General features: G+C 39.2%; 2 protein-coding genes and 4 long non-coding RNA genes across 12 annotated transcripts; 5 read left to right on the top strand and 1 right to left on the bottom strand.

Moving 5' to 3' along the window:
* Positions 1 to 45,238: 45,238 nt before the first annotated feature.
* VAV3 (vav guanine nucleotide exchange factor 3) lies at positions 45,239 to 196,840 on the top strand. Of its 3 annotated transcripts, XM_039555927.1 has the most exons (28): positions 45,239 to 45,509; positions 73,763 to 73,879; positions 98,426 to 98,484; positions 99,198 to 99,263; positions 102,874 to 102,982; positions 105,640 to 105,732; positions 105,828 to 105,896; positions 109,161 to 109,264; positions 111,226 to 111,325; positions 112,654 to 112,749; positions 114,406 to 114,474; positions 116,919 to 117,005; positions 117,459 to 117,544; positions 117,917 to 118,049; positions 118,348 to 118,457; positions 133,512 to 133,613; positions 134,810 to 134,910; positions 143,241 to 143,263; positions 146,209 to 146,254; positions 168,205 to 168,341; positions 172,018 to 172,083; positions 175,735 to 175,769; positions 177,466 to 177,582; positions 178,253 to 178,340; positions 181,780 to 181,909; positions 187,102 to 187,185; positions 192,513 to 192,664; positions 194,366 to 196,840. In XM_039555927.1, exons 1-28 carry the CDS (start codon positions 45,306 to 45,308, stop codon positions 194,405 to 194,407), a joined length of 2,625 nt encoding a protein of 874 aa, XP_039411861.1. In that variant the 5' UTR covers positions 45,239 to 45,305; the 3' UTR covers positions 194,408 to 196,840. The 3 variants fall into 3 exon arrangements, with proteins under 3 accessions (XP_039411861.1, XP_039411863.1, XP_039411862.1); XM_039555929.1 differs by lacking the exon at positions 187,102 to 187,185; XM_039555928.1 differs by lacking the exons at positions 143,241 to 143,263; positions 146,209 to 146,254.
* Positions 196,841 to 215,913: 19,073 nt separating this feature from the next.
* On the top strand, positions 215,914 to 251,733 carry LOC109951021. Of its 4 annotated transcripts, XR_002273539.2 has the most exons (6): positions 230,377 to 230,488; positions 235,161 to 235,324; positions 243,158 to 243,260; positions 243,608 to 243,693; positions 248,480 to 248,612; positions 248,700 to 251,733. It is a non-coding gene; the product is annotated as an uncharacterized LOC109951021 (long non-coding RNA). The 4 variants fall into 4 exon arrangements; XR_005602440.1 differs by lacking the exons at positions 230,377 to 230,488; positions 235,161 to 235,324 and adding an exon at positions 215,914 to 216,633; XR_002273541.2 differs by lacking the exon at positions 235,161 to 235,324.
* On the bottom strand, positions 223,913 to 374,696 carry NTNG1 (netrin G1). The gene is given in 11 exon segments (XM_039555673.1): positions 223,913 to 223,978; positions 223,981 to 224,156; positions 248,379 to 248,516; positions 253,963 to 254,130; positions 259,133 to 259,192; positions 261,093 to 261,158; positions 270,993 to 271,019; positions 280,685 to 280,857; positions 308,944 to 309,584; positions 367,731 to 368,430; positions 374,441 to 374,696. Coding segments are annotated over 10 exon segments (1,746 nt in total). The 5' UTR covers positions 367,977 to 368,430; positions 374,441 to 374,696; the 3' UTR covers positions 223,913 to 223,927.
* Positions 268,008 to 288,281, top strand: LOC104695394. The gene is made up of 10 exons (XR_005602442.1): positions 268,008 to 268,436; positions 268,548 to 268,617; positions 269,080 to 269,216; positions 271,973 to 272,119; positions 277,097 to 277,323; positions 278,886 to 279,023; positions 279,961 to 280,157; positions 284,600 to 285,110; positions 286,651 to 286,750; positions 287,529 to 288,281. It is a non-coding gene; the product is annotated as an uncharacterized LOC104695394 (long non-coding RNA).
* LOC104695395 lies at positions 321,135 to 330,497 on the top strand. Its single transcript, XR_752861.4, has 3 exons — positions 321,135 to 321,292; positions 329,229 to 329,313; positions 330,120 to 330,497. It is a non-coding gene; the product is annotated as an uncharacterized LOC104695395 (long non-coding RNA).
* LOC120410363 lies at positions 374,134 to 497,329 on the top strand. 2 transcript variants are annotated; one of them, XR_005602443.1, is made up of 5 exons: positions 374,134 to 374,239; positions 466,742 to 466,842; positions 478,180 to 478,322; positions 480,992 to 481,104; positions 497,226 to 497,329. It is a non-coding gene; the product is annotated as an uncharacterized LOC120410363 (long non-coding RNA). The 2 variants fall into 2 exon arrangements; XR_005602444.1 differs by lacking the exon at positions 478,180 to 478,322.
* Positions 497,330 to 515,798: the final 18,469 nt, after the last annotated feature.

Below are 515,798 nucleotides of genomic sequence, written 5' to 3'. Positions count from 1 at the left end.
AGACTAGGTGTGGGCCTGCCTGGTGCCCAAATTAGCCTTCAGAGGCCCAGGCTGAGGTGACTTCTGTCCTTTCCTGCCTTGCTTCACACCTCTGAGCTGGCTGCACTTGCTGGCATGCGCAGGATGTATTGGCAGCTTTCTCTTCGTGCCTTTCTGATATGAAATGGTTGAATAAGGTACAGCAAGAAGTCTGTTGCAGTATCTGGTATTAACACATGTAAATGACTAAAATATCAAGGATGTCTTAACCTGCAGGCTATTTGCTGTGTAAGGAAGTGTGGTTTTTAAATGCTTTCCCCTTCTGATGTCAGAGTTGTCTTGGGAACAGCTTTTAGGACTTAAATTAAAGCAAGATCCTGATCCTAAACTGTATGTTGTGGAGAACATAATTTATAAGAACTGGATGTTTAACACACAGGGATTTTGGAATATTGACAGTCTTGCTGTATAACTTAGGTCTAGCTTCTAAGCCCTCTTGGTGTCTGAAAATGTCTAGAAATACTTTTTTTTTTTTGGGGGGAGGGGTCAAGATTTGCCCAGGGTAAAAATTGTCTGTGTTTTGGCAACTAAATAAATGCTTGAGTATTGTGCACCTGAACTCTTACACATTGCATCTGCTTTGCTAAAGGGCTAACAAAGAAGTCTGTTTTGTACTGTGTATTAGAAAACACCCATAGTGTGTATACACATGTATACACATTTACATATGCATTTACATATATTTATCTATATACCTGTCTAAAACCTTTTCTTCTCTGCACCAAGTTTGTGCATCTCCTTTGTGCAGTGGCTGGAACAGCTTCCAGAATGGTCTTTCACTTGAACACTCTTGGAGCCCCGAAACTGCTGTCCCTGCAGAGCTTCCCCCTGCAAAGATGAAAGTAGGAGATTGAGAAGTAGACTCTCTTAAAAAATGTGTCGGTGGTACTCACGCTAAAATCCAGAACGGTTTGTCCTCTCTAGGCTCATGTGAACTGGAGTATCTAGTGCCCATCCCCTTGGAGTAGGTGTTGGCAAAAGCCATTCGCTTGCAAGGTGGGAGTACAGTAGATGAGCTTTTGCATGGGTTCTCCTGCCATTTTAACCTTAAACCTTTTGTTAACATATTTGACCTGGACTGTAGCTCTTGCTGACGCTCTGATATGGAAGTGCTTGCACTCTCCCTAAAGCAAATGCCATGGGTTTTAATTGTTACAAACTTGTGGTGCATGAACTTTGTCTTCATCCAGCCTTACCAGCCCCTCTCCTCTGGGCCGTGTTTGTGGGAAACGTGCAGGCTGGGACTGCATTCGAGCAGTGCCATCTACTGTCGTGTTGTAACACCCATTTGTGAGGGGGAAGGCTGTTCAGGCTCAACGTTCAAGTTCATTCCTTGCAGTTATCTTCACAGCAAAGGAAAAGCAGTTTATAACAGTGCAGGATAAGCCCAGCTAAGCCATGTTTTTATCACAGAACCATGGAATCTGTTGGAAGGGAACTACTGAATTGCTGCTGGCCCTAGCAACAGGTCTCTGTGGTGGCGTGTCCTTGCAGCCGGATTCCCCATGCCTCGGTACCATGTGCGATGCTGTTTGGTAATGAGGCCATTTTGCTTTCCCTAATTAAAAATATTCCTTAACTTTATCTGGCTTGCTGTGTAGATGCAACAGCCTCTGCACCTTCCAGCAGTTCCATTCATTGCATTGATACCACTTTTACTGGGGACTTCTGTATGTTTGCTCCATCTAACCCTACTAGGTTAACATAGCATAGCTTCGTGGATTTTTAAGTCCACATTCTTAGCACTTCTTTTATGGCCTCCTCTGATAACTGCAGGCCAATTAGCTTCGTTAAATTGCTTTGGTGTGTGTCTGTCACATTCATTCCTTCCAGTGTAAACCTAAGCAAGCCTTTCAAATAGTTGGGGCTGGGCAATAATTGACTAAAGGAGAAGTTGAGAGGCTGGGGTGTTTTAATAGGACTTGGTTTACAAATAGGATTTCTGAGTAATCTTGGTGGTACAGATTACTGTCTCAATCCTGGCAATAGCTCTGAAGCCATCCTTCTGAAAATAGATGCATGTGAAAAGTGTCACCTTTGCACAATAGATACTAAAGCTAGCAATTCAGATTCTGTATATATCTCAAATGTAAAGGTTTTTACTGTCAGCTCAAAGATTGCTTGCAGTATACAGGAAAGAACTACATTTTAGAATTCCTTTCCCAAGTTTGTTGCTTCTTATTTCTCACTAGCTGGACAGATTTGCAAAAGTTTCAGTAGGTAAGAAGGATTGAGATATAATTGCAAATTTTCGTGGTGATGAGGAAGGATGTAAAATTCTGAATCATCCATCACCACAGTTATCTTGTTCATAACAGAAGTACTGAAATTATTCTTTATGGGTTAGGAAAAGGTTGCACTATGTGAGTGGAAAATTCCTGAACTCCCCAAAACTCCATGACTTGCTCATATAAAGCCTTCTGCCTCTGGGGTGGCAGCAATATGTAACCTATCCTCATTAAGTGTCTGAACTAATGAATGAGTGACAGTGCACACATCTGATCCATCTGCTGCATAAATGTTTAATTTTTCTTTTGCCAATCAGCCAGAGTTTGGCAGATGCTGTGCAGCAGAAAAAAAGATGAGAGTGTGGTGTTGCATTTCTCCACAGGGAATTGGAGCTGGAGTAGAAGCACTTCTGAATCAGTCACGACACTGCCATCCCCTTGAAGTTAATTTGGCTTAGACATCAAATATTGCTCACTGGTCCCTTAAGGAGTATCTGATTTTAGTTTGCTTCTCCAGTTGCCTTCTCTACCCTAGAGATAAAAGGGATAAAGGAAAAGTTTTACTCAGTATTCTCACTTGTTCCTGCAGACTTGTACTCACTGTCCGTATCTTGCTGCGAGGCATTTGCTGGGCTGTAGTCTAATGGCACTCATCATTTCCACAGTTTGACATTTTGATGGGAAACAGCATGATCCTGTAGATAAGAGTGTCTTGCAGATGGAGATTTTCATTTCAGTTCTACTACTGATCTTACGTATGTCCTTTCTCAGCATCTCTGGTCCTGGTGTTTTCCTGTCTTGTAGGTGTTAAGCTCCCTGGGACTAACATCATGGTGTGATGGTTCAGTGTAGCCTCGGGTTGTGTTATGATACAAATAATATTCTGATTAAAAATTAAGCCCTTGGCCTACAGCAGTGCTTGTTAAAGTATCATGCACTTTATTGGCAGGGATTTTTCTGTTGGTTTGATGATTAAGATAATACTACAGTGTGAGAAGAAACCTTAATGGAAGCAGGAAAGCAATCACATTCTAAAAAAGTTGACTGCCAAGGCTGCCTGCTGGGATAAATTCATATTAATCTTACAGACAGTCTTTCATCTAAAAAGAAATTTGGCTTCCTGCTTGATTATTGTTTTTATCCTTTTCTCCTAGTTTATTTTTAATTGGCAGTAATGTTTTGCACCCTAATACTCCTAACACTGCCAGTAAAGAGTGTATCTCTTTCTCTGGGAGAACACTGAGAACCCACTGAGCTGCAGTGGTAAATTCTGGTTTTAAAGAAGAAGAAAAGTGCCAAACTACAAGGCCCAGTGTTTTAACTGCCTTCTCCCACTGGAAATCCTCTCGGCTCTTGGAGAATACACGTGGATTGAGGGGGTCTTGTGCTCTCCGAACTGCAAATAATAATATTCGGGTTTTGCGCAGGGCTTTCCACGCAGGAGCCAGGCAGTGCTGGGGCGGGAAGCGCAGCCCCGGCAGTAGCCGCTTCTCGGCTCCTTTTCCTTGTTTTTCCCCTTGTTTTTCCCCTTGTTTTCCCCCTTGTTTTCCCCCTTGTTTTCCCCCTTGTTTTCCCCCTTGTTTTCCCCCTTGTTTTCCCCCTTGTTTTCCCCCTTGTTTTCCCCCTTGTTTTCCCCCTTGTTTTCCCCCTTGTTTTTCCCTTCGGTTGCTGCCCTGCCCGGCGCCGGCTGGAGCTCCCGCGCGGCCCGGCAGGGGGCGCACGCGCCGCCCCCGTCGGACCCAGCTCCCTCACGGAAGGGCTGGGGAGGATGCGGGTGGGAAGCTGGGTGGGAAGCTGATTGTGAGTGATCCGCAGGAAGGACTGGAGTCGCGACATGTCTCGCTCTGCGGTTCTCTGCCGTCGTCAGGCTCTGGGCGTGCAGAGGGCTGTATGGCCGAGGTGAGAAGTGAGCATGAGGGGAGGGAGTGAGGGAACGAAGTGAGCAATGAAACCTGAGTCTGAAGGTCAGCAATTTTTTCCTGACAGTGCAGAAATCTCCCCAAGGGATTCCTATTGCTTAAGACACTAATTAAAAATAGAATAAATCAAATCTATGGAAACATGTATCACAGACAGTCCTTTACTGCTGTAGGTCACTTAGGACTGCAATACGCACAAAGACAAAAGGTTTTTGATCACCTTTTAGCAGTCAGCAGGACAGCCTATTTCATCCTCAGAATCTTGATTCTATTGCCATTTTTTGCTGGAGTTTGAGCACCTGGGATGCCTGAGGTAAACAGTCTCGAGCCTAAGTGATGTATGTAGGCAAATGCAAAGGCTCAAATAAGCATTCCAGGCTGAAAACTGATGCTCCGTCTGACCACAGTCATTTCTCATGAGAAACTTTAAACAAATAATTGGATGTTTCATTCTCGCTAGTTGCATTAATCCTCTTTAGTCATTCTGTATGTTCATCTCCTTTAATTTCCCATTGTGCTACAAGAAACAAGTCCAATAGCATCTAAGATCCCCAAAGTTCTGAAAGTTTCCCAGATGCCAGAAGTTGACTTTCAGGTGGTTTACTCCAAGTAAAGACACAAGGGCTGGAGTTCACCATGAAAGCTGGGTGGTAAAAGGCCAATGCTCAAAGCATCTATTGCAATCCCCAAAAGTGGTTATTTTTCTGTGGAACTACTTGAAACTTGAAATTACAGGCTCTTTATTTAACCTTCAAATATATCTTATTCATACTTGAAGTATAAACACAGGAATGCACTTGTTGAGAATGGGCCTTACTTCAAAAATGACCCAAATTCAACAAAAGCCTTTCTGTGGTTCTCTCCATAAGGTGCTTTGCAGAAGGGGGAAGCTACCTGTCATGTCCTCCCTAAGTAAGCATCAGTTTTGAAGTTCTTAGTGACTTGATGGCTTTTAACTGCTTGTATGAAAATCATTCAAGTGCCTCCTTAGAGAGAGGATGTCCTGGAAAAAGCATTCCCCCATGCACCAAACTTTCCACAGGAGCGCTGTCCCAGATCCTCAGCAGGACATTAGGGTTGGAATAGGTCTAGAGCATGAGCTGCTTCCTCACAGTTAGCACTGTTTTCCAGAGGTCAAAGTTCAAGAATCTTCTTAGAGGTTTCAGTAGCCAGCATGGGAATAAAGGTTGTTAACTTGTATTCTTGAAGCACTTTGTCCCCCATTGCATGCTGCTACAATAGGCAGCTACCCACTCTCCCATTTTTTTGAGGCATTTGTGAAGTCACATATATGGGATTGAGGTGTTCTGCATGTACTTGGGATCTTATCAGAAGGGATTGGTGCTTAATGGACATAGACAGTGATCAATTCAGTACAAAATACCAAAAAACAGTTTGTAAGGGGATTTTACTTTTTGTCAGTTATACCTTTAAAGCTATTGATCTGCCAGAGAGTGTTTTGGAGGTTTTTTCTATTTATAGGGATTGCATATTTTGATGCGTCACCAGATGATTATAGAATTAAGACGTAAATGCAGTTCAGCTTTAAGAGTTTAAATCAGTAATAAATATTTCATTAAGTTGTCTTAAACTGGCAAAGTGAGGAAATACACAGTGTTCATGATTAAACTCATAGCTCATGTTGTTGAACCTCAGTTTGCAGTTATATATCAGTAGCTAAATATAAAGTGTAAGGTCTTAAAGTCCTATTAGAAAAATAAGAAGTGTGTGATGGAGACATGAACAAGAGATGTAAAAATGTGCGGCATTTTGACTAACATCTTATTCTTAATTTCTGTTTGGTTCTATAGTCAATCTCCTTTAAAAAGTGCTCATTCTAAGAGACAGAAAATTAACATCTGCCAGCAGATATCAAAGCTGAGAGGATAAAGCAGCCTTTCTCTTGTATCTGTGTACATACAGACATTTCAATGTTTTTATTTAAACTGCTTATCTCCTGATCATTTCTCACAGCTTATTTTCTAAGAACATGTCAGATGTTTTCCCTTTCTAGTGAAATAGGCAATTTTTATTCACCTTTTTTTGAAACTTACTAGGGACCTTGGGAAAAGATGTTATGCTAAAGCAGAATGTGTTCAGCAGCTGGCTTGTCCTTCAGTAGGCACTGGCCTCATGAATCAATGTAACCTAAGTCAACTAAAACTCCTTTTCCCTCATGCCTGCAGTGTGCTCTCTCTGGGGGTGAGTCCAAGGGCTGAAAAGTCCTTTCTTTACAGACTGGCTCTAGTCAGATTGAGTCACTTGGGGAGATTCTGGATGGCATTTCCATGCAGATTGTTTTTGTGTATGAAAAATGCATGAATATTCCCTCAGGTGTTAATTAATGCAATTTTTAGTTATTGAGAACTTCAAGCAAAAAAATCAGAGTGTTCTCAGACTGTATTCAAATGTGCTCCTTACACCTAATTATTTGGACACATTCCTTAGGAATGTCTGGCAGACAAACTTCTCCTTCCTTGCTATATTCTTGTGACTACACTCTATCTTTGTAAGAGGGGGGAACATTTTGTTTTCATTTTTCTTTAGCTGGCTGTAAAGTAGGAGAATTCATTATCCATTTCTGTTCACAATAATTGAGTTTGTGCGTTTTAATTTGCTGGATTTTATTAGCTGTAGTGGGGAGGTAAAGAGGAGGAGCTTGAACAACCCCCTTTGATCACACTTTAAATACTATGTTTAATATTCAGTTAATTAAATCAATAAACAGCAGGAGATTGTGACATTTCTTGGGAAGTTTTTCAAATGATCAAAAATAGCTGGACAAATGATAAAAATAGAACTGTTTCCCTCAGGACAGTACTAATGAGCCTACAGTTTGGGTGGGATAAAGACACGTGCAGCAGCTTTGTATGTTCATGCTCTGTGTAGTATATGTGACCCTCTGGAATGAGGATCTGAGAAAAACAGGTGTTGTTGACAAGGAATTTAATGCATGTGGAGGAAAAAGATTAATCACTACTGGTTCTGATTTTCAACTTGACCTCCACACAAGGAAAGTCCCTGTAACATCTCAAACTGTGTAATGAAAACAGCTCTACTCCTTCGTGATGCAGCTCATACTGCTGCACTGAAATCAGTTCTGAAAGCTCAGTTTCTCTTGTAGTCTCCATGTTGGCTCTTGGAGCTTCTGGGAGTTAAGACAATGAAAATTAACAGCTTGATCCCATTAAGAGCTTCCATTATTTTTTTCTTCACAGAGCTGGCTCTTCTGACAAAGATGCTACAGGAAAATTATCAAATAGGTTCTGAACAAACCAGTTTTCACTGGAGGGAGTGACTGGATTGAAAGCAGTGCTTTTAGTACCAGTTTGGGTGAGAAAGAACTTCATTTTTATGTAATCCATATTTTCAGTCAACAGGAGAGTTTGACTTGCCATTCCAATCATAGTATGAAAGGAGAACACAAAACTGTGTGCACACTTGGCTATTGCTTAGGAAATACTAACCAACAAAACAATGTTGTAACTGTGTTACAATTTCAGAGAAGCAGACCTGAGTAGCTTATTCATAGTTGGAGAAGTACCCTAATTGCATCAATATTTAGTGATGGTAGTGTGGAGCACAAAATCTATTGACCTCCTCATGCACACCCAGCGTACTCACAGTGCACAAAGCATTTCCAGATAATTCTGTGTGCAGTGGCCTTGCAGGAGCAAAACGTCTGCACAGGATCTCCACGAACAAAACCAGAACTACTATTTCTGCAACAGACCTGGAATAATCTCGGTAGAAAGTTGTGAATAATACAAAGCAGCAGAATGTTTTAGATGGCAATTTTCACTTTGCTTCTATCTGAGAAATTAAAATGTGAAAAGACACCTGTAATCCAGTGCTCAGTAGACTAATTTAATACGAACTGTTTTTAAAACTGAGTGGCAAGTCATAGATAATGGTGATCAATACAGTATTTTTTGATGAAAAAAAATTCCCTGGGATGACATCACTTCTTACATTGTTATAGCAGCCTTTAAGCTAGGCAGCCCCAGACCTGAAGAGAAACATGTATGATGTGAGGAAAAGAAATTATATCTCTAACTTTTTTTTTTGACCTCTGTTTCAGACTGAGTTTATTTCAGTCTCTGTGTTCAGATGAGCCACCTGAAATTTGTTTTGTTGAGTCAGGATGAGAACATGAGCTCTGACATTAATTGCAAGTTCCAGTTCAAGGTTGCCTGGTTATTTACATAAGGTAACATTTTTTTCTTTAATGTCAAGATTGAAGAAATTGATTTACACCTGGTTCACAAAGCACCTGCCTTCAGCTTTATATCAAATATAGAGTGTTTGAAGTCTGTCAGTGGAAGCCTCCCTGATGCCTCTGCCTATTTGTGGAATTCAAACTTTTTTGAAAAAAATTGCTTCTAACCTGCAGAAAATATTTCAAAATGTGTCCAGTGTGCCACCTCCTTGTGTGTCATCTTTCCAGCCAGCTTTGCAGGAGAGCAGCATCACAAAGGTCCTGCACGCTGTTTGGTTTTGTGTCAAAATCCATGTTATTGCTGGGAATTAGGAGTAAAAAGATGTGTACCAATATAGCTGCTCCTTCCTTTGCGCCATGTGAGTTGTGTCACTCAGGTGGACACCTATCACACTGCACTGTGCTAGTGGGGTCTGGAAATACATCTAATTACAATTAAATGAGGCAGACATTGAAAACTTTCAGTAACTGTTTGATGTGGAATATTGATCTGATAGCAGTTGCCTGGGGAGGGATTTACAAGAAATACATATAAACAGCATTGCTGTCTTTATTCTTGAAAATTACTGTAACTATGAAGATGAAGTGGGAGTGAGTTTAAGATGTGCTTTCTTCGGTTGTACTTGCCACATTCCTCCCTCAGGTGCAGAAAGGTAGGTATATTTAAATAGTTACCTCTCTGGGTCTTGACACTGTAGAGACAATATTCAGAGATAAAGACACTATACATCTGATGGAAATTTTACTCAGGGAGAACTGAAATGCCACTAAATAATAGCACCATGAAAATAACAATATTTTTAACTCTTACACTGCTTCCTGTTATGCCAAGCCATTAAATTTTCCTAAGGTATTTCCATTAAAGATCAAAATTGAACTGTTGTGTTGTATAGCAGACAGACATTTTGGTGGGTGGAGAAGTTTGATAACTTTCCCAAAGTCACAAGAGAAGTTGGTGACCACCAGGAATAGAAGTCACACATGCTGACAGCCAAGTCTCTGTGAGCCACAAGACCATCCTTCCTCCTGCACACAGAGAAGCACTGGCATGAAAGGGAAGTAATTTCTGTGGGTTTGGAGAGGCCTTTCCGGTGATTCTGGCAGCATCAGCAGAAGGACACACGCTTTTGATGTGAAGGGCTGTCTGCATGGCTCAAATTATTTTGTGATGTTGGCTGCTTTCAAACTGGACTCATTTTATGAGGGTTGGCTAAATATTCCCCATGCAGGTAGAAGGCCAAAGATGAAGCTACCATTTTTGTTGAAGGAGTTAAAGAGTGGGGGGCAAAAAAAAGGCATATAATACCCGTCTGTCCTGAGATGTGAAGCCCTTTGCTCTGTGCTGTAGCAGGCACGTGTGCAAAGGAAGAGCTCGTAAAACTGGTAAGGAGAATTGTTCTTTATTGCCAGCTTTTAAATCTAGCTCTGGCATAAGTAATGGAAAATATGGATAAATTATATTCAGCTACCTGTTTTATTAGCAGTTCTCATATACTCTCATATTTTCAGTGATTAACACCACTCCCCAGTTTTCAGTAGTCAACTGTCAAGCCATTTTGCCTCCCCCGCCTCTTTCATTTCAGGCTGTAATTCCAGCAGGAACCGACAGTGTGAGTACTAACACTATGTAGAGCAAGACCAGAGAGATAGCAATTAACACTCAGGAGCAGTAGTTGGAGAGTCAGCTGCTCACCAGCCTGGGTCACGCCGTGTGGATGCGTCTGAACTGTTTGTGATGGGGAGGGAGCAGGCAGGGAACACAGCCCTTCCTGCCCACACCATGGGATGGGTGCTGCCTTGGGGAGTGGTTATTTGTGGAGAAATATCTTTTCCTTCCTCTAACATTTTGACCCAGAAGAATGGGTTAGAGTGTAGAAGCATCAGGATGGCTTTCGCAGAGCCTGGCCCTGCCTGTATGCTAGGTTTTATCAGTATTAAAAATCGTCCAGTCCATATTTCTGTAATTATTGGAAAGACAACAATAAAACAGTTTTCTCCAGAAGCCTTTGTTTATCCTCATAAATGTTTTGGGAGATGAAGGAGGTTATTTGCCATCTTGTAGTATATTAAATAAACAGTGTGATTCTGCAGTTACTGTATACTGTCATCTTGAAATGGGGTGGGGATGATAGAAGGAAGTGATGTTTAGTCATCTGGCATTTGACAAGTAATATGAATACATTTTTCCATATGCAACAGAAAGCAAAAGGATTTTTAAATCATTATGTAATGTTGATGCAGCAGGAGTGGCCAAAGACCTTAGATAGATTGGAGGTCCCAATCTTTAGGTGTTGAGCAAACAGTAAATAAGTATTTCTGCCTTTAAAAAGCTTACAAATGCTGATAGCCTATTTTTAGACAAGACTTTCTGTGAGTGCAGAGGGGGTTCTTGTTCAGTCATGACTTAGAGCAGTCATCTTGAAATTGTGAAGGAAGCACAGGTAGAGTAAGTGCAAATGAAAATGAAAATTGTAGAAACTGAAAGAGAAAATGCATTTGTGGGATAAGAAGCTGCTGAGCGTGAAAAAGTGCTGAGCACAACTTGTTTCAGTGGAAATTTATCTTATGTAGCAGCTGGTAAGATCCAGAGATATTTAGGTTCCCAAATGTGTGTCATGCTCTGGTTGGCTGCAACTTCTCATGTGGGAGTCCACCAAGTTTTCCTTGAAATAGGCTGAGCACTAAGGTACATAACTCCCCCCTGAACTCCACTGTGGCTTTATTGCAATGAGAGAAAAGAGACTCTCCTAAGTACTTAGGCCCATATTTTTTTTTTTTTTGTGTTAAATCCCTGGGTCTTAATTCTGCAGCCTTCTAATAGTGAGTTTTCAATATCTTAAAGAAAAAAATGTAGTCAGTGCCTTACTGCATCCAATTGGGTTGATATTTACATACGTTCCCTTCTGGCAGCTTTCCTTCTGTTACTGTCTCTCTGATTAGCTGTAAAAGATTGAGGAGATATTCTTGAAATAGGTTGTTCCTAAGGGCCACTCTGATGTTTATCCTCTTATAGTGTGGCACAGCTGGGAATGGCAATTTGCTCTTGTAACAGGTTGACCAAGGATCAGCTGCAGTATTAAAAGATTAGTACCCGATAATTTCCAGCGAGCTGTTCTGTAATAAACTCAGCATGTTGATGTGGACTTTCAGTGTTTGAATGTCTGTCTTCTTTATGTAACATTTTATTTCAAGTCAAGCAAAAAAACCCCAAAACTCAAAAACACCAGCCAGCCGAACAAAACTCCCAAAAAACCAACACTGTCACCACCCGATGCCCCATATTCTATGAATTTACACTCTGATGTTAAGAAACACTTTGATTTTAAACTTGTAATTTATGTAATGATATGTGTTTAGACATCTGGACAACAGCTCTGACAAAGCAAGCAAGCCACTCTTAACTTAAATAGGTTGCTATGCTGCCGGCCAGAACAAATGAGAAATATGTGGATTCAGTAAGAAGAAAATCAACCGGTTAATTTGTTTTCAAGGATTATTATCATTGTTGAATCTTACTTATTAATGACCTCTGTATATACAAAATTGAATACAGCTGTTGTAACAGTGTTTGTATTTATCTAATGACCCCGCTGTAAGCAGCTATTGCTGTAGCATTACATATCCACTTACATCTCATTTTCCAAAGTGCTTAGCTGCTACATGATGAAACAACAAAATAGTGTTAAAATTATTAGTATTTAGTTCATTAAGTATAGCAGCACTCTCATTCCTTGTTGCCCTCTTAATTCTTCAGAGTTAGAGATGAGGACTTGTGTGGGTCTTATGCACCATACAACAAACTTTCTGTATAGTAATTGGTAGGCAGGAGCTTTGGCAGTCTTGTGTCTTGAATGCTGATGGATCTTTTTCCACTGCCCTGGATACAAGAGTGCTTTGATGTTACTTTGGATTTTAGCCATGGTAGATGCTACAACTCTCTATTTCTCCAGATAAAATACGGTGTTCTCCTACCAGTTTTAGTCAGATGTTTAATGTTAATTTTTATATGTAAAATCATCTATGCAAGAAAATGGAAAAATGCCCTTGCCCTCAGAGTGACACTATGTTTCTTTAGCCTGTGAGCAACACAAGTAGGAGTTACAGTGTTTGGCTGTTGGCCTTGGGAGCTGTCATAATGTCAACAAGAGTTATGAGATGCTTGTGCTGACTTCATACTGTGTCCACAGTATCTCTGTGCCCAGGACACTGGAGTGAGCGATTGCAGATCTTCTATGGATGCTGTGGCAGCTTCTTTTGAACTGCAAAACAGCTGTGCCAGATCTGCTCAAAATAATTTAAAGCGTGCTGGATCTGCTCACTTGAGTTGTGTGTGATAAAGCTGAGTGCATACCTTTGTTGCAAAACGTAGACGATGCGTTAGTAATTTAGCAGATTTTGAAGCACTGGATGTTGTGCTCACGAGAGCCAATTTTTTTCATCCTTAAACAGCAGCATCTCTGGTTTACATATGATAAGAGGAGATGCTATTTGTAACAATGTGCATTTGCTCATTTTGCTATGGATTGTTTGAAAAAATCTGTTCCTGAAGGGTTGTTTTCCTTGTTTACATGGCTGGCTTGTGAGGGCTTTAGTTGCTTGGTTCAGGTTTGCTGCTGCCCCACTTAGCATCTAAAACGTCTTGGCAAGGAGCATGAAGTGTTTTTCCTCTTCTTCCCGGAGGCTCTGCAAAAGCTTCTGCACTGGCTGAGCCTGCCCCTTCGCTGTATGGTTCAAAAAGAAAAAGCAATTTCCCCTGTTGTCAGGCAGCCTGCTAGTAATGTGCCTCCTTGCCTCAAGAAGGATCCCAGCCCCTCTGATGCTCCTTATGTAAGGAAGAGGGGCTCATAATACTGCAAAATAAAATCCAGGAGGGTGCCTTCAGCCTGTGATTGCTTTGGAGGCTGAAAAAGCAGGGAATTTAATGGAAGAAGCTCTGAAGTCAATAAAAGACTGTGTTTTGCCCTTGCTAGTCTTGGCTTGAGATAAAAGTAACTGTGGATGATGTATTTGATTGGTAGGAAGCACATGCAGTGGAAAACACATTAGCATTTCAGATTTATAATATTTTGAGTCCAACACTATATGTCAAACAATAACCAGCAATTTCAGCAGCAAAAGTAAAACCCACGTGAAAATTGATTAAACAGCAATATGTCCAGAGGGCAAGATATTTTGAGTAAGTAGTTGGCCTTTGTTCTTGCTTAAATGTTTTTAACCTTTCCAGTATTATAAGTGGATTGTAGGTATGTTCATAATGTGTATTGGTGTTTGCAGTCAGACAGAAATCTTGAGCTAATGTTAAAACTTAGTAAATAAGATGTAGGAAGAGATATGTCACAGTGGATATATTTTTAACATGCAAAATAGACTTTGTTCACTGTATTTTAGAAGGGAAAAATCCCCACATATTGCTAAGATAAATAGATCAAATTCGGGGTTGAGTTACATAAAACTTAACTTCAAATCAATACTGTTTAGTCACGTTGTAAATATCTGAAAACAGAGCTTGATCATCAAAAGACTGCTAAAATGCCGAGCATCCTTGACAGTCACCACTACTTTGAGCCTTACACTGAAATGTGAAATTCAACCTCTCTATTTCCTGCATTGAGATGCAGTTATTGAAGATATTTACTGTATTTAAGTTTTACAATAACTTCATGTACCTAATTGTTAGGTACGTTTTGTCACCCTGCTGTACAAGGCCTAGTAACTGAATGTCAGGCTTCAAGAGCTTTCACTTGGCTCAGCAGAAACTCTTCTCCCAACCTATTTTAGTTGCAGCAGCGGCTTCTCTTCTCACAGAAGTGTTGTTGAGGGGATGGCTTCACAAAGGCATTTCTCCTACCCTCCCCAGGAGGAGAGTACCTGGGAAACTGAGCACAAGGTCGGGATTCCTAAAGGACTTAGCACATTGTAATGCAGAAAGAAATGAGACTTCTCATGCTGGTATCAAACCTGTAACTGAGAATCACATCATGTCTCTGAGCTTTGTAATCTGGAAGTGAGAGTAGAGGAATCACCTCCTTCCTTTCAACTGGGTCGAACAAGTGCAGCAGAGCCTGGCTGTGTTGCTTCCTTAATCATCCATGTGAGAGCTGCTATCTTCAGTCTAAAGGAGTCTGTGGGTATCTTAGGTCATCTTTGCCTCACAATGAATCTTGTGTCTGCCAAGAGACATTTACAGTGCCAGGGCTTAAGGTGTTTCTGTAACACTCAAAACTAGTTCTGCAAATTTTTGGAGATAACTGGAATCCTTCTCTCTTCTCAGCTTTTTCAACTTCTGTGTCACCCTGTCTCATAATCTTTCTTTTGCACAACGATGTTGTGAGATAATAGAAGTTTAAAATTTTGTCCAGGACCAGAACAGCTGTATGAAGACTTACTAAAAAAGAGGTCTGTGGAGTGTTATCTTCTCTCCCTGCTAAAATCATTCTGTGTTTAACCGTCTCTGCTACCACTGAAGTAATTAAAAAAAGAAAGAACCAAAACTATGTTCTCCAGCTCAGGCGGAGAAGTGAAAAAAGAGAGTTGAGAAAATGCTGCCTTTTGCACCTGGAACTACAGTATTGAGAATCATACAAGATAATAAGACAGAAATAAATATTGTTATATACTTGAATTGTATATTGTTTGCAAATATCAGCCAAATGCTTGATTGTAATCGAAATTGAGGAATTCCTGGTCATTTTGTATAAGCAGCAAGTGATTTAGGTCCACAGGTGGAAGCTACTGATGGCTCCTAGGAGCTGCACCTGGCTTCCTCAGTGGAGCTATGTGGACAGCTGCTCTTGAGGAAGCATCTTCTGAAGTTATTTTAGTTGCTGTCTCAACTTTCCAGGCTGTGTCTTTACCATCTTTCTTTGCTAGAATTATAGTAGTGGCATAAGGCAGAGGTGCACACTGTTCCCGAGCAGCCAGGCCTCACAAAACCTAGGCTGTCCCTTCCTTTGGATCAGGAGATCTGTCTGAATGCAAAACCAGCCTTCTCACTCAGTTGTATCAGAACTGTCTGGATTTCTCACAGAAGTTTGATAGAAATTAATGCCAAGCAAATTAGCTGTGAAATTTTAGTATATAAGGTCTGCATGTTGCACTTGATTCTTGCCTGCCTTAAGCTGTGTGCCACTATTTTCACAGGTGCAGAGCAAGATGTAGGAGTGGAAATTGCCACCAACTCAAAACCATAACACTTTGCATATTGGAAATGACTAATTGAGGTGGAAAGCAACAGCTTTCAGAATGTGGTCTTGAGTTATTAATAGAGGCGGGGTTTTGCTAGGTGAGGAAAGGCAGAGCTGTTTGTTTGTGGTTTTATCTTTATTTTTTCTTTTTTTTCTTTTTTTTGTTGTTGTTTTTGTGTTTTTTTGGGGGGAGGGGTGGTTTTTGTTTTTTTTTTTTGTGGACCAGTAGAAATAAATTCGCTATATTTTTTTAATCTTTCTGATAACCTTGTTAGTTTTCCACTAGCTAGCATGCATCTCAGTGCTGAATCTTGAGCTCTGCTTTGATACAGCTAATGAAAAAATTGTCACTCCTATCTGCATCATTAGCCTAATGTTAGTTAATAATACTTAGTATTTTGCACAATCACTTGTATCTTCAAAGCACTTAACAGTTATTAACTAATTAATCCTCACAACATGCCTGTGAGTTGGAAGGTAAATAAATATTAACATTCCTCTTTTAGCAAAGGGGTAACCAAATAGGAAGATTAAGTGATTTGCATGGACTTAGTGGCAGAGCTGGCAAGACAACTCCTGTGCTTTAATGCTTGTGCTTATCCTTCCAGCCACACTGGCTCAGTGTGAATTAAAGCCTTTGCCATTATCCTGTGTAGCCTTTCTGAATATTTTAGTACCGTTTCAGATCTAAAGTTTATGTCTTTGGTTATAACCTATCATACTGAAGGATGGCTGCTGCCCAGGGGTGCAGACCTTCCCATGTCCCATTACACAAGGTGTGGCAGTATTAGAAGGGAGGCTACAACTCCCTTGTGCTTCCCCCCAAAAAGCCATGCCAGGCCTGTATTTAGAGTGTTCAGAAGAAAAATACTGAGCTTCTCATCAGGCCTGATTAAAATATATGTAATATCTGGCCATTGCTTTTACAGAACAATATTAATTATTTATACTGCTGTTTCACTCAGTGCTGAATCAAAGCTAGAGCACCTGAAAATGGTAAGTCTTTCTGTGGAGACCATGTTGGCAATCACAGTCTTCAAGAAGCATTTGTGAAACTATGGGAATTCTGTCTGATATGCTTAAATATAGTGAATATTTTAAAATTATGTAAATTATTTTAAGCAGCATAAATTATTTTTAAGCAAGGCCCCATGCTTTCCTCAAACCTTCTGTGTCCTGTGAGATCATATCCTAAGTGTCTCCAGAAGGCTCTGGGTAAGTTTTTGCTTTGACAAAGCCTACAAACAAAAATGTGGTCTAAATACCAGAAAAATTTTTATGTAAGTGAACATAGAGAATGTAATTTTTAATAGATATGTGGGTCAAAGCTCAGCTTCCACCTTGTCAGCCTCCTCTGCTGGAAAAATCATTTCCATGCTTCTACTAGAATGTGGCCACAGTAAGGGGAAATACCTTGGCAATAGCTTGGCACCAAAGGTGGAGCATGAGTTTGTGCCCTGGGATCCTCTCCAGCAGCTGCAATGGCCTCACATGGCTCAGTTGTAGCCCTTCCTACCTTGAGAATCCTACTCTGCATTCCCTGCACTACAGTTTGGCGGTGGGGAAAGCTCAGCTATGGCAGCTCCCGGGCACACAGGGACACCCTGCTGGGGTAAAGCTGGGCATGGATGCCCTTTGCTGGCAGTCAGCTAACATGTGTACAGCGAATGAGGAAATGTGGCCCTGCCAACCTCCATACCTTTCACTGTGACAGTGTTTGAGCTTTTCTGTCTACTCTTAGACATATCTTGGGGGCTCTTTCACAGCTGAGAGATTTAATACCTTAATGCTGCTGATCTTCTAAACCTGAAGGCTGAGATATTTGTGTCCTCTCTCCCCGCAGCCTCCCTGTTCGTGCTGGTCTGTAGTGGTATGCTGAAATGCTAACAGTTGCCATGATGTAGGAAGACAGCAAGCTGTGGGACAGGGATATGCCAGGTAGCAGATTCTCATGTCCTCCTGTGTCAGCTTCTCCTGGTCAGTGCAACCTGTCTTTATCCAGATTGCTCCTGCTTGGCATTTTGACATCTGTACAAGGAATGGGCCACAACTGAGCTCAGTATTTTGTTGAGCTATCCCCTGTTTCAGGGGAGTTGCTGAGTTATCCCTGTTTCATATTTGTTAATTGCCCATTAGACCTGGGTGATCTGCCAGTGAATAGGTTACAGAAACTGGAAGCGTAAGTAATTTTAACTTGAATTTAGCGAGAGCTTTCAGAGACACAAGGTGGAATTAGGATACTTGGTAAATGGTTTAGTGTTTTCTAAACACTTTGCCCTTGCAGTTGGTGCTAGTGAGGTTGCACCTTGAATCCTGTGTCCAGTTCTGGGCCCTCACTATTTTATTATAAAAACCAACAGAAAAGCTGGGTTTTATGAAATCCCAAACTTAAAACTTATTGAACTTTAACACAAACTTATTTGCTTTAACACAAAATAGCAACTTGGCTATTTTTTCCTGTAATTCTGATAGCAAGAATACTTCACATTGAATGAGAATGTTTTTGATCTTTTTTTTGATCCCAGACTTTTTGGTAGTTCAGTCACTAGTCCAAAAACTATGGTTTGTACATGCTAGTGTGAGTCAGGTGCTAGGTTTATTATCATGTGCATCTGGGTGAGATTATTCCTATTTTTTTTCTCCTAGTGGTTGTGTTGCTGATGGGTTTCTTTTACTCAGAGCAGTAAAATATCTCTTGCCTGTGCCAGTTTGCTTCTATATGGTGGCTGGCATCTCCTTTCCCTGCTTGTTTGTAGGAGCTTGGAGATACCTGCCAAGAGCTGCCTGAGCAGAAGTATGTGGTTCCCTCCTGCTGTTCATGGAAGGACTGGGACATACAGCGTGCCTGTAACAGGGTGTACCCACTATCTTCTCCATGGGGTTTCACTCATGCTCAGAGCTGGTTGTTGTCTGACACGGCTTACAGAACCACTTGGGAAGCTAACAAATCCTAGAAAGGTCATGGGGAAATGGTACCTGTGTTCCTCTGTACAACAGAGAGCCATTTAAGAGGATATTCACCTCTCACTGTTTAGACCATAGTGTGCATTGTAAAACTGTCCTTCAGTTCCCATGACTCCCGCTGGAATCCTGCTAGCCAGTGAAATGGGCTGTGCTGCCAGAGGCAGAAGGACAGGGTGTGGAGAAAACACAACGGCTTTTTTATAAAATGCTCTCCTGATTGCCCATCCACTTAACATCAGAAAAGGCTTTTCTGATTCAAGTACATATTTAATATTCTATACTTAAAAATTCTCCCTGCTCTGTTAAGCCAGTGTCAAATCTCAGTGGAAGCAGCTTTGTGCTGCTTTTTAAGAGTCCACACAGCTGCACTTAAAAATGACTAATTTTTCATGAGAGTAGGTGCTGCCAGCAGGATCCTCAGAAATTGTGGGCTGAGCAGTTGCTTTATTTTCAACTCTTGCTGTAACTAATAAATTGGGTTTTGTGGATTTTCAGAGAGCAAAGTGATCCCAGTTACCTTTCTTAGCAAAAAATAAGCCACAATACCTTCCTTTGCCTTATTGAAGTAGGACAAGTATTTGGCAGGGGCAGTTACAGAGCTGTCAGCAGGCTCCAGGTCAGAGCTGGAGCTGTGGACTATAACAACATTGCTTGAGGCAAGTTGAAAAATTTGATTGAAAGGAATTTTCAAACACAGGCTTTTGTTCTGCAGATTTCTAGGTATAAGGAGGGTGGGAAGGAAGTGAGCCTTGTGACAGATGGGATGGCTGTGGTGTTCCGGTACCCCTTCACTTTCTGGGATGAAGACTTTTGTGTTTCTTGTGTGTTTTCAATTTCACATAAAGGTGAAGTCCTCTGTTGGCAGCCTCATCACCAGTCATGGGTAATACATAATGCTAGCAAATTTAGCAAGTGTGCCATTTTTATTCAGCATGACACAGTAGCAACCTGTTTGCTATAGGCATTGCAAAACTGTATTTAAAATGGCAGCTGGAAAATGCGGGGTTTCCAAATTCTTTTTTACCCTTTTTCTGCTTTGATCTCTGGCTAGCTCCGGAAGGGAGAATGGAAGATGCCCTCAACATGTTGTGTCTTTGTTTCCCAGGTGTTGCACCTGAGCACAGCTAATGCTGCCTTACTGTTTTCCTCACTTGAGCAATGGCTGGGACCATGGTAGTCTTTCCTTCCCTCTGTCCAAACCCAACTGTTCTCCTTGTGCAGGCACACGCCGCTTAGCCAGTTCTCTTCAGCCACTCATCCAGCTTTCCCCAGTTACTGGTATGTTTTGAACAAACACAGATGAGGGGAAGTATGAGACACCATGTTAAAATGCTTCCTGCACAGTCCCCCAAAGAAAGGTCCTTCTACAAATGCTTGACATACAGATCATATTCGACCTTTGATCATCTGTCATTTTATTGTAAGAAAGCATGCCATCATTTGCCACCGTTTAAAATAGACCCAAAGGAAGTCAGGGCTTAATCTTAACCTCAAACACATTGAGCCCTGTATTTCCTATCCAGCCATACACTGTGCTATCTGGTTTCCTACACCTCAGGCCTGCTAAGTTTAGTTCCTCTCAGCCAGCTGCTAAGAAGGAAGGGAAACTGTGTTCACTGTGGATAAAGCATTTGCTGTTCACAGCTCTTCCAGCCTTATGTACTAAGTGGTAGACAGCAATATAGTTTTGAGGTTTCTCAGTGTTTTAAAAAATGTATTTTGAATTCTTTTCTCTCTTAATTTGCTCTGTGGGTTCATACCTTTAAATCTTCGATGCCATGCTTTCTTGGGCTTCTCTAGGAAGAACTTGCATGCTTAGGAATAATCATTTAGCATTTATGACTATCGTGTGGTTAGACCATTGCTAAATTAAACATTGGAGTGTTATGCATTAATTAATATTCTATCAAACCCAGTGCAGTCACTCAGGTCTTTCATCTTAGAAAGTAGATGAATGAGTGGAATATATAATGTCCTATACAGAAATTGAGATTGCCTCACTAGAAATCTTTATTTATCATAGAAAGTAGCTGCATAAGATAGCTGAGGTAAAACTGACCTATTTTTCCTCTAGATCAGTATCATTCCTTGTCCGTTTGCTTCAGGCAAGCAGATTGGAGGAACTGAGTAATTTCCTTCTTGGGGGTATTCTCAGGCCCTGCTATGACAGCAACAGACCTGTTTCAGTAGTGTGTCTTCTGAGGACCTTAAATATTTATTAATTTTATCGCTTTCTTTTCCCCCCTAATGTTCAGTAGGATGGTGATAATTTTGACATAACTGTACCTGCTGGGTTATTGGGCCACATCTGGCAGCCACATGCCACAATGCACAGGTAGTTCAGCATCCATGAGCTGGAGCTGGCTTTTTGGGGAGGATTTGGCAAGCCTGTATCCCTGCTGCACAGCGATGTATTTTCCCAGTGGTAGCACACACTTCTGGCAGAATTTTGGGTTTGGATTATTTCCAAAGCAAAACTCTTAGCAACATTGATATCTCTGTGAAACATGCAGGATTGGGAAAACGCACTCTTTGTCCCTCATGATTCTACTAAACCTTGGTTAAATTCTTTCCTTCTGTTGTGTCATACATCTTCAGCATTTCAAATCATGGAAGGGGAAAATCCTCCTGATGGAAGGGATTTATACACCATTACAAGAGACAGAAGGCGCTGATGGCCTTATTTCAGTGTTTGTATAAAGCTGCTGTTTTGCTTTCCTATGGTTGCACACAGTTTTATCTGAGTTGTTTTGATGTTTCCATAGTCTTATATCCTTGCACCCCTGCTTGGTCATTGCTTTTAAGTGGCAGCACTCATAAATTCAATTCTGAATTTGGTATCAGAATCCACTTCTCTTAACAGCAGGGTGAATAAAAACATCCAGTTGGACCTAAAATACAGTAGACTTAGGTGGAATATTGATATACAACAAAAAAAAGAAAGGTTAACTTCATCAAATGTAACACAGGGTAGGAAGTGCTACCCTGCATTTTTATTTTAATACATGGATGTATCTTATTTCTGCCCACTACCCATCATATAATTACATAATTTTAAAATGGCATAATTTGTGAGCTTCAACATTCTCATTTTCAATTAGAGACAGATTGGCCCTGATGTCTGCATAAATTTTTAAAATTAATTATTTAAATGTGTGAAGGAAAAAGCAAACCACAAAGTTAGTACAGAGCATTGTCCTAAAGATAAGGACATAAAATGCACAGAATGGGGATGTAAAGCAAGTGCTTCAGAAAAAATTGTCTGGACTGTGTAATTGAATTTATGTAATCCAGACATGGAGACAGAAGAACCTGTCGGTACTGCTGTATTAGTCTGCTCACAGATGGCTGAAAATATTTTGTGAAAATACTTAGATGCTAATGGCTCCAGAAAACTCCTATAACACATCTTGGACCAGTCAGGACTGGTTAATACCAAATTCAAAGCTGAAGGCCAAAGAAGACTTTTGTGATGAGGAAGCTCCTAATACACTGAAAATAGCCTTGGCAATTTGTTGCCAAACTTACTGTGATACCAAATGAGAGTGGGGATATATTTGTCTAATTATTCTTGCAAGGGTGGGGATTCATAATCTGCCATCTCTCCTTCAGCTGGTGTGTGTATATAGCTCATCTTGTTGGCTTTAACACAAAGTGCAGGAACACTCAGCCTCAGTTAGGATGGCTAAGTAGCCCAGATCAAGGAGCTTTAATAAATGCTTGCTCCAGGCCCAGCTGTGTTGGTAGAAGGATCTCTCAGAAGCATCTCAGTGATCCTTCCCAGTTACAGATGATTCAGAGAACTATTTATTATACTTATGTAATTATGAAGGTTTCATGCTGTAGGTTTGAAGTAACAACTTTGGTTTATATTGGTAATCTTAACAGTTCACCTGCATTTCACTTCAGGAACAGACACCTCCATTCTCTGGAAAAAAAGATCAGCAGGAAAACCTAAACCCATCCTTTTGTTTGTCATGTGTTGAACAAATGGTGCTGACACCAGGAAATGTGCAGCACTTGACACGTGCATTCTGTAAGTGCTTGGATGCAGCTAGCAGGCATTGCGTGCCGTCAGCGCTTCGCAGTGCTGACAGCACCCTGGCAGCTCATCGTGGTGGACTGAAAAGAGGATAAACGGCTATATAAAGCATATGATTACATTTTTAAGTGCATAAATATGTACATTAGTGAAGACTTAAAAAAATTAGCAGCTATCACAGACTAATGTATTATTTAAGCGACTTTTTGGCGTGTAAATATATTTTAAACTATTTTAAGAGTACAGTATTTTTTAAAGATGATAGTTCAGATTTTGAAGGTACCTGTGGTGGGTCAGAGGAGCTGTGCAGGTTGACTGGCAAGTTATTGCCCTTGCAACTGCTATTCCCTTTGTGACAAGAGATGAACATGGTGTCTCCTGCCTACAAACAGAGGGGCAGTTTGGCAAACTGAAGCAGCAAGAGCGTGGAGTTAGGTGATTGCCTGGAGAGGTGGGGTAAGGTGAGAGAGTAAAGGAGAGAAGAGGCTGGTGATTTCACAGCCCTCTAAGGAGACGTACTGATGGCAGACCAAGTCTTGGAGGGAAATACTTGGAATAGTCATGTAAGATTGCAAGCTTAGCCTTATCCAGCTCAAGTGTGGATGCACAGACAGGCTGCACAGACTCTTGGCTGTCAGAACCAGGCTGCATTTGCACAAAATGCTGTGCTGCTCAGGTTCTCCTGTAGTGAAAATACAGATAGAGGCTGTAAATCCCCAGCACAGTGTCCTGCAGCCACCCGTGAGACAGAGCAGCCTGACCAGCTGGTGACCCCAGTGCTCACAAAGCACCAGTCTCAGTCTGAAGGAAGGTGACCATTCAGCAAGCTGGTATAACTACAGCCCTGGCTGGCAGGCTCTGGCTGAGAGGACAGACTTCCAAAATAGAATTTGAGGAAAATCTCTGTGTATAAATCAGTTCCTTCAGGAGCTTTAGGAGAATGCTGAACATGGGGTTTACAGGGACATCAGCTCCGGCCTCTGCTCTTCTGCTTATGGCCCAATTTTCACTCTTCTACCCAGGTCCTTCAGCCATTGCTTAACGGTATGAGGGGAAGAAAATGCCATGTCAAGGTGCCTTAACCATCATCACACTATTTACAGCCTCCTTGGAAAATTGCCCTGGTTGTCTAATGCAGATGCAGGCAGGTCACAGCAAGCCAAGGCCTCTGCCCTGTTACCCTCTCTTCCAGTTTTACCTCTTCCTGTGACATTTGTGTTTAGGTTTGGTTGCACCCGGCCTGCAGGTAGGAGTGAGCCAGGGCAGCAGCCAGTTCACTGCCCTGGATGGTGTGAGGATTCACCTCTGAGACTCTGGCATTCAAGGGGGTCCTCACAGAGATCACAAGGAGTGACCCTTAGAGCTGAAAATAACTTGGTGAAAGATTTTTGAGACCTTCATAGGTAGTGATGCAGAACATATATATGTGTACAGCATCTAGCTATCCATTAGGAGAAAAGCATGAATGGACTTGGAAGCAGGGAAATATTCCTGACATTACACTGCTGAGTTACTGTGCACATTGCATGACATCTGTGTAGAGCCTTGAGTAACGGATGACTAAGTATCATCTGATTCTCTGTTAATAAAAAGGAGGTGAATATGCATATTTCACTGAGGAAGGAAATGATGAAACTGGGGCAAAATACTTGGAAAGAACTGCATTTCAAAACCCCCTTTTCCTTCCCAGGGCAAAGCAGATGCTGCTAGCAATTTCAGGTGGGGTTGGGAAAAGCCAAAATTATAAGGAAGCAGTCTTGCTTTTAAGTATTTTTGAATTTGATAGTGAAGGATAGGAATTTCACTGTGTATGTTTCCAGTGTAAAGCTATGGAGTGGGCAGATTTCCTGCCTTTAATAAGAATTGAGTAATTTAGACACATGCCCAGCTGTGCTCTGAATTTGGAAATCAAGCATTGCTTTCAGCAATGACTTTTAAAAAAATTTGATTTTCTTAATATAAATCATCTTCTAAGGTGACCTTGAATGAGGCAAATCAATACAGGACTGCTGAAAGCAGCACTTGCTCTCAGCAGAAATACCGATGCCAGAGTCGAGCAGCCCCAACCAACCCCTGCCCCATGGCAGCCCTGCCACACCTGACCTTGGCCTCTTGTCCAGGCCCTGGGGAGCCCCCAGCCCCCTCACATGCAAGAGTAGGTAATGTGGAGGGTGGCTTGAACTCATGGAGGTCCTTGGGTTGTAGCACAGCAGCAGTCTCTCGGGGAGACACTGCACATCTTCAGCTTGTTGAGCTGATCTGTGAGATGGGCTCACTGGGATCCTCTGAGCAGGAATAATGGTCTTCAGTTAGTCTGTGGCATCCCTGGGATCCAAGGTGGTGCAGACTGAGCAGCCTGGCTGTGGCAGAGCAGTGAGCATGATGCACAGTCATCACTCACTAAAGGTTTCTATTATTTTAAAGATGCGCAGGGAGAAGTTACTACTCTAATGCTATCACGTACATATATGCAGGCTTATCTTCCTTATGCCTTCAAATATTCCTGCACAGGAAATGACAGAAATGCAAAAGAACACAAGAAGCTCTATAGCCTGTGCATCACTGTGGTTTCCATTATTTCCTGGATTTGACTAGCTCAAAAATACTGCAGGAAGTGCTTTTTCTTGTGGTATTTTTGCTTCCTCTCCCGGAAGAGTGGAAGCATTACACAACGACATGTGAAAATGAGAGAGGAATCCATGCTGCCAGTGGGTTGGGTCGTGGGAGCACTGGATTTCTGCTTTCCGTGGCTGTTCCCATCTCAGCAGTGGAGGGCTGAGGTCTGAGGGCTGGTATGGCAGCGCTCGGCTGCTCTGAGCAGCCAGGAATGCCTGGTCCTCTTTGAGGAGGATGGGCTGTGGGCAGGCACAGAGCTGCCATGAGGGCACTGGGATCACTTCTCACTCCTCATTACTCTATGCTTGCAGAGAAGCTGATCAACCTGAGGTGTTTCTTTGCAGCTTTAGGCCAATTTTTATTCTCAGTGAATCTGCCTAACACTCACATACAACTTAATAAACACCCAGGAGGTTGAGCCAGTTCCTTGTGTGTACTTCATTGTTTTGACACATTTTGAGATCTTGTTTGGAGATGTGAAATGCCTGCAATGTTCCTCCATCCAGGCTGCACCCTGGCCAGTCAGCATTCACTCTGGTGAGCCAGAGCATATGCATTAAATCCTGCATTAAAACTCTGCTGATAACACTGTGCTTATTAAATAATACAAACATTTTTCCTGTTTGCCAGCCAGTGGGGATCCCTAGTACACACTGGGGAAGCATGAACTATAAAAGCTTCTATTCTTTTTTAATTAGGCTGTATCTAATTAAAATCATTGCCTGCCATTACTAGCATTTATAAAGTATTTTCCAACCCAGCATGACTCATGGGGCTATATGGAGACAGATTGCACTGCAGTCTATTTGGGATGTGTTTGCCTGTGCTGTGCAATCGTCCTTTATCATCACAGGCAGGCAGTGTTTGTTCAAATTATTATTCGGTGTGTACTGCCAGCCATCCGGGCCTCCACAGTTCTTTTTATAAATTCACTGATTAGCCTATTTTGAATATGAAATACGGATTTGAGATCCAGCTTGGGGCTCTGAACAGACAAATCATTTGAAGGAGGACTGTCCCTAGAAGTCGAATTTAACAGCTCAAGATGCCAGGCTAGTTCAGGAGTCAGCTATTGCAAATGATATGGAAACACCAGCAGTCTTTCTATTAACCCTTGTGGGAATGGAAACCATCACATGTGCTCCGAGCAGCCTGCTCAGGCTTCGCCCATGAGGAGTGACTCTTTTGTAGGGAAGCAAAGACCCTGGCAATGGCATGGCATAGGCTGCCATAGACAATCCCAGTAAAACCAGGGTTAGCCAGCAACACCCACTGGAGTAGAGCCAGGTGTTCCTTTAAAGAGAGAGCAACCGAGAGCCTGCATGGAAGGATGGGAAGAAGCTGCGGCAGGCAGAGGTTTTGCCTACATTTGCCTGAAGAACAAAAGCGTGTCTGAAGAGGGCACGGGGTGTGGTTGAGAATGGATGGGGGGAAATGGACTGGGAGGGAACCGCGCCCAGAGGGAACTGGGCCAGCTGGTTTGTGCAGGGCAGGAGCAGTCTGCAGACCCAGTGTTGAGGGATGGATGCTGTGTGGGGCAAGGGGACACTTGGGGCTTAGGGAAGTGCAGGGAGCTGCCCACCGAGCTGAGAGTGGCTGCTTCAGGTCAGGCAGTAGTGCTTGAAATGATCATGCTGGTTTGGCAGGATCTTGGATGGAAGCATGCGAAGTAATGTGCAACATGTCAAACCCCCAGATTTACAGGCTGAGAGCTGATTCCCAGGTGTGGAGGAGGACTCCAGGTTTGTAGGCTACAGGGTTTAGAGCAGCAGCTCAAAGGGGTCAGACATCCTCTACTCAGGAGGTGTGTCTGCACTGGAAGGATGCAAGGGGTGAAGCAGAGTAACCCCCGAGAGAACCCACGCTCCTGAGGAGAGGCAGGCGGGAAGCAGTGCTTCTGCTGGGGCATGTGAAGGGCTGCTCCCCTTCCCTGCCCTCCACAGCCCCTGCTTCGTGCCCCCCACCCCACCCTCCAGCTCCCTCAGATTGGGTTCGAATGGTGGTGCAGATGTGAGGGGTGAGAAGCAGGCGAGGAGATGGGAGCAGGGTGCTGAGTGAGAGGACACAATGGCAGTGGCAGCCACTGATGGAGCAAGTGAAAGTAAAAGGTTCAGCTCCACAATCACAGAGTGTATGGGTGAGCTGAAGCTGTTGCTGTGTTAGTGCAAGGTTTACAGTTGTATTTCAGCTCTTTTTCACTTTCTGTGATATGTTTTTCTTCCAAGTATTATTACAGTGCATGAAACATAGGTGTGATGCTATTATTGTCTTTCCTTTAAGTCAGATCATCCCAAGTAAGACATGACAAGACATGGAATTATTCTAAAATTAAAATCTTACCATATAAATTTAAGTTTTTAGTGTAGGGTTGCCCATCTGAGATTATACCAGCTTTATTCTGAATGCTATACCTAATACAAAATAAGATGTCATACCTGCTCTGCAAGCTGATAATCTAAAAGGCAGGGCCTTTAAGGAGAAAAGGCAATATTTTTAGCTTTATTTTGTAGGTGAGGAACTGGGACACACAGACTCAAATTACTCCCATGTCATGCAGACTAGGAATTAACATGTGTTTTGAATTTCCAGTTTCATCTTAACCACAAAACCAAATTTTCTCTTTGAGTAGGGATGGTTTGTTCTGCTTTTTAAAACATTTCTTATATGGAGTGCTAAAATAATTTGAAGATCTTGCTGTGCTATGGTTGCTCCCTTGACACTTGGACAGCTACTTTTATGTCTGCAGCATTTTCTTCTCCCACTGTGGATCAAAATAGAAATTTTCTTACCTCGTGAAAGAAAGTCTTTGCTATGAGTACTTATTTTTTTCACTGTACCTTGAAGAACAGTTGTGTGCATCATCCAGTCTGAGCTTTGCACTATTTCTGGTGTTAAAACAACAACAATAAAACCTCCTGGTGCTCTTTCCCACAGATAAACAGTGTGGTAATTAATGAGAATACAGTTATTCCTCAACTGTCACTCAATTGGCTTTTATGGGTCATTTTTTCATTTATCTTTAATTACATGTAGAGAAAGAAGAAGCTGAGGTTGTGCATGGGACAGGGCTGGTCATTGCCATCTAACAGGGATGAGCTTTGGACTTATGTTTTCCTGCTGTAGAACACAAAAAGAGTCAGTGAGCTAACACCCAGGTTAGGTCCTGGCAAGTTGGTTTTCGCCTCCACACTGCTGGTGGAGCAAGCTGACTGTTTTCTGAGCTGCTGCTGTGCTGAAGCTGCTACTGAGCCATTTGGGTTGGCATGATCATGTTCTGCTGGGAGCCTGATTTACCTTCAAATTTAGGCCTTGCACCTTGAGAATTGAAGGCAGCATCTTGGGTGGATTTTCTTAGGGGCAGCTGTTTTTACCAGCAGAAGGCACTGGGTTAGACTGCCTGCATCCCAGTGCCCTTCAGCAATTTGTTCTTCATGTCTTAATGCAACGGTATTGTTCCAGATGCCTGAACTTCTCACAGGAAAAGCACAGGGAGGAGGATGCTAAAATTAATTTAGGGTGATAACAAGTTTATACTTGTTCTGCTCTTTCCCCTGTATGGCTGTAAGAGGCAGAAAATTAAGGGAGACCAACCTTCAGGCTGGGCTGCAGAGGTCATTTGCCTCTTTACATCTCAGAAAACCACACTCCCTCACACCCCAAGCAGGACTTACCCTCCATCGCTCACCTGTTCGGTGTCTGAGTTTGCTTTCCTTCCTGAGCTGAGCATGTGAGTTTGAGAGCTCACACACCAAATCACAGAAGAAGAATGGGAAACCTGCCCGTTTGGTTTCATCTGGTTTCACCGGTTTGCAGCCACACTGAAAAGAATTTTCAGCCTGAAACAGCACTTTATAGCAGAGGAGTTGCTTTTCAGTACCATTGAACACAAAATGATTGCAGGTCTTTGGAATCACATCTCCTCCAGCTCTGGTCTTCCCTGGCACCACCAGAAAGATGGACCTGCTTTAGATCACCTGGGCTTTGGCCAAAACGATCTGTGTCTGAAAGAAAATACTGCCAGAGCAGTTAAATTTAGCCTTATTAATTATTTCTGGCAGCTCATGCAGCACCAATTAAACAAGGACTTAATTCCCCAATGATTTTAGCAAAATTTTCACTTTCAATCTGTTTTAAGTCCTATATATGCAATCTATTAGAAGATGGTCGCTTCCCGAATAGTTTAAATTCAGGTTATTTCATGAATGAAAAGAAAGGATTTCTTTACTGTCAGAAATCATTAGTATATGTGCTTTTAACTTGTCTTTTTTATTAGCTGTACCATGCTACTTCTTGCTTGGTTGCTTTTGTTTGCCTACTCTCAGACTCTAGAGATGCATTTACCCTAGATTTCTACTTGTCAGACTTAGTGTAAGAAAAAATGTGGGGGGTTTGTGGGGGGTTTTTTGTTTGTTTTCTGAAGAGTACAGCCAGACCACAGGCAGGTATTGTTGTGTAACTACTCATTAGAGTGACACCAGGAGCAGGACAGCAATTTGAATGCCTCTAAGGTAATAGGAGCTTAACCCCAGGTGCAGGGCTGCCCTGGCTGGCCCTGAACCTTTCCAGGAGGTGTGTGGGAAGCAGTGTAGCCATGCAAGCCTGCTCAGCAGCAGAGCTCTGTTGTCACCTTGTCCTACTGTGTGCTGCATGGACCCCTGCTGTGTGCCAGCCTCACACCCTGGGTGAGGGCAGGAGCTGCCCCAGCCATATGTCCAGGCACAAGGCTTCTTCTGGGGGTGAAAAATGGGTGAGTGGCATTTCTATGGTGGACTTTTCTATTATAGTCCCTGCTATCCAGGGAGCTGCTGGCTGTGATGCCAGGACATGCAAACATGCTCTGGAGACATCAAACATATGGGGCATTACAGACACCCAACACCTTGGTGATTAAGGAAACTGCTCCTTCCCTGCACTAAGGTTTATATCATAATTGCATTAAGAGTTGTAATATCTTGGTGGGTGTAATTGTAGATAGGATATAAACTTGTGTGTCCTATGAATAGGTAAAGCATGTAGTGTGTGTTGAAAGACAGAAGCAGATGTTTCACATTGCTTAATAAACACTTTCCCAAGCTGTCACATCTTCATCCTCAACATGGGTCACAAGAGAATCAAAGTATAACATGTTTGTAAACATGATCAGGTGCGAGTCAGCAAAAGGAAAGAAGTGCAATATGAAATGATAAATTGCATGTTTATATGCTCATCTATCATAATAGAGTAGGGCCTGGGAAGAATTTTAGCTAAAAAATTAATCACAATATCTTTAAAAGGAGCATCATGCCCCCTCTATTTAATGCAGGCTCCTAAGTTACTTCTCTGTGGAAACGATACAAATGTAACACTCATTTCGTTTGTAGTCACACCTGCAGTCCCTTGTTCTTACAGTTTCTGATGGTAACTAACATGAAGTAAGAGCTGGTATCTTCCAGGAAGCTCTTCTTTTAACTTCCAGGAAGCTCTTCAAGCTTAGTTTAAATATCCAGAAATGCTTGCAATGACAGTAAAAGTAATTATCTCCCTAAATTCCTAGTGTTTGAAGCACTCCTTTATCAAAGCAGCTGATTCTCTGCTGATGTGCATCTTGTGTAGCTGTCTGTGCTTGTGTGGAGGCTGCATACACCTTTTCTGCTTCGGCAGCATGTCAGGTGTCCAGCAGTACCAGAGGGATGCGCTTTTAGGGTCAGAAAGGGCAGGAATCAAATATCCTGAGAAAATGTAGCCCTTGCTTTGAAACATTAACTAACTTTGGCAAATTAGAATGGACAAAAAGACCCCACTTGTCTTTTCAAACAGTTCTTTAAGACTACGTGAGTTCAATATGGAGAAAGAACAGCTTTTAGCTATATGCTCCTTCAGCAATCCCTAGCACTGTAGCCAAAAGTTTCATGTGAAGCTTGTTGATGTTGTCTGCAATATTTGATTGGAAGTTATTACCTGAGTTTGTTATTGTTTTTCCTACTGAATTAATGGGCCTTTAGTGCTGGAGACAGCACCAAGAAAAGGCAAAGTGATCCCCATTTCACACCCAACACTATACTTGGCAGGGCCAAAAATGCCAGAAATGTCCCGAATGCAAAAGATGAACAAAGGCTGGAAATAAGTTGTCACTCACTCTTCAGGCAGATCATGTGTCTAAGATGCAGCTGGCTGGAGTGCAAAAGGACAAAAGCATCCCTGGCTCCCCTGCAAACTCAGCTGAGGAAAGGTGCTGTCACACACCAGTAAAAGCTGTCTGTGCCCCAACAGATGATGGACAAATCCTTATCTCTGAGCTCATTACCTGGCCTTGAATTTAAATGTTTTCAATTTTTCTTTATTTTCTTTTTGTTAGAATAATTATTTTAGTTTTTGACTGTCCAGATGGCATTTTACTTGAATGGCATACACTTGTGTGACACTTCAAAGGCTTCCATTGCCATTTTTGGAGGTTTCTGTGCCTTTTGATTTTTGGGAAGTCCTGGGGTGGTTCTTGCTCTTTAATTTTTAAGTAAGTACCAGGTTGTTGTCATCCATTGTGTTTAGAACTCAAGGTCAATGCTGCTAAAGTGAGATCACTGATCAATGAACACTGATTGCCTTCAAGACAGTGCTCACTTTACTGAGGATCTCATACTAAAAGTGTTCTTAGGCATGAACTATGGTCACTGCAAGGATTCAAATAATCTTTACTTTCAATATTAATTTTGTTTCATAAGTAAAGCTCTTTCCTGTGACAACCCTGTAAAGCCAAAGAAGCCTTGCTGTGAGCTCATGTGATAAAAGCCAGGATTGTTGCAGAATCATACACAAAGTGCAGTGCAGAGGGACCAGGTTAGCTCCCAGTGTAATTCCAGCCTCTGCAGCTTGGTCTGGAGCAAAACTTGGCTTGACCTTGTAACCAGCAGGTTTGTTTATTCCTGGGATGTAGGACCTGGCTGGCCATGCCCATCCCAGGAAGGGTACAAGAGCCTCCAGGCCAGGTATGGCAGACATCCTACCTAGGAAAACCTGAAGCTTAGAAATGCTGTCTATAAAAGGAGTCTTCTGTGGACTTGCAGCAGCATTATTAGCTGATATTCCTTGTTGGAAAGTTAAAGGCAAATAACCTATAAGAAATAGCTCAGTGTTTCTGCAAGACTGATACAGCTGGTTTACAGCAGCATTCTTCAGAGCCGTCTGTGTCAGATGTCTTTGGTTTGCCTGGCTGTGTCTTGCAAGGGGCTGCAGATTGTCAGCTTTGGGATTTCCCTTGAAAGAATTTGCTGTGATCACAGGGCATCAGGAAACCTCTTTTTTTTCTGTAGAAAGATGAGGGAATTTGGAAAATACTGAATAGCATGATCAAATAATTTACAAGTCTGACTTTGAGTTTGTTTCCTTTCCCTGAGCTATTTATGCAGCACATGTTTGAAGGCAAGCTGTGAGTGTTATACAAAGAAATCTGCTAGCATGCAATCTCCAAGAGGAGATTTAAGATTTCATTTCAGGCAGGATCTGGATCACAGGAGCTAATAGGAAGAGCTGTTTACACTGCTCTGGTAGCCATAGCAAAAATTTAGAGTGTTTAATGCTTGTATTTCCATACTCCATTTCTGCTGTGGTGAAGGGCATTTGCATGCATGTACTGACTGAATGAAATGCCCACTGATGTGAAACCATGTTTTGTCATTAATTGCAGAAGCTAAGGTGACTGTAAGACGGAACATGGAAGCTTCATCTCACCCACCAGAGTTTATTGCCATAAACCAGTGATGGGTGTTGTTCTGCTGGTGAGCTCTGGTGAACTGGCTGTTCTCCTGTGGTAGCAATGCCCTCCAGGACTCTGGAGTCTTGCCCCAGAGCTGAGAGGCAGCAGAGAGCAGAGAAAAAGGTCTGGTTTCCATCTGCCCACCCTGCATGAACATGAGCGAATTAACTTCTCTTTCTCCAGTTACAAACCTTTAATGTAGCAAGAGCATGAGCTCAGTGCAGTAACCTGGGCTACACATCTGAGTTCAGGTAGTCCAGCCAACTCACCAGAAGTGAACAATTGTGGCTCTTGCCTTCTTTTCTGTTTTTGCACTGTAAATGGTGCTTTCCCTCCAGCTACCACAGCCATCCCTTACTGGTGAGGAAAAGCAGTAATGCCCTGTTTTTAAAAAGCAATAACTTTACAAAACACCCCTTAGTTGTGATCTCAACGTGGTAAAGAAATGCAAGCAGTCCACACCACTCCATCACCCATCAACAGTTTCATCTTTTCCCAGAAAATAGGTAGATTCCCTGAGATCCTCATGGCTGTATGGGAATGCAAGCCCTGGCAGCAGGGGAGAGCCAGAGGTTGAGATTCAAGGTATTACAGAGGCTCTGCTGAACTGGCAGCTCCCTGCTCTGTCTGCAGCATGTGGTTCTGAGGGTTTGCCTTCCCTCCCTGCAGACAGTGGTAACTTTCGGGTCTTAAATCTCCAAGTACACATAGAATTTGACAACTGCTTTGAGTTCCTGTTAGTGCTGGGCTTGCACAAACCCTATACTTTGTGACAAATACTGCAGCTAAATGCATCCATTAAGAGAAAGTATGAAGTGGCTGCTTTTGCCTCTGATCATGGTCTGCTTGGGCTGGCACTGCTGTCAGGCATTGACCTGCTGGCTTCAAATGTCCTTTCATGACCTGCCCCACCACTTTGTCCATATCAGAGTCTTTCAGCTTGTGATGTTAGGGCATAATCTTTTGTGCCTTTCTCTATTGACCACCTCCTTTTCTTCTCATTTTTTATCCCTTTTTTATCTCATCTTCTCTTTTTTTTTTGTTCTGTCTTCCTAGGCTCCCAGATCCTCCTTCTGTTATGAAACACATGCAAGAACATAATGGCAATAGCTCATGGCGGTTGGTATGGTAAGAAACTCTAAATACTATGATACTATCCCAGAAATTAGAGCTGGTTGCAGGATCTATTTTTTTAGTTCAGGTATATTTGAGTGAATGGAAATACTTGAAAATAGAATTCTTTCTGAGAAAGTTACCCTTTGTCCTGGTGTAAACCAGCAGAAGGATAAAATTCATTGAAGAGGGAGAACTCAGCATATGGCATGTCTGCATGGCTCAAGTCAATGTCAAGACTTCAGCTGCCTTCAGTGGAGTCAGGATTTCTCTAACAAAGGGAGGCTGCACTGCTAGATTAAACTGCCTTGATTACTGTCACTGGAAGCTCTGCTTGATTAGACACAACAGAATTTGTCCTGTGGAAGAGGTTCAGGAGAGTGAGAGAGCACAATGGAAATCAGCCCTGGAAAAAAATCTGATTGTGAGAGGTGACCTGAGCTCATACACTTGAGGCCTTATTAAAGGGAGACTGCTCAGTCACACAGTTAAAATGGCTATAGCAGGGAAGGAGTTTTTCATTAATTATTCAACAGAAGGGAGATCTATATTTTGCCTCAAACTGACACTTTTTACCATCTGCTTAAAACATAACTGTCTACTAAACAACTATTATCCACATGGGCTTTTTCTCCTTTTTTAGAGTAATCATTATGCTAAACTTCCAGATTGTTTAAGGTATCTGAGGTCCAAGTATGAGCATGCTGTTACAAATAGCTGATACTTGAAATTGCTATTCCTTGTCAGCCGTTTGACTGACAGCTAATTAGTACATTTGTTTTTCTCAGTTGTAATTGTGATCCAGCAGTGGCCTTGATCTTGCTGTTATATCTGAGCTTAACTGCAGTCCTGTAATCCCAACAGGCTCATTTTTAAAGGGCATAGCGACTCAAATTCATGCATACTATAACTATTGAAATTAGCACTTTTCACCAGGAATTAATTTATCTCAGTATCTACAAGTGCCCTGGACACATACAGAGGGTTGTTAGCAGTGGGCCCTGAACATGAAATGAGCAACCAGACTTTAACTGCTTGCTTTGAAGGTGTCATTTAAACGAGATTTTCTGTGTATCCCCCCCAGGCATCCCACCTCCACTCCTAGGGAAAAAACCCAAACCAAACCCCTCCAAAAAACTACATTTGCTGCTTGGGGTCTTTGAAGGGCACTGGATTTATGCTAAACTCCATGAACGAAGCATCCTGAAAATAGAAATTCAGACGTTTGTTTTCATGGGTACCTGAATTCCAAAACGAATATAAACAAACACTTCTTATATGCCAAGAAATATTTTTAAAGTAGTTAATGGTAAATTAAACAGAAATTTGTGGCTTTTATATGGTGAGTGTTGCAGCAGAGGACTGTAATCTTCTTCGGTCCTGCATTTTTAGAGTGCTGTACAGAAATGTGCATCCGAAGGGCTAACATGGCTCTGTAGTTGGCTAACCCTTCATCACTCCGAATGCCATGCTACAGTAAGAAACCAAGACAACAAGGCTGTCTTCAGAATAGAATCCTGCACAACTGGAGGCTGACCTCTGCTGAACTCTGTCCCTAGAAGCTTGTGCAGGCTGGCTGGGGACCTGGAGCTGGCGGAGCAGGCAGTGAGGAGCCGCGGCCCCGCACGGGCACATGGGCAGGAGGCTGCAGGCTGAGCTTCACAGCTCCCACCCGAGAGTGCTGAAGGACACCTTTTCAAGAAGGGGTGAAAGGCCATGCCAAACATTTCCAGTGTTGCTCTTATCTAGAAGGGGAACTTTCTTAGATCTATACAACTCGATGTTTGCCACACTCTCATTTTGAGAAGAATGGTGGTAGATGGGTCACAGTATTGGAAATAATTAATTAAATTTTAATTGTAAAGCAAAAGGACACTGTAAGCATATCGTTGTGCATATACTTTTGTATCCATTTTGTGTGCTTTAAAAATCCATTTTGTATTCTTTCCTCTTACGTAAATGAATTTGTAAATTCTCTCTCATCCTTGCAGATTGGGCTGGAATTCTGAGCTACGGGTTGGGACCTCATTATCAGACATTGCCATGCAAGGCAGTGCTTACTTAGCCAGCCAAACAGCAGCTGAATTGCACCTTATCAGCTGTGCTCAAACAGCGCATTTCACCACCCGGGTGGCTGAAACGTGCTTCTTTTCAGATGCCTTTTCAGATTCATGGCAGACTGCATATGCACCACCTGCAAACAAGAGCTCCCGAGTGACTGCTGTCCATAGTTCTGCTGTCTCCAGCGGCAGGGAATGAATGTCACAGCTGGTGGAGTTAAAGGCATCCATTATCAGTGTAGTACCAATCATTCTCCATAATTCTGGGTCACTACAAATCCTTGTATTATTGCATTTATAATACATAAAGTGTTTGAGGAAAAAAAACCCCTTTATTTTCATATGAGGATGATGTTGACAAACTAGCAGGGGAGATAAAATTGTAGAAAACATGACAATCACTAAACACTCCAAGACGGCTTTCAGACAAGTTTAACCTATTTTGTATTCACTTAGCCACCCAACAGGAAACTCCATAAACCCACATGAATTCTGTTCGAGGAGGTTTAGTTTAGCATAACTGGGTGGCAAAGCAGTTAAGCTCTCTCTGGCTGAGACACCTGGGAGCCATTAGTTTCCCGGAGACTAAAGACTGGCTTTTGGGAATGGCTGATGATTTGCCTTGCATCACTGCCTCAGGTGTTCTGCATACCTCCGGGGCTTCTTAGTGGCCAGCCCGGTGCTCAGTCCTCCTGCCTGCTCAGCGTTGTTCCTGCTCCAGGGACTACATGCCAGAACAGCTTCTCTGCTGACAGATCTTTGTCTGGCCCTTGCCCACACTTCATCTGACCTTTGGTACCTCTCTGGGAAAAAGAGAAGTGAGCGTGAACAAATCAAACTCTGTAATTCCACCTACGTTCATTTGTACACCCTATTTGTAAACGCAGCGAAGGAGGCAATATAACACAGCTATTTGGGAACTGAATGGGTAGGAACAACTCTCCCTTGGAGCAAGGGAAAATATCTTTTTTGTGACTGCACCATCAGATTTTGCACCAATTCATGCTGAGAGGGTTTGCTGGGGATGAATTTGTGCTGGTCATACTTGTGTCTTTTTGTTACTGGCATGTTTTTATTCCTTTAAAAAACGCACTTTGCATCAGTTTATCTAATTTGGATCTGAAACCTTTTGATGTCATACAAGCATTTATTGCCATTAAAATCGTGCCTGGTGTATCGACATTTTCAGGCTGTTTTGTAAAGTGCCTTTTACACAGGGTGGGGGAAATGCTGTAGTGTGGTACACAGGTGGTTTAATTTCACCTCTGATTTCTTTGGTTGAACCTTGTGTACAAGTTGCAATGATTTAAGAAGGTCTGACTACAGGAAACACGGAAGAATAAAAATGAGAGGCAAGTTAAGTGATGTTTGGACACTGAATTTTCTCTCAGTTTTTCTTTAGCAGACACCTCTGCTATGCCTGTGGGTGGTTAGATCTTTGGCTTACTGGCTAGAAGTCCGTATTACCTTCACAAGCTCTTTAAGGCAAGCTGTGTTTGTTTTCACTGTGCTTTTAATGCAACCTGCATCCTAACAGACAGTATTGCTTCTTTACTGTTGTGTGCCAGAACTAAATTTTTGCTTCTTCAGTGAGCTGTTTTCTGGCAATCTCTCACTTTCTTGAGGGTGATATGGTCCCCACAGAACACAAAACAAGTTCACAGATAGGCCAGAGTTAACTGTAGGACTCTTCACAGGTGGTAATGGACCTCCACTCCTATTTTAGTCCTGGTATAGCTTTTTAAGAAAAATGGAGAGAGGGTGAAATAGTTTAACAGTTTGGGTTTGTGATATGGACCACTGACCTCAGCTAATATAAACCTAAGATGTAAATGCACCTTGCTACTAAAGCAACTTCTGTCTTCTCCACAGCAGTTTTATGATCTTTTAAGGTATAACATACCTGTAAATGAACCCCTGAGAAACATCTCAGTGTGGCTCTTTGTCTTCATTCAGATATTATGAAGTCCACTTTCCACTGCTGCACAAAGAGGGACAGCTAATGAGGGATATACTGCTCATGTGTGCCACTTGGTACTTTCATGGGACGGGTAAATCTGAAGTGCCTTAAATTGACACACATCTACCATTATTTCCAGTATAGTGAGAGCCATGTAATTAATTTCTAACATTAATCTACCTAGTAGATCTGAATTGAAATTTTTTTTTCTAAATCATTATTTCACTCCAATTGTTTTATCTCAAGAGCAATATTTCTCAACCAGGACTGGGAAAGTTCTGATATCAGCATAGTGGATGGGAGATGATGTCTTAAGATAGAGGATAATTTTTGTCTGTCAGTGTCTTATCTGTTGTTGATTTAGGACACTACTGGTCATATTAATGAGGTCTCTGATTTGGATACACGGCCTTATAACCCAGGTTACTGGTAGCTGTAGATACCACTGACTTCAACTGAAGTGAGGATTCCAGACACTAAAATTCAAGATTTAGGATGAGGTGTGTTAGGGGTTTTTTTCAGAATAAATGTTCTTGGCACCTGCGGGAGCAGGGTCTCACACCATATCTAAAACTGAGCCTGCAGAAATGGAAGTATACAACTTTCAGAGGACATCTGAGGATTTTTGTCCCGAGCTTGTGATGGTTTATTTTTCTGAACTGAAGATGAAGGTTCCATGGCCCCTATTACTTTCATTTAGCATGGTTGTCCAAGCTGCTGCAAATTCAATCCCAATGGCCTGAATAAGGAGCCCCCTTATCTCTTAAATCTCTGCTGATTTGCAGTCTAATGTTGGCCCAGCCTCATTAGACAAACAATATCCAGGTACACTCACTTATAAAAGGCTAAAAAAAAGTAGGTAGCAGAATGTTCTGAAATATTTATGTTCTTTATTCTTGAGGTAAGACAAGTACAGGTAACTTCAGAGATGAAGCTTCACTGCCAACTGAATGTTTAGAAATATTTTGCCTGCTGAGTTCTCTAAAAATAAATGTGAATGTTCTGTTGTTAAAAATTATTAATACTTTTGACTCATAAGCATAAAAGGAAACTTTTATTTATGGAACTTAGATTAGTATGTAAATACAGATTTAACATTGTAAATGGAAAACCGGAACAAGTGTCTCAGAGATTCTATGCAACTGCCCTATTTATTTTAGCAGTTAACACAGCATGAGACTAGAGGCTGCTAGTAAATTGTGGCTTTAGGATATGAAAAATTCAATTGCCTACTAGCAGTAATTTTAAAATAAATATTCTATTAGTAATAGAGTTAGAAACATTATTCCAGATGTTCTTTCACTGTTTGAGTAGGTATTTAATGAATGGGACTTTTCAGTTTTTCCAAGCTTTAGGTAGAGACTTTCTATTTTAATGTGAAGTTTTTTTCTTGGTTTTCTATATATTCAGACTACATCCAGTGCACAGTGTTTCCCGTAAGTGCCACACTTTCAGCAATTGATCCCTTTTTGCATGCCGGAAAACCTTTCTGGATTCTTGGTACTGTATAGGTTATGAAAAAACATAAACCCCATCTTTTCCTTGCTTTAGGGCTTACTTACAATTTCTAGCTTTTCCTGTCTTGGTTATATGCACTTGAACACCTTGACTTCTGAGAAAAATACCCCTTGTCACCTGAGACCACAAAATTATTTTTGTCAGCATCTCTTTTCCTTCTGTATTGAGGGAAGGGGGAAGTTTTTTCTATCCTGTAATCTGATTTGGGTTTGCCTTGAAATCATCATCAGGCTGTTGAAAACAACCTGTGGCAGATGAGAAATGGAGATAAACTGGGGGAAAGGGATAAAAAACAGGAGGAAGGTTACTATTTTATTTACTGTTTCAAGTTGCTTGGATTCTTAAGAAGTCAGTCTTTTTGGTATCTTGGTTAAAATACATAAAGTAGTACAAGACAATTTCCTTTCTTTTGCCTGCCCATAAATGTTTTCCTTATCATAAATGCCATTGCTTCCTGCTGGCAGGAGGTGAGTGGCTGCCTGAGTCTGGCTTCCCTTTTTGTTCAGCACAAACAGGTGGCACATCAACAGCCTTCTCTTTTTGTATGAATGGTTTCTAGAAAGCTGAAACTTGGCCTTCTGGATATCAAATATCCTATTTTAGGAATTCAACATAGGATTCTGGACAGTAAAATGAGACAAATTTCTGTTAACTTCAATAAAAAGGAGGTTTTTATCAGGAGAGGTGAGCCCATGCCTTCATCTCTTAAGATGATTATTTGGTAGCTAGTTGTTAGAGATAGGCAGTCTCTTTGACTACTTTAATGTCTTATCTTCACATTGACTAGTCTGAGTGGATTTCCCTTGCAGCATCACTGATTTCTCAAATGCTCAGATGCATTTTATGCATTCGGGCAATTTTTTACTGGAAACAGTGTCTTGGTGTTCATTTCGTGTGTTAGCATTTAGATTTCCTTTCCATTTATAACTACCTATACATTGATATATCAAGTTATTTCTCTGCATCTTCCAGGTCTCTATTGAAAACTAAACTCAATACTGAGCTCCACACATCCTCCTCCTTTATTTCCTTTGCATAATTTTTGTTTTCAGTGCTTCATTTAGATTTCAGGTCAGTTGTTTGTAACTTCTTCCATGCTAATTTGAAACAGTTATTTCAAGTAAAACATAATGCTCTGCTGAAATTCAGGTGGTATTGTAGTAAAAGACAGTAACACAAACAAATTATTAATAAGAATGAAGTAAAAGTAGCGCTGCTTTTTCACTTTCTGCTGCAAAATTCCCAAAGTAATTCTGAAACTGGAGCCTGTAGCTATAGGATACAGCCAGATGCATCTGGGAGATCTTGATCCATGCTGATATTCATGTGCAGCAGCAGCCAGAAATTACTGAAGAATTCTGGTTGGCCATCTTACCCTCATTTATGTGTACTGTGAGATAAGCAGGTTCCTCATGAAATCCTGGACTGTGGCCACCTGCCTGCTAGTCCCATCCAGCCAAGTGGAAAGAGGCTCAAGGGGGGCTTCTGGCCGGGAGTGGTGGCAGTTCAGTGTATATCCAAATGTGAGGAAGATACAAATGGCCAAGACACAAGACTGCATGTTTTTGCTTGCAGACGACGTGTAACTCAATTTTTTTACTGGTATAATTGAGTGGGTCTAACTGGGACACGAGCCCTGAGCATGAGAGCATGGCTGGCTCAGCCAAGGCTTTAGTGGGCCTTTGGTATCCACGAATGGGGGCAGTTCTTTGCTTGTGCTTGCACCTCTTTCTGCCTGTAGCATTTAAAACTGCAATCACCAGAAGGCAGGAAAACTTTAAGCACCAGAAGTGATGAATCCATTAGTAAAGAAGGGAGGAAGTAGGAAAAAGAAGTGAGGAATGATGCATTTTGGGAAGAGATCTACCGTTTTGTTATGTTTGTTTGGTACCTCGAACAAAGTGGGTTTGTGCCTAGGGCTCATGGCCCTAGGCACTATTTTATCTGCAAGAGTAATTAAAGGAGAGGGAATGTGTGTACATATATTGGTTTATTATTTTTTGTATTTCATTGATTAATTTTCCCCAAGCTGAGCAATGTAAGTGTAGTTCAAATGCAGCAACTGTGGTGACACCAGGAAGTAATTATTTCAGGAAGCTTGTGAATGTGCCCTTATTAAACAAATTGAGGTGGCTTGTTTTTGTTTGTTTTAAGTAAAGCAACAAGAAAAGAATAGGAAAGTTGCCACCTTCATGGGATGCAGTACAGGACACAAGTAAAGAAAAAAATTTATGGTTATGTCCTGAGTCAGGAGACAGTTGTCTCCTGCAAGGAGAAAAAAACATGCAAAAGCTGGGTTTTTTGTGTGCCTTTTGGGGAACAATTCTCCTTCAGACTTGCTGTTCTTTTAATAAATATTTCTTTTTTTGTTTTTATTCACTGCTTTGCAGTATTTTGAAAGGGGAATGTATGGCTGAAAGGTTTTCTTTATAGAAAATCCAAAGAAAAACATGCATCAGCAAATGGCTTATTGATGCATTTAAAAAAAAAAAAAGTATGTATTGTACACTGAACATTGTGAAAATCTCAGCTGGGATCTGTCTGCCAGATCACCCCTGGTGAAACCCGGGGAGATGGACTGAGGTGACTATAAGTTGGCCCCTCTTTCAATCCAGATAGATCTATGGAGTACAGGGAGAAGAACAGGATGGAAATAGGACAAACTTCCAGTATATCTTCAGCAATTGGTTCATTTAAAGTACTTCATATTTGAGGTATGGATTTTTTTTTTCTTTTTTCTCTCTTTTTATTTTTTTTCTATTAATAGCACCCCCCCCCCCCAAAAAAAAAAAAAAAAAAAACCAACCCATATAGAAGTAGCTTTTGAAGAGAAACGAATTTTAGGATTGGAAGAAAAGTTGAACTCCTTCCAATGAATGACTGAGGACAACGTAGGAGGCTGAAAAAGGTTGTTAAGAGTGCTCGTAAGAGAGGAGGAAAGTGATTGTGCAAATATTTCTGCCTTCTGCTCTAGCAAGACTGTGCTGACCATGAATTTTGCCTTTGAATCCATTTGCCCCTTCCCTTCTCTCAAGCATGTAACTCTTTGCAGAGAACTATTTTTCTGGAATTTGTATGGTTATATGGATTCTTCTCCACTTGGAAGAATGTTGCTCAGTTAATTACATGAAATACAGTAGAGAAACCAGTGTGTTTTCAATGAAATTTGGTTCTAATATTGTACTATAACATCCTATGACTTAGAAGCAATTTAAAACTGCAGTGTAGGTTTTTCAGATATTTAGAATTTCACCCATCACCTTTAAAGCGCATATATTGTTTGGATGTAAATTTTAGATTAAGGAATGTTGGACTGCTCGTATTAACCATGTAAAAAAGATTGGATCAGTTTGAGCAACCAGCCTGAAGTGTTTTTCTTGCTATTTATGAATCAGAACAGCGCTCATTTTTGGTATCTCTGCAAAGGCATCCAAACCGTTTATGTTGCTTTCATAGTGCCGTACCACCAATCCTGGCTGGAGGTAGCTGAAGTGGGGATGAGGATAATGTAGTGAAGATGGTTTTCTGTTTCTTTTATCTATTTTGCTTTTCTACTTTCTGCATTTGCTTCAGTGTTATGGTTGTTGTCAGCCTGAGAGTGGATAGCTTGTGGGCACAACTGAATTATTTTCATACGTGTCACAGATAAAAATATATTTCTATGAGAAAGTGTTTATTGTAGTCTTGATCAAACTGCTCTATGTTCTTTACGATGGATGATGATATCCAAATGATCACAGCACAAACTGTTAGTTTCAGTCCCTTTTGATTTAAATTAGGAATGAAATTCTTTCTAATTCTGCCTGGTTGCAGGCAGTCTGATACTGTGATAGCATGTTTGTGTTACAACCTGCCCTCTCCTCCAGCTGCTCAGGCATAAAACAATCAAATGTTGGTCTGAGGAGGCAGAGGTACCTGTTACCCAGTGTTTGGGCTGAGCTTGTTAAACAGAGAATTCACATTTCCTGAGAAATGGGAGCTGCATGGCTGCGACCACCCAGGTAGGATTGGAGCAGGAAGGACCTGCTGGGAAGGAGGCACTACTGAAGCAACTCAACCTAATGTCACACTCTCCCATGTAAAATGATTTTAAAGAATTAAAGGTCAGCTGCACTGTCACCAGTCCTTTGCAATGAGGATCCCTCTTTTGATTCATGCAAAGCTGCTTGCTCCTAACTGGAGTTTGCATTCAGTTAAAATGTATTTGTGCTCTGACATGTCAGGCCAGGCTATCTGAGCTTCCTCTGCACTGAGCAGACCTGGGAGCCTCTTTGGTTTGCCAGCCCAGATAATGTATGCAACTTTGGGCATCTTTAAGAGTGGAAACAAATGCTGTTCCCAGATGACCTTGAGCAACACTTGTGCCTTCTAATGAGGTAACAAGTCACACCTGTCTCATCCCATCACCTGCTGGGCAGTGGCACAGGTGTTACAGATCATGGAGCTGGATTTTGGGTCATGATTGCCTTTGGCTTTTTGGGCGCAAGCAATGCAAAATGGTGAGCTGTCCTGTGGCATGTTTGGCAGCCAGTGGCTGCTCAGGAAAATGCCTGGAATAACAGATATACTGCCTGTTTAAAGAAAGAAAAAAAAGTGAATCAGCATATTGACCTTACTGAAACATGCAAATCACTTGCTAGGCTACAACTTCTGAAATAAATTCCCATAATGTCTGTATTAATTCTTTTAGAAACTATTAAAAGGATTTGTGGGATTATTCTGAGCTCAGACAGCAGTAAGTGTCAGGCTTTTAACTGAGGAGGTGTGGAAACCAGCAACAGTGGACTATCTTGAATAACTGTGTTAGTGTTTTGTTCTTGGAAGGCTTTTTCACCCTGGACTGTTTGTTTTTTTTTTTTTCCCCTCACATAAATGTTAATAGTACTCATAAAGGGTTCACTGGTTAAAAAACCCCCATGTTTTTGTATCCTTTTAAGAGTTGGGGTTTTTTTTTGGTAGAAATTAAGTTTCCAGTACTGCTTCAAAAATCAAAAAGAAATAATAGCTTTTGAGTTTTGAAGGATATCGTGAACTCTGGTGTTTGTGTTGTCTGGTTTTGGAGTCTGTCACACTTAGTAACTTAAAATCACTTGTATTTTTTTTTTAAGTTGTCTGAATGCTTGCTGGAAGTCATTACGTATTTTTAAACATTATTTAAAATGCAAATAAAATTCAAGTAATTGCAAAGTACTTTAGGAGAAAACAGATGGGAAAACAACACTATGCCATGATGTGTTCTCTGTCGTTTCTAGAAGTCGCTCAGAGTATTCTGCTTGAAGCTTTTCTGAGCACTCAGCTGTTTGCTTAGTGAAAGGACAAAGGACTGACAGTAAGGCAGAAAATGCAATTGAGCTGCTATCTACACCTGCGTCTCAGAGCTGCGCCTTGTGTGCCGCAGGTGCTGTGTTTACGCCATCATCGGGCGAGCAGACGAGACAAGAACCTTCACGGATCGGCCTTGGGAGCTGCCCGGCGACGGCTGCCAGGGGCGCACGCTCCCGCCTCCAGCGAGGCCGCCGCGGAACGGGCAGGTGCGGGCGCGCCGGGCTGGGCGGGCGCGGGGCGCGGCGAGGGGCGGTGGGAGCCGCCGGACCCGCCTCCCGGGGCGGGCACGGACGCGGGGCGGGGCGGGACGGGCCGGCCGGGGTACCGGCGGTGGCGGGAGGGCGCAGCAGGGGCCGCCGCGGCCGCAGCATCGCGGCGTGGTGGCGGGGATGGAGCCCTGGAAGCAGTGCGGGCAGTGGCTGATCAGCTGCAAGGTGCTGCCGCCCAACCACCGGGTGACCTGGGACACGGCCCAGGTCTTCGACCTGGCGCAGACGCTGCGCGACGGCGTCCTGCTCTGCCAGCTGCTCAACAACCTCCGCAGCCACTCCATCAACCTCAAGGAGATCAACCTGCGCCCTCAGATGTCCCAGGTGAGGCCGCTCTCCCCAGCCCCTGTCCGCTGCCCGTGTCCGCGCCCTTCGCGCCGCGCGCGGGGTCTCCGCGTGCTTTGCCTTGCGACTTGTGGCGGCGCGGAGCGGGACCCGCGGGGTGCTGCCGCTGCCTCTCTCCAGCCCGGAGCCTCCGCGCCCGCAGGGCGGTGAGCGTCAGTTGGACCTGGGGCAGTCCCTGCCGGCACCTTCCCTGCGCGGTGCGGCCGTCCAGCCCGGGCTCGGCGCGTCCCGTCCTGGGTGCTGGGACAGGGCTCAGCTTCAGCGCTGGGCTGGCGGCTCCCGAAACCTCCGCAACGGGAGGCGGTTCGGGTGAGAGTTCCCCGGGCCCGTCGCGGGGTGGCCGTGGGAAGAAGTTCTCGCAGTAGTCCCAGGGTCAACAATTGAACATCTGTGTGCGTTACTATTTAATGTGAGCAGGCTACAAATCAAACGACCTCTTGCTTCTAGTTTTTCTGGCTACACCTAGGGACGTGGTGGGGAGGGTGGGCGCCGGGCCGATGTGGCCGAGGAGCGGGGAAGGCAGAGCAGGGGCTGTGGGAAGCGGCGGATGAAGCCCTGGTAGCGCCAGTGAGCTGCTCTTCCCAGTTTTTTGTGACTTACGGAGTTGAATGGAGAAGACTGATTAGTAATGAGAAATCGTATTCTTGGTAGCTGGTTGCTTGTGTAGTACTATTTTTTAAAAATTTTTTTCAGACCCTTTCATTTTTGTCTTTTTAAGTTGATATTTGGAATAATTATTTAATACCCAAGTGTAATTCCTAATTCAGCCCTGTTTTAAACGCGGTTTTTAGTTTGGACTAATGCTTTGTTACTGTGACTCATAAAGTTGGTTTCAGATATCGAGATAAGATTATATTAATAATTCAAGAAGAGACTATATATACATGACTTCCTGTCACTGCTTCATGCACACCTATGCCTCGGCAGAGGTGGTGGCAGCCAAGCAGATGTTGTCTGGAAGGAAACTAACTTCTGAGCCTGTCATGTGTTTTAAAACATTGAGAAACAGACGTACTGTAACATTTCAATGTTATGGTTCTCTTTTTGATTTATAATAATATTGCTATTTTTACTCACATTTAGGATGCTGGCAAAAAAGCAGTAGTAGTGAATTATGCTACTTTGTCCATGTCTTTGTCGATGTTTGCTTATAAACCCAGTTATTTTATTTCTTATTAATTTTTTCTTTTAGCAGCTGTGTCTTACTACCAAGGCAGCATTTTCTGGAAGCTCAGAGTGCAGAAAGGGAAAATGTAGTTCAGCTAGTCAGACTCAAAGCTCTGAGACTCTTGCACTAGATGTGAATGGCATAAAGGCTATCTCAGTGTACTTGAGAGCTCAAGTGCCTGCTTGAATGGTATATGCAGAGGCAAGACTTCATGTGAGTGATGGAGCTGCACAAAGGGTGGGCTTCTCTGGGTGGAAGAAATCCAGCTCAGTTTTTTCTCTGTACCATTACAACTTGTGAGTTTCAGCTCTTGCTAAACCAGAGCCTTGGTTTATATATTTTTTTTTTTTTTTAATGAACTAGAAAGGTGTTGTCATGATATTACACAGTATTTTTGAGATGGCTAACTCATTGCATCATCTTGAATTCTAGATTAATGTTGATTATCTGGACCACTATTACTTGATTTTATTTTTGATGAATTAAAACCGTGGTAGTCTCCCTCTGTCTACTAAAACTAAGTATCAAAATGCTTTGTTGTCTTCTTTGTTAGAGCAGGTTTGGGAATCAAGATTAATACTTATTTAAGTATGTTTAAACTATGGATTATAATTGGAGATCTTGGATTATTTACAACGGTTGTCTCCTTGTTTGCTGTATGCCTGAGGTACCTGAAGTCTACAATGCTGCAGACTGCACTCTCCAGTGATGCATTTCTCTGCCCTACACTAATTTTACTTTTTAAACAAAAGGAACTGTTGCTGGATCAAAATCTATAATGGGTAACTCCACATAGTGTTAAATTTACTGGGAATGTTACCTTTGTGTTCTGTGAGTTCAAGATTCAGTGATCTTAGTGAGGTTCTGTGGGGTTTTTGAAAAGTCTTTAGAGGACACCCTTTCTGCTGGAAATGATCACTCAAGTGAAAATTTCAAAAATTGTTGAAATTGAAATTCTGCCAGTTGCTTGTAGTTTGTGGCTGAGACTGTAAAGAGCTCATAGTAATAACTTACGGAGAAGTCTCAGTGGTGTGAAGATTATTCAGTTGGTGAGATCTGCTTGGAGTTGGGCCCTAAGTTGTGAGTTTGTCAGAATAGTACTTGTCAGTAAACTAATACTGCATCACAGTAGATTTGCATCATAAAGTTGCTGTACATAGGATCTTGGGGTCTTGTAGAAACACAAGCTAGCTCACCTGTTCCTTGTGGGGTAATGAGTTACAGGCACTGGAGGCAGAGCAGAGTTGGCATTAGGACGAAAATCTTGGCCACTGACTGCAGAGTCTGTCTGAAAATGCTGCTGTGTCTGTACTGACTAGCTGACCTGTTTGAACTTCATATGGCACTTATCCCTCATCTTCTAAAACTGAGCTGCAGCTCCTGTATTCCTTGATCTGACGTTGTTTTCTTCCACTAAGTCTTAGAATGGGTCAGGGGATTCTTACTGCACAAGTTTTGATCAATACAGCGACTGAGAAGGGTGGATGAAAGCTTCATGAATGGGCCTCATTGAAGTCAGACTGTTTGATTTTGGCTGTGTCTCTTACTGCAGTTGATGTTTCAGGCCTTTCTCTATGAACCAAGTTTTCATGTCTTGGAGGCTGGTTACAAATGCACCAGCTCCAAAGAACAGGAAAGTGAGAGGCAGTGCCTCTGGCAGACCTGGGAGTAGGTGTCAGTCCTCTGGCGTGTCAAGTCTTTCTCATTTTGTTACATATTTATTTTTTCAGAATAAATGTGACAGATCACACATCAGTGATGCTCATCAGCTCTGCTCAGTAGTCCTTGGTAACCCCTCATAAGCTATATGAAAAGTGCAGAGGGATTGTGACTGATGCTGCAGTGCCAGATGCTGCTTTTTGGTGGAGCCTGATTCAAACAGGAGCACTGTTGATTTGCTGGGGCAGGAGTAGAAACTGAGATTGATGATGCTCAGCATTGCAACACAAATGTGCTTGACCAAATGGCAATGGGGGTGTGTTCTCTTTTATGGGCTGGCTAGCACAGGGAACCACATGCCTTTGTTCCATCACCAGCCATGCACCTTGTCACATCTGTTTTCAAGGGTGGACTGTTTTATGCGTTTGAGATCTGTGGACTCTGCCCCTTTACCTTTTTGGAGATAATGCCTGTGCAAGAGAAATGTCTCAGTGGCTTTAGGCCGTGGTAGTCATATGCATAACATTGGGGTTTGAACGTTTTTGAATGCTGTCTGTTTTCATCTGCATTACTGTATGCTTATGAACATACGTATATTTGGTTAGTGGAAGTTGTCCTATGAAGAGCAGAAGCTGATTCAGTCAGTTACACTTTACAGACAGTGAACCTCAGATGTTAAAAGTATAAACCTCGCATATATAAAGGCTAAGCAGCACTGAGCCTTCCTCTTCCGGATTGCCAACTCAGTGCTGCCTGGCTCCTGTCTGAGAAGCTGGTGTGTCTTGGTGTGAGGTTCCCTGTGAAAAATTACACATGGGCTTTGTACGAGATTGGAAATTCAGGTTCAGGGACATGCATGTCCAGGGTTTTTTTTTTTCCACTCTTAACAGAACAGAAAAATGTCAGCTCTATTAAGAGCTCTTGTGTCAATGCTTAAACTTACTTTGTTGTTTGAACTCCCACGAGCTAACAACTTGAGTTAGTTCAACCTGTGTGTGTGCCATCAGAAAAGGAAATGTAAGAGGTGGATCAAGTAATACCTTTTGGCCTTTAACTGTAGGGGAGCCTGTCTGATTCAGTTAGTGTTTTGAAAGTGGTCTTATTGCAGGCACCAAACACTTAAACACTATAGCTGCTGGGAATGGAGCTAGAAGAGGGAATGCGCTAAATGAATAAGGGAGGTGTGACTGGTGTGCTGGTGTGTTGCAGGGTTTCCCCTGAAGTGGAGCATCAGTCTCTGGTGACAGTGAGAGCATGGAGCACTGAAGCTCAGTGTCTGTGTCTTCAGAGCTGTTCACTCACCACACATGCTGCCTCTTGGCTAATGTAGGCTGGTAAAAGTAATAAAAATAGAAGTGATCCATAACAGAAAGTACTAATCTTAATGTTTAATCATAATCAGACAAGAACTTAAGTAATTTCTCACCAGAAATGTAAAACCTAAACCAATGGATTATGATGGATTTGCAGAAGATGTCATCTGTTTAATGCTTATCTTTTATCTTTAGTACTGTGCAAACTAGTTTTGAAATGGTTTTTGCAAGGCATTTAGTTAACTTGTGAGACATTGCTAAACAGGAAAACAGCACTTAATGCAATACTGGCATGGGAGTTTACCTAAAGGGGATGTTGACACAGATTAAATATTAAAAATAACTATTTCCTATTATTCTAATAAAAATAAACAAAATACTCCTCACTTAGTATTAAAAGTTCAAGTATTTTCTAATTTTAGGGAGTTTTTTTGGTGTGACCATGTTGTCCAAAGGAAGTTGGTTATCTTTGTCATCCATGTAATATTTTGGTGTGGTGACAGAGCATTTTATACAGGAGTTTATTTTTCTTGGTTACAGTGGTAGCAGGTAGTCTCAGGATGTGTTTGTGCTGAGTGAGACATACCTCTCTGTTTCCTCTGATCCTGCCTTTGGTGTGAGGCTTCCCCATTCCCCCCAGGTGACAACCCTGATTTCCTATCCTGAGTGTGCATCCCCCTCTGTAAGCTCCTCACAGCTGGATATGCTGTGTTTTCTTGTTATGTTAGGTGCTAGGAAGTACCACAAAGATACATTTAGATTAATACAGTTTTTCTGAAACTGTAAAACTTCTTGTGCTTGAACAAGAGTGTAGAAACTGGTTCAGCTTTTGTCGGTGTAGAAACAAGAGATGTCTTTAACTGCCCCCTATTCTTCTTGAATTCTTTGAATCTTACTGTATATTCACATGCATTTAAAAGAATTCAGTTTTCAAATGTTTTCAGTCTCTTTGCTTACTTGCTGGTACTTTGGTCCACTTAGCATCTTTACCACATTTAACTTTATTTCCATGATTCATTTAAATGAAAACTATATTGGCCATAAGATATATTATCCAGAAAAAGCGTATTTATCTGTGTGTATGTTGTGTGTACATATGCATATCTTATATGTGTTGGACTTGATAAAATGTTTTGAACAAATATTTGTTCAAAGCAAAACCTTAATATGACCTCTGTTTTGTTCTAAGAAAAGACTGATGAAAAAGTAGTGACCTGGTTTTTCTAGGTAATTCTTCCTACCTTAAGAAGATAAAGAAAATAGCTCTTGAAAACTGATGTAATGATTTTAATTGACTCACATGGATTCTTTTTCATTGCAGGGGGAAGGAAAAACTGCAGTTGTAGTCTAGGGTAAAGCTTGCTTTACACGTTATGTTTATTATACAGTTATTAAATGCAGCTTATGTATCTTGCCAAGAGGTGTCTCAAATGTTCCCTTCTGCACAGAATTTTGGTGTGCTGGCAGCTATGTAATGCATTTACAGAAAAAATATTTGTGCTGGTTTCTCACAGAGGCTGTAGCATGTGCCAGCAGTGGATAATATAAATTAATGTCTGTGTATGGCATGCTGCTGTGTCATGTGGGAAAAGCCAAGTTTTTTTCTAAGCCTTGTCTGACAAAGGTGGGAGACCTGTGACAGTGGCAAGTTGAAGGACTGCTTATGAAAAGAAACAAATCAAATGGGTTAAAGGAGATATATATAGATATATATATATAGATATATATATATATATAAAAGAAGTAGGAGGAAATAATCGAGGGAAACAAAATTAATTAGAGAGAATGGTCAGAAGAAGTTGGGAAGCCGGTTTTAAAAGAGTATCAGTAAGCAAGACACTTAAGAATTTTGGTATTTATTGCAAGATAAGTACAGAAACTCAATCTTGGATATGCTGTGTTATTCTTTAATGATAATGGATAGTGGCTTTATCATTGCTAGCATGCCAGTCTGTTATAACGTGCTGCCTTACGGCTGTGAGTTGCAGGAGGTTATTTGTCAGGCTGCAGCACTGCACATCAGGCTGGGTTAGCAGAAAACATCAGTACAGTTTGTGCACTGGAGAGATAGAGGATCTTGGATTTCTCACATGCATCCCTTTCCACTCTCCTTTGAAGGTCAAAAGAGTTGATGAAATCATAGTTGTAAAGAAATAGAGAGTAAGGAGAGAAAGGGCTGCAAGGGGAGAGAGAGGCAAGGCAGCTGGCAGGGGTGAGAGGCAGACCCTGCAGGGAGTGTGGTGGTGCATCCATCTTGGCCGCGCCAGGAGGGCCCTGGCATAGCTGAGCCTGGGTTTCACTGGTGTGGGTGTTGGGGAGGAGGGTTAACTGGGAGCAGCAGCTAGCAGGCTGCTGAGAGCCACGGGCGGGAAGGACTTCCAGAGAACAGTTTGATATTGGTGAAATAGAGGAGACCCTTCTGCTGAAGTCGTGTTGGCTCCCTGACCAGCAGCTGACCCAGAGGGGAATAGGACAAGTGCCTGTGGCTGCAAAGGAAAGCCGCTGGGGTGTGCTCCCCTCTCTGTGCTGCTACATGCCGGGAGAGAGGGCAGCTTCTGTCCAGACCCGAGTATGTCACTGCCTGGAGCAGGCAGGGAAGTCCTGGCTTGTGCACTGCATTGTGTGGGCATCTGAGTACAGAGGAATATGTATTGTTTTATTAGATCACTGACAGTTTTATCTTCTTTAAGTTTTACTTGATATAGAGGTGTCAGTTTTTGAACTTGTTCCCCCAATACTAAAATTGTACCTGTAGTTCTTTGAAGACCAAACTGAACAAAATGCCCCATCAAAATCCTTTGATTTTTTCTTCTCCTTTCTGTTGCTGTGAAACAGCATTGCAGTACTTCCATCTCATTCCATAATACTTCATAGGAATGTTTTGTACTACCTTACATTGTATTATTTCAGTATTTCAGAAGTTCTATTTCACTGAGAAATACTAACTGATGTGCAGTTTATTAAATGGCTATTAATTTCTTCCCCTGCACTTTTTAATGTACTTGGCATAATCTGAAGCTACCTTTTCTTTCCTCTTATTTTGCTTTGACAAGTCATGTTTAAGACTTGAGGCATTGTGATATACCAGTTGTTTGCTAAGACTTACGATGTGTAGAATGCAATCTGAACTGACATCTGTATAGTAAGGCTTTGAATTTTTGTATTTAAGAGAAAGATATTCTGTCAAAGCTCAATGAATGCTATTGGCTTCAGCTCACCACACTGTCAAGTGAGAATGTATCTTTTGGAAAAATATTGGTCAATGACCCTTTCTGTCATCCTATACTAAATGTCAATAGTGAATGCCTTGGTAACGTGAAACACTGAAGGACTATTAGTAGGATATTTGTTTCTTTGTTTATTCAGAACATGAAACATTAGACACAAATTGCATACTATAGAGGTATTGCAGCAATTTGTACAAAAGCCACTCATGTACTATTTAAAATCCTTTTGCAGACCTACAGGTATGGTTCAGTTGTCTTATATTACAATCCAAAATATTTTTGACCTTTACTTTCATTCAGATTTTTATTTGATAATTGGTCAATAAGTATTCAGTTAATCTGTCAGTATTTATTTTTTTGCTCATTCTATCTGTGAAACTTAATTTGAATCATATAGAGACTATAGTATGATTGCCTTGCAGAAGCAAAAAAAAAAAAATTTGCTATAATAAAATATTTTCTGAAAAAAAAACTCCAACCAAAACCACCCAACAAACCAAGGCATTTTTAAAAGCATGTTTTTAACTGGTAAAGCTTAGCAGAACAAGATGATCTGTGTTTTCAAAATCCTTCAATATGCCCTTTAATCCTTGGCACCATCAAATTTACCCAATTGTTTCTGAGTTATATAATGGTATGTGCTGTATAATCTATACTTAGGGTATTTTGTACCATTGCTTGTTCCTTCATTCACACTGTTTCTACATGGAAAGAAACCTGACAGTCAACTAAAATGGAGTGATTAGAACTTGGCCCTTAAAAATGTTAATTGTCACAGCAGTTGCACTTCACTGTTGTGTAGGAAATTTGATGCATTAAGAAAGGAATGTGTTATTTTGCTTGCACACACTCTAAGATACCGTAAAAATTACAGCATCATCATAGATTGTGTAATTCCTTGTGTTCTGCTTGCATGTTAGCAGTCAAGATTTAAGTTATACTTATGTGTTCCAGTGATTGACTTCAAATTCCCATCAACTACTGCCTCATGTGGCAGTGATGCCTGATATCAGCTGATAAAAGGCCATGATGGCCATGGTATTTTTTCCTCTGAATTGCTCAGGATCTCTGAATAAGTATGTCTGATTCCAGCACAAAGAAGGTTAAAGGTAGATGGAGGACCACGCCTTCTCTGCACTAATATCCTGTCAGATTTTAGGTGTCTCTGGGTGGAAGTATGGTGATGACATAGTGCTACCATGTGAATTGTAACTTGAAGTGAACACTCATTAATCCTACTTATCTCTATAGGATTTAGATCAAGCTTTGAATTTCTTTTATCTGGAAAATAAGTAGAGTGTAGGAAACACCAGCAAGAATGTTCAAACTATTGGTATTGCCTGAAGCATCTTTCACTCTCAAACCAGAAAGACTGAGACTCCCTTAAGTGCCCTTGCAGGCTCCTGCCTTTGGTCTTATGGTCAGTTGATGTGTGGTTGGTTGAAAAGGAATTTCTGCTAAGGTTTTAAAACCTAACTTACATTGAGGCAGCTGTTTTGAAAGCCTCTTTGTGCTACCTTGTGGCTCAAGTTTTGCATTTCACAGTAGTACCAATTTTGCTAAATTGTGTGAAGTTGTGTGTGGAAATATTAAGGTTTCACTTTCTCTTAATGGTTTACCCTCCATGTATGCGCACAAAGCAATGCAGGGTATCGGGTTGTGTATACTTTTCTGAATTGTCAAGTGCTTATTTTTAAATATTGTTGAAAATTCCTGCTGAACTTTGATTTCCCACTTTCCTTTTCTCTCTTTTTTTTCCCCTTTCTTTTGTGAGTGTGTGTGTATCTCACTTAGCTTTTTGGATGCTTGATGTGAAGTAACAATTTTTGGGCCATACCCCAGAGGGCTTGTTTGGGACGTGTATGTATCCTCTTAGTGATGTTTGGTTTGACTGAATTCTTAGAGCATTTTTAAAAGTGCAGAATATGTTAAAATCTTAAGTGGCCTTTAACAGGTGTGTAATATCCTGAGGTTTAATGGGAGTCTTAAGAGTTAACTTGAGCCATTTTGTTTTGAGTTCTGCCTGTCCTGATCTTTTTCTCCATCACAAAGAGGGCAGTGCACATTTCCCCACCACTCTGTCTTGATGTTAATCACTACAGGTAGTAATGAGAAAGTTATTCAGAGTCTGTGTTCATTCAGTTTGCATTTGTGGTTGGCAGCACTGAATATGGTGATGCATCTTCTCTGTGGATTGTGCTGAGGCCGCTGGTTTCACTGCAAGTATGCCGAACAGATGGCCCTCTTTTAAAAGCTGAGGTTTAACTCCCCAATTGTTCTCAGTGATGCCTTCAAGCAATGTTGTTGTTTAGAAGTACTGTGCCTCAGTAAGTGCTGGTAGCTACACTTACATTGTGCTGCTGCAGGTTTTATGAAGCTTTATGGAAGTGACTCCTGTAATCCTGTTGGAATGCCTCTATAGTAGTATCATAGCCCTGTAGTTCTCCTTTCTGCTGAAGACCCTGGTAAAATGATTAGGTGAGATGAAAGGCTTTGCTGCCTGGGACATTTGCCTGTTAACGCAGACGGTGATGGGAGAGTGTGGATATAGGGATAGCTGAGCCATGCCGGGTACAGGGTGAGCTGCACTTCATGAGAAGCTCCTGAGCAGCACACTGGAGCATATTTCAAATTTGTGTGTCTCCCCAGCTATAATTGCTCAGATTCGCAGACCTCTGGGGAATCTGCTTAATTTAAACTATCTGCTTTCTCTTTTCTGAGCATGTAGGTTTTTGTTGCTTGGAAGCCCCATTGTGCATCACATTATTTCAAGAGCACAAGCTCTAGCAATATTAATGTAATGTGAATTATTCTCTAGTGTTAAAAATAGCTCCTATGAAGTAAAAGAAATAGATAATTTTAAAAAAAGAAATTACAAGTTATTTGCCATGACCAATAAGAGAAACATAAGAAAAGAACTAATAAAGTCCTCAAACAAGAGGGGGAATGTATTATGTAACACTGTCTCTTAGCACACCTCACTAGGAAGAGGCCTGAGGAGTGGATCCTTCCATCAGTAGTATTACAGTGATTGTAATGTGTTCATGTGACCTCTGCTTGGCAGCAAAGAAAGCCTGAGATGTTCTTTTTTGGGGCAAAATTGCTGTCTTGGTGGGGTTTCTCTGTGTAGGTCCTCTAAAGGTAGTTTTCATATTAATTAAGGACTTGTTCTTTCTGGCTCAGAACTTGTGTCCATTTCCATGTGATGGAATGGCTTTTTAAGTCTTAAAAACGTTTGTTCGAATTTGTGGCCCAAAATGCATTTTGCTAAATGTTTAGGTTTGGAAATAACTCCTAAGTGATGGATCTTTTAATTCCAGTGAGGAATGAGTGATTTCATCTAATGTTGTGTCTAATCTAAAATTTGTGGTGAAGCAGTTCAGCAGGAAAATTAGCCCTCAAAAGGTTTTGCAGGAATGCCATTCTTGGAAGATGTTCTTAAAACTATTTGGAAAAGAAATGGGGTAGTATTCAGCTTTTCCTGTTTTGTGCTGAAGAGTATTAGAGTTTGACCTCAAAATCAGTGTTTCAATAAAGTAATGTTAAAGTTTAATGAACTTAAAATGCCTTTCATCTTGTTTTGAAAGAGCAGCAGAATTTAAAATGTTAGGGTTTCTGTAGAATATTTTATTTTCCTGACAGGTTTGGTAGTGACAAGCTTTTTTCAATCTTCTCTGTTTCTCACATTTTTCTACCTTGACTCACCTAGGTGAGTCTTGATCTCACCTATCAGAAACCCAGACTGCTCTGTGATTAATAAGAAGTACTGCTGTGACAGGTCTGGGGTTTTTTTTATTATTATAATTTTACCCCCCTTGTTTATAATTCTCACTCATTTTGACTCATCTGTTCTGCAGTTTGGTTGTACTTGTGCTCTCTCAAACTGGTCTGTATTAATTTCGCCTTCTACATTTGCCTTCCCCTCCCACTTGTATTTTCTTCTCCTGCCAGTGCATCTGTTTCCTCTTTCCCTTCTTTCCTGATGCTCTTTCTTCCTTTCAACTGTTTCCACTGCCCTGTTGTCTTCACTGTTCCTGTTGGCTTCATCCCTCTGCAGATTGTCTGAAATCTGTTTCCTACATGGATAAGAGCACGTCTCCTCCGGAAGCTGCATGGATGTGTTGGGCATGAAGGCTCTGGTGGAAGTTACGCTTTTAGGACCAGTGAAAATAGGATTCAAAGGACTGGACAGTGCTTGACCAGCAATCTCATGCTGGGCTGTTTTAAACTGCTTTTCAGTGACTACTTCTAGTAAATGAGTCATTATTTCAAAAATTTCTGCCACCTCCCTGTTGCAGTCAGAGGTTTGCAACATATGTGAGGGTGTCCCCAAAACTGTTTTGATGCTTTGCTCCAGGTGATAAAGCAGATCACTCTGGTGGAGTGATAAGGATAAAACCTAGTGCTGGCAGCCTGCAGGGTGAATCAGACTGGAAACTTGCTCTTTTCAAAGGCAGCGTTACTTGATTCCTGCCCTTGCCACCAGCCTTTGGATGTTTGTGCCACCATGCCAGTGCTTAAGCAATATTATTCTGTGGTTGTGTCCTGACGGAGCAGGTGGGGATGATGGGAATGGTGCTTATTTTTAACTACTTCTCAGATTGATTTTCAATGTTGCTTACAAGGCAGAAATAGCCAGTCCTGCTAGCCAGTACGTTCATCCTGCTTCTCCTTCATGTTGGACATCGGGCTCAGTGGTTTCTGTATCTTTTTTCTAGTGAATTCCACTCCCTTATCAGAGGCTGATAGACATGATAATTTTATTTCTGCTTCCTAGACTGGAGGTGAGAAGACCATTAACACTCCCAGTGAAACAGCCACTACACTGAGTATCTGTATTGTGAGATACAAGCGTTCTCTACACAGTGATGTCCCTGACGGCTTACCTTGATAGCCAATAGTTTGTTTCTTCAGGTTTCTGCAGTTTTGCTTGCTTGCTCTCTGTGGATGGACATAGTCTTCATAGCCCTGGTATAATTCATAGAAGTTGCAGGCACAGAAGGGGGTGATGCCCAGCTGGTTATTCCATGGAAGTGGATGTGCTGTCAGCAAAAGCTCAGGAAGGTCAAGGCATCAGTGGCCAGTGACTGTTCTGTAAATTTGCACCTTTTGTCGTGGTTTGTTCACATTATTTCTCTGCTTGAGGCTGAAGCAGTTCAATATTACCATTTGTGAGTTATTTTTTTAAAGGTTCTCATGGAACTAAATGAAAATTTTTTCATGCAGTTTCTCAGTTTAATGGAGAACATGAATCTGAAGAATAATTATTGTGAAGCTCATCCATTTATGTTTGCTGATGTTATGGTTTCATGTTATTTGAAGTACTAGAGTAGTTTTGCAGTATTTGTTTCATGCTGAGATACTGATGAGAACTTAATCCAGGTCAGTGATTTTTTTACTTTAGTATTGGATCTTAATCCAGGTCAATGATTTTTTTACTTTAGTATTGGATCTTAATCTGGGTCAGTGATTTCTTTTTACTTTGATATTGGATCTTTCATAACTTGTGAATAATTTGCCTCAGATACCCTTTCAGAACTGAAATATGCTGCTGTGAGGAAGTGGCTTTTGCTTAGTTTTCTATCATGCTTTCCTCATGAAAGTTCTCATTGTAAAGTCTAGCCTGCTCTTTTGTGCTTCCTTTAACTTTATTCACTGTTTACAATTGTGAGAATGATTTTTAACTAGGGAAATTCCTTTTAAAATTTGTTCTACTCTAATTTAGTAATATTCTTTTCCAACCTTTATAATTTCTCAGTCTTTACTTACCAATTATTAGTGTCCCAAGTGGAAAATAAACTAGAGATCTTGAGTGGCTACAGATTTCACTGAAAGGACACATGATGGCTGAACAATTTGTGTGTGGCGGTTTTTTTCTCCCCCTCAACTGGCTTTGAAATGGGTATGCTTTTTTTTTTTTTTTTTTTTTTTTAAATAAAAACTTCTAAGTTTTCACAACAGTAGTCATTGACAAAAAGAAGTGATTTCCATATTGTCTGTTAGGAGGTCCTTGGATTTCCTATACATGTTCTTCAGTGTCCTCTATTGCATACAAGAAATGACCACATTTAGCAGACAGTAACTGGACTTATTTTGACAAATACGAAAATGGGGCAATTTACTTTTTGCTAGTTCTCTGCAACTGTCAAAAAAATTAATCAGAAATACCCTTGAGTGGCAAGGCATACTGATATTGAAAAGGAAATGTCATTTGAACCAATTTATTGCTCCCTCTGCCATCCTTAAATCACTGTGAATTACAGAGAGCAGATTTGTACAAACTTCAGGTTGTGGTGTTTATTGATGGCAGGGTGTACACCTAACCGGCTTTAGCCGACGTCTGGATAGCTTGTGTCTCCTCCAGTGCCACTGCTGCCCCTTTCTGCCCTGAGGAGACTCCTGAAGCAGGTGGGAAGACTTGAGCAGAGAGGCTGTAGGAGAGTTTCCAAGAATTTGTATGGAGGTGTTTGTGTCCTGATGCGGTGGCCTCTTGCTGGTAGCAGATTGACAAAAATCGACAGATTTTGGTAGAACCGTGAGTCATGTTCAGAGGATCAGTTCAGTCAGTTGTATGTGGCACAGCTGTTTTCAGCTGCGGAACAATGAGTCACAAACTTGTGAGTTTCCAGTCCTTGCTAAAGAAAATACCCACATAGCTGCTCTTGTGGTTTCGTTTAGAAATAAATGAGCAGTGCAAGAATTAAATAATTAGACTGACTAGGTCAAGTACTTACTGTATACTGATTTCTGTTTTTTTTTTTTTTTTTTTTAAAGAACATGTATTGACAAATAGCATGTTATTGTCACAAATGGAAAAATGCTTGTTTCTGAAAAAAGTGAATAGGATCTGAATACAAATATTTCCTGAATCATATAGCCAGAAAATTAGTTAGAAGGGTCTATTCTAATTGTTTTGCCTAATTACTCTCCTGCCCTTGTTTCACATAACCTCACTTATTCTGATCGATTAAAAGGCTGTTGCTGCATATTTTTTCTGTCTAGTTGTTCACACTAAATTATCATCTTTCAACAAATCAAACAAGTTTATCTTCTGCTACATGGACTCCATGCTGCTATTCTGCTTATGTGACTTAAAGGCAAGAATCAGCCTTGCACTATTGTTTTGTCCATTTTTCTGAAAACCACTATTGTTACTTCTGCAATGCTGAGAACCATCTCCATAGAGAGGCAGAGGAAGATCTGTCATTGTTATAAATTCCCAGTTTCAAATTGCATATATATTGATTTTGTTATTCTGTCTAATCTTGTCTCAGTAAGATATTATGCCTTTTAGAAGATAGTAACTAGTCCAGGATCATACTGTGTTTTATTTGGATTTCATTTTATTTAGATGAATAGTCTGTAGAACAAAACAATACTAAGCAAAACTATACATAAAACTAGGTTTTCTAGACAAAAGTTAGGCTTCCTAGACATTCTTACAGCTTAGCTCCAATGTTTGCATTCAATATGTTATTAAAAAAAAACACTTAAGGAACCATTTGTGTTGAAGTGGTGTTCTGTTAGGCAGTTCATAAGCTGATGCTTGTTCAGAGGCCTGAAGTATGTTACAGCAGCTGCTTGTATTGCTTTTGTATGTGTTCTTTTGTATAATAGATCTAAAAAAATATTTGCCTACAGCTCGCAGGCAGATGCTTTCATGGTCCCTATGTTAGGTTGTATGTTTTCCTTTATGTATGCATCAGTGCCAAAACCAGTTATGGGTTACTGCTAATGATGAAATTTCTAGCCATGACAAGAGTGACTGTTGATTTTTATGTAGATTTGTGTAAATAGCCAGTATCTTGCTGTGATTTTGGTGTGCCTTTTTAAACTTAATGTTGTTGATGATACTACTTGTAAGATGTCAGGGATGTATTTATACAACCAGCTTAAATTGTGTTGTGCTATCACACACTGCTGCTAAAGTACTAAATATTAAGTTGTTCTACATGCATGACCACCTTAGATTTTAATAAGATTAATTTTATGACTAAAACAGGATCCAGCTCTCTTCACTAAGTTCAGAAGACCAGCAGAGCACTGAATGAGGGCTTCCCAAGTTAGTGGTTCTCAGATCTCCTTGGTAGACTAGTTTTTCTGGCACTGTTGTGTATGTTTCTTGTAAATTTAAGAGATCTGAAAATACGAGCATGGAACTAATAGCAATCATTTACACAGCCCTTCTTTCAGGGATGAGGAATATCTTTTTACAGGTGTTTTTAAAGTGCTTCAGTAAACTTGCTTTTCGTGAGGTCACCAATGTATGTGCAGTGTTGTTCTGAAGTTATTCAGCTGTGAGTCAGTAGCATAAAGACTGGGATGAGTTCTTCACTTTAAAATGATCCTTAACACAGTTCATCATCTATGAACACTTGGAATAATGTGCCAAAACTCGAAGCACATTGTACTTTAATAATTAGAATTATTATTTTCGTGCAATATTCTGTAGTTCTTTTCCCAAGGTGGTTCTGTAGCAAGAGAGTGGAAACATCTGGTGGCAAGATACTTGTACTTGACAAGGCATTGGTGGTGGCAGAGTGCTCCGGGTGGTTATTGAAGTGGGGCTCTTGTGTGTGTGACATCTCCTTCTGCCCCGTGCTCTGAACAGCTGCTCTTGGGCTCCATCAGCTCCCCATGACTTTTGTAGTCTATATTGCAGGAACTGCCACGATACAGTAACAGTAAAGCTTCTGCTAGTAAGGCTGGTTGGTTGCTTTTTGCACTGCTGAAAGGCTTAGTTATTGTGGGATCTGAGGCTTGAGGCTCAGTGGAGACACTAAGCTTGCTCTGCATCTTGGGCTTTGTGCTGCTCTCTTGCTGAAAAGGCAGCTTTCCTGTGTGGTCTTTTATGGTCTGCCATGTACTTTACCTGCTGAAGACTGAGGAACAGATCTTTTAACAATTATGTTGGGTTCTTTACTGAACCTGCCTTCATGTTTTTTCTAATGAGCCGTTTGAAAAAACCATCTATGTTACAGTTACTTAAGAGCAGTTTTCTCAATTGGATTGTAGAAAAATACGATATTAGTATCTTAAGACTCAGCACACAGTATGGTTCAGTAATGCATACTTCTCACTGGTGCTCACATACTCCATTTAAAACCCTGATTGTACTGCATCAAATTGCTCAGCAGACTAAGAGTCCAGATAATGCTAAATTATACTCTGCTGCTCAGGTTTCAGAGTATTTGGTTTATTCACAATTTGATTATTTTAGGCTATCAATAAATACTCATGTTCTAGGATTTTAATTTTTTTTCTTTTCATATTTTCATAAATCACAATCATGAGCATGGTCTCATGAGAATGAAGGAGTTTTACTTTGCGAGATGCCAAATTGACAGCCTTTGAAATGGAGTTTTGGACCATTTCTTGATCTACCTCAACTATTATTGTGAGACAAAGTATCAGTATGATTTAGCTGTCGCATGAAATGGGCCATGTATAAGAGGTGACAGTTGAATTTCTCTGAGCATCCACATACTTGCCTCTGCTGAGATGATCACAGCTGTTAATTCATACTAGTGGAAGTAAGTATTTATGCAATTTTGACACATCTCCCTCACTAATTTGTGTTGCCTTCAATGATGTGTTTCATTTTGGCAGACAGCTTGGAGTGAATGCAGCCTTTTAGACTGCAAGTGCCTACGATGGTGTACAACTGGAATGCTTTATGTCAGCTTAACCTTTCTTTCACTGTCAGCCTTCTTAAGGAAGGAGACCTACTGCAGCTTCACAAAGATTCATCTGATTTTTAAGTTGGTGGCGTAAATTAAGGGTCTAAAACTTACCAATTCTTGCTTTATACAGATACTTCCCTTGAATCCCTTAATTAGGAGAGTTACATGTTCTGAAGAAATGAAGTGCAGTTTACCTAACACTGGCTGGGTTTCAGAGTGACACAGTGGAAAACAGTTGTGGGTAAAAAGATGTTAGTCTGTACATTTTTAGATTTGTATTTTAACTGCCTTTTCTCTCAGAATTTTTGGAAGTTGAGAACTCTTAATGTTTTTGTGTCTTATTTATCACAGGAATTGCAGCTGTGGATCAAATCACAGTTTCATCTGCTTCACTATCTCATTATCGACATCCAGACCAGATTCTTCAGAACAGTAATCTGTTCTCATAGATAGCTGTGGAGGATGTAGCAGCCAGGGGATTTTGCAAAATGCATGTGCAGAAGCTTGTTTTGTGCCGCAAACATTCATTATGCTGTTACGCATTATGGCTCATTATGCCATTGCAGTCTGCTGCATAAGCCACAGTACTCCAGTATTCTGTAGTTGTGGTCTTCTGTTTTAAAAAAGATGTAATAAAATGAGAAAAGTTCAGAGAAGGGCAGTGGAGGTTTCTGATGGTATTAAACAAACAATAGAAAAAGAAGAATTTGTCAGCTTTTCACAAGAGGCAATACAGGGGAAGACTAAGAGGCCTGAGAAAAGAGAAAATTATGTGCTGTCCTTTCTGGTGTAGAAACAGAGGGGGTGTCCAATGGAAATGCAACTTTTGAGATGCCAGCTGTATGGTACTCAGTGCAGGAAGGATGACATTTGGTGACAGGTGCATATGTTGAAGCTCCAGAGAAGAAGCTTTTACACAAGGTGTAAAAATGCAGTCAGTACACTATACAACTGAATTTTTGCCTCCAATCCTGCAAATTTACTTTTGGAGTTTGTTTTTCATTCATGGCTATTCCCACTGGTTTGTGATTTGGGCTTTTGGACTTACTTGTTCTACTTATTTGACTTGCAATCCTTGAGAAGTATTCTCTGAATATATTGGAAGCCCCTGTCCTTGCCATGGAGAGCATGGTCTAATAAACTGCAAACCTGAAGTGACACACCAGCAAAAATAGAACAGTGGATTTTTAAAATAGGTAACTAGAGGACAGTCAGATTCATACTGGGCAATTTGTAGAGAGCTGTAATTGCATCCTTAAAGTCTTGCTAGGAATTTATTCCATGACCATAAGTTTGGAAAAGAATACATATATGCAATTCCAGAAAACATTAAAAGTATTTAATGAATCATGCCTGTTAACACTAATGACTGTTAATAAGAATATTGTTCCTTTCTCTTGGAAATCAAAGACCTAGTACATGATCTGTATCTGCTGGTAAGAAATGGAAAAGCATAGGAGTTATTTGGGTTAGGCTCACCTTTAACAGGAATTGACAACCCTGTGTAGGTCATTAGCCCCCCCCCCCCAGTTGTGTTGAATTTCCATGCAGGTTTCAGTGCTGACAGCTTTCAAAACTTTTTAAGTGTTTACAAAAGAACAAGTTAGTATATGCTGACTTAAAAATGCTCTTGAACCCCCACTGTAGGTGTTTGTTAAGGGATTACATAGTCGAGGTCCAGGTCTGGCTTGTAGGGCCTGTGTTCAGGACACTACAGCCACAAGTTATTCACAAAGGAGATCCAGTTCAGATGGTGAATTCAGTGGTGCTTACTTTTAGGTGTAGGGTAGAAATAAGTGAAAGGGAGGGTGTTTCTGTAATGGAGGTGAAGTCAGGTGTGGATCCCTCAGGTGAATTCTGTGCCTTTAGCCTATGAGGCAGCCCTTTGTTACACCTTCATAGGGCTCCTTACACCCCCAAATTAATTTCCCTTGCACAGGTATAGGGAAAGTAAGATCTTCTCATGTTATTGCACTAACGTCAGAGACTTGGTAAAAACCAAGCAGAGTCATGAATAAAAGATATCAAGATACAAAGGAAGCAGCTTTTTAGTGTGCCAAGCTAACAATATGGAACAGAAGTGCTGGGTGTTCTCTTTTGCACAGATGTGAAGATCTGTGCATTATACTGCTGCTGTAAGGTTTTTCATGGTTTCAGTGTGGATGTAATTTTTTTTTTCTGACTGTAAAAGCATTGAGAGCTAATTTGTTTGAGGCTTTCCATTCCTTTTGATGTTTAAATATATCAGTTAATCTGGAGGCTTTAGGGTTCCCCCCTGCCCTGCAATAAGTTTAAATACTTTAGGTAGGTATAGGTTTTGAGGTTTCTGACAACTGCTAATATTTCATCAACTAAGTTGAAACATACGTGACTAGAAAGCTTGTGTTGGGAGCAATGACAATACATCCAAGTAGGAAATCACTGTCCTTTACAGTTTGCCATTTGCAGAAGCAGTTTTCCATGTCACAATTGTAAATACACCTTATGGCAGGCACAGTGACTACTGTCTTACTTTAAATGGCAGTTTCATAAACAGTTTAGCCTGGAGCATTTTAACACCAGAATTTTAACACATCATTTTCTTGTGTTTGACTTTTATTTCATGTCTCACACAGTGTAATCATTAGTGAGTCAAGTATTTTATTATTTCAGTGCTCTTTGCCCTTGGATCTCTCTCTCTTTTAGTCTATTTTGATTTTCTTTTTTAAACTTCTGTTTTAGTGTGTCTGTCCCTTTCATGTTCCTTTTCCTGGGGTCCTCTTTTCATTTCCTTGTTGCTGTCTTCCTCCTATTCATGTTCTTTTTAGGACTATTTTCCATGTTCCCTTTGTCTTCCTTCTTTTTGCATTTGCTTGTGAAACACCGAGATCTTTAGAGCAAGACATTTTAGAGATGCAGCCTTGGGATATAAGACAGATAGGGCTAGTTATTTGAAAAGGTAGCTAAGCACAGGAGCTCCCTAGCTAATCTCTTTGTGCTTTGCATGCTTAAAAGACTGTGTTCCAGTTGCTGTTACTGCAGGTATTGCAGAATAAATTAAGTTTTGCTAGTGGGGAACAATGGGCTACTCTAAAAACTGCCCTTTGCAACAGGATGCTGTCCTGAGTTCTCCCACCCCTTGGGGGTAGCAGTCTCTTGCCAATTACGCTTAGGGAATTCCTGTAGTCAGGGCTTAATGGTCTAAGTATTCCCATGTATTGCCAGTTTCATGGCTTGTGGGAGCACTTGACTTCAGGGACCCAGAGAATTTCAATGCTTCTTTGCCCTCACTTGCTCAACCAGTGCTGTAATGCCAAGGAGAGAGTCAGTAATGCATAGCAAATCGTGAACTTTTTTCCCTGCCCTCTATTCACTCCATATCACTATTAATAGAAGTGGAGCATCCTTTGTGCTTCCTCAGCTTTTTTTTTTCCAAGTTTCAATTTCCATTTTCTTTCTCTGAAGCACAGAGAAGAGCAAATGTACATAAACAAAGCTTCATACTCAAGCCAAAATGCAATAGACACAATTGAATAGTAGTCAGTTAGGAATTTTAAGAGCTTTCCTATGAATATTTAATTACTACATTAACTGAGCAAATAAAGAACATGCTATTAATATTCATACAGTGTTAGCAGTGGTTCAGAGGAATTTAATATGTTTTATAGTTCATACAGCATCTTTTGTTGTGTAGGCCTTCAAAGACTGCCCACATCTAGAAAGGTAATAACACTACAGGTCTCCCTAGCTGTTCCTTAGTCCTATGAATTAAGGAGTGTCTGCTGTTCTTTGCACAGCACATTTCCTAGTAAAATTCTTCAGTTATGTAATGGCACCAGCACTTTAAGCAACTGTACAAAGAGCTCAGTGTGGTGTCCCCTCCATGTTTATTAGCTTACCTGCTTTGTGGCTTTTTGAGAGCAAAGTTTAGGAGGCATTTACCATTTGCCTGGTTTGCTTCTGCTTAGAGCTTTAGAAATACTGATCTTCTGAATGACTGAGGTGCTTTGCAGAACAAGAGGGCAAATGCAGAACGTAAAACTGAATTCCTTTGATGTGAGTGACGTGTTCTTCCTGTGTGCATTAGTTTCTTTTTTAAAATGTAATTTGCAAGTTAATAGATTTTTATCTAAGAGTGAGAAAAAGAATAATGCTTATTTGCCTGGTAGCTTCCATTTGCCTATTGAAAATAGGAGCATTCATCCTCTTGTGTTGACTTAGTCTTGAAAATTCCTTATGGCCCTTTTACCTTCACTTAGTAAGACTCTGGCTTTAAAGATTTTTGCAAGAAAAGCTGCACACGCATGAACAAGAAAAATGTTACAAATGCCGTTCCTGAGTCTGATATTGCTTTTTTCTCTCTTGCTGGCTTATGAAAAGACATTAATAGATATTGAATTAAGACTTCATCAGTGGGTCCATTCTTCATTCACTTACAAATCCTTACAGCTATTTTTTAGTGCATATAGTGATAATTACTCCTTTTGGCAGAGCAGAACTAATCTAATGTACTTTGGCTGCTGAAATCTGTGAAGGAGCCAGGAATGATTTCTGTGTTGGATTGTTAACCCTGACTGTATAATTCTGTCAGTACCACAATGGGGCTTTGATTATCTAGTAATCTGGTGTTAATTAACATACAGAGAGTAAAAAAAAAACCAACATTAAAAATATTGTGACATCTAATAGAAGTATAATGTGCTCCTATTTTGGTAACCTTCCTTTTGGGACCGTTCTGTCAAAGATGGATGTGTTGGGGAACTGTCCAGCCTAGCTTATGGAAAGGAGGTTATGATATATGAGCAGCTGTATCTCTAAGTACCTAATTTTCTCCCTTTATTGGATGTGGCTGAAAGAATTTTAAGGAAGCTGGAAGTTTCCTGTGCGCACACACTGTGTAGGAGCTGATGAAACCCATGGGTCTGTATCTCTAGTTACTGTTGCTCTTTTATGTGTGTAGGTTCAAGGTGCAATTTTGGTCTTGCTGGTGTGTACCTTTGCTGTGGTCACAGGATCTTGACTCGGTGACTAGAGGTGATGGAGCTGTTTGCTCACAGCAGCCAGTTCTGGAATCTCTCTCAAATTTGGACTCAGCAGGATTTGAACAGCATTGGTATGAAATTTATGCTGTTCCTATTAACACAGCTGTTGCAACAAATGCTGAAACAAGTGAAAAGCCAAAATCTGCAACCCTCAGGGCATTAATCAACTTCGTGAAGGAAATTTTGAGGAGACAAGTTCTTCTGTTTTGGTGCTTTCTTTCACTGAAATCACTTGCGCTTACCAGTCTTGGTGACAGAATGTATTAAAAGCAATTCTTCCAGTTAAATCCATTATGAAAATTTTCATATTTCTCCTCTTGTTAACAAGTGTAAGTGCAGTATTTTCAATTTTGCATACATTCCCAGGAACAGAGTGGAAATAAAAATGAGAGATTTGCAGCTAATCTGTTCTCATCAGCATTCCAGGAACAGATAGGAAAGGTCAGGAGCTCGTGTTTTGCAGTAAGCACTGGGGGTGTAGAAAGAGCATATAAGTGTTATGGCAATGATCGCCTCTTCTAGTCTTCTGACTTCTATTCTTGTATAATTCTGCTTTTCTAAGACCACAAGTAACCAGTAGAAAAATCTCACATATTCACGAACCTGTATGTGCTTCCTTGTACTTAACAGCAGTATTTCACATATTAAAAAAACTAAGCTATTGTACCTTCTGAGATGTGTGAAGTGAAGCCAAATTTGCTCCTCTCATTGCTTCTTTTATATACTTGTTTTGAAAGTCTGGCCTTTCCTCAACTTTTTTTGCCATAACATGCTTGCTGTAACGTAAAACACGGCTTGCATATAAGGCTCTTTAAAGACAAGGTAAAGGCAAATAGCTGCAGCTGTGTAGTTTATAAAGTGGTGCCATTTAGAGGAGGAATAGGAGGGGAAAATTTCAGGACTTTCCATGATCGACATGCCTTATTTCTTCCACAGGAGATAAAGTGGATTTAGTGGGCAGTGGGCTAAGTAGAGTCCTTTTTCTAGGTTTTTACTCTTTTATCGTAGCTTCTGCATGATGGTGGGTAGGAGCAACCGGCCTCAGTCCTCATGCAGTTATTGGCAGCCTCCTGAAGTCTGTGTGGGGCTGGGAACACAAAAGGCAAAAAAGCCAGTGAAGTGCAGTGATGAAGGGATGGGTATTCCCCGTTGAGTGTCAGGGATCCAGTTTGGTTTTAATACTCCTTACAGCCTAGCATCTATTTAGACTGTCTTAGATAACTCAGGCTTCAGTATGTTCCTAGTTTGTCTGAATGCAGTATGGATGTCTGACCCAGGCACAAGGGAACTGCCAGCTTCTCAGACTTGTGACTAAATATCTGTGCTTGTGACTCAGTCATCATAATAAAAAGGAGGTGGAAGTTGAAATAAATACAAATAGTTTTTTTCCCCCTTCCCACTATTGGTAATTAAAATGATAAAAAAAGTGAATTAGAACTCTCTTTCCTGAGTACTTGTCATTTCTTGGCCTTTCAGTTTTCACTTGCCTGACTGGTGTTGCTATGTTGGAATTTCATTAAATGTCTTGTGGCACAATTTGATCTTCAGAGCTCTTTGTGTTGGTTTCTGAGCGCCTGTAGAAGTGCTTTTAGTACAAAGGATACATCTAGGTACTGAATATTATGGTCTGTACCAAACAGACCTTTATTCCATTGAAGTACTTCAGTGCCAAAATACCTTTTTTGAGAAATATATCTTAGATTATGTGAATAGAGGTTTTATGATTTTTTTTTTTCTTTTTTTCTTTTGCATTTCATCTTTCACTTCATTAAAGGTCTGGCTAGAGAAATCCTTCTTCCCTGTGGGCAGCTTCAGCCCTGCCTGTGCTTTTAGTACCTAATTAGTCGTGTCTATTCAGTACCCTTTGTGAAATATTTCTATGCATTTCTGTCGGTGCACATAACCATGTTGTGTGTGGAAAAAGCCTCAAATGAGTGTTTTTGTGTGAAGTGGCAAATATTGTGGTAGAAAACAGCATACTATTTCTATGGAACCTGGTATAATTTGATTTGCCCACTGTCCTGTGTTTAAAGTTCAGACAAATACAGGCCCAATTATATAAACCACACCTGCTTTTTTTAAGGTGGTTGACATACTTTGTTTTCAAAGTTGCTTGTCATTTCAGTAGTTCAATAGTTGTGTTAGTGCCTCTTGCAAAATTAAATTCAGTGCAGAATGGACCAGAGGCCACTGGAATTCTAATCTATTCCACAAAACCACAGTGGTTTATCACAGGAGTTTTACCATTTCAGCAGCTCTGACAATGGCTACATTATGGGTTTGTAGCAGTGTGACTTCTTACGCTGTGAAACATTAGGATGCTTTAGAAATGTCTTCATAATCTATAGGTGTTAAGATTGAAAACTGTTTTCAGACTCCTGAGTCCCAGTCACAGAATCACAGAACGGGGATGGGTTGTGATTTCTGTCCATCTGTCTCTGGAGTTGGATGTAAGCTCCTCTCATGGCATGAGCAGATGAGCGAGAGAAGTTGTATTTTTCACTAGTGTTAACTTTTTAGGCTCATGGCTTATACTACCTACAGCAATATTTTACTGATCTGTGTACTGAGAATTCTGGATTGCTGTCTCCTGATACAATAATGTAGTTAAAAAAGGAGTGACAAAGTGCATCATTAACTATTCCAAGGGAATGTTTTAAAGTTACGTTATTTTTTTTTATGAAGAAAAACCAGTTCTTGTGCTGAAAGACAGTGTTTCCTGTGGAAGAGAGACTTTGAGTAAGGTTTAGCCCTCCTTGCATCCTCTGAAAACTGAGTACCCAACTGCTCTAATGATCTCTCTTGCGGTGTCCTGAACTATAATGTTTTCTTTTTCAAAAGAAGCACAATAATGCAGTAGGTTTCCAAATATCCTGAGGACTGTACTTACTAATGAGAGACTGCAGACTGTTGGTGCCTTTTTCTTACTGCCAGCGAGGAGGGTTGTCTTTTTTAGAACTTCCTAGATTTTACCAGTATGCTCTTTTTTAATTTGGAGGCTTCTCTTACTAATTTGTACTTCTTCATACAGTAACCGCAGCGATAAAAATCTTTGTTTTCAATGAGGGAAACTGTTTCTTTAGAAGACTGCAGTATAAAATTTTGGAGATAATTCTGAAAGTTTTCTGGGTTATATAATCAAATAACTTCTCTGAAACATGAGCTGCATATAACAAGGGTTTTAAAATTTTTTTTCTCATATATGGTACTACAAAATGAATTCATTTAAATATGAACATACTTTTAGTTTTAGTAATTTCACAGCTTTATTCTTGTAGCTGCTGTGGTTAGCCTAACAGTTAGCAGTAAGAATTTCATTTTCATTTTCCAACAGAAAACGGATGGATACTGAATCATTATATGGCCAACTAAAACTCACTAAGCAGTCTTTGAACTCGCAGTGGGTTCGACTGTAATGTCAGGATACCTACTCTGCTGAAGGCACTGCCTGGCACACACTCAGTGATGATGTGGTCCCATCTCAATTGCAGGTGGATTTGACAAATGCTTACCATGTGGTTTCTAGAGCCTACAAGACATGTCATGTGTTATATGGTTATTTTATATTAGATTATAATTAGGTCAAACCTGTTTGACATAATGATACATGTTAAATTAATGAATTGGTATTAAAAAAAAAGGGGAGGCAGGGGAAGACAGGGGGATTAGATTCTTCTTTGGTCTGTTAGAATATTCTGAAGAATTTAATTTACTACTTAGAGTGCAGGTGCTTCAACATTTCCTTTAAAACACGTGGGCTTGTAATTTCTTGTAATATGCTTTCTAATCTGCTCAGATATATTTCATAGTAATGATAATTTAAACAAAATGCTGATGCCAGAAAACTGCCTCCAAATTTAAAGAAATTTGAAGTAACCAATAAATCTTGTTGGAAAAATGCTGCCATCTTTATCTTTGTTTGTAGGAGACGTCTGTTAAGAATAGTTGGAGAGATTTTGCAGAAGGGAGAGGACATCTTGTTTGTGAATAACTGCTGATCCATTAAATGGTTCTTTTAGCTATATTAGGAAGCTAAATGCAACTTGCTAAAATGCTCTTTAGCAAATCTAGGTCAGATTTTAGGCTCATGACAGCTCCTGTCTCTTCCTTAACTTCTTGCTCTCTTTAGAGGTAAACAATTTGATGCAGCTGTAAGCTTTCTTTGCACTGTCAGACTTCAGCACTAATATAAACTCAAAACTTAGGTTTCATAAAGGAAGCTGAATTTTCCAGTGAGAATCACAGCCGTCAGTGGTTTTGAGAATTTTGATGTAAGAAAATAGATGGGTATTCAAGTTGAATCAGTATTGTGCACTGGACAAACCTAGTGGCCATTGATAGCTTTTAAGAAAAATAATAAAAAACCTGGTGAAAAATATAGCAGAAAACAATAGCTTTGTATGTGCCATCTTGTTAGAGCTTCTTTTAAAGACCAGCTCATTTTCTGATTCTTTCTGCCAACGTGATGGAGGAAGAAGCACATATGTAGAACATCCATTGGCCTTCTAACCTTGCAATTTTGACTTCAAACTTACAATCTTTGCAAAACTAGATAAGCTTGCCACATTGACCAAGCAAGCTAGACTAATTCTTAAAATCCCACTGGGCATAAAAGCAGTCTGGCATAAATGCAGTGTTGTCCTTGAGCAGCTCAGTGCGTGGCTGAGGGATGAGTGCCCCATGTGAGCTGGGAGGCACGTGCTGAAGAGGCTCTTTGGAAGGGGGGAAAAGGGTGAAGGCTGCAGGTCCACCTGGTACAGCTGGGAATCCTTACTATTGATGAGGCTGTGATCAGTCACAGGTGCTTTCCTGGGAGCTTTGGGTTGTGCAGGGATGGCTTTTGTGATGCTTTTTGATGAGTTTGTTGGCTGTCCTGATGTCCACAACCATCTACTGGAGCTGTCTGCTCTTGTAGTAGCTCTCGTTGAATCAGTGCTTTCATATGTGTGCCCTTGCTGTAAATCTGGTCTATCAGGTGCTCTGCTTTTTCTGTGCCTCACTGGTTAGTGCTATGTAAGACATGAAGTAGGGCTGTCTGTTGAATTGATATGGCTGTGACACCCAATATCAAAAATACTGCTTTGATCAAAACAGGAAGTTGTAACATGTAGCAATTCTATAATCCATCCTAATACGAGTGATCCTCATGAATCCACGAAAACATAGAGAACTCTGTTGTAATATTAAGTTGCTGTGTCAGTACTTTTAAACATGCATATTCAAAGCATGGTGCAGGGTCCTTTGAAATACTGCTGCTTATAAATATTGTATTTTCTTTTGAACTGTGGCTCAAAAGACTACAATAGCATCTTTATGAAGCTGATGCCATCGCAAGGTGCTAGTACCTAACAGTGCTAATCATCATCAAGAATGCATATTGCCCTTTTTAGCTACCCCTCTGAAGTTACCACTGCTCTTGATAGTTACTGCCTTTTGGCCTGATAAGGTCTGGCAAACAAAATAATCCACAGGAAAATGCATTAAAAGCCTTTTAAGGAGATAATTGTGGCAGAGGCTTTATTCTTTTTCAGACTCAGATGATCACTGATGCATGTGGATAACTTAAAAGGAAATAGCCTTTGATTTAGTACAGAAATCAAGGTGGTCTGAGGATCTTAAATCTCTGCTAGGTAAATTTAAATGACTTCACTGCAAGCTTCGTCTGCTCCTGTACACCAGATGGAGAATATGTATTCTTAAAGTCTTTAGTGTGTGAAAACAGTGCACGTGCATTCATTAAACATTCAAACTAGAATCTAGCAGATGAAACGCTTGATTTATGTATGGATAATAACTTCCACATATTAATAATACCATTTTATTAAGGTAACTTATCTGTTTTGTTCTGTGCTACCTGTAGGGAGCTGAAAAGTAAGTGTGTATTTAGACTATTACGTATCTAGTAACATACTGTCATGTCTGTTTATGTAAAAAGAGAGACAATAGTTTCTGTTCACAAAGTGTCTATTCAGAATTTGGTTAATGCTTTTGAGTCTGAAGAGAGCTTTTATGGCTGAATTAGGACCAGTGGAGGATCACAGCATCGTGGAAGTGCTGATTTACAAATGTATTGGTGAATTATATGGTGTTTGTGACCAAGTGAGCACATATATTGCTAATTTACTCACTTGACACTTAGCATTTCTGTTTTCTTCCCCTAGTTTCTCTGCTTGAAGAATATAAGGACTTTTCTTTCGGCATGTTGTGAAATATTTGGAATGAAGAAAAGTGAACTTTTTGAAGCATTTGATTTGTTTGATGTGAGAGATTTTGGAAAGGTAAGTATCCTCTTGATTATATCTCAAGTAATACCTGTGTTCTGCTGCTTGAGTATAGAAGACTTTTCTGGTAGCTGTGGTATAGAAGTTGTGACTAATGGATGAGCGTTCATTTTGAAAAGGTAGTGGGGAAGAATTAAGAGAGCAGAAAAATTAGGTTTGTATTGGAGGGGCTAATAAAGGGCAGAGAAAAATACTTGGCAGGAAAATTCTAAGGATGTGAAAAGCCAAGATAAATGGTTTGAAAGATGCTGAGTTAAAGGTAAATGAAATGGAAGAAGATAAACTCTGGGGGAGTGCTGTCAGGTGAAATCACTTTGGCGTAAGTCGTGTAGGTTTGGAAACCCTGGGCCTGTACATTGTGAGACCACGTGGCACAGAGCATGTTTCTTCATTCTCAGGTGCTTGAAATTCAGCCAGATAATTTGCCCTTGTAAAATTTGTTTTTGACAGTTAGTTGTTTTTTTCCTAACCTGCTGTAAAGCTCAGACACAGCTATAATTGGTTAATTTGACTATCTAATTTGCACAGTATATTTACAGTATATTTTGTAAGTCTGTGACTACTTATTTTACATATAAAGCTTTTTCCAGTCTGTTGTTCAGCCTCCTACGTATGTTTGATCTGTCATTGCCAACCTGTGTTTAGTTCAACTTCAGTTTCTGCTTTTGAGTCATAGTATCATTACCCTAATTTCACAGGAAAATGTCTAAAAATTACCTAAGTAGCACTAAAAATAGTTATTTATTCAAATTTAGTATATCTTAAGCATTATTGGCTTTTTTAGAGATCATAATTTTACTATCTGATTTTTATGCACTGCTCTTTTTATAAGTAGGTGTAGTGGTAAAGATGATGTAAGAGTGCAAGAATGAATCTGGGCTGCAGTACGATTGTTTGAAATGGCTCAGTGATTATCATTAACCAAAATGTCTAATTATTTTTCTCAATCTTTTGTCTGGTTTTAAGTCTTTTGAGCATTAAATTAGATAACCTGGTAATCACACTTGTTCTTCAGTTTTGCTGAACATCTTGTCCTCATAAATCATATTTAAGACAAAGGTTTTGTTAAAATGTGGTCCTTTTATACATATTTGGTTCATTAAAAACGAGATTTGTTTTTGTCTTGATTGTGCAAGTAGTGGAGGAATTTAAAATTGTTGGGTTTTATTTCTTTGTGTGCACTAGCAATGTCTTATTTAAGGTATTTAAGTCAGATATCTCAGTGCTTGATTCAAATCTCTGATTACTTTGCCTAATGCATAGAAATTTTTTCGTATTGTGTGCTCTAATTACTTGCAGAAAGTTTCTTATTTTCTGCCACGTAAACATGTCCTGTTTTTAACACAGTCTAGTTTTGAAGAAAGATTTTGTAGTGCAAATTATTATTCCCACATAATTGAATACCCAGTAAACAAGTTCTGAATTAATGGTGAATTTAACCCAAAAATGTGTTTTTGGTACTCTTGATATGTAATTTTAACAGAATTTATTTTGGAATATTATTTTATGTAAATAGAATAACTGGTTAAAAGAAATACTGTATTCCATCCACAATACTTAGTATTTAATTTCTCTTTCCAAAGTCAATTTGGATGTGGAGATGTGGATTTTTTTACGGTTTGCTGCCACAATATAGCACAAATAGACTAATTATCCCTGGCACTGATTTTTCAGTTTTAGTGCATACAAGTAATGACTTCTCTAGTCTAGGTCACCTTTCTTGGAAAGCTGTGAGGTGAAAATGCAGTGACAAATTTGAGAGGTGCTGCTGTGCGTGGGAGCAGCTGCTCGTGCTGAGGTGGAGGTGCTGAATTGAACAAGGCTGTGCAGTCCTTGCAATAACTGTGTTGGGCAGCTTTTAGGTGCTTGATGGCTCTGCTGTTCAGCTGTTTCCATTGGGTGCTTGTGTGGAAACTTGCCATGCATGAGTGGAGCTTGGAACAGACTGTATTCAGAAGGGCTGGGCTATGTTTTATAGACTGTGCAAATGAGCACGTAGTGAGCTTCAGAAAGGGGCTGTGAACTTCAGGCCATCTATGGAGGTGGAGGGAAAAATGGCAACTGTATTAAAATTAATAAAATTGCAAGTAAAGAAAAGGTATGCTAGGTTACTTGTGTGCCTTTAAGTGTGTAGTTTGTACAGTTAGCAGAAAATATCTCAAAGTGGCATGAGATTTCAATTGCCTATCTGATAATGTACTTACTACTTTGGAAATTGATTGTTAGTAACAGTGGTGAGAATAGGAAAATGTATCTTCAAGTTGTTCTTTGCTTTTCAACTTTCCCCTTCATTATATTTTCCTGTGAATAACAACTGCAATACAGCTATGCATCTCCAGCTTCGTTGAACAGAAGTTGTATGTATTCAAAAGGCTAAAAAAATAGTGCTACAGATTTTTCCTGCTACTGCAACCAAGTCATCCTGCCATTTCTAAAGGAATTCTTTGAACTGCTCTCTCTAAATGTGTACAAAATATGAATGATCTTAAAATGATCACAGGTGCAAACAAAGAGGAGTATGATTTAAAAGCACTGTTTCCCAAACCGTTGCTCAAATAGGTGATGTGATGAGTGTGTTCATTACCTACAACCTTTTACGCACTTGAATGTACTGGAAGCTGTCTTCAGATGTCAGAAGCTGGCGAGTCTTTATTAGTGGTGAGATGTAAATAAAGTGTTGCTGAGGTGGCTCCATAAAACTTATCTGTTACTTTTAAATGTTTCAGTTTAAGTTATAAGAAATTACTACTGAATTTGTCACTTTATTTATATTTAAACATGCTAGTGGAGGGAATAGGAGAAATGTGTCAGCTGTAAATGAACAATATGCCTTCAAGGAAGTAAGGTTGAAGGGGAAAAATAAGGTGAGAGACCTGGTGAGGGCAACTGCATTTTTTTTAAATATTCTGATATTTTTCAACTCTTTAAAGAAAATGGCAGACAAACCCAGAGCATTGTGGAAGTAGCAGCTGTATCCTGCCAATATAGTCATAAGACTTTTAAGAGCCTCGTGAAATACTGGTTAAAAAATGTTTGTTGTAATGGTGAAACTTGCACTAAATAATTAGGGGTAAATGAGCTGTTTCCAGATGCTTTGACAGAACGTATGAAAATTTGACTTGAACTTTGTGCTCCACTTTGCAGAGACTTTGATCTCTCAGTGATTAGAGAAAAAGAAGGGTGTATGTGGAGTGGATGGGAATCAGAGGTGAAGCTGAAATAACAACATGTAAATAGCTAAAGAATAGGTTAAAAAATAGAAACAGGTAATCTCATGAGTTTGTTTAATGTGTACATTCTGTATGAATATTGATATTAGCTGTTATAAGATAAGTCTTCTTCTGTTCCAAATAAAACAGCACAGAGTTTCTTATTTTTAGACTGACTGTGGTTGAAAAAATGAGGGGTTACATTACACAGGAATAGGAAGGTTCTTTATATCTTGCTTTTTAAAACTGTATATAGCTTGATTTTCTTGGAGTTCTACGGTATGCACCCATTCCCACTCATTCACCTTTCTATCAGTAAATTTCATTGTTGCTGAATTAAGTTCCTGACAGAGCATGAAATGCTCTCCCACGCACTGGAGGTGCCAGACAATGTTTTCATTATGAATTCCATGCTGGAGAGTCATTTTTCACTACCGCAGGGTTGTCAGGTTCTTCCTTTCTACCTGTGTGCCAGAATAAGCAAATACTGTTGGTACTTGTTCTTTCAGCTCTGAGCCCTGTGCACTCCAACAGCAGAGTTTGCTGCTTGGTGTGCCACAACAAATTGTTGCTATCCCTATTCTCTGAAGGAAGCTTGTAGCTAATGTGTTGCAGAAATGGGAATCTGAGGATGAGTTCTGGTGTCTGTTGATGTCAATAGATGCTCCGCGGCCTCAGAGAGCTGTGTTTGGGGTCCTGTGAGGGCAAAATGGTGTCCAGATAGCGTCAGAAAAGCACTATGTGTGCTCTGCTTTTAAATTTTCTAAAGAACATGTAACTGAGCATGGAGTGTTTTTGTGATATATAACTGATCTAATAGGAACATAGCAATAGACGCCCCCCCCCCGCCCCCCGTAGGGATCCTGCATTAGATGTCTCGAAATAATGTACAATATTCAATTGTGATTTTAAAAAGACAAGGAGATCAAATATCAAGTACCACCAATGAAGTAAGTACCTAATTGTTTAAAAGCATATAACATAATGTCTGGTGTAGCTTACTCTCTGGTGACACTTAAAAGGCTGGTTTATGTAAAAGCAAGCAACTGATGTGAAAATACTGAGTTGCTTATACTTGGGTCACATAGTTTGTGGTCATTGTAGTCACTGCCTTACTACAAAGGAAATTTGGGTAATGATGCAGGAGAAAGTCATGTTGACGTTGAAAATCCTGGTGTGTTAGTATTCCCTCAGGTTTAATGGATTCCAGGAAGATTGGACAGATGTGCATGAGATACACACACCAAAATCAACACAACAAGAAGTAACAGTTATGAAAAATTATATACCCTTCTAGGAAAAGAGAGGAGGAAAAGTGTCTAAAAAATCTTCAATAAAACTGAAACAGTTGAGATTATCTGCAGTTGTTTCATGTTTTATTAGCTGAATTTAATCACTGGGATAATAGAGCAAAATATGATCACTTTGCACTCATAAAGTCATATCAAAACTACAGAGCATGGGGGAACATGCCAAAACATTATAGTGTATTTCTGTAAAGATATTAAAATGAAGAAAGATTGAACTGATAAAAACAAGCCTATCATTAAAAGTGGAGCTCCGTATCTTCATTGTCTAAGCTCTTTTAGTTGTAAAATAAACTTAAAAAAAGAGCTTAAATGTTTGGTCAAGAATCTAGCTGTACAATTGTTTTCGGGAGTAGCATTTCAGTAGGATGGACTGGTTTGGGATGAATGACACTTGAACTTCCCCTCTTGTGTATGTGGAAGAGTGAAGAAACAGAAGATATGGACAGGTTTCAGCTTTCTTCTCCATGGAGATGCTTTGGACAAAATGAGTAAGAAAATACTAGCCTGTTGCAAAACTGCTGAAATGCTTGGCATGTGGGGACCTTGTTTGTTCGTTATCACTGCTGTTTGTATAGAATTACATAAAAGTCAAACACAGTAGCCTCCCTAAAAGCATCCCTTAAATAGTAAAAAAATTCACCTCAGCTCCAAAGAACATAAATCACAGTTTTGGGCAAAGCATTGAGGTGGGTGAAGAAGTGGGGTGAGTAGTGGTATAGCTTATGAACCACCTTTTTGGGAAGTCTCTGAAAACTTGCAGGAATGGTTTGCCATGATGTGACCAGGGAAACCATTACCAATGCTAGACAAATTTAGTGTCCTTAATTGTAACACTGTGTTGCAGTGGTCATTGCCAAGTAGTCTACAAATTTCTGGGAATATAACTTCAGTAAACCTAAAACCATTAGCAAGAGCTTATAGCCTTCTGCATGAGCATATGGCCTGAATATTTCAGGATTATGGTCTTGAATGTTTTAGTGAGAGAATACTAGTGAGAGTATGCCTCACTGGTCTTTCAAAATGGATTTTTATGAATTTCTTTCAGGTCTGTTATAACTTTTCAAGTTGTAAAGTTTGCTTCCAGTTGGTGAAAAGGGTAACAATAATGTTTGGGTTTGACCACGTAACAAAGTGTTGAACACGCCACAAATATTTGATCATTAATGAAAAATGATTATCCAAGGGAGTGCTTGGGATATTTTTGTTCTTCTATAATGTGGTTCTGTTCAGTTTTTCTGCAAATGTTATCAGTTAGAAAGCCAAGGTTAACAAGAAACTGTTAATATGAGAAAATAAAGCTGAGTTTCTGTACTTGTTTCTTTGTTCTTAAGATGATCTTGTCCAAATGTTATCTGTATCTGATTGACCTATCTTGGGGACACTGAAATCATAACATTGATTTCTGGTAGTGTGCATTTCCTTTTGAGGTGAAAGAAGTTTTTGAGGAAGAGGGGAGTTGAAGCATGAGTAGTTTTAACTAGGTTTAGGACTTAGTCTTCTCACACATTTGTTTATACAAATGCTTTTAAACCTTATTAATTCCCTGCAGTGCTTGTAATACAAGCATTTCAGTAACCAAAAGGTGGGGAAACTGACGTCTAAACCCAGACTTCCTGAATTTGCAAATATTGGTCTAAATAATAATAATATAAACTACAAATAAAACCAAAAAGTAATAAATGAGTGACTTGCAGAAGTAGTTCATATCCACTTTGAAGAGGTTTGTGTATTTTTTTCTGTGACAGTGAAATTGTTCACCGCCAGAGAATTGTAGGAAACATTTTTTTGTCTGTCTTGAAATAAGAAGGTCATGTTCAAGATACAGTAGGATGCTTATTCAAAAGTAGTAGTAAAGTGGGCACCCAATTTAAATGTGAAATTATTTTCTGCAGGACCTAAATAAAAGGCGTTCAGTTTCTTATTGGTTTATCCTTGAAGGGTCTTGATTACATCAAGCTTAGCTTAATTACTATGGTGTACTGGTAAACTGTTCTTTCCTAATGTTCTGTGTGGTTCCTCTGTGCCTGGCTTTTTGTCTGAGCAAGAGGCTGACCCAAACAGCACTATGAATTACCTAGAATACGGTTTTGCACTCTTACCTGCTTTTCTTGTTGTTTCCTGCAGTTCACTTTGAACCTTAGCTGACTGTATCTTGATAAAAATCAAAGATAAGGCGGCAAAGAAGCGAAAACAAATGAAAATGGTATTAAGAACCGAACAACTTGAAATATTTCAGTCCCCATGTCGCTTGCCAAATGTCTTTTGTTGTGTCCATTAATGATGACAACAGCAGTTCAATTGGCTTGATATATTGTTATGCATAGTTATAAAAGAATAAATTTTATTACTTTCATTGCTCCATTCTAGTAGGAAAAAGTTAGAGAATTACTAAGTACACTTGCTAAGTTTGGTTTTTGCTTCCTTTTTTTTTCCCCTGGGAATGATGTGAAGTCCTGAAAGACGCCTCCTAACCCTCCCCTCTCCCCTCGACCTTTCCCCCCATCTCTTCTATATAATGGGTTTAAAACGTGATTGAAGGGTGTCTGTGCTAAACCTCCACCAGAGTGATTGCGCTACTCTTGAACTCTACTTCAGAGGCACAAATTGCCAGCTAGGGAGATGTGGTTTCAACCATCACCTAGGCAGTGTTTCGATTTCCTCTGAGGAGTGAGGCTTGTGTGAGCTTTCTCCAAGAGGAGCTGCTAATGATGTGCTGGGCCACACCTGGGAGCTGTTCCTATGCTGGGGGAAAGCCAGGCAGGCCATGATTTTTCTTCTCAGTTTGTAGAGATCCCCCTCTTCCTGCAGGCAAGGGGAAGACTGCCTTCAGCTCTGTATGGCTGGGAGTTCTATGGAAAGCAGGAGTGTACGTGAGTGAAAAGTTCAGTAGTTGCTGCTTGTTTCTTTGTAAGTATCAAAAGCTCAGGGTTTGTTTAACCTGAAGAATGCTGTGGTAGTTAGATTTATTGTAGATTAATTCACTGCTTTTTCTGTCCAATTTCAGTAGAAAGCAAAAGCTGCAGTGAATGGTTTGCAGCAGGAAACACTCTTTGAGTATTTAAGAAAAAGGAAATAGTATGAATTAATGAGAAATGTCTGCAAACTGTGTTAGAGGTGGTGACAAGGATAGAGAAGGGTTTGCTAATCAAGAATTATGTTTTCTGGTTCTTAATTCTGACACAACCGTGTTATGAGTAAGTGTCAGCTGCACATGCCTTTGGAAAGCATGCATACTTGAATAGATGGGTAATGGAAAAATATGTCAGAAGAGTGTATTCCAATGTATTTATCTACAAATCTGAAAAGCTTGTGTTTTATTCGATTAGATCACAAAGATTATGTTGCTCGAAAAATTAATGCATCTTTCTGTGCAAATACTGAGCATATTTGGGGACATGGCTTTTTCTTCTCATCAAAACATGTTATAGCAGAAATGTGGGATTTTAGGTTTTCAGTCTTAAATGTTAACTTTGCATGGAATTAGATTTATTTGGAAAAGTTCTATTGAACAGGTTGTTTGTATTTTCATGGCTTTCTTAATGAGATTTTGAAGGGGAAACATTTCTAGTTGAACACTGAGGATTTAATTTTCAAACCAGCCATTCAATAACTAAATCATTCAGTGTAAGGGTTTATGATGAATGTATTAGCTGATAAACTTGGCAATGTGTTTAGAAACAGTTGTAAATAATGAAACCGCTAAGTAGAAAGTATTACAGAAGAAATGAAAGTATTGGCAAATAAAATTATTAGCCAAAGTGAAATTAAATGGCAGACTTCAGCTACTGCTAACCTCTACAAGCAAATAAGACCTGAAGTTTCACCCAGTTAGAGTTTAAAACTGTGAATAGGCCAGCATGGGTCTCTATACGAGCCTGTGAAGAGCCTTAGGGAATAGTTGTACTGTATGATGCAGTAATGCAGCACGATGCTGAAAGGGCTGGCAAAAGGATATTGTTTTCTGGAGTGTACTATTCTGAGCATATTTTCATACATGAATTTTAACCTTAACATGATAAATTGCCAAATTAGAGCTACATACAGGTTCGAGTAGGTTGCATTTAGGTCTTCAACTGGATCCCATTTTGTTCTATGAACATGTAAGGAGCACTTCACAGAATTACTTCAGAAAAACCAACAGAGGGCTAGTTCACGTAAGTATAATTCATTCCTCAAGTCAACTTTAAGTTGCTGGAAGGTTTAAGGTGTTTCTAAAGCAGAACTAATTTGAGCAAAAATCCATCAGTGACATTGTGGAAGCACATGATGTGTTTCTTGCAGTGGCTAATTGATACTAGCTGCGTAATCCAGTGTACTATGTAACCCGTTTTTTAACCAAAATATGTAGATTACTTGAGGGAGGGTTTACTGCTTGTGCCATTGAAGGAGAGTAGAGCAAAAAATTGAATGTAGGTCACGGGTGGGTTGAGGAGTTTTACAGTAATTCCCATTCAGCCTTCACTGTTGCCCAAAACTCACAGCACAGTTTAAAGAGATGCTGTTGATTGCATAGTGACTCAGTAGGGCATAATGTAGCTTTTTCCTCCCCCAGTGCTAGATCAAAATAGAATGATCTTCCTGAGTGGTATGAGGCATAGCCCCAGCTGTGTGCCCTCTGACTGCTGTACCTGAATATACCTTGGCAATTGTGTCTGGGCTCGAGGAGATAACTAGGAGGTGACAGCAGCTTTGGAGAATAAAACATGGCATGAGGAAAGGACACAATGCTAAGCTTGTGGCAGCCCTGTCCAAACAGTTGACTTAACTTGTCTAAATATTATCACTATCAATGTCCTGATAAGAGGTTGTAGTTGCCTTGCAGTGGAATGATCCTATGCGATGTATTCATGCCTTTAAAAGCAGCGGAACTAGAAGTAAGACCTAATTTTTTAATATCTTTTTTTTACCTTCAGATTTTCTTTCAAATGCTTTCTCACTTAGATAATAAATAATAAATTAATAACTCTTTGAAACAAGTGGCTAGCCAAGAATAGCTGTGCACATTTTTAAGATTATTTACTTGGCTGTTGCAATTTCTTATGATTTTATCATATCTTTTGGTCACCACCAGTTTGTTTGAAAAGTACTATATATATATATATACACACACACATAAACATGGCAGCTTCTTGTAGCACTTATTTGCTCTACTAAATACTGTTGAGTGATACAGTTCTGGGCTTATTTTGAGACTGAGTTTTAGTGTTTTGATTTGGGGAGGACCTCCCTTAGAGTTTTTCATCTAACCGAAAGGAAAGCTGAGACCAGCTGAATGCCTTAAGTAGTGGCTGGACACAGTCTGTGATCTGTGAGAAACAATCTGGGTGTTGGTAAACAAGCTTCATTAGGAATATTGAAGTTCAATTAACTCAGTGAAGTTAATGAAAGTTCTTAAACCACCTGATTAGAAATGTCATACCATTTCCAAAGTGGTGAGGTCTACATTTTTGTATATGCTAACTTGGAGGCTGGATATAAGATGGTTTTTCTCAGTTGCATATTTTGTGGCCAAAAAATGTTTGTTAAAGGCATGATCATGCCTTATTAGAAAACAAACAGGTTTTTCCTGGCTAAATTAGTACAAAGTTTCTTTAAATTAGGATAAATATTTTTATTTATATTAATATTACTAACACATTTTAGCATGTTTTGTCATGGAAAAAGTGGATTCTAGACCAGACATCTGATACAAAATTCTCAATACTCTCTCTTTCTATGGATATTTCCTTATAAAATGAAGCAAATTGGAGTATGAATTCATCTATTTTTCAGACCATAGGAAGTAGAGTAGTTTTCCTATATCTAGCAAGCATCTAGCCAAAATTTAGTGAAAGAACTTGAATACTAGGAACTTAAGCATAACATATATTTTGATTTTTAAACTTTTACAAACTAATACACGTTTACATTTTGTTTTTTTTTGGATGAAGATTTGCCACCCACAACTGGGTGGCATGAATTTGGAATCTGGAGGAGTCACAACCAAACTGATTTTAAATCTTGCCTTTGTGTATATTATTAATTAGATTAACCATGCTGATGCTGGATAGAGTTAAATGGGAGTGCATGAGAATATTTCTGTTCAAATTGTGGGGCTTTTAGGTAATTCCTTACGTCTGGTTGTCCTGTGGAAGTGACTAATCCACCTGTGTCTTGAACAGTCTGCTAAATACTAGGAAAATGTGCCACTTCCAGACTTCAGGTTAACAAAGCAATAACCACAGCAAGTAGCAGAGTGCTCTGACCACAGGCTCTGGCCAGCAGAACTGCTGCTTTCCTTCCCCCATGCTTGCCTCTTGATGCTGCCCTGTGTTCACCCTTGCCTTACACACAAAGAATGTAATCTATCTGATCATTCCTACTTAGCCTTTCATCACTTAATGTTTAAACTAATTTTCTGTGGTTAGTTACTATTTACTCTTCATCACTGCCTTGTCTCCTTTGCTGCCTGTGTTCTTTGCCTTTCTCACCACTCTGCCCTGCAGTCTGGTGTACATCCCCATCCCTACAGTGCTTCTTGGGCCTTTTCCATTTATGCATTTCAGGTTTGTTTCTGGAGTTTTGTTTTGTCTTTTGGTTTTTGCTAGAAGACTGGTCCTACTATTCCTGTGCTTATTTAAATCATCTTCAGATTTTTCTGTGTGGCAGATAAGTACTCCCTAGCATCAGAGGAGAACTGTGGCTCTATTGAAATTCCTTCAGTTCTCTAGAATCTGAATATGAGGGTCTCTTCCTTAATTTTTCTCCTCTGAAGAAAAAATACTCAATCTAGTTTCAATTGCTTCCTCTTGCATCTTATTCAGAGCATAGTTTTGTATGTTTAATAGTACAATGAGAACAGTCTTTGATGTTGTCTTGTACCACCAAAACTCAGAAAAGGAAAAAAGAAGTCTTAGCACTGATATTCTGGTAAAGTTTTATTTCCTTTGTCTAAGCAGGAAAAAAACCCCCCACTACTCTAGAGATGAAGTTGTGAGAAGGAACTTAGAATTTTGACACAAATTGTTCAATAAAATTATTTTAGGATCTACAAGGTATATGATACTGTCATTTATTTGGAAACTGTCAAAAGGAGGTTTTAACTAAGCTGTATATTTTATTTAGAATAATATTTTCTTGACGAAAGTTGATATTAAGCAGTAGTCAGTTTGTAATGCAATAGACAAGTGTTTAGGCAAGATTATTCATGAAACTGTCTATACTTCATGTATTTCTCTGTAATGTATATTGATCAATATATGCATATATGAACTGCTGTGATGTCTCAAGAAATCTGGACCTGTACCAGATTTATTTTTCCTGAATTTCTCAGAGTTCATTTATCAAATTCCAAGATGAAGTTAACTGATTCCTCATTTAAAACTGACCTAAAGAACATTGAATCTGAGAGGAGGGTTTAGCTTTCTATTTCTTATCAAATCAGTACTCATAAATGACTAAAAACTACTCGGGGTGTTTGAATCGAGAACAAGGCTTGTGTCATAGAAAAAAACAAGGCAGTAAAAAATACTTGAGCAATAGCACTTTTTAGAAGCCTGGACTGTGAACTCCAGAAGCTGATCAAGATCTTTGCAGAGAAAATGCTACATAGAAAACAGCAAGAGTCTTGTGCCAATGCACAGCTCTGGGCTGACCTGAAAAATACCATGCAAGGCAGGGAAGTGCAGTGTGCTCTGTCATGTGTTTGTGCTTTTATAGGGCATTTCTGCTTATGTGTGTTTGCAGAAGCAGAGACTCAGAGTAGTGCTGGCAGTCTGAGCTGTCTGAGGCATAAAAAGGTCTAAAAGGTTCTTCATCGCCTACTGCTGATGTAGATGGAGTATGTGCAAGTAAACCAACAGGCAGTGTTGTCAGGATGTTTCTGGTTATGACTAAATGAAAAGATGTGTCTCATTTAGGAGAGTGAGTATGAGTTAGTGAGCATAGACTTTTTTCCTCCTTAGATACATTTTTCTGGAGTCATGAAAGATGCCTTATTGCATTACTCTATTGAGAATGAAAACCTGAAAAGCTGAGTTATTTTCCAAGTGATTGCCCAGGAATGGAAAATGAAGGTGAATACAGGTGCTGGTTTCATAAGCATTTGAAAGTATTTTTTTTGCCAAGTAAAAATAATGTAGGCTCATGTACAAATTGAGCTGTTTTCTATGCTAATTAATGAGATGATTTGGAAAAAAAATAATCCTCTAATACAATGAAAAATATGAAGCCAGTCATCTAAATTTACTAACATTAACTCTTGTTCTGCTCTTTGTGTGCATGTTGGAAACAGTTTGCTCAGGCAGTGAAATGGGTCCCTTTGGTAGGTATGGTACCAGAGTAACGACTGCTTCGTTGCTTGTTTGCAAGTATAGAACTCCAGCTATGAAGGGGAATTCAGTTATAAATTTGTTTGATAGTGTAAGGTAAAATGTTAAAAGCAAAGTCAGCATTCTCAAGCATGTGTTGTGACTTTGTACCACTGTTTCAAAGCTGTTTGGCTGGTAAGAAAGAATCCATCTGACAGGGTGCCTCAGACCTTATGATGGCTTTGAATTGATCCATGTTAGTTCACTGGCAGACTAAAGTCTTAAGGAAAAAATGTTCCCTTTCTGTGAAGCTTCATAGACACAGGATCCCTGAACTAGAAAGGCAGAGAATCCTGTCAGAAGCCATTTTCCTTGCCCGCTCTGTTGGATCTTAATGAGTTGTAGTAGTTGTTCTGAAGATGGAGACCATGTGGTGCATGTTCTGAGTGTCACAGACAGTGGGAAATGTAAGTACATTAGTAATCAAAAATCCACTGAAGTGTAAGTAATCAAAAATCCACCAAAAACTTAAACTTGTACTGCAGTAGCCTGGCCTGTTTGTTATATATGCAACACTTAATTTTGACCAACAACTAGACCTTAATATAAATTTATATTATAATTTGTTGTATGCAGGTCTTAAGGGCTTTTCTCCATAGGCTAAAGTGCAAAAGTATTGGATAAGAGTGGTTTTAATGCCTGTATTATCCTTGAACAGCAGTGATTAAAAGTTTCCAAAAGCTGTACCTAAATCTAGACTGTGCCATGTCCTGATCTTATCCACATACCTCATAAAATCTCTGCTGTGTGCTCTGCATGCTGGAGGTACCTCAGCTACAGCAACAAGCTAACAGCGTTAATGCAGCTAATGAAGTTTATATGTTGATATTTTTGTTCATTTTTGTGGAAAATATGGATAATCTCCTTTTTTTTTTTCCTAAAACAAATTACCATGGAGGGAACCGTTACTTTCTTTGTTCTCATTTCATGTTTCATTTGCTTTACAGGTTTGATTTCAGTTTTCTTACCTTATTTTCTACTTTTTGAGGGGATGTTTTTGTAATCTCAAACCCCTTCAGAAGCGGTCTACATTAATTCTTTTGAATGAGATTTTTCTCCTTCCTCAAGTGTCTCATTCTCCTTCCTTCAACTTTCTCACATCTTTCTCCTGTTGACATCTCTCGTATTTCCCAAAACTTCTGTCTCAGCAAATCCTCTGACTTTGCTCTTGTCTGAAGATGACATTTCATGCATCTGCCTCAGTTAAGCTGGTTTTGATGCTGTTTCATTGCTACTATTTTTGGTATGAGTGCAGCAAGGGAATTTCTGTGCTGTTGGAAATACCTGTAAGCAGTAAAATTAGTGTCTGCCAAGTAAAAAGGGAGGAGCACAATTTTAAGGAACATTACAGGTAGTGTGGGATAAAATAGTGTGTAGTGCTGAATAGCTTTTAAAAAATTTCAGCATTGAGGCTGTTTCACTCAATTTAGTGTTCATCAGCTTGTATATATTTTGATCTTGGTTTTGGATTTGAAGTTTGATGTAAAAAAATGAAGAAGGTAGAGGTGTAACTCAGATTGCTGCTGGATATGAATTGCAACTTTCAGTTTGAAATCTCCCCCTGTGACATCTGACCTATAAAATTTTAACACTCTAGCACAAATATTGCCTTTCATTGAGACCATAATATCTATGACAAAGTGCTAGGAGAATATTGGTATCAGATAAACTTTATCTTTCATGTTGTGTGTTTGATAAAACCACTTACGCTGCCATGGTTAATTGCAATATATTTTTTCCCAATTTTATCTCCCCAAAATGACTTCGTGCATTGACTACAAAAGATGTGGGAGCCTGTTTTTCACAAAGCATGGCCTTTTCATGTGTGTTTTCTAGGTGCATCTGCTTGCCTGCAGTTGCTCTTGCATTTGCTCACAGTAGGCTGCTGCTGAGATTGACTGGAGCAGGACTAAATGCTTGGGGTATTGGGTTTGGTTTGAACTCACTGTATTGCACTGAAATGCACAACTAAATTCATGTCAAGAGTGTCATTCAACTCATATGTACTACCGGTGTTTTTATCATAAACAGTGAGGACTGAAGTTGGCCTTCAATGAAGTTTTGTGATTTGTTACCAATTTGGGATGTATTTAGTCCTGTGCCCTTTCACAAATGTTTTTAAGCACAATTCCACAACAAATATTTGGAAATGCCTATAAACCCTGTAGAGTAAAAGTGAGGTACAGTCCTGTGTGCTCTAAGAGGCGATATTAATGTCAGAAATTACTGCCTCTACCATGGCAGAGCTGGGAAATATGCAGTGGACTGCACCTGCCCTTCAGAATAACATTTTAAGAAATCTGTCCCTTCCCTCTCTCTCTCTGCGTATCAGTTCTCAAATGTAGTTTGTGACATGACCAGAGACTTGGGTTAGAACAGTGAGTGAAGAGCATAAAAGAGAGGACAAAAATTTCTGAAGTCAGTAGAGATGGTGAAATTCCAAGAGACATCTTAATAGTAAATACAACTATATGGTTAGTGATAAGTATTTCTGGTTTACTCTTATCACAGTATCTACATCTAAAATACATAGTATGATCCCCATCAGAGACTTTAAGAACTCTTAATGTTCTTTTCAACCTCCAGACAAGTGAAAGCTACAGAACAACATTTAAAAAAACATTTTAAATAAAGAGAGGAATCAATCCACTTTCTCTTTAGTTCTGCAATTCTGCAGTGGCATTTTGGAAGTGTAGCACGTAGATAATACAACCTGCAAGCTGCTGCATGTTCAAGGTAGTAAGACCATAATTAAGCAGTAGAAAATAAAAATAGCAAGTTAGTTTGTCTCATTCATTTTGTAATTCAATATAAGGATCCCGCTCAAGGAGAACTGGGTACAAACATGATGGGAATGTATTTTTCTTCACATTTTCTTTCACTACTGTAAGTGTAGTTAGATTTTTTTTTTTTTTTTTTAATCTGAATGAACAGATGATTAGGGAGAAAACCAAACCACTGCTCTCTTACCAAGTTTCTATAATAGAAGCTGATAATGCCACTTCTGTTGCAGAATGTCTTCTCAAGTTTAGATTTTTTTTTAATCCTGTGTCAAAGCTGATGATTTTTAAAATGAGTGGAAGACAGTGAAATGTCAGAGTTATGCCATCCTTTTTACTGTGTATCTTTTTGTAGTGTTCGAGGCAAGTGCTTTTCTGTTGGACTGATCTAATCCCTTGTCTCTTCTGGTAGAGTAGAGAGATCTCCTACGAGTGCGAGGCCTGAAAGATTGCTGTGGGCTTTTGTGAGCCACTGTGAGTGAGTTGGAGGGCAATTGCAGCAAAGAGAGCAGCTCACTTCCCTTTGCACTGTAGGAGGGAAATTTCTTTTTCTTGCAGAGAGTAAGGGGATATATAGGGTGTATTTATCCATAAAAAAGATTCCTATTTTCATTGATTGTGTATTGGAGTAAATTCATTTCATGGTTCAGGAGTGATTTGGTGCCACTAAGCAAAGCCACACACTAGTTAAATTTGTATAGTCAATGGTTAAAGTAAACTCAGAAAAGGGAGAAGTGTGGTAGTGACTGGTTCACCCAAGACAGGAAGAAAAACTCTTCCTCTGCTTTTACCAGAAGAGAGGAAGAAAACTCCATTGCACAGCCTCCTCTGAGTGTTTTTCTTGCTAGGATCAAAATTGACAAAAATCTGTTTAAATATTAAAGTGAAATAACACAGTGGGAGTGAGGAAACCACACGTCACTTAAACTGCAGGATGCATACCTAAAACAGTATTGGAGGTGCAATCAATAATGAATATGAAAGCACTAATTTCCTTCTAAAATATTTGTATGCCAATTTTAGACATCCAAGGTCAAGAACACCCAAAATATATCTACACAGTGTACAAACTGGTGGTTGCAGTTTAGAGAATTTTCTTGTTCTTTTCGAAACGTAAAAATAGTCTTTTGAAGTCTGTGAAAGGGCAGGAGCAAAAGAAATGTAACTTTGGAAAACACAGAGCATTGATTTATGTTCATTCCTATTTAAAAAACCCCACACGTTCAGTCTGAACACCTTTGGTAATCTCTCTGGTCATTAGGGATTTTAAAAGGAATGCTTACTTTTAGGTAAAAGAAAAAGATTGTATTAAAATACCCTGTTTAAAATGCAGGAAAAAGCTATTTCTTTCATGATTGATTACTGTTATGACCCCTATAAAATATGGTAAAAAAAAATGGTATCATCAATAAGAGTGTTCCAAAAGCAGTGAAAACAAGCACTTGATCAAAGCTGAATGCAGCTCGAAGATGCTGTTTCTAAGTATAGGTTATTCTTGTAATCTTTATTCTGAAGGGGACTGGAATGACTTAATAGCAGATAGGTTTTGCAGTACTGTCCTAGGAATATCCTTTTGTATTCTTTTGCCCTCCATGCAAAACCGGAAATGTAGTAAATGCACCAGAAAAGGCAAACTTCTATTCCACACTTAGAAGAACTGTATGCTCTGAGGCAGCCTGCACTCGTGCTATTAGTTGCAGTGTTCGTAACACAGCAATGCTTGAAGTAAGGTTGCCATTCTTTAAGCAAGATCTTAAAAAGAAAGAAAAAAACCCAACTGAAAAAACAGCCCCGAACTTAACACCCCAGAAGGCATGGTGAGGGTTGGAAGGCATTCAAAGAATCAAAACCACGAGCTGCAGACAGGAAGCAGCTGCTAGAACTCCTTCCCTCCATGCTTGTGTTAGGGTGTCTTTCGGCCTTGAGGACAAAATGAACCAAGAAATGAGCAGGACTGTGCTGCTTGTGCAGTTGGAACTTTCTCATTTCCTTGTAAGAACAGAGCCATCTAGGGAACCATTCATGCTTTTGGACTAGCAACTGTAGCCTTGTCAGAGATGTAAAATTTGAAAAATGGCGTTTTAAGCACATTTTTTAAAGTGTACATACATTTGTATCCATTGTTGGATATTGATTAGTCAAGACTTGCTCATTGTAGTCCTAATAACATGGTATTGAGTTTTACAGATTCCCAGAGAGCGTTTGGTTTTGTTTCTCCTTCTTTAATGTTTAGGATTCATGTGTGCAGTTCTGTCAGCCAGTCCCACTGTTCTAGTTCCAGAGTTTGCATTGTCAGAGTTATCACTTCTGATAAAAGGAGTAAAATGTTGCAAATGTTCAGTCTGCAAAAAGAGGAGGAGATATTTGGTTAGTGAGGCATCCAACGTGCTGTAGATACTTCACATTTGTAATGTAAACATATGACGTTGAGTGTTGCTTGGTGTAAGTTAGAGATATGAAAAGAAAACAACAGAACTCTTCTTTTGGGTATTTCTAACTTAATGTCAGGTGTTCCATTTTTATTACAAGGGGTAAATATTCTTGGCCTCAACCTGTCCTTTTGGACATCAGGTCATCTGTCCTCATATCTTTCTGAGTGGCTTGGAAAAACTATGTTCTACAAGCTCTGCCTGCCTTCCTGGTACCTAGCTGCCCATCTCACCTCTCCTTCTTACAAGGCTTTGGAGAAAAAGTTGCATCTTCTGTAGCTGTTGATTCCCCAGGGCTTTTGAAGTCCCCGTGGTTTGCATCTCTGTATTTAGCTTATCTGTGAACAGAGCGGCAACACCCAGGAGTTTTTTTGTCTTGGCTATTTTTTTTGTCTTTTGATTTATTTATTTATTTATTTACTCTGGAGAAACTTTCCTGCCACTTCATTGTGGAGACACTAGAGAAAATGCACATGAGATGAGACTTTCCTAGGGCAGTGCATGTAGGGTATGAAGGTCTGCATGCCCAGAGCCAGCCAGGCTTCCCCCTGCAGCACAACAGCCCCTCTGAGCTCTTCTCTCGCAGATGGAGCTGAGGCTCAGTGCTCAGAGGAAATGTGCATGACTGCCAAAAGCAGCTTTTATAGCAGTCATACCCTTGCTGCCTCTGCATGAAAGCATTTGGCACCTGGTTTCAAACCTTTTTTTCACAGTTTCTGGCAGGCTTCTGTCAGTCACAAAGACTTGGCTTGGGGCTGTGAATTTCTCTGCCATGGTTCCCTGGGACAGTCAGTCTGTTTTCCTTACTGCCACTATGCCAGTGCTAAGCCTTGATGGGAAAGAGGGATGAAGTAGTCTTCAGATGTGTTTCCTTAGGATGGAGTTCAGTGGAAATGGAAAAGTGGACATGGACAACAAGAGAGCCAGAATCAGGATGGCTGAAGGTGATGTGAGTGAGAAAACAGGCAGCATCCCGCAGCCGATGATTACTCCAGTGGAAAGTAAATTTGTAGTTTTCCTTTGGATTGCACCTGTCAGTGCTCTACACCTAAAGTCTGGATTTCATTATCTGAATGAGGTGAAAATCGGGATACAGTTATATGTGAAGCTGTGTGTAATGAAACGCAGACAATTGCATTTCTACCTGCTGGAGGTCTGTCCCGTTCCTAAGGAGGTGTTGGTGCAGGTGCCAAGGCTGTAAATTTTCATTCATATCTTTGTGTCTGTATGGCTTTGACACTTCAGGGCATGCCACAACAGTATTTTAATAGAGGCATATTTGCATAGCTGACATTTGAAACTTGGTTTTTGTTTTTAAGAGCCTGTTACAGGTGCCAGTATGTGAAATAAAGGTTTACTTTTAGGTCATGTTTTTTCTTCTCTCTCTCTGTTTCCCCTCCTGCCCTTCCCTTCTTTCCTTTAATTTTAACGAGTTTTCATTTATTTTGCCTTTTTGAAAAGTCTTCATCCTTTCTCCTTCCCTAGAGGCTTGTGGTTTGATTAAAACTAACCTGAACCAACACAGACTACTAGCATGGTACTTGAATAAGGCAGATGGAGAGAAAATGTTCAATTTAACTTACGAACACTCTTTACTTGGACTTATATGCTCATTGGATCAGCAGGCATGTGATCACCCTGGAGTTGTCTGGCTACATGTCTTTTCTTTTTTTCTTTCTTTTTTCTTTTTCATTTTTTAACCAAGTAAAATGGAAATATAGCAGTTCCTAGAGTTCTTTTGGTTCAAAGGTTAGTGATGGATTAGTGTACAGTATTAATACATATTAATCAATGTATGTTTCAACCGCCCCCCCATCCCTTTCTGTGCCAAATGAAGTATTGATCTAAGGTTGTCCAGAGCCTGGTAAACTCTACAGTAGCAAATGATAAACCTTCTTTCTTAATAAAAGTCATTTGAGAATATATTTATGTATAGCAATTTAATTTTATCTCTGGGTGACAGAGACATAAAATGATGTTTCTCTTTCGCCTGCTCCTCATCAGTCTGATGTATGAGTAAAAACAGCTTCATGAAATTCACTCAGCTTGTGGGCATGACTAGCGGTTCTGGCTTTAAAGTGTCCTGGATATGTGGCACTTAAAATTGGCCTCATAAGAGCCTCACCCCATGATGCAGAGAATGTATGACTTTGTGTTCTCTAGGAACATTGGATTTCTGTATGCATTGGCTTTTTGTTTTTCATGATCTGCCCAGAGCTGACTTTTACCATGTCTTAGGAAAACACATCCTGATTTAAGTGCCTGCATGGAAGCAACTGCTTTGATGATCCAACCACAAATGAGTCTTTCTAGGTTTTATTGGCATAAGCTAAGAAACTGTTGCCATCAACACTTGTTGATCACTTAGTATTTTCAGTTTAGGTAAACATCAGAAATACAAATATGGGCGTAGTCCTTACAGCAGCTGTCAGTAGCACGGAATTGCTTGTTTGGGGAGACAGTGAGTTGCAAAATGATTTACTTCTGTTTCTTTTAAAAGTGGAAAAGCACTTTTAAAATGTACTTAATCTGTTCTTTAACTGCATGATTTGCAAGTTCTTTTTAAAGAAACAAGATTAAAAAGAGACCACCAAAATACTTTAGAAAGGGACATTTTAAACTCAGACACACTGCTGCTATGGAAAGAAGTAAAACAGTCCCTCTTGTGTACTGCTGCTGTAAGCAGGCACGGGAATATCTGATGTGATTAACTGAAGAGTATGGCTGCAGGAAATTACAAAATAATGTTTTGGCAAGCCATATTAAAGTTCTTACATAAACTGGAGAGTCCGACATACAACTGTAAGTCAAGTGAAGCCACAATAAATACCAAGCCAAAAAAATGCTGTTAGAGTTATTAATGAAGTAAAGAGTTAATGTACAGTGTGAGACTATTGTTCTTGCCAACAGTGCCTGAAACATGAATGAGGAGCAGAGCCACTAACCAGGGTGTAGGCTGAGGTGTGCTTCTTCTTCCAGGGCTGTAGATTTGAATTTTGTGTCATATTTTGCATAAACTGGCTATGTATTGAAAAACAAACTTGGATATTCACGTCTTCTTGAAGAGAGTGTGACTTTGATGTGACTTCTAAAGACCTGCTTAACCTCTGATGGTGTTAGGCAGTGCAAAGGAGCTGTGCTGGGGTGGGCGCAGTGAGGCTTCCTTTTATGCCTGGAAGCCTCTTGCTAATATCTCCCAGTGTCAGGTTCCCTGCAGGAGAGTCATGGAGTTATTGAGTTTTTCAGTGTGAAAGAATGTAGTTGTTGTGGGATGTTTTGGAGTATAAATATTTCTTTTTTTTGTGTGTCATAGCTGGCCAGAATGTCAATTAGGAATCTTTATTCAGTACCTGTTTTTTGCTGACTGTTCTAGTAGTAGTGTGTGTGTGCAAAGCTCTGCAGCCCTTGGTACATTTGTTGGGTGCAGAGCAGCACCAGGCATGGAATCCTTGTTGTTCTGCACTTTGGACAAGCAAGGAGTGCTATTTTTGCACTTAAACTAAGATCCAGTTAAGCCTCATTCAAACAGGGACATTTGTCAGAATCCTTGCTTTGGAAGAGAACTGGGCAGTCATTTAGGGTTAAACACATAAAAGGGTTTAAAGCTCTGCTGAAAGGAAGAGAGCAAAGCAAAAAAAAAAGGCACATGAAAAGTGCAAAATTGAATGTTAGGGACTTTAATGTGTATGGTACATTGTAATTTTTGGAGTTCAGACTTGCACTGTATTAGAGGCCCCCTCACATCAACTGTAAAGGACTTCAAACTTGTTCTGTTCTGAAAAACTCCTGAGTCTTTCTTTGTCAGTTATTGAAAATTGGACATTTTGCTGCGTTTGATTTTGTTTTGATGAACGACTATTGAAATTCTATTTCAGGAAACTCAGCCCATAACTACATAACTGCAATTATCCCCATGAACTTTGAAATTTGGAAACTCTTAGTTGTTCCTTCAGTGTCTCAGAACCAAAGAACTGAAATTTCATGTGGAAGGAGAATCTTGTTTTGCCCCACATTTTGTTGGAGCAAATACATTTGCATGTATATGATTTGAAAAAGTGTGTTGACCAGAAGTGGTAATTTCACGTACACTTACTGGTGTAAGTATTCCTGATATTTTCTTGGAATTCTTTAGGGAAGCCACAACTGCAAGAAAAATACTCCTTGGTAGACATGGTTCTGTTTCTTGACAGCGCTGTTTTAAGCTGTGGTTTAATAGCAGTGGTTCAGTGGGTAAGCATTATCTTTTATTCTGTGGAAGTTGTATCTGTGTTTTAATCTTAACTAGAGACTGGAGTGCTTAATGGTCTCTGTTCTAAGAGCAGGGAAGATTCTTGTAGTCTTCTGTTGTCTCTAGTCGTACAGTTCCTTTCTCTGTCCTTTTCTCTGTGTGCATTTTCTTGTAAATGCTTCTCTGGCTTCCTCAGTGTGTGTGGTGTCATCGTGTGTCTCCGTGCCTGCCCCCTCCAAGTTTTCACATCAGTTCCTGAAAAGGTTTTTCTATTCCTCTTATTTGTAAATCTTGCTTTTGTTTGTGTTCACAATGATAGCTCTAAAATATAATTTAGCAGTACACTTTGGGAATAACATTTGCTAGTTACCTACCTAAAATTCACAATTTTATTTGTACAGCCTTTTTTTTTTTTTTTTTTTTTTTTTTTTGTTATCTTGAAGCAACTGTAATTAGCTGTGAAGAGTAAGCCATGTGTCTACTGGGTTTGATTATGCTAGATAAGTGAGAATCCCTCTAAGGAAAAGGGTCTGTGTGGGTGGAATAGTTTGCAAAAGATTTTTGTGTGCTGGGAAATACCGTGTTGAAACAAGTAAGGGATATTCAGTTCACCAGACTTGCCCCTCTTTGTTTCGAGAACCCTTAAACCTCCTGTAATGTTGCCAATCAGTGCCACCCATGTGTCAGGACAGATCATTTTGCCATTGAATCCCACAGCATCTTGTCTTGTGTGGCTCAGCGGTCCTTGCAGTTCTGCACTGGCATTTTTGCAGGTGTGCAGAGGCAGGTTCTGGTCTGCTACGGAAACCAGAACTCCCCTGAAAAAGTAAGACTTGTTAAAGGAGTCTTTTTCCCTTTTGACCTTTTGATTAATGTGAAATAGTTTTTAATCATTTTGTCATCTATTCAATCAACTTTTATCCACAATTTCTAAAGCTTACTCTAGACCATACTGCATTTCTTCTGTTCATAGGGGAAGTATGTGCCCCACCTTTGATTATGTTAATGGCATATTTATTAGTTTTTATTATTCTTTGTCTTTGCTGTAAGGCAAAACGAAAAGTTTTGTGGCATTAATTTTCACAGCAGCTTAAATGAACTCCAGATATTCCTTTCACAGAATTAATCTAATGTTAATTCTTGATTTTGCTCATCTGCCTATGAAATATGATTCACTGTGGAGGCTTTGTAACTTCAGTTTAAGCTCTGTAGTTTGTAAGATTTCTCTGTGGTTTTTACTTTGTCATTCTCCTGTGTAAACATGTAATTTTCCTTCCTTTGAGAGATGCACTTTTAACTCTCTTTCATGGTCAGGGTAGTCTTGTAATTAGAACTTCAAAAATAAAAAACCCAAATGGTAGAGATTATTCCCAAATGCCTGTGAAATGCAGAAAAGTAGAATTGTTGTACTGAATTTTGATACTGCTGATAAAAGCCTTATTTGGAGATTTCTCTTCAGCTTAATTTGGATTTTGATTTGAAAAGATACAGGCTGAAACTTCTGAGGAGTTCAGGGGAAACCTGGTCATTGGAAGTGTGGAAATTCAGGCAGGGTATAATTTTGGGTCATTTTCTCTCTCTAGCAAATAAGACTTGCATATCTGAGTATACGAGTAAGTATTTATGACGGAGAGGACATGCTAGGCAGAATCAAAGCAGGTCTTGTATTAATTCAATTGCCAATAAAACAACTCCATGTATGTGACCATGTATGTGTTCTACCCTTACTGATGCTCTCCCTCGCTATCTGTGTAACCTCCGCGGTTACAGGAATATTCTCTTAGAATGAGATCTTCCAGACTGCTGCCGTATTCCAAAAATGAAGAAGGGTTCAGGGCTCCGTTGTGCAGCTTCGGTTGTGGGGCCGATGAGAACTGGCTCAGCTTTGGCCCCCGAGGTTGCTGAGCTTCGGCCCCCGGATCGCTCCCAGCCAGTTCCCCCCGGGGCTTCTGCTGCCTTGGCCTTTGGCTCCCTCTGCTGCCCACCGTGCGGCAAAGCTCAAAACCGTTCTTCCTGCAGCTACAATAAGAAACCCAACTGTTCCGAGCAGTCTGTAGGATCAAATTTGATTACAAGTGCATCCAGGTCCAATTGCAAATTGTGTTTGGCACAGCCAGATTTTCTCTGTTTATATAATTTGATCTGAAGTGGTGCTGCTGATAATGAAACAATCGAGAACAAAATGTTTTATTGCTTCTGTTCTACACCTTATCATAGTTTCTATTTCCTTTTTCTGCAGGTGATAGAAACACTTTCAAAGCTTTCCCGTACTCCTATTGCATTAGGCACAGGAATAAGGTATGTTACTGCTATAGGGAATGGTGGGAGTAGGGCCTCTTGGTGTGATGCTCCTTGGAAAAGTTGTTACAGGCAGGATAGGTGGTGTCCCCCACTAAGAACTTCTCTAGCTGTAAGCCACTTTGCCAGGTGAGCAGCTAACCAAGGCTCTGGACCTCTGAGGAGTTACAAAAGCTGTCTGCTACCTCTGGTGTACTCACTGAAGGGCCTGAGCTATGTGTCCTGCTCATGGTGAAACAGGAGGTGAACAGAGGAGCAGTATTGCAGAACTTGTGTGATAATCGTGACACATGAATCATAAATCAAGCTGATGCAGTGCTGATTTATGTAAAGACAAATGGGGTTTCTCCTCTTTCTTGCTTCTAGCAAATCAGCAAAATTGGCCAAGTTTGTGAGATTCTTGTTTTCAAAAAGAAACCAAAAAACCCTGAACCAGACCTGAAAGTTTTGACCTTTTTTCCCAGTTCAAAAATGACAATGATGTATATTAGTGGTGATTTATAACAACTGCATGCAGTAGGGTTTGTATTATATTAAGTGTCAGTCCACGTAACGAAGTGTAAATACGCATATACTGTTCATCAGAAAAAGGGGGGAATGTATAAACACATTCATATACAATAATCTGGGTGAAAATTTTGGAAATCAAAAAGAAGCCCACTATATGACTAGGCTACTGCTATCTGTAATTAATGTTATTTTTCATTCTGTAGGCCCTTCCCTACAGAAGAAAGTGTTGATGATGAAGATATCTACAAAGGTCTTCCTGATTTAATAGAGTATGTTGTTAATATATTAATTAAAGATTTTGTCTTTCAGTTGCATGCTATTGTTTGTATTGTGTTGTGGAACATATAGTTTTAATGAGAATGGAATATTTATTTCATTTGTAAATATTTCGTTAGTCATTATGCTGACCAGGAAGAATTAATTATGAAAACTTCTTTGAATTATTGTGATACATTTGTGTATATAAAGCAGCATGTTTCATAGAGGCTGCTGGTAGCAAAGTAAATAAAAAATGCATTTCTAAGTTACCTGTCTGTACTATAAGAAAGCTTTCAGAAGATTGCAAGATCACTTGTAAGGGACTCAAAGAAATTGTCTTGAACTTGGAAAGAAAATGCATGTTTGGATCTTAATTCAAGTGGATCATTTCCCTAAGGTCAGTGAAATTCTTCATATGAGTGCATTTACCTCTTCTGGGTAAGTGTTTGCAGGATTGTCAGGATACTCTTATGTCCTATGGCTAGGATCTCTCAAGATCCGTGAGGAATCATGTTGGACAAGGGCTAGATCGGAGCTCACTGTTCCAAGGCTCAAAGTTCACCAGCACTCATTGCATGTCATGTCCTGTAATGTGGGAAACAAGCTGCTGTTCACACCAGGGATTTTTTTTTTCTTCAGTGCCTGTAAAGAAGGGAAACCTTACCATGATTGGCATTGCTCAATTTATCACTTTCCCTGCAAAGCTTGTCTTCATCTCTGCAGCCACCTGTCTCATAGATAGTTGTTTCACTCTGTGTAGCCAAGTGTGCAGAAAGTGGGAGTTGCAGTCTCCTCTGAGACCCAAGTGGGCAAGGGGTGGTGTCCTTATCTCTTAGATGTGGTGGCATTATAACAGTTTAAAAATAATAATTCCACCAGCTCTTAAATGGGTATATAAATTCAGCGCTGGGAGACAGTCTTTCATTAAAAAAAAAAAAGCTAACAGAGCATACCAAAGAAATTGATTCGTAATTCTTTTTGTGCAACTAATTGTGAATAATAACTGAAATTTAATAGTTGCATGCTGTCTCAATTGTGGAGAAAGCAATTCAAGAATAAGAAACAAATGTGCCATTGAATGATGCAAATGGCCCACATTTTTTAGTTTCCATCAATTATTAGTAAGCTTACTTGAAATTAATTTAATTGTCCCTGAGTTTAAATGGTGTCTAAAGAGTTTAAAATTAATTTAAGTCTTTTTGTCAGAAAGAGCTATAGTAGTTAAATGTTTCTATCCTTACTGTTGCCTTTCTGCTAGCTTTTTTTCCCTGGAGCAGAGGTGATAGAGTGGAGTGTGTCTGCGGCATCTGACATCTGCCAGTGTTCAATGTGAAGTGCTAGCACACCATCACTGCTAGTGGAAATGGAGATGTTGGACTAACCTGTTGTTTTTTACTCTGAAGGATTTCAGTGTTGTCTTCAGCAGGAAAAATCTCAAAATTGTCAGGATATCTGATCCAGTTTCTATATTATTATTGTGACACAACTGCTTTCAACATCTTTTAGAGTTCTTTTGTAGACATACGCTAAGAAATATGAGTGAAAGATATGGGCTTGATATAGCGCTAGCACAAAGTCAGTAACACTCTAGCAGGGCTGATTGTAATGAAATTGAATTAGCCGAGGGTAGAGTTGAGCATTGACTTTGAGCTTTATTTCTGCAGTTTGGGCAACTGGAGGATATCGCTTGTGCATACTCAGTTTCGTTGGACTGTCTGATTTTCAGTTTGATTTCTTTCTTCATTTTTGTGTAGCTGAAGGTTGCATGAGATGATCCAGATCCTGGTTTATGGTGTGGAGGTACAGTACCTCAGTGCTGACTCTGCAGTCTTTGGTGTATTTTTACCCCAGTCCTTTCTTCAGGCAGTGTAGTGGTCTGGTCTAAAATACTCATTACTGTTTACCTTCTGTGAGAGAAGAATTAGGAGAAACGCAAAGCAGGCACCAAACTTGAAAGAATATAAAGAAGTTTGTTAACAGACCTAAAAGAAGAAAAAAAAAAATCATACCACACCTTCAGAACTCTTCTCCTCCCACCACCTTTCTCCCTTCTCCCACTGACAATGTAAAAAGACAACCCTTGAGATGTTCAGTCTGTTTATCACTTCCATAATAACCTTGTTCAGTCCATTTAGGAAGAGGAGTCTCTCTTGCCCATGCTATGAAAACATTATCACAACGAGACAGCCGCCCAGGTTGGTTCTCTGCTCGCATGTGAGTCCCTTCCCATGACTTGCAGCTTTTCCCACAACTGCTTTCGAGGGTCCACTCTTGAAGTTTTTTGGGGTACAATTTCAAGGTGGAGCCGTTCAGAAACAAAAGTTCTCTTCACCCATCTCTGGGAGCATTTCATCTCTAAGAACAGAAGCCCTCCTCCTTTCCTGGGAGCAAAGGGTCTTCCTCATCTTTATCTTTAGGACTATTTCTGGGAGCATCTCTAGGAACTGAGGTCTTCTCCTTTCCCATTTGGAGCAAAAGTCATCATCACTCCCTGTTGAAATTTCTCATGAAATTACAGCTGCTTCAGCATCTGCCTATCTCAGTGCAGGTGCTTTTGCTCACAAGTACAAGTTAAACGCTCCACCCCCCCACGCCTTCATGAAATTACAACGGGTACTCTGATACATCATAGCTTCACAACTGAATTTCAGCTTTAAGCATCTCCTCCTTCTCTTTCCTCATGTTTTCAGCTCTCCACAGCACTAAAAGGGTTAATCTCACCTAGGCCTTGCAGCTGGGATTTCGCTTATCACTGTTGGTCACATAACCTCTGCCGGACAGCGGTGCAGCTTCAGCTGAATCTTGGCCGCACTGGAGAGGGGGAGCCGGGCTGCTCCGGCTGCCCACAGCAGGGCTGTGGGGGGGTTCCACGGGTGGAACAGGGCCCATCGGCTCCAGGATGGCCTGGCCTGGCCTGGACCGGCCCAGCCTGAGCAGGGCCTGGGCCAGGCCCACTGGCCCCCACACGGGGCCCGCAGCCACCTGTCCCAACACTAGAAACGAGAGAGAGAGAGAGCTCTGGCGGGAGGGGGTTGTCTATTCTTAAGTGTGGATCACAGAGGCGGTCACAGTTTTAAGTGGCTCAAAGAATTGTCCATATTCAAACTGGCCAGCTGATAGGTTCTATCAGGTCACAGAGAAAGCTGTAAGCACCTCTTTGCAAGAACATCACTTCTGGGACTATGCTTGCTAATCCATGACAGGCAGGCAGAACTGTAATAGTGTCTCATATCCCAGTGTAGTGGGATGCCAGGCAATGAGGAGAGGCAGCTCCTCTTCACTGGATGTGGTGGGAAAAGAGTCAAAGAGAAGAGGGCAACTGAATTGTATCTTGTGACAAAACTGTCCTGATGTATTGGTTTTGCTGTCTGGTTTAGTTTCCATGTGGTTCTAAATTAATGTAGTCTTCAGTATTGTATTGATTTTGTACAAATTTATTTTAAGTTAATCGAGAAAAGAAAATTAATGGACTTAATTTCCCTTAATGAGTTATTTTCATTAGATATTCTATTAATTAATCTGTTTGTTTACTGTAGAAACTTTTCCTGTGAGTAGTCCCTTGTAGAGCTGATGGTACTTGGTCTGTGCTGCATAGCTTTTTTTCTTGTCTTGTCTTTTCAGTGAAACTGGTGTTGAGGAAGATGAAGAGTTGTATGATTGTGTCTATGGAGAAGATGAAGGTGGGGAAGTTTATGAAGACCTAATGAAAGATGAAGCAGCACAGCAACCTGTATGTTTTCCAATTTCTAGCTGCTTTGGAACAATAGCAGTTAACTTTTTGAAAGTTGAAATGATGCCTTTATAGATAGTTTCAGTGACGCTCCTGCTTACTTGCATCTGGAGTTGTTGCATCAGAGCATTATCTCCTGTGTAAGACTTTGCAGGCTGTTTGGGTAAAGGGGAAAACATTAACTATAGTAAGTAAAAAAAAAAGTAATTTTTAAATGAATTGCGTAATTATTTTGTTGGATAGTTTTGACTAGTAAAATTTACCAGCTATTTTAAGAGCAGTTACTAACATTTTCAAGTTGCTTACTTGAAAATGTCCTACCTCCAAAATTGTTACAATATTGGGAAATTATTGTGTTTAATATTGTTTCAGCTGTTGTTTGGACAACTAGCTTAACAAGGACAACTGAGAATTGTTTCAAATTATTAATTTCTTGCTTATTCAACCTTGTAGTTTTTGTTGATCATTTGGTTGTCATTATGTTGCAAAGTAAACTGTTCCACTAAGTTTTCTCTAGGATTAGCTGAACTTCAAAGGCAGCTTTTCTTACCTGTGCTGGTATCACACATTATTTCTTATTCCTTCTTTCCTTTTGTTTATTGCACTCAAATGATAGATTTTTTTTGGTACACGTAGAAAAATTGATATGTTAATTTCTGCTGAAAGTGTCTGTGTTAGTGATTTCTTTGGGTTAGGTGACCACAAAACTGAAGTAAAAGGTTTTAAGTGGAATCCCAGGATTTTTTTGCATTGCTCATATGAGTGTTGAACAACAAACCCCCAAATTTTGCAAATGTATATGAACTATTGAGTACAGCAACTTCTGTATTGGGGCAAATACTGCAAACATTTTGAACAGTATTGAGCTAAAGATAAAAAATAGCTGAATGTCTAAATAATGTCAAATTCTAATACTTTATAGAGAATAATAAATTACAGTTAACTGTTACAATGTCTTCTTACTCCTACAAAAGAATTTGGGAATAAATGATACATTTGAGATGAGGGTGACCATCAGATGATGATGCTCACAAAGTACAGTTCTTCTGATAAGGCTGTATTTTTGCAAAGTGGTTACTTGTGTCTGCATCTGATAAAGATGGAACCTCAACGTTCATTGTGGGAAAATGAAGAACTGCATAAATTGGGTTTTCAAGAGTAATTTCTGAAATTGCTGCACCTGGTAGATGAGTGAGAAGTCATGCTCCGCTTGCAGGAGCTGGTTGTGGAGTCATATGGAGACAAAGAGAGAAGGGTAAAGGAGATCAGCCAGAACAGTGACCAAGCTTTATGTACCTGTGTGTTTGCAGCTTGGCGTCTTGTTGAGATGGTAGGAATACATTTCTCGCTGTAAGGTAGCCAAGCTGTCTAGGAGCTGTATGTGGCTCATGGACAGTGTAAGTGTGGCTTACTCTTTGCTGTGCTGTACTTAGCAGGTGTGTCCAGTAGCCTGGCAGCAGAGAGGGAGTGGAAGGAGTCTAACTCTTGAACATACTAGGAGCTAAATATTCAAATTTTAATCTAGAATTTTTGCGATTCTTAGAGGAGAAAAGTCTTTTGTTCAAAAGCTGAAAGTGGTTTTTCTGAATGGAAAGAACTGTAGTGCTAAATTTCTACTCCTCACTCTCCCTGTATTTGAATAACATCTAGTCATCAGGTCTGTGTGCAGCACAGGGATTCTCTGCACTGGATGAAAATAGGTAAGATAAACCAGGGATATGCTGAAGGATGTTGCAAACTGATAAATATGCTTCAGAAAGGACGCGATAGTCCTGTTGCTTAGTAAGATACTGCTTATTGTTGTTGTTGGAGAAAACATTTTGGATCAGTTACTGCTTCTAACTGCAAGAGCCTATCCAGTTACTGTGTCAAACCTCCACGCTGACCTCTGTACCTCCAGATCTTCTGTGCCTTGCTTGACATGAATGGTTCCATATCATCTTCCAGTTATTTACTCTTTGAAATCAGATTTTATTGAAGCTGTAATGCTGTAAATCCTATCTTGGGTACGAGTGCTTGTAAACTATTTTTATGGAGTCCTGTAATTACTGATAATTACTTCCATGTCCTGTGAGTCTGGGGGTTTACATGGAAAAATCCCAGGGTCTTATTGGAGACACACACATACATATACAAGAGCTGAACTTTGAGGTCACTGCACTTCCTGATCTGAGGACATATTCCTATTGGATCTGAAGAGAAATCTCCCCTTGAGAAATAAAAATGGAAAACTGTAAATAAGTACAAGGATTAGACTGAATCCAATATTTATTGCAATGTAAAGTTGCTTACATGATTTAGCCCCATTAAGTTTAGTGGAATTATTAACTGCTGAGTGTTTTAAATAGGATTTCTCAGTCTGGATGTAAATTAAATGTGACCTTGTATTTCATCTTCCAAAGTACCTGCTGATACTTCAGTGTTTTATATCTAAACATTAACTTTTCATAATATTACTTTGATTTTGATTTTACTAAAGTCATCAGCTAATTGAACATTAAAATATTGTTGGTTATTGCTGTCATCTTTGGAGGCTGCAGTACTCAGAGAATGTCAGGAAGCAGTTATCCTAATTGCGTAATTCTAAACAAATAGAACCATTTGTTATCCATTAGGTGCCTGTTAATGACTTAAACTTGACTCCATTGTAATTGCAGAAATGTCCTGAAAACGACATAAGAAGCTGTTGTCTTGCTGAAATAAAGCAAACTGAAGAGAAGTACACTGAAACACTGGAATCAATTGAAAAAGTAAGATGCTGCTTTCAGACTTGTAACATGCATTTTTATAGTAGTCTAGAAGATTGACTATTGTAATTCTATGTATATATATTTTTTTCTTGCAGTTTTTCATGGTGCCATTAAAAAGGTTTCTGTCAGCGTCAGAGTTTGATACTGTTTTCATCAATATTCCTGTGAGTAATTGCATATTTAATGAGGAGTTATGAGGTTCATAGTTGATTGTGATATATTTGTGTTACCGCACAAAATGATTATTTGAAATACAATGTACAGTGTGTTTATGTGGATATTTGTTGATTAAAAAGGATGTGCGCTACCAATTTTTTTTCTGCTTGAGGGAATAAGGTAGATAAATAGTATTAGTGTGTGTGAGAGTGAATTGCTATAAACTGGAGTATTTTTGATCCTTAAAAGCTAATAATTTCTAGAAGTGAATCTTTGAATAAATGCTCATATTTTAATGATGGTACAAAGTTGTGACTGTTAGGTTACCTATCACTGTATACTGTCTATTTATAGCTGCTTTGCAAATCCTTGTAAGTGCCCTGGCTCTTACATCATTGACACACTTGAAAGTTATCATATCTCACAATTTTGCATTCGGAATCTGGCGCTGGAAAGGATAAGGAAATCCTCTGTGAACTATCTAGGAAACCTTGTATTGAAAACAATAATGGTCTCTGTGATCGCTACTTTGTGCCATTTATTTTTGACTTAATCAAAACAGTATGACAATTTACATATATTTTTAGTTGATAAGTGTGCAGCATGTCTTTACTCTGTTTGACTGTAAAGGAAGAGATCAGAAATGGTCTGAAGCCTCTCTCAACACAGACAAATGAAAGCAATGTTCTTTTATGAGGCCTTTGTAAGGCAAGGGTCCCCAGAGTGTGGCCCATGGGCCACATCAAGCTATTATTGCTTGTAAAATATCACCTCTGTTTTGGCCATCTCTGGCATGTCCAACAGGTTCTTAGGTTGCAGGAGGAGGTGTTAGGGATTTTATTTTATTCTATGAGAACCTGGCCTGTCTGTCAAAATGTTTTGGTTGCTGTTCCAGCATCATCCTGATAGAAGGTAAGTTATGACAGTTATTATACTGATGGTACCTGACCCCTTGCCATATTTGTTCCTCAGTAAAGTTATCACTCTGCCTCTTAATTGCTGTCATGTCCTTCACTTCGAATATTAGTCCAAAACACTGTCACAGATATCAGTAACTAGCTTGTCTTCTTGAATTACATCAGCTGCCTGTAGAGATCCCTTTGCTTTTGAACTTACATTTTAAATTTATATTGTCTTACATTAGTATTTCTTACTCGTTGCAAATAAAGCCATGATGTGTCCTACCTAAGCTACTGTACACCTCTTTCCTAAGGCTCTGCGTGCCCAGGCGTATTGACATGTTTTTTGAAAGACCTAGTTCCAGTCAGTGGAAACACTGCACAAGGGTACAAAAAGGGCTTGAATGCTGTAGGCACAAACAGGAAGGTCAGCCCACTCACTACTCCTTAAAGGGGGTGTAGGGGGATCGTGTAAGAGTAAAAAGAACAGAACCTGTTTATTTTAAACTAGGGAGACACACAGTAAATGGTTACGTTTGGGTTGTTTTATTTTGCTTATTGTTGTCAGCATTCAGTATTCTGCTGTTAGAAGATGCTGCTTGTTTCCAACTCCAGGAGCAGTTCATAGGCATCCAATAACCTTAAAAGAAATACAGGACTTGGCTTAGCCAAAAATATTTGCAAACGCTTTGTCTGCTCAGACCTTGTCTGTGTGGCAGTTCCTCAGCAGGAAGGCTGGAAGGCAGTGGAAGCTTGTTTTAAACTAAAAATAGCTGTTACAAAGAGTTCTGCAGCAGAGTGAGATGTGAAGAGCAAGTGCTGTGTTCTCAGAGCAGGATGGATTTTCCTCTGTGAAGGGGTTTTGGTGAAGGATTGTTTCCTTTGGGTGATGTTACAGTCCTTAAATAGACTCTAAAAAATGCTTGCTGGATCAACTGCTGATATCAAAATATTTTGTAGAAAAAACCTCCAAACCAGTTACCCCAAATTACTCACCAGTCTAAAGAGAGTGCCTTTCACTGGCACTCATGTTTCTGAGTTCTGTTCTTTAAAGTGAATGTATGGTTCTATATTTGTGTATGGCTCTATATTTGTGTCTGTATACATCTGTCTATATTACATATATATGCCTTTGTATGTACATCTGTCTATGTGTGCATCCATATATAGATGCACTTATATGTGCACCTGTGCATGCTTTTGAATTATATATATGGACATACAGAGAGAAAGAGAGATGAAGCTATGTGTAACACATACTGAAGTGTTGGAAAATTCATTAACTTCAAATGATGATAGCATCAGTTTAGTTTAAAACCTGACTTTGAATTAGAGATAGAAACCCAAAAAGACCCATTGTCCCCTTAGCATTAAGCTGTTTTTCAGGGATATTGCTTAGTTGAGTCCCTATGTGCTCCTTAGAAAATGTGCTCCTGTTCCCAGTACATTAATTAGGAAGCATTTCTGTAATAGTGTCTGTCTACTGCAACTTAAAATTCTGAGGATAAGGCCATACAGTTGCTAGCGACTGAACTGGATCTGTTTCAAGATTCTGCACCCTCATCAGTGATGTGGTTGACCCTGTATATACTGTTAGTGTGAAGTGAAATGTTTTAACTTAGTTCTCAACTCAATATTGAATATTATTTTTGTAGTATATAATTCCTTGCATTAAACCATCTTCTATGGCTTGCTCTTTTAAACAGTCCTCTCTTTTTCATTCCAGTGGTCTGTGTACTACTTAGTTATCCAGATTTCAAAACTTCTTAACCTGTTTTGACTTAATTTATTGTGAATTCTCTGACAATGTCCATACAGTGTTAAGGCTGATGCAATGTCTTGTAGTTTAGGTATAATAGTGTATAAGCAAAGGAGAGTTGCAACAACAATCAAAGAGCAAATCTTTCTGCAATATTCTTTTCTTCCTCTCAGACATTAGTTATGTGCTGTATTGGGAAACTCATTATGATTGCAGTTAATTTAGCATTAGGACATCACTAATTGACCAATGTAATGTACAAAACTAATTTTTCACAGCTCAGGGACATGAATCATTACTTCATCTTGTCACTAAAGCATTTACTTGACTTGCTTAATTTTAAAATTATCATTATAAATGGAAGGTGAATTAACAGTGTACATTCTAAGCTAGAATAAATTAGTCTCTAATAGGTAGTTCTTGGAGTTTAGTTTTTCTTGTTGCACTATACAGAAAATCTGCCAAACCTTGAAATTAGATTCTATTCTCAAATAATCTGTTTTTCAGTGTATTGAAATTAATGGGTCTAACATGAAATAATTTATTTTTATATTCAAAGCTTTAAGCCATTCTGTTTTTATAAAGCTTTTCCCCTCCCCATTACTGTTTTTAAGGATTTGGTGAAAATTCACAGGAATCTTACACAGGACATCAATGATTCCATTGTTAACAAAAATGGTCAGAACCTGTATCAAATTTTTATTAACTACAAGGAAAGGTAAGATTTAAGCACTCTTACTAATTGTGCTAGTATGTGCTCGATTTGGTATTTTACTGTATTTTTGTTTGATGAATATTACTGAAACAGGATTAAATTCAATGTAAGTATACTTATCAAGCTAGTTTTGGTGTTTTGAGCCTGAAAGTCAAAATGCAACCTATTGTTTTATGAGCCCTCCCTCTTAGCCCAGTTTTGGCAATATCGTTACTTAGACAGGTAACATATCTTTCTAAGGAAACTTAAATATCTTATTTTACACAGCATTTTTTTTCATGCACACAATCCCAGATATTTTATAGTATGTATTAGTATTGTTTAACAGATTTAAAAAAGGGTATTTATTAGGGATATTTCAGATTAAAGAAGACAAAGAAGTCATAAATGGAAAGACAAGAAAGCAGATTTAGAAGAGAGAAGAGACTATGGTCTTGCTTTACCCTGAGTCAAAGGTGTGACTTTAAAGGCCCTTTGCCTTCAAGCTTTGAAAAGCAGCCAAGCTGATAACAGGATAGCTGTGGCAACATGCCATACCCTGTGGGCTAATTGCCAGTTTTTTTACCAACCTTTTCATATTGTTCCTTCTGCCAGCACTGAACAGCTGTTGGACTATATAGATTAATTTATATACCTATGGTACTTGGCTGAAAAACACTTATTCTGTTGGCTACATTGCTGACCTGTCTTAAAGTAACCCTTGGGTTTTTGGTTAAAAATTAGGTCCTTCTGGGAGCAGAGTGGGAAGGACGTAGGGGAGCTAATTGGATTTGCTTCAGGGTGATGCGTGAAGGAGGATTATTGCAGTAATAATTGGTGTGTGAGCAACTGGACAGCAGCATCCAAAGAATGGTAGATGGGACGATTTTCCAAGGGAGGAGGGTGTCCCAGGCTGCCCATAAACTGTCCTGCTTTCAGAGACCCTCTGTCTCAGCTTCTAGTTTGGAGCAGGACATAATTATTTCCCAGGCTGTTAAACTTTCTGCTGCTGTAGGAGGGAATCAGGGGACAAGGAGTTGTTCTGGAAAATGCTTATCTTTCAAAAGTTGTTCTGAAATGTGTGCCAGAAGAGGAACAAAGGGCACTGAGAAGAAATACCAAGTTTATATTATTAAAAAAAGGGAACAGAGGTTGATGCAGTGTCTGAACCATACAGTGATTACAAGTAATCAGAAATGATACATTTTAAATCAGTGTCATCACCTTATTATGAAAAAAAGATTTAAATAAAAGGGTAAAGGTTAAGTGACAGTAAAAGAAATTTAAGAGACCTCAATGGAAGGATCGTAGGAACCCACCAAAAAGGGTTTGAAGCATATGGAAGAAATCACCTCAAGAAATTGATGAAATGGTGAAAGAAGAGAGCACTCTTGGCACTGGAACTAGCAGAAAGAAGCACTCCACACAGAAGCAAGAAACTCCTGTCATAAAACCAGGCTCCTTCAGAAAGCATTGCTTCACCTGACATCTATTGAAAATTTCTTGAGATTTTATATGCTGTTATTTTGATCTGAGAGCTCACACCTGATAGAAACTGTTGGCAGATCAGTGTGGATAACCTACAAGTTCTTTAAAGGATGGCTGTAATTAATCCTAGTAAGCCTGTGCTCCAGATTTTATTCATTACAACCTTGGAAGTCTACATTGCTGTAAACACTACAGACTGTTCTGTTCAACAGAAATTTTGCTTCTTTTTAATGAATCCTGTATTGATCAGAATGTATTTATATATATATGTGACTGTTAAAGGAAATGCATGATTTTAGGCCATTTTGAAAGTAGAGAAAAACTGTTCTCCTGAATAGTCTTCATTCATTCATGCTGCCCATTTGAACACATGGCTAAATTCTATCCTTGCTTATTTAAGCACTAATCCTTTTGAAAGAAGGATTGTGAAAAAATGATCAAGGGTTGTTCTTGAATAAACAAATGTTCCTTTTATCCTTCCTCTTGCTTTGATTTAGGTTGGTTATTTATGGACAGTACTGCAGTCAAGTGGAGATAGCGATATCGTGCTTAGACAATATCTCTAAGACAAAAGAAGACGTTAAATTGAAGTTAGAGGTATCAGTATTTTTTAACATAAATATATATGTACACACACGATACCATGTGTTTCTTTGCGTATGTCCTGCTTTCACTGAAGTCAAAACCTTTATGATGACAAAACTAGCTGGGCTGATAAGTGCATGTGTTTCTCTTCATTCTTTTGGAACCTCTGATCAAATGAAAATGTGCTCCATATACAAAAGCGCACAGCCTGGTCCTGAAGCGAAGGGAGTTTTGCCACTGACATTAGCAGAGTTAGGGTTTTCTTTCAGGAAGTGACCATCAGTGATACCCTTCCATTTATCAGGATATCTCAGCTAGAACACAGAATTGCAGAACCACAGAGGTTGAGAGCGACCTGTAGGCTGAACAAGCCCTTGTCCCATAGCCTCAGGGTTGTCTGCCATGACCCCTGGGTCCTTTCTGCAGAGCTGCTCCCTACCTGCTCAGCCCTCAGGGTTAGCGTGTCCCTGGCTAGTGCCTACCAGGTGAAGGACTTTGCTTTTGCCTTGTTGCCTTCATGTGAGGTTTGTGCTGGACATGCCCTGATAGGTGTCAGCTGCACCTCTGAGCTCTGCTGTCTGCAGACCTGCTGTGAGTGTCCTGTGTCTTTTGCTGCAGATCAGTGCCAATGGCATTAAAGCGCAGGAGGCCTTGGACAAAGCCCTGAAGAGCTCTGTTTGCAGCTGTCCCTCAGGTAGTGCAGGAAACATTAGTCACTGCACTTTTTGAACCTCATAATCCAGTCAGTTTTTTATAGACCTGGAGCATAACATCCCAACCTGGATATTACAAGATGAAGCCTTGGAAAAGTCAAGGTAGACTCTCCCCACCCATTCAAAGATCTAGCCATTTCATCGTGGAAAGCAGTCGAAGTAGGTCAAGCATTGATTTACCATGGTAAATCCATGCTGGATATTCCCCATATTTCTTCTTCATGTGTCCAGATATTGCTTCCAAGAGGACTTGCTCCACAATTTTTGCAGTGAAGTGCTGAAGTGAGACTGACTGGCCTGTAGTTTCCATGATTACCTTTTGCCTTTTTTTTTTTCCCCTTCCCCATAGGTATATACATAGATTTTTTTTTTTTTTACCTGTATGGGATGCCTAATTTCTGTTCCCTTTGTTCTACTCTCTCATGCATGTTGAAACATCTAAGAACAAGTGACTAGATGCAGGCTTTGTTTAGTATTGCCGTATCAACTGTTTTTCTTTGCTTTGTTGATATTATTTATCGTAAGGTTAATATAGTTGCTTATATGTCACTGAATTTTCATATATATCACTTAAATAATTTTATTTTCTAACTCTATTGTCTTACTTTTTCTTCTGCTTTGAACTAGGAATGTTCCAAGAGGGCCAATAATGGGAAGTTTACATTGCGGGATCTCTTAGTGGTTCCAATGCAGAGAGTGCTGAAGTATCACCTACTGCTCCAGGTATCTTACTTTTGAAATTTAAGGAGGCTGAGAGAAAAACGTGAGTGTTTATCATCAGTGGGTTGTAAAAATGAAAGCTAAATGTCTTTATCAAAGGAAGGTGATTGACACTTCCCTAGATAGGTTATGAAATAAAATTCAGTCAAGTGCAGGGTTTCTCCCAGAGATCATTTCTTAGAGCTGAAGCATATCTGGGGGAAATCGAATAAAACACGATTGTTTCCTCAGTATCTGGACCTTTCATTGTTGGTGTGTTTAAGATGGTTGGTAGTACCAAACCATAATCATGGTACTTGGAAATGTGAACCATTACCCCCCAAAAGAGGCAGCTGGGCAATCCATACAGCATACATTTAAGGTACTTCTTTGCTGTCATAAATTGCAATTAAGCCATATTTATTTTGAGATGCTTCTTGTTATAACCCACAAAGCATTAGCTTTTGCAGTTAGTCCTGTAATAAGGGTGGAGAGTCTTATAAATTTAATTTGATAGCTGTGCCGGGAGACTCATTAGTTCAGCTGCAAAGAAATGTGTTACTATATTAGACTGTCAGCCCTGCTGATGCTTGTAAAATGTCATTTTAAAAAGATCTACTACTTATATATGGAGTATAATTTTGAGTCTGCAGAACAACATACATTTTGTAATATTAAATTTTTGAAATACTTCTATAAATGAGTCATCAATATGTTGATCAATGCAAAATTGGAAAAAGCAAAACGAATGGTATGACTTCTTTTAAAAAAACCCATGGGATCTGACTCAGGATTTTATAATCAACATGTATATTCTCGGAAGATGATATACAATGTCACTATGGTCTGTGTAACACTGTCTATGTGTTGTACAAGAAAAATATTTTACAGACTTGGAAAGAAAATAATGAATAAATTATTAGAATTGTAATGCAAATATAAGTATTAATTATAATTATAATTAATAATTATAAATAATTATTATTAATTGTAATATGAGTATAAAAATACTATTTAATTTCTTATGATTTTACTAAGTTATGTGAGTGGAAATGTATTATTGCCTCAAATTATAAAGAAGAAATGACCTGTTTCCCCAAGAGGTTACACTTCCGCTTCATAAAGCCCAAGAAACCTGTATTTTCCATATGGGAAGTGACTAAAAGAATTCTTTGAACGTGTAAATTTGTATGTTTTCTGAGTCAGCTTCCTCTTAGGTATAATGAGACAGTGACTTTTAAGCTGTGCATGCTTCAGCTGAGGTTTTACTGCCAGTATGGATCCCTGTCTGTGGACAAGTGCATGCTTTGGAAGAGGATGAAATACCATGTAGCTATGTGTAAATGAACTTGTGTTGTTTACCTGGGCTTCCAGCATGCACATACAGTAATGATCTGATTTGGCAAGTTTTAAGCACTAGACAGACTAAATTCACTTCTCGTGATGGTTCATTAGCAACTAAAGTCAGTGTTTAGGCTGTACAGCAATCATTACTAAACACTTGCCAATTAACTGCAATAGGCCCCACTCACTGACAGGCTGCTCACTGTGGGGATGAAAATGCTTATTCTCGGGTTGTATTTTCTGCTTTATTTTTTGGGGGGTGGGGATGAGCAATGATGATGTCAATTTAAAATGTGACAGACATTGGGTGGAAAGTTTCAACTGCTTTGTCCACAGGAGCTGGTAAAGCACACTGCTGATCCCATGGAGAAGGCAAATCTAAAACTGGCACTTGATGCAATGAAGGTGAGTATTTATGGCAGTGAAGGATTTATGTCTGCTGGCAGTTAGAATGGTAGCTCAGAACTGTATTTCCTGGAGGAGATCATGTTCTTCACATTTCAAACATGTTTTCACAGGTTCCTGTGAGCTTTCTATGTCATGGCAAGTATAAAGATGAGGGTTTTGTTCAAGTCTGGGAAACAAGTTCAGTAGTTTTCTGAAGCAGAGGGTTTGTGAAATGGAACTTCCCCATTTCGGGTTACTTTTGCATTTGCTGAAAAACAGGTGTTTCAATCATGTTGGTCTTGCTTCTGAAATTTAGAAATATTTCTACTACTGTAAGCCAATTTGAATCAAGGTCAGTAATTTCCCAGTGTGATGGACAGCTATCTTTCTTCACAAGACCTTTTTCTGTCATCCTAATATGATCTCTGTGGCTTTACCTTTGAAAGCAGTCGCATCTTTCTGGAGGTAGGGTACCTGTCACTATACAATCACCTGCAAGTGGTACAAACAAATACTTTATAGGATAGCTTTATAGAATAGCTGTGCTGCCTTGTGCATGAGGTAATATGTGTTCCTCTGCACAGCTTCAGAAACAAAGCACAGGTCTGCTTCACTTGGCTTCAAGATGGTGACATTCATGTGTTGGAATTGCGGAGTTTTTTCTAGTCTTTGTGGGGAAAGGAGCCAATGTGACATAAATTATATCTCCCATTGTAATCTGTATGTTCCACAGTAGATGCTGAAGTCAGACTAAGTTAGTTTTGGGTCACACAGCTGTCTCCTATTTTGTGACTGCCTTGAATGCCTGGAATACAAACCAGCTCACAAATGAGATTTTTAGTTCCCTATTTTGTTATCCATTTTTGTGCAAAGAGTGTAGAGGGATGGACACCATGATAATTTCCCTCGGAGAGGTGCCTGAAAAGAGATGGCACAGTGTTTCATCCATCTAGTAGCAAGCCATGCATCCTGGTTGCTGCTAATTGGCTAGGAAAATAACTCTGTTTTATATTTACTCCTGCTTTTTCATTCCCATTTGCTGGCTTTCTTCATAGTTGGTGTCTGTTGGACTGAAAAATCAAAGAAATCTCTTGCCAGAGTGGCTGTGGCAGATACATGCTGGCTGGCAGGATGTAACCAAACAAAATATCACAAAACCTCACCCCCACCCTCTCCAAACCCACAAACCCCCTGAGGTATGAGCGTCTTTCCTTTAGGTTGCAGCATTGTTCCCATTCTGATTTACTGTAGTCCCTGCCACTGTAGTAGAAATAACAGTGTAGCATTGGTGTTTTGCTCATAAAAACCCTGGTGTCTCTGCTCAAAAAGAAAATGTCTTTGGAAAAACTGCTAGCAAAGTGGTACTGCCCCCCAGAAAAGAAAATTCTTGGTAGAGTTATGCTGTTGGATTTCTTTTAGCAGCAAGAAAAGGACATTATTTAATTTCTAAGCTAAGTCTTTAGGACTGATGTGAATGTATCCTGCACAGATCCATTTGGGAAACTAGCATAATGACTGCAGCTATTCACGGATTCTGATTAAAAACATCTTAGGAAGAAGATGTATTTTCCTCCCACCCTCTGAATTTGTGACTGTATTGAAGGGATACTGTAAAAGCAAGTTAGGAAGATGAGAATGCCTTTTCCAACTGCTGCTCTCAGCATCCCTGACCTTACCAATTACCTTTTCTGCTCACTCCTCATCTCTAGCCATAAACAGAGAAACCCCAGCAAATTGTCACTATTACTCAAGCATGTTCAGAGCATTTTAAAGCCTTCAGTGAAATGTGTACAGTACATGTTCTGGTAAAGGGCACAATAATGATCTCTGTGACTTCAGGTAGTATATTCCTTTTAAAATCTGCTGTGTAATGGCTTCTCTCTGCTGTGTGACAGTAAGAGCAAAATCCCACTACTGGGGCCACAGCTTTTTCTCTTCTAATAAGCACCCAGGTTTATGATTCATTTACACCTTACATTCTGCTTTTGAGTTGCCTTATAGATGTTTTCTACTATAGTCTCTATTTTTTTCCTATTTACCTCAGATATGGGATGTTGACTGCTTTTTCAGTAGTGTGCTGCATAAATTATATTTCCATCTTTAATCTTGAAAATAAGACACTAAAGAAATTCAGAAAAAATCAGCTCTTTTTTAGCATTTATTACTTGTTTCCCTCTTTTTTGATACTAAATTCATGTTCCAATAGATACCATGAAGAGTGTTGTATTATTGAAGATATGCAGATACTTTTTTCCTTCTTTATTTAGGCATACGTATTGGTAATTCTTGAATGATAAAGAGAATTTCAAGAGAAATTACTAAATATGTAGTTAAGTCAAAGATAAAATTAGAAATAAACTTGTCAAAATAATGTATTAAAGCAGTAAAATAATGTATTAAAAATGTATTTTTGCTATTAAAAAGTTATTTTTTTTCCTCCCTTTTGCTTGTTGGTACTCTAGGACTTGGCTCAATATGTAAATGAAGTAAAGAGAGATAATGAAACTCTTCGTGAAATTAGACAGTTTCAACTATCAATAGAGAATTTGGTATGTGATGTTTTTAATTTACATACAATTTTTAAATCACTTTTGATCAAAAATATTGATAGATGTATTTTTTCCTCATTTCATATGAATTTATAGTATTCTTGGTAATATTTAAGTATAAGTATGCTTGATTTAGAATGACATGGGTATTAGAGTGCATAAATTTCTGCTTTTCTGGCTGTCAGTAGTTAAATATATTTGCATAGTTAAAGGTTTGTATGTGTACAGTGACTCTTAGGTGTTTTTGTAATGGGACATCCTTTCCCATTTGAAGACAAAACTAGAATGGACTGATTCTTTATAGTATGTAGTTTAGATGGTAGTGAGGAAAAGATGTTTGCTGGTCTGAAAAGTCGTTTTTTGGGGTAAAAGAAGTGAGTGGTCTAACATTGGAATGTGTTGTTATGTTCATACTTTTGCTGTATGGAATCATACATTCTGCTTCTGTTTCAGAACCATTCCCTCTTACAGTATGGGAGACCTCAAGGTGATGGGGAAATAAGGATAACAACGTTGGACAAGCGTGCAAGGCAAGACAGGTGATGGCATACCTTGTGGTGTTTGCTATTGAAAACCTGTTAAGTAACTCTGTAGATTTGAAGCCAGCCCATTGCTTCTTGGGGGCTTTCCATTCTGGTGGGCATTCACTGGGCCTGTCTGCCATTTACCAAGTGAATGTGCAAAGTTACGAATGGAAAATTAGTTATTACATTATTATTTAAGATCACTGAGTCCCTTACAAGGAGTCGGTCTTAATCAAAAATACTTTCAGTGTTGGTTGTTTTATTAGCCAGTAGTTTAGCTCTTTGTCTTCAAAATTTAAGTGCCACTGGCAAAAGTGTGTAAAATAAGACTTTTTGGTGTTGGCTTTCTGGAGTGTTTTTAACCATCTCTGTATTGTATTTTCATAGGCATATCTTCTTGTTTGATCTAGCTGTCATTGTTTGCAAACGGAGGGGGGATAATTACGAAATGAAGGAAATAATAGATCTTCAGAAATACAAAATTACAAATAATCCCACTACTGATAAAGAAAATAAGAAGGTAAATATATGTTGCTAATTCACATAAAATGCTTATTTTTAGCAAGAATTTGAAGCATTTTGCAAGAGTTTAAAATGTAAATACAATTTCTTAGTGAATATTTAGAAGTTTCAACTTTATTTTGATACAATTAAAATGTTTGAGTAAGTCATTCTAAGGGAACACAATAATGTGTCTTGCTGTTCCCAAAATTAATGAATTAAAGAATATACAAATGCTTTGTTATTTTTAGGGGTTTTTTTCCCCCCTTTCCTTTCTTCATAACTATGACCTTTGTATTATCAATCTTCTTATGCAGTGGTCTTATGGCTTCTACCTCATTCATAACCAAGGTGAAAATGGTTTAGAAGTTTATTGCAAAACTAAAGACTTGAAGAAAAAATGGCTTGAACAATTTCAGATGGCTCTGTAAGTATATTTTTATTAGGGTAGAATCACATCCATCACTCATGTAAGGATTTTGCTTAAATTATGATGAACTTTTGCCAATTTTTAATACAGTCTAGTTATTTTATTTGACATTCTGAGAAAAAACTGATTGACATCTTCATCAACAGTATTTCCCTGAAATTCGTCTTGGAAAAGGAAGAGGGCACTCTAGGCTATGTAGTACTTTCCAACTTTGCTGCTAAAACTGTTTTAGTAATGATGTCTTAAGCAACCACGGGGAAACATTAATTATTTTAACAATAAATGTCTATCATAATAGTGACATTTTTCCCATCCCATTTTAATTTTGACTAATTGAAGTATGTTTTTGAAAGGTGATGCTTGTGGTTTGAGGGGGGATCCTGGCATCTTTTCTAGTGGCTTTTATCTGAAATATTAGTTAGTACCTGAATCAAGTTGCATGGTATTTAGTTTCAAAGGGCTGCATTCCTTTATATGTTTTAAAGTAAAATGAGGTTGCTTTAGACTTCTTGAAAAGTAAGTTGTTGAGTTGCAGCACTGCAGATTACATTATTGTTATGCAGCATGAAATTTATTTCCATTTCTGATTCTTGTCAGAAAGACGAACATGACTATTGACACAATACCTTGGGTATTGTGATTAAATTTAAAACATTCACAAGGGAATTGGATGACAGGGTGATGGTCGTTTTATGGAAAGAAAAATAGGGGGAGTGAGAGGCTCCCAGTGTGGTCCTAAATGTGTGTGGATTCAGGAAAAAAGGCCATTGTGAGCTGATTTGAGTGAAACTTCCCCATAAACTATGCATATTTTTTAAAAACCTCAGTGTGGTGAGTGTTTATGATTTAAAAGGAAACATAAGGAAGGAGACCCTGGGCTGGACAGATATAATCAAGCCTCTTTACTACGTTTCCCATCTTGCTGAAGGTAAAAATGACATGTTTTGGCAAAAATTTCTGGATGGCGTAATTGGGGTGGAAAGAGGTGTCTATTGGCATGTGTGCCTTTTTCTGTCCCTCTGCTCTCCGTGCTGTACTTTGTATAATACCACAATTATATTTACTTAACACACGTATGAGAGGTGAGGAACTCAGCATTGCAAATCTTCATCACTCTTCAGGAGTCCTGGCCCAGTGCCCCAAGAAACCAAACCAAGCAAACCATAAGTCAGGCAAGGAGCTAAGGAGAGTGGGGAGAGCACTTTGAGTTTTTTCCCAATTCTTCTCAGGCATTTTGATGGTTGTGTGCAGGACTGTTCTCCCCTGCCCCTCCTTGTGTTGCTGCATGAGTGCAGCTCTGCCCCTCATGCAATGCTAGGCACCTAGCCAGCACTGCTCAGCTGCTGGGAGTGTGCCTCTGTGAACAGGGGTTGGTGCTGCTGCTTGCCTGTAAGAGTAAGCAGCACCTCAGTGGTTGACAAGTCCATGTGTCACTGTTTCCTCTCTGGCAGATGGACTTGGTCTTTGAAAATGGGTGGTGGTGTCTTGCATGGATGTTTGTCCTTCTTGTAAAGCCACACCTCTAGTTTAACCTCCTTCCGTCTGGTTAAGGCACCAGGGCTGGAGCAGTAGGATCAGGGCTGAGGTGCACCATGATGCAGTGGCATTATTACCACTCCATTACATGAGTTTGACTTCACTGCATGTTTCCCTCAGCATCTGTCTCAAAACATACCTTGGTGCATGTAGCAATAATTGTATTCTAGTGCATGTTGAGACACAAGAGTTTGTATTTGGGAATAAACTAAGCCAAGCATGTTGAATGGTTGTTGGTTGGTTTGATTTGTTTTCAGGGTTCTCGTTGTCTACTGTGTAGATTAACTCTTCTGCTCTGAAAAGTAGCCATGGTTGAAATTATGCTCTTATTCATCACATACAATTATAAGTGCTGCTTCTATGGACAAAATTATTCTCATTACTTAAAAATTTTACAAGACTGCAAAACCAGCACAGTTGAAGGGATCAATAATACTGGGTTTTGATTATCAGAAGTGATGTTGTTTACTGAGTTCCAGACAGAAATTTCAATTCCTTTGGGATAGCAGTGTGTTGAAGTTAGGTTTGTGCAAATGTTAATCTAAGAACATAATAAGAGAACAAACTAGGATCTCTCTTGTTATTTTTAAAGTAAGAATTAACCTTGTTGCCACTAGAACTGTCTTTAGAGGCATAATTATTTTAGCTGGACTGTAATTTCTATTTTTTTGAGGGGGGGAACTTCAATGCTTATACTGGCATATTAAATAGTGATAGTTTGTTTGCTGAAAAAGCACCTACTGTTGAGATGCTGGTGTTGTTGAGGTGAGAATTTGTCTCCAGGTATGGGAAGCTTATGTTACTGATGAAGTATGAAATAGAGGAGAACACTGCCTTGCCAGCTCGACTTGATTTAGGTGCAGAGGGCAGGAATACATTAGGCATACATGGTATGGAAAATCCCTAAAGTAAGGATACATGAAACCCCAGTGCAATTTCCAGAGTGTTGCTTTTCAGCTAGTAAGTTTCTGTTAGAAAGCAAATTTCACAAATCTGTGAAAATATTCTACCTCTTAGCCAGATCTCTTACTGTAGTGTGTGGTGAGTTTTATTCTGAGGGAGGTTGGAAATGCTGGGGTACTGGTCATAGGAAACCGAGTAAATTGTTTTTATTTGTATTACAGCTTTGTTCCTACAGTGTGTATTTGCTGTTTTCCTGACACCGTTGCTTTATTTAGAGAATATATAATACCAAACACTACGATTTCTATTTCTCTGAAGAATTTCATTGGTGTTCTTGAAGTCTCTTCATACAGCCCATCCTCGTACAACAATGATACTGTGGTCTGGCTGCACCACTGAGTTTGATGCTGTTCACCTGTACACAGAATAGCCACAGCTGAAGCTGCTCATTTACCCATACCACCCACCCCCCCCCCCCCCAAAAAAAAAAAAGGTTTACTGTGTACAACCCAAAATTGTTGGTTCTTTTGGACTACTGGATTTTGTAGATCACAATAAAATGAAGCAGCACACTGGGGCAGCATAGTTAGTATTCCAGTCAAGCTCTTAAAGTCTAAGTTTTGGTTGGTGGGTTTGATAAGTTTTTGTGAAGTTGTCTAGCAGAGACCACTGGAGGATGTTTTAAGAGGAGCCATCATGGTAAGCGCCTGAGTTCTGTCTTGATGTGCCTCTTCTCACTGGTGAGTGGAAGTTCTGCATGCACAAGGGGAGTGTAACCTGCTTATTGCCTTGGAAGAGATGTGATGCTTAACTGTGACAGTGGCCAATTTGAACAGCTGCTGTTTTGTTCTTGGAGCTCTGTTCATAGCAGTGGATGAGCCTTCAGCTGCAAGGGTAAATAAGCATCTTTTCAAAGATAGTGCTGCAAAGACTTTACTGTACTAGACATGGAATGTTTAAATTTGGTCTAGCGTTTCAAATAGCATTGATTTAAATGCAAAGTCTTTCCATATCCAAGATAATATTGGTAGAAGTGTACAGCCAAATTACTGTTTCCATTCAGCCAAATTAGAGACATCATGTATTGAATGAAAGTTTGTCAGCAATGTGATAAAGTGCATGGTTTATTTGCCATTACTAGGCCATTTAAAACCTCAAAAACTTATTGTGTGAGACAAAATCTTTTATAATTTCTAGTAGCACATCCTGTCTAATTTCTTCCTCTATTAAAAACACCAGAAGAACCAGAGCAGATATGTAATGTCTCATAATATACCTACAGATTACATAAAATATTCTATACTTTCATGTTATTCAGCTTATGCTCAAAGGTAGGAGTGTTGATTGGTATTTTTTTCCCTAGAAAGCTCTTCTACACATGCTTTTTGGTTTTAAAAATGCTTATTTTTAAAAATAGTTGAGTAATATTTGTGTCAATGAATTTATGCTAACCATTCTTTGTAGAAAGAAAAAAATGCCTTGAAAGTTGAAGTTTTCCTCCTCTGTTGTATGCATATATACATATTCAATGTATGTACCACAGTTATATTACTCCTTAGCTAATTACAAGGCTTAATTTCTTATTATAGAACAATTGCTTTTCTCATCATTGTAGGGAAGAATTTAATTCTTCAATTTTCTCATGAGATGACAGAATAAATACTGAAAGAAAATCTGTTGGTTGTTGCTACGTCTGTCTCATGCTGACACTTAATATGCGCTTCCATCCACTAAATACTTCTTTGTGTGTGTAGTTTGTTTCTTGATCACAGTAGAGCAAGAAGCAGGTGTGTGTTCTCATTGTCACAACAGCAGAGATCTTTCCCATGAAAGGCTGCAGATTATAGTTTCCCACTGAGAATATTTGAACCCATTAGTGTAATATGACATGCAATGTCTTGTGCTGGTTTGTGCTGAATTTATTTTGTCATCATGTTGTCCAGTTTCTAATTTAATTAAGCCTTTCTCAGCTGGGCTTTGTAATCCACTCTAAAAATGATGGTCAGCAAACTTGAGTATAGAAATGTCTTATACATAATGCAATTTAAAGAAGAATTTAGGTTGGAAGAGGTGCGTGGAGATTTTCAACTTCAGTCTTCTGCAGGGCTTAGGTTGCTCATGGCTGTGTCAGCTTGAGTTTAGTCCTGCTGGATTTCAAGACACACAGAATCAAAATGGTAAAGTCTCTTGCAACAGTGTTGTAACACACCTTTTAATTAGGCCTTACGCAACTACTGCCTTTCACAAACTGAGAAATTTATGAAAACATCTTGCAGGCAGAGGAACAGTTAAAATTTCACCTTCTGAAGTACTATGATTGTAGTTTCTGCCTAGATGCTGTAGCTGAAATAGCAATATTAATGTCATGTCTAATTAGTAATGCCTGAAAAATCAGTGGGAAACAGGTTCATTATAGTGATTAGGGTATGGAGTTAATGAATCTGATTTTTCTTTTACATACCTAAATAAAAGACTTCAGACATGAAAGCTGTACAGCCCTCAAAAAGTAGTGGTTTTAGTTTTAATTACACTGTACTTTGTTTTGGGTCACTAGAGAGTTTGTGCAACAGCTCAGGTAGAGTCTAACATGTTTTTGAAAAATTGCTGCTTCAGTTCGACGTAATTCACGTCTTGCAACTCAAGGGACACAGAACATATCATCTGATAGTAAGGAAATAACCCTGAGATTCATTGATTATCAAACCTGGTAGGTGTGTGCACAACAATTTAGATTAGGGAAACTGCATAAATTGTAACTAGAGCTCATTAATTTTCTAAATTTTAAAGAAAACTAGTACAAGACACAAGGTAGGTGAAAAGTGTTCTCTTACCTATTACCCTTCGCATTTTCAAATTCACTTTGCACTCTGCGTCTAATGACATTGGTCAGATTCTGCTCAAATAGATCTGTTCCCTCAGATAGATAGTGCATTAATAATGCATGCGCATTAAGCTTTCTTCTGAGAGAATATTTGAGCTCTGACATATTGAACACTGACAAATTAAAGCTTTCTTATCAGAGCACCTTAAAAGCCTTAGATGTCTGCTGCATTTTTCAAATAACCTGCAGAGGTGTTTCACTTGTACCAACCTCACATAGGTTACCAAAGCAATAAACAAACATGTCTGCCTGGGGTTTTTTCATCAGTATAAATATTGCAATACTGCAAAAATGAATGCCAACTTCGTGTCTGTTAAAGAAGAATGGTTGCCTGTTCTTTGCTGTGATTCCAGTTGGTTTTGATCAAATGTTTTTCAGGGTTATAAGCAATCATTCACAACATATTTATAGTTATAAAATTTCTTTAGATTATTCCGGACACAACAAGAACGGTGTGAAGATGCTATGTATGATTAAGAGCACAGTGTAAGGACAGTGTAAAATGTGAAAGCAAACCAGAATTTATGAAAAGAGTGGGTAAACACCTGAAGATGATAAATATACTTTAATATTATGTCTTCCAGTTCACAAACATCAAAGATATCCCAATCTTTGTATTTACAACTTACCTTACAATGTGTGAGGTATATTACTATGAAAATTAGTGCTTCTTAAAATTCAGTGAAATAAATTTTGTAGTGACTCCATCATAAAAATAAAGTACCACCATCTTAATATTGGCTTTTTTTGTGCAGGAGTTATCTTCAGTGTTAAAACATGGAATGCTGTGTTATGTGTTTGTCTTGATACTCTGGTTATATGAATAGATGTCCTAGCTTCTCCTTGTAAACCAATGCTACCTTTTTTTCTTAGATACAGGTATTTCTCGAGTAATTTACAAGTGAATGGCTGTATAAATCCTGTATTTTCACAGTTTTTGACTCCAAAACATAGACTTGTCTTCAGTTAAGTGTAAAATAGATTCAGTTAAATGTTAAATGTATATTATAAAGTATTTAAAGCTTATCAATACAAGCAACTTGGTAAATTCGGATTTGTAAGACTTAGAACTTTCACAAATAAGACTCAGCCAGTGAATATTGAAGTACATAAAGTATTGATGCTTTTGATTTACAAATACTAATGTGTGACAGAGCTTTGTTCCTATCAGGTAGTGATCAAAAATTTTATACAGGAATAGATTAGCTCAAAGCAGTTCATCTCCCCTCCTTTTTGGGAAAGGAAACTGATAAAGAAAAAGGAAAGCCATTATCTTGTTTGAAACAATGCAGTATGTTTCCAAAAAGTTAACAAGATACTTTCCTTGATCTCAAAAAAGCCACTCATCATATGATCAAATAAGCAAATTTCCTAGCAAATTCTTACAAGTTGCGCGTTCTTGATCAAAAGCACAATTTACTTGTGATATGGTTAATTTAATTTTATAACATGTCTTCTTGATGAAGACTCTTTGATGTGACAAACCAGAATGCTTGAGTATTAGCATATAGAGAATTGATTGATTGATTACTTCAGTAAATAGCATTTTCAAAGATGATTGTGAAATATAACAGCCGAGCTAGAACAGAGAAAATGAATTAGCTGTAAGTAATCAGCATTGCTCCTGAGAAGAGAAGGTAAAAAAGAACCTGAAAATCATCCTTTGTGAAATGACATTGCTCACCTCTAGTGAGAATATCTCTTAGGAATGCCTTTTTTTTTTTTCTGGTAAATAATAAAATCCTTGTAAAGATTCAAAAAGGAATACTTATTTGTATTTTACTTATTTGTAAATTACTTGTGTCTTTCTCTCTGCTCTCTACTTTTTTATTGCGCAAATGCCTTTCTATTAGATGACAGTGTGTTGTGTGATCAGTTGAAATGGTGATCACACCATTCAGTACAGAGCTGAACTACTTTGAGTGGAAAGTAAGTATAGTGTAAATGTAAGACTGGTTGTTTGTAGGGAGTGGGATCCTAAGGGTACGTCTGCTGCATGTCACAGCAGGGAGTGAGGGTGAACACGTCTTGAGACCAACTTTGAAATCCTTCATATGAGATTTGGCTGAGGGCTTTTAGTCGTGTTTGACAGTAACATCCATGGCTTCCTGTTGTGGGGTTGGTGTTTTTTTTTTTTTTTTTTTTTTTTTTTTTTTTTTTTTGGTTTGTTTTTTTTTTTGTTTTTTTTTTAACTGTCTAGGTAGCATTTGAATATGTGACAATAGCTATATTTTAGTGCTAGAAAAATTTTCCAGAATTCTCCGAGATGCTTAGTACCAATTGTCATGGCTAAATTTTAAGGTGTGTAAAATTTTGGAAGGAGGTCACTTTGGCAAAAACCAGGAATTTTTTAGGATGTGTTCATAAATAATTTCTGTTAGCAACTAATATCTTAGAAATACTTATGTTAGATCTGGGTTTACCAATGCATTTTCTGCAGTGATGCCAATTATTTATACAGTAAGTAAATCTGGAATGAAAATTTTTAGTATCCAGAGGTATTAACCTGTGCCGTTTTCTTTATAAACTATACTGCATGAGCACAGCATCAGATTTCATGTAACATACACTTGAAAATGATCTTCAGCAGTTTGTGCTCAGGGTGTCCATAATTCTGAACAGTTCTGTAGGGAGCATTTCAAATTATTGCAAGCATAACATGGAGTGCAGAATAATACCAGCTCTGAAATGCAAAGGTCTAACTTGAGGTTGAGAGTTGAGGAGAGTCAAGGTACAGAGTTTTACCTGAGCTCCCTGTAGTATTTCTTCTTTTAATACTTAAAATAATTGCAATTCACTGGAGACTCTTTATCTGATGCTTCACGCATCCACTTATTTGTTACGTCTCTGGGCTCACAAGTGGGCATACGTGCATTAACTATTCTCTAAAGCCGAGTTTTAATCAAGTGAAATGGCTATTCAGTTTCAAATATAATGTACTTTCAAAATGACAGACGTTTTTTCAAGCACGTACATACAACTGAACTCCGCATAATTTCTTGTGACATGATTACATTTCTTGAAGAGACTGAGGTGGGAAAAGGATTTTCTAGACCTGACCTAAATAGCATTTCTGTGAAAAAAAGTCATACCCAGAAATAAGACGTATCATTAGAACTTCCTAGCATGTTTTTCCCTTTTGGGGAGAACTGTCAACCCCAAAGAAAGGGCAGCTGTCTCACTGTACTGTTACACAGAACCTGTGGCTGCTCGACAGCCTGTTTCCAAGCCAAGAAATTGCTGCTGTTTCATGTTACTCAGAAAACTATTGTGGAATTGCTGCTGGAGGAAGAGAAGGTTGCTCTTGTCACAGAGGTGCCAGTGCTGCTGAGCTATGGCAGACTGGAGGAACATCTCTGGGCCTAAATGATTTCTGAGAGGTTTATCCATCAGTCCTCTAAGAATGACTTACTTGATTCAGTCAATGTTTACAAGGCCTTTGCTTTCTCTGTATTTAATAGCAGTGATCTACCCCACAGTACCTGGCTCAGCACTTGCTCTTGCTGATACTATCTTCTTTTGCAGCCAATTCACTTTTGAAAGGAACTTTCTTGATCTGTTTGCAAAGGGTTACTTTTGCATTTCTCTTTGTGTGAAATGTTCATTCTTTCTTTTCCTATACATGCTGTGATTAGGCATGGATGTGCTTCTTGTCTGCATATCTCCCAGGAATATCAAACTTCTGAAGAGGTTTTTTTTCCCTTCCTGTGATACATTTTCCCTTCCAGTTTAAGAAAAAAAAAAGTTTAAAAATACTTGAAGTTTGGGAAAGAGAGGTTGAGTTTTTAATTAAGTACTCCAGAGTAGTAATTTTTCAACATTAATTGAATTGTTTGTAGTGGGTTTAAGCAACACCTTTTCAGTGGCCTAGACCCAGGGAGGGGGGAAATCTGGAGAGGTCTTAATTGCTGAAGTCAAGCTGGTATTGAAAAGCTGCCAGGGAAGCAATTAAAAGAAGTGGCCCTCAAAATACAGCGAGAAAGAGAGAACTGGTCACTAGTGGAGGACAGCACTGGACCTTGCAGGTTGTTTAAACTACAGTTTCTAATTAGTAGCATTAAATGCAATGGTAAATAGATTTATAATAAAAGAATTTTCCCTTGCGCTGTGTTCTGCGGTCTCCTTCCTTTAACTCCTTGCTGGAGGTGAAGCCGTAAGATGGTCACTTTGCAGTGCTCTCTGCTGTTAAATAGCTTCTTGCTTGTTTTGTGCTACGAGATTGATATTTCTAACCAGGAGCCAAAGACTGCATGTTTTATTTGCTTCTACTCTTGCATTTTCATAATGCCACTTTTTCTCTTTTGTATACTCCTTTTCAGTAAAGGCCATGTGGTTTGCATTTTATTAATTTCCTATTTAATATTTAAACTTGGTGTGAGGATTTAATTAATCTAACAAATGTAATATTTCATTTTATCCCTTGATTATATTTCTGTTAGATTTGTTGGCAGCCAGTAAGCTTTCAGTAATATGTCCATGCAAGACAAACTTGAGACAATAGTTCTTGGTCTCCAAGGCTAATACTGAAATATCTGAAGTGCTAAACATCCAAGGAGAGATGTACTCAGTATTGAAAAATCTATAAACCAAGATTTTTTTCATTTTTTATGTATTTAGAAATATGTCTTTTCTGGAAATGAAGATTTAATGGGATTTTAATATATTTATTTTCCACCTGGGAAAATAGGAGGAAGGAGCTACATAATAAGCTATCTCTCAGCCTTTTATTTATTCTCTTGGGATACATCTATAGTAATTACATATTTAGTAGAAAAGATGGAGTTTTTTGGCTGCATGTTTAGTAGTATTCCTGGTGCATTTTATTTTGTACACCCTACCTGTGTAGAGATACTTTAACTGACAGTAAAAGAAAGTATATTTGTGCCTACCCCCCTGAAGATGATGTAATTTATTTGTTTATTCCAGCCTGTTGTGAAAGGTACTCTGTATAGCTTTCCTTGTAGGAAACAAGCATGAATGTAAGAATGCTGATAAACCCCTAAATCGTTGCTATAAGGGAGCCGAATGCCTGTGATATTCTACTGCTCTTCAGACGCATTCTGATTCAAATGTTTTCTCATCAGAATATGGCTTTGATTAAGTAAGGAATTTATAGTAACACATCTTATCTAAGTTGTTTGATACTAATGACACACAGTTCATTGCATATGCACCTTGGCAACACTTCAGATCAAAGATAATCAAAGTTCAGGTTTGTAAAACGGGGTCTAGAATTTACACAGATGGATATGTCAAGATTGCCAAGGTTCATTGCTTTTTTTTTGACTTAAGTGTTAGTCTTTTGATTGTGACATGTTTGTTTTGAGGGTTAAGCATGAGTTTTAAGTCTCTGATGTGTTATCCCAGCCTCTAGTGTGAGAAAACTGTAGTTCAAATGGTTTCATTTTTTTCATACACACAATTATTTTCGGTATTTTGAGGTAAGATAGTCAAAAGAATTTATTCCTTATTCTGTAGGCATAGGAATAAGCACCTAGACGTCTGGTCTGACAAGACAATTTTTGGCTATCTATATCATTACTCTGTGGTCAGCTGTGCCATTAATCTAAGCATAGATGATTTCTAGAATGGGTTTTGTCTGCAGAGGCTTGTGGGGGATGGTTGATAACATGACACTTCCTGACACCGTTTATAAAGGTGCTGCATTATGTGGGTGGGACGAGATTGGCCTATGACCAATTTACTCTTCTGAAGAGAACGAGTTAGTGGAGAGAAGTGTCACTGTAAATGTGGAGAGAATATTTTTAGAAGGAGAATATTTCACATGCACAAGGAGTGCTCCAAAGTCTGATGATATGAAAGACAATTGAAAGACACCTGGTAGCTACACTGAACTTGCAAAACTTTAAAGACAAAGGGACTATTGAGAGATGGAGGATGGACTGAAGACGATGGTTATTCTGTCCCTGGAACGGTGGCTCCCATGGCTCGTGCAGAGACTTGCGAGATACGCACCTGCAGGTCTCTGGGGTGGTGGTGTAGCAGTGAATTGGTCCCTGTGGGACTAATATTCTGTAAGTAAACTGGAACAAGAAAGCTTTGTGCTGAAGGCTCAGGGGCAGCCCAAGGCCACTGCAGTAGCAACTGGAGTAAATCTGGTTGTGGGGTTCCAGCACTATGCAGGAGGGGGCACTTGTAGTTGTCCCTTATAAAATCTCTGGTGCTGAATTGAGGAGAGAATTGGAAAAATTGTCCTAATAACAGATTCACATTGACATTTTATCTCTGCTGGAGTGGAGAAGTTAAAAGTGCCTGGGGAAAAAGTAGAAGAGACAAAGGGAAACTACTTTTCCCTCCCCACATTGCTGTTGCTTGTAAAAATAAGAGAGCTTTACAATAAAATGAGGAACGTGTTCTCTGTCACTATTTACTTCCGATTAAGTATTTCTGGTGTATGAGTGACTTCCTGCTCTGGCCACCCATCAAGATTGTTTGACAGCAGAAATAGAACATTGGTTTCTTTTCCTGCCTGGGGCACCTCATAATAGTAGTAGTTGTGGTAGGAAGGACTGAGGAGTCTGCAGGAGGGCTTGGCTGTCCCACTGTGATGGCAAAGGAACCCAGTTTAAGACTCAAATTTTATTAATTGCTTCAAAACATTTGAATTTTGCTAAGAATCATGTCTGGGTTTCCATTTTTTGTCTCCAACAAGAAATCCTTCTTCTAAAGAGGAAAATAGTATGATTCTCAAAATTAATATTAACATAAATATTCAGGTTTTTTTCTGTCTTGCCTAAAGGTTGGGAAGTAGATTTGAAAAGGATGAAATGTTCTCTATACTGTGTTGTGAGAGCTGTGCTCTGTGTTCTGAGGGTGTCAGTGTAAGGCTTCCATGCTGTAACTAAAAGAGCTTCTTTATGGTTGGACATGGCTATAAAAAGTTGTATGCTATGTCATGACTATTTCACATTAGCAGCTTTATTTGCTGTATTTAAAAACTTAAAACATAGTGTGTGATATTGAGTTTGAAAAGTTTTGTGGAAAAAATTTCCTATGGTCCTTGTAGTATTTGGACTTAGTCACAGATGAGTTGTGCTTAATCTCTAATTGGAAACTTTGACGTATCAGTCAGGTTTGGTTATTTTTGTGTTATTTTTGATTTTGGAAAAGAAATATATTGAAAACTAAAATACCAAACCCCTAGATTAAGTAAGTTTCAGACTTTACATTAAAAGGCTTACTGCTCCATACATGCTGGTATAGTGCATCATCTCAGACTTGTCTGATGCGATGGGACTACAGAACTGGATTTGCCATAATGCGTAATGCTACTGGTCAGGTAGCAGAATGTGCAAGTGTTTTCCTGTCCACAGTTGGCATTGCACTATATGTTCTCCTACAAAGCTTTCCTTATTCCACCTCTACATTTGCAGTAGACAGTACACATTGATTTTATTTTTCTGGGTTTTGTTGGATCACTAAATATCTTCCTATATTGTTCTTCGCTTTACAGCACTCTGTCTCCAGAGTAAGCATACAGTTTCTTATTTTGCGCTGTTCTTTTCAAATACTGCTTTTAATATAAAGAAGAATGAATACACTGTATCATCTTTGTTCTGTTAATAGGAGGTATATTTTGAGTAGTTCATGCATTTCAATCTTTGTGGAAGATAGCCTGAGAGAAGAATGAAGGAGAATTTTACAAATGGAAGGAAGTTGCGTAGTTACATGCATGTGTTAAACTACTCTCTGTATGAGGTTGTAACTTTTTTTTCTTTTGACCCACTTATGGTTATTATTTTTGAAGATTGATCCTTTTCTAATTAAATGAATGGAATTTTTTCTATGGCTTGTTCTTGAAAAATGGTCAGGTTGTTAGGTTTAATTTGATATGCTTTCAATCTCGTGAGTCTTGCACTTTTGGATCGTACTTTGAACATAGTTCTGCACGATGTCCTGGTCTGAACCAAATGGTCGATAAAAATGAGCTTTTGTTGGGAGTTAAGTCCTATAATTTGTTCTAGGGGTTTTTCAGGATTGCCTGGAGTACAGCTGAAGAAGTTTTGGCAACCCTCTGGCAGACACGTTATGAAATACAGGCTGTACCAAGTTAAGAGCCCAAAAATAATAATTATTTTTGTCCTGTTTTAAAAAGTTCTTTACTTTTTTGAGATTAATTTTATCCTGTTACTGTACCTTCCTGCTGTGGATGGGTAGTATGCACACCTCTTTCAGTTAGCAGGAATTGTGGTATTGACATCTTGCATGTTAGAGAAGAAATTAAAATAAGAAATAAGGAGATAATTAAAACCAGTACTGATTGTAAGGTTATTCTCAGGCATAAAAACAAAATTCCTTTTGCTTTTTGAGTACAGTTTCATTTTCAGCATGTTCATTTTCAGCAGGTGGATTTGAAGATTGACCTTTCTAACACTGCATACTTAAACAGATTCTTTGAATGGTTTTTTTGTAAGCCTTTTAATTCTGTCCAAGAGGGATTGATGCTTGCGTGGTTATCTATGTTTCATTGCAGTTTGTGGCTGGTCTGTGTTTTAGTCTGGAAGTTAACTTGTAAGTTTCATTCTTATGTATTATAAGGATCTCCAACTTTAATGGAAGAATATGTAATTTTCTATGTCGGAAAAGCTTCTGGTTTTTCCTTTGAGTACTGTAGATTCTTGCATTCCTTCCCTCAGGATTTTTTTTCCTATTTTAATTCCTATGCATCATGCCTTGCTATGTTTTTTGCTAAAAAAATACCAGAACTTTATGGAGTCTTAAACATTCTAATATAAATAATAGTAAAAAATACATTAACCCTTACTATATATTTTTTTTTCTTGTCTGATACAGTCTAGATTAATATTAAATTATGTACCTAGCATTTCATCACTACTGATTTTGACAGTGTTAAGCTAGTTTGGGGATCTTATTGAATTTAAAAAAAAAAGAAACCCACTGAAAATGCCTGTTCTCCCATTCAGTCTTGGAAATGGGACAGATGACAGAAAAAAATCAAATAGATTACTTAATAAAATTAAAATAAATCTGAAAACAGTCACTGGTGCAACAAATGATGAGTGGGTCATATTTAAATTATACACCCCCTTTTAAAAGTGATCAGTAGGGAGGGTAAACAAAACACATGTATGGTAATGGACCAGGGCTTTGTGCATAAATCTGATCTTTGGAAATAAGTCTGCTAATTGTGTTGGTATCTTGGCACTGTGAATAGTGATCTTTCATTTTGTTAAATTTACTGTGTGCAGCTACAGCTGTGGGCAGTGTGCAACACATTTAAACAAGACTAACCAAACCCTGGCGAATATTTTCTAATTGTTTTGAAAACACTCAGGTTATCCAGTATATTGCTGCAGAGTTATGACCTAACTGTCCTAAATTATTGCTAATGTTTTCAAATATGGTGCTTCTCAGGCTGTGAGCTGCTTTTCCTAGTGCATTCACATAATAAAATATTATTGAGAATGATCCTGGTTACTCAAACAAGAATAAAACCCAGTTTTTTTAGTTTTCTCTTTATTGTGACAGCTAAGGTAGTTATAGGGTATATTTAAGAACTAGGTCTGCATAATATCATAATTCAGATTTCATCTCAAGGTGTGTGGTAAAGTCCATACTTCTGATTCTTGTCCGTGAAAAACATTAAAGTGTAAATAAAACCATCTGTTTGTGGATTAAGATTTCCTGCTGTGAACGTTGCCTTGTGTTCTACATTTCATTTAATGCATATTTTCAAATTTTGTTTTTAGGTCAAACATCCGGCCAGACTATGCAGATACAAGCTTTCATGAGTTCAAAATGCATACCTTCAGTCGGGTGACATCTTGTAAAGTCTGTCAGATGCTTCTAAGGTATTGTAAAGGTTCTTTTGGGTGGTGGTCTCTCCCTTTCCCGCCCCTGCAAGAAGTTGTGGATGCTCCATCCCTGGAAGTGTTCAAGGCCAGGCTGGATGGGGCTTTGAGCATCCCACTCTAGTGAAGGGTGTCCTTGTCCATGGGAGAAGGTTTGGACAATCTTTACAGTCCCTTCCAACCCAAACCATTCTGTGATTGTACGTTGTGTATTGTTGATATTCTGAAAAATGAGGGCACAGCATTTTAGCAAGGGCGTTTGAGTGTGGGTAGTGCCTTTTTTAGGCACAGGCGTGGAATAAATTAACTTCAGGTATGTTCCTCCCTGTCATAGATTTTTTTTTTTTTTCTTTAGCAGTGCTTTTCCTGAATAGTCAGACTGACCTGAAGTTTCAGAGAATTTTTCTTTCTTCTAGGTTTTTTTTTTCCCCCTCAATGCAATAAGGTCTCAGTGACTATGAAAAATGGTGTAACCTTCTAAACTTAAAGTCAAGAGGGCTAATTCCTGACTTTGGAGCAGTGTAGTTGAGTTACTGTGTCTGCTGCAAACTGCTGTTGCTGAGGAGCAGCTGTAGTGCAGTCAGGACACAGCCCCCAGGATGCTATGTTGTTCTCCATGGGCCTCCAGCTGGGTATTCCCAAGTGCCACCTTGTGTAGAGACAGTTAGAGGAATTAGCAGCTCTGAAGATTAACTGAGGTGTCCATGATACATGTTTTTTTTTTTTTAAATGAACAAATTTAAAGTCAAGAATATTTGCAATATAGCCTATTAAACTACTTAATGCTTAAATATACATTCAAACTTTCAACTCTCTTGAACTGAATCCTATTCTTCGTGGTGCCTAGGCGAATTCCCACTGAGATGAAGTGCAGTGTAGATCTGTAGTAGGATAGATGCATAATGGTATCATTTTAAGTGAACTGTTCCAAAGGAGCTTTGGATTACATTTGAAATGGAGGTTTTTATTCTACTAGTAGTCTGAAAGAACTGTCTGGTTGTGATTTTTAATTGGCTAGTAGTGACAGAAAGTAGATGAGCTGCTTGTTTGTCAGATGTCACTTTTTCTCAAGCCTTTAAGGACTATGATTATGCAGAACAACAAATGACTTCTAATACCTTCTGCCATGTCTCTTATGTCCTTTATGTGTGGAATTTGTCACCTCTTATGTACCACTACCTAATTTTATTTTACAGGGGTACATTTTATCAAGGCTATTTATGTTCTAAGTGTGGAGCTGGAGCACACAAAGAATGTTTAGGAAGACTAGACAATTGTGGCAGGGCTAATTTAGGTGGTAAGTAATTTTTATTGTTTGAATACCGTTTTTAATTAGAACATAAAACTTGCTAGATATAATTAAGGTTTAGTTTACCTCTAATTTGTGTTTATTGTAACATGCATACTTGTGAAACTACCATTTATAAGCACAATTAGAATTGCATTTAGGATTCATAGGGATTTTTATTGCTACTAAATTGAAATGTTCCAAAGCAGGAGAGAACTGTTACAGGTCAAACCCAATTTCTTCGTCAATGTCCTATACAACAAGGAATTGCTGTAGTTGCAATTGTGGATTGCTCATATGTAACACCTACAGTACAGTGCATCATCTATCATCCTTGTGTTTCTCCCTTTGTCTGTGTCAATTTTCATATTTTCCTCTCAGTTCCTACAGCTGTTTGTATTGCCTCAGCTTCCTCTTTCATCTTTTTGGTTTCCATGGTTTCTGTCCACTCACAATATTCACAAAAAGGTGATTGATGGCTCTCTACTTCCCACACCTAAGAACTATTTTTTTTCTTCTTTTAATCAATTGCTCTGTGAATTTCTTCCCTGGCCATTGTCACTTTGCACTTCCCCTGTTGTTCTGCTCTTTGGGACCTTAAGGAATCTTTTGATTTCAACTACTGTTTGGCCTACCACAAATAACTCCAAAAATTTGACGTCTTCCCGTTCTGCTCAGTATTATACCTGTAAATCTCTTTCTGACATCTTCTGGATCTCCCACTGCTAATGCTCAGTGTTAGCCCCCATCACTGGCCACCCTTCCCTTCACTGTACCTACTCTGTTGGTGGCAGTGTGTTTGTTACACTATTGCCACAGTCATATAATCCTAGTGCCATTTTTGACTCTTCCCTCTGTCCAGCTTCTCAACTGTTCTTTTTTTAGAGATGATTTTGAATTGCTGTTGTGTTTAAAAGAGAAAAGCCACTGGGAACACATGGTGATTTATGGAAACTGGAGTTTTATATGTTGGGGAAGTTTCCAGTTATGTATCATTCTCACTTCTTTAAAATCTGTGCATTCCTTTTCAGAATTATTTCATAATAATTTGTGAAGTTTCTCATGTCTCACATACTTCACATAAGCTACTGCAACCTCTTCCCCTCAGTTATTTTCTTTTTGACATTAGTATGTACAATCTTTATAAAATACTGTTACAGAGATGCTCTCTTGCGCTTTTGAATTACATGATGGCTTCATCTGCTGCTCTTTACTGAGCTGCTGTTTCCAGATATTGACTCTAGCTGTCCTTTCAACATTGTATAAGCTTGTTTCCGTCTTTGTCCCTGTTTGCATTACTTCTGATTTCTACTTGGTTTTTGGCTCTCTGTGCTAATTACCTGTGCCATTCTTTCATGAAATCAACAGGATGGCAGGTACTGACTTTTGCTGTAGTCAGTAAACTTTTTTTTCTCAGCTCCTTTTCTGTATTGGAGATCTTCCATGCTATCCTCCAAATCTGAACTCTTCACAAATAATCTTTTGTAGATCTGAAAACCATACAAGCAATCACGGTATTTGTGACCGAAATACTTTTTGGAACACAGGCTTTTCACAGAACCTCCTGCAGATACTCTAAGGAAAATAAATATTTAAAATTATCTTAAAAATGGAATGTTTTAAAGCAATTACATTTAAATTAATAGAGTGGAAAAACTAACACATATTGCTCTTCACAAGAGAGCTGTCTTCTGTGGTATAAACCACCCCTACTACTACTTTTTTGCTTTGTCCTGCTCCTTTTCTTTTAATCATTTCTGTAGTTTTTATTTTAATTGGATAGCTGGCACCCCAGGAGGCAGGAGCTTATCTTTCTGTTCCTCTGTAAATATCTGTGGACACATATGGTGCAACATGCATCAGTAAGAATGACCATAAATGCCTAGATAACAAAAGGTCTGATTTCTTGCAATTTTCCTGCATACTTAAGCAATGCTGTACACTTGCTAGAGAGAACAAAATAACAGCAGCAACAAATCCCATTCCTCCTTCTTTGTAAGTGGAATAAATTATAATTTTAAAAATTCAAAGAAGCAGAATGGTATTTTGGATTTTACTTCAAATCATCTTCCTAATGTTTTTAGAATTATACTGTACTGAAACTGCAAGCAACTGGACTGCTAAGATCCTTTTTTGCGTTACGTTTTGGTTACATCCAGGTGTTCAGCACTCTGCCCTCTCTTCAGAGTTTGCTTTCTCTTCTCAGTCTGTTTTTCCTTCTATGCAAAGACTCCCTGATTGCTGTAGCTCTCATACAAGACAGGAGAGCTGTGTATCTTCTACCTGCTCTTGAGGCAGAAGGACAGGAGGTGCTAAGCTGTCTTTCCTTACAGTCTGCTCTGAGATCATAGCTGCAAAAACCAACTCTAAACTGCAGCTCTTGCCATACTTTGCCTTGCTTTACCAAACACTGAGGATGGAAAGGACTAGGGGTTTTGCTTACTTAGCTGAAAAAGTGTCATCCATCCACCTGACAAAGGGACTTTGGCCAGTGATAGGAAGGGAAATCCTCAGGGTTTTCTCTACTGTTTTCCACTTCTACTTTTTATTTGCCTTTTTAAAGAAAGAAGTGTTGATTGAGCAGTGCTGGCCATTCATAATGTGCACAGACCAAGAAGAAGTTTAAGGAGGAGTTTTTTATCAGTACCTGTTTCCCTATATGGGCCAGAAAGGGATGAGACAACTCAGACTCTCTGAAATATTTGTTAGTGCAACCTGAGTATGAATTATTTTCTGGAGCTGTCCTTTAAATATTCCAGAGCTATGTTGAGAAATGAGGTCTCCCATAAGTTATCTGCCATGCCTGCTAAGCTGTGAAATGTTATTAAAGGCATGCAGACATAAAGATATAATGTAAAATTCAACATTTCACTGCACTTGGTGTAAGAAGTACACTCTATATGCACAGAATTCTAACATGGTTTTAATTTTGAATATTTTTCTTTTGAAATATTTAGAGAAATTAATTTATGATAATTGTAATATTTTTTTAGCAGTGTCATCTGCTGCTCCTGTGGGAAATGAGCAAAGGTTTGTGTGGCAGCAAAATGCCTGGAACACTTATTGTATTGCTCTGCTTGGTGGGTTTTGTTTTGTTGGTTTGTTTTTTTTTTTTCTTCCCATGTTTTTTCCCATGTTACAGCCTTGTTCACAGGGTATAATGTGTATGAAACTGAGCCATCCTTTTGGGAAACTGGACATTATTAATATTCCCCAGTCATGTGGTATTAGTTATGGCCACAGACACGGAATATCTGTCTATATATGTGTAGATAGATGTGTTTTCTGCTTAATCTGTCATTCTGCCAGTGCCATTCCAGATGCTTCACAGCAAAGTGCGAATCCTTTATGTGGTAGACAATGTCCAGGAATGATGCTCTTTGCTTCATCCTGTTAAATTTTCTCTCTATCTTTTTTGGTATTTTAAGAGTTTTTACATCTTGTTTATGCTTTTGCATGGCTTCCCTATTTTGAAATCTCTAACTGCATTTCAGAGTGTTAGAACAGTGAGTGCTCTGTGAACATGTGACTTCGAGCTTTTGTGGGAAGTCTTGACTGACTGCTTCTCTATGATAAATTATTTTGACCTCTTAATGGTATATTCTCTAAACAGAATAGTTTCAATTTTTTTATTATCTTTTTATAAATGTAATTTTTTCTATGTTTCAAATAATTCTCATTTTCTATTCTGTAGACCTCTTCTACTTCTAGAGGCCTATTTGAAAAAAAGGTGATCAGAGTTCAAAGTACTGCAGTGGGAATATGCCATTAGGTTTCTCAAAGGCATTTGAATTTTCCTCAGCATTTTCTGGTTTTGTAAAGTTTAAGATTCTGTTTTCTTTATAGATTGTGAGCAGATGTTTCTGCTAGCCTTTCTGAAATGATGCTTAGAACTTTCCTGAGTGGATTAAATCTTTTTAAATTTCATTCCAAGTCACACTTTGTGAAAGTTCAAAAGACAGACATCCAAAGACAGATGAAACCTTTTGAATGACAAAATTATTAAGTGTCAGATTTAGATGATACACACTTATGAGAGAAACATTGACAAAATCTGAAGATAAATTTTTGTGTTCTCATGCTATGCCTTATACACAAACATATGCCAGTTCCTCAGATGTTTTGCTTCAAAGGCGGCCAGTTCAGCAGATTGTAGAAATTTTAGTGATAAAAGATGCAGAGTTAGTCAGTTGAATTAATAAACAGAACAAAATGTTTGCATTTAGCCCTTGGGTCTTCTTGGTTGCTGTTCCTGCCCTTGCTGCTGTAAATCAGCAGTGTTGGTTGAAGTCTTCTGTGCTAGTGTCTGTCATTATTGATTTAATAGGTTTTCTTCCCCCTTAAATGCTGTTCTATACATCCCCAAGTAGTTCTCTACGTTTTCATATATTTTACTTCTCTGCCCTATCACTTAATCTTTCTGTGATTTGGAATCCTTGCTAATGTTTTGATTAACTCCTTTGAGTCTGATTGCACAGTCTTAAACACAAGACTGTATAAAATCCTAAACACAATTATTAGAAAATAGATGCACTTACTTCTGTGACAGGCCATTTATAAGGACATATGTGGTGTTCTTTCCTCTGGCGGCTAAGAGGGCATCTCCTCTCCCTTGTTACATCTTCTGGCTTCTCAACTGCGTTCCTATGTCGTACTTCTTGGCACAGAGCGATTTCACTCATCTGGTGATGCTCTCCCACTAGCTGGAAGTGTTTGTGTCTGGGAATGCCTTAGAGTGGGGCCTTGGATAAGCAAGCATGAGTAAGACACACCTTTGGCAGCCAAAGGGAGAAGCTGCATCCCTTATTGTTCCTACATTTATTGTACAGACTGCTCTGTGTCCCTTGCAATTTCTTCAGAGGCCTCATAGGATTGATGAAACAGTATCACTCTGTCCAGAACATACTGAAGAACTCCAGTCTGTTTCGTAGTCTAAACCAGCAGAATTAACAATTCACTTTTATTTCCAGACTGGAATTTTTCCAAGTCCATCAAATTATGTTGAATTAAGTATTCTCAGGCAAATGCTTGCTTGTTCTACTGACTGTTGAGTATTTCAGTTAGAGAAACCTCCAATAATGATTCTAGAATCTGAAAGTGTTTTGAATATTTTAAGCATACTGCCAAACCCACAGAATTTTCTTCTTTATATTGCTTTTCCCAAGGAATATTAAAGGCGTGTCTCATCAGGTCATTAATAGATTAGAAAAACATTAGCTGGTCATTTTTATAGTAAATCTTAGTTAATTTATGCATGATTTCTTTCTCATTTGGATAATTCCATTTGAAAAGGTACTAGTATTTCTTTAGATGGAAAAGAAGTTTCTTCAGCTGTGAGATGAACTTAAAAGAAAATGTTGCCATATGAATGGGTTAAGTTTAGAATTGCTTTCATACAGTAATGTGCATGCCCAATAATACAGTTCATGCTGTCCATGTCCTAATTGCTTGCTACAGCACATTAGAGATTATTCATGAAAAGCCTGTGGTCTTGACATCTAAAAAGAAACCAGCAGCTTTCACTATTTACGTTTTTGCTGACTTAATCAATAGTTGTGAAGTTGCTGGCTCTCCTCCAAACCTCTCGTGTCAACTGAATTGACAAGTAAATGCTCAAAGCCTGCAAAGTTCATTGGAGTTATACCTCTTTTTAAGAAACTGTAACAGAGGTTGAGCTATATTGTTTAACTAATGATTCTTGCTCAACCTGAATAAAAGCCAGTTACCGTGCTTGGTATTTTTTAGGGTCCTGCATTGTGGTACATCTGGGTTGCATTTCTAATTTTGTTCTGATTGAGCAATGACTGGCTAAATGACTGGAAAGGAGCATGTAGTTGCACAGGTCCTTTCAAGGGACTTAGTTTATCGTTCCTGCATTTTAAATATTTTCAGTTTTGTTTTAAAATAGAAAGGTGAGTAGCTTATTACATATACTTTTTATTTACTCTCCATTTACTTAGCATGTAAATCCAGCTGCTGTGTTGCATCCCTGAAGAGCAGCTTATTCCCATTTTCTGAGCTGTGTTCCCTCACTTACTGAGGCCAGCTGCTGCTACTTTGCATCTGTAGTAAAATATAATTATCATAATGTGACCCAATGGTAATGTGGCCTCAGCGAATGAACAAAAAACCCCCCAAAACTGTGCTGAACTATGGCATTAATTAAGTGGCTGTCAGAACTGAGGACTCACTTGATGATTGCGTTGGCGCACTGGTGATGAGCAGGACCTTGAATTAAAGTTGTCATGTGTAAAATATCTACTGGTGGATATCCTCAGACATTACTTTTTTTCCCCCGTAAAAATAGAAATGAGGGTTTTCTTGGTTTTGTACTTGTGTGGTGTTTGGAAAACAGGTATTTCATGAGGAAATGATACAAATATTTCAATACAGAATGTTCTGAAATACAGAATATTTAAACTGTAACGAAGTAACAGTTTAAATAAGACAAGTCTTATTTTTTGAATAGGCTTTTATGTGGAAATACAGATACTGGCTATTTTTTTCCATTCCCAAAGTGTTAATAGTGAAGCCACAAATGGCATTGTGGTTCATCAGTGTTGGTTTTCTGTTTGATCCCTCGCCTCCCTTTTAATAAAATCTGTTTTACATGAATGATCAGGAATATTAATTATCTTCCTTTGCAGTGATTTCTTGATTCCAGTTATTCAGTTATTGAAAATTAATCACTGAATTTCCTGGTTGGATTTGGGGTATTTTTTTAGAGGTAAAAATAATATTCAGCAGCAACGTTCAAAAATCAGATTCATTAATTTCCACTGGAGGATAGGACAACATTTCCATTTCAACTTTTCAATAAATGATCTGCTGAAATAAATATAAGTCTTTAGAATACAGAGTCTGGATATATATGTCTGGATACGTGTTGGCCTCCTTTGCAACCTATATGATTTCCCTTCATTTGAAGTCATTCATAATACTGAGATCAAACATTCAAAAAAGGAGATTTTATTCAGATTTTGGTAAAAATTCTGAAAGGCATATGAAATTGTGAAATACCAAAATTATACTTTTGATTTTCAGCAGCACTTTGGCAACTAATTCCCTCAGGCTGCTTAGAAAACATCAACAGACTTACCTGCACCTCTTCCTTTGGATGAGCTTATTTTTCTTCTCTTTGCTCACTGCACAAATGCAAACTAATCCTTCTGGAAAGGTTATAATCACAGAAGCGATTCCGTGGCTGGCGCGATGAGGTGTGCTGGCGCGGGGACTGAGGGCGTACGTGAGCGGAGCTGTGCCAGCGCCGCAGGGGCTGTGCCCGCCCGGCCCAGCGCGCGCAGCTGCGGGCTCGGCCTCGGCACGCCTTAGCGGCTTCGCAGAAAGCGCTGCGGAGCCAGGGATTTTGTTTTCCCACACTCCACTGATTCATGGAACCTTTCTTAGTGGAACAAAAGGGACTTGCAGTTAAAGTTTATTATTTGTTTGACCGTGGATATGCCTTCCTGTTTAGGAGGTACTACTGTAAAAGTTTTCAAATGTCCTGAAGTACACAGAGACCAGGCCATGTGCAGCTTGTGCTGTGCCTCAGCAGTGTGTGTAGTGCAAGAGAGCACAAGGGCAAATACAGCTCTGTGTGCTTTGATAAGACACTGACCCAAAATCTAGAGTGCACCCAAATACCTGCTATCAGATTAAATATTTCAAAGGACATGTGAAACAGATACCTTCTTTTGTGCCTTTTGTGATGTGTGGTGGTGTGTGTGTGTTGAAGTGTTACTGGCTTTATGCAGTCTTTCTGGTCTCTCAGAGAAATTTTTTTCCTAATTTTTAAGTAGTACCATAAAATTCATAGTAAAGGTAAATAAACCAGCAGTGGCTTCAGTCTCTGGTGTACTAATGCAATGCTGAATTGAACATGAAATATAGAACACTTTAAAGCTATACATTTTATCTTGATAGACTGTCACACTGTGAAAAGACAGAGACGAGAAAAGGTGTGAACTCAACTTGCAAGGAACTGTAGCTTTGAGTTCCAAACGAGCTAGTATTTATCAAACATTTTTGCAGGGTTCTCAGGGTTTGTCAGGTGTGGTGTCCCAGCCTGCCGTGCTGCTGCTGGTGCGTGCAGGTGCCCTGCAGCTGGAGCCAGCCCCAGCCATGGGCGCAGCCTGGTGGGGCCAATGAGCACCGGGAGTGCAGCAGGGTTTGCACAACAGCACCCGGCGCACCCCGGGCTCTGGGGCGGCTGCACGGATCAGGTGGCAAAAGGAGGCAGCAAGGTTTTCTGTAACACCACTCAGCACAGGCTGAGATTGCTCTATAAAAAGTGTACAATTTGCAGTCAACAATAATGCCAATTTTTACTTATGTTTCAGAACATGGAAACGTGAAACATGAGGTAAGGATTAATTTTCTTTTGCATGTGATGTTTGTTTTGTTGGTGACATAAGAGCTCCTTATTACTTTTTGCACATGCTGATGGAGAAGGTATGTTTTTCTTCTGGGTTTGCAAACATTTATTTAGAGTGCTGTAGAAGTTATCTAAGCAACCAGCTATTCGTGATTAAATATGAATGTCTTCTGCTCAAAATGTGAGTTAAACTTGCTGCAATATGACAGTACTCAGAGCACTGGAAGAGGTGGAGATGTTTTTTTTAAGCCACAGGTAAGAAAACATACATTGCTTCACTGCTGATGGTTAGATCCTTACTGTTCCTAGACAAAATTTGGCTGTAGAGTTAAAAGTAGTTTTTTTTTTTTTTTTTCTCTGTCATGCCAGAGAACTGTGGGGTGATGAAGGATTGGCAGGGCAGTGTTTGCCTCTTCATGTGAAAAGACAATAGTTGCAAAGGTATCCTGTGGTATGGAGTTTGTGTAATCTGGAGAGAATGTTAGAGTGGGACCTGAACAGAGGAGCTGCTGTGATGCACATAGTATAACTTTCTGTGAGCCCAAGAAGGCTGCAAGCAACCCTGGGTTATTTTCCAGCCAGCTCCTGGGGCCTCTCCACTGTTGTACAGGAGGGCATGGCAGATGGGTTTTGTCTGCTCCTTCTGACAAAAGAGAGGCAGCATTTCAGACCTAGAGCATAATAGTTTCTGGCACCTATTTTAGATCAGAAGTTTATGGTAATTGCTTAAATGATACATCAGTTATAAACAGCATGTGTTGCTGCTCTCCATAAGCATGGCTGTGTTTGACCCTGTTGCTAATATGGGTAATGGGAGAGTTATTGCTGACAGGGCTGGTGCAGGGGTAGTTGTGTGCAGGGCTGACCATGTCTGTGCTCTCTGATGTTTGAGCTGTTTGGGTGTCACTGTAAGCCCAGAGGGCAGTGGGACTGGATGAGGGCAGCCCTGCACCCTCTGGTGAGCTCCTGGGATGGGGGCCCCAGGTGGGCTCCAGCTCATGGGGACCCGCAGGGGAATCGTGTGGTGATGGGGGACCTCTGGCAGAGGAGAGGGGTGTGCTGCCTGTGCCCAGACCCTGCCTGCTCTCCTCGCTGCATTCTCAGCTGTGCCTCTGGCCAGGTGCTGCCCAGCCTTTTGTGTCTCTGCCTTGATAGATGCACTAAGTAAGGGCACTCTAAACTGTGGGAATCACAGCATGGTCCATTTGCCTGATACCTTTTCAGTCCTGCAGCTGGCAGGCATGGTTGGAGAGCTGTGAATAGATTGTCCCCTGGGCTTGGTGGACCAGAGTGCCAGGCTTCCTAAAGCTAACTGTGGTGAACATACTATGTCTGGATGAAAAACTAGGTATACTGTTTTTCCTTGTTAGGAAAATAAGGGTCTCCTTTCTATTGCCTGTTGAGTTGATCCAAGACATCAGGTTTACATTCATTTTTACCAAGACTCCTGTTTAAGTGCCTGCTTTAATTCTCTCTGTGCAGAGAAAACTTGAGCACGGATGAGGAGCTGTCATTTTGGAAAACATGGATTTAGGTTTCATACCAGTAAAGTAAAGAATCTACTGGCAATGCAATATGTTAAAGGATATTGAGCATGTTTTCATATAGCTCAAGAACTGTTTCTTTAAACCCGTTTTCCAGCCAGTCCTTTGGTGTATATGACTTTGAGTTGTCACAGCCTTTCTGTTGTTTTTATTTCAATTAAGCATTTCTCTGTCTCCCTTTGTACTTTTCTGAGTCCTGCCCCTTTCCCTCTCTTGTGCAAATCTGTGGTTGCTCACCAGTCTGCATCAATCCGTATTAGCCACATGGCTTCCATCTATAAAAACCAATATAGGATCTAATTGAGCATTTTGCTTTTATCCAGTACTATTATCTTCCTTGTGGCAGCAGCTTTAAATTTTTATTCTCTCTACTACAGATAAGGCAAAACTTGTATCCTGTCTTTAATTAGACTTGTGGGGTACAGAGAGAATATGTCCAAGGACTCAAGAGTTTGAAAGCTGTTTTCAAACCAAGCTTTTGATTTTGCTTGCTTGCTACAGGGCTTGGTAATGTGGTTATGCCTCAGGTTACTGCTTTCTGGCTTGACTTGGTGTGTGTCCTGCATCACCTTATATCAACGGCGAGTAAATCAGGGCAACCTAATTGTTCCCTTTGTTATGCAACATGCTTTTCTCTGCTTGCTTTGATTAAAAAATAAATAACTGCATGAAGTGTCATGCAAGTTACCAGATAAAACAAGTTTGCAAAAGCAGATGAGTAGTTCACAGATATGCATTATTTCACATTGAAATTTCCAGGGATCCATAGTAAGTGTCTTAGTGTATAAAATATAGAAAAGAAATTGAAATAGTCTGAGTCTTGTCAGAGAGTTTCTGATTTCACTCAACTCTGGTTCCTCCAATTTTAGAGAGATAGACAAGTTACTAAATATATTTAAGTACTTGCCCAGAAAATAAGAAAATTAAGCATTCCATAGGGAATTGTAGCTAGCTTCAGTATAAAGTAGAAGTAGTGAAAGTTTCTACCTTATCAAAGCAATGCAAGTGGCTTTTACTTTTGTGTTGGTGGATGTTATCTGGGGCAGATAATGCCAGACTGCATGTTTTTCCTGTATCCTATCCATAAATGATTAAAAAATACATTTGTACTTAGTATCAAAAAATGTTGTATGAAAAAGCCTCCTATGGACTGAGACTCTTTCAGCCCAGTCTCAGAAAAAATGGGATATATGAAAAAAAGTCAACATTACTAAGAATATTTTTCAAAGTGTGATCTTTCTACAAGATAAAGATAATTGTGTTGGTGGTTGGGGGAAATAATTTAAAAAAACCAGCTTTGCCTAGTAGATTGTGGGAATGAAAGGACTGCAATGTGCCTCCATGAAAACATGTTTATTCATATCTCTGATTCTCATTTTTGCTCTGCAGAAGCGAACAAATGGAATTAGAAGAAGCTCTAGACATGTGGACACAGGTTTGTGTCATGGCTTTTTAATACTTAAAACATTAAATAAAAAGAGGCATAAAGCTGTAACTTGCTTTGTTAAGTTGCACTGTGAATGGTATTGTCATACACACAATGCTGAGAACTTGATTGCTGAAGTCATTGAAGGACTTAAGTGATTGCTCTGTGATTTCAAAGATAAGGTCAGCTGGTTGAACTCCTAATTTTTTTTTCCTTGTTTTTTCTTTAAGCAGGGCTCGGGTTCTATTTGAACAACAAAATGCCTCTGGGCTTTCATTAATATGACCCACCCTACTGTACTCTGTAGTTTTAAAAGAAATAACTAAAGGGATAAGCAGACAGTTGCTTACAAAGCTCGGGTTCTAATTCTTCAAGTTGTGGGTATTCTCAGCTCTTAAATGTAGTGGTGCTCAGTGCTTAACTGTATGAATTGCTTTTCTGAAAGGCATAAACCAATTGCAGTTTTATATTGAATTTCAAAGTGATTTTATTTTTCCTGTTAGTTTATAGTACATACTTTTGTGGAATCATGGCAGCAGCAGCCCTTAAGAAAATTAAATGCTTAGTTATGTGTTGTGTACTCAAGTGGGTGAATATTTCCTCTGGAGACCCATTATGTGTCTGAATAAAATATTCAATGTTTTTCAGTGTAACTGTGATATTTTTAGTGTCATTTTTTACAGTAATTACATTTCTGTCCTTTATGTTTCTTGTATAGTTTAATTACAGGAGATTTGTTATGCAGATATTATTTGGAATAAAAGTAAGCTGTGGATTATTAAATATTTCTAGATGTGGACATCTGAGAATAGTTGGAGTTAAACATTAAACAGGATGGCAATTCTGTACACCACATTACAGCCTGGCAGAGCTAAGCACTTTTCAAAAAGTAGGAATGCTGGTTGTGCCAGTAGCATTGCAGCTGCCTTGGCTTGGAAAGTCTAAATGTTGTAACTGGCTGAAGCAGACCACACCTTTCTTGCTCACGTACCTTTGACATGTTTTGGAACACGTATCGTCACTTTGTTCCCTCTAGCAAAATAAACCTGCTTCATGATTCCAGAAAGTGTTCAGTGTGTCGTGACGACTGCAGTGATAAAAGACAAAAATAAGCACCCTGTAACTCTGAAAATGAATACATTCAGAGGGGAAAACATCAAGGGTAGGAATTAAATAATGCAGAAGAGGATGATTTCTTCCAAGTGTTTGCTAACAAGACTGAGTTCTTCCCATTCATTGGTACATGTTGCAGTGAAGAGTAATTGTGTGCTTGCAGAATAGTCCTTGTAGGTTCAGTACCTTTAAACACAGCTGTCTCATATAGAGTCATAGAAGGTCAAGTAATTTAGCTTCAAGAACCTTTTGAGTATACTGGTGATTTTACTTGCTGTTGAAGTCTGACAGAAGTATTTGCAGGATCTTTCTATGCAAGGATACTTTAAAAGTAGTTTTTATTGAAGACTAAGTACCATTGAAATCATCAAAAGTAGTTGAATAAGTAGGTGTTTAAAACCTGTGTGTAGCCAATGCCTAAAATACAGTTCTGCTCATGCCCCCAGCATGTCCATTTACTGACACAGAAGAGTTCTTTGAGTTGGTGGGATAATCTCTTGTTACAGAGTGAAGTTCTTCATCCTCATTTTTGAAAACCAATAGAAATGCAGAATGTCTGCATAAACTTTTAGGTCCCTTTATTAGAGACATTGCTGCAGAAGACTTTGTACAGAATTACTTCTGACATTTTAAAGGTTTTAAATAAATAATAATGAGAAATATATTGCATACTAATGTACTCTCTACGTATGCTGTCAGTTTTCAAGTGAAATGAGCTTCTTGTTTTGCATTTTGTCAGGATAGGCATTCTGTGTCCTCCTGTAACTGGGTGGGTATAACTTTTAAAGACATTCATGTCTTTGGTAAACTCTTGGCGTCTGTTTTGCATAATTTAAGTATTAGTGTTCATCACATTGCACATTGCCTTGAGAGACAGATGCTATCCAGAGGGCAGCACTTGTGAGAGATCAGTTATGTCAGGCATACATTACTGCATTGATCCTCAGAGCTTTTCAAGTGCACTGGCATGGAAAGTTCTGAAGAGTCTGAGCACCAGGATGCTCTTTTTGCTGAGAGAGGTAGCCAAAAGATTGACTGCCCAGACTGCTTTGTCTTTAGAAGGTTTGGTCTGTTGCTGCTGCCAGTGATGCATGTGATGGTGCTGAAGCATGGGTGCTACGTTTAGGAAGCAGACATTTGCTGTGAATCCATAACCAGCACCTGCAGTGACTAAATATTGATGGAGTTTGATATCACCAGTAAAAACAAATATTTTGGGTTGCAGCTTGTCAAGATTGTTCTGTTATGTCTGTCTTTGGCTATTTTAATAAAGAATAATGAATAGCATGGTCAAGTTAATGCACTGTGCTTCTCTTTTTATGCTTAGAGTCAAATTTAACTTTTGTTGACACAGCTTAGCCCAGAATGAAAAATCATTTAAATTTGATGAGAAGTAGTGCAAGTGAAGGATGGTCTAAACAAAACAGTGGAAGGATACTGGATTAAAATATCTTGTTTTCTGCTGGTAAAGCTCATTGATGAAGGAACTTATCTAGCTTAAGTACCCTAAAAGGAATAAGTTGGTTTATGGCTTTTTCTTTTGTTTTTCTTTGAAGTTGGGTTAAAAGTTTTGACAGTGACAGTTTTCTCCTCGAGATTTGCTTTGTTTTGAATAAGAAAGAAGGGTAGAAGGAAAAATGATTAATGGATAATGAGGCAGCAAAATCCCTATGAAATGAAAGCAGTCACGAGAAAAATGTTTGCAAAAAGAAATGTGTGCAGAAACTGTACAAATGAAGAAAGAACTGGAAATCATAAAAAATATGGCTTCGTCTTTATGCTGTGCACTAGGCCTTCAGCCTGCAGTCCATTTGCAGAGAGCCTTCTGAATTGCTTCATCTACTGAGTTTTAGTGGGACAGGTTTTAAATAACCTTTCTTTGGATTAAGCAGGAGATAATAAAAGCCACTGACAGAATGAACCAGTGAATACACCTGCAGCAATAAATCCAGGGAAAATACAGCTTGCATGTGACTGTAGAACAACATGATTCTGTTTAAATACATTTAAGAACTGATAAGACTGGTGTCAGTTTTTGCATAGAATGGGCATGTGAAGTGATAATTATAGGACGTTTTATTCTTGTGTAGGGAATATGTTTAAGCATGGGATTTACACAATTGGCCTAAATGACAAATTATGTGTATTCATAAATACAAATTCTTATTGTGTGAATCCTGAAAAGGATGATGCAGACTGACCAATGTTTTTAATGGAAATAATTTTGTATTTTACTATGAGTAAAAATTACTGTCTTTCTCAGCTATTGAAATAGTACAGTGTATATTTCCTGTCTTTTTTTTACAGTATAAAGAGTCTAAATGTGATAGATTCACAGCTTAGTGTTTTTGAAACTGGTTTTACCCTAAACACTTCTGCTAATATAAACATCAGAATTTTAATCTCTAGAAGTGTGAAAGTGTATTTCGTATCAGAAGGATAAACTTGGTAAAAATAGAACACTAGAAGCCTTATAGTCAAGATTCATTGTAGATTAAACTCAAAATCTGCTCTGTGAAAGATCGCTACTGAGCATCTTAAATAGCTGCTGACTTCTTAAATAGCTGATTTCTTGACAAGCAAGGATTAAAGATTAGAAAACCTCAGTTCTGAACCGAGGGCCAGAACCAAAATGTCTTTTCCCTTCACAGAAAATATTGTCTGGCTTTTTAGGGATGGAGGGACACAATACTAGTAAGTAACGTATACAGTGCAGTAGCTTGGGCTATGTATTTTTCAGCTCAAAACTTCAAAGTTCAAATAATAATTTTAAAAAGAGGTATTTGTATTTCTGCTTGGTGTCTGGTCGAAACTTGCTTTGTGAATCCTCTAATACTGGTTTTACACAAATTATAAAAAAAGCCCCAGGATCTGAAGAGAGTCAGTGGGTTTATGGCCTGAAGTATATGCATTAAACAAACAACAACAACAGTGTAGGGAGAAGTACAATACTGGAGATATGTTTATTTCATTAGCTATAGTGGGAAATAAGTTACTTTTGTGCTTCATATTTTGTTAAAATTGCATTTTGGAATCTTTTAACTAGGTTGTCATTGTTATATGTGTATGTGATTACTAAGCAGTGGAACAATATTCAGGTGTTTGTGTAGTGTAGTGTTTGCATCTTGTCTTTAGAGTAAAAATTAAGTGATAGTGTCATATTGGCAGTTTAAATTTTCTTTTCAGTTAAGAATGAAGCATGCTAGACTGTGAGATTGTTCAACAAATTTTGACACAGTGTGCTCTATAATACACAAGTCTAACTCTGATTTCCATTTTAGTGCCACTCCAACTGTATGCCCAGCCAAAAGCAAAACCTGGCTCAAACTCAAATGCTGGGATATCCTAACCAGCAGATAATTCTTTGCCAAGTTGTTCTAGATAGAAGTACTCTTTAACTGAGAGTTTGAAGCATTGTCACTCATTTTCTTGTTTTATTGAGCTATACAGGCATGTCCTCAGTAGTCCTGATTGACTGTTGTCTTTCTCATTCAGCCCAGTATAGAGAATACCCAATTCCATGGATGAGAAAAGATAACCTTCTGCAGCATGAAGCCCAGTGCTGAAAACAGGCATTCAGGAATTTATTTCTCCGCTTCAACAGTGGCAGCAGCTACCAGGGATTCTAGCTGCCCAGTGCTAACTGGCAGTCAGTATCAGTGTTGAGAACAAGAATTTATCTTGGTTTTAAGCCACAGAAAAAGGTCTACCAAAAAAAAAAGCATTAAACAAGCCCCCAATATTTAATGAGGAGTTGACTGATGTCATTGATAGTATCTCCTTATTAGGATTGTCTTCATCAAGATGGATTAGACCAAGTAGCATCTTTTTGCTTTGGTAAAGGAATTCCTGTGTATAGAATCAAGAAATACATTGATAGGTGTTTTTCTGATACATTTAATACTGTTATTTAATTATATTTCCTGTAAATAAAGAGTAGGAATAAATAGCAATCCCTCAAGTACTAGAATATATGCATGACATTCTTTTCAGTTTTAGATACTGTTAACCTGGAACATAACAGTGTGTTTTAATGGCTAGCCATTAAAGTGTGTACATGGAGAAGCAACTGACTGTAAATTAAATTGAGGAAAGCCAGAAGGAATACTGGGGCAAAGAGAAATGTTTCATAAAACTTCCTCTAGTGAAGAAATAGTTATTTGACAAAGTTTGAGATCTTTTATAATGTTTGTGGAGCACTAGATTTGCTAAGGAGCTTAAGACTTCTCTGCATGGTAATGTTTTGAGCAAACTACAGAACTGAAAATGAGCTTTGATTTTATATGTATGTGACACATGTTTAACTTTTGGCTGGGTTTTATTCAGCTATGAATACCTCTTCCTTTTCTACACATCATCTAGGCACTTTGCTCAAGGTACCTGTAATGTACCCAGTACATGTCTCTTGGAATCATTGTGGAGCAGAGGAGTTTCAGGTCAGAATGGGTTTAACAGGGCAGCTGGGAGCACACTCTCTGTAAAGAGAACACTCCCTGGCAGGATAGATGTGATGCTGCTTACTGACATGGTGTGTAATCCTGAAGATTTTGAAGTCCTTCAAAGGACTTTGATTGCAGCTCTAACCTGACTGTCTCTTGGTGTTGATAGACATGTCTGAACATGTTTTACATCAGGTGGTTGGGATGGGGTTGGCGTTTGAGACCAGAGTCAGTGAATTTCTTTGTGGTCCCATGTCATGGGACAACTTCTCTCAGCTGGGCCTCAGCAGCAGTGAATTCACAGATGCACTGAACTGTGTGACCTACTTTGTGAAATCAAATTAATTTATCTCACATATTTATTAAAAATACATACTACATTCAAGATCTTTGCCTCCCCCCCTCCTCTTCCCCCCCCCCCCTTTAAGTGCTTCATAAAATAATGAGTTCATCTTTGTTGTGTTACAAGAAAAGACATGTCTAATGTTTTGCACCAAGAAGTTTTCCACTAATGCGTTTCTGGAAGGTGAAGCAGGGTTTTGTCTTCCAATGAAGCATTTCAAATGCAGTTTAATGATTTTTATTTGGGTTGTTTTATTTTAAATTAAAACTATTTTTACATTCCTGTTGGGGAGAGGTATTTGAAAGGTGCCTGTCCCCTTGGCATCTCAGCAGTAAGCTAACATTCAGAGAAGAACATAGCCTTTAGCCTTTTCTTTTAATTAAACATCAGAAGACCCAGATGCCAAAGGGTGAAATGTATTTATTTTGTCAAACTCTTCCATCCTTGTCTGGTTGGATTGCAAGATTAATTTGCAGTTGAGTAATTTAAACTCTTGTCTTATTGGATATATTTTTTGGGACTGTCTCTATATCTTAAGCAATTAACATTTTATTTTTTCTTAGAGAAGTGATGGTGTTCAATACATGCTTAGCCATATGTTGACATAATTTTTAAGCTGAGGTGGGTTAAAAATCCTTCAGTGTCTTTCTCTTTTTCTGCATAAAAGCACTCACCCTCAACTGTTTAAGCATCATTGTTTGGAGATAACTGCAAGGAAGTTGTCAGCCAGAAAAAAGGATAAGGTAAGGTAGAAGTGGGCAAAATGGGCATACAAGTATCATCAATAAAACAAAAAAATTCACTGCTTTGTGTTTTAAACACACACAAAAGTAGTACAGCACTATTAAAAAAAAAAAAAGAGGCATGTGCCAGCAGCTATATGGCCAGAAGTTGCCTTTACTTACCATGGCAAGTGGAAGGAATTGCTTGGTATTTTGCTGAAGTTTATTGGTACTTAAAAATCTGTTACTCATCTTTAGGAGGAATATTGCATTTACCCATCTATTTTCATATCTGATTTTAATCTTCAGGGTATTTTAATTCTCAGAAGGCAAAACAAAGATAATAAGGCAATGAATGATTAAAAATAGTCAAAAGTAACTGAATTTTAACAGTACTCTAAAGCATATGGTTTCTTTTCTTGTGGCTCACTCATTTAACTAAACCAGTATTTGATCACTACTTCAAAGTAATTCTCACACAAAGAATTTGGGAAACATTGTAAAATTGAAAGCAGCCATCCCATGGGAGAAAAAAGACTGCTGAAAATTCACACAAGAGAAGCTCCCAGAGCTGCCTCTGCCTTTTGCCTGAGGAAGGTTTTAAAGCTTGATAGAAGAGGCCAGAGGCAAGAGCCTGAGAAACTGATGCTGCTTTTGGAGAGTTTTTAATCTGCTCACCACTTTGAGATTCCCAGAGAAGAGAAAAATGAGGCTGAGTTGGGCTGCAAGCCAAGCTAGCCTGGGATCCCTCCAAGAGTAGCCAGTTCAATGGATGCTGGAGGATAGAATTTGGGGTAAGGTGTTGTGGTACTTCCTGCTCTACCTTGTGGTTTCATTTCTTAGCTCTTAATTTTCCATCCACGTATTTTCATTATCACTTTTTAAACCAGTCTAAAATCCTCACAACATCCTTTAACTATCACTCTCATGATTAGTTGTGTGAATAAAGCACATCTTTTTGTTTGCTTTTAACCTGCTACCTATTACTTTGACACCTATATTTTTTTGGCTCAAGAAAATGAAAAATAAGGAAATAATGAGTACTTTTTCTCTGGTCGCTGTTACGCCACTCATGGGTTGTCTCTGTCATATCCCCTTGGGTCATGTTTCCTCTAGCCTGAAGAGCTGTTATCTACTTAATCCTTCTGATACAGAAGCTCTTCTGTATGTCTGATCATCCTTTTTGCTTGTTTGCATGCTTCTAGGTCCAAGAGTAGTCAGTCTTTAGTTTTGTGTCTGCTAGAAGAAATTTCTTAGTGTTGGTATAGAGCAGAATTAGATTGTAATATTAAAGGACTGATTGTAAAAAATACTTAGCAATTCCTCTGAGATCTGTTGTCTCTGTGGGGACAGCTGTTTCACACTTCATCACTGTGTATAATTATTCAATCCATTTGTTGCTTTAAGTCTTTCATGAAGGTATGACCAAATGGCCACCAAAGATCCTTCCAGCCAGAGTTACTCTCTGATTTTGTATCCTATTGTTCATGAAATCTTCCTTCAGTCCTTTGCAAGTAGTGTTCTTATTAAAGAAATGCTTTTGCACCTTCTACAAGACTTAATCCACTCTTACTCCCATTTTAATTATACTTATTAATTTTTTGAACAAGGGAGGGCCAAACATGGATTCCTTTGGTTGACCCTTTTGTACATCCCCTTCTATTTGAAAAAAATACTGTTGTTCCAACCTTTTATTTCCTGTCCTTTTGTTGTTTGTTTATTGGGGTCAGGGGGAAACTTTTCCTCTTATATCATGTAAGCTGGAAGACAGCCTTGTTGTGAGTCCTGTTAAAATTATTTTGCTAATCCACATTAATATACAATCTTGCTTCTTCATTGTTTGCTTTAAAGAACTCTAAACAATGTCCCTGACTTGTTCTTAGAAAGTATTTGTAGTCTTTATACTGTTTATCCATATACTTTTAAATTCTGTTTCTGTAGGCTTTACCAGTCTGCCTTGTACAGCTGTCTGATATTTGTGTTGAGATGTCTACTTACTACAACTTCACATATAACTACCTATTTCTATGGTACTGAGTTGTTTTAAGAAATATCTTGCAGATCATAATTAACAGCTCAGCGATGTAATGTTTGAATTTTTGGTACTTAGTATTTTCAAGTAGTGACATTATAAAACCTGATCTGGTGGATTTTTCAGTAGAATTAATTTATTCAGTTGTCACCCTTCGCTGTGGTTTATCCAGGAGCAAAGGTAAAGTACTTTTTCTGAGGCATTAAGTGAAAGGAGTTGGAGTTCAGCCCTCTTTGCTGCTCTTGCTGACCTGCAAATAAATAGAAGACATGTTCAGTCTTGCACTTCTCATAACTTGTGTTTCTTAAGCTTTAGTGTGCAACAGGGAATTAAAAAGTAACTTCATTATCTGATACCTTGAGAACGTGCCTCAGTCCGTTAACCTTAGAGGTTATTCTTTAACCAGCCTGTTTGGAATAGGGAATGTGGGAGAGGGGAGAGCATGAGGCACTGTCTTTTATTTCAGACAATAAAGCATGATGTTTACTCTTCTTGGCCTTTTTCCTTAATTGGATTTGACAGCAACAAATAGCATGAAATACGATACCACAAAAGCTGCATGTATGGATCATAGCTTTCCTTCCAGAACAACGTCACACTCCTGGCAGTAGCAGTCTTCTTGTGACTGGCAGGGATCATTTTAGTACACTGGCATTCACTTAATGCTGGTATATCTTCTACAACGTTTAAAAAAAAAAAAAAATCATCTTTACAGAAGACCATACAGGTTGCCTTATAATTTTCACCTTCCCCTTGTTTGCTTTGTCATGGGAACAAGAAAGGCTGAATAGGAAAAGAGTATGAGGCTTAATGATGGGGACTTAAAGCTCCGACTGCTCCTGTGCATTGTGTGCTGGTTTTGTTATTTGTTTCTTGTGGTATTGATTTAAACCCTGAAATTGTGTGTTGCTCTGCAGAAGGCTCAGGCACCTGAGAAACACTGAATGATCAACCAGGCTCAAAGAGCTGATGCTGGGATTTAAGTGTCTAAGGTGTGTTCTTTGTCAGGGCAGTATTTTGGGAGAAAGTCTGGGTGTTCTGCTGGTGTCAGTTTGATCTCTGGATGATTCTTTGATGTAACTACAGGCTGTTGCCACAAGGTGTGATGCTTTTTCCCACTAAGGTGTTCCCTTACTACCTTTCTTTTGAATCTATGGATCACCTGGTCACAGGCTAAGTAACTTCAGTGAGATAATGGCAAACTGGTCATAGGAGGCAGCGGTGGCAGCCGCAGTGAGGAGATAAGTGAGATAAGTCATCCAGACTTAAATGGGATATTAGCCCATATACTTTGTTGCTTTCAGGTGTGGTTTCTGTCTTAACAAATCTCACACTTTGCTGGAGTATATAATCCACATTCAGACTGGAAACAGAAAGTAGAAGGAGAATCTTCACTATTGTGCAGATGAATATATGAGAGTTTCCTTGACAGGGAGGGAAAGAAGCAAAAATATGTAAGATGGAGCATGATTATTATGGCAGCATTGACATCTTGACGGGGACTAAACTTGATTCCCATCTTTATTGCATATGATAATTTACCAATAGTGTCTTGATTTTGCAACAGCGGTCAAGTGATGGATCATTTTATTGTATGTTTTCATTTTTGCCTTTAAAGGAGAAGACCCTTTTACGGCTTATTATTTATTCATCATGTAAGCAGTCTTCAAGTTAAGGACTTACTTATATGTAGAGATAGAAAATTAATCTACTTAAATTTGTAAACTTTTGAAAATTTTACTAAAAATTGAAAATACTTTCCTTTGATAAAAAGGGAGTATGCAGAAACAGTGTATCAGAATAGTATATAATTTTTCATATGCTAGTTGTGCTAGAAAAGAAAGGCTAACATAAATGAAGACAGTAAAAAACTTATGTAAGATATATATTTTTATACTCACTGGATATTTACATTGTAGTCTCAATGCCTTTGGGTATATCAGCTGATTTGAGGCTAGGGATACTACAAATTCATGGGAAAGCTGGAGGTATCACAAAATATGATGTATTTTTTATTTTCTAGAATTTATTTTCATAGATTGCCAATACTTCACATATGCAAAGTGTGCAACATAAAAACAATATATAAATAGTATATACTATTTAGGGATAAACAATTTTAACTGCATTGTGGTGTTAACAGTGAAATACGTATTCATCCTTTTTGACTATTATAGCACAAATACTTTGTAATGAAAACAAGTTCTGTTCTCTTTTCTTGAAGAAAATAATTTATTTGCTGCAGCCTATACAGACCAGAAATAAGTAGGCATATTTTTTGGGAACAGGTTTGTTTTAGCCAAAACAACAATGTCTTTTCATTGCTTTAATATAATGCCGTAATTCTTGGCAACATTTATCTACTGATGCTTGCATGCAAAGAAGATCTGTAAGGCCTGAAATTTTTTTGCATGTGTGCTAAGAACTATCAGTTAAGAAGTAAAAGAGGTTTCTGCTGTAATCAGGGTAGATGCCACAAAGAAGAAAAATTGCTTGAAGAGTAAGATCATAAGAGTGTTTAACTTGAAAAGCTGAAGGATTATGTTAGCGTTATGAAGAGGGCGCGTGCAGGCGAAAGGATTTGTCATGTGCTGGGACCTGCCTGCTTTGCCAGGCCTCAGCCACTTCCCTTTCACAATATGTAATAATTTAAAATGCTTCTCATGCCAGAGAATTTAATTCTTGTAAGTAACAGAAATGGAGACTGAGGCCTTTTGTCTTAGAGGCAGATGCTATTAGTCAATACTGAACACCAAAGAAATTGCATGAAATATAATTGAATTTTTATTTTTGCAATTCTTGATGAATAAAATGTCAGCACATTTTCAACAACCTGTGTTTTTAAATTTGATACCTGTGAAAGATTCTAGGTGGCATAGGTATGTATTTGCATGGCTTATATGTTGCTTTTAAACTTACTCCATCTGTGAGTTCTCTACACTAGAAAAAATGTCTAGGTCCTTTACAAAATTCATGACATTTTGCAGTATTAAATTCCATTTCCAAAGTGGAATTTCCTGTTTCCAAGCCTTTTTTCTCTTACTGCTTGCTGCAGAATTATCCCTGGGCATGAGGAAGTTAGTATTTAAAGTACAGCTCAAAATAATTACTTCTGTGGAATAATGGACTTCTGTATTGCAAGATTCGTCCCATTTTTTCAGAGGCTTTTGCTGCACATAATCTACTGTCTGGACACACCTTCATAGCTCATCTGTAGTATCTGCCCAGTGCAAGTTGTTGGCTCCTCAGGGCAGGTACATGTTTGAACAGATCTGTGAATTAGAATGCCATGCCTGTCTATGGCATCACATTAAAAGATGTGATAATTAACACTGGTTAATCTTCATACCATGGGCTTTTATAAAAAGCAGCACCACATGTACCACACTTTTTAATTCATGTGCCAAAACTCCATTTTGCTTAATATAAAAAAAAAAAAAAAAGCTTACATTTGAGGCAACATGATTTTTAAAGTTTATATCCCTAATTCTCCTCTTGGACTACATTGAAATGATGAAATTTCATTATTTTGTCAAAACAAATGAAAACTGTGTTTTTGAACCTGATTATTCCTTGTTTATTCCCATGAAACATTTAGCACTCAGCCATTTCTAATGCTTGTTCGAAGTGCTGAGACTTTTCAATCCAGGCAATTCCAAAATGCCTTACTCTTACAAGGACAGCTGTCTGTGTCACTCCAAGTAAGGAGTACTTGCCTTAATAAACATTTGAAGTTAAAACTCTACAAGAGCTTGTCCTTAACACTTGTTTGGAGGAAAACCAGCTGTGAAAGGGAAACTTTGTCTGTCTGTGAAAGAAAAATAGTTTTCACTCTTAATTAATCACAAAAAGTATGTGGCAATGACGATTAGGAGGTCAGTGACTTTGTTAGCTCTCTGCTTTCTTTCAGTGTAGTCATGGAGAGAGTCCTCCGTCTCTTTTGAGAAATTACCCAAGTTTGAGTATAAAAACTAAGACATGATTTTGGAATTGCGCAAGAAATTTCTGTGATTTTAGACATGTTTTCTTGCATTTGCAATCTGCAGTTATCAATCTAGGGCATGTTCAGGTTTTCTGAATTAATGTGGATCTACAAAGACAAATGTATGTATTATAGGGGAGGACTGAGTGTTTGAAAGATGCCTAAGATGCTTGTGAAAAAGTTTGCTGTGCAAATGGGATTCGGTTGGCATTTGTAGTTTCTTTCAGCAGTGTACTTGACTAATTTTTGTATTTCTTTTCTGTTGCAACATTTTGTCACCTGACTTCCCAAAATCTTTGCATTTTCTTTTCCTTCTGTTTTGAGACACAAAAATTAATTTAAACCTCAGGAGTGAATCTGTGAGAGTTATGAGCAGAACCACCAGTTAAGGTCATGAGAGATGAATGGTCATGGGTCGCTTAAATAAGAATAGGGTCATTCCTTTCCCAAAAAGGCAGCCCTTGTGACTTTCTCTTCTGAAGTTTAAAAACATGGCTCTTCAGAAGCATTTTTGTAGTGCCAGTTTTTTTTTCTTGCACAGAGGTGAGCTTCCAGGCTCCTTAAAATTTGAGTGTCACAAGGTGCCAAATGCCCCTGCTTAAGGATGAAGTAAGAAAATGCCTTCTGTTGGAGTTATTTTTTTAAATTAAAAAAAAAAAAAGTTCTGAAACTTAGTTTGGATTCTGGATTTTCTTTGCTAAATTTCTTATTTCTGGTCAAAATAGGTGCTTTATTTATAGGAGCACTAAGCTGACCTTGCCTTGGAAGACCTGAAAACTTAAAGCTCCTACTGAGAGGGGACTGTTCACCTCAGTGAATGTCCATGTTCCCATGCTGTTAATTTTATTAATGCTGCTCACATTGTCACTAATCATAGTTATCCTCAAAAAATCTTTGCTGACAAAAGCATTTGGGTGAAGTCACATACTGATGTTCAGAGCAGGGGAAGATGCCCATTTGTCTGCGCGTTGGTCTTTAAGCAGCAAAACTGCTGTAATGTAAAAACAAATGTGTAGAAATATATTAGAACTCATACAGTTTCAAAAATGCAACCTTGTAAATTGAATTACATTGCTAGACTTGTTTGTTTTCCTTGTAATGAACTCCTGCTATGATCTGCAATGTAGTTCCAAGTTTTGTCTGGGTATTAACTGGAAAATGGAGATACAGCCACATATCTGGGGGCTTTTTGCTAATGATCAGATTTACAAAACCCGAGGAAGCACAAGGACTTCCTGAGCTGTGGTGTTTTGCTGTTTCTCATAACAGGTTGTTGATCAGACTGTTAGCAGACAGATTTTTTTCCTCCCACACATCTTCATTTTGGTTGATGGTTGACCATTTTTGCAGAGGTCTCTGCCAAGAATACAGTTTATATATGCAGCATTAAGGAGAAATGGTAGAAAAATTGAATCTTTGAAAAACTATAGATTTGACAGTAAAAGACTGAGGGAACCCCAAATCCTGTTTCAGTAAGGTTTTTGAGAAGGAAATGGTTGTTGGAAGAGAGGACAGTGACAGAAAGCAGGGCTAGGACTGTGGAAAAAAAGACTCTTTTTTCCCCTAGTTGTATACGTTCTGGAGGATGACAGTCTTTAAGTTCCCCATTTTGATGGAAGAGAAATATGACTGTTTATCAGATGTGTTTTGGAGTGCATTACATATTTGTCATCGGAATTTTGAGACAGTGAAGATTATTTTGTACCTCCCTGCATCCTTTCCCCCATATTGCCCCACTGCTTGTGAGCTCTCTGTTCGCGGAGGAAAGGACTGCTTTACTTCTCTAAGAAAAAATGTAGCAGTTAAGGCTCATGGTAGCTGATAAACGTTTTAATAATCAGCCTTGTGTGGTTCTTTGACTTCAAAATTGAGTCAAGTGGCAAACTCCAGAGTTGTGGTTAATCATACGACAGATAGTGAGACTGAATTGAACAGTACTCAAAGGCAAAGCAGTTAAAGAGAAGACAAGTGGAATATTCCTGAGTCTCAGGCACTGTCAGTGTTTCAGCCATCTTACCTTTAAACCAAAAGGGGGAAGGTGTAGTTAGGAAGCAGCTAACAGCTCTTTACTGTGAGGGTAGGGAGGCACTGGTACAGGTTGCTTAGAGAAGCTGTGGATGCCCCATCCCTGGAAGTGTTCAAGGCTGGGTTGGATGGGGGTTTGAGCAATGTGGTACAATGGAAAGTGCCTCTGCACATGGCAGGAACGTTGGAATGAGGTAATCATTAAAGCTCCTTCCAGCTCAGCCCATTCTATGATTTTATGAATGTAAGGCTTAAAAGCAATACCTAAAATTAGAACTTCTAATTAGAATGACATACAAAAATAATGACTTGAGAGTAATTATTTAAATCATTGACACTCTGAAGGGTGCACTTAATAGACTGTGCTGGCATCTTCCACTTATGTGAGTTCTGTAATTTGTGTTATAAGTACTTGGCCTAAAAGTTAAAAACTCCACCGCAACCTAGTCTCTTTTGAGGCATTAAAAGAACGTCTCAGAAACTGAATGTAAGTGGGTTTTTTTTAAGTGATTAGTAGTGTTGCTTTTCTCATGTTTTCTCACCAGCTGAGAAAGCCTTCTAGACAAGTTTTGCCTTGGCAGTAACTGTACAAAGCCATTGACTTCCACTGGTTTTGGAGATAGATGACGCTGATGAGGAATTGGGAAGCTGCTCTCCTGATAAATGCAAGAGAGAAGAGCCAAGTTTGCTGTTAATTTTGCAACAAAAAGATTGTGAACAGGGATTTTGAACAATTAAGGTAGCGGAGCTAATTGGAAGAACATACAGAGACTGCCAACGGACTTTGTTTTCCTATAGCCCATGCTCAGATTAGAGCTTTTCTTTAACTAGCTTTTAATATTAGTGTTGGACCTAGATGATGGTGCCAAAAAACATGTCAAAGCTGGTGATTTTGTGTCATGGATGCTCAGATTGTGGGTATAACAGTTCCACCTGTTCTTCATGCTGCTGTCCTTATCAACCTGTCTGCTTTGCTCTTTTTGTCCTAACTCCTTGTTACTTTATTATTTGCAGTTGTGCTTCTTGATCTGAAACCTTCACAGTCTAATTTTACTTACCATGATGTAAATACTAATTTTTTATTTCAATATGAGTTTCCCTTTGCCTGTGTCTCTAGTTTCTGCTGTTAAAATTATCCATGACAGTGGGGGCCACTGTTCAGACGTTTAATCCCATGAGACACTGCCGTGAGTTATGTAGCCCTCAGTTCCTGGTTGGAGGGTGAAGATGTATGGAGGTGTACCTGCTCAGAGATTTTGCATGGAATATTCCTCCCAGTCTTTGCTGTGGAAGGCTTATCAATCACTAAATTTCGGCTTGTTTCTCCATAGAACTGCATTCCCTATTTTTGTAGCTGCAAAGATACAAACCAGAAAGGGTTAAAGCAAGTGCAGAGGTTCCAAATAGACACCCAAAATGCTCTTTTGGTGAAAGAAAGGACAATTAGTGAGCATTTATGTCATTTCCTATACAAAAGGCAATGTTATTTTCTTGAGATTATGGAAACATCAGGATTTGGCCTTGTCAGATAGTCTAAAATTCTGTTTCAGATTCAAAGCCTCATGAAGTCAGGAGGCTTTATTCCATTGCATTACTGGGTTTTATTTTTTTGATCAGGTTATAAATATTTGGTGACTATGCTATATTTTTCCTAGAGAAAAAGAAAGGGATCTTCTTGTTAGCTAGGAAGGGATGTTTAATCCAGACAAAGTTGTTTCACGTCTTTGTGCTAACAGTATAAAGTATATCCACAAATTTGCCTTTGAACCCTGCTCTCCTATATGCTGTGTTGTTGTTTCGTATGTTAGAATGATCCCTGCCCAAAACGTAAACCACATTTTGTGTTGCTTGGGAAGAACAGATGCTGGAATCAATTTTGACAGATAGAGGTCATAATAGGGCATGCATTATGCATGTTGTTAGCAAAAAATAACATTTCTGAATCTCTTCATGAAACTCTGAGGGTCATTCAGTGTTGTTTAGAAATGCAGAGCTCCTGTAAAGAATACAAGTATGTAAGGAATACATTTTTTATTTGTTTCATATACAATGGGTATTCTAACTTATTATGTACTATGCTAATTCTAAATTGTAACCCCCTTCCTTGACTCATAATTATGAGATGAAATACTCAAATGAATAGTATGGTTTATGAAAGGTTTTATTTTTCTGTAATGTAACTTAATTGGCACTTTACAAATCTTGACTCTATCATGCTTTCTGTTTTTCTAATGAGATACAATTTAGATCATCAACTTATGTTAGTTCTGTGACCCAGGCCCAGGCTGTGAAGACTTTTCTAGGAATCTGGTGTTTTTTCCTTGTCTTCAAGTGAAGTAAATTTTAGCTATTTATTGGTGTCATAACTGGATAAGTTTGGTTTTTTGATTTCAGTGTTGGAAATAACCAGGCTCTTTTGTATCTTTAAATTAGAAAGTTTCCTGATAAAAAACTTTGTCATGTGGAAATCTGATTCAATGGAAGCCAATGGGATTTTTAACATTAATGATAATGCATGCATGAAACCCTGACCTTGTCCTTTGTGTTGGAATTTTACCTTCTTTTTGACATGTTAACGAGTAACATTCTTGTGCCAGATGTGTTTCCACAAGTTTTCTGCATATTGTCAAATGCTATTGGTACTGCAGCTATGTACATTGCAATGGCAGTGTCTCTAAATGCTTAACATATTTCACATTTCAGTTGTTAATGCATAGAGATTCTACACTGTTTCTGTCACAAATAATCCATAATTGTACTCTAAAGCATTTTGTGTTTCTGTAACATACCACTTTTTCTTGTCTGCATTGTTGAATTACAGAAAGTCCTCAGGATTCTTAATGAATATATTTGTTAGGAATCCATGTGCCAATTGAAAATGAAATGTCAAGATAGACAAGGAAAGTGTTCTAGATCTTGCCTGTCTGAACTTCTGGAAAGCAGCTGGTATGCTGCCTCAGAGGAATTGGTCTCTTATGAGAGGAAGCTAAAAGAACTTGGCTTGTTTAGCCTAGCAAAATGAAGGTTAATAGGGGTATGATTGCTCTCTTTAACTGTAGTATGAAAATAAATGCAGACAAGGAAAAGAACTATGCAGGCTGCTGTTTCTAGATGGATGTAAGTTGGCCATGAACTAATTTACTCTGAAAAGTAGAAGATGCTTGTTGTGGTTTAACCCCAGCCAGGAACAAAACACTAAGGTGAGAAAACTCGTGGGTTGAGATAAAGACAGTTTAACAGCTAAAGCAAAAGCTGCACACACAAGTAGAGCAAAAAATGGAATTCATTCACCACTTTCCTGGGCCAGTCAGGTGTTCAGCTATCCCAAGGAAGGCAAGACTCCATTGTTTATAACGGTGACTAGGGGAGACAAGTGCCATCACTCCAAACTCCTTCCTCCTCCTTCACCCCACTTTATGTCCTGAGCATGATGCCATTTGGAATGGCTTATCCCTTTGTCAGTTGGGGCTAGCTGTCCCAGCCATGCCCCTCCAGCTTCTTGTGCACCCCCAGCCTCTTGGCAGGGTGGTACAAGAAGCAGAAAAGGCCTTGACATTGTGCAAGCAAACCCTATTTTCAGCACAAATTCAAACCATAGGTAGCCTCATACTTCCTTCTGTGAAGAAAACTACCCCAGCCAAAGCCAGCACAATTCCAAATGCTTAGAGAATAGAATTCTAAAATGAACAGTAGGAGCAAACAGATTTGTTTTAGGATAAGCTTGCTAAAAAACTCAGAAATAGTTTCAGATGGTTGGTGCGTTAACGATGGATAGGTCTTGATCCATCACACCCCAGTGTCCTTTGTATATGTTAGGAGGTGAAGGGTGACCAGTTTCTGTCCAATTAAATGTACACCAGCTCAATGTTAATCTGCTAAACTCTTTCTGAGCGACTATAATCAAATCTGTAACTGCATGGTGAAAATGAAGTTGAGCATTCTGTTTGGAACTTTTTGACTCTTTACCTCAATATATTAACTGTTCTGTACCCCATTTATTTTTTCCATACTTAATGGTGATACAGGGGAAGTTCTATGAGAAGAACATTTACCCGTGAAAATTTAGCTATTCCAAATAATATGTACTTGTTTTTGATTAATTGATTCAAAGATTTCATTTAGTCTTTTGTTCCTGGAAAAACTGATTAAAAAAAAAAGTTTAAAACCATACGACAGGGATAGGTCCTTTTGATATTTTCATAGAACTAGTAAAACATATTAGTTGTGCATTCACTGCTTTTATATCTTTGATACAGGCTGTGTATGCATCTGTGGTATTATTGATACTGAAATGAATATGGCCCTCAGTGACTCAGACGCTCCCGTTGTTAGAGAGTGAATTTACCTTCAGTTGTTTTACTTTGAGGTATAAAGTGCATTTCAGAATCTTGAGTCAAATCTAACGTGTGCTAAAATAATTAGCACCAAAATATCATTTTCCTTGTTTATGCATGCATTTTTGATCCATGGCCTTGAAGCTGGCACACAGTATCATTCCTTAAACATCTGAGTGAAAGTAGTACAGAACAGCCTTGCAGCGTCATTGGTTACTGTATATTGTTCTAATATACTGGAATCCTAGCCATGTATCTCTATTATTCCAGGTGCTGGTTTATGTGAGTCTGGTGATAGTGCACATACATTGTGCTAGGCAGTGTGTATTTGTAGCAATGACAACGCTGAGCACAAAAGAACTCTTAAGTAGGCCAAAGACAGCAATTGGATAGAATAGGTAGTAAAATAGGATTTGTTGGTCACCATAGTAGAGACCAGCTGTAGCAAGCATATCAGCAGTTTCTGTAGGCATTACAACAAACAAGTTTTAAGAAGGGATCTGAAGCAAGATAATAAACTCCATTAAGGCCGTAACCCAAAAGCCTATTTAAATGATAGGATTATTTCTAGTGATGTCAAGAGGTAGGTGTTAGATGAAATCTTCCAATATTGTATCAAGGTAACTTTGTAATCAAAATTACTGTAGGATTTTGCAGAATCAAGCATACTGAATTATACACAAGTATTCTAGACATGATGTGTTTTAACAGGATTAATCCTGTGTTACCTTTTGAACAATTCTGCTAGTTGACACAGCACAATTTTTCCTTTTTTTCCATAGTTCTCATGACCTGGTTTTCAGAGATGCCAATAATCATAATTACCAGTGGAATAGAAATAAAAAGTGCTCTTACTCATGTTTATGACTACTAATTTAAGCACTATAGTATCTTAAAAAACCACCAGGATTTTCATTGAGAAGTACATGATTATTTCTTGAGCATATTCTGATGAGATCAATCCAAGGGTGGGGTTTTAAGTGAATTATATCTGCACACTAAAAATGTGATAAACTGAATCACCCAATACAAGGTTTTATAATGTGAATAATTTTTTGTGCATTTGACTTCCAAGTATGTCTCTAAGATGAGTACATGCTTACAGTTTGTTCATCACATATACCGAACTAGACTTCGTATTCTGATGGGGGGTTTCCTTGCATTAGGACAAAGTTGTCAGCTTTCACTAGACACTTTTATGTAGCATTATTTCTATTTGCTGTGCAGTGCATGGAGCATTTGTTGATGCTGAATCAGTATTTGAAAGCAGGAAAGCCTTCAAGGTGAGAAGCAAAGTAATGTCTAGTATTTGCCTGAGTGGAATAATGGCTTACTAATAATTAGGTGCTCATTTTAAGTATGCCAGATAACTTGCAGAAACAGTACAAGTTAAGGTGTCATTTGGGTTGAGTAATGTAACAGATGGTATTACTTTGCTTAATGTTTCATCAGCACTTCGGATTAGTACTCATTCTTTAATACAGAGAGTAGTAATTATTGAAGGTGATCTCTTTCATGTTTCATACAATTTAGAGAAGATAATGGATATTTGTGTTTATTGCCACCTAAATTACAGTAGTAATCTTGCAACAGAAATAAGTCTTTTGTTAGCCTGCTGATCCTTTGTTGTTAGAATGAAGTTAATCATGACCATCCAGCAAGAAACATGTTAAATATGGCAGCCCAGCGACCTTGACTTTGTAGCCTTTCACTTTTACCAATACTTATTAATACACACTCTTACAAAACTCTTAACCAATTTTTTTCTGGTTAAGATTTTAAATTTATATGCTCACTTAATGATAATGATTTTGAAAATCCCATGTTTAGTTAAACCCAGGAAAATTATTATATAATTTTTTTTTAAAAATAGAGGGAGAGTAATTAAAAATAGATCTGTTGTGATGAAATGCTTTCCTTGGCAGTAAGTAGAGTGCAAAAATCCTTTTCTAAAAGCCTCTAAATCTTTAATATATTGGTTATGGAGTGGGTGGTGCTTCACTTGATTTCAGGTATTCTTATAATATCAGAGCATACTCTTGGAGTGCAATACACTAGCTGTCCATAATGCTTAAAATGTTGGGGTTTTTTTAAAGAATGCCATTAAAGTTATAAGAACATGGTGTTACAGTATCCACAGTTTTATCTTCTGACTGAAATCCCCGGCCCCCCTATTTGATACATGTCTGTGAAGGACTCTTGAACTGTAGTTGTAAACAGTGTTTTAGTTCTTTGTGCAAGCAGATGGACTAATCTTTGGGGAAAAAAATACTTTGTGTCTCAGGAAGTGGGTTTCTCCCTTAAAAAAAATCCCCAACAGAGCTTAGGTGTGTAGCTGCAGTCAGTATTGATGTGGGAGGACTAGTGTGCATCTAGAGTTCTTGTCTTGAAAATGAAACCTTCAGTTGATCCAGGCTTTGCTACATGTACCCAGAAGTACTGTCATAACCCAAAAATTAAAAAAAAAAAAGGTATTGTAAGAAACCTGAAAGAATTGTGATCCTGACTCTCATGGCCGTGTTCATGCCAGCCGTAGGTTTTCGGTTATACTGTTCTAAAGCAGGTGAGATTATCCATATTGGTGTCTTTAATACTAATTCATTGCAGTCTTTGCCTTGAACTATAAAGATAGCCTTAATATTTGAACCCTATGCAGAGCCAGGGATGCATAGGTGTACAGGGAAGAGTCTCCATAGGCATGAAATCAACTTTACCCCAAGAAGAGAGGAGGATAGAGATGTTTTTCAAAAGTAATTATTTTCTATTTGGTTGTGCCTGGTATAGTACTGAATACTAGTGCCTTAGTCATGTACCTACTAAGACAGAGTGTTTCTTTGCTTGATTGCTCTTGTGGTTTTCAGATTCTGTAGATTGTCACTAAGTAAAAATAGATTTAAGTAAAAATAGGCTTATGGGCTTTTTTCTGTTTGTTTGTGTTTTTAATTTTTTTTAGTATTTGTTTTTTTCAGGTTTACCAAAAATGCAAGTAATTCGGAACTACAATGGAATACCACAACCAGCAGCACAGGATGGCCCACCATTGCATATCCAGATTGGGGACACTATTGAACTCATTAGAGGAGATGCACATAGCTTATTTTGGCAGGTACTATATCATTTAGCAAATGGCTATATTCTGTTTGTCCAGATATCAACTACTTATTGATATACTGCACTTGTAATGTTTTTATTTTTGAAGAACAACCAAATTCTGTGGTTTATCCAAATAAATGTTAGTACAACTGTTTTTGCTTTTAAATTGCCAGTAGTTGCTATATGGGGTAAAGCTTCATTCTGGCAGCCTTAAAGTCCCAGGGAATAAATCTGCAAGAACAGGATGTTGGTGGCAATCCTAGTGAAATTACAAGAGTTAAGGAGAGTGTTTGATGCAAAAAGCAAAGTTTTGTGAATTTTCAGTCTCTGGTTTTGTAACACAGCAGAAGTAAGAGCTATGTTGACAAAACCCAGTTAGTGAATATTAGATTTATAGGGGAGAGAAATAGTTCTGCAAAACAGAACCACACCTAAACTATGTGATGCTGGCTTAAGTCAGTTAAGGATAACGGTTTTTTTTATATACATGGGAAAAGTATATTCTATTGATGGCGAAGATTTGCTGTCACATGATTCACATCACTACTTTCATTACTAAAATTTCTTCTTAATTGAGAACTATAAACATTGAAAATGCTGACTTGCATTCACTGTAACAGCAAATGCATTAAAGTGTGTGTCTCATTTTTCTTGATTGCTTTATTAATTGTTTGTATTGTTGGATACACGGAAATAGAGCTAAATAGAACTTTTGGTAGATTAATAGAACGACAGCTGGAAAATATCTGTCTTCTTCAGTTGTTGTTCCTGTGTTTGTCTTCATGATTTTCTTTTTTTCTTTAAAGCTATAGTTAGCTAATGAATATAATATAAAAACTGCCTGGTCTTTTTCATAAGTTAGGTCATACGTTTTCTTGTTTGTTTTGGCTTTTGTTTTTCTGGCTACAGTTAGGATTGAATCTTCTCCAAACTTTTCACCACTGGATCAGTGAACTCGTCCTATGTCACTGCATCATCTTCAACATTTAATTGGGGGACGTAATAAACAATAGAATTAGTTTATCTATTGGAAAAATATGTAAATAGGTGTAACCCAACCATCTCACCCTGTCCCAAAAAACCCTTCAAACCCAAAAAACAAACCAACTCCGCTCCAAAACCCCCCAGCCTGTTACTTAGCAGACCATGGGTATTTTGCATTGCTAAAAATAAATATTTTCAAATGTTAGTTGACAGAGTTTGTCCTGTGTAGTTTTGTATGTGAGACTTGGTTCTGCAAGGTCTAGAGTTCTGATCTGGAGAAGCATTTGAAGCTGCTCTTGACTTAGGACTGGCTAGAAGGTAATCATCTGACTAATACAATTAGTACAAGCCAAAATTATTGTCACCATGTGGGAGTGATTTTATTCCATGTTCATACGGATCTGTCAACTCAATCTACTGGAAATTGTCTTAGAGGTTATTTGTGATTATCATGCTAAAGAATTTAGCGAGAATCTCATTGTGTTTAACTAGCAGAAACCAGATAGTGTGTGAGGCTTTTCCCTAGAAGCCTTAGTAATAGATTTGATTCCTAATGGAAATTGTCATCTCCATTAGCATCATTTAGGATTTTTTTCTTTTCTCTCTTGTCACAGACTGCTTAATACAGATTTTTCTGAGTCTTTTAATGACATCTGCATTTCAAAATGTATATTAAGAAAAAGCCTGCAAAATGCAATTTATATTAAAATCTTTAATTACTCAGGAGGCCTTTTAGAATAATTTACAGTTGACTCACAAGACTAATATTACAATGGACTTTTAAGTTGACCATTGCTCAGTTTAGAAATTCAGGTGATTGTAATAGATAAGTATGTATGGTTTAGGTAAATTTTTTTCATTCTTTATGGCACATCAAATAAACAACACAAGTTACTAAGCAGTGCTTGAGCTGTAGCTGAAGTACAGTCAAACATGTTTTGATAGACATTAATATGCTTTGTTCAGTGGTTGACTGTGGTACCACTTGCTATTCAGGTATGATTAGTATTGAAAGTATTATCACTTAGATGGCAGACTGTCAGCTCTGCTTAAACATTAAGTCTATACTTGAGAGGGATTCACGTTTCAGGAGTAAACAGACTATATGGATACAAAGGGTAACCTGTATTCAAGCAGATGGTGTGAAAGGAGGCAAGGAAGCTTTGCTGAACACAGGTTCAAATCTGTAAGATTGTCACTTCCTTGCACATAATTCTTTTTAAAATATCATTGGTATAAAACACATTTAGCTTAAATACTGCCTACTTGCATTTCCCTCTCCTCTACCTCCTCTTCAATCCTCTGTATTTTTGGTAAAGATGGCAGCTACTGTCTGTGATAAATTGCATAGGGATCTCCCATGGAAAATGATGCACTCATTTGTTGTACTTAGGATAGCACCAATCAAAGAATGCTTTTATTTTTTTCACAAACATTTGTTACTTTTTTACATTCAGCTCCACTCTGTTGAATTTTCTGAGTTCTGTTTTCTGTGGTGGTGTTATGGTAGAATTACACATTTAATGTTACAGAAACAAAATGAACTAAAACCCTGAAGAAATTTCATGTGTGTTTATGAAGATTTTCCCCTTTTAAATTTTTTTTATGTTGCAGGTATGCCATCAAAAATAAAAAAGAAATATATTTTGCAAGATTTTAATGCTTGTAAAGTACTTACGCTTAATCTTATTGCCAAATGCTAGAGTATGTTATGTTAACAGTCATTACATATATATTACATTTAATGAAGGTTAAGCATTTATGTGCTTTTAAAAAATCAGTTAAATTAAAACATTTGCTTGCCAAAATACACATTTTGATGCCTTCATTTAATGAATCTGTGGTCAGAAATTTTAGCTATGTGCTCTGTTCTACTCTGAAACGTATGGTCACTGCCAAATAGTACTGGGAATAAAAAGATGTTTTTAAGGTGTTCTTCAGGAGAGCTTGGTTGGTGTTGAACTGTGTGTGAGCTGCTGATGCATGGATCTGTGATGATCAGGTCACTTTTGGTGCTTAGAAGCCTGGAGTAAATTGGTGGTCCTGCCACTTCAGGGAGGCAGCAGTTGTGTTGCAGAAAAGGCTCAGTTTAGGCCCTGCTGGATGCATTTCTGCCCTGGTCTCCCAGTTGTGTGGAGGTATCTGCAGTATTGTCAGTATATCATGGAGAGTAATCTTTAATTCTGTTAGTATTCTCCTGCCCAATCAATATCCATTGATTTGCATCACTTATGGAAATGCTTAACTTAGTGTCTGAATTGGCTGTTGGATCACTAGCTCTGAATTCAAACTGGAGTTTGATCCCTTGGGTGCTGCAGCCACCGCTGCATGGCGGTGTAGTCATTCTGGGGATCTGCAGTGTTCCAGGTGACAGCTTTCTGTTAGAATGCCAGTTGAGGAGGAAGTAACTTGAAAGGAGATATTAACATTAGTGAAGATATCAGACACTGGCAGACATTGACAGAACTCTGAGCTCCCTTCTTGCCTCTCATCTCTCAGAGCTTTCAGATCTATCAGTTATAATTATTACTTAATTATATTAAAACCACAACAAAACAACAACAAAACCCACAGAACTGTTGAGCAACACTTTATTGGAACAGCATTTTCTTTTAAAGATTCTTGGATATACTTATTGTCCTAAATGCCTGTGCATGTGTTATTATTTAATGTTAATCCCAATTATGTCTCAAAAATTTTTTTAGGGGAGAAACCTTACAACAGGAGAGCTTGGATTCTTCCCAAGTGATGCAGTAAAACCTAGCCCATGTGTAAGTACAGTTGTTTAGTTCTGTTTGCCACCTTCCAGGAAAACTACCTAGTTCATTAGTTCATCATGATTAATCTTACCTTACAAAAATAATACTGTTTCTAGTGCCTTTGTGCTTTCATGGTAGGTTCAGTATTGCTTAAAGTAGAGTGTTCTAATACTTCTGGTTATGGGATGTAAGTAGGACATGTCAAGAAAGCTAGTTTGATAAGCAGGTGTAACTTACGGAAGTATTAACAAATTGATCTGTCTGAAGAGTTTCCAGAGTGTAGATCAAATACATTTTATGTGAAAGTGCACTTTCTTCCTTCCCCAGCAGGAAGGTGAGAATGCTGTGGCTCTAATCTATTCCTCAGTCACTTTGGGTTAGAGAGAGGGATTACAGCCTAAGTAGTGAATTTAAAAATTTTAAAACTAATATAAAACTTTGAATTCTGAGTGCTTGGTAAATTTTCTTCTTTCTTTAGGTTCTTACCTCTCCTTATTGCACACAAGAATCTTCTCAATCTAGAAAAGTTCAGGAAAGTAATAAGAAAAATAGTTTTATAATACATACTCAGGAGTTTAATGTATAGATGTGATGATGCATTTATATAATACACACTTGTTTCTTCTCTGCCCTCTGTAACACTGTGCATCAGATTACTGGCATCCTTTGTTAAAGGTTAATTGATAAAAACCCATAAACCCAATAATGAATCCTATTCCTTACTTTGCTTTAAGGCAGTTTTCGCTTACTTTAACCTGATTTGCAACAGTTTGACTTACTAATAGAATTACTTTAGTTACAGCAATCAAAGTATGCCACTTAAATGGCTTTTTTAAGTAGGTGGAATCAGCTCTTAGTAGCTGCATTTTGATGTGCCTTTGGGGCTTATATTGTGCCTTAGTTTCCAGAACAAGTATACATGTGATCCTAAAGAGTGTAAGTACGTTAGAATACCATAAGACATCTTTACCCTATATTTCCAGAATTTTTGTTTGAAGTGGAACGCACAGAATATTTGTAGGTACAAATTGTGTTAGATTGGGTGAGAGAGCAAATCTGAAATAAAGATGAAATTGTTGTGTGAATTTAGCTTTCATCCCTCCACCCTTCGCTTATTGTTAAATTTGTGAAGCTCCCCCCCCTTCCTTATTGTTCAAGTGGTGGATTTCCCATTCCATGGTGTGATTGTCAGTGACCCCATCAGCCATTGTGTAGTGTCATTGACAGCAACTGTAGCAGCACTTTTAGGAATCACTTTAAAAGCACAGGCAGTGAAATATCTGAAGTTAGGAAGAATGCTGCTGAGGCATTGTAAAGGTCTTTTTCTAATGGTAAAGCTTTCTGCTAAATTTAAAATATACTATTTAGAGGAGTATTGAAAAATAACACAGTTTTACAGAAGGAATAAATACTATTCATGAAATGTTACCAACTGGTGTCATGATCAGAACAAAAAGATAAATGGATGCTTCACCACTTTTAACTTGGAAGGATGAAATATAAACATCTTATTATGATAAACGATGCAGTTAAAGATACTGAAACATCAATCGGGTTTTAAACATGCTATAACTTTTACTGTTATTATTAAGTCTAACAGTCTTTACAACCATCTGATGTAAAAATGCCCAGAAACAGCATAAAATCCATATATCAGAAGACTTTAGGAATGAATATTGAATGAAAAACTGCTGTGCTCCAGAATATCTATATTCCAGGCTTTTCACAGATGTACCTATAAACAATTTTTTCCCTTTAAAATAAGTAGGATATGTCAGCAGACATTTTATGCACTCTATGAATAATATCTGTTTCTTCCTATCTTTCCTCCATTTTTCTAATTTCTTTAGAGGCATTGGATACAGAGCATACGAGTCAAGAGCTTCTGGAATAACATTTGATTTTACTCTCTTTCATGATAATGAACAACAATTGTTACATAAATATTTGTCCATTCAAAATTTGCAAATGTGACTACTCATATATCATTTAACTACTCTGGAGGATGGGCTTAAACCATCTTTGAATTTTTATATCCTTTCCAATTCCAAGTATTAGCACTACTTGACAAATTTGGAATATTTAAGAATATCTTGCAATATGTAAAAACTTGGTAATTTTTGAAATTGTGGCCTTGAAATGTGTCATTTGGTTGATCCACTTAAACATTTCTCTTGGGAATTATTTGTCAGCATATTCATAATCTGTTAACTTTTTCCCAAGTGTCCCCATCAGAAGCAGAGCTGCCTGAGTAATGACACCATCAGTATGTGTAGGGATGAGAAAAGCCAGTGCTGCTGCCAGGGGTGAATACCTGGCTCTCTTAGGTCCCCTGCCCTCTTGAGGGGTTCACACGCTGCCAGCACTACAGATGCTGCTGTGAAAAGAGCCCTTTGCCTACACTGTTTGGGAATAATTTCCTTTTTTTCTCTGAAGAACTGGACTAAATGCCTGTTTAATACCTGGGTGGATTTACTGCCGCACAAGCCTAACACGTGAGCCTGGTTTTATCACAGAGAACTTTATTGTGTTCCACACTGAAGTTTATTTCAAGGTCAAGTCTAGACACTTGGTAGAGATCTTGGTTGATACCTGAGGTCAAGCTAGTGGAAGTTGTAATTGATTGCAATTTCAATCAATTTAAGTTTATAAGCCTTTATAATAATGTTTTCCTGACTTGATTTGTTTTTGGAAGTCTCTGTTGAAGACATTTCATATATCATAAATAAAAAATTGTGAGAAGAATGTTACTGTAGTTTCTTCCCTATTACAGTCCAGAAAATAAAACATTCTTTGGTTTTACTTGAAGGAAAAAAAAAAAACAACCACATTTGCTTACCTAAGAATATGTGACCTTAAGTTATAAGTGTGTGAGATGTATGTTAAGCTTTCACCAAAATCCATTTTTCAGGAAGCACTGTGCATTTTCACATGTTGTTTTAGGAGAGTAGGGTAATCCTGAGTTATCATACACTAATGGGAGATGATCAAGATGAAATGCTGATTTTCATAGGAATTGCTTTACTGTGCATCTTGTGCATGAATAAACATTATCTATGCATATGTTTATGTACATATAACATCCATTTTGCAAGCTGATTGCAGTTTGCTTCATTTTTAAGAGTTTATTTCTGATTCAAATGACATGCTTACCAAGATACAGTACAACAGTTACCCAAGTCAAATACAAAGGAATGAATGATGTCATAGGATACAAGCTGTGGAATATCCTCAGGTCTCTCAGAAGATTATAGACCATATTTCCCAGTAGACAGTCTAAGGCCGCACAATCCTGAATACATGAAATGAATTTTATACATTACTGTAAATTGGTTGCATATTTTAATGGTACTTTCCTACAATGCAGAGCATTGAGCTATTTTGTGTATGAAATTCGAATACAGGCACTGTCAGAAAAGCTTTTAACAGTTCTGTGAACTAAAAATACCCAAGACAAACTGTCACAGAAGAAAAGAGCTTAAAATACTCTGTACTACTTTCAGAATGCGGAATATTTGTCCTTTATTATAACTTTCTTTAAAGAAAATAGGCTTGTAGACAAATTAGATATTGGATATTGACAGTTAAATCAATGCTATCTAATCTCTGGTTTTTAGAAAAAAAAATCTTAATCCTCATTCTCTGTATCTTGTGGTATCCTAGGTTCCTAAACCAGTAGACTACTCTTCACAACTGTGGTAAGTCCCTGTCTTATCTTACAAGAATCTCTGAAAGAAGCAGTCAGAGAAAGCAACTGTGTTTACTACAATATAAATTATATTGGTTTAACCTTTCTAAGCCTCAGAAGAAGACATTGTGTAATGGTTTGGGAAAGCAGTACCATGCCTAAAAGCATTTCTGATATAATAAAGTACTTAATGATTTTGACATTTTGTTTACAAGTCTGTGGCTCTACAGCCTTAGTCCCAGAGGTCTGAAATAGAATAATAAGAGATGACTATAATATGAAGCATGGAAGTATATCTTACATGTTGAGTGAATAAAGGAAGGAATAATGTTAAATACATCTTGTATCATGAGCAATTCCTTAAAAAACCTCCACCAACATTGAAGCTGTAGAGATACAAGTGGCACCTGTGGTTATGGTTTAGGGGTGTTTATGGTGGTGCAAGGTTGATAGTTGGACTAGGTGAATCTTGAAAGTCTCTTCCAACCTTGATGACTCTGTGAAAAGATGGTGTATCAAAACTGCAGCCACTGCTGCTCTGGGGTTTATGAAGTGTGTGGACTCTCTCCCACAACTCCGAGAAGACGTGGTGATTCTGGGAGAGCAGAGTAAGCATCACTTGTGCTCTTTCGCTGGTTTTATGCTTTGTCATTTAGATATGAGTTCTGATTTCCTCTTAACTTGCCAAAGTGAAATCAGGATCACATCTAAACAAATACTGATTTTTCATAACGAGCCAAGTAGAATGTTTAGTATTTAAAAGTGGTATTTGGAATTAATTTCTAACATTTTCTTTATTTATCATTTTGTTAGAAGAAAGCATATTACTGCCATCAGTCTTTATCTTCTATGGATTTTTAATAAAGAACTATTTTTTTCCTTAAAGCTCCTTTCTAATTGGTAGTGATGTATTAGTGTGAAATTTTAGTAGTGGTCTGGGGTGGTGACTACCTTTAGACTACTTTGTAAAATGGTAAGATAAGCATAATTTCCCTGGAAGCTAAGTCACTTTCCCCAATTAACAATTTAACCTCTAGTTTGGCAAATACATGTCTGCTGACAGCCTCTCATGATGTCCTACACAAACCAGCAAGGCAGAGCAAGGGCACAAATCTGCTTATGCAGTCAGGCTGCAGAATCAGTGATTTATTTGTCTTAGCTTTCAACACTTAGCATCAGCTTTTTCAAATTTGGATGTTTTTGGCTGATTTATTTTTTTTCCCTCTGGATGTTGGGTATACCCATTGCACTTTAGCCTTTAGAGGTTATGCATAATTATGAAACCAAATAAAATACTGTCTTTGTGTAAGTACCAAATTTTCATATAGGTCTTTTGTTGACCTGATGTACCTCTGGTGGCTGATTCTCCATTTTGTTAAGAAAAATCTCCAGGGAGGTTCAAAGCTTCTGGACCACTGTTGTATTGTTTCACTTGCAACAAATGATTCAGATAAACCAGTTGGTTTTAGGAACTTTTCAAGCCAGTAATCATTCAGCTAATGCTCAGGTTCGAGCACTTTCCTTAGCAGATATTGTATTCAACATGTACATAAATACTTTTCTAACTAAGGATTCCACAACCCCCAACAGTGGAATTTTTTCATGTTTTATTCTTCGTTCAGAAATCTGGAAGTATTGCATGTTTAATAGACCTTTGGAGCTTTGAAAAAAAAAATCATAGGCAATTTTAATTTTCCCTGTTACAGGTTTGCAGGAGCAATGGAACGATTGCAAGCAGAAAGTGAACTAATTAACAGAGTAAATAGCACTTACCTGGTGCGGCACAGGACCAAGGAATCAGGAGAATATGCAATTAGTATTAAGTAAGTGGAAGTGGAATAAGAACTTCTCAAGAAAGTTTGTTCTCATTTTTGTCTAGATAGCATTTGGGATAAATATGGAAAATAAACTGCTGTTTCCATTATATAATTATATGCAGCTTCTAAGAGAGTCAATATAGCAAAACTGAAGTTGCTGTCAAAAATACCCAGGATTTATAGAAGGAAAGAAGCAATGGTATTATAATGCTGATGTAGCAAAAGGGGCTACAAAAATAATGGTTGAGTATGTTGGAGAAGAGTAAGCATTGTTTGCAGTGCAATGTGATCTGTTTCATTGACTTTGGTGAGAACTCACTGAAGCCCTTTGCATCTCAGACAATTCAGTAAAATGTGAGTTTATACATTTTGTGGGTGCAAATTATTGTTTGCTTTCATGTTATTTATCAACACGAATATAAAAGCAAGAAGTACATGGGAATTCCCAATTAGAATGAGCAGTTAGCTGTGACTTTCTTCTGATTACAGATTACTTCTGTAGCTGTACTTTAATAAATATATTTGGTTGATTAGATGTCAACTTTGTTTTGGCACAGATATACATTTTGTCTTAAGAATTTATGTGTGTGGTGTTCTGGGGGTATGCCCTCAGGTAATTATTGATTGTGTCTGATTAAAAACACATTTATATTCATAAGTTATTCATTGCCCACAGGTACAATAACGAAGTGAAACACATCAAGATTTTAACAAGAGATGGCTTTTTCCACATTGCAGAAAATAGAAAATTTAAAAATTTAATGGTAAGCATTGATTAGCTTTTTAACAATGTGAGATTTTCTTTGTAGCTGTTTCTGTTAGAGAGAGCTACTTTGGTTCGGGAAATTCCAGAAAGCTATGAGAGTGAGAGATTGGAATTGTGTCCATACCTGCTAGTACGATAATTTTTTATATTTATGGTTTTAGCTCTAAGTGATAATTTTATGTGCTTAAAACTACATATTTATTGTTAGGACTGTACTGTGTCCCTTGTAGTGAAGTGGAAGAGAGGAGGAATTTGAATCCCATGTACCAGCCCACTGTGGAGTTAGACTGAATCTGAAAAGGAGAATTTGAGGTCTTTGAAAATCTTGATTTTTAGGAATCAGTTGGATTAAAATTTATCCAGCAGCCTTCCTGCATGAATACTCAAGTACATGAAAATGCTAAATAAAAATGAAGGATAATGCAAACCAAGAGTAGGGAGAAGCTTTAAAACCAGGAAGCCTTAGAAACTATTTTAATTGAACCACTGATACTCTGTAAAATAAGAGCATCTAGAAGCGGGGACAGATTAAATGATAAGTTCTCATTAGAGCAGGAGGAACATAAATTTCCTGATGAAGAATGCACCAAGCTGTTCCTGCACTCTTACCTTCATTTCACACTTACAAGCCAGTGAATAGTTCAGTGTTAGGGCTGGGGACCCTGAGATCTTATCATTGTGTAGCAATAGAAATAAACTCAAATGCATGAAGGAGGTGGCTGCTTAGTCTGTGAGCACTACAAATGATTCACTGGAAACTGATCTTGACAAAACATGGCAGCTGGAGTCCCTTGCTACCATGTATCTTCTTATGGCAGTGATGCAGTTTAATGCACTGGTGCAGGTTCCAAAGTAGAGCAGAAATATAAATAAAGGAAAAAATTGGATGAAAAATGAGCAAAAAGGATATGTATTGCATCACAGAATTGAGAGGATGGAAGATATTTCTAGTGTAAGGACCTCACTGCTACCAACTTAGCCTTGCTAACATTCAAGTAGGAAAGAATTATTTTATCACACAGATTGAGGGTGTAATGAAGTCTGCTCTTGGAAGTTAAATACAAAAGTGGTAGTGTGGTGTTTGTATGTGCTGTGGAACAACTGCTTTGTTCTGAGTAGATGCAAGAGAAAAAGTAACAGTGTCTGCAAGAAGAGAGGAACAAAAGTAGTCTTGAGTAGAAGTGGGAGCAGAAGCGAGACAAAGGCAGCATCCGTGGAAATGTTAAGTAGTGATCTGCAGTGATACAGTGTTTTGTTTTGCTTTGAAGGTAAAAAAAGTAGAAGAGTTCTTGTATGTACTTTTCATAGTACATTTGAAAAACTTTCGCAAGAGTAATTAAAATGTGCTGAGTGTGTAAAGCAGGGTGCAGTGAAAGGTCAGCTCTGCTGCTGCTGTGAGTCAGGGTACTCTGACAGACTCCTGAGGAGCCCCATCCATGCTGGCACGGACTGCTTACCTTACTCATCTGTTCGTAAGCTTGCTACTGTTATTTGTGCAATTCATGTTTCAGAAGCCACTTGTCAGGCAACTGTTTTCATGGAAGAATGGTTTTAAAACCTAAGCTTTAAAATAACTGAATCTGTAACATGAAGTGATTTTTTTCTTTTTCCTCACTTTGGAACCATTTTACTTATTTTGCCAATAAGTAACATCTGTCCATTTGGAATGCCAATTACCTTTACCAAACAATATAATTCTTACTGACTTACACTGCGCAGAAAAATAACAAAAGTTTCATACTAATTAGTTTTCCATTTATCCAGAAATCCTACTTTGAATGCTGCTTACTTACAAATCATGCACAGTGTTGCCTTGGTAATTTGAATTTCTGGGTATTCAGTGATGATATGGGAGTAAACTTTAGTTGCTGACATTGTAGCTTGTATGCTGTGCTGATATGAAACAGTAAAGCCCAGAGAGTTCTTAGTCTCCTGGCCTTTCTGCTTACTTGGAGTGCCTGTGATTATAAACTGGTATAAGCAGATGTAGATTTTACTTAGCATTGGCCTCTGCTTTAGAAGGCATTTCAGAATATTCAGCAGTGTGGACAGTGAAGTGCCTCCAGAGTTCAGAAAATAATCTCCAGACTGTTACCAAGAATTTGGGGTTTGTGCACTAGATACAGGGCTAAATAATTAGAGAGTTATTTTTGTTTGTCTGGGGTTAAGGTATCACTGATGTAGGCTGTTACAGGTTAAAAGTTTTGGTGGCTTTTTGTGGTGCTGTTTTTTTTGTTTGTTTTGGTTTGTTTGTTGTTGTTTTGTCTTCCCCCACCCCCCCCTCACCCCACCCCAAGGAAATGATAAAACACAGTATGATTTCCTAATTTTGACCTAAGCTTGGCTTGGTCAACTCTGATTTTGGAAATCTAAATATAAGTAAGTGGAATGGAGTGAAGGGTTTACAGTAAATACATTGCTTTGTACTTGCGTTTCTGAAGAGGGAAATCCCACATTTGAATGGATCAATTGAAGTACATTTGCTTTGAATTGTCTGGTCACTTCTGATCTTATTCTGGCTCTGTATACAAACTATGTGATACTGACATTTCTAGGGCTAATTCAAATGTAACAGACAATGGCAGGGGTTGAAGATTGCAAAGGAATAGCATGAGCTGTCAGCATTTTGACGGGTGTTGCCTTCTTTAGAGTAGGAACTCAAGTAACTTGTCTTCTTGGTACATAAATGATTTCAGCTGTTCTTTTATATTTATATATATGAATTTTTGCATCTATATGTAAAATATTCCTGAGTGTAGCTATGAATGTTCATCTAGATGTGCACACACACACAAAAGATGAAATTTTTGGATTGGGTACAAGGAGAAAGTGAAATGCTGGATTTTTCAGTCAGTGTGCACTGTCTGACACCCCCCAAGCCTGCCCTGCCTTGGAAGTTTTACATGATCTGAATATCTGCACATTAAGTTGCTGTTGACTTACACACTTACGTGCAAGCCATGTGCTTTATTGCAGATCTGTGTGCTTTAAAAATACATTTGTAGATAAACGTCAATTATCTTCTCAGAAGAAATTTGAGAAAACAGAGATATTTACTGCTGCATCCTTAGCAAACAGCTGACCTTGCCTTCTGCCTGACTCCAGAAAAGCAAATACATCCTCAGCCTGGCTTAAAGGAGCAGGAAATGTTGACTCTGACAAAAAGATTTTACTTAGCTGATTTTTCTTGTGTCTTTTTTTTTTTTTTTCTTTTCTTTTTTTTTTCTTTTTTTTTGTTTGGTTTAATTTTTTTGGGGGTGGCAATGTAAAAGCTGTCAATTTTTAGGGTATTTTATATTTTAAAAAATAAGCATGTTCTATTGGATGGATTGTAAAATAAAGTTACTTGCATAATAAAACTCTCATTTACTGTACACCAGAATGTTGAACAGTATGTGATTTCAATTTCCAATGAAAGTATTTTTCCTTTCTGAAAGGAACTTGTAGAATACTACAAGCACCACTCTCTCAAAGAAGGTTTTCGCAGTTTGGATACTACTCTTCAATTTCCATACAAGGAATCTGAAAACTCAGCGGGACAGAGGAGTAACAGAACAGGTGGCAATGGTGAGGATCATAAATTTCTGTGTATTACTTTCTGTTTTACATATATATTAAAAGGATAAGGTACTTTGAATGTCTTCATCTTCTGACATATAACCAATTACTATGGCAATGCTTTTAGCTAGGATTTTTTGAAGCTAAGCAGATTCAGATCTGTCAGGAGATTTATAAACATGTCTAGCAAGCTTGTCTTGCTGCCAAACTTAAAATCTCCCCGATATTCAAAAAATCTATTAGACATGCTGGTGAGAGATTAAACTGCATCTTGCCTAGTTTCTTAAGAGATTTGCATATGTGCAGCTACAAGTGTTAATATCTGTGACAATTTCTAATCCTTAAAAGGGGATTTAAATAAATCAGTCTTGTAGCATAGCCCTATGAAGTAGCATCTCAGTAATACGAAATAATTGTGTCAAAAAAAAAAAAGATTTACTATATCATAATTATTTTTATGCATGTTTTTTAACATTGGATGTTTTTTAGAGTCCACTTACTAAGCTTCTGAAAGTTAATGAACTACTGTGCAATGTAAATAGCAGTTAGAAAGTTTTGAAGTTTAGAAATAAACTGAGAAGGCTTACAGTGCATGTGCCATCCTTTATTTACGCTATTACAATTTAAGTGGAAGGCAGCATGACTTTCAGGAGATGGACAGGTACAATGTTAATGATAAAACCTCTACCACATGGCTGGCCTCTGGGAAGTCTATAATGTTTCTGTCAAAGAGCAAATATTAGGTTTGCTGTTCTGCAGACAATGGCTGCATCTTGGTACTGTAACAGATAATAAGAGGAAAATAAAAATTAATGGGGATTTTAACAATATGAAGACTGCTGTGAAAGCCCAGAAAGTCCAGTCTAGGCTTTGTGATGCTGATGGTGACTTTCTTACTTTCATTTGCTGTGTTTGTTGTTTACTTGCTTGCCTCTGTTCCATAACATCTCTGTAACTTTGGAGGCTTTCTTCCTTCCCTAATTAAAGCGAAGATAATTTAGGACAAATGATTGTAAGAAATCAGTGTGTCTCTGGGCATTTCATTTACTGTCTCTACCTCCCAATTCATCTTCTTTCCATTTCTGTTCTCCTTCACTGCTTCCCAGGACTTCTGTCTGTTGTCTCCTCTCTATGCTGTACATGTCCATTCCTGGTGAATTTATCTGCCCTGTCCTTTTCTCTCCCTTTGGCTTGTGGTCTCCCCGTGCTTCTCTCTTCCTCTTGCCATCTCTTGCACTTTCCTCATCCCACGCCTCCACACAGCATTGGGGCTTTAATTGGTGAGAGGACGTGTCCTGCTTGATTTACTTTGCATTTGTTTGAGTTATTATTGACTGTGAGCAGAACCAGATTGTTTTCTTTTTTTAAATTTGGCCAGTTAGAATGTATCTGTACTGTCCACCAACTTCTTAGTCTGCAAGAGCTCAATCATTTCCTGCTTTACAGGATACAAGATTTATAGTACATCCTCATTAACTTGAGTCATCATATAAAAGAAAACATCATCTTTTACAATATCTTTTAGGCAGTATGGGGGAGAGCAAGAGAAATGACTGTGGAGGCTCTCATTTTGGTCAAGGAGGTGTGGAAGTGCCTCTGCTACAGTAACTATCAGACCTTTAATGGTACAAACTATGCTGGTGGAAACTGGGTTTTGTCTTAGACCAAACTGATCTGAAAAACCTTCCAATTCTCAAACTCCTCATGTAAAATCTAATAGATTTCCATAATTCTGCTGCTTTATCTAGATTGGCTCTGAATGACACTTCCTTTAATGGATCGGACAGTAAAGTGTGTCCCCATGAGTGTGGTGATTTATTTGTTGTTGTTTTCTTGTTTGTTTTGTTTGTTGAACCAAAATGTCCATGATTGACAGTCCATCTGTGGGTCACTCTGCTTGGTTTTTAACCTGTCTTGTTCATTTTTACCAAATTGATATAAGAAAAGCCTAGAAAAATCTAGGCTGTGTGAACCCTGCTGGGCTGAATTTAGAAAGAATTTGGGAAACTTGAGGGTGTGGTTTAGTTTAGTAGAGGAAGCAAGTAAGTCATGTGGGGCAGCATTGGACATGGAGTTTACTTCACAACCCTCAGTGAGGACCACGCAGTTGTTTTTTTTTTTTCTCTTCCTACATAAAGCAAGTGCAAGAAAAACAGTTGTTGAAAGGAAGCCGGGCAAAGTAGCTGAAGAGGTAGAGGGGCACTTTTCCATCTTCTTTTCAGTTTTGCAGCTGCTCAGCATGGGGCTGAAGCTAGTGAATGCAATGGGCTTTGGCAGTGTGAAGCTGATTTGAAGAAGGATTTGGGTTTAACACAGTATTTTTCTCTATGCTATTCACATATCTGGATTTTTTAATGAAGCCGTCTTTTGAAAAGACATCAACTTTTTTTTCATAACAGCTGATCTTTAGGGTATATAGCTGACAGAGTAAGTGGGAAAGGTATTTCCAAAAAATATTAGTTGAACCACTGCAGACTTTGACAGAGTTCTATAATTTTCTGCTGCCAAGTTCTTTCAGCTGCTGTGAAATTGAATGGCAATACCGAATTGACTTTACTTCCCAGAAAAGAATGAGAAAGGAGTATGTTAATTTTTTTGTATTTGTTATGTTTTCATTTACCCATATGGGAACAGAAAAACAACTGGCATTTCGTTTAACTTGTAATTTCTAATATGAGTCATAGTAAGTCACCTTGTAACTTGTTAAATTTTCAGGGAATTTGACTCTTGCTTCAGCATCTACTTGATTTTTAGAATATTTTTTTAGAATAAAAATCTCTATTTTAGTGGTATAGTTATTTTGCCTTTCCAATTTTTGGCTTCACACTTGGATTAGAAATGTGATTTTCAGTCTCCTGGCCTTGCAGAAGTCACCCATGTTGTTCTGGTATTCACTGTACACTTTTAATGTGGTTGTAAAAGCTGTCAGACATTTACTTTTGTCAATACAGAAATTCAAGTTAATTGGGAAGGTTTTTTGGGAAATGGTATGTATTCTTAATTTTTCAGTCTTAGGCTTTTCTAGACACACACACACTATGATCAAATTTTGTTTTGCTACAGAGAAAAATATAATTCTTACATTAGATTACAGGAATGATCAGCCAGTAAATGAAATAAAGGCAAAAAGGGAGGAAAAGTGGACATTACTCTCTGGAATAGAATAATGGCACTGTATTCTGATTTGCTGATGCAGAGCACAATCATACTGAGAAATTTGAATCTTTATGAAATCTAGATTTTAAAGTAACCTAATTCATGAAGCCAAGTACTACTTGAGTGATGTTTTACTTTGTCTGTTAACTGGGAGTAGGTATATTAACTAGTTAGGTCATCTTACTGCTTAATGCATTAACTGTGTAAAGGTATCTGTTAGTAAAGTAAAACAAAGCAAGTATCATCCCAACGAATCAAAAGAATTCAGCCTTTCTGCTTAAAAGCCAACACCAACCCCCTATCATCAAAACAGACCAGTTATCTGTAGAAACCTAGTAGGATTTCCTTGCCCACATAGGTTTACTTGTCCAGAATTTGACACATAAAACCAAACTTCCAGCTGTATCAGAGAGAAAAATTAGGATAAAAATCTGCTCAGTTAAGGACCAGCCACCCACCATATAGCACCTAACCTGGCTGTGTTCTGTGTGCTGCTGTTCCACGCTGCCATTGTGCTTCTGTACAAATAAAGGCGAGTATTTGCCTCTAAGAATGCTCTTAAGTCAAGTGGCCGTTTTGGTTTGTGTAGCACAATTCCCCTCAGAGCTGTCACTTGGGGTTACTGTCTCCAGTATAAAGGGGCCCCTCAGGTAACCTCATGCATCCCATAGTACATTTAGTGTTAGAGGTGGAGAAAGGATCATCATTGTGAAGGATCAGAAGGGAGTTTCCAGAGTGCAAGAGGCCCTGGAGTGTGATTTTTTGTCCTAAGAAACACTAACCTAAAGTGCTGTTGGTTTGTGTTGTGGGACTTCTGTGGTTTGTTTTTTTTTTAATTTAAATCCATAGTTTGAATGTTAAAATACAGTATCAGTCCTACTTTATTTATGCTTATAGTTTCCTTGTCACAAATGTATCCATTGTCATCTGGGTAAGATGCACAAAACTGTATCTTTACCTCCACCATGAATTCTTGCATAAAATCGTTCTAGTCACCATTCCTGCAAATAGCCATTTTGAAGCAAAATTACTGTGTTTCATGTGTAGCCACAAGAATAAATTCAGAGAAGTAGCTGTAAGTGATAAATATAACCCTGCTATTTTTTGAAGGAAAACTCTTGTTCAGTAATTACATATATTATTAGCTATAATTTAGAAGCTACATTATCATTTATCCAGTTGAGATGAATGTACCTTTCCAAATCATGGCTGGGAGCAAAGATCCCAACTTTATTAGACATGCACACTATATATCCTTATTGCCTCTTCAAAAGAGATCAATAAACTGTAGCTTCACTTGAAGCCATTCTAGTTCACTTCATCTAAATTTTGCATTTAAAAGTACATTGCCCCTATTTTGGTGACAATAGAGCAAGTACACCTGTGGCTTTCACCCAAGGAAGCTGCTATAGGGACTTAGGATGATATGTTGGTTCTGCCTAGGCCAAGCTTAGGCATTGTTTGCTTGCTCGAGGGGTTTTTTGCAAGTTGGGGAAACGGCAAATGTGAGCAGTAGTTTGGGCCTTAGAGGATGTAGTTTAGCTGTGGAATTCCTATTGATGTTAATGATTAACAGGGCAAAATGCATACTTTTTTTCCATGCCATAATATGTGACTCCAGTTCAACTTAGACTATTTCCTAATTAAGGGCATGTGACTAGTCTTGCTGGGCTCAAGAGGATTTATGTATGCATGAGTTCTTGCTTTTGTAATGGTAAGAAGTGGGGCACACAAAGAATTAAAAAAACTTCTGTTAAATCCGAAAATATTTGCAAGAGTCTGCGCTTACGATTTGCTTCTCTGAAACCCTAAATGGGTGACTTCTTCCTACTTTACTCTTTGAAAAATGCAACTGTTAAAAATTAAATCAGAGATCCAAATTTTCTGGTTATTACAGTCAATTTCCTTGCAGACATCCTTAGTAGGGAACCTTAGTTTCCTTATTATCAATGAATTATATAGTTAAAAAACTATTATTTAAATCTTATGCCAATATTTCAATGTTGTTTTGCTTTTCTCTTTTTCTCTTTTTTTTTTCCTCTAAGCCCCTTCTTTGTTCTGTGGGTTTTCTTTTGTAACTCCTCCAGACTACAGCTTTGTTCCCCCTTCCTCCACTCCTTTCTGGTCAGGTACTGCTTTTACTGCTTTTATATTTCTTCTACATTTGCTTCTGTTGTTTGTGTGGAGCAAGTGAGGGAAGGGACGAATCATTAGATTCAGATACTTCAGCTCTTCTCTGACTCCAAAAACAGTTATTACATGTTATTCTTGGAGTGTAACAAAATCAAACTCTTAAACTTTTGAATTGTTACTGCTTATTGCAATAAGCAGTTTGAATAGGGGTTGCAAAGCTCAATAGTTGCAGCAGATTCCATCAGTGACCACTTGACTGTTAATTTGCCATGCAGTTGACATCTATGAGCTATACATTTTTAATGTATTTGTTCAAATGCACAAACATGGAAATCTCACTGCTTGTTGGTAAATAATATATTCGTCCCATCCCTGCAGCAAACCATACTGCAGTAGCATCTTAGAATATAGCAGGGTTTTTTGTAGAGAATGCTTTCTTTAAATTCTGCATTAACATTGTTAATTAATTTTGCCCATCTGTTTTCTAAATATTGTTTTCTTTATTTCCATTTAACCATCTCTGGCTTTAATAGATGCAATAATTTCAAACTAAGAGACTGCATAAAAATGCTAAAAGTATTACCATTGGCAGCCTCAATTAGTGCATCAGTATGGGTATGACTTGCTCTGATCTGTAAGATCTGGTCTTCAAAGAGGTGAACTGCACCACTGGACAACTGAAGAAGAATTTTGCCAGTAGAAAGGTGAATGTCTTTGAGGAGTACATGGAAGGAGCTGCTGATGTGGAGAACGCAGCATTTGCTCACATTACACTGGCCTACCTTTGTGTACAGGGGGTGGAGGACACTGCCTGGGTTGTGCACATCAGGATTGGGGCTGGCTTTTGCACTAGGGAAGGGAGGTGTCCAGCATGCACAAATGCAGATGTAGTTATCAAGATCTCAGTGGGCAGTATGTTTTACACCTGCCCCACAGAAGCTGTTCAAATTATTTAGTGCTCTGAGAAGGATTCTTGAGGCTTTCCATAGTTTATTGAGGGGGAAAAGGACGTAGATGGCAGCTCAGTAGTAGAATGGTTACAGTGCTTACTTGTGCTGAGAGCATCTCTGATGACCCCTCTCTTGATTCACCCCAGGGATTTCAATCTCCATCTATTAGACTGCACTTGGATGTTTTGCCCCTCAGTTGTTTCTTCCATTTCTATGCCCTTTACATACAGATATTTTTGGGGCAGATACTTTTGCTTTTCAGTAGTCACAGTAACGACTGAGAATCTGAGCTAGAAGGTGTTCTTCCAGTTGACAGTTGCTTTTATAGAGGGACACAGCTGTAGAAAAGATGAGTAGAAAGCCATTTTGGTGTAGCTGTTTGCCCTGTGGTCATGATGCTCACCGGACGCTCTGAAGCACTCACCTGATTTGAAACAACATGGAGGAGTTAAGTTGTAGCCCTTAGTTCAAGGTAAACCCTGTGAGCTTTTGTCCTTTTGGGCAAGGATAGGAGATGACATCTTGCATTCAACTGCCCAGTTGAGTCTAAATTCTGTTCTTACTGAAACTGGTATCTGTTCCATGAGGACAAAATTATGCAGTGGCCTAAGGTGATAGAACAGCAATCAACACTCAGTTACTTTAAGCCTACTACACATTCCCACATATTCCCATATGTGGTTTCAACAAATTATAATTACATTCCTTTTTTCCACATGAAAAACTGCTGTATCAGAAAATTCAGTAATAACTATAATAATAGGTACAGATTCAATGTCTTGCATATCACAATATGCCAGGTTAAGTATTTTGTTACAAAATATTAAAGGAAATTATTGATCTGCACTTCTTAGTTAAGCTTATCTACCTGTTACATTCTGATTGCTAAGCTATGTTGCTTCATATGCTTGTAGTTAAACCTTTTTAAAAATAGCCAAATAATTTGCCTATATTAAAAGAACAAATACGTATTTCATGATATTACAAGTGTTTTTTTCAAAAGTATCTTTGGAGCTGGCTTAGTTCTGCTGATATGGAAGTTGGTAACACAGGAGAACAAACTACTGAGCACTACTGAAGGTGCTGCCTGTGTCTGGATAGCAGAACTGAGGTTTGGTGAAACAGTACATGTACAAATAAATGTACACGGCTTCAAGAAGCATGGAAACTAATACACAGGAGCAACCCTCAGGGCATATGGCTGCAGATTTATGAGGAGGCCAGAGCACAAGGAGAGAGAAACAGCTACTCACAGCTTTAATAATAGTACATTGACCTTCATGGAATTTAAGCATGTGAGCTAGACCAGCCTGCTGTGATCTCTGTTGTTTGCACCTAGATGCTTCATCAGGCTCAAACTAGTATTAAAATTCATTTGCAGCACATCTACTTCACTGTTAATGTCCAACATACTCCAGTGTAAATCAAAGCCGATTATAGTTCCCAGTAGTCATCATCTTCTGTTTGCAGAAGGAAAAGCCAGATTAAGTAAAAGCATCTTTTTCTCATTCACACATGTACTTTTTATTTACCTCCTTTGGATTTCTCACTCTGTTTCCAGTTAGTTCTCTGAGAATCTCCCTCCTAATACACAAGGCTTATTTATTACTGCTTTCTCAACAGCTTATTTTCTTTTTTATCACTTTCTCTTCTCCCCCTCTTTAATTTCTCATTCACATTCATTCACCTGTTGGGCCCTCAGTTTCCATCGATCTCTGCTGTTAATCCCATTGTCTCCCTGCATTTTTCCTGTAGCTGTCCTCCTCCTGCCCTTCACTCAGCATTCCTTCTCTCTCCCATCTGTACAGAGGTCCTTTCCATGTGTTGTCTTCCCTCAAGTTTTACTTATTCTGGGACAGGGCTGATAGTCTCTACTCAAGTTGTTTTTGTGACTGTGTCAGCAGAGAGATACGGTTAATATTTTTTTCCAAAATTAGCACTGTCATTTCCCTGTATTCCATCACTCATCTGACTTCCTTTTATGTATTTCCTATTGGGAACTTCACTTTTATTTGACAGTATGGATCTTGGGTTCTAAATTAATCTAAATTCTGCTACTTTCTGCCTCAAGACTTTTGAAGATATATGGTTTTGATTTCTCTTATTTTTCTCCTTTTCCTCTCTGCTTTGTGACTTGAAAAAGAGTTAGAAGTCCTCCTTTCCCCCAGGTGTGCTCCTCTTTCTTCTCTAATTTTCCTTGCTATTTTCCTTCTTTATTATTCCTCTATGCATTTCTTCCCTTCTTAGTTATTTTCTTCCCCATTTTCCAAAATGTGTTCGTCTTTGCTTCCTGTAATCTTTTTCCTTGCCCCTTTATCTTTTTTCTAGAACCTGAAATTATACCCTGCTCCTGCTCCCCAGAATCACTCTTCCATCCTGCAATGCTTCTCCAAATCTGCCAGTGATATTGCTGCACACCTGGGAATGGTTACTGACCCTACAATCAATAACTGCCCTTTTTTTTTTTTCTTTCTCCAAAACAATTGCTGCCCATGATGTGCTCTTTCCCTGTAAAATTGATTACTGCAATGCTGAAAAGGTATAGGACATTACATTCATGTCAGGATCTAAACAAGTAGCATCTATATCTGACTTGCTAAGGGGGTAAAAAAAGCATGTTTGAACTTTAATGTGCTTAATATATCACCTAAATTTTTGCAACATCAATGTAAGCCATGAATTTAGAGGTTGATTCTCTGTTATATGGCATCCTTTACATAATTTATCAAGTGTCCGATAAGCGTACTCTACATAAGCAGTCAGGAATGTTGGACTAAACTTTAGTGACGTGATAGAAAATAGGGCATAATCTGTTGTCAAAACTATTTTTTAGGCATTCAATTTTTATGATATATCTAATAATATTTTAAACATACTGTTCCTTGTTATTTTAAATTAAACTGTGTGTATTTTCTCTTTAAGATCTGAACATACATTGATTTGCAGATATTTAATACTGTTATGTATCTGTGGTCCAGTGGGGTCAGAAGAAAACTTAGATGCAAGCAGAGCTGAACTGTTTAGATTTCCCAGCTCATTTGCCATGTTTTGGGTTTCTGATTTAAATTAAAGGCAACTAGCTATGAGTTCTTAGTATTACATTGTTGAGAGCATTGCTAAACTAGAATCTTAATGGCATTTCCTAATGAAGATTGGGCATTTCTAAGAAATTTGGAAGGGTTCTGAGGAGAGAGATGATTCTAGGTACATTATACCAAGTCATCCATCATGATCATATGAATTCTTCTGAAATCTTTTCAGTAGAAAGCTTACCTGGGCTCATGAACTCCTTTTACAGTAATTTACATGGGAAAAAGTTGTATTCATGGAAAAAAAAGCTAAAAAATGCCTTGACCAAATAATCTTACTACAAAATGCCATAGAGTAGTAGCTATTCTTTCTAAAGTGCTCAAGTCAAAGGTCTTGTATCTGCTAGGCCATGCCCACTCTCCTCTCATTGTCCTCACATTGGAATCTTTGAGGGTTTCTTTTGAACGTTTCGACATTCTACATCAGCGCTGGACACATAATTTCCTATAAAACTGTTTGGAAAGAGGGGTTGGTTTTTGAAGTGAGGCTTTTTGCACCTTTGCTTTTTAAAAATTCTTAACAGCTTTTTTTTGTTTAAAATGTCTGGGCTTTACATTGGCAAAATTCTTCTATATTGATGTACCTTAAAACTTAAAAGTATTAATTTCACTGAACCTTAATTTTGTAGAACAAATTCATTGGTGATTTACAGAAAAAAAACTCCTGAAAAGAATAGATGTACATCAGTCAATATTAATGCAGATTGTGGCAAATGATCCGTGGACACTTCCTGTAGAAAGTCTGTGCCTTTTTGCTCATGCTGATGTTAGCTTCCAGTTTTAAGTGCATTAATATTTAACTTGGGAGTTGTTTTTTGAAAGAACAGCACCTTATTCTGTTTGTTTTGCTTCATTAGAGGTCTAAAGTTAAATCAACTGTAAATGCTAATAATTCTTTTGGAAAGAAATTAGTGACCTGTAAAATATGTTGATGCATATAACTGGCAGCGAGTTTTATTATGAAGCACAAGTATAAAATAATTGCAAATGTATTTTAGAATCTCAGGGTGGGGAATATTTTATTTATGGCTCATCTAGTTTGATTTTTTTTCTAAAAATAAAGAGGACTATTCAAAAAACCACAAAAAATCCCTTCAACTTTTACACCATTTGCCTGTATTTAAATCTTCTTGATCTCTGTAGTGCAGATGTTTTGCATAAAATGAATGCCAGTGTATGTTGCTGTGGAATCCTTGTTTTATATTTTACAGTATTTCTATTTACAGTAGTTTGGTAGCCCTCATTTAACCAACCTTAATATCACCACCATCTGCTTCCTTTCAGTGCTAAGCCCGAAGGTGATAGGCATTGCCATAGCCAGGTATGACTTCTGTGCACGAGACATGCGAGAACTGTCCTTGTTGAAGGGGGATGTTGTCAAAATTTATACCAAGATGAGTGCCAATGGCTGGTGGAGAGGTGAAGTAAATGGAAGGGTAAGGCTATTTTTTTTTCTTTTCCTGTGTCTCATTTCTGCCTTCACTAACAGTGATTTTTTCACATAATGGAACATGTTCTCATATTTGTTGCATAGGAGCCAGGCAGAACTCTAGCGAGGTAGCTTTCCCAGCATCTAAATTATTAGTTATTTAATGTGACCTACCAGGCTGAATATTTGGGCAAGCTTATATGTTTGGAAAATAACCAGGATTAATAGCACTGCTACAGTTGACCTTTCTTGAACTGTTTTGCAGACAGATATTTGGGGTCAGGTTCCTGGTGCTGTGGAACTCTGTTTAGCACTTTACCACAGAAAGATTTTCCACATCTTTCTGCCAGACTACAATGCAATGGAATCAAACACTCTTTTTATAGGAGGTTGCTTCTTTGATGTCTACAAATGTGGCCCATATGAAGTGACATATTTAGCAGGGATTTTTATGAACTCACTTAACATTCTGCTCTGAGACTTGGAAGTGAACTTTCAGTTTTAACCTATAAAGGGTTTACTGTTTCAATCTTAGTTTACTGCCTTTTAATGCAGATTAGTCAGAAACATTTGAGGCTGCTGTTTCCATGTCTAAAGTGGAGAGATGCAGGGTCAAGGAATGTGAGGTGAAAGAATGTAGATTTGTCTGGAAGCTGGAAATGATAGTTGCAAGTCCAGTTGAAGTGCATGTCCAGACTTACTGCTTTATGTGGAGAACCTTTTTTATTGTGTACATGAGCTTGGTTATGTTAAAGTTATATGCTTAAAGCTTATTAAATAGTAGTCAATTAGACCAGAAGAAAATAGGGAAGCAGAAGAAATAGCCATTATGCTGTATACATTTTACATGTGAAGAGAGCTGAACAACTCATTGTAATGCAGCTGCCCACATTCTAAAGGATGCCCTGTTACATGCTGGCATTCCTTGGTGGCTTTCATAGCCTGGACTTGACATTACAGACTCAGCCTCTGGAGATATTTTGGCAAGATAGTCTAAAACAAAATTTCTGCAGTTACCCCTTCTAGTCATGCTCTAGGTTTGTTCTTGAGTTCTTTCATGAATGTTAAATTGACTTTAGTTATAAAGAAGTCTGAAAAAACTGAAAGCAAATACATAAAGTAAGAAATACATGACATTGTATCACTGTATATCTTACATAATACTTATTTGGCACATCATTAATTTCAGAATGTAGGTAACTTTATAACTTCTGAAGTGTAGGACACTAGACTCTGCTGTCTAGTTCTGTCATATGTAACACCTGTTTTGGTGGCAGTGGAATTCAACTCCATGTAAAGCAATCAGACATGCTGATTGCTTCTTTACAAGAGGATTCCCTGGACCTTGACTGGAGCCTGTTAAAAGTTTAACTCCTCATTCAAAAAATAGCAGCATCCTGCCTGTAGTAAAACTACTTCCACTCCTGGCATTTTTCTGAATTTTTAGACTTCCAATCTGTGCAAATGTGTTTTAGATTTTTGGAGGAGGAAGTGACATAGAAGGTGTTCGTCTCCAAATTGTCATATCTGCAAGTTATTATCTTCTTAAGGGTACTTACCCTCACTGTGTCAGGTCAGCCAAGTTTATCTTTGTAATCTTATTAATATATTTACTGAACAGACCCATCCTTGTTGTGCCTAGTGCAGCCATTAAAAAAAACCCCTGTGCATCTCATGTATTATTTTGTTCTGCTTTTCCCCTTTTTAGGTGGGCTGGTTTCCATCAACTTATGTTGAAGAGGACGAATGAATTAAAAACTATCCTCTGCTGACCAGCAGTTTCAGGGATTGTAAAAATTTATATCTTCAATGTGTTACTGGTCTTGTTAAGTATTTAAACAGCAACATTTTTGTCTGTCTGAACCTTTGAGTTTTAGTGTTGGGATTTATACAGAAGTTTGGGCTGACAGATACTACCTTACCCAGAGCTGTGCAAGAAACAAGCTGCCAGTTTGCCGTCAGGGGGGATCAGTACCAAGTCCAACCCTCACCTTCCCAGAAGATCTCTGGAAAACAAAATTCTTTGTTCCTTTTCATTTCACCCTGTACTACACCATGAGTACTAGCAATGGCTGAATATTTAATGTTTTCTAGCTAACATCTGTGGTGGTACAAGGACATGAAGGCTTATTATTCCTTATCACTGCATGCAGCAAACAGATTTCAATCATTCCAGTGGGCATAAAGTAGGGTTGTTTTGAGACATCAAACTACTTCACATATCAACTTACAAACCATTTTACACCCTTAAAAATATTCTGAAGGAAATACATAGTAAATATGAGTAGTATTCATGCATATATAATTACTTAATTGGCTACTTTGAGGTCCTGCCCAAATCTTCTGACAATCTGTTTAAAGACATTCTAAAAAGGTGTAGTGATGTGTATTGTTTTAAAAAACATCCACAGAGTGGAATTGTGTGATCCTTTTATTGTCATCTCAAGCCTTTTTATGTGAGTTTTTTTCATTTAAGCAGCTGACAATAAAAGTGCAACTGGAGGATAGTCATGACAAGATGAATTGAAAGTTTTCAGCAATGACATTAGATAAATACTGCAGACCTATTCTGTAGGAGAAAATACTAATGCAAGATGATGTCATTTCTCAAGAACAAAAGTGTTTATCTTTACCTCTTGATTGATCCAGATGAACTTTGATGCTTTCAACTCAAAACTGTGTTTTCCTAGTTAGACAGTTTCTGTCACCTTTTGTGAATGCAAATAGAACTTACTTCTTTCTGCCCTTTCTGTTCCTGTTTCCTGGGATGTTAATGGCAGTTCAGTGAGGGAGTTGTCTTGTTGCAGTGTTCTGAACATCCCCAAGGAAAAATGTGTCTAGGTTAGCCAGGCTGAAAGATCAGGCCTTGTAAAATGGTGTCCACTGCTTGGTGAGGCAGTGTTTTAATGCCATTATAGAGGGGCAGAAATGTAGTTATAAGCTAAAATAAATGTGGCTGATGTCTTCAGATGTGCAGTATTGAATATTTAAGTAATGTCAAGCCTAGCTTGAAAGAAAATCAAGCTCTTAAATGAAGTTAATTCATCCTGTCCCACAATCCTCTCTGTTGCTTTTGCCTGTCCTGTTTTTCTGTTGGCATCTTGCCATTAGTGTGCACGGACACTGCACAATTTAACACTGCAGTGTTTTCCTAGGCTACAGGCAACATAATCTCCACTACTTGTCCACAGTGCAGAATCTACTAGTACATATTTGGGTTTCTCTTTGGCTGCCTCCAGGAATCTTTGCTTCTTTCTGGCCTTTCCTGGCCATCAAGAAGAATCAAGCACAACACAGAGAATTCACAAAGATCCCCTTCATCTCTGCAACTGTCTTACCCATCTGCTACACCTGGCATGGAGTGTGTGACCAGGGGAAAGAGAGGAGCTTCTCATTAGAAACTTGACTTGAGAGATGCAGCCTTGCAGATGAAATTCTGCCAATGCTCTAACTTCTCAAGGATTTACCTCAAAATTATGTAAACTGTGATTGTGTTGAGTACATTACTTGATGGAATAATTGAGAGCATTTGTAAATATGTAGATGATGCATAAAAATTTTGTAAATGATGTGTACAGCAGTGTAGAGTATACAGTCTTTGATCATGTTTTGCCATGCTGTTTGATTGTCTGTTGTGAGCTTAATCCTATATTCCTTAAGTAGACAAAGATGATTCTTTTCCAGTTTTGCCTGCTTAAGGAGTAGAGGAATAGGCTCTAGGTCTTTGAAGTGTTTAGTGCTTTACTGTCATATAGTTCTGAGAAGAGGCAGTTAAATTCAGTATGAGTTGAAAAATGTCTCAGTCATTTTTAACAGCTTGGGTTTAGAATCATTTTGAGTATTCTCTCCATCCTAAAAATGTTGTAAAGCTTTTAAGCAATTCCTGAGTCCACTAGTCATCCTTTGTGAAGAATGAAAGCCATAGGTAAACTTCACTTTTGTGGCATAAATCTACATATCATTGTCTGTTTTTAATGCCCTGTATTGATTGAGTTAATGCTGCATCTTAAACTATATTTTGAGTACCAAAGACTTCCTAAATATTCTGGAGTGTCTCTTTCATGTGCTGCTTTTGCCTGTATGGAGTTATTTTTTGTCATGCAATAATGGAGTCACAGTACTTTAATTTCTACTATTTTGTAAATATGTTAAATATAATAAACTGGTTAATTTTTTTGTTTAATGGTATGTGTCAAGATACGTAATTTGCTACTGTGAAGGTTGTGCTTAATTTGTCTCACCACCTTCTCATTGTGAGAAGTTGATAATGTTCCGTTTTGGTTTCCAGGATTTATATAATCCTTATTTAGCTGTAAAACTGAGCTGTCAGTGTAAGTGGCATAGTATAGCTTACCTTGAGAACTTTTTATTGTCAGGATAATTTGCCTTGTGCAGCATCCAGGAAGATGGTGAGGTTTGTTTTGTTTTGTGATTTTAGTTTTTTTTTTTAAATTTATTATTATATTTTTAGCTGTAGAGAATCAGTCATATACTATTGATTTTTGTCTGTCAAAGATGATACTTGTAATTTTTTTTGATTGAAAAGAAGTTGTGCCTAAAAAGTTTTATGTGTAGTCTTTCACAACGACATCTTTCCTCTTCCACTTTTCTTTTTTCTCCCTCTGTCGTATGTGAATTAACATATAAATTCAGGCTGAACTGAGCTCAAGTCTGAAAATACAGTCTGTGCCTGATTTCATGGGCTACTTGATAACCGTTTTGTGATGTAGCCCATTCATGTATTTTTTACAATGTAACATTCATTATTAATGTGTTTATAAAAGTATTTCTGGACAGGTGAATTAATTCAGCAAGGTCAGTAATGATTCAGTTGCAATGTTGTTTTTGTGTCCCTTTCATTTTTCAGTAACAGAGATTTTCTTGCAGAACTGCCCATCTAACAGATAATTATTAAACCTAATGAGGCATTTACACATCTCTGCAGATGTAAGGCATAATTTTCCTGTCACCCGTGAACATATCACATAACTAAGACTCACACCTAATGTGGGATGCAAAAATGTGTCCCAATTAAATGCTCTTGTTAACAGTATCACACTCAGTCACAGACATTCTCCTTCCCCTTGTATGCAAGAAGAGATGTGTCCTCTGATGGGTAAGAAATTGAGAAAACACTGTAATTAGGGCATAAGAATCACCTCTGGCTGTGTTCTCAGTAGTTTTTTTTTTCCCCCGTTGTAAGGCTTGGAAGCTTGAAAATCTCAGCTTGAAAAAATCTTACCTTGACAATGAAAATTATGCCAACCAGGATTCCTTTCCCCTTTGCCTCACAGGCAAGCTTGAGATGCTCTGTGAAGAAGAAGAAAAGGACAATTCTCAAGGTTTTAGCCATTTATAAAGGTGAGACAGAGGTACGTCTAGAAAATGTGGTGCTTGTTTATACAAAATACCAAGCCTCAGACCCAGGTTTTGTTCTGTTGACTTTGATATTCAGTTCAAAAAAATTTGTCTCAGTTAATTCTTGTCTCTTTGCTGGAAACCGGGCTGCCGAGAGCCTTACATTACTATTTTTTCTGAAATTCAAGTTATTCTCTTCAGAGCACTGCTTATTTCATTTGAGTGACAGAGGAAGCACTCCCTCTGCTCCATTTTATTGCTGAGAATGACATTATATGACAGAGTATTTCTTTGGTTAGTTTGGGTCATCTACTACTTTCTGTCCTCCAAACTTCTGTTCACTGGGGGTCATGGCACAGAGTAAGAAACAGAGAAAGCCTTGATCACCAAGAGCTAAACCCTCAGTGTGTTGTCAGCGCTGTTTTTGTTGCAGATGTAAAACAGGGGGCTGTAAGAGCTCAGATGATGGCAGTCAGCACCATCTGGGGCACACCCAGTACAGGCATAAAGGGAACTGCCAGGCAGGGATGCTCTGTGCGTGTGTTTTTGTGTGTGTAACGCACGGTCCTGTCCCAAGCTACTACACGAAGCAGGAGCCAGGCTGTGAAATGTGCCATGGAATTTCTGCTCTTTCCTCCGTGTCCACTCAATGGAGGAGGGGTAGTTTTGAGTTTAAGCTTCCTAAAGCTGTGAGATGAGATGTTAATCATAGCCACTTTCTCACGAAATGCTGAAATGTATGATGCATCTATAATTAGTGAAAAGAAATATAGAAAGGATTAAGCTTCAGAAATTGACTGCAGAAGGGTGATTCATTGCATTATCTTAGCAACTTCCTTTTGAAGAACAAAGAGCCGTTTGTTTTTATAGCAAATGAAATTTGGGTTTCTAATTTAGTTTTATAATTCCTGATCTGCTGTAGTGTGTTCTGCCCATTCATTATGAGGATCTCTGCTGCTTACATGACTGTGAAGTTAGATTTTATTTAATAAGCCTCCTGGAATATTTGAGTTATTGGTGATTTTTTTTCTGGGTTACAATTTCCTACCTGATAAATCTGCTTTTTGGAAAATATGTGAGTTCATTTTAAAATGTAATCTGACCATAAGTAAATTTACAGATACAAGAAATGGCAGGTTCAGAGGTGGCTGTTTACCAAGGGGCACCAGGCTGGTTTGCTTCTTTCGGAACTGAGTTTTTTTGTATTGGTAGTGTAATATGTGGCTTTGGGAAGAACAGAAATAGAGGAGACCAGAAAACAAGAAGTAAAAAGTTGATACCACACCATATGTGTTAGAAACAACCTGGTATGTGGTAACTTCTCTAAATGATTGCCCAAAGTATTATATGTCTATATGATAGCATTGGATTGGAAACAAATTCTCTTATGTCACTGTGTGGGAAAACATTTGCTAATGTGGTCCTCCTGGTCTTACCAGATAACTCTCTAAATCTGTTTTCAATTAGTTGTCTTTTTTCCCAAAGCAGTTAAAAGGTCTCCTCAAGGACACACAGTATTATTTCTAGATTTATAATTCTTATTCGTGCATAAGGCTAATGGAAATACATATAATTGAAGAAACCTTTTCTCTGGTAGTTTTACTATTAGTGAACCTGGTAGCCTGTAGCTATTAATAATGCGGAATGTGCCAGGAGAGCCCCACCATACTCAGTTACCTGGGTATGTACAAAGATCTTACCTACCTCTTCTCCCTTCCCCATTATAAAGTTCAGCTGAGGTGTGGTACAAGTCCCACAAGTATTTACACCACTCGTGTGGGGAGAAGAAAAATACAGGCAGATCATAAAAGCAGTCATGCCTGGTTTTTGTTTTTGTAGTATTAATTTTTATTGTTTGGGAAAGGGCAGGATGGGACTTTTATTAGCTTTTGTATCAGCTGCTCTGTTCTCAAGAACAATTGCAAGTAGAGGATGCAATAGCAGTTTGACACTTGATTTTAAAAAGAGATTTTTGGTTTTTACAGTTGTGTATTAATGTAAACATGTGCATGGGATCAGGTAATGATCCCCTTTCCCAGGGAATCAGATGATTGATGGTTAAGAGGCCAGTTGATCTCCAGATCAGTATGGTAGGATGTGGAAAATCAAACTGTAGAAATCTAAACAAAGGGAGCATACCTTTTTTGTAAATTCTTCTGAATACAGGAATGCAGGTTTAGTCTTCCTGTCACCAGTCATCCTGTCACCTGTATGTAGTATACAGAAGATTGCTACAGAAAGTATTTGATCACATTTTTTTCTTTTATATGCTACACTGAAGAGCCACATAGCTTTAGAAAACACAAACTTCCAAAAGCAATGGTTCCCAGCTTGCACATTCTTTCCTTTCAAGTCACTGATGGTCTCAGTGTGTCTCTAGGGAGTTAAGATACCATGTTCAGGGATGTCCTTTTCAAATCTACATTTCCCCACAAAAAATTCTTGATAAATAATACTTTTTGGGTTTGTCTAGAATATATTTAAAATACTTTGAGGTGGTATCATGCAAGCATGGGCTGTGAGTGGGCTGGAGGATTGGATCAGCCAGGTCCTGATATACTGGTAGTTTAGGAAAGAATATGCAATTAAATATCCATGAAGTTTTATTTACAGGTGGAAAGAATTGTCTGTACCAGTTAAGACTGGGCAACCCATGGCTAAGCGGCAGTACTGATGAAAAAAGTAGAAGTGAACCATGGACAGAACAAAAGTTGACAGGATTTTACTGTGAAGAAGGTAAATACTGTCTTTTTGCCTAGTAATGGGAACATCATCTATAAAATGGGAATTAATAATTTAGTTAATTTCTGGTAAGGTACCACTTCAGTGCTTTGTCCAGCTTTGGCCACTAAATGCTGTATAGGATACAGTTTCTCATTGAAAATACTCCTGAAGAGACTAACAAATGTGAGGAAATTGGAATTATTTGAATGGAATTAGAGAACAGGCTAAGGGGAGTGTGGCAATAGCATCTAAATAACTGAAAGGTTTTACATAACTTAAGAGACTAAACTCTTAGTTCAGTCCTAGTCAGTGTAAATAGTAACAAAAGCCAAGCTTGAACTGAAGAAAGGAGATTCAGTTTTTAGGAGAGTTTTCTGAATAGCAAGCTACATAGACACAAAATTGTCTGGGCAAGTTGTGGTACCTCCAGCACTGGAGGTGTTTCAGATGTGGTTAGCTAAATGTCTGTCAGGGATAGTTTATATGGACTTAGAGATGCCCGAGATACACATCACGTGTTCTTTTGGAGCTCCTACTGTACTACCTTTCTGTAACTGCCTTGCAGCTGTGCAATGCTTCAGTCAGCTGCTGGTGTTTACCAAAATCTCATGGAAATGTATACCAATGTGTAGAGGAAAAGGTAAATGAGAGGTAATAAGGTGAACATCCATAGCAAGCAGGGTGCTAAATATGCAAAGAGTTTGAATGTTTATGAATTAAAACAGTTTCTTCAGGAGATGCAATTGGGTCATATTTACCTCATAGTGTAAAAATGTTGTAAAACCACAGTGTTTAAGACTTGCTTCATAGTGGGAGGCATGAGCTAAAGAGCATTATTGCAGTTCACAGGTTTATTTTTGATAGAACATACTGTTGCTGCAACATATGTAGGTTTGTCAAAATCAAAACTTTTTAAAAATATGTTTTGATTTCAGGGAAAGTTAACAAGAAAGGCAGCTCAGGTACCATGTCTTTCTACTTAGTTCTGAACTGATAGAAAATGGCAGATATGAGAAAAAAATTACTTTGCTTTAAGCATTCTTCGTCAAATCATCAGAGACTACATTTTTATAAAACAAACCCAGTTCACTTAGCTCTTCAGAATTTGCAAAAGTACTGTAATATTAAAATTTGTCTATAAAACAGAGTGGCAAACAAGCCATCAGCTTGACTGTACTCTTTTTTGAAGTCAAATGGTTGAATACTAGTGCTAAGATTAATTCTAGTTGGTGTCTGAAAGCATCCTTTCCTTGTTTGACCTTTTCTAGATAAATAACAGTGTTAGCTCTTGGCATGGCATCCTTTTTCTCTGTTCTAAATGTGTATAAGGAGATGCAATGACTTGTCTTACATGCAGCTGAATTTAGTCTCGGTTTTCAGATTGTCAGGAGTATTTTGTAGTTAACAGTGAAATAAATCAACAAGCTGTAGTCTAAATGAAGTGCATCTAATAAAACCTAGCTATTTTGTCTTTCTGGCTCTTCATAATGAATGCACTGTGAAGAGAAGTTTTATTTGAATGTCACTGCATGAGCAGTTCTAATTACTAATAGAATTCATCAAACAATCTAGTAGTGTAGTGACATTAAGTAATAATTAATAGACTGTGTGATATGTGGGTGCATGAAGTGACAATGATTAACATGTGGCCTAACAGGATGTGCTTGGAAAACAAGTGGCATACGATACGACACTTTGTTCTTCCCTGTGTCATTGCAGTTTGGCCTGTCTCCACTCACAAAATGAACCTGCATTCAAAATCCAGAACCTGTTGATACGGCTGGCGTTTGGAGCATGTACATGTTTTGGTGCACTTCAGCTTGAGTATGACATGGCTGCTTATTTTAGAGCTGATATTAATGGGTTCTTGTGTGGCTCCATCTTGCCTTCGAAGAGTTGGCAAAATTTCAGGATTTGCTCTACTGATACATTAATATTTTAATAAATTGCAAAACCTGTGTTACCTAGACACTGAAGTTACAACTATATCTGTATATATATGTATGTATGTATGTGACATAGGGCATTCAACTGTGCACACAGAGTATTCTGTAGCCACTGTTGAGAATCTTGCTGCTTCTAAGAGAAGAAATTGGTGGGAAAAATAACGTATTTCATTGGTACAGTCAGTATACTTACAAAGAACATACAGACTTTTCCATTTTCCAGATGAACAATCAGTTTGCTTTCCAGAGATTGCTGTTTCTGGCAAATCCTTTGTCTTCTCATTTGTGACTTTCTTCTCTGCCTGTGTAGTGTTTCCCTGGTTCCTTATGCTCTTTTGTATCCTTTGTTCCTCCCCCTCTTGTCTAATGACATGAACAAAAGAACACTTCAGTCAATTCCTCATCCCTGTTTTAGGAAGCAGTACCAAGAGGCCTTTTGCCAGCATGTGTTAAGTTTTCAAAAAGAGTACCTTGCCTTGGGCAGTGGTTCGTTACTGTATTTAGCAGTGCAAGAAACATGTAACTTTTTTTTCCTCCCATATAGTCAGTGTGAAAAATGCTTTGTAGAGCATTAACTTCAACTTGTTGAAGTATACATAATAGAGCAGCTTTCAGAACGCTTCCCAGCACAGTAACAAGCATGGAGCATATCTATAGAGAAAAGAAGTAGTAGTAAAGTCAGTGGCAAAACACACACTTAAGTATAATCAGTGTTTGCTCTGGGTTTTTGAAAGTGAGCATTTCTAGTATATATTGTACTTTTCACTTCTTTGTGAAGTGAACATTAATACTAATGTTCTATATTGCATGCTTGGATGAGAACAGAACCTCAAATAGAATCACTGTGTCACCTACTCATTGGTGGCTTTTTCTTAAGGGTTTATAGGATACTCTGAGTGTGGCTTCTTGTGAGGCTGGGAGGAAATTTGTTGCAAGAGAGAACCGAACACTCATTTTTACAACATTCTGTTCAGTAATGGAACTTCATGGAGTTTTTACATTATTTCAGAATATTCTGTACAGTTCTTCTACTTAAATGATCCATTGTGGTCATGCAAAAGAATATGTTGTTATATGAGGAGGAAAATTGTAAACTCAATACCCTTTAAATGTATGTGGCTATTTTCAAAATCAGCATTCACTATTACACTTCCTGGAGTGTAGTGGAGTCATGTTATATTTTCTTTTAAGCTTCTGAAATGAAAAAAATGTGTGAAGCAGAGATTATGGATTATTTAGAATATAACCAACAACCTCAGAAATAAGCTCAATCTTGACTTGAATTGATAAGTTCTGTTGTAACCATGGATCTTTCATTCTCAAGAAGACACAGACTGGTGCAAACTGAAGCCATATGATTCAGTTAGGGTATGTGCTCTTGAGAATTATTCAGCTGCATGAGTTTTACCAGTGATGGTGCCTGAGGCCATGTCTTAGAGTTCAGTCATAGTTCTCTGGCGATCATACAAAATAACTGTCCAGAAAATTATACTCCAGCTAAATCTCAAGCAAACTGATCTTTAGTGCATAGAGAGGAACATGTCAGCATCCCTGTATCACATGCGTGAAAGCTGAGGTTAAAGACATAACCCCAGAGCTGCACAGACTGCAGCCTCATGTACTGCAGTGGAAGGTAAGCATTCTTAACTCTGAGCCTAAAACCTACAGTAATCCTACAGTGCCAGAAGTAAAGCAGACTGAAATTCAAGGTATTTTACCCAGTTCTTGTTGTTTATCAAAGGAAATGTTCTGAGAACAACTTTTTGTATGGTGTATTTTTGTATATTTTTTACAAAACTCTCTAGGCTGAAGAATCTGCTGAAAAAAAGTTTGAGATGCATTAATGGGGACTGCTTCCTCCCTGTTTGTTCTTACTTGCTTTGGGTTTCTGATTCCAACAGTAAATGCAGATGAAATGCAAGTATTTTCACATTTGTTGGATCTAGTTAAAATTTACCCAAAGGGCAAGGGAGACCTGTTACTTGAAAAGATGCTACTTTGTTTCTCTGTTCTTAAATTATTGAGACTGGCAAACAAACCACATTCTTATTAAACACGTTAGTATAACTAATTAAAACAAGCAACCCTCCATCTACTTATTCTCATAATATAAGAGATGGCCAACATGTGTCCTATGTGTAACAAAGTCAGAAGGTTTCAATTAAGCTTACACCTCAGTCCAAACATATTAAAATGATAAACCTGCAGTTATCATTACTAGAGAGCTATTAGGCCTGTTTGTAGAAATGTAATGCACTAACTAGGTGAACAGAAGGTAGAAACTGGACTACTGCAGTCTATAGGTGCCCAGGCAATTTGCTGACTTGAGCAGAGCCAGGGAGACATGATACTGCTGTTAGGGTAGTGTCAGACAAGGCCACGTCCACTTTTAAAGACATTGTAAATATTGCTGGGAAGTTGGAATTTATGGGTATTGCAGACATGGTCAACAAGGATTCTGAGATGTTCTGTTTAAATCCCATAGAGAAAATCTTGTCAACGCTCCAGAGTAATGGTTGCGACAAAGATTCCACTTCCACTGACTGTTTCTTTGCTCCCTAGTAAATGGCTAAGGACATTAGTGGAGAAAACTTTTTACCAGTGAGTTCTGCTCCCTGGAGTGCCTTGAACGAGTGCGTGTTTACTGGTTAGTAGTTAGGTAAATGTTTTCATGTTTCTTAGAATTCTTAATGTACCTAAGAATTTTTAGTAGGTATATAGAAAGGGTAACGTTACAAAAAGTTGCCTGAATGCTAAGTGATGATTATCAAATTTCTTTTATTTTCCTCTTATTTCCGTTTCCCTAATCTTCCTCTTAAGAGCTGTTGAAAAGCTTGTCATTTGTGGTGTTATTTATATTGTCAGACTTGTACAGTTTCTTACCTGACAAAGAACGTGGCTTAGTGCTTGCTGTGTGCTCTGTGAGCTGCTGCAGTGTTTAGCTTGCTTCCTCTGAGGCATGTTGTGTTACACTAGCATCCCTGCCTGTTAACAGACAGTGTTCACAGTAACTATGAATCCCTTGTAAACAGACAGTACTTTTCTCTGCTATTACATACAAATCAATAGTCTTTTTGCAGCTGAGCAGATCATGTAATTTCTAATATAACCAAACAAGCAGCAGCAGGAAGATATTGCCTAAAAACAGGTGCTAGAACAAAACAAATGGTTTTATTGATTCTCCTAAGTTTATTAACTTTTCAAAAAAAGTTTCTACCCCATCACTTTCTTTGGCCTTGTGAATTGTTGGTACAGCATAGGCATAGTTTCCTTATTAGTTTCTGGCACTTTAAGAACAAAAACCATCAGACTTAAGGATATATTCTGCAGTGTTTATACATGGGAAGAATAGATACTTGTAGTGAAGAGATTACTATCCCAAAGGCTTTTTCCTCTTTTAAAGTCTCAGTCTGCATAATAGTGTTGGAAATGGATTAATTTAGAGATGTTGAGAATTCTGCTGCTGAAGAAAAGCGTTGTATTTGTGAGGGGTGGGGGTGAAGGCTGTGTGTATGCAAGAAAAACGATCTCTGTGACTACAAGTGATGAAGCAGTGGGTTGGAATGCTGGAGTATTTTGGAGGTTGGGTAGAATACAAAGGGATATTTTAAATTAATTTTTAGGAAAACACGTTTCCAACTGTAGCAGAACAGGTAACAGTTGATCAGTATGGTGATACATAAGTCAGTGGGTGTTGATGAGCTTCTCTGGTGACACTTCCATCATCCATTTGCTCCGCAGTTGGCACAAGGCTCTTCTCACTTGTTTGGCAATGATTAGTGGCTGGTGTAGGAAGAACAGTCCCAAAGTCTGGATTACCTAATACTGCAGATAGGCAGGGAAAGTCCACTCATGATTTGGATCCATTTTTCCTCAAGGGGAGACAAGGACTACAACTGGTGCATTTGAATGTAGGAAATCAGACACTACTCTCTTACACGTGTGCTGGAAGAGGTTTAATTCCATTATCTTGTTATGCTTAGTGCAGACCTATAGAGACAGGATTCAGGAGAAGCTTTTGGTCAGTATTCTAATCATAGCTGGGGTGGAAAAACTGCTACCTGGAGATTGCTGCTAGGACTAGGGAGAGGATAGATCAGTTCAGGGGCACTTTGCAGGGTACAGCCTAACATTGTACTGGAAGGAAAGAGACATTTTAAAAGAATGACATATAATTCTATCATGCAATGTCCCTGTAGGAAATACAAGTCAAGTGCACCAATAAATGAAAGAGGAAAATGCCATGGAAGGCAGTAAATCAAAATGTAATTGATTGGAATATTTAGAGAGCTTAATTTCAATTACTGAAAGTGAGATAGTGTCATACTGCAGAAGTCTGAGGTTTGGAGGGAGAGACTTGCAGCACTTACTGTTCAGCCCTCTTCCTTACTTCCCAGAAGGGGTATGCTGGGGGACCCCAGCAGCTGACCCTTGAGGGGCATGGCCTTTTGCTCATTTTGGAACAGTGTGTATATCTTCAGTGTTTTCAATAGTTTGACAGTTTAAAACTGAAGAATTAGGCCATTAAGCACTAGATTTGGCGGGAATGGAAGCAATTTAGGGCACGGCTGTTCTCTGGTTAGAAATGAAGCTCTTAGTCACTGAGTCTCAATGCTGTAACTACCATTTCCATTTGCTTTTGTGGCTTGTACTGTACTGAATCCTTATTAGAACTAAGGCAATTCCAGTCAAGCTACTGATAACTCCAGTGAAGTTATACACTTCTGTCATCTCTCCTTACCTTTTTCACTAATAATTTCATGTTTGATTTCAGTTATATTGTAACATTTTCAATTGAAATGGAAATTATTCGTTGTCAGAACCCAGCCATTACTCTTGTCAAAAAGACATATGATGCATTAGCTTAAGGGCAATTGGTAATAACTACAGAGGTGACATTCAGTTACATAGGATAGGCAGGTTCTACGTATATCTTCCTCAAGTGGTCGGGGTTTGCATGCCCTGCAGTTTGCACTGTTTGGGAGTGCTGCCCAACTAATCATGCAAAACCAAACCAAATTTCAGTTTGGCTTTGAGACCATTTTGCTGTAATTAACATCTGCTCTCTCCTGGTTTCATTGAAGTCTTTTTATGTTTGTGTTTTATAACTCACTGAAAGGAGCTTGATGAAGGGAGTGGAAAGGGAAGCACTTTGTTGCCCTGTAGTCTCCCTAAGCATTTGTGATGACAAAGCTTTCTGATTACTGGGAGACAGGGACCAAATGATATTTTCTTGCACCATTTCAGCTCGTGCAAGATGCTCTTTGCTTTTCTAGATCCTGCTATCCTTCCTGCTCAAGTCATGCTTGCTTTCACTTGTTATCTCTCAAGAGCAATTTGGAACATGATAAAACATCCTTTGTTTTATTTCATTGCCATTGGACTCGTGGGCCAGATTTTAGATGCGTTCAGGAATTCCATGTAATTTCTGCATCTTTGGAGCTTTAAAAACCCAGTTCTGCTAATGCAGCTGAAAGAGGCTTTTGTGTTTTCTCTCTTATAACAAGAAGAGTGGGAGTTAGTCAGCAGTGCATGAGGAAGAGAAAGCAGCTACTGGGATTGTATGATGCAGATGGACTTTATTTTCCTATGAAGAAAAATATTCTCACCGCAAAGATTTTTTATTTAATACTGGAGTATGCAGGGTTCCTCACATCTTAAGATCTGTCCATTTTTTGACACAGTTTGACCTGATCTGTTTCTCTGGATAAAACTGTGGCTACGTTGAAGTCAGTGGCAGAACTCGTGAAAGCTCAGGAGAACAAGATTTCACACGCTAAATATGGATGCTTGTGTTTGTTAATTCTGCTCTCAGTGATTAGTATACAAGCATTGTTAGCCATGTAATTTGCCTCTAATTCTGTGCTATTTTACCCTTCTTTGCCTCATTTAACCAGTAGAAGGCAAACAATGAATGATTTTACTTTTTGGGTCCTTTTCATTTTCTGCCTGGTCTTACACAAGATTTTTCTATTGGAATACCAGTCACCACAGGAGAGTGATAAACATTGTGACATTTCAAATCCAATTAACAATATGATAATTTACATCTAATTACCTGAGTTAGTTGTACCCATAACTTCCCTTTAAGGCTTCAGGAGGCTCATGATACCCACCACCCTTGTTCTGAAGAGATCCTTGTCTTATCAGCTTGTGCCTTTCTGAGGGAGAGGGTTGGGTTTGCTAATCTTTTGTACATATCTTGGTGCTGCTTGCAGGAGGTGTGTCCCAGGCCTTTCTGACTACTTTATCAATGTGTCTTATTTTTTATGTACCTTCCTACTTGCTGGTAGTACCTACCCAGGCCTTTGGCAGTCTGTTGTCAGCACTCACCCAGCCTCACTGTGTGGGTCTAGTGCAGCACCATATCTTGTCTCATTACAGGGAGTTCAGCTGTAGGAACAGACCATCCCCCCTCCTTCTCAAATCACATAATTACTGACCAGTTCCTGCAATCACTTCCCTTCCAAAAGCTGTGCTCCTTATTTATGCTTTTAGTTATTTAAGGTAATCTAGCTAACGTGGCATCTATACATTTAAAATGTCCCTTTTGGAGAGTGGCAACTTTCAGCTGATAACCAGTGCCTTTATTCATCCTCAACGCTGTTTTCCACGTGATCATCCGCATGGAAATACTGGTCCTCAGATGCATACTCTGAGAATCCAGTGGCAAAAAATCCCCATAGACAGCACTGTGGGTATACAGGATGATTTCTTCCCAGCTGTTACTGCAATGCTTCCACCAGCATATTTCCACCTCAGATCACCTTTAATTTGCATCAAAAAAGCATAAATCCTTAATGAAAAACTTTCATGTGTGTCTTCTGCAACAAGACACAGAAGTTGTGAAGACAAACTGGCTGCAGAATTTGTACAGATACTGACTTCCTAGAAATGCAAACATATATGATTGCCTTCTTAATAAGGTAGGAAGGAGTAGTAAATGTTTCTTTTTTTGCATGTTACAGGAAGCTTCTCACTCACAACCAGAGCAATTAGAACAAAACCCAGAGCTCAAAGGCTGTGGCCATTTCTTTGTCAGTATTAAGTAAGAACATATTTTTTGTTCCCAAATGAACAGAAGCCGTAATTTATTGTAATATGCCCATTTGAGAGCTGGAGGGCTGGCTTTCCAGCCACTTCTTGCCCTGGGGGAATTTTCCTGAACCTATGAATGTTGTTATCATCTGGGAACACTCATGTCCACCTTTGAGGTTTATTCAATCAGTGGTACATTAATGAGATGCAACTTTGTACTTCCCATTTATTGAAATCCATGGTCATTAAAGCTTAATTAACAAACAAGCAATAGTTCTTACCTGTTGTGGTGGTTCTTAAAATTGTTTGCCACTGGAATCTGTTTCACAAAGAATGACAACCCAGAGCTAGCCAGTGAACAGCTGTATAGCCTTACAGTACCAGCAAGAAAACGTAATGGAAATCATAGACTGGAAGAGGTGAAAGTGCAGGTTTGTAACAGAGTAGGAAAAAAAAATTCCAGCAGTGTTGTCCAGCTCTCTCTGAAGATAATGAGTGCAATGATGCCTTAACTTCAATGGAAACAGAAGCAGACCCCTAGAGAAGAGTGGTGGGATTTATAATGTAAACCCCCTGCTAGTAACTCTGTTAAATAGCTTTGGTGTTGACTACAGAAGTAGCAGCTGCACACACTCTTGGCTGGAGAAAGAGAGTTGGGGAGATGTGAATATATGTGGGAACATCTGGTGTGGAAACTAATCAAACTGCAGAAATTTTCTCCGTGTTATTGCTTGATTGTTGTTCTCTATGCCAGAAAAGGAGAACAAGAGGTGAGTGTCATACCTCTTCAGACAATGCAGAAAATCCTCCGAAAAGGAAGAATCTTTTTCTTCCCCTGAGTTTCAAGTTGTTTTTCTGGAAAATGAATCAATAGCACAACTGTTTTAGGAAAAGAAAAAACAGTTACTCTTCATAGCATGGGTGTTTCCCCTCTCTTCCCTGCTAGGCATGTATCCATGCTATGCCTATGTATGTAGGCGAACCACTCTTTGTTTCCTCATTTCTCTTCCTGTCTGAGAAGACATTAGTGTTCCTCCAGTAGCTCGCTGCACTCATATTTTGCTCTTGCAGCAGGAGTGGTTTCATTCCTGTGGCAAAAATCGAACTAATACTTAGTAGTAGTATCTAAAGAATAACTGCAGATATTCCAGAAATCCTTATTTCAGATTAGATAGGCTTATAGTTTTGAGCAAAATATCATCTGCTGTAGTCCAGTTAACCAAAGCTCTGCATTATTTGTAACTGTGGCTTACCTTCACAATTCTGTGCCAGTTTGTCTTATCAGAACACCATGCTGACACCACATTACATCTAATCAAATGAAATAATTGCCTTGTATTGCTCAAGAGCTGTTTTGTATTTGCTTAAATTATACTGGCATTAGTCTGCTCCTGTATGTGGGGATGGTATTTGAGTGTTTGCTTCAGCAGTGTTATGTCCCTCACAGCCACGAGATGTCAGGCTGAGGAGCAGTGTTGGGCTTACAGTGCTCTGCGTGTCTATCTCTGTGTGTGAATGAAAATTATGATGAAGGTAACAATGAAATCTTGCATTTTTAAAGGCTGCTAAAGAAGCCAGACAATCAGTTCTTTCTAAAGACCAAAGACTTTGCTTAGATTTATTTAAAACTCTCATCCCTTCCTGTTTTGTTCTAAGACATGATTAGGAATAAAGTGCACAGTGCCAGTTCTGTCACTGGATGCAAGGACTTGGAGTTCGGCCTCTTGTCCTTTGAGTCAATGGCCCCACTGTCTTCAGCTGGGAGTGGAGCAATGTGAATAATCAGTCTGCAAATGCAACCAACGTGTGATGTTAAGAAGGCTTTATAAATACTACCTCCACTTGCTCAGCACCATTGAAAGACGTTTATAAAGTTCTAAGGTGTATCAGAAGCAAGATGTTTTTCTAGATTGTGCAGGGGAGGAGGAGAAATTGTTGTTTGTTTGGGGGTTAGTTCTTTTGAGTTTTGGAAGACCTGCTCCTTCGTAAGCATTAAGCAAGCAAGACTCACTAACCAGAACCTGACCTGCTCCCAGGAGTAGTGGTGTGCGGCAAAAAATTTAGGGGCTAAACTAAAAAAACTTCTACTTTGATGAATTACTTAAATCATACACCTACAGTTGACTCTGTCTTTAAAGATTGCCTTTGTTCTGCTTGTCTGAAGTCTATGCATTCCATTTTTCCCAGGTTTTGTTGTTTTGCTGCTTTGACTTGAGCCTCTGCAGAGACTTGCCTTTCTGTATGTGAAAAATTCCTAGCCCAGTGTGACAAGATTCAAGGATATGTCAGTTAAAAGTAACTGAGGATATGTGTTATGTCTTGAAATGTGTCACAGAGTTTGAAGGCATCTATGTGGTAAAGAAGCTTGCACTTTTAGACACAGATAATACAGAAAGAAGGTGGGAAAACTACAGGTAGACACACTGAAATCTTGCCATGTTGGTAAAATACAGAGCCTGGACGGAATAGGAGCTTCAAAGAAATGGAAGATGATCGTTCCCATGTAGTGCAGACTCAAACTGATGACTCTTTACAACTTTTAGTGTAATTTATGAAACAGTTGTAGGTTTTTGAGTCCTTTTGTAAATGAGTATGTTCATCAAATCCTCATCAAATGAAGGTTTACATATGTTAATAACTGGTGAAGTGAGAGGGACTTTGAGGCTATTTGCTTCTCAGGCACTTGATAATTTTGATTTATACTATTCCTTCTTAATTTAGTGTTAGTCATGAAGCAGCCTGGGGGACACCGTCACCTCCAACAGAGATTGTTTGGTGTTTGCTCACAGTGTGTGTTTGTTTGGGTACTGGTTTCCTAATAATACAGCAGCCAGTTCCTATGCTGGCTAAGATACAGAGAATATGAATGAATTTGAGACCCTTGATTTGAATCATTTTATCTCAAGTCCATTTAGTTCACTTAGTCGTGGAGTCATGACAAATTAGGCTGGAAAGGAGAAGGTTTCATATATCAGCCTAACAACCTGAAATGTCATTATTTTTTTCCTTGTGTTCTCCTGAACCCTTGCTGATTTTGTACTGCTGCATGTGTCTATCTCTATTCCTTGTTCTCAGTGGATGCCAAAGACATCCTAGGAAGACTTTTACCAAATTTTAAGTGTTTCTGTAAGAAAAATGATGCGGTTTTAACAGCATGTGCAGGTATTTGTAGAAAAGCAAATGTGTTTCCCTCTTGGCTGTTTAGTTGTCTGTAATAATAATGTCATAAATAAATAATGTTTCCGTGAGGGAGAAGAGGAGATGTTTATCAGATAGAATACATGCCAGTTAGGATAACTCTGAACAAAATGTTAACACGGATTAAACAGGAAAACATGCTGCTGGCAAACAAATTGGTGAAAACAGCTTCAGCTAGGGAGTTCCTTTCTCTGTTGGATAGAAATGGTGCCTGCCATACAGACCAGCATCTTAAATTAAGATATTTGTCACCAGAACTGCTGGGTCTGTGGAAACATTCAAATGAGAATAAATTTAAGTGCTGAAATAGAATAATGCACAATAAATAGTAAATGGAACTGACAAATGCTGCAGATTATAGTAGGATAAGAGAGATAATGCCTAAGGGATTACTTTTTCTTTTCCTGAAATTATTTTTCAATCTAATTTAAAACCTGATTCTGTTTTGTTGAAATCAAGGTGAGGCTTTCCTTTGCATTTAATGGATTCTGGAACAAGTTGTTAACGAATGCAAACTGGTCAGTCCTTGGAGAATGAAATGTCATTGTTCACAGAATAGATGCACCATTTACACTGAAGTTCTGGGTTTTCTCAGAATGTTTTGTAAGTCTGTTTCCTCCTTCTCTGAGGCCTCGTTTTGAGATATGCAAGGTTAGCTAATCTTCATTTCACTTGCCCTTGGCTTCCTTTGCTAAGATTGACAGCTGGGGAAAAAAACCACTGATAGCTTTTGTTATCAGCATGCACATCTCCATTAGCAGCTGTACTAAGGCTGTTGACTAATTGCCACACAAGAATTACCACTCATAACTGAAGTCTCCTGAAATAATGACAAAGCCATGTCTGTCTCTTTGGTTTTTGTGTTTTGGTTTTTAAAGCTGTAGAGGGCTGGATGACCAAGAGCATACAGCTCACAAGTCACACTGCCTCAGAGCAATCCTACCTCATCTTAGCCACTGTAAGCCATTTGAGGAAAATGAAGTTGGCAGTATAGATTAGGAAGAAAAAAATACAGGAAGGAGGACTTTGGTGTTATTAAAGTACATGCTTCAAGTTCAGCACGTGCTTACACTTCATTTTTTAATAGGGTTACCATCCTGAGCTGACTTCCAGTTCAGTCTTTGACATGTGTTACAGGAATTTTACATTTTCAGTTTGTCTCCCTTCTTTTGGAGACATTTTTTTGCTTAAGAGTTGGGACATTTTTAATATCAGTATATGGCCTAGTAATAGGAAATAGGAAAGCATGTAAAAATTCCTACTACAGAATCAAATGGATTACTCTATGATTATCTGGTTATTTATTTATGTACTTTGTCAGCCCATTGAGCTTGGTTCAAAACACAGGAAAAATCAGGTATTTAATACAATTAATGCTTATTGGCTAAATAATATACATTTTTAGAACAGGAAGAGAGAAAAGAGTGGCAAGGCAATGTTTGAAAGCAGCAGAAGAAAATACAGACACATTGGAGATAGCTGAATTACAAAGAAAGTACATTCCATCAGTTGTTCTCTATTGGCTTGAGGGTAATCTCTGCCATATTACAACGTACTGATTTATGGACTAATTAGTTGTACAAAACAAAAATATTTAGAGAAAATATTTCTCTCAAGCAGTCAGGAAACCAACTAAACAATAGGAAAATGGGTTTTGTGTATTAAAAAATTAAATTCAATATATATTTATGAGCCTATTCAAAATGTAGAGTCTTTCTGCTACCAGATTTCCAGTAAGCAAGAAATATCTATGTATCAAAATCTAATTGGGTCAGGATCTAGATGTTTTTAGAAGAAATTAAATGCCTAAGCTATAGGGATTTCAAGCTACAAAAGATATTATATGTATTTATCAAGTCATAGTATTATCATTATGTGAGCTCTAATATACCCAGTTAAATAAAAATCAGGTGGGGGGGAGGAAAGAAACCCTGTAACAATCTCTTTATTTTGGAAGAGAATTGTAGTGCTCTACTGTTTTTCTGTATGCATGTCTTTTAATTTATCAGACTGTTAAAATGCTTCCAATTACTTTGACTCATATACATCCCTTCACAAAACAGTAATTGTGGTTTCCTTCTAGCTTTGAACTGAAGTGCCAAAGAGAAAAAACTGAACCAGCAAAATCACATGTGTGAGTTAAATCACAACATTGAAACTCCAGTGTTTTGGGAGGTGTAATGTAAAATAGACTTGGATGGGATAATCTGAAGTGAGTGGGTGGCAAATACATGCAGATGGGAGACTATTTAACTTCAGATTTGTGTAATTTGGATGGAGTAGGGAACTGTAGGTCTCAGTACTTATTGCAGTGGACGAGGTGTCAGAATTAATCTCTTGTTCTGTAACTGAATTTGTAAGTCTCTCAGCATCTTCAGGCTTCAGTCCCTATGAATAAAATGGAAATAACATGCTTCCCTGCTTTGCAGTAGTGTCATGAGGCTAACCTCAGTAGAGTCTGGGAGATATTCTGATGTTAGATATTGTCAGTAAACGAGAAAGCTGTCAAAAATTGTTCAGCACTCAATCTCTACATAGTTTAGTCATCGTTCCTTACATCCTACTCAATGAGCGAATTGTAAAAGTCGTTGTGCCTCTACCAGATCTGGGAAGGCAAAAGAGCACTGCCAAGACTAATTCATAGGTACCAATCCACCTACTTAGTGCCCGTGGGAGATCTGCAGAGCAAAGGAAGAAATATAATTTATGAGGGCATAGAAAAAACTCTGACATGAGCGAAGAAAGCAAGCTAGAGTATGGCAAAAGAAAGCAGTATAATAAATACAACTACCAGGGTGTTCTACATGCCAGTTTTCCCATCCTTCCAAGCAACAGTAATTAGAGGTAAGAGCTGTTAACAAGACATGCATTTGAATGAGTCAGTGCAGCCATCCAGGGCCTTTCAGCCCCTTGTTGTGCGTAGTGACTGCAGATGTCAAGAGAAGGTCTGGAGGGAAAATACTCGCTTCTGAACACATTTAATTTTCTATGTCCTCATAAGAATTACTTCTAGAGATGTCAGACGTGTGTGGCAAAGAGCAAATGTAACTGCTGGCATTACACAGATCCTGGCAAGGGGATTCTTCCTGCCCTGAGCTTATTCTGCTGTGGCCTGATGTTGCTGCCTGTTCAAGCTTCCCTTCCCCCTCCCCAAGACAAGCCAGGACTTGCCTCTGCCACGTGCTCCTGAACTCCTTTGTTCCAAGCTGGGCAAAACCAAATGTAACTCAAACTCTTTAGCAGTGTCTGATTGGGCGGTCACCAGTCCTCCTCTTAGCCCTTCTCCGAATAAAAGAAGGACCCAAGAGGGGGCCTGCCCTCTTTGGCTTGCATCTCTTCTGCGAACATCTTGTCTCTGTTTCTGTTTGAAAGCTTCTAGTTGCAGGAATTGGCAACTGAAGACTGTGTTTCTCCCTCTTGCTTCCACTGGTGGTATCAGTTCTGCAGCTACTATTGCTGATTTTAGAGCTACTGAAATGCTGGATTGCCCGTGCTACCTCTCTAGGCTGCCCGAGTCTTTCTAAGGCATTGAACTACGAGCCTAGCCGGTAAAAAGCTGTGAGTATCTCCACAGCCTGAGCCAGGCCTGTGATGTGTTGAAAAGCGTCTGCTTCATGAACATCTGGACTAGATGGCCAGATCCGTGCTACATGCACAGCTGGAGCAAAGACAAAGCAGAGGTGGTGCTGATGGGCCTGGGCTCTTCCAGCAGGTAAGTGAGCAGCGTATCACCTGGACAGAAGGTGAAATCCTCAAGTGAAGACTGTGTGAGGCTCAAGTCCTGCAATTTCCAAATCAGTGATTACAATGCTAATTTCTGTGCCTACAGATTTATGAGAATGTATGTAGTACCTAAAATTGCTTTTCCTCTGAGATTCTAGCATATTTTTAGTGTGGGCACAGTTTATGTTCTCTTTCTTTTCCTTCTTTTGGTGTTGGGTTTTCCCCTAATATTGTAAGTCTTGATAAAAGTGGACTTTTTTCCTTTTTGCTTTGGATTCCAATACCTTTCATATGTACTTCTGTTTGGGTTGAGGTAAAATTTGTGTCTGATTGGTAGTGAGAACTTCTTTAGTTCTACTTCATCTTGATCTTGCTGGCCTGCATCTTCATTAACCTGTTTCTGCAGTGTGGGCTCCAGCCTTCATTTCCGTGTATACCTTTTTAAGTTTCTACACCGTGAAGCTGAAGACTTTTAATATTTGAATTTCATTTCTGGTGAATGCTTTTTAGTTCTATGAGATGAGCAAATCTCAATTTATATTGTCATTATGTTTTAGCTTACTGGGTTTCGGCATACGTAGCTTTGGGCATGTATTTAGCAGGTCTGTTTTGCAAGAAGAATGTAATAGACTTATTATGCATAAGGTCAGTAAAACCAGCAACAAGTAAACAATAAAATAAGTTATTTTAGTACTTGTCTAAATTTATTAGTGCATTTTTGTAAATACATTGAATTCTCCTGCAATTAAGATGACTAATATTAAGTTTTAGGAAATAATTTATGAGATATCACAATAGTTAAAAACATGATTTCTATAATTAATTTATCAACCACTCTATGTTGTTTATTCTCATTAAAACACCGGTACAGAAATACTATCTTCTTTATGACCTTGGTGTTCATAACCCTTAATGAAGTTAAGAAAGAATGAAGTTACATAAAAATAGTTACCGGTTCAGGCAAGGAGTAATTTCACACCATTTGGCATACATCTGTTTTGTCTTGCTTGTTACTTGTGAGAACAAATTTGGTTTGATCCTCATTATAAAATGAGGAGGTGTGAAGTTGTATTTTCTAATTAGTAATATAGGTTATGCATAAAAATATTGTATTATGTGTATACTAATGCTATACATAGTGGTTGTTGTAACCAAATCTACCAAGAAGTTTTCAGTACTCTTGTAGTGTAACACTTCATTCATATTCAATGTGCTGTGAAGCTTGAGCATGGTGAAATTTGTTCCTTGACTTTGCCAGCTGCTTTTTGGGTTGTTTCAGGCAACTTCATTTACCTCTCTGAATCAGTTTCTTCATCTCTGTTAAAAGATACCTGAAATATCTGAATATTTATAGACTGTAGGGAATAAAAGTCTAACCCTATTGTATCTTCTCTGAGGGTTTTTGAAGCATCTCAACTGTGATAAATAGAAGTGCTTTTACTTTGAGTGTCATTAGAATCTTGTAAGAATGACTTAGCCTTATATTTTATTTAGTTAGAGCAAGCAAATTCATCTTTTCATGCAATGTGTTTGCAGAATCTAGTCAAAGGGACCCAAACCTTTAAAGGAGATTTTTTGGCACTGTCAATTGCAAACAACTAATATAGGCAGCACCCATCAATTTTGCATCTACAATTATTTGCAAGTGCAAAGCAAACCATGTTCCCAGTAAATGTACAAGGCTTGAAATGCTTCCATTTATCTGTTCAGGTAACACTGAATACAGTCACTGAGAGATGTGAAACAATCAGCTAGATCAAGGCTTCTTAGAACAGGGGAACTTAGAATATGCCTTACAGAAATTGTCAGAGTAAGGGCCTGAATGATCTACATCTCATCAGGTGTTTTTGGTAGTTTTGTGGAGGAATGGTGTTGCACTTCTGAATGCAGAGAATGTGTTAATCTCAAAACAGCTGATGTCCTAACCAGAAAAATTTATTTAAAAAAATCTGTTCATTCAGTGGAGCTGAATCAGAATCAGAGATTTTTTTTCTTTTTTTGTTCATTCATGAGAAGTGATGTTCATATATATAAATGTTAGAATTTACTTATTTGTTCTTGGATGTCACAAGTACCTGCACAGAGTACTCAGGTGAAAATGACACTATATGAGAAATGGAAAATACTCATCCCAAACCAGACTCATTTTCTCAAAACAGACAAGCATAGCCTCAGAAGCTACCTCTGACCCTCTTTTCCCAGAAAACATTGCTATTCCTTCAGTTTCTCAACAACAGTGTGCTTCTAGTACAAGAAGTGTATTTCCAGTGACATCAGTAGACTTGAGCAGCAGCTCCATTGGGCAGCACTGTGTACTTAGGAGGTGTCTTAGCAACTGGAACTGGAACAAGCACATCTGTAAACACAGATGCCAAGGCTTCGATGGGGGAGTGATGCCTGGCATGTCCCAATGTGAGATGTGCCCCTGCTGCCAGGGCCAACACTCTGCTGTGGTGCTTTCTCTTACCAGGCTGGCACTTTGATTTTCTGCCTGCTGTGGGACTCCCATTCACTGCATTCCATGGTGTGATCTTTATCCCAGTCCTCCTCAGAGATGAGCACTGGATAGCAATGTATGCAGAAAGTCAAGCCTGAAGCCTTTACAATCTGTTTAGGTCTCGATTGCATAAATTAGTCTTTGTACTGTTTGAGGCTGTGAATTATCTCAAGCAGTATTTCATTGTCTGTGTGTTTGTGTCTGTATAGATAATGACGGTCAGAAAAACAATAAAGGGAAACATATGCTTTGTACTGGAATTTTATCTGTTGCATATTATGGCAAAAATGGAGAACATACTGCATGTCTTAGAGAACATACTGCTCTGGTGATGAACTTTCATTTCATTAAATGAAATGCACCATATGGTGCAAAATGCTGCTGTTCTTTGTTTTGCATATACTTATGTCCTCTTCTTTCTGATACTGTGAGAGGGTGGGAAAGGTGTATTGTTGGTTAATATAAAATTTCTAATTTGTAATACTCGATCTGCATTGTAGTGGATAGATGTTTGCATCCATAAATAATTAAACTTACAATTTTTGTTGGGAATTAATTGATTACGTCTTAATATTTACATCTGTAAGTTTGCATTTGCAAGGACAAACATGAATGCTAGGCTGAAGGTTGCCTGAAAATCTGGTCTTGCATATTCTATGAAAAATATTACTCACATTTCTCACAGGTGAATAAACTGCATGCATGGATGAATCTAGTTAATTCAATGGTTTAATAAACCTAGAATCCCAATGAGGTTATAACAAATCCCCCTGACGTCTTGGAGTTATGAGAAAGATGTATAAAATTATATGCAAGCAGAAGAGCTCTTTCTAAATTTGAGGAGTCTTTTGCACATTATTATTTTGTTCTGTTCACTACATGAAATAACTTCTCACCTGTGGCTCAGTCATGATAAAGTATTAGATCAATTATTTTTTGAGGGCAATATCTGGGGTCAATTTGCATGTGACTAGATTTTTCTTCCATCTGGATAGTTTTGAAGCAGGTAGGACGAAAACAGATGCCTCTCTCTTCCCTGTGAGAAAGATGGCTGGTGTGAAGTGAAAATTTCTGCAGTTTGCTTGTCAGGGAGCAGCACCTTGCAGTCAGGTGCCCCATTTTCAGATGTTAAACACTTGTGGGTCCTGGATCAGAACCAATTCTCTAGGTATAAAACACAGGAATAGCAAGTTGACTAGGACTGACTGATTTAGCAAAGCAACTGGAACTAATAGAACTGAATAAATCCAATGATGAATGCTGGTTTTATGGTCACTGTACTCTGAACTATCATCTGGACAACTAAGCAGTCTAAAGCCTGGTCAGTTCTTGAATGCTACACCTTCGAGGAAAGAAATATCAGACAGAAAATCATAATTCCATCGTAGGTTTGTTTTGCTGCATTTTGATACAGAACCAAAATCCTAGGCTAAGGATTGAGTTGGCCTTTTTCAGTATCATGAATGTGGTGTTATTTTACAGGCATTCACAAGGAGAGGATACCCATTCCAAGAAACCAAAATATGTGGGAAGGGGTCTATATTTTCTGGTGGAAAATAAAGCAGACACTGCAACTGCATGTTGCCATGCACAAATCCTACTGCATGCTCAGGAAAATGAATCTGTTGTTCTTCACAGCTTCTGAAATGGGGAATGAATTTTGCCTTAATTTTACACTGAATTAAGTAAAAAAATGCAGGTAAAGCAATGCTGAGTACTGTAAATCTCTCTCAAAGATGCACTCATAATTTTAGAAATATACTTGGAATACAGTAGCAGAAACTTACACTCAGATTTTCATTTAGTAAAGTTCTGTGGAGTTTGGAGGGAAAAATAATGAAGCTGAAGAAAAGGACTTTTGATAAGATTTTCCACTGACTGTGCTCCTGTATAAAATTGTAATTTTATTAATAGGTTAGGGAGGATAAAATGCACAAAATGGTAGCTAAATACATGGAAAACCATATACTCTGCCCTGGTTTAGAAGATCCTAAGTATATGAAATTGAAATGTAGCTGAGTTGATTGTGATCTTATATTCATTATACTTCAGCACTGCTGGCAGAATCCTTTCTAACCAAATGTGCATAACATGCTTACTTAGCACTTCCACAAAGCCTTGAGTTTATAATGACAATTAAAGCACATCTTTTCCAATAATTACACAATCTGGATTTGGTCTGTGGTAATATAAGAAAATTTAAATTCTCCATTTTAATATCAGAAATCCACTGAATTACAGGTAGTTTCCCATTCTGCATGTCACCTGCATTAGCATTTATATTCCTTCTTGAATCTGCTCAATGTACATTTCTGTTTATTGTCATGAATACACTTCTAAAATATACCTGCAGTCTCGTGTAGGCCATGGCTGGGACCCAGCAAAGGACTTCGTTTATCTCTGCCTTATCTCATTTACCTCACAAACGAGGGCAAGTGTGAACAGCAAACTTTCTACATGACGAAGGGTCACGGTGACAGCCTGAAGAGGCAGCAGCTTGATGTCATCAGCATCTTCATAGTATTCTTTTAGAATCCTGCTTCTTTTTAGAAATGAAGACCCGCTTTTCCTACCCACTTCTGGAGGCTGGGTACTGTCCTGCAAAACTTGCTTCCTCAGCAGAAAGAGGTTTTCCAAGAAAGCAGTGCCCTAAATTCTGCTGTTCACCATTTGAAAGAGGCAGCCAGGTAGAATTTATTTCTCTCAGGAATTTTTCTTTTGCTGATTAATTGTTTTCCACACTAGGCTATTATGTTGGTAAAATATTTATAACCATTATGATGAAAATTGCTAGGAAATGAATTCACACAGTCCTGCTACCTTTAGATTTTTTTTTTTTTTTTTTTTTGCCAGGACTTCCAAACACTGCTGTGGTTTTGGCTTGCCTCTCTAGTCTTGCTATTCTTTTCTGTCACACTCAGTAATTGGCCTAATAAAAGGCAGTAACAAGAATTTATTACACCTTGGGCGATACTTGAAACAAACTTTATTTGCTGGAGCAGCACTTTTTGTCTACTCGCTGCTGTATACTTTGACAGTCCTTCTAAATATTAAATCTGACTTTATTAAAAGTTAAATCTTGGTGCTTTTTTTTGTGATTGCTGCTGTTTTTGCAGTTTCTTAACCAGACTAGTAAATATATAAACATATCTTTTAAATGAAGCTTTTGGAGAAACAATATGAGCTGTGGCTTCATCTGCTTATTGCCAGAATCCACAAAAAAGGTATGAATTAAAGACCAGCTTCTATGATACTTTGTTAATTTAGTTTTGCAATAATGCTTATGATTAATTAAGAGAACAAAGATGAGAACTATTCAACTTTTCATACCTTTTTCAGCGTTGGGATTTGATGAAATCTTCCTCAAGCAAATGATTCCCTTTACCTTTTAAGTTTGCAGAAATGATAGCAGTAAAATTCAAGCCAGGCTAGATTGTTACGATGTCATTTCCACTTTTGAAGCTGGGTTTCTTCCACATAGCAGATGGTAAAATCATAAACTTTTTTTTGTTTGTTTGTTTTCTAAAAAGGCCTTAAGAAATAGCAATACGTCATCCTGGAACTGTTTATGCAGGATTTTTTATTCTTTGAAATCTTCCAGTGTTAAAGCAACAAGAAAACATTTATAATGTCCTTTGGTGGAATCTTATTACACTTGTTATATATGTAAACTGATATTCTTTGATGCCAGCACGTTGCCCATACAGAGAAATCTCTGCACAATTAAATGAAAGGAAAAAGAAAAGGACTAAATAAAAAGTAATAGTTTTCTCTTATCTGATTAGAATTAAATACATTAATAAATTGTCTGGTAACACAAATAGGCAATAATACAAAAAATCTACATTGTACATTATTTCAAGAAAAATAACTTCATTTGAATACAAAAGGATAAATACACTTTTTGTCCTATAGCCACTCTTGTACAGTAGGTGAACACAGCATCTTACTGATGCAGTGCTGCTAAGGTATACAAGGATATGACTGGCTTGAATTTTATTGAGGGGGCTGTTACACATGTGCATCACTAACATCAGACAAAGAAATCTTTCAACCAACGAGGGTTACAGAGCAACGTTCACTAAAGCACAGGTTGGAAAGGATTTGGGGACTGAAGCAGGCCAATATGGCAGCTTTTACAGATTTCCTTATACCCACAATGCACTGACAGCAAAGAATGCCTTGGTTTGGTCTGTCCACACACCGGGCGGAGGTACAGTAGCGCGCCGGAGAGGAGTAGCAAATGTTGGAATTCCCTTCCCGTTCCGGGGGCTGTCAGAGCCGTTTGTCCTGCAGCCAGCGCTGACTGATTTGGCAGAACAGGCAGCTGCCAGCGTCTCTCGAGCCAGAGGTGAACAGTCTTGACCCGCAGCCCTGTCCGTAACTGAGTGATATGGCTTAGTTCAGTTCGGCCTTCTTAGTTTGTATGTGGTTATTTTTACTCTTTTTCCCGTTTGGGGCTCCAGCAGCGAACGCCGGGGTTCCGTCCCGTTCCCGTGGGCACAGCGCCGTGCCCAGGCCGGTGCCGTGCCCGGTCCGGTGCCGTGCCCAGGCCGGTGCCGTGCCCGGTCCGGTGCCGTGCCCGGTCCGGTGCCGTGCCCGGTCCGGTGCGGTGCCCGGTCCGGTGCCGTGCCCGGTCCGGTGCCGTGCCCAGGCCGGTGCCGTGCCCAGGCCGGTGCCGTGCCCGGTCCGGTGCCGTGCCCGGTCCCGGTGCCGTGCCCGGTCCGGTGCCGTGCCCAGGCCGGTGCCGTGCCCAGGCCGGGCCGCGCCGGCAGCAGGCGCAGCCTCAGCAGCGGCCGAGCGCCGTGGCCGCCAGCAGCGGCAGCAGCAGCAGCAGCGCGGCCCGAGCGCCGGCGGGCCCTGCCCCGAGCTGCGGCTGCAGCCGCCCGGCTCCCGCTCGCACTTGAGCTTCTCGCACAGGATGCCCGTGTAGGCCGGCGGGCACTGGCACCGCACGTTGTTGATGCAGGTTCCTCCGTTCTGGCAGTGCAGCAGTTCGTTGTCACACACGTTTGCTGCAAGATAGCAGGGGAGGGGGGAAAAGAAAAGAGAATAAATGTAAGTTCATCTACAGGAGAAACTGCACGAAAACCAGAATTGAAGCTCCACCTCCCTCCTCTTCCTAAGACATATGAAAAGGGGCCGTGCTTTTACAAATATTCGATTTTTTTTTTCTTAAGGCTGTATTCTTGGAAAACCATCTAATTCACTTAAGACCACCAACTATGATATTAATTAATTTTATATGAAGGACTGTTTAATAATGAAATAATAAGAATATTAATACATGCCTTGTGCTAATGTCTGCATCTTTATAGTTACTACTGAACTGGAACTGTAGGTGGTGTGTGTTACTTGAAAAGGGCAATGTATCTAGAGCTTCTGGAAACCATGAACAGTGGGTAAAAATGCAATATGGCTTTGCTGAAGTAAAAAGATTTGCATGAGAGGGCAAGGTTTTATAATCAAGAACTGCGTGTATTATTGATCTGAAAAAATTGTGCAAAAAAGATAAGGCAAGCACAGGCAGGAAATTTAGCATGCTGTTGGATGGGGATTATATAATATAGACATCTGGAAATAAAAGATAATGTTATTTCCATTATAGATCAACTATTTCATCCTAATTAGATTTGGTACTTTGGTACATGGCATCTTAAAGCTATCTTCGATATCGTAGGTATTGTAGCCTGATAATAACTTCAGAAATCAGATTTGACAAGAGAGTTAAGAGAAAATAATACAGGCAAAACTTTTAGAGCTGCATAATATTATATTATTTGAAAAGCTGACAGCTTTACTTTGTATTGCTTAATATCAATTGAAATATTTCATGGGTGAAAATGTAGAGGTATGAGCAATGTACTAATTAAATGTGTCAACCAGTGTTTTATTTCAGATGATATCACTAGTGGATATGTGCTGGATTACGGCTCTGCCTTCCACAGGAGAGGCAATTTTAGTAAAGAACTTGCACCTACGATCTAGGCAGAAGGTAACAGTAAAAAATTTAACTTAGATAATTAGGGAAGAGATTATTTGGTTTAGAAGCAGACTTAACATCATAGGATGTTTATGTATACCTTAGCCTGAAAATACCCTAAACAATTCAGAATAGAGAAAGTATTGGTAATTTTATCTTAAACATTACTGTTTATTGCTACAAAGAAGTATAGTTTCGCAAATATTAATTTACTTATTTTTAAAAGCAGTCCAAATATCACGAGAACTACAATTGAAATAGTCCAAGTTCTTAAGTGGTGTAATTTTACATAAATTTGTACAATTTTGTGCACCAGTAACCTCACTGGTAATCTTTTCTGTCCTGGCTTGCTTTCAGAAAAATAATTTTCTCACCCTAGAAGGTCTCTCCAAAGACTGCTTTCTGATGTTCTGCATCCAAGTGGGCCGAGTAATGCAATATGTTGGAAACTTGTAGATGCAATTGAGAGGGAACAGTAAATCTTTTTTTTTTAGTGATTCCTTTAGCAATCAAGGGTTTTTACTAAGAGCTGTGGATTTAATATCGTTGTCCAGTTTCTGAATTGCAATGGAAAAATTTTAATAGTAAGGTACAATAACACATTTTGTTGATGACCCTATGTCTGAATTTAAATGTTCTATACATACATTAGAAAAAAAGTGTAAGAAACAGTAAGTCACCACCAAATAAATGTGATGAGATTAACAACCCAGAAAATATCACGGTAACAGGCAGAAAAAATTAACTGTATTTTTAAGTCAATATTTGCATTGCATCTCTTATAACTGAGGCTATGTATCTTTGAAGTCGAATTTATTATTCATATTGTATATATTTAATCATCTCAAGATGCAAAATTAAAGTACTTTATCTGATGGTACAGCTACTGAATCTGCATGTTCTAGACTACTCATTGCTGGGATGCTTCCTACAGTTCAGGCAGTGCAAATTGGGAAATACCTGCCCTATCAATACAGAGCCTTGTTTACCTTGACAAACTCAGTGGGAGTCAACAGTTCATTAAATACCACTTCTTAAACAGCAGAGGAGATGTTTCACTTCACATTTTGCCTGGAATAATTTATCCAAATTTTCTCAAATATTAAGTCAACCATAGTTTAAAAAAATTATTATAAAACAAATATCTTTCCTATTTTAAAATTTATTTTGCAGACTGTAACCTGTTATTTTAGGAGGCTCTTAGCCCAGATCTGATCTGTAGTTACAGGTTGCTGGAGATGGGTGGCTGAAGGGGTGTTTTGCTCCACACTGACTGCTCTGCCTGACACACTCATGCAGACTGCTACTGAAGGCCTCTAAAGACAGCCATTTACAAAATTCTGGATACAATATTACAGATGCTGGTTTCTAAATCAGACCACTTCTTTCTCATTAGAAAGTTTTTGAAATGTGCTTAAAGAAGGGATGGATCAAAATCTTTATCATTATTCTTGCATGCTTTTAAATGTTTGCTCACAGGAATGCGGTAGATTTTATTGTTCTCAACAAAATACTGAATAGCTGAAAATTCTGGAATTGTTGATCTGGTATTGTCACAGCTTTCTTAATTTTGTGCTTGTATCTCTTTCTCTTGCATGCACACATATATGTACATATATGTATCATGTAGATAGCAATTGTGAGCTGAAGTTAAATGAAAAGATTTGTGAAGTGACACAAGTAAAAGACTTAATTCTGAACTCATCACGTTGAGGACTATTAAGACCTGTGTGGCTGAACTAGCTGTTGGTTTGCTGGCAGATCTTCCTTAATTAGAAGACAGGACATCAAACTGGTCACTTAAAAACCAAAACAGGTATCTCATTTGTTTTGGAGAGCTTTGCAGGCCTTTTTGAGGGGTATTTCTGAGCATAGTCTCCAGATCTGTGCTACCGCATGAAATGAAATATTTAAAGTAAACTAAAGGAAATAGTTTTAAAGTTGTTCTCATAATTCATCAATTTACAAGCTAACTATGGTCTGGTTATAGGATGCTTAAAACACTGCACAAAGGAAACAGAAAAAAAGGCACATGCAGAAATGGATTGCTATTTGGATGTGTATTTGGAGCTTTGCTGTCCTTGGGGCTACCTCCCCCTTCCCACCCAACAAACCTCTGCAATTAGTGAGAGATATTAATAAAATAGTGATGACTCTTTTTTAGGGTAATAGCTCTGTGAAGGATGGCAAAAGATGCCTTGCCATAAGTGACAAAATAGTCTTGATTTTTAATTGCAATGCTGATACATTTAGGAATGGAATAAAAAAGGAAAACAAGGGGAAAATACCTGTCTTTGAGCTGGCTCAAGGGGTAGTCTTAGCCTTTCATAGATATGCTAGTGTTCCATAGAATTTATATTGGGTATTTAATGAAATGTATTGAGAGTAACACAGCAGTTGGACAAATGACTACTTCCCTCTTCAATGTTCAAATCTGAATAATACATGAAAATTCCTGAGTCTCTCCAAAACTCAGCTTTAATATCTTTGCAGCTTCTTGAAAGAAAAGAGTTAGACAGCTCTGGCTTGATTTTAGTTCTGAAGCAGCAATGGAGACAGGGAAGCACAAATGCTTGCGTTGTTCTCTTCAGGCTGGAGGGGCACCTCAGGCAGAGCCTTGTGCTCTTGGCTTAAGGTCTTTCTGGTTACTGTGTCTGGGCAGCTGCAGGGTACATGCCCAGGGCTTTAGGTCTGCCTGCTGCCCAGACAGAAAAACAAGATGCTACTGAACTTAAATACAGTTTCTTCTGCACTCCTATCTTTCCCAAAGGCCATCCAAGTGGGAAGAAAACAAAATTTGTACCTGTCTTTATGCTACCTTAATTTTGTACAGCTTGCCTACAGTAGCATCTTATTCAGGTAGGACAGGCTATTGTCACACTTTCTGAGCTGGGATAGATGGTGTTGTCTTTCTGCATCAAAATCTGGATTTATGATGAAATTTTCTTTGTGGGAACAACATAAAGATCATTAATGATAAAGTCACAGAAAGAAAAAAAAATCTTAGAGGTCCTTGCTTCCTTTCTTGAATTCTGAAGACTTAAATTTCAAACAATGTTTTCTACATTCGGTTTTATCACTGTTTTTCTTCAGTGTTTTCCTTTTGTGGCATCATTTGTTATCGCCTTCTCTCTCCCCTCTCTTTCTTTTAAAAACTATTCCTTCCCTTTTCTCCTTTTTGTCTCCCAGATCATGAGTACCACAATCCCTGGAGGTTGGTGGGTTGACAGCTCTGAATATATTACACAACATATTTGTCTGTTCTAAAGCACTGATGCAATCTTTACCCCTACTTCTGCTGCAGTGAATTTTCCATACTGTTTGTCGGTGGTTTTTGTGACTGGCACCACTGAATTTTTGACCTTGGATTCCATCTATTGTTCATAATTTTGAGAGCATGCAGGTCTCAAAACTGAAGAAATTATTCTTGCCTGTTTTTTCTCTAATGCATTTTTTTCCTTGGTACTTCTTATTTAGTAAAGAATATTACTGGAACTCATGAATGAGGAAGGTTTCAGCACACATGCTAACAGAATATTGTCTGTGCATAAGTGAGTAAAAACCCAGCATAATGAAACTCAGGTTTTCAGTAATGATGTTTATAGGTTGCTCCAATATATGCAGTGGTTGTCTATATATAGGCACTGAACAGCACATTGAAATGTCATGAAAAAATTGGGAGGTTTTGTCTCGCTGCATAAATAAGTTCAGTAAATCCAGGCCAAGCACAAGCGATTTCTTGTCAAATGCAGAATTAGTTCCTATGAATACTATGAGGAGCCTGTAACTAACATGCATTATTCTCTAAAATTGTGATCCTTTAATCAATAAATGGTAAAAACAATCTCAGAATATAAAAGAAATTGCATTGAATGAAGCTTGTGTGTATGCCTAATAAGAATGTGGGCATCTACACATACATATATAGCAAGAAAACCTCAGCAGTTGTGACAGTATTAGCAATATTTTTCCCACAATTTGTCAAATAGGCAGAAATGGAATTGGGGATTGCAAAACACTTAGTCTCATTCAAATGCAAAGGTGTGAAATTCTTTCCAGTTGTATCCAGCTGCATGTTCCAGTTGAACATAAGTGACTGCAATCAAAATATTGCAAATTGGCAGAGTCAGCGACAAGCATCTTCATTATTTGGAAAAAAATCCTAAAAATACAATATATACTTGCTGTGTGTTGAAGATCTCTATGTGGAACTCCACTGACTCATGAGATTTCATCCATATAGCATCATGTCCGGAAAGAGGATATAAGGGCGTGGGGAAAACAGAAGTAGTCAGGCTTCTCCTGAAAGGTTACAGCTACTGCTGTTACAGTTCGTGTTGCACAGCATATGACAAAACCTCAAGTTTTTATAGCTTAAGTATCTTATTCATTTGAATAACCAGTGAGTAATAACTGAGTTGAAGGCTTTGTCACTGAGATTTCTTCCCCTGCCTGTCTTCCAATTAGAAGTACTTACTTTATTCTAATTATTAGAATTCAATTTATTGTTACCATTTACATTACTGCTAAATGGCTTTAAAATGTTTTGCTACCATGAATATGTGTCAGCATTGATCAGACTTCTTCAATGGTTTTAATCCACAAACATACCTGATATGAAAAACAGCTATTGCTCTTATAAATGAGATATTCGTAATAATTTCTTTGTTTGGAAGTGCCACTAATTCAACATTTGCTGTAGTAGTAAAACTATCTTAGGATACTGTCAAATCAAGACAAGGTAGATACTTTGATAGCATGTAAAGAAAACTGGTTTGCACTTATCTACCAAAGCACATTCTTAAGTTAAGACTAAATAAATCACTGTAGACAAGTACAAGCCTAAAGCATATCTTACTGTGTCAAAATTATGGTCACAAAATGACAAACATTAATACAAAGATCTCTGGTGCAAAGTTGAAACAATGTTGTGATTAATTATATTGCCAGCAATACAAGGAAATAAACATTGACCGAGCGAGAGTAGTTTCTAAGGGCAGACATCTCCATCTTGACTTGTCTTAGAAATGCCTGTTAGAAGCACAATTGAAATGACACTTTTTCATCAAACCAGTTTTATTAAGTTATCAGAGAGTAAATGAATAGGGGAGTAATGGAGATACTGTGTTCACTTAAACTTTCCAGTAGAATTTTTAGATTGTTTGCCTGCATGTAATTTCTGATCTTTCTGCACAACTCTCAGTTCAAAGCTAAGCCAGTTCTAATCAAATTGCAGGTGAAGTGTTCAGAGTTTCTACAAGATGATGTAGCTGTTACTCAGAGTTCTGCCCAGCACACAGCCAGAGAATGGATGGTGATTCCTCTCTCCTGCAAATAGGCAGCAATTTATCCTAGCATGCATGGGTAAGCTTAGCTGATTGTCTCACCACTGAAAGTGCAAAATCCTTTACAGAATACGTGGGGTTTTTAACCATGATATGAGGATAGTAGAGGTAGAAAATTACTGTTTTTCACAGGTTGTCTGTGCTTTCTCATTTTTCATCTCTCTTCTTAATCTAAAATCCTTGGGTTTAATTAATAAAAAATAATGAGAAGAAATACATCTAACCTGTCAAAAGGACATGAGGGAGAGCTGAGTTTTGGAATTGATACTCTGACATGATAGCCATAGTAGCTTTGGTAGAAACGACACATGATGGTGTATTAAAATGGATGAAAACAAATGCAGATTTAGTCATCTAAAAATTATAGTTGAACTAATACCTTTCAATCATCCTTGGTTTTGGGAAATGAATGATTTAACCTTTCAGTTTTCTGATTTTGATGGTTCCAGTTTTATACTTCTGCAAAAGAGGATGATTCCCAAAGTGTGGGGAAGAAAAATTTCCCTATTCTTTTTATTGCTTTGCTTATGGAGGAGCACCACTGAATTGGTATGACCCTGATCATACTTTAGGGTAATCTCAGGAGAGCAATAAGCCACATCACAGCTTTAGTTGCTCAACAGGGACTACATGCCCCTATCATTCATATTCCACTTACAAAGCTGTAAGCTGCAGAGCCATTATTTCTATCTGCCTGGAGAAAAATGAACATTCTTACATGATCTGTCTTCTCTTTCCTTAACTAGGAAAAGAAGCAGTTGCAACTACAGAGTTGTTTGGTTTTTTTTAATATTGCCAACAGCAAGGTCAGGGTTTAGATGTAACCACTATCAATAAAAACTGGCTAAGCACAAAAAGTCCTCAGATGCAAAAGATGAAGTCCTCAAAAGGCCCTGTGAATGGTTGGAGGATGGGATTTGGTTCCCTAAATACAAGCAGCTACTGCCATTGGCCATGCCAGAAAGCATTTGAGACATGTACATGGAGCTGGCAGGTATGTCCAGGAGCTCTGGGAGATTTAACTGGGGAGCACTGGTGGGAGGCCTGGCAGGGGCTCCTGGGCCCTGCTGTGCTGGCAGTCTCTGGCTCTTGCAGCTTCCCCATGTGAGGCACAGCTCCCCTGCTCCAGCTGTGCACTGCAGGCTGTGCCTGACCCTGTGGTTGCCACCAGAGCTGCTCTGATCCCCTGGCCTGGGGGATTGTGTGCTGGGAAAGTCCCTGTCCTGCTGTCCCTCACCCCTTCTGTCCTGCTCCCGGCTCAGTGGCACTTTGAGGAACGCCCAGCTGCCACTGCTCCTTAGACATCTACGGCCAGTTCAGTCCTATCCAAAGAGCCGTCGGTGTGGCCTTGCCTGCACAGCAGCATTTTCTGCTTCATGCACAACAACAGGATTTTCTTGTAAGTTCCCAGGATCTGTGAAACAGACCTGCAACAAGTATTGCTTTTACAGAGCACAAAAACACAGGAGAAAGCCTGGAAAGCAAACCAAAGCAGGATCATGCAAAGGTCAGCAATTCAAATACATGATTATGAAGTATATAAAAGGTTAAATGTTCCTGCATCCTTGGCTGCTAAGGTGTTTGATTTGGAATAATGTTACAGACACAAAAGTATGCAAAGAATTTGTCTTTGTTTACAGAGAAAAAAGTTTCTTGTTCAGCTATTCTTCCAAATGAACACTAATTGAAGACTTTCAAAATCCATGAAATAGTCCCAAACTCTTAATACTTTATTTGGTAGCACAACCAGACAGATAATCACAACTGAAAATACTTCCCAATGATTTAGGGGCTTAGAATTATTCTAATAAGTATCTTCCTAAATTTTTTAGGGAAGAGGAAAAAGAGTTCGACAGAATGTGTTGTTGATGGCTTCTATTAATAGTCACTGCTGTTCTAAAGTTATTTGTGATGTAAAATAATTTGAATGTTGCAAACTTTCTTCTCACTACTTTGGCTTAAAGCCAAGTGCTTTAAGCAATTGGGTCCAATGGGATCTTTTGAACAACTGGTAAAAAATTACTGGAAATATATGTTATGATCAACTTCTGAACTACATAAACCAGCATTTGTAATGGAAACACCAGCAATCTTTAATTGTGACGGGTATGTCACTAAATGGAAGTGTGACTTACCAGCTCTTTTACAGTGACCACAAGGGAAGGTAAAGCTGAGTTTATATTTACATGTCGTTATGTATTCCTTCTGTGTGTATTTTTCAAAAGAAAGGTTTAAGTTATCAGGATAATGTTCTACTACAGGAGACCAAAACACCAGTGTGCAAAAAGGTAATGGTGTAGCAGCTCTCAGGAGATGAGCATTCAGAATTTATGTGAACATTAGTTACAATGCAAAGGTAAAGGTAAAACATTTACATAATTCCTACAACACCTATGAAGTGAGGGATGGGGGTTTTTGTTAAAGTAACAATGCTGGGAATCAGGAGATCTTCTTTCTGAATCTACATTGATTTATTGTTTTGAGTGTGGATGAAATGCTGCAGAGTGCTTTTGCTGAGCCAGCTCTAGAATGGGGATAAAAACACTGTCCTATAGGTCTCAAAGTTCTTCAGAGAAAAACTTGTTATTGCTAGTGAACAATGGAGAAGTTGATGCCAAGGAAAGTCAAATGAGTTGCCTGTGCAAACAAAAGGAGGGAATGATGCAGGTCCTGTGAATTCCTGCTCTGTTTACTAGATTGCACTGCTGATTAGATAAATGCAAGAGCAGAGCTGAATATTGTTTCCAGGGGAGTTTGCTGACAGCTTTAAAAAGGTTTCTAAACTATGAAGTTTAAAAAAGGACTATGCAATCTTGTCCAATTGTCATATGTGATTGCATAAGATGATTAATACTCTGACAATTAGAAATACCAATGTCATGTATCATATCTCCTCCTAATCTCACCAATCAGAACTTCAGCTGCTTCATATTCATACAGAAGGAGCACAGTAAAGATTTGCAAATTTTTTATCCTCTCTGCTTCATCTGACCTATAAAAATATTGCCTGTTATTGTCTATTTTTGTATGACAGTAAAATTGAAAAATTAATTCAACAGGCAGATTCTTGTATCATAATTCCTGCCTGAGATATACCAGATGATAACATGCTCTCTTGTGAGTGGGATTTAATTGGCGCAATGCTTTACTTTTCCACTCTTTTCATCAGAATACCAATAAGATGATTCAAACAGCTGGCATGTAGCACTCTGCAAAAATAAGAACTAATAAATTAATGTACCAAATAATTAAAGTTATTAGTTGCTTCATGCTAGTTTTCATCAACAATATTTATTGCTACGCACAGACTTGCTTCAGGTTATCATAGTGCATTAATCTTCATGACAGGGCAACCACTAGATGGGAAACCCCAGATAATGGTTGCTCGCTTTCCAACACAATCTTCTTCAGGCACACCAGGTTTTCTGCAGTGTTTTACCCAGGTGTAACCAGTGTCATGGTCTTAGCCAGTGTTTTACCTGAAAACATTTAAAGAACTGACTTATCACATAATTAAACAGAAATGTCCAAACGACGTTCATTATCACACACCAACCAATAGAGCTGAAGCAGGCAGACAGGCAACCTACAGAGTGTTCACACTATTAATATGCAGGCTACTACTACTAAGTTGTTGCAATAGTAACAGAATTACATTAATCTTATTTAATCAACTCTAAAGTTTTGCTACAATGTAGAAAAGGATCTGAATAACAATAGACCTGTCTTAGACTTAGAAAGAGAGTACATAGCATGGTTTGTTTGGGACAATGTCTGAAAAGTTCGTTCTATGAGCCTATGAACTAAAGATAATGTCTCTAACCATGGATGCTGATATTGCTTACTATGATAAAGCGTTAAGATAATTCAGGATATTAAAAACACTAGAGTTAAAATATTCTTATGAGTAAGAGCTGTTTCCCCATGCGCTTTATATGGTTCTAGCATTACTTTTGACATGCTGATTAATGTACTTATATTTCTGTTTATCAATTGTGATGCACAAAGGTGTTAAAATTTAATTATTAATGAAGACTGAAATAACCTGGTATCCTTGAAGAATAGATAACTGCCAAATGTGATTTCACTTCCAATTACTTTCTTTATTTTGATTGAAATTATTTTCTCCAAATTTTAGTTTGTCAAGTCATGCCAGAATTGAAAAATACCAAGGATATCTCCATTAATCTAGATCAAATAAATTACTCTGGATAGTGTGTTAGATATTTCTAAAGATATATCAATAGCCTTAAATTTAATGATAGAAAGAAGTAGTTGTGTTACTTAAAAAGCCTTCCACCTGCACTTAAGACTGAGAAACCAAGACCTTTGTAATTTTCTCCTGCTCCTGAGAGGCTGTGTGTACAGCAATGTCACAAACCTCTGGTTTGGGAAAGGAAGGGTCGCATGAAAAACTCTCAGTTTTTATGAAAATGTACTTTTATCTTTATACATTTATACTTTATACAACAGTATATTCTTTTAGAACATAATGTCTGACTATATTTCTTTTAGAACTCTCAGTGAAAAAGGAAACAAATTTCTGCACAACAGAACTGGCAGGATTAACCTGTATTTCCTGACAAATTTACCTCATTGGGTCCAGTCCTGTCGTCTGCCCCAGGCAGCCCTCTACGTTACATAATATGAAGTCCCACAACTCCTATCACATGTTTGTCCTGCTCTTCCAGCAGCCTTGGCAGTGATGGCAATGGAAATCTGACTGATCAGATCCCAGCTCCTTGAGAACTCTGTATTCCTTGACATTGCCTCCTATGGCAGGAGGGTGTTTGCAACGTGCTTGTGCTGATGGCTGCATGCGCTAGCAGAGGACAAGGAAAGGCTGTCATTCCAGGTAGGATGAATTTTTGTAGGCCTGGAACCTTGTGAGGGACAAACAGTGAGGGTAAACAGCAGTGGAGCCTTCTCCTTCCCCATGCAGCCACAAGGCAAGCAGGGCTGGCAAGCATGGCCAGCCAGCACAGTGCCTGCTCAGGTTTCAAACACAGGCCCAGAGTGAAGTGAGGGTATGACAGGAGTGTGAAAGGCAAAGGTTTTCTGCTGTGAGACAGCATTTCTGAAGTGGTAACATGGCAGAGCTGAGTGGGATGCTGGTTTTCTGAAGACTGCCAGAAAGCTATGGAATGAGTAGCTGTTTAGCTAAAACAGCAGGAGGAGTGCTAAAGGGAAGTAGTTAGAACTGGAACAGAGGGCTTTGGGCTAAAGCCAGGGTGGGTGGGAGTAGGTGAGGGAGGTGCTCAACACATCTTAGCTGGCTCAATGTTTTGTATTTGCAAAACACTCAGGGTCTTCTAATGGTGCAGTGCAGTGTGGGCTGCAGCATCATCACTAAGTTGTCATGTTGCCACTGAATAAAAGATATAACTGGAGTACACTTCTCTAAGCATCTTTTCACTTTGTTTTAAATCAGTAATGGTTTAGCATGAACTAGCAAATCTCTCAGGTCATTGCAGAAAAATTATTGCAGTGTATGGCTTTATTTTGACAGGTGGTGTAAATCTTGACCCAAATTTTCATACCTTTGCAGAAGTTATACAGTGTACATGCTGCCTTTCATGTTTCTCCCCAGTTGTGTACCAAAGGGCATGTGTGCAAATGTAATTGGAAGCATTTCAAAGCATCCAGCTCAACTTCTGAGATATTTGTGTTGCAATACGCTGTTGTAATCTGTCTCTAAGATATGTGGAATAGGAGGCTCTTTCTGAGAGCTGAAGCCTCCTTGCAGAGCTGTGCTTTGCTGCATAAAGTCAACATAATGGAGCTGATTTAAGGATGCTATGCTTGCCCTCAATATGAATTTCCTTGCACTAACAGCCCCAGTTTAAATCTCATTGTGGGATTCTCCTGTTCTTGCAGTCAGTAGGAAGTAAGTCAGGTTTTTGAATTTTGTGAGAGTAACTTGTCCTCCTTGGATGCTTGTCACTGCTTACTGTCTCATGATCAAAATGCAGCTTCAGCTCTTCAAAGGAACAGCTCCATGTGATGAAACTCTCTTTACTCTCCTTGGAAATGAAATTCTAAATTCTTCAAAGTAAGAGTCCTATTTCAAGGATCTTTTGGCTTAAAAAGGAAGTTGGATTCCCATCTAAAGTATGTGTGCCATTCAGAGCTCAGTGGGGCAGCATCTCATTAACAGAACACCCTGCTGAACTGTCTCCCATGGACTGCTATTTCTGTACTGAGGACACTGGAGTTTGTTCCTCCTGCACTTGTCAGTGTGTTTGGGGACTGGGTAGTGTATGTGGGGAACAAACCTGGTAGCTCTTTATTTTAGCCCCTGTGAGCCCCTGATCTAGAGCTGCTTGGTGCTATTTCTTAAAGCTCACATAAGTATCTATTAAAGGGAAAATTCCTCCTCCAAACAGATTATGGCTGAACTCCTTATAACCTGGAAGTTTTGAAGGGCAAGAATAGATCCTTGGGTCTATTGGAAAAGATTTCAAATTTAAGCAGGAAATTGAGTAAGAACAGGGGTTAGTGTTGGATACTGGTTACTCAAGATGGAGCAATATTTTGCATTATCCACAGAGAGATTTTGTGAATCTGGAAAATAAACAGGGTTTCATAAATGTCTAAAAAGTGTGAAAGATTTGGAAAGCTATTCCACTCAGTCTCTAGGAAGTGAATAAAGTGGGTAAATTGATCTACAGATAAGTGTAAATCAAAATACTGGCTCTAGATTCAGCCAATGGCATCAGTGCAATCGTTACTACGTGGCTCTCCATGTCCTTCTGAACAAATAGACAAGTCATTGGCAAGAAAAAAAAAATGCATATAAGGAACTACCCTGTCCAATATGTAGTTATAAAAATACAACATAGTTTTGGGTATAACACTTTAATCATACTTAACCTCAGCTGCCCACTGAAATCAGTGACGTTAATGAATACAGTCCCTTTAATATAATTATTTCAAGTTGATTTCAGATAAAAGTAGTCTTCTATACTTCTATATTTTTATATATATATATATATAAATGAATTACCAACAACTAAACTCCAATCAAACTCTTCCCCCTTTTCTGTAGACAACTTTGAACTTTCAGCACTATCACATCTTTCTCTTCTCACCTGGTGATTATAGGTAACAATTTTATTAACAATTTAATTATTCTCTTTAGAAGCCAAGATAATTATAAGGGGCTTGACTTGGCTTCTGCTGAAAGTCTCTTTTAATGATTTTGCCATTGACTGTAGTTCAGCGTGAGAGAAGAACAGATCATAATCAACAAAACCGTATCTCAAAATTGTGCAGAGTTGGGAGAAATCAAAAGAGCAATGCCATTAATATTTTACTGAATATTTTGGTACTTTTGTATGGGCTATGAGTCCCCTCTAAATTTATACTGACGGGATCCTGTAAAGCTCTATTCACTTTCATAGTGAATTTGTGCTATAAAAGGTAGTAGTCAACGACCTGACAAAACCTGGACTGACATTTATGAGATGAAGCTTTTGTTCCTGATTTTATCATACCCATGTTCCTTGTCAAAATCTTTCCTTGCATGCTTAACCTGAAGAGGAATTTGAAATAGCTGGAAGGGCTGGTCCATGTCTCAGGTATATGGATCTGGGAGAAGATGATCATGTAGATACTTATTAGACAGATATGAAAGAAAAAGCTAAAGGGGCAGAATGCTTGCAGATGATTTGGTGAGCTGGTTGTATTTGAGATGCAGAGTAAAGTGACTATCAAAAAAAAAGGGACAATTTAAAAGGATTCTTACAAAAATTACATTGTTAGCGGCAGAGTAAAAAAACTTTGTAAGAAAATACATTTACAAAGGGTAAAGAAAAATGTTGCAATTCTGATGAAATGAAGGAAAAAAGAGTTACAGCTGAGCTGTAAGAACAGGTTAAAGTACCAAGGCCAGAAATAAATGATTGAGCAATTTAGTAAAGTCATAAACATTAGCCATTAATTTTTTTTTCTGAACATAGGAGAAGCCAGACCTTTCTAGAAAGGCTTTAGGGCAAACAAACGCTTTGTAAGGTAGAGAAGGGAAAGATGTATTAACTATGGAAGAGCTTAGGAAGGTTACCAAACTCCTGCCTAGGGTGGTGGGGGCACGTTCTGGAGGTGCTTATACAACACCATTATTAATACAACCCATTATTTAAAAATTGAAATAGTCTGTTGCATCAGATCACCAGAAGCAAATATAATTGATCCAAGAACTTTTAAAAAATGAAGAAACAAAATTTTGACTGCTACTTGTGATTTTTCTAATTTGATTTTTGTAATTGTCAGGATGGGCTTGATTAACTATAAGAAGGACCTGTGGCAGGTGTGATTTTTTATAAAGGTTTTCAAGGAGATGGAGAGGAACTAGAGACTGGCAAGTAAAACTTCTGCAGCAAGCAAGTTAATGGAAATTATAATGAAGAACAGAATTAGCAGTTAGATTAGTGAATATGCTGAGTATGAAAGAGAGAAATAATGTACAAACTTAGGAAAAGAGTTTTTAAGCAATCAGGTAAGCATACGGATGCAAAAGATCAGGTTGATAATGTATCTTACTCTCCAGAAACTATTTTCCAAGATCCCTCAGCAAAGATTTTTTTTTCCTTTTCCTTTTTTTCTTTATAGAATAATCATACCTTGAGTAATAAGAAACAGGCTAAGAATAAATGTCAGGAACTACTGATCAGTCTTATGAGGACTTACACACATAGAATTCTGCTAGAAGAGTGAGTGAAGCATAGTGTAATAAATTTGCTCAGACTACAAAGGTATTGTGGCTATAAAGACCTTCAGAAGAAGAATTTCTAAGATGCTGGGTGACAGAAATTAAGTGTTCAAGAGTAATGTACTCCTACAGATACTTGGCTTTACCATTAAGAGTAGTTCAGGGTATTTTATTGAAAATGTTGACTGAACGCTCTTTACCGGTCAGAAAGGCAAATAGATTACTGAATTTTTTAAGACAGGAAAAAGAGTGAAAGGGAAACACCTCAATGTCCCTATATAGCTTCATGATGTGCCCATCTCTTGAACACTGCATGAAGTCCTGATATTGAAAAGATATATAGTACTACCATAAAAGGTAGAATGAAAAGCTGTCACAGATATAAGCAGGCCATGTAAAAGGAGAGATTAAATAGATTGTTTCTTCAGCATAAGAAACGGAAGATAGATTGAAGGAAAATAAAATGTACATCTGTAAAATCACAGATCTTATGGAAAAGGTGAATTGGAAATGTTTATTCATTTATTCTTCCTCTCAAGAGGAAGGATCAAATGAAATTCCCAGCCAACCAGTTAAACAAAGACAACATTACTAATATTATTATTATTACTATTACTATTGTTATTATTATTACCCTTTGGGTAATTGTGAACTTGTGCCCAGAAAATTTGGATAGCAAAAGTGTGAATGTCTCAAGAAGTTATTAGGCAAATTAGTGGATGAAAGACTCACTGAGACCAATTAAATATGAAGAGACAGATGAGTTCTTTGGCTAAGAAAATCTGTAAGGTGCACCTTCCAGAGGTTGGATGCCTCTGCTGTATGAAGCTCATACAGCCCACCACTGTCACACAGAGGGCACTGGTCCAATTCAGAACAGCTTTAGTTGGTACTGTGAGATGTTCTATTGTCTACAAGCATGCAAGCATGAAGATAAACACATGACTAGCAGGAGTGAAAGGTTTTGAAGACCAGCTTTAAAATAAGCCAGGGAAAATAGTCAGAAAATAGGGTGAGATGGGAATTGGGAAATGTAAAAAGGCACTTCTGTTAAGTGTTTTAGTTAAGAGCTCATATCTTGAAAGGTCTTGATTACATTCAGAAATTCTTTGCTGAAGTACTCAACTTACTGATGCTAAATAATAACTCCCTTAGTTTGACTAAATTTCCTTAAAACCTTCAATCTGAAATTTTTTAACCCCACCTCTACAGATTACTCATAACACATAATGTCAGTTAACCAAGACATCCAAAATATTTTGAACAAGTACGTCAAATAGTAGTAGTATAAAAAAAGAGTATTAATAAAAAAAGCCTTGAATTCATTAGCAACAGATACTACAATAGTCAGCTATGTAGAAGCATAAATCTGACATCTGATTACTTCAGGATCACAGCGATTCAGCATGTTTAAATTCAAAGCAGAAACACACCTTAACATCAGGTGTGCTCCTGTACCTAAAATAACTCTGAAACTCATCAAAAGTGCAAGCTTGTCTTTTAAAATTTAAATTTACAGGTGGACAAAATCATAGTATACCTACTTCCATGGCATCCATTTATTCATGTGTAATGTTAAAAGGCATTTTTTTACTTTTGATACCACTGGGGGAGCTTAACTTCTGTTAGTGGAGGCTGTCAGCACCTTGCAATTTAAAACCCATCAGCTCCTTCTAAACTAAATTTTGGTTTCCATACTGTTGTATTTGCATGCGTGTAAAGGAAGTTAAAACAGTAACTCCTGAAGCCTTGATAATCAGCATGTGCTGGTGTCAGCAATGTCACCAGTTGCATCAGTGCCAAGATAGGAAGCCTTGGCTATCTTTATTTGCCTCAGGTCAGTAGTTTTTATCTGCTGTTAAGTAGGATGGAGATTACTTTACTTACTCCTAAATAGTCCTTTTAAGGCCCCTTCATAAAAATGTCCCGTCTGGGTGTGTCTGTGCTGCTATTGATCTTCTTATTCTGTCCTCATAAAAAGGCAGTGAGCAGGCAAATTACATACAAGTTATGGCCACTGAGCAGGCTTAAAAGGAAAGTGTGACAGATTTTTCAGAGGAAAAGAAGTCCTGCTCATCACTGTTCAAATGAACATTTAATAATTCATAACAACTGAGTTGTAAGTTTCCTCTTCAATACGTTTCCAAATGTGAATAGATTAAATAGTAATTGCTATCAAACTTTATGTTCTATTTCATGAACCTAATAAAAGTTTATCTGGTGGAGCTTGCTTTGTATCTTTTTGATCTATTCCTAACTGACTGCAATATACTCTATTAAAATATTTATCGTTGTGTTATCAAATATTAACCATTTTAAAATCATCTGACTGAAGAAAACAAATAATGTTATTTGCCTAAGTTTTCATGAATTTCCTGATATTTAGTTGTTCAGAACTCTCCCTTGATATAGCACTAAAAATACCAAAGACCCTACAAATTGTATTCACTCTTTTTGAATTGGGCTGTTTTGGAAATGCACTCCATCACCACTGTCCATTTTGGCTCTGCATGCAGAATCCTAGTTTTGTTGTCTGTAAAAAGTTATGATTCTGCTTCAGCACAAGAGAATATTAGAGAATTGTTGGTTTTTCTATAGGTTAGTGGAATTTTTAAACTATTTTTAGGAGAGTACAGAATGTTGGTTTGTTTTTTTTTTTTAAGGGAAACCTTTTAAAGACCTTTTCCTAATTATCCACCTGCTCATTCATTTGAAATTATGTGGCTTTTTCAGGTAAAAATACTGGCAAGCTCCTAGGGCATAGAATGATCTAGTGACAGGGAGAGGAGAATATTCCTCCCGCAGATGTGCCACAGTTGCATGGCAGCCCAGCCCAGCATGACTGGCTGCCAGGCTTCCATCCCTCCCCAGCTGAGTGGGTTATGCTCTCCCAGGGTGCTCCTGCTTGTTCAACCAGTGGATGATTCATATCACAGAACTAACACAGCAGAAAACTATTCTTTTTTGGTTAGTGTCCTGCTGAGTTAGATCTGAAATCATTCAGTGAAAGGTCAAACAAGTGACTGAGAGATTGCTAGGGGTGTGGGACTAAATAGTGGGGAATTGGGAGAAGAGGGATTGCAGCACTTGCAATTAGAGCAGTTTGGACAGCCATGAAATAGCAGCTTTGAACCTGACACGTGGGCAAGATCAAGAGGAGAACAACCTCTTTGCTCCAATCCAATCCCTCACCTTGCTGGGGAAAAATTGTTCTGTTAAAGGTCAGGTGTATAAATGTTGCTACTGAACCATTTCCTTTTGCTTTGGAGAAAGCAAGTCCTGATCACCCGGCGATCAGAGTAAATCTCCTGAAGAGCTGCAGTCTGTTAGGAGCCTGGTGCCTCTCAGTAACATGGTAACTATGCTAACTAGTCCCCTCTTTTGAGCCTGCTCTCTGCTTGATTTTATTTGCCTGTTATTTTCTTTGGCTTCTCCACACACAGGTATTACCTAATTTACAACCCCATCCTGTTCATACAGGCCTTCCAGCACAGAGACACTGAGATAATGAGCTCTCACCAATATACCCCTCTAGTCTATTGTTTCTGCAGGTTCTTCCATTTCCACAATATCCCACACACTTCATAGGCAGCAGTGCTAAAAGATTAAGGCATGGTCCCCAACCTAGACATGCTTCAGGAATTATGCAGATCTGTGTAACTATTGAGAGAGCATCTTGCGTTTTCATCTCCTCTGTGCTCTTCATAGAGGAGAGGTGCCTCACTTAATCATTTCTGTTAATATACAGTGTTTGTGTTCTGACATGTTTACTCTGAATAAAATATCCTCTCCCCAGAGAGAGAGATCAACCTTCCTTTTCTCCTTCAAAACTAGCATCTCACTAAAAAATAACATTCCATGATATTCATACTTTGGTGAACAACTTTCTGTGTATCCCAGTATCTGTATGGTTATTCTCTGGGTTGTGTATTTTGGAAGGAATGCATTAATAAGCACATTGACATTGTTGTTTCTCAGGTTTAAAAGACCCAGGATATCTGGATGGCATTACACCTATATAAGTCACCAGTGTGCTTCCCGAGGAGAGCAGAACCAGTGTTTTGCATCATCTGAGGATCAGGTGTGATAACACTGATTTTGTATTCTTGCCTTGCTTGTCTTACGTCTGTAAGCCCTACTTTGCCTTGAGTTGCAGCAGTGGGGTTCTGGATTAATGTAAAGAGAATTATTCTGGATTTGAATTTGGAGCCATTTGAAAGAGAGTCTGTTCCTCTTGAATGCAAACCCTGGTACACACACACAATTTCTTTAGTCTGCATGACAACCATGCAAGATAGGTATTTTGAAATCAGTATTTTGTGTATAAAGACCAGGGGCAGATGATTGTTCCCTGAGGACAACAATGCTCAGCCCCAACAGAACTTCATCCTTTTCAATAAATTCTTTTTATATTTTGCTTCCCTTCAGCTCCAAGTATGGCAGAGTGCTTACTAGTACCAGCCTTGGCACCAAAAGACACCAGAACTGGAAGTATATACAGTGCCTGTGCAGAGGTGAGTCCCATTTTATCCTGACCAGCTAAAAGCATTAAAAATGCTACTGGTAAAAAGATATTAAAATATATAGGTGGATCTATCCCCAAATAGGCAGTTGCAATGGTGAACTGGAAAGCAGGTCATCCTGGTTCTGAATTTCTATTTCTTTTTTTTTTGTATTGTCCCCTAGGCACAAGTTCAGCGTGTACGTATTGGATACGTCTGCGTACAAATGTGTAAAAGATCATAACATTCACTGGGGAGACAATTGCATTTATATGTATTTAATCTGTCTAGAAAGGAGTGCAGGGTGTATGTTTTTGAAGAAAGATTTTTAAAGAATTAGAACTATCTAATATGTCTTTTCCTCTTTTCTTGCTGAACGGTAAACCAAATCTTCCAAAACAAAATGTTAGTATGAGTTCCAAGTTCACAATTTCAAGTTTGATTTTCTTTGGCAATTCAATCTGCATGGTGATTTTGATCAAGTGCCTCAGCTTCTAACATTTGTAACACATGATAAAATCCACCCCAAAAAAGTTCATATTTAAATAATCATATAATAAGTTAATGCACACTGTGACAGTTTATGAATTATCTGACAGGCTGCAGAGTAGCACAAGGTTAGTCTGGAAGACAGATAGAAGCACTAAGTGCAGTTTGAGCACTGAAGATAAGAGTGCAATCCTTTGCCTGCTTCTATTTAAATAAACAAAAAAGGGTAAAATGAGATAGATTGTTCAGACCTTGATATAAGGCATCTAGCTGAGAACTCATTTGCTAATTGTTTAAGATTAACACCACTGAACCAAGATGATTTAAAACATGATTCACTATGGGGTGCAAGCTACCATCGGTAACTCTTACTCGCTCTAGGCCGTTGTAGTGCTGTGGGTTCAATGTGTTTACTTGGTCTTTGACTGAAGGGAGATAGAGAATAATATTAGTCATTGAACCTTCCCTCACCTTTTCCCCCATGAGGAAAATGCCTAATGAAAATTCGAGCTATGCTGCCAAGCTGATATTGGCAAAAGAGTCACTTTTTCTTTACCTGATTGGATAAATATGCAGCTGGTTTTGGAATCCATGCTTCTGTGAGTGAAATTAAAAAGTGTTACTTTAAAATGCTGCTGTATGTATAAAATGGACATTAGTTACTTGAAATTTCATGGCCAAGAAATACAGAAGATGCAAGACTATGAGCAGTACCCGTAGAAAATCAAGTGAATGCTCCTGCTTAATATTTTGGCTTTCTGTGTGTAAATGTTTCTATCTTTTGATACAGGTTCCTTTTATCAAAAAGCACTATGTTCAATTTAAAACTGGCCCAAATCAGCTGTAGTTGCAGGTTAAATTTCTTGCCAGGCTTGGAGCTTTTAGTTCTGTTTTAATGTTCATTTTTAAAGGAAATAGTTCAGTTTCTATAAAATAGAAAAATCAAATATATGCTATGCTATGTAATTTCTCATGTTCCAGGAGTTCTAAAAGGGTTTCAGGACCAAACTGTTCTGTTCTCAATTCATTCCCTGTGCTTTGATCTTGCTGGTGAGAAATCCATTGTGGGTCTGTGGCAGGAGGCCCCGCTGAGTCCCAGCACATTCCCCGCACGCCCAACGCCCGCAGCCTCAGGGGTTCTGGGGAGGGCTCAGAAGCAGCGCCAGGCACAGCCACATCTATTGTGCCTCTTCTTCTGAGGGCAGCAAACCCTCCTGTACCAACTAGACCCTGCTGACCGCTGTGTCTCTGCAGCACAAACCCTGAATGCAAGAAGATAACAGCTGCTATCACAGCGCTTTTTATCTGTGAGGCAAAGTCTAAAATTGCATCTGACCTCGGTGTGCGCAGAGACGCCAAGCGAGGAGCACTCTGCCTGGATCCTCAGAGGGTTTAGATTAAATCACTAAGAGTGAGGTACCTAAATGAATAGTTCTGAGGATAATAGCTTCTGTGACTTCTACTTTGTGTGGTACAAAATAGACTCCAAACTGCAATTTATCAAATGATATATTGCAGGCCTTAGAAAACACAACTCGGCTTTTGTGCTGTTTTTTCCCTAACGGGTTTACTAATATATAAAATTATGACACTTAATTTACTTAAAAAAACATACATGTAATTAAACTACCTATGGTATAGATTTAAATTGTTTATTTACAGGTGAAGTTTCTGGTTGCCCTAGGTCAAAGGTTTTTAGCAACAAAGTTCCATAAGAACAGATTTTCTTAATAATGCCAATAGCCTATGTCTAACAAAAAGTAAGCACATACTGGTCGGTGTGTGTGTATCCATCTTTGCATATCTATGTTTCTGTACAGCACAGGCTTAGGGAAAAGCAGATCAAAACCACATGCTATGTGTCCAGACAAATAATCTTTTTGAGCTTTGCGAAGGCAACAGAATGAGTTCTTATTTTTCCTGTATATTGGGGTCTGCTTGCTTGCCCGGTCATTTGTTTAGAATTCAATGGGAAAATAATAAAGCTGAAACAGACACACTTCAAAATTAAATTAATTGGAATTCTGTTCCTCCATGATAAGACTTGAAATGAGATTTAAATCAGTGTGTAGTTGGTAAAACGTGACGATTTGATGTATCTTCCATAAAACTGACAACCACATCTAGTTGTTTTTCTTCTGAAATTGATCAGATAATTTGGTCAAACTTGGTGAATATCTGACATTTACACAATCAGACTGAGATTTGTTCAGAAAATTGCAACATACTGAGGGAAACTCAATTAGTTTTGTCAGCAAATATAAAGGCACTAGCTTGCATTTCCAGAAACTGTCCAAAGCTTTTACAGATACTCTTGATTCAGCTAAAATCAAGCTAATTATATGCTGGGCTCAAAAAAACCCTCATTAAAAGAACATTATTTGTGTTATAATCTCCAAACCTGAAAAGATAGGAAATACTGAAATTAATAAACAATTTCTTTGTCAAGCTAGTATAAATATATTATTATATTACTGCAAAATTTGTGCCACAGCCTTCCAGACTTGTTCAGTATCTCAGCTACTTATTATCTTTTTTAAACCCACTGTGTGGACACAGTGTTAACTTTATTCAAATTCTATGCAGAGAACCATACTGATTTCTGTTTTCATTTTTTTCCCCCTTGTATTTCCTGTCACTGCAGTATTTCCAATGTTCCACAAATTCTAATGGTTATTTTGCCAGTACCTAGGATAAGGTACAGGGTGGTGACAACCTTCTTCTGCATACAGGGTGCAAGGCAGAGGGAGACCCTATGATTTCTGAGTGCATTGTTTGGGAGGTAACTGGGATCTGATCTGCTGGAGAATTAATAACAGAGAACTTTGAAACACTACTTCACCTGCTTCCTGCCCAATAATTTTTTTAATCATAACTCAAGTAGAAGCAGCTGGAAAATGAGAATACAGTTAACAACCCCATGTGAAAAGTATGGTTTAAATGACCTCCCAAATACAAACAGGAGCTTGCTGGTAGAAGCTGAGGAAGTCCAGTTTTCTCCGGTAGCACTGAACAGTGTTGCCCACGCAAACTTCTTTTCATATCCTATCTTTAATGCTATTTGGTTAATTATCACAGTATTTCCTGAAATTTTTTATTTATTAGTTTTCTTTCCAGATATAATTTGTTGAGTTGTCACAAGTCCAGCTTTTCTGATTCAGAGGTACTCATCACTTTGAGAGGCAGTGGTAATCTCTAGCTTTATCACTTTCTTTTTTTTGGTCTTAAACTTATATAAGATTTGAATTTGTTTTTGAGTATTTAGAGCATTTGCATGGCTATTGACCAATTTTATAATATTTGGATGATTGGTGTCAGTAATTCCATTTCCTTGTGTTTCTCAGTCTTAAGAATCAAAAGCAAGCTCTTCTAGAAATCTGTCTTTAATGTGTATAAGTTTAAGAATGCAGAGAGGCAGTGAAAGAAGGTGAAAGAAAAATGTGAGAGGACTCTCCAGAGTTTCTGGAAGTAGATGATCAAAATGGTTATGAAGAATAAATCTTAAGAATTTACTACAAACAAAATGTGCAATAAAAGTCTAATCCTGTATATACAGTAGTGATATTTCTACTCACTTGTTTACAAGACCCGTTAACCAGAAGAGAAGCTAAATTTATAACTAAGCATTGAAAAAACATGTGTTCTAGTACCATTTAAAGAAAATTTTGGCTCTTATTTTAAAGGATGTTAAGTATACTTCCATTTTTTTTCAACCAGTAGCTTTCATCTAGTTTTCACTAATTATTACAGGTACCAAGCCAGTGTTTTGCAGTTATTGTCCAGGGATAGTTTAAAGGTATGGAAGTATCATTAACTTAGTCAAGAAGCTGAAGTTTAGGACAGAAAAAAGTGAACATGCAGAGAAATCACCTTCTTTCTTTTAGTAAGAATTCTGAATTTGGAGTTAATATGCTGATGTTTTAGTATACCAAACTCACTCCACAGTTGCCAAGACACGTGTATTTCCCTATGCCAGTGGGAGCTCCTCTGGCTGTTAGTGGGAGAGAGAGAGCACACTGCAAGTGTATTGGATGAACGGGACGGCACTGTCAGCGCCCTCAGCTGGAGTCTCCCAAGGTTCAGGCATTATGGCATTGGTACGGCCCAGAGCATTCGCTCGTTCTCTGCTCCCAAGAAGCGGCACATGACAGCACACAGACGAGAGGCAGCGGAGCTGCAGGAGAGGGGCGACTCTCAGAGTTACTTACGTTGACAGCCCAAGCTGTGCCAGATATATCCCGGCAGACATTTATCACATTTAGGCCCTGATGTTCCCTCCTTACACTCACAAAATCCTTTGTCATTACAGCGATCATGGACTGAACCAAAAGGGTTACAATAACAGTCTGCAGAAACAAGACAACACATACACACTGGATTCAGGTCTACATGTGGAGATAATTCATTCAATACCAATAAAGGGTGCATTTCCAGTGCTAAAGGTAAAGGAAGACTGTCTATTAAGGATATCTAGAGTAGTGAATATAACTACTACATGTCCATTTATTTGTTTGCACGTGTCATTTCAGGAAGAGGCATTTTATGATGCAAAGAGAAAGTAAACAGAGAAGATATAAAGGCAGAAGATACCATGGTCTTTGAGGGTGATTGTAACAGATTCTCTTTGGCAAGAATATTTTTGACAATTTAATGAACATTAGAAAAGCTTTGTATAGTATGGATATATCCATGTGCCATCAGGGTGAAATATTTTGCTGTATTAAAATAGGTTTCTCTGTATTACTCAATATTTTCAGAAGTGCTGAATGTCTTTACAGGGCTATATAAATGCACTTTACTTATTTCCAAGATAGTCTTCCTTTATAGGTTTGAGCAGTATAATAATTTATGTGAATATTTGCCATTAGATTGATGAGATTGTATTTATCAGTGACATTAATAAACCTTTTGCATATTCCGCAATGAAAAGCTTGAGATGAGCACTTATGTAATGCAAAACCTTTAAGAACAGGCTTTATGCAGCCATTTTAATTTCTCTCACCTCCCAGCGTGCAGATGGAAAATGCAGTGAGGCTCATTCCCCGCTGTATATTTTTCACATGTGTTCAGCTAATTAAAGAATAAGTAGGGTAACACATTTCCTCCCACAACACTTACTGTGTTGTTCATTCACAGCCCTTTTCTTTAATGTGATTACAATATCTGTGTTCGGCTTTTAGCCAGCTGAACAAAGGCAAGGAGCTTGCAGAGCTCATTTTTGGTACTTCTGTTCTTCACCTTAGTTACTCAGATTTTTGTGTTTTCAAATGAAGGACGATCTTATTTGTATGTAGACCCATGTAGACCCAGAGTAACTTCACTGTTAACTGAGACCACGGACACCTCTTGGAAGCATCTGATCTCTGCTGCTTCCTGGTTTGGGGCAACCTGCTGGGAATCTGGATTTGTATGTCTGTGAATCAGTGCTACTTTGATGACTATGTTTGGCAGTTGTTCCCTAGCATTAGGTTAAACCTCAGTGGTACCATAAATGAAAAAATGGAGTTGAACTGGGAAGTTACATATGTACATATCTCCAATGAAAAAACTGTAACAGGAAAAAAAATCACCAGAAAGACATTTGTCATCTGTTGTCCCACTGCTTATTAACTATAAATTGCAGATGGCACTTTGAACATTTGGGATGCTGAAGAAGAATAGTTACCTTTGGCAAAAGGGTTTCACAATAATAATAGAGTCAATTAGCTGGCAACATTCGTTAATGAAGTGGAAAACTGACATGCCAAAAATACTGTGCAAGGCTGAGTATTATAGCAAAGTGAGTGCCATTTGAAAAGCTTGGAATTCTGATGTTAATCAGATGTATCAGATGTTTATGTAAAAAGGCATAGACTTGAGATACATTTTGAATGCAGGAAGTAAAATTTGCTTGAAGAATATAGAAAACCTTGAAAGACAAAAGCTTGGAATTACATTAAAAACAGAGGGCCCAATTCTTGTTAAAAAATAGCTTTGTTAGACATAATGAAGTTACAGTGATTTAAACAAGAATTTGTGAAAAAATGTATAGCCTGTGTTACTGGATGTTATATTTTCCAGAGAACAAGACCCTGAACCAGTGAAACCTTTCCTTAGGAACTCTATCCCATAAGCGTGTAGGAAGTTCCAGGCCCATTTCGTGCTATTCAAGGGGAAGTAGACAGTAGGAACAAAGCTTTAAACCAGGCCCTTTGGCAAAACTAGTAGATCCAATCAGAACACCCAACAGACTGATTCTAGCCTCCATCTTTCCCAGCTGATACCACAGTAATATAACCTACAGAGGCCCACAGAACATTCAGGGTCATTGTCCAACACAGTATCACAGGCTGTGGAACACTTCCCAAGGCCTACCAAATACTTAAGACATTAAAAATTTCAAAGGTCAAAATTTCAGTGTGCCACAGGGACACAATGAGTACCTCCAATGCCCTCACAACAACAGGGCACTAAATAACACTAAACTAACATTCCCTGATCACCCTAATAAGCAAACCACACACAGGTTCCAGGGTGGGGGAAAAAGCCCCTGCAGATCTGAACTGAGAAAGAATTTTCCTCCTAACCTTCGAAGATCTGGTGACTCTTTGTAAGGTTGGGAAGATAACAGAAATAGTCAACTGTTCTCTGGGGTTCCCTCTATCAGTGTGATGCTGCCAACAAAACACAATGAAAGTAAATAAAAAAGAAGATGGGGAAATGGGTTGAGGCTTGTAGGCTTGCTGCTTATCAGTCTGGGCTGGCAGTGGCTACAGGACAACCCTCAGGGTTCATTTAACCATGTGTCATTAGGGCTTCTGGTGTTAATTGAAGCTGAAGCCTAACTGACTGCAAGGGTGGCTTTGTTAAAAGTGTGACAGCAATCATCAGGTCAGTATTTATGATGTGAGGCAAAGGCCATGTTTTATTACTCTGGGTCTACTTGGTGGTTTCCGTGCTATCCTTGCTTGTCAGTGTGTGTATTTACTGAAAGTTACGAGGGCTTTATCAAGAAATAAAAAACTCTTCAAGCTGTTAAATTATTTTTCACATAGAATGAATAATTTTTAACTTCAAAATACCTTGCTTGATTCAGAAACTGCAGTTGCCCATATGAGGTAATTTTGCAGTTAACATACAAATCCGCAAATTTTTGATATTTCATTTTAGGAAATAAAATCTATTTTGACTCTAAAGAAATTAAGGGCATCAAGAATTTAGATTTAAGACCACTGTATAATACATTGCATTTGGTTCACTGGTAAAAACCTTCTCGGTATTTGAATTTTTAATCTTAAAAATTAAACATTTTACATTTTCTTCATTTATTTAGCATCAGCTAAGATTCACAGATTTGTTATCCATGTACTTACCATATGTATTTCTGAAAACTGTGTAAGCAGTTTTGATAAATCAGAGCCAAAGCCCTATTAGCTGCCATTCAACTAGCTTATCCAAACGTTTGTTACCTTTCTACATATATGGCTGAAGAGGAAAGAATTAGCCTGGAAAAATGACTTTCATACGGGAATAAGACTTGCATGTATCACTGGAAATCTGCTTATTAAAATGTTCATACCAACATTTCACTTGTAGTTAAACCACAGAACACTGCTTTTAAACTTGGAGAAAAGAGAAATGAGCGTTTCCAATAGAGCAAGACTGTGCTTGACCTTAGAAGGGTGGTGAATCCATCAACTCTCTCAGAGGTGAAAATACTCCATGTTTTGCCCAATTAAATATTAGGAGCCCCAGATCAAGACAGCACTTTAAGAACAAACTTCTCTGTTTTCTGAAAAGTGCTTAGGTGTCTGTTCATTTCACGAACTTTACACAAGAAGTAGGAAAGACCTCTTAAGTTGGCAAATCAGCTAGGACACATACATTGGGAAACATACATTTTGTATGATAACTGTGATCCTGAAAACTCAGTTCAGCAAGAATGTTATTTATTCAAAATGAATTACCTAATATGTAGCAAACCAGGGTTTGATCCTATAGTCATTTCGCATGGTACAATTCTCATGGGAGACCAAGAGAATTCTGCGTGCATTAAGGTGGAAACTCAGCAAATGTTTCACATTGCCTTTTTTTTGTTTTCAGATTCATGCTAAATGAAAGATTTTAAAATTTTATTTTCTCAGTGTCTCAGCAATTTCAAAGTGCACAGTTGTCTTACCATGACATTCTAAATATACCACTCAGAAATTAATGTTAAAATTACTTATTTTTGGCTTTTTATTTACTAACTTCCTTGTCTTATGTAGCTGCAGCTGCTGTCGTAGCATTTCAGTGTACATGGGAAAACAACACACTGAATGAGCTGATGAAAAATTCCAAACAGATTAATTTAGAGTCGTATTCATTAGGCCTATTTAGGCAGCTGAAATTATAGAGCCCTGATGTCATACCAATGGTGTCTGTCATCTGCATCAAACAAATACGTGGGACAGTGATTTTTTTCTAAGAACATTTGATTGTGTTAATCTTCTCAGCACAGTCATACAAAATCATGACTTGCCTACTAAAGTTCTTACTAGCTCAGACTAATTACTGTCAAAGGAGATCATGCATTTCCTGAATGCATTGCCAAGCAAAGGTAAAAGAAGGACACATGAAATGCAGTGCAAGGATGGATCCGTGTGTTTATCACAAGATAAAAATGTAAATCTGTCAAGTTACAAACTCAGACAAATAATAGAAACCTAAATAATTTCTGGCCTGAATCTCAGCAATGGATTTTAAAAGACATTAAAATATAATTTATTCACCCATAGTCTATTTTGGTTTTACAATATCTGCTAGCTACTCTTTGCTTCCTGGAAGACAGAAAGAAAAAAAAGTCACAATGAAAATCCAGAACAAGTCCTACTGATGCTTATGTCTATAAGAAACATTATATAATTAAATTCTCCATCTCTGTTTGTTATTAGAACATATTTAGTGGCTACCTGTTAATTACTGGCCATTGTACAAGGCCTCCTTTATTGACTATGTTCAGGCTTTACCTAAAGTGTCTTAACTTGTGCTGTGTACTATCTGTGGTGACATGAGAACAATGCATATTCTTCCAGGGTGATAAAGATCTTAAACTTTTTCCTAATATGCTTTTCTTATTATGTTCTGACATTTTCTCTAATTCTGCAGTTTGAATATTTATAGTAGATGCTTGTTCTAAAGCACTGTTTTCACCTAGGAATCCCTTTTCTAAGTTGACATCATGTCACACTGATTTGACAAATTCTGTTCCTAACTTCATGGGCATCATTTCAGTTTCTCCTCTAAGGAGAGAGGAAGTAACATTGCATTTACAGCCCTGTGTCTGGGAGCAGAATTAGCTGCAACCTGTTTTTGTGAAATTTAGAGAATAAAAGGGGTTAATAGAGATCCCTCCCCATGTCCTCTTGATGCAGCTGGCAAGTTTTGTAGGTCTCCAGGCAAGTATTCAAGAGTCTATACTAGTAATTGCAAAAGTCAGATTGGGAACAGGTATTTAAGACTCAACCCCTTGATTTCCACGTGTGACCCCAGTGTGGCTCCCTCCTGTGAGGACAGCACATCCAGTTTCTCAGGGGCTTCTGGGGAAAGTCAGCCCAGGACCTGTAGCCAGAGAGGTTCGACATCATTTATGGATTCAAAATGCCTCCTTGGGGCTACCAGGGCAATAGAAATGAGGTGAGAAGTCCACACAGATGTTCTTATCCATTGAAAAAGCTCATTCTGGCTTAAGTGGCAAGTAAGCAGCAGTGGTCCCTAGCAGCTGCCAGGAGCTGAAAAGGCACAGAAGAAAAGGAGCAGTTATCCGGGACTGACCTATGCACACATTTTCATCGTCCAGCTCTGCAGAAGCATTTCTGAAGTAGCCCAGCCTGCATAACTCGCAGTGCTGACCTCTAGTGTTGTGCTTACAGCTCACGCAAATGACCGTATTGAGCAGCTCGATGTAACTGCACCGGTTGGAGTGCCCGAAGCATTCACAGTCTTTCAAGGAAGAACAGAAATGTATACAAAGTGTATACAGCAGCAGAGTAATAGCACATTACATGCTTAGTAAAAATGAACCATGAGCAGAAGTATGAATGAATGGCACATACATGTTAATCAATGTAACATGGACAGCAGCAGATGTTTATCTGCAATGGAAGTGGAGTTGGTTTCAGGCAGGTTAGCGTGACCCGACAACCATGGCATGACGTCGGAGGTTGGCTGTTGTTGGCAGACCTGATGGAACTGAAGCATTTGCAGTTGTAAACCTTTCAGGGTTACTGGAGGCTCAGTTTCCGCTGAGAGAAATGCACATATTTTTGCACATTTGAGATGAATATAAATCAAGACCCGGGAAAAACTTCCTCATATTAAAAATGTTAAATTCAGTGGACAAAATTGCCAAACTTCATTATGTTTAAATCCACAACTGTAAGTAAAATAAAAGCTTTTTTTTCTGACAAAAATGGCAACTATTCAAAAATGCTACTGAACTTGGGGTGCTATAACTGGTAGGCACCTTTAGAACCAGACTCTTTTATTTCAAGGCCAAACAAATCTCTAGTTTGACAATTTTGGCCAATGCCTCCTAAAACGATTAACAGTGAAGAAAAGGAAGGAAGACAGTTATTGGAGAATGACATCCACTGTACTTTTGAGGTAAGCATTAACCGATTTTTGTATTCTGAGATGAAAAACAGTTGGGCCAGAAAAGATTATGAAAATTCTGAAATGTGTACTGACTAGAAAGCATGCTTACTGCAGCCATCTGAAATGAGGTTGGCATGACAGCCACCTTCAAAAAACCCCTTCATTAAATACAGAATGCTAGTGCCTTTTAGTCTTTAATCACAAGCAATGCTTGGCTTTATGCAGAATGAAGGAGAAATTAGAAATGTATCAATAACATTGTGGAAGACACAGCTCTGCTTTGTGTAGAACGCTTGTGTAAGCCTGATCACTCAACTCTTGGGATTATGAGCCCAGAATGAATGCAGGAAAGGTTACTAGGATGATCAGAGAAGTTGAGTCTATTCAAAAAGTGAAGAGTAGGAAAATTTGGCTTGTTTAGTCTAGGAAACTGATGATAGAAGATATCACCGGGCTATAAATACATCAAGGAGATAAGCCTCCTGCCATCCTAATGGACAACACTGGCACAAGAACAAATGGGTGTTAAGTGGCTACTGAGAAATTTCAGCTGGAAATTAGGAGATGGTATCTAGCCATTTAGGGCAGTGAGGTTCTCGAACACTTTCCATTTGTAGCAAAACAACAGCGATGCATTACAGATGTAGTTTATTAACTGGTGGAATAAATTACAGGATGTTTTCTGCAATAATGGAGCACTGGATGCAGTGACTTGGAAGGGCTTCGAGGTCTTGAAGTTAACTTGTCATGTAATTAGATAAAGCTGTAGCAGAGGGTGTAAAATGCTTCCATATATGACAGAGGCCAAGTCCCCTGTGCTGCCTTTCCCCTGGTATGCTCCTGCTTATGCTGTGGCACCTGATCATCCCACTGATGGTGGAGTAGGGTATCACATACAGTATTTGTGCCTGTCTGTATTTTTGTAGAGAAACAACAGTCCCAGTACATGTTTCTGAGTATGCTCTGCACTCCTAATACATGGATATTTCTTTGGCTTTTGTCTGATGTACTGGGCCATAAATAGATTGCAACGTAAATAGATTACATTTTTTTTTAGACACTTAGCACAACATATGTTTCAGTCTTGAGAGCTGCCTTTCTGCTGCCAGAAACCATTAATCCATTTTACATATACGCATTTACTTAACAAATATTTCTTGTTCTCTTCAATGTTATTCTGCTAAACCAGTGTTTTGTGGTTTGTGTTAATCTGATAATTTTGATGCCAGTAATGGCTGGAGTACAGGAAAACATTTGGTATATCAGTCTCAGTATGTTACCACTTGACACAATTGAGTAGGGAGGAAAAAAATGTAATGTTTCTTGTCTTTTGCAGCTGGTCAGTCTGATTCAGCATCTCAGCCAGCCACCCTGCAGCATTTCTCCCCAGGTATATCCATCTTGCAGTGAAAACTGCCTGTGTGGAGCAGACGAAATCTAAAAGTGGAAACTAGCACTAGCAAACAGGAGTCATGGAAAACTGTTGTGATTGTGTTTATGTGTTTGATTTTTAAAGTAAGAAAGACTGACTAGTGATAAGGAATCTGATCTTTCTGAATCTTGTGTTCAGAAGCAAGGTTGTCTTAGTCTTTCTGTCTGACAAAGGACCTGTTGTCTGCTACCAACAGAGAATTTGTTTTGGTAAGATGATACTGTATTGGTATGTTGGTCATACTTATTGCTAAACATTTTCATACTCCAGGTGAATTTAGAGGAAATAATTTGCCTATATACTATAAAGAAAAGCTGACTATGCTACATTATCTTCTGTATTTAAGGCAGCAGAAAGAAACGGAGAATATTATGTGAATGAATGACTCCACTATTTCCACTCTGAAATTGCAATCTGACCTCCAATAATATTACTACTACTACACATAATTAGCAATTACAAAAGCACAAGAAACAAAGCTGCACATTAAGCAATTCACTCTGTAACAAGGATTGCTCTAAGTTATGATTTGGAGTGAAGAAACATCCAATAATTATGAACACATGCTCCTAAACTTATGCAGAAGGACTGCCCAAGTTCAGATGTGGATCATCAACATGAAAGGTAAACAATGAGACCAGTTCTTAAACTTGGTTGCATTTCTATGGGTATTGCTCTTTTGTAACAAGTGTGCTGCGTGAAACAAAGTCTTTGTCTCAAAGTTAACTAATGCTAAGGTACAGGAATGTTCTAGGAGTCTTCATCAGACTAGGAAATGCTACATGGTGTAGAAAAAAACCACAGTTAACTTGAAAACAGTCTAACATCTGATCAAACATTAGCAATGGCAAAAGGGAAAAAAAAAAAGGCAAGTAACAATTAAATCAATTTTGTGATAACGTTTGCTTCCCCCCTGCCTCCCCACCATGTTAGTGCAATAATTTGTTGCTGTTGGCCTGATCAGTGAATCATTTTTACATCCCTCTGTGCTTACAAAACTAAGCTATGTAAAAAGTCCTCCTATGATCAGACTGGAATTAGTTCCTCTACTGGGTACATGAGGTGCTACCCTAAACCACTCAAACATAGCACGTAGAATTGCATTCAGAACCATGCCAGCTGGGAAGCTGTCAGTGCTGTATGCCTTCTAGCTTTTCATGTGGTTCTCCTTAACCAGAAAGTTAGACCTGTCAGAAGCACAGCTTAGGGTCTTTAGGCACACAGCTCTGGCTAGCAGCCTAAGCACTTTCACGCACTGGAAAAGTCATGGAATCACTGAAAGACATGGGGGAAAAGTATCAAAATCAGGCTGCAAATGGTTTACCAACCATTGTGAAATGACACGAGTTTCTTACAGTGTTAGAAAATGCTGCTTTCAGTTTTGAGTACCACATGTCAGAAAAGACACAGATAAGTTGAATAAGGAGTGAATGGTTCAGAAACTAAAATCTCAGAGAAGAGGTAATAATGATAGCTAGATAGGTTTAATGTGAAGGAAAAAGGGATTGCCATGTTAGATGTGATCATTGTTTTTGGATGATTCAGGGACTGTCAAATCCCTTGCAAACTCACAGAAGCATTGACTCTCTGAGCCTCCCTGGCTATTTTCCAATGCAATGATTTTATTGAAACAATCTCGATCCTGTTGCAGAAAGCATGATAAAATTACCCACTGAAGGAGGCTCATGAAGAGGTTGACAATCTAATAGTTTTGTTTCTATAAATTGCAAACTTTCCCCCATTCTAATGTTATGCATTTACATCTTTGAGATGACTTTGAGATACTATTATTGTGGGGACGAGGTTCAGCTGAAGCTTCAGCTGCAACCATTAAAACATGAAATGTCATCACATGAAACAATGGTAAACACACATGGAAGGGTAGCATCATTTCTAAACTAAGGTTGCATGAGATAGCTATCAGTGTCACTTTTTAATTAAAAGCACAAAGCATATTTCAAGAAAAGTGCATTCACAAATCATTAAATTATTTTGTCTTTTTCATTTTCCAGTCACTCCATGTTCTTCCTCCATATACTAAGGCAAACAAAGGAGATTTCATTGTAACCTTAGAAATTACCTGCTTCATAACAAACAGTATGGCTCATTACCATGATCTCATCAAATGGGTCAAACTAAGTTCAAGCATTTCTTAATAACCCTTTTCCTTGTTAATATGTACTTCATGAATAATGAGATATTCACAATAGCTACAGAAAGACAAAACATCTTCATACATACTCTACAGATAAATTGATGAGGAAAAACAATGAAAAGATCTCAGGGTTCAGACTGTGAATGACAGATATGCAAAATGAAACAGGTTGCCTGTAAGAGAGAATATTGGCATCCTTTATTATGTCCATATAATTCCATTATTTTGATAAAACACTGGAACATCAGTTAAAAATGTAATGCCTGCACTCTGAATTTTCACACTTACAATAAAATGAAGACATAAGGCACACTTACAATGCATTAAAGGACACAACAATGCATTACATTCCATGGCATTTACAGACTTCTTGAGGACATGGACAATTGATGTTTTATGGATTGTTTGCCTTCAACTAATCTGCTTATGTTTCCTCTTTTACAATTTATGTATATCACTGAGGAAAACAAGACTCTAGTAAACATTTGCTTTCTAAGAAAGGATCTGAACAGTCATATTCATATATTTAACTCCTTTAAAAATAAATGCCATGTCACTCTATTTGCCACCAACAACTGTCTAAGAAGCATATTTATTTTTCTTTTTATGGCTTGTGTTTTTGTGGCTTCTATTGTATTCAATGAAGATGCCTCACCAGTAAACTAATGGGTACACTTCACAGATATTCCAGATTCATACAGTGCAATGTTTTCACAACACAGAGCACTATGGGATCACCGTATGAATCCTAGAATTCCTACCTCTCTTGTGGTTTGCAACTTGAACAGAAGAAACAGTTGACATAGCTAATTTGGGAGCAACTGGATAGGTAATAAAATGAACAGCAAATTAGAAAAGGTATCATGTAGGAAAAAATCAAAATATTAAACATCTTTATTCTCTAACTTTTAACAATGGTTGGTTTTTTTTTGTAAGGAAAGGGTAAAAGTTGCAGAAAATGAGTTATGCACAATCAATTATTGAATCATTTGAGCTGTAATATCCAAGATCAAGAAGGGAATGTAATTCACATCCATGCACTTTGGCAGTTTTGTGTTAGAGGTTATTTGGTGGTTTCTCCCAACCCAAGACAAATGACTATATGGTAACCAGAGTAGTCTGAAAAGGGTTTTATTGAATTTGAATGCATACTTATTCTGGCTAAATAGTATAAACCTAAACCCCAAAATAAATTAATTAGATATAGGCAGATTTCTGTAATCATTCTTTTCATACACAATCCTTAACTGAAATTTTAATCTACACTATATGTTAAACACTGTGACAATATGTGGCAAACACACAAAAGCTGAATAGAAATGCTTTAAAGTTTTTGTGTTTTGTGCTCCCTACCAAAACATCAAAACTTAATTTATTTAAATTCTTATTTTTGGGGAAGAAACACTGAATAATTCTGTGCTGTTCAAGATTTATTTTGCAATGAAGTAAGGTCTTAGATCACACACAGTATAATTAAGCAATGAAATCCATTAGAAACGCTAAGTATAATTTAATTGGGAATGTTTTGATTTAAAGTTCCTCTGAATAACACAGGCTAATCCTTGCAGAGAGCAGAGGAAAAGAGATCAGTCTGGGTGGGCTTTTTTTTTGTTTGTTTGTTTAAAAAACACATGCAAAAACCTGGAAAATACAACATGAACTAAATGAAATTATTGGAATTCTAGGTATTACTTTACCAGGGATAGTTACTTTTAAATATACATGAATATCCGAACTAAAGTACACTGCTAATCCTTACAGACAGCACAGATCAATTAATATTTTCTATTTTGCTGGGCACATAGAAACTTTCACATATAACATGGGAGAGTTCACATGCACATGCATATGTTTGATTTGGTGATTGTGATCCATAGATTTAATTACAGCCCTTCCAGTGTAATCCCCAACAGATTCTCAATACATCTTATTTGGTTTAGTGGCTATTTTCTAGATTGCCTTTTCATTAATTCTATTCTCCACCTCTATAGCACAAAAAGGACACCCTTTGAAAATGAAAGCAAGCCACAGGCCAGATTTCTGCAGGGACTTTTGGGGGAGGAAAGGGCAGTAAATAAGAACAAAAGGACATTATTTTTATAATGAGCAATCACTTTGAAATGTGAAGTATAGCTGAATACTTCCACAAATAACAAAGAATCTTAGTTTTATTCATCATCTTAAAAAGTAATTTTAGTTCTTTCCGTGCTCATCATCATGCCATGTCTGTGAGTAATTTTTTGTGTAGCACTCAAATTGTAGAAAACCATGGGTCTGTCCTGCAGAGAACTTGCTTGTATTGTGGATGGCATGAAAGCTGAGAATGCTTCTCAGCTCACTTGGGAAAACAAAGTGGAAACAAGATATTAAAAATGGGTTTGATGTAGACAATGACAACCTTTGTTCACTTAAAAATCTTAAAACTTACTCAAAATATAGATTGTGCCATCTAAACAAGTCCAAAATGATCTTGGGCTTTCTGTGTATCACAAATTTTAATGTTTCTACTGTTTCCATACTCGCAGTAATGTGCAAAGTCGGAGTGTTGGAAGACTCTTTCAGGTAAGGTTTGTTTTATAGTTATTTTCTTACAGGATAGCATTACTTAGCACCAGAGCAAAATGAGTTGGATTATCATTGTTACTACTTTTGCCACCACGTGGGACTCGTTGAGTGCAATTTCAGTACTCTTAGACCGCTAGGAATTTTACAGCATCCTACCTTGGTTTGGTTTAGAAACCTCAAGGGAAGAAATATTCGGCCATATCCTATCAAACTTTGGAGGATCTGCATGCATCAGGAAAAATCAGGTTTTGTTATTTACATCTGTGATATTGTTCTAAACAGGCAAGCATATGGACAAAGACAGAGATTACACACAGCTATTACTGGACTAGTCTAAGTTGCACTAGAACAGAACATGACTCCACAGTGAACAAGAAAACAAGCAATTGATGATTCCCAAAACACCAAATGGACATAAAATACTGTGCATAACAATTTCTTTTCTGTGGCTTAAAATATAATTTTTCGTGAAGAGAAGATATCCTAGGCCAATATATATGGTTCTAACACCAGGAACAAAACAGGAACATACTGTGTTAAATCTGCTCTGCAGAGATAAAATGACAGTATCAGACAAATATGGATTTCTTACCAAAGACACATATCTTACTGTAACATCCTGTTTCAGGGCCTTTTGAGTGAATTACATATCTGTTATCAGAAGAAATATATTTACCAGTAGAGTGGGCCTTTTCTTTGGCTCTCACACTTTGTGTGTTTCATCTATTTCCTATCACCTCTGCTGATGTATTTTACAGCTTGATTTTTTTTTTTGTCATAACGTTAAATGTCTAAATTTCTTGTAAGTTCTACAAAATGTGTTACTTGCATGAAGCATTTTGTGTGAACAAAAGAATTAGCTGTGTTTCTTTAGAGCTTTATCTCCTTTGGTTAATGAGTTATGGGGCTGGGGAAGTGGGGAGTGACAGCCCTTAGCAGAATGGTGCTGGGTGTTGGAGATGAAAGTGAAGGGGATGGGGTTATAGGAAAGGAAAGAAAACTTTTTTTTCTGTGTTTCCATCTGCCTAGCTTTGAACATTAGATTTGGACCATGTTTTTATCATCTTCTTTGAGTACTACAGTGGTTGAGTCTTGTCTGAACCAAACAGAAAGGGTTACATCAGCCTACACTGTGGTGATATTAGTGGGGAGAGAGCTGTTCCTTCACTTTTATTTATGAGGAATTCATCTGGGTAGTGAGTAGATTGCAGTTCTCATAACCTGATTGGCATCAAGGGGCTAGGCCTGTATCTTTATCAAGATGGTGAATTTCACTGTTACATCCATCTTAGCAGAAAACCTGTAGAGAAGCTATGACAAAAGGAGCGGGGCTTCAAACATCTGACACGGAAGGAGGACATCCCAAATCATCTTCTGACCTGTATGTCAAGGGTGAAAAGAAATTGTCTGGGTGGGGTTTTCTGTCCCTAAAATCCTTCCACACAGAGAACAATTAAAGGAAAGGATGGGGACCTGCATTATGCCATTCACTGTTAGGCAGCCTTCTGCAATAGAATGTGTCAAGTTGTAATATAATCACATAACTACAGCAAATTCTTGCATTTTTGTGCTTTTTCCTTATCAATCAAGAAAACAGAAGAAAGAAAAACTGAGTCAGTTTGGTAGATTCTCAGTCTATGTATTGGCTAACGTTAACCTGCCTCTACAGGTCAGATCCACCAATTCCCACACATAGGAAATGCAAATGCCCCAGTCCGAGTGGAAGACAGAAAGTATCTAAAAGCTGTACCTAGTGAGGTGGTGTGGTAACCCTCGCCCCCTCCACTGACAGACTGCCACCATGCACCTGGAGACCACCTTCCTCGTCCTCAAACACTCACTGACAAATTACTTGCACAGTTAATTCCCTGTTAAAATTTTGGTAGCTTTAGGAACACTTAAGACTTGACCTAAGCATTTTAAAGTGACCCGACATTAGACATAACATAAAAATCAGTAGGTAAAAAAGGAAAAGGAATCGTTATGGACTGTGTTGTCCTGCTGTCCCCTCAGCAGTTTTTTCTTTTAGCCATTGTGCAGCATCAGAGTTGTTGCAGAAAACTGGTCACATTTTGGACTGGAGCTCCCAATATCCTTGTGTTGTTGAATACTGTGTGGCACACCTGCTACAAAAATTCACATGTATAATGGTCTTCAACTGAAAAGGCCTAGGTATTACCAGAGGTAAAATTAATACTGTTAAATAACTTTGTAATGCCTTAGAACTAACCCTCTGGAATTTGTCATTTAATAAACTATAGATCCTATATAGTAAATCAGATACTTTACATAATCAAAGTGATATAATCAGTAATATTTAATATATAATTTATCCTGATTATGACTTAAGTAATCTCATGTCCAAGTAAAATCACTCCTTGTAAGGCAGAAAAAAATAATTTACATATTTCTTAGAGATTCTATAAATGCTATAGATCCATGCTTGTTTTAGCAAACTTACTTAAAATGGAGGTTGTGACTTACTGCAAAATAATTAAAAATTCCCTGATCCTTTAAATTAGATAACACTGAACTGAGTTTCTTAATGGGCACCCAAAACAATAGAGCATATTTACAGTGCCTGGAGAATACCATTTAAGTATTATTACTAGTGATTATTACTGGTTATTACTGATAATTATAACCATCTTAGAAGGGACTTCTGGAGGTCATTTATTTCCACAGTTTGCTCATGGCCGGGTCAACTTTAAAGTTAGATGAGGTTGTTGAGGGTCATATCCAGCTGAGACCAGCTGCTGCTTGGTAATGTGGTTAATGCTCCTGAGACTTAATGCTTCTGTTATGTGCTCTTTTCAATCTTTGGTAAAGAGGATATCTTTTTCTCATATCCTTTATTCATGGCCTGTATTTCCATCAAGATTACAGGTTTCTTGATAAAGGTCTTTCTTCAAATCTTTGAATTTTTTTTTTTTAATGGAGATGACTTTAAATGCTTTATCTGAAAAGGTAGGTGAGATGTCCAAGTCAAAGAAAGTTGGCTGTAATTCCACATGTATATTGGAGCAGATGAGTCATCTTTTGAACAGGCACTGGGAAGATTCATTTAGCAGCGAGTTATTCTTTCACAGCAACCTGTGAAAATATTTTAGTCCTTGGTGGTTACCACTAAGGGTTTTATTTATAGAGAAGGTGACTAGATAAACCAATCTTTTCCAGAAGAGTTCCATGTCTGGAAACTGCATTTTGTAATTAGAGTCATTATTTGCCAGAGTAATAAATGAATCTTGGTGTACGTATTCTATAAGATGTGCTATTTCAATCTACTGTAATGTATTCCTTGACAGTTATTCTGGGCAAAAAAGACTAAGAAACGTGAAAGAGACTTTCTAAATGTATGTTTGAGTGTTATTATTTAAAAGTGAAGCTACTGTAGGCATCTTTAAGAGTGAAGGTATGCAAGCTGTGTGACTGAGCAGAAAATCAGATAGGACATTTTAAATTTGCATGGTATATTTTTGCATTTACTATTGTTCCACAGCCAATTATATGTAGAAAGTAACTATTGGGAAAAAAAAAATCTTACTTTCATGAAGTAAGGAAAAAACTTACTGCATTATATTTATTGAATGTATGATAATTTCCTTTTTCTACTCCCAATTTTTTTTCCCCCCCTTACCTCTGGTATTAAACTAAGAAAATCTGTCTCAAATATTCACTGGAAGTACAGTCTGCACCATGGGCTACATCATGGTTTCAAATTGGGGAAATAAAGGAAACGAATGGGTAGTTTCAGCCTAATTTCAACCAGACAGCTGCACATGAAAAAACCTGTCACGATCTTGGCAGAAATTAATTGGCATTTTGTTGGTTTCTCACTCCAACCAAGTACTGAGCTGGCAGAAAAATTAAAATGTATTCCCAGTGAGAGGGGCTGTCCCTCCTCCAGGATGAGAGCAGAGGTGGTGGAGCGCAGGATTCTCCGCTGCTGCCTGGGCACCTGAGCTCTGCAGCCCACAGTGCCTGATCATTCCTCAAGTGATTCTGCTGGCCCAGCCCACAAGCAACGCATCTGCTCAAAATTACTACTCATAAATCTGTAAGTCTTAAATAATGCTCACTAGTGGCAGACAGGGAGCACTTGTGTTGGCAACTATCATTATTAATTTAATTTGTAATAACAATAAGGAACCCTAGTGAGATACGCTGATTAAGATGTTTTCTAACTTCTTTCCATTTAAAACAAAAAAAAACATTAGAAGTGTATCAGTATAAACTTAATGATTCAGTAGAACGTCATGTCTCCAGCCATAGAAAGCTGGCCTTGCCACCGCCTATTTTAAACCATGAGTAGGCAGCAGTAAATATCTGTTCTAAATTACAGATGTCTGCTGAGGACAGTGGAGTTATGACAGTTGTTTTAGGTGCTAATATTGGACAAAAAATTAGGATTACTAAAAAATAATGCTCACTAAAATCACTGGTAGATTTAGTAGCTGCTGGAGTAATTGAGTGTTTTTATATCAGATTGTATTCCACCACTTCTTGCAAGCATCATGATATCATTGTTACAGCATTTCTACCTCCTTTAGTCTTTTTGAAGTTATGGTAATCTACCTCACATAAATTTTGCCTTTTGGCACTTTCACTAAACTGTAAAATCTAAGCCACTGAAAGAAAGAAATGCTGATTTTTTTTTTTTTATCAACCCTTTATTTTATTAAGTTAAAAAGAAAAATACTTGGCCAATATTAGGCAATCTTTCTTGGAGCAATGTAGGAAGTTTCATACCTGTTCCTTTGAAGAAAGGAGAATTCTGCATAAATGTGAAGATGTGGTTGTTTTATGGTAGCTCCTCAGCCATAACAGCTTTTATAACTGTTGGAAGAATTTAAATGTAATTAGTCCTTTATGTGTCCACTTGTTGTAGACTAAAAAAGAAAGCGATCTTTTTAGAGGCTTAAAAAGATAATCCAATGATCCATCTCTGAAAACTTTCAGATATCAGAAAAAAAATCCACTGATTTGAACAAATTGTTGGCTGATTCTCAAAATAGTGAGGGCTGAGGGAATTCTTCAATTTAAAGTATTTCCACTAAAATGTTTGTAGAAGTGCCCAATGAATTCAAGTATTTTTGGAACAAAACATTTAGGTACATTCTCATGAAAAAAAAGAATTACTTTGTTGATAGTTTGCAGGGGTAGTGTTCTTTTTTATTTGGACTGCTTTTTCTTATAAAAATGCTGAAATTGGCTGATTGCCTGGAATTATTGTACAGTAATTCACAACTGATGAACAGTAAATCAAGGTCTTTTTTCTAAAAATCACTATGCTGATTTAGAAACCTCATTCTTTGCTTAACTCTGTGAAATAAACCGATTACATGTCTAAGGAGCAGAAAGAAAAAGATGAGAGGGTAACATAGAAATGCATTTTTTTCCTGGAAATTTCTCCCCAAGCTTTATAGTTTATTAGATTTTAAAATGTCTTTTTGGATCATGTCAACTCTCTACAAACTTCCTTGAGTAACTGAGCTCAACTTGCCTGTTGCAACTGCCATGTGTTTTGCATGGGTACCGTGGTACATACTGAAATGTTGATATCTTATTTTCTAGAGTATCCCATCATTTGATTATTTATTAATGGTTAAAAGAAAGACAACTGTGAACTGAGTAATTTTCCATATATTACAACAAATCAAAAAGCATTGAAAACACTTCTTGATTGACTGATTTAAACTAACTCAAGATAATGACAGTAAAGTGGAAAGAGGAAACAACTCTAAACTGTCAGTGGCCACATCTATGAGACTGCTGAGCACAGCTCTTCTTATCTGTTAAAATTGGTGGATCTGGCAATACCAAAACTGAAACAAAGGCTCCCCCAAAATCCCACCCAACAACCTCTCAGTGCTCTCTGAGGCAGCACTGGTGATTTCTGACCCTGCCCTCTAAATCACTGCAAAGAGGTGGTTTCTGCTCAGTGCTGGGCTCAGTTCTGCTTTCTCACCTTCAGGGGCCACATCCCTGATATACAGGACAAAACTGGCTTTGTTGTGAATCCTACCCGGTGAAACTACCTGTAATGGATTTATTTGGAATGTAAATTTCTTTCAGATCCAGTATTCAGATGAGCACATCATATCACAAAGGCTGTTTGTATTTTCTTTCAGCTCAGTCATCTTTTAATAGAATGGAAAAATCTAATTTTTAAAGCAAAAGATTCCAAGTTCTTCAAAGTATTAAAGGAGGGAAAACAAATACTGGCTTGATCTTATAATAAGTTATTCAGATAAGGTGATTGCCTTAGACTAGAAGCCTGATTAACAATATTATTTATTAAAAGATCAGATTTGGATAAAATTAAATTGAAATGAGAACATTTTGCTAATATGTCCAAAATAATAGATACAGTCTGAAGACAATATTTAAATGTGTTATGGAGGTAAATATCTTAGTGGTCTCTCAACAGTAAAGCTTTCTTTAAAACTTGACCTCAAATAATAATAGAAAAGTAATGTACAACCTAGTTATGCATGTTTATACCCTGCTGACATGTGTTGGGTATATACTCTAGTCCAGAGCTTGGCATGGTAATGGCTTCGATCACATAATTGAAGATTTAATGAGAGAACTTCTTGGTTACTGCAAGAGGGCAAAATCAGGTCCAAAATACTTTGTGTTATTAAAAAAGAAAAAAAAAATCCACTAGTATTTGCTCTCACCACCTTTTAAGATATATATTTACCACATTAAAATTTCATGAGAAATATGAAAAACAAATAAAGCTACACTCATCCAGACACTATTTTAGCTCCAGAAGAATACCTACTAGATTTTTCAAGGTTAAGAAATCAATAAAATAAGAAAGTGCCCATTCAGTTTTCTTTTTTTTTTTACTTCTGTGTCTTGCATTCATTATCATAAAAAAAGGTCTCTTAATTTAAAATTGGCTATAAGGAAGAACAAAAACATAGAGAACAAAGCAGAAAATACTGTTTGATTATTGTGATTGCATCTTGCACTTGGGTGCATGGTCTGTCTCTAAACTCTGACTCATCTGCCAGCAGCAGGCTTTAAGGTGATAATCACCCACACAGAGCTATTTGCACATCATGTCTATCCTATCCTCTATCTAATTATACCCTTTGTAACAAACTGTTTAGCATAATTAGTGGAGTTATGCTTTACAGGAAAAAAGACAGAAGCAATAGTTCAGAAGATTCAACTTTTTGAAGGCATACATGTATAGATTAGTAATGTCGGTATTTGGTCACAATCGAGAACATTCTGATGCACTGGTCTATGTAAAATTGTACAATCATTATTTTAGCAAGTAAAATAATGCAGTTTTCAGAATATTTACATATTGTATGTAAGCACTGCTTAAAATTATGAAATGGTTTTGGGACTCATTAATTGCTAACACTTTAACCAGTATTTTTTCAGACATGGCTGAAAAATGCTGAAAGGGCCAGCATTGTAATCAAGAATGCTGGAAATGGTCAGAGAACCTATTATTCAACTGATAGACAACAGCAGGTACAAATGACCTTAATGGGAAAGCTCTGGGTTTTGTTTGTTTTGTTTTCTTCTAGATGATCAGAAAGGATGTTTACTAATGACCACTCTTTCTTTGTGTTCAAATTTTAGTGCTGCTTTAATACAAAATCCTTTGAGGTAAAAAAGAAAAATAGAGAATAATACATATATGTGCACACAGGTAAATATATTTTATTTTTCTTTGCTAGCTTGCACTGCAGTCTTGAAAAAGTGTTAAATGAACATTGCTTGAGGTGGCATCTTCTTTGCATGATGGAAGTTCAGTCTTTCTAGCCACCCTGCCCCAACCCCATCCTCCTTATAAACTAGAAAGAGCTGGGAGCACACAAAAGCCAATACCCCCCTGTAGGTGTTTGCTGCCAGGCAAAATGAAACCCAAACTGTATCTCCCAAGAGTAACTTCCTGTCCCCAGATGGGAAAAAACTCTGCTGATATGAAAACAAATACTTCATTAGCATAGACAAAACAAAAATCATGCAGAATCCATTAAAGCAGCCACAACTAATTAATCTTGTTTGGTTTTGTGTGTTAATTGGACTTCTGTTAAATTCTCTTTGAGAACAGGAGAAATTATGGATTCTATCCTTTTTTAACAAAAATTCTGCTATTCCTATGTTATAGGAAAGATGTTCAGAACATTGAGCAAGTAGAGTTATTTCCTCCCTGAGCTCTTTAAGAAAAAACACATGGAAAAAACAAGCAGAGTATCAGTATTTACTTGTGCTCATGAAGAGATGCTCATACTTCACCCTTTTCAGGTAGGCAAAGAAATTTGTTGAATTCTACCATATATTATTCCAAGACATTTACAGCAGAGTAAAGATAAAACGTAGATTTGCAGAAACTCTTATACTTCCTACAGAATGTTAAGCAGAATTTTCTCCATTTGTAATAAGTAAACTGTGCTAATCACCCCAGTGTAAAATACAAAGAGGTCAACAAGGCATCCTTTCAGCTCACCATTGTTCAAAAGGTATTTGAGTTTCCCTATTAAGTTTTCAAAGGCCAACATCTGCTGATGCTCAGAAATGGTAGATGTGGTGAAGAAGGCTGTATGGAGTGTGAAGTGAAAACACAACCATATAGACCATGCAACACACTACTAAGAAACTATAGCACAATCAAACTCCAAAGAGCTATTTCCCATTCATCCCATTTCTGTTATTAATGGCAGGCATATTTCTGAGAACGGTGACATAAACTTATTCTCTTTCATTTAGTTAATTTTTTTGTTATGAAATATATGTATAAACACAAAGTTTTGAAAATAGCATATCACTATGAATCTGCAGTCATAAAAATACCAGAGGAGACACTAGAGCAGGCAAATGACATTATTAAGATTGAAGGCTTTCATTTGCACAATGTTGTCATTGATGCTGTTTTGCTGTTTAAAGCAGAAAACAGATGCTGTGACATTTAGCCGCTAACACTGCTCTCACTTGCAAGGGAGATAGTTTTGATGGCATTTAACTTGGCTGTCTAGAGCTTAACAAATCAGTGCTATTCATGAGCTTAAGTAATCTGAGTTGATTATAAATTGATAGTCCTGATCCTGCATCATAAGAAGTGAGACAGTTTTACCCAAATTATTAAAAACTTTTCAGTTGGATATCGGGTATGGCAAATTGCATTTAACAACTGTGATATTGTATAACTGTGATAGTCCTGCATTATGCAAGTTGTGCCTAAAGTATCAGCAAAGCTGAGGCTGTGGGGAATATTCTTTCTGTGAGCCACGGCAGGATCCCATTTTTCCCTCCCTGCTTTATTGGCAATTAACTAACGTGCCATGACTGTGTGCCCTCCTCAGTTGTGGAGCCCAGCTGAGGCTCACAGCTGAGCTGCTGTGCACTTGGTCTCTTCACCTGTTTTCTTTAAGTAAACATCTATTTTATTGATATAGTAGTTCTTTACAAAACAGTGTCATGATTTTGTTCTAGCTTAAGAGTAGTATTTTGGTCTTTTCATTGCATACAGGAAAGCATTTTTCTGTGAAGGAACACAGTTTAATTTATTTTGTGGAGTAAAGCCGAGTTCAAAGCCCGCTAGAGTTAATGCAGATTCCAGCAGATACGCTGCATTTGCTAATGTACTTCATAGAAATGAAAGCTATTCCATTTGTAAACTTTTCCATTTGCTCTTTGAATTTATACACACGTATACATACATGAAAATTATTGGTCTTATACTTCTGTTATTAGCAAATACTTTTTTTCAAGATGCTCAACAAATATTTTCTCTGCAACAGTCTTAATTCTTTGTGTCACATTCAGTTTTATAGGACTCAGTGCTCATCTGCTGATAAGAATCGATCAGAAAATCTGGGGCTGAATGCAGATGTAAGGAGTGACATTCTCTCCAACCACGTAATAACAGTTACATGTTAATGCCAGAGAGGAAGGCCAATACACAGCCCCTGCACCACAGGGCATGCTGTCAGAGGAACATTATCTACATCAGAAAGGGATGTTGGGAAATCAGATCCATGAAGCTGAATGACAGTGCAAAACAATACTGGTTTTATTACTTACTACCAATACTGGAAATACTGGGTATACCTGTAGAGAAAGAAAACACAAAGAAATATAGTTAGCTGTTTGCTGTAGTTGGCTGAGCTATTACATCTAAGATTCTGAAAACATTTTCAGAATACTTTATCAATACATAGTTAAACTCAAGCATCTGCCATTACATGCCCAGTCCTTTATAAATGCAGAGTCTTTAGATTTTTCAGTATGGGGCTGCAGAGACCACTAAAATGCATTGACAGATGGGCTCTATACCAGCTCTCTGAACTTCATGAATTTGTTCAGAACAGTTTTGTATTTCAACTAACCAGCCATTAGGTTTAATGCTCTAGATAAAAATATCAGTCATGCATGTATTATGCAGATCTAGGAGAGTAATTTAACCAAGGGATAGATGCATTGCTAACTGCTTTGGCCAGCTGCTTAAATCAGCTGGTACCTTCTGTTGCATTAATTGTATATAGCTATTTTTCCCTCTTTTACCTGACAGTTATCTAAATTAAGCTATGTAAAAGAAATGTAATTGAGTGGAACAATCTAATGCAGTAGGTTGGCCTTATTGATTAAGCCTCTCATTGATTTATTTTTTTTTTCCTGTGTTCATTTCAATTCCTAAACTGAATTAATGCAAGGAAACCATTCCAGAGGCAGGTGAGATTTACCATAAGTGGTGGGGCTGTAGAGGAGTAAAACTCCTTTACTGGATAAGCAATGTGGGATCTCATGTTGTATAATGCAATCCCAAGAACTAGCTTCTTGTCAGGTCTGCTCTGAAACCTAGGCTTTGTGTGTAGCACAAAACCATGGATACGAAATCTTTCCTGAAATGCCATTTTCTTAAGATAAATGCTATTGTAGGTTAACTTAGGTTAGTCAGAAACTGCAGATCAGCATTGAAATCCTGGATATTTGCATCCTCTTCCTTAAATACCGTTTGCCTTTTTAAAGTTTTATTGACTTTTGTGGCATGCATTTTGTTGCAGGAATCTGTCTGTTTCTCCATTAAACATCTGCTACACTTCTTCAACATCTATCTTGAAGTTCTCCCTTACTCAGAGATGGCATGGACCTCACTCTACAATTAAGTAAACTGGAATGAAGGAGTATCTTGAGAATAAGTGATATTCAATGTAAGCAAGGTTGCAGAGTCAAGCTGGGAACACTCCTAACTTGTGGCATGGCTAAGACAATGCTAAGTAACAGAATTTGCAGAACTGGGACCAAACCCAGATTTGTTACATTTCACCACATCAGTCCTGGGCCACATGTCAGAATTGCAGCTCTCTGGTTTCATATCCTGTGGCACCTGTGGCCTGACAGAGCACCTTAGACAGCACCTGCTGCTCACTCGAGCCCACACTCAGATGTTTGCAAACTTAATTATTTCTACTTCTGCTGAGATGAACATGTATTTTCTGAAATTTTAGCACCATGAGCTATCAAAAGCTAAATGCAAATATCATCATAATCGAACAGTCATAGTTCTAATAGTAACAAAAAGTGCTTTTTTTAGTTAGGATAATTAAAGAAAACTTCTATCCCCTTGTTTTAAATGTCAAAAACACAATCAATTTTCAAATAATTTTCCCTGAAGTTTCAATAGGAGCTTGCTTAATTTTTTGCAAGTCATTGTAGCTGGTTTAAATTAGCAGAATTAGTTTTCCTTTATACACTCATGGAACCTACACAAATATTAGATAAAAGACAAAAACTGTTCTCGCACTCACACTTGCACTGTGAAATGGTATTTGTATTTCCTCTGGGTATACTCCCCCGCCTCAAACCTGTCTCCTACACACACATACAAATATCCTTTCCTTTCTCTCCTGAACAGATTGTAGCAAAAGAAGAGGTTTTCCTGCAAGTCTGCTCCCCTCATATTATCGTACTTCAAAATTTTCAATGAATTCACAGTGATAAATGCTTCCTGGGCAGAGAATAATGAACACAAGATGCCTGCTAGCCTGAGGGCTTTGTATTAACCTTGCAAAAATATCTTCAGGTTCTGTTTCAAAAGCTGTTTTGCTATTTCTGTACAGAGTTTCTTAGTTAGTGTGGTCTTCTGTAACCAGACTGATTTTTGTACTACCAGGTATCCCTGTGTGGGGTGACTGGCCTTGATAGTGCACTACTTTATGCCCTTCTTACTAAAGAGAGTGAGAATGACACTTCTGAGTTTGTCTGGAAAGGAGCTGGTTATGTAGGGCCATGAAGCAGGATCTATTAACACAGTGTGAAAAACACACATATGATGGGGAAATTATTCTTAGAAGGAGTGTTTGTGGGAGATCTGGAGTTACATATTGAGGCTAGCTCTTGAATTCAGCTGAGCTGTATTTGGTGCAAGTCCTTAGGTAACGAGGCACAGGAGGTATGATTCTGCTCTCCTTCTCTGTCAGTGTGGAGGCAGGCAAGGGCCTGAGCTCATGGCTCTGCGTGTGCCACTGCTGCTGGGGACGACCACAGGCTGCGGGGTCATCCCCCCACTGCTGGCCCTTGGCATGAAGCTGGTCTGTTACATGGCATGGGTTGTTTCCAGTCAGGTTTGTACTGAAATTTGTGAGTACTTTGCAGCAGTGAAGTGATGGGGACAGGTTAGAGAGATGAAGGATCAGGCCCATTACCTCCTTTTATGGGCAATTTTATTGAGCAAGGTATAAAGAGTAAATATCCCCCAAAAAATCCCAAAGGGATTGAATTTACATATATTCAGTTGTTAAACCAAAGCAATGTTCAGCCTAAATTATCTTCCAGTTGAAATCACTGGGATGGTTACTAATGGTAATAGATTTATAGAGAGGGGACATCAAGTAAAGCATACAAAGAAAGTTCAGAGGTAGGTACTGCCCCTGAGATGGCAAACATTGCAGGAGAAAGTCACTAATACTATTTATTATTTTTGACTTGACTTGAGGGTGGTGGTTTGGTATATTACATGTTCACTGTAAGTGCATCTAAATATATAAGCATTACTTGAGAGGAAAAAAATCTGCTGTTTTCCTTTCATATGATCTTCTGCATCTGCCCTGTAATTTTCTCATTTCCCCTGCTTCCAGAAATGGGTTGCTTTAGCTCTTAGCCACCATCGAGCTGGCTATTGAGATGGAAGAAAAAAGCAAATAAGATGCTAGCAAAGAAAGCAAGTTTTTGATTTTGTCTATAGTTTGTGTCAGTGTGAAATCCTTAACACAAAGGAAATGGATCAAGCTTTCGGTGAGAAGGACCACACTGCTGCTTCTCAGGGCAGGTCATACCCTGCAGACCCTCTTAGCACCTCCATTGTCAATGCCCTCATGTGCTTCTGCAGGACTCTTAAACAGGAACAAAACACAGAATTTTTCCTAGCAGAGTCAGAGCAGGGATGTTAATGCCTCATCTGCTAGGATATCTGTCCTGCAGCATGACAGCACTCCCTGCAGTGAGTCTTTCTTCACTTTGCAGCTCTTCCATTGAGGCATGATTGCAATATCAGACGCTCAGCATCAATTTCAGAACTTCTGAATTCTGTAGCAATTTAAAGCCCTGAGAAGCTCGATGATACTGGTGTCTTGTAATCCCTCAAAGGGACTGATCATTATGATCATAGGAGTAAACTTTTCATGTATTGTTAAACCTGTATTCAGACAAAGGACTACACACAGTGAAAGAAAATTCTTTGGAAATTTCATGTGTTTCATTGCAAGAGCCCCAGAACTCCTGCTACCATTAATTTTGCAGCTGTTTCTCTGTAAAGATTGAAAATTTTTCAATTCATAGAAAAAGAACTGCTTTGATGAAGCTTGTTATCCCTCACCTCTGCTTTCCCAAGCAGTATCACCAGAAATAAATGGGACAGAGGAAATGTTGTTTTATTGGGTAACATCTTTTAAAATTTGGACTTTTTTGTGCTATATTTTAGTGAGTCCAAACCAGTATTGAAAACTAACTCTGTCTAGAAAACACCCAGTGAGATCAGAGGATTTTTTTTTTTTCATGTAATTGTAACTTACTGATAGAATATTAGAAACTTCGAAAAGCCTGAAACTCAGACCATTTTTAGCACTTTGAATATCTTAAAACAGACACTTTGGCTTCCCATGCTGCTGCTGCTTAAGGACCAGAAGTCTCTTTCATTTCACCTCTTCACTGTATATGGCAAAAATAGAGTTGTTTGAAACCAGTGACGTATGGAAGCAATTCATTTCCCAGCAACAGATGTCATCATAGCCAGCACAAACAGCCAGCTCAGCAGGGTCATGCAAGAGGGTAGAGTGCTGAAGGATAATTTTTCAAGGCCTATTTAAAAAAAATACAGAATATTATTTATAGTGCATTGTTTTTAGGTAGGTACCTGCAACGTTTCACTGGCTACTGCACTGGGTACCCAGTTGAAGGAAAATGAGTTTATCGCTTGCAGATTTTTGCAGTTTTTCCTGACACTCCTGTTTACCTGAATGCTCTTGATACACTGCAGTTTTGCCCTCACCACTAGGTTTCCCAGCCTTTTGTGTGACATGTTCCTGTGGCTTTATACCTCCTGTAAGCTTCATGGGCTAAGATTAATATGTAATATAAAATAGGAGCAATATGAAGCTTTGCTGTTTTGTAACTTGTTATTGATTCATATTTTCCTTTTTCTGTTTGAAATACATTGCCAAAAGCATCAAGGAGCAATATTTTATAACTTTAACATAAGTGTCCCATTCCTTCAAATTGAGTCACGAAGAAGGCACTGGAAAACTCCTTCCAGTTGCTTGGGAGAATGGGCCCTTAGAAAATGGGGCACTCTCTGCCTTATGAGTCTGCTTTGACTGGAAAGCAGGATGTGTGATCCTTTCAGTTAGAGGGATGCTCGTTCCTTGGATTCCTGACAAGAAAGCACAACTTCCTGGCCAACTTAATTTATGCTGGTCCTTCAAGATGGTTTTGTGTCAGCAATATTTATGGGAAAAACTGAACATTGATGAGATTAACCAGTGCAGTTCTGGAGGTGCCATAAGTTTTGCCAGAAACTGTTTCTGTGGCAGCTGTGCTGCATGGATGCCTTGTAAGTCTTTTCCCATGCTGGGAGGTTTAAGGCTGTGCTGCTGGGACAGAAGCTGTATGATGGGAGGGGGACCCACTACAGGAGAAATTCAGTAAACTGACTGAGACTGGCTGCCTGACTCTTGACTGAAAAGAACCACCAATGTTTCCCATGTTCTGGTCAAGTCTTTGTTTCATGTTGAACTATGAATTAGGAAAGTCCTGTAACAGCTGGGAGGGGGTTTTGCTGAGTGTCAGGCATACTTGATACAGGTTATTGGTTGTGCAGGGACTGACACAAAGTGAGCAGGCTTTGATCCATGGCAGCTCGGTGCAGTCTGAGACAGCTCTGTCTGATGGAGCAAAGAACATAAGTGCTAAAGATGATCTAAACAATGGGAGGAAGAAAAGGGCTAGTGTTGTCAGACACATACAACTGCTGAGGAGAAAAGCTATCCTGTAATACGAAGTAGAGAGAAATTCAATAAGTTCACTTTGTGTGTCAAAGCATATTGCAGAAAAAACTATCTACAGAATGTGGCAGCACAAGGGAATGAATGTAATCACAAAATAGTCAATAAGATAGAGTGGAAATATAAAATAAATGCTGTGTGGAGACAAATGGAGAAATATTGTTAGTGCCAGTAAACAACAGAGTACTTGCTGTCTTTCACAGGCAAAGCATGGAAAAATGTTTTGCATTCTCCTGAAAAACTCATGATGACTTAAAATTATAAGGATAAAGAAAACAGCTTTGTATCAGGGTTTCCGCTGTGACTACAGAATAATCTGGAATGGTCTTCTGTTTAACGAGCTGTAGCTTGAAAAGGTATGGTGGAGTCTTATTGGCCACAAAAAATGGCAGAAACAGAGCAATGGAAATAACACAAGTTCCAGCTGGGAAAGATTTGGAAACAACTGTTGAATCTGAACAAATTTCACGAATCCAGAGAATCTCAAGAAAGAGTATCTTTTTATTTTGTGAAAAGAAGAAAAAAAAAATCCGAGAGTTTCATTTATACTGCTATTTTTAGCTGTATCTTATTTAAGCATAGTCATGTAAGCTTCAAATATATTTAAATTTTAAAATAATTTTGTCTTAGATAAAAAAGATGGCCTTTGAAAATTGGAGGAAGGAGAAGTATCAAAGGGACACTGTATTACTGGATTATACAAAGTGCCCCCAGGGAACTGGAGTAATAAATGAAGGGAAGTTGCTTCTATCAGCATATTTGGAATTATTTCAGAATCCACACCTGACCAGGGAGACCATAACACCATGGTTGCATTGCTGACTACACAATGGAGATGGTGACATAAAGGCAACAAGGTAAGTGAAATTACATTGGCTGTGCCGAGAGTTTACCCAATAATGCATAACTTCATATACTCCAACACATGCAGCCATAAATCAGGAAGTGACAAAAGAAATGAAGCTTTTACATCCCATAAATGATTGCTGCTTGTAGCAAGGAGTCAGACAACCCACAAGAAGAGAAGCTGATTTAATTCTGAAGCAGTGCATAGAACATAATTCAAGAAGTAGTTATCAGAGAACCACTTCTGGACTGAAACTCAACATGCTTGTTGAGAAGGAAAAGGATACAAAAAAAAAATCCACTGCAGTAATATTTAACTTTGAAAGAGCGAGGAAATGAAAATGAGGAAGTTTGATAAAAGAAAAGTGAAAAGAACTCTAAAAACATATGCAGGAAAACAGCATGGAAGCAGGCTGGAGACAAGTGTATGTGAGGCTCAGAATAATCATACATAACTCATCTCTTTTTTTTAACTTGTAAAAGTTAACTCTCTTATAAGCCAAAAAAAAAAAAAAAAAAAAAATCCAAACCAACACAAAATTGAAAACAACAGAATGTAATGATTTTGGAAAGATACCCTTCAGAAGTGTAAGTCTTCTCAATGGAGAAGATATAGGGAAAAAAGCATAAAATCTGTCAATTTATATATAAACCACAGTATTTTGAGAATCAACTTCCTATGGACATAAAAGTTAGTCATTATCTTTTGTTAAAAGAATCATACTAGAAGCAGGAGGCCGAGAGAGAACTGGGAAGATAGGCATTGAGGTATAATGGTAAAATAAGGTAACACTATGACTCATTAATAATTAATTTAATATTGAGTAGTAAATTAATTGTTTTCACTGATGTTCGCAACAAAGATTCTCACATGCTGAGGAATTTTCTCAAAGTCTGTTAGCATCTGAAGTAAAGGGTATTGAACAAGAATTGCCATGAGGAGATGTTGCCCCAGGAAGTGTTTTAAAGGAACTCAAATACGATATTTCTGAACTAACTATTACAGCATATAACCTGTCATTTAAGTCAGCCTTGAGGCCAGAAGAAATGTTTTAACTGTGGTACAGTCTTAAAAAAGGACTCAAGGACTGATCCATAGGGTAACAAAATACAAAACAGACACATTTTTATGTTATTTTAAAAGAGCCATGTTGTTGTCATGTTTAGAATATCGTGTGTAGTTTTAGCCTTACCAAATAAAAAAGTGACATCATAGAACCAGAAGAGAACAAGAGAGCACAGATGACCAGAGATGAACAAGAGAGCACAGATGACCAGAGATGTGGCATGGTTTACGATAAGATGAAATAGATCAGGATTTGTCATTTAAAAAGGAGTGGAGGAGTGGGGAAGGTCAAGTCTATGTAATGATAAGTGGTGTAACAGATGTAAACAGAAGAGCATTATTCTTCCTTTCTTATCTAAGGAGGTACTGGCTTAGCCATAGAAAAACATTTAAGGCAAGCAAAATAAAATACCTTTCACTCATTCTCACTAAAATATGAAATGTATTGCCATAAGGTATCACTGAGTTCAAGCTTATGTCAGCTGGGTGTCTCTCTCTGTTCGGCAGCAAGCAACCCCTGCGGTGCAGCTCAGATAGCCAGTTTATTCATGGTAACTGAGAAGGTGAAGAAGAAATCCTTCATGCTTTTTCCTGTTTGCCATCAATTCCTGCTGCCAATCACTGCTGAAGTCAGGATTTGAGAGGGTAAGTGGAGTATTCATCAGCTCAAACAAGGTTATGTTTTCATTATGCTATCATCATCATCAACCCCAGAAATGACTACCTATTATTTGCAAAACGTTTTGATTTTTGATGGAACTGTATATTTGCTAAAACTCACTAATGTTCTAACATAAAGTTGTTTTAACAAGCCTCAGACACTCTTTCAGTAGGTGCTAATTCCACAGTTCTGTCTGGTGTGTGCTCAACTGACTGGGAATGAGGTAAATGACACAGCAAGCTGCATTTAGCTAAAATCAACCTGGTAAATCTCACCATATTTCCCAAACATAGCTTTAAAGTATTAATTCTCTGAGTCACATTCACTTTTTATAACAGGAAAAAAAGTGAACACTCTTAGAAAATGTTTTTCCTTGCCTTTTGGAAGTTCATTTTTTTCTGCTCAGTAAGAATTTTATCATAACTTCATGCCCCCACACTTCATGGTTTGTTACTTGGTCTATTACTCTCACATTTTACTTGATAAGGTCCTGCTTCCTATGATCTTAATTTCTGAGTTTTGATTCTTCACAGCTGCTGCTTTGAAGTCTTAGATAACATTCTGAGCATTGCGCACTGCTCCTGGTTTTAAACTTTTCATTCAGCTGCATACACAGCTCTGCTTCTCTCAAATAGCTTTTTCAATAAACTGTTATATCTAATATTCTAAAATGAATGTTTTGCTTTTAATCAGGGCAAAACTGTGGACTCTTTTCTTAAAATAAGCTAGTAACTTCTGTCGAAAGGTTTATCCTCATTTTCAGTCCTTTCTTCAAAGGAATTTAAGTCCGTTACTCAGTTCAGGAGGATTCTGAATCACTGTGTATTTCATATATTGCATGAACGGGAGGACTGATGTTCATACTTGTCTTTGTGCACTCTCTTTCACCACCATGTTTTATTTTGATCCAATCCTGTCCAGGACCAGGAAATGCAGCTGTCAGTAACTTCTTCCTTTGGATAATATGGAAGTGTGCTGGAATAGTACATATGTGTGTTGTGGAGTGGCTGTTAGCTGGAATCAAGCAGATATAAAACCTCAGGTTTTGCCCTTGCTTTCTCTCTTCAACACTTGATCTGCAAGAGTACATAGGAATCTGGACTGCAGGTGAACATCAGGTAAATGTGTCCCAACCTTTAGATCTTTAGTTATTAATATGAAAAATTTGGCCTTAATTTTCTTTTTTTCACTTTTTTTAAATGGATAAAAAAATGAGCAAGGACCTCATCTCACACACTGAGGTGAGAGTGTTGCCAATCTCAAGACAATAAGGATGTATGAATGGAGAGCTGAGGGCACCGTGGCTGGAGCAGTACTGCAGTTATTCACATTGCTTTCTCTCACTTGTGTGTGTTTTTTATGTGAAGAGTCCTAATCTTTTCACTCCTTAGCCCTTTCTGTGCAGTGTGCAGGGATGTGTCTATGGATATAAACATGTGGTTCTCCTGGAAGTTATTTACAACCATGTGAGAGGAACAGATGAGGTATACTTACAATTAGCACTTACAAATTGACACCTTGTCCAATTATACACGCCGAGTGATAAAGGAATGACAAACCTCTGCAAGCATTAATCTTCCTTCAGAGTCATGATATGGGGCAGAATTGTAATAACGAAATATCCTTATTATACAAAACTACTTACAGATATTAGCTGTGCCCTTAGGTATAGGCAGATAAGAACCTGGGCTCCACGGTCGGCCCTGGTAATTCTTCTTGCATTTTCCACAGTCTGGGCCCGTTGTGTTATGCTCACATTCACAAAGTAGTCTTTTGTTTTCTTCTTTACAGCCAGTAGCGTGAAGGTTGCACTTACACCTAATTTTAAAAGGCAAAAATAAAACAAAGTGGGATATTTAGAGGTGAGGTGAGTTTAAGCTCAAGTTTTAGAAAAGCGTGTCCTATGGCAACCACTCGATTTATGTGTTGTGCCTGCAGTATTGTTCTACCATGAAAGCATGACATGACAACACATCACTGCAAAGAGCAAGTTGCAGGATCTTCAGCTCACACAGGTCTAAAAGCAGAAACGTCACCAAGACTCCAAGATGCTGAATCTTTTCTTGTGTTCACTAATGCAGCTCCACTGAGAGCAACTAAATGATTAATAATTTTTACTATAGACAGGTCTATAATCTTTCAAAAATTCAAGAGTTACTATTCTCAGGAATAAAACAAGTCCTCTGCTTATGTCCTTACGGAATCTGATCCAAATTAAGGTCCAAATTGGGCCCTGGGAGCCTGAGAAAACAGACTTCATTTAAATATCCTCTGTAATGCCACACTTCAGTAGCAGGAAAGCTCACTATAATGGTGTCTTGCCGTTCTTGTTCAGCAAGTACTGTCTTGTTCAGAAAGGAAATTTCTTTTCCTGCTTTAATTCAATATAGCTGTAGTAGCTGAAGGTCAGACAAAATATTTTGGTAGGCACATTTAATTTTACTTGGGAAAGAAACCTAATTGAGCCTTGTGACAAAATCATTAGATAAACCAGATTCTGCATCTGGTCTTAGAACAATTGTATTTTCCTTGAATTTCCGTCTTTTCCTGAAACTAGGACACTTACAGAATGGGAAGTGAGTTTTATGAACAGTAAGGTATTTTCACCTCTTTCCATCCCTTTCCAACAGATGTCAAAACCAGCTAAAGTCTATTCCTGTTTGGGGCTGGAGAGAAAACCAGTATTTAATGACCTTTCCTGTTTGTTTTCCTAATGACTGTACATCTAGTTATTTACAGGGTTCTCATGTGGGCATTTGTCACCTGTTCCATGCAGTGACCAATAATTAGAGCAAAACATCACACAGAATGGCCAAGTGCAAATTAACAGCTGTCAAGCTGACTTCCATTTGGAAGGAATATGACCTGAAGCAATTGGCCACATACATATATATCCCCAGGGTAAAAGAAGCTTGCAGTTGTCATAAGTAGCTGTTGGAGAAAACCCACAAGAATATGTAATACAGTAGATGGTGGAGCATTCTCCTCAGTGCTAGGAATTGCTGTTATTTGAGCAATGCTCATTCTAAAGAGAAACAGGTTCAACACCTTTGAAATTGAAATTACCAAAATGTATTCAATATGCTGGACAAGAGAAAGAGAGTAATTTTTACACAATTTCCAAAATATCAGTGCTTGAAGAGTAAATGAATTGTGAATTTTCAGTGACTAGCCACTGCAGAATGGAAGATGCCTGTCTGAGCATCAGTGGATGACATCTGCCTATTCACTAGACATTGAACATTTTGGTAAAGGGTACACTATTAGAAAAAGCCATGGCTTGTTTTACTGTCTACAGGAATATGAAACTGGAAGACTCCAAACAGGAGACATATACAGTAAGAACAAGACTAAAAAATAGAGGAGAAAAGCAGGAGAGACTGTCGAGTAACTAGAACAAATTAGAGAGAGGAAGAGACTGGATTTCTGTCAGGAGGAGATTTCTGTTTTATTGTAGGGACTCATCAGTGTCAGAGGCAGCAAACTGATCTAGGCAAGAAGAAAAAAAAGGTTGATTCTGAGGGAAAGCTGTAGTACTTAGTGCTCTGACAGGGTGCTGCAGACTTGTCGGGAAATGAGGTGGGGAAGATAAAGGTATGTCCATCTGCTTATTGGTGTAAATATGCACAGATCTTTTAACCTGAAAATAAAGAACCGTTGTGTCACAAAACCTTGTGCAAAATCTCTTTGCACTTCTTAGATGCTGTGCTTGTCATATGTTCCTGAGGAGAGACTGACCCTTCCTTAGTTTTTCTTGCATGGGTAAAAGTCTTGGGTGGACTCTGGCCTTCTCCATCTCCTCTGCTTCTATGCCTCTTCATACTATATATATATATATATGCAAAACATATGCATATATTTATATGTATGGATGCATACATGCACACACAATGCAGTATAATCTCACTATTTCCTTTTACTGCCCACTTTCCCTAATCCCACAGTGTCCCACCTCTTTACAGGCTGTCTCCTCTCTTTCCTTGTTCCCCGGGCAAGAGAGCATGGGCAGCACAGCTCTGCTGCCTGTTCTGGTGCCCAGTTTTTTCATTTCTTAGGGCAAGATTGGTGCAGAGGAAATGCTTCTCAGCCCAAGGTGCTGCAGCACACCCACACCGGGCAGCTGTTCCGGGGTGCACATGGCAGCTCCAGCAATGGGCAGGGTTCTGCACAAGGCATCTTGTGTGACTTCAGCCACCAAGGCCCACCAGACAGAGAGAATGGGACATCCTGGAGGGCTGTGTTTGGACCAGATACCGGCAGCTTTGCATGAAAACAGCAATGTGCATTTTCTTCTAGAAGTAGCTGGCAACCTCCTGTCAAATTTTAAAACCCTATTAACTGAGATTTAAAACCAACAGCCCCCATACGGGCATTCAGACTAAACACACACAAAATAGACAAAGTAGGGACATTTTAGCCACTTAGCTTCCTAAATGGCAGAATTGCTAAATGGCTTTTCTTGTCCTAAACCAGTAGAATAATCAAAAATTCATTCAATCAATGCCTTTATGGAAATCAACTTATTTATATGCTTTATATGTATTTTTGAAAGCTTTCCTAGCAGAATTACCCAGAATTCTTAAAAGAAAATTCCAAGTAATAATAAAAAACTGAAAAAAACCCCCCCAAACCAAACCCCAAAACCCCTCCACACAAAAAAAAAAAAAAAAAAAAAAAAAAAAAAAGCAGTGGGAAGAGACTGTAGCCTTCTAGGAGTATGATTTAAAGAGAATAAGAGAAACAATAAATTTGATCACTGAGAAAAAATAAAGGGCTGATCTAGAGCTTTTCTGGGCAGAGGACAGTCCAAATCTAATGTTAATAACAGCAAAAAAAGAGCCAACAATGGTTAATTTCCAAAGAATCCTCAGAATACTTCAAATTTAGCTGTGTACACTTTCTAAGGAGAAGAAGGTATGGAACAAATGTGGTCATTATATTTTACTACTAGACTAGCTAAAAATTAAGGTTAAAAATATATTAAAAATGTCAGATTTGACTTACTGAGAGTTAGTTATACTAGGCACAAAAAAAAATTTTTAAAAAACCCCCTAAACCCAAACCACAAAAGATCAGATAATGTGTGGTAAAACTTTGCCTTCTTAGTGTATAGAGAACAGAAATGTTGGGTTTGGCTCATGATTATCAGTGTTATACAAGTATGAAATAATCTGTAGATAATAAAATCTGAAGAGATTGAACTGAAAGTCTTGTTGATGTCAGAAACTGTATATAAGGAGTAAAAGAGTGGAAGCATAAGTAAAATAAGACATTCAGAAGACTAAACCAGAGGCTCTGATCCTGCATTTTTTTTTGTTGAAGCCACTTGACAGATCTTGAAGAGATTGATCATGATTTCCACTGCAAATCAAGGATGTAGCTCAATAGTGAATGTGTGTAAAATGCAGGCAGTGCTAAAACTGCAAGAGAATAAAAAGCATCTGTAGAAAGCAAACTGGAGGGCACCGTGTCTGGGGAAAACCAAGCCAATATCAAAATCTATGGTGTATGTGGAGAGAGAAACAGGGAAATAATATTTCATATGCTTTTATCTTTTTAGGAAGGCTGCACCAGGAATTGGGCAGTCTGTCCCAGGGACCTCATCAGAGTGTACATATGCACAGTCTCAGAGACTTCTGCAAAGAGAAATGCCTGTTGTGCTTGAGGGACAGACTTCTCTGGATGACTGAAAGAGGTAAATGAGCGTAGCGGGGCTGAGAGATGACTAGAGTACAATAAAAAGCTGCTTCTATTTGCAGGATAGGCAGTAAGGGAAATAGAAATATTTAGGGTTACAGAAAGAAGGCTATTTTGGTAAAAGTAGCACCCAGACGGACCATGAGAGAAGCACTCTTGCAACGAGATACATTGGATTGTCAGCGGTGTGAAAACAAAGCAGCAGAGTCTGGACCTTTGGAACTTCAGCTGTCAATAAGCTGAGCACCACTGATGGGGGAGCTGACTTGGGCTCCCAGCAGATCACTGTCAAGATGTGCATATCAGCTTCCCACGGAGGATATCCAAATGGATCTCTTTCTTATGGAAGATTACCTTTCTTTTCTACTCCAGAGGTAAGGAAATATTTTGTTACTGTATATGAATATCCATGGTGATAAATTATTTCTGAAAATCCTAGGTCCCATTTGTAATTTCATTAAACACTTGCTTTGAAGGCTGTTCCTAGCTATTACTGCTTTCAATCTGAGATATTAACAAAAGGTCTAATTACATTTACATACAAAACACATTCAACACAACATTTCCCATAGCCTGTGTTGACGCTTCCGTTAGCAGAATGTGGTTGCTTTGGCTGCTTGTATAAGAATGGAAAAGATCTCAAAACCTAAAAAACTGGTTCCACCTCCTGTGTACCGAGTTCCATATTATCCATAGTTATTCCATGCCTGTCTAGTTTCTTGAAATCCAAAGAAGAAAGTTCAAGTCCTGTACAGGGTATTATGTACACACACCCAGAAATGCAATTACTGGGTAGCAGTGGGTGGGTAGCAGCTGCTGGCACACCAAGTGGGTTTGTCTGTGCAGAGAAGGGATGACAGAGGGAGCTGTAATCAGTACAGAAGGTTTGAGAGCACAGGTTAAGGTCTGGTGAACAGAAGAGGATCTGTGCTGCAGCCTCTGCACTGCACTGGCAAACAGCTTAAGGGCAGAATTTCATGTAAGGACACATCAAATGTTAAGGGCAAAGTGCAGTTCTGAGATACAGTACATGCTCACTGTAAATGGCACTGCTGAGGTCTAATGCTTGTACGACTTTACAGAGAATGACTGAAGTCCATGATTACAAATATCAACAAATCCATGGACAATTAGGTCACGTACGGAGAGATGTGGGCCTTGAAATGGCTTTCTACCTGAAGGGAAAAGCTGTCTGCCATTTATATCTGGTGACAGTTTTTGCAGACTTTTTTTGTTATTGCTCCTGGTGGAGCAGCTCTGTCAGTTCTGAGCTTGTGGAAGTGAATGCCATGGCCCCACACTACTTGTCTGTATTTGGAAACTTCCACCCTGATGTTTCTGCAGCACAGTGAATATCCATCTTTGCAGTTCAGCCTGTGCGGACTCTCCCTGCTAAGCAGCCTGGTTATACCACATGCAAGAACACATTTCCCTCAACGTGCAAATTCAATTTTGAATCACTGGAGATTGATATTGCTGTCCAATGCTATAAACCCTAATTGTGTGGGAGAAAAAATTTGTTTTTCTGACCACTCATCTCTGACAGACTCATTATTTTGTCATAAAGCAATTGAAATGATATTTTTGGCAGTTACATAAGGCCCAGGAGCGCTCTGGCACACTGAAGGAGCAGTGCTGTTGTAGTGGGAAGCCCTGGGTGCACTGTGCTCCTCACAGACTCTATTTACATAGAGACAAGTGACATTAAAATGCTGTAAATATCACTAAGGTAATTGCTAATAGCGTGCTGACGCTCTCGCAGGGGAGTGACAACCAACAGACTGGGGGCACGTGAGGGGATCCTTGATGTTCACGAGATCATTCATGAGAAAGAAAGACAAGAGAAGCTCTTTGATACATTTTTAACGACTAGCCATATGTTCCTCACTTAGATACATCTTTGAATCATTCTAGGTCATCGCCAAAGTTTAGAAGATTAACTTGAAACCAACTTGGAAGCCTTCTGCACAGACTCTTCACTTTTGCATGCCACGAGTCGGCTCCCTGCTCCCAGGTAAGCAAAGCCTGAACTTGCAGAGGAGTTGGCGTGTTTGCTCTTCACATTACTGCCTACACAACGTAAAATACCATCCCCACACAGTTTTAATTAGGCATTTTAAAACACTGTTGGCAATGCTGGGAGCCTTAGTCAGCTCCCCAGTGCTAGCAACTACTTCCAGCACCTTGTTACAGTTGTCCTACAGGACTTGGCTGCGTTTATGATGACATCAAACATGTTAAGGCTGTCATCTACATTATGCCTCTCAAGCTTACTAATGACCTTGAGGCAGCTTCACCAGGGAGATTTAGTTTTCTAATGTACTGTAGACAAAGATGAAAATCCCACATTACAAATACATTTGAAGTGATACCTCAGCCAGGAAGGAGGATGAGATATAAGTTGAGAAAGCAACAGTCAAATTATAAACACCTTTAAAATATACCATGAAATCTTTTGAAACTGAATCATTATCTTTCAGGTTTAAAAAAATTTTTTTTTTTACTCTTTATGAGACAAATTTATCATAAGTTGAGAAATTATATGTACAGGTAAGTTACAAAACCCTTGCACCATTGAGTGTATGAGGTAAACATCATTACTTAGGTAAGTCTGGTTATTCTTTAATTTTCTCTGACAAGTGAACACGTTTTCATTGAGGCTCATGGTCTCAGAAACACCATGTCTGCTGGATATTATTATTCATTATATTGTAAGATTTTTCCATGTCATGTCAAAACCCCAATGTGTGCTGGTCCTTATCCTAATCTCCTAAACTTAATGGATTTTGCAGGGATAAAACAAGTATAAAGGATACTGTTGTGAAGAAATAAAATGACTGCTGGCCAATTTATTTCTGTGGGGATGCAGCAGACACACTTACATAAAAGTGGCAACGAGATAATTACTGCAATCTTGGCTACCAGTGTTCACTGTAAGGACTACCTGTCTGAAGAAGTTCTGAGCTAAAAGGGTCAAAAACACCTAAGGACAGTTGACAATCAGAAAATGGCATGGATTGCTGCGTGCAAGTAGGTCTGCTGAACACATGTGCCAGCTCACATGAAGCAAAAAAGTAACTTCTATTTTCTATTCATATTTTTTTGAGTCATATGAATATCTCAGGTCCACACTGCTGTATGGAATTGAAATCCAAAGAGGGCACTGCATCTTTTTCTGGACATTAGGAATAAGACCCCTGTGGTCTGGTGGTAAAATGTAGCCACTGTAGTGTGAGTAATGAAATGAGAGTCCTTTTTTTCATGTGTTTATTTCTGGAAATGCATTTGTTCACCAGTTTTTTCTCCTGTCCTTTTCCCTGAATTTATCTAATACATCATAATCTCTCACTGAAAAAAAAGATTCCTTTGTGGAATAGGGCTACATCAATAATAAGGGATAAACAAATTCAATAATAACAAATATAACTTTGTATAGGTAAATATATTATTCTTTCATTTGCAAAGCAAGGACTAATGTTGGATCAGGTTTTTAAGCTTCTTAAATCTGTAAGTAGCTTTGTGGTTAGAAAAGAAGTTTAACCTGTGCTCAGTAATCCTGCTGCACCTTAGTACCTTAGAATCCAGAGATTTACAGAAGCCTCTTCAACTTTATTCTTTACTGTTTCATTTTCACTGCAAAATTTGGGAGGAAATTGAATTAGATTCCCACAGGCAGTATGGAAAATTGGGGAAAATAGCTTCTTATTCTCCCTCAGCTGAATATAATGTATCTAGCGGGGAACAGCAAAGCCGAGGCACAGAGAGCAGGTTTGCTTTGCTTTCTCAGTGGCATACTTCCAAGCACTTTGGAGAGCTTGAAATTAAAAAAGAAAACAAAGTCCAAAAGGGCAGCATAATTCCCTTTCCCACAGTCTCAAGGCTCACAGAAAGCTTGCAGGGCATGGAATTGCCCACTGTTTGCATTAAGCCAACCCAACAATACGAGTACGCAAGTGCTGAATTTAAATATTAATGTGTTTATAAGATTTACTGTGTTCACATGCTAGTAAACATTTATATATACTGTCAAGTAAATGCTGGCCATACAAACAACTACAGGATCCTTACTGATCAATTTATATCTCAACCTGTATTTGATTAAGATTGATTATTATCTGATAGATGCATACTGTCTTGCTCTAGAAGCAAAATACCGAGGCAGGTCCTTCTGGGTTTGCTTCTCCTTTTCTCTTGCCCCTTGCAGACACAGGGCCACAAGTTACCATACCTTGCCAAATAAACTGTAAATGTTTCTGAAATGCAGTAGTTTACCAGATGACAGCCTTCCAGACAAACAGAGGCAACTGAAAATGTTGCAGCCTAGACCAACAGCACTCATCACAAGCACAGAAAGGAGGAGGCAGTAACCTGAGCAAACACCTCAGTAGTTAAGCATTTATAACTGTTCTGATTTTGTGGCTGGATAAAAAATGTCACTGACCAACAGATATGAATATATTCAGGCTTTCTTCAGTCTCTTAGATCCAAAGTGTAAAAATAATCCACTGATGCTTATGTCTAGTAGAACAGAATGGCTAATTCTGAGTTATTTCAGTTTACCACATTAAAAATTACCTATCCTTAATATTAAATACTTTAATAAACTTAGCCAAGTGGAATGGACACATGCTTTTTCTAACTTTGATTCCATATTCTCTAAGTGTTGAAGTGGAAATAAATGTCTGAAAATATAGCTGCTGTTAGCTGCTGTAGAGAACTAACTTGCATTCCCTTCCTAAACATTCATTTTTGCTTTTTTGTTTCAGAGGTATTAGTGTTTATGGAAATGTGTCAATAAAGAAAGTGATTATAAAATCTGCTAGTTTGCCAGCAGCGTGTTCTGCAAATACTTTCACTGGTGAACACGCTCTGTCAGATTCTTAGCCGATGTAAATCCATCTGGATGCTGTAGATTCAGTGAATTTATGTTCGTTCACACTGCCTGAAATGAAGCCTAATTTGTTTCCAGCTTTCATTCATATTATCCTAGGCTTGGCGGCTGTATTTTTTAAATAGATAATGACAGATAATCTTTTTATAATTTTCAGTGGCAGGTGCAAGACCTTGAATAATGATGGGATGGAAACTGGGAGCCAGTGGAGGATAAGGAGCCAAGGTGTGATGTGCTTAGGGACAGAACTGCTGACAAGGCAGGATGCCAGTACTCCACATCGTTTCCATGCATCTATTTTGCTCTAATCTTTAACCTCAGAAATAGGAAGCTGTTCTTACCTACATGAAGGATGCCAAATGGGAACAATGGCAGTCATGTCTCTCCCATGCTTGATCTTCATCTTCACAAGAGGAAGCCAAACCTCTTGTGAAGATGAAGATCAAGCATGACAGTTTCTTCCAGTGCTGCCAACTGGTCATTTAACACTAGTGATTGTTTTGGTAGATTCCCAGACTACCAACCAAGAACTGAGAAAAAGCAGCTGATGTAAACTCTAAGGGCATCAGTGTTACAATTAGTTTTGCTTTTTCTTTCTCTCCCACTCGAAAATTTTGTTCTTTCTCACTGGAATCCCTTTGGTCTCACCTACTGAGTTGCTGTACTTCACACAGCAATTGATGTCTTGATACAGGGATGGGATGACAGGGCAGAGGGGGAAGCAGGTGTTGCAGAGGTACTACACTGCTCAGGTGTTCTGAGTTGTTATGATGTATCTCCTGTTTTTATTGGTTTGCTCTAAATATAAAGAAAAACTTGGAGATGCTGAAAACCTGAATAGCCTCAGCTCCCCTTAGTGTTATATATCAGAGAGGCAAGTGGCACTGGGACAAGAATCCATCTCTCTCACCCAGCTGGAATAACACAGTCTGCTTGGCAGTACCGTGCTGTTATCTGTCAGTGCAAAGAAGTTAAGGAGCAAGTTATCTGAGATTTGACAACTGCTTATTGCCATCAGGACATTAAGAAAGAAAAGCTTTTGGTATTTTAAATTTTTTGGTGCTGTCCAACGTCCTTCTTAGCCAGTCTTAGTTTGCCATCCATCATTGAGCAGTTAGTCATTATCAACAAGTCAATAGACATGAAAAGACACCCAAAAACCACGCTCATGTTAACCATGATAATACTACCAGGCAGAATGTAACCACTGTATTGCAGCAATTGTAAAAGTCCGTACCACAACCTACTAGACTGTTAAGACTGTGGCTCACAAACCTCGGATGAAAGGTGCAGCAATATATCACTGCAAAGTTTTATAGTTTACAAATTTAGAAAGAGAAGTTAAGAAATCTTTAGGAGTCACTTTTTCTTCTCTTTTTTCCTGATACAAATCTGAACACTAGATTTGAAACTCCCGGCATTGTGCTAATGTGCATCACCACTATTAAGTTTATTAAGAAATCCATTGTTCTGGGTTTAATTTAATTAGTAAGTACCAGTCTTACGTCTGCTCAGCAGCACTCCCAAGAAAGATGCTCTGAGATGCTAGTTATTGCACCAAACTTCCTGTCTTTATTTGTAAGTAGTATTTCACAGCATCAGCTGCCAGCTGGTCCCAAATTCTTTTTCCCAGCACAACACTGAAAAGAAACAATTTGTTGTGTGGGAGGTCATTTGTTGTGTGGTCATTAAATTACCATCCAAGTGGACATGGTTTACAATACCATTCAGTAATGTCATTTAACTATCTGCAATGGGAGAAATTTTATTCTTGCATGCAGTAATACCCCAAGTGAGCTGTTACAAATTTGTCTCTATGATTGATGCAGGACAGACCTGGCTGAAGCAGAAATATCTTTACTAGCTTAGAAAAAGACTCAGGGCGTAGCACCTATTGTGTCACAGTAGGGAATAAAGTATATTTTGTCAAGAGAGCAGTGTTTCTGCTACATGAGAAACAAGCAAGGTTAATTTCATACTGATTTTGGTAACCTTTGGGGGACTTTAATAGAGAGAAAAGCAGCATAAAGGTATCCATGGTGCGCAGAGAATTCAACACCAGGGAAACCAGCTCTGTGAAGCCGTACATCTGCTGCTCTTTTAAAAAGGTTTCAAAGCACTTCTGTTTAAGAGACCTCCCAAGGACTCATTTAAAAGCTCAAACGTGTCCCCAGTAGTCACTGCTGTGAATGGTATATATGGGAGACTGGGTATGGGCTGCAACTGGCTGCCTCCAAGGGAGAGAAGATATGCCTTGTGCTGCTCCAAGCAGTACTGCAGGAGGAGCAGTGGATGTCCTGGGCTCACTGCTGTCCTCGCTGGCAGAACCTCTGCACCCCCGGCAGCTGCAGAGCTGGGAGGGCAGCACCCCTGCATGTAGGCACAGAAGGGGTGCAGAATAGCCCACCACACACACACTGGCTTTTGGACACCAGGGAGCACCTGGAAAGGTGAGACCTCTGATAGCTTAAATGCAATGAATAGCTAGGTCCTGCTCCTACTGCATCAGTAACAAGAAAGGTTTTCCTGTGGGTGCTGCTATCAGGATTCAGTGAGAAACCTCCCCTTCTCATTCTCTGCCAGGCATCTGTTATGACCAGCTCTGCTTTAAAGCCCTCTTGTTATGTTTATGTCTGTAGGTGAGGGGATTTTACAAATCAGAAAGTCCTGAGGAGACTTTCACCTCCTGTCCAAACAAACACAAAGACCAGGGAAAAATTTTTTTCCAAGAGGAAGATAAGAAAATGAGTTATATTGGGAAAAAAGTGAACACAAAGCAGAATCATTTAGGGAGCCTGTCTAACCCTGCCAGAGGTACTGGTTCAACCCAGCTTGTGGCAGCTCCTAGGCTGCCCTGAGTGGCCAGGAGCCATGCAGGATGTGCAAGGATATGGAGCCGGAGCAAGGGAAAGGAGCCAGCAGGAAAGCTTCAGCAGTTAATCAGGAGACTTCTCTTTGAAAACAGCCAGAAAGAAGCCAGACTTTTCTCCAACGATAAAAGGTCTATTGAACATATCCTTGGTTTTTTGCTATGTATGTTGGCCACCTTTGCTTTAGGTGAACCACCAATACACACAACCAGCAATAAAGCACACCAAAAAACAAAGGCTAAGTTGTCTTTCCAGTTAAGTTCTGTTAATATTACATATGACCTAACAGTCCCTGAAAAGCCCAGGATGTAAGTGCTTTAAACAGACAAAATTAGATTTCCTTTCTTTTATCTCTCTTGTTTTACAGGAGATGTATTGGGAAAAGGTAAAGAAACATTGATAAAAACACTCTTATTTTCAATATCACCATGAGATGCCTAGGCACTGTTTGGCCATTTAGAAAAACCGCTGGGGTAAGTGAGGGCGTAAGTAGAAATGTAATTCAGGTGGTTGCCTTTTGAGACTTCTGAGAATCCAGACATGAAAACTTTTGGCATATGATTTAGTGGCCTGTCCTCTTACTGGATATTTTAAAATGATAAATATCTAAAATATTTTTGAATTGTGCAGACACAGCCTAGCCAAAAACTAATGCTTGATTCTGAAAACTAGCTTAACATTTCTCTTTTCAGGCTTATACCTTCACCTCATCCGCACAGAAGCCACTGCTCAAGGTTTAGCGCTGCAACCACTTTGAAAGGGACCTTTTTACCTAGGTAAACTGTGTCCTGCTGTTCCCCACCCATGGTTTGCTGTTCTGCTGGTTGTTGCTGATATTACCGCTAGGAGTTACTGAATTTAAGGCTTTGGAATGCCCTCTCTCCCTGTGCAGCACTGCCGTGCTTCCCAGAGCGAGGAGCACCAGGCACACGGCCACTGCTCTCTGCTGGGTCCTGCTGCTGCCTCTGCTTCATGAGGGCGAAGGAGAACAAGGTGCTTACTGTGAGGGCAGGTTAACTGATCTCTTTTTGAAAAACCATGTTGCTGAACTTGAACTTTTAAGGATAATTATAAGGCAGCTCTGTTCTTTTCTGGGCTGTGTTCTGGGGTATTCATGATTAAACCAGCAAAGCTGAGGGTGCTTAATGACCTGTTCAGAGCAAGTCAGGCTGAGTAAAGATTTCAAAAGTGGTTTTGTCCTGGTGTTTTCTTGTGTTTCATTAAGGTTGACTTTTAAAATGCTTAGGCTTCACAGATCCATCTAAAATAATTGGGAATTGGTAGCTGCTTATTATCAAAGCAGACACTTCCAATCCACTTTAAAATACATACAGCTTTTACTGTTCCTCTTTTGCGTTGTTTTCTTTTCGTTTTTCATCTCGATTGGAGGTCATAACTTGAAAGAGAAAAGTGAAAAAACAAAACAACATTTCTCAGTGTTTATCACGCTAGCCTCAATTTTTTAACTTCCAAATTCCACACAATATAAGCTCTTTTTCACAGAATAATTCCCTCTGGAATGATTATGATAAGAATTATTTGCCAGTAGTGCAGTTGCAAGTAATTGATTTTTCAGTTCACTGACTGAACAGAAAAAAAATGGGGGAAAAATAATTCGTGTCAAATGTGTAGTTTTATTTTCAGATTTTAAATCCCAATTTAGAATTTTTTTTGGACAATTTTAAAATAAAAATATTTCCAAAGGAAAAATTGTGCCTTTTTAGAGTTTTCAGAAAAATTAGTCAAAAGTATTTATTAATGTGGGTTAAATTCTGAAGATACTTTCAGCCATCATGGACAGAAATTTCTTCTGTGAATAATTTATACTTCAAAAATACTAATCCTTTCTCCTGCTGAAGAAAACTCGATGAAAAGTGAGCTGCTGAAGAAGCAACTTAGCATCCTATAGCTAACTTAAGATACTGAAAAAGAGATACTGGGTCACCTTATCTCTAGCCCTGTTGGTATAACAACACAACAAACACAATGCTATCTGTTGGAAGTGATTTTGAATAGTTTAGGAAATAAAGTTCTAAGTGTATCTTTTTAATTTGGGAAAACAATTCTTCTTTCATCTAATGTATTTCAAAGGCTGATTTTGTGTAGCAAAAGCTTATTTTCTTTTTCAAAAATACCATATGACAGTACTTTTTAATTATAGACACTACTTATTGTTATCTTGAAGCCAATAAACTGGCTAGAATCTGCAAACGTTTTATTATGTTGTATTAAAGTCAGTGGAATTATACGAAGATGGGAAAATTGAAAATACTTTTTAGTATTAGAATTCTTGAGCTAGATGATAAAGGGTCACATTTTTACTTGCTTTTTACCTAAGAAAAATCTGAATGTAATAATTTAAGTGCAGAATCACAGAATATCCTGAGTTGGAAGGGACCCACAAGGTCTAGATGGTCTGAGGGTGTGACTCCTAATGGCTGGCGTGGTCTTCTCAGAGGTGGGTGGCCAGAGCAAGGCAGTCCTGGGCAGAGGCAGCTGGAAAGGAGCTCTTAGACCTCAGATGGTGAAAGGCAGAGGGGACCTGGCTTCTGGCACTGACCTTGGAGCAGTGAGTGGATTGATGTGTGGACATGAGCAGGTGACAAGTGTGGACGTGCATACAGGCATGCCCATTGTGGTACCACCAACCCTGATTTTCCCTGAGTGCCAAAACAGCTCTGCCACTGTGTTTAGTACTTGTCCTAGCCTCAATGTGACATGGGACAAGAGACATTGTGTATGTCATTGTGGAATGGGGTTGCTGACACTGCTTTGGTAAGTTTAAGTGGCAAAAGGCTGGTAGTTTTAAAGCCTTGTATTTTAAAGTCTTAAAATTCTGACCTAATGTCAGACAAGAATAAAATAATGTTCGCTTTTGGCCTTCAAGTTCTCTGGAACATTCATTATTCATGTTTGTTTTTAACAAATACTGGGTAAATCAAAGAATGTTCACACAGAAGCTGCAGTGTCCACTGAGAGGTTGGGAGCATGTTTTTGTTTTCTATGAAAACAGACATGCTGGGGGGTTGAATTTGATCCAGTGACTATAATATTCCATGTACCAGAAGAACTAAACAACTTCATTTATATTTTAAATGTTTCAAATCAATACTTCCCTTCATATTCTGTGACCCCCGCCAGGAAACTCTTATAACTGAAAATTTAAAGAATAGATTTTAAGTTATGAATAATGTAAGGCTGTCATAGGGGAAAGCAACAGTGAAATACTGCTGACAGAAACAATCAGTACATGTTTATACTGAAGAACAAACCTTAGCAATTCCATCTTGCATAACACAGCTTTTAAAATCCTATACAAACTTTTCAGTTTTCTCTGAAATGTCAAGCAGGTTTCCTCAGCCTCCAAATCCACTGGAAAATATACAAGCTGTTTCTGTTTCTCAAAGAATAAGCTAATCTAGAAGTAAAATGCATGCATATATATATATATAATATAAATAGCACTATGAAAAATAATAGAGAACTAATAGATGAAGGTAAAGAAAGAGCTTATGTTTGAAAAAAACCCCGAAAGTCCTTAATATAGGGAGGTCTAGCAGTATCTATTTCTCAAGCACCAGCTTATTACAAGGAATAGATCTAGCAAGATGGGACAGGATCCATTTTGGGGCACAGACAGTCAGATGGTGAACAAGAGCTTCCCTGCACTAAAGCATTCTTCAGGGCATAAGAGTGCTGTTCAAAATGAATTGAGTTTTGTTTGCACACTGACAGAGTGTTGCCATCCACTGAAAATAAGAAGAGGTATTTGTCTTGAAGACCTGATGAGTAGGAAAAGACACAGTGTCCTGAGAGAATCCTTATAAAAATGCTTGCATGACACAGAGCTTTATCTTTAATGAATTTGGGCATAATTATCAGAAACTCCCTGAATTATGCAAATAAAAAACCCAAAACCAAAAATATAATGCCACTTCACTAGAAAACATTTTTGTAAGTAATAGTTCTGGGGATGAAGGAGTTATTGTTTGCGTCTGAGGTGTTTTATAGCTGTGTTCTCTTTCTCAGACAGTGAGAGCTGCAGAGGAGAAGGAGGGAGACAGCTCACTGGGATTTAGGATGGTGCCCACAGCAGTTGTGACCTCCTTTCCCCACCACTGCTGTTCATTTTCGCTCCTCATCTATTCTCATGCCTGCTCAGCATTTCCTCCTGTTGACCTACACAAGCCAGGAGGGGGGAGCATTACACAGGACTCAGAAGTGTCCCCAAATCTTGTTAAAGCAGTTCTCTGCTTGCAAGCTGGGCAAAAAACATCAGGAGAGAAAAAGGGCAGCACTTGTAGATTTTCTGGTCTACACAGATTTATCATGATATATAGCAGATTGACTGAATCAAATGACTTAGTGGCCATATAATCATATCACAAAGGGGACAAGCTTCTGGCATCTGTTCAAGCTGCTTCTAACAGAAGTTGAATGTAGCTTGTTTGTTTTTTTATTAATCTTTTTTTTTTCCCTATGCAAATCACTCCTTTATTTTGTCTCAGTTTTATTCCTTCATAATGTTCTCTGAGTTTTCAGATGCTGACATACCTGTGAAGATAAAGAACTCTAAAATAAGGAAGATAAGTCTTAGTCTGTAACAGGTTTCTCTCGAGATGCAAGCACTGCAGAATGGGAACTCTGAGAACACCCGTGACAAAACAGCTGCCCCCTCTCAGACTTACCAGCCCTTGCTCCTGTGGCTGGACAAGTGCCCTGCTCTCCCTCACACCTCAGGGCAATTCTTTCTCTTTCTTGCTTGGCTAATGTAGTTACAGCAGCTGAATTTTCAAACCTGCTTTTTTAAAAAAATGTGCTAAGTTTATGAAGATATAACAAGTCCACATTTTATGTGTTTGGAATTAGGGGGAAGCTCCTGCATACAGGACACTGAGACTGGACGTTATGTTGTATTAACTGTTTGCATTGCAGCAATATTTGAACAACTCTCCAAAAGGTCTCTCTCTTGTTACAACATACACTCAGCCCATTTTAAATTGCTGAATCTTTTTCAGTGGCAGTAAGGCCTTTTTTTGTGGGCCTAATATGTGCAAGAGATTTTTCAAAAGCCCTGGTATAATAAAACACAGTCAAAATTAACAAAATCTCCTATTTTTTCCAAGAGTCAGCACTAAACCACTGTTACATAATTTAATTTTAAATGCCAAAAGTCTCTAAAAATCTGTGAGTGATGCATCGAGTGATGCATCAAGTAATGCTCTTTGGATGAAGCCTTTAGAGCATATGTATCTCCTCTCCACAATTCACAAGCCAGCTGAATGTCAGCCACACACTTCTTGTGCATTTGTTAGTCAAACCCTGGGTAGGACTGTGCAGTGAGGAAACCAGTGAACAACATCGAAAGTATATCCTTTGGAATCAGAGCACATAACCCTTTGTCATTCCCGTGGTATCGCTGTCTCGTATCTCTCCTATTTAAAGCATCTATATTTTATGAAGCACTAACAGACAAACAAACAAACCAACATATAGACCACAAAGTCAGCATTAGTCTCCAAAGTAGCTGTTGGAAAGATGAGATATTTCAGAATCTGCTCACTCAATATAGGGATTCAGTATCTTCAAAAACCAAAAGTTTGGATCTATATTTTAAGGCATCAAGTCTAAGCATGAGATATTTGTACATGTCAGAACGGAGGCTGTTGCTGTCACCCACCTGGAAGGATTACTGTTGGAAAAAATGACCACATTGCAGGTTACTCCTGCAGTGTCTAACTGATCTACATGATGAGCAGCTAAAATGATGCAAACTGTTTTGGATATGTAAGGGTTCCTTCTTTCAAGACCTGTACACTAGAGGGGAAATGAAATACTATTTCTCATTTTACTTTTAATTTCATCCAACTCTTTTTCAACTACCCCTTCACCATTCAGGAATAAAACAAATGGAAAAGGAGGATGAAGCCCTTTATTTACCCCCACCCCAACTCCCTTCCCATCTAGCTTCTGGATTAGGTTAAACATTTTCTGTAGCAGAATATTAGCAGTTAATGACACTCAGATTGTTTCATCTTTAGATCATTACTAACTTTAACCCACCATTCCCAAACCACAGCTTCCCATCTTTTAATCTTCTCCTGTGTTGCAGAGGGGAAGGAGCTGCCCTTGCTGGCAGATTGCAATTCCTATGGGACACAAGTGATTAAAAATGTAACTGGCTCCTTGCTGTTTTGCTGTCCTGCTGGAAGAATTATTTCAGGGGCATTCAAAGGAAGGAAGGCATGGTTCCATAAACACAGGATCCTTAATGAAGCTTGTTAAATGATAAGCAATTTTCTGCATTGACAAAGTATAATAGGATTACTTTATTGTTGTAAAGTGAGATGCTCCTCCTGAAGGTTTCCATTCCTTCTTTGAGCCACATGGGCAGTGATCCCCATGCGCTACAACTGAAGGAGTGATGATCACATCACAGAAAGAGAAACAAAGACAGTGAGAAACGAGCAGCTGGAGGTATGCAGGGTGTGGGAGGAGGGAAGGAGGATTTCCTGAAGTGGGTCACTGACAAAACAGATGCCTTGTCATTCTGCAGCTCTGTCCCCTGTCCCACCCGCCACTGCTGCTCCCCGTTCCTGCCGTCTCCACTCCCCCAAAGGAGCAGAAGGTTGTGGGACCTGCTGTGCTCTAACTGGGGGACAGAAATGGTAATTTTTTAAAAAAAAAAACTTTTTCAAGTCAATTCACTGTTGTGCTTACGTGGCAAATTCAACAGCTCTAGTTATACCTAAGGGAAGAAACAGCCCACAGTTCAAGAAATATGAGAAAAATCTAAGGCAAATTAAAAAGATCAGCAACTGAGGGAATGCATTTCACATTTCCTCTCCTGCACAAAAGGCTGCCAGTTTCCTGGACTCCAGTGCATGTTCATGTGCTTTGGATTGGCTTTTCTGAATAGGCCTAAACAAAGGCACTATAGAACCATTACCAGATCAAAGAAGTTAAATTACTTTGGTTATGACAACTTCAGTAAACACCATCCCAACTTCTAAAGGTCCTTAATGCACAAGAGAGTTAAAGGGGAAAATAAGTAAAATCTGTTTTACCACATATAAAAGTCAGAAACAATAAACGGTACTGCAACCATTCTGTATCTGGTAACTCACATTAAAATATATATAAAGTGTTCTGGGAACTGAAGCAATGCTTCAGTTCAATAAAACTAATGTAATTAAAGAGAAAGAATCCTGTTTTCCCTCTGCTTGCAATTTCAAATGAGTGCTTCCTAAGACTTGTGACCATTGCTGGAATCCAATTCAGGACCTCAGCTTATCAAATTCCCAGCTCTGGCACCATGCCTTTGAGGAATTATAAAGTGCTGCTCATCACAACGTCTCTGTCTATGAATGCTCCAGATAACTTTAAAGTGCAGACACCCCATTTTGAAACAGGCAAGTGTTCACTGTGAATCAAAATGGAGTCACCAAACGTGCAGCTTTCAGCTGGTGCTTTTCTTTCAGGGCAACAAAGGAAAATGTGTTAGCACAAAACGTCTCCTTGTAAAATTTTTGTAAACTTAGAAAGCTTTGCAGGACAGCACACTTACACAAAGCCACAGCTTTTGAGATGCTGTAGACCACACATCTTATCCTCTAATTCATTCTGGGTCTGAGAAACTGCCAGGCTAATGAGCTCTCCTGCAGCCTCTTCCTCTGCAGGTGCTTCCCTGGAAGCACAGTCTTAAATCAGACACTGCCATGCCAGATGTAACCTCCTGAACAAACACCAATCCTCGCTCCCAACGTGGCCTGAGCAAGCCACAGCAGCACTAGTGTCTGACTTTGATGAAATCACAAACTTCTTTTCCATTCAGGCAGTGGAAGCCAAATTAATTCCTTAGCTTCTTTAATGCTGAGAGCCACATCTTGGGAATTCAATACAGGAACATATTAATCTCTGTGATAGGTGATAGTGCAATATATTACTGATGGGGGAGCCAGCACTGTGATAGTGACCCTGACCAGCAGATGACTGACTGGGTAAGGGGTGAAGGAGCTGCTCTGGCTTGAAGGCATAGCCTCAACTTTGGCAGGCAGTCCTTCATTCTTGTCCCACTACTAATTTTCCAACGCATTACTTTGTCGCTTGGGTATCCAGGAAAGCTCATTATGAAGGTATGTGACAGCCCCTGATAATACATGTCTGTGGCAAAATAATTGATCCCTCTTTGCAGTGGTGATCTTTAATGCTCATAGGGCATGGGAGGTTATTAGATGGAGGCATCCTTTGATGGTCGCTAGTGTAATACGTTACCAGACAGCAATGTGCCACCTATCTATCACTTACAAAATAATGTCATCCCTGAAAACAGGCCTGGCAGCCAGGGTTAGGGGAGGAAGAGGGTTTAATTATATTTGTGGATGAAAAGATGTCCTGAGAAAAGTGCACAGCCTGATTATTTATTGGCTGTTCAAAAGCACTCAACACCGTTTAAGGAAAAGATCAGCCTCTGCAATACAGTGGTTCATGTTGCTGTTACAGACTCTAGCCTTGAAATCAAGTTCAAGCTGAAGAACAAAATTACCTCTTACAATATGTGGTTTACTTCTGAAAATGAAAAGGGTAAGAGACATATTAGCAATGTTAGCATTAGTGGAGGCAGCTGTTTTTAGATATTTGGTATTTCAGGGATGTGAGTTTAGCATCATTACTAGAAGTACAGCTTACTATATTCCTCTGCTAACTTTCCAACAGTGAGCAGATGGTTACCCTATTACCAACCATTTGCATTTAACATATTGTAATGATTTATATACCACATGTCACTGAGCAAAGTGAAAACAGTCGATGGTAACTAATTAGTTGAGTGTGAAGATGCATATCTCAATGTATATTTCCTTATTGTAATAAAATTTTATCTTCTTGGTTATTAATAGGTTTAATGTGTGGTGTAACAGAAATGCTGGTGGCAGTTAAATGTGAGCCACCATGCCACTTTACCATTGGGACAGTACTGGTATCATTAACATTTCCACCAGCACTCCCTTACATGCTTGTTTTATGAATGATGGTGCACAGAGGACAGGTTATAACAATCCATTGTGCTTTCTCTACCAATCCTTCTGAAGTGTACTTCAAAGTACTTTATAAATCTTAATATATAAGATATTGGCTCATATTACAGGACAACACACATCTGGAGAGGGTGGAAGTGGGAATGCTGCTTGGCAGAGAGGAAAGACACTCAGAGCTACCATAAAGACAGAAATGGATTTAAGGGAGAAAATGAAAAGAATCACAAGGTCTTCAAGGGAGTTTGCAAGGAAGAAGCAGACACTATTGACATTTACACAAACATAAAAGCCAGAAGATAGGCTCAAGGGTTCAGAGGAAGAGCATAACTTTGGAAACCTGCCCTCCACAACTAGAATATGGGCAGGTGTATGTACCATGTATCGCACTATCCGTGGTACGTCCCAAGGCCTGATTAGATGTAACCTACAGTATGAAGCTATGGATTATCTGCCTTATCCTGAAATGGTTTTGTTTACTTTTGTGCATATTTTAAAATGGTGGCCATCACCCCGGAAATGTCAAAATAATTGTCAGTGAAGTACAGCTGGTTTACTCCAGAGTACAGCAGCATTTCCAGCATAAAAGTCTGGATGAACTGTTGTGTGAGCAACCAGGTGCTGTTGACAGACTGACTCTAAGGCTCCAAGGACTCTGTATGCTGCAAAAATTACAGGTGGTCTCATTCAGGAGTGGTAGTATGTCAAGTAGCAAGTTCCTGCTCCCTCCTAATGTGATTAGGACACCTCTTGCTATTCAGCATCCTTTCATTTCTACCATATCCCACAAACCTCCCGGGACACAGCCCGTTCTCCTGGAAATGGCTGCAGGCAGCATTATGCTTTCCTGAATGTGTCAGCAGCCAGAATTTCTCTTGGGAATACGACCTGCAGTGTAACTCCTTGTCTCCTTTTCCCTGATGGTATTGCTGCCTTCTAAAATCACAGCATTGCCTTTTGTTGTAGCTCTTTCCTTACTTTTCCATGAACAAGATGATAATCTATGGGAAAAGAATTACAGCAGTGTTGAAAACTTACCCTGTAGTTCAGCCCAGTTAACAATACGCTTCACCTGTGTTGTACTGAGGATTTTTCCCTACAGCCTGCTGTGATCAAGTAGGGACTGTGATGATTCCCTTTGTGCATGGGTCACTAGTACTGCTGAGGCACATCAGTCCCAGAGCTGGACTCCAGAGGGAATGATAGGAAGGGTCTCACAGGCCCCACATAATGATACTATTAGACCTTGACCTTTACTAATTCACTTTCTAGTTTCCGAATAGGTGTGACTCTATCACTGGATTTAACACAACTGGCTGCTTTTCATCAGCTCTATCATACAGACATGAGACAGGATGAACATACTGAGAGGTGTGGGTTTTTTCTCATTTTTTAAACAGAAGCTGGGATAGTCATCTTACTTCTGTCCTCCCTTCTTTTTTTTCTCTTGTTCCTTCTGTCCTCCCTTTCCATCACTTGTTTTCCCTCATTCCTCCTACATGCATTTGAAACTCAATGGGTTAATAAGGGTAACTTCACTCAAAGTACTCCTGATTTACAGGATGGCATCTGAAACTAGTATCAGGACTTGTTTCTTGTTTCAATACTTAACTTTTTGTACATATAGGGAGTGAGAGAGAGCATAATATGGCACCGTTCTAAAGGGAAATGAGAGGAAAGGCAGCAGAGTTAACCCTCTTAATTTCAAATATTTCCCTAGATCACAGCTGAATGATGGGTTATTTATTACAGCTACCAAGCAAAAAAATTAACAGAGAGAGAAACATCACCTATGTCAAGATAAAGTATGTAGATATTTTGGGTTCAGCTACTACCTTCTGAGGCACTTCACATGATGAGAAATGTCCAGGAAAAATCAGCTCCTAAGCAGATGCAATCAGATACTGACATGAACAAAACTAATGGCAGGAAATACCACCACACTGGTACCCATGGCAAGGAGCAGAATGTAAACTTAAAAAAAACCCAAACCAACCCACACTTAAAAGTTGGTAGTTCCTATTACTTGTGAAATAGTTGGAAATTTTTAAACTTTTAATGTGATAATATGTTGTACCACTCCATCTTTAACTTCAGCCAAAAGGACATCCCTGTGCCAGGAATCATTTTGTGTATGTGATACAGGAGATCCTTAAGCTTATTTCAGTGTTTGCATTAAATTTGCACTCTTTTCAAATGAAAAGCTTAAAGGAAAGATAGTTTCTGCAAGCTTTTGGAGTCACTGAATTTATTCAGAAAGGCTCTTTGGATTGCTTTTCAGCATACAAAGCAATACAGAGAGAAAAATCCTCATTTCTTTCATCAGGATTTTTATCTCTAGTCCTCTAATATTCAGTGGCAAAATGAATTATACTACAAAAAGGCTTGGTGCCTCTCCTCAAACACCCTGATCCTGCACGATACTGAGCTTCCTTAAAAGACAGCTGGGGGAGATAGGTATGGAAATACTTCATGGCTTGCAAAATGGCCCAAGAAAAGATGACCAGATGCTAATGAGCAAAGGTGGTGAGTGAAACATGGTGATTTAAACTCACTGATTTCAAAAGCATATAGCAGAATGAGAGCCCTAGACAGCATTCAGACTCCACTGCTCTGCTCCCCTTCCAGCCACTGTGACTGTGGCTGCACTGAGCTGATGTCACCAGGAGTTGTGTCACCAGGATGGAGGGTGGAAATCAGTATTATCTGAATGCAGGCAGGAGTAAAACCCACCCAGGACACCTGTACTGAGTAAAGCCCTGGAGACTGCTCATGTGTGAATAAACACCGTGACCGTTTAATTATTTCGATTCTTGATGATCCTAGATTTGCTTACAGAAAATGAAGGACCATTTTCTTTAGTGACATATTACAGTAGATATATTAAAGAAGCAAATTGCACTTGGGAGTTACAGATAAATTGACATGCTCTTAAATACATATGTTACTTTTTCTTTCCTGTTCTCTAATGAGTTTATAATTTAATCAGAGAAATGCTAGATTCCCTGCAAATACTAGTGAAAATCTCAAAGGAGAAAAGCTGCTTATGCAAGTGCTTCTGTAAAACAAAGAGTATTCAAGTATGGTAAATAAATACTAGAGCCAAGAATGGCATTCAGCTGTCTCCTTAAAAGCTTGAAGCCTATGTATCTTAATATTGATGGTCTGGTTCTGAGCTGAACATCAATGAAAACATTCTCTATTATAAATAAAACTACAGCATTTCTATATATTATAACTTCCCTAGGGCAAAGTTCTGCTTTTGGGTAAGTTACACAGGGACATTATTATATAGTGTTCCTAAGTGTAGGACAGAGTAACATAAGAGATTTACTCCAATTCATCCATCCATAGACTGCATCTGCAGAATAAGCCAGAGGAGGGGACCCAGTACAGCCCAGCCTCCCTGGTGGAACTGCCTGCCTGAAGCTGCAGTGTGAGCTCCCACTCAGGGCAAGAGCCCTCACCCACCCCAAATCCACCACAGCCTCAGGAGCAGGTCAGGCTCACAGCTGGCAGGAGGGGCAGGCTGACTAAGATGACAAAAAAAGCCCCAACTGCCTAAGTAGCAAATATATTTTCCTTCAGAGTAATTTATTCAGATGCTGAAATGGATTTAAATTTAGAAGAGATAATGTGAGAGCAAGGAAGTGTTAAAACTGAGGTTACTTTTCATTTGCGTTCTGTGAGTTAGAGGTTTCTATTGCAGCTGGAACTGCAACCGCAGCGGAGACATGGTCAGAAAACCCTGGGGCTTAAATACAGAAGCTTCAAGGCGAGAAGAGTATAAAATGAATTCCAAAGGGCTTAATAACATTGTGCAGAGACTGGATATTCTGGTGTCAGAAAGAAACTGGTGGCTCTTAGATCAAAACCTAATCATTCAAAAGCAATAAGAGCCTTTGTTTTACCCAGCCAGTCATTCTGTTACCCACTGGGGCCATGTTTTTTTACAAGCATTCTGAATTACAGTTAATTTACAGTGTATAAATGTACATGTCACTGGCAATATAACAGAACAAAAAAACTTTAACATGGTTAAACCTTCAGCAGTCTGATCCAAAATCTGCTAGGAACCTTTAGCTTGACTTCAAAGGAATTATTATCAGCATTTTAGTGAACTTCTTCTACAAAAAAAAAGTTTAAAACTGGGAGCTGTACCTCACTGCTTACTGCCAGGACTGTCCTTCATGTGGAATTGAAGAGAGGCAGAGCCTGCAGACAGCTCAGGCCACCTCTGCAGACAGCACAGTGAGAGAAACCTTCCTGAGGTTATGGCACAGGACACCCTCTAATCCTCTGCAGCAAGGCCAGACGAGGGGAAAATGTCTGCTCTTTCTTAGCTTCCCATCCCAGAAGACTTTATTTATGCATTAGTCGACCTTTCTAGCTGTTAGGACCATCTTGCTTCAGCAGTTAATTAACACAAGTGCCATAATTTAATACAGTTAATGCTACTTTATGCCCTTTAATGTACCTTCCATTAGTGATATTATTGTAGTATTACCCTGTAAATTAAAATAAGATCAAGAATAAGAGAGGCTCTCTTTAATTAAGGTACTGGCACACCGCATCGTCCATTATTCACTAGAAAAAATCACCCTGATTTAGTGAAGCAGACCATCAGTAAGTCAGAATTAGTTCATGGGGATTATTAGGTTTCTTGAATAATGTGAGCACAATGGGGTTGCTGAAATTGCTAACAGCCATGTTTCCTTTTTTTCATCACCTTAATAAATACACAATGGAAGTGGTAAATTGAAGAAGAATAAACAGGTGGTAATAGAGGAGGAAAGACATTCTTTGAGAGTACACAGGTTTTCATTTCCAATGCAACATACATCAGGCTTATTTCACACCAAAATGCAAAGCAATGACAAAGCAAACCCTATATTAAGTGGGCAAATCTCCTGCCTATAATTCACTGTGAAGTATTAACCACCCCAGTATCCTGTATATTTAACATAGTGGCTTTAAGATAGATGCTTTTCACTGTCATTGATGCTTAAAACACAGTGTGAAACAAATTCCATTTTATGCTGCCTTTAGAAATATGCTATTATGAGCTTTGGTGATTTTAACTATATTTAACCTACAGGTTATGTTTTTCAGAAAAAGAACTAGCTTTAAAGTGTGTCTGCTAGCATCCCTCATCTACTGCATGTCAAGCTCCTTGGTAGCCTCCCTTTGTATCCTGTCTTCATGGAGTAATCTAGTCTAGTTTTACTGAATTTATATAAATAGCTGGGTCTCAAAGCCCAGAACATGAATCTTGGTAGCAAAACAAAATAATTTTATAACAATTTCCAGTTAACTTCCTAAATTAAGAAGCAAGAGCTGGAAAGCTCAGCTGAGCTGGAAACAGTGGCACAACTGCCCTGGTAACCCTTGCTTCCCTCCACTAGTTCCCATGCTCGGGGCATGCCAGGGCACATGCTGGGAATGTTGATTGGTGGGGAGAGGCCATAAGGTTTCTGGAAGAGACAAAAAATACTTCAAACTAGGTAACAGTGGGCTTATAGCAAGTTACAATTGGTGCAAGTAAACAACCAGGGGCTGTGTGTTGCAGCACCAGAGCTACTCAGCAGCAAGCAAGCCCTAAAGACTTTAACAAGGAAAGCTCACTAGATACTGAAGCAAATGGCACCAAATCCCAAAAGAGCTGTTCTTCTCATTAGCAGAAAAGTGATAAGAATTCACATGAATCTAATCTAGTGAGGTACTATTACACATCGGATACTTCTTTTAAAGCATGTGTCCAATTACTGCAGCATTTAGACAACAAGCATCAGCATCAGATAAGTTCTCTGTACAGTCACGCTTCATTTCTATAGATAATTTTTCACAAGATTGGTGAGCCCCAGATGTGCTCAGAAGGCTTCTGTTTCTAATTTGCATGCAATGCACTCTTTTTTAATCCTTCAGATGCTTTCTTTGATAAAGTAATGATAATCTAATTGAAGTCAGACTAAGCTCCAAATGGGTTTTTAGATGGGGAACAGGCTTTCCTTAAAGCCTACAGACCTACAAATCCTGAACTTTGATATGATGCCTCAGTAGAGCTAACCTATGTGGAGCCCAGTGGAGAAAATATACACATTAAAAAGGTGTTATTTTTTTGTACTGAGGCTAATTTTACCAAACTATTTGAAACAGTATCTTAAGCTGTTCATGATCCACTTAGCCCTCCCAAGTGACTTCTGAAAAATAATTTACAATGTAACTAATGAGCATTGCAAGAAGAATTCTTAAAACAGCAACATTTATTTTAGATTTTCAAATGTTGGACTACTTATTCTGTATGTATGGATATATAGTTGGTGTGGACACAGAAGACTGTAACTGCATATTAAATCTCCAGTTCTAAGAAATGTATTTTGATGATTTTAATTTACACTACAGGAATAATAAAAATATAGTCAGCACTGTTTTATATAATCACTGTCACTATTTTTTTCACTCCATTCTGAGTCTGCAAAGAAGGTCCCTGTCCTTCCAAGATAGATTTGCTTTTCTGTTTGTTTTGATACTTAGATTCTCTTAAGAAAAAGAAAAAAGTGTTTTATAAAGGAAGTCTAAAACTCTTTATAGAAGAAACAGAGGAGGAAGAAGAGGTTTATCAGACTGGTGAGTGAATTGCTAATAGAGGTGATCCCACTTATTTCTTCTAAACAAATTGGCATCCAAGACCCATACAAAGGGAGCACCCTCCTGCTTGAGGGCATCAGTCAATTGCTAGTTTGAGTTGGGAAGAAAATTTCCCGATAGGCATGTCACTGCAGTTATTATTTTTGGGACTACAGCACCTGATACCAGCCACCAATTGCCCTAGAGGGAACCATTTATCTTGAACCCAGCTGAATAATCATCTTTGTTATATTCAAATCAGTCTATCTAAAACACTACTTGTTTTTTCCATTTTCATTCAGCTTCTCTGCATTTCAGAGCTAATTAAAGTACAAGGAATGGACTCTAATCTCTGCTGCTTTCCTTGTTCACAGCCAGACCTAGTGGGAAGTGTTTGTGCAAGGGCTGCTGTATCAATCAGAGCTTCCATTAGAAGCCTGGAAAAGTGAAATGATAAAACAGAATCTCTGTTTTTAGTTAACTGCCACTGGATCAGACTCCAACTACATCAGAAAGGAAAGTGTCCCACTGCTCAGGTGAATTCCTGAGCCAGTGCCCTCCTGCCTGGGAGACCCAGGGCTCAAAATCCAAGGCGAGTGCCAGCGAACACTTAGACCTTGTGCCACTGAGTCAGGAACTTCTGATGGGGCAGCAGTGGCCTTCAGCTGAGGCAGATTTCCAATGAACATTGGCAGAAAATGTCCTCTTGTTTGAAGAAATAAACAGTTCTGAATAATTTCTCAAATCAAACACATATGCCTGTTTCTAAAGTTATATATTCTCTTACCTTCCATATACCCTTATGTCTGAAATTGCATAAAAGTAGCGTGCCAGGTGTTGCTCATCTACATATATTTCACCAGTTGCTGGCCTAAGCAGTCTTATCCTCAGATCTGTGATGGTAAAGAAATCTCTTAACTTCTTGGTGGTGTCAAGCTGGCCATAAAGAGAAGCCATGTTATGAAGCCGAGGTCCAGCAAAAAAAGCAAATCTATCTTTGATTTCAAAGTGGATTATTTTACTATTTGTCATGTACCCGGTAGAGTATTCCTCTGTGCAAATGATTTCTAGGACTGTGTGCTGTGATAAATCCCTCACTGATTTAGGATCCATGTGAAAAGCATCTAAGCAGTCTGTGGCATAATATTGGTAGGGCTGCCATGTTCGTCCATAGTCGAGTGATTTCTCCAGGATCATTTGGTCTGGACGGCCAGATTCAAAGGTGATAACTATGTTATCTGTAAGCTCAATGGTTTTGTTCCAGGAGAGTGTAATATTAACATGAAGAGGCTTCGGATAGTCCTTCCAAGTTGTGGACTGCCAAAACGTGGAGGGATGTCTTCCTTCCAGATCGAACATCAGTTCTGGAGGATGAGCCAGTTCTTGGGTACTCGCATCACATTCATTATTGCACATGTAGGGATTCCCCTGGAAAAGAGCAAAGCAGTGTTACAAGGGGCACCACAGAGGTGAGTGTGACATGTAAGATGTTTCTTGACTGAGAACTGCTTTTCTCCAGGAGGGAAGCCAAGAAAGAAAAAACAAATGCTTGCAAGTAATAACTTTATCTTAATGAGATTAATCCTGGCTGTTTTACCTGTTAAAGTAAATGTACAAATACAACATAGAGAGCACCCTTGCTTCTGTAATATAAACATTTTTCTTAGTATAGGTTTAAAAAAGAAAAAAAGACTTGTTTACCCTGAACAACTCGGACCAGGGATTGAGTCACAGAAGACTGAGAACAGTATGCAAGTCTCTAACAGCTCAGTAACTCCAAATCTTCTTAGAAAGATAGCAGCCAAAGAGAATTTCTTTTTGAAACAAGCATGTTCCTCAGAGCTCTGCCCAAAAAAGAACTAATTTTTAAGGCAAGTGTATTTTGTTAGCAGTGCAGTCTGTGTGTACTCAGTATGGCCAGTATTCAGTACACTTTCAAGTTTCCTTTCACCCAGGTGGGAAATTTATCATGCTTAACTTGTGCTCCCAGCTCAACACTGCCTTGCCTTAAAACACTTACACTTGCAACCAAAAGCCATTAGAAAAACAGTGCTCTGTCAGGTCTGGGGCTTGATTCAGGTATCTGCCATCTTATCACAGCGTACCAAAGTACTTCAGAAAAGACTTTTCATGAGGCACCAGGTTCAATTTATCAGGACAAGATAATCCAGCACTTGATTAGGTGGGAGATGTCAGTGGTTCCAGCTGGAACACTGCCGAGGTGGCAGGAGCTCTGAACTGAGGGTTGAGTTAAAAACAGCAACAAAAAAAAGCTTGCCAATAGTGCACAGCTTTTACTGCCGCTTGTCCACTGCAGCAAGGTGAAAGTGAATTATTCTCTTTCTGGCCTTTTGATGCATTAACTTTCACACTACAATCTTCTGCTTCTTCACAAAGGCTGTTTTGTCTGCAGATTGGGGATATCTTGCAGCAGTTGCCAAGATATCAGACCCTGTAGGCTGCACTGAATCATGTATATCTAATTTCACCTTTCAACAGTACATAAGTATTTTGCTACTTGTTCATTCTGTGTTTGTTCCAGAGAGCAACTGCTGCTCTGTATCCTTCCCTCTGCCTGACGTACAGACTGTGGAAGAAGCCTCTATTCCCTTACAGTCAGCACTGCTGGGGAAAAATACGCACATGCCTATACATAGCAGAGCTCGATGAGGTCATAAATGTAGCTTTGTCATTAATCAGTGTTCCCTGCACCTACCCTGAAAAGAGAACAAGCCCTGGTATGATGATCAACCTTTTCTTTTCTTATAATTGCAGTTATAATTCTCTTCATCTCAAAGCCTGAGGGCAATGAAGTGACTCAATGCTATCCAGTGTGGAAAACGGGTTTCAAACGTAAGTTTCCACCTTGGCCACTGCTCTGCTCCTTGACATACTCCCACAAAACACAAGTAAAAGAACTTCAGCACTCACTTTGACCTCCCCACTGGCAACTTCCTCTCACCTGGGCTGGGAAATACTATTTTCTTTCTCTCTCTTTCTTTTTAATACAGCTGAATGCTAAAACTGACAACGATTCACTGGGACTGGAAGTTAGGAAAAAAACCTACAAGACAACAAAAAGGGTTATTTGAGAACCAGCATGCTGCTTGTTACACTGACAGCTTCAAAGCATGCAGCTGTAACTGAAAGTACTCTGCAAAATATTGTCTATAATAAGTCTGTTACAGCTCTGATTTCAAGCTCATGGTTGCTATTTCTATGCCTTCCTTTTGAATAAAACAGTGACAATTAAAAGTAAGTTTCAAGCAGAAGAGAGAAAACACAGAATTTTTAAATATTTGAGATCCATTTAATATATCAGATACAAATGCCAGAATCTGCTAACACACAGGCCTATTTTCCTCAGGGAAAATATACATATTGTGACATTTGTAAGGTTCCAGACCCTTTGGCTACATGTAAACATCAGTTTATCAGAAGATGCTCAGATTGCATAAATCACACCTTCTGAGGTTGCCCAGAAAAGACCTGGTCACTTCTATCTGTGTACCTCTAACCTATCTGCTTTATGCTTCTGCCTTTGCTTTGGCAAAAGCAACTACACTGGGAAGTCACAGGTACCAAAACCCAGCAAATAAATGTTCCCGTGTAGCCAGAGAGGCGCACTAAGCACTGCTGAGGGATGGCTTTAGTTCCCTGCTCCACAAGCAACCACTGAGTCTGTTGTGATTCTTCGTGCTAAACACTAAAGCCGCTCTGATCCGTTAGTCCCTGCATGCTGGAGGAAGCATGTTTTATGACTTCCAGCAGGTAACCCAGGTTTGTATGGGATGTAGTGTTTCTTGCTGTATATTAGTTGGTTTATTTTACTCCCTTTGCCTTTTATCTTTTGCTTTTTAGCCAAAGCTGAGGTGCCAACACAATCAGAATAACTGGGAGAGGGGCTCTAAAAACACCCCACAAGCTAATGTGAATACAGTAAGGCATTGGGAGCTGGTAGCCCTAGCTTGCAACTGAAATGCAATCTACAACTCTGTGCACAAAGCTTTTCAGAGAAAGACGAGACCCAGTTAATGGCAGAGTATTGTGAGAAATAGGTCAGAATCACTGTGCTCTCCTGTCCTGCACCTGAAACTCTTACCAGTGGTAACAGTGGTGCCACAACCTGCCACACTTGGGTAAGGACATCACTGCAAATGAGAATCCTAATAAAAGCTTCACGTATATTCTCCCCAATAAACAGAATTATTTTTTTAATTTTATGATACAGAATTCTCTTTTAAAAGGTGAATGATTTGATGACACCAAAATAACCTGTGTGGAGTTGAAGTGCTTGAAAAAGAAAATTAGGAGAAAAAAAATCTAAGCTGATTATAAGCCAATAAAACAAATGTCCTGAATTCTAACAGGAGGAGGAGAGAAATTACAAGTTTATGTAAATTCCCCTCTGTCTACTGACATGGCAATTGCTGATGTAATTTTGAAATATTTAACATAGTTATTGCTTCAGAGGCTTGGAATCAGGTTCCCATTTTCTCTACCAGCAACTTGGCTTTCAACTGCTTCTAATTAATCTTAAATGTAATTTGCATGGTAAGTCATACTTACATTACCAAAACAGTCTAAAAGGGTCTTACTCTACACAAATGTCCCTCAGTACATGCTATTATGAAAACAATTAATTTAACTGGGATTAGTTACATATTTTAGTGTCTTGATCTCTACGATAATCCTCTTTTAAGACTTTTGTCTCAGTAAAATGAATACAACAAAGACAAACTTTGCCCAATTTGTGCAAACTAAGCTCAGTCTGTATTGGGGCCATCTGAAGGACCAGAACATTAGCATCTCTAAGTAATTTTGTGACTAGCAGGCAGCCATAAATAGATCTTCATTTAAGCCTTCCAAGGAGCAGCTCTTCAGTAGGGCTAAGTGGAAAATAGTTATAACTTTTCAAAATTATATTTAAGCCATTAGGAGAGTTCTAAATAATTAAATACTGATAAATACTTCTAAACACTTTACTGCCAATTAGCATAAAGGTAGCCGAGTCTTTCCCAACACCACAACCATGACCATCTAAAAGAAACCCGCTATTTTCCTGTACAGTAATGGGAGATTGATATTAAATAGCTCCTTGCAGGCAGGCAAATTAAGCTGCTATTTATTTTCATTTTGGCTGTTCATGGAATTGAAAATAATACTGAAACTACTGCCATAGTCTAAGTGTTGGCTTTAGGAGGAGGTACCCAATTTGCAGGCACAGCGAGGGCATGTGGCTGTATCACGACTTGATCGCATTCAGCCCTGGCTGGAAAAAGCAGAGTTACCTGAGAAGCTCCTGAGTAGGGCTGGCTGGTCCCAGTAGGGTTTCCCCTCAATTAGCTGGATTGAGTTTGTTTTAGCACACAGCAATGTCTCTTTGTGCCAGCCAGCTCAAACTTTTAGAGTGGTGTCAGAGGTGCTCCGCAAGTGTCCCTGGCTGGGACAGGATGCCGGGCTGCCCTTGCTCCTCCTGGGCAGCAATGTGTCCTACCAAAAGCAGCTCCAGGAATAGCACAGTGACCCTAGGCTGAGGATTTAGGTCAAAAACAGAGGTCCAGCAGTAGTGTGACCTTTGAATGTCAGCAGAGGAGCAGCAGCAGTGCTGCAGCTGCTGTTCAAGGGTTGAAGTGTGAGTGCTGCTGCTGCTGCTCAGGTGAAGCCTCTGGTCTCTCCCCTGTACAGCTCCTCAGTGGCCTCCACACAGGCTTAGGGTTTGATTGAAGATGTTGCTTGTTTCAATGTATTCCCTGTCTACATTAAGACTTCATGGACTTTTTCACTCAGGAACAAAGGCAGAGGGGCTTAACTCTTCTGTAGTGTGAATATTGGAAGCTGTATCACAGATTACACGCTGTAATGGACACCTGGCTAAATCCCTCCAGAGGATTATAACTTGCATTTTCAAACTGGTGAAGGCTGCTGAGGTCAATCTGGCCAAGATTTTAAGAAGAACCAAAATAAATTTTTAAGAAGTGAGTCACTACAACTGAATTTTATACCACTGCCATAAGGTAATTAGCTCAGATGCCCAAGACAAGAAATAAATACAGCCTCACTCATGTTTGGAATGTGGCTGTGTGGCAAATTACTGCCTTCAAGTCACACTTTTGGACTAGAGTATTTCTGTTTTCCTTTTCAAGAGATCATTACAATTGGTGCCATGCTGTACATTGCAGATGATTAACTAGACAGTAATAGCTACTGGCAGCAACTGCCCTAATGCTTATATTTTACATGTGGTTTCTAACCAGGAATTACTTATTTACCATGACAGAGCCAGATTATGAAACCATTAATTGTGAGATACTACTTATTAGGTGTTGTCCTGCTAAGGGCAAACAGTCAGTGAGGTGGAAGATTTGGAAGGCCCAGGAACTGTTGCATGACAATTGATGTTATCAAAGCCACTACATCCATTAGCTGGTTTGAAAGCATCTTGGTCAATGTCAGCAGAATTATTGTTGTGATGATGACAGGAATGGCTGTAGACAAGAACATTTTACCATCAATAGCCTTTCATCACTGCTGTGACGGCATTTTAAGTTGAAGTGATTTAAGTTAAGAAAGAAAAAGTGCTAAAATCTGAGTGGAAGATTTGATAGTCTTTCAAGAGCTCCCAAGCGAGAGGCATCTGGTTGCCCAGACTAGCACTTTGAACTCTGAGCTGCAGGCTGAACCATGTACATTCTTCAAAATGAGCAAAAAAGAAAATAAAAGCATGTTTAAATCAATACCTTCTGGGGAGACTTAAAAAGATTAAACCAGGGAGGATATGACTGGCCAAAAATAGACAATAATGCTTAACAACTTTGTGCACTTTTAAGCTTGAAAGTGCATTGCAGATTATGGTCCTGATCCTGCAACAAACTTGGTGCAAGAAGGCCCTTGTAATTCAGATTTAAAAAATATATTTAAGTTTCTAAAAATCTTTGCCGTGTGGCACACAAACCTAGCTAATTATTCTTCATGACAACACCCCCACGAGGTATGGAATCCTATACCAAATTTACATATAGATGCAGAATTAGAGAGAAATGCTTTTGCATGATGAACTCTGTAATCCCTGATTATACTGTACTGTTTCTTGCAAAGCCTTTTGGTAGATCATGTGAAGGTATTCCTGGCATGCAGAGTAGTTCTCAGATTACTGCCTCTTTTCAATACTATGGATTGAAAATGTTGCATAGGAAAACATTTTATTATTTGCAGCAACAAATGCACTGGTGCATTTGCCAAAGGCATTCAATTCCTAGCAGAACATTCTCTCTTTTTAGAAACTTTAGTTACTTTTTGAAAATTATTTTCAATTTACTTTATGTGGCAAATTGAGTTTTGTTTTCTCTGAAGTATTTCTACCCACTTCTGGGGGAGTGAAAATCCTTCTTTTCCTCACTGGTATCTTTCTGTTACTAAAACTATCTCTGACTTGGCAACCTTGCTGATGTAACTTCGGTCACTTGATCATTCTGGCATAACCTTATGGCGGATCTACTGGCACTGACCCCAGTGTGGTTTTGTTATTTCAGAAGCTCAATATTGGTGTTTTCCTCTTGCATCAGCAGGTATCTGGCAACATAATCACTTTCCTATTTATAGTTTTTGCAGTGTCATGACATGCCTGATGCTGGAACCCCATTGTGCTGAGCTCTGGCTGAACAATACGGCAAATGTTCTGAGAAAACCTGAGTTTCTTTTACACCAGATGCATACCTGGATTTAAGATCCCAGTGATCATGGAAGGAATGAGAGCATCAAAATCCGAGAAATTAAATCATCCTGTGGGGGACAGGAAGAATCAGAGTGCTGGAACACTAAACATTTTTTTGTTGGTTTTTTTTGTTCCTTTGTAGTTATAAATGATTGTGTTCAGAGTTTAGGTCCAAACCAGAAATCTGTGCATACCAAAAAGTCTGAGAAACAGGTTTTGATAGCATGGAAGACCCCTGCAGGCCTTAATGTCTCTGGCCAGCCCCACCTGGGAGCAGGGGTTGATGCCCCTGAACAACCCCACCTGAGCCCCAGGCCAGACCCTATTTAAACTCAGGCTGAGGTCTCTACCTGGTCTGTTCTCTACCCTAGGCTTGTGTTGTAGTCCTGGATTCTTCTTGCCTTGTGAGGGGGCTCCCTTGATGACCCTGATTTGCTCACTTGTACCTGGGACTCCTGGTGGGATGTCAATATCCCCCAGCTGTACTCTGGCCTTGCGGGGTGGTGCTGAGGTGTGTCTCTGATGGCACATCTTCCCTTGCTATTCCCTGGCACTTGCTGAGGGATATACGGGGAGTGAGGGGATGGCCGTAGCAGAAATGCCAAGCTTCCCGCTGGCCCTAGGGACAGGTATGTAGAGTGGAGCTCTTTATACTAGCTGAGTATGGCATCAGGTCATGAGATACCAAATCATGGGAGCATGGAAGTTCTGTGTTAGCAAAAATTCCTGGAAGACTCCTGGTGTGAGGAAAGTGGAACACTGCAATCTGAGTGGACTCCTGACCCTCCCATGCAGGGCACAGTGGCTGCTGTGAGCTGCGCTGGGCTGGTGCTCCTCTCAGTGTGTGAGAGTGGCAGGAGGACCTTTTCTGGTACACAGCACAATTGAGTGTGTAAATGCAACTAGTTCTGTGTTTTTATTGCCCACAGGCAAAGTGAAGAAATGGGCCTTGTAATAATGCTGGAGGCAGGTGGGTTGTAATGGCTGTGGCTTCTGCAAAAGGTTGTTCTTAGGTTTCAAACTGGTTCCCAAGAAAGCTCCATCTTCTGCCCCTGTGGCCCCACTTCTGTGGTAAGGGTTTCCTTGTCCTCCTGGTGGCAGCTCTGGAGTAGTAACCATGGAAACTTGTGCAAAGTATTGCTGCTGCAAGTCCTGGCTGTTGAGTACCTCCAAGTACAGGACACAAATTTCTACCTGATTTTTGTGTAAATCAAATGAAGTGAGCAGAATACTGATGTGGTATTTAACTGATGACTTACAACAGTGTTCAGTGCAATCCCATCCTGTGCTCATTTCAGTAAATGCATCTTACTTGGACTATTCTTTAGGTAGAGCATTCATCACAGCCCTAAAAAAGTCATGCATGTGCCAAATGCCATGTGAGGTTAGAAGTGAGCAGTATAGAAACACAAACCCCCTGAAGTTAATGGAAAATAAATGTACAGTGTTGTAATGAAAACTACGTGGCTCTGGATCTCACCATTAAAGGACAGAACCATGATTTTTGTGTATACGGTTCCAAAGGAATTACAGTGAAAACTTTTTTTTACCAAGCTGTTATTGGTTAGTTATATCTTATTATGGTAAGATGTTGGATGTAACAGGATGGATTTATACTGCGGTTTAAAAGTCTTCTGTCCATAACAGATCTGGATTAAAACTCTCCATCATTGAATTGCCGCTTAAGTAGCTTAATGATAATGCTGAATGCATTATTTACTTATTGTGAAGGATGTACAAAGCTCCTAATTCTTTTTTTCTCTTAGCCATGGTATTTTTCAATCCAGAAACTTTCTAAAATGCTATGCAGCTTGTTAACATCACTTTATTAACTGAGTGTCCACCAAAGCAGACTGTCATAGCTTTTTGTTATGGTACACAGCTATTCTACAGTGTCCAAATACTTAGAGAAGAACTGCTGCATTAAACTTGAAAAATGTTTTACCAAGCACATACAAAAATGTGAAGTGCAAAACAAGCTATTCTAAACAAGCAAAGCTTTTGTGTCTACTTCTACTGTATTTAAGTATAGAGTAATAAGAAAAGTCTGCATTATTACAGAGTTACTATAAAGCAAATAATACGAAGAATTTAAAAACAAAAAAACCCATCCACTTAACCCCTATATTATTGGCTTCTATGCCAGTTCAAACTAGGTAGTAGAAGTCTGAAATGCTAACATCCCTCTAGAATGATGTAAAAACAACTTCAGCACTTCTATGTGTAGTTCATACAATAGCTCAAGTTTTGTGTTAGGCTTGGCTGATGGAACAACATGGTAAGTAATATGCTTTGTAACTAGCGTTTAATAAGTTGGGAATTTTCAGATTCAGTGAAGCTCAAATTATGGTTACAAAGCAGTATCATGTAGTTTCAAAGGGGTGGGTTTGAGGCCACGCTGCTAAGGGTGGGTGCATGTGTATGCAGACAGGCCCAAAGGGCTCCCAGCCATTCACCTGCTGCTCTCTCCCTCAGCACAGCAAAACAGACCATGGGCTTCCAGTCACTAGAAGTAAATTTGCACTAAATTAAAATAAGGCTACTCTTTAAAACAGCACAGATATAATTCTTCTGGGTTGGGGGGGGGGGGGGGGGTGGGGCTTGAAAAAATTGGAAAACAATTTAAGAAATCCTGCTGTGCTACATTTCTGGTCCAGCAACTTCCAGTGGATCTCTTTCCTTGGGGATTGCACGTTTGCCATGGGCTCAGTCCTGCCTCAAGTGAGCGTTAGCCTGACATGTAGCAATGTGCTGCTCGCTGAGCCCTCTCCCTGTTTGCTCGTCCCTGCAATTCTGCTGGTGAGCTGATGGTCTCTGAGCTGGCTGCTTCTTTCTAAGCACCAATTTCCTACAAATCTGGGAGATCCCACCTTTGTGCCTAGAAATTATGCTGATGTATTGGTGAGCTGCATGTGTCTGGAAAACAAGTACTTTTTTCCCCAGTCTAAAGTTTTTCACCGATTCAAGTCTCTGTTCTGATGCACTGCTTGGCCAGATAAATACTGGTACTGCCAGAAAGGATGCAACAGCTGGGAATGAAGTGAAGCAATGCAGCTAGATTGACTGGCTTAAGGACAACCCGAAAATGCACCCTAAATAGTGAACAAAGAGCTAAATTATGCCTGTGCTGTTGTAGTCATGCTTATCTGTTAGAAGGTCACTTACATACAAAAACAGCTACTTGCATGTGCAAGTGTTGTTTATGTTGTAAAAGACTGCCCAGGGTAGTACATGTGTGTTGGACTTAGACACAACTTCTGTCCCAACAAAATGCATTTTACTGTATATATCCCCCCAAGGCATCATTACAATTTTATTCTTACAAAGAGCAGCAGGATTTAGGACAACAGAATCAGATTATTTCCTTTCTGACAGATGTAAACATAGCACCTGCAAATGCTTGCTCTGGTCTGCACTGCAGGTATTGCTGTTGCAAGCTCTACAATTTAAATTCAGGTATGAAGAATTCTGTTTTTTCTGCTGGCAGTATTTTATTTCCTCTGTATTTACACATCTGTGTGAGCAAGCTTTATATTTTTAATTTTCTTCATCTGATAATTTTACTCTTTCCTGAAAGTGGAACTGTAGAATATGCTACCCCTGGGAAGTACAGCAGTGTGAGGGAAGGTATGACATGTTACATCATAGTGACTGTAGGTTTTATGTTTTACTCTGAATACTGTCAGACTGTGTTAGTGGAGATAGCCAAAGGCACTGTACCAAGCTATTCTGGTTGACAAGAAGCTTATACAAAACTATTTTCATGCACAAAAATGCACAACTCCTGTTCTGGGAAGTTAAAAGGGAAACTAACAAAACCAAATCCCAAACCTTACCTAGCTTTGTAAAGACAGAGTCCTTGTTTAAGTATTCACCATCAGAAACAAGATCTTATAATTTATTTCTCACTTGTAATTTCCACCAACTTAAAAGATGCTGTTTGCTTGCCTAGATGTGCAGCTACACAGACAGACATTCTGCAAAATCTGTGGGATACTGACTATGAATGACGGCAAGACAATCAGCAGAAGGATACCAAATCCCCCAAGGTATTCATTAATGGTTGCCTGCGACAAGCCACTGTCAGCTTTAATAGTTTTCCTGGGGTTATTCCTGCTTCCTCTGTGGGAGACTTTTGAGATTGCTAAAGAGGATTCCTAAGTAGTAGCAATAGTTAAATAACTTTCATCAAATGTAATGCAAAACATAGGTAGACAAAAGCTATCTTCAATTATATTTTATTTCTTCCTAAACAAGTAATCTTCGTAGAGCAGATGGTCTAACAAATACCCGTACAACCTACACTAAGTAATGTGTATATTCACTAGAGCATTACCAAAACAGTAAGCTGATGTTTTACTAATCACCCCAATGAGAGAAATGCTGAGTGCCATTTAATAAATAGGTAATTTCCTAAAGCTGGACTAACTTTTACTTTGTTATCATTGAAATTAGAGAGCTTTGCTAAGCCAAGGCAGGCTGTCTTCCCCAGCTCTGACAGTCCTTGATTTTACATGCTATCACACCAGTTTGAATAGGATGTAGTGTAGTAGCTATGAATGTGGATAGCAAAACCAGGTCACTTAAAGCTGTAAAAAAAATTTTCAATCCACATTTATGTAATATTGCATGTTTATGTTATGTTTTGCATGTTACTTTTTAGCTCTAAATCTCCAGATGCCTTGTAAGCAGGTGTATTCAGCTGCCCACAAAGTTACAGGTGGGGGAGATCAGACAAAGAGGTGAAGTAATTAGTACTTAGACAAGTGGTGGCTAAGCCAGACCCTTTTCCTTTGTCTCACAGGCCTTTTTTTCAAAGAGAATTTTTTTTGGTCTTTTTATTAATTCTCTGGCTAATGCCATAGAGAAAAGAAGCTCCAGAGCCAAACAACAAATAAAAGGGACTAAAGAGACAGAAGAAATTATTTTCTTGTTGGGGATGTCTCAGCTGTGCTTTTGGGACTGTCTGCATCTGTAGGCACTGTTCATCCTGCTCCAGAGTGTTATTGATTTTGTGCTCATGGATCTCATGCAAAATTGTATTTCTACAATAACTGTAATTTTATTTCTGATTCTTAATGTCAGTATTATTTTTGACAACTTTGGACCTAATAATACGTCCACTGCCATTTTTAATAAGTTTCAGAGCTGATGGATTAACACTGAATGTCAAACACCACAATTAGAATTGCTGATGTAATGCAGAAACACTGCTCTTGATATCTATTAAAAAAACCCTGTCTTATTATTGCTACAGAATCTGCACTCATTTCTGCTGAATTTGATAAGTTTTTGTTACAGAATTCCCAGGTTTAGAGGACCCTTGCATGTATGTGAACCACTTAAAGGAAGAATGAAAAGGAACATAAACAGTAATGACAGTTGAAAGTGAAATCCACTTTCACCTCATTTCTCTTAAAAGGTAGGCCACATTGTTTTCCCTTCATTTGTGTTTGTCAGGATGATAAAACAAATATTTTTAATGAGTCACAGTGTATACCTACATAATGTGGAATTGTTATAGAAACAAATTTGAATGTTGAATTTCATTATACAGTGAAGGGATGTCTTATTAGTATTCACAATGAATTGTGTGATGTCTCTCCGCTTTCAAATTGGAGCACATAGTGCTTTGAAAAAGGATGAAGTCACTCATCAAATCCACATTAGGATATTGCACCAATATAAGTAATTCAATCAAAAAAACCCCCCACATATTATCTTTTGAGGAAGGGTTGCAAACTTTGTGATAAACTGGTAATTTGTTCAGTTCTGTGCTGGAGAATGTCACGTAATTTCCTGTATTACACATGTCTATAATAAAAAATAACCACACAGCTCTGAAAAATATATAATGACTTCCTAAAATCATTATTACTGTTATCTGCAAATTTACACTTCAGGTATGGTATGTGCTTACACTGCCTCCTAACAACCTGTCATTTTAAAAACTTATTTCATCACAGCTGAAATACGGAGAAGCCCAGCTGGCTGGGGGGCAGTGCTGCTAAAAGGGGAAGGAAAGCAGCTGCTCCTGTCCCATGCAGAGGGCAGGGGTGTAATGCCTGTCTGACCCCTGCTGCTGCCTCAGGTGGGCACCTCAGAGCAATGGGGATAAAACCAATCCCCAGCAAGATTTCATAGCCTCAGGTACTGTCCCAAATGACACAGAGTGCCTCCCAAGTCTGAATGTGAATCTTCTACCTGAAGTAAAGCAAGGGCATCTCCAAATGCAAGGAAGGCTTATGTCAAGATATGTAACACTTGAACTGAGGTAGACTTTCTTCTTGGGTTGATTATAAAGTAATTCGAATCTGGAGATGAAGAGGCTTCTTTCCCTGTGAGCTGTGGCAAGACTTCTGCAAGCCGGGGTTTCCCTCTGAACCTCTGCATGCCCCCACTGTAACCAGGAGCAGTCACTGGCACATGACCTGGGCTAACTCAGGCAAGCTTGTTAGTAAGACCAGGGCAGCCTGGGCCATGTTGTGGTGCTTGGCGTTTCAATGCCGCTTGCCTACGGGGATGTTGTGCTGCCAATTCTTTTTCTGTGCTATTAACCCCCTACAGAGATTAAATCTGCATGTGTATGCTAGACAAGACAACTGTAACCCATGAACACTGTAGGATGAATATAATCTAAAAAGTATTTGACTTTTGGTAAGCATTAGGTGGAGGAGTTTCTCACAAGAAGAGACTGAATGTAATTTTTCTGTAGTGGTAAAAATAGACTTTCTACAATTGCCTGCTGGGATGCCTGAAGGTAAAGTTTAAGGACAGGGTTTCCTTTTATCCTAATACATTTCAATCTATTACAGAGCAAGCTGATAAGAGGAGCTCTAAGTATGCTTCTTTCCATTGTACCACCCTGGGAAGTAATAAATTACAGCATATTATGTTCCCTATCAGTTCTAGCCAACCCACGTCTTACGGAAGATGTGATAAAGAGAAACACCTTGGATAGAGTAATGCAATTAACTGCTGCCATTTGAAATGTGAAAAATTACATTCTCTTAGCCTGTCTAGTTGCTCAACTAAATTTGAGCAAAAATGCTGTTTAATGACTTGATGGTTGACTGTATGACTAATTTCCAACAGACTCTGTTTCTTGCAGTAGATACAAGAAAGGTCAAAACCTTGCACCAGCCTCCCGTGTCCTGGCTGAGCAGCCCAGAGGTCAGGGGTACTAAGGGACAGGAGTGTGCTGGGACAGCCCAGCTCCACCTCAGCTGCCTCTGTGAGGGGCATAACAGAGACAGCCCCTCCCTGACACCTGGATGTGCTTCTGATGTCAGGTGGCAGCTGCGTAAGGCAGCATCTGAAGCCAGAAAGGGATGAATATGATAAATTTGCCTCCATGTGTTCCTACAGGGACTCTGTAATTTAAACAAGCCAGTGCTGCACAGCATTTATCTTTAAATGGAATTTTAGGTTCCAGTTTGTATGAAAGGAGCTGTATGAAGTGCACTTACTGGAATGAAAAGTATCTGTTTATAAAAATGAGTCAGTACTTGTAAGGGTGCAAAAATAAAAGACCTCAGAGAAGGTGAGGTATTCTTTCCTCTGACAGAGAATTTAAGGCTGTACTATGCTACAAACCAAAGCCATATGCCCCTTTCTTTAAAGGTGTGCAACATTTACATTTTTTTATATAAAAAACCCCTTTGCATATAGCATCTGAGTATTTTCAGGCTCCAATAAAGTGTTTAATGGATAAGAAGTGGCATAGCTCTGCTTATAACAATGTCTTTAGACAGCATACAAAATCACCCTGTTCCACATGGCCATCTGTGATATGTTAATGCAAAAGTAAAAAAGAAAAAAGCAACTTCAAAAGATATGCCCTTGGATTTCTTTAATTTTCATTTCTCCTAATTTTTCACTGGGCATTTACTGAAAGTGCTGCAGTGAGATCAATGGAAAATAACTCTAAGTTTTAGCTTATAATGGAAATGAGCATAAGGCTGTAAATAATTTTAAATGGATTTGAGATTATTTTTGTGAATTCTGTTATATAGCAGTTGAATGCACTAGTTAATAATACTTTGTGGGCATATGCAAATTAAAAATGCTGGCCAAAAATTAAAATATATATAAGAAAAAAGCAAGCCTGTTAAGGTATCTTTGATTTTAATAACTCATAGTGACACAGTAAGGTTATAGTAATTATGTATTAATGTAATTTATTCAAGAAGCTGGAGAGCTACTTCTCTTTGTCATAGGAGCTATTAAAGAAAAAAATCTGCTGTTTACCTCTCATCTCCTTGCAAACATTTGTGACTCCATATCTCTCTATTTATCTGTATATTTTCTGCAACACAGTACTGACTAAATTTTAATCATAAAATCAATCCCTCCATCTGATATTATGCCTACTCAAGTTCCTTTCCAAGTTCCTTCATATTTCTTAGACTGCTTTTCTAGACTTAATTTTGTAATCATTATTTTGTGGATATAAGAGAATCACAACTATATCTATATCTATATGTAAAAGCTTACAAATAGCTTTAACTCTGACTTAGCATTTCCTTGTAGGGTCCAGTAACCCCTGAAACCTTGAGAAACTGCCTGCATACTTGAAGGTGTCTGGACTTGGCTGATGCAAAAATTTTGGATATGATGCTCAAAAATAGAAACTTCTGACTTTTTTTTAAAATCTGCAAGCACATAAGAAAACCATTAAAACTGTGTGTTGAATATATGATGGGATATTTAAGTAGTTATAAAACAACCCTATGCCATAGAAAATATTTTATTAGGACTTTATAGTTTATTTAAATTCTCATTGAAAGTTCCTTTCAATGAGGCAAATCCTATCCTGAGATCCAATTAATTTAATTCCTAGACATGAATTTGCTGAAACCAACAGATGTTCTTACTGAATAAAACCTGAATAGCAATTGCATAAAAGCTCCGGGAGGTATCCCAGTGCTTATGAGGTCCCAGATCATCCTGTCGCTTCCCAGCAGCTTTAACTCCGCATACATTGCGCTTCTCCGAAGCTGCCCTGCTTTGCCATCAGCTGCTCTCCCTGGTGTCAGTGGAGGAAAATGAGGAGGCAGTTTTTGACTGAGGAAAAACTAAAAGTCATTGTTGTGCTCCTGGAGCTTGTGGATGTGGCAGGGCTTAGGACAAGATCCCTGTGGCATCCTGAGGCTGTGGGGAGTCCATGAAACCAAGGAACAGGGGCTGCAGCCCCGCCTGAAGGCAAATAAAAAGGCAGTAAAACAAGTGTGACTCAAGTAAGTCTGAAGAGTAATTGTGTTTCATACCAGTGCTTGCCTTCTCAGCTACTGCCTTTGTTAATTAAAGAAATTCTTTATAATAGAATAGGTGTCATAGATAATATAATGCTATCACTTTGATATCTTAATTAAATTACACTGCAGGCTCTAAGTCCTTCAGGACACCTTCATTTAAGATGCTCTGTGTTTGTCAGTCACTATCACAAATGGGATTTTGTTTTAGTTTTTTCTTTCTTTTTTTAATACCTACACCTACACATGCCTGGCTTTATTAGTTGAGTCTAGGCTAGCAGAGTGAAGGTAGGCATGGGGTGATGCAACTACAAGAGATTAGACTGCAAAGGCAGATTTGTTGAGGTTCTGACTAGCTTTTATACAGTAATGAATCTTATCACCCTGCAGAAGAGTTTAGCCGAAGTAATGGTGTTAAAATGCTGATTACGTACTGGATAGTCCATATTTTCCATTAAAAATCATAGATGTCAAAGAGTCTAAACTTATTGTCATCCTGCTTCTTATTTGCAGCTGAGGAGCCAATTTTCAGCTCAAGCAGTGGCCCAAGGGGCATAACTGTGTTGAATACCATAGGTCTGTGTAAATGTTTACAGTTCAGTTACACGAACAAGATTTATACAGTGGTTGAAGCTAAGCAGAGAAAAAAAGCTTTCTGCTGGCTGTCATTTTGTTGAATGTCTTAATTATTACTATTTGTTTACATATTGGTATTGCAGTGGCATGTCATGGAGTGGTGCAAGCCCACAGCTTGCTGAGAGCCATTGTCCAAAGAGGGGTGAAGACAATCTCTGCCTGGAGGCATTGCCCCTTTTGACAGCATTTTAATATCTCTCATTGTCAGTTTTATTATTTTGTTGATGGCCAGCTGCTCTTTTGTCACTATAACACTGACAAGCTGTCAAGCATGTGCTGGTCTTAGCAAAGCTCAGGTGTTTGCTTGTTGCTGTGCCTTGGAGAAGGGGATGCAAAACAGCCACATCCCACACTCCTAAGCAAATCCAAGCAGGAAAACTTCAGGAAGCAGCAGAAGCATAAGAAGAAAATATATACATATATACATATATGTATTTGGTGCTATTACTCTGGCATTTGTGATGGACTAGTCCTTCGTGTGTCACTGTTAACTCCCACTGAAGACTGTGGGAATCTTTGCACTGATTTAAATTGAAGCAGATTTGCTCCTAGATGCTCCAATTATGTAAACAGCAGAAAGTTTATGAGACAAAATTTTCTCACACTGGTAGAAATAATAATGAAGGGACACACTGTTTTCGATGTGGGACACTGAATAAAATCAGTCTCTTAATGATGAATAATTGCAAAAAAAAAAAAAAAGACATTGCAACAAACAATGTGCCCCTCTAATCATCACAGATGAGGACTGATCTCACACTGTGTTTCATTGTTTAGAGTTATTTTATTACTGGACTTAACTTGATGTAAAATTAATTATTCCTTAATATATCTGCATTAAAAAAGTGCCGAACACCAATTATGAATTATGACATTTAAAATAATTCACCAAGTGAGTTTAATTAAGTTACAAATAGAATGTTCTGCAAATAGAACTGCTGCTTTGAGGGCAGGCTGCAGCACACTGCCTGCATGGCATTAGCCAAACAGGCACTCATGATGCATGTGTGTGCTAGACTTTGGAAATGAAACTTTTTTGAACTGGTGAGATACCAAGAATAATAATTATTTGTGAGAGGGATCTTGCAAGAAAATATACCATTTGTCTATAAAGGCAGTACCCCAGGCTGCAGTGTCCTTAGTGGTTACGTGCTTTGTATTTATAAAATAATTCTTTAAAGGGCCACTGCAGTATAAGCTAACTCAATGGTGAGAAGGCCGCAGAAAGGATTTATTTTGGTTTTGAATCTGTGGCAGAGTGGAGGAGTAAGAAGGGCTGGGGAAGGCTTATTAATTTTTGCAATGAGCCAACACAAGCAGGTACTTGTAAGAACAATACATTTCCCTTCTTTCAGTAGAGCTGCTTTTTCAGTTTTAGAGGAAACTCTTGTTTTTAACACTCCTCCATGACATAATATGGAAGAAGTTACATACAAAGGAGATTCTGTGTTGCATTCCTAAACTGCTCCAGAGTTTGAGGGAAGATTATCTGTAGCCTCCTGGATGATAGCAATGGTGACTAAATAAACTCTCTGGAAAAATATACATTTACTCTTTAGTGCTGTGAAAATATAGATAATCTGCACTATAGTGCTTATATTCTTATCTTTAATGAAATGTTATGGGAAATCAGTGTAAACCAGGATTAAGTGGGAATAACTCTTGTGACTTTGTTAAAGCTGCAACAGACAACAAAAAAATTAGGAAATTAAATCTTTAAACATGTATTAGGTTCTCCTACAGTATCTTTTATCAAAATCAATTTTCTCTGAAAAATACATTAAGATTTCAGAAGCTGAATATTTTGATATTCAAATATGTGAACTAAATTATATTTTGGATGCTTGACCAATCACAACTGATGCTGGCATCATTACTGGGATTTTTACTTTTCAAAGTGCCCCAGAATGGATAACTGCTGCAGAAATGGGAAGTTTCAGGGACAGAGGAGCAGTGGTCAGCTGTGCTTTTCATAGGCAGCATTTACTGATGCATGCTGCTGATAATCTTCTGGCCAGAGAGTTAAATGTGAATTCTTTATTCAAAGCTCAGAGCCTTTGCTCCCTAAAGTAGCCTCCGTAAAGCGACTGCAGCTGTATCTGAGAGCTGATTGTGTGAGCTGCATGTGCTGCTGCATAAATGGGATCAGTGACTGGAGTGTCACGGCCGTGCCTGCTCACAGGAATCCAGCTCTAGGGACTGCAGTCCCTCCTCCTGCATTTCAAAGGTAGGCTTTGGGGTGTGTCCTTGGTCAAGAAGGAAGTCTGCAAAGAGACTGGGGAGGAGCAGGGGGGAGGAAAGAGTACAACTAAATTTTGAAACAAGTTAGTGACAACTGTCTGCAACACCGGATAAAACTGAAATGCAGAGGTGGCAGTGGTATGAAACAGGAAAAGAGGAGTGTGAAGCACTGGGGTCATCAGAAAAAAAAATTGCAAAAGCTAATTGAAGTTTAAAAAGACATCTTCTTTTTGTTACTGTTTTCTTCTTCTTTAGTCCTCAATTATTTCAGCTCATTCCCCTGAATATGTGTCATGACTTAACCCAGCCAGCCTCCAAGTCCCATGGAGCTGCTCACTCACTCCCCCTGCAGAAGACTGGGGAGAGAACTGGAAGGGTAAAAGCCAGCAAACTCGTGGGTTGAGATAAAGACAGTTTATAGGGAAAGCAAAAGCCATGCACACAAGCAAAGCAAAACAAGGAATTAATTCACTGCTTCCCATGGGCAGGCATTCCTGCCCCTTTTTAAAAAAAAATCTGTGCTAACACAGTCGAAATTGCTGAACTACATTCATGCATATGAAATCCCACCTTCATTTTGCTGTGTATGAGGCAAAGAATTGAGTGTCCAGTCCGAAGGCAGTGGAGGAATTTTGCACACAAGAAGAAAAGCAAAAGGAAATAAAAGGTCACTGTCATAAGTGGGTAAAGAAAATGGGATGTAAAAGGGCTAGATTAAAAAAAAGGGAGTTACCATTAAGTAATTTTCCCTACGGACTAATTTCCTTTCACTCCTCTAACTTAGTAGACATTATGCTAAATGACAAAACAAATGGTAAAGATCAGGACAAGAACTTCTCATGTAGAACAGCCAGAAGTGCAACTTTGTAAGTTATATTTTTTCCCTTTTCCCCTAGTAGTCTAAAGATGCTCTTATAAACAGTATATGCTTGTGAACGGAAGTGGGCTTCTAATGGAACTGAACTATAATTTATTTTTATAGCTTGCAATGCTCAGTAATTTTACTTAACATGCCATTTTTGAAACTAAATGCATGAGAGAAGGAAAAGTATGAGACACAGCAAATGCACTAAGGAAGGTTTATACGTTTCCACTGAAAAATAAACTGATGGTCTGGTTCACTGACACCACATTGCTCCAGCATTAGGCAACTCTTGCAGGTAAATCTCCTACAGTATTTGACAAATAAGTCTACCTGGTGCTTCTAATTTTTTTTTTTTTTTTCAGATGAGGGAAAGATGTTACAGTTTAACATCAACTGAGTTACTGCATGGACCAGTGTGAGAGTTAGCACTGATCACGGCGTTAAGAGGTATCACAACACAACATTTTGCTTGCTGGATGCAAAGATTTAGCAGCAAGTCACAACTAACTTGTTAACTATCTGTTTGGTGCTATTGTGTCACATCCATCATCACCACACCCACTACCCTCTACTTGACAGTCTATCTCATTACAACAACCAAACAGAAAAGGGTCCTCTAAACCCTTTCTGACTGGGGCTGTTATTGGCTCCACCAGGACAACAATTAGGAAACAAAGTTCCTTTGGCAATGCTGCCATCTTAAATGTTTGCTAAGATCTTTTATCAGGCTCTAGTGATTATTTTTAAGTATAAAGAAAATTTTTTTTTCTGCTTCATTAGCTCCCAAATAAAGTGAGTTATATGAATGAATGAAGACAGACTTCACGTCTCCTGCAATGTTATACAAAGCCTTATAGCTTATTCCATTTTTTAAGCACTGCATTGCAAGGCACTTTCTAAAACCTACTTAGAGCATACATGGTTGCTGATTTGTTTTACTTTTTGTCTTCTTTTCAGTACCTCATACTTTTATTGCTGGAAACAGCTGTATATGATCATGTGTTTTGACAAAAAAGATAAAGAGCAGGTCAGGAAATACGAACTGTGAGTCTATCTGGTTAATTAACATATTTCAGGAGAGGTACAGGAGATAAATGAAAATCTAATGGTTCCTGCCTTTATCCTTTGCCAGGCTCAAGGATGCCTCCTAATTTGACTTGAACATATTTTTGAATTCCTTTAAAGCTAGTGTTCCTAAAAATACCTGTAAAATCATCTAGATACTAATTGGAACATTGTGGTTTTTCCCACAGGAAGCTTCATATTCCTAGTTCTGCCTCAAACCAGCCAATTTCTAGGAGAAACATCAAGCAATTCATTGCATTTGCCTGCACAGCCTGGGTCAATCTGTTGTCAAATGATGAGATTCAAGGCCTAGAAACCTGTATCTTTGCAAATTGTGTACCAGCTACAGCCAGGATTCAGGTGGGCTCTTTTGTAAACCATTTGTCTCACCTATACGAACCTGCCAGTTGGCATTTTTCTGTAAGCTTTTTAATTTCTTTTCCCTTATTTTAATTATGGGAGGTACATCAGTGCTTGAGGCTATGTTACTATCTCTAGACTGAGGCACTTTAAAGCAAATGCTTGTTTTATACATCTTCTGCTTTTTAACCTGGTATTAATGCAGATGTATGTCACAGCTTCTTGATGTGGCAGGTGTAGGTATCCTCACTTCTCAGTGGCCCTGCTTGGCCTCAGTATGTTTGTAAATGCTGAAGCCTTAAAGATGTTTTCCCCACAGAAACCACAAAGTAAATGTAACAAGTAATCAATCTTCTGAACCACAAATCAGGAAACCTCCTAACAAACATCCTACACAAATGCAATAATTAATCTGAGCTATGACCTGAATGGCAATGAATATAATCAGCTTGAAATGATGTGCATACTGTACTCATTTTTTTGGCTGTCACAGATAGTCTGTTATATGCAATGCAAACATATTGGTTTGTTTTGAAGAATACTAATTTCAGGAGGGGAATGTGACACAAATGGTGCATGCAGATCAGGTTGTCTGCTCTTACATGTTCAGACTAAAGCAAAACACAATGTCAATGTCAAAGCAGAAAAGGAAGGATATATACAGTCAGAAACTAAAAAACCCCAAGCCATCAAACCTAGCACAAACCACACAGCAAACCCAGTCCTTTAACCACAAAGCCTCAGACAAGCGATCGAGGGCTGTGAACATTAAGTGGTGGAGAAAGAGATGTTTGGCACAGGTTCAAATTAGGCAGTGTAAGCTCTCCTTTATTAATTAGGAGGACATGTCATTTGAAAACTACAGTCTGATCTTCAGCTAGTGTAAGTCAGCCTAGTGCCATCTAACTCAGTCCAGTTGAAAATAGTAATGAGACAATAAATTTTTTAATCTGAATTAGTAAGTAGCACTTAAAGATTTTACAACATGAATGTGTTTCTTCTTCATTTGGCATCAACGTTGGGTAATAAAAGCAGGTGGGCAGGTTTCAGTCCCCTGTGAGCAGGCTGGAGGCCGTTGTGCACAGTAATGTTTCCAGGGCAGCGTTGCAGAAGTGTTTTTAAATAGGAGAAAATGCACTTTCCCTAAGGATGAAAATAATGTGTCTTTTAACAGACACATTAACAACATTAGTTGTCTTTTAACATCTTTTCTCTTACATGGATTTTCTTTTTATAAATCCATCCACCAAAACTAACATAGGAAATGCCTAAAGAAATGCCACCAAAAATAAACACCTCCTTGAACAAATACAGGTGACTCTTACTGACTTTCACTATCAGACATGCAAGGATGGGATTTATTATTATTTATATTATTATATAGTAATTTATATTATATATTATTTATATTATTTATTTCATATATTATTTAGTTAGTTAGTTTTTATTTATGTAACTTGGCTGTCATTTCAAAATGATGCGGGGAAAAAAAAAGGAATTCCTTGTACTTTTTCTGCTGGTAGCTCACACTAGTTGAGATTGGGTGGATGCTCCCTAGGGACTGTTGAGAAATGCTTATCATGACATTTTCCTCAAATGACATTGAAATTTTCTTGTGAGTCATTAGATCCATCACTTGAATTTAACTATGCATTAAGTGTATTATACCAGGTCCATGAAAAGGTAGGGCTGGCCAAAGGATGGAAAAGTCTGATAGGTAACTGTTGAACAGTTACATGTCAAGAAGAAAATTGATTGTTAATAATAACCTTGCTTACTCACAAAGAAAGAGGAAAAGGAGCAATGGAAAAGAAGCGAAAAAAATCAGAAAATGAATGGGCCTAGAAAGAAGAGTGGAGTACAGGAACAGGAACATACTAATGATGGTTCAAGAAACATCCTAGCACAACTAATAAAATTTAAATATATATTATATTAGGTTTTTTCTCTTCAATAATTATTTTCTGCTCTTTTCTGTGGTGTCACCACACACAGCTCTTGTTTTCACTTCCTCTACCATGGTTAAACGTACATCTATGTTTTCCTTCTCCATATAGTGTGAAAGAATTATTTTCCTCATTTCTCAGCCGCTGAAAGAGTGCCTGTTGCCCTTTCCACAGTGGCCTACACTTACTTTCACTTCACCACAGAAGGAATCAGCAACTCCAACATCAATTTTTTTGCCCTCCATTCCACAGAAGATGTGAACTGTAGAAAGCAAACCTCTGCTTTCCCTTTGTGCTCCCTGTCTCACAACACTTGGCCATTTCCTCTGGCTTTCTCTGTGGCCACTTTTATCTGTGAGTACCAGCAAGAGCTCCTTGTGCCTCCTGCCTCCCGCGGGCATGGTTCACACCCAGCTGTCCCGGGAGCCCAGCAGCCGCTCTGTCCTCAGACAGCCTCTGGGATCTTCTCCTGCATGCTCCAAGGCATAAGGCAGGCAGATGGGCTCTCAGATGGTGACAGGGACTGCAAGGCACAGGATGTGCAGAAGCATCCCTTCCACAGAGTGAACAGGAACAGACTGTGAAAGGGGGGTCAGGCAGTTTCCAGCCGTGCTTTGAAGAGGGCAGAACTTGTAGCTTGTGAAAGACTTTGAGATTTCAAAGTCCAGGCTCTGAGCTGAACATCAAATTGAAAATTTGAAAATTTCACTTGAAAGAAAATTTCCACCAACAATGATTTTTGTATCTAGCAAATATAACTTCTTCAAAATGTTGGCACAAAGCACTTTGAATTGTTTTAGGTTTTTGGAGGAGGAAAGAAACAAAAAAGAAAAAAGTGGGATATAGGGAAGCAAGACATGCTCTAGACAGACCATGACTTTTATTTGTGAGATTTTCATAGCTGTGGCAACAACTATGAAATACCTGACTTTTTATTTCAACAGATAACATAATCTATTAAAAACCAAATAAACCAAGCCAGATCTACAGACTATCCCTCACCAGTTCTGTTGCTCTGGTACATGTGAGTAGATGAAGTACGTCAAGGGTATCCCTGCTGAAATGTAAAATGCAAGTGCCGAGAGCTAACCAAAGCTGTATGAAAGCATACCAGCTGGGCTGGGACAGCAAAGGAGGAAGGTCAGGAACTCTGAAAAGAAAGACGATCAATACCAAAGTCTTGAGAGGAATGAATTCAAGTCCTACAGAGAAAAAGAAAACTACCTTAGGTGAATTGTCAGAAGCAGCTGCCTGTTCAAAAAATAATGGTGCTTACTCTTTTGCTCAAGTTTCTTTTCCTTTCTTTTTTATTTTTCTTTTCTTCTAATTTCCTTTTCTTCTCTGCTTTCCGTTGATTAATAGAGGAAAAAAAATGGTGCCTCTATATGCTATTGCAAAAGTGTTGAAATCTGGCAAATGCAAAAAGGCTAGAAAAATGAAAGATTAAAAATGTTAAAGTATATTCAGCAGCCAAGACGCTGACCCAAAACCACAGGTAATAAGTTCATGCAGATGTCAACTTAAAGTTCAGATGGATCAGCATTTCAAGCAAATTTTCTGCAGGGTTTTTAGAGTGAAAGAAAGAAGGTAATAAAACCGGAAATAAGCTTTCAAGCCTATTTGGCCATGCAGTCCTCTCTGCAGTTCTGCTTAATGGAAGAAATATTCAAATAGTCTAGATTTTTTTTTTCTTTCTGCAAATTTCTCAATTAGAAATGGTTTATTAATTAATGGAAATTAGTGAGAAACCCCACTAACTAGTAATCTCCAGCTCTGAAGAATGGATTACTTTCCCTAGACTTGGCATCAAGGGAGAGAGCTTCAGTACCAATCCTGGGCTAGGGGCAAGGTGCAGAAGGAAGGAGAGGAAGCACAATGCTTACCCCATCTCATCTCCTGCTCTCACATCTCTCCATCTTTCCTGAGGCTCAGATTTTGTCTAAATGTTTTGATAACCCTTGCTATGGTGGGGCTTGAAAAATACTAATGTTGATAGAGAAAATGAGAGCAAACTTGTACTAATTCTGCTAAAGCTACTGATGTTAGTCTGGATTTAACTCGTGCAAATCAGAGCACAGCACGGACCTAACCAGCTGAAGAATAGGAATTTCTGTACAAAAGGCAGCATCGTGTAAACCTAAGATCTATAAAGTCTCTTAGTTCTACAGGGTCTTTGTATTTTTAACTTAGTTACAGCTATGATATGCAATGAGATATGGATGATGCATGCTAAAGACCTCGGCTATCAATTAGTAATAGGCAGGAATGAAAGATGAATATCTAATGTTTGACTGATACAGTCTCCAGTGAGAGTGGCTGGGTATTTTAAATGCATGCCTGCATTTCTGGGGAAGATACAGTGAGCGGCTTGATGCCCACAGCAGTTGGCACCAAACAGTTGGCAGCTTCTTCATCTGCCTCCCAGGAGAGTGCCTGCTTTACACCAGGGTTTGGTTTCATGCTTAAACCTGCCATGGAGAATGACAATGATGATCGGCGAAGAGACAGTCAGCAAAGGCACCCATGTCAGGCGCAGTGAGAGAGAAATGTTGCCTATGCAGTTCAAGTGACTGCTCAGAAAGAGGTTAAACCTCCTGTGGCACAGTCACTATGGATTCCATGGGGCTTGGGGGGCTTTGTGCTCACTTGCACAGGCAGGAGGAGCCTGACCCCACAACCTGCCCCCAGCCCCAGCACAGGAGCACAGTGAGCAGGGCCGCTCTCCATCCCCACTTTCTTAAGCTCCCCTGTTCAGAGATAAATTCATATCTAAGGGGGTTTAATGCTCTGAACGTGTGAATGCCTGTGTGTATGCCTGTGTCAGACCCCACCTGACAGGATCTGTTGATAATCTAAACCCTCAGGTATTCAGACATCCTTTTAAATGAATAGCCCACATAATGTTTAAATACCTGAAATGGAGACCAATGAACTTTTTCTACAAGAGAAGTTGTTTTTAAGACACACTTCATTACAAAAAGCCAAAAGCCAGCAAGACTGTGTTCCTTGTAAAAGTAGCAGCAGCTAACACATACAGCACAAATAGATCTATTATTTACTAGCCACCTAAAGCTTTATCAGTGCCAGCGGTGAACCAGACTGAATCTTATCAGCAAAACTGCTTTGATACCAAGCTGCTTTTCTCACAGAGAGTTTTCCTGGATTCTCCAGGCCCTGCAGTGAGAACTGGAGAAACATGGAAGACAGTGTATGAGCTCTCTGCAAACCAGGCTACAGAAGCAGCCTGTGCTAATCATTAGAGCTGTTGGCACACTCTTAACCTCTTGCCAACAGCTGTGAAATTATTCTTTTTTCAGATGTGAAGAAAAATAATCGCAGTTTTATTTTTTCCTCAAAAAGTTCCAGAAACATTGATATGACCTTTAGGGGAATGCTACAGAAAATGGGAGAGATAATGGGTCCTTTGAAACAATGAATCAATGGGGAAAATGTATTTTCTTACATAATCCATCACCCTGATAAAATTTGCACTTGCTCTGTTAGGGAAGAAACTGGCTATAAACTGTTCTGTGCAGGGAGAGTGGCATGGTGTGTGCTGCAGTCTGTAACGAGGACACACAACTGGGGATATTTTGTGCTCAGCAATTTACATAAGCAAAGAGCCTAATCCTGTGCATGCAGGACTCTGGAGCAATGGAGAAAGCCGGAAAGCAAAAGAAGGAATCACCTAACTTCCATGCACTCCCATGACTTTGGTATCCAAAAGAAATGAATGGAAATAATCTGGCTGCGTGTGCCACAGCTGGTATGGGGGGCTGGCCTGGGCGCTGCACTCAGCTTTTCTGCTTGCTGGTCAGGTAAAAGATTCTGATGGTTGCAAAGATGAAAACTTTCACTTGTTCTTCTCCGACAGGCTCACACGTTTTGAGAGATGTTTTGGGAGCTGTATATCACACAGTTGAGGATTTTTAAGCACGGTCTGTGGAATTTGGTGGCAGTCAGCAGAAGCACCAAAGGTAACCAGAGCAGGATTTATGCAGGTTGTCTTGGACTGCAGACATGAATCACACAATTGCACTGATACCTTAAGAGTTAAGCTTATAAAATACCTAAATATTACAGGTACAGAGCATCAACCAATCTCAAGATAAAATGATGCATTTGCTAAAAATTACTAGAGCTCATACAATATAAGGTTTTCTCTACAGTCTTATGGCTGTCATCTTCCAGACAGAGTTCCTTTGGGAATCAGAAATACTTCATGCTTTTTAAATCTTTATGAATCCACTATGTAAAGGAATCATAGCACAGCACTATGCCTAGAAAAAAATCTCCAAACTACTATTCTTTTTAAAAGCTCACAAAATTAATAATTCAGGGTAATAAAATTCAAAATAATTGCCCCTTTTTTCAATCTTACAATGATATTATTAAACAAATAAGCAAAACAACTCTCAGATTTATCTTTGCTTGATCATTTGAGTGGGTTTTAGACAATTACTGTGAAAAATGAAACCCCCAAATTACTACCAGCATAAAATAAAAACAATAGAGGATTTTTTCCCTCTGCTTTTTTATCCCTTCATCATCTCTCCATTGGACAGCACTGTGGATTTAGTTCATTTTACTGTGGCCAGTGCTGGTTTGCTGCAGGTTAGGTCAGGCTGCTTGTCTTGCGCGGGGTGTCAGAAACCAACACGAGAAATGAACGCAGAGAAAAAAATGCTTTATGGTAAGAGTCATGGAAATTGCTGGGAGTGTTAGGCAGGCATCACAGCTGAAATAATTTTTTGCCTTTTTAAAAAGATAATGTTTCAGTTTGGTACTGTCACTTCAAAACAAACAAAGCGAACTAACATTTCCTTGAAGAAAATAGTAATTTCTTAACAGACTAGTCTTAAAGTTTGTTTAGATGTTCCCTTTTCAGAACAGGAATAATTCATAGCAGAGAGACAACATGTTGAACGGTGCGTAGTTTGTTAGCAGTAAATAGTAGTAAATACAATCCTGCTCTCTCTGTCCTGCCATTTTATAGTGAAGCTGGCTGGGCTGGCAGCTCTTCTGTCCAAGAATACATTAGCAATTCATCAAAAGAACAAATGTCATTATACATGGGAAGCCCAGGGAATTATTTTGCATTTGATTTCCAGCTCTGATAGCATTATTATTGATTTAAATATTCTCCTGCATAACATGCACTAGACACAAAAGATCATTGTATTTTCGAACTTCCAATCACAGTACTCCTGAGTTGCCCAAATACTGATGGCTTTAATACAGCTGAATATACAAACCCCTTAGGTCAGAATTCTAGCCTGCTCACTGACGAAGTTCATCGGAAGCTGCCAGACTAAAGCATAATTTCTGAAATATCTAAGAACACAACCCTAAAGTAGCTGTATTGGTATACTGCATACCCACAAAGCCAGGCATGAATGCTGTAATGCAAAAATCTGGTTTAGGTAGAAGTAGTGAAAATGAGGAAGAAAACATTTCCTTGTGTTTCCTGTCTCAAGTAAAGAGTGGCACAGTGGGGTCGACACAGTGAGGTCACGTGTAATCACAGCTCAGCCTCCCTGAGTGATCGAGACCAGGCCTCCCTGTGAGCACAGGGCTCTACCACCTCCATTAGAAATGCCCATTTTAGGAGAAAAACAGGAAAAGACCAAGCTGATAGAGATGAAATGTGGTAATTTGCTCTTTAAGTGAAAAGGCTTTTTACCGTATTCCTTGAAAATGCAGCTTTATGCTTTATTTAAAGCACAAAACTATCTAGCTGCAGTGTTTGCTGTACAACGGGAAGTTATGCACATATTGGGACTCCTTTGAATGTTTCTGACAGATATCCATGTGTCAGAGCCCACCTGACAAGACCTGTGAAGAAGGATGCCTATGGTACATGGCCAAGGCATCTTCAAGGACTTCCCAAGCTGCTTTAGGAAGCTCATAGTGCTCCTGAAAACAAGGACTCATGGGTACCCTTTGGTCCTCTTGAAGAATAAGCATTAACTCATCACCTGAATGTGAAAGAGACTTGGCAGGAGGCTGGGGCACAAAACAATTTTGACAGTGGTTTGCAAGATGTCCAGAAGAAAGATGGGGAGCTGTTTCTGCAGCTAGTGAGACACTATGTTCTGCCATGGGTGGAACAGACAGGACTACAGCTTGCTGCAATTCGAGGCTGTGTATGGATTTAAATCAACACAGCTGCTGAAGGAATTGGGAAAAGGAAACAAAAAGACCTTACAACTCCATGTGGTTATATCGGAGAGAACCAGCTGGGATGTTACCACAAGGCCAAAATAAAAAAGTGAGGGTGAGAACTTGGTGTGAGAAAGCACAAGTTCCTTACTCTGCTTGTAACTATAATTGGATACAGAGAACTAGTACTGAAGGAATTTGATCCCTCTATCTGTAAATGCCAAACCAACAAGCAAACAAACAAGCAAAGAACAAAACAGAGAAGGAGCTTTGTTTAGATAAATGCACCCATCCAAAACCAAGAGACACAAAGCACTACTGGGCTCAGACACAAAGATGCTTCCAGCTCAGGGAGGGCTTTGACATCTGCTCCCCAGTGACTCTGGCTGGAGGGATGAATTCATGGCCCCTCCCTAGAGGCTGCAGACCCACAGCAGCTGGCAGATGAGACTGGCTGCTCATGTCAGCGCAAAATTCATCAGCTCTGCTGACTGTCCTGGTGGCTGTGGTTTAGAGCTAAACCAGGAGACCTCAGGGCTGAAGCAGTGGGGGAGTCCTCTCTGTGGCCTCTGCTAGGGGAAATGGGCAATAACCCCAGCCAGGATCGAGAAGACCAGCAGCAAAGGACAACTCATCTTCAGCCATGTGGTACACTTGTTGAATGAAGGTTAAAAGACACTCGAAACATTCGAAATTCTGTGAAACTAGAAAACCTTCAGAGGTGGTGGCCTGTAGAGAGGAAAAGAGTGACAAATACTCTAAGATTACCACCTCTCTTCCAGATGCTTCACTAGATTAGCTTCCACTTTATTGAAATGTGTGTCTAGCTTCAGCCTCTATTCCTGGAAGTGATGGAGTCAATCTTACTTTTATCAGCAATGAAAGAGGACTGTGGTCCCAAGACAAGAGAAGACAGGACATGTACAGACATGCAGATTACTGCAGTTTCCAGACCCTGCTGGCACAGCTCACCTTTGTCACATTTATCCACAGACAGGTTATAATTATTTTCTGTTTCCTTTTTTTCTCACTTAGCAAATTGCACTGGAAAAGTTTAGTTATCAGAACTAACTTGTTTCTGCCACACTGGTAATGACATACATAACTGCCTACATGCTATATAAAAATTCAGTGATCCCATACCTAGAAAAACACATGTATGTGGGCTAGGGAAAAAGTGGGATGAGGACAGGTACAAACAGCATGATTTAGTTAGCTTGACTGAATGTTAAGCATCAGTGTGCTATTCCAAGATACCTATTTATTTATAGGTTTGGATTTTTGATCATACAACTTTTCAATAAAATTAATACTTTTTAATAAAATTGAAGTATTCTTTACTGAGAAAGCATCAGAACACACTCCAGATATCCAAGGATGACAGTAGATTTGCTCTGCTTGATTTATTTACTGAAGTTTTATCCACCTACGTGTTTCACAGGTGCTACCATTCTGCTTCCAGTTTCACATTTTAAAAGGAGTATTATCCTTCTAAAAAGAGGCATTCTTCAAATCCTATGTAATCTCCACACTAGACTGTTACTTCTAAAATGTTAGTCTAAAAATGCAGTGCACGAGTATATTTTCATCATATAAAAACACAATACTGGTGGATTTCTCTATTCACGGTTAATTAAAGTGTGAGTTTTACAGCATGCATTAATATTTTTCAATTCCATTTTTTCATTTTTAAGGTTGACTTCTTTTGAGAGCCTTGGTGAAAGCTTTGCCTCACCATGGACCCAGCTTTCAGAAATGAGGTCATAATCAGATGTGGATGATTCTTCTGTTTGAAAACCTCCACAAATTTAACCAATTAAAGTTGGTAATGGTGGTTAACTAAGAGCTTAAGTGAGCATGTCAAGGGTAGTCTGTAGGTGTTGCCAAGTGTTTGGAAGGCTGTGATGGCTTCTGATCAGTTCTGAGCAAGGTGAGTTTCACATTACTTGAATAGGAATTGGATGGTTTTTATTCTCCTGGAGTTCTGCAGCTGTTGATTTATGGATAGTGTTTTATGGGCAGCCAGTACATTTATATTTAATGCTGTGGTTACCTGTTGAAAGTATTGTGTGCTAACCTCTGCTGGGTGTTACTGTGTCTCCTGCAGGAATTGCTCTCAGCAAGTGGTGCTGGGTTAGAGGAGAATGCTGGTAGGAAAGAAATTGGTTGTTTGATGTTGAGTCACTGCTGGTGCTGGTACTATTGCCGTGGGTGTGTTTGGGATGTCCTCAGTGGCATTACTGTGTCTCAGTTGTGCAGTTATGTTGGTTCTCACATTCTTAAAGCCAAAGGCTTGTGAGGTTGTGTGCAGTACCCCCTTGGCTCACCAGGGAAGGCTGTAGCATGTCAGGAGACACCAAATCAAAAGGCAAGCCTGGCATGAAGTGCAGCTGCAGTAGTGTGTCCAAAGTGCTGGAGTATCCACCATCAGAATGTCTCTTTTTTCTAGTTTAAAACACAATATGTGAAAGTAAAAAAACCTTCAAACGATATGTGTTTAGTACCCTGCTAGTGAGGCACTGTAAATAAGTTTAAGTAATAAAGGACTCTCTATTAATCCAAGGTTACCCTACTTCATGAAAGAATAGTAAGAGCCGGCACTTGGTATCAGATGCTCTGAAAGCACCTGGCTGCCATACAAACTGTTTTCCAAGACATTAAAATCATATGACTCCTCCAGTAAGTGATGGAAAATACCAATTGCCAAAGCTTTCTCAGAAAAGCTTCTTCCTAGATAAATTTAAGAATCTCTATATTGTATTTTGTTTAAAGATGATTTTGAAGTAGCTTAGCTTAAGCTTTGAGGAGTTTGGTGCCTACTAAATATTTTTAAAAGTATTTTCTGTGGTAAACCAAAGTTCTTTCAAGTTTATAAAAGAAGGTAAGACAGCACAATGTGTATGGAGCAGAAATTTCCATGGGAAAAAAAGTTCATAACATTAGGATGCAAAAAGAATAGGATAAAAACATTGGAAATACTGAGATGTCACTCCATAAATCATTGTTGTACCCTATCTTAAAATATATTTTTGCTTTCCTCACCTGACATAGGACATTGCAGAAATAGAAAAAAGACTCAAGATCATGTGATAGAAATGATTTGATGTCTGGGCTGACTGCTACAGGAGGAAAAATGAGAACATGTTTAGGGAGAAATACAACAGCATAGTGTGACTTGCACAAAAGTAGTAAATGAAGGGCTCTATTTGTTATTTTACCTAATGAAGTGTGGTAAATCAGTGGAACAGGCAATATATTTAAAATTAATTACTGATGGAGCTTAATCCTATGATGTTTAACTGAAAGCCTGGGCATTGCAAAAAAGGTAACAAATGTGAAGCAGAAATGCAACAAAGCACCATTTAGGTCAAGGTGTATTCTGGACTTATGCTGGTTGTAGCAGAAGGCAGAATTTAGTACTGAAATAGAATAAAATGGCTATTTAAAACTTGAAAAGGAAAAAAAAATAAAAACAACAACTCTTTCAAACCCCATCTTCAACCCTCAAAAGGTCAAACTCAGCCCCAGAACAGCAGGTACAAAGTATAAAAAAGCTGAATTTGGTTCTAGAAGTGTATGACTTTAACCTTCATCTCCAAGGTTTTACTGGTTTGTATTTTTTTAAAAATTTTTGTTCAAAGCTTAGACTGAGTTGTTATTCTCAGCACAGTCCCATATGCTTTAATGTGACTATCATACTTTATTTGTGCATTTTATTCAAATGTATTAGTCATGTATCAGAGATGACCTTGTAAGGGATAATGTTGAAAGCAGGAGAATATTACAATATTATGAAAGGTAATGTAATTAAAATTATATAAGTTAATAAAGACAGAGCATTAAATGAAAACCAAGAAAAACAAGACCAAGGAAGGCACCAACTCTAAATGGAAGTATGCAGTGAATATTGCCGTTCTGAATTATTTTTGCTCTAAGTATGTCCATTGTTATGGACATTTGCAACTGAATGCAGTTAGCATGTTCCACTTTGTCAAATACAGGGCAAGCTATTTTACACTGACTTTTTCTCTTGCAATATTAAAAATAATTAAAATCGCCCATTAGAAAATACTTAATAGCCACCGTAGAATACAAACCAACTGAAAAAGGAAATAATAATAAGAAATTACTATTTTCCTTAAGAAAACATGGTGGACTTGGTTGTCTGTTTACATCTGTGCTGCAGGACTGGGAGAGACAATGCACAACTTGCTATAGAATGCAGGCTCTAGCCCATTCCCCTGGCTGTGGGATGGCAAACAGCTTTCATGTGCCAGTGAGGGTACTGAAAGTGCAGAGCAGCTCTGTGGTTATTACTAATGCAGAGCAGAGCTGTGGGGAGCACAGGGTTAGCATGGCTCTTCCATACACCCTGCGGGAGGAGCAATGGCAGCACTGTTTTGTCCCAGGAGTCACCTTCTCTGTCCAGGCTGACTGAACCAGGCTGGCCCCGCTCTCGGTACCGAAGATGTGGGGTTGTGTCTGTGCCCAGAGAGCACCACGGGTGCTCTGAGCACCTGCTCCGGCCCTAGGCAGAGCTATGTACACAGGATACACGGCAGGATGTGGAGGTTGTGTTTGTGTACTGGAAGCCCAAAGAGAGGAGCCAAGAGCTGTATTTATATCCACTGCCAAGGCAGAGAAAGAAAACGTACAAAATTCTGATCCTAACTTCCACTGAAAACTTAGAAAATGCCATCATTACAGTCTTATGTACATTATTGCCTGAGGATGCAACCATGGCAATTTGCACATCCTCAGGAAAACTAGTGATTATCTCAACATGGCCAGAAGAAAAACTCCTGACAAAATAGAAATGGAATGAAAAAACTCGATAACACAAACACCACCAACACATATGAATCTGATTAAATGCTGCCCTCACTGAGGAGAACTGAGCTTTACATGCAGAAGATGTGCTGTGCCCTGAATGAACACTCATGCTATTTAATCCAAATATGGTTAAACTGAAAATTGTGTTATCCCCTTTTTAGCCTAAATTGTGGGCAGAGCTTGGCACATGAAGCTTGCCTTTGGAAATGTGCCGATTGCATGTCACTGCCTCTCTGCAGCGATGATGTGATTTTGATTAACGAGAGGCAGTGCGAGGGGGATGCTGACTGTAAAGAGCAATCCCATCACCTGACAATAGCTCTGTGATGAAATCTCTTACATGGATTAAAGAGGGAAGGGCAATAACTCATCTGAAAAAGAAGAACTGTCTGCTTAATTACTTGAAAAATGTCTGAGCCACTACCTTTTATGACACCTGGTGGGTATAAACATGTCCACAGTTTTAATTAATTTTACCTCTTCTTTCATTGCACTTGTATAGCCTGGAGAAATGGAATTCTAATGAAATTACAGTTGTGCATTTCTGTGTGAGTTTGAAATGCATCTTGGCAATAACCAAAAAATGAGGCATTTCCATGGATTTAATTAGGGACAGAAACTGTACTTGGAAAATTACTTCCCAACAATTATAATTATTCCAAATCAAGCCAGAGTGCAAAGTCCCCTCTCTTAATTCATATAACATCTCTTTTTGGTGTCCATTTTAATTTAAAAAGATAATGGAGGAGGCTTTTCTCTGGGGTGAAGCAGAGTTGCGGTGAAAATCCCTCTTGGCATTTGCAAAGCAGCAACAGCATAAGCTCATACCTTTGACCTTGCAGTCCTGCTACTCGCATTTAAAAGTGATGAGTGAAACCCTTGAATTTATTCTGCTGAAAACAACACTTTTTATAATGACTTTTATAAACATACCATAATTGTTCAGCATTCTGAAGTGTCAGATCTGCAGAAAAACGAAAGGAGCAGAGGTGTTTCTCACCCTCTTTTTTTTTTTTTTCTTTTTTCTTTTTTTTCTTTTTTTTTTTTTTTTAAGGCAGGAGCAGGTTTGCTTCCATTCTTTGGGTATGTGAGGCAGGAGCCACTGTCTTGTCAAGCGCAGCCTAAGTTTGTGCCAAAGCTTAAGGGAACATACCTTGCATGTTCCTTTTGTATCACTCCAGGAAAGTCATGCTCATTCTGCTCTAAAGCAGCTAAGTTGAGATAAAACCCTAAATAGAAATCCAGTGTTCTCTAACACTCACAATACTCAGTCACAACAGGTTACCCTTCTGCAGCTGAAATCTTTCACTCCCTTTCTGTATTAATCTGTGAATTTGTAAAGAAAGCAAGTGCTTTAGAGGTCGCAATCTATGTGGATGAAATCAGGAGAAATTAAGGAAGCAGGGCAAATACTGGGGGAAGCAGAATCCAAAATGTGCAGGAACAGTGCAGTCACAGCAATGTAGTATTGACATTTTCATCAAACCTCAAGCTCCATAGCCTGGGAGTTTGGGTCGGTGTAGGACCAGTGCTTGGGCAGCAGCCAGGATTTCCAGTGTTCCACAGCACTGCTGATGAATATAACGATGGCCTCTGGCTTAGCTAATGCTGACCAGAACATTTTCCATGGGCCCCAGCCACAAAAACACAAACCTTCTGAGCTGCTGAGGAATGGGCTTGAAGCTAGCTCCTAAATTTTATTTGCATCTCAGCCATTAAATTTCTCATTCCATGGACAGGTGCTTCATAGTAAATGTAGCTCTACTTTCTCAAAAACTCACTGACTGATAATGTTTGAGCATGTTCGTGCAGATGTTTAGCTAGGTCTTATTTTATGCAGTCAAGCACATTACACTTGTTTTAACTTTTTGCTTCAAAGGCTTAACATCTGGAAGTTACCCAATTAATAACTATGAAAATGTCATCCCAAGTATATGAAATAGTTTTAAAGATAATTTTGTATCCTGGTCATTCAGAAAAAAACCCCAGTATACTGATGGTAATCAGATTCAAAGTACCACAGCATGAATTTTCCAGGTTTTTTGGCACCATTTTTAGCAGGATTTTGGATTCCATGTTTTCCCCTATCCAGAATGCCTGTGTTTATCATTTAGCATAATTAGAATGCTTTCAAATATTATCACATATACAAAATTCTTTACCATAAATGCGCTGAATGTTTTGGACCTGTGATGATGGAATGTGTGCATCCTGTACCAGTGCAGCCTGGAACTGCCAAATGACTCTAAGGCAGGAGTGTCTCAGAATGACCAGTGTATCCTTTGGGAAGTAGGCATCTGAAATCTCCATATGCTTAATTGCCCTGAACAAAGCCATGGCATGGCAAACCTGACATGCTGAGGCAAGAGAAATGACAATATGCTGCTTAGGAGAAATACAGCAAAAAGACAGATCCAGAAGATATCTATTCCTTTGAGTATGTCACTCCTCCTAGTGCATGTCATTGCTGAGTATCTGTCATGACAAACACTGTTTGTCATGACAAGGAAGACAAAGCAGAACTGGACCCTCAGTTTAAAACTTGAGGTACTGGGGAGGAAATGGGGTTGCTGTAGGGAAATTGATTAACAAGAAGAGAGAGGCTGGAAGTGACTGAAGTGGAGAACTGTGAGTAAAAAGCAAGACTGCAAAGAAGGGGAACTGTGATTGCAGGAAACATTCTGCAAAGAATGACTTAAAGCGAGCATGATCTGCTGTACCTCCCGCCTGTCAGGTGGATTAATTTGGAAAGTCACACTTCGTCTAAATATGTTTCCACTGTATTTAGTTGCACAGAGCAGAGAACTGAGCTAGCTATAAATCTGTTGTTTAGATGTTCCTGTGATAGCTAAAAACCCGATAGCTTGGGTAGCAGACGCCTCGCTTTGGCAGCGCAGTGCTCATCATGGGCTAATTGGCCTTGCTGACAGTGGACTGGCTCTGCCAGATGATTTATGGCTTCCATGCTACATCACTATCATATCACTGCGATACAGTCTTTCCTATCCATCTTCCTAGTTAAACTCTCTTTGAGACTCTTCCCATACCGTGTTTTGATTACAGCAACAACCTTTTTTTTGATGAATGCAACTTAGCCCTGTTGATAACCATCCAGAAATCCAGAAGGCTTCTGCTAAGATCGTTTTTCTAGCTCATTGCATGCTCTTGTTGCACTCCAGCACCAGCTACTCCTTCTCTATCTCATCAGCCATCAGCTGTTCGCCCTCACTTTCAAAACCCTTCACTGCCTGTTCCTGCCCCACTCATCATCTCCAGTTTGATATCAGAAAGTCAGTGCTGCCCCCATATCACTGCTTGGTGATAAGGGCCTTTACTCCTTACCTGTTTGATTTTTACTTACTTATACTTTTTTTATTACACAGGAACCCTTTTACTTTCTTCTGTGCTGTTTTTTACGCTTGGGAGGAGTTCTCCATAAAAATCAGTGAAATGAGATCATGAATCTCCTTAAAGGAACCTCTCTTTTTCAGCAGTGACTTTCAGGAAGTGGAACTATGCTAATGCAATATTGAAACTAAATATTAATAGGGTGCTCTGTTACAACTAGTATCTTTGATGCTGGCTAGCGTTGATTCCTTACTTCCCTGTACTTCACAACTTGTCCATAAAAAGAGAGCTTGCATTTGGGGTAGGGGATCACCCAGATGTTTGGACAGCATGCACTTAGCACAAGAAGGGCTCATAAATACATGTTACCCTAAATAATACTGTTGTATAAGTATTTTTACAGTGATAGCATAGAAAATTCTCACTTGGGAATCAATCAGTTAAACCCCCATCTTCACTAAGTTTATGGAAATAATGCATCATTAAGTGCCGACACAGAGCGGGATACTACTCTCCGCCTGACTTCCCCTGCAGACTCCCACAACTTTTTAGACATTGTTACTGCTGTTGTCCTCATGCTATTTGATGTTCAGAGAACTCTGATTACCTTGTGACAAAGAAGGGATGAGAAGCATGGAAAGGTTTTTAGACAAAGAAAATCTGGACTGCTCCGCTGAAGGAGACATACTGAGAAATGATAGATGCAAATATATTAAGTTGCTGTAATAGCAGCATCAACTTTTAAAAAAACCAAACATCTAACTGGAATGCCTCAGTTATAGTAGTAATCTCCTAAATTTAGCTGTCATGGCAAATAAGTGCTATTCCTTGAAAGCTACCACTGTGACTGACTTTTAAGAATTCTGTATGAAAGCAGGCACTTTAATGCTCTATGATCTCCTGTATAGCTTCTAAAGCACTAAAAAAAATATACTTAATTCCTATGAAGGTACCTGGAGTGAACAGTGAGATAGAAAAGGAAATATGAAGTATAGCTTTCTATAATTTTCTTATATTAATTTTCCTGTGGGAGAATCCTTAATCACAGTATTCAATAGGAGCCTGCACACTAAAGCATTTAGAAGCAAGGCACTACTGTGGGAAGTTGACTGCTCATCCATGGAACTGGCATGAGCTGAGGTGCAGGTGCTGGCTCCAGTTCAGAGCACAGTACTGAAGGTGCATGGATTGTCACAGGTACTGCAAATGAATAGGAAGATCATGTATAAATCATATTATGTGAGTCAGAGGTCTTCAGGTTTTAGAGAGTACCCCATGATGCATTTGCTCCACAACACAAATATTAAGTGCAATGAAAGTCCATCAGAGACTATTTCTCAGGAGCAGGCTTACAACTCTGTGCTTCAGCTCAAGGTAAGAAACTGTAGTGTAATCAGCTACCACTGTACATGTTTATTTCTGGTCCTTGCAATTTAGATTAGTTCATGCCTCTATGGGATTTCTGTCAGACACCCTGGTTACATGTGAGTCATTGCTCTGGAGAACGGACCATGCACTCACAGATATCCGCATTTATCATGGCACAACACCTACAAACACTTAGGTCTGCTGTGAAGGGCAGGAAGCAGTACTGATTTATGTGCTATGAACTGAAAAGAAACATCATAAAGGCAGTATTTTAAACTTAAAATAATGCTATTCTTAGCTGGCAAGACTGGTGATTTTGATCCTTCTCAGATACATAGCCAACAGTGAGCTATGTGGCTGCACAAATGCCCCCGCTTTTCTCCTCTCTGTTAAATCTGTGATTCGAATGCACACTCCAGTCCTCAGGAACATTATGTAGATTTGCAAAACTTTTGGAAAGACTTCCTGTCCATTAGCTATTGGCTGCTTTACAAAAATGCATAAAGATAGCGTTTCCCTCTTGTAACAGATGTAAGCTCCTTGCACTGTTGTTCGAACTGCTTGAAGGAAAGCAATATTCCTTTTCTCTTTTTGCTGAAATAGTGGCATCTCTCAACATAAACTGAAAACATACTTGGAACTTAATTTGATTCAGCTCTCAGAATTTCACACATGAGGGATGAATAAATGAGGATCAGCTTTCTGTAATTAGTGAGGCATGTTAGAAGGGCTGCATCCTGTAAAGTTTTCTATGCTGCAAATGACTTGTTCTTGTAGTACCAAGAAGCACTTAAGATCTGTGTCCAGTTCTGGGCCTCTCACTTCAAGAAAGACTTTGAGGAGCTGGAACACGTCCAGAGAAAGGCAACAAAGATGGTGAAAGGTCTAGAGATTAAGTCCTATGAGGAGTAGCTGAGGGAGCTGGGGGCGTTTAGCCTGAAGAAAAGGAGGCTCAGGGAAGACATTTTGCCTTCTAAGAGAACCTGAATGGAGGTTGTAGTCAGGTGGGGGTTGGCCTCTCTTCGAGGCAACCAGTGACAGGACAAGAGAAAATGGCTTCAAGCTGTGCCAGGGGAGGTTCAGGACATCAGGAAGAATTTCTTCTCTGAAAGGGTGGTTAAGCACTGAAAAGGGCTGCCCAGGGAGGTGGTGGAGTCACCATTCCTGGAGGTATTCAAGAAACAACTGGATGTGGTCCTTAATGCCATGGTTTAGTTGACAAAATGGTGTTTGGTAATAGGTTGGCCTCATATATCTTGGAGGTCTTTTCCAGCCTTAGTGTTTCTATGATTCTATTCTATCTGGTTTTGAAATTTTTATTTGTTGAAGCTTATTTGAAACAGCTTCACTTTTTAAATTTATGAACATACTGTAGAAATTGTTACCTGCAGAGTGAGCAAATTCCTGTATTTTGGTTTCCAGTTTATGCTCATCATAAATGAAGAGGGAGAAAAGTAGTCCTAAAGAGCATTTCATCCTGACTAAGACTTGCAAGAACTCTAGGCATAATTTAGAGCATCCTAAAGGCTGTTCTAGCGTGTGTTGGTTACACAAGTCCCGGAGTTCTGACTGTCTGGAACAGTTTTTCTCAGGTCTGCTCCATGTCCTCCAGCTGCTGGCATGGTCCAACTCCTGAATAAGCTTCTGAAATAGGAGGAGGATCAAAGAGCAGATGGCATTGAGCTGATTTTGCCAATCCTCTGCCACTGGAGGAATTTTTCCTGTGTCAGTAAAAATCCTCTGCTCCATCCTAAAGCCTGGTTGAGTTTTTTTTTTTTTGTCTACTTAACATGGTGAAGGCAGTATGGAGAAACCAAACCAGGGTCTAGGTACTTCCATGGTGACTTCAGTAGGCTTGCTTCAGATTCAGAGGTGCCACTGGCAGTGTAGAGAAGCCCATGGCAAATAAAATAGGTGGTTTGTAATGAATGAGGCAGAGCTGTGCAGTAAATTCATCAGGGACACTGTGGCAAGCCCCAAAAGAGAAAGAGGTCTAATATCCATTGAAGAATGATGATAAAAATAAATTTTGAACAGCTGCTCTTCTCACTTTGCACTAGACAAGGACATTTTTAAGGGTATATATTGTTTAGAATAATCTAAAAGCTTCTGCATAACGAATTATCCACCTTTTCTGCAACACCCTTCAGAATAGCTACTCTGAGTTTAATCACAGGACTGTCCACAACCATTTTCCTAAAAAAAATTTAGAAAATACATTCTATAGTTCAAAATCTGGACAAAGTGCTTTGACAAACTTCACAGCAAAGCAGGAGCAGGCTGCTGGGTGAGTGGTGACAAGGTGTTTCATAACTGAGGATCTGCAAACCCTTGCTGACAGCAAGATCAGCACAGTGGGACCAGTGTTCAAGGAAAGATATTTTAAGTCTGCCAGAAATTTTACGGCTCTTCTACAACCCAAATTGTCATAGAATCAGTTAAGGCAATTTTTCTTTCTGAAGGGCAGCATCTGGCCTACTTGGCACACTTAAAAATTTCAAATGTGTATTTTTCAAAGCAAAAAGCGTAACAAAAATATATAATTCAAACTGGCAGAACATTATACTTTGGATGACATTTTGTAGTTAATAACAATTTAATATAGCATAAAGTGTACTTCTGCTGCACTTCAGCCTGGTGCAACCTAGAAAAGCATCGCACAGTTTAGAACAGACACACTAAAAGTTCATTTTAAAGAGGTGGTGCAACCAGGCTCTGCGGCTCTTGCAGGAGCAGTAGCTGCTGCATTATTGTTAGTGACTGTTGGGGTCTCCCCCCCTGCCATGGAGCCCTGGGAGAGGGGCCCTGGGGGGGAGACACGGGGTTTCCCTGCCCCTGGTCAGCTTCATTCCCCATTGGTTGGTTTGGGTTCCCCGGGGTGGCCAAGGACCCTCGGGTCCCGTGACTGAGGAGTTCCTGAGCTGAGCCCCGGCCATGCGGCTGGAGAAATAAACATCTCTGAAACATCTACCACGAATCTGTCCATATATACTTCGTTTCCACGGGACTCCTGGTTTGAAATATGCTTGTTGCAGTAATCCCCGCTGTAACAAGTGACTGGTTTTAGCATTTCATACTTGTAAATGGAAAAGATTCTGAAATCAAAAGGGAATGTGAGGGATCACACCTTGGTCATAGCCCTGCAAAATTTATACTATAGTTTCATCTGTTCACAAAATCAAAAAGGCTGTACAAACTTTAGAAGACTTATACCAAATACACTGCATGGGATTTTGACTCGTGTCCTTATTCACACAGAAAGCCCTCCCTGTGGCTGAACCTGACTTGCCTGGTCCAGGACTGGCTCATGCGTCATTCAGCCCATACATTCCCCTGCCCCGCTTTGCATTTGGTGTCACTTGCACTTTATTTTCCTTTCACCAAGTGCCCAAACATAATCTGGGCATGTCTCGGAGAGCTAAGATGTGCCTGAGCAATGCAACTGAGCACCAGCTGCCTTTGTTTGTCCTCAAGTACCATGATACTCCTCCACTCAGGACATTCTGGAAAAATCTGAGTAGCCCCTCACTGTGCCTGGGAATGGCCAGACCCCGGGACGTGTATGCACACTGCAGGCTGGAGGAAAGCCAGACTAGCTAATTCCTCATTTGTGTCAATGTAGTTAAGCTTCTTCCTAATGATATTTTGACCTGGGTAGAGAAGAGGAGCCATATGGCATCTTCCACCCCTGACAACAACTGCTGTTAGTGCAATCAGCACATTACCTAGGTGATTTGTTTAGATTCAGCTGTCACTAACTTGTGGCAAACTCAATTATAATTAAGTTGTGTATTAGGCAGGGTCCTAATATAAACTGGTATCATTTTCGTATGCCATTTCAATTGTATTTTCTGCCACAATCCTGCTTACAGATGAAGTGTTCTGACTAACTGTTCCTCAGGGTCATTGCCTTTCCCACCTTCTAATTCAAGAAGTGAATTTGTCTAGCATGGCACCCTAAGAAATCAGAGAGCTTCAGCATCAGCCAGAGAGCCATTCAAAAATTTCAACAAAAATAATGCACAATCATCAGCCTTAGCACATGCCTAAGTCACCCTTCAGAGCCTCACTTTTTAATGGCTTTTGACATCTGCGTTTCAATTATGCTCTAAGCTATCTAAAATTGTGGCAATGTCTTTGCTTAGTTTTGGGCAATATACAGCCCAGTGCAGCATCAGGTGTAACTAAGGGCTTTGAAAGTCACAGAATATTCTGAGTTAAAAGGGACCCACTAGGATCATTGAGTCCAGCTCTTAAGTAAGTGGCCCATAGGGGGATTGAACGCAGGACCTTGGTGTTATCAGCACCATGCTCTAACCCACTGAGCTAATAAACCACTACTTATTTTTGCAATTTGCTGTCTTTGGAGGTAAATGATGGTTCAGGGAATGGCTCTGGGTTGCAGCAGCACTTGAAGGTGTTGATCATCTAGGTTTTCTCAAAAAACATTGATGCAATCATGATACTGGTTTAAGTCCTTTAAAATCCCCAATTTCCCCAGGCAGTATCTTGTATTTAGTAACAGGATGAAAGAACTCAATACTGCTAACCCCCATCCTGCACAATTAACCTTCCTTCCCCTGTGGACAGAACAGTGATATCCCCTCCTTTTTACAGTATAGATTTCCGAATCAAATATTAATGCTAAGCATAATGTAAATGGGTTTATAAAGCTAAGAAAAGAGAGAAACAATGTTGATAATTATCTAGGGCTATATTATTTCTTAACTTTACTGCATTAACATGCTAGTTAACAGAGGGCATGTAGTTCTTAAAAGCTTACTGCTCAAGAATACTGAATGAGAAAAAAATTGTAGGTACTGTCAGATCACCACAGTTGATTTACAAGCTTTTGCTTTTGAATCATAACCTCAGAACAGGGAAAAAGATTGTAATAATCACAAATAATGATTAAGTATTGAATTATGGCTTTGATAAATACTTTCAAAATTGTAATGATAAACAAATTAGCACCCTTTTACTATGCAGTAAATAGGCACAGTTCACTATTAAAAGAATAAAAGGATGTAATTTCTGTAGGTATTTAAGGTAAGTGTGGGACAAAATACAGAGCGGCAGACAATGGAGACTTAATCCCAAATGAACACTATTAGTGTCATTCAAAAATTCAGCAATTCTGTGAATTGCCTCATCCCCTGCCTGGAAATGGAGGAGACCAGAATGAGATGCAAATCAGTGCGTTTATCTAATGAATAATGCAAATGAGTGCTCCTCTTATGGCATGGCAGTCTGCAGGAATCCTCTCTGCCTCACCTCACATTTCGTGTGGATTTAAGCACCATGTGTCAGAAGAAATTAGAGAATGGAATTGCCAAGAAATGACAAAGCCTTGGAGCCCCAAGTCAGTGCAGACAGCAAGGTACATTAAGATGCATAGTAGGGAGGAGGAGAGAGCAGACATCTCATTAAAATGAAAATGTTGCTATTTTTCCTTCACCCCGTTAATCGAGTTGTACGACACTTTAATCAGCAATTATTTGTGCGGCTACTAATTAGAAACATTCTTGAAAATGATACCAAGGTGAGATCTCAAAAACTTGACAAAAATCTTTCAGTTTGGCTTTTTTTTTTGTAATGCTGGTGCTATTTTATCTCTCTGATATCAGTTAACTGCATCAGCATTTTTCTCATAGCATCACAGAGCATACTGCATCTTATCCATTAGTCACAAGCCTTGCTGTAACTTTCCCTCAGCATCTAACATTACCCTCCAAAAATATACTCAAGCAAACAAATCTAAAGGCATGCAAGCCCTGAAAATTAACTCATTTTTTTCCCCCAATCATATTTTGCCTGAATGCATACATGATTCAGAATCCAGGATGGATTTCATCTGCTCCATTAAAACATCTTAGCATGAAGACCAGCTATGCTGCCACAGCTGGCATCAAGTCACTCCTCTTCATCTGCATTGAGTCCCCAGACTGGGGATTTGTGAATTTATGCTTTTCTGACTGGTACTCTTTTAAAATACAGAGCTGGTACACCCAAATGAACAAAGCCATTTGCTCCTTGGACAATTTCTTAGTTATCAAATACAGAATGCTAACGGAGCTGCCCAACTGTGAAAGGATTTGGGATCCCAAGGATTCGGGATGCTGGGAGAGAATCTTCCACCACCGAGATGCCCAGGGGATGCACAGAGACCAGAGGTCTGAGAATGCAGTTTGGCCAGGTTCAATCAAGTCCGGTTTGGGGTGGAGGGAAATTACCTCTCACTTGGAAGGGGAAGAGCACCTCAAAGTTCTGAACTGTAAAGCTGAGAACTTAATGCAATCACTAAACTTTGGGGTGCCCATTGTATACAATACAACCTTATTGCCGTGTACCAATGGGTCACTGAGCTTTGTTGTCAACCAGCAGGCAACAAATTGGTGGTTTGATTCAGCAACCCATCAAAGAGATAAATCTATGTATTAAGCAAAAGAAGAGATTAGAGGTATCTTACTACATGTACTTCCAGGAAATGTGGAAAAAAAAAAAAAAAAGAGCCAAAAAACAAAACCAAGATCCAGCCCTTTTTTCTCACAAGCTGACAAAGACATCATCGTTATTTATAGTTGTGCTTCAGTTCATCAGTTGGAGGCACACTGCAGAAGATGCTAAAGCACTAGCGACATTGCTACTAAATTAAGAGCTTGCAGTTTCTTTATAATAGTTGAAAGCAAAGCTATTTCTCCATTGGGCAGCTTGTTGTAAACTCCATAATACTGGAAAAAAAAAGGTATGTTATTTTGATGGATTTTCTCTCAGGTCAGTCCTAGTGAATCGAGGTGGAATTGCCTGGGATGCAGGTCTACAAGGAATTTGGTGTGAACTCCATGAAAATGTGACTTGCAATCAGTAGCATTTTCACTCCCTTAAATTAGAAGGACACGGGTAGGTTCTCTGCTCCTGTTCCTGTTGGCAGTTACCATGCCAGAAATATACAGAGAGTTTAGGTTTCTTATAGCAAGGGCAATGGTAACTATAGCAAAAAAAATACTGTTAAAGCAAACTAAGCAGTTGATTTGAAGCAAGGAGACAATTAAAGCACAGCATTTCTGAAAGAGTAATAAAAATGTCACTGCAAATGACAGATTGTTACAAGTCCTTGGCTGCTTCCTAGCACTGCAATAGAATACGGTGTTAAATCAGTTCCCAGAGATTATCAGTGGTATATGTTATTTTCCTGAACTCAAGGAACTCAGTACCATTTCATAAATCAACTGCAGGTTAAAATTAGATTTTTTTTTTTTTTTACAACCTTAGTTCTGTGACCCTTGCACATACAATTAGCAAAGAAAATTATATTAAAAAAATAGCTGAAACATGACTCATCAGACTTGGAAAAGCTAAAATCATTCCACCAAAAACCCAAACCAAATCAGAAAATAGCTCTTTTCTATGGCTTCTCAATGTCTGTGAGTTTCACTGACTGCAGAATAAGATACTGAGACGAAGATATTGTAGGAATGGACTCTCATTTTTCATCAGCTTAAGGCTCTGTAAATTACCTGTAAAGCGTGCCCATATTTTGTTGTGCTTACTTTCTGTACTGCTTTTCTGTATAAAGCATTAAGAAACCCAGGTCAGAAAACTGTAAGTAATTAAAGCCAATAATAACTGAACCCAACTACATGGCATGTGAAGATCTCCAAAGTGCAGGCTTGAAGTAAATTTCTGTGTTGTCAGGTACAGTGGTACTGTAGGCTCAATTAAAAATTCCTCTGTCTCGGGTGTTTATGGGCCAGATAATGTCTTCTAACAAAGTCTCTGTGACAATACTGTTAGAATCTCACGAACATTTCTTATATGGCAGAAAGCTGATTTCTGCTGGAAACAAATTATCCAAGAATCCTTCACGTTTCACACAGAAATAGAAGGGATCTCTGTTACCATCTTCTGACATGCAACATTGCTGTATGCTTCTCTGCATGTGCATGGGTTGCCTGGGGGGGGCTGCAACACCTCCTGGAACGCTCTGGTGAGTGTAGGATTCAGGGCAGGGTCTGCCACCAAGACCAGGATTCCCTTGTAGGCTCCTTACTAGCTCAGATGAGGAGGTTTATTGCCCTCTTCTTCAGCAGCTGCCCTTTATATAGCTGCACTGCCAATGCTTATACATGTTTCAGCAAAATGCTGTGCACCTGATCCTTGGTTAGGAGGGATAATTTTGAATTCCAAAGTGTTTCCAATTAATGATTTACTTAATCACTGCAAAAGTAAACTTGTTCTGCTAATCTTGCAAGGCTTCACACAGCTCATAATTATCAACACAACAATTACTAACTCAGAGTAAAGGCAGTGACAGCAAAGGCTGGCTCAGCATTGCCCTTACATCTGCTTTCTGTGGCCTTGGTGGTTGGCTAGGCTGAAAGACAAAAAAAAAAAACCAACTGTGGCTTGCATGTCAGGAGTTGAGAGAAGCTCATGTATGGTGGTGTCATCAAGAAAGTGTTAAAATAGGTCATCACAGGCACAGGTGCCATTCATCTCTGTAATAACTTGTGAAGAACATTATTTTTTCTTGGTCAGCTTCTGTAAATCTTCTTCTGGAGTTATGAGAACTGGCCTGGCAGGAGAAGGATGTTGATGGCTGCATTAGTAGGGGTGCAATGATCTTGAAGATGGGAACTGAAAAAAACCCGTGACATTAAGGTAAAATTCAGTAGTGACCTGCTGCTTTCTGATTTTTTTTTTCTGATCTTATGCACATTTTTATCATTCCAAACCCATCACTTAGTAGGTCAAGGCCCTTGACAAGATACAATCACCAGAACAACATAATTCAACTTCTTAGCCAGATAGTTATTGATTGGGAGAGCCAAACGCTGCCTGTACAAGGGCTATGCCTGCTTTCTCTGAGCTCCTGCAATATGTTTACTATCCTCGAGAGCGGGTACCTGGGAAAAGCAGCATGGTGAGCAGGTCCTCATTCACCAATCCACATTCCAACACCCTTCTCCCATCCTACTGCTGAACTCTTTAAACTTAGAAAACATTTAGAAAATTCTTTACCTGTACCCATCTAAAGTCCAGAGATGAGGTCTGTGTGGTCTGTACCATTTCCAAAAAGAATGTTAACCAAAAGGAGTAGCAGAAGTCTACGTGAGAATAAACCCCTCAGCCCTGGTGGCTTCTCAAGGTGTGCAGAGCATTAAAGGTGTGACAATAGAGGGATACAGCCGGAAGGAAGGCAGGCAGGCAGGCTCTTCTGTTCTTTGGAAAAACTCCCCATTTCTCTCTTCAGTCTTTGTTTTCTCCACCATTTTCAAGACAGGGACAGAGGGGCTGGCACCCAGGAGGGCTGCACGGACTGTACAAGTGGCAGATGTGTGAGAGCTGCCTGCCCCACCATCCCATTAAATGTGCATACACCACTTTACACCAGCTGAGGACTTGTAAATTGTGGAAGTGGGGAAACAATTGTGTGTATGGCTTCAAAAAACCCAAACAAACTCCATGTTGTATTTCAGACATCAGTCCACTGTTTAACACTGAAAAATGGCACACTTTCTGTTAAGGCTTAACATTTGACAAAATGTTATGCTGAAACCCCCACCTTTTCTGATAAACAAAGGAAGGACAACTGTTGTAGTGTTTTTGGAGACCTGTTTTTAAACTTATAAAACTTTAAGTTCATGATTGATGACGCTTAGCTAACGTTCAAGTGCTACAAGCAATGATGGTGCAGTTATGGAGAACTACAGAAAGATTAGTCAATAATAGTCTTGTCCTTTTCAATTATTTACAAATAATCCATGAGATGCATAAAGCTAAAACAGTATTTTAATATACAAACCCTGTTATGTATTCTATATATATATATATATAGTAGCTGGCACTTTCCAGCTAGGTGGTCTAAAATATGCTTTCAGTGTATTCTTGTATGCCCCAAAACTGTACCCAAGAAAAGATGGATAATGTCCTATTATCCAAAACCTGTTTTGTCACTAGGGACAAAGAGCCTTGCACTGAAGCTCACAATAGCTGAAGTAATCCAAAACCCAGCACCAGTAAAACGAGTAAAGAAGATTTTAAAACTGAAGAAAGTGGAAATGAGTAAACTTCAGTGAAATTGCTTCTAAGAAGAAAATTATTAGAATATAAAGGCATACAGTTAACTTTACCTTTACTTAAGATGGTTTTATGGTTTCCAGTTGAGATTTCAAACTGGTACAGTGCAGAGGATAATGCTCACTACTAAGGAAGAAGTACTTTGTTGCCATCCATTGCTGTCAGTAGGAGTCCTTCTGTTGCCTAACACAGGACACATTAATTTCGGTGGAAGATCATATTTTAAGTCCTGTTGATGTAAAGTCAAACACTAGCTCTTAGGCATGAAATATACATGATGAGTCACTTCTAATTTCCTTTTAGTTATTGAAGCGTGTCTTTTTTAAAAAATCAAAGCCACTGCTTCAGATAACAAAAAGCTTCCATGTTCTTAACATTTTATTTTCAAAGGCTTATTCCACTTCTTTTTCAGGAAAACAGGGTTTTCATCTGCAAGTGGTTGGCAAAAATTTACCCCACAAATTTAGTGAGGAAAGCTACAATGCTTGAACCCCTTAAACCCGTTACTTAACGTGTCTGGAAGTCTGAATCAACCCTTGCGAAGTGAGACACCTTGCTAGGATATTTCTGCAGGCTATCCCTACAGTATTCATACCACTTGGCAGATCCATATGGTCAAGGAAGCCAAGAGGCATGTCAGTCTGGAAGCCTATGATAAAAATAGATGAGGAAAATAGCACGTGTAGAAAAAGTTGTTTTAGCAGTTAGAAAATTGCATTCTGTACGTTTTTTTTCTATAGTTATGCACGTTGCTGTTTTTAGAGGATGAGGGCTTTTGTGTAGCTGTTTGCTATTCCTCTTTATTTATTTTTTACCATCTCCCCACCCCCAGTCACTTCTAAATGTCACCCACAAGTAGCTCTGTTTCTAGTTTTCACTGGAGGAAAGCGTCTTATGAGCAGGTGTAGCTGGTAAAAATCAAATTGATGAGTTAAAATGTGGCTCTTGACAGTTTTACAGATAAAAAGCTAAAATGCACCAAGATGTTGGAAAGACACAGCACGTACATGTAAGCAAATGCTCCTTTCATCATAATGGTGTCTTCTTTTAGAGGTTTTACAACTACTAAGCTATAAAAATTCTCTCTGGGCTGAAGCCTGACATAAAACATCCCTGATATAGTACGATTTCTTGCTTCTTGTAGTAAATATAATTAAAATTCATTTGCACCCTTTTCTCTCCTCCCTGTTTTTTATTTCTAAATTCCATATAAACAATCTGCCTAAAGAACTAGAATAAATAAAACCATTTTCCAGAAAACACAACAAACATCAAAGCTACATGAAATCACTTATGCATGTTGCCAAGTCAGCTCAATGCCAAGAATTTTTGTGTCCTTAGCTATATTTGTACTTGTAGATCAGGATGATGTCACTGCAAGTGACCTGTGAAAGCACAAACTTCCATACCTAAAATGTGTATCAAGAGTCATTGTTTCTCCAAGAAAACCGGGTACAGAGCTACCCCCTATTTTTTAGCTAGGGAGATTAGCATTCCAGTGTACGCGGGGATCTGCATCTCATCAGTCAATGGTCTTAATGGTATCTGGGATTATCTTTTATTTGCATATTCAGGCAGGACTTACAGGCCTTGAAACAAGTCAAGAAATATTTGGATTAACAGATCTCTCACCCGGTTTTAGCTACTCTTAAGTAGATATGGTATTTTATGTATTGGAAATGGCGGTTTTGGCAAAACAGCATCGGTTTTAAAAAAAAAAAGTGGCAGTGGTACTCACACTAAAATTGACCAGCTCCCATAAATTCAGCCCTTTCTAAACTCTGTGGGTAAAAATAAATCATAGGTTTTAATCCTCACATAATGAGATGGGTAATTTCCATACTTTGTCAAGAGGGATTGCTAATGCCTGTCTGTATTTCTCCTCCTCTGCTTCCCAGTATAGAGCAGAAGGGATGGAAATGCAGATTATTATCTCAGTTTGTACATTTATTTTTTCTTGAATGAATGAAGGTGATTTGGATTGCATTAGGACTGGATGCTTTATAAGTAACGTAAATGTCTAAATGTTAAAATCGTTACTTGAGAGTCAACTTACTGATTTCTGCCTCCTCGAAGGACTCTGGGGAGCCCACTAACCAGAATGGTTGTCCTGATGTACACTAGGTTTGTAGAACTCTAAGCTGAGTTCACTTGGCTTTGTTTCAACAAGATGCTTATAAATGGAAATTTTAATATATGGAACTTGCATTTGGTTTCCAGTGATTCTTAGCTTTTACAAACTATAAGCTCTGCAAGAAAGAAACATGAAACTCTGGGGTTCAGAGATGTACAGGTACTAAGTGAAGATGGAAAAACATGTTTATCCAGATAATTTGGACAAACCTGCAGCATAAAACTATCTCGGCTCCGTTCTGCCAAGTAAATCCAAAATTCACGCTCTGAGACTTGTCCACCACAGTGGGAAGAAATATATCACGGTCCTTGTACAGTGTCCTCAGCCTGGAAAGCCTGACGCTGCACAGCTCCCTTGGGAGGGCAGGGCATTGTCCCCCTGACCAAAATGTGCAAAAGCAAACCGAGGGGGCAGTGCTGCAGCTCTGCTCCTCCAGGCTGCCTGTGTGACACCAGCAGGTTGGGAAGCAAAGGTCACTCTGCTGAAAGTAGGACTTAGCATCCTGGAAAAAATTCTCAGTTCAGGGTTTCTAGCAGAGGAGAAATGGGGTCACCCAGCTCTGCCTCCCATCAGCCCAGGAGGGATGTGCTGTCCTGCCCCGGCCAAGGAGCACTGTTTGGGATGTGTGGCTGTACTGCACTGTCTCTGCAGTAGAGAGCAGCAAGTCTTGTCAGGAGTCTCCCTGCAGTGAGCCACAGGCTCGAGATCACCTCTGCCTCACCAGCAGCAGTTCAAATTACAATAGGTTGCTAGTAAATCTTTTATTTATAAAGTAGTATTTTTTACTTCACTAAAAGTGCTGCTGAGGGGACATTTCTGGTCCAACTGCATTGACAGCAAGCCATTCACATTCACCATGGATGTCTTGAGTATTTATTTTATAGTGGAAGATATTTATTTCTTTATAAAATTGGTGTTACTGGTTCCATACCCAAACAAGGCCAAAACTCCAAGTTCCCACAGAGTACTTGGGCATCTCCCCCCAGATACTCACCTTGGTGCTTTGGGGGGCCAGGGAGGAGGGGAGCGGCGGAGGGAGGCACCAGCTCAGGTATTTTTAAGAACCTTGTCCATAGAGCCACAATCTCCCCCGGCATGGTTCCTTGCTTTTTAAGATCAATTGTTATTCAAATAATTGTCTAAAAATGTCTACTATTCCCAGCTAACTTCAGGGGAAAAACAAACCACACTAGAAGAGCAAGTAGCAAATGGAATAAAGGCAATGCTAGAAAATGCTTAACAGCTGCTTTTACAAAGTTATATTTATAAAATATACATACTAGTGACATGTGTTTTAAAACTGCAACTGAAAATATGTAGAAGCTCTCGATTTTCTTTAGGAGCCCTGTTCTGATCGCAAATATTTTTAACAAATGAAGTACCTTGTGGGCGTGCTTTTTTGTTTAAGGCTTGAAAACATTCCAGTACTCAAAGTGTAACTGAGGAGAAAAAAAAAAGCAACTGGACAGAGTGTTGTTAATGATTTACTGGAGAATCTTGATGTGTGATAATGAGTAAAATGCAAATCTGTTTTACTGCCAATCCTCAGTTTTGATTTATGAGCAATTATTAATTTTTAGATTGCTTCCAGTTGGAAGAGAACAGAGATTTTACCAAGCTATTTTTTTATTCCTGCTGTCATTAAGTATATCCTTTTTTTTTTTTTATCTTGTAGGAAACCAAGAAATCCTTTCCCATGAGGACCAAGGAGCCTTTGCAGAGTGTGCAGCAGGCTGCTGCCAGAGGCACAGGTAGGCTGGCGTGCGGCGCTGACCAGCGGGAGGGAGCTGGGGCACAGCACAGGGAGAGTCTGTGCCCCTCACTTTCCTGGGGCACAGCACAGGGACAGTCTGTGCTCCTCACTTTCCTGGGGCACAGCACAGGGACAGTCTGTGCTCCTCGTGTCCCTTGCCCCGCTGGCTGCTGAGGGGCTGCGAGAGGGGCTCAGTGGGGCTTGGATGGGAACCGCCACAGCAGTGGGGGCTGAGCTGTCCTGCCCTATTAGGGACAGGCTACCGGGCAGGGGCTGTAGTTCACAGGTCTTGGGGTATTAGAAATGAAATTAAATGTTCAGTAGCTTAAGAGGAGGCACCATAAAATAAATAAAATAAAACCCCCACTCCCTGAAGAGTAAGGTGTTCTCCTACAATGACAAAGAGACAGTTGTAATAATTATCCGTGCCCAAGGAATTCAAATTAGATGAATGCAGATGTTGTAAATAAAGTCTGCAATAACTTTGAGCTGTACATGCTTTAAAAATATACAACTATGAAAATCCACTTTAAACAAGACAGTAGCAATAGCTTCATCTTTAACTTCCTGTTCCCATTCTAACCCATGTCACATAGTAAGACTATACAGATAAAATAAAAATGAAGGATTCTAAATTCTAATTTAGCCCATAAAAGAAAAAAGCGTTTTTTCTTAACAGCATCTCTTAATGATATTGCACAACACTCTTTTAAAATGTCTTACTTGAGAAAGTATGAATGTCAAAATGCTTTCAAAAATAATTTTTGTTTCATATTGTGATTTATCCATTACTCAAGAGTATCTGTTAATTTAATTATTTCAGTAAACATAATAATGGTATCAGTATCTATGCTGCACAGTATTTCCTTTTTTTTTAGGAATATGAGCCTACTTGTAATTAAAGGAATGCTATATTAATGATGCTGAAAGTCCCAGAGGGAAAAATTTAATGTCCACCTCATAATATTATGCCAGAATTACATGTGCAGAATACTTTTTAATAATCTTTGTTTCTTAATTTAGTTTTGATTGGCTATGAAATATAGAGTAGCACTCAAGGGCTCAAATTTCTACTGTCATCAGCATTTCTTTTCTATAAATTGTACAAATGCACAGGACTCCCATCTGCAGGCTCCTTTTCAAGCTTCTGTTTAACCTATGAAGGAAATTAGCTGCAGGCAACTATAATTGATGATAATTTCATAATATTTTAGCCGTTGGGATGGTGTTATGATAGCTAGGTCTAAACACAAACAGAAAATTATATTTTCATGTTGCCATTTGAGCTGCAAACACAGGTCGGTAATATAAATTCGTCTCTAGTTTGCAAATTACAGCAATAGCCACTAGGAGTCTCCTGGTTAAATTCATAATGAATTTGCACGGTAATCCCGGCTCACGTTTGAATGCAAACCCCGTGGTAAAGGCTGGATTTCAGCAGAGGGGCCAGTCCATGTGCAGGGCAGGGGGAACGGGGGTGACAGGATCCCTGAGCTGTGAGCAGCATCAGCAGGTTCCTGACGCTTGTACCAGGGATATAGATGACAAATGTTTTAGAAGGAAAGCCAGCAGCCACCTACACACTGTTCTGGTAGAGCAAAAGATGGTGACGGTCATGAGAAGTCAGATTTGTTTCTCTTTATGACTGGACAGAGTATTGTGGAATTGTTCTTACAAAGAGAGAAGTAGATTTTACCGACTGTTAGTTACTCCCAGGGATTTAAAGCAGATTTGTTTCACACTGAAATACTGCAGGCCACAAGGACTAGCACTGCCAGGTACTTCAAAATTTGCTTAGTGTCTCTGCAAAGTGAAACCTGCAGTTCAAACCTGAAAATGTAAATAGCTTCTTCCTCTCCTCTCTCCTCCCAACTATGCACAAGCATATGGTGCCAGACACACTCTTAGCAATGCCAAATGCTCAAAGTTCATAAATTACAGACCTGCAGGAATGGGTCATGCTGGCTCAAACACTGCGGCTGTTCAATCCAACTCTGTGACTGACAAAGATGTCCAAATTTCCTTGAAGGAATATCACAGAAAGCAGGCACCCACCTTCTGCCAGCACATGTACCTCACTCTAAGCAGCTAGAGATTGCTTTAAAACGTACAGGGAAGCCAGAGCTGACCAGTGAGCCCTTTCCCCACAGTGTTGGTTATCCCGTAGGCAGGAGGAGTGCTGTTTATTGTGGAAGGATGCTGTCACATCCTTCTTACAGATACATGCAACTCCACATCTACAAATTATAAGTGTTCACTGCTCTTAGACACTTATTTGTTTATAAGTTTCTTTTATGCATCTCTTCTCTTGAGCAAAAATCCTTTCTAAGCCATAAAAATCCTGAATGACTTTAAATATGATGAGATTTAAACAAATAATAATTTGGAAGGCTATTCATTTAGCTTCTACTTTTTGAGCTTCTTGGTTTCATTTTCAGACTTTTCCCTGCAACCAGAAGGACTAAGGACATAAAGATGATGTTTTAAATGAAAGCTGAGAATCTCACATAATCATAATCGTAGGACTCCAGGGGTTTGAGGTTTCAGAATAATCTCATGAGCTGTCAATATTGAATGTCACTAGAAACTATAGTGTTATTCTCAGAATGCCTAAAAGCAACTGTGGGATAGTTTTCCTGCTGCATGCTCCCCGTAAGACCTACAAATGCTGTTCTGGGGAGACACCCCAAAGGTACCTGCAAGTGGTGAGCTGCCAAATGCTGGCTTTAGCTGCCAGCTAGGGCTGTTATATTTTGTGACAAATTTACATATGTAAAGCCCTGTTATTCAGTCTGTCAACTAAACAAGCTCACTAAGTAAAAATTCATCATGGGCTTGTAAGAACATTTAATTCCATGGGGAACATGCAGAAGTAAGTAGTGGGCCAATTTAACCACTCATCTCCTCTGTATTGTATGCTTGCATGCATTGCAATGCACGGTTGTGTGTTATTGAAGATTATTATCAGCTACTCTCACAGACTGCCTTAGATTTTACCATAATCTCCCAGCAGGACTTGAATGAAATTCCCAGTCTGGTTTGTTTCAAGGATCTAATCTATATTACACTGAAGGCTGACAGAGACTCAACAGCTAGTACCTTAGTCCATTTGGTGAACAGAAAATTATTAAACCTGATCAGGGAACTGACATGCAAATAAAACAGGAGGCTGCTTCAACCTCCTTGTCATCCTGCAGAAGCAGACTTGGCTGCTTGGTACCCTTGCTTATTGTTAGAATATCAGAAATACCCTGTTCTTCTCCAAGTCAGTGTTAACCCAATTTCAATAGCAAAACAGTGGTACAGGTTTAGCAGGCACATAGCCTGTACTTACAACAAGAAAACCAAGCACTTGTGTAAGCCAGTTTGGCACTTCACCATGCTGAAAAGAAACCTTTGCATCTTTGTCACTTCAAATTTGGGATTTTTAGCACAAGAACACGCCTAACACAAAAGAGCTCTTTTTTCCACTGCCCACTTTCTCCAAGTATGACAGTGCTATCTTCTTAACTCATTTTCTAAAACCAAAAGTGAACACAAAAATAAAAGATCTCCTCAAAAATGCCAAAGGTTCATCCCTACAAAATATATAAAACCTCATTTCGAAGGAAATATCTAATTCCTACAGGTAGCTATGGTACAGACAGATATGAAGCATTTTTAGGGATGAGAATGCTCTGCTGTGAGCCACGGGGGCAGTACCTTAGGAACGTCAAATATTTGTCATTTTCCTTATGTTTCAAGCAAGCCAAGCCATTACCAATGCATATCTAAATATAGTGTATATGTACGATATACGTCTACAGCGGAAACAAATCCAACAGTTTATCATGTAAGAGTCAGTCACTCTACACTCATGTAGCTAACTACTCTCATTCTGCGTGCTCTCCCTCTCTTCCCCAGTTACTCCTCTTTCTCTGCTTCTCATGTGAGGATTCTGGTGGCCTTCTGCATCTCACAAGCTTAACCTACAGCTGTAACCTCAGGTCATTCCCAAGCAAACTTTCATCCCACATCACAGCATTGGTGACCTTGTGCAGTCAAATGTTTTCGGGGGGAGTTTTGGCACCAGTTTTACATTTAGATTTAATCAAAATGTCTTTTGTTTGGCTGGTTGTTTTTTGTTTAAAATCATTGTTCTAACTAGAGCTCATACTGATAATAAAGGCCTCCAGAAACTTACAAAATTACTTAAGATAGGAACTGCTGCAATGTTTATCTACACTAAAAGGAAAAAACAAATTTTACTGAGCAGGCTTGTTTGTTTTGGTTTTTTGTTTCATTAAAAGAACAACTTTTTGCATTACATGATGAGTTACTAAATATTACTGAGCGCTAAATCACAGCTATTACTATTCAGAGGGAGAAAATATATTTCAAGATTAAGAAATAACCTGTAAGACAATATTATGTGGGGCATATGACTTTTATTTGTTTTTAAACAGTGGCTGCTTGAAGTTGCTCAGAGGTTTAGTGTGTCAAAGCATGTCAGCAGAGATGGATTGGTGGGCAGAGAGCAAGTGGTGCAGTCAAAGGTTCATAGTGAACGTAATTTATTCGTGTAGCTCCGCAATTTATCACGTGGTTATTACCATAATGTACGTGGGAAGCAGCTGCATGCGTGCAAATAATGCCTTAAGTGTATGTGTGGTTGGATCTGAACTCCTTACAGAACAGCAGCGGTGGAAAATGATGCCACAAGGCATTTAAAAGCAAATTTCCTTCCTGTGGGGATGCTGTCATCCAGCAATGATGATTTGTACACAGGCAAATAAATATCTTGTAGACTTTTCTCAGTTGTGATAACCTCACTTACCAGAACTCATTGGTTTTTCAAACCTAAATAATGTAGGTAATGTGATGCATGTTTCCAGTGCTGTATTAACAGAAGTAAGTATGCATGTTTTGTACCCTAAACGCATATTTTCTAGTCAAGGAACTCAGTATTTTCTACTCAGTATTTAACAGAAATATTCAGTGGCAAAGAAAAGGAATCCTCTGGGGGTGTGAGAACAAAGAAGTTATCTACAAGTTAAAGATCTCCTTTAACTGAAATGATTTCTCACAGCCTGATCTGTGAAACACTTGGGAGCAGCACAGCTGTAAAAGATTGATATACATACATATATGTATGCGTGTCTATATATAGTGTCTGCCTGCTTTCTTATACCTGTGCAATTATTTACCAAGCCAAACATTTCCAAACCCTATCTATTTCAGGACCATGTAAAATAAGGAGCTTTGGTCTCTTTTAGTTTGCTTGAATGTCTACAGTTCCAGTTACGAAGAAAGCTGTGAGTAGTTACTAGAGCTTGGAGGTGTTTTTTGCTGTACTGTCCATACACACCTGCTGCAGCTCTTTGGGAAGCTGGGAAAACTTTAACAGCCCAGCTCCCACCACCATTTTTTAAGCTTTAGGAATTTGAGTTCCACTGGCCTCAGTGTTCAGAAATTATGCCATGCTAAGATGCTTTGAACTGATTTTCGTGGAATCAGTTCATTCAAGTCTTTCTTGATAAGGAAAAGGCCACCCCAGTTACGGGTTAGCGCATTAGAAGTTTTATGCTGCTTTCTTCTGATACATTAAAAGTTGATGTAGAGAGACAGCGAATTCAGACAAAGTCAAGTTAGGTCCTCATAAGCAGAACATCTCATTGCTGTACTACTCAGAGTTTTGTACAGCAGAACCTTTCACATTTGGAATATGATGCAGGTTTTCTTGGATAATTTCATGTGCGCTCTAGGGCTTCTATTTTGAAGCCATCTATCACAAATATATCCCCACTAATTATGCAAAATGAAAAGCTTGCCTTACCATTGCACAGAAAGTCTCAGGAGGATCTCCACACGTTATGTCTGGGGGATCCAGAGTCACTTTTACGTATTTGATCATATCTCTGGCTTCTGGCTGGCAGGCCATGTAATCCCATACTTTTCCTTCTTCTGTGTAAATCTGAGTCTTACACACGTCATAATGTCCCCACACAGAAGGGTAGTGCTGCATCACGGAGGATACAGTAACCCAGAGGGCATGAAGTGACAGGAATCTTGACAAATACATTTCTAAATCCTTTTATGTCAGCTTCGTAAGGATGCTCAGTGCTGGCGTATGTGCAGTCTAGCAATTATATGTACATATACATGTATACATTTATAAAATAGGTTCCAACTCATATGTGAAGCATTAGGACAGGATGTTTGTTCACTATGTTAAAGACTTTGGTAGAAGCCACCCAGGCCCTGATGACAGCCTTTCACAACAATGCAGCACTTGTCCTTCGTCTTATAACTTATCTGTCAGGGCTTCTTGTAAAAGATGTCCAATAGCAGATAATAATTTGTGAAGTTGCAGGTCTTCAGCTACACTGTCGATAACCCTGAGTGATCCTCCGTGTTCAGGGCTAGCAGGGGATGCCGGGACACACTGATAAATCAGTATCCGAAGGAAAAGGGTGAGTGTCTACAGGCTGGTGTCTGTTTCCCATCAATCATTCTTTTCTTCTGGCACCAGCACCCTTTTAGAAACAATAAAAATTAGAGTTATTGTCCAAGAATCAATGCATTACAAATATACGATATGTTGACATTTTGGAGGTTAGATGCAATATAAAGCAAATTGGTATAATATGGATAACCTTTACTGTGGGTTCTGTGCTAGAATGAAGGAACTACCAAAATCATTCACAGTAAAAAGTATTTTGACATGAAGGATTTAACGGTTCTCTAACAAAGACAGATTTATAATGTTCCAGGTGAGTTAGAGTTTCCTGCTTCCAAAACTGTATTTTCACCCTAGCAAAACTGGAGAGCGAACTACTGAACTCAGCCATGGCCCAGATGGTGCAGGCAGGCAGGGAAGCACGCAGCCCAGCACAGTGGGGCAGCAGCAGCAAGATTCTTTTATTAAAGTGACACAGAGATGGGTATCAGGGCTAGCAGGTGCTGGTAGTTTCTTGGCAAGTGGACCTCATGGAGCTCCAAAAGCCTTACATATTTCTTTTGTATTATTATTATTAAGAATAACAAAGATATGGCAAGTACAATTCAATTTCCTTGACATTTCTCATTAGTGTTGCAAGAGCTTTGTTTCCTTTTTTTTTCCTTTGAACTGTGATTTACTGAGCACATTGATGACAAACTACTGATAAAGATAATGGCTTATTTTGTAGCTTACTATACGGATGTTTTCCCCTCCTTATTTTCTTAGGTTTGAGGGTGGCTGTACCTGAGTACTCAGCATTTATTTCACAACAGATACATGCCCTTTCCCCTTTTCAGAAAGCAACTAGAAATTCCCTTGCTTTGTAGCACCTGAATCACATAATTATAGGTATACAATGCTAGAATGTTATCATAGCAACTTCAAATATATATTTCCTAAATAAAACAGGTAAAGATCCAAATTATGTATGAGGAAAACTGCAAAGGCAGAGTAAGTACCCTGAACAGGCACAATGAAAACCAGGGCTAGGAATTCCAGTGCATTTGTGTCAGCCTGTGCCACCCGAGGTTGGGGAGCCAGGGCGCTGGGCTCTCGGCAGGAGGAGATTTCAGCCAGCCGCCTCAGCACTTCCCCATTTCCTTTGTCTGGATGCTGAAATCTACGCAGACCCGTTGGACAGATGTTCAGAAACAACCGCAAGTTGCCACTTTCTGCAGCCTGCTTTGCTTCCCAGCTTTAAATTATGCCCAGTGTCATGAACCCTCCTACACCTCACAGCCATGGGAAGAGGTATGTGACCTGGTAAGCTCCTTAACGTGTCACGTTGGGAATACGCATTTTCAAAACTTATCTTCAAAGCTATTCGCAAACAGCCTCCCTATATTTAAATAATGCTTCATCTTAAACTGAGCTAAACTACAGACACCACGAAATGCCAACAGATGGTTGAATTGTGTTTCCATAGCAAAGTAATTTACAATAATTGCTGTATGGACGTAAATGCAATTTTCCATTATATTCATTTTATCAAGTGTTACCATACAACTCTCATGTATTTTATCAGAATACACAGAGAATATCTGAATTTTCATGCAGTAACAATTCTCAATTTGTTCAAACATATTTAAGCTTCAAATCTGAATTTGACACAAAAGCAGAAATCTCTAAAACCAAACTAAATTTAAATCTTTTTCAGAAGCACGCTGTGTAGTACTGTTGATTTTGTAGCAACCTTACATTCTTTTTTTTGTTTTGTTTTCAGTGGGAGTGTTTGCATATTATTTTGGAATTTGGTAATTCAGAGAACACCTTCCACGTCATTCTAAAGACACCTCTTCCCCTCTGTTTCTTTTCCAATGTATGTTACTATTTCGAAAGGGAAAAAAACCCATCCCCAAGACCCCATAGCTTAGAACAGTCACTATGAAAATGGGAAACAACTCCTTGCTAGAAAAGGCGCCAAATTATTTTAAATCTATGGCAAATCAAATACCCTTTACTGGAGATGGCTTGGTCATAGTTGGAATAAACAGTAAGTAAATATAATTTTTCTGTGTAGAAATAAGAAGTTACTGAGTTTAATTATCTTTAGACTGAAAGCTTGTATATTCAGCTTGTATATTCAGCAAAAAAAAAGTTTGTTTTCTTTAGTGTCTTCCTTTCTAGCTCTTCAGTTGCCCGTAACCTTTTATAACTGCTGAGACTCAGATCCACTAATAAACAGGACTGGGTAGGACTAAATAATGTGAAGCAAGCCACTACCTTAACACACTGTGCTAAAATACTTCCCATATAACGAATTCTCATTAAAGTAAGCCAGTCATAATGATGGTCATTACACAGAATTATAGACTATAACATCGATTGAATTTAGTGCACTGACAAGAAAAAAGTGCAGAGGAGTGCAGGACATCTGAGCATTAAGCAGCTGTAGCAGTGTACAACAGACATTCCTGACAAGAAGCAGCCAATTATAGCTTAAATTTCTGGCATATAACCAGTTCTGATTAATAGTTTTCCATTACATTACAGACATATTATTAATGTATTAAAAATGTCAAGCTTTGGCAAGAACTAGTATGGCATGGCTCAGTTAGTCTGCAATATCTTCTTTTAATGAGCTTCCATTGATATAGTGAAAGATATTGACCAAAGCACATTAAGGATCATGTGCTGAGCGCTGCCAGGTTTTCTTCCGATGGAGCTATACAATTTGTCTTATGTTTGTTCCTGCAGAGTCACTCATGATATGCATTTTACATTTCAGTGCCCTATTGCTAAGGACACATCTATTTGAATTATTTTGTAAAAAAACATTTAGAGTAACATTTCTGAAGTTTACAGCTGTGCCAGATGTGTTGTGATAAGCCTCTAGCTGTGGACAACGCACAGCAATGGAGTTTTTTGTCCTCAGTACTGCCTGTGCATTTGACCTTAGAAAAAGGTAATCAAACAAATCAGGAATAACGACTGTCTGATGCCCTGATTCCCTCCACCCTGCCCTGCCTAGTTGCACATCCTGGGTGCTGGGGGCCACGGAGGTGGCAAAGAGGGTCAGGGTCCTTGCTGGCTGAGGGCGAGGGAACGGCAAACTGCCGGGAGGACTTCAGCTAATGTATGCAAAGCCTCCAGAGCACACAGCTCCCAGCGTCTTCTGTGTGTGGCAACAGCGCTGGGAACTGCGGCACGTTTGGGGCCTTGAACATCCCCATGTGTCACAGCCTCTGCAATATGGAAAGCACTAGGAGGCACCGGTGCAGAAGGCCACATCTCTCTCTCTGCCTTCCCCTCTGAGCGCTGCTCTGTCTGCGAAGTGCTGGTCGTTCTGGCCACAAGTGAATACTCACAGCCATTTGAGAAGAATGGCAGGCAGCTGACCCCTAGACTAAAATCAGCTGTGAGGAGGCTCTGAGCACATGCATCCCTTTCCAGTTGGAGAAGTCACACCTCAGGCAGCGTCTTAATTCTGCAGATGCAGGAGGCACCCCCTTTACAGAGTAGATAAAATGCATCTTGGCACAATCAGTGCCAGGGAAGAACTTCAGGTCTCATGAGGGGTTGTTAGCAAACACTCCTCCTTTGCCTCCTTCCATCAGTGTGAAAATCCACCCCCTTCCCCAAATAACTCCCTCATCACAAGCCACAGCGGCTGGATGCCCTGCCTGAGCTCCCTGCCGGGAAATCGCTGTGCGATCCATAGGGGTGGGCTCTGGGCCTCTCTCTTTAAGCCACAGGAACGTGAAGGAGGTAATAAAAATAGAGTGACCACTTCTCACACTGACCATGTATTGGATCGAGTGTGTCCCCCCACCACACACGAGCAGGAATGAGAGCCAATACCAGATATTACAGTGCAGCCTGAGGAGAACTGGCTCAAATAACGAAGCAAGGCAAGGAGTGCCGGCTGTCACCTCCCAACAGCGGCAGCTGCAGAACAGATTTTTCCAAAGGAAACATGTTTCAAGTTTGTATCCCTAACAGCTTAAGCAGATGAATGTATCCAATCAAGCCCAAGTAAAAAGCTCCTTTCCTTCCATTCCAGTTATTAATTATTAAAAGCCAGTTTAGAACATAGGAAATAATGTGTATTAGAAAACAGAACTAACCCTCATGCAACTTATATTTACTAAACCTCGTGTTTTAGACCATGCTACACTTGAGAGGCTGGTACATATACAAACCAACTCCTATAAAGGCTAAATTATTTACCTATTCAAAGAAGAAGGGAGCCTCTATTTAACGATTCAACACACATTATTTCTGTCAATACTTGTATGAAATGCAGTATATTCAAGCAACTGCTTTGGTGTCTTTGGCCTCAAATGCTGTTCCAATCAAACTTTAGCTTCTATTCTTATTCAGCTTATTTAACTATTTAGCAGAAAAAGATTTCTTTGTCTCGGGAGAAATTTTAAATGCCAATACCTATTGGCTAAAGAAAATAAAATTCAGCAATCTGCTACCAGAAAACTGGGATTTGGCACTATACTTGAAATACTTTTGGTTTTCACACATTATTCGTTGCTGGCTGACACATCATACTACCACTGCCATTACTTGCCAGGTATCATCAGCTGTCAGAATATGGAGTAAAAAGCATTTCAGCTATTTAAATTTTAGAGCCTTAGTACATAGCTGCATTTTTTCCTCTAGCACCTTTATAATTCTAGGTAATTGCCTTAAATATCTCTGTACCTAGCATCAACCTGTTCTGCAAGTTTTTCATCTGAGAATTTAGGTTAGCATTTGGGGCAGTTACAGGCTTTGTTTTCGGGTTTTTTTCAATGATTTTTCACGCTTAATAAGCTGATGCACGCTCATCACACAGTGTATCCAGGGTACAGGGCGCCAAAACTTTCAAGTTACAATGTGAGCTGATGACTTTCTAACTGAAAGATCTTAGCCTCAAAAATAATGCCTACCGGTTGCTGAATTTGTTCTGTGCTATTGCTGTAATTTACATAAAGAGCTAGAAAGTTGGTGCCACTTATAAGTATCAGAGGGCTGAGGGTTGAGGCAAAGTTCATAACTCCGTGAGAGTATCACCACTAACTGCTGGAAACGCTCTGGTAATCATCCTTTTAAGGTCCAGAAATCAGAAATCAACGTTTATTTTTATCACATGAAAACCACAAAACGAAAAAAACCAAAACAAACTACCACCACCACCACCACAACAAAAAACAAGCCAGAGGAAGTTGTGCTGTGGTGTTCTTCCCTTTGACGGGCTTCCCAGGCCACAGCTTCTCATCCTCAACCGCATTGTCCTTAGGCAAGACAGTGACTTATTCCCTCTTTAAAAGCATTTCCACCGCTTGTTCCACTCACTGTCTCCGCTAACATCTCTGTAGAAGTAATGCTGGCTCCTACCACATCAGATCCGGAATAGCGAAAAGTTGATTGCAGAACAATAAAAGTATATTCATCAGAGGCCAAAACCGCACACGCACCAACTTTGAGAGTAGAAAAGCATCTGCTTTATCGCGTTTAGCCGATCTGCGCTGCTCACCGCCATGAGGGGTTTTCTTTGGGGGTTCTGTGTGCGTGTGAATGTTTAGATAAGCCGCCTGCAATTTCCGATGCAAGGGAGGAACTGTTTCCAGGCTGGGTACCAGTGACCTGCCCGCTGCTCCTCGCCAGCAGGGCGAAGCCCTGCGCCGCCACCTCTGCCCAACGGGACCGCCGCTCTCCCTCAGCGCCCGCGGGAGAATCGGCGTTGCGGGGCGGGCGCCGGCGCGAGGGACGCGCCCCTCCCTCAGGGCTCGCGCTCCCTCAGGGCTCTCCCACCGCCCGCGCCCCTTCAAAGCTCGGCGCGGCGCAGCTCGGCCCGGTTCAAGGTCCAGCTCCCGGTTCCGAGCTCCGGCGGAGGAGGCACCGCGCAGGTACCGCCCCAGCCCGGCCCCAGCCCCGGCCCCCGCCGCGCTCCGCTCCGCGCGGGCGGCAGGGGGCGCGCGGCCCGCGCCGATCCGCCCGCGGTCGGTGGCCCGAGCCCGGCGGGGCGACCCCCGCACGCAGCCCCCGGCACCCGCACCGGCCCCTCCGCACCGCATCCCGCGCCGGAGCGGCCGGCAGGCTGTACTCACCCTGCGGGCTCGGGCCGCTGGAGCCTCACCGCGGGGCGGCGCGGAGCCGCCGCGGCGCTGGGACGCGCTGGGGCTCCCTCGGTGGCGGCATGAAGGGCCGCGGGTAGGGCGTGAGGAGGGGGGGATGCTCTTCCCCGAGAAAGTTGCGGTGCGTCACGGGGGGGCTCGGCGGGGCCGCCGCTGGCCCCAGGCACTTGTCAGCGTCGAAGTTTGCCGGGGCGCGGGCGGCGCGCGGCGGGCGGGCGGGCGGCCGCACTCCTCCGGCGCTCGGCGGGGCGGCGGGCGGGTCCTGCCCGCCGGGGCTCCCCGCCCGCCACCGCCGCTCAGGGCGGGGGGCAGCCCCGCGCGGGGCGCCGGCGGCCGCGGCATGAGGCGCGGGGCGAGCGGAGCGGACCCCTGGCCGGGGGCCGCGGCGCGGAGGGCTCCGGCGGTGCGGCCAAACTTCGGGGGTCGGCGGCGGCAGCACCTCCTCACTTCGGAGCGACCTCCCCGCGACTGCCGGCGAACGGGGCGGCGGCAGCTACCCCACCTCCGGGCCCGCGCAACGCGCGGCCCTAGCGCCGCCGCCGCGCCCGCCCCCCCGCCGCCGCGCTCCCCGCCCCGCCGCCCCGCGGGCGCACCGCCGGCGCCGCCTGCCCCGCGGGGGGGGGGCAACGGGACGGGACCCACCGCCCCGGACCGAGCGGGAGCCGCCCAACAGCCGGCGGGGCTGCGGCTGCTCCCTGCCCGCTGGAGTAGCCTTAATTTTCCCGTGTTATTTCGGCTTCAGCCTGGTAACGCACAGGTGGAGGAGGTGCTGTCCGTGCTGCTGCCGTCCGAGCCCTGAGCCCGGCGGGCTGACCCCAGCGCCCCGCCGCAGCCGCGCTTGGCCGCGGGGACGGGGCAGCGTCCCGCCCAACTAGCCGGAGGGTCCCTCCGCAGTGCTGGGCACACCGGGGAAGCGCCGCTTCGTCCTCTGCCTACAGCACCGAAGTGCCACCGACACAGGGAGAGAGCGCGACTTGTGCCGTTGTGGTGCTGCTGTGACCGCCCGCCCCGTACCAGCCCTTCGGGTCTCCTGAAAGACGCGAAAACTCCGTCCCCGCGTTCTGCCGTGCTTTCTCCTTCACTCCTGCATGCCCTCTACTTCTGTCGCTTAAACGAGAGGCGCACACACTTCTCCCTTTCAGATTTCTCCAAGCTACAAAACAGTATCTAAAACTAATAATGACTAGCGAGTCCCGTGTAGGAATTGTGCTTACTCCTGGCAACTACCTGGTTACTGAATTCGACCGACTGCAGCTGGCAGCGCTGGGCAGTGGGACACTGGCTGCATTGTGAACGCTCAGAAGCTGCGTTTATCGTTTGTTTGCGTGTTTTGCATGTTAAGAAGTATGTATTTATGTAGGCAACAGTGCCATTGTATTTTGTTGACAAAATTTAGCATTTTGCAGTGCCAGTAGGTAATCAGATGAAATGAGGCAGGGGAGTTCTGGAAGAGTAAGAAATTTGTTCTCCATTTGAGCCATGGAATTTGGTAGGTTGTGGAAATAACTGGCAGGAGCCATTAGGAAGGACAGTTTTCTTCTTTCCTTTAAGCCAGGTAACCCAGCAAAGTAAAAAAGATGCCTCATAGTTCCTCCCAGCTTTTGTTTCCTTGCGTGGGCAGTGGTGTTGGAATGGGCGTTTCCATTCATTCTCTGGAATCTCTGTGGCCATGTTAGCGCAGGTACCACATGCATGGAAAAGTTCTTGGTGTGGGAAAGCCAGGAATGTTCAAAGGGGTGGGAAAAATCAGCTTCAGGGATTTTCAATCCCCAAAAGCAGTTCTTGCTTTGTTTGCAGCCTCCTAGTCCCTGAAGTAGTACAAACGGATAGAAGATGGAAATCGGTAATTTTTTCTTCCCACTTGAACTGGAAGCATGTCAGGCATCGAGGTTCCATAGGGTCTTTTGTAAAGAAGAGCGGCAGAGTTTCACTGCAGTTGGAAGAAAAGGGTTGTTTTCCTAATTACTAGGCAGATGGTGGGCTGTACAGCAAAGTGCAAGAGACTGTACACACTGAGCCAAGTCCCTGCAGTGGCACGTGCGGATGGACCAGCCCTGCTGCCTGTGACAGCTGTGGGGTTCCTCTGCCTTGTGGTGCTCCAAGTGCAGTGGCTTGGTCTGTCTGTGGGCCAGGCTGGATCAGCTGTTTGCAGGTGCTGCAAAGGAAGTGGTTTGGGAGTGTTGGAGGAGTGTTCTCTTGCTTTAGACTTGAATGGGGAGAGGATGCCTTCTTTCCACGTGTGGAGAGCATAGCTCTTCATGTCACAGTAATGCCACTGGCAGTGGTGTGCTTGGAGAGCAGAGCAGAACCATACACACTGGCTGTGCCACACACACCTGCTCTGCACCTTGTGCTGCTCCAGTCACATGCCCTAAACCTCACCTGCAGGGATGTGTTGGAAGTTTTCTCTCCTCTACACAGAGCCTTTGGCCTCTCTCCTGAGACCATTATTTGCCTGGTGGGACTGGCTGGCCACAAAGAATAAATGCAGGACCGAGTCATCTGATATGTCAAACATCATTAAGATCTTCATGCTAATGGTATTGGCCTCTTCTGCATCAAAGCTAGAGCAGCTGGTTTGAGTGCAGTGTCACCAAATCTGAGATTAGATGTGCCTTACTGGTAAAAATGATGGCCAAAAATCAAATCTACTCGGAGAATGTGGCCAAACTTTACAGCCAAATTTTAAGCTCACTAGAAAAAAGGGATCTCATTCAAATTCTTTGTCAAAGGCTGTTGAAAGGATGGAAAAGCAGATGGAGACTTGTCTGTGTTGTTTCTGTTCTTTTTAGAGTCATAAGATGGAGTTAAAGGGAGAAGGGACAATGCTTTTATAACCAAACTGAAAATACTGTGCCAATACAGTATTAAATTTCTGACAGCTCTTTTAGTAGTAACTAGTGATTGTGCACATGTAAACCGACTGGGCAACTCGCTATCACAGCACCTTGAGACTGGACTTCAGCAGGATTCCTAAAGCAGATTTGATATGTAGACAGAAGATAAGATTAACCAAAGTTTGAAAGGAATATTTAAAAACACTGCAGGTCCCACTGCCTGCCTTACAGGATTGGAAATTGACTAAAATGAAGATTTAGCCAGTTGCTAAATACCAAAGGATGGAAAGTCACAACACTGGGAAAGTGTTATCTTGAAAGTGCTTCCAGCAGTATGTCTTCTCTGTAATAGCTGGCATTGGCCCCTAACAGAACCAGGGAAGGGGATTAATTTTTGATTACTGGCCTGAACATGGGAGCACCTATGCCTATTAGGACACTCCTTGCTACAAGGCATAATTTATACTAGAAGCAGCATAAATTGCTGGTACAGAAGTGATATCGCTGATTGCAAACTTTTCTGTGAAACACCAGCTGAACTGCAAGTTTTTAAGCAAGTCCTAAATCTAAACAAGCTTTGCATGTTTTCAAGCTGTGGTTTGGCTATTTAGTGCATCCCCTCATGTGCCATTATGAATCTTTTATTACTTGCTGTAGTCCAAGTTGACCTCTAATGATACAGCAGAATTATTTTATTAGTGCCTTTCCCCACAGCAGAGTACTGCTGCACTGAGCAGTAACAAAGTACCTGGCTTTGCCTGAAGTAGCAGCTGTCCCTGGAAATGTATCCAGAGACACAGAGAGCTTCCCTGCCTGAAGCTCAGTGTTTCAGCATGGTGGTATCTGAGGGCCACAGTGAAAAATGCAGGTGATATGGTGCAGTGGCTGGGGCCTGACCTCAAAACAGAGAGGCTGATGATGGTGGGGCCAGTGCCCTGGCAAGACAGAGGAGAGGAGGCAGTGGGTGCAGCCGGTGGGGGCTGAGCAGTGGGAGGGAGGGTCCTGCTGTGCAGAGAGTGGCTTGGTGCTTCTGTGCAGCTCTGCTCTGCGGAGCCACTACCTGCTCCATATGCTGCTCTGCTCCTCCATCACACTGCATACATATTTCTGACCTCTTTTGCCACCAGGTGAAGGAGGTTTTGCAGAGCAGCAGGCGAAAGGTGTGGGAGACAAAAGCAGGAGTAGTGCTAATTTGGCCCTGCCTCCCACTGCTGAGCTGAGACAGGGGTAGAAATGGCAAGAAACAGCAAATTCTCCCAGAAGCAGCACTTGTCTGCCCACTTTATTGCTGCTTTGCCCCCAGTAGTTTAACCTTCTGTAAAATCAATTGGCTGTCTAGAATGTGAACATTGGTCTGGGCTTCCATCTTTAGTGCCTCCAGTGCTTACAGCAGAATGATTGGAAAATTGTATTTAGATAAATGAGAAAATCAAAAGGTTTCTGCGTTAGAGTTGTTCAACCTGGAGAAGGCTCTGCAGAGACCTTATAGCACCTTCCAGTACCTGAGACCAAGAGCAAGAGAGCAGAAGAGGGATTTTTTGCAAGGGAATGTAGTGATATGAAAAGGGGAAATGGCTTTAAATGAAAAGGAGATAGATTTAAATTAGGTCTTAGGAAGAAATCTTTTACTGTGAGGGTGGTCAGGCACTGGAACAGGTTGCCCAAAGAAGTGGTAGATGTCCCCTTCCTTGAAGTGTTCAAGGAAGAGTTGGATGGGGCTTTGAGCAACCTGGTTTAGTGGAAGGTGTTTTCCTGCCCATGTTGGGAGGATTGGAACTAGAAACCAACCCAGGACATTGAATGATTCTATGATTTGGACATGCAGGGAGATAAATCCTGACCTCTGTTCAGCGAAGCAGTGAATACACAGACATCCCTATGTTGTGTTTTGACACTGCTCGAGCTTCAATGTAGCTCAAGGGCAGGGGGCAGGGAGGCTACTGAAAACAAATCACCCATTGCTCTGAAACCTCCATCATGGTACAGTTTGTGAGAGGTATTCTCTGAGCAGGCTGAGTGACAGAACAAAAAAATGCTGGCAGCTACAGGTGCCTTGTCTAGACCATGGCTTCCATCACAGCACTGTGCACCAGCAGACCCAGCTTAGCAGCCCTGGGAAGTCCTAATGGAAAAGGCCTGTGGAGGCACGCCCCTGAGTAAGGTAATCTGGGCAGCCAGCTGGGAGTATGATGTTACACTGATGAACACTACATCAAGAGATATGCGAGACATCCTACTCCTGCCTCCATTTCCATACAGCTTGATAATGACTTTTTCTCCTTAGAGGGTAAGGAGATCTTTCCCAATGATGTTTCAGGGCTGAGAGCTTCTCTGAACAGAGCATGGGGGTCTGAAATCTTGAAATAGCCTATGTATGAAATCTGGGAGAAGGACTACCTCATCAGCAGCGTTTTTCATTTGGCTGGGACTGTTTCCTGCTAGCAGGCTGCGGGACCCCATTACTCTTTCCTCAGGTCCAGGATAGAAAATGGACCATTTCAGGTCTCCTGGGAGCAGTGTTTCTGTAATTCCTATGCTGTTCCCAGGGAATGTAGGCAAAGAATTTCCATGAGATGTGCCCTCAGTGAGAAGGCAAAGTCAGTTATTTTTTATACAAAGTGTTGTTCTTAAGTATTGTACTTGTTGATTCAGAGATGCACGTAAGTTACAGCCTGGATTTCCACTTGTAGACTGAAAAATGTTTTGTTGTAATAATAAATACTGAATCTCTGCTGTTCCCATTTACATAACATACATGACACAATGTGTAAATCCTCAACAATATTTTTCCAGAATTTAGCAGCTTGTTTTTCTGCAAACATAAACATTTATTTTTGGTGTTAATAATTAATAATATGCTGCATCCCCATAATAAATGCAAAATCTAATCTTGTATAGACATAAATGTATCTGCCAAAGTAGTCTTTCTGTGCTGTAAATGACTTTCACAAAGTGGTAGCATACATTTTATTTTCAATCACTCTTTTTTCATTTTGCGAACAGATATGTCATTAAATCAAATGTTTTCCTTTGCAATCAACAAATAATTCACACTTAAAAAAAAAGGAAAAATCGTTAATAATTATTTAAAAAGGGGACATGGCTAATAGAAAAGTCTTTGCAGCTGTATCCTAAGCAAAATACAGACAGGAATGTGGAAAATCCCAGCAATGGAGGGAAGATCAGATATGAAAGTATCAGTCCTTTTCTGCAGTGAAAAAAGGAAATTACCTATTTGGGGTCAAAGTCACTCCTGCAGCTGGACAGAGAATGGCTCTATGCTGTGCAGAACAAGATACTGGAGTGGTGCAGGGTAGCAGATAGAGCTACACCCTTCTCTCACTTATTGATTCCTCCCTCCAGAGTCCAGTATTTTTAAGTTTCATCACTTCCTAGAAACCAGCAGTAGCTGAGAAACCTCCTGACTAAGTCTTGGGGTTCCATTGCCGCTTATGGCTGTCCCACCTGGCAGCCGGGGGTGTGGCTGCTCTCGGTTCTGCTGTGACTGCTCTTCCTCACAGTGTGACTGCTCTTCGTCACGGTGTGAGCACAGCCAGCAGCAGCCGCTGGGCTGCAAGCTGTGCCTGTGCTCACGAACCCTGGCTAACAAATTAGATGGTATTTTAGCACTGATTTCTGGTACGAGGTTCAATGGGGTTTGTCTCATTTTCAGGGAAGCCACATGGAACTGTGGTTTGCTAAACTGCAGAGGAAATAGCCATCTTTCCAGAGTAGGCTGAGCTGACTTTTTGGGAAAGGTTGTGATGTGCTAACACCAATGACTTAACAAAACATGAGATGTTCTCTTAGGCTGTTTTTAAAGACTTTATATATTTGTTTTGCTTTTATTTATACTATTCCAACCATTAACTCTTGTCTTTGTTGGCAATTCATTGGTTGTGGTTAGTAGTGGGGGTCACATAAGGGTCGAATATTTGTCAAACCATTTAGAAACAGTAAACCTTAATATTTCACCATGAAATAAGAGAAGAGATGAAAGAGATTTATCTGAAACGTTTTCATATTATCATTATGCATTCTGTAGAAGACAAAGACCATAAAAGTCCAGTTGCTATTCATGAGCCAATACTTATTTATCAAATGAAAATAAGGTGCCCTAAGAAGGCTGAGTGCAGAGTAACTGGGCTGAGATGACTCAGCCATCTTTACAGTGACAAACTCACTAAATGGTATTGTCCAATGTGCTTTGCTGGAAAGTTTTCAAAATTCCCTATTTTCTGTATTTTCTCTCTGTTCACCTTCTGTTTGGGCACTTTTTCTGGAAACTCTAGACACTCTCTTCATGGAAACACCCAGTCACGTAAAGCTTCACAGAGGCTCGTGTTGCTGTAGCCGAACCAAGTTCTGGGGGAGCCTACTTACCTGCATGGGTGATCATAGGGTATAGCTGTCAATACAATTGATCCAAAATGTGCATAGCAAGATTTTTTTGCACTTCCAAAAAGGCTTTTAAAAATGAAATGTTCTATAGAAATGGCCAGCACCAATGCAAGCTTCAGCCATTTTTCAAACATAATAGTAAACACAATATATTATAAATAGGAATAGATTATTTGTCAAAAAATATTGAGCCTGTTTTTGAAATGGAAGTTCTATCTTTTGATTCTATATTTTGAAAATATTTCTAGTACTTGGGCTTTTTTTTAGCAGATAGACTTGTCAGGACTTGGAGTCAGGGACTACTGCTTGTGTTTGTGTACAGAACTGAGCACTGCTCTCATCTCAGTTATGCATCTAAGGTTGGACTTGCTGCATATAGTACATACAGTAATTAACAGTCCTTCATCATCTGTCATCAGGTACCTTCTAGCTGTTAATGTTATCCTGAGTGTATTTCCTTTGGAAAAATAGCTTTTTTAAAGACACACAGGTCTCAGTATGTATATGACCACTAGCTGAGACAACCAACTAATCCAAATTCAGTTCCCAGATGAAACTTAATGTCTGGACACAGTGAGTATTACAGTTGCTGTGTTAAAGAACCATCTATATTTTGTTCCCTCAGCGGGGCAAAATGCACATGTTGGAAGTACTGGTTATTTACCTGATTCCACCTGTTCATACACAAATACAGACATTATTTAATCTGTCCAATATTTTAATATTGAATAGAAACCTTCCTGTGATAATTTTCATTATTCTATTATTGATGGATTTCTTTCATGGAGGAAAAGTATAATTTAACACTGAGGAGGGGATTACAGTAGTGCTCTGACATGAGACAAGAACAATGGGCAGGGATAGTATTGGCAACTATCTTATCCCTCCCAGTGAAATGGATAGATAAGTATATAAAATCATTTATTACTTGAAAACTTGGATTATGAACAGGCAGTTTTGGGTGTTCATTTGATAGGAATGTGGAAGTCCTGGAGGGAGAAGTAGGGAAAACTCAGTTTTCACACAACTGAGCCACAGTTTTGTCAGGTAGCCATTAGTTTTGATTTGTGGTATACCATTATGAACCAGTGAAGGGCAGCACTATCCAACTGTTCTAGGTTACTAGATAGACCACTAATTATGTTTTCAAGTTTACAGTGATGTAAACATTAGGTGTTTGACTGGATTTGCTATGAAAATGGTTGTGTTGCTGTATTGCTGCAAAACAGTAACTTCAAGAGCATTTTGTAATCATCACCAAATTTCTGCAGTTACAAATTAACATCTTACTTATAGTGGATTTTAGGAAAGGGCATTTCATTTATTGAAAAGCTGAACCTCTTGCCAAGAGTATGGTCAGTTCAATTGCTTTATTAGTTTGCGACATAGGGTCTACACATCAAAACAGATTTTAGCAGATTGAAATATCATTAGTATCAGAAATATGTAAACAATAATACAGATATTTTTGTAGTGCAAAACACTGGAGGTATGGTTTTCTACACAAATTGGTAGATGAGATTAATACTTTTATTTCTGAAGTTTCCTTCAGCATTTTTCAATAGGAATTAATGATCTGCATGTCTGATACTCATATTTATGCTCAATGGAACAGAATATTGGAAAGAACTTTCATTAACAGTTTTATTTTTTTCTTCATGTGTGAAAATGTAGCTGTATAGCTTATACAAACCCTTCCAAAGTGCTATCTTATTTACTATGGTGTTTGGGAGGGAATAAAATTAAAAGGTGCTCTGCTATTTAGTCTCTTTTTAAAGATTCTATACCCATGTGGACATCTAAAAATTACTTTAATAGTGTTTTGGTTTTTACTCCAAAAATAATATCTTGGGGATATTGTTCCAGAGGAAGCTATGTTATACCAGAAGCCCATACTAACAATAGTTCACCTACTTGTAAAGCAAAGCTATACTTTGTTCTGGATTTGAAGTATTTGGCATGTGAATTCAGATGGTGACACCGTGTCCTCGCAATTTTTTGCATGATGTGAGCACTTTAGGTTTTTTAAAGATGTCTTTCTGGCATACAGCTGGCTCTTCTGTCAAAAAGAAAAGTCTAACTGGTGTGTACCAGAGCAGGAATTTCACCTGTGGTGCTTTCAGGTGCTACAGAAAAGTAGGTGCTGGTTGAGGAAGCTACCCTTGGCTCGGGGATTAGATAGGCAAGGATTCATCATCCCCTGTAAGAGATCTGAGTTAGTGAGAATCCAGCTAGGAGCCTTCTGTCTTAGGGGTGGGCTCCAGGGGAGAGAGCCCCTGGGTGCTGCCTCTCCAGCCCCACGATAGCTCTCTTAAACTGCATTTGAGAGAAGTCCTGGCTTTATTTCTTTGTCTTCTTTTTCATGCAGACATACAATTCCTTCAGCCTTGCAGTACTATAGAGAGAATGTCAGGGCCAAGATGATGTTAGTTTCTTTCTTTCTCTAGCAGACTTGTGTACTTACTAAACATAAATATCAGGATATTCCCATTCCTATAGCTGACACCATTTATTCATATTTTAAAATTAAATTTCACCTGCATTGCAAGACATTTATTACTATATTTAATGTGCAAGACTGTCCAATTAATTAATGAAAAATTCTGGGACACTGGTTAGAAATTAAAATGGCAACATTTGCTGCAATAATGGTTTTTATGTTGGAGAACCAGACCAATAGATGAGATTATAGAAAGATGAATGAATCCACAAATGAATTAAATGATTAAAAGCTTAAGCTGGCAGTGAAGTTTATATGTTTACTCTGATATGTAAAGCATCTATTGATCTGAAGTTTGATCAGTAGTATTTACAAATTTATTCTCATATACATCATTATGATTGTATTCTCTTGTGCTAAAAGTTTGCTAGCTTACCTGAGTAGGGTATACTGATTACCCAGGCTGCTGGAGATGCTCAGACATCTTGGGGAGCTCTGCTGCCCATGCATTCATAGGGCTTCCACCTGAGGTGGGAGGAAAAATGAGCAGGAGTGCAAATGTTCGTCCCAGGTGAAATGATACCATAGGGATGCACCAGTTCTCCAGGGGCGGTGTGTGCTCTGTGTGACAGCCGGCTGAGGGCAGCTGCTGGGGCTGTCCTGGGCCCCAGCTGTTTGTGGTGGAGAGGCAGGGAGAGCAGACTGGGACTCTCAGCCCTGCCTCCTCCCTCAGGACAGGATTGTCTCTCCTTGCAGGAACAGTGGAGTGGAGAAGGCCACAAAACAACAACTGCATGAGTTTGGCCATTGACATAATTAAGAGCAGGAGGAGACCAGACCTGAGTCAGGCTTGTGAGCTCAGGCTGCAGTGCAGTGCATCTCTGAAGACTTCTGGTGTTTGTTTTCAGAGTCTGTTTATCCAGGGCTTTTAAAAGTAGGGTTCCTGAGAGTAAGGAAGTCTTTTCCTGGTCTCTTGTTCTTAATTTCCTTGATGCTCTGAAAAGACATTATACTAAACTTCACACATTCCCTCCCCTCCTCTGAGTTTGGACATTTTGAGGGATCCAAGGACTGATTCCAGGACCTGAGAGGATGGGAACTCACTGTATTATGCTCCAAAAAGGCATGTAGAGAGAGAAAAAGATGTGAACCTGGAGGTTTCTCTGTAAAATAGAGCTTAAAAAGAACTGTGAACAACAGACAAGTAATTTCAAAAAAGCAAAACTGGATTAAGCAGAACCTGGGGTTTGTTAAGAGAGGAAAGCTGGGCAATGGACATGGTCTGCTGATAAAAGAGAAAGTACAAAGGATCTCTGAAAGAAAATATTTTAACAGAATTAATATTTTTCAGAATTATTCACAAACACATAAAAAGGATTAGAAAGAAAAGTTTCTGAAATGAGAAGTTAAATTCCAAGGGGATGCATCTAGCATCCATACTGTCGTTGATGGTAAAGCTATAACTGCTTTCAACCGGTGCGGGGTTCAGACTTGGCTCTTTCAGAGATGCCTGCCAGGTGTACTTTGGACCATCTACCCTCTCGGGCTCTTTGATTTCAGCAGCTTTGTTTGCAGATCTGGGGCTGGGTTCCCAGGGACTGAGAGCTGGGAGAGCAGGTTTTGACATTAGCATCTGTCCCACTGGGGAATCTGCCATTGGCTTCCAGTCCTGCCCAGCATTTCATGCAGATCAGAATCAATATCAGCTAAAGCTGTAGCTTTACATACTGGCCATGTACATCCTTCTGACTTATGCAAAAACATAAACTAAAATATGTGTTCTCATTTTTCATATGCTTCACCTGATGTCTGAAATCACAAATTATATCCAAAATGAGAAACATTGTGTGCTCAACTAGTATATATTGTAACTTTTAAAAAATGTATTTTTTATAGGGGGTCATATTATATTATATTCGTATATATTCAGTGGCATGGAGCGAAGCAATAGTTTTACAGGAACTATAAATGTGCTGCTTTGATTGGAATCTGCCGTGGCCCTGCTGGAACATTCCATAATGGGCATCACCAGCAGGCAAAATGGGGCAGGGAGCCAGCAGGAAGGGTGAGGTAAATAAATACTCATAGCAGAGCTGAGGCAGTACAACTTATAACAGCAGATGCTAAAGCTTGTAAGTAACTTCACTTAGGGGAATAGTTTCATATTAGTTCTTAAGGGTTCTTTTGTCTTTGTAATTGCGTTCTCTTGTAAATAAATATGTAGGTTATCTTACCAAACAGATAACACAAAGTCTTTTACAATAGGAAATTAAAATATTTAAAGTCATGTAATGAAAATATTGAAAGTCATGTTGTTGCCTGAACACTCATTTACTTCTGAGAAACTTGGCCCAATTGCCCTAAGAGAGCTGCTTACTCCATTCAGATTCTTATTTAAAAATTATATTTAAAATAGGGATCTGAACTAGTTTTTGTTTTGTTATTTTTTTTATTTGTTTGGTTTTTTATTTTGTTTTAAGGCCCTGTTTTACTCAGCCCAGCAGTCTCAGAGTTCAAAAGATAAGCATTTTGCGACATGAACCTGAACTATATTTTAAAAGAAAGCCATTAGAAATACTATTTTCTAACACATTTCACAGTTTATTGATGCTGAGTAGTGAAAAAAACATGGAGAAATACATGTAGAGTAATTTTGTCACTGGATCATTATAGAAAGTGTGATTAGTCTCATAATTAATAAACAATGTGCAGCTGAAACTGCAGGGAGGAGGCATGTGCATGACTGCAGTAGAGGTCTCATGGGTTAATTGTGTGTGTTAGGGTCCTCTCTCCTCCCTCAAATGAAGAAATGAACACCTAGCAGCACAAACAATTGCTGTTCTGTTGTCTTTCATATACAGGCTGCGAAAAGAGTATGGGAAATGAATTGTGTGTCAAAAATGACATTAGCATGGAAACTCTATTTTCTTTCCTTGGGGCTCTCTATGATAACTTGTGTGTGGATGTCTCATTGCAGCTGTGGTCTTATCATCACCGTCAATTGCATCTGCTTGCTTATTTCTGCATCCTTTTATCCACCACAGATCAAAATCAGAAGGTCCATTTCAGCTGTGTGCATGTTCTCCAGTCAATCCAATAGCTTCATCTTCTTTCTCCTGCAGATAGGCTTCTTCACTCCCATCTGCTGCATAGATTTCCAAGGTGGTTTGGAAATTGCTTAAGCAACCTCAGAGTATCAGATGAGAGATGCATTCACTGTGGAACAGATAGAGAACTTTTCTTCCCTTTTAACAGTTTGGAATCATTTAGTTAATAGATGGTTAGTGGCTCGTGTAGCTTTATGGCTTCTTGGCAGCTTCCTGAGCAGGTGGGAATCCTTGGATGGTCTTACTGCACGGTGGTTACATAATATATGTGATGTCAGCCTCTACCACAATGGTTGCTAGCAGGAGTATGGAATTATTTCTGGGGATGTCTGAAGAAGCTATTCGAGTTTTGTCCCAGTGGATACTGAAATTATTAACGGATGAATAGAGTGAAGTTTGTGTTAATGCCATCTTTGCTCCACCCCGTGTGGAATGTTAACCATAGCTCAGTCATCTGTCAATATCTGTGCCTCTCAATCCTATGGCCAATTACTGGAACCAGCCCCTCTCTGTATGTATTTTAGAAATTAGTCTCTGATTATTAAATCATGACTGCATGTTAACACACATTATTTTTATAAACCCACTGCAGACTCCCATGCATTATAAATAAATTGTATTAACTCCAGTTCATATGAAATATTTATAAATATTATGGAAAGGGCTCACTTTCTGTGCATAGTTATTAGACATTTTAGATTATAAAAGATTGCAAATGGTCAATTATGAAAAATTATGAGAATACAAACTTAAAACCAGGCTCATAATCATACAATGAGAGACACAGAAAACCAAGATTCCAGCTAAGTTCAAGAAGAGTGGCATGCTTTATGTTTCTTAATTATCTTTATTTCCCAGTAGCATTGCTATTGCCAGAGCTCAATTTACTATGTGCCAATGAAAGAGTAATAAGTTGCAGAGACACTCCTATATCAGATGAGAGAGTTTCACTCTCCTCTGTTGTCAGAACATAAACCCATAGAGGTCAGATCATTTTAGCTGTACCGTGTTTGACTCAGAGCAATTTTGTAATTTAGGGCAAAAATCAGCTGTGAAGTAAATGGTTCTTACCAGAAACCCTTCCAGAGATGGGCAATGAGGCTGTTGATGTCACTTAATGTTAAGCAGCTAATGGGAATTACAAATCTAAATATTTTTGTAAATCTAGGTCATAACTCCTGCGTCTTTGAAATTATACCCTAGTGTGATAATAAACCCCAGAAGCCAGAGCAGGACTACTGAGTCTGCTGGTTTGCTGTGCTCTAGTTTATGGACTAGGGAAGGACATGGCTGAGTGACAGGAAGAAGTTTTTGAAAATATTCATTGATGTTCCACTGAATCCAATGGAAATCATCTTTTCTCCTCTGGGAGAACCTGGGGAGACCAGTGAAAAATACATCTGAAACCCTCAGCCTGGTGGTCTGAGCTGGCCTTCATAAAGCTGCCTGTTAGTTTCCCTGTCAGGGATTAGAAGGTTTTGAGATGTTTTACCTTTTTGTTTTGGTGAGGAAGCCCATCTAAGAGGACTCTGTATGGTCTTTTACATAAATATGATAAACCTGTTTACCAAACGTCCTCTCATCCACAGCTTTCTTCTAACTAAATCTAGGTTATGTCCCTAGTTAGAAAATTAATAAATAAGTTAAATGTTTGTACAGCACCTTGAAGCTGTAAAGGGCTGTCTAAATCCCAAGTACTAGCAACCCTCTCAATTATGATACAGCATGTTTATACAAATATGTTTGATGTCCTCAGAACATTTGGACTAAGTGGAGCATACTTTCTGTTGAGAATAGATTTTGCTAGTTGGAAGCCATGCCTTATGAAATGAAGATTGCTGTCACAGCATCCAGTTCAGAAAAATAATGACATAAAGAAACATAATTTTCTACATTAAACCCACATTTTCTACATATTTGCAGGAATAAAAGATTTCAAAAAATCCCTTCTTTCTGGTTTAATCAGAATTGTGTTACCTTGCTGATTACAGAAGCACCTGCAAGTTTTATTATAGTGGCATTGCATTTGACTTTAGTTAATGGTCTGACTATTTTCATTATGTATTTTTATGAGTTTATTGTTTGGAATTTTAAAATGGAAACATAATGAAAATCATAATGGAATTAGGAAGCTTTCCTCTAGAAGAGCAATTTTCACCATAGCCTGCTCCTACCAGTACTGTCTTTCTCCTTGTAAGCAGAGGAGAGGGCTGGCTTTGGGAATACTGGGATTTGCTGTGAGGTCCAGGACTGCAGCCAGGGAGAAGGCTTGCTCTAAAGCAGTTCTTCTGTCACAGTTGCAGGAGAGATGTAATAAGGTGCATGAAAAGACTAAAAGAAAATGTAGTTGAAGTCAGTCTTCTATTTTCACTCTTAAGACAATGACTTCTCCCTCTATATACCAGGCTATACTTTATTATCATAAGCTTACTTTGACTCAGAATATCTTTAGCATTCTGATTCTTGAATATTGAAGCTGTCAGGCAGTACCTCAGCAAGCAGAATCTATTTTTTCAGGGAAGTATTTCTCATGATTACAATGCTTTTTAGCCCCAATTAAGGATGGTTTATGAATTACAATATCACTGCTAATGCCAGTAAAGAGGTCACACTTTGCTGTGATGGAGAAGAAAAATTGTGCCTAAGGACTCCAGAGAATGCATGTACATTTTGGGTAAAGAGCTGTTAGACTTCTAACAGCTATGTCGGAATTCATATGCTCATCATTGAAAGCTGATACTGGATAATTAAGCCATGCCAAGAGATAGCCTCAAAGATATGCTACCAAGGATACAGCATGCTATTCATGGCATTAAAAAAGCTCTAAGGTAGAAAATTCTGATTTGCTCACCATTAGGGTGGCTCTGCTGCCACTGAAGTAAAAAGTAGAAGTCCTGTCAGCCTTCACAGGAACCATGCTGCTCTACTGACATGTGTCAGATATCTTCATAATTAATTTCATGACCAAATATCTTAATTGTACATCTGATTCAACCTTACTCATCAGTAACGTATTAAAAGTCTAGATGGGCAAAAAGCAACTGTTCTTGCAATGACTATCAAGCCTTCAGCATTGTTTCTTTTTGCCAGACTAAATTGAAATTGAGAGGAAATAGAGAAACCCCCTTTCAGGATAGTGTTCTGATAAGAAAGAGCTGCTGACAGTGATTAGGGAGTCGCCTAAATGATGGTTAAAAGAATGATTCCCCATACTTGAGCACTGGCCTGCTTGTGCATTGCTTTCCCTCCACAGCCTGGGAGCCACTATGCCCCAGCAGAGGTGATAAATCACAGCAGGCAGGGCTGCAAGAGGCTCTGCTGGTCCCCATCCTGCGCCCTCCCTCCTGCAAAGTCCCTGGGTGCCCCACTCCATCCTGCCTGCCTGAGCTCCAGGCTGCCGGCAGTGCCCACACTACACAACTGCTTTCACTGGCAAAAACATCCTGCCCTACACCCCTCCTTCTGCAGCTTCACCATCTTTTGTCATGCTACTTTCTGAGCCCATGATTAATCCCCATCTTTTAAATCAACTGTTGCCCTGAAAAGCATTTCTGAGTGGTGCTTAGGCCCCTGGGATCTTCCCCCTCCCAGGCCACTGCCTTTCACTTCCTGCAGTTGCTCTTCATCAGCAAGGCTGTTAATTCTGCCTTCTTTTTTTTTTTTTTCTTTTAGCTCTTTTCTCTGATATTTTCTATTCTATGGAAATCAGATGACAGTCAGAACTACAGATGGAATTAAACTGAGTAATTCATTATGCCAGACTTCTACCTATGTTTTCCATATCTGAAATCTGGTAATAATTTTTCTGTCGATAATTTATTGTTGATGCAACCTTTTCTTGTCTCACCTTTTTTTGTTTATCTTATCAACCAAGACCAAGCCTGCAGAATAGAGCATCCTTCATACCCCTGCCTAACTCTGTACGGAGACCTGCTGGTTTCTCTGCCTGTGATTCCATACCTGCTGCATCCCTGGACTTCCCTCAGCTATCTCATGATTTTTGTATTAAACACATGAGATGGTATCACAGACAAGTTGATCTGTCTCAGTGTATGCTTTTTGTTCCCATAACACAGCCGTCATGGGAATGGGTTGCCCTTCTTTAGCCCACTCCATGTGTTCATCCCATAGCTGCTTAATTGCCTAAATGTCTGATTTTCTGTTTACTTTAAGTCTTGTTTGGCACATGGATGTTTTGATGTGTTGTTTGGGTGTAGAAGCTTCTCTTCTTTTCCTGTGTCTTTCAGTTGAGGTAGCCCATCAGTGCAGGCTCCCTGTGTGACCTCAAAGGACTTGCTGTCCATAAGAATTTCAAATCATTGTTTAAGCTGATTAGTAAAGAGCATTTACTATAGATACTAAAAGCCCAAATGCTTAAGAGATCTTCACACTGCATAAACTATTATGCAGTATCTTCACTTATCTCACAAACAGTATCACCCCACTGTTTGTTGGGGTTTTTTTCTGAAATAATCAATATGTCTTATAATTGGGTGCTCATCATGAGCAATTTCCAGAGTTGGTCAAATATTTTATGGTGATCCTTAAAGCTTTCTGGCTGTCACCTGGAGTAGTGACCTAATATGTGTATGTTATGCAACTTTCTTCTTGGGAATGATCAGGAATCCTAATACCGAGTTGGGAAATTGCTGTATTTTGTTCCCAAGAGCCAAGCCTCTTTACCCATGAGGTTGTCCGACTGGGCAAAGTTGCAGCTAGTATCTAAACTACCTGTTTTAATGATGGTGATGTGATGGATGATCACAGTGTGGATCCTTAACTTGTTTCTTTAGTAAATACTCAGACTTTTTCATGCTTTACTGGGTGAAATCCTATAATCATAATTACATAATTTACATGAATGTGATAGTATTAATATACATTGGATTATGTTGTTAAAACTGAGCAGAATTTATTAAATTTTACTTGATTAAAAGCAATTTCTAATTAAAAAGTAGTTCCTATGTTATTATTTGCATTCTCTGTAGCACATGTGCATTTTAAAGAAACAAACAGTACATATTAAGATCATACTAATTGGCATGAGGGTTACCAGAGCAATAGCTTTAACTGAAATCTACAGCAAATAGAAGAATAAACCCCAAGGTAAATATCACTAGCTTTATAGCTCCCCATAGTGCAACAGGGACTGCCACAGGAAAGCAGTCAATTTCTATACAAGCTTTATTTTTCAGCGCTGGTTTTACAGCAGTTATAGCAATTTGGAACTGAAAATGCACAAAAATATTGCTTTCACATAAGCAAAATGTTTTCTCCAGCACTCTTGTCCAATGGCCTGATGAAGAAATGGCCAGTGGGGCATGTAAGAGATGCCCAAGCTTCAGCTCTATTGACCTGGCTGAGATGAGGCTCCCTTGCCACTCTTGTGTGACACTGTGCAGTGTGAGACTCTCTGCCCATCCCAGCCAAGGCATTGTGCCCACAATGCAAGGTGGAATGTGGAGGGACCAAGGGGTGCATCTCAGACTCTTCCAGAGGTGAATGCTGCCTTTCAGCTTGCCCCTTTGAGCTGCTGTGTCTAATGACTCCTTAAAAGCTACATTTTTTGGTTCCAGTTCTAGTTCTCCAGCTTCATTCTTTGGTTACTATGAAATACTTATATATATATATATATATATATATATAAAATAAAAATATATATAATAATATTCCCTAATGAAGTATACAAAGAGAATTTTACTTCCTGGTATTTATTAAAGTGTTATCTAGATGTGACTTTTGGATGCACATTATAATATAAATGTGCATTGAAATACATGAATGATTTAGCTGTTGAAATGTTCTTAATTAACAAAATTTATATTATTGCTTTCACCGACCAGGGGAAGAAAGGAATCAAGCATGGGCAAGTGAAGTTGTCTGATTTTGACAAGAAATATGAATTGCACTTTCTTACACCAGAACATTTCCCAGTTTCCCTCCCCACTCTGAAATTCAGAGTGCAGGGCCAGAAGGATCTTGAGGTTGTCCAGTCAAACCTTCTCTTTCTGTTACATTACTCAGTTCCTCCCTGTTTACTATCACACACAATAAGTTGCTGAATTAATTAAAAATATATTCTTAATTTTTAGTTTGAATTGATCTGCTTTCCTCCATTGCTTCTTGTTATGCTTTTTTTCTGCTAGATTAAAGATCCCTTTAGTGCCTGGCATTTTCTCCCCACGAGGTGCTTATCTGTTGTAATCAATGCACCACTCAATCTTCTTCTTGATAAGATAAACAGATTGAGCTGTTCGGGTTTCTTACTGTAAGGTATTTCCTCCAGCCTAAAATAGTGTATGTGAGCCTCTTCTGCACATACTTCAATGTTTTTGTTTAACATCCTCTGCCTTATGTGGCTTTTTATATCTAAAAGGAGCAATCTAGCTCAAAAATTGCCTTTTTCTCCCCCCCCCCCACACCCCCAGGAACAATCATCATACAATGACCCTATGCAAGCCTCAAAATAGCAAGAACTGGATTTCTTTTGACAGCATTCATTTATTAGGCAGCAAGGGCAGCTGAATGTATCTGAATCTTACTGCTTTGTATTTGGGTGAACCAAGTTGTGGTAAAATCCTCTGATTCATCAGAGGGGAAGGTGAACAATGACACGTCCCAGGAGAGGCCACCTTGCTATGTTACAGCTGCCGATGTGTTGGACAAATGTGAAAGCTTTGTGGAGGGGATAGGAATTGTGTCCAGCACTGGGACAAAGCTAGGATCATACCATGGCCAGCCCTGCTGTGCTAAACCCGGGAGCATCTTTGTACCATAGTGATTTGTGGATTTTAAACAAATCCCATACCAAGCAGGAACAAATGCATTGTGGGTGCAGAGGGCTCTGGGGAGGAAGACAAATCACATGAGTAATGCTGATGCTTCTTTGGGGCTGGGGGAAAGGAAAGGTTTGTCCTGGCTGTGCAGGGGATGACTGAGAGCAGAGGGAAGCTTTTTCCCTGCTTTCCAAGGTCATTCAAACCCCTTGTTTACTACTCTTGTAATACTCATTGGTATTGTTGGTAGTGATGTGGTCCAAGAACCAAATGGTATCAGCTACGGTATGTTGAAAAAAAAAGTGATTTGCCCAAATTTGGTAATTACCTCACTCTAAAACACAGAATAAGTTGTAGATAATTAAAAAGGCAGTTTTAGGACTAGTAGAAAGAATAGCAGAATAAAAGACATAGTAATTAGGTTTCCTCTCTAATCTATATACCTGGTGGAATCAAATTGCATTTTAGAAGGCAATGTCAATTACAGGTGAGTTCCTCCTGATGCTGTCTTACAGAACTTGGCTTTTCTGCTGTTTATACCTGTAAACCTCCATGTAAGTGCAGGAAACTGCCCATAGAGACTTCACTGTGTGGCTGTGTTCTAAATAACCAAAAATTCCATCACTCTTATACAGGAATGCTATATGTGGTGAAACACATGGCATTCCTGCCCTCAGCTGTTGAAGCATGGAGGAGATGAGGTGTTGGGATTTCAATAGTTGCCTATGACTGAACAGTCATGGTTCAATAGTTTTTCCCTGATGTTAAAAAAAGCTATTTAAGAAATTGCTAATACCTCATTTAAAATCTTGATCCCTTTGATGTGATGACAGGGGGTCAGGCTTGGAGGCGGTGTCACAAACAGAAAGATATGAATGTTCAGCATATAGAAGTATTCATTAATGACTCATAAGCAAGTATGCCTGGCGACTAATTGGAGATTTTTGTGCAGAAAGATTGTATTTATGGGCTCCATGGAATCAAACTTATTTTTGTTCTGCTGCTTGTGAGGCTATCTTTTTGGCAGGAAGAAGTCATTAATCAAAATCATTCCTTTTGTAAATGACAGAGTATTGAGAGGATGGGGAGAGAGGAGGGCAGGTAGAACATGCATCTGAAATGCCAGAGAGATTTTGTACTGGTACAGCTCATACCACCAAGTAGAAGGGATGTCAGAAAAGAGGCAAACCTCTATTCTAATGCTCCTTATGTCAGGGCATCATTGATGAAGCTCTACTTCTCTGTGTGAAATCTGAAGTTACACTTTTATGATCCCCTTCTATTTGTTCATTTTTTTAAAGCAATGTAGCTAAAATCCAGTCTGCTTACCATCAAAGTATTTGAATTAACATTTTACATTTTACATTCTCAGCTGATTTCTCACTGTCTAAGGGTTCTCGTTGGAATAAGGGTTCATGGAGAGCCGTGGGGTTTGGGCAGGGAACCTGATCCTGTTCCTACTGGGTATAGGGTATGCCTTCTCTGCCCACATGCAGCGGTTGCTCTTCAGCTACCAGAGGCAGCGCAGCCTGGAGAGCAGGCTGCACAGAGCAGTGGTGGAGTGCATGGGGTACCTAGAAACAGAGAACAGCTGTGCATGTGCCTAACAATAGCTCCTCGAGCTAAGGCCAGTGCTGTTTTCACACTATATTGTTATTGAGCAAGAATCAGGGATACTTTAAACAGGTTGAAAGGTATCTCCACCCTTTCAAAGGACTGAAATATGCATTATCTGAAGCAGTTTCCTTGGAACAGAAAACTTGGCATTTAAGCTCTTCTTGCTTATGCTGTATCATAGCCTAACAGATAAGGATTTCACATGTTTCTACTGGCAGAACCACCTTATATCCTGTTCTAGCAAGGCCCGATTAATCTATTTCTTAAGATAATAAATATATCATTGACCCTGTCTGCTCCCATACTTTACAAATTCATTAACACTTTTCGATGTTGTATTATTTACTGTGCTATACAGCTGTGTAAAGAGAGCTCCAGCCATTGTACTGTAAATCACTAATACCCAGACTGAAAGCAGCTGCTGTTAATGAGATAGCTCACCTACCACTCGCATGTCAGAGATGTTAGTAAAAGCAGGATGATGTGCACAGCTTTGGTGGAGGCTGAATTTGTGTCTTTAATAAATACAGAAAAAATGGACAGGATGCTTGGCCATACACATGAGCAGCCTGTCTGCAATGCCAGCACTTTGCAAAGAACATTAGAGAAATTAACGGAGATGTCCTTCTGATTAGCCAGCTTTTCTAAGTCTAGCTAGAATAAGCTCTTTACTCCTTGGAAGGAAATACTTACAAGGAGGATAGAGAATTGTTTTTAATGGTGGTAATCTTCTAATAAATTATTTCTGACCAAGGGAAGGCTTGGAGGGGCAAGGTAATCCCAGAGTAAAGTTGATTTAACTTCTCCATTATCCTCAGGAAGGCTCTGGGGCTGGAGCTTTGAAGAGCTGTATGTGACATTTTTAAAAGGTTTCAGCAGAGGCTTAAACTCCTATAATATTAAATATATTTTCTGAAGTGATGAGATTCTCATGCCAGGGGCAAGACATGAGGAATGTTTTGGTGTGTGCACTAAAGTTGATGACATTGACTTTTTGACGAGGTCACAAGATGCAAAAGTACTTCTGAGTACTTATTACTTTCCCAATTAATAACAAACAGGGGGTTTCCATTTTTCCCTGGAATTAAGCAATGTGCATGAAAGGAACTTATGCTATCGGACACGAGTGTACATCAAAACTGTGCCTGATGCAGCCTCTCCCCGCGTGCTCTAGGTCTGGCATGGAGCACATTGGCAAGGCTCAGAATGTAGCTGGCTGCCCCCACTGGCCTGTGCATAAAGAGGATATGACTTTGCAAGTCTTGAGAACTGGAGCCTTTTTCATTCAGGTACAAGAAGGAAAACTGAAATTGTCATTTTTTGACAGGATGTACTGATTTGCATTACAAGGCTGGGAAGAAAACATGCACTTCATCTGCTTTGACAGTTGGCCTTCTGAATTACACTTATCAGCTGTATTAGCCCAGCGGCCTTTGGCAGAAGAGGAGCAGGGGTGGGTAGTGTTGTTCTTGCTGATCGGGGATGATGCATGGCTCTGGATTTCTGCAGAAAATCCACCTTTGGCACTTTGGTGGCATTTAAAAATATGACAGCTGTGAATTAGCTCAGTTATTTACAGGCTGGATTGCGCATGGCTCACTGACAGGCAAGGTGCAAAAGGTTTTTTCTTCTCTTTCACTTAGTGTTTGATTTCCACCAGGAAGGCTGTGGCAGCCAAATATAATAGCGGTCACAAGCCTCGATAAAACTCTGCTGATCTATTTGCCTTGCTAATTTCTGTAGACAGTTATGTTTGCATCTGCAGTAGGTCTCGGCAGGAGGATCTTCCTTTTACAGCTCTATGTGCTTGTGTTACGAGATAATGAAGATGAAGGAGGCTGCACACCTGAATTCCTGCCCTTACAGAGGACTCTCACCCTTGTTGCTGTTTGGGTGCTAATCATGCCTCTGGCTTTCCCATGGCCTGTTTGATTGGTGCTCCCTGCTGGATGGGCTCTGTAATGAACTGCAGTGCATGGTGAGGAGCTCGCATGGCCCCTGCACCATTACTTTGTCTTCCTTAGTAGGAGTAGGAGGGAAAAAACTCCACAACCACTATTGCTTTTATTTTCAGAGTTTTTCTCTATTCTCCACTTAGTTTGAAAGTTTAAACTTGTGCCGAATTTCTTTGCTGTCATAGACAGAAGTGACTTTTTCCTTAGACTGTACTGGCATGTCTATATATGAGGGTGTGCAGAAAGCGCCTGGTGTTGTGGGCGAGGAGAAGATGGGAGCTCATTAGCAAAAGCAGAGGGGCAGAGAGCAGCCACAGCCTCAAATCCACCTGGGACAGGAAAGAGTGGAGTCTCCTAAAGCCCTGTTTTGCTTCGCAGCAGGCTCTGTCCTGGTGGGATTGAGGCTGGGCATTCATCCAGACTGGGCCACTCTATGAGTGGCTGGCATGTTCTTGCCTACTTCCCCTTCTCATGGAGAGAGTGCCTGTAAGTCACCAGGAGATTAAACAGGGAAGACATGTTCCTTCCTCCAGACACTAAAAAGTCTCACTGCTGTCTTCCGTATCAGCCAGGAAATTATTCATGTTCTTACTGATGCTGGTAAGGTTCCCCATGCAACAGTGTCTGAGGGTCTTAAAAATAGGGAGATGCTTTCCTCTCTCATCTCTTGGGGAAACCTTCTCTTGTCAGATTGTACCTCAGCAGCACCTCTGCAATGTCTTGTTGTATAGATGTAATCAGATGTCTCTCTTACATACTGTGCGTTTGTGGCACAGAGTAGAGGATTGGCGTGGAAAATTATTTTATGTCTTACAAGAGTTATTTCTGTGTTTGCACCCCCTCCCCCCATCAGGCTGTTAGAGTGATCTTTTTAAATTTTTTCAGTACCTTCCATACAATTCTGCACAGTCACCACCAAAATCAGTTATCACGGAAAATCCTTCCCCTTCTGCCCCCTCGCATTGCTAAAATCTAATTTTAGACTGGGGAAAAAGGTTTAAAGGATTCATATGGGTAGGGTGAATTTTGTGACAGACTGGTCCAGAACACCATCCTGGAAGCAGTCCTGCCTGTCAGCTGAGCCACTGCAGTATCTGTAATTTTTATGTATTAGGGATCTGGCACCTTTCTCTGGCATCTTATGCCATACAAAATTAGCCCAGCATATGGGTACTGTAAACTGGAGGACATAGGTTTGAGTAATGAACAAAGAGTGACTATGCTAATTGGCTTCATGGACATGGAGTTCAGTGTCTTCAGAACAGAATCACCTCAGCTGTTTTACAATCAAAAATAATAAAAATGAGAGTCCCTGATTTGGTGATTTTTGTTTTTTCTTTTTGTTTTGGCAGTGGCAAATATTTCCAGCCTCCTACTTATTGTGATTAGAGTTTGTGTGCAGCCCAACTCTCTGCATATTGTAATGAATGGGTCTTACAAACAGGTGAGCCAACATCCTTTTCCTTTAAGTTGTTTAGTGTAGCTGCAGTTGATAATAAAGATCAGCACATCCAAAGGTGTTTCATCAAGTTCTAACATCAAAATAGTAAGGAAAGCAGGAATCACTGTGCTCATAAGAGCTGTAAATATCTCGTAAAACTGAATATCAATTTTCAAAAAATAAAGCTTGCCATAAAAAGAAAACCTCAGAAAGATATATTTTGCAATAAGATTCATTTTATGAATTTCTACTTACTACAGTGGTTTCCAAACTTGTCAGGCTGTTTGTTTTTTGGTTGGTTTTTTTTTTTTTTTTTTCTTTTTCCCTGCTAGCATTTTAATGACCCTCATTCTTCCTCTGCCTGATCCTAACTCTGCTGCCCATGGTCACTGCTGGCTTCTGCACGGGTGTGACCTCCGGCACAGAGAATGCTGAGTCAGCAGCAGTGCTGTCTCCCTTGCCAGCCCTGTTCCTACGCTCTGGCTGGCAGAAGCACCCTATTGTTGCAGGGCTGAGTGTGTTCTTTGTCCTTCCAAAAGTCGTGGGCCCTGTTGGGTGGGCAACGGGGATCTGGCACGGAGTGGGAAGCTGGGACACCTTTGGGAAGTTTTTCACTGCCATTTAGGTCCCTGGTCTTGGTGCGGGCAGGTCTTGCCAAGCACTGGTGTTGGGATTAAGTGCAGGCTGAACTTGTACAAAGTGAGTGCAAGCAATTTCAGTTCTCCTCTCACTATACAAAAAAAAGATGGTTTTGCCTCGTGAAAGCCAGCTCCTTGAGAGACGGTACACTTTCTCATTGCTGTACATGCACACCTCCGTCCTCACATTAAATTTTGCAATCTGTGTTTTGGGGAACATAAAAAGTGATCTTTCAAATGGGGTATCCTGGGTTTTGTCTGTGGCTCATGTGGTTATGGAGGTATTCAGACATTAAGAAGTGTGATCTAAATGCAGTCTACTGAGGACTTCTCAAGCAGCCTTTGTTCCTTGTATTGGTTTAGAACACCAAGTACCTGCATTTTAGGTGCTGCTCATGTAGTTTTACCTGTGAGAAAATGGATGAATTTGATAGTCACATCTATCCTGGATGGGAGGTAGCTCTAGCTTATACATGTTTCTTGACTGGTCATAAATCATAATCACATATCTCAGAATGCTCTGAGTTGAAAAGGACCCACAAGGATCATCAAGCCAAGTCTTAAGTGAACGGCCCATACAGGGACTGAACCCACAAGCTCGGTATTAGCACCATGCTCTAACCCACTGAGCCTGTCTCAGGGTCATAAGAATCATAAGGATTCAAAAGGATTGATCATTATTCATGGTAAATGAACTAGAAAAATTCTCCTTTCTGTCATACCCCTCCTCAATAACCTGATGATCACTACTGTGCTAAAAACCTTAAGAAATATCCTAAACAATTTGCTTGTCATTACAAGCCTTTATAATGGAGATATGTGTATATTTATATATGTATATGCAAAAAGCTAATACAGGCTGAAATAATACAACCTGTGTAATACAGGCTAAAAAAAAAGGCTGTTTTTGTAGTGCTGGTATTCTAGGATTTAAATGGGCAGGGTTTTTAGAACAGTAATGATTGGATCAGCAGCTTTAGTTGGGGAACACTGGTAAGTGCTGTTCTCTCTCTGCCTTGCAACAATAGTGCCTGTTAGTGCAATGCTCACATAGTTGTTGTCTGTTATTACTGATGCTGGGGCTTGGGTTCCTCACCAAATCATGATCAATTAAAAGCACATTTTGGTTGCTTTACATTGCACCTTCTGTAATTATCTGTGAAAAAAAGTCCTCCCATTAGCCCCTCTAGCCAAGGGCATACTCACAGTATGTGTTTGAAATTTCCAAGTCATGGTTGTTCACTATTCTTCTCAATTATTTTTCAGGCATACTGCTCTTTTCGTAAAATTGAATTGCAGAGTGCTCCTCACCTCGCAACTCATGCAGTAGGATCAGGACAGCAGCAAGAGCTGTAACTGCTGGCCAGTGTTTTAGATCACCAGCTGGGCTGCTCTTTGTTAGAGGAGGGCCTCTTTGTTACTGTCCATGTACCTCCAGTGCTGCGCAATAACTTCATCTGCTGGGAGTGCAAGTAACCTAATTTTGAGTAATTTTTAGAACAGACATGGCTAAAATTTCCTGCTGGCCTTGATATCTGCAAGATTTTATGAAGTAGAAGAGCTAGGACTGTTTCACCTCCCATATGCTAATTTCTGTCTTAACTATCTGAGGACTAAGAGAAGAATCAGATGGGTGATGTAATGATAATGATAAATTTGTCTAAACACGAGCAGCGATTTGCAAAGCAAAAAATCATAATCTACACTTGTTTTGCCTCACACTTAGTTTTCATGAGTTCTTATACTGAGCACATGGAACAATAATGTGTTCTTTATACTCTGATGACCAAGAACAGCCACTTACTCCAAAACCCAAGCATCAAACATTTTCAGCCTTTCTAGTAGATAACTTTAATTCTTTCCAAATAAAGCAGCACAATTCTTCACAAAGCTTGGCAGGTAGCATGATGATGAAGATTGAACAACTAAATTGTGTTCCAGATAGAAAGTGCCAAAAGGAATCAATGATATAGGAGCCAGTAAGAAGCAAAGTTGGGCAGTCACCCTCTCTTGCTTTCCATCAGGGAATGAGGTGGTTTGTAATTTAGTATTCCTGCATCAAATATTTTTTCTTTTTCTTCCACAGAGGTGTTTGTAGGAGAAATTCAGAAACCTTTAAAAATGCTTAATTAAAGTTTGATGTTCCATTATTATTATTATTATTATTATTATTATTTATTGTTATTATTCTGTTTGTATGGGCATATCTAGCAAATCACTCTTTTTATATTTTTAGACTTTGGTCCAACGTGTAAACTGTATTTGAAGAGGCCCATTTCAACTTAATAGCTGCCCACATCTCCTAAAACAAAATCACAGCTTAAGATAACTGCATTTTTCAGGTCACAAGCACAAGCTTGGTGCAAAGCATTTCCCAATTCTAATGTTTTTACCTGATTTATTTTTTTATAAAGAAGTAAGGCACACACTTAAAAAATGTATTTAATAATATAATACCTAGCAATTTCATGTAGATAGTAAGGAAGTAGCTTACTGTCTTTAAAAATAAATAGACGCATACCCTTTAGGTTACCTGCTTGATGTGATCCATTGAATGCCAAGGTTACAGTGGCAACTCTACAAGAAAAGAAACAATAATGAAGAAAAAAATCCTTGAACAAGAGAAATACGAGTTTTCAGTTGGAGAATAACATCTCTGCTGTTCCTTTTGAAATATAAGAGATTTATAATAGATTTACTCATCCCAGAGCTGAGCTGCTGGTCACCCCCCACCAAGTACTGTTAGAAATAATTGAGGATACCATACAAGCACTTTAGTCTTACACATTTGCTTTAATGGTATACAAAATAGAGTTAATAGGTATCATATCACTACTTCTAGATTTCAATTTTAGCTGCTCTGTAAGTTAAAAAAAAAATAAAATAGGCAAGACAGGGAAAATGAAGAGACACCTTTCTTTCCAAGGCAGAAATCCTTTCACCTCCTTCTGGTCTGGGCCACAGTAGCTCAGAAATATCATAGAACAATTTGGCAGAGAAAGAAAAGATAATTCTGCATTTGACTGTAAATCCAGAAATACTTTTGTCTATCCAGATTGCAATTTCTCCTGGATAGTGTTACATTTAACACTCCTACACTTACAGACAATGCTGTGGGCTCTTATGTAGTCAGTGTCCCTGGGACCTTGGCATTGAGAAGCTGGGCTGCCTCCCCACACCGGCACTGGGATTGCTCCTGAAATCTCAATCTTCCTCTCACAAACTTCTTTACTGGGGGAAAGTACCAGGCTCGTCCCTGCCAGAGCTGAAATATCTTGACATGTCTTTTGTTCCCGGTGTCACCATTCTCAGACTCGCCAGACAAGGCCCTGGGGGCAGGGCAGGACCTGGGGGAGCGGGGCAGGGGCAGTGACACCCCCGGCCTGGGTGCCCACCGAGGCTCTTGCACATCGCCTACCCTGCTGGCAGCTGAGCTGTTAAAAATGCTGCGCTGCCCTCTTGGCAGGTGAATACTCACAAATCGGCCCCAGGAGGGCCCTGTTTGACCAGTACCACCTTCCTTCTTCCCACGCCTTTCTGAAGCCTAACGAGGAGGAAGCTGGGGAGATGCAGTGTGCCAGCTGCCCGCCCCTTCTCTTTTCCCCGGGCTTTAGCTGTGTTCCTGATGAAATAGAACTGCTGTGGCAGATCCTGTTCTTGGAAGAAGCTGTCTTTCCTGGTGGCTCAGTTGCACAGTTTTCAGGAGCTGTTTATATGGTCTCCTCTCTGCCTTATTAATCAATGAACTGCAGCAAGGTTCCAGTGTGGTTTGCCAGCTCTTGTGTTGCTGGCAATGCTTGCAACACTTTTGGTTGGATGTGCTGTGAACGTGACAATATTTGTAGCCAGGCTGGGCAAGTGTCTCCTCACAGGCATTTTAGGGCATTGCTGACTCCTCTGCTTTATTTCCCTAAATTAATTAGATGCAAAATGGAAACCTGTGCCTTTCAACACTGAGTGTAAAATCTGCATTAGTTTGGAACTGGAATAAACTGTGTGCATCATTCTCATTAGAAAAGAGGGTCTGCTCAGGTAAAACATGGAGATAAGTATATATGGCAGTAAGGGGCAAAAAATCAGAAAAGCACAAGCAGTTCATGTGCTCATTCATGGCAGCAATTTACTATTCCCACCCTGCTCTTACTCTGTGTCTGAAACTGAAACATCCCTCCATGGGAAAGTAAAAATTTGGTAGTACCTCCAGTTCAAATTAGAACAAAACTTTATGTTTTCGACAATTCCACAAGAAAAACAACTTTCAAAAACTTTTAGATCAGAAATGTCAAAGCAGGAGGTTCTAACTGCCCCATCAGTCAGAGGCAATTTCACATGTTAAAATCAAACCTCAGCAGTGTTCCTCCACATGACCTTGGCCTCCGGCAGTGAATAGCTCCCATGTCTCTGCTGGTGGCACCCATCCTGGAGTCTCCCTGGAACTGAGACAGCCACCCAGCTCCAATCTCTCTTGCAGGCACAATTCCAAGTAGGAATTCAAAAGTTATGAAGGGATGAGCACATATTCCTCCTCTCAGCTCTTTTAAAAGAGTTTGGATTAAATGCCTACTTAACATTTTCATCTATTAATAGAATGCATAACAAAGATAATATATGTTGCTGCCTATAGTGTTTGCACTATGCTGTTCCAGTAAAGGTGTTCATATCAGGAATATACGGAACTGGAACCTTTTTCCCGATGTGTTGGTTATAATTTGAATAGGTGTAGGCCTACACAGGATGGAATGGAAAGTGTGTCTTCAAAATGTAGTGACTGATCCTACATTTTAATGCTTCCTATTATATATACACTTGTTTTTATTACAGCATAAAGTACTTTTCCACAGCACAATCAAGAGAAATACAGTATATGCATGTGTATTTATTGCATTTTTGGCTGATATACTTCTGGTGAAAATTAGGAATAGAAATAGGACTATGAATACTGGGGCAATGTGACAAGTAAATTTAGAACAGGAGAGTAAGCTGCTATCTGGGACTAAACTTTGTACAAGGGTTTTCTTTGTAAGGATATAAGGATAAATCTAAAAGAATTCCACAGAATTTATGAGTGTGAAAAACAAATATAAAATTGAGGCAAATAAAGCCCTAATTCTGAATCCTCACCAGTTTGGGGGAGAATTTTGGAGACTGCTATTTAGGCCTAATTCTCATCAAAATGTATGTTCAGATATAACTGTTTATAGCTGAAGTCCAAGCCCAGGAATAAAACCTGTGCATGGCCTGAATTTATACGAACTATTTAATTACATCTGTAGTTATAAAAAAATTGGAAATAGTTTAATTTTGAGGAAAACAACCATTATTCAAATCCCACTTTAATGTCGTTCTCGCCAATTTGCCTTCCATAACAGATGCTACTTCTCTTGACAGTTTATTGAGGCCAAACCATTTATTTCTAGCCAGAAAACTGAATAAATGGCAAAAGTCACACTGGAGGAAGAGATATGTTCTTGTCAGTGGAAAGGCTTTTCTTTTCCCCAAGAAGATGCTGGTTGCACAGGAGGTTGAGTGCTACCCAAGTGCACGTGCAGACACACACACACATACTCTCATTTGCCTTTTTCCTCACCGGTGTTCATTAGCTTAAGACTTGTTAGTTTACATTTTTGCTCTTCTAACTTATTTCTTTTTTGTTTGTTTGTTAACTCACAAGTCTGTTTTCTCTCAGCGCTTTCTCTTCTATTCCAGGCTAGTTTGGAACATTTTGTCATTGTTTGGTCTGATGGTCCATTCCATCCTCTTGCGTCTTTACATCGTGCAACTCTGCATCATGCAACTTCACATCTCAGTTCTTGGCCCTTCTATAAGTTGTCCAACTCTTTTCCTAGATTGAAGGGTGTACCTTGCTCTACAGGGCAGTTTTCTTTTCCTACTTTTAGAAGATATTATCAAACTCTTCCACTCAATAGCAAAATAACTTTAGTAATCACTCGCTACTAAACCAGAGTTGCAGCCTGGTGAAGGTACCATTGTGTGAAAGATCCAGAAAATTGTAATTACATAATAATTTACTAATTTATATTTTTCCCTTTCAGAGATTCTAAGCAGGTCATTACACTGCTGTATTTGTGACAGCAGCAAGAATTTTAACATGATAGAATACTTTATGAAAATAAGCAAAATTGTCACATAATGGGTTTTATTAGGGTTTAGAGTTATTGCAGCCAAACACAGAGAGAAGCAATTGCTTTTAGTGGACAATAGTTGTATAAAACAGAGGAGAAAAAGCGCAAAGAAATGTTTCTGTGGGAGTTCTACTGTCACACCAGTGTGCCCAAATTTCCCTCTGCTCTTGAAGAAACAACTGATCCAGATGTATTTCACTCTTGAATCAGGAAAAGGATCCATGACCTTTGAGTACAAACTGTCCTCAGAAAGCTTGCCTTCTCTGAACCAGAGGTGTATCTGTCTTCTCCAGTGTCCTTTCACAGGTTTAACAGCCACAAACATACAAGAAGCTTGCAAAAGCTGAAACCATCTTGACCCCAAGAACACCAAAGTTTTCTGCAGAAATTCCAAGGAATTTAAATATTTTTCCCAGAAGCCATTGGGAGGTGGGTACAATGAGAAGTAAAGATTTTGCAGAAGTAAAAGCAATCTCAGATTCATGGACAGGATATGACTTTCATTATCATGGTTTCTTCACTTGTGCTGAGCTGCCAGGATGCTTCTGTCTGGGCTCTGGACAGACAGGCACAGTCAGGCACCAGGGCTGAGCCCAGCCTTGAGGGTCTGAAAACAAGATCCTGGCAATGGTTTGCCAGAGTGACCAGAACGCCTCTGGCCAAAATGATCTGTGGAAAAGAAAGATGTTATTGTTACTAGTTAGACTTCTCAGATTCCCTTTGTTACAATTACATTCACAACATGAGTGGAGGCATGCTGCTAAGACTAAACTTGATGCTTACATTGTAGTATAATAAAAATTGAAGATAATTTTCCACAGAGAGTAAAAAGAAACCATTCTGTCTTTATTGATGGCATAGCAAACTACCAATTGCTTAGCCTTCCACCAGCTCTATACTGCTGTGTTACATGGGACGGAGGCAAAGGTTTCATGCACTTTGAAACCTTTAATTTCTCTGACTAAGAAACTAATTTTGCATTATTTGTAATTTTACACATTTCATGGCTTGTCACAATCTTACTTGCATTTGAATGCAGTTTCTGTATGTGTTAAATATAGCCTTTTCAAATAAGTGACATTTCCTGTATTTTATGCAGTGACAAATTGCAATTGTCAAAGTAAGGGTCTTAAAAATATTAAATGACGTGCATGACAGGCCAGCGAAAACAGGAATCTTGGTGTTTCACCTCTTTGAGGGGGTTCAAGCAGTAAGTAGTCCATAATCAAGGTGTCAGCAGAGATACTACAGGGTGTCATGTAACAGACATTGTTGTCTTATTCCTCTTCGTGCCAGTTCCTAAAAGCTGGAGCCATGACTTGAGTTCAGCATGTTCTTGGGTACTGTGTGGAAAGGCAGTCTGCCCCAAAGGGTTTGTGGTCAAAGCCCATCTTACTCAGATTTTTAATTTTGTTTTTTTCCTGGAATGTTATAGATAAAAATAAATTCTACTGCCAATGGTGCAAAAAGTTTCTCTTGATTTTGCTGAGCATATAAAGTGAACTATTTTTTATCAGGTTTAGGAAACATTTAACCCTAAATTGTCTGATTCTATCCTACAGCTGTGCATGCAAGGAACCACCAAGGACTGCAGTATACTTGCAACATTATAATTCTGGAACTGCTGAATCAAGTTTTTCCCTCTGTATGCCAAGGCAACAGATTTTACTTTCTTTGGCACAGGAAAAATCAAAGGAAAATGTTGTTCAGAAATTTTTTAGTAAAAAATCTCTGACCATCACTGACATCATAGATAGGGGTGGCCAACATTAAATGAAAAAACCCAATCCAGACGTGCACACATTTAAGCTCACAGATGATTCTAAGCAGTGTAGCACAGCTCTATTGCATGTTGCTGTGTCTTTTTAATGTCAGCCTGAAAACATTCCAGGCAAATCTGTTCAGAAAAAGAGCACAGTATGTACGAATCTCACTAATCTAAACAAGATGGGATGCTACTTACAGGTATGCAGTTTACAAGGCATGGAACATATGTTGAGTGAGGAAAACAAAAGAAATCGTGATCATGTAGCAGTCGACCGTCTGAATAAGCAAGGATGCTGTGGACAAATGTCTTTCATCAACTAAATGATCGCCTGCATTTTCAAAAGGCTTTATTGATGTATTGGGCGACTTTTTTGCCTCTAATGCCATTGCTTCATATTCAACTGAAGTAGTATTCAATATAGTTCACACAGACAACAAGCAAAAGTCTTAATAAACTAATAAAAAGTCTTAATAGACTGTAATTATAACAAAGTGTCTTGATCAAGAAACCCCAACACTCCTAACCCTCCAAATCCATCCTGATTGTAACAAGATGTTTGCCAGCTGTTCACATGGGAATGGGCCAGAATTCATCATTTAAAGTAATACCTAATTAATATTTTTCTGCAACAGATGTCAAGTTTTTTTTTTTTTTTTTTATCTAGACCTGAGTGCCTATAACTTTCATCATGTATTAAATATGCCCTCAGAATCCCATTTTTGACCTCTGTTTTGTACAGCCCAACCAGAACTTGCCATAAAGGAATAGCTGTGAAACACCCTGGTGTTCAGATGTGCAAAAGTCAGAGCAGGCAGCAGCTCTGGGGACCAGAGCTGTGCCCTGGGGCTGCTGTGGGGTGTATAATACACAGCCAGGTAACAGCTGGTCACTTGCCTCTGCTGCACTAATTTGGCTCTGTGACCTCCTGGGGTCTTAGGGCAGCAGGAGGCCAGGGGCACAGGACTGTGGTGATGCTTTTTCCTCGGTTGTGTCCATTTCTGGGCCAGTTAGTTCTGCCCATACACTCTTATGGCTTTTAACTCACGTGCCTGCAGAGGTGTCTGGAAGTGCTTGTTGTGGCCGGGCTCAGCAAAGTGAGCCCGCTGCAGCCTGCATGGCAGCACTGAGCTGTGTCCCAGCAGAGCTGGTGATGAGTCCCAGGCCTCCCACTGCAGGTAATTCCGTTCTGTAGTCAGGAGAATTTGCTATAATTTGCTCACCCTCAGCGATTTCCCTGGCTGCCCCAGCTGCCTGTGCCCAGCTGCCATGTGGGCACTCTGAGGCTGGCACTGGCAGTGCTGCTCAGGAGCAGGTCAGGGGCCTGTTTGGGCTGGACTTGCCAGGGACTGGCACAGTGCTGGCACAGCCGTGCCATCAAAGCCACAGCAATGCAATGTGCATGGGAAATTATTTACAGGGGCATCTGAGGAGTTTTACAGAGAAGCCCCATTTTACAGACTCAGAGAGCTAAAAACCACACCCAACCATAAGTGAAATGACAAGGAACATGAAGTAGATGAAAACTGGAGAGACAGAGAGTGCAATGATAGGGAGGCAGCTCTGAAATGCTACATGGTTTTGTTTCCTCTGTCATCTCATCTGCTGTCTAACCTGTAGCTCTTCCAAAAAGAAATAAAATACAGCTTAGCTTGTGGAAGTAAGGAGAGCAAGTCTGGAGTTGGATATGACCCACTTTGTACACGGCACAAAATTCTAGGGATAACAGTGTAAGCCACAGAATGATGGATTAGAGTGAAGCACAGAGATGGGCATGGAGGGATGCTCAGCAGGGCAGGCTTGATATTTTTAAAACAAAGTGCAATAAAAAAAGGCACATGTGTCTGTATGCAGAAAACTGACCTTAACTCCAAAAAAACTCCAGAAAACCTCCAAACCGAATTTTGCAAGTGTGACCATAAATTTAAAAGGAAAGGCTTGTATTTTCCTACTCTAGACCTTATTCTGCTTCCATTTTCACCGGTGAGAGGGAGGGGAAACAAAAGTGGAGTTAACCCATCTTGTAGTGGAAGCAAGACGATGTCTCTACAACCTGACAGCACTGGCTGAGGCTGATGTTGATAAACTCCTTTTGGTTTTTTGCTGATGCTTTTAAATATTCTAGGGGCAGTGACTAAAATGTTTGAAACTGAAAAATGGCATGGAGAAACCAACCTTTGAGGAGCACAATCTATGTGCATATTTTAAAAGACTAATTTCTGGAATCTAAAGTCCCTCCAATTGAGACATTAAGAAAAGTGCTCTGATCAGGAAATAGTATTTTTCTTTATTTTGAGCTTTCCAGATTTCATTGGCTTATAGTGTGCAGAAGTATAATAAAAACCTGTTTTGCATATACCAAGCTGCTTTAAAATTTGTCATAAAAATATAAACTATTTACCTTCATAAAGAACTTACTTCCTTTTAGGAGCTCTCCCTTCCCTCCTCACCCAGTTCATAAGAATGCATGGGGAGAATTTAAAAAATGAAAACTGTGTGATGATGGGATAGCTTGCTTGACATTTCTCAACAAAAACTGAGTTCTTGGTTTCAGGCTGTTTTTCTAGCCTGAATGAATTTTCATGATTACATTGTAAACCCTTGAAAATCACAGTTTAAAGGGAAATGGGTGATACAACCTTAGTTATGATATATAATGAGCTGCCATTCTAAAAAAAAATTGTTAACTCCTTCTGGGAACTTGTGACTATATTGTGATGTTCAGGCACCATCTGTTTGGTTATATTCCAAAAAAACGTGATGGTGAAACATGTATAGTCTAAGTGTCAGTTTAGATTAAGTGATCAGCTCCATGAACTGCAAACACAGACACACACCTACGCAGCTAATCAATCTAGACTTCGTTTGTCAGTTCAGTGCATATCATTTGCAGAGGAGAGAACAAATTCATGTGTTTAGCATGGTTAACTTTGCAATGAGGAGGCTTTTCCTGATCTATATGTTTTTCCTGGGCTAAAATTCTGTTTTGGTAGCAAAATCTGAAATTGGAGAGTCAAACTCCCAGGAATGTTGGCTTAGAAATCATGACTTTCAAGATGTAAAGACTTGGAAATCTTATTAATTGGACTCTAGACCCCTTAAAAACATAGGCATGATTCCCACAAATTAGCAGATGTTCAGGGGTGGGACTTTGAACAAGTTACAACAATTAGCAATTATTTGGCCAAGCAAACACTTTCAGCAGGTGGTTAGTAGGGTCTGCCCTCTGACCCCATGGTGTCCATGAGGTAGGAGCTGGAGCTGCAGGGCTGAGCCGTTCCCCAGCTTTCACCGCTGCACTTTTACCGTGCACACGCTCAGCACTTGTGGGTCACAAAGCCGGCAAGACTGCAGGTACAGGAAATTTTATTGGCTTAGTACAGCTGTCAAAAGTTACTGGTCAAAGAAATCTCAGCAGCTGGGGGTTGATCTATTGGAATTCCTGGCTGAAAAAAAAGCAGAAAGGGTCTTCCTCCTCCCAGCTCTGCAGATGAGGAATGAGTGTAGAGATTTCAGTTAAAGTTAATGCCGTGTTAGCTGATGCACAGGCAGCTTCAATTCTCTTTAATTAGTGCAACATTAAGTGACAAAGTATTTAATCAGCAAGCTAACAAGTGCAGCAGCTGATTGCTCTGTGCATGCACTTGTGTGGGGGTGCAACTGAAAAAAGTAAATAAAATTACTTTCCTTGCTTTAAATGAAATGGGATCCCTAATTTTATTACAGCTGCAATCGGTTTAGAGGCATGATAGAGCAATAAAAATTGATTCTATCCTGTTTTATTCCTTTAACAAAGTATTTCATTTAAACAGCTAATACTGTAATTTAACTGTTTAGCTTCTTGAGGTATGAATTTAGGTCTTATTTCCAGTGTCTCTGGCAAGGGAATGATCCAACCGTCTTAACTTGATGTACTCTTGCATCTAAAGGGCACATGTTTCTATTTGCCACTGATCAGATTGAAGATTGAGCCCCCTTTTCTTAGGAAGGTCTAGAAATCATGATCCAAGTACATAAGCTTATTCACTTTCAGTATTGCAATTCATTACGTCTTACAAGGTCTTAAGATAAATACTGTGAAAACCCTCTAACTGCTGCAAGCCACTTACTGGCTTAGCGATGCAGATTACCATCAACATGTCACCCTGCACTACGCTCTCTGCTGGGTTCCTGGTGAATAAGGTCCAGTTCAGGATTTCTGTCTCAGATCCAAAGCCCTCTGCATAGACCCTGCAGTTGCCTGTGAGATTGTCTCTCTAATGTACTAAACCAAAACTGCATGAACTGGCAGAGGATGGTTTGTAATGGTCCTTTATTGCCACTGAGCTCCTGGATCTCACATGCATGAGCTGGAAATGGGCCGTGCACCTGCTCACTTTCAGACTCAGAACTTCCAGTTCCAAGTGGAATTATTGCTGTACCTGATGCTCCAGGCACACGGGGGACTCCAAGTGTTAGGTACATACCAGTCAGAAAGGCAAACCTTGTCCTAAGCAATTTCTGAAACTAAATTAGACAGGAGGAAATGGTGATAGGTGGAGGAGCTCAGAAAATAGTGAGTCTGTATTAATTTATGTGGGCATTAGTGTGAGAACAGGAGAAACTCGAATGGACTATGAAGTAAATGAACCAACTACTTTAGTATTAGCCAACTACTTTACCTATTCAAGAACTTCCTTTGTAAGTCTCTAAGAAGGAGAAAGGATACTTTTCAATTACTTGATAATAAACATGACTCACAAATGCAAAATGACCCCTTGTAGCTGAGTGGCAAAAATCCTAAATATTCATTGAGATTTTTGCCATTGGTATAAACAAGCTCACAATTTCAACCATAATTGATAATTTATAGTAGGGGCCATCCCAGAAATAGAGTTTGAGCCCAGTAATGGGGGCTGAAATAACTCAGGTGAAAAGGCTGAAGTAGCTCTGATGTGACTAGGCGGTTTGTGGAGGAGATTGGTGCAGAGCCCACACCATCCAGCCCTGGGAGTGGGGCACATGCCCACAGCTCTTCCTAAGTCCATGCCTGAGGCAGTGGAAGACATGAAAAATCTGTAGCATTTTCTCCACTCCTTGTCAACAGCAGCACTCCTGGGAACTTTGTTTTTTGAATTTGCAGTACAGTGCTGAGAGAGGTTAGCTTGAGAAGACAGACATGGAAAACAGACCCTTGAATATGAAGTTGACAGGTTTTATTTAGAAAGCTGGCATATGCACTGGCTGCATTCATATCTGCAGTGTTCCCCAACTTGACAGGCAATCTAGAGTATGGTGTATATTAAAGAGAAGTAGTTTTGAACTCAGATTTTGGTTCCCTTCATACAATTCCTGTAACACTTAACATTTTTAGACAACTACTGGTTTTGTTTTTCAGTAAGGACTACATGGCTTTTTTTTTTTTAACAGCTCACTGAAAAAAATTGTGTAGTAGCATAAGTCTGGCTGCCTAGTTAGGCAAATTGACTCACATTTTTTTAATGCAAATATAATACCATCGGAGTTGATCATAAAAGCCTGCCTGAAGAGACTATAGGAATACATGACAAAATTTTTATGGTTTTAATTTAATCTCAGAAATAATGTCCAGCAAGTAGAATACTCTACATAACTACATAAACAGTATCAACATAACCAGAATTCCTTTGGATGATCTTAGGAGGATGGGGGTTGATACTGCAGGTTTTGTCAGGCTCATGCCTCTCCTCTGAGGTGAAAAAGTAAATGGCCTGTTTATGGGACCTAGTGTTGAATTACATCATCTCATTCACAAAGAAATAAATTTATAAGAAATATATGATTGCTTATCCATGTGCCATTGACCTCGGTTCAAGTCCTTACTCAAGAAAATGTCTTTAGGAGAGCACTTAAACACCACGCCTGTGTTTACATGCGTTCCTGAGGGGAGGTGGGATGCAGAATGTGTGCAAGTTCTTTCTTCAGCTAAGATAGAGCAGAATATATCTAGTTCTGTTTGTAAATCTTCCAGAATGGGAAAAATTAGGAAACCTCAAAAAACCTGCCAGACATAATTGCTGAAGTGTGTTCATCCAGAGTCAAGGTGATCCTCGATCTGTGTAATGAAGACTACCAGCTTGTACTTTAAATTTTGCGCTTTAATAAATTTCTTTCAGTTACTAAAGAGGAGGTTCCCACACAAGACCTCTGTGTTTAGAAGTGTTACTGAAGAACTGTATCATGTAATTTCTTAACCTTCACATGCAAATTCTGATTGCACACAGAACTCACCAACACCATTGTGATGCTCCTTCATGATCCTAGAACCAGAGGACTAGCTGCTGGGAAAGATGTAGATCCTGGGAAAGTGGCTGAACAGTTCTGTAGATTGCCTTAAATTAGTCCCAATGGTTAAAAATTATCAACTATTTTAGAGTTATTATGAAATGACTTTTTAAAAGTAGCAAACAGAGAAGCCTTCTGCAACTTTCAACTTAAACCAATCTCAGAGATGGCTCAAAAGCAAATAAAAATAAATGGAAGATAAAATTTTACTATGTAAGTTAAAACAATTTAGGTTTTGCATTTTTCTCTGTAATATTTTTTTTCTTGGACTTATACAGTCTTATCATTATATCCTATGAGTTTTACAGTTCTCTTACAGATCTTCATTATATTGATTCACTGAGTGTAAGGGTGAAAAGAACAGAAAATAAGCATATAACAAAATGAATTATTGGGATTTCTCCCAAAGTGGGGGCTTAATGTATGTAAGTAATCTCACATGGAAATAACCCCAAGTGTTAAATGCTTTTAGCTCAGGAGATGCTGAGAACCAAAATCTGGGACCTGAGTGACTCACTCAGTGTGCAGGTGGGGGTGATTCTTCTGTGACCAATCAGATCATTCCCCAAGTAACATCAGGGAACTCTCAAGACAGGTGTTGCTGGGTCAGAGATTTTAAGATTAGGCCTTAAAAAGCAAAGAGGTTACCCTCTCTTCCTTTTTCACCACTCCCCCCCCCCCCCCCCCCAAAAAAAACCAAAACAAAACAAAACAAAAAACCAAAAAAACCAAACAAAAAAACCACCAAACCAAAAAACCCAAAACCAACTCCAAACCCCACCAACCAAAAAAAGGGTTATGTAGTTCTTTGGAGTATAAAGTGTTTTAACTTCTGCGTGTAGCTATGAAGCCTGAATAGCTGGAGGAATTACAGAAAGCTCATTGTTTATTGACTGGTAAGTGAAATGAACTTGTGGCTTTGATCCAAACATCACAAGTGTGTGTTCAGATAATGATTCCTGTAGCTATGCTACTTCTGTTTTGGTAATCTGAAGAGAAAGTTCCCTAGATTGTCGTTTGGGACTGAGGCCGAAAGGCAAAAAATAAGGGTCAGGAATCACACTGTTAAGAAGGTCTCCACTTTCCTTTGTCCACTAGGGGCTGCTTCTGTTTACAGCTAGAGATTGCTCATAGTAAAATGGTGCTTGTGTGTGAGGATGCTACTTTATGATCTGAATTGTCTTAAATGAGCTTCTGGCAACATGGAGAGTTATTCCCTGACAGGAGAGCAGAGCTTCTGGAGAACCCTGGACTAGGAGAGAAGGTGTTAGCACCAATGTAAATACTCTGTCTGTTATCTGCAGACTGAGTTCTGGCTGGACTAGCCATGCAGATTTATGGCATCTCAGTGGTTTCATGACACTGCCTGCTGTGCAAACCCTGGAGCTGGTTTCTACTGAAAACTGAGTACAGCAACACAAGGAACATAGAGGCACATAGAAGTGAGAAGTACAAAAAGAAATGATAATTTTGGAGTGATCCTTCCTAGATTTTTAAGGTTCTTGCTGTACTACACTGGTATGTAGGAAATATTTTTAATATACGCTTTTTTTTTCCTTGGTTAAAATGAAATCTTTAACATAACATGTTTTCTGGGTATGTGGACAAAAGGGAGTAAACAGAAGAGGGGCAAGGACAGGGAAAGGGGAGAAAAGAGACTCTCTGAAGAGGCTGAGGAGCTTTCCAAAGAACAAATAGCATGATCTACTTTGTGGCTAAACTGATTAGCTCTCTTATAATCACATCTCAGCTGATGAACTTTGCGATCTTCCTCTGTAGAGCCTTCTGTGGCTGTTCTATTTCATTCCTTAAGAAGATTAGGTGGGTAATCCTGAAGCTCCACAAAACCACCTGTTGTTTGGGCTGCTGTATAATGCGGCTTTTGAGGCAATCCTTTGACACAGTTCAGAAGGAGGATTGTGAGTGGGCTCAGATATCTGTGTATCTGCTGGTTCCGGTCTGTGTGTGCTGCATGGCACTCTGTGCTGTGCTTCCAGCAGTGTAAGTAGCTGACCCTTAGGAAAACTGGACCTAATCAGCCTGCCCTCTCTTCTCTTTCCCTTCCCAAGGGAGCATTTCTATCTGCAGCAGCACTGCTTTCATTGCTGTAATGACATTTGCAGAGAGTCTGTCTCTTTACCATCTGGCTGTTCCAGAGTTTAAAATGCTCCAGGTGTTGGTAAATTCATCCACTTCACCAGGAAGGGTGCCTTGCAGCATGTCTAGAACAGAATTATTAAAGAAAACAAAAAATAACCTAAAACCAGATAAATACATTGGAAAGACAGAGGTAAATCCAGGAAAGCCTGTCAGCTGCAGGTTGAGCTGTAAACAGCAGTCATGCCAAAACTGGGTCAAAATCCTTGTTTTACATAATCTGCTGGGACACAATGGTAACTGTTCAGGCTGGGATGTTTTCCTGTAAGCCACACCGTCTGACCATCCTACTGAAAATGTCACTCACTACAAATGAAATTCCTGAATTTAAACCCACAACTCTAACTCCAGAACAATGTAGAAACTTTTTTTTTTCTCTTCTGAAGAGTTCAAAAACCTGTGATGATAGAATGTATTTGTAAGATATGAGTTAAATACTCTGGCTTTCCTGTTTTTCTGCTCTGCCAATGTTAAGGACACAATCTAACAATATGTTAAGCCGGTGCTTAATTCTAAGCATCTTAATGATATAATGGTAGTAAGCAGTAGTGTGGCTGTTTGTCTGCTTTGATTTAAAGACTTCCTTAAATGCATTGCTGATTTTGGCCTTCTCCACCACAGGTTAATACATTGTGATTAAAAATGAGTAAGTGCAGTCATATCATCATCCACAAAATTGTCTTTGTCAATCCATTAAAATAAGATTCTTCTCATCATTATGTTTTTTTCTTTTCTATCTCCCCTCTAATAAAGCCTGTGAAGGAAGGAAAAATAACTTTCAGGTTATAAATCTTATAAATGATAGAGGTGTTTCAGGCAAAGGTCTTAAGAATGTCTTACATTTAGTGCCTTTTTCTATGAAAATATAAGACAGACATTAAATTAGTTCTCTGATGTCCTGCTTACACCTCTGTCTTTTTTACCCTAAAACAGTGTGTTTCGGTCAAAGGGTTTTCCAGCACCTGGAGAATACATCCTGGGAGTAAGAGTTGCACACTGCTCATGTCTTCCCCTAGGGCCATGATGACAGGTAGAGCTATACAGCTGCTTGCTGCAGTTTGATTACAAACACAAGATTTTGTGAGCCATAGGTGCTGAGCAAATCATGCAACAACTTATCAGTGCTTTTCTGACTGTGGAAATCTGATTGCTTTAAAAAAACCAGAGTAAACATATGGCTATTGTGTTTGATTAATCTGTTTCTTCGCATTCGCTGGCAAGGAGCTAAGGGGTCACAAGACTTGAGCATAGATAAGTCACTTCTGGTTGCCCTTCAGTTTGATGTCTAGTAATCACCATTAATGTTGGTGCAGCTTAATTGAATGTTTTGTATTGCAAAGTGGATCTCTATGGTTAGCACTTTTCATGCTTAAAATGGCTCAGTAGAAAAAGAATTATCTGAAAAATGTTTTTGATGGGGTGTCTTAAGTGGCAGAGTGAGAGACTAAAACGAAAGATTGCTGTTGTGAGGATCAGTCCTGTCAGTGGTGCTAAGGGTAGATGGAAAATGGATTAATCATCCTAGTCCTGACAGCGCAGGGCAGTATTCTTCCACAGTGCTCTTCTGGCTGAGGAAGCTCAGGGTAACCAAATGTAGGGATATGGTTTGATTGACAATTTATTCATCAAGGCATTGATTATTTTCTGCCATTCAGCTTGAAGACAGGTTGTTGAGTAAAGAAGTGTCTAATTAAAATTCCTTTATGGTGTGATTCCCCATGAAACACATGAAACCAACAGCTGAGACAGCAGGAGAATTTAAAAATACTGTTTTCCAGTGTTTCAAAGTACCTGTTTTGCATCAGTTTAGAAACCTGATTCTGGAGGTTTGTTCTTCGATGTAGCTGCCCTGTGAAGTTTCAAGGCAGGCACGTGCCTCTGCTTTCTTTTTTGCTTTTGGCTAATGGCTTCATATTTTCTAGTGATGACTTAACCAGGGGAGAGCTGTGGCAAACTCTACCTTCTCTGAAGATAAAGAGTAAACAAACCAGGGAATTTACTCTAGCTTTGGCTGAGGAGGTGAATTTGAGTTGTTGATGACTTTTCTGCCTCAGAAATTCATGCATGAACTTGGGAATAGAAAGGAGCTTACCTGTTTTAGCTCTCTGAAGGGTAGAGACTGTAACAGAGGAAAACAGGTTTTTTTGCTTGTAGCAATTATATGAACAGCAGCATTTAAACATTGGAAACTCTCCCACTCCAGGAAGTGAGCTTGCTGTAGCTCAGCCTTCAAGTTTCTCCCATTATACTGATAGTAATTTGCTGTCCAATGGTTTCTGTAAGGCAAATATTCTCTATATTGCAGATATCTCCTCCTGTTTACTCAAAGAATTACGTCAACTGTTTCCCAGCCTTCCTATCTCCCAAAGGAAGTGTTAGACAAAGTAGGCTGTCACAGGGATTGTAAACTCCCAAATGTTTTGTATGAAGAGCACTTCTAAAGGGTAAATTAATGCTGAGCAAGCACAATTTTTTATCTAACTCTCCATTGCTATCTTGTAATCTGTAAGACAGTAAATAAAACCTTTTCCTAGTAGAGAACTCTAAATTGTATCTTGCAGAACACTGAGTGGCATTATATTCCAAAGTACTGAGCTACAGCTACAAAACCCTCGCAGGAGACAGAGCTGGTGTGTGTGTATATTTATATATATCACTAAAGAAAAGTTGACTTTCCCCCCATGAAATACTAGTTCCTATTCTTTAGCTGGCAATGGCCATATTTTTTATTGCAATGAAATATAGGGATAAAGACCCATGAGTGATACAGTGATTGTAACTACATTTAATGCTGGTATTTGCATATTCCAGATGATAAAGGGATTAAATGAGATTTCTTCTAGAGCAGTATAAAAGGATCTTTCAATATTGTAGTCACTAATTCTGGATTTTGCATAAAGTACTTGTAAATCAAGCAATTTTTCTTCATGTCTAGGTATTTCTAGAAGCTGACTGCAGTGTCATTGAAGTGTTTGAAGTAGGGGGAAATATGAGTTGTATGGCTTGAGACAGTGAGAAAAGTCAAAAAGTCACCTCTTAGAGAAACAAGGCCTGGACAGATGAAGAAAATAAGTTGCTGGATACTTTATTTCTTATTAAAGTATTCAGTTGTGTAGAATCTGTATTCCTTAACAGGATCATTTCTGATTATTTTGTTGTAATACTTTCATGAGGATGGAAGTTGACCACAAACTGCAGTTCCTCTGATTGTACAGGGGCTCTGACAGAAGGCAGCAGATAGAGCACTGTCCCTGCAGGCAGTGCTACTCATACACCTGCTGTTTTCTTTTACCTAAAGAAGGTGGGGTAAACCTCCCTTGGCCCTTAAGTGAAATAGAGAAAAATAAGTCATAAGAAAGATCTGGGGTTATCAGAATAACCAGAATTACTTTCTTTTAATTTACTATTTTCTTAAGTGAAAATGGACTTCAGTCCCAATATTATCAAACAAATCATTTGACTACATTTGGGAAGAATGTGAATAATTCTGTGGTGTGATTTATTATGTGCCGTTGAAAGCAATTTTGGTTTAATCAGAAATCATAGAAAATGTGTAATTAAAAAGTTCTCAAAATTTATGGTTTAAAAATGTCACTTAGTATGGGTTTGTAACAGCTTCATTTGTCCATTTTGTACTTGGAGCTCTGTGGCAGGACACAATCACATGTATAGCGCAGTGATTTACAGAGCTGAGAGCAGACACTAATGAGAAAAAGCTTTTAAAATAAAGACTTCTATTATATCATTTATGTAGCTGTGGCCATAAAGATAAAAAAAAAAAAAGCCAAACCTGAACAGATAGTTTCTAGGCTTAAATGTGAAAGTGTCCAAGCTTATACCCTTATGGATATAAGAATTATAGTAGGAAAGAGCTGACAATAAATTTAGAGGACAGCTATATCTTGCTAAGTGGCACTTCAAAACTTGTATTAATTCTAAAAGCTAAAGTCAAACTTTCATTTTCCCTCCCTTCCTTATGCAATGAGGAGTTTGGGCTTCAGCTAGTGTTGGGTTTTTTGTATGGTAGGTGAACAAATATCTCTTGCATACACTACAGAGGCATGGGTCAGAGAGAAGCCTATGTTATTCAATACAATACAGGCAAAAAAGCTTTTAATAAATAATTTCTCTAAAGAATTTTCGTGGTAGTGAAGGTGATGCCCAGCTTTTGCTGATACAAGTCAGCAGTAGTGACATTAAAAGCTCAGGGCTGGCTCACATCTGCTGCCAGGTGATAGAGCCCATCATCTGAGTTGTAGCATCAGCTCTCCCTCCTGTCTTGTAGTTGGCTGGAATTGCTGTGTAGTATTGGGGAAAGGAACTGGAAACACAGCTGGAACGCAGCTCTGCACACAAGTAGGAAACAGCTGTGGAGGGAATGCTGCTGCCTACTTGTCCCAAGTTATGTGAACCTTCTGCAGTGAGCTGGGTTTGAACCATACCAGATGTCTTTGCTGCTGTTAGCAGTTGTATCTCTGTCAAAAAGTCCTGCTTGTGTTTTTGAGTTGAAAAAGGTTTTTCTAATGACAAAAAGTAAAGGGAAGAAGCAAAAAATTTATAAAGCTCACTCTTACCTATGGAATTATTGGAGAGCCTGTAGGGCAGATAGCCTTCCTTTTGGGTCAGTGCTTCCTTTCACTAGAAACTGTACAGGCACCCAGTTACATATCCTGATGCATGTTGCCTCATCATCTGGGAAAGACCTTGACTGCTTCCCTAGGTAATTTTTCTGTGAATATCACAGCTGAGGAGAGAAGCAGTCAAGTCTTTTGCCCAGCCCAGGAGCCTGAGCCTGGCTGGAGGCCAGTGCTGTGTGGTGTGGCATCCTGAATGCCTGCTAGTAAAACCACTGCCTTGTTCAGATCCAAAAATATAGTAAGTCTTCTTTTGGCACTGTATTTCTGAGGCAAGTAGTTAGGAAGGATGGTCAGAAACAGTCTGTCAAACCTACTGCATGAGAAGGAACTACTGCATTCCCAAGTACAACCTCTAAATTTTTGGAAACTTGGGAGCTACTTCAGCCATGAGGGCTGTTTTGTGTAGTATAAAGCCTAGTGTGAGTCCTTTGTATAATATAGCATGGGGAGGCTTTTGCCAGGAGTATTAGTAGAAACAGTGATATTAATATACCTGTTAGTTCACATACCTGATGAATTCCAAATTATTCTACTTATAAAGCAATTTATCTTTCTTGTTTTTTTAGAGTTCTTCATTCCTAAACAATAGTCAGTCTTAGAGGAAGCTACCAGGGGACTTTTCAGACAATTAATAAGAAATGCAGTGTTTCCTGAATGAATGATCTTTGCTTGGCTTTTGTCAGATTAATAATTTAGTAAATATAGTTGAGTGTGTTTAATGCAATTTTCTCCTCTTTAACTTTAAAATGTTCTTTTAGGTAGGGAAAAATCACTTTTATTTGTGCTTTCATGAAAAGAATACCATTTTCCCTCACTTCAGGATGATCTAGTACTGCAGCAAATGGGGGTGAGGGGGTGGAGGGGGAAGGGTTGAGCAGCCAGGTTTTTGAAGCATTGCTGTCAAGTTTGAATGGCCAGTGGAAATTAATTGCTTTTCATAGCTTCTATCTTTGTAAGCACTTTGCATATCACCATAGCTTTAACTGAGGAAACCTTGGTGACAGTGCTGTGGCAAAGCAGGCAGTAGGGAGGTCTGGAAGTACAGGTGAGGCATGAGGACAGCTGGAGAAGCAGAATCTGCTCTTGCTTTGCCTGCCTCTCATGGACACAGCAGAAGTGCAGTGTTTTATGAGCAAGGACTTGCTCCTCTGCTGCTCTGTGCACAGTGCTGTGGTCAGGCTGATTCCAGGTACTGGTGTACTGACAGCTTCACACATCTGTGGCTCTTAGTGAGTTCTCCTGGCCTGCTGCCCTTTCTCCTTCGCTGTGTGCTTATACCAGGAGCTCCATAAAAGAGGACAAGTTCCCAGCTACTCCAGTCACTGCCCCAGAGGCTGTGAAGGGTCGATGTGTACAGGTGTGGCTGCCAGCGGGTGACCCTCCCTCACATGACTCATGGGCTCCAGGGCAGATCATGTCATGGAAAAGATAAGGAAGGAGGGCTATGGCCATGCACCCACCTGCAGCTTGGCTGAATCAAACATTGTATGGAACAGGTCTACTGTTTTCTGCTGGAAATAGAAACAAGCAGTAAGCAGAGAGTAACACGGGCACTACTTTCAGCATTAGCAGAGGTTTGTAGTGAAGGATGCTGCCTCTTGTTCCCCAGAGGCTGTCCAGCACATCATCTGCTGCTGTGGGCTATATGCGCAGCAGCCAAAAATTACCACTTGGGGAACAGATATTAAGTATTTTTGCCTAATTCTCCAGAAGTCCTATTGGAAACTAGACCAGGAATTGCACTGCCTGGTATGAAAATTTTAAGTTAAGTAGTTCAAATGCTTAGTCCAAAAAATAAAAAACTCTTGTCTTTTCACAACTGGAATACAGAGCAGAATATTCAGGTAAAAATAATTTATGATAGTAATTATGGTGTAAACCAGCTTTTCAGCAGCTAGTTGCTTAAATTCCTTCTTCCCCACTCTACTCTTATCAAACCTGTAGGGAAATCACTGTAAAAAATACCCCTTCTGCCTGCTATATTCATCAGAAATAGGATGTTGTATGTGAACGCTTAACTGTGTAATGGAAAAAGGGTCTCATATGCAATGATCTAGAGTATCAAGAGGTCAACCAGTTTTTTGAAATGGAGTCTAATTTTTACTGGCAACATCTAATGTTAATTACTAAAGCTCACACCTTTCCCCATTAAAATCTGAACATTTATGCACATAATTGTAAGACATTTAATGGCTTGACAGCTTTAATTTTTTTCACTGTGTGCATTTCATTTTGTTTAACCACAAGAAAACTGAACTTCTATTTATTATGGGGAAAATTGATTCAGAATAAATCCTGACAGTTTGAGTTACTTCTGAGCTTTTGTATTTAATGGAAACACAGTATGAAATCCCTTTCTATGCTCCCTCTGTGGAAAGGGGGAGATTTGACAGTAGGAGAGCAGATCTCACTGCTAATAAAAGTGACTGCATGGCAGGGTGGGACAGGCATGTTGTGCAGTCATTTTGCTTCAGGACCCTTCCCCAGCAGGGAAGCCCCAGCATGTTGGTGCTTAAGTGCAGATAAGCAAGAGCAGTTTCAGCAGGCAGCATTGGCCGTGGTAAGTGTGCAGGATTGGTGGCATTGATGCCTTTACACCAGGCGTATCTGCAGATCAGAGGTCTATAGATGATCAGATGTCCCTTCCCAACCGTCTCTTGGTATCTCCAGGCAAGCTGAAGCCTGTATGGTAGATGCAGATGCTGCATTCAGAAAACAAGCCTTGTTTGGTTGAGCTCTTCCTCATTGCCACAATAACCTTCCAGTGCAGTCCCTGATGTCTGGTCTGGTGCTTGCTGGATTTTTGGCTGAAATGCTCAGTCTGGTGTGATAAGCATGGACACCAACTGGACTATGTATGTATTGCTGCAAAACTGGAAAGAGGTCACCAACTCATTTCACACCAGCTACTGGGCAGAAACCAACGTAATAGGCATAAACATGGCATGGGATTTAAGAAAGGAAAAAAACCCAAGCCATTTTGTAATCATTAAGAAACAAAGCATAAATATAGTGCTGCCTACTGAAGAAGGCTAGGTGAGGACATTGTGAGGCCCCAAAGAAATTCCTTATAGGAGAACAGTTACTGCAGCAGAATTCAGAAGCGGTAGGGAGATGCTCAGCAGCAAGGAGAGAGTAGAAAGAGTGGTTGAGCAGTCCTTGATATTAAATATCTATTAAATAGCAATTTCTGCCCTTGCTTGCTTGTCTGCCTTGTTTTTTCACTTTGAGTCAGCATGAATAGTAGCCTAACAAGTACTTTTGTATTGGTAGTCCCCTGACACAGGAGTACTATCAGGGTGGATAAGCTGTAAGGAATTCTGGGCTCCTGAAGCAGAGGTGACTCTGACTTCAGGTGCTGAAGCTTGGTCCCTGCCCCCCTGTTTCTTGTCACTCCTGCCCTTGTTGCCAAGGGGGGGATTTCTCCTCATCACTCCCCTGCCACTTTTCTGTCTTTAAGATTGTTTTGTAAATCATGGATGTTGTAAGCACATATATCTAAGCTGCCTAGAATTCAGGCTCTTGTGCAAGGATATTGCTTGACAGAGGGAGAAATCCTTCATAGTCCTTACCCTGCACTAACATAGGATAGTGAGCAGGAAATGGTCTGATAGTTAAAGCAGATGGTTTCTCAGCAAAAGCCTTCTGTGTCTTGTGTTCTCTGTAACTTTTTTTAGTGAGACAAACCAGCTTTCCTGATATGACAGCTTCATTGCTGTGCCTTGTGGAAACATGCTGCCACTTATACTAATTTTACCTTGTAAGAATATGAGAGCACAGTGGTAAAGCAAAAAAGTCAACGTTGCTATGATTTGAGAGGTGCTTTTTTTTTTTTTTGTGGCATAAATGGTTGCCAATACAGGGAAAAAATTTGTTAAACTACGCAGAGAACAATAGCATTAAAATATAGATGTGTTCCTGTTTTGCCTGATTTTTACATATCTGCATCATGAGGCAATGCCGTTGCTAAAGGAGTGCTCCCCAAAAGGGCTGTTCTACAGCTACGTGGTTTGTAAAAGACAACAGTTAGGGGAAAAATAAAAAAGACAAAATTATTCCAGAAGACTGCACTAACAGGGTTTAGAGCCCGAAACAGGGTGCCTGTAAGTGAATGTAGAGCACTAGTGTTGGTAAAGTCCAGGGACTGCTGCTAACAGGGCTGGGGAGCTGCGAGATGTAGGAGTGCACTGGCCTTCCAGAGAGTGGGGGGACCAAGAAGGTGGTGACACATCTGACACATCTTTGTTTGTGCAGACCAAGGGAAAGGGCAGGTCTTCTGCCTTTCCTCTGAGGTATAAAGGAGGAACAAACTGATTCACATTGTCTTCCCTAACTGGTGCATCGTACCTTTGCGGAAGTTGGAGATGAAAATATGTTAATTGGTTTCTTTTAGGCTATATTGACTTCCATTGAGTATATCCAAAACTTTCAGTTTAGAGCCTGAGTGACACTGAGGCGTGCCTTCCTACAGTGCTATCAACCATGTCTTCCTACAGTGCCAAGCACTGTCTGTGTTTGTTGGGAAGGGGTCATGGTGGTATCTGATTACATTCATGCTTGTTCTTGGACTTATCCTTTTTTGGAGTGATTTGAAGTCTCTGAAGGTCAAAGTACAGGAACTAAAACCAATAATCACCTATAACCATTCAGAAACAATCTCTGGAAATGGATTTGCCTTCACCATATTAACTGCTGGTGTAAAATAAGAATTCTTAAATGATTATGCATTCATCATTCACATTTCAGCTCTATGAGGCTGGACTCATTGATTTTAAATTCATGTCCCAAGACTCTTCCTTCAGTTTCTTAACCCTGTATTAGGGCTGTAAATAACAAGTTGATGACATCATGATAATTTTTCTTATGTAATAAATGGCGAAGGCATTAACATATGACTTAACAGGACCATATGACTTTACACCAAAGAGAATAAGTTCTCAAACAGATGAGTTCTTGCTTGAAAACATCTTCAGTAATTGCAGGGAAAATACAGAAAATTACTGTCAAAGTAAATTGCATTTTGAATGAATACCATCTCCTTTCAAGCTTGCCCCACCATGATAATCCTTCTTTATTTACTGGTGCTGCCCTTTTCTCTATAGAGACCTTTAGCGAAGACTTATTTTATATTTCATGTATCATTAAAGTGACTTAAATGATCAAGGATGTGGTAGGCCTGACATTTATTTTTAATTATTAGCATAAATAAAGAGCCATCTATACTCCACACCTGCTGCAATTACAAAAATATATTTTCTTCATTTATAAAACAAATTATGTGCTTCAGGGAGTCAACCAGAAAGATGAGAGGCTGTTCTTTTTGGTAATCTCTCTATATTGTCAATGTTTATCAGATCTGACCACAAAGACCAACAATGTGATTTTGATGCCACTCAATTAATGAACTCTGTGCAGTTCCTGGGCAGGGTATCTGCATAGTAATGAAAACAGAACTGTAGAACAAAAATACTCCGGAAGTGTGTTATCACAGCCTCATATCTATACTGCTGGGCAGTGCAGTCTTAGATATTGTATTTCTGAAGAAAGCAGTTTTTTCAGAGAAATTTACAGAGAAATGCTGTATTGGTCACAAAAATCTCAAGCTTTTAGATACCATCTAAAAAGCACTTCAGTTTAAATTTTAATCACTTTAAAGATGAAAAGCTTCCTATGAATTGAAAAAGCAGAGCTATGTTTTGCTGAGCATTGCTTTCTATTTTTCATTTCATTTTTATGTGTAAATCAGCATTAGTTATGAAATGTATACATAATTACGTTTTAGAAAATACAACGCTTTCAATAAATCTAATCTGAGGCTTCATTTCTCAAAGTCCCCTTCTTTAGCAGTCCATACTCCCTTCTCATGCAGGCTGTCATATTTATTTTTTTTACTGAGAAGTCTATAATGAAATAGTATGGTATTTTTACACTCTTGGCAAGACTGGCTACAGCACAACAGTGGAATCAGGTAGTTACAACTAAATAATTCCTCTTCCAACTGCAGTGCCTTAGGTTAAACAGTCTCACCTAACAAGGTTGAGAGAAGCTTTCTGTACTTTTCTGCTTGGTGGAAGAAAGCCTCTTTCATATTACACTAGATAATTTCTATTTCTGGAGCTGCTCTTCTGTTCAAATTCAGTGAGCTGTGGTATCCTGTACAGCAAGTGAAGATGTCTTACATATGGATGATTTCAGTCTGGACATTTCTTGTGATCCCATTAGATGTAAGGGGGTCACATTGTGTTCTGAGGTCTGTGTGACACTCAGCCTCTCTGAGGCCTCTTCACACTTGTGAAGGTTTTCACAGTATGGGCTGTCTAATGTGACATATTTGCTTCTTGTGACACGCCAAGATGGTCTAGCATTTGTTACAGTGCAAATTATCAGATGAATACCTTTTGATAAAATAAGATATGATGGCAATTTGGTAATTTAGTGTAAATTCATAAATTTGTTGTTTAAAAGTTAAAGTAATTAGTTAAAAGCTTTTTGATTAATGATAGCTAACAGCTTGTATGTATGAATATTATAGTGCTGAGTGGCTGTATTCCAGGTGAAGTGATTGATTGTGTTCTGGGGGTGCACATATGTTCCGGGTGCATATAAATTATTGTTAGTCATGCAGTTTCACTAATAGGATTATTTTCAGTGGTGTCTCTGCCATTTTAATATGCTCGCTTTTCAGTCTGATTCTAGATATTCAAGACTGCTCTGTCTTGCATCACTGTAGTTATTCTCTTGTTCTCTTTCATATACCTGTCATGCTTTGGGGACAATGGCAACAAGAAAAATGAAAAAAAAAAGTATTTTGATGTTGTGAAAACAGAAATATAGACAAGAAAAACCCCCCAAACAAACAAACAAACAAAAAAAACAAACCAAAGAAACCCCCCATAACACTCTATATTTTAAGCAAGTAAAAGGTCTACTTTGTTTTTTTGTGACAAGGCAATTTGGCTTTTAGGATAATGTTTTCACATACGTTCAACATCCACAAAAGTAAAACTCTTTGTATGTCTGTCTTCCATTTGCTTCAGTTTGAGATAGGAATCCAGACTATATGGTAAAAGAAACTGGTCTCTAAAATGTTCACGCAATTTGGTCCTCAGGATGTAGACCTGTATATCACTTGACATTAAGGAAAGCAAGTGTTCTTTTGTTACAAAAACGTTCCTCGAAATTTCATTTGAAGGCAGCAAGCTGAAATGCATGGGCTCAGCTTACCAAGCATGTTGCAGCTGCTCTGGTGGTTTTGTTAGCACAGAGAGCCCACTTGACATCTCTGGCTATACCAAGAGGTCTGTGTGAGCATTGAGCTTCTAGGACATGGCCAGAGTCCAAGAGTTTGACTGAGACTTTGCTGCATGGTGTTAGACATCACCTTGACCCACTGGGGGTTTTGACATGTAATATAAAATGGAACAAACTGTGAGGGGGTCAATTTAATACCAAGCCACCACAGGGCGGAGGGAATGTGGAGGTGGCATCATTTCTGTTTTGGCCCCACCTCTGACCTGGGCAATAGTTCTTTGGCTGCAGCCCACAAATACAGAGCTATAGAACATCTAGCACCAAGCCCAAGGTGCTAGACTGACAGCAATTGCTGTGCAGTGCTCAATTGTCTCAGTGAGGCAACTAAAAAGGCAGTGACTGGGCATGTCTTCTGCTATTCTCTATTTCCATGAGCCTCACCCATTTTTAGACCTACAGGTCTCCCTTGTGTCCTTTTAGGATTTGACCTCTATGCTCAGACTGTCTGGAATCTTGTGGGGAGGATGCCTGTCTCCCACAGCCCAGACTGGGACCATCCACTCATTTCACACAGTGAGGAGAGCAGCTGTCCAACAGTAACTGCTTTCATCCCTGAGCCTCTCCCTCTGTTATTTGCATATTACTGTCATTTCTGCCTCTCTTCTCATGTGCAGCATATCTGCTTCTAGATGTTCAGAGCAGTTTCTGCATGCAGATCTGGGGCAGGTTTCCTATCAGAAATCAATATTTTAAATGATGTTTTCCCCACAAGATTATTATCATTGTAAAATCAAAATATTTTGCAGATCTTGAAAGCTCCAAGAATATTCTGTGTATGAGCTGACAGGAAACCATAATCAAATTGTCAAGCAATTGCTTCTACTGTGGCAAAGTGAGAATGTTAGATTACATGTGTCAGCATGTGAAGATAAAGACTGTGTAGTGAACAGCACGCTGAAGGCTTGATAGGAGATGGGAAGTTTATCGCTGTACACTGTAACCTATTGTAGACAGTTCTGCTACCTCAGCAGTCCTCAGTTTGCATTAAAAACTATGATCAATAAAATGCCTCAGTTTTGTCATTCTACCAACTTTATTTGGTCAATTAAACTGAAAACTAATTGCTATTCCAAAGGGTTAAGTAATAAAAGATGCAGAATACTAATGTATGTTCACTAGTTGTTTACTGAATCTAATATTATTGCTGCTCTAATCTCTTCAAACTGGCGTCAAAATGTATGCTGCTGTGATTATTTGAGTAAGAAAAATGGCTCATTTATTCAACATATGCATTGGCTGCTGATCTGGGTTTTCAGATGTTTAAAGATTTATGTTCAAATTATTTTTTTCCAGTTTTCCTGTCCTTTTACCTATTCTTCTGTAAACTCTTCAATCTTCCTGTTCTCTATGGCTGCTCTATGTTCACTGGGAACTTCTCACTAGTGTTTGGTTCTGAGCTTGGGACTCTAACCCAAAATATGCTGAGAACCTGAACTCATTAAATTCCGTCAGAATTAATGACTCATCACCTTGCAAGATCAAGGCTTGTGGGACATGTTCTCAAGTAGCCCAATCATTCCTGTAGCTTTTTCTCTTGTAGAGAAAGAAAACATATTCACAAGAGTGGAATTTAAAAGGCTTTTAACTCTGATAACCAGATTGCCATTCAGGGTGGTTGTTAAACTGTATCAGAGAACAGGCACATAGTATCAGTTAGATAAATTAGTAATTTTAGAAAAGTACAGTGTTTAGCCAGTTAACTGGTACAGCCTTTGTCTGACCATGAAATGACTTGTAATTCCCCAACAAAATTTAGAAGGGAGTAAACAGTGATACATGATGGGAGAAGAAAAATAAATAGCAGACAATCAGAATTAGGTTGCCAATGGTAGATTAAACCACTATTGTACATTGAGGAGGATGGCTGTTGAAGGGAATGTGCAAAATTTCATCATTTTGGTTGCAAGGGTATTGTTTAAAAGTATGTGGAGGAAAATATAATGGAGAATAACAAATGCGTGAAGACTGGAAGCATTGTGTGTATTTAAATTAAAGAAAAAAAGGATAAATTGTGAAAGTTTAGACTGATTTAGGAATAGATTTCTAATCTTCCTGGGGTAAGGGCCGGGAATAGCCTTCCAGCACCACTTGTAAGTGGGAAATGTGCTTTCACCTGAGCCATGTGACTCAATTTCCTCTGACTTGCACTACAGAGGGCAAAGCAGCCAGTGTTGGCTGTGCCTCTGCTTTTCTGTCAGTGGGTGTTGCAGGTGGACTGTCATGTTAATACTAAACAAGAAGGTAGGTTGATGTTCAAACTGGAAATTACTCAGCTAGTGAGACAATGTAATGTGGGGTTGGGACTAGATAGTGTGTCCAGTGACTCAGCTCTAGTTCTCTAGTCTTGCATATTTTATCCCAAAGAGCACATTATTGGAACTATTCTGTGTCTGGTAGGGCCATTAATTCACAGATTGAAGGACAAAGTCTGTGCTTCTGTGATCAGTATGTCTGCTGCTTTAGAGTGGGCATTTGAGAATGCGTACTGGGGAGCAATTGGGCTTAGGCTTGTACGTTTTAGTACCTGCCCGGTGAACTCTCTCTAAATCTGAATCCCTTTGCTCCTTCTGGGGGTCACATGAATTTATAGCTGAATCCTATCCCCATTAAAACAGTAGGAAGATGACAGATGAGATTATCTTGATCTGGAGAAAATATTCTTTGTCAGGGTCTTGAAGGCTTATCAAATATTAGAATCTGAGACTCAGAAGAAGAGAGACTGAGGCTGACTGGTCGAAGATCCAAGTGCAGTGCTAGGGGGAAAAAAAATCCTTTTCATTCTAAGCTCCTAGTTCTCTAAAATGAACACTTCAGTGTCTACTGTCTCCTTGATCCCTCTCCATGAGAACACTCTTTTCCTACAGTCAACAGCAATCTCTCCTCAATGTAAACAATTTGAGAATGTTGTTGAAAAAGGTGTGATTTGAACCTGTATAAAAATGATCATATATGCACAGTATTCTAGAAGAAGTATAGAATGAAAGTTAAGAAAACCCTGTGAGCTGGAAACTTGCTGTTGATACAAGTTCAGCTTAGTGCTCAGAAACTTTTGTTTGCCAGCAATCTGTAGGCCTTATCATTAGCAAATTACTGTTCATGTTCAATCACTGTTTTCTCATCCCAAAGGCTTATCAACTCTATTTCGCTAAGCAAATGTATCTCTTCAGTAAAATTTGCTATCATCATGCACTTGCAGCCCAGAAAGCCAACTGCACCCTGGGCTGCATCCAAAGCAGTGAGGGCAGCAGGGTGAGGGAGGAGATTCTGCCCCTCTGCTCCGGTGAGACCTCACCTGCAGTGCTGTGTCCAGCTCTGGGGTTGGAAACATAGGAAGGACATGGATCTGTTGAAGTGAGACCAGAGGAGACCATGAAGATGCTCAGAGGGCTGGAGAACCTTTCCTATGAAGACATGCTGAGAGCTGGGGCTGTTCAGCCTGGAGAAGAGAAGGCTCTGGAGAGACCTTAGAGACCCTTTGAGTACCTAAAGAAGAGTCTGTAAGAGGGACTTTTTGCAAGGGTGTGCAGTTCTGGGACAAGAGGGAATGGCTTTAAACTGAAAGGGAGTAAGTTTATATTAGACTATAGGAAGAGTAGCCACTTGCTTTGAGAGTGGTGAGGCACTGGAACAACAGAGAAGGTTATTCACTCCCTATCTGTGGAAGTGTTCAAGGCTGCAGTGGATGGGGCTTTAAGCAACCTGATCAAGTGGGAGGTGTCCCCACCCATAGCAGGTATATTGGAACCAGATGATTTTTAAGGTCCCTCCCAACCCAAATTGTTCTATGACCTTAGTTGATACCTAAACAGCAAATAAGTTTTGTTCACAGTACCTAAGCAATGAATCCTGACTGGCGACTTTGTGCTGTCGCAATAGGAACTGCAAATGAGTAGGAATTAAGTAGCAGTTACTGTTGCTTTACCTCTTGGTTTGAAACTGCTTACTTGTGGTTTATTTTTGCACAGCTCTCCAAGCTGCTTAGCTGAAAAGGCATTTAAAATGTTTGTTGTATTTCTGGGAAGGATAGCCTGCCAAGGGCTATTATGATGACAAAATAAATGCCAGTGACTGTACTTTGCCAACAGAATATTGGACCATAACTTTTTTTCTTCAGCATTTTCCACAGTCACTCTCTGAACAGAAAATGGCAAGAGTGTTGGGGTGAAATGCCATAGATTCAGCATTCTCCCTTGACTGGCTCTCCTCTTTCCTTGGAGGACCTTAAGTACACATCTTCCTGAAACTAATCTTGTACAGGACCCTACTTCATCTTCCTGCCTCTTTCAATTGCTTTGATAATAAGAAGAATTTTAGCATTAGAAGAATGCCTTTGTAGTATCACTCAAGGAGGAGCCTTTGTTGTCATACATCTTAATAATTTATCATGCTCTTGATAAAAATTCTAGATCAGTAGATAAGAGTAAACAGGCTCAGGGAGACAGCCGTTTGATGCTGATGTTAATTTTACAGCAACTGAATTGGTCTTTTGTCATTACAACTTAAGATGCATAATTGCAAGATCATCATTTTGGGGAAGTTACTACTGCCAAATGTTTTACAAAATGTGTATTAATTAAGCAGTTTAAAATAAAATGCACCTTTCCTTACTAACATGAAAAAGAGAAAAAAACTGTAGTGTTGAGACCTTAAAACACTTGTAAATGAGGAGGAGAGTGTGCTGCAATCTTTATGCTAAAATTAGAAAGAGATTTTTTTTGGAATATAACCAAACCATTAGAAATGAGCAGACTAGTTTAGATAAAAATAGGATTAAACTGAACCTATAGTTAATATTCAAAAATACTGAATGCTTAAGAAACTGATAATCATTTTTGCGTATCTCAGTAACCCCTCTGATTAGTAGGAGCTAAGGAAAGCAAAGAAATATGTCATAAATAAGGTAATTCTGGAGAGGGAAGTGGCTTAGTGATCTGAGTTTAAGTATTTGGAAGTTTGTGTGCTTTTTTCGTGATCGTGTCTGTTATAGTGTTTGCAAATAACTATAGTAGGAAACCATGTGGAAAAACAGTATGAATGCAACATCAGCTCAGAGAGAAATGCCTGCAGTTGCTTGTGAACCTGACTGTATTTGGGAATGATGCACTTTGTAATGCCCCTTGTCAGAGGTAAAAAGAAGGTGGTAGTTCTTAGCTCCCTCTGCTACACTCCTTATGAGAAGTGGCAGTGGAACTGAGTGATCTGTGAAAAAGGAGAGCACAAAATCTGCGACTTGTATCAAGTTTCTGCTCAAGTGCAATGAGAACAGCAAAAATGGCTGTTGGATGTTAATTAGTCTGTTCCTACCATATCGGAATAATCTTAAGCTACTACAGCATTCTTGTTAAAGAATTCTAAAAATCCATTTGGGAGAGAGCAGACAATTGTAGCTGGGAGATAAAGGTGCAGCATTATGGAATATTTCAGGAAATTTGAGGAAATGAACCCAAAACCTCCAGGATCAGCCCTTTGAGAAGTTTAACAATTTTGGAGCATGATGAAAGGGAGATAGCACAGATTTATTCGTTCTTATTGGAGAAAACTGGAGCTTAGGTTCTCGTCTGAGATGCAGTGGTTAAAAACCAGGAATTATTTAAAAATGAAAGGTACTACAGAAGTATAACAAAATCTGATCTTGTGGCTCTGGTAACTTGGGTTCTGCTTATGGAGCTATGTTTGCTTTTAAAACAATGTGTTCAAGTATTTGCCTCATTACTACTCTGAGCTAGTTCTGCTTTTACCTTTAGGCAGATACCTAGGAATGGGCAGATGTGTCCGTTGATCCATTTTGACTAGACCCCACTACTCAGACCAGCTTACTGCCCAAAGAGAAGCCTGGCCTGTAAATGTGCTTCTTTGTGCTTTTGTAATCCAACTCCCTGCCCCAAGAGAACATTTCTGGTATGAGGACAGCAGTAAAGACAGCTATTACAGGGGAAATGGAAGCAGCTAAGAAAAAGCTAATTAAAAATGAACGGGACAAGGATTCTGGAAGAGGTAATGGGTCCCGGAAAACATTTTGGTCCTAGAACAAAGGGTTATTTCTGATAGGTTTTCTTAAAAGCATTGTCAACATAAATTCCTTCTGTTCTGTAGAGGTCTCTTTGTTTCAGGTATCTTTCACAAAACCATCACTATGTAATTGTTGCTGTCTCATCTTTTCCATCTGGACATTTTCTCTTCTTCAAAGTGATTTTAATTCTTGCAGTAACATAGCTACTCTATGGGTCTTTGTTGCATTCTCTAAGAACCTTTGCCCAGTGTCGAACCAGGGCTGAAGCTGTCCATTATGAACAAAAAACAATGCAACTTCACAAACAGCATTACTGAAGAGGCACTTTGCATTATTCCAAGTACCCACTTTACTAACATGTGTCTATTCTCAAGAGTAATAAGGGCTGCATTTGATTCTCTGCGAACAATTCAAGGGTCAGGGTCTAGACTCACTTGTGCTGGGATGAATGTAGTGGAACACCACAGAAGTCAGTTGTTGTTATGGTTCTGTATGGCAGGAACAGGGATTGAAATAGTTTTGTCTGTATCACAAATAGGGCTCTCCCAGACCAAATACATAGATTATATTTCCTAAGCACTTACCACCAAATAGAAGAAATATGTATTTAACAACCTTAGAGAAATGAAAATAGGATTTAGTAATTTAAGATATTAACATTTTTTGTCACTCTCAAGTTGTTTGTTTGCCCTTTTCCTCTAACATTATTGCTTGCAGCTTGCCATTTTATTTGGGCTAAAAAAAAAAGATGAAAGAGAGGAGTAATATCTTCTAGCATTTTTATAGTAACAGTTATGGTAATTTTAGAACATTGTCATGCCACTTGGTGTGTTAAGGTAATTTGAAGACATTACAAGAAGATGGGGGGAAAAAAAAATCTTTTATGCGGATGATGGCTGATTTACTTGCAGTGAGAGCCGGGGTTTTGATCACTGTTAGTGTAGCAGGCCTGCTGTTACACCTGCCTCACTACTTCCCAAAATATGATGGGCTTTTTGGAGGAAGATTGAGAAAGTCAGAACAAGGAATTAGCCCAGTATAACTCCTGGTTTTCTGACGTTCCTGACTGAGTCCCCACTGTTGGGAGTCTGACCTGTCTGGAGCTGCACAGTGATGTGCTATATTATTTTAATGAAGAGGACCGAAAGCAAAGAGATGAAGGGTATCTTTCTCCAAATCATGCAGCAGTCTGTGCCAGAAAGTCTGGGGTCTTTTGAGGCTGTCAAAGCAGGGTTCTGGCGTGCACCCTGGATAAGACAGTGTCTCCCCTATTTGTGCCCTGTTGCCCCCACTTTCCCAGGGGCTGGCTCTCCTTTCCTTTTCTTTACATCTCATTGTGGGCAGGAAGATGTCGTTCCTTTGAGCTGAAAAGAAGAAAATGTCACTTTTCCATCTTCAGTTTTTAGTGGTTTTAATGTGCATGGCAGGTATGGGAGAAAGGCTGGAGCTTGCTGAGGGGTAGGGGTGGATATGGGATTGTGCTGGGATGCTGAGGTGGCACATGGGGCCGTGCCCTCAGCCAGGAGCTTTGCTGAGGAAGAGTGAGGCTCCCCCTCCCTGAGGAGACAGGAGAACTCATTGCCATGGAAATTGCTGAACCATAAAGGCTGATCTGTTCAGAAGTGCTTTCAGTCCAGGGCAGTGTGTGGAGCCACCTCTGCCTTGACCCTGTTTTCCAGGAGAGCATGATGGAGGGGTGGCCATGTGGAAGGGAGAGCAGAAAGGGGCCAAGAAATTGAGGTAAGAGCTTTGGGGATTTGCAGAGGATCTTCAGAAGTGAGCTCTTCCTGCAGCAATGCTTCCTTACCAAGGTGAGGACCAGCTGCTCCTTCCTTGTGAACTCCTGCTTCTGCCTTAATGCCAGTGTCTTTATGCCTGTTGGATTTAACCTGCTCAGCAGGCTGAAGCTCTCAACCCATGTCTCTCTTGGAGGATCAAGAGGGTTGGTTTTGCCTGTCCTGTTTAGCAGGACAAATGCAGCAGAAGTTTTTGAAGGAAGCTGGTGCCTGGTTCCCCTGTGAGGGAAAGGATGTGTAACCTGGGGAGTGCATGTATGCAAAAGCCTTTTCTCACCTACACAGGGAGGAAGAAGGAAGGAGAAACAGGGGCAGTCTGTTGAGAAGTTAAAGCTTAAAGCATCCTTAACAGGAGAGTGGGAGGGAATGCTGTTTAATCTGAGTTTTACCACTCTCAGGAGATAAGAGTGGAGGAGTGAGGAAAGTACATCATGACATACTCTGTGACATGGCAGAGAAATGTACTTTTTTTTTCAACATTGCCAAGGAGCACAAGTTATTGACTTGCACTCTGTTGTAGCCAGGTACTGTACAAACACAGCAAAACCTTGTAAACTCCTTGGGTAGGGGGTGTCCTTCTAAACAAGGGAGTATAGACACCTTGCTTTATGGTCTGACAAGCTGGCTTTCCTGTAAGTCAAGCAGTATTTCCATAAAAATCAGAAACAGGTGCCTGTTTCACATGTTTTCAAGTGGTACCTGGTTTTCACTGCCCTCTCTAAACATGTGCACCATGTGTGTGCCCAGGGGGCTCAGCACCTTTTCCACAGTGAATTACCCATTGGACTTATCTGAGCTTCCTGTGGTTTCATAGCAAATAACTGAGCAAAGCATTCTCCAAGAACCAACATTTTTTATTATTTGTTACAGATCCCTATATTTATACACAGTTATTAAAAAAGGGAGAATTTCTTGATGTAGAAAACATTAGTATACACTATTCTCACAACACAGTGATAGCAATTCAGTGTTGCCTTTTCTGTAGGATAGGCTGTCAGGTGTTACTGTAGTGCCACATAACCCCTTCTAGAAGGACAGGGAGACCTGAGAATTTTACAATAAACTGAAGAGGAAAAACTACAACTTGTATTCACTTATAGTTAGGATTCTTGTCCAGTACACACTTCAGATGGAGCAATAGGCTTTCAGCTTCCATGTAACTATGCACAGCAGGTCACCCATTTGGTCTGCCTGGGTTTAGATGAGAAAGGAGATTCCTGTCAGAAATCCAAAGAATGCTCTATGGACCACATTTTTAAAAGAAGAGCCATTATCCACAATGTGAGCCAGACTTTCTTCAAAGGCTTATCCCCAGTTTAGGCACCAAAACAAAGTGATCATATTCAGCCCAAGAGCTCAGTGTTGTGTGTGTGTGCTCAGAGTCCCGATCTCTGTGGCACTGCCAGGGCAACGGGGGGCAGCTGCTTCTTGAAATCATGAAAGTGTCTAAATATGACCTTGGCATATTGAAAAATCTGTCCATCCACAAGGGTGCTGAGCCCTTGAAGATTAACCCCCTGGGCTTTTGTGGAAGTCTGGTCCTGCATCTGTTTGATCTGGAGCTGGGAGGGAGCTATCTTGCTATGCAGATTCACATTCCTTGTTGAATTCATTTAGAACTGGTTATCATATTTTGTAATTACTCTGTCATAAGCATAAATATATTTGGGGGAGTAAGAATTATTATTAATTTGTTAATGTACTATTACCAATCTCTTTGGCACAGTTTTCATTATTCTCTGTTTTGTTAGAAGCATGTATCTTTTTCACAGCAAATTACACTTCACTTGATTGAATGCTGGGAAAAACTTTGCTCCGTGTCGGTGGAGCAGCCTTTACAGTGGTTTTTCTATACCTTTCATTTTGTCTAACTTCAGAGAAGTAAGTTTAAGAAGTAATTAGGAGTAGATTGCATCTGAGAGAATTTTTTTCTTTTTTTTTTCTTTTCCCTATTTTTTTGCTTTACCTCCTGGTGATGTTGATAAAAGAGCTCTGTTCAAAACTCTCTTTCAGTTTCAACGTGTCAGAAGGTCACCACAGGGCCTAAGGGTTCTCTGAGGCAGACTGTGGTCTGACTTTACCTGTTTTATTATTTTTAACTTAGTTTATTGCTTTCTTTGCAACAACTCAAAAATTCTGGGATGTTGTAAGGAGTTCTTAAGAACACAAACCTGTGCTCAGGAGAATGCAGAGAAGCTAGCAGCTTAGCTGATGTCATGCACACAAGAAATTGGTACAATTTAGAACAAGCATGAGCCTTGCAACCAATTACTTTTCAGTGTTTTCCAGAATGGAAACCCACTTATTCAGACAGTGGGTTTGTTCCATGAATACAGACAGTAAAACACTGTGATCCTCCGTCTGACAGAGTTCAATCCATATGTGGAACTGTGGTTATTATTAATGATACACTTCACCCATTGCTATAAATAGTTTGTGGTTTTGCTAAAATAGTGCTTTGACCCATTATAAACCATAACACACTTTCAGTATATTCCTTCAAGGCTTCAGCTATAGTCTGTAAAAACTTGTAATTTTGTTCTGTAGATTTTTATAATTGTTGATAAACAGTTTGAGTATACACTGTCACATACACCTTACGTGGTGTACATTTCTTCTCAGTTTCTCTTGCATTGTTGAATAATTTGCCAGAATACAACCAGTACAGTAATCCAGCAGAACTTGTGCTACACTCTCTTTGGTTTGCAGTAAGATAAACACTGGGAGGCACATTCCCTTGTGGCACTGCTTTAATCTCTCTGGATTTATCCTAATTGAGAATATCATCCTTGCTACAGAAGCATACATTAAAATGATCCCTTTTTTATAAATCTGTGGATATTTATTAACATGAGGGAATATCCTAAACTTGTCCTACGGTGAACCTTTTAATAGCTGGACAAACAGAGGGAGTATTGAGAGAACAATTTCTGTCTGATAAATAACTATTCATTTCTCTTCGTGCCCAGGGTTCAAAGATTAGGTCACGCAACTTAAGCAGTGATAACCTGCCATCCATGAACGTCAAAGATCCCTTTCACTCAGAACCTGTATCCCTGTATAACATTCATCTCTTAACTTCTGTACATGCCATGGATAGCCTATGTTGCACAAAAGCTACATATAGCACCTTCTGTTTCATGGATGGTTTTTGTTGTTGAGAATAGAAATTGCATTGCTCCCCGTTTCTGTAGTTCCTTGTTGAAGAGGGAAGACTGTCAGTGGAATAAGGTTATGGTTCCACCTCTCTCCTTAAACAAGAGTGTGCAGTAAATGGTGGGTGGTTTGATTACTTAGCAGCACACCTGGGCCTGACTGGCACCAAAAAGAGCTTTTTCTCTCAGAATCTCAGACCCTTTGCAAACACCAAACAGTGTCATTAACTCTATTTTATACATGGGAATATGAGAGACAAATGTTAGTTATGACCATTACATTTAAAAAGTAACTTCTGATGTTTGGATGCTTCAGTTTTGTTTTAAGTGATTGAAAAATGATCTCTGCCAGGAAATCCCTTTTATGCTCTTGCCTGCATCTTCTGCATTTCTACGTCTTGGACTAATCTTTCTAAGTGGATGACTGTTTGAAAATATTGGTTTTGTTTTGGGTTTTTTTAATAGGCTATTTGAAAAGTTTGGTTTTGGTGTTTTTTTAATAGGCTATTATTAATAGGTAGTATTCAAAAAAATCCCAAGTTTTAGTAGAAGGAGAGGGAGAGACTTTATCTTAGTTTTCAGGCAGTAAAATATGATGAATAAAAAGTAAAAATAGCACTTTGGGTTTGGTGTTTCACATCCTATGGTGGGTTTAACGTTGACATGACACCGAGGCATTGCAGAAGGCAGTGAAACTCCTGGAGTACAGTGTGGATCCAAGCTTTTACTGACCTAGCACAGAATAGGTAATAAGTCCACGTGGACATTGTGGACAGAGAAAACAAGAAGTGAAGGAAACCAAAAAAACATTCAAAACAGAAACAAAAGTGTTTCTGACAGGCAAGAAACAAACTAATGATTTCACTCACAGTCAGCCTTGAAATGAGAGGATCTAATTCCAAGGCCTTCTGTGCTTGTTGCAGTGTTTGATTTCAAATGCACAACATAATGCCACTGTCTTTACATGTGATTTCGACACCTGATGTAAAAATATTACTAAAATACTTTATCATTCTTTTTACAGTGATTCCAAGTGTCTTTTCAAAGGACACCATCATGGAAATGTCATTTTTATTTTTCCCCTAAGTGGTTATAATTAGCTTGGAAAAACATCTGTGATAACTTTAGAGTGTGTTTGTTTGACTTGTGGCCTTTATTATTTTAGGTGATTAAGAATAAAATGGCCATTGTTATTACTATATAAAAATCATGGAACATATTAAGTTTCAACTTAAGAACTTCAGCTAATGCTGACAAATGCTTGCCTCAAGTGTGCCCTGATTTGCTTTCGCTGTTGGCAAGGAAGGAGTGTGGGTGGGGGGGAATTATATCTGCAGTTCTTCCTTTCCTGGGGAGCAGATTTGAGGGATGAGTTCTGTGAACACCTGCAGCAACACTCAGTATTTCTCATATACTCAAAATTAAGAGCCATACAAAGGGCTTTTGCATAGGAGACACATCCTCCAGTGAACTAGACAAGAACTATAGATATCCTCCAATAATGATAGATAGGGTGTGCATCCACAGTGATTTAATGTGCAACAACATTGTTTATAGATATGAATCCTTGTCACTTCTACGTGAGCGATTCTGTACAGCATCCTAATGGGTACCCAGCAGCTTGTGAAATGGTCTGTCTCAAACTGGTCCTTAAAGGGACCTTAAAGATGCTCTAATTCCAGCCCTGCATTCCTCAAGTATTCCAGCACCATGAGGACTCTTGTACTTCTATTTTTCTTTAAAAAACTTCCATGTTGGAGACATGGTTGTATGCATACAACAACTCACTTGCAGAAAATGTTTAGAAATGTATATTCACTATTTCTCTGTAGTTATTTCAGGAACCTGGACTACCTACTTAACCTGTAATTCATTAAGTAAAGAAAACATTTTAAAATTTTTTTTTAATAATCAAGATATGGATTTAGAAGCTTTATAGCACCACTTTAAGATAGGCAAAATAGATCCTATGGGTGCATTCAGACTGTTAAACAGCATTTGACAAGGCATATCCTATTAAAATCATAGGCTGCTGTCTGGAAAAAAAAAGAGCAGCAAGAATGTAATGGAAAACAAAAAAATCAAACAAATGCACACTGAATCTTAGCTATGAATCTGGCTTTAGGCAATTTGGCATCAGTTTGCACCCTTGGAGATCAGCTGCATTGCAGAGGAGCTGCTCTCTGATGGGAGGGTGCCTTTACAAGCCTATTCAAGGCTCTGCTGCAGCCCTCTGCCAAATGAGTTTCTTCTGCCCAGGGACAGGTGCTGAATCACGTCTCTCTTGGTCAAACAGGAGCCATCTGCTTCTGTACCAGCACTGTTGTTTCCTGGTGGAGATGTTGTCCTCTCCTCTGCAATGGAGAGCCTGCAGGATAATTGTGATTTTGAACTTAAGAAGAGGGATCAGTGTCTGGGCAATGAATCTAATCCTGTGTTCTAAGGATCTTAATTTTTTTTTGTCAATATTGTGAAATAGTCACTGATTTCACTAACCAACTGAGAGGATCATTCTGGAGCCACTGGCACAATATCTGTCTACCAAAAACTTTGTTAGAGACACTTATCTTTAACCAGCATCCCTGAGGTTGTATAAACTTATTAATTTGAGCAATAAGCACTAATTGAGGGCACCAGTTAAACAGGATGATAAAGTCAGGCTTATAATACAGGATGAGAAATTTCACCTGTTTGTGCATCTGGGCTGTTTCTACAGGTCCCAAAATAGGGTGAAGAAGCTCAATTTTCAGTGGTAATGAAGTGCAGTAAACCAGCAAAACCGAAGTCCTGTGAGGCTTCAGGTTTAGTAGCATTGTTTGAAACCATCCTGCTTTAGTTCCTTCTTAAAGATGTAAATGTGTCTTGTACTCAGACACTTTTGTGACTGAAGTTTTAAACCAAGGCTATAACTCTGCAGAAAGGGTGTTTTTGGAGAAAGTGGTTGACTGTGGCCTAAAATAAATGGCTGGTCCCAGAGTCCCCAGAGCAGCTTGCCTTCCTTGGACAGCGCCGGACGGCAGCACGCTAAGCTTCAAACACTGACAAATGTTTTTTGAAGTGCTACCAGCTATATTAAACCTGCAAATGCTCACAGTAGCCCCATTTTAGTCACTTACCCTCATTTTTCCTGTAGTCATTATTTGTTCCCTTCCTTTTCCTGCAGCTCAGCAGTTCTCTGCCATGAAAATGGCACACAGAAACAATATTGACAAAAAAGCGGAGAACACATAGAAAAAATATATATAGATGTAAATGTTTATGCATCCCACATTAGCTATTACCATAGAACGTGTGCCAATTTAAACTAGTCTTCATTGATGACTGCTATACAATTGCTTGAAAATATTGCAAAAGAGGAACTTGATCTGTAAAGAGTGCTGAGGAACAAATGCTGAACAGCCTTCTGGTACAGGAAAGTATATGTTTCATTTTAAGGAGGTTTAAATAGTCATGCTGAATACCTTAGGATTCACCTATTTAAATGCATTACTAAATCATGACCTAAAGCTTTCCAGCTATCTGAAGATATGAGTAAAAATAAGAAGTGTGTTTAATAAGAGACATATTTTAAAATAATAAAACCAATAAGATGTTGATTCTGTGTTCCTGGGATTATCAAAAGACCATTGGCCTTCCTCATCCATTAATTAATCAATCCAGGAGGAATTACATGAACTTTTGTTGTCATCTACCTCTTTCAGGTGAAGAGTAAACCTGTGCTTCTTGGTGGAACAAGGAGTTGCTAAATACCTCCCTTTACCTTTTATAAGTACAGAGGTGTTCTTCCACTTTGGGGGAAAAAAAAAAATCAGATCTTTAGCTGTTTAAGACCTACCTAAATTTTACATTTTGCCAGACTGAGCAAGGACTGCTATCTGTCTGGGCTGTTAGTAATAAATAGTTCTTTTTTTTTCTCAAAAAGATTATATTTATACTTATGGTAAAAAAGTTTGCTACATTTTATATGTAAATAAAAGTTGCATTTGAAAAGGTAATTCTTACTGATAAGAAAAGTTGTTCCTAAGTAATTTTTAGATGCTATGAAAATGTTTTGGAAAAATTTTTTTAAAAAGAGCCTCATACCAGAATACTAACCTTCCATAAATATTTTTTGCCTATGAAACATTCAATAGCAAGAAAATTATGGCAAAAATTAGCACCAAAAAAAAAAAAATAGATTGTTGTCAACCAGAGCAGAGTGCCTGCCAGAAATATTTAAAGCAGATATTGATTGAGATACCATCTTACAGTCTTGGCAGGGAGATAACTTTTACACAGAACAGGGAAAGCCAAAAGGCTAAATTCTCTGAAGAGTAGGGTGTTCAGAAACCTGCCCAGGCTCATGACCCAAGAGCAGTCTCTGCAGAGTACTTCTGAGTGAAACAGTCTATTATTGATTCAACAGGCTTTCTTGCTTTCCTTGTCTTTAGTTTCTTCTGCTGTCCTTCATTTCAGTCATTTGGGGCTTTTCAGGAAATCTCAAAGAAGAAGTATCTGATCTCTTGTTTTGCAATTTCTATTATTCCCATCCAGAATACCTTGTTCAAGTGCTAAGAAGTTTGAGAACACAGTAGTAATTTAAAGATGTAGAGCATTAAAAGAATATTGTATACAATTTTGTAGATATAATGTGTAATTTTTGTGTATTTTTATATATAGAAATATATTTATAAAGCCCTGCAGTATTCTCACAAAATTTAAAATGCAATCCAATGCACTATCAAGGCTGAATGTCAATGAAACTAGAGAATTCTGAATAATGGAGGTGCAAGGTTAAGGTCACTCCAGCCAACTTCTGCGCTGTTCTTGTTAGGAGGACTATGAACAGCCTTTTGCATGGTTTAGGGGATTAACCTGAGAGGAGGAGCACTTTTCTGTAATATGCAAGAGTATCATGGTTTTATAAGGAACTCATTGCAAGTTTGCCAGAAGCATAAAGGTACATTTTTAGCTAAAACAAATTGGTCTCTTTCCTGTAGAAAGCCACGTGCTGAGCCACTTCTGTTAGCAGAGGAATTAAAGTCAGTTTTTATGAAGGAATGCCAGAATAATAGGGCTGTTGCTGCCCCACAGCCAGTGCAGTCTAAGTGGCTGTGCATGTTTGTTAGCTTGTTGGGGTTTTTACTGTTGTTCTGTCAGGGTATTGAAATTTTTTGTGGTTTGGTTGGTTTTAATTTTTTTTTAGGAACAGTTCTATTCATTGAGGATTTCATTCACTGAGGTCAGTCGGGGCTGTAGCTTTGCAAAGCTTCTTAGGAATGTGTTATTTGATGGATCCAAACATCTTTTTTGGAATTGAGGAAAATGGGGCAATTCAAGTACCAAAAGATTTCTATTTTTTTTTTTTTTTTTTTTTTTTTTTGAGGTGGAAAAAAAAGAAGTATTTTTTCCCTGTTTCTGAAGGACTGAATTACAAAATGGCAAATACAGAATGCATGTAGAAAATGGGAAATGGAGAGGAGTAGTGAAGATGTTTGGAAGAGGGGGTGGGGAAGAAACACAGCTGATTTTGTTAAAAATCTTTCTGGTTATAATCAGATTTGTTACCATTTCAGGCACTCAAGACTATAGAGCTTATATTTATTTCTTAGTGTTGACTTAGAAGATATATTATTTTATTTGATGTTCTGGATCCATTAACTTCATGCTCAGCTTCTTTCTATTTCCATTGGAAGACTTCTATTTTACTACAGGTTTCTGGAGCAGAAATATGTAAACTTTTAAATTTAAATTTCAGTTTAAATTGACCATACAAAAGAAAGAACTTGAAGACTTGCATTGAAACTGGCTGGGCACATCTGAGCCTCCATCTTTAACAGCACACCTGTGCCCAGTGCAGGTTGTTCTCTGAGCAGCTCATGTCAGAGCAGTTTTATGAGAGCCTGGCTTGGAGCAACTCAGCCTGGGGCTTTTCCAAGTTGCCAATCCCATTCTCTCTAGATCTTAGTGCTTTTTAGTCCCACCTCTTTTTATAGGACTATACTTCTTCACAAAGGCCATGGAACACGTAGCAGTATTTCTAACACTTCTGGCTGTTTATTAATGGTTGATGCTAAGTGGGCACATGGGACAGTATAGGAGCTGCTTTTTCCATATAGTTACCTCTATATCTTTTAGACTCTGAGTTTATGATCCAGTGGGGGGCAAAATCTTCTAGATGCTATGACTCCATGGGGATAGACTAGTTACTGAATTTCCTTTTTTCTTACCATTTTAGTACACATCTGTATACTGGGGTATAATTTTATGGCATTATAAATCCATTTAATTTATAATTATCTTATCAATAGCTGGGTCTATCTGCTTGTCTCTAACGTGCTTAACAATATGATCCATGAACTGAAGATCTTAAAATACAACTAATGTGTTGAGTTCAATCCTCAGGATAAAAGGTTCGGTAGATTTACTACAGCTGATCTTCCTTAAATTCCTGACATTTACTAAATTCCTTAGAACTGAGACTTTGCATGCTGTGTAGGAAACTTTAGAATGATTTCCTGAATGTAATACAGCAAGTCAATTATATAAATTCATTCTTTATAGGTTATTTGCTACTGGCTGCTTATTGATCTCTGATGAAAAAGTATTATGAAAGGAAATTTATGTGCCCGTAAACTTGATGGCAGTAGTGATAAACAGGATTTGCATGCAGGCATAGCTACTGCTTGCATTCCCACCAGAGAGGTTATATTGCTTCCCTCCCTGTGACTGGAAGCAACAAATAGTGCTCTACCTTTTAAATTAATGAATTTGGTGTCTGTGCATGTGTGGAGGCATGGAATATACTCATCTTATGGTGTATTAGAGATACTTATCTCTCTCATTTACATTTAGTGACTGTAAAGCATATCTTGGGTAGATCAGGCCCAGTTCAGATTCTATGCTACCGACACACTTTCCATACAGGAAGTGTTCCCCTGTTTTTCAGGCTTTTCACATTCTTTCTGCTGGGGACATATCTCCAAGGGCCTGCATCCTTAGTTTTTCAGAGGGGGAAAAATGGTTTTTACATGTTTAGTTTATTCTGCAGTTGGGAACCATGAATTGAGTATTCTCTAAATGTTTGCTTCTGTACTGATGACAAATAGGGATGTGAGCATAGGAGTTGATGGCACTTTGGGAGCTCCCCACCAGCATGGGGAGATTTCTACAGAACCCTTTGGTGCATGGCCTGTTGGGCTCAGCCAAACACAGCACGGGGTCAGCAGAGACTACCATTTTTTGCCACGGTTTAAAGCAGAAGTAACATGAAAATTGGTGACTTGTAATAACCTTGTGATCCATCCTCAAGGTGTTAATCATCCTCACAGTACATTAAACAATCAATTTGATCTGTGCATCAATCTCCCACAAAATGATGGGAAAAACAACATCATTGTAAGATAGCCCAACAAAATAATTAATATGCAGTATTAAATCTCTCATAAACAGACTTTGACGAAAAGAAAGCTCAGTCATTACATTGGATTTAATTTGCTGAGGGAAACAGCCTTCACACCTGAGCCACAGTCACAGCTTGGTTTTCTCTCAATTAAATCCATGCTTGTCTAAAGCAATGAGGGTTTGGAGGACAAGATCAGGGCGCATGCTAATGAAATTCCCTGCAGAACAAGGACATTATGCAGAAACTGTTACAAGGCATAGACCACATAATCTGTTTTTAAAATTCTATCTAAAGCAATGAATGTAAAAGCTTGGTGAATGTTAGATATAGACCATGCTATAAATAATAATTATTTTTTCTGAGTAAAATTCTATGGATATTCTAAGCTTTTGCTATAGGGTATTGCCATTCAAGAGTACTTATCACAAGATTTATATTTTTATACCTACCCTTTTGAAATCTAAACAAAAAGTTGTTGCTTAGTCCTATCCAGATCCATTTAGAATTCTTCCCTTCATAAACTATGTTGTTGGCCAAATCAAACTATAGCACTATGATCTACTGCAATACTGCTCTACTAATTAGGTTTTCTTGCCAGACTATTAGAATTTCTGGCAGTATCACACAGCTCCCAGAGAACCTCTAAGTTGGGGCTTCCAGAAAGTTGCAAGTAGTTTACTATTAAGGATTGCTTTTCCTTTACTGAAAACCATGCCTTAGAAGGATGAGGAGCCATTGCATTCAAAAAGACTTTGAGGTATGCCAAATGCAGAATGTTCTTTATCTTTTTTTCCCTTTCTCAAATATGGCAAAGATTTTTCAGGAACTTTTTCAAGGTTCTTCATCTGTGTACACATATAAGCAAATACCCCTATTAAATAGTTCTCCACCACATGGCATATACATTCACAAATTCCCTCCCCAAGTCTAGAATAGAATTTGAACTGTTTCAAATCATTCCTAGCTAATCCCTTTCTTTAATTCTATAGGGCATTTTTTGGCTTCTGTCCGTAGCTCTCAAGAGAATGTCATAAAAGAAATTTCAAGGAGCTTAAGAAGTTTGTTAAAATGAAGACTTTTACATTTAAGAATGCTTGCTTTGCCTTCAAAATATTAATTCTGAGGGTGTTGTTTTTGTTTTTTTTTTTTTTTCTCCCGGAGCCAAAGTCATGAATCTCAAAATTTGGCATTGGAGAACTGCAGTATTGCAAGTTTGCAACTCTAGGAATCCCATCCTATTCTGATTGGCTTCACTCCAAATAGTTTATTTAAATATAAATATAATAAAATAACTGTAACTGGTTGGCAACAGGAAACCCATTTTAAGAATTTGTTTCTTTGGGAAATTCTGAATTAAAAATACTAGACATGAAAAGAGAGCGTCTAATAAATCAATTAGTTTCTCTCTTCCCTTTCCTCCTTATCCCTAGGCTGCTCTTGGATTTGCCTTATTTTATGCAGGGGTCTAGATGACCTATTTCCCCTCTATCTCAGGACATTTTGTCAGCCATATAGCTATTTTTATCATAGTCTTAATTTGATCCAACTTGTGTCATATGTCACATTTCTGTCATTGCTGTTTTTTGTCTAGTCTTGCTGTTTATACATGACAAAATACTTCCTAGCTGAGCCTAATCATTGGGCTCCTATCCATAAACTGAATTTCAAATAGTGAGCTGGGTTTGAAACAGGAAACAAAACCCTTAAGGAAGGATTAAAAAGAACCCAAAACCAAACAACCCAACAAAAACATCACCATATGTTGGTAGCCACTTAGGATTACATCTTTTGAACAGGCTGAGGTACTTCTGCCAGGAACAGTGCTTAACTAGGCTATTTAGAGGTTTGCTATTTAATAATTTACGAAAATCCCCCAACTAGTAATTTCCACTTCGGTGTGGTTTCATGATTTGTTTGGGGTGTTTTTTGAACACTTTCTCTGCTGGTAGGTTGTTTTTTTTATTGTATTCTGACCTTGTCTGGTTTCTGTAATCTGATGAGTCATCAAGAGTTGGACTCTCTGCTTATGTGACTTTATTTGCATATAAAGCCCAAAACAGCAGTGGTCTGTTCACAGAATCAAAGAATATCCTCAGTTGTAAGGGACCCGTGAGGATCATGGAGCCCACACAGGGCAACTGTTAAACCATGGATCTGAAAGCATTGTCTGAATGCTTATGGGGCACCAATAGGCTTGGGAAGGAGGAGCTCCCAGAGGAGCTTTTTCCAGTGCCCAACCACCCTCACACCTCTTTCACATTGGCTCTTCTGGATGTTTTGTATTCTTCTGCTTTTTTGGTTCAAAGGCATAACCCCACCATTGAAAATTCATGTTGGCAGAGGAAAATTGAAAATTATAAATTCTTCAGACTGTGGAATGTGTATAAGTCAGCCTCAGAATGTTTATAAAGCCAACTCCATTTCTGGCATATCATGTTAATGCCACTCCCATGGAATCACCTTGAATCTCCTAGCACTATTGATAATAAACCTCAGTAAGACCTGAAAAAAAATAAATAACTAACACCCCTAGGGACGTGAATTCTGAGATTGATGGGTGCAGCAATAACCAATACATGACTCTGCAGATTTGAATATGAAAAGATAAACAGAGTAAGAGATGTGAGAAAATTGCCAAAAAATAAAGAGCTATTTTTAAAAGAGTCTTAAATGATGGAACACTTGCAGTGTAAATGGATTTAATGATTAAATTTAAAACTTCTTTTCACCTCAAACTACAAAATAAAACTCAGGTATAGTCTCTCTACGTCAGAATATGAAAAACTAAAAAAGGATGAGTCTGTAAAGGATTTTGCTCTTGCCCATAAATCCAGAGGGGACAAAAAAGAAAGAAAACCCCCACATCAAGCACTAAAAATTATCCTAGAAATAGAAGGATAATAAAAATGTGATACTGAGGGAAACTTAGCAATATGACTGGAACTCTAACCAGTATTAGTGGTCACAGCTAAGAACTGGAAAACACAGAACAACAGATCAGTGCAAAATGTTTTCATGTTAGAATTTGGCATTGAAGAGATGGAATGCTTTGTTGTGTTCTGCTTTTCCCTTTTCATGCAAAAATGTAGTAATACAAATCATTATTCTTTAATTCATTCTGATCAGAATTACCCCTGAGAGGATGTAACAGCCGAAAATAGTACCTTATACACGTTTGGGTTTAGATTTCGTTAGCAGCATCTGACCATGGCATGAAATTGGGGAGTAAAGAATTAGTAAGAAACGGTAATGTGGGCGCATAAATGATGGAATCAAGATATGTGTGTGCCAAACCAGTGGGAGCTTTAGTGGGTTAAGGATCTGAAGAGGAGTCTGGTAACTATCTCAAAAAACGTAATATTTTCAAAATTTTCCTAGACTTCTTTCTGGTTTTTCCTTCCTAAAATTTACAGCATGGATGATTTATTTATTTTTTTTACTAGCTAACTAAATAAAATACGTGGCATGTATGACATGATTGAAGGTGTTTTTTTCATATTATGGCAGATAAATTTCATATGTTTTTAAGGACAAAAAAGAAACAAAAATTTTAAGAGTAACTACACTTTAGTTTCCAAAAAGATTACCTTTCTTTTTCCTTGTGGATTTCCAAGGGCAGCTGTCCTCCAACCTTTCTCCTTCTGTAAAAGAAGTCCAAGAAGAAGACATGTAAGCTGGTAATTAAATCTGCTTCACACTGTGTGGTTCAAAATGCAAAGGTAAAGCAGAACAGAGCGAGAAGAGCTCTCTGCTTCACCTACTGAGCTGCAGAGAATTAACTTCTTTTTGAGCATCCTGTTATCTCAAAGGAAGGACTGCTTCACAGAAAAACCAAAATGAAATCCCAGTAATCACAAATTCTCAGTGGTTTATAAACAAGTTGTTATAGTGGGACTGAGGCATGCACAAAACTAATTTTAGGTTAGAATGGAAAGCAGTCTTCATGCTCACTGTCATGTTAGAAACCAATGTTTGTGACAGGCCCAAACTACAAAAAGGTAGTTCAAGACTCAGTTGTGACTGGTCATGTTTTCCTATTACTGTCATCAAATGAAACATTTAAGTATGAATTGCAGTGTCAAAGAGTATTAGCCTAAAAAGTAAAAATCAAACATAAACTTCTCCACACCAAATAACCCCTAACCCCCCCCCCCTTTTCCAAAGCAAAAGAATCCCCAAAATAGACACCCAAGTTTCTTCATGTGAATAATGTTTACAATTACTTTCGCAAGGCCTCCTCAGTGAGCAGCCAGAATGAATAAGATATAAAGTGATCTTATTTGTGAAGAAACACTGAACAAAGATTTTTATTTTTTCCTAACCAAGACACTGTTTCTGTCAGTGCATTTTCTGACAGAAACATTGGCTCTGAAGCCAGCTGTAGAAAGTTATAATGAGATAATAAACTTGTTGCAGAGGTTAGAGTAAGAAACTGGTGATATCATTTTAATAATAAGCTTACAAAAGAGGCAGCTTCTAAGGAGTCCCATAGGCAGATAACAACTTCAATAATAATAATTTTCGAGACTCAAAGTATTACTGGAAATACCATGAGTGATTTCTGTGGTTCATAGCTTAACTGTAGAAGGCATCTGATTGTAATGTCTTTAATTTTGCACAATGGTATGACATAGACAGAAGTCCATAAGAGCGATGGAATGCAATGGTCAAGGTTTCTAAGATTATTGAAGGCCTTTGCCAGCTCCTGGCTCCCTGTGTGCAGCAGGGGCCTCTGTCAGTCTCTTCCCATGTGAAGGGACCCAGGGTTGTGGCCCTGATGACCTGGGACACCTGGTGGGAATCATGATATGGAAGAATCTTCTCAAAGAAGAAGAAATAGGGTTTAGACTAAAGAAATGATGTGACGGCAAATGCCCCCAGTAGTACTCTGAAAAGTTTTGTCATGTTCTTCAAATGATACATTGCCATTCCAAGCTGGTAACTGACTGTTAAGGAAGGAAAGTTGTTTTACCTTGATAGGTAGGATTGAGGTACAAGAATTAGAGGGTTGTATCTTTATATTTTATCTGTATATTTATTATGAAAACTGTAAGGGAGGAATGGAAGCAGGTAGCTGAGAATAAGTTAATCAGGACACATCATGATGTACGCCAAGGTTTCTGTTGAATAAGAGATGTGCCCAGGACTGGAAGTTAGAACTTGCTGTGTTATATACATTATATAATGATATCACATGCGACACTTAATAGAGTTCAAGCACTAAATTAATTATATAACTTTGCCAGATATGTCGTTTTTAAATACATTTCTGAATAGAGAGATGCTACTGTGCAAAGAGCAATGGGTACAGTGCCAGCCATGGAATTACTTTCACAGGAGAATTATGACTGTGTCAGTTGGATGCAAGCCTGAAGAAAAGGGTGTCAGAGTAACTAGGAGCTGAGAGGACCAAACTCTGTCCAAAGCTGCATGGGGAATGCAGTCAGTCTAGAAAGGGGGTGGCTCTTGGCTAAAGGATAGTGAGTCCCAGCAGAACTTTATTAAACTTGCTGAAATAGTTTTCTATATTTTGACTTTATAGGGATATGCAGTGATGGCATAACAAAAGAGAAATTTAAGAGAACAGAAATCTCTGTCATGTATTAAGTTGCACAATGTCATAACTTGTTACAATATGGGAACTTAATTTTCATAGGTTTTGTTGTTGTTTTCCCAATTCTTATGCATGTCAGCATTGTTTGTTGTTCTTGTTGTACCTTCTCTGTTTGAATTTCCCATGGGAGCTTCATCTGACAGCTAGAACTTGGTTGAGACTTTGGTGATTAAGATTTGAGTTTGTCTTTTTTACTACTGACCTCTTATATCCATGGCTTTGGACTGTCTGTATTAAGAGAATAACTAAACTAGGGCTTGTGCTCAAACCAGCAGGAGTAGGGATTGAAGAAAAAAGAGCCTTGTGGAACCACCATAGACATTTGGAGATAAACAGAATTGAGACTGTGAAGGAGTAAATGGTGAAAGGAGAGAATCCAGAGCGACAGCATTAAGCAGAAACCATAATATGATAGCATTTCAGCTTTTAATTTCTTGGGTTGGAGCTATTGGATGACTAACTGACCTATTAAAGAAAATGTGACTAAATTAACATTTGAGATGAGGCTGATCTTTAGAGATATTTGCCTTGTAAGGGCAGGGTTTAAAGAAAAATGAACAAACTAAAAAACCTATGTTTTCAGGTGTAGGTATCTGAATTTCAAGGTGTGTTCATTTTCAATGTAAAATTTGCCTACTGATTTGCTAGAATGTAAGGAAAAAACATTACAGTTATAAAGGATGTTTTCTTCCTTTCAAGTAAACTACCAGATTGATTGTAGTAACTGTAATACTAAGAAATGTGTTTGGGGCAGAAATCAGGCAGATCTCAGATATTTCACATCCAAAAGCTTTTAAAGGTTTGGCCTTCATAAATTCTAGACAGGAGACGTTATCAGATTGATTGTCAAGTGTGTGTTAGTTACTGAATCGGGATAAAGCAGTGCTAAATCTAGATATTTGGCCATAATCCAGTAAAATCTTATTTTGTCCAGATTTTTACTATATACTTGCTAAATTAATTTCTGTGAAAGCCACCAACTGGAAGGAGCAGTAGAGCAGTACATGGGGGAGGTATGCTAGAGCATATGCTCTGGTTCTGCCCTTGAATAGAACAGTTCTGAAAACAAATTATATAATGTGTTGACAGAAAACTATAATCCCTGAGGTAAATTTGGCTTCAGAAAATATTCTCTAAGAATCATTTGACAGGTCCTTTGAGAACAACAATATGGTAAGAATGGTATCTGATGAACTGTTAGCAGATTTGAATCTATCCAATCTTTTTTAAGAGATCTGAAGGATCCGTGATTTATAGTGGATATAGGGCAAATACTATAATATTTGCTTAATTTTGAAGGGAAGTTTTTCCATGTACAGGGTTATGTTCTAACACATTTGTTCTTGATCCTATATCTAGCAAAAAAGGGTGCAATTCTGCTAAGAGTCCTGCTGAGACTTTGGTCAAATTTAGTTCTCAGCTGAACCTCTAGAAATCCAGAACAGCTGCTTTAGTTAATAAGGCCTGTGTGAACTTGTGCAAAAATTACTGTCAGAAGAACCTGACTCAGTGAAGTATTACCAAGTGGTGTGTATTTTATAAATGACTGGTATCAAACTTAGTCTTCTCATTGATGTAAGCGGGAAATATGATAGAAGTGAAGGAGAGTGCGTGGTGCTGGGTCGTGGCTCGTGCTTCAATGGTTTGTTTTCAGAGGTTCTTATGTGACACTGTTGTAAAGAGTGAAGATTCAGCAAGGAAGGTTTAATACAGTTATTTTGGTATTGGCTGGATTCCACTGCAATAAAAACTGAATAACCCTTCTTACATTTTAAACCCCTTGTTAGTCATAGGAAGAATATTATATACTATCATATTTACAACAAACACCATTTAACTGCTATTTGGTGTGTGAGCCCAGGATTGAGAAACTCTTATGCTCGAGACCATTATCACTAAATTCACTGGCATGGGTCTGTCAGAACTGATCACATATACAGGTGTTCCACAACTGACTATGACTGACACTAAACTTCACAGGAAAAAATAGGAATTCATATAACAGGCAGTTTTGGGTGGCTTCTTTTGTAAAGAGAGGCATTCAACCTGCCAGTGAGTTAAAAAACTCCTAAGGGTTTAGTGGAATTAGGGAATAATCATTACTGGTCTGCTGAGAAGGTTAGACAGTTTTGAAGAAGCCCAAAGGGCTGGTGGCTTAAGCCCACTTAAGATGTGGGCTTTGCTGAAAATGAGCTTGGTGGTGTTGATGTTTTTAATGATACTTTGCATTTGTGCCTTGAAACATAGGCAGCAAACGCATAAAAGTCAAAGGATGCATTTCACTGGTGGGAGCCATTTAAAAATGGAAAGGCTCTTCAAAACCTTAGTGAGAAAATGATAGTTTACAGCAGATTTTTTTTCTGTTTTTATTGGATGTGTTCTTACTTTTTCATATTTTCAGTGCATGGTAGCGCTATTTGGTCTTTGTTCAGTGCATTAAATGGCAATTGAATATTACTGGGAAGCCTTTTGTTTGGGTAAAACAGTGAAATAGCATGGTTCACATGCAAGTTCTTGCACGCTTGAAATAAAGAAAGATCATGCCAGTCCTTGGGTCCGTATTTTAGTTTATCCATACTTACAAACTCAGGATTTGATGTATTGCTGAGAATTTTATTTACTTATTCCAAAGAGATGAAACTTTGTTCTGTTACTAGAATTGAAATGCTCACTGAAACAAACTGACACCTCAAATATAGTCCAGCTTTGAAAGGAGTGCAAAAGGAAGATGATCCTTTTGGAAACCTCACATATATCATATCAGAAATATAAAGTACTAAGGAAAACTGTTCCTTCTTGCATAATCCACTAGGAGAGATATTTCTATTATTTCTACTTCAATTACTGTTTTACTAAAATATACTTTTCATTTTTTTGCTTACGTTAGCTGTGAAATTGTCATGCTTCCTCCATTGTAACCAGGTATGTATGACTCTATCCCAGATATCACAAAACTTTAATAGGGTACAGAAGGCTTGAGGAGGTAGTTTTGCCCTGGTATTGTGACTATGTCCAGCTGCCCTACTGAGACAGCAAGACTGTCACAGCATAAAAATCTTTTCCTGCTTTGGGAAATGTGTTCTATGCTTTTGTATTAAGTACTGGAAGTTTTTTTTGAAGCTACTTCTACTTTCTCTTACTATTCTGTTCGTACCTACAAAGTGTTTCCACTCTGCACTTGTGAGGTCTTCTGTGACATTCATTTGGTCCTTGCAGGGAAATCTTTTACCTGCACAAATTCAAAGCAAGTCAAAGGCCACCTTGAGGAGACCATGGTGGATGAAGTTGCAGTATAACAGTATCATGCTCAGAATAATGATCCCTCTTCCACTTTCAATAGAAATCAGAGGTACTTCTCTGCAATGTAGAATTCTCATTCTGCTCACATTCTTTATTGATTTCCAGTGCTTGAATCCGATTTTATTGAAGCATCCTTCCCACCAACTGCAAAATGTCAACACAGCTTACAAAATTTTTAATCTTTTCTATGACCAAATTCTATTCGATTAAACATACAGCATCAGCAAACATTAAAAATCCAGAGTTTCCTGAAGGAAATAATGTGGTATTGTTTTGTTAATTTTTTTTCTTTTTCTTTTTTTTTTTTTTTTTCCCTGTCTGAGGTCTTAATTCAAACGCAGTTGAGTAAGACAACTGTCATTAACAGGCAGCCTCTTCAGCAGCTGAAAACCTCTGTGGAACTGCTGAGCACCATTTATGTTTTAAAAAAGTCACTCTTAAATAATTATTTAGCCAAATTATATGACCTGACAATTTATGTGACTTCCAGGGATCAGAGCATCTGTGAACAGGATGTTACTAAACCACTGTTTGTGCTGGGACTAATTTTTGATCTGGTGTTTGTTGAAAGTATCTTGACTAAGAGCTAAATCCTGCTTCCTTACCAATGATAACGAGTACTGATACTGTGTGTTCAACAGTGTTTAAGGAGAAAGACTTTGCTCAGCATGAAGAAAGAAGGTAGAGTCACGCTTTACAGTATGAGCCATTTATTCCTATAGCAGGGAAAAGCTGGATATCATTAAAAAGAAAAGAAAAAAGGGATACTTTAATTTTCTTTTTCTGTGCTGGGAATATTCAGCAAGGAACCAAATGATCCTTGGAAATCTATTCAAAAAGTCAAGTAAAAGTGTGTTAAGATGACTGAATCTCACACAGTTCAAGTATCTTACTCCAGCAGCCCACAGTGCCTGCTGCAGGGGTGTTTGTGTGTTTGTTGGCAATTAGTGATATTCTGGCCAGTCCTGCTCAACGGGTATGAAATGAAAGATTTTCCCGCTGAACCTCACTCTTCAGATGTCATTTTAACTTTTTTTCTTTAGGGATCACATTTATTTGAGTCCCAGCTCTAAAACTGTTCCTACTCTCTGCCTTAGTGGACAGCCAAGTTCAAGTCATGCTATAATAAATCAGGTACCTAGAAAAGAATAAACAGGAAAGCTGAGTCAGAGCTCTTCTCCTGCATAGCCCATCAGTTTTTTGTGGCTTCAGGCAAACATCATCCGACCCACACACATTTCTTCCTGAGCACACCGGGGAAGGGATGCTCCTTTCTGCCCCAGAAGAAGGTGAGAATAGAGGCACTGCCTGCAGAGTTCAGAGATCCAGTTTCTAGCTTTCTGTACTACTTTCCTGGCCCTGCAAAGAGACTTTGAAAAGGATTGCACAGGCAGTGACTCAGACTTGTTGATTTAGTCACATTGAATCAGCCCACAGGAACTCAAGCGCAACGTATACACTTATCTGACCCACTTGAGAAGATCAGATTTAAAAGGGAGATGACTGAAACATGGCAAAGGAGAGGAACAAAAAAGATATGAAAGTCTGACCTATACTAAATGTATCAGTGCTTTTTCATTTAAATCGGTTCACTTTACACAATAGGTCAAAGGAGCTACACAAACTTTGCAAGAAAAGCTTGAATTTTAACCTTTGTCTCCTAACCTGATATGAGACACAAGATTTCCTTTACACCTTGCTCTCTTCTAATGACAAACAGGACATTCTTTTTTTACTTAATTACTTCATATCTGGGCTCTAATTCACTGGGTCAGATTTTATGACCAACTTAGACCAACAACATACAGTAATTTTTATTTTATTAGCTTTGTGATCAATTTTTAAATTCTTCTGGACTTGATAGTGATCATACAAATAAGCATGCATGAATAAATATTGAAAGGGTTTCTGTCACTCATACAAGTGATACATTTCCAAGTGATTCAGAGTTAGGGAAGAGAAACAGAGGATTGTCCCCTTGGAACTGCTGCTGCAGGTAAAGAAAGGGTCCATCTTTTTTTTTATAAGATCTCTGCAGAGTCTTTAAAATGATGAGAGTTTGTGTGAATAGTGTAGACAGCCAACTATTAATCATGTCAGGTTAGGTGGGAGGAATCCCGGGTTGTGTGTTTTGAAAGGATTGTTTATTGTGGTGCCTCCTGAAGGAGTATTTGTGCTGTTATGGGAACTTGCAGCAGCTCCCAGCCTCTGCCTTGCAGTACAGGTGCCTGGGCAGGCACTTGGATTCTCCCAGATCAGCTCCCTTGCCCACACACAGCAACTTGGATTTCTCACTTTGGAATTCTGTCGTCTTTTTCCCTCTGTCAAGATTATTTCAAGCTCTAATCCTGCTTGTCAATGTTACCTGCAGTCCCTCTTGGTTCTGTGTCAGTTATCTACTTAATTTTACATCTGTCTCATAGTAATTTCACTTGCATCATATTTCTGAAGCTTCCCTATGAGAATGTCATGCAAAACTGTCAAAAGCTTTACTAAAACCAAAGAACATGACACTTACTCCTTCTTTCCTGTTCACACAGTCTGTCTTGAAAGGAAACTGGCCAGATTTGATGTTTGCTCTTGACTTAACACAGTGGCTGCTGTTAACCTCCCTGCTGCTGTCCCAGCGCTCACAAACAATTTTTAATAAGTGTTCCAGATTTTTTTGTACATTGAGCCAATTCACCTAAAATTATCCAGTTCTTCTGTTTTCCTCTTTGAATCCACAAAGAAAGCGGGTCACATATAGATGTATGGTTTATGGCATAATAGACCAGAAATTTGTAGTGACAGCTTTTTTTTGGTAAAACTCTATTAGTCAGAATTCAGATTTGTGAAAGAAAACTGCTCAGAGGCAAGCTTTTGTTTTGGGAAAGAAATGACTAAATTTGAATCTGAGCGAAATCTACAAACTTTTTTTTAAGCAATAGTGTCTTTGGTGAGAGACTGGTTGGGAAGAAAGTGTAATTTCCCTTAGAGCTATTGTGATTTAGTACAGGGAAACCGGGTTCTAGGACTGTTATTACAAACAATTTTGGCAACATATGAGTCTGAATCAATTATTGCCTGATGCAAGCTCAAACTTTTAATGTTTGCAAAAAATAATACCTAATTTTAGTAAATAATCTATATCTGAGGATATGTTTGGGCCTTTTAAATGTTGCCAATAGAGAAAAGGTCCTGTGGATTTTATTTTCTGCTGGTGCTTTGTTTTTCATTGGAAAGTACTAACTCAGAAAAGCCAACTATTTGCAGATTTTTGCAGCAACATATCTAGGTAATAAAAATTTCCATAGAATATTAAAAAAATTATTTTGTCTCAGCAAGTTCAAAACACAGAGTATTGCACTCTTATAATTTGAGAGTTGATCCTAAATACACATTTATGTAAAATGGATCACACAATACATGCAAGATTTATAAAACGCTTGACAAGAAAGAGTTAAGATATTACATTTGTTTAGCACAGAAAAGAGAGGCTGGAGGAAGACATTTTCATAGTTTTTAAGAATCAAAAGGCTATAAAAAGGTAGTAATTACCTTAATTTTAAGAAAAGCTGATTTAGATCAAGTAAATATTAAATATATGGATATTTAAGAACCAAAAAAGGCTACCTGTGGAGGCTGTGAAATGCCCTTAACTGCAGAATTTTAATTATAGGTTAGGCAAATGTCTTGCATGGACAGCATAGTTATACTTGACTTTGTATCAAGTTCTGGGGCATAAATGGGATGACTTCTTAAGGTTCTTTCAGGTCTTTTATTATTTTTGTAATAAATATCAAAGTGGTACCATCCAAATATTTTGAAAAAGATAAAGTGACAGAGCATAATATATAACAATATAAAATGACCTTCAGAATCTCAAAGGGATTAAAGTTTTTTTACGTCAGCCTGGGCAATCAATATTGTTTGTCTCTGTCTATTATTTAACACCATCATTTAGGCTTCTAAAAGCTGTGATTAAAAGCTTTCTTCCCACAAATAGATCTTGAACTAATTGGCTGTCTTTGATAGAGTTTAACTAACCAAAACCGCATGATTTCAACTGTTCAGGGACACATCATTGCATCTGGGATGAGGGGAATGGATCAAGTGTTTTACCAGAATGGGATGCATTATTATCTCTTGTGCACCAAGAGCACTACGGGACCAAGACTGACCCAGGTGCTATTGAGGTAGGCAATAAAACAAAGAGGAATGAGCTCCAGACATAAATGATGCTGTTCTGCACAAACGTGGTTCCAGGCATAAGAAGGGAATGAGCTGAAAGAAAAGCAATAAGTAGCTTTTAGCCTGAAGATGCAGCAATTACTATGTGTAGCCCATTAATGCTGTGATGTACCAGGGTGCAAGATGGCATTCTGGGGGTGATCCTCGGAATCATTACGGAGGTGATGACTTTTCTGCAAAACTGAGCATGTCTCTTTTGGAAGTGGCAGTTATTCCCCTGAAGGTGGACCAAAATGTATCAAAGGAGAGAATTTGCAGAATCATGCAAGCAGTGCCTGTATGAATAGACTTGTTTTGAATACAACAATCATGACTTTAATAGTCAGTGATTACAAAGAGATTATGAAACCTGAACCTGTGCTTTATGACTGCCAAAACAGCGTTCAGCCTTATGTTATATAAAATCTTAGGAATAAAAATGCAAAATTGTTGTCAACTGTCATTTCAGAAACTTTGCAACTGACAGTAACTGCTTTAAAAACAAAAAGCATCCTCATTAATGAACTCTGCTGTGAAAACTCATCTGCATGTAAAGCATAATTTTAAGAAGAATTAACATTTTTCATATAAAAGGAGGATTCCAGTTGCTTTAACAAGCAGTATCACTGGTTTATCCTTGTATCTAGGGGAATGTGAAAAAAAAAGTTCCATAGTTTCAGTAGATGAAACTTAGTTACTGCAACACTCATGAGCCTCTGTTCTGTAAAGGTCATGAAATGAAAGCTGGCAGGGTCAGTCCAGCACATCCTTCAGTCCAAGGCAGGACATACCCTCTACTCTCCAGTGAAAAAAACATCCCTGCAAGTATTTGCTCTCTTTGCAGAACCAGCAGAACATTTATTATGATTGCAAGGTCCCTCCTTTTTTTTTTTCTTTTAATTTTCTCATTCTGGAAAAAAAAATGAGAGTATTACTGTCTTGTTTGTTTCTGATTAAAGTACCAATTATTCATGATTTACATTACAACATGCTATTGTCATGGTACTAGGAAGAATGTGTGAAAGCATCACATGAGCTGGCATTTGAAGCAATCAAAACTGAAAAACAGAAAAGAGGGTAGGGTAGGAAAGAAACTCCAAACAAGTTGTGTTTTTCCTGCTTTTAATCTGCTTTTTTCAAATGCACCTGAGTGAATCAGAAATGAGACAGAAGACTATGCAGGGAAAATGAAAAAATATTAAAACACTGAAACATTAAAGTCATTGAACAACATTAAAAAATTAATAAATACCTCAATATTGAGCCTGTAACTTGTAGGACATTTAAGACACTTCCTGTTCTTTATAATGGAATTTTTGAGCTTTTTAGGACATGTATTTTCAGCTTTTCTCTGTAGTTATGAGGCTTTTTCCTTTTACCTGTAAATCAAAAGTTGACCTACTCACAAAATCACCAGATTCTAGCATATAAAAGTCTTCTCACAGTTATGAAATACTGAATGTTGCAAAACTGAAAGAGTGAGCAATATTAGCTTGAAATCCATAGGATTTAAAGGCAGATGTCCCAAAGCAGAAGGTGGGAACCAAAATAATGGAAAAAGAAAGTAACAAATTCAGAGATAAAAGGTGTAATTTCCCCCATCTATAGTTTACTTTGGCCACAGGGAACAGATACCTCATACCAAAAATCTAGCACAAAGCTCTTCTCAAATGTAACCTTTTGTTTAAGGACTGCTTCATCTTATTGTCCCTGGTTCCTCCACTAAGGGATGTGCAGAGCTTTCAGGTGTTTCTTTTCTCGGCCGCAGTGTGACACTCTGCATGTGGCCTCTTCACTTCTCCTCATCTTTGAGCAGAGCCCTCACCTCCTCCCTTTGAAGTGTCCTTTTCCTGTGAGTCTTGGGGCTTGTGCCAAAGTGCATCATGTACCGAAGGATGAGTGACTGTGCTGGGGACACGGGCACTGCCATTGGAAGCATTGAGGACACATTGTGCTTGTAGGATAGAAGAGGTGAAACAGTGGAACAGGCTGGTGACAGCAAGATAAGTAACCCTGCTGCGTTGTTGTAGTAGGAAATCAAGGAAGTACGTTTTCTGTGAAACTTCAAAAGAATGGCAGCCCAGGTTTCTCCTATTCCGGATGCTGCTGTGTGCCTCTAAACTGGAGAAATATGCTTCTTGTTGTGAAATACCAATGTAAAGATCATCCTGACTCAGTTTCAGAAGCTTTCTCTGGCCTCATGACAGGGTCAGATAAAGCTACTACCCCCTGTGATCTACCCAGAGCAGGGAAAGGATGAGCAATTAAGAGAAAACACTACTGATAAAAACACCTGTCTTGGAAAGTATCAAACCCAAAGCACTGTGAAGTGCTGCCTAAAGTACTTTACATGAGACGTTGCAGAGATTCTGGGCTCCTGCAGATTGCTGTTTTGATGGGCAGTAATTGTAATTTTGAAGCAGTGATGTAGCAAACCACAGAAGGCTGTAGTGTTCATAAACTGCCATGTTCTTTAAATCACTGAGACATAAAATGTTTTTTGTTTTACAGAAGCTGATTTCAGTAACATAATCTTGTTTTGTTTTATAATGGCCTGCTGGGAAACAACTCTACCCCATGAGGGGTGTGGTTAAAATAGCTCAAGGCCTGCTGTGATGAGGCTAAAAAAATACCACTGTTTGTACATATGATTCACATGTTTTCTTTCACAGGGTGGAGCAACGTGAAAAAAAATTAATAGTTTTACTAGATAAATTATCTTTCTGCTCAGGAAGTTTACCTGTCTAAATCGGCTTTTAAGAGACAGCGAAAAAATGGTCATACTTTAATACTGTCCCTGCTCTGCTCTGAGGGGTCCCGCGTGCCCCCACAGACGCACGGGTGGGTTCAGTGTTACAGTCGGCAGCAAAGAGTCGAGAAGGGCATTGGCATGCGTTCCACCAGGAGCATTTATTGCTGCTACAGTGTCCAAGGGTGCAGAGGCAAATACCAACATGAGCCAGAAACTCACAGTTTTATCCGGGGGCAGGGAAAAGGCGGGACTGGGGAACGGGGACCAATGGGGAACTCTGGGGGAGTGATGAGGGGGTAGGGTCTGACAGCCAACCAGGGAATCCAAACTGGGACAGATTAACGTAACAGAACAAGCATCCTGGGAGAAGTCTTTTTGGTCACCCTAACCTAAGTGGTTCTTGTGGTACTAGGGACTTGTCTTACTGAGAACTCTCTGTCCCTTGTAATGTATGTTCACCAGCCACCATAATACTTTTTCATTTTTAGTGCTGGTACGAGAATAACCTGAAGTGGATTTCATAAAACAGCTTAAGGTAATGAAGTACAGACAAAGTAGGTGATAAAATATATGTATATAAATAAGTTACTTCTCTGATTATTTAAAGCAGTTACTGATGCTATATCCTCAACTGGTGAAAATTAGGTTGGCTTAATTAGTAAGTAAGGTTAAGGTTAGTTGGTTTACTCTGATCTTCATCATCGTTTAGTGGTTATAGCTTTCAATCAAAGCAGACCAAGAAAAAGAAAACTACTGTGAACTCTTTGCTCTTTAGCTGTGGAGCAGCTGCTGTAATAGGGTTGTTTGTTTTGTTAAATAACCTATGTGCTATGTTTTAATACAATTACGTAAAAAAAACCCCTAACAAGAACAAACCCAAAGAAAGCAACATGGAAAGGAGGACGGTGATCTTCACTCCTGGTTGACAAATAAATATAATTCCGTAAGAAACAGAACTTTAAAACTTCTCAAGTTGATTTTGCACAGTGCAGAGACTCTGATGTGAGGATGGGGGCTCTGCTGTGGCTGGGATTTTGGGGCCCCATGAGGTGTTTCTGCCAGTCGGGGCAGGGAGGGCCTGTCCAGGGCCTTCAAGGTGGGGCTGCCGCCTTCACTCTTTAACCTCAATCATAAATATTGTCTCTAGCAGCTCCCTGCCAGTTTCTTATGTGAGGAAAAGGCAATATATGGGGTTTTTTAATATTAAATTATTATTAAATTAATTTAAATTAATAAAATATTTCATTAAATTAATTAAATATTTAATATTTAAAAAAAATCTCTGACTTGAATGGAAATAGGAATATGGAGAAAGTTCTGCTTTTCCTTTTGCCTTGTCTGTGTGCAGACTTTCAGAGTTACTTTACTACAAAATTATTGGGCTTTATTTCATTCTCACTTCATTTTAAAATGCTATTGGTTTTGCTATATTTCTGCATATACTGTGGATTTTCTCCTAAAGCATTAATGGACATAGAAATATAATAGAAAATTTTGTGTTGCAGAAGCTAAATTTAATTAAGCTGCTACTCTTCAAAATTTTTTTTGATTCAAGTCGATGAAAGACAAGAATTTTACTTTAAAGTCTTTATATTGCAAGATTTGAAGGCTGAGGCAGGTTTATTTGAGGCTTTTGAGAACTGGAAATATGTGTGGGGGTGGTACTCCTGTCTTGAACTTAACAATTTCTGAAAAGAAGACAACTTTCTGCTTGCAACCTTTTAAGATGGGGTTTTCTGTCCATGAGTTTCTATTAAAAGTCTGACATCCATCTTGGCTCCATCTGTGTAGTCTCAGAACTAGGTGAAAGTGTTGTTTTTACCAATAACATAGTTATTCCATTATGATCTTTCCTTAAGAAAACCCGATAAAAGTAATGGGAAAATAATTTGTGTACAGAGCTTATCATATATATCTTCACAGGCATTGTGGAAGTGTAATGTAGTAGGAGGTTAAACTTGCTTGTGGTGCACTGGATCAATATTTTTGTCCTAACTAATTAGTGTCAATAAATCTTTTCATATGCCTTATATATGAAAACCTCATTTTTTTAGTTGATAAACAAATACCTATACAGACACTTTGCAAATTTTGTCCTGAATATAAAATTTCTTATTCTTCCTCTGCTTTTAACAAAGAAAGGAATTGAATGAATTCCTACAGTGATTAACTAAATGCAGACGTGATGTAAATAACATCATGCTGGTGTAACTTCTAACGGATTCTTATAATGCATGAGGTGCTTGGGGATTGTGACCGCTGAGTTCCTTCTAACTTTGTCTCATTTCCGTGTGTTATAGAATTTTTCTTTCATGCATATGTCAGGTTTGATAAAGCAGAAAGAAGTAACAAATAGTGAGTAACCAGGTAAAGTGATAATGCTTCATCTTAAGTCCTTATTTTTATTTGCTCTTCTGCTTGGAAAGCACCATCCCTTGGTTCAGCTTGGAAATTATACCAACGTTCATGAGCTTCCTCACACCAGTGCAGGGTTTTAAATTAAGGTCTATGAAGGGATGATAAGCATCTGCAGGTAAGTGTTATGGCTTCTTGGCCAGAGTCAAAAATCAGTAATTTTATGTATTTTTTTTTTTGTGGCAAGCTCAAAGAGACAGAGAATGATAGGAAAGTTTTAGATCACCTTTGATGTCTTTGTTAGGCCTACACAAAGTAGAGAATTTTGGGTTTTGTGAAGTACTTTATGTGACAGCTATACTAATACTTGAACTTATTCAACAAAGACAAAATCTTGAAAAAAAAGAAAAAAAGAGACCTTCAAGGAAAGAGGCATGGCTCTGTGTATGAAATCTGCATATGCTTCTTCCAAGGCAGAGATCAAGGAGGACAGAAAACTGCTGATCCTTGTGTGACAGCTAAAAAGAAGAGCCATGATGAGCACTATTGGTGGGATGTTCACTATGAACTGCCAAACTTCAGGCCCGAGTGAAGCTATTGGTAAGCAGGAGACAGGGTAACCCAAGGCACATGGTGGTGGTGAGAGAGGGGTTAAAGTGGCTGAGCTGGGAAAGGAGTGCAGTAGGGTACAAATCAGTCACACTCTTTAAATCAAATTGCGTCTTGTGGTGGCCTGTTCCCCCCCTAGCCTTGGCCACTCCCTCGGTTTCTCCCTATTTGTTCTGTACCCCAACCTCACCCAGGGACCGCCCCGGGGCCCCTGACAAAACCACCCCGCACCCAGACCTCGTTGTCTCTCTGCCTCTGAACGCCGTGGGGACAGGATGTGATTAAAGCCATCTCAAACCCTCATGAGAGACCCTTCTCTGCCTTCTTTACCCCCCCTGCCCTGTAACGCTGCTGGCTGCCGGAGCCAGCTCGCGGGGCTGTCCCAAATGGACTCTGGCATGCGACTGCTCGCATGGCCCTAGGAAACCTGGCTGAGCTCTCAGGGAGCAGCAGCCTGCTAGGCAGACTCCAGTGGTTACAACAGTATCTCTTCTTTTACTTAATAATAGAGAAGAAAGATTATGTGGACAGACAAATTTTTAGACTTGATTGTACCTGCTAGGTAAATTCTGGCTGATTAATATTAAAGTCAGAGGTAACTTAAATGAGGACAGCCAAGAAATGATAGCATCTGTGATTTCTGGAAAGGTTCTTACCTTCCAGAACAGAAACAACCTGATCCTCCCAGGCAAACAAACATACCCAGACAGTTGCTTGATGGTCCAGATTCAAAATGGAGGGCAATGTTGAACAGTGCAGTTCAGTTACTTGTCTTGGGTCTGGTTATTTTCTGTGTGCATTTTTTCATTTTTGTAACGAATGAGCTAGAGGGTTGAATAGTGTGACAGCTTTTTAAACCTGGAGCACATCTGGGAGAAAATGTGGGTGCGTTGGAAGATGGAAATGGAATCCAAAAATTGTATTGAAAAATTGGAGAAATACTATGAAGATGATGGATGAAGTCTTATGGTTATGCTCTGTGGGAGGGAAAGCAGGATCAGCTGGCTACCAGGTTCTGCAGGAAACTCTAGTGGACTCCTAGAGGATCATGACTTGGACATGGCTCTAGTTTGTCTAAAGTGGATATCTTGCTAGTTTTCCCATGGCTGGAAAGAGTTGTCATAGGTAGTCTAGGGAAACATGATCCCAATAAGGCTGTGAGACTGATATGAACAGCAGTGCACCCTGCCAGATGCACGAGGTAACTTTTGTGAGTTCCTGAGCAAGCCTCAGCTGTAGTGCTGTTGTTTGCACACTGCAGTTCGTGACTGACACAGACAAAAAGGGAGATTCTGCAGAAAGAAAAGAGAACTACTTGGTATAGAAGCTTTACAAAGAAAAATGGAAAGAATTGGGAAAGACTGAAGAGGGACATCTCTTCAAGGATATTAAATGCTGCTGCAAACCAGAAGGGAATGAGCCATTCTCCATCTCCACAGTGAATAGGACAGGAAATAATCATAGATTTCTGCAAGAAAAACTGATGTTGGGAATGGGGATGAATCCTGTTAGTGTGAAAATGAGAGAGTTTTATTGTGGGAAATGATTTGCTTTTGTAGGTTGTGGAATGGCAGCGATGGAGACTTGCAGAACAGAAACCCATCGGGACTGATGGTGCAACTCAGCAGTACAGTAGAAGACTGCTTGAAATATCTTCCAGGTATGTGTTTAAAACATTCTTTCATCATTTTTATGATTCTGTCAAGAAAGCACAAGAAATGAAAATGAAGAGGTTTTGCCAGGCCCAAGCTATCCTGTTTCATTGCTTCTTAGTGTTCCAGTGTTCCAGTGGGTGCTAAGTTACTGGGTAAACTGATTTTACTGAGTTGATGCTGTAGCTTTTAGTAATGGAAATGGAATCTCATAGAGTTTTTTCCATTCACATTTGACCTAAGAGTCAATCTCCATATAATCACTACTTTAATTTACACAAGCAGTATTGGAATATTTGAATTTACTTTGCAATGTTTCTATACTTCCTTTCATACATAAATTCAAGAGTAGGATAAACAGAATTTGCCACCTCCAATTTTAATTATTAAACATTGTGCATCTTAATTGTCTAGGAGTTATCTATATATCTATTTGTGTTTTTTTAAAGTTTGGAGTTTCTACAAGTTACTTATGTTTTAACATGTCTGGTTTAATTTTGGCTTAGCAACTCTTTTTTAATTATGATGAAAGACTAGGAAAAATTCATCTTTTGAGCTCATTAAATGATTGTATGAATCTGATAGATTTGCTAATCAATTTCAGTTGAAGAATGCATCATTGGACAATAAGTCTGTCAAATGAATTCAAAAGCTTGACAGAATCTTTTTATACAAACACGTGATGTCAAATGGGCAGCTGTTGTCTGGCACAGAGGCACTGATCTATGTCTTGCAGAACAGCAAATTCACATTTTTATGAAAGGATTATTTCATAAAGGCAGCAGGTCCTGGTCTTTATGACACTTTATTACCCCATGCTTTTCAAATCAACATTTAGTTGGACTTGGTAAACATTGTTTAGTGTTTTTAATCATTCACAACATGCATGAATCTGTGTTCTCATGGAGGCAGTAATGCATTCTAAATGATACAGAGTTTTGAGCATATTTTAACAGAAATAACCACAGTATACAATAATTTAAAAACACATTTGCAAAATACTGTTTTGCAACCAAAATGAAATGCAAATGCTGAATATAGACACAATATTTCAGATGTGACAGATTCCACTTTTCCTTCTCAGTTGCTAACATTATTGTTACGAGTTGTCATGTGTAGCTGAGTGCTTGGTGATTCTGAATCCTTGTGATGGTGCATTCAATTTCTGCAATGAGCTTTGCATTTAGAAAAGTTGAGTAACACAGAGTTGAGAGTTGGTTTCTTGATTCCTTTTATGTTCTTTAAATACTGGAAGTGAGCAGAAGTTCATTAAACTTAAGGGTCTCTCAATTCAGTAGATGGTGGAGCAGGGTGGATTTTAAAATTTGGAGGAGAGAATACTTTTTCAGAGAGAATAAATGACAAAGACAGAGAAGCTTCACTTTCTGTGAGAAACACTTGGAGAAGGACAAAGGGGAGGGGTTTTCCCCACTAATCCAGAATCTAATTTGTTTCTGCAGGCTTAATCATATCCTTGTGTCTCAGGTATTTGTTACCAGCAGTTAGAATGGTTTTACTTCATTTTCTAAAGCAGGCACAGACAATTTGGAATAAAGCTTACCCTCTTGAAGCTGGTCACAGTTGCAGCTCATGCAGTGGCTTAGCTCATACTCGGGTTTACTCTGTGGACTTTTTGGGATCAAGTGAGTGTGTCTGTACCACTTGCTGACCACAAACTGCCCTTACAAATCTGAGTACTGATAACCAAACTTAGGTTACAGCAACTAGCACAAAACATTTGTAGCAGGGCCAGTGTGCTTCTGGCAGTCTTAGCACAATGCAGTGATGCTTGGCTTTTGTGCACATGAGGTGGTTTGATGGGTCTTTTGGTGTCCTGTTTTTCCGTATTTTTTTTCTGATGTTACTATCAGATAGTAAGTTTTACTTTATCTGCTAAATTCTACCTGAGATTAAGAAAACTATTCCTACTTTCCATTCTTGTAAGTACAAAGACAGTCAGATCTAGTTTGTGTATACCTGTTTATTCTTTAAAGTGAATTTATGTTTTAAAGGAATTGCACAGTTGGAATTAATTTAAATAACCAGCAGACATTGCTGCTGCCTCTGCCAAAGACAGGAGCAGGCATATTTCTCTGGCTATTTAAATAAAGACGAGTCTAGGTCCAGAAGTTCTTAATAGGGCAGTTTTGGAAGCTTGCCTCATGTCTCTGTTGCCCAAAAGTTGTATTTTGATTTTAGTATTCATAACCAGCCATTGATTTTTCCAACCTAATTTCCTCCCTGATGTATTTAATATCAAGCCAGATCTGCCATCTATCTACAAATCACCCTGGCTTTACAAGCCAGCTCTGCCATCCATCTACAAATCACAATGGCATTAGTCAGGAAATTAGAAGTAGGCTTAATTTTTTTTGAAAGTAAAGGATTGTTAAACCACTTACTTCAGCCCTCTCTCATGACTCAGCTTGTGTTTCTATTTGTTGCAGTTCCTGGCTCATCAAGTTATAACAGGCAGCATATTGTAGCTGATTCAAATTCTGGCAATCAGAATGGTTGTTTGCATTTTTTATTTTTAAAGAAAGAGTCTTCCTTTTTGGTAATAATTCTAGAAATATGCATTTGAATGACAAGACAGAGTCAAAATTAATTGTATTAGAAGAAGGAAACATATACTATAACAACAGTACCTCTTTAATAAAGAACAGGAAACTATTTAAAATTAATTACTGATAATTAATGACTCTAATTATATCCTGAATTTCCTTGATATGATAAACTCTATAATCAAACCCTTGTTTTTTGTAAAAGTCCTCTCAGAATATATTACCAGAAGTAAAACTGAAATTTAGTAAAACCAAAAATATTGAAGTTCAATGATCTTAATTTCCGAGAGATATTAAAGATGATTCAAAAGCATCACGATTGTTCCAGTCAAGCATATGCCAAAGACATGGCTCCCAGTGTGTTCCAGCCATAGAGGGATGGTCTATCACCTGTCTTTGCCACCGAGAGCAGAAATTTATGAAAATCAACATTTGGGAATTTACATGGACTCGCTGTGCCATAGAATTCAATAGCAAATTTAAGATGCTCTGTTGATATTGATTAATGTTTAAGATCACTCTATAATTATGTTGTTATTATTATATATTAAGCTCATTGAACTTAATATAGAATATTCATCAGCATAATATATACCATCTCATGTACTCATACTTTGGTTTCATATGACAGTATATTTTTATGCTACTTTGGGGGTGGAAAGACCAGAGAACTACTTTTAGAAGAGGTAGGTATGTACCCAGATGGATTTTCTAAAGCATCTGAAAAACAGTAAAGTCTTACCTTTGAACTGTGAAAAATTTTCTAGATTTGAAACTCTTGTTGGGGCTATCTTCACAAGTTTTAAATCACATAGGGTGGTATTTTCTAAGGGACAGATTCTGTTTCTGTTTTTTGATGTTATTGCTGCAAGAGGCACTTTCCCCTACAAATAGCTCATCTGTGCCCTACTCAGCAGGGTGCCCTGCAGTGTTCACCCATTGAACTGAACCACTGAATCTCTCAAGTACAGAGCTATACATTGTAAAAGAGAATTATCTTGAGCTTCTGCACATAGATTAATAAATAGAAGACTAAATTGTAAAGTTCTTAGCTTAGGAAAAAAATCCACCCTCTAAATAAAACATCATGAAAGTCTCAAAGCCTGAAAAACTGTGTCTGAGTTATTAAGGGTCAAGAAAGGTATGACCTGAAAACAGCTAAGAATTATTGAGCAGACAGCTGATTTATGCACCTGGAGTACATGAGCATCATTACCAGGCAATGTCTGTCTGTGGTGCAAATCAGCTGTAGGAGGCAGCTTTTTTTTTACGCTGTTGTCCTTCCAGTGTTTTTCCTGAAAGACCGAATATTCTTGCTATTCCTTTTATGACATCATTGCATATTTTTGCTTGTACTTATTGCTTGTGTGTTTAACTTTTACACTCCTTGTAAACTAATGATGTCCTACAGAGATATTTACAAAGATGACTCAGTTTAGTTGTATTTTGGACAGATTTATTGTAATGTATCATTTATAGTGAAAGGAGAATTCATTTGATAGAAGGCGGCGGCTGGTGCTCTACAAAGTGTGCTTTGCTGCCGAACCCTTCATGCATATGGACTGGCTCTGTGTTTTGACAGTGTGTGAGGGGAATACCAGATGTCAACAAATCAATGTATACAGCAATCCAAAAATTTTTATTTACCAATAAGAAGTTATGCTTTTTTTTTTCCTTTGAGGTGCTGGTTGGAGCTGCTCAGCAGCTCCATTTGGTTATTGTTGGGGCTGTATTCTCAAATGAAAGGGAAAAGGTACTACAGGAAAGAGAAGACTTGTCTCTCTTCTCCATGGGAACATGGAGTCTTGGGGAATTAGATAACAGTGTTGAAAAAGCACCAAGTGAAGGTTTAAAATGTTGTTATAAATCACTACATAAAAAGCCAGTCATGTACAACACCTCAGGATTTAGACATCAGAAGTATAAATTTCAAGCAAGTTAAAATTTTGCTATATAGGTAAGAGAGCAGTGGACTTCAGATCAGTTGGCTCTACACCAAAAAGTTTGAAGATTTTAAATATTTATCAAGATGTACCTTTTAACCTCACTCCCATTGCAAAGCAGCCTAAACTCTGTCCCAATCATTAAATTAATCCTTAGTGGCCTCTTCAAAATCAAAATTTCATTTCTTTAGCATGCAAATGTTACTATTAATGTTTGAAAATATACAGTACAAAAAAAAAAAGAAATCATCCACCTGTCTAGTTTGGTCTGGTCTGAAATCTTCAGCATTGTTAAATTATAGACACATGATATAAAACGTAATTTAAAATTAATTATTGCAATTAGATGGCAACAACTAGCTTTATTTGAAGGATTAAAAGATTAGTCTTTTTATCTGCTTTATGCTGCTGAAAAGCATATGTGGACACTGTAAACTGAATGATACAAGAGGAAAAAGTATATTGCTATGAAAGATTTTACTATCATTTTGGTTCTGCAGTAAGTTTTGGGATTGCCTCTCTGAATGCAGTTCTGGAGGGTCAGCTTTAGAGCAGGGCTGCTGAGTGCTTTCCTCTCTTAGAGAACTTGGTGCCAGGGGAAGCCTGGGGATCACCCTGGCTCCAGCTCAAGTGCCCTGGTTCACCTCCTGAACTTCTTCCTTGGGTTTCCAGTAGCAGCAGCTTGGTGAGAGGGACATGTATGTTCCCCATGGCTGTGTTAAACTGGTTTTTTAAAGCTCTCTGTGAGAGCATCTTCTCAAGGTGCCCCATTCTAGGGGAGCTGAGGCCTGTGCACAGCTCTGCTGAAGTGGCAGCTCTCCTGAGTAGCCATGGCCTGGGTGCTGCTGGTGCCTGGCTCATCCTGCAGCACGGAGACCCACCTGTACCTCCCAGCCCTGGGTACACAAAGCCTGTGTGTGCCACTAGTGAAAGGGGGCACTGCGGTGTCTGCCACCTTCTCGTCCAAGCCTGGGTGGACACCTGAGGCTGAGCCTGGAGCACTGCCAAATCCAGCAGCCAGAAATGTGTAAGCCTGGGCTATTGGCATGACCTGGAAGAGGAACTGAGCAGTCCTTGCACCTGCTGCTACTCTTCTGGGTGCCAAAACAGGCAAGTGAACATCATCATGTTATGTGTTTTTCTCCTGGCTGTTGCCTTAGTTTCAGGAGACACGGGTGTCTGAGGGATGGCCTTGGGCAGGAGATGTACTCAGCCCACAGTTATGCACAGGGAGATGTTGGCAGGTCGCAGGGAACTGCAGCTTCTGAGAGTGTGCATGAGGGTCTGGGCAGTGTGCTGGAGTGAGGGGGAGTTCCTGAGAGGAGCCCAGAGACGTGAAACTCAAGCAGACAAACCCCTTCTATGCTGCTGGGCCCTGCTCACTTTGCCTTTCTCTGTTCTGTCCAGTCCAGCCACTTTAGCTTTTCTCCTTTTGGAAATATATTTTAAAAACATCTTCTATTCTGAGTTTAGAAACTTTTGGTCATCTGCTGTAAAGTTAGATGTCCAGACAGGTCTAATTGAAACATGAGGCCAAGCTGGGGTCCTGTCAAACTGTCAGGTCCTTAAGTTTTCATGCAGTTAAAATGAGTAAAGATGCTGATGTGAATAAATGAATGATGTGTAGAGAAAGGCCACTAGTGCTAAGTAACCTGAAAGACATCTCCTATTAAATGGGTTCCTGCTCTGTTTTTGAGACAGGGTCCATATTTTGGGAAGCTTTAGTTTAAATCTAGACTGCCTGGGGTTAGTCTTTTGCTGCTTAATGAAAAGAGAAAGGCCTAATGGAGTTATTGTAAAACTAAATCAAAATACTTTAATTGCTTCAAGAAGAGTTGGAGTTGAAATGCTTCAACACTTTATGATTTAGGGAATTACCATTTACATTAGAATCAGAAATCTTTGTGCCGTATTTTTGCATGCCAACTTTCCTTCAAATATTTACAATGCTTTCAAGATAAGGTGAACTAGAGTAGTGTTGAAAACTAAACAAAGCTATCCAAAAAAGTGCTTGTTATGGTTGATTGCTGCCTTTGTTCCACATTACATGAGCAATATTTTGACATATTGTAAAATACTAATACTTCAAAATACTTAGCTCAATAATCAAATCTGTTAGTATTAATTTATTGATTTTAATAACAATATAGTTTTTTTTTCCTCTTCTGTCACAAAAGTAGTATCAAATTCTGTGGTAGGCTAGAGCACAGTGAGCTGGGGAGGAGCAGAAAAGAGATGATTGGACAGGGAAATGTTTTGGTGCTTTCCAGCCTATGCCCAGCTCCTTATAGACCTCAAGTATGAGGTCGCAGCTGATGCAATTGTGAGAGTGTTCGTGAAGGTTCTCTGCTTTCTATGCTGAGATGATCTCAATGCTGGGGAGAATTTTTTACTGAGTATTTACTTGCATATAATATTTTTGAGTAATTTTTAAAGAGTCTTGTTGGATGGAAATGATTTTGACTATTGTTTTACCCCATAAATCCTTTATGAAGACCTGAGAAAGATTGTTCTTAGATCTGTTCCCTAATGAAGAATTCTTAAATAAAAGCAAATTAGGGGGTTTTGGTCTCAAATATGCACACACAGGCAAGCTCAATATTGTTTCAGTAAGCATATCTGTCAATGAATATAGAGGTCTGAGAAGGATGTAGATGTCAGAACTGAGCAATCTAAACTGCAAAACTATGTTCCTGCTCGAAAGCAGGCATTTCTTGTTAATGGAAATTATTGGAATTACATTTCTGATTTATTGACAAAATAAGAAAAGCAAACATATATTTGGTCACATTGTCTTTTTAAAATAGCTTTCTTTTGCTCATGTCCATGGATCAATGAAAGATACAAAAAAAGATTACAGCTATTGTACTTATAGCAGGGAGGTTTCTTCAAATTCATCCTTTCCAGAAAGCAAGCAAACAACATTTTTTAATGTTTGTTATACCTATGACATAATCTTTAAAATATGATATGTGGTAGCATGTTAGCAAGTCATGCTATATATTAATAAAAAACCTTTGAAAATGTTATAAAATTTGGGTATGAGGAAAAAAGACTAATTTAGTTCAAAGGTTTACACAAAACAATTCTCTTGTTGATGTCTGATCCCAGATTTAACTGTGTAATGAGATACCATTCAAAATCATTTCACTTGAAGTTACAGCTATCTGTTGGAAAGACCTAGTTTTGGGAATCCGAAAGCTATAATCAGAGGAGCATCTGAATTTTTCTGTAGCTAGTATGGAGGTAAAGCATACTACTTCATGATTAAATTTAAAGCTTTGAAATGGTTTAATAGAAAACAAATTTATCAATTTCAACAATATTTCTAAAGTTGATAAACAAATACTAAATTTAAGTTAGTTTGAAAAGTATGTCAGCATTCTTTTGTGGAAATCAATGGAAACAAACTTCTCTTTTAACTTCACTTTTCTCTGTCTGCAGAGACATTTAAAAATTTCTAGAAAGAGAGACAAGATGGTAATTTATAAAAAAAAATGCACGGAGAGAAACTTATTGATGAGAATTTTGATCGTTAAGGAGAAATTTTCATATTCAAGGTCTTATTCTATAAAGTGTTGGCTTTGCTGTGTTTTATTGAACCATGGGGCAACCAACATATGTCCCTGAATTTCATACCCTTAATATATCTAGAACAATCATCCTCCCACCTACAGCCTAGCAGTTTGCCAGAGATGCTATGCTTTATGTAAATAAAATACTTTGTGTTATACTTTACTTTCAATGTAAATAATATAACTTACTGTGTACTAATACATAAAGTCAGATTGATATTTTATAGCCTGGATAAATAGCCCATATTAATAACCCTACTAAAGACAGTATCTGCTATCCATGTGAATAACTTCTGCATAACTTGGCCATTTTTCTAACACTTGTACACTTAGCATGGAATATGTCAGAGTACCAGGAGGTCATATGAGTAATTTTTGAAAAACCTTATTAGGAATATTCATGATAACTCGTGGCTCCATAACATATATTTCTGTAATGCCCCTGGAAGGGATAAATTAAAACTTGAAGAGATTTTACAAAGATCAGGTAGGTGAAGCCTCATGACCCTGGTCTGTGGAACCTAGTATTACTGTGCTTTATGGATAAGGAAACATCTGGAGAAACATGGAAAAGTTCTGTTCTGCCAGCAGGCAGTAGTGAGACCTGTGTGATTTGCCCAGATAGTCACAGGAATCTCTGGCAGAGCTGGGAAGAGAAACTAAATCTCTTCTAGTGACCAGGGGAGAGGATGACTGAGGCAAAGTGTCCCAGTCCACAGCTGTTTGTGGATGTGTGAGGGTTCCAATTTTGCTGAGTGCACACTGAGGGGAAGTTAAGGGCATTTTGATTTCATCTGGTTTGCCACAAAGGGGTAGATGGGATTCAAGAGTAAAAACTTGTAGATTTTTTCTGCTGAGCTTATACCTAACAGATCACCATCTATGTATACTTACAAGGACTATAAGTCAGTCTGGAAGCAACCTAAGGGATTTTGGTTTAGATCTCCATGTGGGGATCAGCGATTTTTGGGTTCAGATCCTGTCTCAGCCACAAGTTATTTCTTTGAGGTTAGTTTTCCTGGAAACAAAATGGGTTTTGTGCATCGTTTCATCACTAGTGAAGTTGTTTGCATATTTATCTGAAGCTGAATGTTTTAGCTGTATAGTCAATCAGTGCTTATATGTTAATTACAGAGGTGTGGGAATACTAAATTGGCTTATCCACAAATGTAACAGGATGAAACTGTATAATGGGCATTCATTGGTACAGCAGCAAGACGGTCTTATGAGTCAAGATTTCAATTTCAAAGTATTTAGGAATTAAATAGGTATTCTCTTTTATTTTTTCCCAGAAAATAATTGTCATAGGCATCACAGTGATTAGTGTTTTCATAAGAAAAATATTAATTACTTGAAAGAGCCCACTGGTTCCTTACTAGACCTCCCAATCATTCCTTCTAGTTTGCACAGTCTATTACTCTAGAGGGTGAAGTCCAGAAGTCTGCACTCGGTATTTATGCAGTTTCAATTGAAATCAAATCCCCAGCAGCTTCAGTAGGACTTTTACCTAAACCAATTTCTGAATAAGCACTTCAGAATCTGAACCCTAGTGGAAATATGTAATCTGAATTTAAAAAGAATTGCTCTGAGTATACAGAAAGCTATAACGTTCAGCAGCTGACGAAGAGAATTCACAGCATCCTAGGTTTTAAATTATTAATTCCTATGAATTTGTTATCCTCTACTTTCCTTCAAAACTTTTAACTGCAAAAGAAATTATCCTTGTTGGTGTCAGGTTTCTGTCATTGGAGCTTGCAGTGCTCTTCCTCACTAGTGGGGTCTGGTTACTCTTTGCTAGCCAGTCCCCTGCTTACGCCACACAACCCCAGTGAAGCCCAGGTCAGCCATAATTTATTATGGTAGATGAAGCAATATCCAGGATTTGTATGGGCTGGAGTGGGTGATAAAATAAAGTACAGTAGTGAATACTATCTGTGTTTGGCATTTAGAAACCAAAATATGTCTCTTTTGCTTAAGCATAAGTGTGACTTGATATATTTGTTTCCCGCTTCTGTAACTCACCGCATTCTTTTCTCAACAGAACTCATTGTCATAAATCCTGAATCCCAAGTCCTAAAGACTTTGGTTTAATGGGTTCAGGTTTTGGTTTAGAGAAAGAAGTCTTGCAAAAAGTTGTTTTATGGGAACCTAGCGGAGTCATAAATGAGAAAATGGACACAATAGTAGGATGAGCACAGTCTATGCATATTGGTTTAAGAATTTGGATCTAAACCTGTTGCTGAAGGTTTAAAGTGAATGTGCTGTGTTATGCAGGGAACCATATGGTGCTAACACCTTTGCTGCTTGGATCAGTCTACCCCTCAGATGACAAACAAATAAGAAAATGGAGCTTGATCATCTGCGAAGTTAGTGAAAGGTCTGACACTGAGTTTGATCAGAAGAAATAGGACCTTTTCTCCCTGCCTGATACTTTCTACAAAACCTCTGTATTTTGAAAATTCTCATACTGAGACTTAATATCTTTGAAAATGTATATATATATATTTAGAGAAGGAAGAAATTATAAACATGAGAAAGTGGAAAGAAAACCCCTCACAAAACTAGAATAGTCTCTGAGGGCATGAGGGAAAAGGTCTTATTTCTAGCCAATGATTGTTTTATCTTTTGATTTTCTTTGTAGTTATTTCAATCCCCTTGGTCTTAAATGGTATCAGTACTACAATATACAATCATCCAATACACATTAGGAAGCTGTAAAAAAATAACTGCCTTCTTCATACATTTTCTAATAAACATAAATTTAAAAGTGTTCTCCATTTCTTAGTACAAATGAAACAGGGGAAATATATTTTTAAAAGAAAATAATTTTTCAAAATAAGTTGTTAAATTGAATTTCCTCTTTCATATAGTCAGCTGATAAAATCAGGTTAGTCTACGTGGGGTTCTCTTTTGGCAGCACAGGCAATCCTCCATAATGACCCAAGCAGTATATGAGCAGTCACAGTTTCTTGTGCCATTCCTTCTGAACACCATCTTGTTCTGTACTACACTCAATTAAGAAAACCTTTGCAGTACAGAAGTGAAGCACAAGGACTGGAAATTTACTGGTAATTTTTCATTAGCTACTTCTCTGCAGTATGGAACAGCATCACATCATAACAAAAAACTACCTAAAGCCTGTCTTGTAGGCAATGTAGGTGGTACAGGATCCAAGGAGTTAGTTTACAGAGGGAGAATTTGATCCAAAATGGGAAGGTACTGCATGAATTGTTAAAATCATACTTTTCTCTTGTTTTCTATAGATAGGCTGGGGATATTTTTAAATTCCTCCTACCAACCTGCCAAATCACAGCATGGAGTTACTCAGTGTCTCCTTTCCATTGAATGTTTTGCCACGTGCAAGCTTTCATCTTCTGTTTCAGTGTACTTTTGTGTACTTTCAAAGGTAGGTATCTTGCTAACACATGAAACTGCAAGGAAACTTAATCATGTAAATAACAGAGTTCAGAGTCACAGGTCTAATTTCTTTGTCAAGTGGTACATTTCTTATCACTGTGTGGTTTGCTAATGATAGGAATTGTTTTTTATTGTATTATACCCTGCAAATTCAGTGCAAAGAAAACTAACTTGTATAGGTTTTAATTATAATGGATTTTTTTCTCCTCATTGTGTGTGGGTTAGAACCAAATTGAATTATAATATCTCTGTTATGTATTTTCTTTTTATTGGGAATGGAGGAAGGTTAAATGTATCCAAAAATATTTTCTCTGTGGAAAGAATATACTAGAGAGTGAATTGCAGCTGCAAATGGGTGACACCAAAAACCCTTTCATCCTGGCTCACAGCTTCAGTGTCAATAGCTAGTATCCCTGGACTAGTAGTTTACAGTTAGAGTCAAAAGGACCTGACGTTGCTGGAAGCATGAAATAGATTGACTGATAATGAAGATTACTGCTGGTCTACAAATTTTCTTAATCTAGCTGTATTAATAATTCCTTTGAATGCAGGTGATTTTGTCAGAAGGAAATAGTTTGGGTATAGATCTTTAAAGGGACATAAAAGGAGATGAGACTGTTCTGGTGTGTTAGAGTACAGTTTCAGAGCTTTCCTGGTTAGTTTGATTACTTTGAAGTGCCAGCAGATTGAATTAATTATGAACTTGTTGTTATTAGTGGGTCTCTTTCTGCTAATTTCAGTAATCTTACCTAGAAGTAATAAAAAAAACCCTCAAAAAAACCCCAAAAACCACCCACATCAAAACCTGCACAAGCAAGAAAGCATATTGTTTGCAAAGACAAAATAAAAAGCTTTGGTATTTATTGAACAGAAATTATGGTAGGTTATTTCATCATTGTTCTCTTTTTGGGGTTGAAATTTTTTTCATAACTTTTCTGCTGAAGCATTTAGATATAGAATTTCCTTATTATTTAATGCCTGATCAAATATTACTCAGCACGACCCACAATTTTATTTCATTGAAATTTTATTCTTATATTCTCTCAGGTGAATTTCAGATATCATTACTCACTCACATTTGGATAAAACATTTCTTGGGTAATACTGGAGGCCAGAATGGTTTGGTGTATTTCAGTTCTGTTACAATATTACACGAGCCTTGCTTGGGCCATTCTACCTTGTGCCCTCCAATCTTAAATGAAGCTTCTCCAACTCCAGTAAAGACATAGAATTTAAATGAATTATAGAAAACAGTCAATATGACTACATATTTTTCCCCATTAGTTTGCATTGGATAAACAAAAGATGCTCTGTGTCTTGTATCAAGCCAGGCCTATCTTTATAATCCTGTTGTTTCTTCTGAGCCCACAGCAAAAGGAAGTGGCACATGCTGAGCACTGTTTTATGCTCACGGTAATCTCACTGTGACACATTTTTTTTAATCTGTCAGTGATTCATGTTTGACACAGACTTGAATTAATGTTAGGAGAATTAAAAGAATAGGCAAACCTTTTATTTTTAAAATAGGTTTTGCAAAACAGGCAGAGAATTGAATGCCTCTAGCCAAGACAATATATCAAAGAATGTTCCTTGAGATAGACCCAAAAATCAGGTGCTCTTGCCATGAGGGAGAGGAGTTTGTTTGGAAAAAACACATAAATAAATCCAGAAAAACTAAAAAAAAAAGGCATTTACTCTTCTCCCCTAGAATGGAAACTGCAGTAAAAGATGACTACGTTTGCATGCAATGGACGTAACCAGATTGAGGCAAGATGAATTAATGCATAGGCAATTTCTGTAGCAATCGCTTAACACACCAAAGAAGCCTGACAAACACAACAGAGGTGTGTCTTTTGTTTCATAAAGAGAATCTGGAAACATCAGCTTGGTGCCTGACAAAGGGTCAAATGAAAAAGTGACCAGATGAAGAGGGAGGATGTTTTCTTTAAATCCAAGATTTTGGCTTCCACTCTGTAAAAGCACCCGATGAGTAGCATGCTGCTGGTGCTGTCATGGTCTGGCCAAATTTGTGACATCTCTGTCTCTAAGGGATGATGTTGGAAGCTTCGTAGGTTTCAAATCTACTTCATCTTAGTAACTGAGAGGGTCTCTATTGATACCACAGATGTTTAGATAGTTACTCTTTCTCCCAGGTCCAGCAGGCTGTAACTGGGCAGTATTCATAGGAGAGAGGAGGATTTACGAGTGTCTCCCAGTGAGGGAACTTGCTTTCAGATTAGTACCATATTCATTTTTCCTTTTAACTAGCTAGAACCAAGAACATGATGATACTATTTATCAGCATGTTATTGTTCTGCTCCATAAACCTGATACAGAAATCTGGCCTGCCTGGTCATCAGGTGAATGTTTACTGAGCTAAATCCTAAATAATGATTGTTGACTTGTACTTTGACAAATATCCAAGTGAAGCTAGGGCAAATTTCCCTTGAATAATTGCTTCTGAATTCTGCGTGTTTTGCTTTGTAGAAATATTGGTTGGCAGTATTTATGCAAGAAGCATTTTGAGGTTTCATTAGAATTTGATTAAAAAAAAAAGCAATACCTGTTCCCTGTCTTTTTACTAGGAAAAAAAAGATCTATAATTTCCAGAAGAAAATTGTCATTTTAACTCTCTTGTTTCCCTATTTTCTTGTCAAGGTTAAAAGAATGGAGGGTACTGGAGCCAGGAAAGCTCAGTGTCGGTTGGAGGTGAAGTCACCAGCATTGCATTTCTGCACCAGTCACAACTGATAAGTTCAAAACCACATCAGGTGAGGTTATTGTACTCTTGACTTGAAATGTGAAAGTCAGTGCATGTGCAATCACTTATCACTGTTAAACCTCTTCCTTGTCAAATCACCTATCACTAATGAGTTTTTAACTGCAAGTTCAGCTATGTAAATTGTCAGATTTCTTCTGCATTCATACGGTATGAACAGATAGGTAAAAATGCCAATGTTATGGTAATTTCTGCATTTTAGGTTAAAAAAGTGCATATAATTTTCCTTTTTACTCAAAAAAAGTTGCTAGCAAATCAAAATAGGAAACACAAGCAAACAGAAGAGGGAATATTTGAACTAGTACATGCAAAATAATTATTCAGTGCTGCAGACTAGCCTTTTGCAAAGCTTTAAATAATATATGTAGAGAGATTAGAAATCCCCGCAAGGAAGTTTTTAATTTTTTCCTGTATGCCTCTCCCCACTATTTTCTTTGAAGCTCGCATGCCATATCTTTTAGCCTAATTCAAAATGGTGTTTTTACATCAAAAACTGCAGCCAAGCCAATACTTTTCCTTAAACTGGCTGTTCAAAGGGGAAAAAATTGTTAAAATTTGTGGTTTAAAAATATTCTGTTTCATGATAGTCAACATGTGATACTACTTTTTTCTTTCTTTTAAATTTTTTTTTTCCCTAAATAAAAGAAATTCAGAATGTGTACATTGAGAAGTGTAGTAGTTTTGGAAATAAACATCTGTCCATACAATAGATTATTTTTAAAAGATATGTTGGTATTTCTTCAAATGTTATATTCATTGAAGTTATTTCTGTTTTAAAACATGATAAAGAAACAAACCTTTTTCTTTAGGTAATGGATGGCCATCCACTAGTTAAAAACCCAACAATTCTTAGTTGGAAAGTCCTAGTAAATTGCACAAACTTTTTTTTACAAAATTCTTTAGCTGAATTACAAAGTGTGTGAAGGAAAGTGCAGAATGATCAGGGGTTAGAAAGAAAACTAGAAAAACAAAGGTATAAAGACATGCTATATTAAGCCCTGAGGCAGTGCACCTTATTTATACAACAGAGAATGTCTACAGAATAAGCAACCAGCACAACAGAGGTATGACTAATAGATAGGTATGAATCAGTGGATTTGTATTCTCCTCACATATCCCTCTTCCCAAAAGCAGAGAAAATGAAAGAAACCCCCTCCTGCGCTTTCTCACACATTCATCCTTTTCAAACCTGATGCTCACAGTTATGATAGTTAAATTTTAGCTCTGGGCAACCCAGGGTACTAATCTTGCATGACCTGTTCCAAATGAAATCACGCCCTTATGACTCATTTGCTTTCCCTGTCTAATTTTTTTTTCTCTTTGAGGATCCTGTATCCAAGGTCTCTATCAAAATAATAATAATAATAATAATAAAATCTAGAATCTCTATCTTGTTGCTATAGATCTAAACATGAAGAGGTAGAGCTTAGGTTTTGATATGGTGGAATCTCGATTACTTCTAGATCACAGTTTTCCTGCTTCAATTTAGTTGCATGGAAGGACATTTTCTTAATATCAGGTTAACTACTCCTGAGTGACAATAAATCAATATCTAATTGCAATGCATTTAAATCAATTGATAGATTTATTTTTATGGTTCTAATAGGGAGGCAACTACTAAGAATAAAAACTACCATCTCTGCCATGATAAAACACCCCCAGCAAAACAGGGTTATCCCAGTTCAAGGTGGCCACTAAATCAACATTCCAGCAAGTGGTTTATCTCTAAAAATATTCCAGATATTTTATCACTAATTATCTATGTAAATTCAGATCATCTGTGGTTTTTTTGCAAATGTAGTATTTATGGGTTGCTTGGAGGTACATGTATGGGTTTCAGCCTTTCACAATACCTTAACCCACCCCTTGCTCCCCCTCACCAAAAGAAAAGAACACTTACATTTTTTGTTCTAAAAGATATATATCACTATAACCAGTTTGTGCCTTAAATGTGCTTTTCAGTGCAGCTGGGGTTTGAGAAGGACTCCAGTGATTCATAGGCCTTGTCCTGGATCTTGTACAATAACACATTAACCTTCGTGGAATATGTTAAAAGAACGGGGTCTTGACCCTGCGAACGTTACTGCATGTGTGAAGCTTTCCCTGTGGGACTCCCTGCATCTCCCCTGGAAAATGCCTAAAACTGTATATGGGAGTATTGATTTTGCAGGGGGAATAGTGTTAGGATACAAACCATGCTCTGCTACTTCTCTTGCCTTTCCAATGAAATACAAAACGCTGCAATCTGCTTTCAGCTGTGATTGGAATTAGCAGATGAATACAGTGGGCTTGTATAAAGGATTGTTGGTTTTACCCAGCCTCCTTGTGCTTAAGCTGTTCTTGTTTGCCTCTGCAATTAATGACAATGTGTCTTTCTGGTGTTTCTTATCTATGGCTGGGTAACACCAGACACAAATGCCAGATCTGATGAACCTGAAAGGGAAAGTAGGTGGGAGCAAATTTTCCAAGAGTGTTATTCTAGTTGACAGGTCTGCCTCTTGTGACATTAATAATGCTTCACAAATGTTGATATAAATCAAGATAAAAGCCAGAAGCAAACCATAGGCAGGATGGGGAGCCATTGGCTCTGCAGTTTTTGCATTCCCAGAGCTGATAGTAAGACTGCAGCTTTCAGCTGTGAATACCTTCCTCCTTATCCCAGAAACTTATAAAACAGGTTCTACATCTGCCTGTATATAATGAATCACATCAGGCATCCCCAGGGCCAAATCAGCAAACTTGACTGAAAATTTAATCCAAAATACAGTGGTTTAAAAAAAGAAAAAAAAGTATTTTCTTGGATTTTGGTGGGCTCAATCTCAGTGCGTCCCTGAAATTTACTTCTCTGGCTACTTCTGTGACCTTGGAGGTCCAAATTTTTGAAGCACTTTTGTGTCAAAATATCAGCTTGGTCCTCCAGTCCTTATGTAAGAAGGCACATCTTAAATTTCCAGAAATAGGAATGTAGCTGGGAATCTTGCAGAGTTTATGTGCAAAATAAGTTGGTTTTAGGCCTTATTCTGCTTCTGCAAATAAGGACAAATATTAGTTCCTCTTGGTGCTGCAGAGCCCCTCTCTACCTTTTGCTGGTGTTGAAGTGCTCAGTCTGAGATTAGTAAAGAACAGGGCAATCTACAAAGTACACAGTGGAGAGGAATGAAACTGGAGCCAAAGTAAGTGTTTGCAGTGCTGTGTGAGAGTCCCTGCCTGATAATGAGGTGCCTTTTGGAAGTGAAGGGCGTTACCTCTCCTGAATGTAGCATTCTGTTCCTAAAATATGTCTTTTAACACCTGCAGCTGCTGATTTTGCTTTTCTGATGCTGTATGGTTAAGACAGCAAACACCAGAGGATAATATTTTGGCAGGAACTACTCTGTCTGTGCTTTTTCTTCCATGGAAGATGCACGAAGGTCAAAAGATTTCAAGGGACGTTTTGTGGACAAGAGAGCTGCATGTTCCATAGTGGAAGGTGGACGCCACAGTAGCATATAAGAAATAGGCATTGTGAAAGGGACCGAGTCCGGACAGCTGGCCGGATAAACGACACGTACACTGATACAATTAAGCATCGTTCTCCCTTTATTGTTCAACTATGCAAGCTTATATCTACTTTTGCAAAGTCCCTCTGGACAGCCTCTAATCAGCGGGGGAGCCAACCAGTGTATAACTTTGCCAAGGACTCTCAGGGCTGCCTGCAGCCAGGTCCTTTCCAGGCCTGCCTGCAGCCAGGGGCCTGTTCAGGGGCTTTTCCTCAGCAACCCTGGGTTGTCCAATCTTTCCAGGGGTATCATATACTCCTGTTCCACAAGGAATCCTTCTACACAATCCCCCGTTTTCTTTTTTGGCAACCCAGGCCTGGTCGATAATCTTTTGCAGTCCTGCTTTGACGCAGGAAAAAATGCACCCAAATACTATTAAGCCTATTATAACTACAAATAGCAATCGGCAGCCTGCTACTACCAAGGTGCGCAGCCATCCGGTGATACCCAGACCTTTAAGCCAATCTCCAATAGGGTCGTCTGTCTCCCGAAGGTTGTGCAGGCCCCTCTGGAGGTCGGAGAGGTGCTTGTGAATCGAGACAGAGTGGTCAGAAAGATTCATACAGCACATACCTTGGAAATCTTCACAGCTGTGGGCTAATAGTAGGAAATCAATGGCTGCCCGATTTTGTAATACCGCATGCCTAACACTAGTGACATCTGCGCTTCGCTCGTGAAACATCTGCGAAGTTATGTTTAGTTTGTCCCTCACCCAACAAGCAAGTTTGTGTAACGTTGCGTACGCCCTAGCTGCTGAAGCACCGGGTAAAAACATGGATGCTAGCCAAATTGGACTACGACTCCAAAACACGGGCTCTTCAGTCCCTTCACATTTGAGCTCATGGACTGAACGCTGCACCCTGGTTTCAGTGCGGTGGGTGATATTTAAGAGTTGATGCAGGTTTGGATGGAACAAGGTGAGTTTCCCTAAGTAGCACGGTCCCCCATGTGGGCTGGCGGGAGCCCCATTCCACGCGTGGTCCCTGCATATTAAGAACGTACCACTGGGGAGGCGTTTCGGGGCTTGACCCGTGAGGTTGATTTGGTAGTAAATTGCTTCGGACTTGTAGTTTCTCAGAAACCAGTCTGCAAGAGGGTCAACAGTGGCCCAAAGGTGCCTATTAACATTTAATTGACTGGTAGTGGGTGGCTCGAATGTCATATAACCATCCCCAGTTTGGTTTGTGGAACCCAGTAGATCTAACTCTTCTGGTGTCCCCATGGTGATATTGATGCTTTTCAAGAATGCACCTTGCCAGTAGGCACGCTGCTGCGCAGGCTTGAGTCCGATCAGCCCTGAACAATTGCCATTGCCTGTGGCGTTCCCTATCAGCGAGCTGTTGTCTAGCATCCCTCGGAAGTCTTGTGGGTTAAAGTATGGGACCCCAATTAAGCAGGTGTGAAATGGGTCCCCTGGCGTGGCCAGGCTCAGACACATAGAGTCTTGCCCCGCTAAATTAGCTAGGGTGACCCACATGTTTTGTCTCTTCTGGATTGCTGTCAACATTGCATGGGACACTGCTAGGATGCTTACGAGAAGCAAACCTCTCAGAACGTTTGCAGGCCCAGCGTTGCTTTGTTGCTTCCCAGCGCTCGGAGACCACCACATGCTGCCACGGGACATGAACCTGTGTACTACACTCTCGCCCTAACACTGCCACATTCTGTACTGCCTTCACTCGATCTAAATGGGCGGACAGCTGATCGAAGATGTCTGCCAATACCCTTGTCTCAAGACAGTCAAAACAATTCCCCACTCTACCTCTGTGTCTGATGCTATACCCAAGAATTTACGCAGCTCCCCTTCTTGGTTCTGCCTTCGATCACGGTCTGCACAAGGCGGGCAAGTATACCACCCGCTTTCTAACGTTAGCTTGTGTGTCCAGAGGGTCCGCCGACAACCACCGCAAGTCACTAGCAACCACCCAGGGCAGCCGCTACATTCGCCACAGGGTCTTGCTATTTCCCCCACTACAGAGAGTGGTGGACCTGGCAAGTTCTCAGCCCCCTCACTCAGCCACGTCTGCAGCCTCTCCCAAGGCTTCTCGGGACGGGGGTCCCAGAGTTCCAGCTGTTGTAGTAGTGGTTACTTTCCTCAGGAGCCGATGCTGACTGCGCCTTCTTGCTTCGGGGTCCTGCATGAGTCGCGCGGCACCACTTGCTGGGCACCCACAGCGGTCCCTCTGGGGAGGAAACACACGTATATCCTTGGCCATTAAATAGCACTGGGCTGGGACCTTCCCACAAACCTTTTCGAGGGTCACGATACAAAACACTTATTCCTGGAAGAGCTTGCTCGATTCCCCTACAAACCGTGTGATGATGGATTGCCGCTGGAGGCTCCTCCCTATCCCCGGCCAGAGAGAGGAAGTTCAATGTGAGCAGCACTTTGCTTAGCCGTTTACTTGGTTCCATCTCTTCCCCTTTCTGTCGGCCCAGATATTCTTTTAGTGTACGATGGGCTCTCTCTACCACTGCCTGACCAGTGGGCGAGTGTGGGATCCCCGTGATATGTTTTACCCCCCACTGCTGCATAAATCTGGCTAGGCGACCGCTGGTGTATGCTGGCCCATTGTCCGTTTTGATCTTTTTGGGTACCCCCATTACTGCAAAGCAAGAGAGCAGATGCCAGCTCCACATGCAATGCCTTCTCTCCTGTCTGAGTGGTAGCCCACAGGAAGTGTGAAAAAGTGTCAATTGTTACATGGACAAAGCACTGTTGGCCGAACTCAGGGACGTGAGTGACGTCCATTTGCCAGAGCTTGAGGGCTTTCAAACCCTTGGGGTTAACCCCCACTCCCAACCCCAGGGTCCCGTGGGATGGCTACATGGGGACAGAGCCCGCACCTATGCCTTTTGCATCTCTCCCAGGCGGGATCCTTAACTGTCCTCTGGCAGGGATTTTCGGGCCGTTTTGCTGGAACAAATCATGGCTTACATCGTGGCCTTGCTCAAAAACCGCTTGCAGGCCGGAATGCCACTATGGGGCACAGGTTCACCGCCTCGTTTGCACGGGCATTGCGCCTCTCCCCAGCCTGAGTTCCACTGGTGGCTCTGAAGCGGTGCATGATACAGTAGGGTTGTGTCCCGTTGTTAGTAGGGTATGCCGCAGATGTGATAAGCCAAGCTGCCCAGATTGTTCGCTTGTTAGTACGCCGGATTTTCGCCATCATGGATCTTGTTGGGCTACTTCCAACGACATCATATAGGGAATCGCTGACTACATTCACCGGTTCCTTTGACCGCTGTTGTAATGCCCATATCATGGCGCGCAGTTCAAGTGTTTGCAAGCTGTCGGCCGGTTCTCCCGTTATGACATGAGTCTTCCAGGGATCATTCTCTTTCCACGCACAGGCAGCCCACTTCGTCTTCCTCCCTGCATTCGTGAACACCATGTGCCCCAGTACTGGCCATTCTACATTCAGCGGGCGGTCCAGCCACTCATAGCGCCCCAGCAGCTGTGCCAGCCTTCCCTGTGGGTGCTTGTTATGGACCATGCCGGTGAATCCGAGCAGAGCTTCTTGCAGTGCCTCCGCATGGCATAGCATCCACTCAAAGTCCCCTGTCTGGAATGGTGTACTGATGTCCTTTGCCTCCCTGCCGTCCAACTCCACCGCTCGGTCGTGACTCTTTCGGATTAAAAGCGCCACCATCTCTACCCTGGACTGCAGTCTGAAGCGTGGCTGAGTTGGTGGGAAGATCCATTTGAGAATCCAGATGTCCTTCCCCTTTTTCTTTTGCCATTGGTGGATGATGGCATGTGAACCTGCTGCGCCAATCAGGGTGATGAGGATGGCGAGTGGGACTCCTTCTTCTCTGTGCGATACCCATGCGTGCCGCAGCTTAGCTGCGACCTTGGCGAGAGCTGCTGCTTGGTCCGGGGAGCATTCCTAAGGTTTGGCAGCGTTCGTCCCGTGCAGCCATAGCAGGAAGGGGGCGAGGTCAGCATTCGTGATTCCCGTGACTCCGCAGACCCATTGCAGATCTCCTAGATTGTTGCGTATCATGGGGCGTGGAGATTTCTGTGTTTAGCTCGATCTTTTGGGGCCTAATTTGCGATTCTGATATGAGCCAGCCCAGGTACTTCCATGGTGCAGTCCGCTGGATCTTCTTGGGGGCAATCTCTAATCCAGTCTCATGCAGTTGCTCTCTGACCCATTGCATCTCTTTATCTGGGAACTCTTTAGCAGTAGCTATCAGGATGTCATCCATGTAATGGTAGATGAGTGCTTCTGCGTAGCATCGTTGAATTGGACGTAGTGCCCAGTCAACATATAGCTGACACAGTGTGGGGGAATTTTTTATCCCCTGGGGCAGGACAACCCACTTGTAGCACTTAGTAGGCTCACTGTGATTCTTTGTGGGCACTGTTAAGGCAAAACTTTCTGTGTCCTTTGGATGCAGCGGCATTGTGAAAAAGCAGTCCTTTAAGTCAATTACAGTGATTTGCCATCCTGCTGGGATCATTGTAGGAGCCGGTAGCCCAGGTTGCAGTGCCCCCATAGTTTGCATGCGCGCATTCACTTGTTGAAGGTCGTGAAGGAGGCGCTGTTTTCCTGACTTCTTTGGGATCACAAAGATGGGGGTGTTCCATGGGCTGACTGAAGGCTTTATGTGTCCTGCTGCTAGCTGTTCTGCAACAAGCTGTTCTACTGTCTTCAGCCTTTCGTCTGTTACCGGCCACTGCTCGACCCAGACAGGGTAATCTGTTAACCGTATGGGCGGCTGATTGGCAGTGGCAGTCAGCATAAATGCTGGTCTGTGGTGAGCACAAGCCTAGGCTGCGGCAAGGATGTCGGTGCCAATCAGGCTTGCAGGGTCTGGGGGCGCTTTATAACATAGGGGCGACAACACAACGGGTTTGATTTGTCCTCAAATTCTAGGGTGATTGGTGTTGCACTTATTGGGGGGATTTGTGTTCGGCCCCGCACCCTAACAGCATGCATGGCTGCTGGTTTTTCCCAGTCCCCAGCCAGGTGGCCATACTGCCTGGTTAATTATGGTAGTGTCAGCCCCTGTGTCAAAAAGCAGCCATATTTTGATGGCTTCTGCCCCCCTTCGCAGGATCACTTGCCGCTGAGGTCTTTGGGCCAGGTTCAATGTCCAAAACACGTCGAACCCAGAGGACCCAAAAGCGTGGTCTCCATGGACACTGCTGTTACTGAATTAGGGGAATGGGGACGATTTGGGCAATGCGACTGCCCTGCGGGACAGTCATGGGTGGTTGCAGCACGTAGGCCATGATCTTAATTTCTCTGGTGTAGCTGGCGTCAATGACTACAGGGAGCACCACTACTCCCTGCCGGCTGGTTGATGACCGCCCCACGAGTAGGCCACCCAGATGAGGGCTGTCTGATGACAGGGGGCCCTTGGCTGTGGTTGGGATCAGGGTGACCTGGTGGTTCGTCAGCGTGACTTCCATTGAGGTTGCCACATCCACTCTGAGGCTCCCTCGGGTGGTTGGCTGGTTCTGCTGAAGGAAACCACCAGGGTTGCACTCGACTTGTGGCTCTTTGGGGTGCTCATTTGTGTCCTGGTGTATGGCCCCACCGCACTGAGCTGGCCATTTCCCGCGTGGCGGCATTCTATGGTGGCGTGGGTGCCGGAATTGCCGTTGTGGCACCACACCATTTTCCGGCAAGTGCGCCTCAGGTGCCCCTCTTCACTGCACTGGAAACAGGCTACTCTGCCCGTTGGGGGACCAGGAGGTGGGCCAGTGGCCCTCGCCCCTTTTTTACTTTGCGCCCCTCCGGTCAGCGCTGCGGTGATGACTTGTCCCTGCTTTTGCAGGACATTCTGCAGCGTTGCGGTAAATGCAGCTGTTTGAGATGACTGCTCCGCACGGGTAGCGCGCACGAGCATCTCATCTACTCCTGCTCCCTGGGGCAGCGCGGCAAGAATTGTCTTAGTTTGCCTATTAGCATTTTCAATGGCAAGGGTCCGGAACATTTGCTCTAGGAGCTCTTCCGAGAGCTCAGTTGTGTCCTTCAAGGCTGCTGACAGACGGTCAATGAACTGACCATATGGCTCTGACAGCCCCTGTCGGACTGCCGCATATTGGAGGAGACTTCTTTTCGGGTACTGACAACAAGGCTTTGTGGGCAAGAGTCTGTGACAACTGACGAATGATTGTGGGCATGGTCAGCTGCGTCACCGTCGCTCAATAAGCCCCGCTCCCAGTTAGTATGTTGGCTTGGATCGCATACAGTGGGTCTTGCATATCACCTTGATGTTTGCTAGCTTCTTCTTGTACTAGCTGCTTCCACGTTCACTCCCAAAGCAGGAGCTGTGAAGGGGTCAACAACAACTATGTGATGCTGACGCAATCATTAGGACACGGGACATCTGCTGTAAAGATAAACTGCAGGATGCTCCACGTAGCTTCAGACCGGAGGCCGTGCGTGGTGACCGTTTGCTTCGCTTGCTGCGAGATCTTCCAGTCATGGGGTTTCCACCTTGCGGTGTCCTGTATCCTGTATCAGTACAGGGCAGGCTAGGGCATCTATGGCTTGCCAATCTCTTTCAATGATTGCGTTATGGACAACTCCATTCTATCTCCTTCGCAATGGATCAGTCCTCGCTGTCGGGGCTGATGAAGGCAATGGCTTCACATCCTCTTGCTGGGAGGGAAGGGCCGTAGGCCCTGTGCTCGGTTCTCCTAACAGGAATGGAGGAATTCTGGTGGCTGTCTTGACCATTGGGTCCACAGGACGCCATGGTGCTGATGGTGTGGTTTCGCGAGCCTTAGACTCCAGCACGTCCTGACGCGTAGACAATTCAGCAAGCCTCTTCATTACTTCATGCATCATCTCTTGGTGCTTTTCCTCCTCTTGGGGCTGACCCCTGGCAGCCCTGGCTGGCTCTGGCTCTGTGGGCGACAAAGCCGTAGAGGCTGCTTTGCAGTCAGACAATGATCCGCTGTCCGGCAGAGGGGTGTCGCGCGTTGCCATTTTCGGCCGGCAGCTAGGACCGCTTGCTTCTCCTCTGCTCGCCTGCACCCCGCCCCCAGAGTCGGGAGGCTCTGCTTCCGCCTTTGCTTGCAGTTCTCCCTTAGGCTTCTGCGGGGTAACTTCCTTCTCCATCGGGTCCAGCAGCTCCCGCAGCGAGTGTACAGGTGCTTATGTCCCCTTCCTCAGTTGACCTGCGGTCAGCGCGAAGAATTGCGCAACCCTGCACTCCGCCCTGGCCTCTGGCCACGCTCCATGAGACCCCTCTCTCTTTTTTTTCCAGGGCCGCCACCCCCCAGCGCCTCCATGGCTGTCATGGCCACCTCCCTCTCTGCTTTCATTTCTGCGAGGGTATTAGTCACAGCTCTCCATGTTAATCTGAGAGCTTTAGCTTCTTTACCTTCCTTTCCACCCTCAATTGTGAACTGCCATAGTCTGTTTCCAATTTCCCACCACTCCTTGGTGAAAAACAAAAGCGAAGTGCGTTTCAAAAACCCTTGTTCCTGGACCCACGTAATTAGGGCATAGAGATGTCGATCTTTTACAGTCTCACCTCTCTTAGAGAGGATACTGGCTAGGAGACAAGTTGCAGCCTTGTATTCTATAGCTGTCTTACCTGTGGGGGGCTTGCTCGGCCGCGTGAGCTCCGGTCTCCGGCTCCACTCAACTTTTTTGCCGGGACACTCTGGCTCCAGCTCTCCAGGCTCCTCACTGCTGGTGCGATGATTCGGAGTCTTGCCGCGTTTAGGCGAACTCCATTTAAGCGAAACAAACCGCATCTAAGCGAAATGCATTTAAGTGAAAACAAACCGCATTTAAGCGAAACACATTTAAGTGAATAAAATCACTCGAGCCCCACATTGGGTGCCAGGTGAAAGGGACCGAGTCCGGAGAGCTGGCTGGATAAACGACACATACACAGATACAATAAAGCATTGTTCTCCGTTTGTTGTACAACTAGGCCAACTTATATCTACTTTTGCAAAGATTCATGCCCAGTCCCTCTAGACAGCCTCTAATCAGCGGGGGAGCCAACCAGTGTATAACCTGCCAAGGACTCTCAGGGCTGCCTGCAGCCAGGTCCTTTCCAGGCTTGCCTGCAGCCAGGGGCCTGTCCAGGGGCTTTTCCTCAGCAACCCTGGGTTGTCCAATCTTTCCAGGGGTATCATATGCTCCTGTTCCATAAGGAATCCTTCTACACCATTGTTTCTTTTTTTTTTTTTTTTTGTGGATGTTCTTGCAAAGCCCTTGTCTTCCAAGGGCTGTGTGTGGAGCTCTTTCCTGACATAGAAAATTTTTTAACTCTAAAGACATTTGTCCCTCTGGACCAGTAGTCAAACTCTGCTCACTTAACCTCCTGCTCAGCTTCTCTCTCTCCACTCTTTCTGACTCGTCTCAGACTCTTTTCTCACGTAAGCACCCTTGTAAATGGCTCTTCCTTGCTTTTCTACCATTCCTGACAGCTTTTACACCTGGAATCTGTGTACAAAATGTTTCCTGACATACGCCTCAGTCCCTTCTTTTCCTTTCTAAATGTACAGCCTCTATTAAAGCAGTATGTATCTCTAAGCAAAGGCATAATCTTTTCAATTAACAGTGAAATTTGATGTAAATTCTAGAGCAGTAATTCTCTCATTGATGTACTTCTTGTCTGCATCCTTTAGAGCTGTGTACCAAGGAGGGATGTTGCTCCAAATCTGAACACTAAGGATATTTAATGTATGGAAAAAATGCCCTCTAGACCTTGAACTTCCCAGGAAATCCTCCTTTACTTCCATCAAGGTATAGGGAAAAGGCAATTAAATGGCTTAACATCTGCACTCTACTGAACTGCAGTTGCTGAGTTTAATGCAGCATTTGCACCTAGCAGAGTAAATCGGCTGTGCAGCAGGTTGAGCTTCTGATCATAATAAGATAGGACAATACCCTACCTGTAAGACATGAAGTCACATCTCCAAAAATGTGATAAGACTGAGACAGAGCAAAAGGGAAAAAAAAATTTAAAATCCCTCTATCTTTGAGAAAAATGGTAAATGGACCTTGTGCAGACCTTGAAAATCTATTTGGCTATTCTGCAGTAAAGCAAGACAACAACCCTTACTGACTCTGGGCAAGGTTTCTGATCACAAGTATTACAGAATGCTGAAACTCCATGGCATGGAGTTCTCTCCATGGCCATGTCTGCCTTGATGGTAAATATTTGAAATATTGCCCTCAAAACACTTCCTTGGGTTGTACGCTTTAGTACATTTTTCTGACGTTAGTAGAGTTAAAATTTGTGTTTTTCAGATGTGGGCAAGTTTCTCCTACATTCTTGGATTCCAACCAAGCTCCCTGCAATTTTGCTTGACTTTTAGCAGGTCCTTGTGTTTCCAGGGAACACACTATGACAATCTGAAAAGGGTTTAGCCTTGTTTGGAGTTGTCTACCAAACTATGACTTTGTTCCCCTAACAATTGCTTTAGTCCTCACTTGAAAGAAGAATTTGTGATTTATTATTGCAGATATTGCACCATTAAATTGTCTTTATCATACAATCTTTGAAAATTTCACTATTTTGTTTCATTAATTGCCTTTCTTTTTCTTTAAATGTAAATAACCCCCAACAACTTCAGATGATGGATTCTCTTCATTTATATAACCTTGACTTTACCAGGTGCATTTATCCCAGAAGGGCCTGGCAAGCCCCAGGGTTCTCATTTTTCTTGTAATCTCCTTTCATTGGCATCTAAAGTGGCATTAAGTATACAGACATTTTGACCTTGAAGTCTTCTCAATAGAACAGAAAGGCAAGACCCCTTAAATAATAAAAGAGTCAGTTCATAGTTTTATGGTTATAAAATAAGATCCCATTTCTTTTCAAATGCTGTGGTGATTTTTCAGTGTCTACATTTACTGTCTCTTTGGAGACTTACAAGTTTTTTTCATTCATCTCCTGAAAACACAACTAAAGTCTAGAAGGCATTTTCTTTTTTAAAATAATGCACCCCATTTTCATTTTTGGAAATGCTAGTTCTCTTCTACCATCTATACCCTTTCATTCTTCCTATAATAACCACTCCTCTTTTTCCTATTACATTCTTTTTCTTGACAAAATGCTTTGTGTTTCATATTGTCATGTTCCATTTTGATTAAAGATCCAGTAGCATTTTGGATATTCAGTATTAGTCCTTAACTGCTCACTGCACAGACTTCATAAATACTATATTAGCTTTCTCTTTAACAAAAAGAGCCAAAATGTCCTATTTTTATTAAGAGTACAGTGATGAAAACTCATGTAATTTGCTTTTGGTACAGTCTCTCATTAAGAGAAATGGAAAGCTGATTTTGTAGTCTGAATTGGTACCTTGATAATATAATAGCATATGTCTCATTGATAGAACACAATAAAATATATTTCATTGATACAACACCCCAGTTTCATTTTAATAAGTAAAGAGTTCACAGTATTCCAGACAATTCATTCTGTGATCAAAGTGTTGGCAGAGACTTAAAAAACGTTGCCTGCTGGACATATTCTCCTACATTTCTCTATGGCACATAAAGCATTTAGGACTAATTACCATTGTCACCTTTAGAAACCACGGTTTGAAAAACTGGAAAGAGAAAAATTCCGACCCCACAATTGCGGCTCTGTGGCCACGATGTCTCCAGGGCCAGGGAGGATCAGATGTCCGTGTCTCTTCAGGATGGCTCTATGTCTGCCAGGAGGGTGGCTCTAGCACAGCAGGGCAGAAACCGCCCTGGGAGTTCATGGCCTCCCCAGCAGCAAGCTCAGCATCTCAGGTGCCTCTTCTGGGGAGTGCTGCAGCTTAGAAAGAACTCACTGCTTTTAAAATGGACTGAAATTTCTGGGGTTTTGGGCATAGCAGTTTGGGTACACTGATAGGAGGATACCCAAGGATGGGGTGGGGGGCTTTGCAGAGCCTGCAGAATTGTATTTTGGATAATAGTTGCAGTTTGGAAGCCCTTATTTTGATGTAATAAACTTTTCTTGAGTGAAGCTTCTGCTGAATCAAGCTCTGTGCTAGGTTACCACTGAGTGAGTTTACTAACCCTTGAAAAGTGAAGATGGCACAGCTCAGTGGCCTGTGTAAGTTTCTTGTCCCTTAAATGCCAGTGTATGAGAATTTATATTCTCCCTCTGTGCTTCTGTTTTTCACACGCAGTTGTTCATTCTTCACATCCTCAACTTTGTTTTCATCCTATTTCTCACTGGAGTTTTTCTCTGCTCCCTCACTGATCCTTCATTTGTAGTCTCTCCTAAGCAGAATAACAATTAAGTGACATTCAATTTTGTACCAACCTTTTCAAAGCAGTGTGATTTGAAATTAAAGAGCTCAAATATACCATTTACAAATCTGTACACAGATGTGTTGTGGATAAATATTAAAATATTTGGGGAATTGTTTTGAAAATTGCAGCTTACATATGAACTTATTACAAGGATAGTCTTTAGCCTTGAAAAAACCTTCACTGGAATTAAAATTGTGCAGTGGACTAATCCCACTAGAAGACATCCTGCAGATACTAGATAATTTTTAATGTAGGATAAAACTGCAGAGATTGAAGCTTTACTCTGTGTTGTAAAATTATATGTAATTATATTGTTTGTCCATGTCTTTGTATGTCTGTTAATTATATATAAATGTGAAGATTAAACATATAAGATTTCAATAGGAATTTGTGTGCACGTAGAATTCAATTCCACAATACCACCATAGACAAAATCACTGTCTCCAAACTATCCACCCATTCTTCTCCAGCAAATAACTTGACACGTGGTTAAGTCCTTCAGTTCCTTTGAAAAGCAGCCTTCTAAGCACATGCTTGTGTACTCTGATATAGATAAAAGTGCTTTATAGTCTGAATTAAGATGTCTGGGCATAATCCCTTACCACTGAAGTAATTGAAAATTTAATTGTTGAATTTAGCAGTCACGTGAGTATTAATGTCTGAAAGCTGGGACCTCATTTACACCTGCAAATTCATTTAGCATTCCCCAGTAAAAAGGTTAAGGTGTATAAAGCTTTATCTGCAGTGCTAAAAGATATTCTTACAACATACCCATGGCAAAATCAACTGCAAAAGTTTTATACAAAGTCAGATACCTCATCTAGTGTGTCTAATAGTTCTGAATATGTGCATGTATTATGACTTATAGGTATAATAATTCTGGCTTATTTCACTTGTATAATGCTATGTTTGTGAGCTAAAGGACTGGATTCTGTGGTGCATGTAACCAGACCAGGGTAAATCCTGAGAAATGCTTTATTCATAGTCATCCTCTCTAGATGATTCTTTTGCATTAAAGCTACTTTCACAGTAATGTCTTCAGAAAAAAGTTTTGAAACAGCTATTCAGATTATCATGTGAAACAACTCATGCAATTTTATCTTCTCACACAAGACTTAAATCTCTCTTGAAAGACATAGTTAATTTTTAATGATTTTTCTCCAGAACCAGCCAAATTTTTTAAAATAAAGCTGATATTAGCCCCATGAATGAATGACATCAATTGAAATGTACTTTTTTTTTTTTTTCAAGGTGATTGATGTAATTTTCTATTAAAGTGACCTTTGTTAGAAATGTTTTGACTGTAATGATTTTCTGTCCTTTTTGCTCAGCAATCAGAACAGGAGAAGTAGCATAAGCCTGTTTCAGCTGCTTGCTGTTAATGCTTGAAGGGAAGCAAGCTGCACCGAATGCCTGCCTGAAGGATGGGCAGCAGCTACAGGTAAGTGTCAGCACCAATGAGCAATGGCAATGTGAAATCCCAACCTGAGAGGTTATTAAGGAAGGGGACCTGGGCCTCACACCACTGAAAATACAGTCAAATTGCTATCTTGAATTTAATTATGGTACCTTAAATTCTTAGTAAGAAGTTTTGTTCTCAAGTGAATTGGATTTCTGACATGTGTATGGGCTGATTCATATTTTTATAGACTGATCTTCTTTGTGTTGGAAGTCTGGCACAGAGAAAACCTGTGATTTATGCTTGCAAATGATACCTATTATATAGTTGTAGAAACATACCTGAATCTGTAAAACTGATTGATAGCTCCTTATATGAAACCATCTTATTATGGGTGACTAGAAGTACTAAGTATGGCAGTGATCTTTTTAGATTCTCTGGATGAATGTTGTTTTAAAGATATTTTCATTTAACAGGGAGAAGTACAGTTAAATTTTTCTGCATGAAATTAATTCTAAAAAGCATGAGTCAAAATTTTATACCATTCAGAAAAACACAGTTACAAAAAAAGAAAAAATCCGTTCCCACTTCAAAAGAAAACTTAAGAATAGTCCTAAAACTTAGGTGAGATAGGTGCTTGGATTAGATGCCCCGTGTGCCCCCTCTGGTTTTAAAAGGCATAGGCAGTACTGCAGGCTTATTTTCCTTTGAACACTATTAAATATCATATCCATACAGGCAGAATACTGAGCAAGACAAACTTACTATGGCAGATGTTATTTTTTTCCTTCTTTACTTTCTTTTCACTGTAGAGAAGAAAATAATCTTTAACATGGAGACCCCTCTTTATCACCTTCTGTTTGTAGGGAGAGATGTAGCAACATTATTGCCATGCTATTCTTTCAACTGTGAACTGCACTTTTTCATAATAACTCTGTGATCTGAATATTTTAGTAAATAAATCAGAAATACAGAATATAATAGAATTAAAATGATCTGTTTAAAAATAAGGTTGTAATTACAAGCTACCAGGATTTATTTCATAGAGCATATGGCTTCTCTAATTAGGAGGAATGCTGTTATTTTTTTATCTTTTAAGCCGCATATAATACTCTAGGTTCTATTCATGTGCTGCCAAACTTGTCAAATGTGCCTGCTTTTGCAGCTAAATTTTTGCTCTTGTTCAACCCCCTCTTATCAAAGGCTGACGTTAAAAAAAAAAAGCACAAAATATAGAACAATACTTGGAAGCTAATGCTGGACTTGCTTTTAAAATTCTTCTCCTATTCTAACTCTTTTCAGTTTACTGTCCTGAAGTTCAGTGCTCCCATCATATTTGAAAGTGTTCACCTGATGTTCATCCTTTATTTAAGGCTTCTGTCTCCTACTTTTTAGGAGGCAGGTCTATAGGATGATGCATTTATTACGTGATTATTGCCATGTCAGGTAGTCTGAACATAACTGGAGTGGTAACATTAAGGATATTCTTGGCTGTTGCAATAAAGTATAGGACATAGTTTGCATAGCTTAGAAAGCAACATTTTGTCTTTTCTGTTGTCTACTTAGTAAGAAAAATCCCAAGAGTTTAAGTAGACTAACAATCTAGGAATAACATTTTAGGAGAAAACTAGGCTACAGTTTACTTCAGAATTTTTCCTTGCTTTGCTAATTATACCTACCAGAAGCCCCCAGCTTGCCAGCTGTTAATCGTTGGGAATACTTTGTGGCCACATTGTGTTTTATTTTCTGTGCAGAATGGAAGAAGATTAAAGGAGCATTTTTGTCACATACATCTGACTTTGAAGATAGTAAGATTTTGGTGCTGAATCCTGTCTTGCTGGGTCATAGGGCACAAAGGGCATTCCAAATTACACTAAACTAGGAATAGTAATTGGCATAGCCTTGTGCGCAGTGTTTTAGGAAAAATGCGTCTCTCCTCGGTGCACCCCTCTACATTACTGCTCTTCAGCACAGTGGGTCTGCGGGTTGCGCACTGACCAGCAACCCAGCTCCAGGGCAGGTCCCAGGGTGGCACAGCTACATGCATGGCCCTGAAAGCAAAAGGCCTCAAAATGCTTCAGTTTGGAGATCTGCAGAATAATATATGACACATGTTTCCTCAAGCTGATCCTGTGACATCTTGAGCAGCTGCTGATGATTCTGTGAGGCTTTTGACTGTTCATATAACTTCTGAAGTATTTAGAGTTTTACAGTAGGAGAGTGTTGGTACCTCTGAGAATTGAGGTTAGATGCTATCCAGGAGTTGCCCTTGCCCTTCCCCAGGAAGCAATGTGTTTATCACCTAATAAGTCTTGCTTCATCTGCCTCCAGCCTGCTACCCTTCCATTAAATAGCACTTAGTGCACAAGTCATCTTTCTGTTTTCAATGGGGTTACTCATGTGAGTATGGTTTCGTGCAGGAAGAGTGATGGGATTGGGATCTAAATTGCCCACAACCTGGCTGTTATGACATTAGTGCTTATTGGCTTGGATTTACCCACAACTTCCACTTATAAAAAAACCCTAAACCAAACCAAAACCCCAAGCAAATAAAAATCCCCCCCTCAAAAAGATAGAAAAGTAATGGGAATTGCAGATTATTGATGTCTTTCTCTTACTATGTGTGACTTTTTTGTGATGCAACCCTATGCACACTACTCTTATATTTATGAATTCACATGCTAGGCAGTCTTGTAATGATTTTTTTTTGGTAACAACAAGTCCAGCCTGTTCTCTTTGTATTTATTTTGTACACTTGCTTATCAATAAATCATTCAAATGATCTTAGTCATCTACTGCAACATGAAGAAGCTATTCTTTGTTTCTGTCAAATCTGCTTCTGAAGTTATCTGTTCACAGGTAAATGAATATTTATACAGATGACATTTTCAAGGCATTTTTGGCCCTAAATTTCTAATAGAGAATAATATTCCAGTTTAAATGAGTTTAAATAGTTTTCTTTTAATTTTCTATGAAACATTATCCCTGCACATAAACAAATGCTTTGTTCACTCGTTTTGATCCCTAGTAATGTAATCATGTGCAAAAATTATAAGCAAGCTATAAACATTGGTGAATTATAATTAAAAGCAGATTTAATAAGGTGCTCTTAGCTGCTAATTGCCTTCTTAAATTGAAATCTGAAGATTCATGCAAGATGTCTTTAAGGAAAGTAATGTAAGGTATAAATTTTGTGAATATATTCTTTAATGATGTCAGTAAAGAGGAAGGAGGTATTGAGTTATATTCATAACACTGGTGCTGCCGATGTCTACAGCTGAAGATCTACCCAATTATTGCATTACACGTGGAGGAAAATATCACAGACTTGGCATTCAAGTCCTGGATCTGACCATGTTCCTTTTTTATCACCTCAGGTTCTCACTGGGGAAGGGTTGTAACAAACATTGCACTGGGATCTGTTGAAATGTGTCGTACTTGATCAGTTTTCTGTTAAATGTGCAGAGGTCTTTGCACAGGAATGGCACTTAGGAAGCTATAACATATTCACAAATAAGTGTTTTTTCAAAGGAGACCTTTAACAAGGTGCTTCTGGGATGTTATCCATTCTCTGCAACATCTTTAACCTCCATGCTCAGGGTCATCTTCAAAAGCTGAATTTGTGAGTAAGCATGAATCAGATTTGTCAAGCTGCTGTCCACAAAGTACTCAACAACCTGCATGGTGAAAGGTGGAGGAAAAAAACAGATGCTTATAGCTTGAACACTTATTACATTTCAACTATCAATTTGTTTAAAAGGGGATTATGTTGTTTAAATAAAATAATGTAAAATTAATATGAGACTCAGTAACTGTCCCGTTTGATCATAATGGACTATTACAGCGACAATATTTTGTAGTATAGATACATATATCTATATATATCTATATACATACCTTAGAAAAATACCTACAAAGAATCCAGTGGCTGAAATTGATGGGTCCCTTGCATCGCGGGGCCTGTTGTGTGAACTCCCTGAAAGGAGCCTTTGTTTCCATAGGCAACAGAGCTGCTGGGGCACTATGGATCAAACACATCCGGATTTACTTTTATGCCTCTGAGGTAAACAGTTGCCTGCTGCACTACATAAATACTGAAAGAAAAACTCTCTTTCAGTAAAAGACCTGACCAGCATGAACTGAGGGTAACTGCAAGCTGCTGAGGAGAGCCTGGTGCAGGCGGTTCCTGGGAGAGTGCCACATGCACTGCCATTTTTGCCTATTCTGTCATTTAGTGCTCTAACCTTTTTGTTGTGTATTTCACAGCTTAAAGACTGATAGAAAAAAATCTTTAATGTGATCAGTTTTCCTTCCCCCATGTCCAGGGAGAATATGTTTTGGTTGTCTTGCTGCAGTGAGGCTGGAGACAGAATTATCAAATGTTTCTGCTTTTGACTCTTTGAATTGTAGAATTAACTGCACCTTCTGATCTCAGCCATCCCAAACTGTTTGATACAGCTAAATGGAGACTATTAGAAGACAATGCAAATCTTGCTGGTTTTTGAAAGCATACCCTTCCATTTTAACCAGAGTGAATGAAATTACAGCAACATATTATAGAAGTAGGCACAGGAAAAATGACCTTTAAATAAAAAAATGAGATGTTTTATGATTGTTGTTGTACAAGAAAAATTAACCATGAAGATCAAAGAGAAATGTTAGCTACTGATAAGTTATGCCTGACTTTGCTGAGTTTGCTTATTCATCTGATTAAAATTATGCCATTCCATGCAATCTATGTTTATTTTATTTTGCACTTTCTATTTGTCTTGCTAATGTTTTTGTTCTCTAAAAGGTAGGTTTCCAGAGGTGCAAGCCACAGACACCTGGTACATGCTGGTGATTCGGTACAAGTGAAGGCTAATCCTGAGTGAAGTACACAAAGTTTTACAGATATCGCGGTGAGAATTTTTCGACTGATTGTAATGGTATCTACTGTCAAATTTCTGAAACCACTGTTAACCCCCAAAATTATCAAAACCATCCAGTTTTTGTCTCTGTGATATTAGATGGAGACTCATAAAATAGATTTGTTCTGCTGCTAAAAATGCTCTTAGTGCTTACTTATGCATCTTAATGAAAAGTAAGTCCTTGACCTGTAGGCAGAAGTTTGTGAGAGGTTCAGAGCATGGAAACTCTGCTGGCAGAGGGCTGCCTCCCTCTTTCAGGGGCGGATTTGTCAACTGACCAACTCATGCCCCCTGCAGAGGTGGCACCACGACATCACAGGTGCTGGACAAGGTGCCCTGCTGCCTGCTCACCATAGGAGCCCCAGCCTGTCCCTTCCTGGCCCTTCCCCTGGGGCTCCTTTGGCATTCTGCTTCTACTGGAATGACTTCTCTTCCAAAAGGGGTGATGGAATGTGCCTTTCGGTCTTTGACTTTCTCTGTCATAAGAGGTCAAGTGGTGAATATTTTCATCCCAGCTGCTCTTGTCATAGAAATACTCCTTGAATTCATATAAACATTCTGTTTATTTGTTCTGGTTAAGGCTACTGAATAAATTAATTATTGAGAGAAAAATTAAAAACGTCATTTTAAGGTAGAAATACGTGATAAATCATAAAGTGAATATGTGATAATCCCAAAGTGATGAGCACAGTCTGGATGGCAATGCATATTTTTTGAGTTCTGTGTCCTAGGTCTCTACATCCTTTTTTGATTAACATGAAAGCTTTTCAAGGTCAGCAGTGCCATACAGGTAATGATGAGCCTGGGGGAGGCTTATGTTAAATGTGTCCTCAGTGTTCAGGTTAATCTTTTCATTTGTGATTTTTTTTTTCCATAAATGGATACATGGAAAGACATTACCTGTGTTAAAAAAGTAATTTTTATGTCTTTAAATATTATGGTGGTCTATTTTTCAAATAAGAGGTTAACCTATGCATTAAAAACTGTGACATTCATTAAAAAACCCCAAACTTCAAGTACTTTATTTAGGAAAATGTAAACTCTGCTTACTTGCAAGGTTGTATAGATGTAAAAAATAAAGAGATAAATAAAAATAGGGCAGCTTATCTGCACTTTTACATTTAATCCAAAATTGCATGTTATTTTATCTGACCCAAATTGGTGGAAACAATAAGTTAGTGAGTTGAACAGATTACCAGCGTCTTGAAAGTGGAGATCAGTTTAGATACTGCTGGGCTGAGGCCAGTAGTCCTTATTTGATCTTGTGAGCTCTGCCTGCTGCCTTCACTTTCCATTTATTTTAGTGGGATGCTGATTTTCATTAGCATGAGTAGCATTTGGTGTTATTTTGTGAAGATTTGCAAGGGCCAATGTTTGCCAAAACGGTTTCAGCCACTAGGAAGTCATGTATTGTTATTCTCTCCTCTGAGACTCTTTAGTCTTAAACCACAATCAGACTTGTTTCTTAGGGTTCCTTTTTATAAGGATCCAGCTGTCATATGTTTCCCTGTGCATGAAACTGAAGATAAAAAGAGAAATACTTTTTTGGAAAATACTTTTAGCCTGTTTTTTATAGCAATAATATTTTTGCATTTGTTTGTGTATGACTGTCTAAATGTCTTGTCTAATAACTTTCAAACCCACTGACCAATGTCAACCAAATTTGACAGAAGGGAAGTAGTCTCAAAGATAATTGAGTTCTCAGTAGCTTTGGAAAAATAGACCCCATAAGCATTTTGACTGAAGGAAAGACAGCAGTGAAAGCTCACGTTTTGTGAGAGGTTATAAATTCCCATACCAGAAGAAAAGCTCAAATTAGAGCTTAAATCATGAGATACAAATCCACAGAAAACCAAGCTGCATATATTTCAGGCTTCATTGTTTCGCTTTTGTTTCTAATAACATCTTATGGGATTTAGAGATCAGAAAAATTTTAATCTTTTGTATTTGTCATTATTTGCACTGTTTATTTAGCTTTCACTGTCCAAACTTATTGAAAAGAGATTATTTTTCTCTTTTTGTGTTTTGTAAACATAAAATGAAGCATCAATTTATGGGAGGTGCAAATGGTTGTGTTTGCTATTTAATTACTAATTTCTATCTGTTGTGTGCTTTAACAACATTACTCCACTTTTTATTTTCTTTAAATACAAAAACTATGTCATAATCTTTCTTTGAAAATTGATTTGAAAAATCTGCAACCAGTGAGCTGTGGAGGGTATTCCACTTGTTGCCTCCAGCTCTTTGAATTCGACCTGGAGAAATAATTCTGAACTGTTGTTTATTTGCTACAGGCACCTTTTGCTTCCCCTAAACATGCAATGGGATTTGACATCAGTGCTGTTTCTCCCTGCTGGTATGGTGATTAAACTCCCAGATTTGAGCAGGTATTTGAGCATGCCAAACAAATCCTTCACCTTTTCTAGTCTTCCCCAACCAAAGGCCACTTTCCTGCCCACTTCCCCACGACACCTTTCCTATGCTGAGGAAGGAAGGACCCTGGAGAGAAGATATGGGAACCTGGGGTAATATGCATTTGCAGTGACCTCTCACTTTGATGCAAAATTACCAGTCTATGCTGTTTTTTCTAAAATTTCCTCCACATGTTAGATCCTGTCAAAGAGGTAAGGGGGACTGTGAATTCCTGCTTTCTCCTGTATTTATTCTGGCAGGATGAGGTCTGCAAAAGTAAGTATTCTGTCAGCAGTGTGCATACTGACAGTATCATTGTAGGTGGAGACTGTGCTCTCTGAACAGAACAGTGCTTAAAATTGTGCTAAAAAATCACAATAGATAAATTATCCTGAATGTTTATTGTCTAATTATATATTCCAAGCAGTTATTTAAAAAACATTTTGCACTTGGCACAAGCATTAGTTCAAAGTGAGTAGGAACTGAGAGCAAACAAGAAAAGACTTCAGGGCCCTGGAGTAACTTGCATGCCTATCATCTAAGTGACTGTCATGTCACACATCTGCTTTGTGATATGTCACTGCCTTTCTATAACATGCCACATCCTAAGCAGTGTGCTGAGTGACAGTATGTCACTCACCTCACTGTCATACATGGAGTATGTCTTGTACTGAAACTTTCTCAGGCAATGGATAAAAAATTGAAATTTGCTCCATGTTTGCACAGTGGGTGGTGAAAGAAAACAGGGAGAAAACTGTATTAAAGGAAAAATGAGAACAGACTCCCACTTATTGGTTGCTTTCTGTTACCAGTTAATTCTAGTCCAGTAAGCATACATTTCATACCTGTTTGGTACAATGTTCCGCCCATTGTCCTTTGGAAAGAAGCTGCCTGCATTGGAGGCACACAGGAGCTGGGCATTTTATAAATGTAAGTCAGGGTTCTGACAGATTTAGGTGCAGTGATAGAATGCTCACACTTTACACCTTCCTTCTCAGATGGAAGTAACCACCTGAAGAGCAAGAGCACCAGAATGGACATGTGATGTAGCTGATAGGCCAGTGGCAGTCCAGCTTAAACTGCTTGTGAAGATAGCCCTCCCAAACTGGGAAGAAGCATCCCATTTAATAGTACTGGGTGGAGATGGGTGGAGGAAACACTAAATCACAACAGGTAAATACCTGAGGCAAAGGTAGCCCTTCTGCTGAATGGGCCAGGGGATCTGCTGAAGGACAGGGGAAAGGCCAAGGTACTCAGCATCTTTTTGGCCTCAGTCTTTCCTGATAAGGCCAGCCTTCAGGAATGCTGAGCCCACTGCTGCTTAACCCCCTCACTGAAGTGGACAATGGGTGAGAGTGCACCCTGTGGAGCTTTGCAGTTGATACAAGACTGGGAGGAGTCTTGGATACACCAGGTAGTGTCATTCAGAGGGACTCTTGAGAGGAGCTCACGGAAGTCTCATCAAGTTCAACAAAGCAGAGGAGAGTGCTGCACCTGGATAGGAGTAATCCTGTGTGGTAGTAATTGCTGGGGGACAGCCAGCTGGAAAGAAGCTGTGCAGTGGAAGACTTTGGTGTCCTGGTGGACAAGAACATTACCACCAGGTCCAAGGACATGATGTTCCCCCTCAAATCAGCAGTGGTGAAACACATCTGGTTGCTGTGTCCAATTCTGGGCTCCACAGGGCAAGAGATAGGACAAGAAGAAATGGGCACAACTGAAATATGGGACATTCCAGTTAGATGTAGGGAAAAACATTTTACAGCAGACATGATGAAACATAGGAACACATTTTCAACAGAGGTTGTGAAGTTTCTTTCCTTAGAGATAGATATTCAAAACTCGTTGGGACCTGACTCTGAGCATCTTGCTGTGGCTAGCCCTGCTCTGACCATGGGGTTGGACTAGACAATCTCCTCCAGAGGTGCCTTCCTGCTGCAGCCAGTCTGAAAGTCTGAGATTCTAAAGCTCACACATCAGACTCCCCAGTCTCTAAACCTTTGTTGTGCTTTCAAATTTGCTTGCTGAGTTGCTTTACTTTTGTTTGATTGTCAAGAGAATGCGATGTGCAAAATCCAGTAATGGGCAAGTGTTTGCTAAAGAGTCATACAACCTCGGGCTAATAAGGGTAACAAAAGTAGGCAGTGGTGCAAGCCACAAGCTGGAAGTTTTACAAGGTGTCAGCTCGAAAGAAAGTCTTTATAGGTATTTCTTGAACATTTTCTTGCAAATCTGCGAGATAAGTTTCCTTTCTTCTTGTGCCTTTAGACAGATGCACCAACTGCTTTGAAACCAACCATACTGGAATGAATAGTTTCTTCAAGCCATTACAGACTTGATACTTTTTTTTTTTTGCCATTTCTTCTCTTAGAGACCTCTTTAAGAGATTCAACTTTGAAGCCTTTGTCCCCTTGAATGTGATCGTCTTTTCAGCAGCAATTTGTAACTCCCAGCATTCCCTTTCTACTGCAAATATGAATGTAAGTCTCTACATTATTCATTCTTTCTAAAGTGAGGAGGGAGAGTTGTAAACTGCTGAATTACAACCTGCAGTTGCCAAGAGGCAGGAACAACTTAAGAGCAATTTAATTGTAGATGTTTTCCTCCTTTCCCCTTTAACTCTTTCCTCAGGGAAGGATAAACACCACAGGCAGTTGAATAGTAAAGGAGCTGTTCTGGAGACAGAGACAAGCAGGGATACAGAAGGTCAGAATGCACTCTGCAGCTAGGAGAGCAAAAGACAGCCAGAGTATCAGATCATCTTTAGAACGGCAGGTATTTGAAATTAGTTCATTGAGTTACTCTGTTCAAGTTTGCTAACATGGTGGACTTAAAAAAAAAATTTAAATTTCAGTTTAACATTAAGAAGAAGTTAAAACTGTTGCATAAATGTTAGTGGGTGAGATTCCATCAATGCCCTGCACTAGCCCAGCCAGCTCAAGACAGAATTTTGTGAAGGAAGCAGATCTGAGGTAAAGGTAAAATGAAGCTAACAGGGCGTCATTATATAATCAAAGGGTATAGTCTCAGGCCAGTTGATGATGCCATAGTTACACTCTTACTGACATTTATGCTTGTGTGAGAATGTCATCATGAAAAGTAAGTGCTATTCTAGAACAGCTTAAAGAGAGTGCTGAATTGGTTCTCCTTCTCTTAGGTGGTTTTTTATCCGTTCCATTATTTGTATATGACCATGGGAACTTCTCCTTGTGCATCCCTCGCCATCGTTTCCACAGTAATGTGGATGTAACCTGCCTCCTATCAGTGAATCTCTAGAAGATGTCCTCTCAAAAAACTGTCATCTGGAGAACCTTAGGCAGGTTACACCCACAGTTAACACTGCAATCCTGAGCTACATGTGCTTCAAACTGTAGTGCCTGACAGCAGGGTGAGCTCTTCCTGTTGACTGAAGATATTCTACTTTTTATTTAGATTAAGGAGTGTTTGAAAGGGACTTAGAGAAGCACTTATTTTAATGTCTTCCATAAGCTTCATGTTAAAAGCAGTACAACACTGCAACTTTTTTACCTGGGTACCCACCACTAGAGAGGGACAAGCCGTGAAGCCAAGCGCTTTTGTCAAAGGCATGGATAATATTAATGCTATTACCATGGTTGAAATAGAAGTGGGCATATCTTTCTGTTGTTGGCTTTGTGAGAATGCCTTATTTTCTACTAACAGCATGAGCACTATGTACTGCCAGCTAAGGATCACCCTTTTTTGTGCACGCTTACATGCCGTATCTGTGAAGTGCAGAGGCATTTTTGCATGACATTGCATACTGTATTTTTGCAATTCCTGAATATAGCTAAAAGGAGGAAGTTTGCAGAGAAGATGTAATGTAGGCACCTGCAAAAAGATTTTTCTTAGGTTCTCTGCCTGAAGTGGAAGGTCTACAAACCTGCCAACACAGTAGTTCATTATATGAGGTGTCTGCCATTTTTAGATAATCTGGTTATACCTCTGGTCATCAGAGTCTGGTAACAAAAACCAAAATGTGTACAAAAGTATTTAAAAAAAAATCTTTTTGTTGTTTTCTCTTCCTTTTTGTCTAATTAATTGGCTTCTCATATACTATTCTCTGAACTAAAGAAGGTAGGAAGACAAAAAAAAATTGGCTTTTTTTTTTTTTTTTAAATCCCTCTCATTTTGATGACAAGTCAAATATGGGGTCATTTGTTTTGTCTGAATTACAAGGCAGTGCTAGCCTTGAGCTTGTTTCCTCTAGAGAAGAGAGATTATGTTACAACCCTAAATGGTGTTAGCCTGGACAAATAAATAAACAAACCTGGCTGGCCCCTTGAAGGTAGGTGGGGACGAATATATACCAGTAGCAGATAAGGGAAACTTTTCTGTGAGTGGCTGAAATTTACTTGTGGAGCTATACACTGCTGTTTTCACTTTAGCTGTCTTCTCCTTTCCTCCTGAAGAAAGGTCACCAAAATAATTCAAAGGGAGGGCTTTTGTGTAATGTATTCATCTTAAACCTCCAGAAACTAAATATAGGGAGCTATTCACATACGTATACTTCAAGATAAGTATATGTATAAACGTAAAGGACACAGACTCCAAAAATAAATTTAAAATATTTATTTTGATTTATTTCTTATAACAACCAGAACCTGATCTTAAAATGAAGAAACATTTCAGGAAATAGTTCTCCTCCCTTAACTTCTGTTTTTTTTGGTAAAACATTGTTATTTGTGGCGTTTATATAATTATATTCCAGTGTAATTCAAGTATGTAATGACATTTCTTAAATGAAAGCATTTAAATAACTCAGGAAATTGTTTTACTGTTCTGTTTCCTGACTTAAAACCCATTTTGTCATGTTCATTTTATTGTTCAATCTGTCTGAGCTCATCTAGGTATATTCTACCCTATACAGAGTAAAATGAAATATTTACTAACTGGTCATCTCATATATATATGTGTGAAAATATGCCTGTTATATTAGAACCATTCATATATATCCATATATCTTAATATAATTATTATTTTCACCCCTTACTCATTTTAGTTTACATAAAAACCAGAAATCTCACTCACATAACACCAGAATGTGACTAGACTGTAATAAAAAAAAAAAAAGAGTAATCTCAAATGAAGGAATATCAAATAATAAATTTATTGATTATAGAACAAAAATGAAAAAAAAAGAAATCACTTAAATTTTTCTTGTAGTAACAATCAATCTTAAGAAATATAGACGTTTTCTTTGTATTTGGGAATATAGTAAAACCATTTTCTTGTGTGTGCAGCCCAAAAGGATGCTTTGTTTTGTTCAATGAAATAGAATAGTTTGGTACAGAGGTGGCATTTTTCAGTAAAAAAGGGAAAATTTACCAGACTTGCAAGAAAACTGAGTCTTCTTTTACCCTAAAGACCCTTCTGTGAGACAAGTGATAGGTTAACCTGTCTCATTTTTATCCAGAGCTTTTTTAATTTAGTGGATAAGATTAAAGAGCAGCTGAATACCACAGGTGTAGCTTGGGTTTTTAATCTGCTTGACTCAAGTTAATCTAGTTCCTGAATGGGGCTAGTAATAATATAGTTTCCGAAGTAAAATAGGAAACTTAAGTAGTGCAATGCTTTTATTCAGCTTTGAATAAATCAGAGGAGCATAAAATATACTGAAATAGATTAAATTTGATTCCTGCAGGAATCAAAGTTTAAGAAGTGTAGTAGAGATGGAGGGAAACTCAACAGTGGAGATCAAATGCTGCCAAGGGCAGACAGACTCTGCTGGGGTGTGACAATGCCCAGAGAAACCCCCTGGGGCTGCTGCAGGGCCCTGGGCACTTGGCCTGAATAAACAGCTTAGTGACAGCCATGCTCCTGGTTTTCATATAAAGAATAGACACCAGTGAGATTATGGTACTTATTTCCGTGTTATCCTGCACTGGAAAATATGTCTCCATGCTCCAGGACAAAAATGGAAGGAGAGGCAGAAAAATACCCTGAAATAATTGTGGTATTTAAGTAGTGTCTAATTCGGCACTACAGCATGAATTCTTGGGTGTCTTTTCTAAAAAGCACTTTAAATTTTATGTATTCCAAGCCAAATTCTTTAGCCCTTAGGTGAGCAGAACTCCTACTGTTCATGCTGAGAGGTCTGCTCAGTTAAAGAGCACAAAAGCTTCATTCTGTGTTACACTAATAGCTTTGATATTTCTGCAAGTTTTCAGATTTTTTTTGTGAGCCCTGTCTGTGTCACCCAGCTCCTGGCATGGCACTGGAAAGGCAGCAGAGTGAGCTCTGCCCCACGAGAGTGCCTGCAAGGGGCACAGGCTCCAGATGCATCCCCCTGTGGATTGGGATCAGCTGCCAGCAACACCCTGGTGGGGACTGGAGTGAGAGCAGGAAAGTGATGGGAGAGAAAAAGGCATTGTATTGGTATCAACAATTGCAGGATGTAGCTCAGAGGAGCAGTGGGTTTTGTAAAAGCCTTTCCTTGCTGGAAAGGAACACTGCAGTGTTTAGTTTGGTCTGGGAAGCAACAGGGCTACAAGCATTGCCTGGAAAGAGCTCTGGGCATCCCTGAACTCGTGGGAAGGAGAGCCAATGCAGGCCCTGCACAGCGAATGTGGAAGAAAGGTGGATGCATCAGCCCTGATAACAAAGGTTCCACCTGAAGAACTTCTATCTGTCCTCAGAGCTAAGGGTGTGACATGCTGATTCTGTGAGTTCTTCCAAGTTTTTCCTACATCTTAAACTTTAGAAAGAAACGTGAACTTAATCTGTTTTTCTTGATTGGCACAAACTGTATTTCCCACATGTTGGCTCTAAATTCGACAAAATAAATCCACTGGGTATGACTGTAACTGTGATGGCTCAACTTCATTTTATATACTAACATTATCCTATTCAGGGTAAACTGAGCAACTTGAATTTTTAGTATTTGGCTCAGCAGTCAATATATACTTGCATGTTTCAGTCAATCCTCATTCATATATATCTAAATATACAGACTTTTTTTCAGTCTTCAAGTTAAGAAACTAACATGTTCTTTTAGCCATGTTATTTACAGAACTTCTTGAGAAAATTTCATGATCCGAGCAACTGCTACAGCTTGTTGTAGCAGTGAAGGGCTAAGGTACTAACAGAAACTCGAGTGCTTCTCTAATTTATTGAAAAAGATAACTGTAAGTATTTGAGAATCAATGTAAGTATACGTCTTTAAATAAAAATACATGCATAAGTATCTCATGGGAGCCCTGGGTACTTGCTTTGTGGTGAACAGTAATTACTTATATTTAAAAAGATAATGTATGTATTAAGCACTTAGTGTGCTGTGGTTAAACCAGCCTGCTTATTTGATGTTTAGATAATTTTCATCAAATAAAGAAAACTTGTTGGTCTTCTGCTTAGCAGTGTATGAGTGCAAGATGTGGAATAGTTTTTAGTTTTCCATAACTTGATCCTCTTCTTAATATTTTAGAAATATAAATTCTACCACTACTGTATACTTGGCAGGTATTTGTTACAACAATCTTTGGAACAAATTTCCATATAGATGTATTCTCTCAGACTGCAAGGAAGGAGGGAAGGAGCTAAGGTGAAGAGATTTCAGATTAGATTTCATATAGAAGAAACTGCATCCCCCCCCCAGTGGAAAGATGTTACCTGTTCATGGCTAACCCGCCCCTCCTTAACTGGCACAGAAGACGTTTGTAGATGTTGCTTTTTTTTGTGATCTCTGTTCCTGTGAGGAATTCAAGCTTAAAAAGTGTAAACAATATTGAAAAGTCTTTCATTTTTTAAGTCAGATACCATTTGTCTAAGAAATACCATATATGATGATCTGCAGGGCTCCTCTCAGATAGAGCAGCTGGGTCCAAGAGGGCTCAGATGGCTCCCCTGTGGGATCAGTTATGATGTATTGTGTTTGTGTTAATGGTTCCTAACTTAACTACTGGCTAAAAAGGCCATAGAAGTCCCACTTAAGTATCTCAGTAGGTGCTTCTTAGAGGAAAAAAATCTGTTCAAGAAACAATAGACACTACTAGAGTTATTCATGCTTGAAAAATATTGCAGCCTGATTGTTAGAAAGCCCTAAGGGTAAAAATGGTGACTTCATCCTAGCATCTCTGGAGAGGGAATACAGGACATTTTTTGTTGTCTCCTCATTGGAAGGTAAGTTGTGCAGGGTTCAAAACCCTCTGGTTAGTGGGGAAGTCAATGAGAACCTCATCAATTTCTGCTAAGTGCTCTCTGCTTGTCTTGCATGGGGTGGGTGGTTAGACAATACCTGACTGTCTGACAGTAGCAGATGTGATGCAAGCTTCAGCATGCAAGGAAGCAGAGTTCAAATTCCTTTTGTGTCTATAAATACAGAGTTTCTGTGAAAGTTGTTGTGAATAGAGCTTGGGCCTCATGCATGAGGACCCTTGAGGCAAAAGATGTGATAGAAAAGGGGAGGCATAAAAAACACACACCTGGGAACAATTGTTTTCACTCATCCATTCTAAGAATGGTTTCAAGTCTTTAGTAAATGTCATCCATCAGCAAAAGCCACGCTGTTTGGAACAAACAGGTGAGACCTGTAGCTGTCAGTACCCTAACACTGCTCTGCTAATGACAAGTTCCACCTGGCTGCGGTTACTTAACTACTTTACAAAACTTTTCAACTTACTCAACATACCTGTCATAGCTCACCCAGCTATGTAGGATTTGTCATTACAAACTTTCAAGCTCTATTCAAAGTCCCTCAGTGCTTTAGAAGATTGCCCTTCTAAGGTAAGGAATCTCTACAAAAGTTATTGTTCTGACCAAAGGGGCTTATGGACAGTTAGATACTACCTACACTGTATCTTTCCTTTTTGCTTTGAATATCTTGGGCAGAAAATGTAAAATGAAATTAATGCAGTAAGGACTTCTCAAGTGAGACCAGGTGCAGTGGTTAGAGCAGAATCAGGGATTGATGCTCAGCCTAAACTGGATTCACCTGAATCTGCTTCTCATCTGCTTTACATCCCATTCCACCACCCATTTTTCTCTCTTACCCTCCATGCAGTCAGTATATGACTAAACTGTTTAGTGTTTTCTTGCCAGCTCTAAGTGGTGATTGTGGCAGGTATGTGCTAATGTCTTTGTAAAAAGTTTTTCAATGTTTACTTTGGTCAGAGAACTATAACACTTCAAGAAGCTGTGGTAAGTCTTTATTTCTGCTTTCTGTTGATCCACCTGTAACTGTCTTGCATGTGTTCTGTGGATGTCTCTAGCAAAGTAAAAAAATTCTGGCTGGATTCTCTTTCTGGGTTTTGTATTTTATGTCATATAGCCAAGTTAAATACTTATTAACAGCATCCTACAACAAGAAAAATTTTAAACACATGGTGAATTTTTTGGTACTACTCTGTGCTAGGCAGAAAAGCTGTATTTGAAATTGTGCATCTGCATCTCTTCTGAAAGATCCTTCTGGTCATTTTGGATAGTGAACTATCTACACATGTGAGCAAGTTCTATTTCTTAGTGTGGAATCTATAAGATGACTAAATGTCAGCTATTTTCCATGGGGATCATGAACAAATAACAGCTTAGTTCTCTGGGGCACAAGTTTTGGTCATTAGCCTCCTTGCACCAAATTCCTGATTCCTAATTCAATGTTACCTGTTGTGCTATTAAAATAAAATCCCCTTAATATTCTTCTTTTCTGTATTTCTTATCTAGAGATGAGCATAATTTTTAATATGGATGCCCCAAATGACTTTGTTCATGTGTATGAATAAAGCAGAAATTTTCAATTCCAACAGATGAATATATGTTTTGGAGGTAGAATTTTAATATTTAGGAAGATTTGCACTTTTGTTTTTTTAAATTCAAAGACATAATGGTTACTGAGGAGATGCCTTTTGTGAGGAAACAAAAAATTTCTATATATATATATATATATATACACACACACATCTATATCTACCAGTACTGGGTCAAAGAAAGAATTTATGGAAAGGCCTTGGTAACTAATGTTTCTCTAATGACAAGTTACCCGTGCTTTTGCTGGAAGATACTGGAAGGGAAAAACATCAAGATTTTGAACTACAGAAATAGCCATGAATGTAGGTGTACCATTATCTGAGAAACAGAAAATGTAATTTTAGCATTATAACCACTTTTTCTGTGTACTTTTTGAACTCCTAAATTGGGCTGGCCTATAGTCAGTACTTGAAATATGAGACCCTTGAAGCATGGGCAATGTCTTACATTTGATTGCTTGATCTTTGTGTGTAGTGACTGGATTTTACTTTATTTGGGGTAGTTCCAGACCTTAAATTAAAAGGTACTAAATTAGTAGCTCTGGATATTGTTGTCACACATATTTGACTTAAAAGGCTTCTTTTATTTTAGAGTGGGACTATCACAGAACCAGTATTTGGAATATTGATTCTTGAGCTACCTCTGTAACTTACCTGATTTCTCTGCCATTTTCAAATTGTTGTGATGTGGGGATTGTTCATGGTTAAATGATAAAAAAATCCCCAGACCTGTAATCACTGTCACTTTCTAAAAGAACAAGATTATTTACTTTCCATTGATGTGCCTTCATTTTGTGAGACTCTATTCTGCACAGATGAATCCCATTTTCAGAACAGTGATCTTCCTGCAAGAAAATCTAATACAAGAGAGCAACATCAAACTGACAGGAAGATTGAATGGGTAATATATGCCCTCTTCTTTTTAATGTGGGGTGTCTTTATGATACTGTGGCCTGTGGTCTACAACTTTGACCCACATCTTTCTTTTTAGTTAACCTCCATCAACTATTTAATATAGCTCCACATGTTTGTCATGTGAATCTGTAATTAATGCCATTCTAGTCCCCATGTTAATATGTTCACTGAAAATGATAGGGAAGGAAGGGCACTTAGATCTACAGAGAATTAATTAGCATGTAATTTTCAGCATATCATCTAGTGTTAATTAGCAGTTAAACCATCTTCTAGTGCATGACCTGCTGATTTAAATACAGCATTCTGTTACAGTGGCCCTGGGGGATAATGTCTTGAAAGAGTATTCTCTTGAAAATGGAACTCCCTGTTTGTCTCTCTATTTCTTTGTGCCTTAACATCAGATCTTTGTCAGCCCTTTCTGCCACACAAAAGCCCCTTTACTTAAGTGATCGACAAGCAGCAATTTTGATATTAATCAGAAAAGATAATAATAGATTTAAGCATGCCAAATGG

The sequence above is a fragment of the Corvus cornix genome, chromosome 8 (assembly GCF_000738735.6).
Source record: "Corvus cornix cornix isolate S_Up_H32 chromosome 8, ASM73873v5, whole genome shotgun sequence".
Classification (NCBI taxonomy): Eukaryota; Metazoa; Chordata; class Aves; order Passeriformes; family Corvidae; genus Corvus; species Corvus cornix.
Note: the sequence above shows the minus strand (reverse complement) of the source record. Positions and strands in the feature narration are given on the sequence as shown.

Excerpts from the sequence above, each read along its gene's own strand:
- VAV3 (XM_039555927.1), top strand. The coding sequence starts at position 45,306 with ATGGAGCCCTGGAAGCAGTGCGGGCAGTGGCTGATCAGCTGCAAGGTG. Across the intron at positions 146,255-168,204 it reads CTCTAGACATGTGGACACAG|GTTTACCAAAAATGCAAGTA; the intron begins GTTTGTGTCATG and ends TGTTTTTTTCAG. Across the intron at positions 177,583-178,252 it reads GAATATGCAATTAGTATTAA|GTACAATAACGAAGTGAAAC; the intron begins GTAAGTGGAAGT and ends CATTGCCCACAG.